Source organism: Vulpes vulpes, chromosome 13 (genome assembly GCF_048418805.1).
Source record: "Vulpes vulpes isolate BD-2025 chromosome 13, VulVul3, whole genome shotgun sequence".
Classification (NCBI taxonomy): Eukaryota; Metazoa; Chordata; class Mammalia; order Carnivora; family Canidae; genus Vulpes; species Vulpes vulpes.
In genome coordinates this window covers 95,189,420-95,683,547 of record NC_132792.1, presented here as the reverse complement: position 1 = coordinate 95,683,547, position 494,128 = coordinate 95,189,420, and the positions used below count along the sequence as shown (strand labels likewise).

At 44.3% G+C, this 494,128-nt stretch overlaps 6 protein-coding genes, 2 long non-coding RNA genes and 1 other non-coding gene across 33 annotated transcripts; 5 read left to right on the top strand and 4 right to left on the bottom strand.

Annotated features, from left to right (window-relative positions):
* Nucleotides 1-26,127: 26,127 nt before the first annotated feature.
* Nucleotides 26,128-86,545, top strand: ANKRD29 (ankyrin repeat domain 29). 6 transcript variants are annotated; one of them, XM_072735097.1, is made up of 10 exons: nt 26,128-26,254; nt 33,892-34,021; nt 47,153-47,251; nt 50,942-51,040; nt 54,015-54,113; nt 56,893-56,991; nt 66,786-66,884; nt 68,497-68,592; nt 77,718-77,816; nt 83,955-86,545. In XM_072735097.1, exons 2-10 carry the CDS (start codon nt 33,983-33,985, stop codon nt 84,036-84,038), a joined length of 813 nt encoding a protein of 270 aa, XP_072591198.1. In that variant the 5' UTR covers nt 26,128-26,254; nt 33,892-33,982; the 3' UTR covers nt 84,039-86,545. The 6 variants fall into 6 exon arrangements, with proteins under 6 accessions (XP_072591198.1, XP_072591197.1, XP_072591199.1 ...); XM_072735096.1 differs by having other exon boundaries at nt 26,134-26,254; nt 33,892-34,002; XM_072735098.1 differs by lacking the exon at nt 47,153-47,251 and having other exon boundaries at nt 26,134-26,254; nt 33,892-34,002.
* A 13,802-nt stretch (nt 86,546-100,347) lies between these two features.
* Nucleotides 100,348-153,413, top strand: NPC1 (NPC intracellular cholesterol transporter 1). Of its 2 annotated transcripts, none has more exons than XM_026006527.2 (25): nt 100,348-100,672; nt 116,117-116,239; nt 117,417-117,523; nt 119,542-119,717; nt 124,856-125,023; nt 125,605-125,854; nt 128,298-128,371; nt 128,918-129,288; nt 130,745-130,971; nt 133,918-134,018; nt 136,656-136,758; nt 139,458-139,647; nt 140,213-140,395; nt 141,343-141,457; nt 143,566-143,693; nt 143,786-143,926; nt 145,167-145,256; nt 145,700-145,887; nt 146,244-146,359; nt 147,241-147,370; nt 148,740-148,940; nt 149,926-150,157; nt 150,875-150,988; nt 151,880-152,042; nt 152,617-153,413. In XM_026006527.2, the coding sequence occupies exons 1-25, from the start codon at nt 100,616-100,618 to the stop codon at nt 152,697-152,699; spliced, it is 3,831 nt and encodes a 1,276-aa protein (XP_025862312.1). In that variant the 5' UTR covers nt 100,348-100,615; the 3' UTR covers nt 152,700-153,413. The 2 variants fall into 2 exon arrangements, with proteins under 2 accessions (XP_025862312.1, XP_072591194.1); XM_072735093.1 differs by lacking the exon at nt 100,348-100,672 and adding an exon at nt 115,510-115,568 and having other exon boundaries at nt 116,011-116,239.
* Nucleotides 153,113-175,443, bottom strand: RMC1 (regulator of MON1-CCZ1). 2 transcript variants are annotated; one of them, XM_072735094.1, is made up of 20 exons: nt 175,083-175,443; nt 174,251-174,327; nt 171,897-171,981; nt 170,477-170,533; nt 168,932-169,018; nt 165,627-165,767; nt 165,209-165,312; nt 163,464-163,553; nt 163,270-163,375; nt 162,353-162,464; nt 159,486-159,530; nt 159,181-159,234; nt 157,451-157,579; nt 156,793-156,899; nt 155,185-155,304; nt 154,818-154,895; nt 154,438-154,542; nt 154,273-154,341; nt 153,962-154,187; nt 153,113-153,280 (listed from the first exon to the last, which is right to left on the bottom strand). In XM_072735094.1, exons 1-20 carry the CDS (start codon nt 175,182-175,184, stop codon nt 153,201-153,203), a joined length of 1,974 nt encoding a protein of 657 aa, XP_072591195.1. In that variant the 5' UTR covers nt 175,185-175,443; the 3' UTR covers nt 153,113-153,200. The 2 variants fall into 2 exon arrangements, with proteins under 2 accessions (XP_072591195.1, XP_072591196.1); XM_072735095.1 differs by lacking the exon at nt 175,083-175,443 and adding an exon at nt 174,440-174,952.
* Nucleotides 175,444-175,733: 290 nt separating this feature from the next.
* On the top strand, nt 175,734-179,203 carry LOC140595224 (uncharacterized). Its single transcript, XR_011996753.1, has 2 exons — nt 175,734-176,764; nt 178,300-179,203. It is a non-coding gene; the product is annotated as an uncharacterized lncRNA (long non-coding RNA).
* Nucleotides 179,204-189,928: 10,725 nt separating this feature from the next.
* Nucleotides 189,929-215,659, bottom strand: RIOK3 (RIO kinase 3). Its single transcript, XM_026006530.2, has 13 exons — nt 214,894-215,659; nt 209,456-209,571; nt 208,501-208,646; nt 208,300-208,407; nt 207,981-208,090; nt 206,289-206,432; nt 205,527-205,654; nt 197,786-197,983; nt 196,179-196,338; nt 194,224-194,304; nt 194,045-194,134; nt 193,030-193,137; nt 189,929-191,627 (listed from the first exon to the last, which is right to left on the bottom strand). Exons 1-13 carry the CDS (start codon nt 215,374-215,376, stop codon nt 191,520-191,522), a joined length of 1,980 nt encoding a protein of 659 aa, XP_025862315.2. The 5' UTR covers nt 215,377-215,659; the 3' UTR covers nt 189,929-191,519.
* Nucleotides 215,241-338,805, top strand: TMEM241 (transmembrane protein 241). 18 transcript variants are annotated; one of them, XR_003236183.2, is made up of 16 exons: nt 224,928-225,105; nt 229,782-229,828; nt 235,749-235,826; nt 249,244-249,325; nt 263,957-264,034; nt 272,537-272,562; nt 274,430-274,481; nt 276,116-276,164; nt 276,919-276,964; nt 278,282-278,317; nt 282,240-282,274; nt 291,103-291,172; nt 295,440-295,533; nt 316,550-316,649; nt 327,766-327,830; nt 334,570-335,559. XR_003236183.2 is itself a non-coding variant. In XM_026006531.2 (15 exons), the coding sequence occupies exons 1-15, from the start codon at nt 225,034-225,036 to the stop codon at nt 334,628-334,630; spliced, it is 891 nt and encodes a 296-aa protein (XP_025862316.2). In that variant the 5' UTR covers nt 224,928-225,033; the 3' UTR covers nt 334,631-335,559. The 18 variants fall into 18 exon arrangements, 14 of the variants coding, with proteins under 14 accessions (XP_072591188.1, XP_072591189.1, XP_025862316.2 ...); XR_011996751.1 differs by having other exon boundaries at nt 281,940-282,274; XR_011996752.1 differs by lacking the exons at nt 249,244-249,325; nt 316,550-316,649 and adding exons at nt 335,678-336,027; nt 336,239-338,805 and having other exon boundaries at nt 224,940-225,105; nt 334,570-334,992.
* Nucleotides 311,660-311,763, bottom strand: LOC112925783 (U6 spliceosomal RNA). Its single transcript, XR_003236203.1, has one exon. It is a non-coding gene; the product is annotated as a U6 spliceosomal RNA (small nuclear RNA).
* A 25,796-nt stretch (nt 338,806-364,601) lies between the features above and the next one.
* On the bottom strand, nt 364,602-481,624 carry CABLES1 (Cdk5 and Abl enzyme substrate 1). Its single transcript, XM_026006489.2, has 10 exons — nt 480,621-481,624; nt 430,361-430,432; nt 424,302-424,394; nt 405,890-405,967; nt 388,072-388,168; nt 386,673-386,829; nt 385,558-385,661; nt 371,288-371,394; nt 369,887-370,094; nt 364,602-366,750 (listed from the first exon to the last, which is right to left on the bottom strand). Exons 1-10 carry the CDS (start codon nt 481,520-481,522, stop codon nt 366,610-366,612), a joined length of 1,959 nt encoding a protein of 652 aa, XP_025862274.2. The 5' UTR covers nt 481,523-481,624; the 3' UTR covers nt 364,602-366,609.
* A 4,396-nt stretch (nt 481,625-486,020) lies between these two features.
* On the top strand, nt 486,021-490,078 carry LOC112925726 (uncharacterized). The gene is made up of 3 exons (XR_003236184.2): nt 486,021-486,117; nt 488,408-488,524; nt 489,438-490,078. It is a non-coding gene; the product is annotated as an uncharacterized lncRNA (long non-coding RNA).
* Nucleotides 490,079-494,128: the final 4,050 nt, after the last annotated feature.

Sequence of the window (494,128 nt, the reverse complement as noted above, 5' to 3'; positions counted from 1 at the left end):
GGAATTGGGAGTGGTGGAACCTACACGGTTAAAAGAGAGCCAGTGGCGCGGGTTGTGGTTTGCCAAGCTGGGAAGACCCCTTGGAGGAAATCCTTTGGATGCCCAATCTGCTAAATTTTAGATAAACTAGGGAGGTGTTGAGCGAATTACTGGAGCTGTCAAGCTGGCGTTGGAGCAGAGGATACCCCCATCCTGGGGCCGAGATTTGGTCTTGTATGCAGGATGACTCCCCCAAACCGAGCCCGCTTTGGCTCTCGAAGCAACTTGGGGAGAGTGTCACTGCTGCGGACCAGGACTGACCTAAGTGCCTCAGAGGAAGTAGGATTGGAGCTGGGAAGGAAGAAGGGGAAAAGAGGAAGGGTGTGAGAACATTGCTTGAGCAGAGATTGAGATAGGTGTAAAAAATGGTACACTTGAAAGGAATGAGAATTGACTAGCATATTTTATTAAATACCAGGATATGTGCTAGGAAGAAGGCAGTATACCCATCTAATCTTCTGTTTGCTCTTCAAAAACAAAAGGAATTTGTGTGTATAACACCAAAGGGAGAAGTCACAAGGATTGGTAAGTTGACATAGAAACTAAAAGTTCGGGATCCCTGGGTGGCACAGCGGTTTGGCGCCTGCCTTTGGCCCAGGGCGCGATCCTGGAGACCCGGGATCGAATCCCACGTCGGGCTCCCGGTGCATGGAGCCTGCTTCTCCCTCTGCCTGCGTCTCTGCCTCTCTCTCTCTCTCTCTCTGTGACTATCATAAATAAATAAATAAATAAATAAATAAATAAATAAATAGAAACTAAAAGTTCATACATCCAAAAGCACCATAACTAAGCAAAAATGGCAAACACACGAGGAGAAAATGTTTACCGTAAAGAACATAGGATTAATAACTTTAATATACAAATTGCTTTCACAAAACCATTAGGAAAAGTGTAATACTCAAGGCTAAGAAACCTAATATAATTAAAAGGGAAAAAAAACTTTTCTAAGCTAATAAACATGTGAAAAAAATTTTTGACCTTCCTGGGAATTGAAATGCAAGCAAAGCACCAGTGAGATTCATCTTTTACCTATCAAACTAGGAAAGGACTTAAAAAAAAAAAAAAAAAGCAATGAAACAGAGAATTAAGGGAATCAAATATCACAGCCTTGGTTGAAGTGAAAACCTTATAGCTTTTCAATGTTTTCAGTGCTTAGCAAATTACTTCCAAGTACATATATTTTGCCCTAACAACTCCACCTGTGGCTATGTACATCCAGGAAACAACTGCTGAGCCATCCAGGAGTCCCTGTATATATTTTAGAGACAGAGAATGAGCAGGAAGGGACAGAGAGAGGAAGAAAGAGAATCCCAAGCAGACATCATGCCCAGAGTGGAGCCCACAACCCTGAGATCACAACCTGAGCTAAAATCAAGAGTCTGTTTAACCTACTGAGCCACCTAGGTGCCCCTTAAATATTTTTTTATTAAACAAAATATTAAAGTGAAATATTACAGGGTCACTAAAATAATGTTACAGAACTGTATTTTCTGACATAGAAAGATGTTCACAATATTTTACCAGAAAAAAATGGGGCTCCTGGGTAGCTCAGGCAGTTAAGCATCTGCCTTCACCTCAGGTTGTAATTTCAAGGACCTGGGATCAAGCCCTGCATCAGGCTCCCTGCTCAGCAGAGAGTCTGCTTATCCCTCTCCCTTTGCCCCTCATCCCTGCTTGTGCTCTCTCTTATGTGCTCTGCTCTCTCGCTCTCTCTCTCAAATAAATAAATCAAATCTTTGAAAAAATATTTTAACATAAAAAGGATATAAAATAATACATGTGCAAGAATCAATTGTATTTCTATACATGACAATGGACAATCCAAAAACAAAGTTAAGAGCAATTCCATTTACAATAGAATCAAAGAGAAGAGTTCTTTATTCTTAGGAATAGATTTAACAAAAGAAGTACAAGACCTATAATGAAAACTAAAAAGCATCTTTGAAGGAAATTGAAGAATATCTAAATAAATGGAAAGATATACCATGTTCATGGATTGAGAGATAATATGGTTAAGATGGTAATATTCGCTAAAGCAGTCTACAGATTCAACACAATCCCTGCCAAAACTCCAGGCATTATTTTTGCCAGCATTGACAAGGTGATCTTAAAAATCATGTGGAAATGTGAAGAACCCGGAACAGCCAAAACAAGCCTGAAAAGGATTACCAAAATTGAAGGACTCACACTTTCCCAATTTCAAAACTCAATACAAACCTATAGTAACCAACAGTGTAGCACTAGCATAAGGGTAAATATATAGATCAATAGAATCAAGTGAGAGTCCAGAAATAAACATTTACATTTATGATCACTCAATTTTCACCATTTTTAATGATGCTAAGACCATTCAATATGGAAAGAGTAATCTTTTCAATAAATGGTGCTGGGGGGCAGCCCCGGTGGCGCAGCAGTTTAGCGCCGCCTGCAGCCCAGGGCAGGATCCTGGAGTCCCGGGATCGAGTCCCACGTCAGGCTCTCTGCATGGAGCCTGCTTCTCCCTCTGCCTGTGTCTCTGCCTCTCTCTCTCTCTCTCTCTCTCTGAATAAATAAATAAAATCTTAAAATAAATAAATAAATAAGTAAATGGTGCTGGGACAACTGGCTATCCACATGCAAATGAATCAAGTTGGATGCCTACCTCACACCATATACAAAAATTAACTCAAAATGGATCAAAGACCTGAATGCAAGGGCTAACACTATAAAACTCTTAGATAAAAACATAAAAGTAAATCTAGTGGTTTGGGATGAGATAATGGTTTCTTAGATATGAAATCAAAAGCACATGCAACAAAAGAAAAAACTAATTGAATGTCATTGAATTTTAAAACTTTTGTACTTCAAAGGACACCATAAAAAAAGTGTGTTGCCATAAAAAAAAGGCAACCCAAAGGTGAAGGAAAATATTTGTAAATCTTATATCTGATAAAAGATTCATATACAGAATAAAGTACTCTATAACTCAGCCATTAAAAAAATTAGATGATTGGAAAAAATTTTGAATAGACATTTCTTCAAAGAAAATATAAAAATTGGCCAACAAGCACATAGAAAGATGCTCAACATCATTAGTCATCAAAGAAATGCAAATCAAAACTACAAAGAGGCAGCACTTCACAGCTGCAAGAATGGCTATAATCAAAAAGATTGATAATAACAAGTGTTGATGAGGATATGGAGAAGTTGGAACCCTCATACATAGCCGGACAGGGTGGGGGAATGTAACATGGTGCAGACGCTTTAGAAAACACTTTGGCAGTTCCTCAAAAATTTAAACATAATGCTATCATGTGACCCAGGAATTCCAATCCTAAGTAAATACTCAAGAGAATTGAACATCCACACAAGAACTTGTGCACTAATGTTCATAGCAGTGTTTATAATAGCCAAAAGGTGAAAACAACACAATGTTCACTGATTAATGAATGAATTAACAAAATGTAGTATATCCATAGAATGGAATACCATTTGCCATAAAAATGAATGAAGTTCCAGTATATGCTATAGTGTAGGTGTATCTTGAACACATTACACTAGGTGAAGGAAGACAGACACAAAAAGCTACATATTGGGGGATCTCTGGGTGGTTCAGCGGTTTAGCGCCTGCCTTCCGCCCCGTGGCATGATCCTGGAGTCCTGGGATCGAGTTCCACATCAGGCTCCCTGCGTGGAGCCTGCTTCTGCCTCTGCCTGTGTCTCTGCCTCTCTCTCTCTCTCTGAATGAATGAAGAAAATCTTTAAAAAAAAAAAAAAGGCTACATATTTTATGGGGAGTAACTGCTAATGGATATGGGATTCCTTTTTTCAATTATTAGAGAGTGCTAATAGGTATACAACCCTGTGAACATGCTAAAAACCACCGCATTGTGCGTTTTAAAGGTGAATATATGGTATGTGAATTATATCTTAATGCAGTTGTTATTTAAAAAGAATTTTGCAGAACTGAAATACATCTTAAATTTAAAAAGTACATAGTATGAATGTGTACATATGTGTGCATGTGCATTTGTGTGTGTGTGAAAGCAGACTCAAAGAGATCTTGAAAATTAAACAATAGAATGTTCAAAAGTGGATAGATGGAATGGAGAGAAGGGACTTTTTGCGAATTTTCTACTTTATGTTTGTCCTAATATTTTTTTTTCATTTTTCCAATAATGAGTTTGTATTGCTTTCTCCTAATAAAAACTTTCAGATTTTAATAAATCAACTGAATGAATGCCCAGTGCTGCCCAGAATGGTCCCACCCAAAGTGGTATGTTCCTATCTTACTTGCCAAAAGATGACTGAGAGAAAGTGAGAGATTACATACTTCTTTTCAGACACAAGATTATTTGAAGGAAAATATTTAACAAATGACTAAGATTCCAGAATCATTTTCTTAACATGCAAATATAAAGAAAAATCTAAATTAAAGAAGCTGTTCTCCATCTAGCCAGTGACTCTTCCATAACACCAAGCCATTTCACTGAGATGTTCTACTATCAGAATCCTCAACATCAGAACTGACCGACCATGAATTCAAACCAAGACTTCTTCCTCACAGAACTTCACAGTTTGCTGTCAAAGGCAGCAGTTAAGAGCATAGCTTGCGAACTTTCTTTATTGTACAAGGACAATAGTTCCCCTTGGTATGTTTTATTACATTCCTTAGTCAAATAATACATAATATCATTGACTTTAGTTATCATTACTGTTTAAAAATAACTTTATGATGTCAGAGAACAAGTGCATTTGCCCCCAGAGAACAGTTTTGAAGATGAACACACAAAAACTACATATTTGAAGTTTAGATTTGCTAGTTATCTTTCTCAAGATAATGTATCCAAAACAAACATCTCAGGAACACCTACCCTCACAGTCTCAGATAGGGGAGATATGATGAGATTAATGACACTGGTTGGGGGAGGGGAGGAAGGCTGCTCTGGAGTTTAAATGAAGAAGCGAAAGAGCAAATCGTGTTTGCTTGCAAACACGAAAGCAGATTTAATGCACACTTGTAGTTTAAGGGCAAGATGGGGCTGTTCTGTTTTAATAGGGAAAGATGATGGTTGAGGAAATTAAATATCTTGTTCATGTTTTAAGAAAAGTAGGAAGAATGAGCAGGAATGAGGAGGACTGCTGATGCCCAGTTCAAGCTCCTAGAAGAACACTGAGAGGACAGAGGAAAAAGCTCCGTGGGGGAGGTCCATCTGAAGTATGAAGGCTACAAAGGGAGGCTCACAAGGGGAGCTGCTAGGTTACTTAGTACCATAGGGGTGGGTGCAACAGACATGCATAGTTGGTTATGAACAAACGCAAAAGAACACAAGTGATTTTGGGGTTTGGCTGGCCTCCCAATACTTCAGAAGTGATTCATGCATAGTTATGTCCTTCAGATTTTAAGATGGAAATGCAACTCACCATGCCACTGTTGAAAAGAATTTCCCCAGGGTCAAAGATCTAAACATGCAAAGGTTATAAACTCACTGTGTCTTGAAAGGCACTGTGTCTTGAGTTTGTGTCATCAAACTCAGTGATGTCCCTTTACCATAGGGATGGGTCTAACATCAGACTCGGGCTGATGCTTTCGTAAGCATAGCACAGGTTTTCTCCTTCTCTTTCCTCCCCCACCCCCCGAGGTGGCAACTTTGTCTTTCTGTCCTCCCAAGCCCTCTTAGGAATATGACCTGGGATCAGAATCCTGGGTCCCAGTTATTATTGCTATTCTTTGAAGTTTATAGTTAAATACAACGACTTGCCTTTGGCTTGGTTTAGGGAGTAGGTTGCAGTTTTCCTATTCATCATCACTTCATAGAGAAAACAGTGATGTCGTTGTAAGCCAATAGTGGTGTATGTATTGCCAATAGCAATGAAAAAAATACAAACAAAACAGAAAAACAAAGGCGTTTCTTACTTCTTATACTACCACACACTTGGTGAGGCTCCCCCTTAAAAGCCAGAGGCAACTAGATAATGAAGAAAGGTCTGTCATCCAACTGATTAGCTTCATTGCAAATCCTAAAACAGAAAGCATCTTTTGGGACCCAACTATCCTATCATTTAAATAAATAAATAAATGACATATGTGTGTGTGTGCACATGCATGTGTATATGGGGTTTTTTAAATAAAGATTTTATTTATTTATTTATTCATGAGAAACACAGAGGGAGAAGCAGGCTTCCTGTTGAGAGCCTGATGCAGGACTCAATCCCAGGACCCCAAGATCACAATCTGAACCAAAGGCAGATGCTCAACTACTGAGCCACCCAGGTGCCCCTGTATATGTCCTTTTATTATGCTTCTCTCATGACCTCCTGCTTTGAAAGAATCTCACTAACTGTATTTCTTTTATTTTTTTAATTGTTTTATTTATTTATGATAGTCATACAGAGAGAGAGAGAGGCAGAGACACAGGCAGAGGGAGAAGCAGGCTCCATACACTGGGAGCCCGACGTGGGATTCGATCCCGGGTCTCCAGGATCGCGCCCTGGGCCAAAGGCAGGCGCCAAACCGCTGCGCCACCCAGGGATCCCTATTTCTTTTATTTTTACTTTTCTTTGTATTTTTATTTTTAATTGCAGTACAGTTGACATACAACATTATATAGTTTCAGAGGTACAATATAGTGATTTGACAATCATATACATTATGAAATACCACAGTGAGTATTGTTACCATCTGTCACCATGTAAAGTTATTAAAATATTATTGACAGTATTTCCTATGCTGTGCTGCCACTCATTTTTATTTACAGATAAGAAGCCAAGGTTAAGGGAGGGGCCCAAGTCCTCATTATCATGAAATGGTATCCAGAACCCAGCTATATGCCTGCCTAGGATTATAGCACACCTCATTTCCACTTCCTTCCATTGTGGGCCTCCCTGCTGTGGGCCTGTAGATCTAAGAGTTCCTTGTAAAACAGTCATGCTCCCTTGGCACATGGCTTGTGTCTGGCTCATCTTCTGAGCTCAGAAGCACCAGTGTTGGCCAAACCAAAGTAGAAATCTCAGTATCCAGTTTTTCTGCTTCCTGCAGGCAGATTCCAGCTTTGATTGGAGCCTTAACACTGGTACCTCCCATTAGGGCACTCCCTGGTAGTTAGTTCTGCCAAAGACCCTATGAAGAATTCACATTCCAGTCGCATGAATTTCCTCTCCAGCGCTTGCTTCATACACTCCACTTTGGCCTTTATGTGAAATATGCAGTTGGGCAGAGCCAGTAATTTTATACATTTGTTATTAAGGAAGATGCCTTCTTTCCACCCCAGGTGTGTGTTATTACAAGCAGTAATGCTAGGATAAAAGAAAGCCTACATGTATGTAATAGCACCTCCTCTTTATAATGAAATTTGTTCCTGCCAGCCCAGAGCTAACCCTGAAAGGTAAGTAGGTAGAAACTATCATTCTCACTTTGTTGATGAGTAAAAATAAGCTAGTGGGTAATTAAATCATCTTGCTCAGCCTTAGAGGAGATTTAAGGAATGGAACCCCATTCTCTTTACATGAAAGTTCATAATTTATCTGACAGAGATTTTGAGTAAAAATCAAAAGGTAGATTCTACATACCCTCTTGTATCATTGTTACATTGGTCACCCTATGTTTTAGGATTTGAACTCTGTCAAGTGGTCTCTATGACGACAAGAAATATCACTACTGGCAAGTTTAAATTGTGTCACCAGTGAGTGTTCAACCTTACTACGCTTTGTTTCCTTGTTCAAAATACGTCACTTCAGAGAAATGCATTTGGTTAAAATTTGCCCAACAGACCTAGTAAAGGGCTATTTAACAATACAGAAGGAAAACTCTTAAGGACAAATGCAGGCCCAAGGATTTTTTTTTTTTTTTTTTTTGGTATTTTTTAAGATCTCTGTAGAAGTGCCTTATAGAGAACAGTAAGTAGGTTGATAAATATTTGTCACAATTCTGATTGAATTTGTTTCACATGAGCCCAAAACATAGGTCTAATAAACAATTTTTAAAGTAAGTCTCTGATCACTTAATACTTTATTTTAAAGTTTATTTATTTATTTATTTATTTATTTATTTATTTATTTATTATTTTATTTTAGAGAGATAGCACAAGCAGGAAAGGCAGAGGGAGAGGGAGAGAGAATCTCAAGCAGACTCTGTGCTGAGCACAGAGCCAGAAGCAGGACTTTATCTCATGACCCTGAGATCACAATCTGAGCTGAAACCAAGAACTGGTCGCTTAACAGACTGTGCCATCCAGATGTCCCATCTAATCACTTAATACTTTTTAATGACCTACTTAATGTTGGGTAGTTCACAGAACAAATCAGGTGTGAACTTCAATACTTACTTCTTAAGGCAATGTAGATCGAACTTGCTCTTTTCTGTAAAGGTTGACTCTAGATTTATATAGTATCTAGTTTTGTTTATGGGATTTCCCAGTTATTTCCTTATCTCACACAGTGTGTTTTTCATAGAAGTAAATTCCAAAGAGGATTCTGAGAATGGCTAAACAGCCAGGCCTATAAAATAACTGGAAAATATAAGTAAACTACATGTGTAGCCCTGAGGAGATGGGAGGAGATGCGAGGGGGACAGAGTCCGTGGTATGTAAATAATGGAGATGGAGACAAGAAATACCAAAGAGTCCTCAGGACTATCAACATAAGCTAGTCTGCTCGGATGGAAATGACTAGCTTCCTACCAAGGACCAGTGCTCGCCTTCCATAGTAAAGAGTCATTCTGAGAAGTGGCCCCTGCTCTAAGAATACACTTCCCATGCTACATGCATCTAAGTGGGGTCATATGGTGGATTTTGAGCCAATGAAAAGTAAGGATAAATGGTCCATCAAAACCTCTTGTGTGATTTTTTTTTTTTTTATGTTTTATCTCTTCCTGCCTGGAGGCAAAGGACTCCAAGGCCCTAGGAGATAGAGGTCCACAACACAGAAAGACCTGAGTCCCATGTGGAAGGTTGTGTTCCACATGCCAGCATTGGATTGTTATATAAATAAAAAATAGATTTCCGTTAAATTAAGCCATCATGGTTTGGGGAATTATCTGTTAAAGTAGTTAGTATTATCTTAACTAGTATTTTTTATTGAATTATTATTATTGTAATATTTTTACTATATAGGGGAGGAAAAAGAAGACCATCATAATAATCAAGTGCTCAAAGAGAAATAAGAAGCTAGCTTAAGCCCTAAAACTAAGCTATTACTTAATCCATAAATCTTGACAAACCTCCAGTTTTCTCACCTCACAACCCGAGTAAGCTTCTTGTTTTATTTTAGTTATGCTGGAATATTGAACTGGGTTTATTTGAGTTTAGCTGGACTAATAATACTAAGCACCTGTTTTGCTAAGCTGTTGCCTGCTGCTTGCACTTTTCTATTCTTAACATTCTTTGAAGTATTTTCCTATTGACTTTGAAGGACAAGGTCCTTTTGGCTAAATAAAATAATATCAGATTCTGAGAGGACGGAGCACCAAAAAAAAAAAAAAATAGGATCATTCTAAAGTCTTAAAATGGAATAGAATTTGCCCTGCTAGATTTCAGATATGCTTGAGACCCTTGACCCTTTCTCTCCATTCGATTTCTGGTTTTAGAATGGGAATGTCTAGCCTACATTTGTTCTGTCAATGCATTTTAGAAACAGATAACTTGTCTGAGTTCACAAGTCCACAGATGGAAAAGAGTTTGTCCCAGGATGAGTATGCCCAGTCTCAGCCATTCCTGATGTAGATGAGATTTAAGGGTTTAGAGTTGCTGAAATGAGATAAGGCTTTGGGGAGTATTGGAATGGAGTGAGTATTTTTTCATGTGAGAGGACAAGAGGGAAGACTATTATTGGCTAAACAATGTTCTCCACCAAAATTCATAGGTTGAAGTCCTAACCCTCAGGACCTCAGAATGTGGACATGGAGTCATTGCAGACATAATTAACTAAGATGATATCCTACTGGAGTAAGATGACCCCTTAATGCAATATTACTCATATCCTTATAAAAGAGATGAAGTTGAACATAGACACACAGACACACACAGACACACACACACACACATACACAGGAAGAAAACCCTGTGAATATGAAATTAGAGATCAGAACGATGTATCTGTCAGCCAGGGAATGCCGAAGTGGGCCAGCAAACCACTAGAAGCAGACAAAGGCATGGAACAGATTCTTTCTCTCATCCTTCAGACAGAAACAATACTGCTTAACACCCCCCAATTTCAGGTTTCTAGCCTGCAGAGTTCTAAGACAATAAATATCCTTTGTTTAAGCTGAGAAAATAATATCAGATCCATTACCATGAAACTACCCATTAACAAAATCTCTTTAAGATGTTCATTGATCAAATAAACTATATATGTAAGTAGGTGTATTTTTTAAAATCCCGCTGCCTATGCATCCTTATTGCTCTTTTCTTACCTTTTTAACAAAAATACATATGAAAAAGGAGACCTTCCACTTAGGATACAATTCACATCCAAAATCTATGAAGTGGGTACTAACCATACTAACTATATCCTTTCCTTGGCCAGTACATTCCCATCAGTGACAAAACCAATTGTCTAGAATTCCACAGAGAAGGTTTTTGTGAAAGTATCTAGCAGAGTGCCTAATACATAGGTATTTAATGATCATGAATTCACTTTTCCCTTTCCTTGTCCCTGTCAGACTGGAACACAGGGATTTCTCATTGACTGTTCTCTTTCCCTTATGTTTAAATGGCACTAATATTCTTTAGCCTGAGTTTACCCATTCATCCACCCTCCCACTATCTCCACCTTTCCAGACCACTCTCAACCATGCCAAGGTCAACTTCCCAGCTGTGCTCTCCACCTGCAGCCTCTTTCACTTACAACCTATCTTGCAGAGTAATGGAAGACCAGCATTATATGCCAGATCAAGGTGTTATTATGACTTCCTACTGCCTGTCAATCTGAGCTCTGCTGCTCCACAGCCTCTGGACTTGGTGTCATGCTCTCAAGTATACTTACTTGTCCCTGCTTCTTAGTACCCATCTTGTTCTTGTGATCCAGGCTGCTTCCTCATGTCAAATAGGATCCCATGTTCTCCCATTTCATTTCCTAAATAGTTCTCAAGTTGGCCACCTCCATCCATTCCCATGGCTCCAGCCTTAATTTGGGATCACTTAGTTCACACCTGAATTGTTACAGAGCCTTCGAAGTCCCTCCAGTCATGCCCCCATCCAATCCATCCTTCATGCTGCTGCTCTGGGGATTTTTCTAGAGCTGAGGTGTCCAATATAGTAGCCAAAAGCCACATGTGGCTATTTAAACTAAAATTAAAAGATCAAAAATTTAGTTCCTCAGTCACACTGGCTGCATTTCAAGTGCTCAACAGCCACATCTGGTTAGCAGTTATCACACTGAACAGAGGCGATTATAGAACATTTTCATCAGCTGGGCAGTGCCATTCCTAAAATGTAAATGTGATCATGTGTCTACTCTGCCTAGCATCACTTAATGTTTCTTAGCACTTAGAATAAAATCTGAAACTCCTTTTAGTAGGGTGATTTATAAGTTGGCCTTTGTTGGGGGATCCCTGGGTGGCTCAGCGGTTTAGCACCTGCCTTCAGCCCAGGGCATGATCTGGAGTCCCAGGATCGAGTCCCTGCATGGAACCTGCTTCTCTCTCTGTGCCTCTCTCTCTCTGTGTCTCCTGATTAAATAAATAAAATCTTAAAAAAAAAAAAAGTTGGCCTTTGCTCATGGCTATATTTTCTGTCAGGAATGCCCTTTTCCACCTTAGCAACTTGTCTAACTCCAGTTAATTCAAAATTCACCTTGGGCATCACCTTAGTTGGTAGGCTTTCCCTACCACCAACTCTTCACTTGCTCTCCCAGCCAGCCATGCCTGTCCCTGTGTTTGTACGTGTATTATTCTTGCCCCTAATATAGCATTTAGATCTACCTAATGTGGGATTTGGGGAGGCAGGCACCAGGTTTAATTCACATTAGCCACCAATTGGGCAAAAATCATCTGACACAGAGCCTATTTTATAATAAAGTGTTGAATAGTTCATGTAATTTATTGAATACTATACTGAAAGTAAAAACCAGAATGGTTGTCCAGAAACAGAATGGCTATAATGTATCAATTGTTTACCCTCACAATGGTGTGGCTGACTGGGGGATGCAGCTGCCACTGCCCAGCACTATGAGGGAGGATGGTACTGCACATGACTATCCCTGGAAAAGAAAAAAATGCAAAATTCAAAGTGCAGTTTCTACTGAATGCATATCACTTTTGTACCATCCTAAAGTCAAAAAAAAAAAAAAAATAGTAAGTCAGGCCATTGTAAGTCAGGGACTGTCTGTAGCTATTTGAAGTCACTTAATTTTAGGGTGGTCCATTATGTAGCAACAATCACATCACTTAGAATTTTGACTCTTCTTATTCATCAAGATGACTGATAAATATCACCATTCCTGTGTTCCATTCTTAAATGCCTTGAGTTAGCATTTGAAGTGAAATACAGAAAATATTCTTTCCAATTGAGGTGAGGGAGTTTTTACTTCAAGATATTTCTAGAAAATTAAGATTTTTTTTTTTTTTTTACTTTATTCACGAGAGAGAGAGAGAAAGAGAGAGAGAGACAGGCAGAGACACAGGCAGAGGCAGAAGCAGGCCCCACACCGGGAGCCCGACGCGGGACTCCAGGATCACGCCCTGGGCCAAAGGCAGGCGCTGAACCGCTGAGCCACCCAGGGATCCCCGAAAACTGAGATTTTAGAATGTGACTTTTGTATTTCTATTTTTTTTTTCTATGAAGCTAATGTCTTTAAGATAAATAAAGTTAATCTCTTACTTTTTCTTTTCTGGCTTTTGCTCTTGGGTCAGTATCTAGGGAAAAGAAAAATTTGATCTTATGAGTTTCATGCCCTGTTTTCTGCTCTTGCCAAAATGCTCTGCTAACTTCATTCCAAGTCAAAAAAGAAAAAAACTTCTTGTGAATATGCCTTCTGCCACGGCATCAAGAACAGTGCCAGAAAGGACAATTCTATAAAAATAGATTTCTGCTTTCTGTATCTATGTGAATCCACACAGTCAGATACTCTTTTTGTAGCTATCTGCTGAATCATAGTTTTCCTCTGAAAGTAACTTTTTGACCATTTGTGATCCTCCTTTGCAAGCACAGCCTCAGCTTCATTTTTTCCCTTCAGCTTGGTGTTATATTTTATATTTCTTTCTTTCATTCTTTATGTACCTTTTATAGGTTGGCCTTTGTTTTGGTTTTTTTTAAAAGATTTATTTATTTATGATAGACATAGAGAGAGAGAGAGAGAGAGAGAGAGAGAGAGAGAGGCAGAAGCAGGCTCCATGCCGGGAGCCTGACGTGGGACTCGATCCCGGGACTCCAGGATCGCACCCTGGGCCAAAGGCAGGAGCTAAACCACAGAGCCACCCAGGGATCCCCATAGGTTGGCCTTTGAAGGAAGACTTTCTCCCTTATCTCTCAGTTGAGCAAAGTATGGTTTACCTTGAAACAAAGAGTTTCTTTAAAAATTATCATCAAGCATTCAAAATTCCCCTAACATGATAAGCAAAAAAGTAAAACAAAAATAGAAAGAAACAGCAGCAAAAACTAGTTTTTCAGTTGTTGAGATGGCTCCAGAGTGGTCAAGTCTTGTTTATATCAGTGTGCTACTCAAAGTGTGGTCTGTGGACCAGTGCCAATCTGTGAACTGCTTGTGATGAAAAAAGAACAAAAATTGAGAGTGTTTATAAACTTTATAGCAATTTGATATTGCCATGACATCCAACCATGCTATCATTTTTCTCATAGCCCAGTTTTATTGTACATTACAAAATATTGGTCAACAATGCATTTGAATTTTGTTGAAGATTTTATTTATTTATTTATTCATGAGAGAGAGGCAGAGACACAAGCAGAAGGAGAAGCGGGCTCCCCACTCTCAGTCCCAGGACCCCAGGATCATGACCTAACCCAAAGGCAGACGCTCAACCACTGAACCACCCAGATATCCCTAGAATTTTTTTTAAATGGTCTTTCTTCACAGATAGTTAAAGGTGCACTAGTCTAAATGACCTCTCCAAATGACCTTACAGCCTCACACCTAAAACAGTGCAGGACCCAGAGCGGACAGCCAAAAAACGTTTGTTGATTGGTTGATCATTACTTGATGGATAATTTCTAAATCTCTGATGCTCCACTATTACATTGCCTTTACCATTCACTCAACTGTACATACAACAAATATAAAAAGTCAAAGTTCCACCATCTTTTTTAAAAGGGCATGAAATAACCTGCCTCATTCTCTTCACTTGGTATGAGTAATAATTACACCCCAGTTTAGAGAACACAAAAGAAATGACACAGAGCTAAAGTTAAAATTAGCTTTCACTTATTCCATTATAGCACCTACTGATTTAGCTGCCTTTGAGCAGAGAGATGAGTGTAAGGTGTTGAACTCAATGTAAGGACTAAATCCATGACTCATTCGTTATGGAGACGAACTGCATCATTGGGTTATATTAGGTAAAAGCCACTCCCTACACTTAGAACAGGAAGTCAGACTCCTTAAGTTATGTGTGTTCACTGTTGCTTTCTACCCTAGAGAACCTTTAGGAGGTCAGCTTTCAAGTTAAGGAGGCCTGGATGTGTAGCAGGTGTTACATCCTGAATTCCTTCCCCATGGCATGTCAGGCTCAGGGCAGTCTTGCTGCTGGCTTTGCTCTGACATGTAGTCCCATTCATTACGTTATTGCCTTTTTCCTTTGTAGTTTTGACAAGCCACTTGGTCTTTATATGTTTGGATCCCTCATCAGGAAAGCAAAAACAAAAGGAGAACAAGGACACGGAAGGTTAAAGGACATAATGTATGTGAACATGTCTGCTGCCAGGCTGAACTGAGCCCCAGCAGGTGCTCACTATCATCGCCCTTCACCTTATCCATGCTCCCTGACCAAGCTTCCACCTCACAGTGTCCTATCATTAAACCCACAGGCTATAGAGTTACAGACACGGAGTTAAGTCCCAGCTTCTCCATCTACTACGTCCTGGGACCTTGTGAGTTTGGGCAAGTTAAATAACTTCTCTCAGTCTCAGTTTCATTGTCTGAAAAATTTTACCCTTGGCATGAGCTTTGTGAATGTTGAATGAAGTCATCATTATAAAGGGTCTAATGCAACGCCAGCTCATAGTATGCCTCCAATTTAGCTAGCTATTGTTATTTTTATGCCCCGTTTTAGAAATCATTGTGTCTGAATTTCTGTCCAGGGTCTTCCCTGGGATCCTGGTTTGCTCAGAACCTGAAAGCTTTCCTTGCTCTTGCCATGAAAGACTAGTCCTTAGTGATTGCATTTCTGCTTATATCCGTTAACTATGCTACAGGACATAACCCCATGCTGCCCACTTTACCTTGCCAGAGCCCCAAGATCTTGGAGGGCCTTGTCAGGGTTCCTGTAGAAGCTCTCACTGCCCTAAGATTTCCTTGCCTACTACCTACTGTTTGCCCTAAACCCCATAGGACACTGTTCCAGCCTCCAGGCCTCTTCACTTTCTGTAAAGGGCTTCCTGGATCCCTACTCCCTCAGTGAGCTTGACCAGCTCCAGGAATAAGCCAGAATAGACTGGCCCTCAGGCCACCTGCTGAGCCCCAGCTCTGACAGGACTTACTATGGAAGCAACTCAGGGCATCGGTCCCATCCTGGGGTGTGTACATCACCTTGATGAAAGACAGATGTTATAAGAAGCATTTTGTCTAGAAATTGTGTTTGTTTCTGGCTCTTCTCAGAACTTTTGCTTACATTTCTCTTTCTAATGAAATCACTTGGATTTCTTCCCCCATGCCCTTCCACTTTCTGCTTATGGTTCCTTCTTCAGCCCCATTTCATTTGTTGTGGGAACTGAGAATCCTACATCTGCACAAAATGCACCAAAGCCAACAGTGCCCAGTGAAGGGCTGTGATCTAAGTTTAGCTTAAGCTGCACCTCTTGGGGAGTGAGGAGTGTGAGGAAACATGTGTACAAACACAAGGTCCCTCATTCAACTTCATAATTCCAGAGCACCACCCCTACACACACATACACACAGACACACACAAACATACATACATGGAGCACCAGCTAATATAAAACCCATACAAACATGCACAAAGATGGAGTCACCGACCCTTAGCAGCAATTTTTAGTACCCTCAGGTTCCTTCCAGCCTCATGTTGGGACCAGTGACAAGAAGCCTTTTCAGGGCAGGTGGGAAGGCTCTGCTTTCAGTGAAGCCATGATGGTAGCCCTCATGGAAAACTAAGATGGTGTCCTTTATTGTTGCCTGTCCAATGGCCTCCCTTACAAACTAGTAGCACACACCTTAGGTTCTTGAATAGAAGAATCATGCAAACATAGACTCCAAATCTCATTAGAGAAAAGAGCATCAGAAGCTTTGGTTCTGTATCTGAGAAGCTTGTAGATCCTCAAATAATCTGTGACCATTCATCCATTCATTCAAAAATACTCAGCCAGTACCTACTACGTGCTAGGGGCTGGACACAGCCTTGGACCATGAGAGAATGAGGCAGGTATGGTTTCTGATTCCATGTGGCTCCAGCTGTAATGTTCAGTCTCACTGAAGTTCCTGTAACCCATCCTACGTCTCAGCTGTAAGAAGCCCACCAAGGAACACTCGCTGAAATAATAAACTGCCCACCACACTTGAGATTTGCACAATTTTAAAGATACAGTTGGGCGCATCACACATAATGGCCCAACAAAGACCCCCAAAGCCAAATGTGAATAAAAACATTATATTCTACATTTTCAACCGTGGAGGGAGGGAATTGGTTTCCTCCACAAACAAAATTAAATTGGAAGTCTACTCTCGCTCCCATGGAAGGTTGTGAGAGAATGCCCATAGCATGGGAGTCTTCCAGTCCATGTTTCCCTAGGGAGAGAACTCAGCTTTTTTTGGCTTCTCTTAAATGGTTTTGGTACAATTACAGTTTAAGCAAAACAAGTGCCAACTTTGCAAATAATTCAGAACTAAGTCTATGTGTATGTGTCTGCTATACTTTTACCCTTTATGGGTTTAGCCAGTGGGTAATAAAATGTAAGGAGTCAGAGTGGGTACATTAAAAGATAATACTCTCACATGACCCCAGTGGAATGCTGAAAGCAGCTTCATTTAGGATGCACCTCTTTTGGGTGCATCCATAATAGAAGCTTTTATTCCCCAGAGCCAAATCAGTGAGAGGATACTTTCCAGTGATTAACCCAACTGTCTTTAAATAAATATTAGACCCCAAGGAAGCTGGGAGAGTTACACAATTATGCTCAGCATCCAAATGAAAATCAAACACTTCAAGCAACAATCTAGGCATCTGGCTAGGAGGTGAAAGCTGAGGGGCTAGCCTTTCTACCCCAATGCTTAGTCCATTGAGTCACAGATGAGGCTCCCAGAAATCCTGCTGTGTAGAACTCACAGTTCACTTCGAGTTTTAACTCATGCAACTACAACTATTTTATGGAACTGTGCCAAAGTCAACTGGCCCCCAAGAAAGCATCATCAAACACTATCGTGGAAGGGGAAGTGAGTGAAATCTAACATTTTGTTAAATCATTATGATGGGTAATAAAAGCAAAATTACTAGAGTATATGAAAAAGGAAAGTGTAAAAGAGGCCTGGGTGGCTCATGGCTTCTCAGGGGGAAAGTGGAGCCACTTTGCAAAGTTCCTCCATGTCCGTGTGGCTCTCTTTCTCTCTGGGGGATAGGGGTCCAGTGGAATCTTCATATAAAGACAAGCTAGGACCAGGACTCCAAGTGCCACTCAACCTGAGGCAACATTAGGATGCCCCACACAGAAGGAGAGAGATCACACAGCAAGCAAGCAGAGCACAACTTTATTAATTCACCAATGAACACTAGAAAAATTTTAGCAAATGAGGTCGCAAAGAACATTCTTTTCAGAAAATATGGTAAAAACAGATTGTCAAAAGAGGAATCTCTTAAGAAATAGATTTAAGTATCAGAGGAAAATTAGCCTAATCAACAGCAGTATTTACAATATGTTAATTACAATGAAAAGACCCTGCAAAGTAGATACAGCATACCACAAGTGTCCCCGGCATCCTTTAATATCAGACTCAAGGGGCGCCTGGGTGACTCAGTCAGTTAAACGTATGCCTTTGGCTCAGATCATGATCCCAGGACCCTGAGATTGAGCTCCACATTGGGCTCCCTGCTCCGAGTGAAGTCTGCTTCTCCCTCTCCCCTGCACCACCCACTCCCCCCCCCCGCCCCGTAATTTCTCTTTCTCAAACAAATAAATAAATAAATAAAATCTTTTAAAAATATGTCAGACTCAAGATTTTTTAAATTATTTTATTTATTTGAGAGAGAGAAAGAGAGTGCAAGTTGGAGGGGCAGAGGGCAGAGGGAGAAGCGGACTTCCCCAGAGCAGGGAATCCAGTGCAGGGCTCCATTCCAGGACCTGGAGAGCATAACTTGAGCTGAAGGTGGACACTTAACCAACTGAGCCACCCAGGTGCCCCCAGTCTCAATATGTTTAAAATTATTTTCATCAGAATAAGAATGGCATTAATTTTTTCCCTTTTTTATTAAGATATAATTGACATAACATTATATTAGTTTCAGGTGTTCAATGCCATAAGTCAATATTTGTATATATTGTGAAATGACTACCACAGAAGTCCAGTTAACATCCACCACCATACATAGTTACTTTTTTTTTTCTCCTGATGAGAACTTTAAAGATCCACCTTCCTGGCTACTTTCAAATATGCAGCACAGTATTATTAACTAGAGCCATCACATGGTACATTACACCCCCATGACTTATTCATTTTATAACTGGAAATCTTTACCGTTTGACCTGCTTCACTCATTTTACTCACCCCCGCTGCAGGCACCCACCAATCTGTTCTTTGTACCTGTGAGCTTGGCTTTTGTTTGTTTGGTTTGGTTTGGTTGGTTTTTAGATTTCACATATAAGTGAGATCATACAATATTTATCTTTTCCCATCTGATTTATTTCACTTAGAATAATGCCCTCAAGCTTCATTCATGTTGTAACAAATGGCAAGACTTCATTCTTCTTTGTGGGTGCATAATATTCCAGGGTCTGTATGTGTTTGTGTGTGTGTGTGTGTGTGTGATAAGTTCTTTATCCATTCACTCACTGATGGACATTTAGGTGGTCTCTATGTCTTTACTACTGTAAGATAATGCTGAAATGAACACATGAAGAATGGCATTGATTTTAGATTATTTTCCATTCACACATTCACTGATTCATTCAACTAATATTTTTGACATAATAATAGTAATAGCAATAATAAAATCTACAACTTAATGGGCACAATGCTATGTTCTTTATATGCAATAATTTAATCATCACAACAATCCAATGAGGAAGATTTTAGTATTATAGCCATTTTACACATGAGGAAACCAAAATTTAGAGAGATTAGTATTAGGGTAAAGCATATGAAACTGCTGATTTTTTCCAAATTTTGAACTTCTAAAATTGCAATTTCATATGATTTTTATCTGGAAAATTGGAAACTTCTTATACAGCAACCAAAAAATTTCCCAAGGTTAAGAAGTTAGTAGGAGATCCAAACTCCTGCTCTTAACAACTCATCAGTACCACATAGTATGTGCCGGAAACCATGAGAGGTTCTAGGAATACAAGTGTAAATGGTTTTATTTTGATGGATGTTAGCCATCTATACATTATGGTTTTAGGCATGCCTAATAACATTTTACAGTTCTTTCTGTTTATTCTTCTGTCTCCTAGTCTCCATGTCAAATAAGACAAGATAATGGGTTCGGTTGTAATTTTTCAATTTAAGGTAACAATGCACCAAGATGTTAAAAAATCACTTTGTTTCTTGGCAGGCTGGTTTTTGTTGTTGTCACTACTAATGATGAAGTTCTTGTTTCCCTTGGTCTTCTCTGAAACACACCAGCTCCAGCCCAGGACAAGTATCATGGTCTTGGGCCACAACCGACCTGGGTGTGTTGGAACAAAAATTGTATACTTGTGTCTTGGAGTAGTTCTGCTTTTCCCTTCCTGAGATTCTTGAGCATAAAGTTCACAAACATAAAATTCATAAAACCAACTATGAGCAGTACCTGGGTTCTATGAATATTCCCCCTGCCCCACTGTGCAACTATGCCTCCCTCCTCCTGATGACCAAGGTCAATTACCTTGATCACTGCCAATATGGTGACTCATTTTCTCATCCACTGCCCCTACACACAGGTGCCCATCATGCCAGCACACACTGGGGAAGCCAATGATAAAAGATGGTTGATGTCAACTGGTTAAGTCATTTTGTCTACTTGGTCATTCAGTACCTCTCTTATGGTGAATACTCTCCATTGAGGATTAGTATGTAATACAAAAATCTTCACATTTTCTGCCTACTCCAATATGTTCACCCGTAGGCCTCTACCCCAGAACCCCTTCTCCCTCATCTTCCAATCTGACTCTTCCCTAGGACCTGAGCACAGGTCAAGCCATTCTCCTCTACCCATAAATCATATAGAGTCTAACCTTGGTCCAGTTCTATCCATACAAAGTTCTATCCATACAAAGATGACCACATCTCCCCCCTGAAGTTCTGTTTTTCAAGCCACCATCAAGTCCTAACTGGGACTGTTATGCAGCCACCACCCATTTTCAGTGTATACCCATTACTATCCCCCCATCCTAACAAACAAGCCACTAATCAAGCTCAAACTTTTCCCTTCTTCATCAGGTTGTCCTAAGGGCTTGCCACAAACAGCAAGTACTAACTGAAAGAGAGGTGCTGGTGACCTGCTCGTGTGGGTTTGCTTGTGCCCTCTGATCCCTCTCAGACTTGATCCCAGATATACCACTCCCTTCTTATGGTGGATTGTTTCTGAGTCCACCAACCTGATAACAGAACCTAGTTCACTATGGGAAGCTCTGGCCATCTGGCCACAAGATGTCCGTGGTCAAGCACTCTGTCTACCAAGGCTCAGTAGCATCCTGCCTTGGGTTCTTCCTAGGCTCTATCTACCCTTGGCTGTATGGGTAGTCTCCCATTTAAGTTCATGTCAGGCTTCCAAACTACTGTAAGAGGAGAGTTCTGATTCCTAGTTCTTCTGTTGTTTACATGATTAAACCTCACACTTAAGCTAACTGTGCTCCAGGTACTAGCTGGAGAATAAACCTCAAACTAAGCCACTTGATGACTCAAGGAAACCAGTACTCATACAGGATCACCCAAGGGTCAGTAATCCACCCATTCTCCTGGAAGCCAGCCCAGCAGATGCTGTCCATAAACTGCAATATTTAGAGATTTCCTGAAGTCATTTGATGTTAGGTTCAGTTTACATAAAGAATGTCCCCAAAGCAGCACTGTGAAATTCACCAATGCATTTGCCATTAAGATATTATTGAGGAACAGAAAGTTAAAAACAGAACTACCCCATGATCCAGCAATTGCACTGCTAGGTATTTACCCAAAAGATACAAAAAGACATATTTGAAGGGGAACGTGTTCCCCAATGTTTATAGCAGCATTATCAACAATCAAACTATGAAAAGAGCCCAAATGTCCATTGACTGATGAATGGATAAAGATGTGGTATAAATACATAATGGAATATTACTCAGCCACCAAAAAGAATGAAATCTTGCCATTTGCAGTGATATGGATGGAGCTAGGGTATATTATGCTAGGCAAAACAAATCAGTCAGAGAAAGACAAATATCATATGATTTAACTCATATGTGGAACTTAAAAAACAAGCAGATGAACATGGTGAAGGGGAAAGAGAGAGAGACAGAAAGAAGGAAACCAACCATAAGAGACTCTTAAAGAACAAACTGAGGGTTGATGGAGAGAGGTGTATTACTTGGATTTAGTTATAGTTTGGGATTTAGATATATCAAAGGCAATAATCAAAATCTATGTGTATCACTTGGATACCATGTTCCATCCCCTTCTCACAGCACCCTGTCAGCAATTCATTTATTTTGAGGGATATTATCTGCAACCCTAAGGTTGTAAAATGCAGAATAGGAAACTTCATTCTGACATTTACTTAAACATCTGTGTACAAACCCAGTAAGACAGCATGGTAGAGAGAGGAGTTCTGCTCCCTTTGCCTGGGTTCAAACACGACTTTCCTACTTCCAGTGCTTACGAATGTGAACACGTTTTGCATCCGCTATGAGTCTCAATTTCATCAGTAAAACTTTCACAGGTGGTTGGAATAAGAATAAAACCACGGACACATTCAAAATGCTAGCACATAATGAACATTAATTGATGTGGTTGAAGGGGATCCCTGGGTGGCTCAGCGGTTTGGCACCTACCTTTGGCCTAGGGCGCGATCCTGGAGTCCCAGGATCGAGTCCCGCGTCAGGCTCCCAGCATGGAGCCTGCTTCTCCCTCCTCCTGTGTCTCTGCCTCTCTCTCTTTCTCTCTCTCTCTCTCTCATAAATAAATAAATAAATCTTTAAAAAAAAATTGATGTGGGTGAAGTTCTTGACCCTTTGTCTTCCACTGCTTCTTTGCATTCACACCCTGTATCAGAATACTTGCAACAGAAAGTGGCTTACATATCAAAAAGTCCAGGGGCAAGGGAGCCCCCATTTGTCAACACAGACCTTAGTGACACCATCTGTTTGCCCTGCCACCCTCATGGTCACAAGGTGGCTGCAGCATTCCAGACATCATATCCATATACGACAGTGTCCCAAGGAAGAGAGAACCTTCTCCTGGGTACTCTTGGAAGTAAGGAAACCTTTCTTAGAAGCCCCCAGCACATCTCTTCTTGTGTCTCAGAGGTCAGGATTTGTCACACACCCACACCTAATCCAGGCACTACCACCAGCCTAGATCAGAGAGCTTTGGACAGGAAAGGGGGCTGGGCTCCCCGAAGCATATCTTAAGGTGGAATTTGGTAGATACTTGAGCAAAATTAGTGTTCTAAGAGGGAAAGAGAAAGGGGCCCTGGATGTTGGGGCAGATTATTCAACACTGTGCTGCTACACTCTGCACTATATGAAGCCTCGTCTAGTGTAAATCCCAAGAGAAGAAACTGAGCTAACCAGCTGGGAGATGTGGGGTGGGAGGCACACAGAAAATATATAAGGCAAGCTGTCCAGAACAGACTCTTATTTGGGATAAAGGAGCTTGATCACAAAAAAAGAGGAGGGAGAGGGCTCAGGAGACCATTCTAACCTACTTCACAGTTCTGTCTACAGCAAATCTTGCTGGCACATAAACTGGGACAGTGCCACATCAAGAAGAAACACATGACAGTCTGCCGCTGGTGTGAACAGAAGGTGACAACAAATATGGCCCCATTTGAGATGAACACTGATGTCTGTGCATACCAATCATGGAGGCCTGTGGAAAGACGTGATATGGAGAACACAATCCCTTGAATCTTCTATTGAACGATTCATAAACTTTGACCACCTATCATTTCTCCAGCTGTGAACTAGCCCCTGAAAAAAAAAAGGATAAAGTAGAAGACCGGGTCTGGCTTTGAAGAATCTAAACTCTGCTAGAGGAGTCAAAAGTAAAAGAAGTGAAGTCTAGAGCAACAAGGATGCTATGGAAGCAGGAGCTCTGCTAAGCTGAGAGAGAGAGATGGCTGAAGGGCTTGGTGTGGGAGGGGAGCCTGAGTTGGGAGCAAGCCCCAGAAGGTCGGCTCTGAGTTAGGGAGAGAAGAGAGCTGTAGGGATGGGAGGGAGGGTGATAACAAGGAGAATCTCTGACAAGAATGGAGACACTCTGGTAAATCGTGAGAAATTATTTGGATAGAGAGAGTTGGAAAAAAAAAAAAAAGAGAGTTGGGCCACAGGGATTTAATTTCAAGTATTTAGATGCGTCACCCTTAAGTTTTAGAGTGGGCCTCTTTAGATGGTGCTGCCTGGTGGCGATCATGAGGGTTTTGTTCTGTTTAGGAGTTTTATTGTGAAAATGAACTTGGCCAGGCATGTGGGCTGATCTACAGACACATTCTTTTCTGTGACTTTGACAAGAATCCCATCAGCAGCCTGGCCAGGGACTCACTGCCAAAACCAACTTTGAGCAGCAAGGCTGGTAGTGGAAAGGAAATGGGCTTTGGAACCAGACAGACTCAATTAAAGATCCAGCGCCATCACTCATTAGCAAATTATTTCATCTCTCAGGGCCTTAGTTTTTTCAGCTGTTCAATGGGCATAGTACCTACAAGACAGCACTCAAAATACATTCTCTTCCCTCCTTTTGCTTATCGAAAGTATAATAGCAAAACCTCCCACATCCAATCTTAGATAATAATGTTGCATGGCAACTTCAGAACTGTCTCATCCACAGACACCTAAGACAAGGAAAAGTTTTGACTCTTTCTTGATTTAAAACTTGAAATTTTGTATCAAATTTTGAAGCGTTTTAATTTTAAAGCACAAAGTGAAGCGCCTGGGTGGCTCAGTCAGTTAGGTGGCTAACTCTTGGTTTTGGCTCAGGTTGTGATCTCAGGGTCGTGAGGTTAACCCCCACATTAGGCTCCAAACTCAGAGCAGAGTCTGCTTGAGATTCTCTGCCTCTAGCTCTCCTTCTGCCCCTGGCTAATGCACTCTCAATCTCTCTCTAAAATAAATAAATAAATAAAATCTTTAAAAGTAATAAAGCACAAGTAATAGGTTTATCTAAAACAGATAAACACTTTTTAAAGATTTTATTTATTTATTCATGATAGACTTAAAGAGAGACAAAGAGGGGCAGAGACACACAGGCAGAAGGAGAAGCAGGCTCCATGCCCAGAGCCCCACACGGACCCTATCCCAGGTCTCCAGGATCACATCCTGGGCCAAAGGCAGGTGCTAAACCGCTGAGCCACCCAGGGATCCCCCAGGTAAACATTTTTATTTCATCGTGAACTTTTATTCGTTGTTTTTGTTTCTTACTTTTGAATTAAATGTTACCAATTCAACTGAGAAGAGAGGAGGCACAACCAGAGGTGAGGGGAGAATGAGTAGATTCCAATTGTACGAGCATGTCTACTTTTACTTTGGTATTTGAATTTTCTAAAAAGGCTATTATTGCTTACTATACTTTAAAAACAATATATTATTTCATTTTTAAAAATGTGATTCTCCCGCTTTTACTTCCCTGAAACCAACCCTAGGCAAGCAGCAAGGCAGTATGCCTGCGGGAGTAAACTGCTCCTGAGATACTCCACCTCTGCAGCAAAGGGCCAGAAGGAGGAGGCGACTGTTGTAATCAGGAGGAGGAGGCCATGAGTAACATTCCCAATTTTGCCGTTCACCTTCAAAAAAGAAAATACCATATATCACCCATTCAATCAAAAGGGTTGTTTCCCAGATCTTTCTCCAGGAGGAAAACAAAACGTAACAAAACAAAAAACATTAGAAAAGAAAAGGAGAGAAAGAAAAGAAAACCTAAAACGACAGAAATAAAAATGAAAATTCCTATTTGGATGGGTGATGGGTGAATTTTTTTGTTTCTTTTTCTTTTTTTTTTTTTTTTCCGGAGTTCAATTTGCCAACATATAGCACATCACCCAGTGCTCATCCCGTCAGGGCCCCCCTCAGTGATTTTTCTCCTGTTTCATCGACATCATCAATGTCTGTGCTGTAATGGAGGTCGGGATCCTCCGAAGCAGGTCATGCTCTTTTGGAAGATGCGTGAGGTGTGGGACGGGAGTGGGTGTGTAGTGTGTATATATTCGCAGATGTGAGTGTGGGAGTATTATGTGTGAATCTGTGTGTGTGTGTGTGTGTGTGTGTGGAGGCTGGGGCGTGTGTATGTGCAACAGGAATGTGAATGTGCATGGAAGGTGTGTAGGGGAGAGTGTGGGGGCGGGGACGGGAGTCTGGACACCTTGCGTCTTGACCGTGGAGGATGTGCGCAGTGTGGCGTGTCCGCTGGTGTGTGTGCTTGCGGGTGTGGATGTGTGTGAGCAGCGCGGCGGGCTAGAGACGGCGAGGGCCAGGTGGGCGCGCCAGCCGCAGCCCGCGCTCTCCGCGGCGCCCCGTGGCCCCGCCCCCGCCCGTGGCCCCGCCCCCGAGGCCCCGCCCCTCCACGTGGCCCCGCCCCCGCCCTCCCCTGGGGGCCGCGTCTCGGGCGGCGGCGGCGGCGGCGGGAGCGCGCGGCGCGGGAGGCCGCCCCACTGCGGAAGGCGGCGGGTGCCCCGGGCCGGGAGCGCGCCGGCCGCGCTGCGGTGGCCGCGGACATGTGCAGGATGTCCTTCAAGGTGAGCGCCGCGGGGTCGGGCGGGAGTGCCGGGCGGGCGGCAGACGTGCGGCGGGGCCCGCACCTGGGGACCTCGGGGCCGCCGCCGGGCCCGCAGGGTGGAGCGAGCGCCGCGCTGGGTGCCCCTGGGGACCGGAGCCAGCGGCCGCGCTCGGGTGGCTCCTGTGGAGGGGGCTTTGCCTGCAGGGCTCTCGGTCCTTGCGGCCGCGGGTCCGGGGCGCAGGGCGGCGGGGACCGTCCCCGGGGAACGGCGGGGGCGGGGCGGGGCGGGGCGGGGCGGGAGCCGGCGGGGGGCGCTGTCCTGCAGCCGCACCGACCCCGGCCCCGCGGCCTCGGTTCGGCATGTCCGCGGCGCCGCCGTCGCCCCCGCGCCACAGCACTTTTTGGACGCTGAAGCCGAATGCCCAGCGCGGAGTGGAGCTGCGACTGATGACCAGGCTTCGGTGTCCAAAGGAGTCATAAGAGTTTCAAGTCATTCCATTTAATCCGCACATTTCAGGAGGAGAGTGACGGTACTTGATTTGCCTCTATTGAAAGGTCTTAATAAAAATAATAAGTAAAACGAATTGAGCACTTAAAATGTGCCTGACTCTGAGCCAAGGGCATCTGGGAGTATCTTCTGAATCCTCAGGAAGATACGGAATGGTACCTCCGTGTGTCTCTCCTTTTCTTTTTGAAGCAAAAAGACTAAAACATGGAGAAGTTAAGTAACTCATCACAGTGTTAACATTACACCTGAATGGTGTTAATATTGAAACCCTAATGTGTCTGGCTTCAAAGCCAGCGTAATCCCATCTCTTACAGTAGCTTATGTAAACAGAAGGATGATATGTTGAGATTTGCCTGTTAGAAAGATCTCTGGCCACAGTTTGCAGAAAGGAGTGGAGCTGGGGTCATCCTTTTCAATGGTAGGGACTAGGGAACAGGTGTCTGGAATGGAAGGAAGTAAACAAATGTGAGTGACTTAAAAAAATTTTTTTTTAATCCATGGAATTCTGTAATTGATATTATTCCCTGAGGTAGGGAAGGCTAGAGAGGTAAAGACAAAATTTTGGACATGTAAAGTTTAAGGATGAATGGAAGTCCAAGTAGGGATGTTGATTAGACAGATTTACAAACTGGGAACCCCAGGAGTATAATCTAGGCAGAAGATAGACATGAGATGTAGGAGTGAGCTGTGTTAAGTGATAATTAAACCCATGAGAATGAATGTGATTGTCCAGTGAGACCATGTAAAAGTGGTAAACAGAGGACTTGAAGACAAAATCTTGAAGAAGATGGAGCCTGGAGAAATGAGCAGACTAAGAGAAGCCCATTGAGAAAACTGAAAAGCAGTCAGCAGTGTATGAAAACAATCAGAGGCGTGTGCTGATAATTTAAGCCAAGGACTTCTAATCCTCTGATAAAGATGGGGAGGAACTCAGTGATAAATACTACAGAGATATCAAGCTGGGAATTGAAAAGTGTCCACTGTATTTAGTAACAAGCAGCCAACGGAGACCTTGTTCAGAGTAGTTTCAGCGAAGTGCTGGCTTCAGGAGCCAGATTGCAATAGCTTCAAAAGGGAGTGGGTGGGAACCACAAGTGTCCAGAACTGTTTCAGAAAATACCACAAGAAACAGTGGCCACAGCAGGGATTTGGAGTTGACCAAGGGTTTGCTTTAAAATGGTAGAAACTTGACCATCTTTAAATGATGAAAGATATCTCAACGATACAAAGACAAATAACCCAAATTTAAAATGGGCAATGGAAACGAATAGACGTTTCTCCCAAGAAGGTAAACAAATGGCCAACAAGCACCCGAAAAGATGCTCAACACCATTAGTCATCAGGGAAACGCAAATTAAAACCATAAGGAGACACCACTCATACCCACTAGCATGGCAGACAGTGTCAGGTGTTGGCAAGGAGATGGAGAAATTAAAATCTTCATGCCTTGCTGTAGGAATGTAAAATAATGCAGTCATATTAGGAAACAGTCTGGGCATTCTTTGAAAGAGTTACCATGTGACCTAGCAATTCCACTCCTACATACATACACAAATGAAACAAAAATGCATGTTTACACAAAACTTGTACACAGATGTTCATTTTGTTATTCATAATAGCCAAAAATTGGAAATAACCCAAATGTCCGTCATTTATCATTGATAATAAACAAAATGTGGTATGTGTTAGCTTGAGCTGCCATAACAAAATACTAAAGACTACGCAGCTTAAACAGCAGGTATTTAATTTCTCACAGTTCTGGAGGCTGAGAAGTCTAAGATCACAATGCCAGCAAATTAATTGTCTGGTGAGAGCTCTCTTCCTGGCTTGCAAACCACCACATTCTCACTGGATCCTCACATGGAAGAAGAGAGGACTTTCTGGTGTCTCTTCGTTTTCCTGTAAGGACACTGATCCCATCATGAGAGCTCTACCCTCTTGACTTCATCTAACCTAATTACCTCCCAAAGGCCTCACCTACAAATACTATCACATTGGGAATTAGGATTTCAACGTATGAGTTTGGGGCTAGGGGGGACACAAATCTTCACTCCATATCATGGTATATCCAAACAATGGACTATCATTCAACCATAAAAAGAAAGAAGAAAGCTCTGGTATATGCTGCGATGTAGATGAACCTTGAGAACATGATGTTAAGTTTAAAAAGCCAAATACAAAAGGCCATATATTGTATGATGCCATTTATATGAAATGCTCACAATAGACATTCCACAGAGATAGAAAGCAGATACTTGGTTGCCTCGGGCTAGGGAAGAAGTGGGGAATGGGACAATGGATTAGAATAGCTGGTGGTGACTGGGTGCCTGGGTGGCTCCTGATGTTAAGCATTGACTCCTAGTTTCGGCTCGGGTCATGGTGTCGGGGTCCTGGGATCCAGCCCCATGTTGGCCTACGTACTCAGCACGGAGTCAGCTTGTCCCTCTTCCTCTGCTCCCCCCACCACTCTCGTTCTCTTACTCTCTCAAATAAATAAATTTTAAAATCTTAAAAAAAAATAGTAGCCAGTGACATCTCGAAAGTGTCCTTCTTTTCTGTATGTTGGTAAATTGAACACCAATAAAAATTAATTAAAAAAAAATAAAAGAAAGTGTCCTTCTGAATGCGGCTTCTCAGTCCTGCATTCTATCCTTATTTAATATGGCTTCTAACATCAAAGAAATTCATTACAGAGAAAAGTTAATGTTGTCTTGATTGACTTAATAAGTACATAATCAAAACCTAGATTCTTCTAAACCCTGTTTTAAACTAATGGTCTAAGTCATTACTCCATCTTGACTTTTAATCAGAATTCCGCTTCTGTGCAGTAACAATTTCCCTTCTGTGCTTCCTCTCCCCCTTCCTTCCTGTAACTAATTGTTGGTCGTGTAATAATGTTTTTGCTTCACTTCCTTGTATGAGCCAAAATCCTGGCAGTAAAGGGGAGAAAAAGAGAAGAAAATATGGCATATGTGGAAGTTTATACTCCATTTTACTCCCAGGGTATAAGATATATGACCACTGACTCCATTACTTCCTACCTGTATGACCTTGAGTGATTCATTTCTGTGCCTCAGCTTCCTCATCCTAAGAATAGGAATAATAAAAACACCTGTGTCATGGGGTTGTTGTGGGAATTAATGCATCAGAACAATGAAAGCACTTAGCAGGCCTGATACAGAGCAAGATCTCCGCGTTGGTTGCTGTTGCTATTCTTCATGATACAGTGACCAACAAGCCTAAGGGAGGCTGCCTGGCCCCGTTGTAGAGAAAAATCAAGAAAGTGGTTAAATAGTAAAGCATTGCTACGTGCATCATTTCTTCCAAGGCTAAGGGGCTTGCCCCTGTCTCACTCTACAGCATTTGTGATAATGTGCATATTGTAACCAGAGGCAGTTTGGAAGTTACCCAGGCCATGATGTGTATAGACCCCCAACAAGAAGGAAAGTCAGGGGACTTTCCATCTTGGCAGAAGAGGAGCTCGGAATGAGGATAGGAAGGCGGTCACTGGGGTCAATGCTCCCTTTTTCCTTGCTGTCTAGAGAATTCCACCAGAGGCAGAACAGTGTGATGGCTAACAGGGCAGCCCTGAGCATTAGGCTGCCGGGGCCTGAAGCCTGCCTGTCCTCTCTCCCTTACCTCACCCTTGTAGCAAGATGATAACAGTGCCCACCTCACTGAGCTAGGATGGGGATTAAGTGAAGTGGTGTATGCAGAGCATATGCCAAGTGGTACAGAACAAGCACTTAGTATTAGCACAAGAGACCTGCCCTCCGCTAAATGTGTCTGCCACAGAGTCACAGGAGTACTTACCCATGTTTTTGATGGTTCTTTCCACCTGGAAGCCCCTTAGGCACTAAAAGTCAGCAGGTTCAAAGCTGAACTCATCATTTTTTTCCCAAAGCTTGCTCCTCTTCTGGTGTTTCCCACTTTCAGGAATGCCACAACCTTAACGAGGCGCTCAAACCAGAAACCTGAGAGTCTGTCCAGACTCCTCCCACCTTCTTCTGAACATAGGGTTGCAGACCAAAACTGTTTAGTTTGGTTCCTTAAAATTTCTCCAGTCTGTCTCATCCTCCTGTCCCACTATTGGTGCTTAAGCTGGGGCCCTCCACTTCAGTTGTCCTGTCTATGTGGTAGTCCCCCTAACCCTGTAGACACTGACCTCAGTCTGGCTCCAGGCATCAGTCCATTCTCCCTGAGGCTGCCACCGAGACCTTTCTGAAACACAAAACCAATAGTATCTCCCCACCTTAAAACCCTGCCGTAGCTCCCCAGTGCCCAGGCAAACCCCATAACACGGCACAGCAGCTCCTCCAGGATCTGGCCCTGACTGCTTTCAGCCCCATGGTGTCCCTTGCCCTCTCTCCACTCTCTTCAATCCAGCCCTTCCAAGCTAGTGATAGTTCTCAGAATGCCGTGGTGAGCCTCTGTGTCTTTGCTTCACTTCCTTGTCCACCTGGGATGCTCCTTAGCCAGGTCCCTGCTCATCTTTTTAAATTCTTCTCAAGAATTCCTTCTCTTTGAAGCCATTCCTGGCTGCCCCCCTCATATAGGCTCAGCCATTCTCTGCTCTCACAAGTAATCCTCATTCCTATTCTAGCTCCTGTAATTAATTTCTGATGCCTGTTGGCATGACTCACTTTCCTACTGGGCCGTAAGACCATTAGAGCAGAGATCAAGGTTGACTTGTACCTCTTGGCCTAGCCCCTGGCCAGTACCACTGTCCCTGATGCATGCCAGTGACCAAGCAAATGAATTTCAAAGAGCTGTGAGGACTGTGCATTTATAGCTAACATTTCCCAAGTGTTCACTATCAAACTGAGTTTACGTGTATTCTCTCCTTTAATTCTCTAACAAAACATGGTAGAGTTACTACTCCTGGCAATGGGACAGAAATAACCTCGCCAGGGTCACAGAGCTGCGAAGTAGTAGGCTCAGAAATTGAACTCAGCACTTTCTTATGCCACATTTGACTATCTTCCTTCCACCTCCCAGTAAATCAGCCACTTGAGAGAGAAGGAAATCTTTATAGCTTTTCACAAAGCTCAGTTTCTAAAACCTTGTAGGAAACCAGGAAATCTAGCCCTGACAGGAGAGGAAGCCATAAGGCCATCCTCAAGACAAGAGAGGCTCCCAGCAGAAGAGCTTGTTATGACAATAGAAGTTTGTGGTTTGCCGATGGTTTTGAAAATAATTTGGGGTTAAATGGAAACAACAAAATCACTAAAAATGATTTACAATTTATTACTCTCAAGTCTTCATGTTTCAAGAAAAGCCACCAGAGCTGTTCCCTGGTGCATATTAAGTTCTCTTCCTAATTCACCCTCCAGACTTCGTTTTGGCCTTGTACGGTCTCTCTACTGAAAGGGTATTGTTCCGTGATTTATGATACAAGTCAGACCTGCCTGGCCATCACTTCAGCCACATACTGGCAGCTACAATGGTGGACTTAGCCTGGTACAAAAACCACCAACACTGGGTGTGAATGTCATCATTGCATTTTGGCCTGAAAACTCCTGGGACCATAACATTTACACCTTTGGGGAAAACAAATTGTTCATCTGGAATTTAAGGTGATTTTTGTTTTCTTCCTACCTGCACCAGGAAACTATTTAAAGTATGTTTGCAACCTGCTTAACACTCCCCGCTTGGCCACGCTCTCCTCCAAGAATGCACAAGAGCACTAAGTCGTGTGTGAGCTGAAGGGCTGCAGAAAAGAAACCCTCATACCAACAAATGCTGCCTTCATGGTGCTCTCACTGTGCTTTCATTTTAGATGGCTCCATGGAGGGGCACCTGGCTGGCTCAATTAGTAGAGCATGAACTCTTGATCTTGGGGTTGTGAGTTTGAGCCTCGCATTGGGTGTGGAGATTACTTAAAAATAAAAATAAATTTGTTTTAATCTTCAGATGGCTCCTTGTTGTGGGTGATATTGTGCTTTCTTTTTAACTTAGCATAGGTAAATAAGATATTGAATTGAATACATTATCAATACATTTAAAAGATATATTGCATGAAAAGGCTTTGGTGTCAGAAAAGTGTTTTAAGCCCACCCAAAGAAGGTTTTTGTTAAACAGTTTAAATGCTAGAAAATTTCCTGAAACCAGCAAAATTCTTATAGTAACAATATTTAATTTAATTTTGCCTACTGATTCTAACTCTGTAAAGAAAAGTGGACAGAGGGAAAGAAGCATCTGTAAGCATTTATGATGTGTTGGGTACCATATTTGGCCAATTAATCTACATCATTTAATCCTTACCAGAAACTCCAAACCAGGTAGTGTAAGGCTCACTGAGGCCAAATCACTTGCCCAGGGCTGAGGTTGAAACCTGGAGCTATCTGGTTCCAGAGCCTCCCTTTCAGCCCCACCCTCTCCTGCCATGGACTGTTCCCTACAGATCCAGATTGATGTGTTTTAGAAAAGGCGATTTACTGCAGTCAACGCTGCCACTCTGATTTTTGAAGAACTGTTTGCCAGCTTTATTCCTTCCATAGGATGGTTCCAACATTAACTTTGTAACTTTAAGGCAGCAATGGAAAGAAGAATCCCGTATGAGGACACATAACAGTGTTTTATGCCCAGAATTCCTTTCTTAACTGAATCCTCTGGCAAGTTCCAGCTGAAGCAAAGAAAATTCGGTGGAGGGAGGGTGAGGCATTGACCCAAAAAGCTGGAATCGGTAGAAAAGTTGGGGGAAAGAAAAGGTGAGGGTTGGGGAGGTCAGAATTGGCAGAGAGCTCTTTCTGCTCAGAGGCGAAGAAGGATTTGGGAACATTTCAGGGAGGAAATAGCATTTAAGCAGAGCCTTGTCCTTGAAGGATGGGAAAGAACTCCTTTCAAGCAAAAAGGAAACTGTGAACAAAGACACAGAAGCAGGAAAGTGAGAACATTGGTAGGAAATGGGGTATTAATAGTGCTACATTATCAACAACACTGCTCTTCATAACTGCACTCTGGTATCTGGTATAAAATAAAATGTGTTCCCTAACCAAGTATATTACAATCATCTGTTACTGGAGGAGCTATCTTCCAGTGCTACAACACATCTGGAAATTCTGCTTTTTGAATAGTATATATTTGCATAGAAGCGGTCATAGGAACTGATAACAGTTTTAAGATCCTGTCTCATTTTGCTTCTGCAGAAGGAAACTCCACTTGCCAATGCCGCATTCTGGGCAGCAAGGAGAGGAAACCTGGCTCTGCTCAGGCTGTTGTTGAACAGCGGTCGGGTGGATGTGGACTGCAGGGACAGTGTACGGATGGATTCATTCGGTATATGCATGCCAAGGACACGCCATTTCCCCTGCTGGCATGAGAGCAGCTCACGAATACATTTCCCTTTACAGTGCTTATCTACTCTTTCATGTATGCTTGCTTTATCCTTTAAAAAATCCAAGGTACCCTGGTGAATGTAAAAACATATGGAGACTGGGAGGGGGGTGCTGGCTGGGTGGCTCAGATGGTTAGGTATCCAACTCTTGATTTCTGCTCAGGTCATAATTTCAGGGTGTGAGATCAAGCCCAAAGTCAGGCTCTGCACTGAGTGGGGAGTCTGCTTGAGATTGTTTCCCACTGCCTCTCCTCGCTCCCCCCCCACACACACACACATGCTTGTACGCACGAGCTCTCTCTCTCTCTCTCTCAAATAAATATGTTTTAAAATTAAAAACATATTAGGGAAACCATCACATGCATAAAATGGAAGGCAGCCACAATAAGGAAAGAGGCACTTTACTGGGAATTAGAATTGGCAAGTTCCAAGAAGGAAAGCATTTTTAGAGAATTCAATCCAACTGCTTTCATGGAGAGTGGAGATAATTCAGATCAGAGGAGGACTGCCATGAATGTGGAAGTTGGGTTTTTCTACAAGGATAAGAGAACTGGAATGGAAGCTACCACCCAGCCTCTTACCTCTCATTATCATTGCAAACATCAGTACACTCAGTGGCAAGTAAAGGGTCTTAAAATGGATACTGCTGCTGTCATTTAGGGAGGCATCATTTAGGGAGCCCTTCCCTCCCCAGACAGAAGCAGTGAATTCTCTGTATTAAGCAGGACTGTGCATCTCTGGGCATCAGGAAAACCTCAAATGTGAGAGAGAGAGAGAGAGAAATACTTTGATTTTAGGAATACAAATGTTTTCAAAAGAGCCTTATTGTTTTCCCAAAAGCAGGATATGCCATTTCCAGCTTTTACTGCACAAATTTGGCAGGTGAGATAGCCACCAGCCTGAGACATCAAAGTTTGCTCCACTCTGCCCACTGGGGGCATCGCTTGCTGTGCAGTATCTTGGCTTTGCACCTCCAGATCCACCCAGAACCTTCTTCAGTTTGCTCCATGTCCCAGGGCCTGAAAGGTGTGGCCTAGTGGACTTGTTTCCCTCTGGCCTGTAGTTGGGTTTGGCCAATGGAAGCACTGGTAGGAATCAGAAGGCGGGAGGACAGGGATGTTGGGGAACCCAATGTCCCCTGCTCTGTCTGGCAGCAATGCTCTTGTTCTGTGTCCTGGGAGTCACTACCTTCCCCTGCAACTCCATGCCTTCACGCCTGGGCTAGCAAGGGAGCCCACTGCTGCTGACTCCCAATCCAGCCTTGTCCTTGTGTCCCTACACCCGGGGCACAGTTTTACAAGTTATTTTTTTTTGTTTGTTTTTTTTGTTTTTTTTGTTTTACAAGTTATTAAACTTTCTTCCAACTATCCCAATGTGAGTATGCCATCTGTTCCTTACTGGGACCCAGAGTGATATGAGGACAGGCACCTGTGATCTGGCCATCCCAGTCTTACTTGGGTCTTACTGGGCAGCAGTGCCACACTGGGCCAAACTGAAGTAGCTAGCTTTCACTGTGGCCTCACCCCTTGATCACATTGATGAACACTTTTCCTCTCACCTTTTCTCAGCCACCCCTATAACTGTTTCTTAGGGGCCACCTCACAGTGCCACACACATCCTGCTCCCCAAGTAGTTTCTCGTACTCTCAGCCTTCCCAGCACCGTTTCCTGCTCAGTGTGACCTGTCCTGCTACCTCCTTTCCCCTCAGAGCTCATCCTCCTGGTCAGCGGGGTGACTAGTAGTTATCTCAATCAGAAGTTTTGCTTCTGTGAACAGACACTAATATGTTTAATCTTCATTTAAAATAAAAACTCATTTAATTAACAGCTTTCTGGAGAAAGGATTCCTTAACCCAAAGGAGCAAGTCTAGTTGCTAGGTCATGGGGTCATGGGGTAGCTCTATTTTAAACTTTTGAGAAACTTCCATACTGCTCTCCAGAGTGGCGTACCAGTTTGCATTCCCACCCACAGTGCAAGAGGGTTGCCCTTTCTCTGCATCCTCGCCAACACCTGTTGTTTCCAGTGTTGTTAATTGTAGCCATTCTGATAGCTGTGAGGTGATAGCTCATCATGGTTTTGATTTGTATTTCCCTGATGATGTGTGGTGTTGAGCATCTTTTTATGCACTACTAGGTATTTACCCAAAGGACACAAAAATATAGATTCAAAGGGATACATGCACCCCGATGTTTATAGCAGCATTACTACTAATGGCCAAACTATGGAGAGAGCCATATACGTATATATATGTATGTGTATATATGTATATATACACATACGTGTATGTGTGTATTATATATAATATATATTACTCAGCCATGAAAAAAATGAAATCTTGCCATTTGCAACAACATGGATGGATCTAGAGTGTATTATGTTAAATGAAATAAGTCAGAGAAAGACAAATGCCATCTTGATCTCACTCATATGGGACCTAAGAAAGAAAACAGATGAATGTATGGAAAGGGGGAAAGAGAAAAAGGAGAGAGGGAAACCATGAGAGTCTCTTAACAATAGAGAACAAGGTTGTTGGAGGAAGGTGGGGTAGGATATAGGCTAGCTGGGTGATGGGCACTTAGGAGGGCACTTGCCATGATGAGCACTGGGTATTATATATAAGTGATGAATCACTGAATTCTACTCCAGAAACCAGTACTGCACCATATGTTAACTAACTAAAATTTAAATTAAAAAAATTAATTAAAAATCTTAAAAAACAAAGGAGCAAGTCTAAATGATGTTAACTTCAGACATCTTGTTGATTTTAAAAGGGTCTCTAGGATTGGTGGTAACAGAGACAGGGAGTTGTTGGGAATAATATAGGTCTTGGCTCCCCTTAAAATTTCACTGGAAGGATTTCTATATCCTTCAGGTGCCACCTGAACATGGAGTCTGGGTTCCAGGATGTGCCTGGTGATGAATGACCTCTGCCCCAGCCAATGGGGCCCAGCCCCTGGTTCACCTGGAGCTCCTAGGACAGCTGATGGAATGCAAAGAGAGGCCCTGCTCCCCACCTCAAGTTCATGACCAAGTTCAAACTTCCAACAAATAGCATTTAAAGAATGAATACATTATCTCCAGGCCACCCACCACATGACAAAGCTTTGATTTGCTAACATTCACCTTCATTCCTAGATTAATGTTGTCTTTGCATGTTTACATTTTTTTTTTTTGCTTCCTTCATCTCTCCAATGCACATTTACCACAAGATGTGCAATGGCAAGCTTCCTCTAGCCTTTTGAGACGAATGAACGAATGAATGTATGTCACTGTCCTGTTTGTTGTAGTCTGCACTGCATTTTATATCCACTGTTTCCTCTGTTCAAAGTCAACTAGTTTTAAAAGGTACATTTTAACATCAGCCAATTGAATAAAGTAACCGTAATCTTTAGAGAATTACACCCTGTCCAGCTAATACATTTTGAATATAAAGGAAACATTTTTATGTAGCTTAATAAATATATCTACAGATACTACTTCTCTATTCTCTTTCTCCTTTGTCTTAACTTGTGACTTTTTCTCAATTGACCATGATGTAGAGTTGAAATACAATCTATATTTTTAAATATGTTTCATTCATGGCTCCTTAACTTTAAAGCAGATGCATATAACATTTCTTATTTTCCTTGGGATCCCTGGGTGGCTCAGCGGTTTGGCACCTGCCTTCAGCCCAGGGCATGATCCTGGAGTCCCGAGATTGAGTCCCACATCAGGGTCCCTGCATGGAGCCTGCTTCTCCCTCTGCCTGTGTCTCTGCCTCTCTCTCTCTCTCTCTCTCTCTCTCTCATTCTCTCATGAATAAATAAATAAAATCTTTAAAAAATAAGTAAATAAAGCAGATGCATATAACATTTCTTATTTTCCTTTTTAAACATAAAAATTAAGTTATCCTATGCTTCCTGTGCCTCCTGATTGATTTTTATTTTGAGACAAGTATAACCTATGATAAAAAAAAGTTTTCTTGTCTGTCATGTAAAGGATGTATTTATAGCTGTCTATTCAGATTGGATTTCTTTTTAAATTTTAATTCCACTGTAGTTAACATAGAGTGTTATATTATTTTCAGGTGTACAATATAATTATTCAGCAATTCCATATAGTCCGGTGCTCATCAAGATAAGTGTACTCTTCATCCTCTTCACCTATTTCATGCATCCTCCCTCCACCCCACCCCCCCGTAACCATCAGTTCTCTATAGTTAAGAGTCTATTTCTTGGTTTGTCTTCTTTTCCCTTTGTTTGTTTTGTTTCTTAAATTTCACATATGAATGAAATCATATTGTATTTGTCTTTCTCTGACTGCCTTATTTCACTTAACGTTATATTCTCTAGATCCATCCATGTTATTGCAAATGGCAAGATTTCATTCTTTTTTATGGCTGAATAATATTCCAGTGTGTGTGTGTGTCGATAGGAAGGCAGGTAGATAGATAGATAGATAATTTTCTTTTATCCATTCACCTATTGATGGACACTTGGGCTACTTCTGTATCTGGGCTATTGTAAATAATGCTGCAATAAACATAGGGGTGCATATAGCCCTTCAAATTAGTGTTTTTGTATTCTTAGGGCAAATACCCAATAGTAGAATTACTGGATCATAGGGTATTCCTATTTTCAATTTCTTTTTTTTTTTAAGATCTTATTTATTTATTTATGAGAGACACACAGAGAGAGGCAGAGACATTGGCAGAGGGAGAAGCAGGCTCCCTGTGGGGAGCCTGATGCAGGGCTTGATCCCAGAATCCAGGATCATGACCTGAGCTAAAGGCAGACACTCAACCACTAGCCACCCAGGTGCCCCTAGTTTTAATTTCTCAAGAAACCTCCATACTGTCTTCCACAGTGGCTGCACCAATTTGCATTCTCAGCAACAGTGTAGGAGGGTTCTTTTTTCTCCATATCCTAACCAATACTTTTTGTTTCTTGTGGTTTTGATTTTAGCTATTCTAACAGAGGTGAGGTGATAGCTCATTGTGGTTTTGATTTGCATTTCCCCGATGATGAGTGATGTTGAGAATCTTTTCATGTCTCTGTTGCCATCTGCATGTCTTCTTTGGAGATATGTCAATTCGTGTCTTCTCTTTTTTTTCAAACTGGATTAATTGGGTTTTTGGTGTTGAGTTGTATAACTTCTTTATATATTGGATCCTAAGCCTTTATCACATTTGTCATTCACAAGTATCTTCTCCAATTCAGTAGATTGTCTTTTAGTTTTGTTGGTTGTTTCCTTTGCTGTGCAGAAATATTTTATTTTGATGTTGTCCCAGTACTTAATTTTTGCTTTTGTTTCCCTTTCCTCAGAAGACATATGTAGAAAGATGTTACGGCTGATGTCACAGAAATTGCTGTTTGTGCTCTCTTTTAGAATTTTTATGGTCTCAGATCTCACACTAAGGTTCTTAATCCATTTTGAGTTTATTTCTGTGTATGATATGAGAAAGTGATCCAGTTTCATTCTTTTGCATGTAGCTGTCTGGTTTCCCCCACACCATTTGTTAAAGAGATTGCCTTTTTCCCACTGCATATTCTTAACTCCTTTATCAAAGACTGATTGACCGGGATCCCTGGGTGGCACAGCGGTTTGGCGCCTGCCTTTGGCCCAGGGCACGATCCTGAAGATCCCGCTTCAGTCTCCCTGCGTGGAGCCTGCTTCTCCCTCTGCCTTTGTCTGCCTCTCTCTCTCTCTCTCTCTCTCGTGAATAAATAAATAAAATCTTAAAAAAAAAAAAAAAAAAGACTAATTGACCACAACATCATGGGTTTATTTTCTGGGCTCTTTATTCGGTTCCATTGATTTATGTGTCTATTTTTGTGCCAGTACCATAGTGTTTCGATTTCTACAGCTTTGTAATATAATTTGAAATCTAGAATTGCGATACCTCCAGCTTTGTTTTTTCTTTTGCAAGATTGCTTTGGCTAGTCTGGGTCTTTTGAGATTCCATACAAATTTTAGGATTATTTGTTCTAGTTCTGTGAAAAATGCTGTTGATGTTTTTTAATAGGGATTGCATTCAGTCTGTAGATTGTTTTGGGAAGTATGGACATTTTAACGATATTTGCTCTTCCAATCCATGAACATGGAATATCTTCCTATTTGTTTGCATCCTCTTCAATTTCTCTCATCAATGCTTTAAAGTTTTCAGAGTACAGGTCTTTCACCCCCTTGGTTAAGTTTATTGCTGGGTATTTTATTATTTTGGATACAGTTGTAAATGTGATTGTTTTCTTAACTTCTATTTCTGCTACTTCGTTATTAGCATATAGAAATGCAATGGATTTCTGTACATTTGATTTTGTATCCTGCAAATTTACTGAATTTATATTTATCAGTTGTAATAGTTTTTCAGTGGAGTCTTTAGGGTTTTCTATGTATAGTAGCATGTCGTCTGCAAATAGAGTTTTTTTTGGATTGTCTCCTTACCAATTTGATGCCTTTAATTCCCTTTTCTAATCTGATTGCTGTGGCTAAAATGTTTAATACTATGTGGAAGGATAGTAGTGACAGTAGACATCCTTGTGTTTTTCCTGATCTTAGGGGAAAAACTCTCAGTTTTCCTGCATTGAGTGATGTTCATTGTGGGTTTTTCATATTTGGCCTTTATTATGTTGAGATACGTTCCCTCTGTACTTACTTTGCAGAGGGTTTTTATCATTAATGGATGCTGTACTTTGTCAGATGCTTTTTTCTGCATCTATTGAAATGATATCGTTTTTATCCTTTCTCTTATTGATATGACATATCACATTGATTGATTTGCAAACATGGAACCATCCTTGCATCCCAGGAATAAAGCCCACTTGATTGTAGTAAATGACTGTTTTACCATATTCTTGGGATCTGTTTGCTAATATTTTATTGAAGAGTTTTGCATCTATGTTCATCAGACATATTAGGCTGTAGTTCTCTTTTTCTGTGGTGTCTTTTATCTGGTTTTGGTATCAGGATAATGTTGGCCTCACAGACTGAATTTGAAAGTTTTTCTTCCTCTTATATTTTTTGGAATAATTTGAGAAGAATAGGTATTAATTCTTCTTCAAGTGTTTGGTAGAATTTCCCTGTGAAGCCATCTGGTCTTGGACTTTTGTTTGTTAGGAGTATTTTGATTACTGATTTAATTTCATTGCTAGTAACTGCCCTGTTCAAATTTTCTATTTCTTCCTGATTCAGTTTTGGTAGGTTATATATTTCTAGAAATTCAAATAATCCTTTGTATTTCAGTAGTGTTGGTTATTTCTGCTCTTTCATTTCTGATTTTGTTTATTTGAAACCTTTGTCTTTTCTTTTTGATGAGGCTGGCTAAAAGTTTATCAATTTTATTGATCTTTTCAAAGAACCAGTTTCTGGTTTCATTGATCTGTTGTTTTTTTTAGTTTCCATATCATTTATTTCTGCTCTAATCTTTATTATTCCCTTCCTTCCTACTGGCTTTGGGGTTTTACTTGTTTTATTTGTCTAGCTCCTTTAGGTGTTAGGTTAGATTGTTTATTTGAGATTGTTCTTGTTTCTTGAGGTAGGACTTTATTACTATATACTTCTTTCTAAGAACCACTTTCGCTGCATCCCAAAGATTTTGGACCTTTGTGTTTTCATTTGTCTCCATGTATTTTTTAAATTTCTTCTTTGAAAAAATAAATAAATAAAAATAAATTTCTTCTTTGATTTCTTTATTGACCTATTCATTATTTAGTAACATCTTACTAACTTTCATGTATTTGTGCTCTTTCTTGTGGTTAATTTCTAGTTTCATAGCATTTTGGTCAGGAAAGATGCATAGTATGACTGCAGTCTTTTTGAAGTTGTTGGTACTTGTTTTGTGGTGTAATGTGAATATTCTCTATTCTGGAGAATGTTCCAAGTGCATTTGAAAAGAATATGTGTTCTACTGTCTTAGGATGGAATATTCAGAATATATCTGTTAAATCAACTGGTCCAATGTGTCATTCAAATCCACCATTTCCTTGTTGATTTTCTGTTTTGATAATCTGTCCAAGATGCCAGTGAGGTGTTAAAGTAACTATCAATTAGTTCCTTTGTGTTTGTTATTAACTGTTTTATATATTTGGGTGCTCTCATGTTGGTTGCATATTTACAATTATTATGTCTTCTTTTTGGATTGTCTCTTTATTATTATATAGTGTTCTTCTTTGTCTCTTGTTATGGTTTTTTTCCAAAGTCTACTTTGTCTGCTATAAGTATTGCTCCCTAGGCTTTCTTTTGACATCCATCTGCATGATAAATGTTTCTCCATCTTTCAATCTGCTGGTGTCTTTTGGTGTGAAATGAGTTTTGTAAGCAGCATATAGATGAATATTATTGTTCTGGTTTTTAAAAAAGATTTATTCATTTATTTGAGAGAGAGAAAGAGAGCAAGCACAAGTGGGCGGGGCAGAGGGAGAGGGAGAGAGAGAATTTTAAGTAGGTTCCATGCCCAGTGCAGAGCCTGACACGGGGCTCCATCTCATGACCCTGAGATCATGACCTGAGCCAAAACCAAGAGTCAGGTGCTTACTGACTGCACCACCCAGGTGCCCCAATGGGTCTTGTTTTTTTATCCATTCCATTACCCTATGTCTTTTAATTGGAGCATTTAGTCTATTTACATACAAAGTAATTATTGATAGGTATGTATTTACAGTTATTTTGTTACTTGTTTTATGGTTATTTTTGTAGTTCTCTGTTCCATTCTTCCCTTTCCTCTTCTCTCATGGTAACTTGGCTTTCTTCAGTGATATTCTTAGATTCCTTTCTCTTTTTTGAATATCTGTTACTGCTTTATAATTTGTGGTTACCATTAAGTTTCCATATAACATCTTCTGCGTATAGTAGTCTACATTAAGTTGATAGTTACTTATGTTTGAACTCATTCTTTACTCTTCTACACTTTCCCCACCTCCACTTTTAGGTATATGGTGTCATACTTTACACTCTTTTATTTTGTGAGTCCCTTGACTCATTTTTACAAATGTACTTATTTTTACTGCTTTTGTGTTTCCTGGTTTTCTTACTCTTAGTTATGGTCTTTCCTTTCCACTCAAAGAGTCACCTTTAACATTTCTTGTATGGCTAGTTTAAGTGGTCATAAATGCCTTTAACTTTTGTTTGTCTTGTTTAGCTGGGTAGAGTATTCTTGGCTACAGATTTTTTTCTTTTTAACACTTTGAGTATATCATGCCACTTTCTTCTGGCCTGCATGGTTTCTGTTAAAAATCCACTGGTAGTGATAGGGAATTTCTTTTGTTACATACTGTCTTCTTTTTCTCTTGCTGCTTTTAAAGTTCTCTCTTTATCACTACTTTTTGTCATTTTAATTACTGTGTGGCTCAGTGTACCTCCTTGGGTTGATTTTGTTGAGGGATCTTCATGCCTCTTGGATCTGGATTTCTGTTTCCTTCTGCAAATTTGTGAAGTTATCAGCTATTATTTCTTCAAATAAATTTTCTGCCCCCCCCCTTCTCTCTCTTCTCCTGGGATCCCTATAAATCTAAATGTTATTATGCTTGTGATGTAGTCACTGAGTTCCCTAAATATATTCTCATTTTGCATATTTTTTTTTTCTTTCACCTGCTCAGCTTGATTAATTTCCATTACTCTGTCTTCCAGGTCACTGATTCATTCTTCTGCTTTTTCTAGTCTGCTACATCTAGTGTTTTTTATTTATTGTATTCTTCATCTCTGATTAGTTCTTTTTTTATCTCTTTGTTAAGGATCTCACTGATGTCCTCCTCTCATTTCTCAAGTCCAGTGAGTATCTTTATGACCATTACTCTAAGTTCTCTATCAGGCAAATTATTTATCTCCATTTCACTTAGGTCTGTTGCTGTGGTTTTGTCCTGGTCTTTCATTTGGGACATAGTCCTCTGTCTCCTAATTTTGTCTAATTCTCTGTGTTTGTTTCTCTGTGTTAGGAAAATCAGCTATATCTCCTACTCTTGAAAGTAGTGGCCTTATGAAGAAGAGGTCCTGTAGTGCCCTGCAGTGCAGTATCCCCTGTTCATGAGAATCTGGCACTTCTGGGGTGTCTTCTATGTGTATTCTTTGCCTTGCTGCTGTGGCTGAGCTATTCTTTCCTTTAGTGCAAGCATTTGCAGTGGCTCTCCTTGCTGTTTTGGTCAGCTTTTGGTCCCTGTAGTGTTAATGGGCCAGAATGAAGTTTAGTCATATACCAGGTTTTTCCAGAGATGCAGTAGCTCCAAACTGCAGGGTGCTTTCCCTGTGTTGTCCCCTAAGACTCTTTCATTGGTGGGCAGGGCCAGCAATCAGACCAATTATTTGCCCCCATCCCACCGCTGGGCCACAATATGACTACTTGTGTAATTATCTTTCCGTCTCCCTACAGCAGGAGTCACTTTGGAGTGGTGCTGACTCTTGCTGGAGGTGTTTGCACATTACCAGGCTTGTGTCCCTGGTTTGAATGAGCTCCAAACAAGAGCACATTGGAGGGGACAGATCTGCAACATGCACAGGTGTTGGATAGGGGGTGGGGGATTGGTGTTAGCAAATTAGGTAGTGAAATATCAGTGCCGTGCTGGTTTCTGCAGGTGGTTGTGTGTTTTTGCTGGGGGTGTTGGGGGGGTGGGGCAAGGGAAGGAAATGATGCCTGCCAGCTCCTTTGTTCCTAAAGAAGTCTTCCAATGATCCCTGGTCCTCCAGTACATCTCTGAGACTAGAAAACAAATCTCCCTCCCATATGCCCCAGGCATTTTTTTGAATTGCTGCTTCTATGCTGTATCTCCATGGGCTGTTTGTGGTGCTGTCTTTTTAAGGGGGAGGACTCAGTTTCTTCCCACCCTCCATCCTGTCCCAGAGATAAGCCACTGATTTTACAAATTCCAGGAGCACCTGGCTGGGTCAGTCAGTAGAGCATGCAATTCTTGATCTCAGTGTTGTGAGTGCGAGTTCCTCACTGCGTGTAGAGATTTCTTAAAAATAAAAAAAAATCTTAGGGGTGTTTGGGTGGCATCCAGCTCTTGATTTCAGCTCAGATCATCATCTCAGGGTCATGAGATAGAGCCCCACTGGGCATGGAGCCTGCTTAAGATTCTCTCTCCCTTTCCCTCTGTTCCTCTTCCACGCACATGCACACTCTCTAATAATAATAATAATAATATAATAATAATTTTAAAATCTTAATAAATAAATACAAACAAGTACATAAAAGTAAAATTCCAGACTTTAAGTCCTGCTGATTGTAAGAACTCATGAAATTTAGCCCCTCTAGTTTTCAAAGGCAAATTTTATGGAAATTCATCATCCTCATGTAGATTCCTCAGTGCCTTGGTGTGGTAATCTGTTTCCCTTCTCCCCAGCTCCTTCCCCACCCACCCCCCTCTCTCTGCATACAGCAGTGGTCTGTTTACCACCCCCCCACTGCATCTCTGCCCTTCCTACCCTCTCCAATGTGACCTCTTCTCTTCCTTTAGAAGAGGAAGAGGTTGTTCTTCCAGTCCTCAGGTCATTTTCTGGGTTATTTACACTGATCTGAGTGTTATTTCTTATAACTCCCATTGTATAGCTATTGATACTCCCTTTGTATCTTTCAAACAAGGTGAGCTTAGGGTCTTCCTACTTTGCCATCTTCTCAGCAGTCCTCCAGAAAAGATCCTTCTTTCTGCAATCTAAATATTGTTCACATTCATGAGGAAAACAGTAATACCAACTTCCACATGCCATTCTAATCCTGGGAAATACAGAAAAAGGTGTTCAACTTAATCATGAATGGTATAGCCTACACAAATGTCTATTCAACTACCAAATACAATCACATGTAAGTAGAAAAAATATCATAGAACACTTCTATGAAGCCATTAGCTTTTTTTTTACTCTACCTGTACTTTTCATACATAGCAAACAAGACTTTCCCAAAATTAGTATTGAGATTCACAGAAATCAACAAAAGCCAGATGATAACATTTACTGAAATACCATAACATTTCAATATCTAGCACTTACTGAATTAATATCTATCATTACTGGTGCACCTCCGTGCCTGGGTTGTTCAGTGGTTGAACGTTTGCTTTTGGCTCAGGTCATGATCCTGGTGTCCAGGGATCAAGTCCTACATCGGGCTCCCTGCAAGGACCCTGCTTCTCCCTCTGCCTTTGTCTCTGCCTCTCCTTCTATGTCTCTCCTGAATAAATAAATAAAATCTTTTTTAAAAATGTCTAACATTACTATGCTAAGCACATTGCCTGTGTTATCTTGTTTACTCATTTAACTTAATCCAGCAGATGCTTTTATTATCCCTATTTTACAGATAAGGAGGGTGAGCCTTGGAAAGTTTCCATAACTAGCCCAAGATCATAGTGTCAGTGACCACTCAACTCTACTGCTTTCCTACAAAATCCCACTGATGAAATTAAAGCAAGACTTGTGAGAGTCACTTATCACCCTATACCTTGCAAGCCTTCCTCCTGTGCAGAACCATCTTCTCTCTCTTGTCCACCCCAGAAAGGCAGGTTGCTGCATATGCAGAGGTAGTGGTCAAGATCACAATTCCAAGCCCTCAAAAATAACTGTAAATTAAACTATAAACCCCAGGAATTATAAGCAACCTTCCCAGGTTATACTGTTGATTGATGACAGAGGCAGACTTGAACCCCAGGGCTCCTGACTAACTACTGGAGTCTCCCATTTCATTGAGGTACCTTTAATATTTACCTGAATCAGTTTTAAAATAGAGACTTCTAAACTGAGAAAACCAACTGGTACCACTTAACCCATTTTTACATTAATAACTGTTTTGGCTCAGGAACCATTTAATATGAACCATAAAATGAGACCATTACATCGCAACTGCCTTAAAATGCAATAATTATGGTTCATTTGGACTGCGTTTCTGAAGATAATGGAATGAAGTGAGTTTTTAAATTGAAAATACCACCCTCAGCAATTTGTTGCTTTGCTTTTCCCTGTCTACTCGGCATTATAAGATTATTCATGAGACACTTTTATTACTGTGGGAAATTTTGTACTTGGACATGTCCCAAGTGGAGCTGACATCTCCACAGCCTCTTCTCCAGAATGGTCTCTGACATATGATGGCCTAACCGATCTCTCTGTCCTCCAACTAGCATGGCACCACGCTTCTCATGGTCGCTTCCTATGCCGGTCACATAGACTGTGTGAGGGAACTGGTTCTGCAAGGAGCAGACATCAATCTCCAGAGAGAGGTAGGTCAGGTTTATGCTTGAATAAGAATGACCCAGGTGACAGGGACTCAAAATTTTTACAGTTGTGATTTGGTAAGGAAGACAAGAGTAATCATTGCTTTTTTCCTACATGGCATTGAAGCCTAGATTTCAGACTTTCCTGTGCCTAAAATAAGGCCCAGGAATGGACCATTGGTTGTACTTCGGTTGAATGATGTTCTCCAGCATGTGTTGTAATCTGAAGTAACCAAACCTCTAAGCACATTTCCTAACTACTCATACATTTCCTCTCAATCTTAAATCAGTTCTTCCTTCTTCCATTGGGATGAGGTGCTATAGAAGTTTTAGGATTTTCATACAGATCATTATATTTTTAGAAGGATTGGGTCACCAACCTGTTCTTAATGAGGCTGACTTGCTAGGTTATCTCAGCCATCCTCATCAAACCATGAGTTCACAGGGCTTCTCTGACTGGCCACATATTGAATAAGCTGTCCCCCAAAAAGCCATGTGGTCAACATTGGACTAAAATGTGAGCCTGTTCCCACACTTCATTCAAGGGCCATCTTGGAAGTTCAGTCTGGCTAGAGGATCTATTCTTGGTCCAACGTATAAGAGTGATGGGAGGCTGGGCCTTTTGACGTACTTTGGGAGCAGATCTGAGGGGGATCCATTTATCTCTGAGCTGATCTAGAGCCTTGTAAATTAACCTTTATTGAGACACAGCCATAGCCTCAGGTCATCCCTAAAGTGAATTTTACCCCTCAGTCCACACTGACTCAGACCCAAGATGACACCCTGGGGCAAGCTCCAAATCAGACTGGAGCACTTGATTTTCCTTGATCCACTCTTATTTGAGGGCCTGCTCTACAGTTGTTTCAGAAAAGATGATTCATCAACCAAATTTTCATCAGTCAGCACGCCCCATCTTCCAGGCTGGCCTGCTACCCATGAGTGAAGCAACTTAAGACGCCCCATGTATGAGGGCTAGATATTCCATGAGGCATCTAAAATCTCTCCCCTTGAGGTGTCTCCTTGCCTGTAGACATGGAAGAATAACACTTGATGGATAGAATCTGGAGTCTGGTTCTCTGTAGCCCTAGACCAGCAAGCCTGATCTATCAAGAGGAGCCATACAGAAAGGCTATAGCAAATCCAGTCAGTCTCACAGACAGAGTCTTCTGAGCAATTTTCACAACACTGGACCATTGTTTTAGGCTATTTTTCACGTCAGCAGCTAATTTTCTTCTGGGAAGAAAATGGGCCCATTTAGAATTATAGTTTGAAATTACCCTAATCTTTTTGTTTTTCCTTTATGCTTTCCAGTCTTGGTTTAGTATAACTTTAAAGAAGAGACAGATTTTCTGTAATGAAAACAATATGATTCAGATCTGCTTACTCAAAAAACTTTATCCTGAGGGGCAAGTTCCACACGCATGAAAATATCTTCAGAACAACTGTGAAGAGCTAAGAGAAGAGAAACATTTGTTTGCTTTCCAGCCAATGTATGGTTTTTTTAGGGTTTTATATTTATCTTTTTCGTTCCAATTGCTCAACTAATATTCTTGGATGTGAAACCTGTGGTGCATTAAACAAAATGGCCCTCTAGGACTTAACCAAAGTGTGCCCAATTTAGATGTAACCTTGTGGCTCAAATGATGATGCTATGTGAGTTCCCAGTGATCCCCTAAATTTCCGGAGGCCACACCAGCCTCCGGTGATATTGCTGCCAAAGAGAGTCCCCAGCCTTACCTCATCTGTATTGTAAGCAAAGAGTTATTATGGAGTGCTATGGAAGTTACTCATATAGCAGGCTTCTACCTTGGTTCATTCTTTTTATTATTATTACCTTGGTTCATTTTTCCATTTAATCCATGTCAAAATACTTGTTGCTTGAAAAAGTACCTATTGTTGTTTTCTTAGGATGGCTATCTAGGTATACAGAACTTGTTAGAATAGGAAGCTAATGATCCAGAGAGACCATTGCTCTAAAGAACCAGCAATATTGGCTAAAACTCTCAGGGATATGAGCTGTATATGCTGTTGTTATTAAGCACTGAGTTGCAGTAGTAAAGCACATGCATTTAAGACCTTCATTCACTCAAGTCTGGCTTGTATTGTCTACAGATTGCTACTTTCATGTGCACAATGAGTAATAGTACACGTATGTCCAAAATGGACTCAAACTGCTATAGATATGATGTTTTAATATATCAGAAAAATCTTAGTGAAAAATCCTTGTTCTTAGTGAAGGAGCAATTTCTATAAATTATCTCTGGTAGTGTCTAAAATTTAATGTCTATTAAGAAGATGAGAATTTTCCTGTGCTAGCCCAGTTTCTTCATCCAGACCTAGTTACATCATCAGGTTTCTGGAAGTCAGTGTCCTCCACTGTAGGAAAACAATGAGAAGACGCTTCCCACTTGTTTCTGTAGGAACCAAGGAAAAAATCACTCCTGCATTGAGGCAGAAAGGCTCTGAGAACAATCATATTACCTGTGCCTCCCAGGGCAATGTCTGGTTGAGAGCATAGCCTGAGATAGAAGGTCACAACTGGGAAGGTATTGGCTTGTGTTCTGCCACAGTGATTGGGTTCCTTGTTCTCTGTCATGTGCACATGCACATATGCACATACATGTACACACTCACTTAAGAACAAGCTTCGGAGTGATCAGTAACCCTTAGGGCATGCTCCTCCTGGCTTCTCCCACCTGGGTGAGAACCTACCACTTTAATACTTCTGGGTGAGCCATGGAAGGAGGTTTTTCTCCTCATTGTGCCTGGGAAAATGTAATGTTAGCTTCATCCCTGCTCAAAGCACTGAAGAGCATCTTTATGTGAAAAATATATATTGCCCCCAAGAGCAGTATGATGATTTTGCTCATATCACACAACGATTTGGCTACCACTCTTTGAGTAGGCCTATAAAAATGGCTGGGAAGAGAGGATGCTAGCGTCTCAGTACCACTGATCAGTTTAAAATTTGAAATCAGAACTATTTGAGTCCATTTGAGTGAACTACTTAGATCCTTTCTTGTGCTGGTCACTTTCTACTTTCTGCTTAACTCTGTAACCAGAACTCTACGGGAAGTCTTCCCTGTATGAATGAATGCCCATGTTACCAAGCATGGTAGTCCCTGTGGCCACTATAACCAATTACCACCAACTATGTGGCTGCAAAGAACAGAAATTTTAGGATTCTGGAGGCCAGAAAATTCAAGATGTATCCACAGAGCTGCACCCCCTCTGGAGACTGCAGAGGAAAACCCATTCTTCACCTCTTCCAGCTTCTGGAAGCTGTGGGCATTCCTTGACATGTGGCCATATTGCTTCCTCCTCTCCTCCGTATCAAATGTGTCTCTGCCTCGCTGTTATAAAGACAGTTGTCACTGGATTTATGGCCCAGCAGGATGAGCCTAAATAAGTACCTCTTCTCAAAATCCTTAACTTAATCACATCATATACCACAGAAGGTAACATTCACAAGTTCCAAAAATTTGGACAGGGCCATATCTTTTGGGCCCACCATTCATCACATTTCACCAACAATAAAGTTCTCCTTTCGTCTTCTCACTTCTCTGAACAAGGAAAATAATCAGTTCAAATGTAGGTTATAAGGCTTACATATAAAAATATTGTTTTGTTTGCAAAAGTATAAATCAAATGCAGTGTAACTACATGTCTTAAAATCAGCTGCTTGTTCTCTTCTAGTCAGGTCCAACTGCCCTGTTCTTTGCTGCCCAGCAAGGACATAATGACGTCGTCAGATTTCTCTTTGAATTTGGAGCATCCACTGAATTTAGGACCAAAGTAAGAGAACTTTATTGATTTCATACCTTCTTGAAGAATTTTGGCCGTCATGAATATTCATGTCTCTCCCATCTATGATATGAATTTGTGCTTCTCTTTTTACAAGATTTTCAAGCCTAAGACAGTGAGTTTCACAAAGTTACTTGTAATGGTTCAGAGGTAGTACTAAGAATTCAGTTCAAAAAATGACATTTTTACCCTGGGCTCATAATTTTATGGGGAATTATTTAGATTCTGTCTTGCACTGGTAGCTTCCAACTTTGAGACACTAAATTTTGTTAACAGGATAGATACAATACCAGGTGCTTTATAGCTTCCCTGTTAATCCCAGTGTTCTGATAAGAACTGTCAAAGTATTTAAGCCACTATTAGTGAATCTGAGAGATTTCTAAGAAGTAAACTGTGGCAGTTTACTTTCTGAGATGTCTTCACTGAAATATATAATACATGATTACAGTTTATATAGTTGGGCAAGGAAATGAGGTTCTTCCTTTAAAATAGTCATTGATTCTTCATGTTGGAGATACAGATAAGAAAACTGAGGTTGCAGAAAGATCAATTTTGTGTTCATAATATCATTTTACATGATAACGGTTTATAGTAGGAGAATTTGAACTGCTCTAACATTTTTGTAATTGTCAACTTATTTCCAGCCTAATCATAACCAAAAAATTCTTGGAAATTTGCCTTTCTTAGAATCTTTTAGGCTTTCTTAATCCATTGTATGTGATATTTTTATATCAGGGGAGTTTACAGTGTTTTTTTTTTTCCTGTTAAGATGTTGACTATTAAGTAGATCTGAATTTCAGATAGGATTGGTCTGTTTTGAACCTGCTATTAGACTGTACACATGCCTCTAAACATGCTGAATATAATATACAGTATTTTACACGCAAAAAATATGTGTGCATATTTTTATATTCTCATTTTATTTTTCATTATAAAAGTAATACAACTAAAATTGGAAAGTAAAGTCCTGCAAATGTAAATCTCAACTCTATGAACTAAGAATGATCATGCACCACCATGTGGCTGCTTCAGTCTTCTTGGTTAACAGTGAATACTGGCTCAAAGCCTTTGTCCATGAGCCAGTTTGTGCTGTCCCAGAAATCTGTGGAACATGGGGCCCAGAGCACAATTCCAGATGTTTCCATTAGATCAGCTGCAGGTGCCCAAGAACTTTCCATGCAAAGAAGAGAGTGTCGAGAAGCGTTGAGTTTTCATATGATCATGTCATCAAAACTGCTTTTGTTTCAACAGTTGTTCTCATCATTAGAAGCAATATCCCCCAAAATGTGTGTTTAAAAGTAAAAGGTACAGAGGCATTTTGGTAGCTCAGTCGGTTAAGCTTCTGCCGTCAACTCAGGTCCTGATCGCAGGGTTCTGGAATGGAGCCCTGCGTGGGGCTCCATGCTCAGAGGGGAGCCTACTTCTCCCTCTGCCCCTACTCACCACCCTGTTTGTGCTCTCTCTCTCTCTCTTTCTCTAATAAATAAATAAACTCTTTAAAAATAAACAAATAAATAAATGGTACAGGGGCACCTGGATGGATCAGTCAGTTAAGTGTCTGGGTATGGAGCCTACTTAAGAAAGAAAGAAAACAATAAAAACTAAAGGTACCAGCTCTAAGGTATTTTATTCTCCCATCTCATTAGGCAAAGAGAAAATGGACAGAACAAAAGTTGGAACTGTGGTTCATTGCTGCTATTCAATTTCTTGTTGCCCACTTACCCCCCCCCCCCAGCATACACCTGCCCCCACCACTGGCCGCAGCCCTCCAGTCTCTGTCCTCCAGTCTCTGCCCTTCAAATCACAGCTCAAGTGCCCTCTCCCCCCCGCCCCCACACACACACCCACAGCCTGTGAACAAGGGAGCTCTTAGGACAGCATTTCTCAAGTGAGGCCCACCTGTCTCCTTCACATCACAGTGCCCTCATGTGACTGGTCAGAAAGCCATTTTCTGGGCCTCACCAGAATCAGACCCTGTAAGGGTGGGAGTTGGAGGGCAGGCATTTTGGATAAACACTCTGCCCAAATTTAGAAACCACATTAACTTATAGTTATGATTTGTATTTCAGAGCCAGATGACATGTGGATGCATTATTTACAATTAGCACAGATGTCCACATACCAATTCACAGAGCCAAACAAACAGCTCCGCAATTATAGATGGGAAAAGATAATGCCTTGACTACAGCACCTGAGAAAAACCATCAAGGGTTTCAACTGACCACAAACTCAGTGAGTCAGTAGTGTGATGTGGTTGACATAAAAGCTAATTCTAACTTAGGCTGTCTAGATAAAAGTAGAGTAGATGGAACAATGGAATGTCCCATTCCACATCAGACCACATCTACTTTTTGGTGCTCTGATTAATTCTAGGGCCCACATTTTAAAAGAGATCTGGACAAACTGGTACATGTTCAAAGGAAAATGCTAGGCAGGATGGTGAGAGGTACACAGGATATGCTGTAGTTATCTACTCTTAATGGATGCATACCTTGACCCTTGAAGACAATAGCCCCAGGGGGTTACTTCATAAATCTCCTTAATCTCAGAGGCCCACAGCTGGAGGGAACCACAGAGAGAAGCCAACGTTTGTCCAGTGGGTCTCTAGCCAGAAGACACAGGAGACTATTTGGGTAATTCCAAGACAGAACTGATTGGTACAGACTTTCTATTCTTTGTTTCCTTTACTGAGATACAAAGAAACAATTCTGCATTTGACTTGGGGAATTACTCATAATAACATAGTCCAGTAAACTGGAATCTATCCCAAGCAAGTCATCCACGTGTACAGCACAATGTCTTTAGGATGAACCATGCTATGATTATAAAGAAAAAGAGATGAAAAAGGAAAGTGAGTTTGTTGTTATCTATGGGAAAAAGTATTTTCCAAAGCTTTCCCTCTGTGAAAAGCATCTGCTTGGTAAATATGTGTCTGCACTCTTTCTAATGTGTTTATATTTTGCAGGATGGGGGCACAGCCCTCTTGGCTGCCAGTCAGTATGGGCATATGCAGGTGGTGGAGACCCTTCTGAAACATGGAGCCAATATCCACGACCAGCTTTATGTGAGTGCATTTTCAAGAGGACGTTAGGTGGACTCTTACCTATCCTCTCATCACACACACATAGCATTGCAGTCTAAATTCAGATGCCGGAAATGGCAACTTCAAAAATATTTTAATGAACAGTAGGACTTTAATCTGAGACATCAAGGAAAAAAAGTTAATCAGATGAGCTTTTTCTATGAAGAAATACATAATCTCCTTTACCCTTCTTTGTTCTACTTTTTTAAGTGTCTTGTACATATGAGATATTTCATATAACTTATGCAGTTAGAATCATCAAAAATCATGTGACACATACTCATAACAAGCATAGAAAATGGAATTGCTGGGAAAAAAAAAAAAAACGCTCCTGGTATAGAGTTATCTAGGAGGAAGAGCACAAATAAAGGAAAAATCAAGTTATTTGGAAGAGAAGTAAGGTTGGGTGTGTGAACAACTATGAAGTACATGCACACCATTGACCTTCAAAAGGCTATTGTGGGTCTGTTACAGCTAATGGACAATTAGCACATTACCCATTGTCACTATAATTCCATAGGACTTATGGAAGATTTAGTTCTGGTTTTGAACAGAACTAAAAAAAAAAAAAAAAATACATACATATGAGGAGATGAAGTGACTTGATAGAGTCTCTCTCTCTCTCTCTCTCTCTTTTTTTTTTTTTTTTGATAGAGTCTCCTAATGAGGAGTGGAAGGATTCCTACTGCCAGTTACCTAGGAATTATATTTTAGGCTATCCTACCACCAGACATTCAGTCCTATGGCACTATACTTTCATAGATGTGTAGTGAGATGTGTAGATGTGAACTTTTCCATGTGAACACTCTTTCCTGAGTTTACATGATTAATGGACAAATCATACCTAGCAACTAGCATTACCCCTTTTGCACTTCAAAATCTGTAACACCCTTTCAACCCATGGCTTTCACATTTGAATGACTGAATTACTTGACACAGGTCTGAAGGAGTGATTCTCAGCTCTGGCTACCATTAGAATCACATGGGGAACTTAAAAAAAAAGACTTCCAGGCCTCCTCCAGATTAAGCCAGAATCTCTGAGGGCACAGCCAGGCCACGGATGATTCTGATGTGTAGCCAAGTCTTAAAAACATAGGTCTACAGCTTTGGCTATTTCTCCAGCTGTCTATAATGAAGTATATCTGAGAGCATGAATGAGCAGATGTGTGTGTATATACGTGATTGAATCTGAAGAGCCCACGTCTTCGGAAAAAGAAAGTGAGTTGTGATTTTCATCTGAAAATGACTGTTATCGTTAATAGTCAGCAATGCAAATTGACTGGCAAATGTGTACTGTTAGATAACATTCTTCTAGAAGGCTCACTAGAGTGGCATGGAATCTTAGAAATGTAGGGTTTGGGGAGAGCCCATTCCTGTAGTAAATTCCTCTCTGTTATTAAGTGGCTCAAGAAATCTCATGCACTGAAATTTCCATTTTATGTTAAGACTTTTACCCTTACCCAAACAGTCCAAATGTAAATGTTTCCATTAAAGACAACTGAAACATGGAGGATCCCCAGTCAATGACTCCTGAAGGCTTCTACGAACAGAAATTTGTAATGTGCACTGAGAACGCAATGCTTAGATATCCATTTCCAAGAGTTCACAGCTGCTAAAAGCGCAGTGGATTTTCTATGGCAACACAGTAAGGAGCAGCTGAACATTTTATCCCCATATCAAACATCTGCTTAAAAATCTATACAGGCTGAGTAATTTTTTAATGATTGCCTTAGAAGTCTGGCAGCTCAGCTGTCACCCACTAGAAATCCAGCGCCCTCTACTGGTTGGACTTGCAGGGAAAAGAGCTTTGTATTTTAACTTGTGGTTAACATTTCTGATGGGAGGGATGGTAATTTGTTGACATTACCAATGACATGTCTATAAGAAAGAAGAAATGTTCACAAGACATAGACACTCAGCAAAAAATGAAAAACAAAACAAAACAAAATAAAACAAAAAGCCACTAAAGAAAACTGGAGGCAAACACTTGCTTTGAGCTTTTATGCAGGATTTCTTAGTTGTCTACAAGTGGTGTTGGTATCTGCCGGGCTGTCAGGGAGCAAGTTCATGGACAGTCTCACCAGGACAGTTTTTCTGAAAGCATATTTTGTTTCAAATCTTGGAAAAACTGCATGTGGATAAAGGGGCAAGAAAGAGAAAGGGGTAGGAAAAATTTAATTAAAAGGACACTTTTATTTCTGACTCATAAAAACATGCCACATAGGTTTTGAGGACTTGTTCGTTGTTTTTTATTTATAGACTTGATTTTGTGTTTGTTTTTAAACTAACACTTAACCCTTAATTGACAAAAGACTTGAAGTGGGGAACTATTACATGTACATATTTTTGAAACTAATGAAAAAGGGGATAAACCCTGAGATCACATAATGAAAGCAGAGATAGCAAGTAACGAGAAGTCTGTGTAGACAAGAGAAAAATGATGACTGGCTATTTGGACAGCCTGGGTGCTCCTGCCAAGTGGATGGATCATGAGTTCCATGATCAAGATGTTGTAGAATGAATGGTCATTACATTTGTTATAACTTATCCTGATAAGACTCTTTGAAACTTTACCTTTCCACCAGACTTACTGTGATATGTTAGAACTATTCTTCAAAGAATAAAACACTAACCATTAATATGAAAACAGAGCAGGGGACAGAAATGGAAAGTTGTAGTAAAATGTATGTACTTTTAATCGAATGTCTTTTAAAATAAACGTGACAGATTATTTGAATACTTTCATTGTGACACCTCTCAGGACGGAGCCACTGCACTCTTCCTAGCTGCCCAAGGTGGTTATTTGGATGTTATTCGATTATTGTTGTCTTCAGGAGCAAAAGTCAACCAGCCAAGGCAGGTAATGTCCACATGCATGAGAGGTGGGGCAGGGAGGGCATCTTCCAACCCTTTTACCTCCCTGATGAAGCTAATCCTAGATTAGGGTTTCTCCTGGTCTTTGCTTTGGGCTCACCTGAAAGCCTGTGATATCGAGCTGACTTCACCATATACTGTTTTTGAACCTTCGGTGTTGGGTGTTGGAAGTCAAGTACATACTTGGCCGCCTCCTGTTAAATAAATTATGGCTGGAGTGATGTCGTGAGAATGGGCTAGCCTGGGACATAGGTAAATAGATGTGAGTCAGGTAGCCTTGCTCCTGCCCAGTCCCTCCACTGATAAGCTGCTTTATCTCTTACCCCGCCTCTTCTTCCACCAAGCCAAAGAGGAGTGCATTAGTCAACTGGAAATCATTAGTAGGTTCCACCCCTTCATCTCTCACAATCAGAACACTACTGTGAGACTTAATTTACTAACAGCAAGCTAACAACACCCAGCAAATCAATTGATACTTAAAGGAACAGAACCACCTGGTAATATAGGTCACACTTTATGAATGGTAAAGAGCCATCCAAATCTAAGGCATTATAATTAGCTTTTCTTATATAGGATAATTTCTGCACTAATTAATTTGTTTTTAACAAAACATTTCAGATTAAAATAATATCACTTTAAAGGTACTTTTCTTGGGAGAAATCAAGCTGATTTCTTACCAGTGTATGACATGCAGGCAGATTGCCAGTAATATAACCTGATGTGTAATGTAACACATGCCTATATGTTCATGTAGGGAGGATTCGTCTGAGCTCTTGGCCCCAGGTTTCATCAGTCTTTAGAAGTCCAATCGCATAGGAACCTAAGAAGGGAAAGAGCCTTTGGATACAGTGAGTTTGAGGTCAGGAGTCCTGAGTTCTAGATCCAGCTCTGCTAATAACTAGCTGTGTGGTTTGGAACATGTGAATCAGCCTCTCTGGATTTGTCGTCCTTCATCTGAAAATTAGGAGACTGGGCAGGATGATCCTGACAATCTCTTCCAGATCCCCCTTTTTTAATAACCGTTTTATCCAATACTCAATCAGTATTTCTTAAGCACTCCACATATATATATTAGACACTGCTATGAATGTGAGATTAAATTTTTAAGATTTTTAAAGATATTCTTAGATTTAGATGGCTCCAGGAATACTCTTGGGAAAGCAAGCTTTTAGAAAAAGTTGTACTTCCATACCTGCCAGAATTGACATCTGAGGACAGGAATTTAATATTTTCTTGCAGGTCCTTCTTATTTTGAAACTGTTGATTGATTCTGAATCAGACTTTTAACTTTGGTTTCATCTTGCCAAAGTTAGTAAGCAGAATTAGTAATTTTTAGATAGCAGGAAGGTTTTTTTTTTAAGATTGTATTTATTTATTCATGAGAGACACAGAGGGAGAGGCAGCAACATAGGCAGAGGAAGCATTAAGCTCCCTGCTGGGAGCCCAATGGGGGGAGGACACTCAATCCCAGGACCCCAAGAATATGCCCTAAGCTGAAGGCAGAGGCTCAACCACTGAGCCATGCAGGCATCCCAGATTGCAGGAGCTTGATTTGGAGGCCATTATTGAGGGTACCACCATGAATTTAGAAATGAAAGATTGTTAAGATTATCAGGCCTTTCTATCTGCACATCTTTCTGAAATAATTTCTAGCACTTTGACAAATCTATTTGTGAAATAAATTGTATTAGCCATATACCTAAGGTACTATTCATAAAAAAAAAGTTGATATAAGAGATTATATTTCAAATAGTGCATGGATTGTGGCCACTCAAATCTAGATTGAGTTATACTACGATGCTGAAGCCAAGAAATTAAAGAGTGAGCCAACAGTGCCATGGTGCACAACCCCCTACAGCTGCTTTTATTCCTCACAATGAGCATGACCTGGTCAAAGTAGATGACCTAGTCCGGCAGTGGGAGGATCCCTTCCTTGGATCAGGGAGCAAGTGACATGCCCTCTGAAGACTGCACCTCATACAATTGTTTGGAATTGAGTTCAGCTCTGAAAAGATTGTTATTCAGGAAAAGAGTGTTTTATAAAATAAAAATAGCTTTGGAAGAAAAAAGGAAATGGAATTTTTCCTTTTTAGAGGATACATGAACCCCACTAACTACTCTCGAGCCATAATCTTTTTATTACCTGCCCTGAGTTGATAATGAAAGGTTGTCTGGCCAGGTGAGACTAGCCCAAATTCTGTCTTCTTTTAAACTCTAAACTCTGCAGGGAAAAAAAAGTATAAACTCTGCATATTTTACTCCCTCCTAGAAAACAAGCAGTGTCATAAATATGGCAAAGTGATAGTAGTCCCATCTAACTTTGTCACAAGTTATGAGGAGGTAAAAAAAAAAAAAAAGTATAATTCATAGTTTCCATTAAAATGGCCAATGCTTAGTAGCATCAGCAGGGCATTTGGAAACCAGTGTTTAATTCTGAAATCTCAGCTGACATGTGGAGTCACTGTCAGAAAAGTCTTGAATTTATAAAATTTATTTTTTAAAAAAATTATAAAATAAATAAATAAAGACAAGGATGTATGCCAGATTTCATTTCTTGATTTTTTAATGCTTTTAGATAAATCTTATTTATTATTTTTCCTTGCTGTTCTATGGGGTCCTGACATTTTCTGGCACAGTGTGACAGGATGTTAATGAAGTTGCATTGGTGTTCTTCAGCTGACTTTTGCTCTGAGCTATAGGGAATCTGAACATTCCCCAGGAATGGCTTTTCTGGGGAATCGCTGGGTGGCTCAGCGGTTTAGTGTCTGCCTCTGGCCCAGGGCGCAATCCTGGAGTCCCAGGATCGAGTCCCAGGATCAAGTCCCACATCGGGCTCCGGGCATGGAGCCTGCTTCTCCCTCTGCCTGTGTCTCTGCCTCTCTCTCTCTATGTCTATCATGAATGAATGAATGAATGAATGAATGAATGAATAAATAAATAAATCTTTAAAAAAAAAAAAAAAGAATGGCTTTTCTGTGTAACCCTATCACAGATTAACTACCTGAAAACCTTTCTAGGACATCTGTGAAAAGGAATCAGAATCACAAAGCCATAAGCAGACTTTGGAAAGACTAAGCTCTTGATTTGAAACTAGAAAAATACTTCCTCCTAGTTTGTCCTAGATGAAAAAGGTCAAGAGTCACAGAGATCATTGTAGTCTATGGTCAAGCTAAAAACTCCTTTTCAGTTCTATGTGTGTGACCACAGCAAGTAGAGTAGAGACACATCAAGCCTTTTTAATCACCAGCTAAGATGGCTTATTTAGTCTGTTTTTCTATCAACAAAATGCTTTGACATCTCCTTTTCCCAACTCAACTCGTCCACCTTGTTAAACAGTACTTTCAGAGTGGTAAAGGTCTGAGGGCTTACCCAGGGCTGAGTTTAGACTATCCTCACTCATCCTAACTAGTCCTTTCAGTATGCTAATGGGATCTCTTTGAAGCCAGACAGAAAGGCCATCTCATAAAGCATCCTCCCTAGCCCCTTGTTTGCACTTCCATGCAGAAATGCTAAGACCTGGATAGTGACAGGCCCCCTGGGTTGCAAGCTTGGAGGGGGCGAACCCAATGGTGAGCAATGGGAGAGAGTAGAGCCAATGGATTGTTTCAGGGTCCTGAGGGCTTGGGGGTAGAAGTGAACAGCAACAGGGAGGCCCCAATGCTTACATGCCCTCTGCACATGGTAGGCACTCTGGAAAGGTATGTTGACTCCAGAAGATACCCCATAGTTTGAGCAGAGCTCCATGAGGCCTGGAAGGCAGAAGACAGTGATCAGTGGCTGCAAATTGAAACAAGGCTCAGATATAGGGCTTAAACTTAGGGCCAGGATACCAGTCCCAGGAAGACTATAAGAGCCAGAGAGGGAACCAGATCCAGGTCTCTGGGTGAGCAGTAGCTTGTGAGTTATGGGAATATGGATCACTTAAGGAAATGAAACACAGTCTATTTCCTTACTAACTGCATGACCTTGAACAAGTCACTTACACACCTTGAATTTCAGGGTTTCTTTTATTATTATTTTAATTCCAGTATAGTTAACATACAGTGTTATATTAGTTTCAGATCTACAATATAGTGATTCAGCAGTTCCCTATATTGCTGTGTTCATCACAGTAAGTGATTAAGTACTCTTAATCCCCTTCACCTATCAAACTCATCTCCCCCCACCCCTTTGGTAACCACTAATTTGTTCTCTATAATTAACAGTCTGTTTTGTAGTTTGTCTTTCTGTCCTTTTTTTTTTTTTTTCCTTTGCTCATTTGTTTTGTTTCTTAAATTCCATATATGAGTGAAATCATATGGTATTTGTCTTTTCTGACTGCTTTATTGCACTTAACCTTATATCCTCTAGGTCCATCCATGTTGTTGCAAATGGCAAGATTTCATTATTTTTATTGCTAATATTCCATTGTGTATATATACCACTTTTTCTTTATCCATTCATTTATCGATGGACACTAGAATTGCTATCTTGGCTATTGTAAGTAATGCTGCAATAAATATAGGGGTGCATATATCTTTTCGAGTTAAGTGTTTTCATATTCTTTGGGTAAATACCCAGTAGTGGAATTGCTGGATCATATTGTAATTCTACTTTTAATTTTTTTAGGAACCTCCATACTATTTTCCACAGATGCTACACCAGTTTGCATCTGGTGCAGGAGGGCTCCTTTTTCTCCACATCCTCACCAACACCTATTGTTTCTTGTGTTGTTGATTTTAGTCATTCTGACAGGGGTGAGGTGATGTTTTATTGTGGTTTTGATTTGCATTTCCCTAATGATGAGTGATGTTGAGCATCTTTTCATGTGTCTGTTAGCCATCTGTAGGTCTTTGGAAAAATGTCTGTTCATGTCTTCTGCCCATTTTTTAACTGGATTAATTGTTTTTGGGGTGTTGTGTTGTATAAGTTCTTTATATATTTGGATACTCTTTATTGGATAGGTTATTAACAAATATCTTCTCCCATTTATTAGGCTTTTTTCTTTTAGTCTCATTGATTATTTCCTTTGCTATGTAGAAGCTTTTATTTTGATGTAGTCCAGGGTTTGGTTTGGTTTGGTTTGGTTTTCAGCTGTTAAACCAGGATAATTATGGTACCTTTGCAATTATGATTTCTATTTCATCCAGGCCTCAGTGGAGTAGAAAACTCATCAGATATCAAGGTTGCACTCTTTCTCTCGTGAGCCATGTAGTCCCTGTCATCTCAGAGTCCCTTCATGCCTCTCTCTCTTCCCACTCCTTTTTTTCTAGCATCCCTGCCTATTCATCTTGTATATAGTCCCTAAGTTCATAGGTCAGACTACCAAACTCTTGGGAGAGTGATGTCATTGTTGCCACTAGGCTCTGCACACCAGGCCACAGTGGACTGGTCCGCCTGCCAATCCTTGGTCTGATCACTTGTGGGTGGGGAGAATGAGGTCAGGCTGGGCAATGCAGGCATCTGGTAACATCTTTTACAGACTTGTTTGCTGGCCTGGGCTATGAAGCGGGACCCAGTTATGAGAAATGGGCTCCAGGTCAGGGAAAGGCTGGTACCAAAGTTGTCTCAGTACTGAACCCCCTCTGCTATTGACGAGATTCCTTATATCTCTTGGGCCTCCAGCTTAGAATGAATTGGTTCCCAAGACTTTCTGTCTGGCTTGAGCGTATAGATGGACTTAGCCTGAGTGGGAAGACTAGAAGCAGCAGAAGCAAAGAGCTAGTGCCACTAAATAGACTCATTCCCATGGAAGAAAATACTTTTTCTTTTTTTTAATTTTTATTTATTTATGATAGTAACACAGAGAGAGAGAGAGAGAGAGAGAGAGGCAGAGACACAGGCAGAGGGAGAAGCAGGCTCCATGCACCGGGAGCCCGACGTGGGATTCGATCCCAGGTCTCCAGGATCACGCCCTGGGCCAAAGGCAGGCGCTAAACCACTGTGCCACCCAGGGATCCCAGTTTTAATACTTTTTCTAAATAATCTTTAGGAGCCTAACTAAAATGATCTAACATTTAGTTTCTGATACAAATCATGTCATACACTCCGTCTCCTGCTATGATCTATCTATAAAAATGTATTAGAAGTTACTAGAAAATATTATCTCAAATGGAGCAAGGGATAACCAGGTCAGAAGAAACTGTACAAATCACCTGTGTAATCATCCATCAGATATATGAATCCTCTCTCTCACAGTCCTGCTGAGTGGCAGTCAGCCACTGGTGAACCCCTCCAGCATGGGGGACCCATTACTACTATTGAATCTTTAACCAGCTCTTACTACCACCTCTGTCTGACACTGAGCCAAAGTCTCAAGTGGCTTTTACCCACCAGCCCCCCTTGGTGCCAGTCGGTGTGCAGAATCGATCTAAATCCTTTTCTGCTTGGTTTGCACACAAATAGTAAATGACAGCTGTCATAACCCTGGGAATCTCATCTTCTTCAAGCTAAGTGTCCTATTTCCTTTTCTTTAAAAAGTGCCACAGAGGTCCTAACTTACTGTGATTTATTTCACTGTAATTTATTTGTTTTGAATTTTAAAACTATAGATTTTTGTCAGGAAGTATTAAAAAACATATTTTTTAATGTTTTTCCTATTCCAGTTCTCTCAAAACTCAACAAAAAGGAGCCAACTTGACTCAATTTCTATAATTTTCATTGTGAAGTCCTCTTTATAAGGAAGACTCTGACCCTTATAATAGTAATAAGAGAAAACAGGAATTGAGGTGTACAGATAAAGGGGAAAACCTCTCTCCACAAACTAGATAATCAACTAATAAGTACTTTGATTTGACAATAATGCTCCAACTCACATTCAACTTCCTGGGTTTAACCCCAAATCTCATTTTACCAATCATTCCTACCTGTTGGATCAGTTATCTCACAGGAAAACTGGAAAAATCAAATAAAGCATGTGGAGTGTTTTGTTAACAAAAGTACAAATTAAAGGTGTTTATTGTTTTTCATGGTAAATATGCAGATTCAGTGACCTGTCTTTTCTAAGCACCCGCTATCCAGTCCTGTGCTCAGCACTGTCCTACTTGTTTTCTCATTCATGCGTTTCTCTGGGATGCCAACGTTTTTGCAGAAGAGAACAGAGGCTCAGAGTGATTTGGCTCAGGTCTCATAACCCAGAAGTGAGGACTTCTTTTTCCACCTACCATGACTATTGCAATTCAAGTGATAAAAGTTCAGTGTTAGCATTACTGTTATGAATCGATGCTATTAATATTTGTTCCCAGTGTACCACCTCTTAGCACTTTTCCACATTAGTATCAATTAAGATCATTTTTACTAACAAGCAAGCCCTTGGAAGGCACCCGCCAGCCTCTTTGTTGCAGGCCGCCTTTCCTTGCCTGCCCCCTGGTGGAGATAGTGACAAAGAACAAGTGAACCCAGAGCAGCCAAAGAGGGGCAAGAGCTTCCAGTACCCTGCCTCCCTCTCCTGCTCCCTGCACCTCCTCCAGGTCTCTCACCCCCACCCCTGTTCCAGCACACATCCTGTGGGCCACAGTACGTTGGACTTCCTGCCCTGCCTGAACCAGCCACACCTGTCCAAGCCGCTTCGACTGGAAATGCTCTTCCTTCTACAAGGAATGTCCTCCCCCACCCCCCACCTAGGAAAATCCTAGTCCTCCTTCAAACCCTAATGGTAAAGCTGACCCCCATAATAACTCCCACACAGTAATCAGACCCCTCTCCTGGTTCATCCTGGGCACTTTATCCCTACTTTACTATAGCACTGTAATCATCCTGAAATTGCCATGTCTCTTCTCCACTAGACTGAGTTCCTATGAGACCAGAGACCATGTCTTATTTTGTATTGTGCCAGAGACTGAGAAGATATTTAATAATTGTTGGTTGGTTGAGTGAATAAATGAATGAATGATTCTGAACTGGGAGAATCAAATTAAATAATGAATGTAGACATGCTTTCTAAACAAAAGTACAAATTAAGGTATTATTTCGATTGCTAATAACAAATAACATGCAGATTTAAAAACATATCCAAGAGGCCCTTGTAAAAGCATGAAGTGGCTCTAGGTGTTCATCTGTCTTCTGCCCTTTGTTTCATTCAGCATCTCTTCCCCATCTTTCCCAAAACACAGGGGTGTAAGTATCCTCCTACCACCCCTCAGCAAGCCTGGATCCTTCTAGGCTCCTGATTGGCCACCACCCACCACCCCATTCAGGCCTCTTTGTCTTCTGTCCCTTTGCTGGGATAGCAATGGGCAATAATCCTGTGCCTGCTAGTAGACTGGAGTTGAAATGATACGCTACAGCAGAAAATGAAGCTCTGTGTTCTCCGACTGAATCATCCTGCTCTTCAGCCCCTGTTCCCACCGATGAGTAACTCAGTCTTATCTGGCCAAAACACTCCCATGGGGCCATATTACCTTCATTACCTCAGAGCCTAAGTTTAGAGAATTCTGGTTCCTTTGCTCTCCTCCTGCCCTTCCTTCCAAAGTGGCCTAAGTTCTCAGAGGTCAAACTGTCATCCTGGCATTCAGGTGGTGCGGGGACACTGCATCTGGTCCTGTACTGGTTTGTGCAGCCTTTCCTGTCTGTTTGAGTATCCTGCTATGAGTATCCTGTCTGTGAGTACCTAGTTGGCCTGTCATCGTGAGATCATGACCTATCTTCCCACTTTCAGGCTGACTTCTGGCCACCGTTACTGAGCACTTCTGATTTCCCACAGGCAGGCAGGGACTCCTGGGTGCTGCAGATTCCTAGTTGATGCAGACCAGGGGTACTGAGGGGTGTCTCAGACCCAATGGCCAAGACTCTTATCACCCATTTCTGTTATCTCAGGCACCAGCTAAGATCAGAGCTTCTCTAAAAGGTCTGCAGTTTTTCTGGGTTCCATCCCAAGAACAGGAGAAAATCCTTTTCCATCTGGAATTCACCGTCATTTATCTGGGTGTTTCTACTACCCCTAGCTTACCTAACCCAGATTCAGCCCAGGAGGAGAACATGGACACTTAGGTCGGACCTCTGCCTCTCCCACTCTCTCCGTAGAGCTGACTTCCAGCACTAGAAGGGTTTTCTGTTTTTCTCTTTGTGTCTAGCAGGAACCACCCTCCTGTCAAACCCTTCTCCGTCCCTTGGATGTGTCACTTTTTCTCCACAGCAGCACCTATCCGCTTCATGGCCTAGTGCTCCCATAAACAGGCTCTTTGGGGGAACGATACACAGAAAATATTACCAGAAATGCCGGCCTGCTATAACTCACGAGTGGGCATCCCTTCCCAGAAGAAACCATATCACATCCTGCATAAAACCAAAGTCCCTAAAAATGATGTGACTGTGGGGGATTCTAGATACGAGGATAGAAGAGTTGAAGGAATGTCTTTAGTTCTGACCTTCACACATCCCCTCACCAAAAACTGCCCTCCCTTCTGTGGGAATGAGGGCCCCCACTCAGTAGGGAGTGTGTGTCAACCCATCAGTAAAGCAAACAAACTGACTGAATCTAGGGGAAAATAAGGACATGCAGGCTTCTCCTCCCGGATTTGTTAGGTTTGGTTCTACTTATCTTGGTGAGCAATTCGACGGCTTCCTGCTTCCTGCTCTGAGTTCCGTGCCCTGGAGCACCACACTAGGTGCTAAAAGATCCTGCCATTCAGTGGCTGTATGATAAGCTGGCGCACGTGTCCAGGCACTGCCACACGCCCCTCTGTGTAAGTGGCTTAAAATCTCCGTCCTCATTTGTCGTCGGGGGGCTGGTTGCGGGTCGTACCTTGTTGCTCGGCGGCTGCCCGTGGCCCGGTGGGAGCAAGCGTGTCCCCTTGCCCGCAGGACGGGACGGCGCCGCTGTGGATCGCGTCGCAGATGGGCCACAGCGAGGTGGTGAGGGTGATGCTGCTGCGCGGAGCGGATCGGGACGCAGCCCGCAACGTGAGTCTGAGCCAGAGCTGGGGGGCTGGGGGGCTAGGGGGCTGGGGGGCTGGGGAGGAGTGCATGCACCGAAGCTCCAAAATTCAGCCCAACCTGGACGTGCAGAGAAAACGCGCCTTTATTTGGTCTCTGACTCCCCTGGGCTTTCTCCCACCCTCCACCAGCTCTGTAGCAGGAAAACAAGGTAAATGTCTGAATCAGCTGAACCTTCGCAAGTGCTGCCCAGTCTCCCTAAGGGAAAGATGTGTAATCCTCCCAGATCCTCCTCCACCTGAGCTGACTCCTGGATGAACCGAGAGGCTGCGGGAGGGAGGAGCCGGGGCCTCAGGGGTTGCACGTGCGCTGGGCGCTGCGCCTCCTGCTGACCCGGGACCGCAGTGCAGGTGGAGGCGCCCCCTCTGTGGTTTGGGGGTCCCGCAGCGCTCCTGGGGCTCCGCCTCACCTGGCTTCCCCAGCTGCAGACCCCTGCACCATATCCCCCATTGGCCTCCACCCAGCAATGCTTATGTCACCTAAGTCGGCCTCTGTGGGCCCCTCAGGGGGTCCTGCGGCAGCTTGGGGAGACCCTGCTGCCTGACCACACTGCCATTCGCTTTTTGGTTCTGGTTTGGTTGGGTTGGGTTGGGTTGGGTTGGGTTGGGTTGGGTTTGGTTTGGTTTGGTTTGGTTTTTAGAGTGTCTGGCCTTGTTTCCCTTAGTATTACTCCTGCCATAGCAGGTCACATATGACCCACATCCATTCTCTACATCTGAGCCCAGAAAGGGGGAAAGACCCAATCTGACCACTTCACTGTCTTTTCTCCCACTCTCTCTCTTCTTCCCACGTCTCTGAAACCAGAAAAGAAAAATCCTCTAATCTCATTTTCTTTCTTCCTGATTCTAGCTAAGCCTTTAGAGCAGGCTTATTTAGAGCAGAGTATTTCCTTTACTACAGAATTCTGTGAGCTGAATCCTCCAAATACAGCAATTGATATGTAAAAGCAGGAGAAAAAGGAATTTGGAAACTCTCTTCCCAGGCCAAAAAGTGATGACAGAAGTTGAATATAAAGTTTTGAACTTGCCTTTGCATTTCTTTTTAACAGATTTCAATCCATCCCCTTCCTGCTCTCCACCTACCCACCCCCCAGCCTCCACGGACAGATACCTAGGGCACACTGGAGCAAGGTTGTTTACGAGACAAAGCAAAAAAGAAAAGCACATTTAAAATTTAAAACAGTAAAGACAATTCAGTAATTATTTAATCATTAAAAATAGTTTAACATAAATTTCTGCTAAGTCGAAAATTGCAGACAATGCTTCTTTGGTCATCTGTGTCCTAAAATACATTCTTGATATTCCCCCCTCCCTTTACCCACTGTTCTAGAGACTAGAAGAGATGAATCCCCAAAGGCAGGATTCTAAGATAATAAATTATATATTTTGTCTAGCACTCTTTCATGCAGAACTAAATATGCTCTAAAATACTCCTAGGTTAAGAAATATGGCCCACTTGTCCTTTGGTTTAAATCTTTCACCTATTCTGACAAGCATATTCCTGGTTCTCAAGTAACAATTAGTTCTTAGCCAACACGCACATATATTAATAGTCAACTTTTCTTTTCCTCTCTGTTAAGGACGGTACAACAGCTTTACTAAAAGCAGCCAACAAAGGGTATAATGATGTTATAGAGGAGTTGCTGAAGTTCTCACCCACCCTTGGCATTTTGAAGGTAAGACTTAAAGAGAAATTTTACCAATCTGTAGAAGAGAGGCTAAAAATTAAGAAGCCCCTACTAAGGACTGCAGGAGAATCTGAGTGTAATTCACATGGCTAGTTGCATTCTTGAAAAAACTTACCTTCAACTTCTTAATGTTGGAGATTCATGATCATTGGTTGAAATGGCAGGGCGGTAAGAAGAGTGAACCAGAGTCTGTAGGTACTTAGTTTTCTAGAAAAAAAGAAGTTAGTAGAAATTAAACACTAACTTGGAAAGTAAACCATATATATTTATCATTGGACTAAAAATCTTTCACAACTCATGAAACACATGATTTGTGTCCCACAAAACCTGGGGGACAGATGCTCACATTTCTTCCCTTCATTATCTGGAGCAAAGCATCACATTATTACCTTAGGTGAAATAAAATAAACCTCAGATATCTGGACACAGCAAAGAATGTATCATTCTGGAAAGCTTGGGCCTACAAGGAAACAGAGCCCCAAAATTCTTCTTTAAATTTTAATCATTTGAGACTAAGAGATTTCTAAATTACAATATATACCAGAAGGTGGCATAAAGGGCCAGGTAATAAATATGTAAGGCTTTGTGGGCCATACATACAGTCTCTGCTGGAACTGTTCAACTCTACTGTTGTAGCATGAAAGCAGCCATGGCGGGGAGGGGGGAAAGGATGGCTGCAATTCCATTAACACTTTATTTATGGACACTGTATTTCTGGAATTTCATATTTTCACATAGTATTCTTTTTTAAGTTTTTTAAACCTTAGCTTGTCAGGACATAGAAAAACAGGGGGACAGCCCTGGTGGCTTAGTGGTTTAGCGCCACCTTGAGCCCAGGGCCTGATCCTGGAGACCTGGGATCCAGTCCCACGTCAGGCTCCCTGCATGGAGCCTGCTTCTCCCTCTGCCTGTGTCTCTGCCTCTCTCTCTGTGTGGGTCTCTCATAAATAAATAAGTAAATAAAATCTTTAAAAAAAAGAAAAAAGAAAGAAAGAAAAGAAAAACAGAGGGCAGGCTAGATTTGGCCCATAGACTATAGTTTGCAGAACCTCCCCCCCCCCCGCCCCCCCCCCCACACACACACTATACACTACTGTTTCCTTAAATTGAGGACAGGGAAACCTGTTCTAAACTTGAAACAGTGGCTTAGCACTTTTGGGGATGTACCCTCAGGCTTTATTGATGGGAAAAGTCAATCTTCCTGTGAATGACCCCAAAAGCTTTTTGGATACTCTGCATCTGATCTTTATATACTTAGGCTCTATTCTTGTTATCAACTAATACAGGACTGCTGTTGTCAGGATGCTGGCCTCTCTGTCCCAGTGAGCAATTTCTAATCTCCCAAGAGCTTGGAAGCCAGAAAGCTACATTCATTAAAATTGTTCGTAAAGTAAGGGATCCCTGGGTGGCGCAGCGGTTTAGCACCTGCCTTTGGCCTAGGGCGTGATCCTGGAGACCTGGGATCGAGTCCCACATTGGGCTCCCGGTGCATGGAGCCTGCTTCTCCCTCTGCCTATGTCTCTGCCTCTCTCTCTCTCTCTATCATAAAGAAAATTTTTTAAAAAATTGTTTGTAAAGTAAGAATAAATAGCCTATGAAAGAGAACTCTGTGAATACAAGAAATGAGCTCCAGAAATGGACTTTGTAATGTCTCATCTCATTTCAAAGAGCTCTATTTTGGTTTTTTTTGTTTTGTTTTGTTTTTAATTTTTATTTTTTTATTTTTTTTAATTAATTTTTATTGGTGTTCAATTTACCAACATACAGAAAAACACCCAGTGCTCATCCCGTCAAGTGTCCGCCTCAGTGCCCGTCACCCATTCCCCTCCAACACCCGCCCTCCTCCCCTTCCACCACCCCTAGTTCGTTTCCCCGAGTTAGGAGTCTTTATGTTCTGTCTCCCTTCCTGATATTTCCCAACATTTCTTTTCCCTTCCTTTATATTCCCTTTCACTATTATTCATATTCCCCAAATGAATGAGAACATACACTGTTTGTCCTTCTCCAATTGACTTATTTCACTCAGCATAATACCCTCCAGTTCCATCCACGTTGAAGCAAATGGTGGGTATTTGTCGTTTCTAATGGCTGAGTAATATTCCATTGTATACATAAACCACATCTTCTTTATCCATTCATCTTTCGATGGACACCGAGGCTCCTTCCACAGTTTGGCTATTGTGGCCATTGCTGCTAGAAACATCGGGGTGCAGGTGTCCCGACGTTTCATTGCATCTGAATCTTTGGGGTAAATCCCCAACAGTGCAATTGCTGGGTCGTAGGGCAGGTCTATTTTTAACTCTTTGAGGAACCTCCACACAGTTTTCCAGAGTGGCTGCACCAGTTCACATTCCCACCAACAGTGTAAGAGGGTTCCCTTTTCTCCGCATCCTCTCCAACATTTGTTGTTTCCTGCCTTGTTAATTTTCCCCATTCTCACTGGTGTGAGGTGGTATCTTATTGTGGTTTTGATTTGTATTTCCCTGATGGCAAGTGATGCAGAGCATTTTCTCATGTGCATGTTGGCCATGTCCATGTCTTCCTCTGTGAGATTTCTCTTCATGTCTTTTGCCCATTTCATGATTGGATTGTTTGTTTCTTTGGTGTTGAGTTTAATAAGTTCTTTATAGATTTTGGAAACTAGCCCTTTATCTGATACGTCATTTGCAAATATCTTCTCCCATTCTGTCTTTTAGTTTTGTTGACTGTATCCTTTGCTGTGCAAAAGCTTCTTATCTTGATGAAGTCCCAATAGTTCATTTTTGCTTTTGTTTCTTTTGCCTTTGTGGATGTATCTTGCAAGAAGTTACTGTGGCCGAGTTCAAAGAGGGTGTTGCCTGTGTTCTCTTCTATGATTTTGATGGACTCTTGTCTCACATTTAGATCTCTCATCCATTTTGAGTTTATCTTTGTGTATGGTGAAAGAGAGTGGTCCAGTTTCATTCTTCTGCATGTGGATGTCCAATTTTCCCAGCACCATTTATTGAAGAGACTGTCTTTCTTCCAATGGAGAGTCTTTCCTCCTTTGTAGAATATTAGTTGACCATATAGGTCAGGGTCCACTTCTGGGTTCTCTATTCTGTTCCATTGATCTATGTGTCTGTTTTTGTGCCAGTACCACACTGTCTTGATGACCACAGCTTTGTAGTACAACCTGAAATCTGGCATTGTGATGCCCCCAGCTATGGTTTTCTTTTTTAAAATTCCCCTGGCTATTCGGGGTCTTTTCTGATTCCACACAAATCTTAAAATAATTTGTTCTAACTCTCTGAAGAAAGTCCATGGTATTTTGATAGGGATTGCATTAAACGTGTAAATTGCCCTGGGTAACATTGACATTTTTACAATATTAATTCTGCCAATCCATGAGCATGGAATATTTTTCCATCTCTTTGTGTCTTCCTCAATTTCTTTCAGAAGTGTTCTATAGTTTTTAGGGTATAGATCTTTTACCTCTTTGGTTAGGTTTATTCCTAGGTATCTTATGCTTTTGGGTGCAATTGTAAATGGGATTGACTCCTTAATTTCTCTTTCTTCAGTCTCATTGTTAGTGTATAGAAATGCCATTGATTTCTGGGCATTGATTTTGTATCCTGCCACGCTACCAAATTGCTGTATGAGTTCTAGCAATCTTGGGGTGGAGGCTTTTGGGTTTTCTATGTAGAGTATCATGTCATCGGCGAAAAGGGAGAGTTTGACTTCTTCATTGCCAATTTGAATGCCTTTAATGTCTTTTTGTTGTCTGATTGCTGAGGCGAGGACTTCCAGAACTATGTTGAACAGCAGTGGTGAGAGTGGACATCCCTGTCTTGTTCCTGATCTTAGGGGAAAGGCTCCCAGTGCTTCCCCATTGAGAATGATATTTGCTGTGGGCTTTTTGTAAATGGCTTTTAAGATGTCGAGGAAAGTTCCCTCTATCCCAACACTCTGAAGGGTTTTGATCAGGAATGGATGCTGTATTTTGTCAAATGCTTTCTCTGCATCTAATGAGAGTATCATATGGTTCTTGGTTTTTCTCTTGCTGATATGATGAATCACATTGATGGTTTTACGAGTGTTGAACCAGCCTTGTGTCCCAGGGATAAATCCTACTTGGTCATGGTGAATAATTTTCTTAATGTGTTGTTGGATCCTATTGGCTAGTATCTTGTTGAGAATTTTTGCATCCATGTTCATCAGGGATATTGGTCTGTAATTCTCCTTTTTGGTGGGGTCTTTGTCTGGTTTCGGAATGAAGGTGATGCTGGCCTCATAGAACGAATTTGGAAGTACTCCATCTCTTTCTATCTTTCCAAACAGCTTTAGTAGAATAGGTATGATTTCTTCTTTAAACGTTTGATAGAATTCCCCTGGGAAGCCATCTGGCCCTGGACTCTTGTGTCTTGGGAGGTTTTTGATGACTGCTTCAATTTCCTCCCTGGTTATTGGCCAGTTCAGGTTTTCTATTTCTTCCTGCTCCAGTTTTGGTAGTTTGTGGCTTTCCAGGAATGCGTCCATTTCTTCTAGATTTCCTAATTTATTGGCGTACAGCTGTTCATAATATGTTTTTAAAATCGTTTGTCTTTCCTTGGTGTTGGTAGTGATCTCTCCTTTCTCATTCATGATTTTATTAATTTGAGTCTTCTCTCTCTTCTTTTTAATAAGGTTGGCTAATGGTTTATCTATCTTATTAATTCTTTCAAAGAACCAACTCCTGGTTCTGTTGATCTGTTCCACAGTTCTTTTGGTCTCGATATCATTGAGTTCTGCTTGAATTTTAATTAACTGTCTTCTTCTGCTGGGGGTGGGGTCTATTTGTTGCTTTTTCTCTAGTTCCTTTATGTGTAAGGTGAGTTTTTGAATTTGAGATCTTTCCAGTTTTTGAATGGATGCTTGTATTGCGATGTATTTCCCCCTCAGGACTGCTTTTGCCGCATCCCAAAGATTTTGAACGGTTGTATCTTCATTCTCATTAGTTTCCATGAATCTTTTTAATTCTTCCTTAATTTCCTGGTTGACCTTTTCATCTTTTAGCAGGATGGTCCTTAACCTCCACGTGTTTGTGGTCCTTCCAAACTTCTTGTTGTGATTAAGTTCTAATTTCAAGGCATTATGGTCTGAGAATATACAGGGGACTATCCCGATCTTTTGGTATCGGTTCAGACCCGATTTGTGACCCAGTATGTGGTCTATTCTGGAGAAAGTTCCATGTGCACTTGAGAAGAATGTGTATTCAGTTGAGTTTGGATGTAAAGTTCTGTAGATATCTGTGAAATCCATCTGGTCCAGTGTATCATTTAAAGCTCTCGTTTCTTTGGAGATGTTGTGCTTAGAAGACCTATCTAGTATAGAGAGAGCTAGATTGAAGTCACCAAGTATAAGTGTATTATTATCAAAGTATTTCTTCAGTTTGGTTATTAATTGGTTTAAATATTTGGCAGCTCCCACATTCGGGGCATATATATTGAGGATTGTTAAGTCCTCTTGTTGGATAGATCCTTTGAGCATGAGATAGTGTCCCTCTTCATCTCTCACTATAGTCTTCAGGGTAAATTTTAATTTATCTGATATAAGGATGGCAACCCCTGCTTTCTTTTGAGGACCATTTGAATGGTAAATGGTTCTCCAACCTTTTATTTTCAGGTTGTAGGTGTCCTTCTGTCTAAAATGAGTCTTTTGTAGACAGCAAATAGATGGGTCCTGCTTTTTTATCCAGTCTGAAACCCTGCGCCTTTTGATGGGGTCATTAAGCCCGTTTCCGTTCAGAGTTACTATTGATAGATATGAGTTTAGTGTCATCATATCTATTCAGCCCTTGTTTTTGTGGATTGTTCCACTGAACTTCTTCTTAAAGGGGAATTTTAAGAGTCCCCCTTAAAATTTCTTGCAGAGCTGGTTTGGAGGTTACATATTCTTTCAGTTCCTGCCTGTCTTGGAAGCTCTTTATCTCTCCTTCCATTTTGAATGAAAGCCTTGCTGGATAAAGTATTCTTGGTTGCATGTTCTTTTCATTTAGGACCCTGAATATATCCTGCCAGCCCTTTCTGGCCTGCCAGGTCTCTGTGGAGAGGTCTGCTGTTACCCTAATATTCCTCCCCATAAAAGTCAGGGACTTTTTTTCTCTTGCTGCTTTAAGGATCTTCTCCTTATCTTTGGAATTTGCAAGCTTCACTATTAAATGTCGAGGTGTTGAACGGTTTTTGTTTATTTTAGGGGGGGATCTATTTCCTGGATCTGAATGCCTGTTTCCCTTCCCAGATTAGGAAAGTTTTCAGCTAGGATTTGTTCAAATACATATTCTGGCCCTCTGGCCCTTTCGGCGCCCTCAGGAACCCCAATTAAACGTAGGTTTTTCTTCCTCAAGCTGTCATTTATTTCCCTTAATCTATCCTCATGATCTTTTAATTGCTTGTCTCTTTTTTCCTCAGTTTCCCTCTTTGCCATCAACTTGTCTTCTATGTCACTCACTCGTTCTTCCACCTCGTTAACCCTCGTCGTTAGGACTTCTAGCTTGGATTGCATCTCATTTAATTGATTTTTAATTTCTGCCTGATTGGATCTAAATTCTGCAGTCATGAAGTCTCTTGAGTCCTTTATGGTTTTTTCTAGAGCCACCAGTAGCTGTAAAATAGTGCTTCTGAATTGGCTTTCTGACATTGAATTGTAATCCATATTTTGTAACTCTGTGGGAGAGGGGGCTGTTTCTGATTCTTTTTTTTTGAGGTGAGGTTTTCCTTCTAGTCATTTTGCTCAGTGCAGAGTGGCCAAAAACAAGTTGTATTGGGAAAAGGAGAAAAAGAGAGAGAAGGAAAGAAAAGAGAAAAAGAGAAAAGAGAAAGAAGAAAAAAAAGGGGGGGGGGAAGAGAAGAAAAAGAGAAAAAAGAAAGGAGAAAAAAGAAAGAAAAAAAAGGATGGGGTGGGGTGGGGGAACCAATCAGAAATCAAGAAGAAAGAGAGAAAAAAAAAGCACAAAACAAAACAAAAACAAAAACAAAAAAACAAAAAACCACGGGGGAGTATCTTCCGATTCTGTATACTTTGAGTCCCTTGACTTCCCTTGGAACTGGTCCGTCTCCCTGGTCTTCTGGGGGAGGGGCCTGCTGTGGTGATTCTCAGGTGTTAGCACTTGGGGGAGCTGCTCTGCCCCTGCCTGGTGCAGGGCTCAGTGGGGGTTGTTCACCCCGTGAGGCCCCGGGAGGAAGCCACAGTGGCGGGGCGGCAGCTCTGGGAACCTGGAGTCAGCCCCCGCAGTAGCTCCAGGGCTCTCCGTCTGCAGGGCCTGGGGGCTCCGGGGCGGGGCCGCTGATATGCTCAGCTCCAGGCAGGAGCGTCCTTGCTGTCTTGGGCCCTCCCGGCCTCTGCCTGTCCTGGGGAGAGGCCGGATCCTGGGCTCTGTCCCGGCGCCCTGTGCTCCGGGGCCTGCGCTGTTGGATTCGCGCTCCCGCCCCGCAGCCCCCTTCGCGGAGCCGCCGCCCGAGCCCCTCCGAGCTGCTCCCGGAGCCGCGCCACCCCCTCTGCGCGGAGCTTCTTCCTCCGCCCGAGCCCCTCCGAGCTGTTCCTGGAGCCGCGCCGCCCCCTCCGCGCGGAGGTTCTTCCTCCGCCGGAGCTGCCACCGCCGAGCTGCTCCGGGAGCCGCGCAGCCCCCTCTGCGGAGCCGCCGCCCGAGCCCCTCCGAGCTGCTCCGGGCCCCGCCGAGCGCTGCAGCCCTTAGGGAGCTCGGCGCACTCTCCGGGGCGCAGTTCCTCTGTTACTGTCCCCGGGAGCCCGAGGGCATCCCCGCCTTTCTGGGGATCCTGCTCCAATTCCCCGGGAGGCCTTTCCCCCGGGAAGGTCGGTGCAGCTCCTGCTCCTCCGGGACGGGGCTCTCCTGTCCTGGGGACACTCGCCCCGGCCTCAGCCCGGCTCCTCGCGGGGCCCCTCCCCCTCGGAGGCCTTTTGTGTCTTTATTTCTTTTTCCCCGTCTTCCTACCTTGATAGAAGCGCGAACTCTTCTCACTGTAGCGTTCCAGCTGGTCTCTCTTTAAATCTCAGGCCGAATTCGTAGATTTTCAGGATGATTGGATGGTTTTCTAGGTAATTTGTTGAGGACAGGTGACCTGGAGACCCTACTCCTCCGCCATCTTGCCCCTCCCCCCCAAAGAGCTCTATTTTGGCTTGGTATTTTACCTTAGCTCTGTTGCAAATGGATGAAGTTGAACACGTTGGTGAAAATTTAGGTGGGTGAAATGTTACCAGATAAGTGAGTTATCACACACGTTATAAAAGCAAACATGCTCCTTTGGAAAGGAAAATGCTACTTTTTTGGAATTTTTCTATGGGTATGATATTTTTTTCTTTCATAAAATAAGAAAATGGTTTAGTAGTAGTAGCAGTAGCAGCTCATGTGGAAATTAAGCTTGCATTTAGATGCCATAGGTAGACATATGCATCTTCTGGAACAGGTATCATGTGACCACCCATCATTCCTTTATCAGGTTTGGTATATTCTCTTCCTCTCTCCTCCCAGAATCTGGCTACATGGTGTGCATAGATGATTCCTTAGTTCAATAAATATTTGCAGTGCATTTCATAAAATGTCAGCAACCTATCTGGCAGGCCCTTCTGTGCTCAGAAATGCTCCAAATAAGGGCTTGGGGGTTTCTTCCCCCAACGTGCTCAGGTCCTGGAACTCCACAGTGGTGCTCCTGCCCCCTCTGAGTGAGGGGAGTGCAGGTAACTGGGCTGACTGCTGGGCCTTTTGACTTGCCAGCCATTTCTCCAGCATCGCTGGAAGCACGGAAACTATATTTGTTGCTCTTGAAGGAAAAAAAATGTTTAACATAGCATGATTGCTTTTTCTGCAGCAAATTCTAATATATGTAAAATTGCCAGACCGATTGTGAAGTCATGTGTACCCTGGGCCAGATTTCTTGTTTCACTTACAAAAGGACGTTGGCAGTATTTATACTGCCTGTCTTCTGTGTGCTATGTACCTGAGGACACTGTATTAGATGCTGACGCCTTTGAGAGGGAATGGAAGGAAGAGCAAAGCTCCTAACATGAGTCTCATCACTCAGGTTGGTTTATGATAAAAGCCTGGCTCAGTGCTGATGCCTGTGAGCCCACTCCTGACTCTCACTGTTGTTTTCTCTTAGAATGGGACATCAGCTCTCCACGCAGCAGTGCTCAGTGGGAATATTAAAACAGTCGCGCTGCTCCTGGAAGCAGGGGCAGACCCAGCCCTGAGAAACAAGGTATCTGCCTTTCCTTATCTTTTAACTCCTTTGGGCTCCTATGCAAAGAGATAAGGCAGTTTCAACCTAAGCCAAGATAACCAGTCACGTGCACCTTGGGCCAGACTTCGTTTCACTTGGAAAAAAACATGGGCAATACTTACACTGACCATCCGCTGTGTACCCCAGGACACTTTATTAGATGCTGGTGTCTTTGAAAGGGAATACAAGAAAGAGCAAAGCTCCGACATGGGTCTCATCACTCAGTCTGTCTCTTCGTACCTCAGCATAGTAAGGGCATTGCAAGGCTGTCGGTAGGTAGCAATGAGCAGTGCACCTAGACCCAGAGAATTATGCTGAAAACCCTATATCGTCAATGGCTGTGAGCTAACAACAGTACAGCCTCTCAGGACAGGGGATGGGGAGAGGTAGTTGCAGGGAGTGGAGTTATGGGATTCTATCATCAAGGAAGTGTCCTAAAAATGTCAAAGTTCTAGTAGTTTATTGCTATCCTGCGTAGGTTGGATGTTCATAGCTTGACAACTGCTTGTGCTTTCTTTGGAGAGTAAGAAGAGAAAGGGACATGTTGCTCTTATACAGTTAACAGGACTTTGTGCCGCTGTTAAAAATCAACCCATGCTTTTTATAGGCTAAAAGCCTTAGTTTACGAATAGGTCAGACATGGAGGTGGGAAGATCCCCACTACCCATTTTTTCCTGCATTAGCAGTCAAGTGCAGAACCTGGCAAAAGAGAGCAGCCAAGAAAAGGTTTTAAGAGAACACTAACATACCAACTTTTGAAGGAGGAAGTGCTCATCAATAAAGAAAGTTATGAAAAGCAATTTTCACTTTGTACTTATGTACTATTTGAGCTTTTTTTTTTTTTTAAGATTTTGTTTATTTATTCGTGAGAGACAGAGAGAGAGAGGCAGAGACATGGGCAGAGGGAGAAGGCTCCCTGCAGGGAGCCCGATGTGAGCCCGAGGTCTCCAGGATCAGGCCCTGGGCTGAAGGCAGGTGCTAAACCAGCTGAGCCACGGGGGCTGCCCCATTTGAGCTTTTATAAGTATCAATTGCTATGTTAATTTCTTTCATAGTAAAGGCTGACACAGAACCTTTTCCCTGACATTTTAAAAAGAAACCATTAAGAAGTGCGATTAAAGAACATGCCAGGAGACTCTTTTATTTCATTTACTTAGCATGTGAAGTTATTATTTCCTTGTTCTTACCATTAGAGTACTTGAAAACAAGGCTTCTGCTTATCTCTTCCTGTAGACTCCGATTTGTTTTCCATTAGCTGGCCTGGCTGTGTGATAAGCCAGCTAAAGTCATACTTGTGCTCTTATCTTTAGATCCTGGACACAAGACTGCCTAAAGAGATTGATCTTTTTTGCTAAAGCCATCCAGTACCATATGGAAACTGAAACAACATGCAATTCTTTGTCTCCTGGGATTTCAGCAATAATGATTATGGGGAATTTCCAGTGACCAAAATGTTAGACTTTGGATTATCCCTAAGCTACTTGAAGATAGATATAAAGATATAAAGATATAAAGATATATATATATATATATATATATATATATATATATATATATATATATTTTTTTTTTTTTTTTTTTTTTTTGCTCGTGCTGATGCTGGAGTTTCTTTTTTTTTTTTTTAAGATTTTATTTATTTAGTTATTTAAGAGAGAGAGCCACAGAGAGAGCACAAGCAGGGAAAAGAGCAGAGGGAGAAGGAGAAATAGGCTTCCTGCTGGGCAGGAAGTCTGATGTGAGGCTCAGTCCCAGGATTCTGGGATCATAACCTGAGCCAACGGCAAACAATTAACTGACTGAGTCACCCAGACACTCCCACACTAGAATTTCATACAACAGAAGCTTTAGATATCTAGGAGTTGTTACCAGGGAACCCCGCCCCCCCCCCCATCTTACACATCCACCAGCCACCCCAAAGAAGCCAGCCTCTTGGAGGCAGCCCTAGAAGCAAAGGTGTTGGGATTCCAGCAGCCACTCAGGACTCTTGAAAGGGTATTCTCCGCCTTCATTCATTCAACAAATACTGAGCACCTACTAGATACCATGCACGGTGCTGTATACTGGAAAGACAGTGGTGAATGAAGTTCCCATAGTCTCTGCCTTCAAAGAGTTCAGAGTTTATGAGGGAATAAAAACAACTGAAACAGAAATTGCAATACAGTGACAAGAGCTATCAGCAGGGAAGTAATGAATGCTACCGAAAGCTTCCCAGAGGAAATGACTTATAAGCTCAAACAGAAGCAATCTTCTGCTCCTAGGGTTCCAGAACTTCTGCTCTGGGACTGATAAGCAGATTCCGTAGGAGAGGGTAACCCATGGCCCCCAGAGCCACTCCCCACACCGTAGTTGTCCCCATGGGTGCAGGCCCCATGTTCCTGATACTCCCAACCGAGGACTCCGAACACAAATTCTCCCAGGAGCAGTGGGAAAAGAGGGTATTTTGGTGCTGTGCTACCATGAATATGGGCCTGTGGCCCTGCTCCATAATGAAGAAGATGGCCCTTGGTAGCAAGGCTGGGGCACTAGCCATCATGAGAGTCCACACAACCTCAGCACTCTGAGCATTCAATGGGGACCAACCTGGAGAGAGGAGGAATGAGATCAGGTTTTTAGAACTATATGGATGATACATAGAACAGCAATGCAATTGACCAAATTGACAACACAGTTTGAGGAGATGAAGCCCTTTTTCAATGGTAAAGGCTATAGACATTCATGGGGATGGTCACGCAGGGGAGCTGTAACTCAGCAAGCTTGTACATAGAAATACAGCTTTCTAGATCTCCTCTTCCTCCTTCTTCTGGCTGCCTGCCAACCTGCTCACCAAGGACCTAGAACCTATGCAAAAAAGCTTGATTAGTCCTGAGTACTCTGAGACTAGATGGAGCTTATATCTGTTTAAACCAGGAGCATTTCTGTGCAGGCCCAGGCATTTGGCCTGTATGACGTCTGTTCCTACAGGAACTAATAGTAGGATTCGAGCCTCTAGAGGGGACTCTGGTCTGTAGTAACATAGCATAGTAATTTCCTGCCCAATTCAGTCCAGCATCAGCATCAGGAGTCCTTTGTGGTGGGCTGGGGTGCAGCCACTGGACATACTGTGCAGCAGATCATTTGTGGCAAACATAAATTCCCAGCAACTCCATGCATAATTCCCGACAAGTATAGTCCCAGCTAGCAGGTGGCGGTCAAAGAGCAGGACCCAACCTAGAAGGTAGGGACTTCAGGAGATTCACCTAGGATCAGAGTCCCAGATAAAGCAGGTATATAATTCCAGGTGTGGCTCTGGGACAGAAATATATATATATATGTAAGATAGGTAAGATCTGCATCCAAAGCCTCTCCCCCATTCTGGGTGCCTTTCTACCCTTTACCTGCCTCCCCTGAAATCCCAAGAACATCCCGTGATTCATCTTTAACAACAGTTCTTAAAGTATGGTCCGTGGACCCCTGAGGGTCTGCAAGACCCCTTTAAGAAGTCTAAGAAGTCAATAATAATAATCTTTGTAATAATACAAAGGTGTTATTTGCCCGTTTCACTGTGCTGACATTTGCTCTAATGTTGTAAAAGCAATGGTGGGTCAAACTATTGGCACCTTATACATCAAAGCAGAGGTATAAACTGTACTGGCAGATGATTTTACAAAACTTTGTAAGTTATTTTACAGATTTTGTAAATTTTTTACAAAAATGGCAGTTTTACTTAACATCTTTGATGAAGCAATAAACAATTTTAATTTTATTAAATCTTGACCCTTATTTTAAGATTCTACATAACAAAATGGAAGTATGCATACAGCACTTATGATATGTTGTGGTTGTCTCAAGGAAAAGCACTCTCCATTGTTTGAATTGCAAAGTGAGCCAGTTGCTTTTTCAGAGAACACCATTTTAACTTTAAAGAACAACTTGTATCCACCATGCAAGCCTGACAGCTTTTTAATACAGGCTTTTCTTATGAATCAGAGCTGATATTAATGAATGTGATCTTTTGAGATTGTATAATGCAACATTGTGTCAACATTTGGAAGATCCTATAACTCACTGAACTGATATATTCCAAGTGACCAGTGTGGGATGTTACAAATCATACATGGGGAAAAATCGTCCCTGTAGGTAAATAGATCAATGGATTTTTAATATAAAAAACTCACTGATATGGTTTCGGATTCCACACTGCCTTTACCTTTAAGAAACTACCACTTGTTTAGTATAGGTATAGCATCAAAGGAGAGTATCTACAATGATCGCAAAAGGCTGTTCATGTTTCCCCCTTTTCCAACTACCTATCTGTACAAAGCTGAATTTTCTTCATATACTTTATTCATAAGAGACACAAAGAGAGAGGCAGAGACATAGGGAGAGGCAGGCTCCCTGCCAGGAGCCCAATGCAGGACTCAATCCCAGGACCCCGGGATTCATGCCCTGACCCAAAGGCAGACACTCAACCACTGAACCACCCAGATGCCCCTTCTTCATGCTTTAACCAAAACAACGTATCAGAATAGGTTGTAAAAAAATAAAAAAAATTAAAAATAAATTAAAAAATAAAAAATAAAAATAAAAATAAAAAAGGGGATCCCTGGGTGGCGCAGCAGTTTGGCGCCTGCCTTTGGCCCAGGGCGCGATCCTGGAGACCCGGGATCGAATCCCACATCAGGCTCCCGGTGCATGGAGCCTGCTTCTCCCTCCGCCTGTGTCTCTGCCTCTCTCTCTCTCTCTCTCTGTGACTATCATAAATAAAAAAAATAAAAATAAAAAAATAAAAATAAAGAATAGGTTGGATACAGAAGCAGATATGAAAATCCAAATGTCTTTGATTAAGCTACATATTCAAGAAATATTCAAATCTCTTAAACAATGCTACTCTTTTTTTTTTTAGATTTTATTTATTTATTCATTCATGAGAGACACACACACAGAGAGAGAGAGAGAGAGAGAGAGGCAGAGACACAGGCAGAGGGAGAAACAGGCCCCATGCAGGGAGCCTGACATGGGACTCCATCCCAGGTCCCCAGGATCACGACCTGGGCTGAAGGTGGCGTTAAACCGCTGAGCCACCAGGGCTGCCCAAACAATGCTACTCTTGACCTAACATTTTTGTTTCTGGAAATTTGGTTGTTTTTCACATTTTTTTTTAAGTTTATTTTTCATAAATGTTACTTATATTAATTACCCTGTAGTGCATTTATGATTTTTAATGAATTAAAGTATTTTTAAGTGTTCTTATTTTCATTTCTAAGAAGTTAAAAGCAAAAGCTCATTGGGATACTCAATAATTTTTAAGAGTGTAAAAATGTTCTGAGGCCAGAAAGTTTGAGAACCACTGCCCCATAACGTCAATCACACAGGGTAAGGACACACTCATGAAATAAATGCATCAAGAATGTTTCCCAGGGCAGCCCGGGTGGCTCAGCGGTTTAGCGCCGCCTTCGGCCCAGGGCCTGATCCTGGAGACCCGGGATCGAGTCCCACCTCAGGCTTCCTGCATGGAGCCTGCTTTTCTCTCTGCCTGTGTCTCTGTCTCTCTCTCTCTCTCTCTCATAAAAAAATAAAAAATAAAAGAATGTTTCCCAGCAGCATGTTGATAAGAAAGAACATTCAGTGAAACTATAGGTTCAGGTGGGAAGTGGTGGCCACTGAAGCTGCTCTCGACCAGATAGATATTTCTTATTCTCTGAATATTTCCTGACTCTGTTTTCTCATCAGCACATGCTTGTCCTGAGTCTTACGTCCCTAGCAGACAGACTGCCCCATATAATAAATGAATTAAATATAAAGTGTCAAATTTAACATTGCCAGTATTTATTGAGCACGTACAGATGCACCAGGCATTGTGCTGGAAATGAGGATACAGTGATTAATAATACATGGCCCCTGACCTCCAGAAGATTACAGGGTACTAAGGATATGGCTTAGAGAGAGAAATAGACAAGGAGATAAAAAAATAACAGATGATATTTATATTATTAAAGGTGACCTTTAACTTAAACAACAGTGAATCCAGTGGGGTTTTTCACCAGCAGAGAGCAAATTTGGGTCAGGGGCCCCTCTTTGGAGTCCCTAAAACAATCCCAGCAGTGGGAATTCACCAACACCTGTCTTATCTTCTTTCAGGCCAATGAACTTCCAGCAGAACTAACCAAAAATGAACGGATCCTACGTCTCCTCCGAAGTAAAGAAGGACCCAGAGAGAGCTAACTTAGTTCCATATTCGGCTGAAAGATAGAAACCCTAACCACATTGTCCAAAAAGAAATTGCTTTACAAATAGTGTTGGAAATTCCTTTAAGAAAGGAAATGCTCAGAAGGCCCACCCTGAGTCCCTGACCAGGGAGGAGCTGGGCTACATGGCCCGAGGCAAGAACAGAAAGGCTCGGGGACCCCTTGCCCTCACTACCCTGAGTTTCTTACGCTGGCCTGTGGTTTCTTACGCTGGCCTGTGACTCCACTGCTATGGGGCCTTGGCAGGTTGTGGAGTCCACAGAAACTCATCTTAAACTCCACTAAGTTGGGTCTCTCAGTTAAACTCTAAGAGTTAACCCCTCGAAGAGGTTAAAGCAAGATGACAAAAGCCTTTAAAAGACTGAAAGGCTGCTCTTCAGTGAATCAAAGCACTTCTGCTTTTGCATTACATGTCAGTGTGCTAAGAGATATAGCTCCCTCATATTTTACATGTAGATGTATGTCATCCTAGCATAAGGTGTTTTCTTCTACCCAGAGATCATAAGCGTGTTTATTCTGAATTGATGCATAAATTGACATTAGAGAGATATTTCTGACATTACACCATGTTATTTTTTCAAAGATAGACTGTTGAAGTATAAAAAAGACAAATTGTTTATTTGCGAGGTAATCCTCATCTTATTCTGAACAGGTAAAAAAAAAGAAAAATCATTTTTACCTAGAATCAATATTGTAGGTCTGATAGGATACGAGTGGCAAATTTGGAAACTCAGAAAATTACAAACCACAAGAAACTTAGGCTTGTCTCTTGAAACTTTTATTTTGGTTCTATTGTTGGGAATCTGCTTCCCATGCCATAACTAAATAGACATAATAGTCTGTGCAACCCTGAGCTTCCAGCACCAGTTGCTGTCATAGTGATTTTGAGGTCCTTGGGTGAAATGTGACATCTCCAAGTACAATATGTTGCTATTCTATTGCAGGAGTATAAATAATAAAGACTGTTATTGTATTTAACAAATGTTCATCTATGCATGTTCTTGAGCTGACTGACTCCAAGAAAGAAACCTGAGTTTTATTGAATTATTCCTTGGAGGAGAGTCAAAATTTATGTTCAATGCACTTATACTCAATGGTGTCTAAATGCCTCAGTCAGTGCCTAATTGCACACACAAAAATTAGACGATCTTTCTAATTTACCATAATAAATGCTGATGGCATTTCTGTTATTTAAATACATCTTTGGTTTTCTTTTCATGTTTTGTTCTGTTTTCCAGCTAATGTTCTATGTAAAGACATGTTAAGATGGAAGGAAATGCAATCCCCAAAGTTTTTTTCTAACCAACTTGCAGTAGTGCTAGAAGCAGTATCTTGAAGTCAATAAATGATGGAATATAATTTTTGAAATTAGAAGATATTCTCTTAAAGTTTTTTATGATCAATAAAATAATCAACAAAAATCAGCTTATTTTAATCAATATCACAAACCAAGGGAGTAATGAGCAACCCACAGAGCTGCCAGAGATGTCTATAGCCTGACTAGCTATGCAACAAGTCTGCAATCTCATTTCAGGATAAAATTTAGAAAGCTCTGGGGCACCTGGGTGGCTCAGGTCATGATCTTGGGGTCCTGGGATCAAGTCCCACATTACATCGGACTCTGCTCAGCAGAGAGTCTGCTTCTCCCTCACTCTTCCTCTCTCTCCTCTCTCTCCAATAATTTTTTTTTAAAACTTAGAAAGTTCTGTCTATATCACTAAAACCCCTGGATATAAACTTTTAGTAGCTAAAAAGCAGTGCAGGTTTCCTCACTGACTTTCTTTTACTTAGCAAAGTAGTACAAATACACTTTCCTCTGTGGAAATTTCATAAAGCTGTGTTCACTTTGAAGAGGAAAGTAGTGTGGCCTTAAATGCTTTGTGTTTTCCCCCCTTTGTTAGCCCTAAGGCCAAAACTGAATGCTCATCACTGATATAAATCAAAACAGTATTATGGACACTGATAACAGAGTTCCAAAAGATAAAATGGGATGAAATCACAAACATAATGTTTTCGGTAAGATATATTGGCCTTGGCCTATTGTTTTAAGTAGTTAATGTTCTTGATCAATATTAGGGCCATAAAAATGAATCCAATAGCTTTAACAATACTTAATATAGGCTTCCCTGCTATAGGTAAGAGGTCTCTAGCTTAGAACGATCACATTTGATCTAGATGAGCTTATGACATTATCCATAGTAGGAAAGATGAATATGTTAACCACTCACCAAAGAATAAACAAAAAGTCCGTTATTTGAAATAAAATTGCATTTGTTTTGCACACAGGTGGATGGTTTTTATTTTTTTATGATACTTATTTTATGTTAATCTAATTCAAATTCAGTGAGCTCTGCATCCTAAGACAGAACTAGCAATTCCTATGCAAATCATTTGTTAATTGAACTATAAAAGTTTTCATTACATCCATTTGTTTGATGATATATTCCATGTTATAATTCAAAATAAAGTTAATGTACTACCCAACTTGCCTTTGCTGCTTTTTCTTGTTTGTTTTTTGATCAGAGGTTATTTCTCTGAGATTTTTAATAGCATGGAATTTTAGAGTGAATAATTCAACTTTGTTGATAAGTATATTGATGTTTGGGATCCTGAGTAGATCTTTAAGTTATAGGATTTCAACTGTGGAGAGTTTTTGTAACAATCCGATAAGGTTTTTCATTCAGATCAAAATTCCTGGGATAGCCACCAAAGATACTGAAAGTAGAAACTTTTCAGGGATCCCTGGGTGGTTCAGCAGTTTAACGCCTGCCTTTGGCCCAGGGCCTGACCCTGGGGTCCTGGGATCGAGTCCCACATCGGGCTCCCTGCATGAAGCCTGCTTCTCCCTCTGTCTGTGTCTCTGCCTCTCTCTCTCTCTGTCTCTTGTGAATAAGTAAATAAAATCTTAAAAAAAAAGAAAGAAGAAAGAGAAAAAGAAAGAAAGAAAGAAAGAAAGAAAGAAAGAAAGAAGAAAGAAAAAAAGAAAAAAAAGAAAGGAAAGAAAGAGAAAGAAGAAAGAGAAAGAAAGAAAAAGAAAAAGAAAGAAAGAAGAAAAGAAAGAAAGAAAGAAAGAAAGAAAAGAAAGAAAAAGAAGGAAGAAAGAAAGAAGAAAGAAAGAAAGAAGAAAGAAAGAAAGAAAGAAAGAAAGAAAAGAAAGAAAGAAAGAAAGAAAGAAAGAAAGAAAAAGTAGAAACTTTTAATTGTACACTGTGATGATTTGACATCCGTAGACATTGTGGAGGAATTCCCCCCATCTAATTAACACATCCATCACCTCATATATTGATCTGTGTGTGTCTTAATTTCTATTTTTATTGCCTGTGATGCTGCTGGCTCTTCAGTCCCATGCAGTGGCTTTTTTTGTCTGAAATAGCTGATGGTGTTGCACAACTGCAAACATTTGTAGTGATAACATCAGCTATCTGGAGAAGTCCATGGCCATTCTGGCTTCCTCCTCTGCTGTACCCACCCTCTGCAACCACAAAAAAGCTTTGTTTCATCATTCTCTCTCATGAAGACACCTAGTCTGAGGACAAGAACACCCCCAAATGCCAGGCTACTTGGCATCCCAGAAATGCATCTCTTGGAGTTTTGCTTTTTATAGTGGAGGAAAGCAGGGAGAGTAATGCCCAGATGGAGTCACAGTTGTAACCTCAAGGCAATGAGGGTAGTGAACACAGGACATATTTTTAAAAATATTTAGAGGTAGAGGGGCACCTGGCTGGATCAGTCAGTAGAGCATGCAACTCTTGATCTCCGGGTTGAGTTTGAGTCCCATGTTGGGTTGTAGAGATGACTTTAAAAATAAAAAAATTGGGATGCCTGGGTGGCTCAGCAGTTGAGCATCTGCCTTTGGCTCAGGGCATGATCTCAGAGACCCGGGTTGGAGTCCCACAGCTGGCTTCCTACATGGAGCCTGCTTCTCCCTCTGTCTCTGTCTCTGCCTCTCTCTTTGTGTCTCTCATGAATAAATAAATAAAATCTTTAAAATAAATGGATAAATAATTTTTTAATTTAAAAAAATTTAAAATTTAGAGGTAGAGCTAATGATAATTGGTGATTAATTGAACATAGAGGGCAAGGAAAAGAGGGTTAGGATTATACTGAGATGTGTCAGGGGACTTTAGGGCCTCCCCCAGATTGAGTGATTTGCTAGAAAGACTTGCAAAGGTCATCACCTGGTCATTTCCATGGCTGAGAGCAAAAGGATATACAGCAAAATTAGCAAAGGGAAAGAGAAATGGAGTAAAGATGGTGGAAACCAGATGCAAGCTTCCAAGAGTCTTCTTTCAGCAGATTTGCACAGGATGAGCTCAAATTCCTTCTGCAACGAGATGTGGCAACATTGACAACTGTAGGCTTTTTTTTTTAAAGATTTATTTATTCATTTATTTATGATAGACATAGAGAGAGAGAGAGAGAGAGAGAGACACAGGAGGAGGGAGAAGCAGGCTCCAGGCCAGGAGCCCGACGTGGGACTCGATCCCAGGACTCCAGGATTGCGCCCTGGGCCAAAGGCAGGCGCTAAACTGCTGAGCCACCCAGGGGTCCCCTCATCCAGGCTTTGAAGTGGGAGCTGGTCAGATAGGTACCCTCTGCCTAATGTTTACCAAAATGCCAGACTTTTAGAAGGAAATGAGACATTCAGCATAAACCACATCGTTGTATACAAATAGTTTAGGCACAGTGAGCCCTTGTCATTTAGGGAAGGCTTCAGATCAGTGTAGAGAATGGTTTAGTAGCCAAGTCCTCAGATGCCAGCCAATGATCAATCTCAGAAACAAAACTTTTTAATGTCAGCAGTCTCAGGTCTCCTATGTTAATTCTTTTCCACAACCAAGGTTTACATGGTGGATAGTGACAATAATTGTGTTAGAAAGAGGGAAGCGGAATTGGGGTGGGGACAGGGAGAGAGCATTTGAACAGGTTCAGTCTAAATAATGTGTGAACTAGACTCCAGGAGGCAGTTGGAAGCAGCAGCTTGATGTTTAGGACAAGACTGTTATTACCGTTTCAGGCATCATATGTATAGAAGTGATGGTGAAAAAAAAAAAAATGAAAAAAAAAAAAAAAAAAAAAAAAAGAAGTGATGGTGAAAGTCATAGGATGAATGACGTCCCCAGGAAGACTCTGGCGAGAGGGGAAAAAACTGAGACACGATTTTGAAGGACAAAGTGAATTCAGCCAAAGAGACAAGATGAAATGGACAGGAGCAGGAGTGAAACACACATCAAGGGAGGAGGAAGTCAAGGGAGGCAAGGGGGGTGGGCAACAAACCCCATGAAGTGTGACCAAGTAGCAAGGGCTGACAAATTCCAGACTACTTTTGCTTCACAGCTTTGCCCTTGGTGAGCTTGTTGAGTCATCAAAGAGCTCTAGCCCTGAGTTGGAAAGTATAAGGAATCTGACTGGTCAGGACCTGGAGCTAATGTTAAAATAAATGGTCGTCTGGAAATGATTCTAGTTGTGATTAGTAGAATTGTATTTGTGAAGCGGATCCTAACACTTTCTGGGAACTGCTGGCATCTATCAGGAAGCATTGCCTCTGCTTTGTCACCGAGAAAGAAAGTACAGGCATACTCAGAGATTAGGTCCAGTTCCAGACGGCGGCAATAAAGTGAATATCACAATAAAGTCAGTCACACGGATTTTTCTGTTTCCCAATGCATATAAAAGCTATGTTTACACTATATGGTGGTCTATGAAGTGTGCGATAGCATTACATCTTAAAAAACAATGTACATGTCTTAATTAAAAAACACTTTGTTGGGGATCCCTGGGTGGCTCAGCGGTTTGGCGCCTGCCTTTGGCCCAGGGCGCGATCCTGGAGACCCGGGATCGAATCCCACATCGGGCTCCCGGTGCATGGAGCCTGCTTCTCCCTCTGCCTGTGTCTCTGCCTCTCTCTCTCTCTCTCTCTGTGACTATCATAAATAAATTAAAAAAAAAAAAAAACACTTTGTTGGGGATCCCTGGGTGGCTCAGCGGTTTGGCGCTGCCTTCCGCCCAGGGCGTGATCCTGGAGACCTGGGATCGAGTCCCACGTCAGGCTCCCTGCATGGAGCCTGCTTCTCCCTCTGCCTGTGTCTCTGCCTCTCTCTCTCTCTCTCTCTGTGTCTCTCATGAATAAATAAATAAAATCTTTAAAAAAAAAAACCCACAACTTTGTCGCTAACCATAAAAAAGGCTAACCATCCTCTGAGCTTTCAGCAAGTCATAATCTTTTTGCTGGGGAGGGTCTTGCCTCCATGTTCTTGTCGGCTGATTCATGTGGTGGTTGCTGAAGGTTGGGGTGTCTGTGGCAATATCTTAAAGTAAGACAACAATGAAGTTTGCTGCACTGAATGACTCTTTCTTTCACAAATGATTTCTCTATAGCATGCAGTGCTGTTTGACCACATTTTGCCCACAGAACTTCTTTCAAAATTAGAGTCGATCCTCTCAAGCCCTGCTGCTGCTCGATCAACTACATTTATGTAACATCCTAAATACTTTCTTGTCATTTCAACAATCTCCACAGCATCTTCACCAGGAGTAGATTCCTTCTCAAGAAACCACATTGTGTTCATCCATAAAAAGGAACTCCTCATCCGGTCAAGTTTTATCATGAACTTGCAGCCATTCAGTCACATCCTCAGGCTCCTCTCCTAATTCTAGTTCTCTTGCTTTTTCCACCACATCTGCAGGGACTTCCTCCACTGAAGTCTGGACCCCTCCAAGTCATCCATCACTTTGGAATCAACTTCTTCCAGAAGCCTGTTACTGTTAATATTTTGACCCCATCCCAAGAATCTTAAATGTTCTTAATGGCATTTATAGTTGTGAATTCTTTCCAGAGGTTTTTCAATATACTTTGCCCAGCTCCATCTGAGGAATCACTATCTATGGCAGCTATGAAATGTATTTCTTAAATAATAGGACTTAAAAGTCATAGTTGCTCCTTGATCCCTGGGCTGCAGAATGGATGTTGTGTTAGTAGACATGAAAATCACATTCATCTTATTACTGAACCGATGTACATCCCCTCCTTGGTGAGTTAGCTCCCTCACTAAGTCATCTTTATTTGTACAATCAAGGAAATCATGTGGGATGACCCTCCAAACAGGGGTGAGCGGGCCCATTCTATGAGGGCTCAGGAGAAACATTCAGAGGAGATTTTAACATTATAATAAGATGACAGAGCTGAGGTAGCTTTGCAGGCACTTTCTGATTCATCTGAGCAGGGATAGTCCTGGGATCTACTCAAATGTTTCTTTTCCTGTTCCAGCAATTTGTTGGCTAGTTTCTAAAAGATGAAATTGATAGTTAGAAGCTTTTAGGAGTTTCCTGAGTTCAGGGCCTCAGAGGTCATGTCAGTGACAAACTCATAGTCCATCAGAGCTCTTGGGTTATCAGGTGCATTGTCAACGAGCAGTAATATTTTGAAAGGAATCTTTTCTTCTCAGCAGTAGGTCTCAACAGTGGCTTTAAAATATCCAGTAAACCATGTCCTAAACACATGTGCTATCATCCCAGGCTTTGTTGTTCCATTTATAGAGCACAGAGTGGATTTAGTATAATTCTTAGGGGCCCTAGGATTTTCAGATGGCAAAGGAGCAGTGGCTTCAACCTAAAATCACCAGCTGCATTAGCCCCTAACAAGAGAGCCAGCCTGTCCTCTGGAGCTTTGAAGCCAGGCATTGACTTCTCTCTAGCTGTGAAAGTCTAGATGGCATTTTCTTCCAACAGAAGGCTGTTTCGTCTATATTGAAAATCTGTTGTTTAGTGTAGCCACCTTTATTAATGATTTTACCTACATCTTCTGGATCACTGGCTGCAGCTTCTCTGTCAGCACTTGCTGCTTCATTTTGCACTTTGATGTTATGGAGACGGCTTCTTTCCTTAAACCTCATGAACCACCCTCTGCCAGCTTCAGACTTTTCTCCTGCAGCTTCCTCACCTCTCTCAGCCTTCACAGAATTGAAGAGAGCCAGGGCCTTGCTCTGGATTAGACTTCAGCTTAAGGGATGTTGTGGCTGATTTGATCATCTGTCTAGACCACTCAGACTTTCTCTGTCTCAGCAATAGGCTGTTTCACTTTCTTATCATTCATGTGTTCAGTAGGTTAGCACTTTTAATTTCCTTCAAAAACTTTTCCTTTGCATTTACAACTTGGCTAACTGGCACAAGAGGCCTCACTTTCAGCCTGTCTCAGTTTTTAACATCCTTTCCTCACTGAGTGTAATCATTTCTAGCTAATCATTTCTAGTTTAAAGTGACAGATGTGTGACATTTTCTTTCACTTGACCACTAAGAGGCAACTATAGGATTATTGATTGGCCTAATTTCAATATTGTGTCTCAGCAGCAAGGTGGGATGAGAGAATGGTGGGTGTGTAGGTGTGTGTCAGAACACACAAGACATCCATCAGGTAGGTTCACTGTCCCATATGAGAACAGTCCCTGGTGCCCCCACACAAGTGACAAAGATCACTGACTGCAGATCACCATAACAAACAGAATAATAGGTGGGGGGGATCCCTAGGTGGCTCAGCGGTTTAACACCTGCTTTCAGCCCAGGGCATGATCCTGGGGTCCCGGGATTGAGTCCCGCATCGGGCTCCCTGTATGGAGCCTGCTTCTCCCTCTGCCTGTGTCTCTGCCTCTCTCTCCCTCTGTGTCTCCCATGAATAAATAAATAAAATCTTTAAAAAAAGAACCAAACAAACAGAATAATAATGAAAATGTTTGAAATAATGCAAGCATTACAAAATTGTGGCACAGAAACAGAAAGTGAGCAAATGCTGTTGGAAAAATTGTGCCAATAGACTTGCTTGATGCAGGGTTGCCACAGACCTTCAATTTGTAAAAAACAAAATACAGAAAAAAGTAGTATCTGCAAAGCACAATTAAATGTGGGTGTTCCTGCACTTTGTGTCATGCTATAGAGATGCAAGATCTGTGAGGTGCAGTGCCAATGGGCCTCTGAGTTAATGTTTGTGAACTTCCTGGAAAAATAAGAGAAACTACATTTGTCTCTGCTGGTCAGTTGGTTTGGTGAGTGTTATTTCACTGTGACAAGATGCTAAAAACCATGCATTAGAATCAGGTGGTTCTCCACTGTGAACAGAGCTAATAATATCAGGATTTCTCATTCCATTGTCCAGCATCATCTCAGGCTCTTGTATTTACCTATGCTTCAAAGTACGGAGAACAACAGGCAAAAAACAAGTTATATGCTCTCTAGAAAAAATCAGAATAGTTTATTTCACATTTCACTGGCTGATAGCTCAGCTTGTATCTTTAGTCTGCTAACCATACCAAACAGTGAGATAAACCACGACAAGGAGAAGTGTTTCTCCAGACTCTTCAACTATACTCACCCCTCAGAGACATCACTGATGCATTCGTGGATCTAGAAAGTCTTAGAATCTTTTCCTGGTGCCCTCACCCTTATTTTTAGCAATACTTCAAGATGACTTTAAAATGTGAGTGAAGTCATATTTTACCAATTAAAGGAAGCTAATTAAAGATCTTCAGTTCTTAGATGCCTTGTCAGATTCATCTCCATGAACAGAAAGAGTTCCTCCTCCCCACTCTGGTGTCTTCTGTTTTCCCTTCACTAGGATTTCACGCTCTGATTTTTAACAAAGGAAATGCTGCTATTGCTCACACTTCCCTTAGTTGAACTTTTAAGAATAGCCATACAAAGAAAGTTTTCAGTTTATAGGAGTTGGACTCTCTATTTTAGGCAAAATTAGACCCAATACACCTCAAGCAAAGGAAATTGTGTCCTGTGACTGAGTCCTACAGAGAAGGGAATGCCTGTGTGAGGCACTGACAGCCAAGTTTCAAGTTATTCCCACATTGATAGCATCCTCTCCAAGTTGAAGTCACACGCAACCCACGGCTAGATTGATCAGCAACTCAACCATCCTTACTAGGGGGAATGTTTTACCATAAGTCTGACCCACAATCTCCCCTTTCTGAGTCAGCCATAACCACTGGCACCAAAGTCATGAGTTATAGCTGTCAGCTGTTTTAAATAAGGATGTCTATAAAATTTGGCTTGCTTAAGTATGGAGTTTTGAAAGTCTATTGCAGAATCCAAAAGAACTGAGTGCACATTTCAAACAGAAGATAAATTCATAGCAAGTTTATTTATAACAGCTTAAACTTGAAACAACCCAAATGTCTGCCATGGTATTTTTAATACCATGGAATACTATTCAGCAATAAAAAGGGTGAATTAGTGCTCTGAGCAATATGGATGAGTCTCATACCCACACATCTGACAATGTCAAGTGAAAGAAACCAGACACAGAGGGTATGACTCCATTTACATAAAGTTCAAGAACTGGCAAAACCAATTGATAGTGAGAGATGTCAGAATTGTGGCTACCTCATGGTTGGAGGAGGGGGATGATATGGACTGGGATAAGGCCCAAGGATAGCTTTGCACTGCTAAAAATTTTCCAGAGCCTTCCCTTGGGTGGTAGCTACATGCATCTGGGGCAACCAGCCCCCAAGAAGACCTCCTATGCTCTCCTCCTCTCGTATTCTTGTGCTTATGTAGTTCTCCTCCTGCACTATATAAGGACTGGTCTGTGTGATCAGTAGAACATGGCAAAGCATAGCCTGATGTTTCTTTTAGCACTAGTTCTAGCCACTGGTCCTGGACCCCCCCCTTTTTTTTTCAGGCAGTCCATCAGTAAAACTTACAATGTCTGTGAATGCTATAGGGCGTTCTATGACATTAGCAGCAAAAACAGGCACTTCTCCAGTAGGCCCAGCGGACACAGTGCCTAGAGCCCCTGATACATACATTTAAGTTCACATTAAATGTTTTAATTTATATTTCTTTTAAAATTAGAAGAAATATAAGAATGTAATAATAATGAATATGTAATAATGAAGCCAGCCTGTATTACATTTGTCTTTCTGCCAATGCAGTTGTAAAATGTTACTTTTAAGTGGTTGTTGTGGAAGGAGGAAGTGACACCCAAAAGCAAAGGTGCGTAGGCCCACAAAAGTCATAATGCAGCCCTGAGCAAAAGGAAGGATGCTATAGGCTGAATTGTGCCTCTCCAGATCCATCCATTGAAGCCCTAATCCCCAGTGTAACCACATTTAGAGACAGGGCTTTTAGAAGGTCATTAGGCTAAACGGGGTCATAGGGTGTGGCTTTAATCCAAAAGGATTGATGCCTTTATACAAAGAGGAAGAGAGAGATTTCTCTCTCTCCAGACACACGTACCAAGGAAAGACCCATATGAGCACTTTGTCAGAAGGCCGCTGTCTACAAGCCGAGAGGTCCCATCAGAAACCTAACTGGCCAGCACCTTGAACTTCTACTTCTCAGTCTCCAAAACTGTGAGCTATAAATTCCTGTTGTTTAAGCCACCCAGTCTATAGCATTTTGTTCTGGCAGCCTGAGCTAATACAAAGGGAAAAGTGAAAAAAGTAAGCAAAGAAAGACTGGATCCATCAGCAATCGGCTCAGACATCACCAGGTGAAGTCAGTTGCATCCTTGTACCCCAAATGCTCAGCTCTGTCTTCATTTCCTATTATTGGACTTCAGCCTTTAAATTCGAAACCAGGCAAGTTCACAATCTGTGCCATTGTTAGTCATTCTTATTCTTTGCCCACTTGTATCACAGCCTACTTTGAAGTTTCCAAGCCAGCAGGAAAAAAAAAAGTTTCTATACTGGAAGGATTCAAAGGTATTTTGGTGTAATAAAATTTTATTAACATGAATATACTGCTCAAAATGCATCTCGAGTCTAGAAGATGAGGTACAGTCAATGCTTAGTCAATGAGGTAACCCACAAGAGGTTAAAGAACATGTTTTATGGAGGATAGTGTGATCATCTGGGCTGAATACACTAAGAGGTCAAGTGAGATGACAGCAAAGGGGTTATCATTAATTAGATTTGGCAACACAAAAACCAACGATAACTTTAACAAGAGCAGGTATCCCTGTAATTATCTAGGCTTTGTGGGGTGGAGGGGAACTGGATCCTTACATCACTCCTTGCACCAAAATAATTCCAGATCATGATTTCCTTGGAATCATTAAAACTCTAGAGGAAAATGTGGAATAATTTTTTATGATCCTACAAACTAGTAAATTAGTAAAAGTACCTGCCACATATATGCTAGACAAATAGGTTAATTTTCTTAATAAATAGAGAGCTTTTGGATGTCTGGGTGGCTCAGCGGTTGAGCATCTGCCTTTGGTTCGGGTGGTGATCGCAGGGTCCCTTGATGGAATCCCATATCGTGCTCCCCTCAGGGAGCCTGCTTCTCCCTCTACCTGTATCTCTGCCTCTCTCCCTCTGTGTTTCTCATGAATAAATAATAAAATCTTTTTTAAAAAAATAGAGAGCTTTTACAAGTCAGAATGAAAAAGGAAATAAAAAATAAACACAGAAAAAAGAAATAAATCATTATAAATATAAGAAGATTCTTAATCTCACTTATAATTAATATCTTTTATAATCTCTCTTATAATTAATAAAATACAAATCCAAGCATCACAATTTTTAAAAATAAGAAATAAAATGAGTACATGTGCCTGGGTGGCTCAGTTAGTTAAGCATCTTCCTTCCACTCAGGTAATGATCTCCAGAAATTGGGATAAAGCCCCACATTGGGCTCCCTGCTCAGTGAGGAGTCTCTCTCTCTCCCTCTACCCCTCCCCCTTCACTCATGCACTCTCTCTTTATCTCTTTCTCTGTCTCAAATAAATAAAGCCTTTAAAAAAAATAAAGCCTTTTTAAAAAGAAATGAAATTAGTAAAATCACAGATGCCATTTTTCACCTATAAGAATGGCAAAGTAAAGTATTGCTAAGGAGGTGGGAATCAGGCACTTCCATAGGTTGCTAGCAAAAGGAGTAAATTGCAATCTCTTTTGAGGGCAATTTAGCCAGAATGAAAATTAAAATGTACATTTCCTTTGAGCCAATGATGTTTCTCCAACAGTTCTATATGTACATAATTGCAAGGACTGAGGCACAAGGATGTTCATTGCATTATTGCAGTAGTATTATTGCAGTAACCAAAGTGATCAACCAAATGTCCAAAAGGATATTGATTATGTAATGAATCAAAACTATTAAATATGAGTATTTAAAAAAATAAAAATAAATAAATATGAGTATTTCTAGACTTCCTCTTCCAACTGTTAGGTAAAGAGAATTTTGTTTTGGGTCAACTTTCCCATCTCCCTCCCTATAGTAAATATTCAATAGCTTTTAGACTTTTGTGATACAGTATCATGAGTAAAGCAGAGGACATAGAAAAATTCAATGCCTTGTGGAATCCAGACAAGCTTAGGAATGTGAAGAACCATATGGAAGAAAAAGTAGATTTTTGCACTATTACTGGAACTATACAAACCCTTATTCATATATACCAGAAATGTAATTTGAGACTTGAGTTATTTTGAAATATTGCTGGTTGATGAACTATATTTTACTAACTTACATATTACTCTGAGACTGGCCTCCATCACTCTGGCTTCAGAAATGTTATATATACATAATGAAATCCTACAGAGCTAGTAAAAGTAGTGAGGTGGAAAAGCATATTGCTAAATAGAAAAAATAAAAAAAGCAAGCTTCAAACTGTGTACAGTATGTCCTACTTATTTTAAAACTCCATGTATTATATTCATATATGCTTTCAAATGCAGTCTTCCAAAGATGTTTCTGCATATTTATAAAGATGTGTGTCTAATATTTCCCTCTTATTTTCTCCTTTATTTTATTTTTTTTTATTTTCTCCTTTATTATTATGCAGTCAATGTTCAATGGTTTATAATGATGGTGGTATTAAACATCACCTAAACAAACAAAAAGTCTCTCTTGGGATCTCAACCATGTTAAAACATTTTTTTTTTTTGAGATTTTGTTTATTTATTCATGAGAGACACAGAGAGAGAAGCAGAGACACAGGCAGAGGGAGGAGCAGGCTCCTTGCAATGAGCCTGATGTGGGACTCCATCCCAGGACTCTGGTATCACATCCTGAGCTGAAGGCAGATGCTCAACCGCTGAGGCACCCAGGAGTCCCAAAACAATTTTCTGTTTCTTTTAAGATTTTATTTATTCATTCATGAGAGTCACAGAGAGAGAGAGGCAGAGACATAGGCAGAGGGAGAAGCAGGCTCCCTGTGGGGAGCCTAATGTGGGATTCAATCCCATAACCCTGGGATCACCACCTGAGCCAAAGTCAGACCTTCAACCACTGAGCCACCAGGTGCCCAAAACAATTTTCATAGAAAAAATACACCACAGTGTGGCTGATTACCCATGATGGAATTTTTTTTAAAGATTATTTATTTATTTATTTATTTATTTATTTATTCAGAGAGAGAGAGACAGAGACACAGGCAGAGGGACAAGCAGGCTCCATGCAGGGAGCCCGATGTGGGACTCCATCCTGGGTCTCCAGGATCACAGGCCACGCCATGATGGAATTATAAATGATTTTTTTTCTGTCCCTAAACTTTTGTGTATTTTCAAAGTTTCTACTATCAGCATAAATTACTTTGTTATCAGCAAAACCCCCCACATTTCTCTTAGAAATATGACAGTTTATTTTTAAAATATTTCCCAGGCCTTTGGGTATTGTTGAAGTCGTTCAAAAAAAAAAAAAAAAAAAAACCAGAAAAAAAAGGCCACATGTCTTTTTGTTATTATTTTCGTGAATAGTGGACATCATTTGTGGGACACCAAAATTTCTGCCCATCCCAGAAATGTCTCATATTTACTTTACTCAAGTTAATTATTTAATAAAGGCTCTTTTTTTTCTTTTTTCCATTAGGACTTTGCTAAAATTAGAAAGGTAACTAATCAGTTTAGAATTTGAGTGTGCATTGGAACCACTTGAAGGGCTTATTAAAACCCAAAGAGCTGGCTCATCCGAGTTTCTCATTAGGTGGGTCTAGGATGGAATCTCCAATTTGCAGTTCTAACAAACTCCCTGTGATGCCCAATACTGCTGGTTCAGTGACAAAGGTTTGAGTCCCTGCAGAACTAAGGAACTAACGCACACTCAAATGAATCTCAAATCAATCACCAGGGGTGGGAGATCTCGCACACAGCAGGCCCTCATGTAAGATCTAGGACTGAAGGTCTGGAGGAAATCCCTATAGCTTCAACGCCCAGTCGGCCAGATGGACATCCCAGGGCTGAGGGAGTGGGCAGGCAAGACTGTAACCAAAGCAGACCTTTGTAAGCGGCGCTAGGAATATCACCCGCATCGTGGTCCTGCCTAGGACTGGGTTTGATCATTGCTACAGATAGATATTTGGTCTTTTCATTGTAAATTGGCTTCCACATTGGGAAAAGAGATCCTTACTGACTTTTTTCTTGACTTAAAATGATAGTGACTGATGCTTTCGAGCGGTTTCAATAACTGAAATCTCAGAGGAAATGTTAACTAGAAATGCATATAATAAAAATAATTGCAAGAGCAAAAAAAAGGTAACAAGTGTAAGGCTCAAAATGAAGACGCTTCTTTTTCTTTGTTATACCTGACTTCACCTAGGAATTAAAAATGGATTCTGGTCCCACTTCTGGGTCAGCCTTGCGGGAGGCGGGGAGGCGGGGAGGGGGGCTGGAGGGCTGGAGGGCTGGAGGGCTGGAGGGCTGGAGGGGAGGTCCTCTCCCGCGAACCGGTCCAAAGCCACGCTCCGCGCAGCTCAGCCAGCAGGTGGCGTAGTTCTAGCCCTTTTCGGGACGTGGGCTGAGCGGCCGCCCAGCGGAGATTGGTTGGCTCGGGAGCATCTAACACAGCCGCGCTCCGCCCCTCGCGCTGCCGCATCACAACACGGTCAGGCCACCGCGCGGCACCGCCCCCGGCGTGGCTGAAGCCCGGGCACGGATTTTTTTTTTTTTTTTGCTGGCTGAGTCTGGTGCGGAGAATTTGTTCCAGTGTGCTCATGGGGGCCGAAATACACATTCCGCTGAGCAGTGGGATCGAAATTGGGAAAAGTCTCCAAACGCTCCCATTTGCTAAAACCGCCGTCCCCAACCAAGAAAACAGAAAGGGGGGGGGGGGGTAAGAGATAAAACATCGAAACCACACAACTCCAAAAATATCCTCCTTGGCCGGATCCCAGATGTTCGGCTGCCCGGGTCTGGGATCCCTAAGCCACGTCGCACCCCCAGGGCTGCAGGAGCCCGAAAAGCACGGCGGGGACCGCGGAGGACCCCCGGCCCAGACCGCGCTGGCCAGGCCGGCCCCGCCCCCTCCCCGGCAGGCCCCGCCCCCTCCCCGGCAGGCCCCGCCCCCTCCCCGGCAGGCCCCGCCCCAGAACGGGTGCCGGGCGGCCCGGCAGAGGCCCCGCCCAGAAAGGGGCGGAGCCGACGCCGCCTTCCTCTTTCCTGACCTGCGCGGGCCGCCGGCCGCCGGCGTCTGTGCCCTCCCTCGGTGGGCCCGGGATCCTGAGCCACGCCGCGGCGCCGACGCGGAACGAGCCGAGCCGAGCCGAGCCGAGCCGAGCCCCGCCGCTGTCCGCTGTCCGCTGTCCGCTGTCGGCTGTCCGCAGTCCGGCTCCGCCGCAGCATGACCGCCCGCCGCCCAGCCGTCGGCCTCCTCCTGCTGCTGCTCTGCCCCGCGCAGGTGAGCGGGCGCCCGCGACCCGTGGGGGCTGCGGGGGGCGCCCGGCGGGGCCGCGGGGCGGGGCGGGCGCGGGTCCAGCCGGTCCTGGGGAAGTTGGTCCCGCGGTGGAGCCCCTGGCGCCCCCCCAGCCCCGATCCGGTGGACTCTTCCCTGTCGTCTGGAAGAGGTGGCAACTGGGAGCAGCTTGTTTGACCTCCTCTGAGCTCCTTTCAGCTGTGGTCACCTAATTTCTGGGTTTAGGATGTGGAATCAGAGGCAAGGACGAAAGTGGGTGGGTGGGTGGGGACTTATTTATTTAACCGGCTTTAAAAAAATCCTGCTATAGGTCTACGAACTCTATGAATTCCTTTAGGGTACTCGACCACTTTATGTCCCCTTCTCCCCTGAAGACGAGGTGGGAGGGGAGGTAAAGAAAGGAGACAAATCGTCAAACACCAGATTGAAACAGTCCTAAGTGACTAAGCTTGGTCTTCTCGGGAGTGCAAGTTAACTTATTCTTAACTCTCTTTTACATCTTTAGAAACTGAGGCCCAGCAGAGGATGGTTGAGTTTCCCCTTGTCACCATATGAGGTAGCTACAGAATGGGGCCTGGAACTCAGTGGCCTCACTCCCTGGATTAGTTTTTCCTAGGACATGAATGCCTCACTGCTATTTATTATTGTTGTTGTTGTTATTACATAAGTTTCAGGTGCACAGCTTTATAATTTAACATCTGTTTACACTGCAGAGTGATCACCACGAGTCTGTTACTCATCACCATACAGTTGACCCTTCACCCATTTTCCCCAATCCCCAACCTCCTTCGCCTCTGGTAACAGCTAGTCTGTTATCTGTATCTGTGAGTTTGGTTTGGTTTGGTTTGCTTTGGTTTGGCTTGGCTTGGTTTGTTAGATTCCATGTATCAGTGAAGTCACTGGGTATTTGTCTTTCTCCATCTGACGTATTTTGCTTAGCATGATCTCCTCAAGGTCCATCCATGTGGCAAATGGCAGGATTTCATTCTTTTTTATGGCTGAGTAGTATTCCATTACATATCATATCTTATTCATCTGTCAGTGGACATCTAGGTTGTTTACATATTTTGATTGTTGTGAATAATGCTGTTGTGAATGTAGGGGGTGCATGTATCTTTTCGCATTGGTGTTTTCATTTTCTTCGGGTAAATAATCAGAGGTAGAATGGCTGGGTCATATGGTATTTCTGTTCTTCTTTTTTTTTTATATATATTTTATTTATTTATTCATGAGAGAGAGAGAGAGAGAGGCAGGGACACAGGCAGAGGGAGAAGCAGGCTCCATGCAGGGAGACTGATGTGGGACTGGATCCCGGGACTCCAGGATCATGCCCTGTGCTGATGGCGGTGCTAAACCACTGAGCCACCTAGGCTACCCCGGTATTTCTATTCTTAATTCTTTGAGGAACCACATAGTGTTTTCCACAATGGTTGTAGCAATTTACAATCCCACCAACAGCGTACAAGGGTTTCCCTTTCTCCACATCCTCACCAACACTTGTCATTTCTTGTCTCTTTGATAACATCCATTGTAACAGGTGAGGTGATACCTCGTTGTGATTTTTATTTGCATTTCCCTAATAGTGATCTTGAGTGTCTTTTCATGTGGCTGTTGTATGTCTTATGTGCCACCTGTATGTCTTTGCGGAAATGTCTGTTCAGATCGTCTGCCCATTTTTTAATTGGGTTTTTGTTGGTGTTGAGTTGTAGGAGTTCTTTCTATATCTTGAATATTAACTCTTTATCAGGTATATGGCTTGCAAATATGTTCTCCCATTCAGTAGGTTGCCTTTTCATTTTGTTGATAGTTTCCTTTGCTGTGCAGATACTTTTTGGTTTGGTGTAGTCCCTCCTCTTTATTTTTTTTTAAAATATTTTATTTATTTATTCATAGAGACGCAGAGATAGAGAGAGAGGCAGAGACACAGGCAGAGGGAGAAGCAGGCACCATGCAGAGAGAGCCTGACGTGGGACTCGATCCAGGGTCTCCAGGATCACGCCCCGGGCTGCAGGCGGCACTAAACCGCTGCGCCACCGGGGCTGCCCTAGTCCCTCCTCTTTAGCTTTCTTTTTGTCTCTCTTGTTTTTGGAGTCAGATCCCCAAAGACATCACTAAGACTGATGTCCAGCAGATTACCGCCTATGTTTTCGTCTAGGAATTTTATGGTTTCCAGTCTTCCATTCAAGTCTTTAATCCATTTTGAGATCATTTTTGTGAATTGTGTAAGATAGTGGTCCAGTTTCATACTTTTGTATGTGGTTGTCCAGTTTTCCCAACACCAAGTTATTGACAAGACTATCCTTTCTCTATTGTACATGCTTGGCTCATTTGTTGTAGATTAATTGTCCTTACCTGTGTGGGTTCATTTCTGGGCTCTCAGTTCTGTTCCATTGATCTTTGTGTCTTATACCAATACCGTGCTATTTTGATTACTATAGATTTGTAACATAGTATGAAATGAGGGAGTGTGAGATCTCCAGCGTTGTTCTTTAAGATTGCTTTGGCTTTTCAGTATCTTTTCTGGCTCCATATAAATTTTACAATTATTTGTTCCTGTTCTGTAAAGGACAGGAATGCCAATGGAATTTTGATAGGTATTTCATTGAATCTGTAGATTGCTTTCAGTAGTATAGATATTTTAATAATATTCTTCCAATTCATGAGCACAGATTATTTTTCCATTCCTTTGTGTCTTCTTCAGCTTCTTTCATCAGTGTCTTATTTTTTTTTTAAAGATTTTATTTTATGATTTATTCATGAGAGACACAGAGAGAGACCGAGAGAGAGAGAGAGAGAGAGAGAGAGGCAGAGACACAGGCAGAGGGAGAAGCAGGCTCCATGCAGGGAGCCTGATGCGGGACCCGATCCCGGGTCTCCAGGATCACGCCCTGGGCCCAAGGCAAACGCCAAACCGCTGAGCCACCCAGGGATCCCCTCATCAGTGTCTTATGATTTCCACCTCCTTCGTTAAATTTATTCCTAGATATTTTATTCTTTTTGAGGTAATTGTAAATGGTATTGTTTTCTTCATTTCTCTTTATGATGTTTCATTGTTAGTGTATAGACATGCCACAGATTTCTCCGTACTGATTTTATATCCTACAATTTACTGAATTCATGTATCATGTCATCTGCAAATAGTGGGAGTTTTACTTTTTCCTTTCTGATTTGGATGCCTTTTATTTATTTTATCTAATTGCCATGACTAGGACTTCCAATGTTATGTTGAGCAAAAGTGACAAGAATAGGCATCCTGTTCTTACTTACCTATCATCTTGTTGATGTGATATATCACACTAATAGATCTACAGATGTTGAACCATCCTTGAATCCATAGAATAAATCTCACCTAGTCATGTTTTATGATCTTTTTAAAATGTTATTGGATTTGGTGTGCTAATATTTTGTTGAGGATTTTTGCATCTGTGTTCATCAAGGATATTGGACTGTTGGTTGTTGTTTTTTTAATAGTGCCCTGGTCTGGTTTTGGTATAAGAGTAACACTGGCCTCATAAAATGTGTTTGAAAGCTTTTCCTCCTCTTCAATTTTTGGAAGACTTTGAGTGTATGTATTAAATCTTTTAATGTTTGGTGGAATTTGCCAGTGAAGCTGTCTGGTCCTGGAACGTTTGTTTTGAGATTTTTTATTTCTGTTTCATTCTCCTTACTAGTAATCAGTCCATTCAGATTTCCTATTTTTTTGTCATTCAGTCTTGTGAGACTGTGTTTCCAGGAATTTACCCATTTCTTCTAAGTTGTTCAGTTTGTTGGTTTGTAATTGTTCATAGTAGTCTCTTAACGATCCTTTATGTTTATGTGATATTAGTTGTAACTTCTCTTTTATTTCTGATTTTGAGCCCTCTCTTTTTTTTCCTAGTCACAGACTGAGGAAGGGATGGGAGAAAATATTCCATACAAATGGAAATTGAAAGAATACTGAAGTAACTATACTCATGTCAGACAAAATAGACATTAAAACAAAGACTGTAATAAAACACAAGAGCATTCATTACATAATGGTAAAGAGGTAGATCCAGCAAGAAGATGTAACATTTATAATGATAGATGCACCCAACATTGGAGCACCAAAATATATAACACAAATATTTACAGACCTAAAGGGAGAAATTGAAAGCAATAAAACAGTAGTAAGAGGTTTTAATAGCTCACTTTCATCAATGAATAGACAAAAAAGTCAACAGGGAAACATGAGTCTTAAATGACACAGTAGACCAGGTGGACTTAATGGATATAGACAGAGCACGCACCCTCTAAAAGCAGCACAATTTACTTCTCAAGTGTACATGGAATGTTCTACAGAATAAATCACACATTGGGTCACAAAACAAGCCTCAATAAATTCAAGAAGGTTGAAATCCATATCAAGCATCTTTTCCGACCACATTAGTATGGAACTAAAAATTAATTACGAAAAGAAAATAGGAAAACCCACAAAAAGGAGATTAAACAGCATGCTACTGATCAATCAGTGGGTCATTGAAGAAAATCAAAGGAGAAATTTAAAAATATCTAGAGACAAATTAAAACAGAAATATGACCTACCATGATCCGTGGAATACAGCAAAAGGGGTTTTTAGAGCAAAGTTCATAGTGATACAGGCCTACTTCAATACAGAAGAAAATTCTCAACTGCAACTTTATACCTAAAGGACCTAGGGGGGAAAGCCCCAAATTAGTAGAAAGAAGGGATTAATAAAGATCAGAGCAGAAATAAATGAATTAGAAACTAAAAAGATGAGAAAGGTTCAGTGAAATTAGGAACTGGTTCTTTGAACAGAGAAAATTCACAAACTCTCAGCTGCATTCACTGCTATTACTGCGTCGGCAGTGTTCTATTTTATTTTTAAAGATTTTGTTCATTTATTCATGAGAGACACAGAGAGGCAGAGACCTAGGCAGAGGGAGAAACAGACTCCTTGCAGGGAGCCTGATGCAGGACTGTATCCCAGGATCACAACCTGAGCAGAAGGCAGGGGTAGGGGGAGAAGGGAGAAAGTCTAAGGATATAGTGTTGATTAAACCAGATGAGGATGTTAGAGTGGAACTCTGGGAACCCTGTGCCCTTGTGCCCACTCATCTACGTATCAGTAACAAGGAGGTAGTAAATCACAGGGAAAAGCAGATTCAGGAGCTTCCCTGGATTAGGAAAAACCCCCTCCTTAAATTTCTGGGTAGTTCTCAGAAGCAGGTAGGTTTTGCTGACCCAGTAAGGGTCCAAGAACCAAGAGAAGAGCTGTGGCTCCCTCCTTTGTGTATGTGGAGGGGATCCCTAGATGTGTGGGCTTGTGGAAGAGCGTATCTCTGGTGCCTGGTTGGAGAGGAGGCAGAGAAGGGCAGGGAGGTGGTTTGGAATGGGGTCAGTGGATGGACTATCACTAGCTCTTGCTTTGGGGACGTTGCTCTCTCAAGCATTAGGGTTTTGTTTTGTTTTTTGAAGACAATAGCTTGTAGGATTATTGGGGTTATTAGGGAACATGATACATAGAGAGATCATATCACTGTAGTAAAAAACTCAAGAAACAGTAGCAATTCTGTGCCTTAAAGAAAATACGGCTATTCAGTTTTCCTGGAGTTTTAGGTCAGGATCTAGTAGGCAGGCTTCACATTGGTAAGTGACTTTAACTTACCTCTGAAATCCTTTTACCTCAAGGTAATATCAAGACGGATGGCTGAGTGCTTTTCCTCCTAGGACTTTAAGACAGGTCAGAAGTTCATCATGAGTCTCTTGCAAAATGCCTTGGAGGGTCTGTAAATCTTAACTGGAAATATTCCTTTATTTTACAAATTAGCTTCCTCTGTGGCCAGAAGCTACCAATATCCCTGAACAGACTAGGGGGGTAAGGAGAGAGGTTTGCTTTTAGAATTCTTAACCAGTGATAGCACCTTGTCTGGGTTCAGTGTGAGCACTCAGGAAGTTCTGTCACAGAATTAGCAGACATAGTTGTCCTTGGTAAGGTCTGATAGACATTTTGAGGGGATTTTTGCCTTTCTTAATTCTTAGTTTTTACAGATGATGAAATAACACTAGACTGCACGGCTTTTAAACCCTGTGGTTGGGCAGCCCGGGTAGCTCAGCAGTTTAGCGCCGCCTTTGGCCCAGGGCGTGATCCTGGAGACCCAGGATCAGGTCCTGCATCAGGCTCCCTGCATGGAGCCTGCTTCTCTCTCTGCCGCGCTCTCTCTCGCTCTCTGGGTGTCTCTCATTAATAAATAAATAAAAATCTTAAACCCTGTGGTCATCCAAATAATGTGTGTGGTTTTGAGAAATCATATATATCTCTCTCCCCTGTCTGTAATTTTTGCAAGCTTTTTCTTGAGAACTTGAAACATAGTGAGGCCTAGGTAGAAAATAAACCATTAAAATGGTTTTTCCTGAAGAGATCGACAACGGTTTAATCTTCTGACCAGAGAGCACTGAAGAAAACCCATATTCGCCCCAATTTCAGATGGTTAATCTTTCCCAGTCTCTCCTACTCCTTGATTGATGCTGGGATATCTAATTAACATAAGTAATCAAGGGAAAATGAGGTTTTTATTTTAGCGAGTGGGCAGAAAGAAAACGACTTGCTGAATAGGTCTTTGTATTGCTTCAGTGTTTGTCATGTTACCCAGAACAAAGAATCCCTCTGGTCTGAAGACAGTATGATCTCTCTTTTCCTGGGTAACCCTTCCCCACCCTCCCCTCCTCCCAAAAGGGAGTCTTTTCAGGGTGTTTTAAGGATGACACAGTATCTACTGCAGAAGCCAGGGTTAGGCCATCTCTGATCGTGGGCACCCCTTTCTGCCCTGTCACCCACAGCTCTGTCAAAGGCATAAGCTCTGCAGCCAAATAAACTACTTGCTATCAAAACTCTGCCTGTCTTCCAAGGCCCAGTTCAAATGCTACATCATCCAGGGCATTTGTTATCCTATTCCCCAACTAAAATGCCTTCTCTCTGAGGCTCTAAGTCAGTGTTTATACTGCTGCAGCAGCTTTTACCTGGGTGTGGGTCTGGGCTCTTCCTCTCACCAAGAGTGATCTTGGGTAGGCCAGTGATCCCCTGGAGCCTCTGTCTCCTCCTCTGGAAGATCAGGTTAACATCTATGCCTACTTCTCACAGTGCACATGGAAAGAGCAAAGTATTGCTTGAATTGAAGTAGCAGGTTGTAGGCTCCTTGAGGGCAAGAACTGTATTTTACCATTTCCAATAGGGCCAGGACTCTCTTTTCTGAGTCATCAGATCATTGGATCTCCATGGGTTTAGGTGTAGGGATAGGATGGAAGGATTCAGAAGCTAGTTGAAACCGGAATTGCATTGCTTTCTGGGTGATGATAATCAACTGTGGCCCAATAAATTTTTCTTTGCTTGGACTTATGCCTCTTATTTTCAGTCTTTAGAATATTCGCTTTGGCAAGAAAACTTAGGGGGGAAAAGAAAAAATCTGTTTCGCATTTGTTTTGTTTTTTACATTCCACCCAAACCTGTTTCTGGTGCAAGTGTGCCGTTGGAGGATTTGAGAGGGAAGTTTTCATGTTTGTTCTTTATCTTATTGTCCCTTAGGCCAGAGAGGAACTCAAGTTCCTGCCATTCACTAGTTTCATAAATATAAAGTGGTTGCTGTGGGCACAGTGTAGGTACAAAAATAGACCAACAGTACTACCTGTACAGAAAGCAATCCAGAAACTGTAAAGTGCTGTGTAAATGTTAGTAGTCTCTGTCCCTGACTCGTTCATAGTTGACAGGAAGAAGGGTGAATACATAAAATTACAATATAGTGCAAAATGTACTCTTAACAAAGGGAAGAACAAAACATTATGGGGAGTCAATTTTTGAGCTGATCTTTGGAGGGTGAATTAATGCTTACCAAGTAGACAAGAGGAAGCTGGAGAAAATAGGGGGGAGTTACCTGATTGTTACAAAAAACATTCAACTGTATACTTGAAAAGGGTAAATTTTATGGTATGTAAGTTATCTCAAAACTTTTTCAGAGTGATATTTTAGATTACAAGAAACTACAAAAAAAAGTTACCTAATTTGTGCATAGTACTCCATTGCTAGGACACATCTGGTCTCGTTTTAACATCACAGGACTGCTTTAAGATACATGGGATGCTGTGTTTCCTGTTTTGCAGGAAATTAAGGATACTAAGGCTCAAGTTTGTCCCAAAGTCACATAGCTGGTAAATGGCAGACTAAGGGCGTGAACCACTGTCTCCTGACTTGTGCTCTAATTTATTCAAATTTAAAATATTGCTACCAGATTCTCCATATTTAGCAAGCAAAATTGAATGAGTGTTGAGCAGCTGATCCAGAGGGCCGATAGGGCATCTCCTTCATGGCTTGTTCCTAGCTCCAGTTGGCTTCTCCAAAAGCCACTGATGAATCAGGAATCAATTTAGCCTGCTGGCCTGTCCCTTTGTTCAGTTGTCACACTGTGTGAATGTTCCATAGGAAAAGACCTGTGGACGATATATACTCCCATCTACTTCCTTGGTTTTGTTTTTAGTCTTGTGGCTTTTGGGTTATTTTTCAAACCTGTGGGTGTGAAGGCTCAGAAATGTCTAATACCAAGTAGTAGTATGATCTTAGCAAGTCAGTTAAGGAAATGGTAAGCTAGAGGGGTTATTTGTAAGGCAAAGACTAGCTGAGACTATCTAGAAATGAAGTAAATACCCACTTACAGGCATGCCTGGTGCTCCCACAAATTATCCTTTGTTATGTAGACATGATCTCCCCAGGTTAGCTGTAAAACAGAGTTCCAGAGATTTCCGTCACCAGAAGTCAGACCAGACCAGCCTCCACCCCAAAAGTCCCACCATGTTTGTTTGGTCTGCCTACCTGACTCCAAGAATGAAGCAGGCAGCTTAGTCTCTGGATAGGATTCTCTGTGTCCCTGTTCCTCCATCCCATCCTGTGTTGTCATGACTGGCCAGGCCAGCCTGTCTGCTCCCTGCAGAGGCCTCTCCCTACCCCTTACCACCTACCCGAGCTCCCTTGCTAGAGCTTGAGCTGGTGTGTCCCCAGGGTCTGCCATGAGTTCTCCCCATCCAGGACAGCGGTAGAGATGAGAGGACCCAGCCCTGCACTCCACATGCCATGGGGGTGGCCAGGGCAGTCCTGGAGCTGAGGATGGTCAGTGAGAGCTAACCTGACTTGACAGCTGCCTAGAGACATACATAAAAAGATGTAAATGGGAGTCATTATTTCCACAGGTCAACATGTGTGTGTGTAAAGAGATGTATCCTCAGAGCTCTGTGTGACGCTCTGAGGATACATCTGTACAAACTGAGCTGGAGTTTGAGCAGTACAGCAGCTAGAGAGACCAGGGATAGGATAGTGTTTAATTAACTTGGCCTTTAAAATCTTCATTCTTGTTACTGGTTTTGTCACATACTAACCCCGTGACCTCAGAGAATCTTCCCTGAGCCTTGGTTTCGTTACCTGTAAAATGCTGCCGTACTACTCCAGAGGTATCAGAGAAGTACAGGAGGCAGTAAGGAAGAAAGCACTTAACTTTGTCACCAGCATGAGGTTGACGTTCATGAAGCATTTTGTTATGAGTTAGTTAATATGTCAGATTTACTACAGGCGGCCCAGAGTGTATGATTCTGTTGCTCATGTTCCAAACTTCTCCATATGATAAGATGTGCTTTCGTAGAGTTCTCCTTTAGAGTTTATTTTAGCAGTTGCTATAGTTAATGACATATAGCAGAAGGGGCTTTGTTTTTAACTTGCTGAACTACTGTTATTACTGAAAAAAAAAAAAAAAAACTTCTCTGTCTAATCGTATACCCAATAATTAAGCTCTAGAGCATGTTGTGAAATAGCCATATGACCTGACCTTTAAAAGTGGAGACACTCTAGCCTTGTAACTAGTAAATTCTGGTGGGAAGCCAAAACAACCCATACTTCTCATTTCTGAACTTCTTACACGATCCATTTGAAGTCCTGAACTGATCGAGAGATTTGATGGTTTCTGAATGGGTGACCACTGGGTAAGGTGCTGCAGAGCCCTTCAGAGGAAATATAACAGCCGGGCTCTGCTCTTGATGACTTTGCGGGCTTACAAGGGACTGGAGACAATAGCCAGAAACTACCCTTGGAACTTCTCCCTACATATCCAACTTGCAATTCTCAGAAATTCTGCTTCATCCTAGGATGAAACCCACAGATCACGGCCTGGCCAGAGCTTGTTGTTCTGAATAAAGCTTTGTCACCCCTACACCCATCATGTACCTGTTGTCTGAGGTTGCGTTTGAACCACAACAAGCTTGTTGAGTATTTTCCACAAAGACCTTATGGTGCATAAGCCTACAATATTTAATACTTGGCGCTCCATGGAGAAGCTTATTTACACCCCGCCCCCAGGGGATACAGCTTGTGGCATGTAAGTGATAGGAACAGATAGATACTACCCCACCAGAGCTCTGGTCTCAGAACACCTGTTGACTTGAGCCACTGTGATGGATGCCTCTAAGGGCAGCCAGGTGCTGCCTGGGGCTGACCTGCCTCTGCCCTCAGGCTAGCTCACCTGATGGGGGGCAGCACCAACGCTGGAACCAGGTCAGAGGAGTCAGAATGAAGCTTTAATGGAGGTGACTGCCTTGGGGGAGGCTTTTAAGGTAGGGATGAAACCTATGGAGAAGCACTGTGGTCTGGCCTTCCAGGTCCAGATGAATATAGTGAAGGGCAGGTTCAAGTTGAGCCAGAAGCCAGTGTGTGTGTGTGTGTGTGGGGGGGGGGGGTTGGTTGTCAAGACTTACTCGTTATAAAGCTATTTGAAAGTTACTGCACTTGTAGGTGTTTGTGGGTATATGTCTCTACAGGTTACCTGCTGGGAGGAATTAAAAGCCTAGAAGATCCAGCTCTATGATGTTAACTTTGGTTAAATCTGAGAAAGAGGGTGGGGGTGGGGGAGCTTCCAGTGTTACTTCGCATACACCTGTGAGGTTTTGCAGATTTGTCATGAGTGGGTATGGAGTCCATGATTAAAGGAAATAAATCCTAGTCATTTATCTTTAATATTATAGGAATTGGTAAAATTTTAAAATGCTTCAATAAGATCGTTCTTGGGGTTATAAATAGCCCTGTGACTGGTCAGTGTCCACAAGATCTGTGAAGAGTCGCTGTCCTTTAGATTTGGATCTCTGGGACTTGAGCGGAGCTTTAACGAGACGTGTCACCTGGCGCTCAGACCCGTAGTTTTGATTCTGTTTGAACTGGCCGTCAGGCTGCTCCATTGGGTCCGAGTGTGATGGTTGACAGAGTGCTCCCTGCAGCCCTTGCCACTGGGCTTTTCTCTTACATGAAGGACATCTGGGCTCATGTCTCATGGTAAAACACACATAGTATAAAACTGGCAGCTTTTAACTGTACAGTCCCTGTGACATGAGGACCAAAGCTGTTGCTGTGCAGCCACCATCAGTCTCCAGCACTGAGCTTGTGTTGGATCAGGTGCACTTGGGGCTCTGGCTGACCTCAGACAGTGCTAGGTTTTATTTCAGTGTTGCTTCCCTAAGTGGGCATTACGCTGGTGTGAAGTCAGCAGCAGGCATGCTTGTATCCGCGTAAAGGCAGCGCCCAGCCACACCTTACTTTTAGAAAGCAGGTGCTTTGCTTAGAAAGGAGGCGAGCGCCCTGTGGGAGCTGTTGCATAGTACACTCTTGGTCTTGGTGTCAGCTTCTGCTGCCCTGACATTCCAGGGATCCTAAGGTCCATCTGTCTTTGTCCGTCAAGTCCTGAGCACCTGCTGTGCTGTTGCGATTTGGAGACTGGAAATCCAGCCGTCCCAATGCCAGCTAGGTTCTTGGTGGGATACGGAGGTGAGCGTGGCCCAGCCGAGAGTGACCCTTGGGGTGGCCTGAGGAACAAGAACCCAGGCTTCCAGACCAGCCAGGCTTCGGCTGGCATCTGGCTCTGCCACTTTAGGTGTGGCCTCAGATGAGTCACTCCACCTGGGTAATTGTCAGTTTTCTCATCTGTAGAGTGGTGTTATTCCAGTTCGGGCCTCACAGGTCTGAGGATTAAGGGATCCAGTGCCTGGATTAAGGGAGAGGTGGGAGCAACCCCCCGCTGGTGGAGCTCAGGGAGGGGAGGGGCTGTGCTTGACTGGGTCGAGAAGGCCCCTGGGGGAGGTGGTGGTTGAAGAGTGGCCTTGGCAGGTAGCGGGAGTGTAGGGAGTATAGGGGAGGGAGGCATGAACAGTGCAGGGGCAGGCAGGTCCCGCTCAGTATGGGAGGGAAGGTAAGGACAGGTGGGAGATGAGCATGCACACTGGAGCCATGTCAGGCACCTGGAGCTGGTCTCATAGGCACCGGGAAGGTGGATGGTGGGTTTCTGGGCATCGGAAAGCTGTGGAGCCTCAGCTCAGCAAGAGTCCAGCTGACTTGCCAAGGTCTGCACAGGAGGTGGGAAGGCGGCCTGCAGGGAGTCGTGCCCAAGGGAGCAAAGGATGGCTGTGTGCTCAGTAGGAAGGGAAGGCTGGGGCACCAGAAAGTGCACTTGTACCGGGAGCTTCCCCAGGAGGTGAGCTTGGCAGTAGAGGAGACGTTGGTTTCCTTTGGATCACCTGGGATTGTGGGCCACGTAACCGCAAGTGCAGCTAGAGAGAAATTGGGGTCATTTGACCAAGAGGAAGAATGAAATCAGAGCAGTGTTTATTGGGAGGAGCAGGTGAAGGGATGCACAGAGAGATGAGGTTGAGAGGATAGAAGAGGGGCAGGTGGTGGAGGTCCCTGAGGAGGCTGAGAGGCGCTGCCCCAGCCGGGCCGGCTCCACAGCAGTGTTTTCAGCTGAAGGTAATTAGAGGAGGGTGAGGCAAGAGAGAGCTGAGGGGAAAAGAGGGCTCCCCCACCAGCACAGCAGTGTGAGCGAACACACACGTGCCTATGCCTTGTGTGAGGGGGCGGGGGCTAGAGTGAGGACCTTCATTACGCACTGATTACATTTTACCCAAAGTCTGTTTCTGGAACTAGAATGTTCTGGCTCTGCCTCTCTCGGACAGATAAACCTCTCTGTGCCTCCCATTTTCTCATCTGTGAAATGGGTATAATGGCACCTCCCTCATCAACTTGTTGTGAGGATATTAATCGGACTAATATATTAAGAGCAGTGAATCAGTGCTTAGTAACAGAGTAAATGGCTCATCAGTGCCTTCGGGCCCCACTGGGTCGGGGCTGCTTCTAGAAGCAGGATGACTGAGAAGCAAACCTACAAGCATTGAGTCAAGCAGAATTTTCCTGGGCCCAAAGAAATCTCAGGTGTTTTACTCCAGCTCTTTGGGACCCCTTTGCTGAGGTCCCAACAGTTGGGAGACAATAATAATAATTACCCTTGCATTTGATTGCATAGCACTTTACAGTTTAGTAAGTACTCCCACCTCCAGTCCCGTATGCCACCTTCACAGCAAACCTGAAAGATTGGCTGCCGTCCACAGAGAACAAAACTGCTCAGCACGGTCAAGTAACCTGCTGCACGTGCAGTCAGGCTCAGCGTGCATGTTGGTTGAGAGGCTCGTGAGCTCTGAGGATCGGAACCCGAGACTCCTGACCTCCCCCCACTTCCTTTTCCCACCGCTATTCTACCTGACTGTGGAAACGTTGCTTTCAAGTAAGAGACGTGAGGTTCCCATAAAGGATGAATGGGAACCGCACACTTTCATAGCGCTGAAGGCTGAGGAAAGGGAACTCCACATGACCACCCCCTCCTGTTAGTCATGCCAGCGTCGTGGTTCATTGACTGGGTTTGTCACTCCAGTGGGTGACTTGCAAGGGTGCCCCAGACCTGGACCTGCTTGCCCTTTGGGTCTCTTGAATGATCTGTGAGGTCTAAGGCTGGGTCACTTGTATTTAAGTTACACGTCGATACCAGCAGTTATGCCACCTCCTTAGCAAAAGGGCAGAAAAGCCTTTTCAAACTTAAGTAGATGGATCATTTCCTTTTAGTATTTGGGAAAGAGTGATTCCCTGGAATTGCTAGGTTCATGGACTATTTGCTGAATTCTTTTTAAATAAAAATGGTGGTGAAATTTTGCACCTTCTTGCCAAAGATTCGGAGTGTGGCATTGTTGAAAACTGGTCACGTCCTCATTTGTATAATTTCCTTTCCTTGTGGCCTAAACTTGACTCCTAATGAGTCCAGATAGGAATAAGTCATGATTCTGTTTTAAAATATCTGAAGAATGAGGGGCACCTAGTTGGCCCAGTCAGTTGAGCGTCCAACTTTTATTTTTGGCTCAGGTCATGATCTCAGGGTCGGGAGATCGAGCCCCGCATCAGGCTCCACTTAGCATGGAGTCTGTTTGGGATTCTCTCCCTCTGACCTTCCTGCTCACTCTCTTGCTTGCTCTCAAATAAATAAATCTTAAAATATCTGAAGAAATTAATTCAAAGGAATCTTGATCTTTTCGATACCCCACACATACACACCCCAACCTCCTGCGAGCTTTTTTCCTGTCATGTTTCCAGCTCTGTCTGTGGTGAGATGTGTATCTTGATGCTAGGGACCAGCACAGACTGACTGACCTCCTTGAACATGTGTTGGTCGGGAACACGTGTTGGTCGCTGGCCACTGCCGCTGGAGAGAATTCACTCAGTTGCTTTTCTTCAGATTTTTTTCCAGGGGCTTTTCCATGAGGTATCTTGGGAGTCATGGTTGCTTCTTGAGAGCCTTTGTTTCCCCATGGGCCAGATGATTGCAAGACCGTGGAGGCCTGTGGCCTTGGCCAGCATGACCAGGCTTGCCAACGTGATGATTCACACTGCTCCCTCCTCCCCTTCTGAACTTTCTGACAGCCTTGTGACTCTGACGTGGGAAGTACCAGTGGCTCTTGAGAAACCTTTACTGAAGAGTTGAATGTTTTTCTTTTAAGATTGCTGAGGTGGTTTTCCATAAAGTTAGCACATGCCTTGCTTTCTACTTAAATCTGGAGGACACGGTGTTTATTCTTGCTTCTTCTTAGGGTTTGTTAGTGCTTTCAGGTTTGCTTTTCATGTTACTCATGATGCGCTGATAGAAATTTACCTAAATATATGTGGAAATGTTCTTTTGTTACTTGGAGCTTATATAGTTTCTTATGCAGATGTGCAAATATAGTGCCTTAGTAATTGCAGACTCGCATACTGTCTTGCTTTCTTTCCTCTACACTGATTCTTAGTGATCCTTACAGGAAGTATAGCTTCCTGTCATCAACAAATTACATGATTTCCATGACCTCCTTCACTGACTGACTTGACAAGCCCATATTGGGCATCTGGTGTATCTTAATATTTTTTTCAAAATGTTAACTAACCAGTGCCTCTCACTGCCACTTCATTTTGCAGATAATGTTGGAAGGTTCTGTACTGGTGTTTGAAGGGGTGCTTTTTGCCACTGAAATTTCCTTTAGCCTTTGGGGCCCTGATGAATGGAGTTTTGTGTCAACTCTAGGTGTTTGCACAGTCCTGTGTATGGTATGGAGAGTGTGGAATTGCATCTGGAGACAAGAGGTATAACTGCCAATATTCGGGGCCACCAAAACCCTTGCCAAAGGATGGGTATGACTTAATGCAGGTAAGTTTGTTGTCTTGGGCTTTGGGAACACAAAATTATAATCCGAGATCCTCTGTAATTAAACTGTAAATATCACAGTGGGGTGGGGCTGAAACTAACAGGCTTAATACCTATCCCAAACCTTATCTGGGGCACACAGTGGCATAGAAGATAATGTAACTCTAGAGGCAGAATTTCTCTGGGGCTGACTTCCTGCCTTTCTCTTGGTTTCCCCATAGCAGGTTACTATTTAGGGACTGACCTTGGTACCTCAAATGTTGCTCTTTGCAGCTTCTTGAAAATGTACTAGAAGTTACCTTTTTTTTTTTTTTTTTTTTCAGTTCCTGGATTTTAGGACTCAAGCCCTCTAGGCTGCTAAGCAGCATTGACTCTCTTGTCCTCTGTTTAGTGGTTCCTCCATTTTCCACCCAGAGCCTGTGACCTTTGGTTGCGACCAGGATTCTGTTCTTTTTTGTCTCGTTTACCATTCCTGATACACAGGGATATTAGAAAAGAACTGGTAAAATCAAGGTGAAAAGACTGGTGCTAGAGGTTTACATAATGTAAAATCAGGTTGACGTGGGGGCAGCAGGTCTCTTCAGCTTGCTTTCTGCTTTCATCAGAATTATTAAAGACATCTGACTTTCCCCAAAGTGACCAGTGGAAGTAGTAGATAACATTTGGATTAAACTTAAACAGAAAACCTAAGAGTAAGAAGTAAAACAGATTGTCCAGGGAGGAGAGTGAGCTTCCACATAAGAAAAAAAAAAAAATTGAAATATCTCTATTGCCTCTACTTTTGCAACTCCCTCATTTTGAATAGTAAATTTGATAGCCTTTTTTTTTTTTTAAGGTTTTATTTATTTATTTGAGAGAGCGCACAAGTAGAGGAGGAATGGCAGGCATAAGGAGAGGGAGAAGCAGACTCCCCGCTGAGCAGGGAGCCCAATGCAGGGCTTGATCCCAGGATGCCGGGATTATGACCTTAGCCAAAGGCAGATGCTTAACCACCTGAGCCACCCAGGCACCCCAAATTTGAAAATCTTTTAAAAGAATTCTACAAGAACTTTGCAAACATGTTTCTTACCCATGTGTACCTAAAGAAGGACTAGGCGAATAAAATTGCCTTATTTCATTGAGGAATGTGGGTCCTCATCTGACTTGGCTACTGTGATAACCATGCTTTCTCACCCAAAAGGAGCTCTGTCCAGGATTCTTCTTTGACAATGTCAGCGTGTGCTGTGACGTGCAGCAGCTCCGGACCCTGAAGGACAGCCTACAGCTTCCCCTGCAGTTCCTGTCCAGGTAGGCTGGCCTCCTGGCACACAGATAAAAAATGGGTTTGGGGCGCTTATTAACCAGGGACAGTCTGATTTACTCCTAAAAGTCAGTTTTCATGTTTAATGTTTCAAGAAAGTAATCTTATCAAGCATAATTTCTCAATAAAGTAATAGTTGCCAGACTTTATTTTCTACTTAGTTCCATGCAGAGCTGAGGCGTGGCTTTCCTCTGAGATGGTCCCTCACCAAGGGTATCTGCACCGTGGACTGGGTCCTTTCACTTTTGAGCCTCTGGGTGCTGTGTGGACGAGAGGTTCTGGTGGTCCTGCCACATCTGTGACTGAGACCCTCCTCCATGTGGTCCCCAACATGGCCATCCTCCCCTCCCTGCCCCTGGATGGGATGTGGTTCTCTCTCCCTATAGTAATGTGAGATGCTAGAGCCCCAGTCCTCCATAGAGCTGTCCTTTGGTAGCTGTTAACAAGATTGTTCTGGCAGTTTGCTGGTTTTGTCACAGTCCACTGTCCAGACTGTTCTCTATGACTGGGGCTGTGAAAAGGGTTGCATAATAGGTGTTCTCAAAGCTTACTCAGTGATTCTCAAATGTGCCAAAGAACAAGCTGGTGGAGGTCTGTAGAACAGCACTTCATGGTATCTTTCTAAATATTTCACACCAAAGCACCCTGATAAATGTGGGTGGGAGGGACATAAGAAGAGGGGAAGCACTTATCCGTGTCCATGTCATGGCAGGTGACAGGACAGTCGGCATCCACAGAGGAAACCCTCCCTGCTGCTTCCCAGGAGTTTAAATTGGCAATACAGAGTGGAAAACCTTTGCTAAACCATCCTTTCAGGACAGCATACCATATAGTAGATCAAAAAGTTGAGAACCTAATCAAACAGCATATCCTGTGGAAGGCTAGTAGATGTTGATGGAGCCATCATTCAGTCAAAATACATTTACTTAGCACCCTACGCCAGTTGAGGCATTATGGACATAAGGATAACCAAGATCAAAAGATAACCAAACTTTCCCCCATGTTGTCAGCTCTTTTTTTTTTTTTTTTTTTTAAAGCCAATAATGAGAAGCTAACATAGGGAATATTGTGGAGCTATCGAAACTGATGATTGCAGAGATGAAATGTAATTACATGGCAGGAGATTTTTAATCCATGGAACATGGTAGAAATCTGCACCCCTGGAGCGCTTTCTGTTAGGATGGTGTAATTATAGTTCCTGTTCTTGTCACAGTAGAGCACAGGACGCCTGAAAGCAGGTCAGGGTGCATGTCTGCTCCCTTACTAGACCAGGGGCAATGAAGGCTGGGACCACCTTGCCTGCTCTGTGTCATGTGGCACGCGGAGTGGATCAGAACTGAGAGTGACCCCCGTTGGTTGTGCCATGAGAATGCAGGTCTAACGCAGCAGTAGCTTTTGCGGCTAACAGTGAACCTGACTGGAGAGACATTTCTGCAACCCAGTAAGTCAGCATTAGGAGCTTCATCGGTGAACCTGGAAAGCAGACCGCTTGTAGTTCTCATGAAAACCCGTGTGCTTCTGCAGTGCACGCACCACCGCTGTTCTCACAGCTTCTTCTCAAGCCACGGGGAGATCCTCTTGTGTTTAGAAAGGGTCAGGGATTACCCAGGGCTTAAAGAAAGCCGTTCAATAAGAAGGTGAAAATTCTAACATGTGAATCTCATTTTTTCCTTGTTTTCCTTCTTCATCAGGGTTGTCACCATGACACTCCAAAGTCCTTTTAGCTTTAAGAAAAGGAAGCATGTCGATAAATTATAAAACACAGAATTCAGAGAAGCATTTTTCCCTTCCTACTATTAAACCTCGACAACATATGTGTAGTAATTAGGGCAGTTTGTAAAGAGACCTCTGATTTTAGGTTTAGAATGGTTGGGTTTAAGATGTCTTCAGGCAATTTATTTGTCACCTTGTAAAATAAATTTTAAATGTTCTTTGTTGTAAATCATATTTTCGCTGACCCTGTTACCTGTGAGATCAGACAAAATATAGTTTACTTTTTCTTTAGATGTCCATCCTGTTTTTATAACCTAATGAACCTGTTTTGCGAGCTGACATGTAGCCCTCGGCAAAGTCAGTTTCTGAATGTTACAGAAACTGAAGATTATGTTGATCCTGTTACAAACCAGACAAAAACGAACGTAAAAGAATTACAGTACTATGTCGGAGAGAGTTTTGCCAATGGTGAGTAAACTTTTAATTATTCCTTTTTTTATAGTTGGTATAAGGACAGTGGATTAATTGTTCCTTTCTTTTGTCAACTGTGTGAAAATGGCGGTTTTTAATTCTGTTGGCCATGAAACATGAGTTGTTGTTTTGTGTGTATCCAGAACTTGAGCTACAACCTATAAAACAATCTTTTTGAAGTATTTGCTTAACTCTATCCTAACTGTAAATTTCCACATGGAAATTTTTACTGCATGCAGGTTTACTTCTGTACATTTTAGAAACCATTAGAACTTTGTTTCCAGTGGCCCTGCATTGTGTGACTTCATGAGTTGTTGCAAAACTTGAGAGGGTTTGGAAGGTGAAGCAGAGGAGAGGAGATTTGACTATGAAGAAACACATTACCATAAGAGAGTAAGCAGATACAACTGCAGAAAGGGATCCATAGCAGCTAGAAATCCTAGGACAGTCTGAGAAAGACCATCTAGCGTCAGTTGAAAATGATTGAAATAAAGGACTTCTAAAAGAATAGAACACAAGGGGAAAAGAATGAACAGATTAAGAGTAGAACCAACTGGCTCTATTAATGAAAAATAGTCCTTTAAGTGAACTAAAAGATAAACAGCAGATTCGACACAACTGAATAAGAACGTGCCCAGGAACTTCTATAAGAGAATAAGAATTCAGCATATTAGAGCAACATACAGATTTAATTGTAATGATCATTTGAAAAGGTAATCACAAATTTAATAGAAAAATTTAAATACTAAAAAATAATATAAATTGATGTTAAAACAATTAAAAGATTGTAAAAATAAATAAATAAATAAATAAATAAATAAATAAATAAATAAATAAATATCCCCTTCACAAAAGCAACAAAAAATAAGCTGTATAGGAATAAATCTACCACAAGATGTGATATAAAGGACAACCAGACTGAATGAAGAGAGATCATTTTGTCTAGAAACAGAACTTTGCATATGGAGAATTGATACATAACAGGTGCATGGTTACAAGTCATTGAAGGAAAGGGTGGGCTAGTTGATAAATAGTGTTAAAAAATTGATTAGTCCTCTAATTTTTATTTTTGCATATCATACCAAAAATGTATAGAATAAAAAATCCGAATTTTGGACATTTTGGAAGTGTAAAATATCTTTATGACTTTAAGATAAGAAAAGGTTCTAGAAGAGAGGAAAAGCAGAAACCATAGTGAAAAGATTTATAAACAATATCTAGAGCAGTCATTGAAATGCAGATGAAAACAGTGAACTATCATTTCACATATCAGATTGGCATAAATGTAAAAAAAAAAAATCAGTCAATTCCAAATATTGGTGAGGATATTCGAGCAATAGGAGTGCTAATATACTGCACCACTGGTAACCATAACTTAGTGGGAGTGTTTGAAGACCATTTTAAAAACAATTTTTGCACTACCTGGTAAAGTTGAAGATAAGTATACCCTCATCCCAGAAATTCCATTTTTATAGCTGCCTGCCACAGAGAAAGTTTTTTTGTTTTTGTTTTTTTAAGATTTTTTGTTAATTCATTTGAGAGAGAAAGCACAAGGAGGAGGAGAATAAGAAGCAGACTCCCCGCTGAGCTGGGAGCCCAATGTGGGGCTTGATCCCAGGACCTGGAGATCATGACCTGAGCCAAAGGCAGATGCTTAACTGTCTGAGCCACCCAGGTGCCCCTGCTGTAGAGAAACTCTTAATGCATGTAAACAAAGAATGATATAAGAACATTCATTGTAGGGTTTTTGCGATTATCAAAAACTAGAGACATCAAGAGAATGAGAAGGTAAGCATGACTGGGAGAAAATACTTGCAGGGGATCCCTGGGTGGCTCAGCGGTTTGGCGCCTGCCTTTGGCCCAGGGCTCGATCCTGGAGTCCCGGGATCGAGTCCCACGTCGGGCTCCCTGCATGGACCCTGCTTCTCCCTCCTCCTGTGTCTCTGCACACCCCGCCCCCGCCCCCTGTGTCTATCATAAATAAATAAATAAATAAATAAATAAATAAATAAATAAATAAATCTTTAGAAAAAAAAGAAAATACTTGCAGAAGACACATCTCACAAAGAATTGTTACAAAATATATGAAGAACTCTTAAAACTCAATAAGAAAGTGAACAAACAACTTGACTGAATACATGGACACTGATCAGACACTTCATCATGATCAGACACTTCATCAGAGAAGATATACAGATGGCAGATAAGCAGATGAAAAGATGCTCAACATTATATATTATCAGAAAAAGTTGAATTAAAACAACAGTGAGATACAGTTTGCAGTAGTTACATGATTTACTTCCACACATACAGTAGAATGGCCAGAACCCAGGACGCTGACACCACCAAATGCTGGTGAGGAGGTGGAAGCACAGAAACTCTCATTCATTGCTGCGAATGTAGAGCGGCATAGCCACTTTGGAAGACAGCTCGGCAATTTCTTAGGAAACTAAAAATACTCTTATCATATGATCCAGCAATCATGCTCTTTGGCATTTACCCAGAAGAGTTGAAGACACGTCCACACAAAAACCCTTCCAGGCCTGCTTATAGCAAATTTATTCAAAACTTCCAAAACTTGAAGTAACCAAGATGCCCTTCAGTAGCTGAATAAGTAAACGGGGGTACACCTAGATAATGGAATATCATTCAGCACTAAAAAGAAAGGAGCTATCAAGGCATGAGATGACATGGAGGGACCTTTAAATCTTTAAATCTAGAAGCCAATATGGAAAGCCTACATCCTGAATAATTCCAGTTTTATTACGTTCTGGAAGAGGCAAAACCATGGGGACAGTGTAAAAATGAGTCAGGGGCTGGGGGAAGCAGAGTGAATAGGCGCACAGAGGATGTTAAGGGCAGTGAGACTTATTTAATTCTGTAATGGTTGGGTACAAGTCATGGTATATTTTCCAAAACTCATAAAATGTACAACACCTAGTGTGAGCCCTAAAGTAGACTATGGACTTTGGGTGACAGTGATGTGTCATCCTAAGTTCATCAGTTGTATAACAAATGCAGCAGTTGGGTGCTGTGGATAGTGGCGAGGTTGTGCTTGTATTGAAGCAGGAGTTATATGGGAATTCTGCTCAATTTTATCGTGAACCTAAAACTCCTCCTTAAGTCCATTAAAAAATATATAAATAGGGGCGCCTGGGTGGCTCAGTCTGTTGAGTGACTGCCTTCAGCTCAGATCATGATCCCGGAGTCCTGGGATCAAGCCCCATATTGGGCTCCCTGCTCAACGGGGAGTCTTCCCTTCCTCTCTACCCCTTCCTTCCACCCCCAGCTCATACTCTGTCTCGTATGCTCTCTTTCTCTTCTCTCTCTCTCAAATAAAAAGTCTTTAAAAAGAAAAATCATTGATGACAGTAAATGCTAAGAGGGGAATGGATAAATATGTTGGAGCATAGTCATAGTCTATAATAGAATACTTAAAAATGTTTGAATTAGTTATGTCACTCACTTGAATGACTTAGAAAATTGAAAATAAGTTATGGGATATAGGTAGCATGTTGTTTGTAATAGTACTGTTTATGGATACGATATATCATGAAAGTACACGAACACGCACAGGAAAGATAAACATCAAATCCAGGATTATAGTTTACTGTAAGGAAGGGTTCAGGAGACTTCAGATAGGTGAATTGTATGGTAGATGAGTTATATTTCAGTAAAGCTGTTAAAAATCCATGTAACTATAGCATAGAAAAACTATAAAACTCCAAAGACAAGTATCTTAAAAAGAAGTAGAAAAAAATTACAAATCATCATAAAAGAATTCCATTTGGAGTTTTTTTCCCAGCAGTGAAAGAGACCAGAAGGCCATGGAATAATCATAGCTAAGTCACTCTACCTGAATTGCCTTTCAAGAACAGGGCTAAAACAATGAATTTATGAAGCATCTCCTTAAAGTTTAGGGAAGAAGTTTCTGGGAAGTTTCTAACAAGTAGGTGTGGTATCTAAATGGGGGCCCCCAAATGTGGATTAATTGGTGGCACATGCAGTGAAAAAATTCACCTGAGGCAGAACGAAGGAGACAGAAGTTTGTTGAATATATCTCACAAAGGGGGGGTGGATATGGACATGAGGGGAGTGGTGAGCAGGACTGCAGAGGAGCGGCTATGGGTGGGGGCTGTATTTAAAGGGGGAAGATGAGGTATGGAGAGTATGGAATTCTCCCTTTTTTGGTAACTGTGCCTGATTGTTAGTAGCCCATTAGTTTAAGAGTATTGTGAAGTGGGTCACCTGATGGGCCCCTTCTACATGCCACTGCTCAAGCCTGTTTGCCTGAAGGTGGTTTCTACAGTAGGGACTGGTAAATGAATGTTAATACAGGGCCCATTACTACTACTTTTTTATGTGCAAAATGCCGCTGACATGGTCCTTATTTTGTGGGCTGTCTTTATGTCTTCTAAAGTGGAACCAGGGGCGCCTGGGTGGCTCAGTCGGTTAAGCATCCACCTTCGGCTCAGTTCATGATCCCGGAGTTCTGGGATTGAGCCTGCCTCAGCGAGAAGTCTGCTTCTCCCTGTTCCTCCCTGCCCTGAGATCGTGCTTACGTGCTCTCTCTCGCTCTCTCCTCACACACACATACCTCACTCTCTCTCTCTCAAATAACAAATAAAATCTTAATAAAATAAAATGGAGCCAAAATAGAGAGTAGTATTAGGTTCATTCATGTGACCTTTGCCCTAAAGCAAGTTTTCCCCTGTAAATTCCAAACTCTTCAGCCATAGAGTTTCCTGCCCCAGATTTCTGGAACCAGCTTCCCTGACTGAAGAGACCCTAGAGTTCTTACTTCTTCCCCAGCCTTAGTATGTTCTTCTCTGCAGCCATGATAATAGTCCTCTGAGCTACTGTGAGCTACGTGGGATGCCATAAAGCCTTTCCTGAGTATTTTTTTATGTTTATGTGACTTGGAATGTAGCCCTGCATATTAATGGCAGGGTGATGAGTCCCCGTTACAGGTAATCTCCACTCCTGCGCTGGGTGTTTCCTGTCCCACCTGCCAGCCAGTGGCTTCTGACTCTGGTGCCTGTGGCTGAGCTCGCCTTCCAGAGGCCTTTTGTAAGATCTCCCCATGGAGCTAAAGCAGTATGGTGTTTCAGCCTTTTTCCTTCTTCCTCTGCCAGCCATGTACAACGCCTGCCGGGACGTGGAGGCCCCCTCCAGTAATGACAAAGCCCTGGGACTCCTGTGTGGGAAGGAGGCCGAGGCCTGCAATGCCACCAACTGGATCGAGTACATGTTCAATAAGGACAACGGCCAGGCACCTTTCACCATCATACCCATATTTTCAGGTAGATTCCCAAGTTAGGCATATTTATGATATGGTTTTAAAGCCCAGGAGCCTTCGTCTGCAACAGGAAAATAAATCCAGATAACTAGTTCCTGGACTTTCCCTCCAGTGAGAGAAGTAACTAGAACATTTCCCTTGCCCCTGGTTAATTTAGGGGGCTGGCAGTGAACATGGAGAAGGAGAAATTACCTTCAGGTGTTGCTACCTAATTGAAAGAATGAGCCTGGATTTTTGTTTTGTATTAAAAAAAAAAAACCAAACATTACAGAGGCCTTTTAAGGAGCCCTGCAATCATGTTAGACTTGCCCCTCCCCTCGCTGGAGGTTTGCTGTGGAATGTGGGGTACCCTAACCTCAGTGACAAACCTGGTGCCCAAAGTTATTTGAAGTAACTTAAACTTCATAGGGCTATGCAGCAAAACATCATTTGATCGGATGGAAACCTCTGGTCTTTTTTACTTTTATGGTTATGTGTTCTGTTTGTCATCTATATGCTTATCACTAGGTTTAAATATAATTAAATGCCAATTTTGTTACTTTTTTTTGGGGGGGGGATACTCATTCAAGCCCATCCTCCCTACAGATCTTCCAGCCCATGGGATGGAGCCCATGAACAATGCCACCAAGGGCTGTGACGAGCCTGTGGACGAGGTCACGGCACCGTGCAGTTGCCAAGATTGCTCGGTGGTCTGTGGCCCCAAGCCCCAGCCCCCACCCGCTCCGGCTCCCTGGAGAATTTTGGGCCTGGATGCCATGTATGTCATCATGTGGATCACCTACATGGCATTTTTGCTCATGTTTTTTGGAGCATTTTTTGCTGTGTGGTGCTACAGGTAAGCGGTTTTGTGTATTCCCCAGGGCGAGAACAGCAAGATTACCCAAGTGGCACTTCCAGCTTTCACCTGGCAGTCCTTGGTTAATTAAACCAAGAAACAAATATCACATGAATACCGCTCCATGATTGCTAATGTCCTATAGTTAGCTAGTAAACAGAGACCTAGACATTTAAACATTTGAGGTTATTTTCATTGATCTATCCCAAATGACGAGTGATGTTTATTTTTATTTTTTTAATTTTATTTTGATTCAGTTAACATATAATGTATTATCAGTTTCAGAGGGAGAGGTCAGTGATTTATGAGTCTTATATAATACTCATTATATAAGTGCTCATTACATCAGGTAATGTGATTTTTTAAGCACTGTTAACCACCCATTCTTTAACAGAACATCTTAGGACCTGAATCTGATTCAAATCTAATTAAATGGGCTGCTGTCTACCATCCTTTCAGATGTTTGCAACTTGATTAGGAAAGTACATTTTCCTTAACTTTTTGTTTTGAAATAATGTTAGACTTACCAGGAAAGTGCAAAAATAGTAAAGTTTGTATGTATCCTTTATGCAGCTTCCCTTAATGTTATAACTGATGTCACCCACAGTATGTAATTATCAGAAACCATGAAAATAACATTGGTGTAGTGTTTTTAGCTAAATCACACACTTCATTCACATATCAGTACATTTTCCTATGCCTCCCTTGTTCTGCTTTAGGACCCCACTCCATGTTCACCTTTTTAAATTATTTAGTATTTATCTGAGAAAAAGCTTGAGTGGGGTAAGGGACAGAGGGAGAAGCAGACTCCCCACTGAGCAGGGAGCCCAACATGGGCCTCAATCCCTGGACTCAAGGGTCACGACCTGAGCCGAAGGCAGGCACTTAACTGATTGAGCCACCCAGGTGCCTCCACATTCACTTTTTGTTCACTACTCACCCCCAGTCTGTGACAGATTTTCTGGAATTTCTTTTATGGCCTTGACACTTTTGATGAGTACTGGACAGTTATTTTGTAGAATAAGTTAGGTTTTATCTGATATTTTCTCATGATGAGATTGAGATTATGTGTTTCTGACAAAAATATTACAGAAGTGATTTATCATTCTCAGCACCTCATTTTGGTGGTACACGATCTCAATAGGTCTCTTCACTGGGGATAATAACCTTGATCACTTGGTGAAGAGGGTGTCTGCTGGGTTTCTCTACTGTAGAGTTGGTGGTTCTCCCTTTGGAGTTGATAAATATCTTAAGGGAGATAGGTCAAAGCTGTGCTAAGGCCTTGTTTCTCCTAAAACTGTCCACTGATTTTTAGCATCCGTTGGTAGATCTTGTCTGCAGCAGTTCTGTGGTGTTTGCCTAATGGTGACTTGGTGATTTTGTATTTCCTGCATCTCTTCTGCACTTACTAATTGGACTTACTCTGTACAGACAGTTATCCTTCCTATGCTCTATTTGTTTATTGGTTCGATTATATTTACATGATGGACTTTTGTGTGTGTGGGGGGGGCTCTATCCAACACTGTCATTTGTTTCATTGCTCAGGTTTTCCAGTTTTGACCATTGAAAGCACCTTCTGGTTGACTCCTGTGGATTTTTTTTTTTTTTTAACATGCCCTCACCTTTCTCAAGCCTTTGCTTATTTTCTGGAATCACAAGATGTTCCAGACTCATCTCGTATTTTTCCTGCCCCACCCTGGAATCTGCCTCCTCTGCAAGGAGTCCTGGTTCCTTTAATTGGAGACCAATGTTGAGAACAGTACTCTAGGCACTAGGTATGCGCATTGCTGCTGCAGCAATGTTCAGTGCTCTTAAAGGACCTAAAAAAGTTTTCAACCTAAATGAAGGTTACAAGGTGAAATTATTCTTTATTAGCTTGAGTTTTTTTTTAATACTTTTTTTCTTTTAAGATTTTATTTATTCATGAGAGACACAGAGAGGCAGAGGGAGAAGCAGGCTCCATGCAGGGAACCCGAGACTCAATCCCGAGAATCCGGGACCACGCCCTGAGCCAAAGGCAGGTGCTCAACTGCTGAGCCACCCAGGCGTCCCAGTTTTTTTCATACCTTCTTGGAGTGCCTGGGTGGCACAGCTGAGGTCATGATCTTAGGATCCTAAGGTTGAGCCCTGCATATCGGCTCCACACTCAGTGTGGAATCTGCTAAACTTTCTCTCTCCCTCTGCCCCTTCCACTTGTTCTCTCTCTTTCTAATAAATATAAATCTTAAAAAAAAAAAAATACCTTCTTATATTTTCTCTTGAGGCTGGTGAGCAGGACTTAGAGCAAAGGAACCTGGGGTGGGGGGTAAAAGGGGAGACAGCATTTAAAGAGGAAGAAACAGAATGAGGAAGTAAGCTTTTACTGAGGTTATAGGATTAGCAGAAACACAGCTTGATCATGTCAGAGGTCTGCTAATACTGCTTACGTGTTTTTATTTTTCAGAAAACGCTATTTTGTCTCTGAGTACACCCCCATTGATAGCAACATAGCTTTCTCTGTAAATGCCAGTGACACAGGTAGGCACGTTTGTACTTACGTGGTAAGGATTGTGTTCACCTGTGTGTTCATTTCCTCAGCGAGTGTTTATGCGCCTGGCCCGGGACAGACTCTGTGCTCATGTCAAGGACATGGCTGTGATCAAGACTGACTTTGTGGGAGTAGCCATTTAACTGGGGTGACAGAAAGGAACCAGGCACTGAATAATAATAGGATAATTAGGGTTGGGGTGAGAGCTGCAGAGCGGCTGATGGAGCAAGCAGAGGGCAGGTGCAGCTGCAAAGGTGGATGGGAACCGCTTTGGACCGAGTGCCCCGGAGAACCTGGCTCGGGTGTGAGCATCGCTCCTCTGACGGGTGGAGATGACTGTCACGGTAGGCAGGCACGATAGCTGCTGAGGGTCTGGGTTGGGGGTCAGTGGTGAGCAACACAGGGTCTTGTGCCATCCCTGGCCGCAGGCATAGTTCTCACCACCATGTGGTAGTAGCTAACACTTGCCCTGTTCTGACTTTCAGGAATGGCTTGGCTCTTAACCTCCACCCTCCCTTCCTTTCCCGCTCTTCCAGGGGAGGCATCCTGCTGCGATGCACTTGGTGCAGCATTTGAGGGCTGCCTGAGGCGGCTCTTCACACAGTGGGGCTCCTTCTGCATCCGAAACCCAGGCTGCATCATCTTCTTCTCCCTGGCCTTCATTGCTGCCTGCTCTTCAGGCCTGGTGTTCGGCCGGGTCACAACCAACCCAGTGGACCTATGGTCGGCCCCTGGCAGCCAGGCACGCCTGGAGAAAGAGTACTTTGATGCGCACTTCGGGCCTTTCTTCCGCACGGAGCAGCTCATCATCCAGGCCCCCCACACCAGTGTGCACACTTACCAGCCGTACCCCTCAGGATCCGACGTGCCCTTTGGGCCCCCGCTTGACATAGGGATCTTGCACCAGGTAATGTGTTTTTGGCAGAAATCAGCTCGAGAGCCCCGTGGGTTTGTTCACTGGCTTTTACATGTTGACTAGCTCTACCTGATGTGAGATTGGGGCTGAACATAGTGGTGTATCTCGAAAATCGACAGTGAACAAAAAAGACGCTTTTCATTTGCTTTTCAAGAAAGCAAATGGTGGGTGTTGAACTTAATGGAAAATTTAGTGCTTTTGTATTTACTTCATATAGCAGCAGGGCTTGCTTCTTCTTGAAATTGGTTTGAACATTTCTGTCTTGAAGTAGGACATATTTATAATATACCTTAGGAACTTACTTATTTTTTTCCCTTGGTATTTGAAAAGTAATGTACCAGGACCCAAAGGAGTGAAGCCTCTTAGGCTGTGCTGGGGACCTAGGAAGGAGCTTCTGCTGACCCTCCCTGCAGGAATGAATTTATCATTGCCTGAATGTGGGCCCCAGCCTGCCTTTGGTAAGAGGTGCATTGGGAACGAGATCCATCCTGTTCTCTTACAGAGGCCTTTGTGTTTTTCTCTGTTGCACTTGCCCTGAAAAACTATCTATGAATAAATGGCACCCACTAATTTTTTTTTAATGAATGCACAGTCACATGGTTTTCCCTTTAAATGTTGCTCTTGCCTATGGAAAGTCTGGTATCTTTTTTTTTTTTTTAAAGATTTTATTTATTTATTCATGATAGATATATATAGAGAGAGAGGCAGAGACACAGGCAGAGGGAGAAATAGGCTCCATGCAGGGAGCCCGGCGTGGGACTCGATCCCGGGTCTCCAGGATTGCGCCCTGGGCCAAAGGCAGGCGCTAAACCGCTGCACCACCCAGGGATCCCCCAGAAAGTCTGGTATCTTAACAAACTTCAAAATGGTCTCAAAAAAGAAAGAAAGAAAGAAAATGGTCTCAAGACTTTGACAGAATCTTTTTCCACCCAATGACTATGCTTTTTCCCAGCTTGTTGCAAAAGATGCACAATATAGTCATTTACCTCCAGGAAGATATTCTCTGTGAGAAAATACAGGAACATATGTGAACAATCCTAGCACAAAGCAAGGTAGTAGATAGCATTTTGTTGGTAAAAGGGCATGTCAGGAGGACCAGGCAAATTGCCTTCATCTGCCCTCTGTGGCCCTCTTGTTCACTGCTACAGAAGGGTGGAAGGGGAGATGTTCATGTATCCTGCCCTGACTTATGTCCTGGTGATGGTGCCCCATCCTGTTTCTCTGGACACCTCTTAGCAGGGTCTCTATCCCAGCTGGCTATCTCTGAGAGTGGGCCTCTGGTGCCATTAGATATTTTACCAGAGAACGTCTTGGTCCTCTCCTTTGCGTGAGGAAATATTTTCCCCAAATACTTTTTATCTTCTGACCTGTCAGGGCAAAAACAATTGGGCACAATCTGAGAGAAATCTGATGTGTTTCTGGATTTGTTTTTAAAATCTTCATTCAGGTTCTAGACTTACAAACCGCCATTGAAAACATCACCGCAACTTACAACAACGAGACTGTAACACTTCAGGACATCTGTGTGGCCCCGCTCTCACCCTATAACAAGAACTGCACCATTATGAGCGTGTTAAATTACTTCCAGAACAGCCATTCTATGCTGGACCACAAAATAGGGGATGACTTCTATGTGTATGCAGATTACCACACGCACTTGCTATATTGTGTACGGTACGTGGCAAGAAAGGGGTCATTTGTTCATCCCACCAACATGGGAGCACTTGCTGTCACTACACTTGTTGGTGCCGGAGACTAGCAGTGAGCACACAGCATGACCCTGCCCTGCGAAGCATAAGTTCTAATGGATGGAGACTGACAATGAATAAATAGATATATGCTCTGATGCCAGGTAGAGATGAGAGCTCTGGAGAAATTAAGCCTGGCAAGGAGATAGAGTGCAGTGGGGGTGTACTGCTTTAGATGGAGTGGACACCTGCTCAAACAGAAAGGAGAGGAGGGTGCCTGTGAATATCAGAGGGAAAAGTGTTCCAAGTATACAGGTAGCATGTACAGAGATCCTAGGGTGGGAGTGTTCATGGTGTATAATCAAGGAATGGCTGGTACCACTCAGCCTTACACTCATGCCTAGAATGATAACACATAGTTGCACCTGCTACACCAGCAGTGGTATCATAGTACAGAAACAGAAACCTAGAGTCCTTTCTATTGTCTTTCAAATAGGAATTTATCCCATGATATCAAATTATTTTTAAAATATTGGGGCACCTGGGTGGCTGGATTGGTTAAACATCCAACTCTTGGGTTTCAGCTCAGATCATGATCTCAGGGTTGTGATATCAAGCCCCAGGTCAGGCTCCACGTTCAGCATAAAATCTGCTGGAGAGTTTCTGCCTATCCCTTTTTCTCCCTTTCAGTCCCTCTTATGCATGTGTGCGTGCTCTCTCGCTCAAAATAAATAAAATGAAATAAAATGTGCAGGGTCCCCTTGAGAAGTAGGATTGGTACACAGTTTAGATTGCAGGGCATTGAAGGTGCTTCCCATTGGAGGCACATCTAGCCGGGTAGGCTGCATTTATCATTTGCGTTGGTCACAGTGCTAGGTGACCTGTGAGGTGATCTTTAGGCCTGTGCCCTTGCCAGGGAGAGCAGCCTGCACTGGTAGGCCTGCTATCCCTAAGTGCCCTGACCTGGCCTGGAGACAGCTGTTCAGCCAAACAACCACCATGGCTGTTGCATCACCGTGGGGACAGAGAGATTATTTCTTACTACTCTTTTTAAAGATTTGCGTATTTTAGAGAGAGCAGGAGCACATGCAAGTCGAGAGAGGGACAGAGGGAGAGAATCTTTCAAGCAGACTCCCCACTGAGCACAGAGCCCATGACCCATGAGATCATGACCTGAACTGTAACCAAGAATCTGATGCCCAACTGACTGAGCTGCCCAGGGGCCCCTACTCCTTGTCACTTTTGAGTGTGCTGTCAACTAACCACATCTCTGGAGCCAGCCACTCTGATGAATGGTTTGGTTCTGTTTTATTTTTTAAGTTCTGTTTAAAATCATAATTTAAGTTCTGTTCTATTTTGTTACTGGGATGTGACTTTTTAGGTGGTTAGGCTGTGTTTGCTCTTTTTCAAGGAGATCACCTCTAAGAAATATGGGCTCTCCCCATAAAACAGTAAGTGTGTGCCTATACACCCTAAACCAGCATTCTCTACAGGAGAGATTGGTACAGGGCAGCCATGGGCAAATTAAAAAATTGAAAAAAAATTAATGTTCCTCAATATTTATATTTAAAAGACAAAGCTGTTTACTCCCTGTCTTACAAAACGAAAGTCAACAAAATTTTGGCAGTGAGGGAGATGCATGAGACTTGTGTTTTATCTATGGTGGGTTGTGGTTCAAGTTGGTGTGGAAACTTTGCTGTGAATCTTTGTGTGCTCCTGGTTGCCCTTCCGTGTTTCCAGCTCTCCGCTCCCTCCTCACCAACTTTTCGTGGGCTTTTCCCCCAAAAGTCCTGCAGGAATGACAAACCCGGTGTACCCAGAACCAAGCACAGATCCCCTACTTTCCCCATACCCCCCATATCGTGTAATGGCACCAACATCGACCAGTTACTCAAACCGGAGGCGCTCTCTCTGCATCCTTCCTCATCCTTACCTCCCTCATGTGATTCTTGTGGATTTTAACCTCTGGATGAGCCCTCAAATCCACGATGTGGTGGGAGAGTCCCATGTGTGGGTTGATGGGACCTGGCTTCTGGGTTTTCCCCAGGCAAGGGCCTGACATCCGGGGCCTGAGCCCATCGGCCACGGGCTCTGAAGGTCTGCAGTTCGTTCTCTGTGAGAACCTTCCTAAGGGCCCAGCAGAGTTCTGGCTTAGGAGGTGTCCTGAAATGCTGGTCCCTGTACTGGCTGTCTTCACTGCACCGTCTTTGCCTAGACCCTTGCACAAACCTGACTGGTCTGCAGGCTTTTCCTTCTCACTTCCAGACCTTCCTCCACTTTAGCATTTGAGTTACCTGGGTAAAACAGCTCACGACATCCTTTTTCCCGGGTGTCTCATTGTTCCCCACTCCCTACAGGGTGATAATCCAAACCACAGAGCATGGCACTTAATCCTTTTTTTCATTGTCTATCCCTCACCGTTTCCAACTGTCCTTTCCCTCAGAAGTCCTCCCCTTTGTGGGTGTACCATGCTCTAGACGGGACTTGGCATGGCTCCTCACGCTGCCATCTTGTTGCTCTCTTCTCTCACGTATCCGTTCTTTCTCTCTTCCTTGCCCAAGTTGGCATTGTAGGAGCACCCTCACATCCCTCTCCCCCCCCCGCCCCAGTGGATTCTCCTCCAGCCTTAGAGACTTGCTTCTCTAAGGCCTGAATTTGGTGGCATTCTTCTTTGTGTATTAGCTGCTCCTCTGCGCCACGCACTATGTGCTGTGTCATCCTGCATCGTGCTGTGTTTGCCTGCCTGCCACTCAGTGGTTCTGAGCTCCTGAAGGCAAGTGTTGAACTCTGTTACTCACCTAAGGAACCGCAGGGTCACATTGTACTTCGGATATAATCGGCGTCTTTAACTGTTCGTTGGGTAAATGTTTAGGTCTCTGTGATGTCTTGAGGCTTGTTCTAACTGGGAGATGTTTTCTAAACTTCTTCTCAGGGCTCCTGCATCTCTGAATGATACCAGTTTGCTCCATGATCCTTGCCTGGGTACATTTGGTGGGCCAGTGTTCCCGTGGCTTGTGTTAGGAGGCTATGATGGTAAGTAAGAGAAGCTTCTACTTTTCCTCTTAGATAAAGTAGTCTTGGTTCTGTCATGGACAGTCAAGTGGCAATTATGAAGATTTCATCAATTGAACAATCTTACTCGTTCCCTATCTCTTAAATCTCAAGTGTAGACTTGCTTTGGGTTTTGGCTTTGGGTTTTCTTCTGGGTTGAAAAGAAGTAGATGGTGTTAGCCTTCATAAAGTCACACTTGAAAAGCCAAGGACTTTTCCCCACAATATTATAATTACGCACCTCCACCTAACTCATTATTCAGTTTCAAGGACTTCAAGGAACCCTTAGGGAGTTGTGGGACCTCAGGCTACGAATATCTATGGGGGCACTTAGGTGAATCCATTGGTTAAGCATATGCCTTTGGCTCAGGTCATGATCTCAGAGTTCTGGAATCAAGCCACACGTCAGGCTTCCTGCTCAGCAGGGCAACTGCCATTCACCCTGCTCGTGCACTCTCCCCCTCTCTCTCAAATAAATAAAATCTTAAAAAAAAAAAAGAACGTCTGTAATGGGAGAAAGATAACATGTGAGATATGGGGAAAAAGAAAGAAAGTTGTTCTGTTTTCCTCCTAAACCAGTTGGTTAAGAATTGAGACACTTCTGCAGGAGGAGGAGCAGTCAGTTTGCTCTTTGCCAGTTCTTGTAGACCTGGAACAGACGGCACCAGCTATGACGGGGTCATGATTCAGGTGACATCTTTGGCATCTGAGGCCTAATTAGGCAATTCAACAGGTTTTTCTTCAGCCCAGGGAAGCCAATTAGATGTTGTTCTCCTCACCCCAAAGGAGGGGAGAAGCCATATCTATATTTAAATTTTACTCTGCCTCATAAAATGCCACTTCTCATAGGTGGAGAAATGATCATGTCATTGACTGGCAAGCCAAGGCCATCAAAATTTAATTTGATCTCTATCTTAATCCTTCCATCCAAATAAACTACAGATGTGTCAAAAACAGATATATAAGAAGTGAAGCTATTAAAAATCTAGAAGAAAAAAAAATCTAGAAGAAAATGTGGGAAGAATTTTTAAAAATAATTTTAAAACGGAAAAAGCATTTCTAAGCAAGACACAAAACCCAGAAGCCACTAAAGGAAACATTGATAACTTTGACTACATAAGAATTTAAAATTCCTATTGAGAAAACAAACATCATAAAGTCCAAAAAAAAAAAAAAAAAGGCAACTAAACTGGAGGGGGCAGAAAACCATATACATAACAAACAGGGTGTCGTTAATATATGAAGGGCTCTTGTTAAAAAAAAAAAAAAAAAAAAAAAGTGAGCAACCCAGAAGAAAAGTGGGCAAAGCCTTGTGAAAGTTAACAAAAGAAAAAATACATGTTGTGGCTATTAATTATATGTGGAAAGTGCTCAGTCTCACTCCTAGATAGTGAAATGTGCCTCACATTAATCTTTCTACCTAACACAGGGGCAAAGACCTAAGATTTTGATAAACCTTGGTGGATGAACCTGGTGGGGACCCCATTGTTAGCGGAGTGTAAATGATTCCTAGAATTGAATGTAAGCAGCAGGAAGGCGGGCATTTTCCTCTTGTTTGTTCACTGACATATATCCATACTACCTAAAATAATGCCTGTTATGAAGCAGGGTCTCAGTAAATATCTTGTTGAATAAAGAAATGAAAAAAAGGATAGCCTCTTTGGAGGACACTTTGAGGGAATTTATCAATATTAGAATTGCACATACTTCTTATTCAGTGCTAGTACTTGTAAGAATTGATTCTCCAAATACGTATTTTATACATGAAAAAGTACTTACACCAGGTTATTCTTTGTGGTATTTTTGTTTATAATTTTAAAAAATTGCAAAAATGTCATCAACTGGAGATTGGTTGAATTATGCTAGAAAATAGGATACAGCAGAAAAAAAAAAGAATAAGGAAGCTCTTTATGTCTTAAAATGGAGTCATCTCCAAGATAAAAATTTAAAAATGTAATATGCAGAACAGCGTGTTCCTATTCATGTAAATAAGAAGGAAAGGGGAAGAACAAATGTGTTTGCTTGGGCCTGCATGGACTATCTCTGGGAATATCTCAGATGGCAGAGAGGAAAAGTAGGAGCCTGGAGGGAGGACTTAGGGGGGCGGGGAATCACCTTTCTGCCTGAAATTTTTCCCACACTACATAATTTTGTTTGTTTCAGAGAGAGAGAGAGCATGCGAGCAGCAGGGTGGCAGGGTGTGGGGAAGGGCAGATGGAGAAGGGGAGAGAGAATCTCAAGCTGACTCCATACCCAGTGTAGATCCTGATGTGGGGCTTGATCTCACCACCCTGAGATCATGACATGAGTCAAAATCAAGAGTCTGTCACTTAACCAACTGAGCCACCAGGTGCCTCACGTGCTACGTAGTTTAACAAAACAAAACAACAACAAAAAAGTTACTTGTCCTGAATGAACCTGCCTACGTCAGATAGATGTATTTATTCATTAACTGAGCTGCATAGACACTGTGTCAGTGAACTTCTGGTTTTTGTTCTCAGAGCAGTCTGTAGCCCTCATGAGAAATCAGTCACCTCACTGCCACGTGATTTTTCCCTCGTGTGTATCTGATTTTCTGCACACTTCCCATATGCTTGATGTCACGTTTTTCCTTTCTAGATCAAAACTACAATAATGCTACAGCCCTTGTGATTACCTTTCCTGTCAATAATTACTACAATGATACAGAGAAGCTCCAGAGGGCCCAGGCCTGGGAAAAAGAGTGAGTTGCTGTCTTTGTCTGTGGAAAACTAGATGCTAGCACAACGCACTTCAGCCTCATTCAGCTAAATTAGCCAACAGCAGATCTAAGTCATTTTTTTTCACTTGGCACTAATGATGCTCGGAAAAACATCTGTACATCAGTTCATCTGCAAACCTTGTGTAAATAGATATCCCCGCACAGGAATGCAGAAGTCTGTGCAGGAGAAATGTTTCATGCTCCCATTCCTTAGAGCAAGCCCCCAGGAGCAAGCTGCATGGTAGTAAGGGTTGTGCACTCTGGGAGATCACGCAGTCACTAAAGAGAGGCAAATTGATGGTTCCAGATATAGGATGTAAAAGCTGAAATCAACATGGCTGGGATTATATGTGCTATACACGCTGTCCATCCGTAGAAAAAATATCAAGCACAGGACCCTGGGAAATCGTTACCTGTATGTAACCCCTAGAGAATAGGACAGAGGGCTGAGGAGACAGGGCATTTTGACCCTTTCTACTTTTCAGTGCTTTTTTTTTTTTTTAACAGCTTTGTTGGAATATAAATCCCATACCATACATTATACCCAATTAAATTATATAATCCAGGAGCTTTTAGTAGATTCATGGATATGCAAGTGTCACCACAGTGAATTCAAGAACGTTTTTCTTTCTAAATCTTAAAAATCTTTAGTTATCATCCTCTGCTCCTCATCCTCCCACCTCCCAGCCCTGCAAAACCATTAATCTACTTTCTGTGTCCATGTTATTGTATTCTGGACATTTATATGAATGGAAGCATACATGTGAACTTCTGTGTCTGGTTGCTTCCTCACTTAGCATGTTTTCAGGGTTTATCCAAGTTATAGGATGTATTAGCACTTCATTCCTTTTTATGGCTGTGTAATGTTTGGTCTTATGGATATGCCACATTTGATCCATTCATCAGTTGACGCACATTTGGATTGTTCCTGCCTTTTGGCCATTGTGAATAATGCTGCTGTAGACATTCATATGCAGGTTTTTGTATGAACTTAATATGTTTTCATTTCTCTTGGAAATATACCTAAGTAAGGGTAGAATTTCTGGCTCATATGGTGACTCTTTGAAGAACTGCAAGATTGTTTTCCACGGTGGCTGCACCTTTTACATTCCCACCAGCCTGTGTGAGGGGTTCTACTTCTCCACATCCTCACCAACACTTACCACGTGACCTTTTGGTTCTAGCCATCCTAGTGGGTGTGAGGTGGTACCTCATTGTGGTTTTGATTCGCATTTCCCTGATGGCTAATGATTTCAAACATCCTTTTTTTGTGTGCTAACTGGCCATCTGTATAACTTCTGTGGAGGAATGTCTATTCCTATCCTTTGCCCATTTTTAACAGGATTATTTGTATTTTGATTATGAAAGTATAAGAATTCCTATATATTTTACAAATCTGTCAGATATATGACCTCCAGGTGTTTGCTTCCATTTTCTTTGTTTTGTTTATTTTTGTTTTCTTGCTGGTGTCCGCTGAAGCACAAGTTTTTAGTGTTGAAGTCCAATTTTTCTAGTTTTTTCTTTTGTTGCTCAAAGTTTTGGTGTCCTAAGAAACTACGACCTGATCCAAGGACATGGAGATTTATGCCTCTGTGTTCTTCTGAGGGTTTTATAGTTTAGCTCTCACATTTAGGTCTTAGATCCACTTGAGTTCATTTTTTTATGTAATGTGCTATCCAAATGATCCCAGACCATTCGTTGAGAAGGTTATTCTTTCTTTCATTAGATAGTCTTGCCACCTTGTCGAAAATTCAGTGAGCACAGATACAGTTTCTTTCTAGACTGTTATCTCTGTTCCTTTTATCTTTTTGCCTATCTTTGTGCTCATACCACACTGTCTTGATTACTGTCATTGTATAGAAAGAAGCATGTGTCCTCCTCCTTTGTTCTTCTTGAAAAGGAAGGGTTTGGCTCCTCTGGCCCCTTTCAATTCCATATGGATTTTAGAATCAGCATATCTTTCTATCGAGAAGTCAGCTGGGATCCTGACAGGGATGGCATTGAATCTGTAAATCAGAGGTTTGTTCTATGAGCATTTTTCTTTTTCTTTGTTATAATATGCTTCATTTAGAAATCCTTTTTAGTAAAAAAGAAATGAAACCATGAATTAACTTTTTTTTTTTTGATGGAACACTTTATGAATTTGCATGTCATCTCTACACAGGAGCCGAGCTAATCATCATTCCAGTTCTAGTATATGTGCTGCCAAAGCCAGCACCACGAACCAACTTTTACTTTTTTTATTTTTTATAATTTTTTAAAGATTTTTATTTATTCACGAGAGATAAAGACATAGGCAGGGGGAAAGGTAGGCTCCCCGAGGGGAGCCCAATGGTGGGACTCAATCCCAAGACTCTGGGATCATGACCTGAGCCAAAGGCAGACGCTCAACCACTGAGCCACCCAGGTGCCCAACGAACCAACTTTTAAACTTGTCCTAAACTTGTTTCAGGCAATAGAAACTTCGTCATGACTGGAACTTTATAATCTGGGGGTGTCTTACCTTCTGGCCTCTCCAGTGTCGAAAATCCTAATGTAGGGATACAGGTTAAGTAAGTGTGGCTTTTGTGTCCTATAAGTTGGGAAGAAGTCCTCACTTAAAAAAAAAAAAAAAAGTCCTCACTTAGCTGTCACTAAGTTTTAACTACAAACTAAAAATATAAAATTTGCTCTCTCTTCAGGTTTATTAATTTTGTGAAAAACTACGAGAATCCAAATCTGACCATTTCTTTCACTACTGAGCGAAGTATTGAGGATGAACTGAATCGGGAAAGTAACGGTGATGTCTTCACTGTTCTGATCAGCTATGCCGTCATGTTTCTGTACATTTCCATAGCCTTGGGGCACATCAAAAGCTGTAGCAGGTTTCTAGTAAGTGGTGTGTGTGTGTGGGGGGGGAAGTGAAATGATGGTGCACAGCATGATGTCATCTTTTTTGCCTCTATTTTTTTGCTTGTTTGTTTTGGAGAGGGAGGGGGCAGAGGGGCAGAAAGAGAGAGAGAAAGAGAGAATCCTAAATAGGCTTCACGCCTAGCCAGAGCCCAACACTCAATCCCATAGCCCTGAGCCACAGGTGCCCCTGCCTTTACTTAGTTAATCTTAATTCATTATGTTCAAAACTGGTGTACATTCCCCTGTGTAACATTTCTATTTCCTGCACGTGTTTTCTTCAGTTCCAAATTTTTGGTTTATTTTAAACGTAGAATTTATTTCCCATAATCCAGGTTTTCCTAATTTGACCACACCATCACCGAAGAATGGAAACCCATAAAACATGTTGTTAGGGAAGAACTTGAACATTTTTCATATCTTCTCTCAAACTCAGAGAGGACTTTAGCTCCAAATAGACTATACCCAAAAAGAGGTATAATGACGACTTTTTAGTCATCGGAGTAAAATGATAACTGATGATTTGTGTCTTTGTTGCATATCACAGGTGGATTCTAAAATCTCCCTTGGCATCGCTGGGATCCTCATTGTGTTGAGCTCAGTGATGTGCTCATTGGGCATCTTCAGCTACTTTGGGATCCCCCTCACCCTCATCGTGATCGAAGTCATCCCATTCCTGGTGTTGGCTGTTGGGGTAGACAACATCTTCATTCTGGTCCAAACCTACCAGGTATATTTCCATAGTCTCACAGAGCTTGCTGTCTGACCAAGTAGGGGGCTGCATTAATGGCTGTTTCACTCCATGCAGAGTATTTGTGAATGTGGACAGTGAGGAAGCTTTTGTTTCCTGTTCTCTGTGTTGCTGATTGGTGTCTGTAACTTGTTCGGGACATTTTGAGACCAAGAAATTCATCCTTCTATTGGGTTGAGAGAATAAAGTGAGAATTTAGTTTTAAAGATTTTTTTTTTTTTTTTTTAATTTGAAAGGGAGACGGTGCTGGGAGGAGCAGAGGCAGTGGGAGAAGCAGGCTTCACACTGAGCAGAGAGCACAACACAGGGCTCTATCCCAGGACCCCAGGATCATGACCTGAGCTGAAACCAAGAGTCGGATTCTTAACCGACTAAGCCACCCAAGTGCTCTGAAAATTCCATTTTAAATACATGTGCAAGAAGGGCTTGCATGTTTCTGGAAAGTATTTTGGATACAACTGTTATTAAAATGGATCTCCAATAGTATGCAAGAATCAAAGATTTTTCAGAGATGCTACTAAAAAGAAGGGCAGCATAGGACTTGCTGATGTAGAAAATGGTCCCAATCAATTTCTTCTCTCCTGATCTCCCTACTTGGGGACTCAGTGGCAAATAAGAGTATAATTTAATGGTCCAGCCCCCTGCAGCATGCGTTGCGTATATTTTCCTGACAAGATGATCCAGGCTTCCTTGAGCATCTCACCTGTTACCTAGCTTAACTCTGGGGTTTAGGAATATCCTGGACAAATTACCATGATGAGTTGCAGGTCCCCCATCAAAAGTTTATCTACAGTAAGTAGAAGCTCCTAATCATTTGTCTTTACCATTGAATTAACACAGAGCAACAGTGAAGCAAAGAGATAGTCTTATTACTTAGAAATGTTAATGCCCTGTGTTTTGTTTTTTGGTTTTTTTTTTTTTTTAAGCGCGATGAACGTCTTCAAGGAGAAACTCTGGAACAGCAGCTGGGCAGGGTCCTGGGAGAAGTGGCTCCTAGTATGTTCCTGTCCTCCTTTTCAGAGGCTGTAGCATTTTTCTTAGGTAATTTCTCTTTGAATTCTATCAATCCCACAGTTTTCTGAGCCTGGGAGTAGAAGGATCTGGGTATCTAAATGCATCCCTTTGTGTTGCTTCCTTGTTTAAACAGCTTTACTCTGTAATCAGAAAGTATCAGAGTGGACCACAAGAAAAATTAGTGGCAGTATCTTGGGTATCATTTGGAAGTGTCCTCTTTTTTAGGGAGTGGGGCTGGGGGGCGGGCAGAGGGAGATTCTTAAGTGTCTCCATGCCCAGCACAGCGCTTGATCTCATGACCCTGAGATCATGACCTGAGCCAAAATCAAGAGTCGGGTGCTCAGCCACATGGGCCACCCGGGACCCCTCCTCTTTCTCATGTCGTGTCAGTACAGTGTTAATGTCGGGGCCCAGGGTGACAGATACCTAGAACTCCTCTGCTGCTTCCCATTTTTGGCACCTGTGGCGAATGCTGATCTTTGAAATTGGCATTCTCATGCACCCACAGGATCCTTGCCAACACAGCAGTTGAGCAGAATCCACAGGCACTGGCTTGCAGGGTGTTCACCAGTGTTCTCATAGGCAGTCTTCCTCTCTACACACAAATCCTCGAGGAAGCAGCCTCATTAATGAGCAGGGGTCCTCGGACTTCACCTCACTACAAGGAGCCAGAGTAAGCTGGAACAGAAACCAGCGCTTCCGTATTTCTTTCCTATGGAGAAATCACCAACCAGCCTTCCTCACAGGCTGCCTGCCCCCATGTCTGGTGCGTGGTAGTGGCAGGATGAGAAAACAGTCCATTTTTCAGGAGGAGGCTGGATTAAAATTGCCCGGCAGGTCCAGAGAAGACACACGATCCATGGACCACAAACAGACCTGCCTCCATGGGCTACCGGGCCATCCTGCAGGGCTGTTACAGCATCATCGAAGGCAGCATTCTTTCAAAACAGACACGCACCACTATACTGGTCTTCGTTTCTACAAAGCAATGCGCTTTGAAACCTGTGGTCCTTACTCTTCCTTTTGATGGATACAGGTGCAAAGAAATTATTTTTCTGATTTTCTCATCAGAAAATGTGATGAGAATAGCAGCTGACACTGTGCCTCAAGGCTGGATTTTGGGGGGAACAGTAGGAACGGTGGGGGTTGTGGCATGCAGAGGACACAGGCCTCAAAAAGGCAGTTACATATTGCTGGGCCAGTGCTGCTAGGTCCAGTTTGTTTGTTACTCTTTCTTTTCTTTTATTTTTTCTCTGTGAATCTAGATTTTTGTGTCAGGTTTCACTGTTAAATATTGGCTACTTTTTAGAAGAACTGGTTATTCATCCTAAAATGGATTGATCTAATATGGACCATACCAGGTACGTCTGGCCATGGGCTGCCAGTTTGCAGTTTCCATGTGAACCCAGTACTTCTGACTGGGAGCACCCTCATTTGGTTGTAAAGAAAGTGGAAGACTAATGTTGTTGTAATAGCAGATTGAAAATACTGTTCCTGGGCCCCTGGGTGGCTCATTTGGTTAAGCGTCTACCTTTGGCTCAGGTCATGATCCCAGCCCTGCATCAGGCTCCCTGCTCAGCAAGGAATCTGCTTCTCCCTCTGCCCCTCCCCCTGCTCATAATCTTTCTCTCTCTCTCTTTCTTTCTCTCTCTCAAATAAATGAATAAAATCTTAAAAAACAAACAACAACAAAAAAACACTGTTCCTCTCTAGAGCAAAGCATAGAAGGTACTGTAAGAAATTACCTATACTGATGGTTCCCAGGGTTTAATGTGCGTAAATTCATCTGGAGAGCCTGTCAAATACAGTTGAATTGGGCATGAATTCCCACTGTTGTGATTAAGTAGGACGGGGGTAGTGCCCAGGGACCTGCATTTTTAACTCCCCAAGCGGCTCCGGTGCCAAGAGCATTTTGTACAACACCAGGCTTATGGACCCATCTTGAGTTCTGGTATGACGTCCACAGGCGGCGGCGGCGGCATTCCCCAGGGTGGGGGGTAGTGTGGGAAGGACGGGTCTTCTCGTGGCTGCGGCCTGCTCCGGCCCTTGTGTTCCCGTGTACGCATGGGTGAGAGGACTGCACAGAGTCCTCTGCTGGCAGTAGCAGTGATGCAGCAGCCTCTGTCCCCCTGCAGGAGCCTTGTCACAGATGCCCGCAGTGCACACTTTCTCTCTGTTTGCCGGGATGGCGGTCCTCATTGACTTCCTTCTTCAGATTACCTGTTTTGTGAGTCTCTTGGGGTTAGACCTTAAGCGTCAAGAGGTGAGTTGTTGTCAGGAGTACAGCCTGTTTAGAGTCTCGGGTCCAAGGAGGCAACAGGAGGGCATGACCTTTGTTCCTCTTTGTCCACTCAGAAAAATCGCCTGGACGTCCTTTGCTGTCTCACAGGCTCTGAAGGTGGAACCGGCATCCAGGCCTCAGAAAGCTGCTTATTTCGGTTCTTCAAAAACTCCTACTCCCCATTTCTGCTTAAGGATTGGATGCGGCCCATTGTGGTAAGAGTCTCTCTGTGGTTTTCCTCTATTTTCTCCCTAAAACAGATGTGTCACCTGCCGTCTTAGAAATCAACTTGGGTGGGGCACCTGGGTGGCTCAGTCAGTTAAGCTGTAACTTAACCACATCCAACTCTTAACTTCAGCTCAGGTCGTGATCCCAGGGTCGTGGGATCAAGCCCTGTGTCAGGCGCCCTGCTCAGTGTAGACTCTGCTTTTCCCTCTCCTTCTTCTCCTCCCCCTGCTCACATGCACACCCTTTCTCTCTAAAATAAACAAATAAAATCTTAAAAAAAAAAAAAAAAGATACCAGTTTGGGAAGGAGATTCTGACAGCTGTTAAGTATATATACAAAATTGCAAAAGCAAATATGTGCAAGTATGTAGAATATTTTTCTAGCTGGCTTTTAGCAGTCATTCAGTTTTTATTTTGAAATAATTACACACATACACACACAAAAATTACAGATTCACAGAAAGTTGCAAGGATAGTAGAGAGACGACCCAGGTACCCCTCACCCAGCTTCTTGCCGTCGTCTTACATAATTGTAGTTCAATGGCAAAACCAGGAATTTGACATTGGCACAGTGTCTGTGTCTAGTTCTGAGTCACTTAATCACATGTGCAGATTGCAATAACCAGCACTGCGATCGAGATCCAGAACTGTTGTCACAGCAGTCTCCTTCACGATGTCCCTTTATAGTGCCACGAGCCTCCTCCCCACACCACCCACTGTCCCTAATCCCCAGCAACCATGCAAGAGCATTTTGTCATTTATATACTGGCTGTAGCCAACAATAACCCATCACTTTTCTACTAAAAGAACATAGTTAGTCTTCAATAATGGTAAAGTAATAGTAATACTTAACATTTATCGAACATTTAATATTGGGTACTATGCTAACACCTGGATTATCCCTAGATTCTCTCATTTAATACACAAGACTGTTTTATGTTATACATCTTTTTTTCCTGTTTACTGACGAAATAGAAACCAAGAGAGGTTAAGTGACTTCTCCAGGGCCACCCAGTTTGTAAGTGGTGGAAGCAGGGTTTGAACCCAGGTAGTTTGACTCTAGATACTCACATCTCAGCCACTACCCCTTCTTCTCTATTTTAACATGTCACGTAAACTTTTCAGTTGAGAAAAATCCTGGGTTTTCTTATGTGTTTAAATTTTATTTACATTCTTAAGCTCTAATACACAAAGCAGTCACCATTTCATAACTCACTTTTCATTCCAGATAGCGGTATTTGTGGGCATTCTCTCATTCAGTATCGCAGTCCTGAACAAAGTGGAGATTGGATTGGATCAGTCTCTTTCAATGCCAGATGTAAGCTGCTTTCTCTTTTATCTTGTTTAGTCAGTGATATGAATAAATTTTTCAAAACTTGCACACAGTTATTTTAAGTGGATGCCAGCTTCTAAATGTACGAGCTGACAGGTTCCCCTGGGTTATGAGGCCTGCCACAGAGCCCTGCCAGGGGGTCCCGTCTTAGCATTTGGGACTCTCGGGCCTCTGGAAAAGCCAGAGAAATCGGGCAGCAAGCCTCTTTCCTCGTGAGGTGCCCTCCTGATGGCGGGCCAGCCAGAGAAGTGCCTTGAGTGCAAGAAGGGTGAGGAGCAGGGAACTGGCTAGGTCAGGAATCCCAGGTCTGGGCTGAGGACATCTCGACAGCAGCCTTGCAGTGCTCTCATCACCCTCAGCCATCATCACCTCACCTAGACATCGTCAGCACGTTCATGCTTTGCCCTGTTCTTTGATCATTCTTTCAGGACTCCTACATGATGGATTATTTCAAGTCCCTCAAATACCTGCATGCAGGTCCCCCCGTGTACTTTGTCCTGGAGGAAGGACACGACTACACCTCTTTGGAAGGGCAGAACATGGTGTGCGGGGGCATGGGCTGCAATAATGACTCCCTGGTGCAGCAGATCTTCAGCGCGGCTCAGCTGGACAACTAGTCAGTACCGCCCAATGTTCTCCTCCTGTAGCAGCAGCCGTCAGAAGGGGCTCTCGGCCAGAGGCCCTGTGGGCCTGAAATTTCTTACTGAAAATAGATGTGCTTAGAAAGTGTGGTGTTCAGAATCATGGTAACTCTGGCTTTACCTAAGCAAAAGCTTTAAAAGGATTCATTGACCAACTCCTATTCCGAAGGGTTTTCCCATTAAGTGGTAATGACGTCTGCCCTCTGACTGGACAGCAGTATAACACCTAGGAACGGAAGTTAGGTTTCGAGAAAAAGCACTGAATCTGCAGACTCCCCGCGGAGCAAGTCAGTAACATCTCCTTCCTTCTCATCTCCTTCCTTCTCGCTAGTACCCGCATAGGCTTTGCGCCCTCGTCCTGGATCGACGATTATTTTGATTGGGTCAAGCCTCAGTCTTCCTGCTGTAGAGTCTACAACAGCACAGATCAGTTCTGCAATGCCTCAGGTACTTTCATGTCCTTCTCCAGATCTTTGTGACATTATCCTTTAAACCTGGTTTGCATTTCACCTCAGTTTATAGCTGTGATTATGCTGGCGCTGGTCCCACTTCCTTGGTCGCCATCTCTCTCTGGGCCATGCTCTTGGATGGTTGTCATGTTTTTCTGTCTCCCCCTCCCTCCCCTCATGAGGCTGTAAGACAAACAGGGCCTCGGTCAGGGGACTCTGGTTTTCAGAGTTTTCAGCATTCTCTTCTCCCAAACAACACTAGTAGTGCCTTTTGGTTGGGATCTGGCTGTAGCATCTCACAGGTATGCTTCCCTTAGTTCTCACTGTTGCCTTGTAGTTTTGTTAGGAGCATTGAGGTTGCCCTTGAATTTCCTTTTCTTTTTCTTTTTTTTTTTTTAAGAGAGAACAAGGAGGAGTTGGGAGGAGGAGGAACAGAGGGAGAAGGAGAGAGAGAGAAAAAGAATCTTTAAGTAGACTCTGCTCAGCACAGAGCCTGACGTGGGGCTCCATCTCATGACCCTGAGATAATGACCTGAGCCAAAATCAAGAGTCTGTCACTTATCTGACTGAGCCACCCAGGTGCCCCTGTCTTCAAATTTTCTGAATAAAAACATGGAAGCCTTGTGCTCTGATAGGACCAATTGCAGTCATCGTCAAAGAGAAAACCTGCTTTAGGGAATAGAGTTTGTACAGCCTGCCTCAGATGAAGATGGCATCTCTGTTGTATTAGGCTATGAAAATCACGTGTGTTAGAAGCTTTTGGATCAGGAAAAAGATTGAGGAAAATAATTCCCCTCATTTATCAATATCTTTACATGTTTTAAAAATAAATCTGGAGACCGGTTTTTCTCACATTGGCCCCTCCTCTGTTTGTGCCAGTGGTCGACCCTGCCTGCGTCCGCTGCAGGCCTCTGACCCAAGAGGGCAAACGGAGGCCTCAGGGTGAAGACTTCATGAGATTCCTGCCCATGTTCCTTTCTGATAACCCAAACCCCAAGTGCGGCAAAGGGTAAGTGCCACTGAGCCGCTCAGATACCTGCCTTATTTTGCACTGGACAACTAGCAGAGGGCTGGGGTAGAAGCGGTTGTACCAGAAAGGTCTCTTCTCTTCCCTTACCCATCCTATCCCGATCCTTCTGTGAAAACAGAAAACCTAAAAAAAAAAAAAAAAAAAAAAAAAAAAAAAAACAGAAAACCTAAAACACCTCTAAGGAAAGCTTCTCACTGTCTTCAACTGATACCACCCTGGCTCAAGCACTTGTTTCTTACTCTTGTCTCTGTGTCCTGGCTGTGCAAGTGGACACGGACCACTGAGCAGGTGTCTAGCAGGGCAGAAGGGGAGCGGGAACCTGTGGTGTTTCAGAATGTGTTCAAGTCCATCTGTGGGTGTCAGGGACAGCTTCTCTGCTTGGTCCCTGAATGTCATCCTGAACTAAGGTTTAGATTCCTCTAGCCCCACCATTCTTCTCGCCAGCCCGTCTGGCTATGGGGCTATGGGCTGTTTCACTCCCCCATCTAGCCGAGCAGCCAGTTACCATGGAAGCAGGATGTCTGGGTCCAGAGACAGGGAAGAGGGCCGGAAGTCGGGCGGTGAGGGAGCGGGGGTACGATTCAGAGCCTTCTGTAGGAGGAAGAGGAGTGTCTACACATACGTTAGGTAAACGCGGGACTTCCCCTGTTTTTCCTAAGAATATGTATTTGACCAGAATCCCATCAGTTAGGCATGTATATCATGGCTGCACTTGGAGACCTATACTTGGTACGGTGGAAAGACTGTGCCTAAAAATAAAAACGAATATTGCAGCTTGGTCTGCTTGCAGACTTGAACACTTTGGCCTACATAAAACAAAACAGAGCATGTTCAGCTTTTATGAAAGCAACAGCCTGCACTTACGGGAGCCACCTGCGTGCCAGGCACCTCATCCCCATCCTCGCCCTGATCACACAGCCTGTGAGTAGGTGGCAGAGGACACCGCCACCCAGATTCAGTTCCTTTGCCCAGGGTTCTGAGGCCAGTACGTGGCAGGACAGACCAGCCTCACGGCCACAGACTCCAGGGCCTTGTACTTTCTCACCTCCTGTTACACAACACTGCTGAGCAAACGCCGTAAGGAAAACACATTTGATTGCGAGCAGAACCAGGTGTAGAAACAAGAGCCCCTCAGCACCCAAATGACCAAAAGCAATAAAGAAAAGCCAGTGTGAGAGAGAATACGCCAAAACCTTCACTGTTCCCTTTTGGGGGGCCCTTCCCTGTCTCTAAGATGGTGGTCGATCTGACCTCTGAGCCCAGGGTCAGGTGGTTCCCATTAGCCTTGAGCGCTTCGGGTTCTGTGAGTACTTTCTGCAGCCTCTGACACCACCGAGTCTTCTCTTAGGGGACATGCTGCCTACAGCTCAGCAGTTAACCTCGTCGGCAATGACACGAGTGTCGGAGCCACTTACTTCATGACCTACCACACCGTGCTTCAGACCTCTGCTGACTTTACTGACGCCATGAGAAAAGCCATCCTCATTGCCAATAACATCACCAAAACCATGAGTCTTAAAGGAAGCCACTACCGCGTGTTCCCGTACAGGTAGTGTGAATTTTATAAATGAGGGGTCTTGCATGAGGGTCTGCATCCTGGGGGCTCCTTTGGTGGGATGCTGCTCCTTGGCTTTCATTCTGGCACCTTCTCTGTCATGAGCACAAGCAAAAAGTAGCAAGGGGAGGTAGCGTCTGGGTGAGGAAGGCCAGGCTCTTGGGCACCCACCAAGGTCTGAGTGCTGGTTGCACAAAATTTGGTCTCTGGGCCAGAACTCACAGTCTGCAAAAGACCCACTCCCACACCGCAGTCCGGCGGGAGGCCACGGTCCTAGGGGACCAGGCTTCACAGAGAGGGCTGAGCTGCTGTTCCAGGCCAGTAGCCACGGGTTATCCCTGACCACCGATTACCTGGGACAGTGCCTTTATGGAGGCTTTTCATTTTTGCTTGTTGGGGTTTTTTCTTAAAAAAAAAAAAAAAAAAAAAAAAGCATTAGGAGATCCTGAATTTGGAAAATTTTGAAAAGTAGAAGAAACAGGTGATTTTTCCCCAGCCCTATGATCTTGCTTAAAGGAGTTCCAACCCATTCCTTGACAGGAAGACAGCCTGTTTTTTTATGAAAGAAGTTCTCAGAGTGGGTGTCCTAATTCCTGAGAAGAGTGGGTTAACTTTGCCAAAAAAGCGTTTTCTTCTCAGACCACTGCATTTGGCCTAAAGGAATTCTCAGGATAGATCAGGACTTGTTTTTTCAAAATACCACGAAATAGTCTCTGTAAATGCCTATGAAGTAGAATAGGTTGGTTCATGAACAGAAACTTTATACAAGATACACATTTTAGGTCATTATTAGGCCCTTCTTTGGGTGTCTGTGGTCAGAGTTTCATTTGAATTACTGCAGAGGAGTCTTGCAAAAACGGAGTTTTTATGCAAGCAGTATCTCTCAGAGTAGTTTGTCTTACAGTAGCGGCAGCATGGAAAACTAGATGCTCCAGAAGCAAGAACGAGCCGTAATGGAACCCTCTCCTCTCTTCTCCAGTGTGTTCTATGTCTTCTACGAACAGTACCTGACCATTATTGATGACACGATCTTTAACCTCAGCGTGTCACTGGGAGCCATCTTCTTGGTGACCTTGGTTCTCCTGGGCTGTGAACTGTGGTCTGCAGTGATCATGTGTGTCACCATTGCCATGATCTTGGTCAACATGTTTGGCGTCATGTGGCTGTGGGGCATCAGTCTGAACGCGGTTTCCTTGGTCAACCTGGTCATGGTGAGTCGTGGTCTGCTTGGTTTGTTCGTAACTCCTGGGTCACTTCTGTCAGCTGTTTCTTGGGGTCAGAGACCAAGACCAGCTCTTGGACAGGTGAGAGGAGTGTTAATGGAGTGCAGGCATGAGTGCTGCATAGAACAATGAACGTGTGACTTCATGATGTTGCGGGGGTATTTTGCCCTGAACTTCTATACTGAAGGGTTTGCAAAAACATGACACGACACCCACTTTTTATTTCATAAAAATGCTCCTTCCCAGTAGAATTCTCTACCAGTACCTTTTGCTTCCCATGCAGTTGCCAGGTACTTTTTGATAGTCTCGAAGATAGGAGTGTTTGAGAAAGTATTAAAATAGCATTTGTCTGTACTTAAGATATGAACACTGTTTTTGGAGGAGTGGCAATGAGGCCCAAGTAAAGCAAATCTGATGACCCTGTGCTGGCTCTTGGGGGGTGGGGGCAACCTTGAGAGGCTTCAACAGATCCCCCTGAAACAGGGCAATCTGCTATAGAGAAGAGCGGTTCTGGGTGCTGTGCCTTGAGGGTCCCACGGATCGTCCAGTACACCTTCAGGTGGTGTGATGGGGGCAAGGGGATGTTTAGGGCTCCTGTGCCTTCCTGGGGTACCCTGCAAACCATGGGTCCTGCAAGAGAAGTGCCTGTCTGCTTAGGATTTTCAGCCGCAAAAGGGCAGTCGTAATGGAAGCCCTCTTTTCCAGAGCTGTGGCATCTCCGTGGAGTTCTGCAGCCACATAACGAGAGCGTTCACAGTGAGTGCGAAGGGGAGCCGCGTGGAACGGGCCGAAGAGGCGCTCTCTCACATGGGCAGTTCTGTAAGTAGCCTGGCCAGAGATTCAACATGAAGTGCCCAGCTCATCAACTGAATGCTTCTCAGGAACTGGGAAATTCAGTGGGGAAACCAGAATTTTAATTACTTCGCAACTCCCCGAGATGACTGGTCTTCAAGCATTTTATGAAATCGCTCTATCCGGAAATTTTTAAAACTGTTCCCTGTGGTGAATCCTTTATAGGCAGTGGAGCAGGAAAAAGAACAGAGGTTTGGTCTGAGGGCCGGGAGGCCTTTCCATGTAAAGCCCAGGCCAGGCACACGTGCTGACTGCGAGGGAGCTGTGGTGCTCAGAGCCCGGAGCATCGTCTTAGTTCAACCCCATAGCCTGCTTCTGCCTTTTAGTCAGTTACTTTGCTGCTCTAGAAAATACCATTCAATGAATGCTGTTTTTTTTTTTTTTTAATTTTTATTTATTTATGATAGTCACAGAGAGATAGAGAGAGAGGCAGAGACACAGGCAGAGGGAGAAGCAGGCTCCATGCACCGGGAGCCCAACGTGGGATTCGATCCCGGATCTCCAGGATCACGCCCTGGGCCAAAGGCAGGCGCCAAACCGCTGCGCCACCCAGGGATCCCTGAATGCTGTTTTATAACAGTTTGATACCTAATAGTTTTCATCTTAGAATATAAGGAAATCTCTGTGTAAAGACAGACTCCACTGTGCAGAATACATGCTTTTACTGTTAAGCCTTTTTTTCCCAGACCCACACGCAGATCAAACCGTTTTGGGTAGAACAGAGTGCTTCTTACCTGTAACTCTGAAAGCTGGGGTGAATTCACCGCCTGTTGCTTTGGGGCTTGCCCGTCAGAAAATCGCTACGTGAGGAATCAGAGTAGGTTGGTAACTGCTTCCCAACCCTGTCTCTTCTTTCAGGTGTTCAGTGGAATCACACTAACGAAATTTGGAGGGATTGTGGTGTTGGCCTTTGCCAAATCTCAGATTTTCCAGGTATTTTACTTCAGGATGTATCTGGCTATGGTCTTGCTGGGAGCCACGCACGGCTTGATATTCCTCCCTGTGTTACTCAGCTACATAGGTAAGCATTCTTCTGCAGCATTTAAACTTGTGCTAATGGTCATTTGATAAATGGTACTAAAAAAAAAAAAAAATTCTGAGAGGAAGAAAACCCTGCCTGAGGGCTTAGTGAAGTGCTAACGGCTCTCCAGAAGTCCCCCACCACCACACAGCCCCCCTCTCCCCGCAGGTTGTGGTCTGGGGGGAGGCCCGCGTGACTCCGCCGCAGCTCAGGCCCACGAGCTGCCCACACCCAGCAGTGCCGCAGAGCAGTTCTGTTCCCAGACCCCCGTCCCCACGAAGTGTTGCCTCTTTTCTTGTTTCAAGACTGTCATTAAGATCTTTTTACTTCTGTGGCCACGTCAGCTTCCGTAAATGACCTGTGGTTGGAAGGAGCAGTACCAGTTTCTTTGCTTTAGAGCTTTCTAAGAAGTTGAAGCATTGAAAAAGGGAAAAATGAGACGTTGGGGGATTTTTATTCTCTGGAGGGATAGGAAGTTTGTACCATAACAGAACTTCCCGTATCACCTTATCTCCTGAAGACACATCCAGAAGTTGGTTTTTGTTTTGTCTTGTTTTTTTTTAATCCCTCACAGGCCCATCAATAAATAAAGCCAAAAGTTTGGCCTCCCAAGAGCGATACAAAGGTACAGAGCGAGAGCAGCTCCTGAACTTCTAGCCTCTCGTGAGGTTTGGGGACCCTGAACTGTGTCTGTGGGTCGGTCGGTTTACCACTGGACAGTAGCTGCATCGTCAGGGCGGAGCTGGACACCAGACGGTACCAGACACCAGGCTAGAACAGCTTTCGACCTCAGGACTGCAGATCTGACGTGTGAAGCAGTATTACCAGATCGGAAGGCAACTCCAGGACGCTGAAGGGCCTTCCGGCTTCTCCAGGAACAAGACCCAGGGCAGGCAGAAGGCGACACTGGCAAGGCTGAGTGGGATCTGCTCCCTGACACTTTTTAAAGGCCAATCAATGCAATGTTTTTCTTTTGTTTGTTTGTTTTTGGAGTAAGCCATCACAACACAGGTTCTATACCATATTTTTAGTAACATTTGAGGATATTGTAGATACACTTTACTATAACATTTTGTAGTTTAAAGAGCTTTATTAATGCAATAAATTAACTTTGTACACATTTTTATATATATAAAAAAAAAAACCTAGCAAGGGATGTCAGAATGTTGTAGGCCTCATTAGAGCTTGGTCTCCAAAAACCTGTTTGAAAAAGGCAACATGTTCTTCACAATGTTCTCCTATAAAGGAAATACAGATTTCATCAGATGTGACGTGAAAAGAGGAAAACAAGAGAATGAACACTTTAGGGCTCATAGATCTGTATGGTGGGTTTTAACTTATTTTTCTTTCATAAATACTTTGTTTTCCTAAGCTTTTGAGTTGTCCTTTTTATTTGTACAGCTCACGCCAGGGCTGTTGGACACCTTCACACCCCCTAGCGAATCACCGTCTGCCTTGAGACACGAGTAGAGAAGCTTGCCTGTCCTGGTCATGCCAGCCTGCACTGTCGACTAAGCTTCCAAAAGCTGGTGGGCCTGAAGCAGAGCAGCGCATGCTCCTTCCCCACCCTTGAGAAGTGGATGCCTTAGGTTTCCTGCCTAAGACAAGGCCCTCTCCCTCTGACACCCCTTAGTCACCGTTTCCGGTCACCATTTCCTGTCTTGTCCCTGCCTCTTCAGAAAGGAGCATTCCCACCGCCCAGAATGCATTCACTGCAAGTCCCAGAGCAGAATTTAGATTCCACTGGCGTACTGAATTTCCTCTTAGCACAATCACAGAATTTTGTTTCTAAAACTAATCCAGAGTTCTTAGGAGAGCTCACCCAAAGGCTTCTCACCTCCTCCTCCAGCTTCCATCAGCACCCCGTCCTCCCATCTCCCCCCCCGCCCCCGTTCTTGTCACTGCTGCCCTGTCCTCACCTGGCGTAAAGTTAGGGTTCCCTCGCAAACGCTGGTTTCGCTGTTCAAAAAACCGAAATATAGTATAGAAAAGCATGTTGTCTTCAGTCTGCTTCGCGGCATCTAAAAATTTTCGTGCAGAAATGTTGTCGTGGCCGCCAATGCCCCGGATGAACCGTAAGGCAGCTAACACTTGGTGTTTGGAAAGCAGCACTTCGACGATCTCGTCGTTGGCTGTCGAGAGGCGCTGGAAGGGAGGGAGAAAGGTCCAGTAAGTGCCAGCTGCAGGGACAGGCTGGAATGCGGTTTAAAACGTGGCTACAGCAAGTTACCTTCAGCATATCCAGAGATAGCTGGTGGGCGGGAGGGTAGAAACTTTCTAGGGATAAGAGCAAACAAGCCTGAAAGACACATTTTCAAACTAGCTTCAGCATAAGAGGTCAGAAGGTTAAATCCTAGGTCTTTAATCACAGAGGCAGAACCCTGGGGACACATACCAAAGGCTTGGAGTCGCTGAGGACATGGTACTGCAGGAACTGATGCAGCATATAAAAGAGGTTGTGCTGGACCAGCGTCTTGATGACCAGCTCGTGTAAGTAATGCTGGGGACAGAGATGGAAAGACCGCCTGTCTCCCAACCACCCAACTACACCAGAGCAGAGGCCACGCAGGGCCAGGGCTGGAGCTATTCTAGGTGATGGGTGCATGCTTCCACCATCAGTGGAGAAGTTTCTGCCACCTGCGTGTCGACAGGACCCTTGACTGAACACCCCTCCTCCCTCCGAAGAACAAAAGGGGAAAGTCACCGAGAATTCTGGGTCTGGTGTGTGGCCCCTGCTCCTCTAATTTGGGACAACACGAGCTGATGTGAGGGTACCTGCACTGTGATCTGAAACTGGTTAAGAGAGCGAATGTATTCCATCAGCACGGCTATCACAAATTTATGAGGCATGTCCTGCGGAGGGAAAAAAAAGTCTTCAAAACCTCAAAGACTCACAAGGAGGCCACCCGCAGCCCCTCATTTACCACCACTTGTGTCCACATGAATCTGGCCCAGAGTTCCATTGCCCTCCAGAACCTCCCTGGCCAATGGTCCTGTTTTGGCCTGAGTATTAGAAGTCCAACTACCGGCACCAGGTCTCCACCCAGGACCACTCCAGTTGGTCTAGTCCCATCCTGAGTCCTACCACTGCTCAACTGACTCCCTGCAAACACAATCTTTGTGTGGGGGCTCCGTCACCTACCTTCTTCTCAGTGAACACCGACAGGACATGGGTGTACATGTCGGACTGATCAATCACAGCCTGGGTCCGCACTGGCCTTTTGAGAAGTGGGCTGCTCCGGCTCTGCCCCGCTTCCAGTGCCTACACAATACAGTGCAAATGTGACCGTTGTCTTCCAGGTAATCTCAGAAGGCTGAATCCCCAAACCCTGTGAGCCCCAGACAAGAGCGGAGGGCGAGCTTATTATTTCCTTGGACAAAGCTAGTTTTCCCGTGCAGGGACAGGGCTTAGGAGGCCCGAGTTGCTCATCTTGGAAACAGGCTAGCATTCTTGAATGGAGCTAAGAGGCCTAAGTCCATTTCCTCTTAAGACACTTTTCTGTAATTTCAAATCCTTACTTTTCTTAATCACAGGCTTTCTGGTATTTGTTAGCTAATAAAAACAGAATGGCGTGCTCCATGTTTGTTTTGTGAAGCCCTGACCCTACAGTAAGGGAACGCCACTTAGGAGACCCTGAGTTGGGATTTTTGAGAGGTACAGCAGTGTGCCCCGGTGCGGAAGCTGCGGGGGAGGGCTGACAGGCTGCACCACGCTCTTGACTAGCATGTGTTTATGAAGCCGCAGAGCCGGAGCAGGGAAGCACAGGGAAGCACAGGAAACCACTGGGGAGCAGCCCTACTGCTTCCCACGGGCTAGTACACTAGCAGCAAGGCCAGGAAGGCTCTGGAAGAGCTCAGCCCTCCTCTGCCCCCTTCGTGTCTAACAGGACAAGGACAGGCACACTCCAAGATCGCTCAGCCTTCGGCAGCCGGCGTCAGTCCTGTTACCCCGAGAAGCTAAAGGGGAGTGCAGTTCTGGGCTTCCCATGGCTTACATCCACTTCCACTTTAAGTGTTAGGGCTAATCAGATCCTTGAAGGGAAATACTTCGTTCCACTCATCCTAACAGCAGAGCAGAACCAGGCTGTAAGCCTCATTAATGTCTCTAGGCCTTCACAACCAACACTCGAAAGTGCTACGTGAAAGCACAGTGCTAATATTTAATCACTATCCCGACAGGACACTGACCCAAAGCCAGGAGAAGTCTTGCTTTTACAGCTATTACAGGCTAACAGGAAAGAAAAAAGAGGTGGCAAAATGGTTATACTTCAACTAATTAAGTCTAAGCTCTGACTTTGGCAGAAGGATGCATAAAATACTGCAAAACTGAAGCCAACTTTCTTATCCATAAGACAAGAAAGACCAAAGACCTAAGTGTAGGATCTGACACAGATCGGAAACAAAAGGTGAGAAGCTCCTGGGGGCTCAGTTCAGCATCTGCCTTCAGCTCAGGTCATGACCCCTGGGTCCTGGGATAGAGCCCCACATTGGGCTCCCTCTCTCCCCTGTCGGTGCACGCGCGATCTCTCTCTCAAAAAAAATCTTAATAAAAAAGAAACGTGAAAGCAGTAGGTGATAGCGTCAAGCTAGTGGGCCGCACGAACTCTGAACCAGCTGCTCCCCCCTGCAGCCACCCTGCCCTCCAGCACACCAGCCTCAGCAGTGTTATTCCCCCAGGACCTTGCAGCGCAATTACTTAGGACACACAGGGGTGAAGAGGATCCCTCGTCACAGCATACACACAGCGTACCATTGTGTAGCTCTGCTCAGCATCCAGGTACTTCTTATACTCGTGATTGAGTTTGTCAAAAACCGTGGCAATCACAGGTAACGTTGCTCTGTCTGACTCACTCAACACTGGAAAGAATGTGCACAGGTCAACCGAGTTTCCATCCGTTTCAGAACTTAAAACACGGGGCTGCGATAGAACTCCCCTCCAAGGGCCACCAGAGCAGACCTACCTTCCATGGGCATTTGGAGAAATGGAATCGTTTGTGGAGACCTGGAGCACAGAACTCCCTCACTGCCCTGCCTGGGCACCAGGAAAAGTCTCTACGGAGGCTTTCAGGAGAAAGTACTCCGGGCAGATATCTACGTAGTTAAGTGACTAGGAAGCTGAGAAATGTCTGCTTTCAGGTCAGGGGCGCTCCCTCAGGCGCGCCAGCTGGGTCTCAGATACTCACACATGGGACTGTCCTATTAGGTTTTCTCCCCAAGTCACTATGAGTCATTTTGATATTTCATCACCTTTCCAGGGGGTCAAATAATCCACCCTTTAGAAAGTGTGGGATGAGGCTACAGGCTGTGCACAAGGCAAAGAAATGTGGGCCGGCTTCCAAGAAAGCGGATGGGCAGCACAGGCCCAATACGAGAATCAGACTGAGGAATGGGGGGACTGGTCCACTTACTCTGCGAACAGACGGACAGGATGACCATCTTGCATTCCTTCCTCTGGAGGAGAAAGTCCATCAGTCTTCCTTTATCTGGCAAGAGGTTTACAATGGGCTGAAGCTTCACTTGGAGGTTCCAGAGGTAGCCTGGATGGAGAAGCAGCACATTTCACATGGGATGCAAATCAGAACAAAAGTCTAAAAGATGGTTCCCCTGATACAATCAGGGGGGCCTGGGGTCAGGGGAATCCTGAGGAGCACAGATACCATCTTTGTCTCACTAACCCCAGCGCAGCCTGGGACATGCAGGATGTGCCTGATGGAAGGACCGCAGCCATATTACAACTGCGTGCTCGATGGCTCCATATGACAAAGTGCCCTGCCACCCCCACCCTCCCACCCCCCGATCAGAGGGGCATCAACGGTATAACTTTCGAAACAGGGGTAACAAGGCATTATTTTTTTTAAGATTTTGAGAGAAAGAAAGAGAGTAAGCAGGGGAAGGGGCAGATGGAGAAGCAGACTCCCCACAGAGCAGGGAACCCGATGTGGGGCTCAATCCCACAACCCTGGGATCATGACCTAAGCTGAAGGCGATGCTTAACCTACTAAGCTACCCAGGTGCATGGGTGACAAGTCTTTAATGAGCTCAGAGCACTTCCGGTCCTATACCCAGCTCCTTTGTAGCCTCGAAGATTGAAAAAGACGTTAATGTGTGGTAATAACACGGGTCCTGTACTGTGGTTTCCCCAACACTGGGTCTTCAGTCAGAAGGTAACTCCAGGGGCTCCCAAGGGAATTTCATGATTCATCCATTCATCATTCCGTGACTTTCTCGAACACCCACACTGCCAGGTAGGCAAGTAGTACCTCTCTCAACTGGGGTGCCACAAGAGAATTCATCACTGCATTAAAAATGATCTCAAGGGCAGCCTGGGTTGCTCAGCGGTTTAGCGCTGCCTTCGGCCCGGGGCTGCCTTCGGCCCGGGGCATGACCCGGGATCGAGTCCCATATCAGGCTCCCTGCATGGAGCCTGCTTCTCCCTCTGCCTGTGTCTCTGCCTCTGTCTGTCTCTCATGAATAAATAAAATTTTTAAAAAAAATGATCTCAGGATCCCCTTCTCAATTCACCCACAGCTGGCCCAGAGCTAGCACCACTGCAGTTGGAGAGGAGAGAAGGGAACTCTACATGCAAGGGGTCCCACGGGCACTAGTGCTGATTCTCTCCCTGGGAATCCTCGTGGATGAGACAAGAGAATGCACGGGTGACTGAAGACCAACACAGGAAGTACACTAACAGGAAGCCACAAGTGCTAGGGGGCTACCAGGAAGAGCATCCTGGGGGGGAGGGGGACATCCCAGCACAGTGGGAGGCACGAGTGCCCTTCTGTGCACACAGGGAACAAAAAAGGTCACGGACACCTGCCGATGCGGCGGTGGGAGGTAAGGATAGGGCAGGCAGGGCCTTGCACACTATGCTATGGGGCTAGCTTTTCAGAATGGACAGAGCTGAATGGGCTAAAAGCAGGGGAATGGCCATTCCTCGTTGTTAATTTTAAAGATAACCTAGGCTCAGGATAAAATACAGAATAACAGAGAACAGAGTACAAAGTGAAAAATTATCCCATATGATGGGGTTGAAGGGAGTGGTCAACTCTCAGATTCACCTCAAAAACGTCACTGGCCACTGTGACCCAAAGCCAACAGGCACTATTGTCTAATGTGATGATCGTCCCCTCTGACCCACCTTGGCTTGCACTGATGATGATGTCAGGTTGAAAGACAATCCAGGATGAAGAATCTGCATGATATAGGAAACAGTACACCGGCAAGAGGAGAAAACGAGGGACAAACCCAGCTCTGATTAGCACTGTCCCACCCCACCCGCCCCGCATTTGCAGAGGCTACTTGGCTCCCGGGGGTGACTCCCAGGACACTCTTCAGATAGTTCACAGGTGGCGAGGCTAAGGCCTCAGGACCACTCTCAGACACCAGTACACAGGGTGACAGCTTCCGTTCTGTGCACGGCTGCAAGGCTGTTGTAAAGGATACAGAGTTTGCACGGGACAGGAGACTGGCTGGTCACAGGAGCAGGACCTACAAAGGGGAAACACACAGGTGCTCAAGGCGGTGCCATCAGAAAATCCTGCCAATACCAACGTTTAGGATGTGAAATGCAGTACTTTTTAAAGCCTTCAGTAAATGTTTATTCAACTGGAGTTAAATGAGGAAGGAGTGAATGGTCTTGTCCCACTGATAACACATAGGAGGAGGGAGGGGGAAGTGGAGAACAATCCGTGAAAATGTCCTCCCAAGAAGGGGAAAGGTAGGGTATCAAGAATTCATTCAGAGTTGTTGGTTCTTCTGTAATAACCGAAGATGACACATCATCATTTACACACTTGCAATAAGGAACTAAGAAATGTTCCTGGATGACTCAAAAATCCCCACGTAACTCACTGATACCACTTCGAATAAAAGGGTTTTGTGATTTAATTACCTAAAATAATTAGCTCAATTCTCCACTGCACAAAGCAGATCAAGGCACAGAGATCTCATCTAGGAAACAGACCCCAAAAGACCTTCCATGCCAAGGACGCACAACGACCAGCTACACGGCCCAGGCGTCAGGCGGGCAGCCCACGGTGAACCTGACACACAGCCCTGCAAACCTAAGCATCGCTCCCGGTTTTGTTCCGATTATCCAGGTACAATCAGAGCATCAGTTTTAACCAGTGGTTGGAAAAGGTGGTCATTTTGAACAGACCACCCAGAAGAGGAAAGGGCCACTGGGTCCGACAAGCTAAAGCAGAGAACACTTGCATTTGGAACCTGAGGGGGGAAGGTTTGCACGTGGGCCTCAATTCTGGCTGCCAATAATGTTGACTTAACTGCTCTCAGGGACGAGCCAGGTGTCCTTGGGTATTAAAGCCTAATGTGTAGTCAGCTCCAGAAATACTGGCTGAACAAACCAAAACCAGAAGGGGAAATGAGAGCAGCTGGCTCTTCCCTAATTCGCTGGTGTCGTCTCTCAAAACAGCCTAACAAGCTCCTCCAGACGGCACGCCCTGCCACAGCACCAGGCGGGCAACACACCAAGACACTGCGAGCCTGCACGGGGCTTACAATCTGGCAGGAAAACAAGACACAAAGCCATTAACTGTAAAAAAAAAAAAAAAAAAAAAAAAAAAAAAAAAAAAAAAAAAAAAACCTGCTTTATCAGCCTACAATCTGGAGGCCAGAGATTCCATGGACCTTTGAAGTCTTAACCTTTGCCTAGGCTATTATTTTGATCACACCTGGCATCTGATTTATTACAACTAGCCAATTAGAACCTGACCGCCTCCTAACTGGTCCCAAACAACCGACCCAGAGCAGGTTTTTAGTATCTCAAGATGCCTTTCCCTCCAATTCACCAGCAGTTACCTTCCTGCCAAGTAAGCAGCAGATAGAAGATAAACATCTGACACAATGAGAAAGATGGGGAAACAGAAAGTGCACGCACGCACGTGCGTGGTGAGAGGCTCTTAAGCAGGCTTCATACCCAGCACAGAACCTGATGCAGGGCTGGATCTCAGGACCCTGAGATCACAACTGAGCTAAAATCAAGAGTCAGCACTTAATGGAGTCGCCCAGGTGCCCACACACAATCTATTCTTTTAATGCTAACGCTATTAACCCTAGAAAAGGGAGATGCTGGAAGGAACACAGAAAGCCAAAAGACTCAATCTAACCTAAGAACTAGCTCCTTTGGGCCCCCCAGGGGACTCAGTGGTTGAGCCAAAGGCCGTGATTCCAGGATTCTGGGGTCAAGTCCCCCATCGAGCTCCCGGCGAGGAGCCTGCTTCTCCCTCTATGTCTCTGTCTCTATGTCTCTCATGAATAAATAAATCTACAAAACTTAAAAAAAAAAAAAAAAAAGACCTAGCTCCTTCCTCCCCCAGTGCTGCCAGAGTTACTTAATTCTGGCTGATCCCACAAGTCGAGGCAGGCAGACTGGAGGCGGAGCTCTTGCGAAACTCTCAGCCACAGCCTGACTGGAATCTTCCCTGACAGGTGCAAGTGCCTCCTGACTGCAGCGGGGCCCACGCCAGCAATACTATCTGACAGGGATCCCTTTTAAAAAGAAAACACTGTTACCGAAGCTCCAGATGTGAGGCTGTACACACGCATGGACACTGCTCCCATCTCCTTTAAAAGAGCTGAATGTTATGTGAGCTCTACCTTGAAATAAATTACGCTGAGAAAAGGCAAAAAGAGCCCAACAGTTTCTTCCTTCCCCGAAAGCCTGACCTCCTCTCCTCTGACTTCCTCCTCCTCCCGCCTAGGACAGGGCAGATTTCGAATAAGCAAAGCTGCACAGCCTTAAGCTCTTCCTGTGACCACCAGTGAAAAGACAATGCAGTTTTCACCAAGTAGCCATGACACAGAATGTGTGAGAAAGACCTGGAAAAGTGATCCCGGTTCACGTAACAGCCAGAAGCAACCCCGTTTCATCCCAGGATTACAAAGCAGAGGCAAATAGAAAACGGAGGACTTATTCAATCATTAATTTAAAAGATCTTTTGGCTTCAGTGAGTAATCCCGACTGAAATTTATCTACTTTTACTATGCTTTGAGTAGGCTCTGCGCCCAATGTGGCGCTGACACTCACAACCCCGAAGAGTCGTGTGCTCTACCCACCAAGCCAGCCAGGCACCCCTCCCCACTTCCCATTTTACAGCTCAGAGCAATCATTCTATCTTCTTCAAAAGAAGATTCATTTATCTTATAAAATGCCTTTCACAGCAGCACAATCTTACTAATACCATCAGTAGGGTTTTCATTAAAACAAAACAAAACCACCCCTCCGCCAAGCACATGGCCCTGGGAACCCATGTACACTCCTCATTCCAACTGCCACGCGGAGGTCCCCTTACCTGCCACGGGGATCTGATAAGGCTGAATGGAGCGCGCTGGGAGCACCGGGTGATGGAAGGTGACAGTGCCATCAAACTCTCCTCTTAACTTGATGTCAAATATCACCGAGGTCTAAAGTGGAGAGAAATAAACTTGGATGCAGAAACAGGCCATGACTGCTCAACCTGCCCCTTCCATTCTCTCGCATCCTGCTACTCCCGTCAGCCTAAGTCTGCACACACCGCACCCCTGCGGGCTGGCTCTACGTGGGGAGGAGCATGCTGTGATATCACAACACTGTGACATTGCTCCCCACGCTCACGCGGACACGTACACTCCTGGCGTTTATGACAGGGAGCCCCCGAAGTGCTCCAAGTGATTCCTGCAGATCTTTTTCATCTTAACTCACAATACCTTCTCTAATCAAGATAAGGGTGTCACCATCCTGCAGGAGGCATGGGACAAAAGTGGCTTGTCTACAACCAGATACCCAGCCAACCACATAGGAAAAAGCAGGACCCATTCTAGTCTTTCTCCTGGGCCACACAGGAGCCTCAGAATCACTGTCTCTCAGCACAATCATCCATCCTCACAAAGGAAGTACAAAGTTCACATGCTCATGTAGGACTGTGGTTCTGCAGTAAATTCCTAGCTTAGTCGATTCAACCAAATGATTGTGCCAGAGTCAAATATCCTCCGGTGCTACTTTGTGGAATAGTTTTTAATTAACTATCATCAATAGAGAGGGAAGCACTCTTTTTTTCCTGAACTGTCTAGAATACCAAACCCATTTGCATCTGGAAGACCAAAGCTTTAGCATGAAGAGCTAACTTCATGTTAGCTAACTTTCTAGTCTTTGTTCTGAATGTTTGTCGATTTTCACGACTCTTTTAAGCAACACTGGCAGACCAGACACACACACACACAGAGCTCCTACCTCTGTATCCTGATGATGAACGACCACCAGGTTATCCACCACATTCAGGGCAAACTTCCCCGTCCGAGATAACTTTAGTATGTGCGTCTTTTTACAGGCACCTTCTCTGTAGGATAACACAAAGGTCAAAAAATAGATCGACAAGCTTTAGTTCATATTTTAAAATTGGAGAAAGAGGACAGCATTAAATATACCGTGGTAGATGATATAGGACTACCTCCGCTCCTGTACTATTGGAGGTCCGAGAATGATGCCTCAAGAAGAGAACATAAAGCTGTCCGTATCTAGAGGGCAAAGAGACAAGACGTCACAGCGGGCCACTGGAAATTCCTCCATTCTAAATGCTGAATTACGAGGCCATCATCATTAATTAGGACAGATTCACTAATACAGTATTTCACAACCAACAAAAATGTTTATGTAATTAAAAAAAAAAAAGCAAAGCCAATTAGAAAGTGAAAAGAGGAACACAAAACCTAATATCGTTCAATCACAACACTTTTTTAAAAAATATCTTATTTATTCATGAGAGACACACACAGAGAGAGAGGCAGAGACACAGGCTGAGGGAGAAGCAGGCTCCCCCAAGGGAGCCCGATGTGGGACTTGATCCTGGGACTCCAGGATCATGCCCGGGGCCGAAGGCAGCCGCTCAACTCCTGAGCCACCTAGGCGTCCCTAATCACAACACTTTAAAAAGAATACAACCATGGTGTCTAAAACTACTAGAAAAAAAATATGTTATTTGTAGCTATCCTTGAATCATAAACTAAGTCTGTTTTCTTCTTCCGTAACTTTCTCTATCTTCTCTATCTTCCGTAACTTTATCTTCCTTGATAATAGGAAAATTGTCTTCATTTGTAGACCTCACGGAACCAATGCTGCTAGGTCCAGTTCCTGCGTGCATACTGCTGTTCCAGGGGCCGACACTGCGCTCAGTCTGCCACGGGGACGAGTATAAAGGCAAGGCAGTGGGTTCCTGCTGCTAGTGCGTGAGGACTGCTCTCACTCTATTTTTTAAACAAGGATGCCACTGCCTTAAAACAAGGAAGACTGCCTTAAAAAAAAAAAAAAAAAGGATTCTACCTGGTAAAAAATGTTAAACTTCAAAACCACTGTTTTAAACCAAAGAAGAATCTGAAGTAATTTAGGAACAAAATTTTGACATTTTTGAATAGGGTATATGGGGTATTCTTTTTATCAGTTTCTATTATCGCATTTAAAACTTCCATAATGAAGTACAAATTGAGATAATCTACATTTACAAGTGAAGACATAAGTACGTCTTATGTCCTACATAAGTAATTCAGTTCCATGATTGTTAGATAAAAAACTGAAACTATGTTCTTCTTTAGAACAAATGGGATATATTTTAGCAAAAAGAAAAGTCCTTGATAAGTGTGCCTGGGTGGCTCAGTCAGTTAAGCACCTGCCGTCAGCTCAGGTCATGATCTCAGGGTCCTGGGATCGAGCCCCATGTTGGGTTCCCTGCTCAGTGGGGAGTCTGCTTCTCTCTTTGCCGTTCCCTCCACTTATGCTCTCTCTCAATGGCACACTCTCTCTCTCAAATAAATAAATAAATCTTTTTAAAAATAGTCCTTGATAAGCTTCAACTACTCACAGAATAAAAAAAAAAATTTAATTCTAGAATTAAAACCCCTAAAAGATACACTGGTCCAGTGCTTTCATTTTATCAGACTAGAATGATGGGGAAAAAAACCTCCCTAAAGTCACAAAGCTAGTAAAATCAGCAAAGAATGCCATGCTGACAAAAGGTTTTCTATATTCACAAAATCTAGACACCGAGAGGGAAAGGGGCAAGTCTCTATCATGTGCTCAGAGGGCAGCTGGCCAAGGGCAGCCCTGCAGTGCTTACAATGCACTACTTCTATCACCAAAAGCAATTTCAAGAAGGAATTCTCTCAAAAGACAGACATACATGGTGGCCATCGCAATGTCTCTCTCAGAAAGGTTCAGCTTAGTTGACTTGGGCACCGCTGGCAATTCAATCTCAAACTTGGGCAGCTTCGACATCGTGCCAGCCTGTTTGGGTGATTAAAGTAATCAGGAAAAGCTGATTAAACCCCTCTGCTGCTTCAGCATTCCCTACGGAAACCACTGAGGCTGCGCACACACTGTCTTTCCATCCCTTCCAAAGTCCCACTGTGTCCTTTCCTCCCGGGGTCTGTCCCCACCCAAGGAGCCATTCTTGGAGGGGATGGGAGGGTACAGTCCACCCTCTAGCGGCCAGAAGTGGGGAGGTCATCTCCTGGAGGAACTTGACCGCCAGAAGTCATCCTAGGACGTCAGAGGAAGGGGTGGGAAGGAGCCTTTCCTAAGGAGAGGCTCGCTCTTACCCGAAAATAAAAGGGCTGCAGCACATTTCCAAGGACCGTGGTAGACAGCAGGATCACAGCACCCTCGGGGCAATACATGTACCAGTTCACATTGATATTCTGGCTCTTCAGGAGTTTCAGATTCCGTTTCTCTGGTAACACCTGAAGCAAAGTCCCAGGAACAGAATCGTTATTTTAAAACAGTAAAATGGAAAGACAATGGACAGTAAGTGAAGAAAACAATAAAAAGCGGGGCGCCTGGGTGGCTCAGTCACTCAGGTCCTGATCTCAGGGCCTTGAGCTCCACGCTCAGTTGGGAGTCGGCTTCTCCCTCTCCCTCTGGCCCCCACTCCCACTCAATATCTCTCTCTCTCTCTCAAATAAATAAATAATGGGCAGCCTGGGTGGCTCAGTGGTTTAGCGCCACCTTTGGCCCAGGGCATGATCCTGGAGTCCCGGGATTGAGTCCCACGTTGGGCTCCCTCCATGGAGCCTGCTTCTCCTCTGCCTGTGTCTCTGCCTCTCTCTCTTTCCCTGTGTCTCTCATGAATGAATGAATGAATGAATGAATAAATAAATAAATAAATATTTTTTAAAAATTAAATTTAATTTAAAAAGCAGGAAAAAAAATCACTAAATAAAACTGAAAATTTTGATATGGTGCTCTGGACTTTAGAAATCTTGGCTCACGTACTCTCACCGCAACCCTGACGTGTGGGCACCACAGACACCCGAGCAAGGAGAAAACAAAGGCTCAGACACCAGTTACTGCAGGTACAGCCCAGGCTGGCCAGTTCCCCGCACTGTCGGGCACCATCCACCAAAGAGAGGGAGCAGCCCTGCCCTGGAAGCCTCGCACTGGATGAGCCACCACCAGCCTGCAGTACCTGCCTTCCTCCTGGCCTCCATCCTGACCCCAGTTAGTACCGAGCCTGGAAGCAGCCCCTGTAGCTAATGATCATATTCATGAGACGCCGCATACAAACCTAGTATTTTCTAGTCAGGTCTTAAATATACTGTAAATATTCTGATCCATTAAGGATCCTGGAGTGGAGCCCCAAGACATTAAATGCTCACAGAACTCTGTGCTGATGGAGGTCAGGGTCTGGAGGAAAAGGTTATCTTGACAATTGGGATAAAAAAATAAGGAGTCCTCCTTAACTCATTTCTTGAAGAGTTGAAGACCACCTAGGTGCCGTAAATGTATGCTTTTCCACTACAGAGGACAGAAAGCCGTATGACTGCCACCGAAGGAACCCTTCAATGAAGCAAGTGATCCTTCCCACACTACCATACATACAAAACTCTCTGTGTGGAAGACATTTGTGCAGTTTCTGATGGTCATTACAAAGATTTTGATGACAGCCCCACAGCACAACGTGGGGCATTAACATCTCACATTTTGCTTACACTAGTGTATTTTCTCCATCCATACATTCTAAATTATACTGCTTTCATTGGGTCAACAAAATTAAACCCTGAGAGGATCCTAACAACACTCTCTAGATAGGCTCCGCCGAGCATTCTCAGATGCATTTCTCAAGGTCAGACAGTTGGAACGCACTACGAGATGATAAGGCAGGTATAAAGTTAAGTCAACAGAGTGAAAAGAAATGGGAAATATTTGCAAACCATTTATCTGATAAAGGGTTACTATCCAGAATATATGTCTATGGACTGATAATATGCAGTTCTGGCAAAACCATGGAAAATGGAGATTCCTACATTGAAAGCAAAAGTGCAGGAGTGCCTGGCTGGCTCAGGCAGAAGAGCGAGCCACTCTTGATCTCGGGGGTGTGAGTTCAAGCCCCACGGTGGGTGTGGAGTCTATTTGAAATAAAGATCTTTTTTAAATTATTTTTTAATTTATTTTTTTAAAGACTTTTTTCTTTTAAAAAAAAAAAGGGACACCTGGTTGGCTCGGCGGCTGAGTGTCTACCTTCGGCTCAGGGCATGATCCTGGAGTTCTGGGATCGAGTCCCACATCGGGCTGCCTGCAGGGAGCCCACCTGCTTCTCCCTCTGCCTATGTCTCTCATGAATAAATAAATAAGTCTTTAAGAAAATAAAAAAAAAGAAAAGAAAGATCTTATTTATTCATGAGAGATACAGAGAGAGAGAAAGAGACATAGGCAGAGGGAAAAGCAGGCTTCATGCAGGGGAGAAAGAGAAAAAGAGAGAGAAAGAAAGAGAAAGGAAGAGAGAGAGAGAAAGAAGGAAAGAAAGAAAGAAGGAAGGAAGGAAGGAAAGGAAAGAAAGGAAAGGAAGGAAAAGGAAGAAAGAAAAGAAAAGAAAAAAAGAAAAGAAAAGAAAAGAAAAGAAAAGAAAAGAAAGAAAAGAAAAGAAAAGAAAAGAAAAGAAAAGAAAAGAAAAGAAAAGAAAAGAAAAGAAAAGAAAAGAAAAGTATCTGTTCAGCTTTTTGGATGTTCATGCCTATGCTGTAATTCTAAGAACTGCTTCACTCAAGAACATACAGAAATGTTTGCAAGCATGTTCACTGAATTGTTTTAAAATCACAAAAACATGAAAACAAGTCAGAGGTTCAGCAACAAGGAATAAGTTAAACTGTAATATACTCACACAACAGAATACTATTTAGTGAGAATAAAATATGGACAAGTGCACCTGGCTAGCTCAGTGTGCAGGGAGCATATGACTCTTGATCTCAAGGTTGTGAGTTCAAGCCCTATGTTGGGTGTAGAAATTACTTAAATAAATAAAACTTTTAAAAAATTTTTAAAAAAAGAAATTATGGACAAATGTCCAAGACATACTGCTATGCAAGGACGCCTGGGTGGCTCAGTGGTTGAGCATCTGCCTTCGGCTCAGGGCATGATCCCAGTGTCTTGGGATCGAGTCCAACATCGGGCTCCCAGTGAGGAGCCTGCTTCTCCCTCTGCCTATGTCTCTGCCTTTCTCTCTCTCTCCCCGTGTCTCTCATAAATAAATAAATAATCTTAAAAAAAAAAAGACATACTGCTATGTAAAAAAAGCCAGCCAAAAAGTTTATATACAACATTCCTGTTTTTGTAAAAAGAAAAAAAAAAAGTTTGTACGTATGTAGGAAAATTAAGAATTATGTACTAAACTGTTCACATTAGTTATTTCTAGGGATTATGGGGGGACTTTTACCTTCCATATATCCCTCCAATGTTTAGTTGTTTTATAAAAAAGCATGTATTTCTTATAATTAGAAAAAAAATAAAAACCTAAGCAAGAGACTAAAACTCTAGAATCTCAAAGTATCTATTTAGTATGGAATTCAAAAGGCTGCCAAACTGCCATCACGGACTTTTCTCCCACAAACATAAATGATCAACATACTACCTGGTAAAATTCAATTCCTTGATCTGTTATGAAGACAATTTCAGTAGAACTGGTCCAACAGAATCCTAATATGTTGGCATTCTTGGTCTGAAAAGAATTTAAAAAAATTTTAATTAAAAAAGATATTGGTGATCCCTGGGTGGCGCAGCGGTTTGGCGCTTGCCTTTGGCCCAGGGCGCGATCTCGGAGACCCGAGATCGAATCCCATGTTGGGCTCCCGGTGTATGGAGCCTGCTTCTTCTCCCTCTGCCTCTCTCTCTCTCTCTCTCTCTGTGTGACTATCATAAATAAATTTTAAAAATTTTTAAAAATGTTTAAAAAAGATATTGGGGGGCACCTGGGTGACTCAGTCAGTTAAGCATCTGCCTTCAGCTCAGGTCATGATCACAGGGTCCTGGAACTGAGCTCCATGTCAGGCCCCCTGCTCAGCGGTGAGCTTGCTTCTCCCTCTCCCTCTGCCTGCTGCTCCGCCTGTTTGTGTGCACATGCTCACTCTGTCAAATGAGTCTTTCAAAAGCATAAAACATTCTATATCTATCACTCTTTACTAAAAGTTACCTGGATTTGATTACTTAATAACAATCAAACTTTTAAATACAATGTTCCCAGATTTCCATCTGGAACATCTCACTGAACACCTGACTCTGATTCTTTCTGCTCAAGAACGAGGGAAAAGCCTAAATTTCGGAGAAAAGTAACTGATCAGCCCTCAGGGATACCAAGTTCCCCTTTAAGGAATCAAAGGTTGGCTGACTTTCTCTTAGTTGGCCATATCATAAAAACAGGCATTATAAAAGCATAAAGGCCCAAAGGTTCTCAGTGAATGCTTACCATCCCAGGACTAGGGCCGGGAGCCCCCATGTCTGCCTTACCCAGTGTGCAGCAGCACCCCGCGCCCGAGGGCACACGGGGCTGTGACAGGGGCTCTGCTGCGCACACAGGGTCAGGAGGTCTGTGCAGGGCTCAGTTCCTGGGCCAATGGGCCTTTCCTCCTCCCAGAGCCACCCCAAACTCCATTTACCACAACAATGACAACGCTGCTAAAAGCCATACTCAGCCTCTAGCACCTTCTGCCTGTTTCCGGGGTGCCACACTGCCGCTTAAAGCTGAGTTCATTAGACCCAGCAAATCTAATTAAAACAGATTAGCATCTACATTTAGGGAACGAAACTCGAAGGACACAAGGACAACAGATCAAGAAAAGCATTCATTGTTGGGAGAAGGGGGAAAAAACTCTTCCTAAAACCCCCAAAGAGGCTTTTGTGAAAGGAACCCAGGATCTGACCCAGAGGCACAGCCAGCTCAGGAGGAAGGGCTGACAATGCCCAGTGCTGAACGTCTTGACACCCATTTAATCCTCCTGCTTCCATCTTGTCGAAGAAACAGGCTTTAAACACTTTTAAACTAGTCCAGAGTTACAGAGCCCATGAGCAGCAGGTCTCAGCATAAAGCAGGGCCGGCCTCCACGTGTGTGCTGCCCATGACCCCGCCACACGACCAGCACAGGGAAATGGCCTGCATCCGGGAAAGGATCTGGGTCCATACCTTGCACTCTTGAGTGTATTCCAGCTGAGAACTATCCGGGATAAAGTTAGAAAAATCCTGAAAAGTAAAAAAAAAAAAAAAAGAAAAAAAAAAAGAAAGAAAGAAAAAAAGAAAGAAATTTAGAACAAGTAGCAGCATACTGCCAACCTACATTGGCAGACAACAAAAGACACATTTAAAAAGTGATCAGGGCAGCCCGGGTGGCTCAGCGGTTTAGTGCCACCTTCAGCCCAGGGCCTGATCCTAGAGACCCGGGATCAAGTCCCACATCAGTCTCCCTGCATGGAGCCTGCTTCTCCCTCTGCCTGTGTCCCTGCCTCTCTCTCTCTCTCTCTCTCTCTCTCTCTCTCATGAATAAATAAAATCTTAAAAAAATAAAAATATAAATAAATAAATAATTTTTAAAAAGTGATCAGAATAAAACTGATAAAAGACCAAAGAACTAAAAGGACCAATGTGGACAACCTGCCTTATAACACAATTAAAAAAAAGTTAATCCAAATACTCAGAGTTTAGAAACTGATACTGAAAATCAACTGATTTCAGGGAAATGCATTGCTGCATCTTATAAGAAGCTTTTGGTTTGGGGGGGGAGGGGAGGATCCCTGGGTGGCTCAGCGTTTTAGAGCCTGCCCTCGGCTCAGAGTGTGATCCTGGAGACCCGGGATGGAGTCCCACCTCCGGCTCTCCTGCAAGGAGCCTGCTTCTCCCTCTGCCTGTCTCTCTGCCTCTCTCTCTCTCTGTCTCTCATCAATAAATAAATTAAATCTTTAAAGAAAAAAAAAGCTTTCCAAAACTTTTAGCAGTGAATACTGACAAAAAGAAATCAGATTCTGCCTCTTTCCAATAGCTTTCACTCCATTTTACAAATGACGATGAATACTTATGAAGGCGAAAAGTGCTCCAGCTCCGAACATCTACTCCTAGTGGGTCAAGCATTCAAAGATGCAAGAAGTGAATAAATGGAGCTATTCCGGGAAAGGTAATTCACAAAGTTGCCAAAAATACACCTCACATAATCTATGCTGCTAGTTATCAATCAATACAAAAGACAGGCCTGAGGTTCCAAATTACTTAAAAAAAAATTAAGTCAAAAATGACAAACTAAGGTCCTAAGTATTTATCCCTTGAAAGTGTTTCTCCAAAAATTCCCAAGGCTCAAATACAATACAACATAACTATAACTTTCATGGCTTTAAAATAATAAGAGTTTCCTTTAACACTGTTTTTTTTCCCTTCTAAATGTACTTTAATGTGCTTTTCTTTATGTTATATTTAAAGCTATACTTAAACTGGCTCTGGCTCAGTTGGAAGGGCATTTGACTCTTGATCTCGCGGTCATGGATTTGAGCCCCACACTGGGTATAGAGATTGCTTAAATAAGTAAACCTTGAAATAAGTAAATAAAGATATGTCTTACCACAGTCTTTGAGGTCCTTTGAACAGCCAATATCTTATTTTCCAAGGAAAACTTAATGCACTTCACTTCTCCTTTGTCTTCCATTCTTTAGGGAGGAAAAAAGTAAGTTCTGAGTTAAAGTTAATAACTGAATTCCAGCATCTAGCATTTTGTGAGGAAAAGACATGTTAAATACTCAGGAAGGAGCAAATCTTAGCTGAAACTCATGTTTCTAAAAATAACAGGACTTCTTTTCAAACAACAAATCCAACCGGCAACAAATTGCTGATGAAATTTACAGTTTTGTGGCTAACAAATGACTGGTGAATTAAGGACAGGTGCATTTTCCCTTGAGAATCATCTTAGCCATAAATAAGTAAGACCCACACAGCAACCTTCTCCAGAAACTACCAGCTGTCCTTCCCCATCGCCTCACAGCAGAGCATATGAAGGAGAGTAGTCAAACAGACGTTATAAAGGGTATTCAAGGGATAGACTTCAAAGCATTACAAGCAAACTTTTGACTGTGGTGATGGTTAACATTTGTCAAAACTCAACTGTATGTGTTAAATATAGGCAGTTAATCCTACCACAATAAAATTGTTAAAAATACACAAAATTGCTAAAATAAAACTTTTGCCCATAAAATTAAAATTTAAAAGAGGATAAATTCAGTATCTTCTTCCTTAAACCCTACTAAGCCCCCAAATCTGGACCATCTCAGGCTCACCTCATTTTCCATACCCAAAGGACCATCAAGATCTACCCCAGGCCTTCCTAAGCACCCAAGTGCCTATGTGGTACCAGTCTACTCTGCCTTCGGTCTGGTCTTTAGTGTGCCTGGGTTTGGACTATTGCAATCATCGCTCAGTGGTACCCCCGACTTTGATATGCTCCCAACTAATGAAGCTTCAATGCTGTGAGCACCATGATCTTTCCAAGCCCTTGTAAGATCACACCATGCCCATCTTACAAATTTTCAATAAGGAGAAAAAGCCCTCTTAAATAAAAATTAAAAAAAAAAAAGAACAAAAAGCCCTCCCTATTTCTTTTTCTTTTTTAATTATTTATTTATTTATAATAGTCACATAGAGAGAGAGAGAGGCAGAGACACAGGCAGAGGGAGAAGCAGGCTCCATGCACCTGGAGCCCGATGTGGGATTCGATCCCGGGTCTCCAGGATCGTGCCCCGGGCCAAAGGCAGGCGCCAAACCGCTGCGCCACCCAGGGATCCCTCCTCCCTCTTTCCATAGCAGAATACATAAGGTTGAAGGTGACTCTTGCCAGTGGCAAACCATCACCACCTCCCCTTCCCTACAAGGACATCTGATCTCAATTACACAGACCTGAATTCCCCAAACACCATGCTTGCTTGCCTTTACACTTGATGTTCCCTCCATCTCAAAGGCCTCCTCTCTTCCCCATGCAGAATCATCCCATTCAAGCTTAAAAGTTTTCCTTAAAGGCTCCATCCTGAGGCCTTCCCCATCCAGGGCAGTGGTCTCCCCCCACCTACCCCAAGACAAATGTCTCATCTCTTTTGTGTGCTCAAATTCTAGCAGAGTGCTATTACAGCACTTTTCACAATCAACAGAATGTGTCCACACACTTGTCTCCCACGCTCAAGTTATGATTTCTGCAAAAGGCGCCAGTCAGATTCAAAATGTTCACATGCCCGGCGCCTAGCACAGCAGCTACAATTGGCATTTGCTGAACAAATGATGAGTGATTCATTTCCTACTTCAAAAAACTGCTTCCTATTAGCACAGGCCACCTGCGAAAAATTTAAGTCACTACTGAACTGAGGGCCCACGTTGTACTTTCCTCTTCTGTAATCACAGGAGTTAAAGACCAGATAACTTATCAACCGAATCGAGATACTTCCGAAAGTGAAAGGAAGTGCTGTTCATAATTCTACTGGTTCAACTTGCACAGACTGGGACGTCCAGTTGCCTTTAGTGGAAGATGGAGTTTTCTTAATATACATTACTATATAGGCAGCACTAACCAGGAATCTCCTCCTACCATACACCCTGAAAAGACCTGGGCCAGATGAGGAAATGAAGGCCCTTCCCAGGTCAAGATGCTGGAAATGGGCACATCAACCAACTCACTTGCTAATTTCAGGTGCCAGGAAGTGGGTTCCCCATGTTGGAGCCTTTGACTCCCCAGCTACACACTTCACTCTGACAGCAGGTACCTGTGTGCGCCACCAGCACTCAGAGCAGGTGTCTGCTTCCCTAACACGCAGGGATTTGCCTGTGTGTGTACACTTCAGACCCTTTTACAGCCAGAGGGCAAACTTTTAAGAACCAACTTCTGAACGCATCATTTTGCTCACAAGTGACAATTATTCTGTGAATGTTAATAGTTACCGGAATGAGATGGGATTCCTGTCTTCTGGGCCTTTAACCACCACGCCCGTAGCTCCACCTGACCGAACTGCAAAGACCTGGGAGGGCAAAGCAGCAACGTTAACTGAACTTTGAAAGACTTTAGACACATCCCCCAGCCTACAAGTGATTGTCTCCACTACACCCCGCTCCTGGCTCAGCTGAACTCACGTTCAATCTGCAGACGCTCGATGCTCACATCAACTTGAAAGGGCAAGAGCGCGGGGACCAAAGAAAGGTCACAGCACTGCGAGCGCAGCCCAGCGTGGAGACCCAGCGTGGAGACCCGGCCCGGGTCCCCTGCGGCCACACGTGTTAATCCGCCCGGCGCAGGCGCCCCTGGGGCGCTTGAGCACACCCGGCTGCCCCTCACACCGCTTCTCCCCCCCCCTCCAAAACTCCGAGAACAAGGGCAATCTCAACGTCGGCATCCTCGACTGCAGGGGTGACCGGGGGCGGACGCAGACAACAAAGGCGCCCGGCAAGGGCCGGCGGGCCAACGGCTGACCCCACGGGCGCCGATACCGACGGCGAGACGGCCAAGTGAGCTGAGACGGGGAGGGCGCCGCAGGAGGAGGCACAGCCTCGGGGTCCTCCCAGCTGTCACTCTGGAGAGGAAAGCCCGCCCGGCGGCCCCGGGTCCCTCCGCCCACCCCGCACCCCGCACCGGGAGGGGAGGCCCCAGGCCCGGCCCCCCACCCCACCCCACCCCCGGGTCCCCACGTGGGAGCGCGCGGGACGCCCCTGGGGCGCCGGGGACGGCGGGCGGGGCGCGCCCGGCCGCGCGGGCGAGGAGGGCGCGGGCGGCCCGGACCTGCTTGTTGGCCTCATCGAAGAAGACGCAGTTGACCGGGTTCGCCTTCTCGAAGTGCACCGGCCGGTCGCACAGCTCCAGGTAGTAGTCCTCCTCGCCCATAGCGGGCGCCGCCGCTGCGGCGGGGAGTCCCGGGGCGGCCGCCAGCGTGGAGCGGGGCGAGCGGCGCCCGGCACGGGGAGGCGGGGAGGCGGCGGCGGCTGCGGGGCGGCGGCGGCGATCCGAACGGGCCCGGAGGCCGCTTCCTGGTGCCACGCCCCCACCCGGTCCGGCACGTGACCCGCCGGTCTTCGCGCTTAAAGGGGCGACGGCCGCCGGGCGGCGGTGGGGCCCAGCGAGCGCGCCCGCGCCCGCGCCCGTGCCCTGCGCGGCGCCAGAGGCTCCTCCCCTTTCCTGGAGGGCGGAGCCCGGCGCGGCTCGCGGGGCGGGGGCGGGGGCCGGTGTTGGCGGCGCCTCTCCGGCCTGCGCTTCCTTCCCCCCGGCGGGTGCGGGTCTCGGCTCCCAGGGCGTCCCGGCGCCCCCCGGGCAGGGCTGCCCCTGAAGGCTCCCCGGGGCTCTCGGGAGGGTTTGCTGCGCCTGCCTCTGGGGGCGGAGCGCTGTGGCCGGCGCCTGGCTGCTGCGAGCCTGGCCCCGGGAAGCCTCGCTCGGATTGCGGTCGGCGCCTGCTCGCAGCGGCTGGGACGTGAGGAGCGGGGACGGGGAAACCCCTGCAAGGGCGCTGGGAGGAGGGGAGCGAGGATCCCGGATGCCCCCACCGCGGGGCGCCCTTTCTCAACTACCGGGCGGATCTGACCTCCGTTCTTTAAGATGGAGAGGCCTGAGAAGCGTGGCCGGGAGCCTGACGATCGAGAGCTGCGTTTGGGGGGCGCCTGGGGGCGCAGCGGTTGAGCGTCTGCCTGCGGCCCAGGGCGTGATCCCGGGGTCGTGGGATCGAGTCCCGCGTCGGGCTCCCCGCGGGGAGCCTGCTTCTCCCTCGGCCTGTGTCTCTGCCTCTCTCTCTCTCTCTCTCTCTGTGTGTGTGTCTCTCATGAATACATAAACTCTTAAAAAAAAAAAAAAGAGTTGTGTTTCAGACACGTGAATCCGAGGACAGATGACATCTGGATGGGTATGTGGGGCTGAAGCTCACCAAGAGTGACAAGGCTGGAGAGAGTAATCAGGAGTTATGAGTCGTAGAACGGATTGCCTCACACAGAGCCATAAGGTGGAAAAAAACAACCCGTAGCGAATCCGTAAAGGACAGCAGGCAGAGCCGGCCAGAGGAGGATTCAGGAAACCAGCGCGGGCATTGCATCTGGGCTTGAGTGAAGAACTGTTTCAGGAGGCGGGGTGCAGTCCACCTTGACAAAGGCTGCTGAGAAGTCAGAGCGCTGAAAGCTGTCCTGCACTTTTACCCCCCGGCGCTGCAAGGACTGGGAGGCAGAGCCACAGGGCAGGCATCGGGCTGGAAGTGAGAATGGGAAGTGAGCAAGAGCCGCTAGCCAGCACATCCCTAGTAAGGGATCTGGAGAAGCCTATGTCTGAGAGGAGCAGAGGAACTGACCTGGAGGTGGCCCAGGGCGGGAGGGTGTGGAAATGAGTTAGGTCTTGCAAATGAAAGCAGCAGCAAGGCTATGCATACCTTACTGTGCATAAGAACCTTGTACGTGCTCTTGTGGAGCCCAGGAATCTGCAGATGCCAGGTACCTCTGAGACAGAGCTGGAGGACCATATTTAAGCAGACTGAGGCATCTTTGCATGAGTGAAAATGGTTTAGCAGAGAGGTAAAGATGGAATATGCAGAGAAGATGAGATAGCCAAGTCAGGGGAGATGGGGCAGGACCCCAAGTACACATGGAAGGGTCGGTCCTTTCCATAGCTGCAGGATAGAAGGAGGCTAGGAGATCTGTGGGTAGGAAAATGAGAGCCTTCCTCAAGAAAAGCAAAGAAAGGAAAGGGAAGGAAAGGGAGGAAGGAAGGAAAATGAAAAAGAAGAAAAAACCTATTCCTGTAAGGCTCCTTCCATTGGCCATACCTGTCCTGGTCCCTGTCATCTACTAACCGGGATTACAGGATCCTTCTGCCCATGTCCTGCCATCACCTGTCAGCATACCTGTGGATGACCCTCCAGCAGTCCCTCCAGCTGCCCCTGCCCCCTACCATTCTTCACCATCTCCAGGACCCTCCTTTTCCTACTTTTTCTACCCAGTCTATTGGCCCCTCCTTTCCTTCCCTCCTCATCCAGCTACAATTCCGTTTCCCTCCATTCCAGTGCTGATTTTGCTGTCAGCCTTAACACCCTTGCTCCTCTGTCCTGGCCCACCTGCCTGCCTGAACCTCAGCCAGATGCACCCCACCTGCTTTCTCTGCACCTGCTGCCACAGGAGGAGCCACACAGCCAGCCGGGCAGCAGGTACCGCTAGGAATGCGGCGGGCCCTGGGTCCTGCTGGCCCTCCTCCCGTTGCTGCAAGACACCACCAGGCCCTCCCCACTCTCCTCAGCCTGCCCACGGCCCTTCGCAGACACCTGGCCTCTGCGGAGAAAAGTGAAGTGTCAGATGGTGAGGCCGTGGCCCAGCCCGCCACTGCTGCCCCCTCCGCCCTTCCTTGCCTCCATGGAGCTAGAAATACACCTGTCCTGCCCAAGGAATTATTTGGTTCCCATTTCTCACTTTCTCAGAAAACTGAAGGTGTTGATTATCACACCTCTCCTCACATCATGGCTCCTAGAAATGGTCTTTACACTTTGCTGCTCTCTTTCTTCTTAAAAACAAAACGACTGAGCTGAAAACAAACACACGCCACAAACTTTACTGAAAAAACAAAACAAAACCTTTCCTGAAACACCTGTTTCCAGCCATGACCCCCTTTCTCTCCTTCACAGCACACTTCTCTGAAGAGTGGTGATGTGCTGCCTCCACTTCCCCAACCTTAACCCACTCTAGTCCACCTTATGCCCCTCACTGAAAACAAAAGAGGGCTCAGGAAGGTCCCCAGGGAGCTCCGTGTCACTAGGTTCATGAAAATTTTTCAGTCATTTTATGGATTTCCCAGAAGTGCTCAGTACCTTTTAGTCACTCCCTTGCTCTCATGAAACTTTGTTGATATTTATGTTGGTAATTACCTGACTAAATCTGTTCCTGTTGTGCATGTGATCCATGAGGGGAGGGCTATGTCTTTGGACTGCTGTCTGTCCCTCGGCCCTTACATCCAGTTGCCTGCTTCTCTTCTCCACTAGGGTGCCTCGGAGCACTTGGAAAGCAGCATCTCTAGAAGAACACTCCTCACCTCCACCACCAGGGTCCTCTCCCAGGGTCCCATATCTCTGTAAATGGCACCTCCACCCACCCAAATGCACTTATCAAGAAGCTGGAGTCATCCTGGACACTTCTCACCCTCTTACCATCCCCTCTGCCCAAATACCAGTGGGCCATCAATAAGGAAAGTCTGGTGATTGAGGAGCCCCCAAAGTTCACTCCTCCAACCTTCCCTACAAAAGAGCATATTTGGAACAGAAACCCTACAAGAATGTTGGCCAAGAGCAGGGAGGCAGTAGTACAGCGTGTTGGTGGGGTACGAGGAGGAGGTGCTCGCAAAAGACTTGCCTTCTTTCGACAGTGGGCATCTTATCCCTCTTCCCAGAGAATTAGATTCAGTCAACAATGGCAACGTTTTGCTCCTAACAGAGCCAAGGCTTAATTTTTTGCGCACGTCACCTTAGGTCTGCAAGCGGCATTGAGATCTGCCTGGCTATGGGTGAGAGGTCCCCCAGCACAGTGACAGTGGTTGTGGCCCAGGAAATGCAGAGCATCTGGGAAGCCACAGCAGGCCAGAGAGAACCCAGAGGATCTGGAACTACCTTGGGCAAACCAAATCTTTGCCTCTCCATGGTCCATTTCTTTCAGTCACAAACATATTTGTTTCTGTACAGTTGAGCATTAAAAACAGTCTGATTGGGCAGCCCCAGTGGCGCAGCGGTTTGGCGCCGCCTGCAGCCCAGGGCATGATCCTGGAGACCCTGGATTGAGTCCCACATCGGGCTCCCTGCATGGAGCCTGCTTCTCCTTCTGCCTGTGTCTCTGCCTCTCATTCTCTCTCTGTGTCTCTATGAATAAATAAATTAAATCTTAAAAAAAAAAAAACAGTCTGTTTGCCCCATGCCCACATAGAATTCCCTATTCTTCCCACATTAAAAAAAAAAACTATCTTTTCCTTGGTAAACATCAAGACTCTGAAATGTAGTCCATAAAGATGGGTCAGCAGTCATTTCTAGAATTTTGAGTTTGCAAACATTACCGGGATGCAAATTCATAAGTGCCTGATACCAGTTTGGGAGTCCCCATAAATGACAGATCAGAATTATACTTGGGTGAGAGTTTTCTCTCCATTGATCCCATCCAGTCTGAAAATTCCTTCATTTATCAGAAGGTTCTTTCCGTGGATTTCCTTCATTACTTAGGTAGATGTTGCCTTCCTCATTTCAGTCATGTTCATAGGTCATAGTTCTGCTTTCTTTAAACATTACGTGACATAAGGTTGTAAAGCTCTACCTCTGTTTTAGTGTCTTTTTATTGCTGCCACACTTGTTACCAGCTCTAGATTTGATTTTCAGAGACAAAAATTTTATATACAAATCAGAATAATGCAAGTGTTTTATATTTAAAATTTACTTTTATTGGGAATAAAGTTTCATTTTTTAAATGATTCATTAAGCAATCTCAAAGCACTGTTCTTTTAACTGCATTTTGTTGTTTTGGAAGATAAATTGAGCAAAATTTTTCTAACAGCGTGTTTTTACGTTGAAACCTTGGAAAGACCAGTAAGCGTCTTGCTCATCCTTGCTGTGACTATATTTGAGTAAAAGTTCACAGGTGTGTTTGCACTCAAAGACATTTCCCAGGATTATCTAGCTCAGTCGCTCCACAAACCAGTTGGTTGTCAGAATCAAGTTTTAAAAAATAAACAAAAACATGTTATATTGTAATTGTGAAAAGAATGCACACGTGGAGGTTAGTATTATTTCAATTGTACAGAAAGCTATCAAGTGCAAAAAAGCTCTCTTCTCCCTCTTCCCCCCAAATCCTCAAGGCCACAACCCAGAGGAAACCTCTGTTACCAAGTTCTATTTTTAGCTCAGACAATAACACTAACTCTCATGTACTTACATTGTTTTATGAGGTTCAAGTAGTACCTGTTACTCTACTATGAAAAGTAAGATGAAGGATTTAGCACAGCCAATCTGCCTCTTACCGCCCTTCCTCGATACTTCTCTATTTTTGTTGCTTATATCATTTTTAATTCTTCTAATATTTGTTCGCATAACTTCATATGATATACCCAGACCTCTGTTTTTGGCCCATCAATGTTAGGAAGTTTCCAGTAACTCTACACTATATAAGATGGGGAAGTGAGGCTACCTGTATCAACCCCTCTCCTAGGGTGGCTCAGTGGTGGAGCGTCTGCCTTTGGCTCAGGGTGGGATCCTGGGATCGAGTCCTGAGTCCCCGAATCAGGCTCCCTGTGGGAAGCCTGCTTCTCCCTCTGCCCATGTCTCTGCCTCTCTCTGTGTCTCTTATGAATAAATAAAATCTTAAAAAACAAAAACAAAAACCAACCCTCTCCTCTACTTCCTCCTCACTAGTCCAAACTTACATTGTCAGGGTTTAGGGCATTTACATTCTATAAGTATAAATTTAGTGCCTTGTCTATGGATTATAGCTAAATATTGAAAAATAATAGTAATAAAATACTACCATTATTTTAAAAAATATTTTTATATTCATCATAGAACCATGTGGAATTTAAAAAAAAAAGAACCATGTGGAATTACTGCATCTATAGAAAAGTAAATATAGTTTTTGTTCCCTACACTTGACCACTAAACAATGATGTGGCTCAGTCGGTTAAATGTCTGCCTTTAGCTCAGGTCATTATCCAAGGATCCTGGGATTGAGCCCTACGTCTGGCTCCCTGCCCATTGGGACGCCTGTTTCTCCCTCTCCCTCTCACCCAACCCCCCTACTCGTGCTCTCTCTCTCATTTAAAAGAGAAAAATCTGGGGAACCCTGGGTGGTGCAGTGGTTTAGCCACTTTGGCCTAGGGCGTGATCCTGGAGACCTGGGATCAAATCCCACATTGGGCTCCCTGCATGGAGCCTGCTTCTCCCTCTGCCTATGTCTCTGCCTCTCTCTCTCTGTGTGACTATCATGAATAAATAAATAAAATATTTTAAAAAAGAAAAATCTTTTAAACTACATTAAAATACATCTTAAAAATCTTAAAAGTACATTTTAAAAATCTAAAAAAAAAAAAGAAAAAGAAAAAGAATGTCCCAAATATCAAGGTCAAAATTCTCCACCATTTGGTCAAAAATCATGGCATGTTTTTGTTTACTTCAACAAAAGTTGACTTTGTTATATAGTTTTTTTTTTTTTTTGGTTATATAGTTTTGTGTTTGTTTTTCTGGGGTTTTTACTTGCTTTTCTTTTTATTGTTGTTGATAGAGAAGAGGGTGTGTGTATCAGCTTTCCCAGGTTTTTTTGTTCATTAGACTGTTTGTGTGATGGAGATTCCACATTGTTCTTGCATAGGTCTTATATGGCACCCTCTCCTTTCTTAGTTTGTTTTGACTATACAGTTATTGCATCAGTTGGAATTGCATTTGCCCGAGTAACAGAAACCCCAACTTAGAGTAGCTTACCCAAATAGGACTTTAATTTTTCTTTAGGAATAAGAAATCTGGAAGTGAGCCACCCAGGTCTGGATTTAAGGCTCCCCGATGCTTCTGAGACCCACATTCCTTCTTTTCCTCCACATAGCCACTCATCCTCCATTTGTGGCTCTCATCCTCCTGCTCATCATCTCATAGCTGCAGAATGGATACCTACTTCTAATACAGGCTCTACAGTCCCCAGGCAGGAAGAAGGGGAAAGGTGAAAGGCAAAGAGCTGGTGCTGGATGAGTCCAATCATCTTTAAAGAACTTTCCCAGAGGTGGGGTACCTGGGTAGCTCTCTCAGTTGGGTGTTTGATTCTTGATCTTGGCTGAGGTGGTGATCTCGGGGTCATGGGATCCAGCCCTGTCATGGGATCTGTACTTATTGTGGAGCTGGCTTGGTATTCTCTCCCTCTCCCCCTCCCCCAACTCACACCCACACTCTACCTACCCCCCTGGAATAAATAAATACATAAAATCTTAAAAAAAAAAAAAGCTTTCCCAGAGGATTACACCTCTACTTACATCCTACCAAAGTTGTCTGATAGCCACTCTAGCCGCAAGTCTGGGCAACGCAGTTTGTAGCTGAGTACATTAAGCCTATAGAAAATGAGTTTTTAGTAAAGGAGGTATAAATAGATACTGGGTTAGCAACTAGCAATGAGCTTTTCTTCATTGCATTTCAAAGTTAGTTGTGCACCTTCTTAAAATTCAGATTCCTAGGTCCTATTATTACCCCTCCCACTCCCCCTTCACTTGGGAATATTACTTTGTTTTTAGCAAACCCCCTCAAGTGAACATTTGCATGCAGATTTTCACCTGTTCACAAACATATGGGGACCACTGTTTAGTTGTGAAGGTCAAAGCTGCATCTGAATTCTTTTTTTTTTCCTGTATGGATTAGTTCATCAACACGTTTCTAAAGCTCCTACTTTGCATCAGCATTTTCTTAAGCTCTTTATAGAATTATGGACATGATAAGTATTTATTATGTTGGCTCCAAAATTGCATTATAATGCCACGTATGTGATACTGAAAAACCTAAGGAATATAGTACTGTAATAGAGCTTGGAAGGGCTGCAAGGACTTACTGGCCTCGCCCTGCTTTGAAGACCAGTGTGGTCAAACGCAGGAGGGGGCAAGTTGGAGGATGCAGAGGCAGTTCACTTCAGGAAGAGCACCTGACAACAGGTACAGCATAACACTATGGAAAGAAGAAAGCAGGCTACCCTATGCGGTATTTTAGAGCAACACAATACGATTTAAACGTCATGGGAAAGGATTGCTATGTGATTGCCACGTCATCACTTTGTGATTTAAAAGCTTTGCATAGGGCAGCCCCTGGTGGCCCGGCGGTTTGGCGCTGCCTTCAGCCCGGGGTGTGATCCTGGAGTCCCTGGATGGGTCCCACGTCGGGCTCCCTGCATGGAGCCTGCTTCTCCCTCTGCCTGTGTCTCTGCCTCTCTCTCTGTTTCTGTCATGAATAAATAAAATCTTTTTAAAAATAAAAGCTTTGCTTAAAATAATATCTGATTTCTTCAGAGTTAACATTTGAGTCAAAGTACTCTTTTTTTTTTTAAGATTTTATTTATTCATGAGAGACAGAGAGAGAGAGATACACTTGAGGCTGCAGTGGGAGAGGCATCCTGGTCACCACCAGGCCATCAGGCGTGCCAAACATCAGCTGAGGGAAAAGGCAGCGGGGCCTGAGTCAGTGACACTCCCCTGGGCGGCGGTCACCTGCCCTGCCCTGACTGTCCTTGGCTGTTGGTGAGTCAGCAGCAAATTCACTAGTTGATCTGTTTTCTTCTTTCTCTTCCGACCATGGACCTGTGTTTTCCAGAGCTCGGGGTAACTCCTGGTGTTTTAGATAAGCAACATTACGTGCTTGTTTTTCTTCCACAGTGGCTGAAACAGTGTTTATGGCAGCTTCTAAACCCGAAGCACAACACACAGGCTTTTCTGGTTTTCTGTGTTTTGTGGTTTTTGTTTTTTTAAAGATTTATTTATTTATTCATGAGAGACACAGAGACAGAGAGAGGCAGAGGGTGAAGCAGGATCCATGCAGGGAGCCCAACATGGGACTCGATCCTGAGACTCCAGGATCAGGCCCTGAGCTGAAGGTGGTGCTAAATCACTGAGCCACCCAGGCTGCCCTTTTTTTTTTTTTTTTTTTATTCTTTTTCAGACTTTATAACATGTCTGGAAGGACGGGTACCAACATTTTCATAGTGGCTCTCAACTGTGTGGCAGGTTTTCGTGTGACTTGCACTTTCTTCTTTGAACTTTTAAAATCCCCCCCCCCCTTTTTTCAAGATTTCACATTTATTCATGAGAGACACAGAGAGAAAGGCACAGACATAAGCACAGAGGGAGAAACAGGCTCCCCATGGGGAGCTCAATGAGGGACTGGATCCCAGCAGGACCCTGGGACACAACCTGAGCCAAAGGCAGACACTCAACCACTGAGCCACCCAGGTGCCCCCCTTTTTAAAATGGATCAATACTCCTCTCCTTTTAGAAGAGAGCCATTAGGTCCTAAATCTTTTTTGAGGCCAAGCACTTTCAAATTCTTTGGCTAACCACACACAACATGATTTCCAGTCCCATTCTAATTGCTTTCCTTTAGGGACATCTGGGTGGCTCAGCAGTTTAGCACCTGCCTTTGGCTCAGAGTGTGATCCTGGAGTCCTGGGATCGAGTCCCACACTGGGCTCTATGCATGGAGCCTGCTTCTCCCTCTGTGTGTGTGTGTGTGTCTCTCTCTCTCTCTGTGTCTCTCATGAATAAATAAAATCTTTTAAAAAAAATGCTTTCCTTTAAATACCTTCTTGTGCCTGTATGTGGTAGAGCAGTAGTTCTCTAAATTTTGGGCCACAGGACACGTTTTTACTGTCAAAAATTATTGAGGACCTCAGTGGGCTCCTCTTTGTGGGTTTTATCAATATTTACCACATTAAAGACTAAAACTGAGAAAAAATTTTGGTCACTTAAAAATAACAAAACCCACCACATGTTAATAGTATAAAGAACATTTGTAGGTGAAAAGTAACTATTTTCTAAGACTTCAGTGGGAAAAGTGGCATTCTTAAATTTTTGCAAATCTCTTTAACAGAAGACAGCTGAATTCTCATATTTGCTTTTCTATTCTCTGTGTTGGGATATCTTGTTTTAGCTTAAGTATATAGGGGAAATCTGGCCTCATCTAGGTAGACAGTTGGAGAAAGGAAGGGCATATTAATTGCCTTTTCAGATAATTATAGGTGTCATTTAATACTACACCAGTACTCAACAAATGGTAGTTTCTTAAAGGTTAGTTGGAATATGGCATCTGAAACTGTATCAATAAATATTTTGTACTCTGTTACATTAAAATCCATTAGTCTTTCTTGAGTTTCATATGGATCAGTGATCTATCTCCAATAAAAATTATTCCACAAACTTAATGGCTTAAAATCACAAACATTTCTTTTTTAACAATTTCTGTGGGGGCACCTGGGTGGCTCAGGTTGTGATCCTGGGGTCCTGGGATTGATGTGTGTTTCTCATGAATAAATAAAATCTGAAACACACACACACATAATTTCTGTGCATCAGAATGAGCATGACTTCCCTGGCTAGTTTTGATTCAGGGTATCTCATGAGTTGCAGTTATGATATTGGCCAGGGCTGTCATCTTCAGAAGGTTTGAAGATAAAGAATCTGCTTCTGACCTCATTCATATGGCTGTTGTCAGGCTTCGTTCCCCATGGAGTCTCCCCATAAGCTTCTTGAGTGTCCTCAAGACATGGCAGCTGCTTTCCCCCAAGAGCCAGGGATCCCAGAGAGAACAAGGCAGAGCCACAATGTCTGTTTTGAATTAAACAGAAGTCACACACCACCACTTCCGCTATGTTCTATTCATCAGATTCACTGAATAGAATCCACGTTCAAGCAGAAAGGAATTGGCTTCCATCTTTTGAAAGGAGAGGTATTAAAGAATTCACAGACATATTTTAAAGCCAGAATACTCATGATTTTGTAACATCATGCACTGGTCACTGGAAAAATACTTGTCCACTGAATTATAAGGATCTTTTAAATGTTGATAATTACATGTGTTTTCAAAAATCACATGTGAATATTATTGTTTTTTTTAAATTTTTTTCTTTTAGATTTTATTTATTTATTGACACACAGAGAGAGGCAGAGTCACAGGCAGAGGGAGAAGCAGGCTCCATGCAGGGAACCTGATGTAGGACTTGATCCCGGGTCTCCAGGATCACACCCCAGGCTGCAGGCGGCGCCAAACCGCTGCGCCACTGGGGCTGCCCACTATTGTTTTTTCAATATTACTATTGATCTCACTGGATATCACTACATATCTATTAGAATGGCTAAAATTAAAAGAAAAACTGATTACACAAAATGCTGGAGAATGTGGAGAAAAGTATACATTGAGGTGAGTGTAAAATGATATAGCCACTCTGGAAAATGGTTTGAGTTTCTTCTAAAACTAAACATGCATTTATCATACAACCCAACAGAAGCACTATTTTGTTCATGCAAAACCGTGTATACAGATGTTCATGGCAGCTTTATTCACCACAGCCTAATACTAGAAATAACCACCCAAATGTCTTTCAGTGAGTGAATGGTCGAACAAGCTGTCTTGTAGTTCACTCATAGATTCCTATCATTTCACAAATCTATAACTTATATCATCAATCATTGTCTAAAACATTGAATAAACTAGGATTGATAGGAAAGTCTTGAGTCTCCTGAATTTGGTTTGACAATGATTGGCTACTAGGTTTCTCCATAGCTAATCTTACGGAAAGTTACCACACCATGTTGTCTACATTCTTCTGGTTTATTAGGTGGAAGTGGGAAGGGAACAGCATGAGTCCAGATCCTACCTCTTCTATTTCTCTCTTACTAAGCCTCCTTAACAGATTTTTAGAAATTCATGCATGCTCAAGCAATAGTAACATTTTAATAACTAATTCTATATGTGCAACTCACTTTTATATATCTTCTTCCTTTTAAAAGTGGTCCTGGAGATTACCTTGAAGATTTCCAATAGCTTCCCATTCTCCATCATTCCTCCTTAATCATGCGTAATGTTCCCACAATCTCACCTGAACTTCTCCCAAACTGGGTGTATTTGTTGGATATCTGTCATCTAAGCAAAATTCTTACATCAGTTGAAGTAGTAGGATGCCTACCCCCCCCCAAAAAAATTTTTTTATATCTACCTTAAGTTTCCATCAGCCTACTTGCACTATCATTGACTGGATAAATGAAAACAGAAATGAATTTTCTCACAGTTCTAGAGGATGGAGGTCCAAGATCAAATTGCTAGCACAGCTGGGTGTCTGATGAGGCCTCTCTCCTTGTAGGCTGTCTGCACCCCACATGTCCTCATATGGATTTTCCTTTGTTCTTGTGTAAGGAGAAATCTCTGGTGTCTCTCCCTCTTCTTCTAAGACCAGTCCCATTGGATTAAAGCCCCACTCTGGGGCAGCCCCGGTGGCTCAGTGGTTTGGCACCGCCTTCAGCCCAGGGCCTGATCCTGGAGACCCGGGATCAAGTCCCATGTCAGGCTCCCTGCAGGGAGCCTGCTTCTCCTGCCTGTGTCTTTGCTTCTCTCTCTGTCTCTCATGAATAAATAAATAAAACCTTAAAAAAACAAAATGCCCCACTCTGATGACTCCACTTATTAAAAGCCTCCTTAAGCCTCCCCACTTAACCTCCTGAAAAGCCCTATTTCTAAATACAGTTGTCACATTAGGGGTTAAGGCAGCAACATATGAACTGGGTAAGTGGGGCAAGGCTTTCTTCTGTCCAATGTTTGTTTTACCATTTTCCAAATATGACAATTAAAAAAAATGAAACTGATGAGTAGTTGTTACTTAGTAACAATATACTAATAGTATGAGCAATGGACTTGTTTCTTCAAGTCCAACTTTCAGGGGGCCCTGCGTGGCTCAGTCCATTAAGCAAGCGGCTGCCTTCAGCTCAGTTCGTGATCTCTGGGTTCTGGGATCAAGGCAGGGGTCAGGCTTCCTGCTCAGCAGGGAGCCTGCTTCTCTTTCTCCTTCTGCCCCTCCCCATCGCTTATTCTCTCTCAATAAATAAAATCTTTAAAAAAAAGCACAACAAATTCAACTTCCAAACCCTTTTTGAATTTTTTTTTATTTTATTTATGATAGTCACAGAGAGAGAGAGAGGTAGAGACATAGGCAGAGGGAGAAGCAGGCTCCATGCACCAGGAGCCCGATGTGGGATTCGATCCCGGGTCTCCAGGATCGCGCCCTGGGCCAAAGGCAGGCGCCAAACCGCTGCACCACCCAGGGATCCCCTCCAAACCCTTTTTGATGTTTTCTAGGTCTTTCATAAATTTTGACTCATTTGATGCTTTAACCAGACTCTTCTTATGATTTTGTGTCAAGTATTCTATTTTGTTTTCTGTCTCAAAAGGCATTAGAAAGATAAAATTCAGAGTTTTAAGTAATAGCACATTCATTTATTCTGTAATGGATACCCCCCCCTCCCCCTCCATCTACTACTTTGTTATCTTTCCAATATATTTGATCTTAACTCCTCAAAACACTAGATATGATTGGGGAAAAGTTGGAAGCCTAGCACAGCAAAAGTAATACTGTTCCCACATGTACCCTTTTAGTATTTCCGAATTGAAAAACAAATAGGAAATAAATAAAAAAAAATAGAAAGAGGCTTTCAAATGAGTAAACTGAGGTCTCCCAGCATAAATTTTGAGAACTGAAATCATTCCTTAATTTTATATGTAATCCATACAAAATTCCAAAAGAAAACTACCTATCCTCAAAATATAAGTATTGAGATTTGAAAATACAATCAGAATGACTTTCACTTCCATTTTTTTTTTTTTTATTTAAGCAATCTTTTTAAGAATTGATGACCCCAGGGATCCCTGGGTGGCTCAGCGGTTTGGCACCTGCCTTTGGCCCAGGGCATGATCCTGGAGTCCCGGGATCGAGTCCCGTGTCGTGCTCCTGGCATGTAGCCTGCTTCTCCCTCTGCCTGTGTCTCTGCCTCTCTCTCTCTATGTCTATCATGAATAAATAAATAAAATCTTAAAAAAAAAAAAAAAAGGAATTCATGACCCCGAGATCAAAGGTTGCCGACTCTACAGACTGAGCCAGCCAGGTGCCTCTCACCCCCAATTTCTAAAGTGCTGGAAAACTACTCAGAATTTTGGAAGGTATAGATACCAATCTCTTCTGATGCCTATAGCCTAAATGAGCAGCAAATGTCTTGCCTCTGTCACATCTTAGGGACTACATATCCTTCATCTTCCTTAGAGGTCTGCCATGACCAGCATTTCACCATCAGCAGTCTCGCTGCATCCTGCTTTCTGTTCAGATATTTTATTTTTATTTTTAAAGGTTTTATTTATATATTTATGAAAGACACACAGAGAGAGGCAGGGACACAGGCAGAGGGAGAAGCAGGCTCCCTGCAGGGGAGCCTCATGCAGGACTCAATCCCAGGACCCCAGGATCACCACCGGAGCCAAAGGCAAACACTCAACCACTGAGCCACCTAGGCACCCTATTCAGATATTTTAAAATAAGAATGTATGCTGAAAAACAAAACAAAACAAAAACTTGGCAGGGATGCATGCCACACTATACACAGTGGTTTCTGGAATACAAGGGACTTCTATTTTAGCACTTCTGAGTTTCTGTAATATTTAAATTCAAATGAGCACACCTGTCTTACTTTTATAAGCAGAAAAGTTGATTTTTTAATAAAAAGGAAATGCAAAGAATTACTTTGTTGATATAAAAATCCTCTATAGTATCCTTTTTCTGTAACTTTGAGATATTCATGTACCCACTTCCAATAAAGTGAAACAAAATATCCTTATTTCCAAATTGTGTTTTTTTTTCACCCTTTGGTATTTGAGTCTTTAATTAGCAAATCAACACTTACCACCTTCAAATACACAAGAGAAAAACCTATGTGTAATGTGAAGTAGGTCATTTATTGAAATCTAAATATGAGAAGTTGAATGGGAAAAAAATTGCTTAAGATAGCACTACTCAATTTTATACAGGAGTAACTTGGTGCCAGGATATAAGTTAACATAAAGAACAGTAAGAAACCACACAAAGAACCAATTCTAAAATGCTCTCTTCATATTTAATATTTTAAAAAGCATGTTCACAGCACACTCCAAGAATGCCATACAGCAATGGTTTGCTGCTCTTTGTCAAACAGAGTATGTCAGAAAACAAAACAAAATTTTTTTTGAATGGTTCATGGTTTTTAAAATTAGTTCTCTGAAATTTCTGTAAAGCCAATAACCACCAGTCATCTAAATCCCTGTTTCAGAGTAGTAAACATTTCAGAAATGTAATGAGTATTTATCCAAAGATCACACTTTTCTGAAATGTAGTTAAAAGCTATATAACAGAAACAAAAATAAATATTTTTCTAGAAAGAACATATTTGGCATTTTAAAATAATGTTAAAGAAGCTTTCAAGTGTAAATGATTCTTAGATTGTTACTTTCCAGTACCAGACAGAAAGTTTGGGTTAATAGTAGCATAAATCTGGGTCTTTAAAGTCCATCTGACTTCAGTAATAGGAGGAATGATTACATTGTCATTAACAAAGTCAACCCTAACAAAGCCAATGTACTTTCCCACTAGAGTGCTTGCTTTAAGAAGTGACATCCAAAAAAATAAAAATAAAAAAGAAGTGACATCCAGCCAGTACTAAAGATTGAGGCCAGTAGTTCAAATTACTAATTTGGTACCCAAGTTGTTTTATACATACTTTTTATCACATGATTATTTAATATTTCTAATTAGCTTGCTCTATTTCTCTCAAAATCAGTAAGGACATAGTTTGAATAAAAAGTAAACTGAACTTTGTTTCACTGACTTCATTAAATATGTCAAACATGGTTAATTATGTTCCATGCTTCCAGATAATTTACATTTTCATTATAAATGCAAAGCAGCTGCACCATGAGTTTTATCCTAACCACTTCATCTAAATGTAGAAAAACTGAAAGTTAAATGTAAAATTTTGAATAGTTAATACGTTCTTATATATTTCTTTCAGAGATCTGTGATGCCTTGTCTTGGATATGAGTATGGAAAAGAAAAATTCAGTTCATATTCATGATGTACCAATCAATTTCTATTTCTGTCAGTCATTTAAAAACCAAATTTCCATTTATATCACCTCTAGAGAGAAGAAATTTTCCTATAGAATCATGATCATAATCTGGAAAAAAAAAAAAAAAGAAGAAGGGCTAATTTTAGGCCAATAAAATATTTGAGGAAAGATGTAACACAAAGCAGGGAGGTGAAAAAAGCAATTATGTTGTAATAAAAGCCTCCCTTGTAAACACACCTGTCCTTTCCTCCCATGTTTGGAAATGTTACCTAAGTTTTAAAAATTCTCATCAAAACATTTTATACCACAAATCCTGTAAAATCAGGTTGATTTCAGCCAGATAACCTATAGCTGTTAAAGAATTATATTATCCTGTTCATAAGATGAGAGGTAGTGACATTTTATTCTCCCAATGCTGAACTACAAATCCCACACATCTGGCACATGAGTTACAAGGGGAAAAAAGCACAGAAGCACCATTGTACACTCCTCATGTTTTGGTATTTCAAGTCACCCATAACTTCGTTTGCCATTGGCAGCTGACAATCACCACTGTGTTAACAATGAAAGCAGTGGGTGTTGGTGCTATTCATCATATAGGACTGGTGGACCTCCATCATCTTTCAAAAATGAAGCAGCTTTCCTTCCATTCTTCTGAACATGATCTTCATTCATTTTCTCCAAAGCTTCTATCTACAAAATTAATACATTGAATCCATTTGTCAAAATCTTACTTCATAGAAATCATACTTCTAACTGAACCAGTATTTTTACTATTAAAACTAGGTCATTCCTAAGGATGCTGGCCTTGAATTAGAATTAGTGTGTGTTACACACATTACAGTGTCTCACAAATACATATTACAGGGTGACATACACGTGTCTGTTTTGTACTTGACTGTATTATCAGGGCCCATATTTAGGGTCTTTATCAAGCTAGCAGCTAGGATCACAGCTTTTGTTTTTTGTTTTTTTAAGATTATTTATTTATTTATTAGAGACACACAGAGAGAGAGAGAGAAAGCAGGCAGAAGGAGAAGCAGGCTCCATGCCAGGAGCCTGACGTGGGACTCGATCCCAGGTCTCCAGGATCATGCCCTGGGCGGAAGGCAGTGCTAAACTGATAAGCCACCGGGGCTGCCCAGGATCACAGGTCTTACTGTGTACTCTATAAAGCTTTCAGGAAACAAGAAAAAGGAAATTCTAACATTGGTTCAACAATAGTAACACCTACTTACTGAGCAATTGTACTGTACTAAAGGCCAGATTTACCATCTTCCTGTTACTTCCCTTCTACCCTTAAGTTCCAGCACAGCTTCGCCAAATTCAAATCATACTGAGGAGTTCTAGAACAGACTCTATAATCACTCTCTGCTTTGGTATACTGTTGGGAGTAATTAGCTGCTATTTTACTTTTTAGTTTTTGTTTAATTTTAAGAGAATTTCTCTGGAGGAAGCTTTTTTTTTTTTTTTTTAATGGTTCTGTAGATCCATATTGTAATGACTGGTATTTCTAAGGATGACCACAGCTAACTCTGTATATTCAGTTAAAGGTAGGGGCCACATGTTACAGAAAGATAAAGATAAAGATGCAGAAAGCAGTATCATCCAGAGTGTTCCCCAGTCTGCTTCCTCATTCAGAAATAGAGGGAACAGTACACTGGAAGTGGTGTTACTCGTCCATCTTAACCAAACTTGAAGTGTTTTGTTGTGAGTCTAGTTTTAAGCCTGAAGAGGACTGAAAACATCTCAAGGAAAGAAAAATCTCTAATTTTGCTTTTGAGGGTATAAAAGAATAAAATGAGGGGCACCTGAGTGGCTCAGTCAGTTAAGTGTCCAACTCTTGGTCTTGGCTCAGGTCATGATCTCAGGGTCATGAGATCGAGCCCTGTGTCAAGCTCTACACTAGGTGTGGAGACTGACTGAGATTCTCTCTCTCTCCCTCTCCTTCTGCTACACCCTCGTCATCACTCTCTCTTTCTAAAACAAATAAATAAGTAAAACCTTAAAAAAATATATATAACATGAGTTCAGAGTTTCAGCTATCTACTCCATCTAGTTCTCCATTAGCAAGGCAACGCCGCAAAACATTTACCTCAGCTAAGAAATCAGCTTCATTATCTGCTGAAATGTTTAAGCCTGAAACAGCATTAAAGAGTTCTCGCTCACCCAGGGCTTCCTTTACTCCTCCTTTCTGGAAAAACTATTAAAGAAATATAAGTCAGTAGGAGACACAGCAGGGTTCTCTTGAACACGAATACCAGAGAACAGTAAACTCGTAAGATACCAGTGAATTCCTTCCAAAATTTTTAAACCAGATTTTCTCATTTCAAGTTTAACTATGCTGCTCAGGTTCTACTTGCTATTTGTCCTATTGAACATATCCCTGTGGCCTTCTGGATTTAATCTATATACATTGTATAGCTACATATAATATATAGCTTCTATAGCTATAAATGAGTGGTATGTATAAAACTGGGTGGCACTGCTTTGAATCTATCAATTCAAAATATTCACTAAATCCTGTGAATTAAAATCTTCAAGTAGGTTCAGAAATTATTTCCAATATGAAGTTATTCTATCATTTAGAAAGATTATTCTTACCTGAATCTATTGCTAACAATTAATTTCCTTTAGAAATAGCAAATACATGTGATTCAATTCTGTTGATTATTGAGTTTTACCTTCCCTTCCCTCATCTGTTTGCTCTAACTCACAGAACCAGTAATCAGACACAATACCACTAAGGCGACTATTTTCTTTTTTAATAGTAATAACAATGGCAGTAGGCATGTAGGCTTGCTAATACAGCTGTGCTCAAAGCACTGTGTATTAAACATCTGCTTGACTGCTTAAATATCTGCAGTCAAAATAAAAACTCACTCCCTTGCAAATTTAATTCAATAGCCCAAATATGAGGCATGCCATCAAATTATTGTTGAAAATGAACTCTGACAAATTGATCTCTGTATCTTTATCTCAAAAGTAGTCGGTAATCAAACCCTTCCTTCAATTTCTAAGAACACAATCATCCAACTTATCTCAGGAGTGAGAAAACTATTTGTATCTGTTACATCCTATAAAAAAGATATATTAGTTTACATGCCCACCTGTGAAACATTCCTACAGTCACGGAACAAGAACTCCAGGCCATGAGGATGGGTTGGTTCCACAGACTGACTGACGTCAATCAACCAGACCTAGTTCAATGCAGAGCAGACACTCAGTACACATTTAGTAATTTACATCAAGTCATTTCATGTGAATGTTAACAAAATGTGCTCCTCACCTTCCCAGCATGCCACAGCATGTTATACTCACTGAGGTCAGCATGTACAAGTGTACATTCGTTATATAACTGCTGCATCAACTGTAAGGAGGCAAGACAGACATTTAGGGCGTAAGCAACAATTCTAATTTACCTATGTAACTAAAATGTTTGTGCCAACCAAAACTTTCCAGGAAGGCAAAGCTACATTAAAGAACTTATTTCCTCTTTGTGCAGTCTAAGACTGAATTTTTTTGTCTTTTGTTTTTAGGCAGGGTCAGGGAACATTGAGAAAAAGGGGTAGATAAGTATGACACTCTATTTCCTCGTCTATGTAAAACAATGAGATCAGGAGACCAAGGAGCAGACCTGGTTCCCCACAGGATAAGAAAGCAACCATTTTATGGCCACTAACCAAAGGAAAGTGGTTGAAAAAATTTTTTTCACCTTTTTATACAAGGTAAAAAGTACTTCTTGCCAGACATAGTAGGGAAGAGATATTTTTTTTTTTTAATTTTTTATTTATTTATGATAGTCACAGAGAGAGAGAGAGAGGCAGAGACACAGGCGGAGGGAGAAGCAGGCTCCATGCACCGGGAGCCCGACGTGGGATTCGATCCCGGGTCTCCAGGATCGCGCCCTGGGCCAAAGGCAGGCGCCAAACCGCTGCGCCACCCAGGGATCCCGGAAGAGATATTTTTATAAATTAAGTGGCGGGATCCCTGGGTGGCGCAGCGGTTTGGCGCCTGCCTTTGGCCCAGGGCGCGATACTGGAGACCCAGGATCGAATCCCACGTCGGGCTCGGTGCATGGAGCCTGCTTCTCCCTCTGCCTGTGTCTCTGCCTCTCTCTCTCTCTCTGTATGACTATCATAAATAAATAAATTAATTAAAAAAAAAAGGAATTCTATAAATTAAGTGGCATTATATATTCATTATTGATTTCTTATGGCAGAAATAAGCATTAATGTTTTATTTTCAGCCTTAATAGAATAAAATAGAGAAAGTGTTATCACTACTTCATCTCTTTCCCAGTCATCCCACCGCCCAACAAAACCTGAAAAATGAACTTGATTTTCCTTTCAATTTTCCTTTCCTATTGGAAGCAGAGAATGTTGGATTATCTCCCTAGCTCTATCTTAAAAAAGTATTGGGATAACACTTTCATAATCACATCAGCTGCTGCAGGACATGAGCACTTCATGCAGAAACCACATAAAAAGCACAGAGGCTTCTCTACTGTTCAACTCAAACAACTACAGAGGCAGAGCACATGGCTGGCTCACTTGGTAGAACATGTGACTGGATCTTGGGGTCATGAGTTCAAGCCCCATGTTGGGGGGACAGTTTACTTAAAGAAAAAAAAAAACAACAATCAACACTACAAAGGAATGAAGACAGTATTAGTAACATTTTCTTAAGCGGGAAGGACCTCAGATGGAATTTAGTTGCTGTCTCCAAGCATAAATGGCCTCAAGGCTCCTGAGGTGCACTTCCCAATTCTAAGACCTATGCACATATGAGAGACCACTCTCTCCCATCTTCAGTTTTTACCATCACTCATAATGAGACCAAATCTGCATCCCGCCAACTGCCCAATGACAGGCATTTTCTTAGCTGCTAAGAGCTAAGACATTCAAGAAGGCATACAAACTAATGAGGCATGACATTTGGTACATGTGGAAATGTCAACTTTTATTTAATAGAATGTTTTATGAATAAGAGCTTCATGCTTCTGTGTCACTAATGCTAAACCAATAAGGCTTCATGGGCTCCTTAGCTCTATGACTTTTCTTAAGTGACTCAAGACAGCAGCATGTTGATATAAATATAACACTTCAGTGTTAATAGTCTATCACACACTTCAGTTTGTTCTTGTTACATCACCTTAAAATAGTACTATTTTAGGACATTTTTTAAGGTGTAGACAATATTTTTATAAGCTAGTATGTGAATGCTTTAGAAAGCACAACTTACATGAAGAGTTTGGTAGTAGGCTTCTTTCATTTCTTCACTACTGAGCTTTACTTCTTTTAATTTAGGGGCTGGAACTTGATCATGACCAATAAAAGACATAACTAAAATGTGTTTCTTGAGTAGTACAACTGTTGGACAAGGAATTCCAGCTCTCTGCATTCTACAGAAAAAAAGAATTAAGAATGTAAAAATCAGAAGGAGAGAATATTTCTCTTATTCAATAAATATCTACCAAGGGCTGCAATGATCTGCCACTAGGTTCTGCCCGGGGGGCGAGGGATGCAGAGACAGTAAAACATGGCCTATACCCCTTACAGAGCCATGGACTGCTGGGAGGCACAGACAGGGAAGGAGACAGTTCGCAGTGTCGTGTGGCACACACACGGGCAGGGCTGTGGGCCGGAGCCACGGGAGCATGCAGCATCAAGGATGACTTAGTATAAGAAGTGGCTGAGGGCAGCCCAGGTGGCTCAGTGGTTTAGCACCGCCTTCAGTCCAGGGCGCAATCCTGGAGACCCAGGATTGAGTCCCACGTCAGGCTCCCTGCATGGAGCCTGCTTCTCCCTCTGCCTGTGTCTCTGCCTCTCTCTCTCACTCTCTCTCTCTCTCTCCGTGTGTGTCTCTATGAATAAGTAAATAAAATCTTAAAAAAAAAAAAAAAAAGAAGTGGCTGAATAGGAATTAGCCAAATTAAAGCAGTGTGGGGAAACACTGGTCTAGGGCTAGAAGCGGTTTGTGGAAATGCATGGAGGCATTCAAGAGAGTCCATCTGGGGAATGTTTATCAATCAACATAGCTGGATCTTGAGTGAGAGGAAGGGCAATGTAGGTTGAGGTTACAGAGACAGGTGGGCTCCACACCAGACAAAGTCTTTGAACTTACACTAAAGACTATAGGAGCTGTTGAAGAATTTTAAGAAAGGCAGGAATGAGATCTGAGAAGTATAGAAAAGAGATTGAAGGGTAGCAAGGCCTCTTAGAAAATTATTCTACTTACAAGTCCTACTAATTAGAAGAATTTTGCAACTAATAAATATGGATAATCACATTTGAAAGCAAACATCTTTAGAACAAACAAAAATTAAGCCTTTACTAGAGATTAAGATATGGAAGGTTTATTAATGAGAAAGATTACTGTATTACTTGGTTGATAAATACGTTGATAGATTCTGCTTAGGGAACTGAGAACCAAGTCTAATAAATTAAAGCAAAATGCAATTTGGTCAGATTGCCACTACCAAATTAACAAACATTAGATGTAATAAATATTTTCTAGAACAAAAAGGCAAATCATTCTTTAACACAAGCCTAGTTGGAAGCTGAACAATGATAGCATATAGTCATAGGGAAAAAATGACTTTGTTTCCTTCAAACTTTACTAAGGAAAGAACACAGAAAATGCCTATTCATTCTAAAAGTATGAATTCAGGTTATACTCAGGAAATATTTTCTTATAGAAAGCCTCATTAAATACTAGAATTTCGAGGCCTTCCATAATTTCCACAAATGAATATAAAAGAAAGCATGGATTTTTTTTTGCCTGGCTAGTAGGTCTAATATAAAAAGGTAATTACCCTAGATAACTTCTAGCACAATGATTTTCTTTACCTTGTGAGATTGTGCATTTCTTTTTCTGCCCACATGCGGATGATCTTACGTGGATTTAGTTTACTGAAGCGATCTTTAAACCTGAAATCATCTTTAATATATTTGTCACGATTCTTAAACTCATTAAGGGTTGTTTTAAATACCTTGATGGCACATTCTGTAGGTATAACTTTACTATCTTCCTTTTCGTCCTCCATGCTAAATGGAAGAGAAAAAAAAAGTATAAGTTGCCAGCTCATAAATAAAACAATTTCAAAATAAAATTCTATGATACAAAAGCAGTTCTGTCTTCTCTAAGAATGTCAAGCTTTGGGGTTTTTTTTTTTAAGCTTTCAAGTTTTGGGTCTTAATAAAATCTTAGGATTTGGTTTTTTTTTTTTTTAATTTATTTATTTATTTTTTTTTTTAATTTTTATTTATTTATTATAGTCACACACAGAGAGAGAGAGAGGCAGAGGGAGAAGCAGGCTCCATGCACCGGGAGCCCGACGTGGGATTCGATCCCGGGTCTCCAGGATCGCGCCCTGGGCCAAAGGCAGGCGCCAAACCGCTGCGCCACCCAGGGATCCCGGATTTGGTTTTTTTAAAGAAAACATTTTCAAATAAATTGTCAACCAGTTTTCAACAATCTAGAATAGAATCTTCACTTAATGATTATCAAATAAACTTGAGGAACAGAGCAAACATACATACTTTAAAATAGGCTACAAATCTACCTGGGATGGTTTATGGGTAAAATTCAACAAAAGCAACAAGACAGAAAAACTTTTTAAAATGTGTCTTTCAGGATGTATGGGTGGCTCAGCAGTTGAGCATCTGCCTTCGGCTTAGGGTGTGATCCCAGGGTCTGGGATGGAGTCCCACATCAGGCTCCCTGCAAGGAGCCTGCTTCTCCCTCTGCCTGTGCATCCACCTCTCTCCATGTCTCTCATGAATAAAAATAAAATATTAAAAAAATTAAATAAAATGTCTCTTTCACTTCTAACAGATAAAAAGGTGAGTAAAGGGGTCCCTGCCCCATGAGTATGCAAGGAGAGGCAGGAGAAAATAAAAGAAATACACAAATAGGGGATCCCTTGGTGGCTCAGCAGTTTAGCGCCTGCCTTCGGCCCAGGGCATGGTTCTGGAGTCCCCGGATTGAGTCTCACATCAGGCTCCCTGCATGGAGCCTGCTTCTCCCTCTGCCTGTGTCTCTGCCTCCCTCTGTGTCTCTCATGAATGAATAAATAAAAATCTTAAAAAAAAAAAAAAAAAAAGAAGTACACAAATAGGACAGGTCTCTTTGGATTGGGAAGGCCAGATAAGGCTTCGTGATATAGGTGGCAACTGAAACAACCAAAACAATGTGTAGGTTATGAATAAGCACAGTCACAGTATTAACAAGGTAGAGTTGAAATTACAGGACATGTCTGAGGAAGGACAAACATGCAAACACTACAGTTAAGACTTGGCTGGAAAAGGGGAAATGAAAGAAATCAGAGCTGACGGAGGAGATGGAGGCAGAGGTGTGAAGAGCCCAGACTGCGTGGGTGAGAAGCCCAGATGTACTCCCAAGGGTGGTAGGAATCACCAAGGGTTTGACACACTTCATGAAGATCAAATCAATGATAATATCAGGATAGAAGGGGGCAGAAGAGTCCAGAGGTATGGAGCCTATTTAGGATGCTTATATAATGCCCCTCAATAGTGAGCCACTGAAAAGGCTTAAAACATGGTGATGGCAATATGAACAAAAAGGAGGGCAGAAGGACAGACTACTGTATTTACCTTTAAATATGTGAAGGCATGTTAATCTGGAGAAGAAGGAACTCTATTTCCAGAAGACAGGCTATGACTCAAAATCTCAACCCTTTCCTTCTGTACTGTATTTTCCCAGCTGATTTCTACTCTGCCAGTCTGTCTCACATTAGAGGACTCCAACTGTTTCTCTGTCTTCTCTACCCGGGAAATTTCATTAAGCCCTATGGCCTTAAACATATCATCTATATACAGGTAACTCCTACATTTCTACCCTCAGTCCTGACTCTCCAGAACTCCAGGTCAATTTACTTGATCCCTTGACAGAACTTGGAGGTCTAGCAGGCATCTTAAGTGTAACATGTCCAAATCAAAATTCTTATCAATTGCACCCTAAACCCGCCTTTCTTCATACTTTCATCTTGGTAAATGGAACCACCCAGCTTCTCTAGCCAAGAATGTACCCTTTCACATCCATCCCATCCAATAGCACACACCCTTGACTTTTACCTTCAGACATTCCTATGGTCTCTCCTATTCTTGCACTATACCTCCTTAGTCCAAAGCACTGTTCTCTTTTATTTTTTTTAAGTTCACTAAATTTATTTTAAAAATCATAAAACGTTTCCTACAAAAGAGCATTACATTCTGCACACTGCTCTGAATAGATGCCAGGGACATATGGACTATTGTTACTTTTCCTTCCTGTCCCACCCCCCCCAAAATGTTACAGTGCAAAGCACTGTTCTCTTTTAAACTACCATAACTTTTTAACTGGCCTTACTCCTTCTTCTCTTACCCCTCCTCTAATCCATTTTTCACACAGCGGTCTGAGTGATCTTTCAAATCACAGCTTTGGTTCCCACTGCACTTAAAGAGCAGGCTCCTTACCCGGGCTTTCAGAGTCTCGCCTGACCTAAGCTGTGCTTACTTCTCCAGCCTCCTCTCTCCCCTTCACAACTGTGCTCCCAGTGTACTGGTTTTCTCATAGGCTCTCAGAGATACCAAGTCTGTGCCTCTCTTAAGGCATTAGCACTAGCTGTTCTCTAGTCTAGAATGTACTTCCACCTATCTTTATACTGTATCCTAGATGTGTCATTCAAATCTTAGCTTAAATGTCACTTTATCAGAGTTTTCCTGTTCTACTAATAAAAAGTAGTCAACCAATTGCTATGACATCAGTATATTTTAACTACCACAACACATATCTGATGCTTTTTGCGTATTACTGTTTTGGAAGGGGTTTGAGATGTCGAGGAATACATTCTATGAACTCAGGGACCTTCCTTATGCCATTCATGGCCATACTCCAAACACTTAGAAAAGTGCCTAGCACATATTAATCATACAAATATTTGGGATTGGTGAATTAATTTTCAGGAGACAGATCAGAGATTCTATACCAGAAAAAAATTCCCAGTAATTTAAATATATTATAGACATCTTTGGATTTTGAGATGATAAATTTCTGTCATTGGAATACTTTAACCATAAGGTAGATGATATAATATAAAAAATATCATAGGAGGGGATCCCTGGGTGGCTCAGCGGTTTAGCGCCTGCCTTTGGCCCAGGGTGTGATCCTGGAGTCCCGGGATAGAGTCCCACGTCAAGCTCCTGGCATGAAGCCTGCTTCTCCCTCCTCCTGTGTTTCTGCCTCTCTCTCTCTCTCTCTCTCTCTCTCTGTCTATCATAAATAAATAAATCTTTAAAAAAAATACCATAGGAGAGATTCCTTATTTGGAAGGTATCTACGATAGAGTCTAATTTATAAGATTCATAAAATTCCTTGTTTCTTATTAAATTACACATCCCTCTGCCTAGTTTTTAAGATCCTCCTTATCAATTTCTAGTTTGCTTGTATAGTTTTATACTGTTACCTCTAAACATACACTTTCCCATCTCATTGTCAATTTCTTCATTGCCTAAATTTCAATCCTCCCATTTCCAGCCCTTTCATTATTTTAAAAGAATTAAGTTCACAGATAAAGCTGAAGTTCCCTTCAATTACCACCCTTGATAGTTTAATTCCTTATTCCATCTCTCCAGAGGCAATCATCATGAATAGTATCTTTCTAGTCTTTCTAAAAGTTATATACACACACACAAGCATCTATATTTAAAAAACTGTGTTATTTTCTATATAACTTTAAAAATTTAATAAATGGTATATACTATATATATTAAAAGCAATTAGGTTTTTGCACTCAACACCATACTGTTGGGTTGTGGGTTTTTGGGGTTTTGTTTGTTTGTTTTTTGCCTATTGTTTAAAATCCAGGTTGAGATCTTACTTCATCTTGACCTTTTCCCTGAATGTAACTGGTACTGTTCTTGTTCTGTTCACTATTTCTATCCCTTATGCAAATCTCACTTGCACAACTGTGTATTCTATTGTGTAATTCTTTTATTGACCCTAACAGCTCTTGCTGTTAATGTAATGTTCTCCTCCTGACTACGCTTTAAGCTCTTTGAAAATACAAAACATATTTTATACTTTATTCCCTGAAAAGCACCAGTTACTATACCAATGATTGTTGATTACTTAGCCAACCTTAAAGTGATATAAACTAGACAGCTTTATGGTAGGCAGAGTCCTAAGATGGCCCCCAAGATCCCAGTCCCGGGAGTACACACTCTGTACAGTTCCCTCCCTTGATTAGCTTACATTATACAGCAAAGGTGATGGTATAGCCATTGGATTACATTCCACTGTCTTTAAGACTCAGTCTTAGCTGCCTGGAGGGAGAGATTGTCCTAGTAGCTTTGAAGAAGGGACCTGTTTCATAAAAGGGCAGCATGATCAGGAACTGCAGGGACCTCTACAAGTTGAGAGTGGCCCCCTATCTGACAGCCAACAAGAAAGCAGAGACCTCAGTCCTACAGTGGCAGGGGACCAAACCACAGGGAAGAAGACCCTAAGCTCCAAAAAGGACCACCACCCAGCCAATACCCAGATTATAGCCCTGTGAGAGTCTGACCAGAGAGTCCAGCAAAGCCATGCCCACTGGAACTTCTGATTAAAGGAAACTATGAGATAATAAATGAGTGTTGTTTTAGGCTAAGTATGTGGTAATTTGCTATATAGCATAGAAAACTTGTGAACTTTTAAAAGCATTTACTTTTAGAAAACTTGTAGAAAACCGAATGCTATCTAGTTTTGCTAACTCACAAATGCTGAAGCACAGATTACAATATCAATTCCACCAGAAAGAGAGATCATTCATTATATCAAAGTATCATTAAGCATAATGGAAAATGGACAAAGAATAAACAAGGCAGTTGACAAGACAAAGGAATACAAATGGCCAATGAAGCACTTGGAAAAAATGTACAACCTTAATCATAAATAAACGCACACCAAAATATCAAAATGGTACTTTTCATCTTTTACACTAACAAAAAAAAATTAAGTGTGATAATACTAAGTGTTAATGAGGATGAGAACAGGTTCATACTGCTGCATAAATTAGTTAACCTTCTCACAGGGCAATCTGTCAGTATTTACTGACATTTATAGAATCTACAACAACCTGCAGATTGGACTAGCTCCTAGAGGAAATTGCATTTGCCCTACCATTAAAATTGAAAGATAGGGGATCCCTGGGTGGCTCAGTGGTTTAGCGCCTGCCTTAGGCCCAGGGCATGATCCTGGAGACCTGGGATCGAGTCCCACATCAGGCTCCCTGCATGGAGCCTGCTTCTCCCTCTGCTTGTGTATCTGCCTCTCTCTCTCGGTGTCTCTCATGAATAAATAAATAAAATCTTTAAAAAATTAAATTAAATTAAATTATAAGACAAACACCAATTTGGTTTCTGACCTTTGGTGTGATATATAAGAAATTTTTAAAAATTTTTAATAAATAAAAAAAGCTAGATATGCTGCTTGCTATAATAGTCAGTTGGTACTCTCCATTCATTAAGGCCTTCCACTATTTAACAAAAAGTAAAAAGAATGCATAGTCTTTGCCAGTAATTTTAAAGCTAAAACTTAGCTTAATGTGTATTTGCAAAAGCACATCAATGTAAATGTACAAGGATATTTCTATCTGTGTACTCTGTTATGTAATTATCTTTTATCAACCATAACAGTTACTGTTAAAATGTTCTCCTCTTTGCTATACCATAAAGCCATTAACATAATGGAATGTGCTTCTGTAAAAATGGGGTGCTAGAAGCTTAGAAAGAACTATTAACTGAAAAATTAAGATTCTGAACAGAGAATATAATCTCTTTTGCATAAGCAAATTTAGGGATATGTGAATAAAAATTCTTGGGAGATTAAACTAAAAACTTAACAGTGGTTATCTTTGAAGAAAAGATCTGTGAGATGAGAGTGGATACCATGAAGGCTGTTTTCCATTTTAATCCTTTCTGTGGAGTTTTAATTTCTACCATGGGTAATCTCTTATTTTAATTTGTGCCATTACATTATATTTGCCTGGTCTTAGGAAACCCTTAAATGAAATTTGGGAAGAGGTTAACAAAGCTTAAAGGAAAAAAATAAATATTAAGATTACTATATACCAGTCATGATCAAATATGATCTCATTTATCACCACAAAATCTTATGAGGTAACAAGGGTTCATTTTTTAAAAAGGCTTAGTAGGGGATCCCTGGGTGGCTCAGCAGTTTAGCGCCTGCCTTCGACCGAGGGTGTGATCCTGGAGTCCTGGGATTGGGTCCTGCATCAGGCTCCCTGCATAGAGCCTGCTTCTCCCTCTGCCTGTGTCTCTGCCTCTCTCTCTCTCTCAATGAGTCTGTCATGAATAAATACATAAAATCTTTTAAAATAAAAAAAATAATAAAAAGGCTTTAGTAAATTGCTCCAGATCACACAGCCTGAAAAATGTTGAGTTTTTTTAATGTTGAGCTATTTTATCTTAATATTCATTTTTATCCTTTTCATTTTTTAACTTAACAGTAAAATTTGATATACAATTACACATGCATGTCTCATCTAGCAAGGGGGACTAACTAAATAGTTAAGAAAACCAAAAGCAAGGATTTAACCAATAAATGTTTGAATCCCCTTAAGTATACAGTAAATACCTTCTGAACCTAAAAAGAACTAGAATAATTCTGGACTCTATTTTACATTTTTGTCTATAAACATTATTAAGGTAAAAGAATTGCTGAGGTAGTAAGCCTTGCTGATTTTCAATGGTAAGTGACCAGACTGATTTCATATTCCTGGCTTAAGCACATTCTCTAAACAGGGTCTACTTTAAACAATATCTCCCTTCTTCGTGCCATTCTTTACTCATGTAAGCCCTTGTAAGAAAAGTGAAGTGGGTAGGATTTGGCATGAGATCTTTACAAGATGTTTCCTTAAATGATGCATTACTTAATTGGTATTTCTTTTTTTTTTTTAAACTTTTTTTTTTTTAATTTTATTTATTTATGATAGTCACAGAGAGAGAGAGAGGGAGAGAGAGAGGCAGAGACACAGGCAGAGGGAGAAGCAGGCTCCATGCAGGGAGCCCGACATGGGACTCGATCCCGGGTCTCCAGGATCGCGCCCTGGGCCAAAGGCAGGCGCCAAACCGCTGCGCCACCCAGGGATCCCTTAATTGGTATTTCTTAAAGGATCAGAGTTACAAGGGCAAGAATCAGTAACTGATCTAAGCATATGCCCCTCAATCTGATGATAAAGGACCCCAGGGTATAAAGACCATGGGTTTTGAGACAAACCTAGCTTCAAATTTTGTTCTGTCACTTACAGCAGCCTGTATGATACAGTATGATTACAATAATGTAGAAAATAAAATATGTATAGAAAAAAAGACTAACAGAGTCTATACAAACTGATTAATGGTTATCTCTGGATGGTGGGATTAGGATGAATGTGGGGTTTTTTGCACATCCTTATAGTCTAGACTTTCTATAACACCTTTTAAATTACTCTGCCTGCCATATAGCACTGATTTTCTGTAAATCCATTTATATGGGAAGAAGGGGCTAAGATTTATTAACACATGGTACTCTATTTTGCTCATTTACCTCCCGCCATATGCATGAAAGACAACAGATTCCTTTCCTGTACTAATACAGCCAGTGATTGTCTCCAGCATTCCAGAGTTGACCATTTTATACATAAGCAAACGTGTCTTAGGATCAACTGCTTTTTCCTGAAAAAGATAAAGCACTATAAATGAAAACAACTGGTAATAACAAAACATTTTCTGAGCCATTTCTAGTAGCTAGCATTCAAAATATATACTTTTTAGTTTTATGATTCAATTTACCTAGCTGTGTATGTATAACAGGCTCTTAAGAGTGCTGTCAAAATGCAATCCATTAACAAAATACAATCCGTTAACTCTAACTCCAATGTATTTAAAAGTAAATATCTAAAAAAACTATTAAGAATCAGACACTAGCTTAATCAAAATCTTACTTTATCTTCAAAGTTTAAATAGCTCTGCTCCTGTAGTTACTATTAGTTTTTCTAAAGTTTTAAAAATTACTTTATTCTCAAGATATTAGATACTATCTTCACTTATGTAAAACATTACAGAGTAAGTTATTACAAATGTCATAGTGTAACAAGAAACAATTTTTTAAATCTTAAAACATTCATATTCAACTTAACTATGACCACTAAAATTTTAGTTTTGAACAAGTGATTAAGAACCGTTACATTATATCTGAATAGTCAATCTCATGAAAAAAAAGTCAAACATGAAGCCTTGTTTCTTCCCCAAATATAAAGTTTTCTAATATGAACCTTCCACCAAAGAAAAAAAATATAAAAATACTTACTGCCGTAGAATGCTCCTTTTTCTCATGGAGGCGGGCACTTCGACGTTCTTCTGAGTAGGCATGTTGTTTTAAAGCATTAAAAACATGGTTTGATAGTTTTAAATCCATTCCAATTCCATCTCCTACCTGAAACCCAGGTGCAAACTGCCAAAAAAGAAAAAGATTAGTATCTGAATGCTTTAAAACAGGGATGGTAATAACAAAAAAATAACACCAGTTTTTACTTGAAACAGGTTTCTTACTCAGTCAATAATTAAGCTACAAAAGCAGAACCCATTGGTATTACAGAGAAAAAAAATAACTTTGGGAAAAAATAAATTTGGGAAGAGGTTACTATATAAAAAACCCAACAGAAAGGAGAGCAAGACTATCTAAGAAAAACACAGAAAATACTGAATCACATCTAAAAACTAAGGTATTTCAGCATATGCTTTACATCTTGCTTTTACACTAGACAAAGGACACACTATATTTTGAAGGCTAGATAAATCTTACCAAAGAAATACAATCTTATAATTAATTATTTTTGAGGAGTGGGTTAATATAGCAAGCTATGCCCACACCATGATAATTATGTTCTAGAGCTGATTGTCCAATATAGTAGCCAGTAGCCACATGTGGGTATTTAAAGTTAAATATATTAAAATTAAATAAAAAATTCAGCTCCTTGGTTGCATCACTCAAATTTCAAGCGCTCAATTACCAAATACGGTTACTATTAGTTAGCAGGGATATAGAACTTTTCTATTATCACAGAAAGTTCTATTGGAGAGGGTTGTTCATGAGTCAGACCTGGACTATTTCTAGAATTTAAAATTAAGTTTACGGGGCATCTGGCTGGCTCAGTGAAGCATGTGACTCTTGATCTTGAGGTCATGAGTTTGAGCCCCGCGCTGGGTGTGTAGACATTACTTTATTTGTGTTCTAAAGTCTAAATGTGGGCAGCCCCGGTGGCGCAGCGGTTTAGCGCCGCCTGCAGCCCGGGGTGTGATCCTGGAGACCCTGGATCAAGTCCCACATCAGGCTCTCTGTATGATGCCTGCTTCTCCCTCTGCCTGTGTCTCTGCCTCTCTTGCGCTCTCTCTGAATAAATAAATCTTTAAAAAAAAATAATAAATAAAAAAATAAAGTCTAAATGTTCTCTATTAACCATAAGATTTATAAAGGAGGAAGAATGCTAACGTTTCTTTTTCTATGTTTTTAAATTATATTTTATTTCTGATTTTGCAGGGGTAGTTTAGGCACAAGTTCTAAAAAATTCAAAAAGTAGAAAGGATTTCTCTCTCCCATGCTTATTCCCCAAATCACCACTATTCTCTGTTTTTTGAGTAGGTGTGCTACTGAAAAATAATATGCTTAAAAATAAGTATGCTATTTTCATAAGAACTATTTCTTAATTTTAGAATCAATGCAAATGAAACTAGTTTTCTTAATATTGTAGAATTTTACTCTGACATACATTCTCATTAGTGGCTGAGTTTTCATGGTCCTACTATATTATCATCTACAACATTTTTAGATCCATCCTTATGAAAGATATCTTTAGAAATTTACGATATTGTATTTATTTTTAATTTAAAAGTTTTTTGTTTGTTTTACTGCAGTTGATAAAATATTGTATTTAAAAATCCCATGTTTTTAATTTATCCCAATAAAACTCTTGATTCAGAGATAATACTTCCTGTAACTTACATTTTCCATTCTGGCTGTATTCTTTCTCCCACATACTACTTCATCATGTTTGGTGGTGATGTCTTTTCCTTTTCCAATAAAACCCTTTTTGGGAGTAGGAACTGGTTTTGCTAAAGGCGATTAAGACAAGCCAAGTTTATGTAAAGGTAGCAAAGACTAAATTCCTGCATTCAATGTTGTCTGAAAAGATATTTGAATCTAATAGCAAATTACCAAACAAGATCCAAAGAGTAAATATAAAATACAAGGATCCATTGGAAAACTTAGTCTTCCTATGTCCCTGTCCTACCCTCACCCCAGAAAATAAAAGCATTGATACCTGGTATGTAGGGATCATCACGAGTGTCTTGCCAGTCAACCTCATCCTCAGAGCTATCACTGTCTTCGTAAGGATGCACTTTTCGATAATTTTCAAAGGAAATGGAAACTTAAAAGGCAAAAACAAATGAAGATTTATTTAGGAACACTTTACAAGTATTTCCTGCCACCCAATGTAGGTTTCACAATAAGGTCACAGTACCTTTGCTATCTCCATTGAATTTTTTTTCTTCACGCCTAAGCTGTGCGTCATATTCTCTATCAAATTCCATCTGTAGCATCTGAGCCAGCATTAGGTCACTGGAAGTATCAATGTTTTCTCCAGTAATAAATGGTCCTTCAGAGGCACTGTTCAAAATAAGGCAACATAAATTAATATAATGTGCTTGCATATATACATGCTACCAATTATGGGACTAGAGAGTGCCTTTTCACTGTTACAAATTGTACTGAAGAAAAAAGGGAAAAATTCGATCAAATCATTCATCTTCTGTCCAGCTCCCCTTTGACTAATGGCAGGAGCTTGTAAAAGCACCAAATAGGATTAAGAGAGCTACACAAAAAAGCTAAAAGGGCCATAATAGAGATGCCTGGGTGGCTCAGTGATTGAGCATCTGCCTTCAGCTCAGGGCATGATCCTGGAGTCCTGGGATCAAGTCCCACACTGGGCTCCCTAAAGGGAGCCTGCTTCTCCCTCTGCCTATGTCTTTGCCTCTCTCTCTGTTTCTCTCTTGAATAAATAAATGAAATCTTAAAAAAAAATAAAAATAAATAAAAGGGCCATAATAAATCCAAACTGAAACTCAAAAATCTTCTTCTGTGTTCTGGAAATATATATATGAGAAGATAAAACAGCAATATTTAATCAAACCTGTATCCTACTTCACTATTTGCTAATTTGGAGATCATGTGGTTCAACTGTTGTAATAACTAAAATCCAGAGAAACACAGTGGTTTGCCCACGATAGTACCGACAACTAATCACAGAATCAGGACCAAAACTCAAATATCAGTGAACTCCTGGTATGATGCTCTTTCTACTGCATTGATTTTCAAAATGTGTTTCTTAATCATTGGTCAAGACAACCACTAATCAAATCTTAAAACTTTCATAACAAGCTGCTGGACAAAATAGATTCTTAATGAATTTTACTTACGTAACTTCAGGAAAAGCAGCAGCTTCTTCTTTCAACTGCAATTCTTTAGCCAGCTGTTCACTCATTACATCAGCCAAGGAACAAGATATTGTGTTTTGAGGGGTAGCCCATGGACACTATTTAAAGAAAAGGAAGGGGTTAATTCATAAAAATGAAATTAAAGTACCTTCTAAACTTGAAAATAGGGCTATCTTTAGAGAATTTTAAAAATCAACCCGAAATAATTACCTACTTACAGAAATCATCTTCAAAGTCATTGGGATGCCTAGTATCTGCCAGTTAAGCATCTGACTCTTGATTACGGCTCAAGTTGTCATCTCGGGGTCATGGGATTGAGCCCTGCATCAGGCTCCATGCTCAGCGAGGAGTCTGCCTGAGATTTCTCTCCCTCTCCTTCTGCCCCGTACCCCCGGCTCAGATGGGTGCTCTTGTGCTCTCTCTCACTCTCTCAAATAAAGTAAATCTTTAAAAAAAAAAAAAGTAAAAATATCTCCCAGCTCAAATCTAATCAAAGATAAATGGAAATTAAATCTGTCAAAAGCACTTTCTTTTTTTTTTTTTTTTTCAAAAGCACTTTCTAACTGTTCAGTAGGTGTGTCTTTTTAGTTGAGGAGGAACATTAGGCCATTATAGCATTACCCCACTACCTGATGAGTACATGCAACCACCCTTGTTCTGATTGCATGCTCACCAAATAATCTGCTTTTAATCTGGCTTCCCATGAAGACTCTCTCTCTCTCTTTTCCCAAAGGTTTTATTTTTAAATAATCTCTATACCCAACGTGGGGCTGGAATTCACTACCCAGAGACCAAGAGTTGCATGCTCTACCGACTGAGCCAGCCAGATGCCCCTGGAGATTCTCTTTTAGGAAAAGACTACACCAACTAGCACAGTTCAAAGCCCACTTAGAAGTTACACCTCATTCTAATTTAAGGAGTAAGTCTTCTACATGTGTAAAGTGTATGTCAGCTGCTCTCAAGACATCTGGGGGTATGTTGAAACAAAAATAACAATGACAAACAGTAAAATCTACATTTCTGAACTTTAGAAGCTGAGAAACGGTCTTGAAATAATACTACTACAACAAAGCAATATTCTGTGAGGCTCTTCTTGGACGATCAGCCAGTTGGACTTCCTCAATGGCATAACTATCTCAGCCCTCTTGAAATACAAACCGTAAGTTTATTTCACAATTCCTAATTTTTTGGGGGGCAAGCTTTCCTTAGCAGCAGGAAATGATTGCATTTGTAAGACTACTAATATTGAATAATATGTCTAAATCTCTTGAACTGACCTAGCTTTCTCTATCTTCCTTCTGAGATTCTACTCCAAGGTATCACCCTCCCATTACCAGGCTACTCTATTAAGAGAGTCCTAACTCATCTTTCTGCTTCCAGTCCTGCTTGTTTCCATTTTCCACACCATATATAGCACACCAGCTTTTCTAAAATGAAGATTTGATTAGTTCAGTTTCCCTATTTAAAGCTCTTTGATTGTTTTCATGTTTCCTACTACCTTTAGGATAAAGTCCAAACCCATTCCTTAACTACTGCTGGTGTCTAATTTAGAATTTAGAATATAGCATATGATATCTGTTTTAGCCACAAAACTTTAAAAAATTTTTTTATTTATTTGAGATAGAGAGAGTGAATAGGAGCTGGGGGTGGGGGGCAGAGGGAGAGGGAGAAATAGACTCCCTGCCGAGCAGACAGCCCGATGAGGGTCTTGATCCCAGGACCCAGGATCGTGATCTGAGCCGAAGGCAGATGCTTAACGGGCTGAGCCACCCAGGCACCCCTGTTTTAGCCATGGAACTTTTAAATCAAGTTTAGGTACTCTAGCTGGCCTACCACTCTTGTTCAGGTTCTATAGCATTGAAGTTCAGGAATCTAATTGGTTCAGGTTGTTAGGGTGAAGCTCAAATGATAACTATACTTATGACTAAGTGAATCAGAATCAAGTTTTATCTAACCTCATCTGGAGATTAATGAGATGCACCCAGCCCCCAGAACATACCTACACTAGTCTACTGCAGAATTATTCCAGCCTCACATAAAGCCAGATGTGGGGAAAACAAGGAAGGCTTTCTCAAGGTCTGATGTGACTTTCATTCACTCAGATCTTCAAGTGCAAATGAGCAGTCTCCTGGTGAGGATTTTGAGGTCTAGAATCTTGAAGTTCTCTGTAATCCAGAGAATATAGCTTTCTCTTGGCCAATGACTCCTGCTGACTTCTGAATCCTCTAGAAAGAATACATAATGCTGCGTCCTAACCTAGAAATGTCTGGTCTGATCAGTTTCAAAGTCCAGATTCCAAAAGGCAAATGGCTGTATTCTCTAACTCAGATCTGTCAACCACATTTTGCAATGACAACAGAATAACAGACAACACTGGAATATTCACTATATTTGAGTCATTTGCCTAATATGTATAATTTGCATAGATTATTTGAGACACATAACCACTACATAGTTACAGTATCATCCCCATTTTATAGATTGAGAAACTGAGACACAGAAGGGTTTTTTTTTTTTTTTTAACTCAAGATAACACTGTAGATGGAAGTGCTACGATTTGAACCAAGGCAGTAGAACTTAAGAGGCTGCCCTCAGCATTTTGCTATACTGCTTCCCTAATCACCTAGTTCTGGAATGTGAGAAACAAATCACTATACTGCCTGCAGTATGAAATCCAAATTCCTCAACAAGGATTGTCTTTCTAAATTTGACCTACTTTATCTTTCTAGTCTCAGCCCTTATGTACCCTATGCTCAAATAACAATAATTATATGCTAATTATGGCATACTTTCACCCCACCATGCCTTCATACATATTTTTTTTTTTAAGATTTTATTTATTTATAGAGACAGAGAGAGAGGCAGAGACACAGGCAGAGGGAGAAGCAGGCATCATACAGAGAGCCTGATGTGGGACTCGATCCAGGGTTCCCAGGATCATGCCCTGGGCTGCAGGTGGAGCTAAACCGCTGTGCCACCGGGGCTGCCCTTCATATATTTCAACTAAAACATATCACAAAAGTCTTCTATTAAATCAGGGATGCCTGGATGGCTCAGTTGGTTAAGTATCTGCCTTTGGCTCAGGTCATGAACCTGGGGTCCTAGGTTGGAACCCCTAGTCAGGCTCCCTCTCCCTCTGCCCCTCCCTCCACTCATGCTCTTTGCTTGCTTGCTCTCTCTCCCAAAAAAATAAAATCTCAAAAAAAAAAATCAGACATTAAAGAGATTTGCAAAAATATAGTACTAAACCACTATTTTTGTTTGTTTTAGAAAATGGTGGGGTTACAAATAAAAATTATATTTGTATTAACATATGATGATTTTTAAATCACCTAATAAAAAATTCTTCACTATTTCACTTTTCATTTCTGATATGACAAATATTAAAAGATATAACTGATATAAACAAAAATTCTTTGGTGTCCTCAATGATATTTTAGAGTATAAATTCATCCTGACCAAAAAGTTTTGAGAATCGCTGGCCTTTGGCACTCTTTCCATTTTTCAAGACCTTCCTCAAATCTCCACCTTCTCCACGAAGCCTTCAATAATCACTTAGGTCTTCCAAGAGATTAGAGGAAGAAAGCATTAAGAAATACATACAGCCTAACTAATTGTTTGGACTGTGAAAATGCTGTCTTCCGGTAGAACATCCATAAACTCCAGGATCATTTTTTTGTTAAATGATGAAAATGAAATTTTATATTTCTGATGATGCATACTTAAATGAAAATATGACAACAAATATTTTATTATTAGTTTTGTAAGTGAAATTTGTTCTGACATTAGATATTCTAGCGCTCGCTTTGACAGCACATATTCTGACATTAGGTATTCTTTTTTTTTTTTTTAAGATTTTATTTATTTATTCATAGAGACAGAGAGGGGGAGAGAGAGAGAGAGAGACACAGGCAGAGGGAGAAGCAGGCTCCATGCAGGGAGCTTGACGTGGGACTCGATCCTGGGACTCTAGGATCACACCCGGGGCTGAAGGTGGTGCTAAACTGCTGGGCCACCAGGGATGCCCTGACATTAGGTATTCTGAGCAATGTTTGTCTCATCTGACATTTTTTTTTTTTTACATTTTTAATCAGCCTTTAGGTGCTTAACTGTAAGAACTTAACATATAAAGCATATATTTATTAGTATCTGGCTACTAATTTTCTTTTTATGTCTACTGGTCTTGGCCTCATAAACAAGGCTTAATAGAAGGAAATTACACAAAATAACACGTAGATACAACATTTGCCAATAGATTATTTTAAATTCTCCCTATGGTTGTATGAGAACTTTCATAAAGTTAACTTTAATTAAACTTTCAGGGCAGCCCCGTGGCTCAGCGGTTTAGCACCACCTTCAGCCCAGGACATGACCCTGGAGACCCGGGATGGAGTCCCACCTCGGGCTCTCTGCATGGAGCCTGCTTCTCCCTCTGCCTGTGTCTCTGCCTCTCTCTCTCTCTGTGTGTGTGTCTCTCATGAATAAATAAATAAAAATCTAAAAAAAAACAGAAGAAAGAAGAAGAAGAAGAAGAAGAAGAAGAAGAAGAGGAAGAAGAAAAAGATGATGACCTAGCCTAAAGATCTAATAAAACGAGTGATCCTTTAAAAGGAACAAATATTCCGTGACAGCAAGTGAAAAACAATTAGGAAGCTAATAAAAGTTGGACTCCTTCCAACCTTAATTTGAGGAACACAACATCCCAGTTGAAGCATCCCTTAATTTGAAGCAATCCTGCTTTCAAACAAACCCTCAATAAAGCGGCAGAAGAGTCTTTTCATCCTTCTGACAAAATTATCGTGCAAAGGGGCAGTCTGAAAACCAAAAACCAAACGTGAAATAAACGTAATAGTTGGTTAATACAGAAAAAGAGTTTAAACCTGAAAGCCCAAGCAGATAATAAGAACTCATAACCTTTTCTTTTCCTTTTTTTTTTTTTTTTTTACAGTAGGTAGTGTACACCTGAGTATCAGCCCTGGACTTACCCAGTATTCACTGCTTCAAAAACGAGAAATTGCCCAAGTCGGATAACCGCATTTGTCAAGTTAAGGAAACAGCTGCCAATATGTCCTTTCCGTCGGGCTTTCCGTGCATTACTCGGCTGACTCACTCGGCCGGTGAAAAACAAGATCATGCTTGTTTCCCCTCAAACGTCAGAGCCTCTAGCCGGGCCCTGCCCAGACAGCTGCTCGGGAGGTGCAGGAGTCGAGGCGCAGAACTCGAGAGCGAGCCCTAACCGCCGACAGGGGCCGCTGGCAGCCCCGCTACCCGTGCCCCACCTTCCGAGGTCGCCAGGGTCCGCCTCGGACCCTCCCGAGTCGCCGGCCGAGCCGCCTGGGCGCCTGACACTTTCTCCGGGCCTCCTGAGAGGACCAGCGCGGGCGCCCAAGGCAGGTGCGTCAGCTCCCACCGCCACTCACCTTGCTGGGTCCCCAGGCTGCTGCGGGCCTCGGCTCAGGAGATGCCACTCCGACCAGATCCATGTTGGGAAAGAAGCCAGCAACGAGGACACAGGGCAGACAGATGGCAGGACCGGGAAACAGCCTCCTCCGAGGAGACAGGCGGCGGGGCTGGGGCGACGCGCGGCTGGCGCCGGAGCTGAGGTGACAGATGGCGGCGCGGCCGCGGCCGGAACTGCATCTCTTCTCTTCCGCCCTCTCGCCGGGACCCTCGCTTCTGATAGGCTGCCCGCCCCGGTCTGGCCTCCTTTCCCCGCCCCCGGCGCGCCGCACTTCCGGCCGCTGCCACCGGCCCCGTAGGTCCTCTGCGCGGGCTTTGACTTGCGGCCGCGGTGTCCGGCGCCGGACGGAGCCGGCGGCGAGTGTGGCTTCCTCTGGCCGGACTGCGCCCTGTTCCCGCACCTCCTTCTCCTTCCTTCCCCACCTGCCTGCCCGAGACAGCATCTGGAGCTCGTTAAACCGAGGCTGCGTGTGACTCCGGGTATAACAACAAACAAACGAGGCTTCCTCTGTTCATTCATTATTTTCGGGGCTAGTTCTGGACGGGGATGGTATGGGGGACGGAAAATAGCAGGAGCAGAGGGGTCCGATGTTGTTGTCACGGCAGTTTGCCGTTAGGAAGCGGGGCATAAAAAGTGAAAATTTGTAAAATGTGTTAAAGAACATTAAGCAAAACATAGGACTGCCTAATAAAAGCTCTGATTGGTGTTTTGTAGATTGTCCTAAAGTGACCAGATAAAAATAGCTAAGCGTTACATTTCACTTACTATGTTCGTGCTTTGTTCAAAGTACTGTATTAAGTCTCAGTCCTCAAAATAATCACAAGAGGGGCACGTGGGGGGCTCAGGGGTTGAGCGCCTGCCTTTGGCTCAGGTCGTGATCGTGGGGTCCTGGGATCGAGTCCCGCACCAGACTCTCCTGGGTGAGCCTGCTTCTCTCCCTCTGCCTATGTCTCTGCCTCTCTCTGTGTCTCTTGCGAGTAAATAAACCTTTAAAAAAAAATCACAAGAGGTGCATTCTATTTCTAGCATGATCTTGATTTTACCAATAATGAAACGTAGGCACACAGAACTGAAGCAACCTGCAGGAGGTCATATGGCTAATGAGGGGCAAAGCTAATGCGTCGTGAACCCAGGCACCATGGGCTAGGGGACTGGCTCTGTATGTCTACATGTTGACTATTAAGACGTTCTAGACAGAAACGCTCGATAACAATGTTCCTGCATTGCCAGTTCTGGGCCAGGACCCCCGATTGTCTATGCTTGAGATCCCTAGGATAACCACCTTGATGGTTTCCTTTAGCAAACAATTTTTGCCATTCCAGGGCAGGACAGGTTCTGAATCTTCCAGAAACTACAAATTGAAATAAGGCAAAACTATATGATAGAATACAGACTTATTCTTGGCAAAGGTTGCCCATATATATGAATGTATGTGAAAATCGCATTCCCTCTTAAGGCTCAAAGGGTTACAGTTGAGGTATAGAGGGGCAGCTAGGTGGCTCAGTTCATGATCCCAAGATCCTGGGATGGAGCCCTGTGTTAGGCTCCCTGCTCATGATCCCGAGGTCCTGGGATGGAGCCCTGTGTTAGGCTCCCTGCTTCTTCCTCTGTACCCCCTCTCTTGCTCTCTCTCTCAAGTCAATAAATAAACAAAACCTTAAAAAAAGAAAAAGGACAGGAAGTCAAAAGTTGAACTAAGAATCTGGGTATTTGTTTTAGATCATTTATTCAACAAATTTTAATCGAGTGCTTTCTTTAGCTCCTAACATTGAAGTGACAAATATGAATAAAAATAGATGCCCATCCTCATGGACCTTGAAGTCATAAGCACAGTATGATTAAGTGTTAAAGATGCTATGATAGAAGTACACGCAGGGCCCAGTGATGACATAAAGAAAGAGGTCAGATCTACTCAGATGTTCAGGAATGATTTCTTGGAATTATAGAATTATATGATCTAGCAATTCTACTCCTAGGTATATACCCAAGAGAACTGGAGGGAAGATAATGTTAATTTTGTGTATGTTAAACTTAAGTTGCCTGTGAAACATCCATCAAAATATATAAATACACATTTATTTGCCTATTTTCTTCTTACTCTGTGAGAGCAGGGACCATGTTTATTTTGTTCACTGTTGTAATAAAAGCCTAGTATGGTGCCTGACTTATAACAGGCACTCAATAAAGATCTGAATGAATGAACTGAATGAATGGATGCAGTTGAAAATGACCAACGGCAGCCTGGATTTGTGAGAAAAAGTATGGGCCAAGATTAGAAATCTGATAGTCATTCTCATAGCTACTATCTAGTGAATGCTTAGTATATATTGAACTAAACACTTCAAGCATATCAGCTGATTTGTTGTTGTTGTTTTTTTTTTTTTAAGATTTATTTGCTTATTTGAGAGAGAGAAACTGCAAAGGATGCAGAGGGAGAGAGAGAGAGAGAGAGAGAGAATCTCCAGTAGACTCCCAGCTGAGTGTGGAGACCAATGCAGGGCTCAATCTCAGGAGCCTGAAATCATGACCTGAGCTGAAATCAAGAGTCCGATGCTTACCTGACTGAGCCACCCAGGCACTGCATTAGCTCATTTGGTTCTTTTAAAAAAGATTTTATTTATTTATTCATGAGAGACACAGAAAGAGAGAGGCAGGCTCCATGTGGGGAACCCAATGCAGGACTCGATCCTGGTACTCCAGGACCACGCCCTGAGCCAAAGGCAGCCGCACTCAACCACTGAGCCACCCAGGCGTCCCAGCTCATTTGGTTCTTTTTTTAAAAAAATTTTTTTAATTTTTATTTATTTATGATAGTCACAGAGAGAGAGAGAGAGAGGCAGAGACACAGGCAGAGGGAGAAGCAGGCTCCATGCACCAGGAGCCTGACGTGGGATTCGATCCCGGGTCTCCAGGATCGTGCCCCGGGCCAAAGGCAGGCGCCAAACCGCTGCGCCACCCAGGGATCCCATCATTTGGTTCTTAAAACAATTCTGAGAGATGTTGTTATCCCCATTCTACAGATTAGAAAACTGACACTTGGGGAGCCAGTGTCACGCGTGATGAATTATGTGGTTAATATTAGCTATGGGAAGAAATGAAAAAGGAGACAGCTTTTAGAAGGAATATAAAGAGTTAAGATGCAAGAGATTTTGATGTAGTTGGAGTGCATAAATTCAGTGGGAGAAATGCCCTAATGGAGCTGAAGAGTGAAGGGGTAGTGGACTCAACAGCAAGAGCTGGTGAAGATGTGGAGAACCTCCTACCTGGGTGGTAGGAATGTAAAATGGTGCCATTGCAGTGTAAAACAATTTGGCAATTCCTTAAAATATAAACATAGAATTATATGACCTAGCAATTCCACTTGTAAGTATAAGCCCAAGAGAATAGAAAACAAATACTTGTAACTGAATGTTCATGGAACTATTATTCACAATATCCAAAAGTTAGAAGCAATCCAAATGTCCATCAGTGGATGACTGGATAAATAAAATATAATATATACACTCAATAGAATATTATTTGGCCATGAAAAGCTACTTTTATGGATTGAATCATGTCTCCCCAAATTCATATATTGAAATCTCAACCCCCAGTATCTCCCCAGAATGTAACAGTATGTGGAGATAAGTTCTTATAGAGGTATCTAAGTTAAAGACAGTAGGGTAGGGGCCCTAATCTGTTATGACTGGTGTTTTTATAAGAAAAGAAAAACACATCTAGGGCACCTGGTCACAGACTCCTGTGTGAAGGGGCAGCAAGAGAGCAGCCTTTTAAAGGAAACCAACCCTATAATCACCTTACTTTGGATTTCTAGCCTCCAGAACAGTGAGAAAATAAATTTCTGTTGCTTAAGCCATATAGTCTGTGGTATTTTGTTATGGCAGCTCAAGAAAACTACTACAGGAATGAAGTACTGATACAAGCTACAATGTGGATGAACCTTGAAAACATCATGCTAAGTTAATTAACCCAGTGACAAAGGTACATATTGTATGATTTCATTTATACAAAAAAAATCCAGGATAGGTAAATCCATAAAAGCCTAAAGAAAAAAAAAAAGACCTAAAGCGGATTGATGGTTTTCCAGGGGATGGGCTTGGGAGAGGGGCAGAAATTAAGAGTGACTGCTTAATAGTTTACTTTGGGGGTGATGAAGATTGGAAATTGATATAGGTGATACTTATATAACATTGTGAATCTCCTCAATGCCAGCGAATTTTGCACTTTAAAATAGTTAATTGGGGACACCTGGATGGCTCAGTCAGTTAGGTATCTGACCCTTGATTCCAGTTCAAGTCATGATCTCAGGGTCATGAGATGAAGCAAGCCCCACAATTGGCTGTGTGCTGGGTGTGGAGCCTGCTTAAGATTCTCTCTCTCCCTCTCCTAAAGAGATATAAAACTTTTTAGTCTAATATTGAAACTAAGTCTATTTTGCAAGTGGTTGTTTCAGGCAATCAGTAAGTATTTATTAACTGCCTAGGATACTACTGAAGCCCTGTGCAAGAAACAAGAAAACTATCAGATATAGTTGGAGAAATAATATATGAAATATAACACATTTCTTTTTTTTAAAGATTTTATTTATTTATTCAAGAGAAACACACACACACACACACACACACACGCACGCACACACACACAGGCAGAGACACAGGCAGAGGGAGAAGCAGGCTCCATGCAGGGACCCTGACGCGGGACTTGATCCCAGGTCTCCAGGATCACGCCCCGGGCTGAAGGTGGTACTAAACCACTAAGCCACCCGGGCTGCCCTATCACAACATTTCTATCTCAAAAGAGTGCGTGATTAATTGCCAAAGGACAGCTATAGAAAATGAATGTTTCAGGATCCACTGTGGGTTAATGAGATTTGGAAAGGCTGCATGGAGGACGTGCCACCAAATTACTCCATGAAGGTTGGAGAGAAGCTATAAAGCTAAGTTTCAGGGGAAGGAATGCTGTAACACAAGGCATAGGGGCAGGAGAGTCTGTGGTATACTTAATGATGACTCAGTATTTTCATAAGGTTAACTTAGGCCACCTGACTGGCTCAGTCACTAATGCATGAGACTCTTGATCTCTGAGTTTTGAGTTCAAGCTCCACATTGGATGTAGAGATTACTTAAAAATAAAATATTTTTTTAAAAAAGTTACTAGAATGTAATGTAATGGATATGATTCATTTGGGCTCTGTTGGGACTCAATGGTTCTAAACCCTATGCAACCCATTGCCATTTTTTAATAACATATTTTGTTTTGTTTCCTTTACTGCATTATATTAAAAATTATATAATACTCTAACTAAAGGATAAATAGAAGAATACCTTTGTAAAAAATATGTATTTGATCCTGCTTATAAGAGGTATCTAAGGTAGTCAAACTCTTAGACACAGAAAGAATGGTGGTTGTCAGGGGCAAGGGGAGAATAGGAAAAGAGGTTATTCAATAGATAAAGAGTTTCAGCTTAGCAAGATGCAAAGTTCCAGGGATATTTTGCACAACAATGTGCATACACTTAATACTACCGTATTGTACATTTAAAAATGGTTTTAAGATAGTGGGGTACCTGGGTGGCACAGCTGATTAAGCAACTGACTCTTGGTTTCGGTTTAGGGTCCTGAGATGGAGTCCTGTACTCAGCATGGAGTCTGCTTGAGATTCTCTCTCCCTCTCCCTCTGTCCCTTCCACTTGTGGTCTCTTTCTCTCTCAAATAAATAAGTAAATCTTAAAAAAATGGTTAATATAGTGAATAATATTATGCATTTTTTACTGCAATTAAAATATGAATTTGAATATACTAAGTGGATTTCTTTTCATGTAGTATGCTCAGGATTCATCCCTACTGTGTCTAAAGACACACTTCCTATTGTCAGTTGTGGGAAAAATGCTTCTTTCATGTTCTCTGTATTCTTTTTTGGAACTCATATTAAATATGTATTAGACCATATCATCCTCAATGGCTCTCTTTTTTTGTTTAAGGTTTTATTTTTAAGTAACTTCTATACCCAACATGGTGCTCAAACTTAAACCCTGAGATCAAGAGTTGCATGTCCCATTGACTGAGCCAGCCAGGTGCCCCAGGTTTTTTGTGTTTTTTTTTTTTTATATATAGGTGCCCCAGGTTTATATATATATATTCAAAATCTTGTCATCTATAGTAGGATAGTTTTTTGTTTCTCCCTCTCTCTCTTTTTTTAGATTTATTTATCTATTTGAGAGAGAGAGTGAGAGTGTGTGCAAGACTGTGTGGGGGTCAGGGGCAGAGAGAAAGGGAGAGACAGTGTAAAGCAGTCTCTGCATTCTGTGTGGAGCCCTACTTGGGGCTGATCTCACAACCCTGAGATCATGACCTGAGCCAAAACCAAGAGTTGGATGCTTAACCAACTGGGCCACGCAGGCCCCTCTGTTTCTTCAGGGTTTTTTGTTTATTTGTTTTTGCAATTGATCTTGCCTTTTCTTTTACTTTCTTGTCTTATTGCCTTGGCTAGAACTTGCAATATTATGTAAAATAGAAGTAACAAGAATGGTCACCCTTGTCTTGTTTCTGATTCTTAAGGAGGAAAGCCTTGTCTTTCACCACTAAGTATAATGCTAGCTGTGGGGCTTTCAAAGATGCTTTCTATCATATTGAGGAAATTCCCTCCTATTACAGAGAGAAAGAGAGAGAAGGCAGGGGGAGGCACAGAGAGGGAGAGATAATCCTAAATAGGCTCCATGCCCAACTCGTAGCCCACCTCTGGGCCAGTGTGGGGCTGGATCCCACAACCCTGATATCATGACCTGAGTTGAAATCAAGAGTTGGTTGCTGAGCCACCCAGCTTGTCTGCTTTTAAAGTGGGATTTAGGGTGTTTCCAAAAGTATGCTGCTGCTTCTGCGAACTTTTGAGAATTCTCCATGTTTGCTGTCAAAAAAAAATCATTATTAAAAAGATTTGTTGGGATCCCTGGGTGGCGCAGCGGTTTGGCGCCTGCCTTTGGCCCAGGGCGCGATCCTGGAGACCCGGGATCGAATCCCACGTCGGGCTTCCGGTGCATGGAGCCTGCTTCTCCCTCTGCCTGTGTCTCTGCCTCTCTCTCTCTCTTCCTGTGTGACTGTCATAAATAAATAAAAATTAAAAAAAAAAGATTTGTTGGGGAGAACCCCCAAAGGTATTGTTCTATCTGAGACTCCCCTTTTTTAATTCAACATTTATTGAAGACTTATGGATCCATTATCAAAAAATAAACTAATGACTGACCTTTCGCTCTCAAAGATCTAGTTAAAAATAGAGCTACCCTATGACCTAGCAATTGCACTACTGGGTATTTACCCCAAAGATACTGAAGTAATGAAACGACAGGACATCTGCACCCCAATGTTCATAGCAGTAATGTCCACAATAGTCAAACTGTGGAAGGAGCCATTATGTTCTTGGACAGATGAATGAATAAAGAAGATGTGGTCTATATATAATAGAATACTACTCAGCCATCAGAAAAGACGAATACCCACCATTTGCTTCGACGTGAATGGACCTGGAGGGTATTATGCTGAATGAAATAAGTCAATAGGAGAAGGACAATCATCATATGGTTTCACTCATACGTGGAATATAAGAAATAGTGAAAGGGATTATAAGGGAAAGGAGAGGAACTGAGTGGGAAAAATTAGAGAGGGAGACAAACCATGAGAGAATCCTAATTCTGGGAAACAAAAGGTTGCATAAGGGGAGGTCGGTGGTAAAGGGTAACTGGGTAATGGGCACTAAGGAGGACACTTCATGAGATGAGCACTGGGTGTTATACTATATGTTAGCACATTGAATTTAAAAATAAATAAATAAATAAATAAATAAATAAATAAATAAATAAATATTAATGACTATGACCCTTCGCTCTCAAAGATCTCATTAACAATACTAGTAGTTAAATCTTTTCATGTATTTAGGTCTACCTTAATCTCATATACAGCAGATTGTTGTTTGACAGCATAAGACCTGGTGATTTTATTTTCATTCAGTCTTAGTTTAGTATGTTTTGTGAAACAGAATAATACAGCTTTGGAAAAATCAATAGCTCTCGCATGATCTATCAGCACTTTTCCTACAAATGTCACCTTCTGTTTACATGGTTCTTTACTGTTCTGGTTGTTTCTGCTTGCTAAGCAAATTCTGTCAATAAATAAATAAATAAGTAGTAACTAGGAAATAATAGGGCCCAAACCGAATTTGTTCATTTACTGAAAGTGCTCAGAGATTGTCAAGTACAGCTATTGATTTCAAAGAAATCTGTTGGGGAAAGATTTTCTTTATAAGGACTATTTAGCTCTGAGATAGGTTCCCTAGAATAATGTCAAGGGAAAATTACTTTTTAGTTTACTTATCTTTTACGTAGAGTGAATACATCTAGTGTTTGCTTGGATAATGTACTTTGATAAACAATTTTGCACAGGAAACACAAACTTTAAAAAGTGAAGTTTTCCTGGTGTGTGGGGTATTTCCAAAATCTGTGTTTCTGCATGTGAGGAACACTTGTACCTTTAGCTCCTGACAAAGTCCATCAACATGTTTTGTGCATATTTACTCCTACTTGCCAAAAGCCTAACTAGGTAAAATTCCTATATACTAGGAATAGGGGCAGTGCTTGAAACTACTTTTGGGAGAATTTCTTACTTTATGTAAATTTCAACATCCGAGTGATGAAGTTTTGGAATATAGGTGAGGTCTGGAGCCGACGACCAAGAATTCTTGAGGTGTCTTTGGTGCAAAATGGTGGTTTTATTAAACCCCGGGGACAGGACCCGTGGGCAGGAAGAGCTGCTGTCCTGGGCCTGGGAGGGGTGGCTGATTATATACCTAGGAGTTGGGACAGGGGTGGGTGTTTGAGGATAGCATACTCTCTAAAGAATTTTGGAAACAAGGTTTCCAGGACCTTAGGGGGCTAGCTGTTGTTGGGAAAAGGTCACTTATTACCCTCTAATAAAACCTGAGGCTCCTGAGACCCTTCAGATGTGTATCAGTGGGCCATGTGGTTGAAGGATGATTGCCAATGTATCTTGGGGGTTTAGAGATAAAGGAAAATTCTAAAGGAATTTTTATATGTTAAAGTAGACTTACAGGCTCCTGGGGGTTGCAGTAAGATTGCCTTTTGCCCTTAGCAAAGTATTAACGTGGAGGCTAAAGGGATGTCCCTTTGCCTGTTTTAAGGATTCTGCCTGTGTCTCTCATGAATAAATAAAATCTCAAAAAAAAAAAAAAAAAAAGAACTTGTCAATGTGCTGCCTGCCTGAGGCTCCTGCCTTATCCTCAGCTACCCCTGTTCCTCATCAATAGAATGACTTTTCTTAAAAAAGAAAAAACAAAACAAAACTATACTCATTCTAGCTCCTGTCTTCCTTCTTTTAAAACAGCACTTAACTTTTTTTTTTTAATATCTTATTTATTTATTTATTCATGAGACACACACACACACAGAGAGAGGGGGGCAGAGACACAGGCAGAGGGAGAAGCAGGCTCCATGCGGGGAGCCCGTGCGGGACTCGATCCCGGGACCCCAAGATCATGCCCTGGGCCAAAGGCAGGTGCTGAACCGCTGAGCCACCCAAGGATCCCTGCACTTATTAACTTTGGATGTCATTTGCAAAACTAATACAGACTCAACGTGGAATAGGGGGAAGATTCAGTAAAGTATAAACATTTTGCTTCCACCATTTAGAGACCGCGATGAACATTTTTCTTTAAACGGTAGTGGAGTGTCGTGAACTGTTTCGTAAACTGTTCTTTTTCCCCCTGGTTTACCATTTTCGACTATTTTTACAACGACTGCTGTCCTTGTCCACATCGGTCGCAGGCCCCGCGGGGGGGGCCGGGGGGGGCGCTTATCTCTCCCCGGATCTCCTTCCGCAGCAGGAGGCTGCCTCGCTCACTCTGCAGCTGCGCGGCCAACGGGGGCGCGGTCCCTTTAAGGGGCGGGCACCGGGCGGGGGGGCGGGGCGGTCCCGGCGCCGATTGGCCGAGCTCGGGGCCACGTGGCCGTCCTGGCTGCGCAGGCGGCGGCCCGGCTCCGGACGCAGTCTGGGTGCTCCCCGCGGGGTCCCCGGGAAGGGGCGCGGGTTGACCCATGTGCGTGAGGAGGTGCCTGGTGGGCCTCACCTTTTGTACCTGCTACCTGGCTTCTTACCTCACGAACAAGGTGAGGGGGCGGGCGTGGGGTGGCGATGATTGCACGCGGGAGATCTGAGTCCGCACACCGACGTGGAGCAGATGCAGCCTCCCGCATCCTGGTGGTGGTGGAGAGGAAGCCTACTCTGTGGCGTCCGCAGGTAGAAATAGGATGTGTTGAACCGTGCCGGCCCTGCCTGCTTCCCGTCCTGCAAAGCATCCCTTGCATCTGCGACACCGAAGTTTTTGATTGGCGAATTTCCAGGAAATTAATTTGGGGTTGTGCATACTACTTTTTTTTTTTTTTTTTTTTTAAGATTTTATTTATTCGAAAGAGAGAGAGAGGCAGGCAGAGGGAGCAGCAGGCTCCATGCAGGGAGCCCGATGCGGGATTCGATCCTGGGACTCCAGGATCACCTGGGCGGAAGGCAGGTGCCCAGCCGCTGAGCCACTCAGGGATCCCCTGTATACTACTTTTAAGGGAAATAAAGCAGTTGGTTCTTGTCCTCTCGGGGAAGGCGGAGTAGAAGAAATCTGACAAATCTGTCTTCTTTTTCTACAACATACCCCTGCTCCTAGAAACCCACCAAGTTCAGGAAGCTTTTAAAAAGAAGAGATCAATCAATCCATTTCCATCTCCATCTTTCCCTCACACCACAGACTCCCAAACTTTTTCTTTTTTTCTATGTCTCCATCCCAGACACTTCCAGTATATTCAAGAGGTTTTCATGAAAATATTTTGGAAAATAAAATGTGAAATTAATTTTATTTAAAGTAATGTCACGTAATTCATCTTAATGAAAAGGCAGGGAAGCAGTGGCACCATGTTTTTATTTTGTTAGGAGGGGGAAGCTGGCCTTGGATTTAGTACCATGCAGGGAAATGTTGGACCCCTGTGGGGTAGAGTGGGGCAGCTCCTCCTGTCAGGGACATTGGGCTGGACACCAAGGTAAAGTGGTGATACCAGGCCCAGGATCACCTCCTACCATAAGGTCTCCACGCACCCCCACTCCCAACCCCAAACCCCTCATGCTTTCTGGAAATAAACTATTAACAAATAACATTTCCTTATACCTGTTCTCCTAATGTGAGTAGCTGTCTTCAGTGCACTCAGAGGATGCTCCAGAACCCTCTTTCCCCATGTCCAGTTGATTTTTAGTTCTAATGATGAAGATCCATAAATAGTACCTTCCTGGGAGGCAGTGATGGGTTTACATCCTGGCTCCACTCAACTTGATCTTTGGGACTTTAATTTCTCTAAACCTAAGTTTTTAAACTTTAAGGTAGGATTAGAAGTCCTCTTCAAAGAGTCGTTCTAAGGATTAATGGAAATTACGTTAGTGAGGTGGCTGGACAAGTGCCCAACATCATAGTAAATTAGGTAAGTGGTAAATACTCTAGAAGAGACGGAAGGAAGGAAAGACAGTCTTTTGCTTATGGTATGATACAGTAATTATTAGCTTTTAACAGATTTGTTTCTTCCTCATTGAATAGATAGCTAAAGTAAAACAACCCCAAAGCCCTATAGCTAAAGATAGCACCTTTTCTGGAATATGTGAATTTCTGAAATCCTGGCCTTTTCACTTACATATTCTAATTTGTCTAGTTAACCTGATGAATATATTGGTAACGTTTCACTTAAAAACAGAATGACCCTCCTTTTATTTTCATATAATCATCAGAAGGGAAGAGTGAGAAGTCTTCATGAAAACCCACAAGCAGCATTATTGGTTAACAAAGGAAGTACCCAAGTAAAACAGTCCTGCAGGCAGATAGCATTTAGTTCATAGCAATTTATACCCTCTCTGGATGCACATTGCATCTATGGAATTATTTTTCTATTTACTGGGGCCTCTCACCATTTTGCAATCAATGTAATAAAGACGGTAGTACATTCCATGTGCATCATGCCTCAAGGTGCTAGATAAAAAAACAAAAAACAAAAACAAAAAAACCAAATTGTCATGTGTTTAGGAGAATCTGATCTGAGTAATAGAAATCGTAGATTCCCAAGGACCCTAAGAATTTCAATAATAAATCCTTTTCCATTTTCCACAAAGGTTTGGAGTGCTTTGGTTCAGGGCTCTGGGGAATGTCAGAGTAGATGGAAAGCAGAAGAACAGTAAAAGGCAGAGAGAAAGGGAGGTGAGATTATATAAAGGAGAAAGAGGAAGTGGAGGCAAGAGTAGCAGAAAGCAGGTGTGAGGCCTGGGTAAGGTTGGGAGAGGTAGTCCTTCATAATGGGACTCTGGTAGGGACTTTGTAACTCTTAGATTATGCCATTGTTTCACCCCAGGACAGTCATGCTTCTTTCTGGCCTCCATGGCAGTTTGACTTGGACCAAGTAGGGGCCAAATGAGAAGGAGCTGTGCCCTGGGCTCCCCAGCACATAGTGACTGCCAAATGAATTTTCTTTTGAATCAATGAAGATTATTTTCTGTTTATAGGACAGGATCCTCTCTTCCAGTTTTTAGTAGACTCTATGCTGGTTTTTTTTTATTTCTCTATTTCTCAGTATAGTTTCCTCCGCAAACTATCTCCCTGTGTTTGTAAAAAGAAAATTGATTAAAAACAAACAAAAAACCTTGTCTATTTTAGGCTTATTGCTTCTAGTGTTAAAAGAATGGTTGATTTTGGTTTCAACAGCAGGTGTTGTGGCTCTCTGGACCTAGTCTGAGTGACACGTTGCTCCAGCCTGTGGAGATTCTGGCAGTAACCAGCCCTGTGGGGCCCAAGCAGCTACTGGTCCTTCTTCCTCTTACAGCTGTTAAGCTTTCAGCCTGGAGTCAAAGTCCACATCTGTTCTCCTTTGAAAGGCTCCCAAATTGCTCCTTCTTTTTCCTATGAAGTGCTCACCGCTGTTCCATTAAATAGCATTTTGCCCTGAGCAACACTTTTCAGTGACATGAAGAATTGCCGAAAGAATAAATATTAGGACTTAATTTCATTTTTCAGAGATTTCTTTTTTTACTCTTGTTTAGCAAGGTAAGGTAAGAACTTCAGCATTTTCTATCTTCACCCCCAATATCTATGACAAAGTTCAGCACACAGTAAACTAAATAAATATTCATTATTTTCATGAAGGTTTTTTTTTCTTAAAGATTTTATTTATTTATTCATGAGAGACAGAGAAAGAGAGAGAGAGAGGGGTGAAGAAGCAGGCTCCATGCAGGGAGCCTGACATGGGACTCCATCCTGGAACGCCAGGATCACGCCCTGGGCCGAAGGCAGGCGCCAAACCGCTGAGCCACCCAGGGATCCCCTTCATGAAGGTTGTTAAGGGTGATGTAATGCATGGCACAGATGCTCACTTTATCCTTTCTCTGTCTCTGTTTTTTTTTTTTTTAATTTTTTTATTTTTTTATTCACGAGAGAGAGAGAGAGAGAGAGAGAGGCAGAAACACAGGCAGAGGGAGAAGCAGGCTCCATGCCAGGAGCCCAACGTAGGACTCGATCCCAGGACCCCAGGATCACGCCCTGGGCCAAAGGCAGGTGCTAAACCACTGAGCCACCCAGGGATCCCCTGTCTCTGTTTTTTTTTTTTTTTTTCTTTTTAAGATTTTATTTATGAGAGACACACAAGAGAGAGGCAGCAGGCCTCTGTGGGGAGCCTGATGCAGGACTTGATCCTGGGATCCCAGGATCATGCCCTGAGCTGAAGGCAGATGTTCAACCACTGAGCCACCCAGGCATCCCTCTGTCTCTGTTTTAGAATGAAAATATCAAGGAAGAATGGGAAGGAGCATACTGAATTATGTGAATAAGTAGATTTCGGAGAAGAAGAAGGTCCATCTCTAGTGAATATTGATCAGAGCACAGCAGCTAGCCGTAATTGTGACATTTAGGAGCTCATACTAGAAGGCTTTGGTGTAGTTTAAAGACAAGTATGTAAATTTGCCCAACCCCAGTCCATTCTGTTTTTTAGATCCTGTGAAGAATCAGTAGAGTCCTTGCCTAAAGCCTTTAATGGTTTTTAAACTTTCCAAAAATTCTTAGTGTTCAATAGTAGGAAAAGATACCCAGGAAGACAAAACATAGTCCCCTCATTCATGAAGTGTTGTAAAAGACAGACTAGAAATACAAGTTGACCTTGGTCAGGTTGGTTTGAAAAAATCCTTAAAATGCTAGAGCACAGAAAAAATTAATGATGCCTAAGGAGAATTAGCTAAAAAGAAAAAAAAAGGATCTTTAGAATGCAAAAACCAAATTCTCCCAAATGGAAGAAACATGAAGGAAACAGAGTATGATGCAGTTCTTCCTTGAAGAGAAACAAAGGAGGGGTTTGGATTTTTAGGTAAATTGGATAGTAGATAACGTGAATACTTTGAGAAAAGAGACTGTGTCCATTTTTCTTGAGTTTCTGCAGTTCCACCGTGGCACTTCTGGGGTCTGGAAAGAGGCTGAATGGTTGGGCATCCTTAGCATCAGACCCAGCTGCTGGGCATCCCAATTTGCTAATGATCCCAGTTCCATTCCCCAACTGAGAGGTAGTCAGGCTTCTGATGACCCTGCAGAAAAACAGACCCACTCTTTCTCATATGACTTGGAAGGTCATTTTTAAATTTTTGCCCAGTGTGTGATTTTGAGGGGAGAAGGATAAAAGTCTTTTTGAAATTCGAGTGTACTTAGGTTTCTTCAATAACAATTTCTTTCATTATATGATCAGTTCTCTATAATTTGTTCATTACTCTGGTATTTGTTTTTCAGTATGTCCTGTCTGTCTTGAAATTTACCTACCCTACACTGTTCCAAGGGTGAGTATCTTTTATGCTTTTTGTACACATTTGTGGGACATGTCCAACCAGCATCATTAGCTGTACTTTGTACTATTTTTAGGGGTACCTGAGTGGCTCAGTAAGTTTAGTGTCTGACTCTTGATTTCTGCTCAGGTTCTGATCTCAGAGTCTTGAAATGGAGCCCTGCTTTGGGCTGCGTGCTCAGCAGGGAGTCTGCTTGAGATTTTCTTTCTCTGCCTCTCTCGGCTCCTCCTTCTGCTCACGTGCTATCTCTCTCCAATAAATAAATCTTTAAAAAAAATGTTTTTAATGACTACATAGATTTTCTTTCTTTCTTTTTTTTAAATCAAATAGACATACTGTAATTTATTTAACCATCTATTAATGGGCATTTAAATTGTGTCCCATTTTGAAGGATAAAAACAATAATATTATCAGACATTTTTTGTATTCAAATCTATCAAATTTCTAGCTATTTCTTTGGGATAGATTCCAATATTAGAAATTTGGGTTAAAGCATATGAACTTCTTTAGTATTCTATTCCTCTTGGATATTAAGTTCTTTTCCAGAAATGTGTTACCAATTTACATTGTCACCCAGCCTCTATATGAAAGCTTCTATAATATTGTACTCAAACCATGACTGTTTTTTTTCTCTCTGATGATTTCATGAGTCCCAAATGGTATAACATTTTTTGTCTTATCATTTCATAGATTATTAATGAAGTTGGACAGTTTTCTTATGTGTGTTACCTACTTGTATCGATATTATCAAGTGTCTATTTGTGCCTTTTCTCCTTTTATTTTTACTGGGGTGTTAGTATTTTTTCTTATTAATTTAATGACTTCCTCATATTTTAAGATGCCAACCACTTGTCCACCATGTTTATTAGAAATTTCCTTTTTTTTATGCAGTTTGCCCTTTGCCTTTCATTTTGTTCATAATTATTTTGATTTTTCAAAAATATTTTTAAGTAATATCATAGAGAATTTATTGCTAAAATATAAGAAGGAAGCAACAGAGAAAACTACAGATAAATCTAGCATGTGGTCTTTTTTTTTTTTTAAGATTTTATTTATTTACTCATGAGAATACACAGAGAGAGAGAGAGAGAGAGAGGCAGAGACACAGGCAGAGGGAGAAGCAGGCTCCATGTAGGGAGCCTGACATGGGACTCGATCCCAGGTCTCCAGGATCATGCCCTGGGCTGAAGGCAGCGCTAAACCGCTGAGCCACCCGAGCTGCCCGCGTGTGGTCTTATGATTGAAGAATGCCATTATTAAAAAGAAGATAGAAGGAAAAAGTGGTGTGGAGCTGGGTCAGTAGTCAAGATGTTGTAGAAGCAGCATGGAGGGCTTTAGCACTCACATTTCCCTTCCTCACCTCATCCCCATTCAAGCTTTTTATTTTTTTATTTAGTTAGTTAAGATCTATTTATTTTGGACAGAGAGGAAGAGAGAAAGCACAAGCATGGGAGAGGGGCAGAGAGACAGAGAAACTCAAGCAGACTCTGTGCTGAGTAGGAGCCTGATGCAGGGCTCGATCTCACCACTCTTAGATCATGACCTAAGCTGAAACCAAGGGTTGGACACTCAACTGATTGAGCTACTCAGGCACCCCTCCACTCAAGCTTTTTTTAAAAAGTTGTTTTATTTTTATAGTGGACAAATATATTGATAATTATGATTGGTACCATTGCTTTCTTTTTTTTTTAAATTTTTATTTATTTATTCATGAGAGACACACAGAGGGAGAGAGGCAGAGACACAGGCAGAGGGAGAATCAGGCTCCATGCAGGGAGCCCAACGTGGGACTCATCCCCAGTCTCCAGGATCATGCCCCAGGCAGAAGGCAGGGGCCCAACCGCTGAGCCACCCAGGCGTCCCCCTAAATTGTTTTAATTATTATAACATTTAAATATGTCATACAGCATGACATCCTTCATTCTTTTTATTTATTTATTTATTTATTTATTTATTTATTTATTTTTATTTTTTTCCTTCATTCTTTTAAAAAAAAAATTAGACAAATGCAAACAAAAAAGCAGGGTAATGATCTTTGCTAGATGAGGTTCAGGACAAAAAGCACTAAACACATGAAGAAAGATGTATTATGATGCTAAAGCATGCAGTTAAAAATAAAAAGACATGTTATAGGGGCACCACGGTGGCTCAGCAGCTGAGCATCTGCCTTGGCTCAGGACGTGATGTCAGATCGCGGTTCTGGCTATACATGGCTCTGCGGTGGCAAATTGGTACAGTATCTTTGGCACTTTGGCAATATGGGACACTATTTCAACAGTCTGAATCCTTCAATTGCACGATTCCACTTCGAGGAATTTATTTGAGAGATTTACTTGCACTCACATAAATGAAATACGTATGAAGATGTACATGTGAAATATTGCAGCTCTGTGACAGCAGGCATTTTTAAACAGCCTCATTTTCATCTCTACAGATCCCATTAAATAAATTATATTAGGTCCTTAATGGAATACTATTCAAATGTCAAAAAATAATGACACTCTCAGGTGCTGAAATAAAAAGATTTTCAAGGGCAGCCCCAGTGGCGTAGCGGTTTAGCACCGCCTGCAGCCTGGGCTATGATCCTGGAGACCTGGGATCGAGTCCCACATCAGGCTCCCTGCATGGAGCCTACTTCTCCTTCTGCCTGTGTCTCTGCCTCTCTCTCTCTCTCTGTGTGTGTGTGTCTCTATAAATAAATAAATAAATAAATAAAATAGATTTTCAAGATACATTTAATGGGGGACAAAAGCAAATCTGTTACAGGGTAGTACAGTACTATCATGTAGAATAGTGTGTGTGTGTTTTTCTTATTTAAAAAATAAAGGTGGGATCCCTGGGTGGCGCAGTGGTTTAGCACCTGCCTTTGGCCCAGGGCGCGATCCTGGAGACCCAGGATCGAATCCCACGTCGTGCTCCCGGTGCATGGAGCCTGCTTCTCCCTCTGCCTATGTTTCTGCCTCTCTCTCTCTCTCTGTGTGTGTGACTATCATAAATAAATAAAAATTAAAAAAATAATAATAAAGGTGAAGAAACTACCAAGAGTGGTTACCCATAGGAAAAGGTGGAAGCTGTGCAGAGAGGGGACAGGCAAGGGAAGAAGACTTGCACACTTCTGTTTTTACACTTATGGATTTTTGTTTTTTATCGTATCACCAGTACATTATTTCAGGTGAACTTCAGAATTACTTTGTCAGGTTTCCCCCTACTACTTCATAGCAAAACTTTAAAAATATTGTTTATGATTATGTATACAGTAGTCCCCCCACATCCACGGTTTCTCTTTCTGCGGTTCTGATCACCTGTGGTCACCTGTGGTCTGGAAGTAGATGATTCTTCCCTGACTTATTATCAGGGGTGAATGGTAGCCTAAGGCTCTATCACAATGCCTACATCATTCACCTTACTTCACCTCACCATCTAGGCATTTATCATGTCACAGAATCTCAAGAAGGGGGAGTACAGATATTTTAAGAGAGAGACCACATTCACATTACTTATATTACAGTATATTATTACAACTGTTCAATTTTATTATTGGCTATTGTTAATCTACTGTGCCTAGTTTATAAGTTAAACTTTATCATAGGTGTGTGTGTGTAGGAAAAAACATATTTGGTTTGGCACTATCTCCAGTTTCAGGCATCTGCTGGGGGGGGGGTCTTAGAATGCATCCCCCCACAAGTAAGGAGGGGCCCACTGTATTTCAGTTAGTAAAGCTGGGATATTGTTTTCTCTGTTAATGAATAGGAATCATTTCCTGGTCCTAACTGTCTTGTAGTCCTTCCAGGTTGAGACTTAGGGAACTTAGGTGGGAAAGAAGAATCTCTAGATCTGGATTGCTTTTTCCCCTGTGTACCAGTGGATATGATATGCTGACTTTTGTTCCTCCAACAGACTGTAAGGTCTACAAATGGAAGACTTTTTAAAAAATCGGTCTTGCCACTGGAGTGTGACACCCCAGTGCTTAGAACAATGCCTGGCACATAGGAGTTACACAGTAGGGCAGCGTAATTCATTCTATAAATCCTTATTGGGTGCATACTATGTGCTGGGCACTGTTTTAGACATGTGGGGTACATCAGAGGAGAAAGCAAAGATCTCTGCTGTTGTGTAACTTTCTTTTCTCTCCTGCCTGCCCCTTAAATTTACTTGCTGTGAATGGCACCTTCTATCTAGTTGCCCAACTGAGAAACTCCCAGAAACCTGGGAGTTGATTCCTTTGTCTTCTTCATCCTTAACATCTAGTTAACCACCAGGACCCCCTGAACATCTCCAGAATCTGTCCTCCTTCTTCATCCAAATCATCCCTTCCTGGGCCACTGTCATCTCTCAAATTACTATTGACATTTTGGGCTGGGTAATCCTTTGTTATGAGGCTGTCCTGCACATTGTAGGATGTTTGGCAGCATCCCTGGCTACACTCACCAGATGCCAGTAGCACCCTCCCTTCTCCCACCGCAGTTGTGACAACTAAAAATGTCTCTAAATACTGCCACATTTTCCCAGGGGGAATATCCATATGGTTGAGTGCCACTTCTCTAGATCATACTGTTGGAGGGCATGACCCATATCTGTCTGCTCTGCTTGGCTGGGTCTGTGAAGGTTTTACAAAGAGGCATATAAACTGGATCTTACAGGATGAGCAAATGTTCACCAAGACACAAGGAAATGGGAGAATATTATGGGTGAAGAGGACAGCACATGGAAACTCTTAGAAGTATGAAATGACCTGGCACATCCAAGGCTGTGGGTTGTTTAGTATGGCTGGAATGTCGCTGCCCATGGCAGATGGACAGGAGCTGATCCTGGAAGGGGGAGAGTGCAAGTCTTGGAAGGCTTGTGTGTCACACACCAGTGACTTTATCCTGTAGGCCAGCCAGTTCTCAACTGTCATGCCACAACACTTGGGTGTGTTGTAATCACTTCTGAGGTGAGGTGTCTCAAGTCATAACTCAAAACAAGGTTTTAAAATCAATAAAGCAATAGAGTGAACCAAGGTGAAGTTATGCCTGTAATACCGTCTCACTCATTTTGAATTTTGCTGTACTTTGTGCAATGGCAGGGGCAGGGGTGCTTAATTTACAACCTGTGCTCCCCCTGTACTCTGCATGCTGAGGAAGTGTGTCTCACATGAATTACATGACCCCGAATGCATCGTGGCAGAAAAGAGGTTGGGAACTGCTACTATCCACCTGGGAAGAATCAACCATTTTTAAAACGAATGAGTGAACAAAATTAAGTTAGCATTCTGGAACAAGCCCTTTGGCTGAAAGGTAGAGAATGGATGTTGCAGGACCATCCTGGGGATAGGGACACCAGTTAGGGCACTGATGCTGGGTTCAGGTGTGTCACAATGGGAGTCTGCATGAGGCAGAGGCAGAAGAAATGGAAGTACTTGAGAACTGTTATGGGTTTATGCTTAACAGGATTTCATGAGCAGATGAGGGAGCTGAGTGAGGAGGAAGAGCAAGGATGACATCTAGGCTCTAGTTTGGCTGATTAGGGATGCAGAAGCGGATCAGGATGGGGAAGGGAAGTTCAAGATCATGTTATAGGCAAGTTATTATTGGGAGCTTGTGGCGTATCAGGGTGGCGGTGTCCAGGTAAGCACAGTTATTATTGGGAACAATGGGAGAAGTGGAGACAGTTGTTGGATTGTTCAGGAAAAGTCTAGAGTAAGAAGAGAAGACTATCAGTGTCAACACTGGATGGTACAGCTGGACTCAAGGATAGTACAGGTTGAGAAGGAGGGATCTGGGAACTGGGATGCCAGCTAGGAGAGAATGGGAAAAGAGAGTTGGGGGAAGGCTTGGATGTGTATATTTGTGTCAGCCAATGGGTCTGCAGGGGCTGGATGGTGTTTGAGCCCATGGCATTCTCTCAAATTCACATTGGCCCTTATCCTTTCTAGGTGGCAGACACTAATTGGTGGACTTCTGCTTCACGTGTCATGGAAGCTGGGCTGGGCCGAGATCAACAGCACTTCAAGGTAGAACTACCTCTTCTTGCTTGATTCATGATTCATACCCTGCATTCTTTTCACATTATTTGATTTCTTCTGGTGTTACGTTGGGAAACACGGATGTATATTTGAGTTGCTTGATCTCTTAGTTCCTTTCTGAGATTTTAATGCTTTTATAACCATATAGAACTCAAGGAGTGTTATCCTGGTTAGTGATGTTACTAATATAATATTAGAATTAATTGAGATACATAATTTATAACACTGTATTAAGTGAGCTTTGTGTTAGGTCATGGGAGCACAGTATATGGGTTTCTAAATCTTTTTGTAAATTTTTAATTTTGAAATTATTTACTACTTTACAGAACAGTTAGAAATAGTGCAAAGAACCTCTGTACCCTTTACTCATATTCCTCAATTATTATTTTACCTTGCTTCTCCCATCATTTTCTCTTGAGATAAATATATATTAAATATATATATATATACATTTTTTTCCTGAACTGTATGAGAATAAGTTACAGATTTGAGGGTAAAATGCCTGTTTTCTTTATTTCTAAATTCTTTAGTGTGATTTTTCTTTTTTTTTCTTTAAGAATTTATTTATTTAAGGGAGAGAGAGAGAGAGCGCACAAATGAGAGGGGCAGAGGGAGAGGGAGAGAGAGAATCCCTAGTGGACTTGGTGCTAAGTGCAGAGTCAGATGCAGCTCTTGATCCCATAGCCCTGAGATCACAACTTGAGCCAAAACCAAGAGTCGGTTGCCCAACCAACTGTGCCACCCAGGCACCCCTTTAGTATGTATTTTCTAAGAGCAAGGACATTTTCTTACATGGCTGCAGCTCAGTAATCAAAATCAGGAAATTAATATTGATGCAATACTACTATCTACAGACCAAATTCATAGTGGAAGAAGTGATTGGTCAACAATGTATTAGAATTTTTTTAAATATTTTATTTATTTATTCATGAGACACAGAGAGAGAGAGAGGCAGAAACACAGGCAGAGGGAAAAGCAGGCTCCCTGCTGGGAACCCGATGCAGGACTCCATCCCAGGGCCCCAGGATCACAACCTGAGCCAAAGGCAGACGCTCAACCACTGAGCCACCCAGGCATCTCAAAATTTACCATTTAAAACAATTTGTAAGTGTACAATTCATTAGCATTAAGTGCATTCACAGTGTTGTGCAACTGTTACCACCATCCATCTGCGGAAATTTCCCATCATCCCAAACAGAAATTCCATAACAAACAATAACTCCCCACCTTGCCTTCCCTCCCGCCAGCTCCCAGTAACCACCGTTCCATTTTCCATTCTATGACTTTGCCTACTATAGGTACCTCATTTAAGTGGAAGCATACAGTATTTGTCCTTTTGTCAGTCATTATTTCACTTACTGTCCTCAGACTTATCACAAGTAAAAAAAAAAAAAAAAAGAATTATCACAAGTATCAGGATCTCCTCCCTCTTTGAGGGTGAATAATATTCTGTTGCATGTATACACTGCAATTTGTTTACCCATTCATCTGTTGGTGGAATTCTTCTTCTGCCTTTTTTTTTTAAAGATTTTATTTATTTATTCATGAGAGACACAGAGTGAGAGAGGCAGAAACACAGGCAGAGGGAGAAGCAGGCTCCCTACTGGGAGCCCAATGAGGGACTCCATCCCAGGATCGCGGGATCACGCCCTGAGCCGAAGGCAGATTTCAACCACTGAGCCACCCAAGCGTCCCCTTCTGCTTTTTGAGGGAGGGGAAAGAGGAATGACTCTAAACTGGATAAACTCAAAGATTCTTAGGTTCTTTGCCCTGGAAGAAGTGATCTTCCAATGTTAAAAATTTGAGACCCAGTAGACACTGTTGTCCCTTGAACTTACGTGATGCTGGGTTCTACCCATTGCAGATCAGTGGTCATACCCTCTTTCATTCCCCCTGCTAAATTCTCAGAGACCATCTCACTTCTGTCTCCTGGACTATCTTAGGTGGCTTCACAGCCTTACACATGATGTCGGCTCAGTTAAGCTCCTGTCAAAGATCTTAGCATCTTAGTTTGTAGTGGATCTCGTGGTTAATGACCGCTGGCACAGCTCAGGATTTCTAGTTGCCATGGACCCTTGGTAGAAGGGAGTGACCAGAGGGCTAGCAGCAAGGACCTGGCCCCAATGTTCCTTCGTGTGTTGCCAGGATAGGTTTGTGTTTGCCACGGTTGCGTTTCCTACTGGGCTTGGCTTTCTGATTGTATCAGTAGAGAACTGAAGCCCAGCTTTGCTGTGTGATTGTGCACTTAGGTAGAGATAGCAGAGGTTGGACCCTACTAAAAATAAAAACAGCAGCAGGCAGACAGCTTGGAGTCCCTGAGGTCATTGCGGAATGGGGATTGTACCAGTGGGTGGTCCCCAAATCAATATTTAATAACATATGCCACGAGAGCTCATTTAGACTCCTTATAGCCTGGAGTGTAGGAGAATCCCAGATTCCCTCTTAAAACAAGTCACAGAACCTGGCATCACATTTCCTACTTTGCAGAGAGGCCATATCTGCTGTGTTGGTCAATCTCTGGCCATGTCATGTATTGACTCCATTGAGTGACCTGATGGAATCAATCTTCTCTAGGATTTTTACTTGGCAACCGTGATCACCAAATGTTGGATGACACCCTGAGGCCTTCTGTCTTTAGAGAGATAGCACTGGTTTTTAGGCACAAGTTTGTCTTTATATGGCAGCTACTGCCACTACCAGACAATTGCAGAGCAGCAAAGTGATTTTTCTAGCAGATGTTGAAATCCTGTGCTGTAGACTATCTGTGTTTCCAAAACATGATCCAGAAAACTGACTAGACATCTGGCAGTGAGACCACGGCATTGGTTACTAGAGTCTGGAACCATTGCTTATAGAATCAGGTGTGATTTCATTGGAGACTTTTCATACCATCCTTTGGCTCCTTTATTACCAGAATACATTTTTAAATAAAGATATTTTGAAAGTAATGTGTACATACTACTTTTTTCACTATATCTAAAACAGCAATTTTTAAAAAAGATTTTATTTATTTATTCATGAGAGACACACACACACAGAAAGAGAGAGAGGCAGAGACACAGGCAGAGGGTGAAGCAGGCTCCATGCAAGGAGCCTGATGTGGGACTCAATTCCGGGTCCCCAGGATCACGCCCTGGGCTGCAGGTGGCGCTAAACCGCTGCGCCACGGGGACTGCCCTAAAACAGCAAATTTTTAATTCCCAAGTTTTCAAGTATGAGAAGCTCTAAGTGAATAATTCTATGCCACAATTCCTTTGTGACCAGAGGTTTCTAACAGATGAAGAAGAAAGCCCCACTCCTTAATTTTCCACTGAGAATCTTTGCTGGAAAACCATAAAAAATTTCTTTGATAAAACCTCCAAATTAACTCAGTCCTGTCCCTAAAGAAATGAACAGTGAACAAATCAATTAGGATAATTCTTTTTATGATTGATTTTTTGTTTTTAAGTGAAATAGCTCATCTTCATCAAAGTTACCGGTGGTTGGAGTTTCTCAAATATGTTTCAATGTGTTGGTATTTCATTTTGAGTGATTCTTAACAGTTTTATGAACAGTTACCGTTGCTCAGAGAGGAAAATTAACACTCAATTCTTATGTTTTGGATATTTTTTCCTGTTGTTTTTTTTCCCAAGGAATTCTTTATGTGTATATGTAGGAATTACTTTTTGGGAATGATAAAACCAGCTTCCAAAGCATTTTCAGGAAAGATACAGAAAGCCACTGAAGAGACATACTATTGAATAAAATCTGATTGGTGTTTGTGTGGTGATTATGGTAGTTTTCAGGAGAAAAGCCCATGAGACCAGGGATGGCAGAAGGACAAGATTTTTTTTCAGCTTTATTGAAGTATAATTGCCAAACAAAATTGTAAGATTTTTTTTTTAATTGTAAGATGTTTAAAGCGTACATTATGGTAACACAGTATACGTATGCATTGTGAAAGATTCCTTCCATCTAGTTAATGAGCATATCCATCACATCACATATTTATTTATTTGTTTTGGTGATAACATTTAAGTTCTACTCTTTTAGGAAATTTCAATAATATGACATAGTGTTATCAACTATAATCACCATTTTATGTATTAGATTCTGAGACTTTATCTTATAGCTGAGAGTTTGCACCCCTTTATCCACTTCCTCTATTGACCCATCCTCAGCAACCACCTTTCTTTTCTTTGTTTCTGTGAATTTGAGTTTTTGTCTTTGTTGTTTTTTAGTTTTTCCTTTTTTAAAGACTCCATGTATAATTCTAAATACCATACGGTATTTTTCTTTCTTGGGATAGGAGTTTTGGACCTTCAAATTTTATAATTTTATAATGGCTGCAGGTCATGCCCATACCACCCAATGCGAAGGAATCTACTGAACTCACACTTTAGTGTCGACCACACTTCATATTGCTGCTGAATCCTGTCCATAGAGTGTTTTGCAACAACTTAACTCTACCTTTGTAGCAGGAAAGCCACCACAGACCGCATAAACAGATGGGTGTGACTGTGTGCCAATAAAATGGTATTTTCAGCAACAGGCAACAGGTGGGATTTGGCCCATGGGCCATAGTTTGCTGACTCTTATTCCAAGTTATGCACTGTGAAAAATTGTATCATCACAGGGTTCTTGAGTTCAGGTAACATTAAGACTGAACTTTGTCAAGGGAGTTGACCCGCTATGAGTCAGAGGAAGAATAAAGAATGAAGGAGGAAATGTCTAAGAATAGTAGGAAATAGAACATTGAGTAAAATTCTTGGAGAATCATATTCACCCGTAATGGACGCCCCCACCCCAAAATGAAATTTAGGCATCTGCTTTAAGTAGGGAGTTAATATGTGTAGAAGTCAAAAGAAAATGAAGAAGAATGTATGCAGAAGTCCTTGTACACTGTAAAGCAAATATTGACTTTACAGTTGTGAAGTATTACTGTTTTAGGTAATGCCAATAGTCTGCTTGAACCCATCTTGTGGCGTGGTATTTTTGTGTTTGGAATCTGTTTTTAGCTCCACTAGGTGTCAGCATAACGCAGAGAATTTTTCAGAACTCAGCTCAAGGAGCCATTTAGGCACCCATGAACAGATAAACTTCTGAGTGTTTTGAGGGAGCAGATGTTCCTTCCATAATGCATGCTCTATTTGAAAAACAAGTGATTTAATTTAATTAGCCTTCATCTCAATAACAACAGTTTTTTAATTCATGGCAACAGACTATTGTTAGCTTATTGTGAAATGCTTTATTCATCAGGGCTCACAGGGACAGAAGAGTGTGCACAAACAGAAAAACAAACAAGCCCAAGACTCAAACAAGATGCCATACTTGTGCTTGTAAATCATGTAAGAAAACCTATGTATCTCCACAACTTTCAAAGCAGATCCCATGACAAATAGTCCTTTCCCCCAGGAGTTGCTGTGAGATGCCTCTCTGCGCACACAGATACACACACTCCCTGGCTCAGCAGCTCCCCAGAGGTCCTCGTGCTGCAGAGAGAGACCCAAGATTCTTCCAGGGCATCTCAGGATATAATTCCGTCTTGCCCCCTTTGTTGGCACATAGACAATGAAAGAATAAACCAGCATGGAAGGCCCAGGTGGTGCCACCTTATAAATTACAGATGCAGAAAAGATGCATTCAGTGGTATGTGTCTGGTTTGTTCCCAATATGCAGGTATTTGGCTATTGTAGAATCTTAGAGTTGCAGTGGTTGACTTTATATATATTATATAATATAGGAATATATATATATATATACATATATAGTCTTAGCTCAGGTTGCTATAACAAAAATATCAGAGATTGGATGGCTTAAACAGCAAACATTGATTTCTCACAGTTCTGGAGGCTAGTAGGTCCAACATCAGGGTGCCAGCATGGTTAGGTTCTGGTGAGGACCTTTTCTTGTCTATTTTGTTGTATCCTTCCATGGTGGAGGGGGAGGGGAACGAGAGGGGGAGGAAGAGAGAGATTGGGGGTGGGGAGAAAGCATGGTCTTATCTCTTTTATAAGGGCACTAATCCCATCATGAAGGTTCCAACCTCATGACCCAAAGGCCCCACCTCCAAATTCATCATGCTGGGGTTAGGATGTCAACATACGAATTTCGAGGGAACACAAGCATGTAGCCCATAGCAGAGAGTGCAATCAGGGTAACTTATTTGGAAGGCATTCTGCACTTTGAGTCATGTATCTTTGAACAGCAATTCCACTTCAGGGGATTTGTCCTGATAGTGCAAAAAATGAATATGAAAAGGGAGTATATTCAAGGATAACGGTCATTGCATTAAAATAATGAAAAGAGGATTAACTTCAGTGTGCAGCAATAGCCTATTAGGCAATTATTGATAATTCAGTGATGATTTTTTGACACAGAAAGATGTTAAGCAGATTATGGAACCCAGTGTACAGCAGGATTCCATTTTTGTGGCAGTGTTCATATATGTGCATCTGGGCACTGTTTGGAGGGAGACCTAGCAAGGTATTAACAGTGGTTGTTTTTGGGTAGTGGGGCTGTAATTGTAATGTTTTTCTTGATTATCTGTATTTTGAAAATTTTCTAGCACGGATAAGTATGACTTTTTAAATAAGAAAATGAGACAAATTATTATAGAAAACAAAATTACTGCCTCCATACAAGTTTCTGAGTTCATGTCTATTGAAGAAAACATGTTTGTTTGTTTCTCAATTCAGTTAGTTTCCTGTTGTCACAGTTATAGGTTACAACACGATTATTAGAAATGTTTACTGCAGGGCGCCTGGGTGGCTCAGTCATTAAGCATCTGCCTTCAGCTCAGGTCATAATCCCAGGGTTCGGGGATAGAGCTTTAAAAACAAATCCAATAAGCCAGATAACATTAACAATTGACAAAGAAAAGAACTTTACAAAGAAAAACTGTCAGAAAGTAAAAGGAGAAGATGAGGCACCTGATGGCTCAGTCAGTTAAGCATCTGCCTTCGGCTCAGATCATGATCTTGGGGTCCTGGGATCAAGCCCCACGTTGGGCTCCCTGCTCAGTGGGGAACTTGCTTCTCCCTCTCCTCCCTAACTTGACCTCTCTCTTACTCTAGTGCTATCTCTGTCTCTTTCTCTTAATAAATGGATAAAATCTAAAAAAAAAAAAAAAAAAAGATTATTGCTTATTGTTAGAATTCCCCATTAGGGCCAATTCAAAGAGGCAAATGGTAGGATGTACGTACTTTTTGCTTTCATCCCTGCCCTTAAAGACCCAGTAGCTATAAACACTGGCAATTCTGTTCAGAGCAAAGTCTCTGAAGGGCTTAAGAAAAGCATAGGAAGAAATGTGAATTAGGGTCATGCCTGGAGTTTTATGGTATATTTTGTTACTGTTGTTTTCCCTTCTATCAGTCTAAAGAAGGAAGGGAAAATCTCTTTTTAAATTACAAAGTAATACATGATGATTCCTTCAGCATATATTTGAGTGTCTAGCATATATAGCAGACATTATTCTTGGTGTGTAGGGGGGTGTGTACAGTGAACAAAACAGTCAAAAACCCTTGCCCTCATAGAGCTTACCTTCTGGTTGACAAGAAACAAAGGAAAATGGAAGTACATGATATGACAGATGGCAGTGAGTTTAGAGAAAAATGACGCCGGGTAGGGGAATAGGCATGTGTGTGGGTGTGTGTGTGTGTGTCTGTGTTCTAGTGGATGGGAATGGGGGTGGTTACTTGACTCACAGATAAGATGACTTTTGAGCAGAGGTCTGATGATGTGAGAGAGTGGGCTACGCAGGTGTCTGGAGGGAGAGGGTTCCAGGTGGGTAAGCAATAGCAAGCCCCAGGGTGCTTGGCACACTTGATAACCAACCATAAGGCCAGATGCAGTTTTATTTTCCTTATAAATGCAAACATCATTGTGGATAACTTTAACTGCCTTTAAATACTGTATAGAGTATGCATATTTTTAAAGCTTTTGGTAAGTGTAACAAAGTAGTATGTATGTGTGTGTATATATATATATGTATATATATGTAACTTTTCATATTTTTTGGCTATTTGTATGTCTTATGTGTGTGTGTGAAATACACACACACACACACACACACATACATTCACATACACATAAATACCTGGTTTTTGCCCACTATTTTTCTTTTATGGAGTTGATTTTTTTTCTTATTGAGTTGTAAATACTCATTACACATTAAGAATATGAAATTCCAGCCTGTTTTCTATGTTGCCAATAGTTGTTCCTAGCTTGTTAATCACCAGTTGATTTTTTTAAAAGACTTTTACTTATTTGACAGAGAAAGAGTGAGAGAGCACAGGCAGGAGGAGCAGCAGCAGGCAGAGGGAGAGGGAGAAGCAGGCTCTCCACTGAGCAGGGAGCCCAACATGGGATTCAGTTTCAGGACCCTGGGATCATGACCTGAGCCAAAGGCAGACACTTAACTAACTGAGCCACCCAGGCATCTCATCTCTTGATTTTCCGTATGGTATTTTTTTGGCCAGTGCATTTTGTGTAGGTGGATTTATCAATCTTCCCTAATGGCTTCTGTCTTTGGAGTTATATGTAGAAAAACCAGAACATTTATTGAGTATTGTGCCATGCACAGCTCTATTCTTGTGTGTCCTTCCTCTGCCCTCACGCATAGTGACCTAGGTGACCCTTAGGGGTCACCTACATACCTCCAGCCCTAGATGACCTGACCTAGAAGAAAGGGCACAGCCCAGGAAAATGTGTGAAATTTGTCCATCCCTTAGATCTTGACTAAAGTTTTTCAGCTGACTGCTGGAACATTCCTTGGCAGCAAAGAGAGCTCTTTATAATTCCCAAAGATCTGGATAGCCATGTGCATGTTATAAGGTTATGCTCTTCAGTGCCCAGAACCAGGTATAATTTCCATCACTTAATCTCCCTGGAAAATAATCGTCCATTTTAGCAGAGTTAACTAGGATTTTAAAATCACAATTTCATTCTGTCCTGAAGAAATATTTTTTGCTTTTAAAAAAGATTTTATTTGAGAGAGAGACAGAGCATGAGCATGGGGGAGGAGGCAGAGAGAGAGAAAGAAACAGACTCCCTGCTGAGTAGGGAGCCCAATGTGGGGCTCAATCCCAGAACCCTGAGATCATGACCTGAGCTGAAGTCAGTTGCCCAGGCTGAGCCCTCACGGGCCCAATATTTTTCTAAAACTATTTCAAGGGGGTGTTCAATCAGTTGAGTGACTGACTCTGCTTTAGCTCACATCATGATATCAGGGTCCTGGAATCAAGTCCCACATTGGGCTCCACTGCAAGTCTGCTTGGGATTCTCTCTCTCCCTCTCCCTCTACCCCTCCCCCCATTTGTGTGCTCTATCTCTCTCACTCTCAAATAAATAAATCTCTTTTTTTTTTTTTATTAAAGATTTTATTGGGGCAGCCCGGGTGGCTCAGCAGTTTAGCGCCTGTCTTTGGCCCAGGGTGTGATCCTGGGGACCCTGGATCGAGTCCCATGTCCGGCTCACTGCATGGAGCCTGCTTCTCCCTCTGCCTGTGTCTCTGCCTCTCTCTGTTTCTCATGAGTAAATAAATAAAATCTTTAAAAAAAATAAAAATAAAGATTTTATTTATTTATTCATGAGAGACACAGACTGAGAGAAAGAGGCAGAGACACAGGCAGAGGAAGAAGCAGGCTCTAGGCAGGGAGCCCGATGCGGGACTCGATTCTGGGACTCCAGGATCATGCCCCAGGCCGAAGGCAGGCGCTAAACCGCTGAGCCACCCAGGGATCCCCCAAATAAATCTTTTAAAAACAAAATATTTCATGAGATGACAAAAGGACAAGAAAGCACTGCCTTGTAGTTCTGTCCTCACCTTGTCTCCACACAGCCTGGAAAAGTATGGGAAACTCAGTTGTCATGCATTTTATTTACCCCAGGTAACTGTTGCTAGGCCTGACCTGTCCATGTTACCATAGCATATTAACTGATAGTCGTGGGAACCTTGTGGGCCAGAGATCCCATTTCTGAATCTGAAGCAGCAAGTATAAACTATTCTTCAAATTATGTTCACCTGCCCGTGGACTATACTCTCTGCAGCAGGTCCTCTCTGGGAGGGAGACAGCATGCACACCTGTGACTGCGAGTCTGTTTCCTATTTCTCCTGCTGGTGTGTAAATTAAACGAGATTGATGTTGCAAAGAATTTAGGAATGAATAGCTAGTGAAGAACAGACTTGTGACAAAGTCTTACTGAACCTCAAGAGACTTTTACTGCTGTGAGTAATGGACCAAGGTGGGAATGTTGTATCTCTTCTATTTCCCCACCCCAACCCTTTACCCACTTTAACTTTGAGGGTTTTTCTTTTTGTATAGATTGATACATAGATAGACAGACAGATTGATTGATTTGAGCAAGAAAGAGCACACAGAAGGAAAGGGAGAAGCTAAGCAGGGAGCCTGTTGTGGGGCTCGATCCCAGGACCCTGAGATCATGACCTGAGCTGAAGGCAGACGCTTAATCAAATGAGCCACCCAGGCGCCCCTAACTGGGTTTTATCTCAAATATCACTTATTAGAGGAAGATTTCCCTATCCTCACTTACTCGATCAGATACCCTTATGGTACAGCTTAGTCCTTTACTTTCCTTAAAACATTCATCCGTGTAACATTTGAGTTTTATTTATATGAGCAAAACACACAGGACTCCCACCTTTGTGAAACTTACGGCTGATTTGAGACACATTAATAATATGTCTATTATATAGTATCTGGCTCTGATAATTAATGGGTTAATTGAAAGATAAATCAAGAAGTCATTTTTGGATGAAAACACTCTATTTTGATTTAAGATGTATAAATGTGCACTAGTTTGCTAATCTCATGGAAGAGCTTTTTCATGGTGTATGGGTTGTCTACTGGGTTCCCTCGAGTGTTTTCTTGCATAAACTACACTTAACATGTACCCTGTGATTTTCAGTGGAATGAGAACTTTGATACTTTGGAGCAATGTGAATGCACAGTTCTTCTCAATTTTTAATTATTTTTCTGCCCCCGCCCCATCCTTTCAGATTGGTTTTGCCCATATGTTTTGGCAGCACTGTCCCCAATGATTCATATTTATTCCTCTCAATAGCAGCTATACTTTTTTGTTGGTGTGTGGAGGAGGGAGGCAGCTGTCTCTGATAAGAGCTCATGAGGGGCAAGACAGGGTCAGGCAACCAACTGCTTCTGCAGGTGTCGAAATTTCCCCATTAGTGCACGTTGCTTTGGTTCTGCCCACCTAGGTGAGTGCTGAATGAGGTGATTGTGGACAACGTATGCATCAGTGCCCCTGCTCCTGGTCATAGTGCCATGGTTGAATCCAAATGCTCACACAGCTGCTCTGTAACATATCCCAGAAGTCTCTTTGGTTCTACTAGATCTGTGTTTGTTTTTTGTAGTTAAAATCATTTCTTTGTATTTAGGGTAGAAGGTTAAAATACAAGGTGTTTCCTTAGCCATGTTTTCTCTTTCACATCCATGGTCACTCAAATGCCCTGATGTCTCTTGGAGCATATGGTTGGGCAGGTGTTTTCTTTGTTTAAGAAGGAGCAGAGCACAGATGCCTGGAGCCTTACTGAGCTCACATCCCAGAGTACTGTGCCTGCAGCAGCTAGGCACACTATGTCACAAAGTGCCCGACTTCCCGCCTTACCTGTGCTCCTCGTGGCAAGTGCTCTGGGCTGCCTTCTGGTGCTCAGCGGACCAGGGGCCTGGATCCAGTCTCCCTTGACCCTTCTGAGCTTTTCCTTCTAGGAAAGCCATTTCCTAGAAGAAGAGCAATTGGTTCAATGTTCTCCTTGACCCATTAGGAAAGAGAATGGCATCTTCCTTTTTCTGTTTGCCTTTTGGGTGCAAGTACAGACATGTCTTATTGCAGTGGCACTAGTAAGAACAGAGAATATTCCTTGGGTAATTAGCTGTTTGATCTGCTACCAGAGCAAAATCATGCTGTGTTTTTAGCTTATTTTATATAGGTCAGTGTCTCCCATTAGATTATGAGGTCTTTGGGGGCAAAGTATGAAAGGGTGGCTTAAAGCTAGGGCTTTAGAGTCAGATGACCTGAAGTCAAATTCTGGCTTTGCCATTACCAGCTTTTTTGACCACAGGCACATTATTTAAACTCTTTAGGCCTCAGTTTTCTCATTTGCACAATGGAAATAATGATAATATTTTCTTCATAAAGTTGTTGTGCTGTGTTTTAAACTAGCTCCATACCCAGTGTGGAGCCCAACATGGGGCTTGGAATCATGACCCTGAGATCAAGACCTGAACTGATGTCAAGAGTTGGACACTTTACCAACTGAGCCATCCAGGCACCCCACACTGTGCAGATTTTTTAAAGACACAGCATAGAAAACATTTAGCATAGTGCCTTGTTTGTGGCAAGTGCTCAGTAAATGTTAACTGTGATGCTGCTGTTAATAATAATTCTGGTGCTGTCAGCACCTTGCAAATTGCTATAAATATTTGCTGAATGAATATATTCAGGAAGTAGGGTTTGGAGGCCCCAGTAGAGACTAGAGACATTTTAACACCAGGTTTGCTGGGAAGCATACAAAAGCAGGTCTGATCACAGATGGAGTGCCTGCCCATGCTAATAAAGTTAATAAAGAACATTTCTTGAACAGGCACCATCCCAGGAGAGTGGTTCATTGAGTTAGCTGGGATTATTATGTTAAATTCTGCTGGAATGGTCTCATTTATTTCTATCTATTATTAGAATAACTCTAGGGACCAAATGCGTCGGTGACGGATGGGAGTGGCAAGTTGCAACCTCCGTGATCAGGGCTCTATGTAAAAACTGGAATTTTGCTTTTCTTCAAGAGAGCAAGAATCTAAACTGTTCTGAGAAAAGCAGTTTTGGGTGGGGCCACAGCGGAATCAAAGAAATGCACCCTTCTGAAGTCCTTAGAGATTTCAGGTTAACGGTGGAAAACGTCAGCACATGGCCACCCAGTTCGAGTTCTAGCATTCTTTTAAAAATTCTGTCCTTTGACATTTGCTTTCTTTTGTTGTAGTTCCATGGAGCTGTTTGATATATTGCCTAGGTAAATAGTCTTTTTAAATTTTTAATAATTGGGCGTGAGTTCAAAGCCCTCTGGCTACTTAAAATCCAAAGAATAATGTTCACTGCCCCTTAAAAAAAAAAAAATCAGATCTGTTCTCTCTCCTGAACTGCAGGAAGCCCTCTTCCATCTCCAGCTTGTCTGTGCCCTGTCGTGGGACAGGGAACAGGCAGGCTGTAGCTGGATAGCTTTGTCAGCCTTCCTCACTGTCAGTGGGCACAGACCATGTCACACTCCATGGGTCACTCAGAGATTTTAAGACAGGCACCATCGTCATATTTGGTACATCCAAAGGGTCATGCCTTCCAACTAGGTCATTCGGACAGAAGATGACAGAAACATTATGGCCTCTTTCCCTCTTCCCAGATCTGATGTTTCAATGTGGCTTCCTGCTTCGGTGCTGTTTGTGGGTATAATCTATGCTGGTTCCAGAGCATTATCCAAACTGGTAAGTGTTAGAGACTTTTTAGAGAGACAGTTTCTCTTTCCTCTTCCCCTCTGCTTTTTAACTTACTGCACTTTGGATCAACAGGGGACAGAATCAACTTTCATAATGATACAGCCGGATTGGAGAGCAACATGGGGCCTTATGCGCTTCTCCCTGGATTGAGGATAACCAAATAACTGGGTTGGGCCAACTTGTTTTACAAGATGAAGAGGCATAAATGGAGGTGCAGGGAAAGAAAGAAGGAATACTTATGGAGCCTGACACAGACAGGGTCAGCCCACTCTGCCTGAATGCAGGCTGTCCTCGGGAGCAGGGTGAGCAGGCTCAGCCTTCTCCATGCTTCTGAGGAACTATAATGTACCCCTGCCCATTGGTGACGTGGACTGAGGGGTGCTGGGCTCAGCACATACCCTGCAAAGCATCGGTACCCAGTACATGGCGACACTAGTAAAACAAGTGTCCCCCTGTTCTCCCACCGCAGCCACCCAGGTTTTTTTTTTTTTTTTTTTTTTTTTAGCCACCCAGGTTTGGGCTCCTCAAAGGAGGGAACTGTAAAGGATAACTTATTCCAGTTACATTATATGAAAATATAAAAATTTAGTTATTTTCCCATCAAAAAAGAGTCCATTGATACTACCGTTGACCAGAGACTCAGAACGAGGTTTAAAAATCAGTAATGCTTCTTCCTGTCTTGTACCCTGACTGCTCATATTGTTTTTATTTCTGAGAAAATGATTGTATTCTGACTTTTGGAGAAATGTGAAATTTGTGAAGCAATTTAGTCTTTTTATGCAAAGTTTGTTGTTATGTTGGTCCCTTAGGTCTCGGATACAAAACACTAAAACAAACACAAAATCTGCCTACCTGCACAGCATTATTGTTAGGACAACCCTGAAGTTGCAAAATAGCAGTTGAGAGTTACAGGGGTAATTTCTAAATTAAATCATCATTTTTCTTTCATGATTCATACACTTGAGTCATTGGGATGATGTGTTCAATGGGAGAGAAACGTCCTGGGTGGGCCCAGCAAATGACCCACAGCACATATTGGTGCTCAGCCCAGAACCTGAGACCTGCCCCAGCTTCCAGCTGCCCCTTCTGGATTCTGTTGGCTTCTGGGTCTGCTGCCTCACTTTATGCCCTCTGGCCCGTAGAGGGCGCTCCCCCTCGTGTAGCAGAATACACAGGTGTTCATAAAAACAATGCATTTTTAAAGTGGTTTTTATTTTTTATTTTTTTATGATAGACAGAGAGAGAGAGAGAGGCACAGGCAGAGGGATAAGCAGGCTCCATGCAGGGAACCTGATGCGGAACTTGATCCCAGGTCTCCAGGATCAGGCCCTGGGCTGAAGACGGCACTAAACTGCTGAGCCACCCAGGCTGCCCCTTTTTTTAAGTTTTAATTTAAATTCCAGTTAGTTAACTACAGTGTAATGTCAGTTTCAGGTGTAGAATTTAGTGAGTAAACACTTGATAAAGCACCCGGTACTTATCACAAGTGCACAACTTAATTCCCATCACCTATAAAATCTACCTTCCCCACCTTCCTCCCCTCTGGTAACCAGCCATATGTTTCTTGGTTTGACTCTCTTTTTGTTGCCCCCTATGTTATTTGAAAAACAATGTATTCTTGTTCAAAGCCTTTTAAAATTTCTTATAGGAACTGGATAATTAAGATGCCAGAATTGTGAAGTTTGAATAACTATTGTGCTAATAATAACAATATTTTTTGTTTGTACGGTGCTTTTTTGAATGTTTCCATAGTGATTTCCTCTGTATCTTTTTATGTGATTCTCAGTCACCTGACAGGCAACGGATGAGGCAAATGTTAATCACCTGACAGAGGAAGGGACTCAGGTGTGGAAAGTCTTGGTAACCTGCCCCTGGTGCCAGCTAGTGGCAGCTCCTCTGACTCCAGACCTTTTGTCTTTTCAGATATGTCTCTTGGGCCAATGCATATGGATTTTAGAAGAGTCCAGGGTAATCAGACATAACTTTAGACTCTTTTAGTGACAAGTTATAGAAAGCTCCCTTTTGTTCTAAGCAAAAGGGAAACTGGTTCATGTAATTGAAAAGTTGTAGATCAAGCCAGGCTTGATCCAAAGGTTCCAATGACATGCTTAAGAAGCCAGTTTCTGTCTCTCTGTCTTTTAGTTCTGCTCTGTCTTTGCTCCATTTCACGGCCAGGCTCTCATGGGTGTTGTTGACTCTGGGCTCACATCCTTATAACATGAAGTCTAATGGAAAGAGACCTTTCCTTGTAGCGCCTGCAGGAGTCCCAGGATTCACCCTAAATATACATCAGCTGGGGATCCCTGGGTGGCGCAGAGGTTTAGCGCCTGCCTTTGGCCCAGGGTGCGATCCTGGAGACCTGGGATCGAATCCCACGTCGGGCTCCCGGTGCCTGGAGCCTGCTTCTCCCTCTGCCTATGTCTCTACCTCTCTCTCTTTCTCTCTGTGTGACTATCATAAATAAATAAAAATTAAAAAAATATATATATACATCAGCTGGACATCTGCCCTTCCTAGGTTGGAAAGCTAACCAGGAAGATGGAATTATGCTGATTGGTCGGCCCTGGATTACAGTCTTCCAGAACCATTCACTGTGGCTGCAGAGATTCAGAGCACTGTTTGGCCAGCCCTGGTCATACAGGATCCCTGCCCAGATCCTGTAGACTGAGAGAGGAAACAGCAGATCCTTGATATTGGGATGCCTTACCAAGAGAAGGGATAAGGATGATAGGTAGCCTCTGAAGTCCATTGTAAGGGTCGGCACAGTACATTATCAGGCAGATGAGGAGTTCTGTAACCAAGAACAATGCTTCTCGAAGTGTGATCCACATGTGGTGGCAGTCTGTGAGCTTTTTGTTACCTGTCCATAAGGAGGTTGTGCCAGAATGTACATCAACTTTGGCACTAAACACACTGTTGAGTTGAGCTTTTTTTTTTATAGCAAGACTTTTTTTTTTCTTTAAAGATTTTATTTATTTATTCCTGAGAGACACAGCGAGAGAGGCAGAGACACAGGCAGAGGGAGAAGTAGGCTCCATGCAGGGAGCCCAATGCATGACTATCCCAGGACCCTGGGATCACACCCTGGGCCAAAGGCAGACGCTCAACCACTGAGCCACCCAGGTGTCCCCATAGCAAGACTTTTTGAAGAAGGAAGAGTGCACTGATGTACCTTTTGGTTCAAGCTCCTTATTTGACTGGTACTGTCATTGAGTGGCACTGACCTAGAGCACAGCCTTCTTCAAAGGGTAAATAGAAGCTGCTGCAATTCAGTCTTTGAGCAAAGGGAAACAACCAAAACCCAAATATACCCAATTAGGGTGGGAGGAGCAAAGGAAAGAGACACTCATTGTTTTTTAGTGAAATAATAACCCAGCATCTCTCCTTTGTTTTCTGATTTTTTTTTTTTTTTACATAGTTGCTTACAAATTCATAGAGTGGGTTAAACACGAGGCACTCATACAGCTTGTGTTAGATAGAAAACAGGCATCAATATGCTGGTGCCAAGCTGTCAGTTTAATGAGTCCACAAGGAATTGGGGGAAGGTGCTCAGTTAAAAGCCGTGGGCCTATTGTTATGCAGAACACTTTCGAGGTAGTTCTGCTCCATAAAGCCCTCCTTTATCTGACAAGATTTTGAAGCTCTGTTCTTCTGACTGTGCAACTCCTAAGAGGAAGCAGGTTTAATTCTGTAAAGGCACAGCAGGGAGAATTCTTTACTGATTTTTCTACCTCACAACCGAATGATATAAAGAGTTAAGGGAAGGGGTTATTCTCGTGGCTATCCATTCAGCAAATATTTGTCAAGGATCTACTTTGTATGAGGTGCTTAAAGACAAATAAGGTATGGGTCCTGACCCTGAGGTGTTAGTATGCGTTGGGCACTTTCCATTGTCCCTCTTCATGACATATGAAGCCAGACTTAATTACTCCCACTTACAGATGAGGAAACTGAGATCCAAATTATTTGGCCAAGGTCAACAACTCATAAATGTTAAAGTGGAGGTGCAAACCCAAGCCTGTCCAACCACAACAGTTCATCTTGAAAAGTTACCCTCTTTCCCCCATAAATCACATCAGCCAGGGGAGATCAGCCCATGAGGACTGAGTTGAGGGGAGTGGAGAGGAAGTGTGTATTTGCTGTCCCTTCTACTTGGGCTAATTTGGGTCAGTTTCTCCAGCTATCCTATGCTGAATAAGGTCACAGTGATGATGGTTCTGATGGCGTGAGTGTTGGTCTTTGGAGGGTCAGTATGACCTTGACCGGTCATTAATACTCTTGTTGTAATTTTCCAACCAAAGCCTGGCCATCTAGACACCATTGCCTCAAATCCTGTGGTGGTAAGTGTTTAGAACACATGTGCAAAGTCAGACATGAGCTTGCCAGTAAGAGGCCATCCTGGTGTTGGTGATCTGGCTGTGCAAACCATGTCGTTTTCTTGCTCAGGGCAAGCCAAGGTCAGTAGTTGCAGGACTTTGTAAACTTAAGTTAGGGCATCTTGACAGGACCGCTCCTGGTTTCTCACCCATCTCTTTGATCTTGGTCCTTTCCTAACTGCTTGTCAGGGTTTGTCTTCCGTGGGCACGACATTCACTCCACACGTTGTGATGGAGATTGGATGGGGTGTTGGTGAGGAAATACACATGGATAATTAGACCCAGATGGAGCAAATTAGTTAAGCAAACTGGAGCCCATGAGTCCCCTCCCCATTTGTTTGGCTCTAAAATTACAGAAAGGAACTTGGATCTGCAAAGGAAAAGAATGTCATTGTTGATGTAAAATGCAGACTCTTCCTCTAATGTTCCATGTTACTGACCATTTGAGGCAGCTCTCCTCTTTCATGTTGTTTTCTTACCAGAGCTCATTTGCAAGGGCCAGAGTCTGTTGGCAAGGATAACTTTTTAATGTGTAGGCTCAGTGGCAAAATAGTAAACCCTTACTCTGGATTTTAGTTATCTTCTTGCTCTATCTAAAGATGATGTTCTCTGGATGCCTGGGTGGCTCTGTGGTTGAGTGTCTGCCTTCTGCTCAGGTGGTGATCCCAGGGTCCTGGGATCGAATCCTACATTGGGCTCCCAGGAGGGAGCCTGCTTCTCCCTCTGCCTATGTCTCTGCCTCTCTCTCTGCCTCTCTTTCTGTGTCTCTCCTGAATACATAAATAATAAAAAAAATAAAGATGATGTTCTTGGGGTTGCCGGGGTGACTCAGTCAAATATCTGACTCGATTTCAGCTCAGGTCATGATCTCAGGGTTGTATGATTGAGCCCCGCAGCAGGCTCTGCACTTAGTAGGGAGTCTGCTTGGGATTCTCTCCCTCAGCCCTTTTCCACTGCTCTGTCTCTCTAAATAATAAATAAATCTTTAAAGATGATGTTCTCCATAACCCTTATAAAATGACTTATTAAAACAGGGCTCTGAGGGGGAAAACTTTATGACATTAGATTTGGCAATAATTCCTTGGATACGGCACCAAAGACACAGGCAACAAAAGAAAAAATAGATTGTTGGACTTCATCAAAGTGAAAAACTTTGGTGCATCAAAGGCCACTATCAACAGAGTAAAAAGGCAACCCACTGAGTGGGAGATAGTATTTGCAAATTACTTATCTAATAAGGGATATTGAAATACATTTTTAGGCTCAAGATGGAGCTCCTCCTTTCTGGAGTGCTACATCAGCAAGCCAAACTTTAGTGTTCCTGTAAATGCTCCACTTGACCAGAAACAGTACATCCAGACCTCTAATCCCCAAATACCAATGCAACTCTGGGTTCTGTACTTACTTCCTTGTTCCTTGATCTTCCTAAATAAAACCAGATATGCAATCCCAGCCAATCATACCATTTCCCCATTGCCACTTCTAATGCTTCATAAAACTCATTCTTGCCCAGCACTCCTTGGGAAGAGTGCTCCACTGCTTCTGAGGTACCATACTCCCCTAATCTAAGGATTGTTTTCCCTTGATTAAATGACATCTAACTTGTTACTAAATTGTTTTAGTTCTATCATTCTATAGGGATTAATATCCAGAATCTAGAGATAGGCCCTCAACTCATCAACGAAAACCAACGCAATTCAAAAATGGCCAAATGACTTGAAAAGACATTTCTCCAAAGGAGATGCACAGATGGCTAATAAGCCCATGAAAGGATGGGCTTTTTGAGCTCAGTGTTATTAATCATTAGGGATATGCAAATCAAAACTATAATGAGATACCACTTCACACCCCTTAGGATGACTGTCATCAAAAAACCGGAAAATAACAAGTGTTGGTAAGGAAGTATAGAAATTGGAACTCTTGTGGACTGTTGTTGGGAATATAAACTGGTACAGCTGCTATGGAAAACACTATGATGGTTCCTCAAAAAATTAAAAATAGACTCACTGTATGATCTAGCAATTTCACTTCTGGGTTTGAAAGCAGGAGTTGAACAGATATTTACACATCCCTATACATAGCAGCGTTATTTACAAGAGCCAAAAGTTGGAAGCAACCCAAGTATCCATTGATGGGGAAATGGATAAACAAAATGTGGCATATGCATGCAGTGGAATGCAATGGAATATTATTTGACCTTAAGAAGGAAGGAAATTCTGACATATGTAACACTGTGGATGAACTTTAAGGAGATTATGTTAAGTGAAATAAGGCAGTCACAAAAGGACAAATACTGTATGATTCTACTTCTATGAGGTGCTTAAAATGATCAAAATCAGAGACAGAAAGTAGAATGGTGCTTGCCAGGGAAGACGGAGGAGAGAATGAGGAGTTAGTATTTAATGGGTACAGAGTTTGAATTTTGCAAGATGAGAAAGTTCTAGAGATAGAGGTTGGTAGATGGTTGCATAACAGTGTGAATGTACTTAATGCCACTGAACTGTACACTTAAAAATGGTTAAAATGGTAAATTTTACCTCAATTTTAAAAATGTATTTAGTTTAAAAACCCTGGACTCAGACTCTGATAGAGGTTTTCTTGAGGATTTATGAAGAGGAGGGGATAATAGGTTCTCACTTGCTTCACTCAGAATTTCTTTGTGTGTTGTAGGTATGCACATTTGGTTTAACTCATTCATTTCAATGCACTTGGGTAAAAAAGTGTGAGAAAAATAACAATTCACTGAGATTCACTGAGCAGGCCAGCCTGTTCTCTGTTCTGGCCTGTACATTCATGCCCCCAAGGGAATGAGCTGGAGCAAGCTGCTGTCCCTTGGGCCTTCTCTTATTCCCAGGCATCTCACCAAGGTGGAGGAATCCCTGGTAATTTAAAATGTCCATTTCTTATACAACAAGGCCCCTAGGACCAAGGCCAGCTACTTTATGTGATGAACAAATGAAGGACAGAGATGGCCTCCAGACCCCTACTGGAGATACACTGGCAAGAGGGGAGTCTGGTCCTCTGCATTCGGGGACTTTGCTGAATAATGACAGAATAGTAAAATTAATGTAAATAGGAGCACCTGGATGACTCAGTGGTTGAACATCTGCCTTCCGCTCAGGTCACAATCCCGAGTTCTTGGGATCGAGTCCCGCATCAGGCTCTCCGCAGGGACCCTGCTTTTCCCTCTGCCTATGTCTCTGCCTCTCTCTCTGTGCCTCTAATGAATAAATAAATAAAATCTTAAAAAAAAATTAATGTAAATAAACACTTAAATTTAACTCATGCAAGTCAACTTGTGAGTGTATTCATGTATATGTACATATACTTATTCAAGTACCTCACCATCTTCCAGAAAGGATCAATCGTGGCTTAAAAGAATAATTAAAATAAGAAAGATATATATACATACATATATATATATATATATATATATTTTTTTTTTTTTTTTTTTTTTTAAGTAGGCTCCACACCCAGCATGGAGCCCAACTTAGGGCCTGAACTTACCACCCTGAGATCAGAGTCAGAGCTTAACTGAAGGAGCCACTCCCCCAAAATAGACATTTTTTTTTATAAACAATTTTTTCTTAAGATTTTGTTTATTCATGAGAGACACAAAGAGAGAGGCAGAGACATAGGCAGTGGGAGAAGCAGCCTCCCCATGGGGAGCCGGATGCAGGACTCAATCCCAGGACCCCAGGATCACGCCCTGAGCCTAAGGCAGATGCTCAACCACTGAGCCACCCAGGTGTCCCTATAAACAGAATAAAAGAACTAGATGAGGCCAGAGAAAGACTTAGCACATAGAAACCTATGCTGTGGTAGCCTACAAAATAAATACAGTTGGGCCCTGAATTCAGTTTTCAGCATTCTGTAGCCAAATAAAAAGGTTATAAGACTTGTAAGAGTGGAAGTCCCTGTTACACCTGTCACGAGCATAGCATAACATAGAGCAATGTTGACTCACCCAAAACTAATGTAACGTGGTGTGTCAGTATCTTCTGATTGAAAAAGTCCAAAGAAAAACAAGAGTGAAGTCATTGCTGGAGAACAGCAAAGTTTCCCTCAGGTTCTGAGTCCTCAATAAAAGGTAGACTAGGCCATTTAGTGAGGCAGGCTCTTCAACAACACCCTTATAACAAACACAGCAACAACCTAGTTTCTAGGATTCTTACTATGTTTTGGATGCATGATGAAATAGATCAGTTCAGTAGGAGCTGTTGTCTGAGGCTAAAACTGCTACCCTGCTTATCTGACTCCCTTTGCTCACTGCCCTGAGGCAACCCTCCAGGAGCATTGTTTCCAACCTGCAGGATTTTGATAAAAATTGGGTAGCCAGCAGGTCAGGCCTGGAGTGCAGTTATCCTGTCTTGTAGATTAAGCCCACACCTACATGAAGATGGGATTGACATTCTTTCACAAATATTCAGAAGCTGACCCAGGATTCCTGCTTGAAAAAGGGAGGCATCCGCGTCTGCAGAGTGACCCAAGGCCGTGCCTGTGCTCAGGGCCAGGATTTTCTATAGGAAACTGTTCTCACTCAGGCCCAGCACCTGAGCAAATAATAATCAAGGCCTTGAAATTCCATTCTGGAAAGCATGGGAATAATGAAAGACTTTAGGTAATAGATACCAGTTTCTCTTCACAACCAGAGAAAAATTTCCAGTAGTATACATGGAAAAGATGTTGTATTTTAAGCTAATGGAGTCTAAGGATAAATTAGTTGCAAACTGTGCCCCTAAGTAACTAAATGAATTGGCCTGCAGTGTACTTGAATTTGATTAATTACATTTTATGTAATCTTGGCCATTTTTCCTGATGAAGGATGGTAGGACCTTTGTTGTTGAGGCCATTCCTAGCGTCCTGACAATGTGGAAAAACTCTTATTTTTCTGTTCTATTTAGCAGCAAACAAATACATAGATTTTCATAGATTCTCATAGATTTTCATAGATTCATAGATTTTCATAGATTTTTCTGGTTTTCAGATTATTAAGAGGTGGGTTAAAAAAGAGAACCAGAATATATTCCTCCATTTTCTTGTCTGCGTAATGGGGATGTTAATAGTATCTACCTCATAGAGTTATTATGACAATTAAATATGCAAAAGCAGAACAGCAGCTAGCACATAATAAGCATTCGGTATATCTTAGCTATTATTGCTATTATAATTTCTCAGAACTTTTGTCTGATTCAACAAAATTAAGTCCTGCTGAACCTCACTCCATAAGATAATAAACGGCAGGTTTCTTTTATTTTCTTTTTTTTTTTAAAGGACAGGTTTTCTAAAAAAATCAGTCACTCGGGGGTCTCCTGAACTGATAGCATAGATCACAGACTGGGACTTATACAGAGTTAGAGGCTGAGGAAAATCAGTAATCAAAGTTTGTGAATTGCATTAATTGTTTTTTGTATACCTCTATGGAGGCTGAGATGGTCAATTATAGAATTACTGTTTCTAAAGCCTGCTAGCTTCTCAGTAGAAAAATGGCTTGAGAAATCCAGATTTAAGTTTTTTTAAGGTAGAAATGGAAGCTATCTTTTAAAACATGTCACAGAGTTTACTCAGAGTTCGTGCATTTTATTTTATTTATCTATTTATTTATTCATGAGAGACACACAGAGGCAGAGACATAGGCAGAAGGAGAAGCAGGCTTCCTGCAGGAGCCTGATGTGAGACTCCATCTCAGGATCACGATCTGAGCCTAACGCAGATGCTCAATCACTGAGTCACCCAGGTGCCTCAGAGTTTATGTATTTTTTTTTTTTTTAATTTTATGATAGTCACAGAGAGAGAGAGAGAGGCAGAGACACAGGCAGAGGGAGAAGCAGGCTCCATGCACCGGAAGCCCGACGTGGGATTCGATCCCCGGTCTCCAGGATCGCGCCCTGGGCCAAAGGCAGGCGCCAAACTGCTGCGCCACCCAGGGATCCCGAGTTTATGTATTTTAGATCATACCAGTTTTCTTACTGGAGGACGCAGACTGGCAGGATTTGGAACACACTAGTCCTACTGGACTTTGGATAGTTGTAGGGCCAGGAAGATTACCCTGGGGGCTTACTGTAATTGAGGTATCATAGCATTGAGGTTAGGGGCATGGGCTGTGCAGTTAGAAAAGTCTGGATGGGAGCCAGGGTCTGGCCCTGAACTAGCCATGAGCACTCAGCAAATTGCCTCATCTTTTAAGCATCAGGTTACTTGTCTATAAATCAAGGTAATAGCACCCACTAAATGAGTTGTTGGAAGGAGATTTAAATAAGAGAATGTAATTAAAATAATTAGCACTGTGTCCAACACATTGTTGGTAGTTATCTTTAGTGTACTTGAAAATCAATTTGGTGTGTATTGATAGATCCTTTTCCAGAATGTGATCAGAGCAGGGCCTAGGAAGATTGAAAAACCTAGTCATGGTTTATAAAATTGAGAAAATTAGCCTCCTTGAGGAAGGCTAAATCTGGTCTCCTTGCTGGTTTTATAGTCAAGGAGACAAAAGCATTTTTTAAAAGGTCTTAATTTTAAGCAAATAGCATTCGGGTTACCCTTTCTATTCATTTTCATGTACACATAATTAACTTGTCCCAGATTTTCTTTGCTATCTCCTTAAGCCAAGAACTGGAAGGCCAGGCCCTAAGTTTGCCAAACATAGGCCTAATGAATATAGCTAGTTAAAAAAAGATCTCTTTAACAATCTTAAAAGACATAAGAATTCAAAATATAAAAATTTGGGACGCTTGGGTTGCTCAGCAGTTGAGCGACTGCCTTTGGCTCAGGGTATGATCCTGGGGTCCTGGGATCGAGTCCCACATCCGGCTCCCTGCATGGAGCTTGCTTTTCCCTCTGCCTGTGTCTCTGCCTCTCTCTATGTCTCTCATGAATAGATAAATAAATATTAAAAAAAAAAAAAAACAAAATATAAAAATTTAAGAGGAATAAAAAGCACAAAAGATAAATGAAAAATTAGGAAACAATAAAAATAACGTATGATTTTTTTTTTAACTTCACTTCTTTTTTTTTTATTTTAATTCCAGTGTGGTTAACATACCATGTTGTATTAGTTTCAGGTGGACAGTAGAGTGATTGAACAGTTCTTTACATCACCCAGTGCTCACCCCCAAGTTCACTCCTTAATCCCCATCACCTGTTTCCCCCGTCCCCCTATCTCCCCCCTCCTCTGGTAACCATCAGTGTGTTCTCTGTAGTTAAAAGTGTTTCAGGACGCCTGGGTGCCTCGGTGGTTGAGCGTCTGCCTTCAGCTCAGTGCGTGATCCCCAGTCCTGGAATCCAGTCCCACATCAGGGTCCCTGCAGGCAGCCTGCTTCTCCCTCTGTCTATGTCTCTGCCCCTCTGTGTGTGTCTCTCATTAATAAATAAATAAAATCTTTAAAAAAAAAAAAGTCTGTTTCTAGGTTTGTGTCTCTTCCTCTTTTTCCCTTTATTTTGTTTCTTAAATTCCACATGGGAGCAAAATCATATGGTATTTGTCTCTCTGACTTATTTTGCTTAGCACTGTACTCTCTAGCTCCATCCATGTTGTTGCAAATGGCAAGATTTCATTCGTTGGTATGGCTGAATAATATTCCATATGTGTGTGTGTGTTTGTGAGTGTGTATCATCTCTTCTTCATCTATCCATCAATGGGCATTTGGCTGCTTCCATAATTTGACTATTGTAAATAATACTGCCATACACATCAGGGTACATGTCCCCCTTTGAATTAGGGTCTTTGTGTTCTTTGGGTAAATACCCAGGAATGTGATTGCTGGATCATAGAATAATTCTATTTTTAACTTTTTGAGGAACTTCTGTGCTGTTTTCCACAGTGGCTGTGGGAAACCAACAGTGCATGGGGGTTCCTTTTTCTCCACATCCTTGCCAACACTTGTTGTTTCTTATCTTCTTGAGTTTAGCCATTCTGACAGGTGCAGGATGATATCTCATCTTGGGTTTTTTTTGTTTGTTTGTTTTTGTTTTTGTTTTGTTTTGTTTTCACCTTGGTTTTGACTTGCATTTCCCTGACGATGAGTGATGTTGAGTGTCTTTTCATGTGTCTCTTGGCTGTCTGCAGGTCTTTGAAGAAATGTCTGTTCATGTCTTCGGCCCATTTTTTAATTGGATTATTTATTAAAGTATGATTTTGTTATTATTTATTTATTTATTTTTATGAAGTATCATTTTAAAAGGAAAAAACAGTTTGAGTTGCACTCTTAAGGAAAGATAAATTAAGACTAGAAAACCTTACAAAGGCAGGAAAATGGAAGGCAAGAACTCCAAAAGAAATAAAACAGTGCAAGTTAGAACAAAATACTAAAATAGGGCAGAGCTACAAAGTTATAAGTTTTAAAAACAAGGTAAAAATATACCCTCCAAAAAGATAAAGAATAGATCCATCTGGAAGTAGGCGAGCGAGCGGCATGATCTTAAGTGGATCCTCCAAGCTGGAACAATTTCTCTGCCAGGGTCCTATGTCGAGGCTGCTGAGGGTGCGCTTCGCGTCAATACTGATGACCTTTCATGCAGTGCTCCCGAACCACTCATATAGGTCCTTTACCTATGTCTATCATTCCTTCTAGGTACTCTGGGTCGTAGGTATTGTTCTCCCCATACTGAGGAGCAAACTAAGGTTTGCATAAGTGCCCTGCTTCACTGGCCCCTTCTGATGCTAAAACCCAAGCTTATTCTTGGTCTTTTTCTGCTTTTCAGGAAACATTATCAACCATCATCAACAGCAGAGACAATAACAAAATCCTGTGCCCTTTAATCCTTCCTGCTCACTGGGTCAAGATTATCCATCAAATTAGGAGAGAAAGCCACTCTTCGCAAACAGCCCAGTGATAGTAAACGTGTAATGGGTGCTCTTATGCCTTAATAACCCTCTGGAGTGTTATTTTTTAAATGTCTTTTCCCCTCCCTCCTTTTTTCTTGGTGCACAGTTGATCCTGGTTATTCAAATATTTACCCCAGTTCAGTTTCCTAAATATTTCCTTAATGTGGATGCTCTCCATTTTCAGTGCCACTTCCAAGTTCTGGCCGCCATCTTGGCATTCCTTGGGTTAGTTTCCCATGACCTCTGTAACAAATTACCACATATCAAGAGGCTTAAAACAGTGGAAACTTACTCTCTCCAGTTGTGGAGGCCAGAAGTCTGAAATCAGTGTTACTGTGCTCAATCAAGGTGTGTCAGCAGGGCCACACTGCATTCCAGTGGCTCTGAGGATCCCCTCCTTGGCTCCTGTAGCTTCTGATGCTGCTGGCATTTCTTGGCTTGTGGCCACAGCACTCCAGTCTCTCTGGCTTTGTGATCACGTCTGTCACCTGTCGCCTCCTCCTCTGTGTGTGTCAGACTCTGTCTTTCTCTTAAAAATACATGTGTTTGCTTTAAGGACCTACCCAGATTACCTGGGGCAAACTCCTCATCCCAGGGTTCTTAATTGCAATTGCAAAGATCCCTTTTTGCCCTGTAAGGTGACATTCACCTGTCCCAGGGATTAGTGTGTGACTGTCATTTGGGGGTGAGGCATCTTTCAGTCTGCTACTCTGCTAAACTTTTGTACCATCTCTGCCTTCTGCCCTCTACTACCAAGTTCCTTTCAACATGCAGATCAAATCACGTCACTGCCTTACAACTCTTCAGGGGCTTCTTGGCTGTTGGTGCTGTCTTGACTCTGTGATGTGTCTTGATGACCTCTCCACCTTCCTCTCTCCGGCTTCTCTCTTTACAGTCCACCGCTCAGCTGCACCCCCACCCCTATTCACTCTCACCCCTGCTCTTGTGTGTTCCTCTGCCTGCAGTACCCTCTGCCTCCTTGTGCTGTTTGGCTCACTCCAGTTTGTCATTCCGTTCTCATTTAGCCTATGGACTTCATTTCCTTCCTGAAGGCTTGCTCTCCCTGGGCTAGGGTAGGTGTGCCCCTTGGTGTATCTCATGAGAGCTCTTACCTGATAGGGACAGTCTCCCTATCATAGATCCACCTTTTGCACAAGCTGTGTTTCCTGCACCTGGCTTGGTGCCTGACACACAGTAGGTGCTTAATAAATATGTGTTGGGCCTCTACATCCACCACGCCAAGAATAATATTACAACAGAGAGCGCTCATCCACGCAGAAGAGTTTTTGCTGGAGAGGATTGTATATGTGAATGCCAAAAGTTCCCACGGATCTTTATTTTTAAGCAGAAATCAAGTATTATGTAATTACGGGATCAAAGAAAACATTTTCATGCTTATTACATTCTGTTTTCTTTCAGGCCATTCCTGTGTTTCTCACTTTGCATAATGTAGCTGAAGTTATCATCTGTGGGCACCAGAAGTGTTTTCGGAAAGAGGTAAATGATAATGCAAAATGCTAGTTTCGCTTCCCTTGCTTTAAATTTCAAAGGTGCAGCTTGTTTTATGGCCCAAATTAGTGTCTACCTTTTCCTGCCATCTGTTTCCTGACAGTGGTCAAGACTGCCTGGCAGTCGTCACTAATTTCAAGGATCGTGTTTTCGACATCCTTTCACATCACCAAACATACGTGGGAATGCTTGTTGATCTGAACGGCCCTCGGCCGCAGGTCAGGGCACAGCAATCACTTTGGGATACAAGGAGGAATTTACCTCAGGCTGAGGTGTGGGGCCTGGGAGGCAGCATTCCCACCCGCAGCTAATCCCAGGGCCACCAGGGAATATATGGCAGAGCTTCACATAGGGTGCTGAGAGCAGTAGCCTGCCCTGGGGGAACTGCCTTTTCTTCCCAAGCCCAGCTCTGGGTCACATCAGTTGGAGCAAGTGTCTTCACCTCCTTCTGGGAAAAGCGGGTAGTAATGACACCCAGCTCATACAGTTGTTGGGAGGACACAGTAAGGCACACGTGTTAAGTGCTTCCAGCAGTTTCTGGTGCATGGTAGGTTCTCTGTATGTGTTTGCTATGTTTATTAACCTTATTAGTGGTGGTTTTAATTTGGTTCCTCTTTAGAGATTTCTTTCTTTCTAACACCTGCCCATTTGAAATGGTTTCATTTAAAAAATTGGGAACTCTTCAACTAGAGAGGCTAGGTGGCCATTCAGACAGCTCACTTGTAAGTGTGCAGGGGAGAGAGGTGTCCTTCCCATGGCTGGGACCACTCCGCACACCCGGGTACCCTGTCATCCCTACCTGCTGCTCGCAGGCAGCTGCATGGATTACCTCTTCTGTCCTGCAGAGTTAACCTCTCTCCCTCTCTGCAGCTTTTCTTTCCTCAGCCTGTAGACACTCTCAGTGTTCCCAGTCCACTGAGGAGAGAGCAGACCCTGGGAGACCCACTCACACTAACCTGGCTCTGAAGGCTGCGTGTCCCAAACCAACACTGGCCAGGCACGCCAGCTGACTCCCTTGCCTGAGCACACCTGCACCTCCGCCCTGCCACATCCTTGCCCTGGCCCAGCACCACGCCTGAGGGAGGGCTGGGTTCGGAGCTGCCCATGGCCTTGTGTCCCTCTTACCTCCAAGCTGCTCCTGCTTCTGCCTATACCGTCACCCCAAAGCTGCTCTGCCTGAGGTCACTTATAAGTGCATTTCCACCACTGTTGGCCTTTTATACCGTTCATCGCCAGGTTCATTGCTGCCTTTCCTGGAGTCTCTTGGCCCCCTCGACCTGCTGGTTCTCTTCCCCAGTGTCTGGCTCCTCCTCCTCTTTCATTCGTCTACCCCGCGGGCTCTCCGGGGGCTCTGTGTCAGGAGCCCTTTGCTCCCAAGCACACACTCTCTGGGCAGCCTCCTCCACCATCCGCCTTCAGTTCACTGGTGACTCCTGTGTCCCATCTCCAGCCTGGGCCTCTCTCTTGAACTCACATCCGCATTGCCTGCTGCTGCCTCTGGCTCTCCACATACCTGCTCCCCGGGGACATGAAATGCAAAGGGACCAAACAAACTGCTCTGTTTTTGCAACCTGCTTGTTGCTTGGTGATCCTCATCCTGGTCATCACCACCCATGGCAGAAACACTGGGATCCCCTTAGAGCCCCGGTCTGGTCTTCCCACACACACACCCTATTTCTGAATCTGTCCCCACCTCTCCATTCCCACTCTGCTGCCACCTTGGTTCAGGCCCTCATCTGTTTTTCAGGGGTCAAATGAGATCTTGCTCCCCTGAGCCCTTGGGCAGCCAAGTAGGGCCTGGGGTGAGCAGTCCTGGCTTACATAGTTATTGTGTTCTGTGTGCACCATCACCTGCCTTCACCTGCCAGATGTGTGGTAGTGCCTGGCTGGTTTTCCTGCCTCTGCCTCTCCCCACGCTCACCTTCCTCCACATTGCATCCAAGTGACCTTTTGAAACTGATCCAATCATGTCCCCCCATGTACATGGGGGAGTGCTCATGACCTCCATGGAGGCTGCAAAGCCCATAACCACCTAGATGCCATACACCTCTTGGGTTTTAGAAAATCCAGCCACAACCAAACTTCTTATTTTTCCTAGACCATGTCATGATGTTTTCTTTCCTCTGATTGGTCAGAGAACCTCTTATAAGCACTCTTCATTCATTCTGAGTATTTTTATGTACCTGTGTACTGCCCACCGTGGCAGGCTGTAGGCCTACAGTAGTGAGGGAAGGGCATGGTCTTACTGCTCTGGGCAACTCTTATGGAGCATCAGCTGAGCAAAGGAGACACAAATATGACACTCCTCTGCTGGATTATATGGCCAGAGAGGCCACTATGGGGAAGTGACATTTAAACACAGATAAAGGGGGCACCTGGGTGGCTCAGTCAGTTAAGCATCTGGCTTCAGCTCAGATCATAATCTCAGGATCCTGGGACTGAGCCTCACATTGGGCTCCCTGCTCAGCAGGGAGTCCATGTCTCCCTTTGCACCTCCCCTGCTCATGCTCTTGTGCACTCTCTCTCTCTGTCACTCAAATAAATAAATAAAATCTTAAAAAAAAATAAACACAGACAAAGGGTGAGCAGGAGTTCAGCAGGTGGGGTTAAGGGGAGGGCTCCTGGGGAGAGGAAGCAGGAGATGCAAAGGACCAGATGTAGGAAGGGACTTGGCAGGAGTCACTTCGGGCTAGTGTGGCTGGAGCTTGGTAAGAAAGAGAGAGGTTGCCTAGGGATGAGGCTGGAGACTTAGGACAAGTCTTTGAGGCTGAGCTAGGAATTTGGGGGGTGTGCTGAGTGCAGTGGGAGGCCAGGGTTGGGTGTGAAAGCCCAGAGAGACTGATCAGATTTACTGTCTCTGGAACTGTCTCTGGAAGGGACAGGAATGCAGGAGGTGAGAGGGGACTCTGTGACTCTCAAGGTCTCACGAGGGAGGCTCTCAGTCTTTTAGGCTGGTCTGCATGCAATTGGAGCCTTCCCGACACCTCAAGGAGCATGAGCACCACTCTCTAACCTTTTTTTTTTTTTATCACACCATCTTGTGATTTCCGTATTTCATCAATTCTAACACGTGCTGCTTTTTCTCACGTTAAAAAAATTTTCATTACCTACAGTTGTGATGGTTCTACAATCAGTGGAATGCCCTGGTCAAATGCTTTCTTTCTTAGTAATATATAAAGAATGAGAGATTTTATACTCAGGTTCATTGAACCTTAGGTGGGAGTTTCTCTGGGTCTCTGCCTGCTTCCTCTAAGCCCCCTCTTGGCAGGGACCATATGGTTGTTGTCTTCATAGCTCCAGAGTCCTGCCCTAGAACTGCTGCCAAGCCGAATATTCACTAACTAATCACTGAGGTTCAGAAACTCACCAAGAGCTGCTGAGGTTCTTGGAGACTTAGGCTTTTGTGTGTGAATTGAAAAATGAAGATTTATTGGATCTGGAGAAGAGATCCAGGCATCTCAACAGGGTACTGTTTCCTGATGGATAAGTCGGGTCACATAGGTGAGGTAGAGTAGGAAATAGGGTTAGAGCATCCTCAGAGCTATTTCCATCAGGCAGAGACCAGGGGGTAGACTTTCAGGCTGAGAGGACCTGTCCTTGGAAGAATAAATTGGATGATAAATACCAAAATATTTTGAATCTTCATCTCCATTTCATTCCCAACACTAAACATCATTTCTCTTTTTAAAAATTTTAATTCCAGTATAGTGAACATAGCATGTTATATTAGTTTCAGATATTAAATATAGTGATTCAACAATTCTGTACCTTACTCAGTGCTCATCATGATCAGTGTACTCTTCATCTCCTTCACCTATTTCCCCGTCCCCCCACCCACCTCCCCTCTGGTAACCATCAGTTTCTTCTCTATAGTTACGAGTCTGCTTTCTGCTTTATATTTTTGCTATGTTTGTTTCTTAAATTATACATATGGTATTTGTCATTCCCTGACTTATTTCACTTAGCATTATACTCTCTAGCTGCATCCATGTTGTTGCAAATGGCAAGATTTCATTCTTTTCTTTGACAGAGGAATATTCCTTTCTGTATATATACCACTTCTTTATCCATTCATCTACTGGGACACTTAGGGTGCTTCCATAATTTGGCTATTGTTAATAATGCTGCTATAAACATCAGGGTTTATAAAGATATATATCTTTTTGAGTTAGTGTTTTCATATTTTTGGGTAAATACCCAGTAGTAGAATTACTGGATCATAGAGTAATTCTATTTTTAACTTTTTGAGGAACCTCCATACTGTTTTCCACAATGCCTGCACCAGTCTGCATTCCCACCAGTGATGCACAAGGACTCCTTTTTCTCCACATCCTTGCCAGCCCCATTGCTTCTTGTGTTTTTGACTTTAGCCATTCTGACAAGTGTGAGGTGATACTTCATTGTAGTTTTGATTTGCATTTCCCTGATGATGAGTGATGTTGAGCATCTTTTCATGTGTCTGTATGGCTGTCTATATGTCTTCTTTGGAGAAATGTCTGTCCATGACTTCTGTTCATTTCTTTTTAAAGATTTTCTTTATTTACTTGAGACAGTGAGTGTATGTGTGCATGAGCACATGCACACACGAGTGAGGGAGGGGTAGAGGAAGAAGCTGACTCCCTGCTGATCAGGGAGCCCCACTCAGGGCTTGATCCTAGGACTCTGAGATTGTGACCTAATCATGAAGGCAGATGCTTAACTGACTGAGTCACCCAGGTGCCCCGACTTCTGTCCATTTTTAATCAGATTATTTGTTTTTGGGGTGTTGAGTTGTAGAAGTTCTTTTTTTTTTTTTTTTTAATTTTTATTTATTTATGATAGTCACAGAGAGAGAGAGAGGCAGAGACACAGGCAGAGGGAGAAGCAGGCTCCATGCACTGGGAGCCCGATGTGGGATTCGATCCCGGGTCTCCAGGATCGCGCCCTGGGCCAAAGGCAGGCACCAAACCGCTGTGCCACCCAGGGATCCCCGAGTTGTAGAAGTTCTTTATATATTTTAGATACTAAATCCTTTATCAGATATATGTCATTTGCTAGTATCTTCTCCTATACAATTGGTTATCTTTTAGATTTGTTGATTATTTTTTTTATAAACAATATCCTTTCTTGTCAGGGCAAATTAGGAAACAGTTGCATGAATTATATACCTATTTAGTCATTTTTAAAGACTTTTCTTTCCTTAAGAATGTAATAAACTATAATAAGTTGTAGAACATGCAGAGGAAAAACGTCTCAAATCAACTGTGATCCTACTTCGCATATGATACTACTATGTTCTATCAAACTTTTTTTCAGTACACGTATATAGACATACACAAATGACATAATATATTCTATTTTCTGTTTATCGATTTGTCAGGAATCTCTATTTGTGTCCTCATTCCACTCCACATGGAACATGATGTGTTTTCCTGTTTATAGACTTGTAGGTGGTTTCTAGTAGGTTGGCATTGATGTGATGAAGATTGGCTGTGATCTATTCCCATATGATTCACTTTCCTGATCCTTTAGCCTGGAGCTTCGACAAGGTGACCAGATATTACTAGGAACACAACTGTATGACACTTCTTAGCCTTTGCCTGTGACTCATAGTGAGGCCTCTTTTGTCTATTATGTGTCAGGTTTTACCAGACTCAACTCTGGAGAGGAAAGTTGACCTCCTCATGACCTTGTTCCCAGGTTATAAGGATAAACTCTAATTGGAACCGTGGTTCGTTGTCACCATCCATGATTCTTTGTACATGCATGTGCAATCACACGCACACACATAGTTTGACTATAAGATAATGTGTGCCTTGTGAAATTAGTCCCGTTACCTTGCAGATATACTTGTCACAGTTAAACATTAGAATGCTGCTATTCATTCTTTTGTTTTCATTTGTTCAACATTGACTAAATCTACGCTATATATCAAGCATCTGGCTAGGCCTACAGCTATGGAGATATACACGACACATTGATCATCCTCACAGAACTCAGGTAAATGGAGGAACCAACATGTAAACACATTCTGTGATGTTCATAGAATGCCATATGGGTTGGAACAAGGGTACGGGGTAGATGGAGAGTCTGCTTGGAAAGGCCAGGAGGCAAAATTTGAACCCTGTCCCGTGGATGGTAGGATTCAAAGTGCAGGGAGAAAGGGCATTCCAGGCAGGCAGAGGAAGCAGCAAATGAAGGTAGTAGTCTGAAAGGGCTGGCAGGTGTCACTGCAGGATTGGCAGGCTGCTGGTGTCAGAATAGCATCGTAAAGGATCAGGCTCCGGAGCTAGATCACCTGAGCCCAAACCCTGTGAGCTTGGGCAACTTTACTACTTTCTCAATGCTTTGGTGTCTGCATCTCTTGCACATCCTGAGACTTAAATAACCCATAATGAAATAAGTCAGTACATGTAGAGGCTTAGAACAACACTGGCATAGAGTAGGGAGTCCTCAGAGTAAGTTAGCTGACCTCCGGTAATATTAGTTGTTTATTGTTCTTTTTGGCGATGTGACTTTTGAGAAGTTATACTGACTCATTCAGAACACTGAGACATCATGAGGACTTATCACTGGGTGGCTTTTGGACAGAGGAGCCTCAAAAGGTGAACACCAGACATTAACTCCTCAGTTGTTTGTGGAGTCCTGGGAAGCAGAGGCTCCCTAATGCATTTATTGCTTGTTCTAATCTCTGCATCTCAGGTTCTGGCTCCTCGGGCCAGAGGCGTTTCAAATAAAAAAGCAGTCTCTTCTCTGTGGAATGAGTGAACTGTCTCGAGCTCTGTATTGATTTGCTGCCCTGTGACAGAAGTCCCCAGACAGTTGCTGGATGCACGTGTTACTACTCATGGAACAGCTGGGCCATGCTTTTCATCTCTATCCTGTCTGTTCCTATTTTTCCGCCAAATTGTTGATATGTTGATTACATTTAGCCCAGAATCTTTCAGTGACACATTTTCCTGTGATAGGGCAATTCTCCAGGTGCCCAGAGTCAGGTCACCTTTTTGGGTCATCCTTCCTGTACTGAAGGGATGTGTCCCCCACCAGGTGGCAGTGGAGTCAAGGTTGGCATGGCCAGCTGAGGCGGATTCCACATAGATAAGATTTAAGGATCTAAAGATGCAAGCCACTACTTTGCTCACAAACATGATCTATTTATTAAAACAAGGGCAAACTAGATTATTTAGTAATGCATGAAAACTGAAGATAGCCTTTATAGCAAACCATGTTTGTCAGTGCTTCACATTTTTAAAAAATTGAAATATGATTGACATTATATTCGTTTCAGGTGTCCAGCATAATGGCTTGATATTTGTGTATCTTGCAAAATGATCACAATAGGTCTAGTTAACATCAATTACCATATGTAGTTATAAATTTTTTTCCTTGTAATGAGTACTTTCAAGATCTACTCCCTTAGCAACTTTCAAATCTACAATACAGACTCTAGTCACTGGAAGTTTGTACCTTCTGAGTGCTTCATTTTTTTAATATGATTTTTTAAAAAGATTTTATTTATTTATTCATGAGAGAGAGAGAGAGAGAGAGAGAGAGAGAGCAGAGATATAGGCAGAGGGAGAAGCAGGCTCCATGCAAGGAGCCCGATGCGGGACCCGATCCTGGATCCCGGGATCATGCTCCGAGCCAAAGGCAGACACTCAACCACTGAGCCACCCAGGTGTCCCAAGAGTGTTTCATTTTTAAACAATATGTTCATACTTCACTTTCATGAACTGGTATCAAAGCACTGTAGTTTGTCCCCAATTAGCAAAGTAATCCTTTTGAAATGTCCAAAATTAATCTGTTATTTCTTCTATCAAATATAGAAAAATCTTGCTTCTTCCTGCTAGAACTTTATACCTGAGTGCAAAGAACTCATTCCCTTAAAATGACTAATAAAAAGGAGAGGATAAAGGTAGGGTCCTCATTAGAATTTCTTCATTTCGGGGAGTTTTAGAATGCCAAATTTTGATTTCCCCAATCCGCCCTTTCTCTCTCTCTAGCAGTGAGAGAGAGAGATTTCCCTTCTCCTTTTTCCTGTTTCTTCATTTATACATCATCCCAGAGAGCTTACAGCACTGCTGAGAGTCAGAGCTGGATTAGTGAAAGGCAAATGTAAGGAGATGGACTGGAATAGAAGTTGAATGAGAGCTTGAATTGTCTTCTTACACAGGTCACATCAATTGCTCTCTCTCCCTTTCTTGGTGTGTGAGATATTTGAAGGCTTGGCCCTGGCATCATTTTGGTGTTTTGTGAGTAAACACAGTTCCAGAGGTGAGGGTAGTAAAATTGCACACCCAGAGTGCTTTGCCCAAGTGACTCAACTTGGCCTCTGAGTCATCCTTCATGTGGTCCAACCAGGAAAAGCCTCAAAAAATACTGAGGTGCAGCCCGCTCTTAAGCCCCCAATAAGCTTACTCGAAATTTATTTGCCTCTTGATCTAAGTATTTTATTTAAGGGGAAAAGAGAATTTTTAAGACTAACTATATGTCTCTTTTTTTTTCATACAGAAAACTTCTCCTGAAAAGATCTGTAGGTAAGTTTAAAGAAAAAGAAAGCAAAACCCAAAGCCCTCTAAAATAGAAGATTTAACCTGATTTTAAATGTTGATGATAAACTGTTAAGATTCCTATTTGAGATTTGACAGAATTTGTTATCAACAGCTACATTCCCCCATTTTGTGTCTTATTCTAAATTTTACTATCTCTTTCTTTCACTGGTTTTCTTCCCTGAAATATTCTGTTCCTAAGGGGAAAATAATCTGTAGATTTCATCACTGATGCCCAAAACTTCACTAAGAATTGTGCAATACTGATGGGAGAAGGACAATGGAAAACATGGAAAATGACTTCAAACTTTTAAAATAATGTTTGCAATTTATTGAGTCTTTATGATTCCTATGGTGGGAAAAGCACTGCCTGCAAGGTCAGAGATCTGAGTCGTGATCTTGGGCCACAGCAGAGTGACTAAGGGCAGGCTTCATTGCCCTTTGAGCCTGGTCCCCGGGGCGGAACCATGAGCTGGGCTGGACTCTCAGGCAGGTCCCTGGGCCCTCGGTGTGCTGACCTGTAACCCTGTTCTCTGGCTGCTACCTGCCTCCTCTGCCATAGCTCTGAAGCTCAGTCCTGAAGATAGAGAACCAACAGAAATGCGTTGACACATGGATTTAGGACTTTTTGTTTCAGATATTTCTGGGCTTTCATCCAGTCTCTTATTTTGCTTTATTACAGGCTGCTACTTGCGGAAAAAAACAAAACAAAACAAAACATAACACTCTCAGGACTTACCCTCTCGTTTAAAAGATTAGCAGGTGTTAAAGAGAGGAATTAAAACCCACTAATACCTGATATAATCATGTATTGCTCAAAGCCAAGGTTGGTGGGAAACCAAGTGCTGTCTCACACCTGGCAGTCCCCCATGTCCTATCAGCCTCAAGGGGCTGTTTGAGAGGACCTCTAACATTCATTGCCTGTGAATGAGGAAGCATCCTATATCCGATACAGTCTTCTACTCTACGCAGACACCAAATCTATTAGGGTTCTCGTTGTCTCCCACCTAAAACCTACCTAATCCTGTGCAGTCCCAGAAACACTTCCCATAGCCTCTCCCCCATTTACCTCACCCTTTGCCTCTGAGTCTCTTGTCAATCTGCTGCCGTGGAGTCTTTTCCGGGCTTTTTGTACATGTGTCCTAAAAGTTGGCAAGGCTATAGAAGGGGGGTGGGCTGATGTGGAGGACCTTCCTGTGCCTCGGATGTCCGGTGTCGTTCTGACCTTCCCAGGGCTGTGGGTCCCCAGCTCTGAGCCCACCCGGCCACGCTAGGTGCGTTCTGCATATTTGACAGAAATGCCACACGAATGACAATGACATTGTGACCTCCTCAGTATGTCATGTCAGAAGGCTCAGGATGTAGGTCTGTCCTGTCATTGGAGCTGTTACATTTGATCATTTGGTGAGGATGATGCACAAAAGATTTTAATGTGCTTTACATGGTGCTTTCTTTTTCCTGAGAGGTGGATCTGCAGTCTGATTTACCAGTTTTTTTACTAGTGTATTTTTGGGGATCTGCAGTTAAAAAAAAATCTCTTATTATCTGTTTCATGGGCATCATTGTTTTTCTTGCATGAGCCAGCCATGGTTTTGCAAATGTCCTGCAAGTGCCCGTGTCCTGGGAAATGGCCAGCTGAGCCCCAGGGAAGGGACTGTCTGGTCCCTGGTGGAGCACACAGTTGGAAATGGCCTAGGTAGCGGGGTTCTCAGAGGAGGAACAGGGGCACGGGGCTGGGTCTCACAGGGTGTCGGCCTTGTGCAAGCGCCTCCTGATGTCTTCCAACCCCCATGCTGTCTGGGAAACCCTTTGATGTTGAAAGGTGAAGCTGCCTGTGTTCTCTCCCTTGGAACAGCACCCTCTTCCTTCTGGCTGCCGCAGGATGCCTTCCCTTCAATGACCCCCAGGTAAGTCCAAGGGCATTCATTTTGCCTTCCAAGTGTCTTCTACTCTCTGCAGCCTGTGTGTGTGAGCAGAACTCCTAGTCCTTCCTTTGAGAATCAGAAGAACCCCAGCCTGTGCAAAGGCATTTAAAAGCTTCCGGGCTGGGTACCTCTTGGCCAGCTCAACACCTTTTCTGCAGGACTTTACCTTCTCTCCAGGGCTGCAGCAGAATGGCAGAGCTCTGGTCTCTGGGTGCCGTAATGGGTGCCACTAGCCCTCAGTCTGTGCTGGGAGGACCCACAAGCCCCAGGCCCCCAGGTCGAGTACCCTAGCTTCCTGCATGGAGGCGAAGTTGAGTTTCCCTCTCATCCCCGAAGGCCTCATCTGCAGAGTGATTTTCGCTTATTTGCCTGAGTTTTTCCTTACTAGGCCCTGAGGCCCCACCCCTACCCCCCAGTAGTCATCTCGCGGTGGGTCTGTTTTCTCTCTTTTCTCTCCCAGCATTTATTAAGTTCCCATCAAGTGTCAGGCACTGAGCCAGGCTCTGGGGACACAAAGAAAAATTATCCTCTTGCAGGCAGAAGTCAGAGTCTCATAAGAGCAAAAGGGAGGAGGACAGATGAGAAATAGATTATTATAACACAGGGAAGCCAGGGCTCTGTCCTGGGGAGATATGGGACATAGTGAGGCACTTAAGAATACTTGGGGACCCAGGAAGTAGGAAGAGCTAGCAATTATAAGGAGCTAGCTATGTGCCAGACTCTGTGCCAGTGCTTTATGTGCCTTATTTTATTTAAAATCTCATAGTTTCACAAGGAGAGGGACTCTTATTGTCTCCATTGCGTAGCTAAAGAACAACGAGGACCCAAAGATCACCAGCCCACAAATAAGTGGGGCTTTCAGAATTTACATAGACCTTTCTAATGCTAGAGCCAGACTCTGCTCTCTGGACCTAAATCCTGAAGGGTGAGGAGGTGATGGCCAGGAGAAGAAAGCAGGTGTGGGCACAGTCATGGGGTGTCGTGTATTCTGTGATTCAACTTTAGTGAGCACTTACTGTGTGTGTAACCCTGTGCAAATTCCTGCCCTGCTGGAATTTATAGGCTAGTGGATGGTGGAGAAAGAGATAGGTGACAAATGAAATGGAATGTGTCAGATGAGATAAACTTCTACAGAGAAAAATAAGAAAGTGAAGAAGAGAGGGAGTGCCCCTTGGCTGAGTTGATGGGGGAAGTGTTTGGGCTTGGGGAAGTGCAAGGTGTGACTTTCCCTGGAAGGGGTGCAATAGATGGGACTGGTGGGGTTGACAGGGGATTGTCATAGAGATCCTAGGGTGCCATGAGTTTGGATTTTATCCTGAGGTCACTGGGGGACTATTGAGTGATTTTAAGCAGTAGGTGACACCATGGGATGAGTGTTTTAGAGATGTGGTGTGGAGAATGGGAAAAAGGGGTGCTGGAGGCAGAGAGCCCTGTTAGGAAGATATCATAGGCATCAGGGTGAGAATTGAAGATGAACTGGCCAAGGCCCCAGAGTCCTGTTGTGGCACCCTTGGTTGGCACTATGCATTGACAGTTAAGGTTTCTGGTTGTCACACTAGATCCCATTTGCCTCTTCTTATAGCTGTTTTATTATTTTTTTAAATCCTGTGTTACAGTTTGATCCCAATGGATATTTCTGGGCTGTAATTCACTTATTCTGTGTAGGTAAGTTTTAAAAGAATGCTTACTTAAAGAATTGAGGCTTATTACTTAGACCTTCTTATATATCCACTTTTCGGTAACCCTGAGCAATAGGAAGATTACAGATAAGGTGTCAAGGTTGAAATTAAATGGGGATTTTCTGATCTTGTTCTCCTGAAATGTTTCCATTTCTGACATAGTCTCCTCTTTTTCTCCACAAATACTAACTCACCACGGCTCTGGCCCTGCTGGCTCAAGGCAGAAGCGTGGAGAAGTGCTGGTTGGTCTTCTCTCAAAATGCTGAGAAGAGATCCAGAAGTTTGTGTTGGAAACATTGTCTTTCAGCAGTATATGCAAAGAAATGTGAGCGAGTGAAATAAAAGGGCCATTTGACTTTATTTCACATCATACGTTTGGTGTTTAGGGGGAAAGCAGGGCCCTGATTGTGTTACACAGGGTTCAGAAATGGAGCAGCCGTGTTCCTTTCTCCTGTGCATCCTGCAGAGGAGGTTGAAAGCTTCCTGTGAATTGTATCCTTCTGCTGATCATGAGCCCTCCCAGCCCAGAAGCATTCTCTATACCGAGTGGTTATCACTGGGGATGACTGCGTTAGCATCCTGGACATCCTCCAGAGTGTTGTTGCGCCCCCTGTCAGCCGTGGGTGACCTGTGTGGGAAGAGCAGCCTTCCTCCAAGTGGATTTTGTGCTTCCCAGCAGGTGCGGGCCACCCCTTATGCAGGATGTCCTGTGCCAGTAACACCCACTGCTTCATTTTCAGGGGCTTATAAGATAGTGCAGAAGTCCCGGAAACCCAACGCCTTAAGGTAAACTTCTAAAGTGTGCTGGGGGGATCCCTGGGTGGTGCAGCGGTTTGGCGCCTGCCTTTGGCCCAGGGCGCGATCCTGGAGACCCGGGATCGAGTCCCACGTCGGGCTCCCGGTGCATGGAGCCTGCTTCTCCCTCTGCCTGTGTCTCTGCCTCTCTCTCTCTCTCTCTGTGACTATCATAAAAAAAATAAATAAATAAAGTGTGCTGGGTTGTTGTTTGGTTAAAACAAAGGGATGAAACCCAAGGTGTCTTGAGCTTGTTCTGTTCAGCCAGAGACTGTGCATGTGTGGGTTGTGGTGAGGGCAGCAGCCAGGCGCCTCTGAAACCTTTTCTCCTGCTCTTGGGTCATTCCAGGCAGGATCCACTAGCACCTGATCCTACTGGTCGTCAGCAATGTGCAAAGAACAGGGGGGCCCTCTGTCCTCTTACTTCATGGGCAAATTTTTACACAACAGTTTTATAAAAATTGTGTGACCCGCTGCTTGGGGGGCCCCAGTTTACTTCTTCCAGTTCAGTGGCCACCTCTTTTTTCTTGTTTCCCTAGCCCCTTCCTAACTTGACTTTGTTTAGATCCAGAATTTCCCGTCATGAGCTCTGTGCTGGGGTAAAATGAGGCCTCTGTTGTGGGCAGTCAACGGACCAGCCTTAGCAAATGTAAATGAAAGAGAGAGTGGTCCCTGCATGGGTTGTGCTGCAGCTGGACTGGTTTGCTGGCTTCTGGGGTTTGAGGCCCACCAGGGAAGGACCCCTGGGAGAAGGTTATACACTTGGAGGCTGTGACTTCAGGTCCGTAAAACACCTCTTGTTCCTTTAATGAAGTGTTTCTGCAGCAAGAAGCCAGTGGAGTTGCCAGATAAAATACAGGATGCCCAGTTAAATTTGAATTTCAGATAAGTAGTGAATCCTTTTTTTAGTGTAACTATGGCCCATGTGATATTTGGAATATACTTAAACATAAGTCTTTATTTGAGATTCAGATTTATTTGGGTGTCCTGTATTTTTATTTGTCAAATATGGTGGCCCTAGAAGTTGGTCCAATGGCCTGAAAGAGTTGACACTCCTCTCCCAGTGGCAGATGTAGGAGCTAATCTGCCACAGGTGAAAATGTGTGTGCTACTACTAAACTAGGAAATGTTTTTTAAAAATGAACCAGGAACAAGTTTCGAATATAAAATACCCTTCATACCATTTTTAAATGTAGAAACTCAACCATAGATATAATTTATTAGTAGAATATAATGTCCCTTTTGTGTATGTGAAACATTTCTATTATTTTACATGTTTTTTCTTTTTCTTTTTTTCTCATTCCTTAGCGACATTGAGCAGCAGTACTTAAACTATATGTTCAGGTAAAATATAATTTACATTTTCAAAGAACAACTCATATCTTTCTAGAGCTAATGGATTTTTATTTCCCAATAATATTTTGATTAGGGGGTGCTGAGCCAGTATGCCTACCAGAAAGGCAAGCTAAATAATTTGTAAGATGACTAGAAGTTGAGAAAACCAAATAGCAGTTCGGTACATAGACCAGGCAAAAGGGACCTCTTTCTGACTCTCCATTTCAGAACATCATACCTCTCTCCATGAAGTATGGAGTCTGTAAGGCTAAGAGGACATTTCTTCCCAGGGCCCACAGTCTCTCTTCTAAGCTGGAACCTAGAATTCTCTGCTCAGGAGGTCCTGAGCTTGATTCCAAGGTTTTCTATCTTTCCAACTCATTCCTAGACCCAAGCAGTGTCCAAAGACAGGCTGTTAGTAGGGGAGGAGGTGTGCATGGAGGGTGGACTTGCAGGCCGATGTGCCCACACACAGGTGTATGAGGCCTCAGGATGGAGCCTGGAGTAGAGAGAGAAGGGGGCTCATTGGGAGCCAGGAGCCAGGGGTTGAAACTGTCCATGCCACTATGTTCTGACATGAACCTCCAGTGACTCCAAGAATTCTAAATCTTAATCTAGACTTCCAGGTTGTTTTTGAAGGTATAGTTATTAAGGTAGGATGAAGTTTGAAGTTTGATTTATAACATTTAAATGTAGTATATGGACTGCTGTTTGTACCCTTGCCCCAACCCAAACAGAGGATAGAGCTCTGTCTACTAAATAGAATAGCCGCAGAGGAAGAAGGGTGGGATCTGCTGCTGGGAGCCCCAGCTTGCCCTAATGCATGACTGCTTGCAAAGATGACCCAGGCTGGGGATGTGCTGCTCAGCATTTGGTCACGCTGATTTTTGCAGGAAGTTCATCTTAAAACGTTCAACATGAGCCGTATTCTTCATCTGCAGATAAAGCTCATAAATATTGTAGTTTATTAAAATGCCTTTTTGAAAGGATCCACCGCAAGCATGGCTGTGGGCCTCTTTTGTACTCTGCTGAAAACAATCATTAGTTCTACTCTGGCCAGACACACCAGCTGCCTTTTTAAGAGGCGCTTCTGAAAAATGCAGAAGGCCCTTGATGTTTAACATGTTCCCATAACATCAGAACACTTTGGGCCTTTCTTCTTCTCCATAGAACTTAGAGTCTACTCTAACGGCAAAGGAATAAGAGGATGGAAAAGTGAGCCTCTGTGACCCCTGACTCATTCTCCTGCCAGTCCAATTCCCTACCATCCCCAAGTGAGGACACCCACTGCCCTTGAGCCTGGTGCTCAATGCTTCCTGACTGGGCCTGCCACACACCTGGCTAAAGCCACAATTCTGTTTCCTAGTCTTCTTTCAGTACCTGTGATGAAGACGTGTGAATCAGAATGAGGGCCGCCATTCAATTTCCCCTGGCCATGGACACTGATGGGTTCCTCAGATCCATGCAGCAGATGTGCTGGTTGCTGCCAGCTGGGAGCTCTGCCTGCTGGGGCCAAGAACTAGTTTGGTCTCCATTTTTTTTTGAGAGAAGCCAGTGGTTGAGTGATTCTCTACTTTGGCACATACAACTATTTTCTTGAGGGTGTATTTGCTCCCTGACGCTGACCTTCCCTGTTTCTCATATAAACAGAGGTCTGAGGCCCAAGGCAGATGGGAAAGGCTGAAGGAAGGAACAAAGGAGGAGGTTGTATCTGGGGCTGAAAATAATATGGGCTTCACCAGCATTTTAAGAAATATAAGACATTTATAAGGAATGATTATGGGATGTATGCCTAATGCCATTTCCTTTTAACATAAGCAGACATTATTAAATATTAAATAAAAAATTATCATATGTTCCCTGCTGCTACCCCACTTTCTCATTTTGCAGGTGAAATTGTGTGTGTGTCAAAGGGAAATAGGAGTTCTGTGGGGGGTATGACTTTGATTGGACTTCAGCCTGTGGAGAACATATTTTTCTCCTATTTTCCCATTATATTTCCTATAGAGGAAATATAGGAAATAGAGGAAGGCTTTCTGTTTTGCTCATTGCCGTATTCCCAAATTAGAACCGTATCTGGCACTGACCAGGCATTCAATAAACAGCTATTGAATGCATTTTAAAAGTCTGCTGTTCATGTGTCATCATATGCCTTTTATATGATTTCTTCTTTAGAGTTTACATGTCACATAGAGTCTTAGAAATGTAGGGGGCTTCAAGTTACACTTCTCTTCAAACATATGCCCACCACAAATAATCATAGAGGCGATTAATTACAATTCCAAAAACCTACTATATGTTTGGCCCTGTTGGGCACCTGGAATCCAGAAGGAATTTTAAAAGGTGGCTCTTGCCCCCGAGGCTATCACAGCGTAGGAATTAGGAGTGGCATGCCACTAGATTTGCAAAACTCAAACAGAGATTAGAGAACTCATTTAATTATTTCTCCTTATTTTTATACCTTAATATTTTATTGTAGGGACATCCTTTGGGATGATGCCAGTGATGGGATTTGGGGTACCATGGCAAGCCCTCGGAGATATATTGGGATGGAGAGGGGCCTCTTCTATCCTGCCATTGGAGTCATAACTTCTGCTGCTGAAGTTATAACCAAAAGGGGACTCAATGAGATAAAATAAGGGAGTATATACAGAGTCTCTGTTTGCCAAAGAAAGAATAGATGGCAAGCAAAGGACAGAAAGTCTCCAGTCTTGCTTGTAGTGTGCGTATTTTTTGTAACTACATGTCAGGCCTGTCTTATAAACCTACAACTGCTGAATGACCCAACGTGTGGCTCTTCTTTATTGCCTCTCTCCTGACCCTCCTCCCCTCCTGCCCCTTTGCATGATGCCACTTCTTGGAGCCATCAGACAACCAGTACTACAGAGGCAGAGCAGAGAAAGAGATGGAGAAAAACAGAAGTGGTGCAAAGAGTTAACCCAGGGGCAGGGAGGGGCAGAGCTGTCAAGCTCACAGTGGCTTCCTTGTTCAAACTGTCCTTTACACTGCCTCTAATGTCACCAACTAGGGACTTTGCTGGTTCTCCACCTCAGTGCCCTTTAGTGCACCCGGGGGCTGTAACAAATGAAAACAACTGATGCCTGGATCTTGCCCTTAGAGATTCTAACCAGGGTGTTAGCTATTCTGATGCATAGCCAGTATTAAGAACTAGAGTAGTCTGTCTAGCATTAAAAATTAAAAAAATCCCCTCCTATCGTATGGGACAAAAAGTTGTATTCCTAACCTCTAACCAGGTAGCTGCTGGGGTGGCATGGAGTTGCAATGGAAGAGGTGTAGAAGGTGGGCCCGGGGCAGCGTGAAGGCGTGGTAGGCAGGTACTAGGAGATGGGAGAAGCTTCCAGAGAGGAAGATGGGACAATACCAAGGACCAATATGGCCAGCATCAGAACACTCCTCCTCCTCTTCATCCTTTTCAGCTTCTATTGCAAATCAGTCCAGGTAATTTCCAGGCACATAGTTGATGGAATGGATCATTTTGTGGGCTGTCTTCTTGAAAATTTAACTTAACCTCCGAGAGAATTAATTTTATGGCAATGGTAGATTTAGCTCATGCTTGACAGCTTGTTTTTCAGTTGCAGCCTATGTGTAATTCAGAGTTTGCTTTGTTTAGCTTACAAATACTCTTGGCAGATGAGGTGAGTGTGGTAATAATCAGCCATACAGCTGGCCTCGGAACGAGGTGTGGGTCCTTGGTCCGTCCTGGAGTACAGTCCACCAACCCTCCTGCGGTGCCAAAACCGGAGGCCTCTCAGGAGATCTCACCCTCTCGCTGATGAGTGAGACCATTTGGTGCCAATAGTCTGCTTTTAAGCAGATCTCCCCGTTTCGGAGCAGAACTAGTGGCAATGTACATTGCTGTTTTCTCGGTGCTGGGGAGGACTTCCTCACTGCTCTGCTGTTTCGTTTTCAGCGTGGTGCTCCTGGCAGTCGCGTCTCATCCCACAGGTAAGCCTGTTTGTTTGTTTGATGCTGCCCATTCCACCCAGTGCTCTGGCCCAGTTGTATCTGTGCGGAACGTTCTATAAGAGAACATGGCTTGCCTTCCAGGACGGGAGCACAGGGGTTAGGCATCACCCACGTACTTGAGATGGGTCTCAGTGACCCCTTGTGGGTTTACTGCCCGCGAATTTATTCTCACCCCTTCTTGAATTTTGTCGTCTGTGTTTTCATCGGGTGCAGTCACAGCTGTCCAGACAGGTTTGTTATCTGCCCGACGAACGAGTAGAGTACTCTTCTCTTCTTCTCAAGCTCCTTCAAACATCTAGAATTGCTCTTCAATCCTAGTGCGAAAGGATTTGGTGAGAAAGTTCCGATTCACCCTACTTCCAACTGACATTCTTTCATACATTTTTATCATGTGTGATCATACACTATTCATAATTGCAGATTAAGGAAGTCGAGGCTTAAAGCTTCCCTTTGGGGATGGCTAAGTGACTCAGCGGTTAAGCATCTGCCTTTAGCTCAGGGCCTGATCCTGGGATCCCGGGATCGAGTCCCACCTCGGGCTCCCTGCATGGAGCCTGCTTCTCCCCCTGCAATATCTCTCTCTGCCCCTCTCTCTGCAGAGTCTCTGCACCTCTCTCTGTGTGTCTTTCATGAATAAATAAATAAAAATCTTTATAAAAGCTTTCCTTTGCCCTGTTGGCTGCCTTGATGACTCTAGAGTTGTTTTTCAGATTCAAGAATTGCCCACAATACTGTGTTCCATTGTGAGTTTTTTTTTTTCTTACTCTGAAAGGTTTTGAAGTTGATGCCAAAGATAACAACATCATATCTGCGTGTGGTATGGCTGGAAATACACATTTTATTGGTCATGCTCCTTCAACTCATGTCTGTTGGCCATTTGTGGGGCAGAAGGCCTTTCCCGAGCCCTCAGAGTCTCAGCTGAAATGAGAAAGGTGAACTGGGCTCTTTGCAAAGCCCTTTCTAGCTCCTGTTGTGCCCTGAACAATGATTGCTCTCTGTTGGTGCCTTTAGCTACTTCAGACTGTTTGAGCTAGTCTCCTGAGGGAACTGTTGATAGTGATTCATTGTTTCTGGATTGTATATGACCCATCTGAACCCATGTCTCATGAGGATAATTTGAATTATTCTTTTTTCCAAGCGTTATTCTGCACTGGCCCTCACTAGGCACATGTGCTGTTTTCTGCCCATGCCCACAGCCTGGTGTTATGTCTGGACTATGAGGTTTGGTGCTGAGTGCCCTCTGCATTCTCATGTGTTGAAAGCCTATCCTTTGTAAAATAAAAATTGTATGAAACCCATGGTGTGAACCCTACCTGTTTTTGCTCACCCGAGCTGGTGCTTGTCTGCCTCTAAGTATGCCTCTTGTCATTCTTTCATGCAGCCAGGAGGTTGCCACCCAAGAGACATTCACAAGCCCCTTAAGCACCCTCCCCCTTTGAAATGTGTCTTGGTCAAAGCCTTTGGAAAATTCTCTGCTTCTCCTTGGTTTGCATGCTCGTTTGCTCCCTGAGTGACAAGTGGTAGATTTTGGTGAATGATTCTCTCCTAAAGAAATCACTCTGCCTTTCAACTAAGAGGTGATGTTCATTTGTTCATTCCTCATGATTCTCAGAACTAGAAGGAGCCTTAGTGATTATCCAAGGTGCTGCTACCTTTTACAATTGAGGAAATTGAAGCCCAGAACAGTTAAGGGACATGGCCAAGATGGTGCAGGGGAGGTGAGTAGTAGAGAGAGACCAAAGTTTAGGTCCTGACCCTTCTCCCAGGTCATTCCCCACACCTGTACTAGGTAAGACACAGTAAATCCTTCTTTTCAAAGGCTTCTTTTTCAGTGATCCTGCAGTTTATTATAAAGTTTCTGGAGTGAATGAATACTTTTATACAATGTTACTAAATTTCCTCTTGGAGCTTCTCTTGGCTTTTGGTTTGGTTTGGTTTTGAGAGAGAAAGTGTGTGCATGTGCATGCATGGGGGCTGGGGAGGGACAGAGGGAGAGGAAGAGAGAGAGAATCTTAAGCAGGTTCTATGCTCAGCTTGGAGCCTGATGTGGGGCTCAATTTCACAACCCTGAAATCATGACCTGAGCCGAAATCAAGAATCAGATGCTTAACCAACTGAGCCACCCAGGGGTCCCTGGAGCTTCTCTTAGTTTGAGGAGCATTTGCCTACCAGTTTCTAAGCACCGTGATGCTGGTAATAGTTTATACAGTTTGACCAACATTCCCACATTTCACCTTGAGTTATTGCTAAACTTTTAGGCTAATGCAAGAATAGCTTGGGAACTTACTCTCTCGAAACACCAAGTAGTCAACAGCCTATAGTTGTAGAATGGTCTAGGCAGAAGAGTAATTTAAGATAGGCCTCAGGTTCTTTTTGAGGTGATGAAATGTTCTGGAATTCCATAGTGGAGATGGTTGTGTAACTCTGTTAATATGCTAAAAACCACTGAATTTTTAAAAATGTATAGGGGATATGAGCCACCTAGGGGACTCAGTCAGTTAGGCATCCAACTCTTGATTCCAGCTCAGATCATGATCTCAGGATTGTGAGAAGTTGTGCAGTACACAACCTGAACAACTGTAAGCAGTGGCTCCTTGCTTCAAAAAGCACCTGAGTACGGTAAAATGGTTATATTTTTGGGGTAGAATCTATCACTAAGGTAGATAGATATTAAGGTAGAAATTTGGTACGAAAAATGATGAAAGCTCAGAATTTAGAAGAGTACTGAGGGATCAATTTTTCTCAGCTTTATAAAGCCAAATCAGTTGATGATTTGGCTCAACTCTTTGATGGATCCTGGAGATGTTTTCTCATAGCAGTATACAATCGATTACAAAGTTTCAGCAAATAAAACACCTGAGGAAATCTCTCTCCTCCAGAAATATTCAAGGACTGCTGTTATGGGGCAGCTCCAATTCCTTCCTATTTGTTAGCTTTCTCATTCGACCCCTGTGTAGTCTAGCCTGTTTTTAAGTTAGAACAATCCTTTATTCTTCCCAACTTGCTTATTATACTTTCCATCTAGAATGTCCACAGCAGGGCCTTGTATCAAGGAGAGTATATTCCTGATTCCCCACACCTGTACTAGGTAAGACTACTGCATTAGGATCATCAGTAGTGCATTAGGCTACAGTAATTACATTACAGTAGTGCATTAGGTTACAGTAAATCCCCAAGGCCCAGGGGTGCAGTGTTTTTATGAAGGTTCTGTTAACAGTTTCTGGCACTTTATTACTTAATTTTTTAAAGTTTTATTTATTTAAGTCATCTCTACACCCAATGTGGGCTTGAACTCACAACCCTGAGATCAAGGGTCACATGTTCTACCCACTGAGCCAGCCCCACAATTGCTGACATAAAGCATGGCTTTATTCCTTTTTGTTTCTTTTCACCTCTTCTTTTTCTTTTTTCACCCATATCTTAATTATTTAGTAGGACTTTTAAAACATTAAAAAGCTGAGGTATAGGGGTGCCTGGGTGGCTCAGTTGGTTAAGCATCCAAATCTTGATTTTGGCTCAGGTCATGGTCTCAGGGTCATGAGATCAAGCCCCTGTGTTGGGCTGCACACTGAGCATGGAGCCAGCTTAAGATTTTCTCTCTCCCGAAAATGAGTGAAAATATCAGTGAGGGTGACAAAACATGAGATACCTAACTCTGGGAAATGAACAAGGGATAGTGAAAGGGGAGGTGGGCAGGGGGTTGGGGTGACTGGGTGAGGGCACTGAGGGGGGCACTTGGCGGGATGAGCACTGGATGTTATGCTAAATGTTGGCAAATTGAACTCCAATAAAAAAAATTAAAAAAGATTTTCTCTCTCTCTTACTCTGCCCCTCCACGCTCCCTGCTTGCATGCACTCTCTCTCTCTCTCTCAAAATAATTTTTTGAGGTATAATTTACATATATGAAATGCACCTGTCTTATGTATACAGGTTGATCAATTTTGACAAACGTATACACCTTTGTAGCTTACACTCCCATTGAGAGACCATTTCTGTCACTAGATAAGTTCTGTTTATTCTAGAGCCTTGTATAGCTGTAAACAGGCAGGAAATACTCCTTTGTATCTGGCTCTTCATTCAATATAGTGTTCAGAGATTCATCCAGGTTGTTGTATATATCATTAGTTGATTCCCTTTTATTACTAAGTAGGGTGCTATTGTATGAACATACCACCTTTTGTTTATCCATTCACTTGCTGATGCTCACTGGCACTGTTTCCAGTTTTTGGCTGTTATGAATAAAACTTCCATGAACTTCCATGAACGTTCTCTATTCTTCTTTTTTAATTTCTTTTTAAAGATTTTAAAATTTCTTTTTTTTTAATTTCTTTTTAAAGATTTTATTTTTTTATAGCAGCAATGTCCACAATAGCCAAACTATGGAAAGTCCAGATGTCCATTGGCAGATGAATGGATAAAGATGTGAGATACATATATATTTTATATGTATATAAATATATATAATATATATGTATATACATACACACACACACACAGTGGAATACTACTCAGCCATCCAAAAAAAAAAAAAAAAAAAGAAATCTTGTCATTTGCATGGATGGAACTAGAGGGTATTATGCTAAGCAAAATAAGTCAATCAGAGAAAGAATTATTATATGATCTCACTCATATGTAGAATTTAAGAAACAAAACAGAGGATCATAGAAGAAGAGAGAAAAGAATAAAATAAGACAAAATCAGGGAGACAAACCATAAGAGACTCTTAATCATAGGAAACAAACTGAGGATGGCTGGATGAGGAGGTAGTAGGGGGACAGGGTAATTGGGTAATGAACATTAATGAGGGCATGTGATGTAATGAGTACTGGTGAATCACTGACCTCTACCTCTGAAACCAATAATCTGTTATATGTTAATTAATTGAGTTTAAATAAAATTTTAAAATAATAAAAATTAAAAATAAAGATTTTTATTTTTAAGTTATCTCTATACCCAATATGGGGCTTGAACCTACAACCCAAAGATCAAGAGTCACATGCTCTACTGATTGAGCCAGTCATGTGCCCCACCCTCGCACCCCCAGCCCCTGTCCTGCCATGAACATTATTATACAAAACTTTTTTTGGACTTATATTTTCATGTCTCTTGGATAAATACCTAGGAATAGAATTTCTGTGTCTTAGAGCAGATGCACATTTAAGTTTTAAGAAAGTTTTCTAAAGTGTTTATACCATTTTATACCCCTACTCAGCAATGTCTGAGAGTTCAGTTGCTCCACAGCTTCACTAACATTTGGTGTTGTCAGTCTTATTTTAGCTAGTCTGCATGGTCTCTTGTTAGTGCTCGAGCTGTCCTTCTCACTCATCCCTGAGTGACCAGAAAGTATTTCTGTAGGAGCAGATGATGACCCTTTGGGTTATAACCTTTAGAATGCATTGGAGATGGTGGTAGGGATCAGATGGATAGTTCTCTTTATCCTGAGTGCGGACCCTGCCACTTTTCCCCCTCGGGGCACTGCATTTGCTTCTTGGTAGGTGCAATCTACCTTGCCATCTTTATCTTTCAACCTCATGATTCACACAGAGGCTTCAAGAGTTTTGGAACCTTGCTTCCCCTTGGACCATTTTAAGCAGTAGTACAGAAGAGAAATTCTTCCTCTGTTTGAAAGTTTGCATTTCCTGTTTGTACCAGGTCCCTCTGTTGTGTGTTCAAGAGGGAGAATTTCCAGGACCCAGAGAAGAGAGAGACCCACAGGAACCGGACCCAGAAATGACCTTGTTACCTGTTTGTGCCTTTTGTTCATATGTGATTTAAAGCAAGTACTGCTTGGTCTTGGAACCAACCTTCCATTTTCGTGCCAGTTCTGAGGGCTAAAATGTGGTGAGAGGATGTGATGTTCAGATATCAAGCAGTCTTAAATGTAGTAAGATTGGGCTGCACTTTTCACTGTGGTGATTTCATGCTCTGATCTTCAAATAGATCGGATTCCCTCTCTCATTCAGAAAGTCAGCAGAATTTTACTGTGGCTCAGGAAGGGTAGGGTCCTGCTGTGATGGGCACTGGGTGATGTCTGCAAGTGTTGAATCACTATATTGTCCACCTGAAACTAAGATTACACTGTATATTCACTAACTGGAATTGAAATAAAAACTTCAGAAAAAGGGAAGACCTAACCAGGGCCGTGGTGCAGAAGGCTGCACGTTGTTGCCTCAAAACGTGTTTACAACTGTTCAGTTACATAATTTGTGCTTAAATTGTGCATTCCACAATACCTGGTGCAGGAGCCTTGTCTTTGGAGCATCTCTACAAGGTTTTTAGGTTCCTAGATTTAGTTCTCACGAGTTTGGGCTGGCCAGCCATTCGCTGTCCCATCTTCGAGCATGGTCAGTAGCCTGTGCTGTGTGGAGGCTGGCTTGCACCCTCCTTGCTGGTGGAAGAGAAGCCAGGCTGAAGGCATTGGGGAGGGGTGGTGGAAGCATTTGAGACAGATTTGAAATTAAGGACCAGCGTAGCCAGCTTGCTTCCCCATTCTCTGCAGGGGAAGCAAGAGGAGTTAGGTGTTTCAGGTACTCTGGGTTCAGTAGTGCTTAGCCTAATGCACTACTGATGATCCTAATGCAGTGGATAGGAGGTGAGGAAGGGACAGTCCCTCCTCTCAGGGACTGGCTGGTTTCAAAAGCAGAGACAGGCACGGGTCCACTAAGTACTGTGTGAGAGACGTGTAGAGGTCTTAGAAATGGCTCAAAGATAAGAGTGAGCTCTTCTCTCTCTCTCTCAGTAATTTATAGGATGAGTTTTTTAGGATTTGGGTGAAGGTTATCACATAACTGGTAAATTCCCTAGGACCATGGTTTCATTCCTTTGTCTTCCTCTCTCCCAGCCCACCTCTGACCATTGCACTGCCCATCAGAGCCCCTCTGCAGCCCACGCTGGGCTGGGAAGGCTGCCCATGCCCCAGGAACCACCTGCTGGTGAGAGCCTGGGCGGGGGGGGCGAAGGCAACGCCCCAGGAATCTCGAGGTCCTGCCCCTGGCTTATCTCTTCTCTGCCCTTCCTCGTCATCACACTGACTGCACTGCAGTTTCCTTCACACCTTCAGGGAAGTTGGAACAGGGCCCAGGACCACAGCTGGCAGAGAGACAGAGCAAACCCCACATGGATTGTCGCTTTGCCCACCTGCACAGGTCGGGGGGGGCTCTGGCCGCCCTCTGGGGCTGGGGTGCCCAGGGTCACCTCACTGTTGCTTGTGTGCAGGAAGGGACCTCCGCAGAAATTGTGCTGTTCATGCACTAGACACTTGAGCCCGATGGTGTCATTTGCAAAGCCTCTCCAACAGTGTGGGTCCGTGTGGACAGTGGAAGCGTTCCGGTGGAGTCGTGGCAGGAAGAAAGCGAGAACTCTGAACCGCTTATTGGGCTGCCCGAAAACCGGATCCCAAGAGATCCTCCCCTTTGTAGTTAAGCACACACATATATGCACAAATGAAAGAAAACAAAACAATAGTTGTGATTTTTAAAAAGCAAAAACAAAACCTCTAGGGAAGTGGAATTCAGGACTTTCCTTCCCATGAGGTGGTTGAATTATTTGAAATCGGTTAGGTCTCTGAGGAAGGATAGCAGCCCAGTCTGTCTCGTTCTGAAACTCTTGATTAATAAGTGCAGTGATGTAGGAACTGCTGCCTGTATGTTGCACTGCACACCTAACATACTGTGAGCCCTTAGGAAGCTCAGCCTTTCTTGCCCTGGTCCATCCAGATCTGAGAGACCGAGGCCTGGGGGTCTGGAAGGTCTGGCTCCTCCAGAGTCTCAGAAACTCCAGATTTGGGAGGATTAGGCAATCTGCTGTAGAAATGCTTAATTCCTTTTCTCTGGACATTTTTGGAAGGCTTTCTGCTTATTTAATCTCCTGACTTCTTGTTTGTGACCAAGTTCAAATTCCAGAGGGGGAAGCAGCCAATATGTGTGATTATTTCCTCTTGCACCAAGTGGAACTAAAAGAATGAACTTACTTCACTAGAAATAAATGTACCCTTTAGACCTTAAACCCAAATGAGTAAGCACGGTCGGTCTGGCCTCTGTGCCATTTGTGCAGTAATTAAACACAAAATGAAAAAAAGATGTCAGAGGCATGCATTCACAGTCTTTTTTTAGACATAAGGCAGAAAAGAATAGAACAACCTTTTATACTCCACCTAGTGCAGGGATGGCTGCCTGATGAGGAGGAAAGATTGTAAGGGGCGCCCGGGTAGCTCAGTGGTTGGGCATCTGCCTTTGGCTCAGGTCATGATCCTGGGGTCCTAGGTTCGAGTCCCACATCAGGATCTCCACAAGGAGCCTGCTTCTCCCTCTGCCTGTGTCTTTGCCTCTCTCTATGTCTCTCGTGAATAAATAAATAAAATATATTTTTTTAAAGTAAAAGAAAGGAAGAAAGATTGTAGAGTTTGGAGTGAGTGGGGTGTACCTTCTGGCTTCACTGTTCAAGAGTTGTGCAATCCTAGACAAATCCTTTAACTTCTCAGAGCACCAGTTAAATGAGGATATTAAAACACCACACACAGAGTTATAGTTATTACAAGGACTGAAAGAGATGCTATGCTGTATGTAGAGGTTTTAGCATAGGGCCCTGCACGGGACAGACTCTTGCTGAATGGATTATGATCATTACACTATTATTTTAAGACAGTGCCACTAACACACAGAAACCCTTGGAATGCCAGAGTGAGTTCAGTGCTGGGCAGCTCAGTGCTCAGACGGCTGCTGTGCTAAAGACCCTTGCCTGTGTTTTCTGGGACAGCTGGGGATGGGGGCACGTGTGGTCATTGTCTCACTCTTGCTGTGCCCCTCAGGTGATCTCTTCAGTGTCCTGGACTTTCCATTCCTGTATTTCTACAGATTCCATGGCAGCTGCTGTGCCAGGTAAGCTTAACACCCAAAGCCTCTGGCTCTAGTAATTTCTGTATGTCTCTGCTACACTGTCTTCATCAAGTCCAGGGGCACTACTAGTTATCCAAATGAGAGGCATAGGAGAGTGGTCGTGAGGCAGGTCTGGGGGCAGCTCCCTCAGCCGTCAGGAGGTTGTCATGAGCATCCTTAAGGGCTCAGGGCCGGCCTGCGGCCTTGGGGACCTGTGTCCTGCGGAAGTTCCTTGGTGAGGGCAGTGCTTTTCAAACTTGCAGAAGAGCCAAGAACCCTGCACTGTGAGCCATTTATCTCTATGAGCCATTCCTTTTTTTTTTTTTTTAAAGATTTTATTTATTTATTCATGAGAAACACACACACACACACACACACACACACACACAGAGGCAGAGACACGGGCAGAGGGAGAAGCAGGCTCTATGCAGGAAGCCCCATGTGGGACTTGATCCTGGGTCTCCAGGATCAGGCCCTGGGCTGAAGGCGGCGCTAAACCCCTGAGGCCACCCGGGCTGCCCTATGAACCATTCCTAAACAGAACTTCAATGTATAAAACAATGTATTGGGTTCAGTTCAAGGGAAGATTTGGGTTCAGAATTGCACCTGCTCAGCTTCCTCCTTGGCCCCTGCCTTGTCCCTAGAGGGAAACCTCCCCAAAACCGTGGCTGAATCCTAAGACCCTGAGAAAGAAGTTTTGGAAACCAGTGACTAGGAAACACCTAGACAACAGAGTGACGCTTACTATGTGGTCTTGGGAGGTACTCAGACCAATGGGATGGGTACATATAGATAGAGTTTCATACCCACCCTCTTCCCCCCTTTCTTGCCGTGATTCCCACGTTCACTTTATCATGCTGAGAGGTGAATGGAAAGGCCTCTGGATGGTCTCGAAGGGTATATTCTGATAGGGTGGGAAGCCCAGTCTTGTGTTGAATTCCAGCCTTGCTGCTTGCCAATTTGCTCACTCTTTGGACAAGCTGTCCTAGTTTTCCCGAGCTTTAGTTGAGTTTCCTTATCTGTAACGTGGAAAAATAATACCACTCTAGGATGATTGCATATACTAAATAAGATGTGTAAGTCCCGAGCATCTCAGCTGGCCCAGTAAATGATGGCCATTACTATTAACTGCTCATCTGGACAACAAATAAAATGTTCACAGACCTTGAGCAATTACGAAACCATACCACTTCTTCCCACACATCAAAGGTTGTACCTTGTAAGGCAGTGATTCTTTACAAAATAAAAAAGCTGGTGTGTGGCTGTATATTGTGTTTGATAGAAGTATGTTAGAACAAAAGAAAATCAGTATTTTACAGGTTGCTTTTGTGGTTCTTTTGTGTGTGTTTTTTTAAGATTTTATTTATTTATTCATGATAGACGCATAGAGAGAGGCAGAGACACAGGCAGAGGGAGAAGCAGGCTCCATGCAGGGAGCCCGATGTGGGACTCGATCCCGGGACCCCAGGATCATACCCTGGGCCAAAGGCAGGCGCTAAACTGCTGAGCCAGTCAGGGATCTCCTACAGTTTGCTTTTGCATTTGAGCTTCAGAATGACTTATTTATCATCCTCAGCTAAGTTTCGGGAAAATACTGTCAGAATTCATCTTCTCAAGATGAGTCCTTATCAGTTTGGTCAGGCCTCATCAGCTGCCCGTTACTAGGATCAGGGGGACATGGGTGTCAGTGCTGCTCTGGTGCCGGTGGACTTGTTTCCCCATGGGTCTGGTTTTTGGCAGTGTCAGCCAACAGTGAGGAGGGGAGGGCCGCTTATGTTCGATTATTTGAAACAGAACAACACAGTTCACAGCCCGTTGGTGCTGGCTTTGTGGGGTGATATTTTAGCTCCACTTCTGCCCCCTTTAATCTGTAACTTTCTTACAACCCAGCATGAAAAATCAGGGTTTTATGCTTAAAAGAGTTGGAAATCTTTGCTTGAATTGATGTGACCCTCTACTATGTTCTAACCTCACAAACCCCGCTTCAGTACAAAGCTTGACCTCTTTTAAGAACGTGTCAGTTTTCCCCACAACATCTCATGACTCCTGCATGACCATATCTCAGACTAAGAGTTGTCACCTTCAGAGGCCCTGGAGAAACTCAGAAGGAGTCATGGAGGCCTGAGGGGACGGTGGGAGCCATGACCAGAGACACATTAACAGGGAGCCCAGGTTCTTTTACTTCTGGGATCCTCGCATTGCTTTTAAGGTCTGCCTCTACAGCGAGGGGTAGAAGACCTGAGCGTGGAGGGAGAGAGAGAGGGGCCCGTGAGTTAGAAATGATTCACAAGCATACCGGTCAAGGGATGGGAAGGAGTCGTGGATGCTTTCCCAAGCATGTTGGGCACAGACTGGGAGTGGCTCTGTTCTAGCAAAGTCTGTGCTGAGGGGAAAGTGGACATGGATCATGCCCTTCCTCTAGCTGGAAGTGGGGGAAGTGGTTTGGAGGGGGTATGGGAGACAGCACAGGCACCTGCAAAGTTATTACCTCCCTGGAAGCAAGGGTAGAGGCCACCAGGAGGAGCTCTGGAGTACCAGCCACCTTACCTTCCACTCCCAACCTCGCAGTGGCCTCAGCCACCTGCAGCAATCGCTTTGGGTCAAGAATGTATCTTCATGGTAAAGTTTGAAGCACTGCAGAAAAACCCTTGAAAGAGCGAGGAAACCTGGATTCTAAATGTGGCTGGGCCTCAGTTTGCTTGTTAATGCAGTAAGATTTGAGGCTAGGGAGGCTTTCTGTTCCGAAAGTCTCTGATTTCCATAAGATAGGATGAGGACCACTGTGCTTATTCCTGCTTTAACAACACAGAACCTAAGGCAATTAAAAAAGAGATAAAGGGGGTTTAGTCAAGGTCATGAGGGTCAGTATGCCTAGCCTAGGTCACTCAATTTCCAGCCTGCTGCTTACCCACTGAACTTCCTTGCCTTTTCGGTGTGAATGACTGTCTTTATCCGTAGCTGCCCAGCCTCCCATGACTGCAGATGCAGATCTGAACAAACTTTGCTGGCTATCAAGGTCCAACAGGCTGAAATATACACAAGAGAACCCTCATCCCTCATCTCCGTCTTTGGTTCTGTCCCAGGAACATGGCCATGAACTAATCTAATGAAGTGAAGGCACACGTTTCTGTGAAATTTGGCCTTACAGGTGTTCAATTCAATCCAACCTGCTTCTAAGGAAACCTATCGAACATTTATGTAATATCTACTGTGACCAAAGCACCATGTTTGGCTCTTTTGGGGAAAACACAGAGTAGCCCAAGGTTGTGCCCTGCCCTGTCAGAGCTCATGATCCAGATTGGAACCCCACATCAGTGCCTATAATAAAGGTGAGACAGCAGGATGGCCATTGAGGCCCTGGAGGTACAAATGATGTACAGCTCATAGGACTGGTGGTTTGGGGTACAATGGCAGTCATATCTCTTGCTTTTCAATTTCTAATAAAAGTCACATACGAGCCCCCACTTGCATATTATTTATAGGAAGTCAGCTCTATCATGGAGTCTCTCAGCTATACTCTTCCCCAATTGCCCCGCCTCCAAATGCAAGGAAGAGTAATTGTTCTGTTGAAGTGCCCTTCGCTTTGTCCTTGACCACACAGTGATGCTTTCAAAAATGTTTCCAGCACAGTCCACTACTTCCTTATCCACCTCTATGCCGGTGCCTTGCACTGCTCCAGACTCTAGAGCTCCCATGGGGCATAGTCTCTCAGGTCATGCACATGAGCTTAGGCATCATTCCCAAAGTATAACTTCTGTGTAGCTCAGCCTGGTTTGGGGGATATTTGCTAGTGGAGCCAGCCCTCTGCTTTAGATTTTTACTTTGAACCCAGGAGTCGGGCCAGACCCTCTGTCCCCATATGGTAAGTTTTGCTTTGGAAGTCTTTTTCTAGCAGTTTGTTCTGCTTGAAAAAAAGTTGAAGTTCTACCTTGGCAAGCACCAAGCTCCAGAAATAATATGAGAGGGAGCAGGAGGTATTGTCCTCCACACTTTTCTTCTTTCATGATTTAGCCAGAGACTTCCCAAGTTTCTATACTCCTTCCCCCACTACCCCCTACCCAGTGGAACTCTCTTATCATAGCTCCTTAGGAAATTAGAGCTTCATGGATTTTTAAATATTTGATATTTTTTACAGAGATGACTAAAAAACCAAGACAAGATACAGGTTCTCTAATAATTAGAAACTGCTGGTAAAATGTAACAGAAAATAGCTAGCTATTGGCTAAAAGAAGAGAAGCCTCACTAACAAAAGAATATTTTCTCCTTCCAGTGGATTGTTAGGATTCTTTCTCATGCTCAGCACAGTGAAGCTGAAAAACCTTGTGGCCCCAGGGCAGTATGCAGCCTGGATTTTCTTTGCTAAGGTAAGAAAGAGGGAAGGAGTGGGAAAAATCAGTCTCAGGAACCTTTATGTCCAGTGTTTCTTGGAGCATGGGTAACATCAGGTTTGAGCTTCATGATATCATTTCCAGGCAAGGGCTCTGAGCCTGATCCTTCAGTCATTCCGATGACAATTTCTGAGGTCCTCTGCCTATTTTAGTAGCATGATACAATCTTTGTCACACTCCTGGAAGGGATAATCCCTTTAACTTCCCTGAGCCTTAATTTCCACATCTGAACATGAGAGGTTTTGCCTGCAGAAATCTCTAAGTCTTCTCTGGTTCCACAAGACTGGATTCCTGGGGATGTCTGGGTGGCTCAGCGGTTGAACATCTGCCTTTGGCTCAGGGTGTGATGTCGGAGTCCCAGGGATTAGGGATCGAGTCCCACATCAGGCTCCCTGTAGGGAGCCTGCTTCTCCCTCTGCCTATGTCTCTGCCTCTCTCTGTGTGTCTCTCATGAGTAAATTAAAAAAAAAAAAAAAAAAGACCTTTTAAAAAAAGAAAAGATTGAATTACTGGATACGTGGGGCAGATCTTCTCTTCCTTCCTTGGGGCTGTGAGTGTGTCCAGAGCCCAAAGTGACTTCCCTGAGAGATCTCACTCTGTCAGGGCTGGTAGAGAGAGGAAAACAGACAAATAGCCAGGTAGGAAGACTTTGGTGAAGTCTTCAAACAAGACTATTCTAAGCATGCCCATTGCATATCTGATGATCATGGTTGAGGCATAAGATAGAGAGGTGGGAAAATAAGGAGCAGAAAAAGCAGCTGTGGGATGCTCATTCGTGACTGAAACGCTTTGGAACCAACTTTCTTCTAGCGGAGCATTTCATTTCTTTCCTGTCTGCAAAGAAGTCAAGATGCTGGGCCCTATGTGCTGCTTCTGAGAATGAGCATTCTTAATTTAGCTTAATGAAATCATTGTTTAAGCTCGTACCTTTTATCATCTTTATATTTATTGGTTGATGTTTTTCCCCCAGAAAACAAAAACAAACATTTTTCTTAGAAAACAACCATTTCACCATCATATTTTCACCTCCATGGGTCTGCTTTTTAACCGCATTAATAAAGTCTAATTACAGTAAGATGTAAAGAGTGGCTAAGAGACTGGCTTCCAGCATGACAAAATGAGGAGGTTGACAAATCCTCCTCCCAAAAAGTAACTGGGAAGCTGGAAAAAGATTGTCAAAAATATCTATTTCAGCTCTCTAAAAATTGACCAAAGGCATACAACAAACTGAGAAGCAAGCATTTGTTCGTGAAAACTGTAAAACTTTGGGTAGGAGCAACGTGAGCGTATGGCAGTATTACCTAAGGTTGCTCCCATCCCCTCCTCCTCAGTTCTGTTGGTGTGATATTTCAACCAGAGCAGGGCAGGCTATGAAAACCAGCAGCCTTGCTGCTGCTTCTAGAATACTCCATTTGGAGTATGTTTAGTTAAAGTGGCCATGTCAGTGGTAAATAAGTAAGAAGAACCAGTAGCCCCACTATCTTGAATTTACAGTCCTCTTTGGGGCAAGCAATGGACCAGTGGTCTAGCTGAGGACTTACTAGGTAGTTCAGGGACATGAGACAGCCAGCAGGGGCTTGATAACTCTCCATGTGTCCCAAATTGACCGCAGTCTGTGTGCACGAGCAGCAGAGATGGAGTGTGCCCAAAACACCCACATGTCCCTGGCCAGCGGAGCCTGCATGCACACACAGAGGAGATGGGAGAGAGCCAGCAAAAGCTGGGGCAGACATGAAAAACTTCAGCCTGAAGTTTGAGTGTGCTCCCTAGCCCACACACAGTCAGAGGCACAGAGAAGAAGCCTGGCTGAAGGTGTTTGACCAAAACCTCTGACTAGTCTTTGCTAGAATACTAAGCTATGCAGACATGGGGATGACTTCTAGAAAGCCAGAAAAAGCTTAAATGTAAAAACAAAAAGAAATTGAGTAAGGGACCTAATATGGGAGACTGATTTCATAGACTTAGTCCAGGCAAATTACTAAACAAGCAAAGAACAGTACCAACAACAGTGCTCTGGGGAAAAGTAAGAATCCAAGGTTGCTGCCATATGTTATCTAAAATGTCCAATATTCAACAACAAAAAGAGTTAGGGACATTCAAAGAAACAAGAAAACATGATGCATACACAGGGGAAAAGCAGTTAATAGGAACTATGCCTGAGTGTCCTCAGATGTAGGATTTAGCAAAAAAACAAAACAAAACTGCAAAGCAGCTATTTAAATATGTTTAGAGATCTAAAGGAAACCATGTTTAAAGAATTAAAAGAAAGACTCAGTGAATACAGAATCCCAATAAAGAGATAGAGATGATTTAAAAAGAGAGACCCAAGTGAAAATTCTGGAGTTGAAAAATACAATAACTAAAATGAAAAATTCTCTAGAGATACTCAATAACAGGTTTAAGTGGCAGAAGGAAAAATAAGTGAATTGGAAGGTGGAGCCCAAGAAATTATTCAATCTAAAGAACGAAGACTTTTTAATAATTGGAGAAATATGAGCAGAGTCTCAGAGACCTGTGGGACAACATCAAGCATATCAACATATGTATTATAAGAGTTCCAGAAGAAGAGGAAAGTGGTGTAGAAAAAAAAAAATACAATAAATGGATGACTTCTCTCTCAATGGGGACCAGAAGGCAATAGGATAACATATCTAACATGCTGAAAGAAAAATCTGTCAATCAGGAATTCTACATACAGCCAAACTGTCCTTCAAATATGAATGAGAAATAGACATTCCCATATAAAGACATTCCAAATAAAGGTTTTATTGCTAGCAGCTCTGCCAATAGTAATATTAAATGTGAATAGACTAAATATTCTACTCAAAAAGCAAAGATAGACTGGATAAAAAAGCAAGATGTACCTATATGCTGTCTACAAAGGACACACCTTAGATTCAAAAACACAAATAGGATGAATGCAAAAGGATGGAAAAACTTCACCATGCAAACAGCAAGCCAGGTGTAGTGACTATATTAAAATCGGGCAAAATAGGGATCCCTGGATGGTTCAGCGGTTTAGCACCTGCCTTTGGCCCAGGGCGCGATCCTGCAGTCCCAGGATCAAGTCCCACGTCAGGCTCCTAGCATGGAGTCTGCTTTTCCCTCCTCCTGTGTCTCTGCCTCTCTCTCTCTCTCTCTCTCTCTCTCTCTCTGTCTAGCATAAATAAATAAATCTTTAAAAAAAATAAAATAAAATCAGACAAAATAGACTTTATGACAGAAAATGTTACTAGGGAAATACAAAGGCATTTATTAATGATAAAAGGATTGATACACTAGAAAGATATGACAGTTATAAACATATATGCACCTAACAACAGCACCCCAAAATGTGTGAAGCAAAGAGTGACAGACTAGAAAGGAGAAATAAATTATTCAGCAATAAGAGATTTCAGTCCTGCACTTTCAGGTTGATAGAACAACTATATATAAAAGCAAGGATATAGAAGGTATAGATGACTTGAACAACACTATCAACCAACTTGTCATAACAGACATATAACATTCCACCTGTTGACTGCAGAAAAAATATTCTTCTCAAACACACATGAAACATTCTTCAGGATAGATGTTATGCTGTGTCACAGAACAAGTCTCAGTAAATTTTAAAAGATTGAGATCATTTAAACTATGTTCTCTGGCCACAGCAGAATTAAATTAGAAATTTACAACAGAAAAAAATCTAGAAAACAAAAACCATTTATTTGGCAATTAAATAACATACTTCTAAATCGCCCATGGGGCAAAGAAAACATCACAATGGAAAATAAAAATATTTTAACCAAATGAAAACAAAACCACACAGTATGTCATAACTTAAGGGATGTAGCTAAAGTGGTGCTCAGAGGGAAATTTATAACTATATTTACCCATATCGGAAAAAAAAGAAAGGTCTCAAATCATAACCTGAGCTTCTACCTTAAGAAACTAGAATAGGAAGAGCAAATTAAACCCATAGCAAGCAGAAGGAAGGATATGATAAACTTTAAAGTGGAAATTAATGAAATACAAAACAAAAACAATTTCTGTTAAGTGAAAAAAAAAAAAAAAAAAAAACAAAACAAAAACAATAAGGAAAATCAGTGTTGGTTCCCTGAAAACACCAACTAAATTGACAAACCTCTGGCCATACTGACTAAGAAAATAAGACAGAAGATACAACTTAAATAATTAGAAATGAAATGAGGGACATAACTACTGATTCTATAGAAACTAAAAGGATTATATATTATGAATAACTTTCTTCATTCTATTATGCCATCAAATTAGACAATTGAAAGGAAATGGACAAATTCCCAGAAAGGCATAAATTAGGAAAATTGACTCAAGAATAAATAGAAAATCTGAATAAACTCCTAACAAGTAAATAAATGTAAGTACTAATTACAAATCTTTCCACAAAGAGAAGCTCAGGCCCAGTGGGTTTTATTGATGAATTCTATCAAATATTTTTAAATGAAATATTTTCTCTTTACAAATTATTTTAGAAAGCAGAGGAAAGAGAACAACACCCAATTTATTCTATAAGGTGTTTACCTGGATACTAAAGCCAGACAAAAGTAAATCATAAGAAAACTATAGACCAATATTCTTCATGAACACGGATCTTTAACAAAATAGTAGCAAATTGAATATGGGAATATATAAAAAGAATTTTATGCCATGATCAAGTAAGATTTGTCAAGGATACAAAGTTGGTTTAACAAATGAAAATTAGGGATCCCTGGGTGGCGCAGCGGTTTAGCGCCTGCCTTCGCCCCAGGCGCGATCCTGGAGACCTGGGATCGAGTCCCACGTCGGGCTCCCGATGCATGGAGCCTGCTTCTCCCTCTGCCTATGTCTCTGCCTCTCTCTCTGTGTGACTATTGACTATCATAAATAAATAAAAATTAAAGAAAAAAGAAAAACAAATGAAAATTAGGGCAGCCTGGGTAGTTAGCGGTTTAGCGCTGTCTTCCACCCAGGGCGTGATCCTGGAGACCTGGGATCGAGTCCCACTTTGGGCTCCCTGCATGGAGCCTGCTTCTCCCTCTGCTGTGTCTGTGCCTCTCTCTCTCTCTCTCTCTCTCTCTGTCTCTCATGAATAAATAAAATCTTTAAAAAAATGAAAATTAATGTAGTACCTTTGTATTTATAAAATAAAGAGCAAAAAAATGTAGCCATATCAATAGGTGCAGGAAAATCACTTGACAACATCCAATGTCCACTCATGATAAAGACTCTCAACACACTACTAATAGAAGGGAATCTTCTCAACCTAATAAAAGGTATATGTGAAAAACCTGTACTTAACATTATATTAAATGGTGGAAGACTGAATACTTTCCCTCTAAGATTGGGAACAACACAAGAATGTTTGTGCTCACCACTTCTATTGAGCAGTGCAATTAAAAAAAAAAGGGCATCCAGATTAGAAAAGAAGAAATTTTTTTTTAAGATTTATTTATTTATTTATTCATTCATTCATTCATTCATTCATTCATTCATGAGAGACACACAGAGAGAGGCAGAGACATAGGCAGAGGGAGAAGCAGACTTCTTACAGGGAGCCTGATAAGGGACTGGATTGCAGGACCCCAGGATCACACCCTGAGCCAAAGGCAGATGCTCAACCAAGTGAACCACCCAGGTGTCCCAAAAAGGAAGAAATGATATTGTCTGTATTCACAGATGACATTCTCCTATGTGTAGAAAATCCTAAGAAATCTATTTAAAAAAACATTAATTGAACTAATAATTTTTAAAGATCTCAGGATACAAGATCAATGCACAAAAATCAATTATAGTTTTATATATTGGTAATGAACAGTTATGTTCATAAAGTGAAATTAGGAAAAGTTCATTCAAAATAGTATTACAATTAGGATCTTAACAAAGAAGTTCAAGACTGAAAACTATAAAATCTCTCTGAGGGAAATTTAAGAACTCAATAAATGGAGAGATTCAATGTTCAAATGGAAATTCTCCCTAAATTGATCAATAAATTCAACATAATCCCTCTCAAAATCCCAGCAAACGTTTTTGTACAAATTCACAAACTGATCCTAAAGTGTATTTGGAAATTCAATAGCCAAAACAGTTTTGAAAAAGAAAAAGTTGGGATTGAAAACTCACTATAAAGCTAGGATCATCCAGACATTCTGGTATTGGAATAAGGATAGGCATTTATGGTCTGTTGACTTTCTATATAGATGCCAAGACAATTGAATGGGGAAAGTATTTTCTTTACAACAAATGGTGCTGGAACAATCAAATATCTATATGCCAGAAAAACAGTACTGAGACCTTCGTCTCACATTGTCAACTCAACCATGGATCATAAACCTAAATGCAGGCACTAAAACTAGAAAACTTGGGGCACCTGGGTGGCTCAGTGATTGAGCATCTGCCTTCAGCTCAGGTCGTGATCCTGGAGTCCTGGATCAAGTCCCAAATCAGACTTCTCTCGGGGAGCCTGCTTCTCCCTCTTCCTATGTCTCCGCCTCTCTCTCTGCTTCTCATGAATAAACAAAATCTTTTAAAAAATAAAATAAAATAGAAAACTCTTAGAAGAAAACAAAAGAAGTCTCACTGACCTTGGTTTAAGCAAAGAGTTCTTAGACACCAAAGCATGAGTCATAAAGTAATTGTAAATTAGACTTCTTTTTTAAGTCTTTTTTAAGTCTTTTTTAAGTCTTTTAAAATATTTTATTTATTTATTCATGAGAGACACAGAGAGAGAGAGAGGCAGAGACACAGGCAGAGGGAGAAGCAGGCTCCATGCAGGGAGCCCGACGTGGGACTCAATCCCGGGTCTCCAGGACCAGGACCTGGGCTGAAGGCAGGCACTCAACTGCTGAGCCACCCAGGGACCCCCGGTAAATTAGACTTCTTAAATGAGAAATTGGACTTCTTTAATTTAAATATTGAAATATTTTGCAATTCAAATTAATGGTCATTAGACACTGTTAAGAAAATGAAAAGCCACAGCCTACAAGAAAAGATTTGCAAATTGTGTATCTGATTAAGGACTTGTTTCTAGAATGTATAAAGAATTCTTATACTTTAATGAGGCTGCATACAACCTAATTAAAAAGTGGTCAGGGACACCTGGGCGGCATAGTCAGTCAGGTGTCTGACTCGGTTTTTGCTCAGGTTGTGATCTCTGGGTCTTCAGATCAAGCCCCATGTCAGACTCCTTACTTAGCACAGTCTGCTTAAGACTCTTTCCTCCTCTCCCTCTGCCCCTCTTCCCCATGTGGATTCTCTTTCTCTCAAATAAATAAATCTTTTTTTTTTAAAGATTTTATTTACTTATTCATGAGAGACACGGGCGGGGGGGTGGGGGCGGTGCAGAGACACAGGCAGAGGGAGAAGCAGGCTCCATGCAGGGAGCCTGACGTGGGACTCGATCCTGGGTCTCCAGGATCACATCCTGGGCTGATGGCAGGTGCTAAACCGCTGAGCCACCCAGGGATCCCCCTCAAATAAATAAATCTTTAAGAAAACCCTAAAAACAAAAAAAAATGGTCAAAGATGTGAATACATATATATGTATATAATGGAATATTACTCAACCATAAAAAGAGACACCTTGCCATACGCAACAACATGGATGGAGCTAGAGAGTATAATGCTAAGCAAAATAAATCGGAGGAAGACAGAAACTATATGACTTCACACATATGTGAAATTTAAGAAACAAAACAAATGAGCAAAAGGGGGAAAAAGAGAGGCAAACCAAGAAACAGGCTCTTAATTATAGAGAACCAACTGATGGTTACCAGGGGAGAGGTTGGGAGGGGATGGGTGAACTAGGTGATGGTTATTAAGGTAGACACTTGTGATAAAAACCAGGTGATGTATGCAAGTGCTGAACCACTATATTGTACACTTGAAACTGATATTATACTATATGTCAACTAACTGGAATCTGAATTAAAACTTTAAAAAGGGAAAAAAGATGTGGATAGACATTTTACCGAAGAAGATATATGAATGGTTTATAAAGTCCATGAAAAGGAACTCAGCATCATTAGTCATTTGGGAAATGCAGATTAAAACCATGATGAGGACGGCAGCCCAGTGGCTCAGTGGTTTAACCCTTGCTTTCGGCCCAGGGCATGATCTTGGAGACCCGGGATCGAGTCCCACTTCGGGCTCCCTACATGGAGCCTGCTTCTCCCTCTGCCTGTCTCTGCCTCTCTCTCTGTCTCTGTCTCTCATGAATAAATAAATGAAATCTTTAAAAAAAAGTCATGATGAGGGACACCTAGGTGGCTCGGTGGTTCAGTGGTTAGGCCCCTGCCTTTGGCTCAGGCCATGATCCCAGGGTCCTAGGATTGATTCTTGCATCGGGCTCCCTGCAGGGAGCCTGCTTCTCCCTCTGCCTGTGTCTCTGCCTCTCTCTTTCACTCTGTGTCTCTCATGAATGAATGAATGAATGAATGAATGAATAAATAAATAAATAAATAAATCTTTAAAAAAAAAACAAAATAAAACCATGATGAGAGTGCCTGGGTGGCTCAGTCAGTTAGGTGTCTGGCTTCAGCTCAGGTCATAATCCCAGGATCTTGGGATCAAGCCCCACATATGGCTCCCTGATCAGTGGGGAGTCTGCTTCTCCCTCTCTACACCCCCTACTTGTGCTCTCTCTCAATATCTCTCTTTTGCTCAAATAAAAAGCCTTTTTAAAAAAACATGATAAGATATCACTACACACTCACTAGGATGGCTATAATAAAGAACTATAGACGATGTAAGTGCTGATGAGGATGTGAGGAAACTGGCACCCTCATAGATTACTGGCAGGAATGTAAAATGGTAAAGCCACTTTATTATTTTTTTTAAAGATTTTATTTATTTATTTATGAGAAATACAGAGAGAGAGAGAGAGAGAGAGAGGCAGAGACACAGGCAGAGGGAGAAGCAGGCTCCATGCAGGGAACCTGATGTGGGACTCAGTCCCGGGACCCCAGGGCCACGCCTTGGGCTGAAGGCACGCTTAACCACTGAGCCACCCAGGCGTCCCTAAAGCCACTTTAGAAAACTGTCTGCTAGCTTCTTACAATGTTAAACATAAAGTGACTATACAACCCAGCAATTCTGTTCCTAGACATGTGCCCAAGAGAAATGAAAATAAAAAGACTTTAACATGGACACTCAGAGTAGCATTATTCATAATAGCCCCAAACTGTAATCTAAGTGTCCATCAGCTGGTGAATGTGTAAACAAGATGTGCTATGCACACGCAATGGAATACTCTTTGGCAGTAAAGAGGAATGGACTATTAATACATTGCCATACCACAGATGAATCTTGAAAACATTATGCTCAGTGAAAGATGCCAGTCGCAAAAGAATACATATAGTATGATGCCATTTCTGTGAAATTCCCCAAAAAGGCATATTTATAGAGACAGAAAAGCATAGTGATGCTTTCCTGGAGCAGAAATTGACTATAAATAGGCTCAAGGAAGTTTTTTTTTAGGTAATGGAAATGTTCTAAAACTGGGTTTTGGTGATGGTTGCACCATCATTTAAATTAATTTCTTAAATGTGTTCATTAAAAATCATTGGATTTTACATTGACAGTGGGTGAATTTTATGGCATGTGAGCCATCCCTGAAAGCTGCAGAGTGCTCAAAGAATAGTGCTTGAATCTTGTCTTTTAGGATTAGAGAGGATATTTTTCCTATGTGTATGGGTTTGCCTGTTTGGCCACTACTTTCATGAGCCTCCTTTTTATTTATTTTATTTTTTCTTTTCCTCTTAAACTCGGAGGAAGGTTTATAATTTCCTTCTCTGTAGTTGACTCTAAAGTGGAAGGATTTTTTAATTGGCTGCTGTGGTTTAATGCTAATCCTCCTTAAATGTGGAAGATTGGATTAGATGAGCCACTAAGGTCTTTTCCAGCCTTAGTGCTTCAAGGCGTCTCTTTTTTTCCTCCATCCCCTCCTTCTCCTTTCTCTTTTCTGTTTGAAAATAAGCTCTGTTACCCTCAGTAGCAGAATATTTACCCATTCTTTGGGCCACCTACACATCAAAATGTGCTGACATTTGAAATACAACATAATTGTTCTTAGCAATACAACATTTCCCCATGACGTCATTATGACTCTACTGAGTGCCAGCATACTCAGAAAGTGACTCAGAAGGATGTTCCATTGGCCCCAGAGGAGAATTTAGATTCTGTGGAAAAACTCAAGATACTCAGAAAGAGAGGTCATTCAGAAGCAGCTGAGGGTACCTTCTTCCATGTCTCAGATGGGCCCAGTCTCTACTCTTTTCCAGGGAGTTGTCATGTGAACTTCATCCCTTCCAAGGCATCCATGCTTCTCTCCCGTCCTTATCTTAGTGTCTTCTTTAGGTCTGAGAAATCTCAGCGTGGGAAAAAAGTGCCTTCTGAGTCACTTTATATTGTTACCCCTGTTATTGTTTTTTTTTTAATCTGTGAATTTAAGAAATGTTCTAAAAAGCTAAAAATAACAGAACATTTAGCAACTTTTTTTTTATTCCTCCTTTCAATTTGATAACTTCGGGTGTGTGAAATCTAACTTCATCTTCATAAAATCTTGGAATCCCTTCCCACTCGTGAAGCATCGATACAAGAAAAAAATGAATGAATTTAACAGGAAAGCAATGAAATGTATAGACATATAAGAAAGATGGGGCATGCTAATGGGTTTCTCTAGGAGATCTAAGTTCTCATGTGAGAATTTTTCCTGGATTGAATAGTGCCTTGTCTCATCCTTATTAACTTTAAACTGACTGGTGTTCTCAGCATCCATTGGGAAGGAGCAATTGAGGCCAGTGTGAGTTTCTGTTGAGGATGAGCCAGGAGAGGAGAGCCATTCCCAGACAGCAGCTCCGCCCTCTATGGTCTTTAGAATCCAGTGTTTGCTCCCCATTTCAAAGCTGCCTCCATAAGAATGCTTTTTTCCTTTAAGCTAATGCTATAGTTGCTGCTGCCATTTTGTCCTGAGTCAGTGGTAGACCAGCAATCCAAGTTCTAGTTTATTCTCTTTATGGACCTGGGAAAGATTTTTTTGTAGCTTGTCTAGGATGTGTCTTTCAGTTTGGTTTAGTTTTTTGTTTTTTTTTTTTGTTTTGTTTTGTTTTTTTTTTTTAATTGGTAGAGTCTCATCATTCATGTGCACAGGGTGGAGATGAAGGTGGACCTCACTCTCAGGGCCATGCAGTGTGGGGTCAGCACTAGAGAATGAGTGCCTCCTTACCTAATGCACATCCCTTCCCTGACACTGTGCCGTGCTTGCCTGAGACAGCTGTTAATTCCATGGGATTTTAAGATATACTAGATTTGTACAGTTTGGGTGGTATATTTTGCTAAGATTTTATTTTTAAGCAATCTCTATACCCAACATGGTGCTCAAGCCCAGAACCCCAAGTTTAAGAGTCACACAACTCACTGAGGCAGCCAATGCTCCTAAATGGAAAGCTTTTTTTTTTTTCCCCAAGTAATCTCTGCACCCAATGTCAGACTCAGACTCACAACCCTGAGATCAGATCAGGAGTCACATGCTCTACTGACTTAGCCAGCCACGGGCCCCCTCGGTGGTATTAAAAGTGCTTTATATCAAAGTACATGGTCTCTCTTTGAATGCCTTTCTTTCCAGACATGATTCTACAAATCAGTCAACATTTATTAGGGAAGTCTTTGGAGTCCAGGGTGAGGGAAGTACATTGGTGTATGTACAGTGCCAGCCGAAGGCATTTTATACCCAGAGGAGGAGGTAAGAGTGACAAGGGTGAGACTATTAAAGGATATTGCTGAGCAGGGTGGTATGACTTCAGGGCTGAGAGAAGGGAAGCTCCGAGTGGGCTGATATAGTGGAGATTGAACTGGCCCCTGCAAGCCCAGCTTTCCTGGGAAAAGTGAAAAATGGAAGAACGACTTTCCAGGACGAGTGAAAAGGGCCCCAAGGCAAGATGTACAGATGGGGAAGCATTAGGAAATAAGTTTGACCAGACCAGGAAGAGAGTGTGGAAGTGTGAGGGAGAAATCAGGCTCTGGGGACGCCTGGGTGGCTCAGGGGTTAAGCGTCTGCCTTTGGCCCAGGGCGTGATCCTGGAGTCCTGGGATCGAGTCCCACATCGGGCTCCCTGCATGGAGCCTGCTTGTGTCTCTGCCTCTCTCTCTCTCTCTGTGTCTCTCATGAATAAATAAATAAAATCTGAAGAAAGAAAGAAAGAAAGAAAGAAAGAAAGAAAGAAAGAAAGAAAGAAAAGAAAGAAGAAAGAAAGAAAGAAAGAAAGAGAGAAAGAAAAGAAAGAAAGAAGAAAGAAACTAGGCCCTGAAGAGACAGATTAGGAAGCCCTAAAAGTTATGCCCCAGAGACCATGTGAACTTCTGAATGAGACCAACTAAAGATAAATTGTGTTGGAAATGAGTTCCAAGCGTTTTGAAGGGAGATGAATCAAGGTAGTGAGAGAAGGCAACAAGGTGAAAGGTCAACCTGGCTGATAATCTGAAGCAAAATAAATTGTAGTTATTTAATCAACCATATAAGTGTTATTTGATGTGATCAAAGAATTAGGTAACAAAGCCTCAGATCCTTTTAGAGCAGTAAGGGTTGTGTGACAATCATCTGGGTCCAGGGAGTGTTAGATAGGGAAGATCACAAATGGCTCCAGGGTTTGTGGCTCGGAACATGAGAAATCCATGGCATGACAGTCACAAATGGGTGGGAGAGATTATGGAAGAACGCCTTTGGGGAGGAAAGCTGGTGAAATATGTTTTAAATGTGTATGGTGTGTATGGTTTAGTTATAGATGTTTTAGATGCGTATGGTTTAGATTTAAAACATCTAAATGGGGATCCCTGGGTGGCGCAGCGGTTTGGCGCCTGCCTTTGGCCCAGGGCGCGATCCTGGAGACCCGGGATCGAATCCCACGTCGGGCTCCCGGTGCATGGAGCCTGCTTCTCCCTCTGCCTGTGTCTCTGCCTCTCTCTCTCTCTCTGTGACTATCATAAATAAATAAAGATTTAAAAAAAAAAAATGTTAAAACATCTAAATGGAGTTATTTTGTGTTGGAAACATGGGGTGAAATGTAGGGGAGAGCTCAGGGCTTTGTGTGTCTGTTTGGACTTCTGGAGCAGTGGAGTTGGCATCAAGTGCATAAAGAAGTAGATGAGCTCGCTGAGGGAGTGAGAGAGTTTGGACAGAGCAGAGCAAAGGGCTGGGACTTCGCTTGGGAGATACTTTGATGCCAGAGATCAGTAATGTGCAGGAGAGAGAAGTGATAGCCAAGGGGACCCCCGGAATTTCTGTGTAGGGAAAGGAGTAAAGCAAAATGCCACCAAGAGGTCAGAGAGATCCAGATTGAGAAAAGACTAGAACAAGGACATCGCTAGCCTTGGAAGAAACAGTTTTAGGGTGGGAGGGGGTTGAAGATGGATCATAAATATCCAAGAATACACAAAATGCAGGAAGGAGATTGTGACTGGTGGTGGGCAGGGGGATGGCCAGATCTAGTGAAAATAACTTATTTTCTGGGGAAAGAAGGACTTTGGGCATGCTTGAAACTAGAAAAGACACCAACCATACACAGATTTGGAGATGCTGAAGAATGAGGGAAATTGGGAGAACAGGTTTCAGTGGGAGATGGAAGGGGCATGGGGGCTTAGCTTTAGAGAAAACAACCTTTTTTCCTGAGCCTCAGTAGAAGGGCAGAGATAGATGGGAATGAGGCTTTCCCAAGAGATGTGTGGTAGGGGACTGGGATTTCAGGGGACAAGGAAAGAGCACTCACTGTTTGGCTTTGATCAGATAGCTCAGAAACGTTTCGACTCAGGTGAGTTCTGGCAGTGTTGATGTGTCTGATATTTAAGACTAAATGCTGATGACATGATCATTGATTATCAACGCATACTTCCTAAAACATTTGCCAGATTTTGAACAGCCTTAATAGAATCCATTCAGAATAAAGTAGGAAACCACTCAGCAATATGACCTTCCATCTATATTACCAAAGTCTGCCTTCACTCCTGTGTAAATGCTACAGGTGGTTAATTGGAATGTATTTTGTGTTTGGACAGTCAAAATCCTTGCTTATTCAATGGGGTTTCATGTCCCATTGCTGCTTAGGAAGACACTTCTCCCATAGCCCGGGTAGAGGATGGGGAAACCTTCCTAGATGTGGTCCCATGTGAGTCTTCAAACCTGGAGTGTGTGGTGGGCACAGAAATGGAGCAGGCAAAAATCAAAGAAAACTATATTGCAAAATTACAGAATTCTAGAACTGGACCCAGTGTTTCAAGACAAACAGAGAATATATGAGATAATGTATGTGAAAATAGTAGCTGGGGAGTGACACTGTGCTACATATGCAAACACAGATCATTATTACGTAGGGTCCTCTAAACCTGGACCAAGTCTGAAGTTTGACCTAGTTTTGAGTCCCAGGTCTGCCACTTCCTAGCTGGGTGCTTCATTTTGTCATCTGTAAACAAATATAATAATAATGTCTACTGTACTGAGAGGATCAAATAATATTTAGACAGCCCTGAAGAGTGAGTGCCGACAGTTGGCAGGTCCTCCCTGGCACTGTCAACCACTAGTTTAATTCTTTCACCAAATTAACTGGTGACTTCCTGCATCTGAATTTATCATTTGTATTCCGTAGTTCTAGGTAAGTGAATTTAGCTGTGGGCAGCCTACTCTAGACTCTACTGGAAATTCAGCTTGCATGAGAACAAGGACTCTCACACATATTTAATCAGACATTGTCTAACAAAAGAAGCAATTGATGCACCATTCACAATGTTTTTAAACCTATATAAAGAGTCATTGATTCAGAACAGTTGCTAGGCCTGTGAAAATGTGTGTTTGTTGGTTTCCATGGAGACCACCCTGCTGGCTGTTCTGTGATCGGAGCCCTAATTATACACTGGGATTGCCAAGGAGCCTTCAAAGCTGTCTCTATAACAACACCTCCTTGTGTAGTAACACGACCGCCATCCTGAACTGTGTTTCCCATATAGGAGTTGCTCTTAGAAGAGAAGTTCTGCTGGTTAAGTTTCAGCCTCCAATTGATTTATCCTTATGAAGATCGCTAAAGTGGATAAGAATTTTTCTGAGTTTTGACTGCCTATCTCTCTGGGTTTTTTGCCAGATCTTGGAGCATGGCCTAATAATGTCTTTTCTTTTTTTCAATGACATGTTGACATTTCTCTTGACCAAGATATTGAACGAAGAAGGAATCTTGGCTATGTCAGTTTACTAGATAAAATTAAGCCTGTTTTACATATAGGATGAATTTGAAAAAGCAGTGTCAACAGATGCTGTTAAGGTTCAATGTTTGGAATTTTAAAATGTCTCCAAGACTATTGATAAAACTCTTGAGATTTCTGGTAGAATTTTTTTTTAAAGGAAGAAGTAGCAGCTTAGTGTCCTTTAAAGATTTTATTTATTTATTCATGAGAGACACACAGAGAGAGAGGCAGAGATGTAGGCAAAGGGAGAAGCAGGCTCCATGCGCGGATCCCGATGTGGGACTTGATCCCAGGACCTTTGAGCCAAAGGCAGATGCCCAACCACTGAGCCACCCAGGCATCCCCTTATTGCCCTTTAATATGGAATCCTACAAATTTTATGCCCTCTAAATAACATAATTGTTTACTCCACTTAAATTTTTTTAGGTGTATTTGTACAGAATTTTCAAGGCTTAATTTTGAATCATATCTTGAACTTTTGAGGAGGTGACAAGTAAACACATCTTTCAGGTTCAGAAATCAGACGTCTTAGGTTCAATGTCCGGCATGCACGTGTATGTGTGGCGCGTGCGTGTGTACCCACCCACCCTCACACACACAAAGGACAGACTATGGGAAAATCCTGAGAGCAGAGTTACAATGCCCATCACGTTTTGCTCTCAGTAGATTGTCTGTGCTTAACAGAGTGTTAGTTCTCTTCCTCCTTCTCCTTCCTCCTTTGTTCCTACTATTACTCCTTCCCCTACCCCAGTTTTATTGAGATATAATTGACATATAACATTGTATTCCCTTAAAGTGCACCACATAATGATTTCATATTTGTATATATTGTGAAATGATCACTGTAATAAGTTCAGTTAACATCCATCACCTCGCATAGTTACAGCAAAGTAGGGAACGCTTCATGACATTTGCATGTCATCCTTGTGCGGGGGCCACGCTAATGGTCTCAGTATCGTTCTAATTTTGGTATATACGCTGCCAAAGCGGGCACAATTACTTCCTTGTAACCTCATCATTCTTGTCCTCCTCACTGTTGGGTGTGGAGAGCTCATCCCTGTCTTCCCACACTTCCTGCATGGGGAGAGGGGATCAGGGAAGAGGAGCCTCCCCACCCACCCCTTCAGTTCACCATATGAATTTCTTCCCTCTTCTCAGCCTAAGACTCCACGCCTTCTTCCTGTAACCTTGGGAAGTTCATTCAAAGGGATCACTTTTCTCATAGCGCTTAGCATTCCTTATGTCTTCCTCCTCTGGTGGTTATTCAGCACCATAACGCATCAGGCATGGTCTGATGAAAATTAATTATTAAACTCAATGAAGCTGTGCTGTAGAGTGACTTTTATGTCGAAAGAGTGTACTTAAAAATCTAATGACGGTTATGACCTAATTAAATCCTTTTTCTTTTTCACAGCTTAAGCAGCTATGGCAATGTGAATAACTTTTCATGGAAAATTAAAACCTAGAGGCAGAGCCTGATTTCCTTTACAGTCTAGCTGGGCAACAAAAACAGCATGTGGATGTCTTTCCATGACATCACTGTTGAAGCGACAGGAGCTTGAAGTGGCAAGCTGGGGAGCTGCCTTGTTATTGTTGAGCTGTATGGAAACAGCAAAGACGTTAGTTATCTGGGAATTCTTCGTTTATGAATAAGGTTTTCCCAGAGGGCACATGGGAGGGGAAATACACTTGTGGATTAAAGAAAAAATTAAATTCCATTTCCTATTGTCAAAATAATTCACAGGGAAGGGAGTGATGCTAACGGATATTTTGCTATTTTGGATAAGTTTGTTATTTTCTTGTTTCCAATTATGCACTCCTAATTCTTTTCTGGGCTATTTCTAGTGCCAGTGACCATCACAGTGTTCTCTGCTGCAAAAATATGATAACAATGCTGGCTTTCACAACTTTTGGCCTGGATGAATATGCATCAGTTCATTTACTAAGGAAATGCCTCGAATTTCTATAAATTTCCTGGCTCCGGGGTTGATGTGTAATTTGAAATAACTAAAATTAAAGTGATTTTTACAACAGAAAGTCCAGTTAGTTGGGGACATTTACCAGGCATCTGTTGAAGGATGCACACTAACGTGGACCTAGTTCACTGTAGGACAGTATTGCGTAAATAAGAGTGCTGAGCGAGTGCCTAAATATGCCGATCTTGTTTTACACAGTTTTACAGGTTTGTGCCCTCATGTCAGACATAGAGAAAGGTGTTCTCTATGAAAAGGAATTCTGCATGTACCTCATCAAGTACCTCCCACAGCCCCCAGTAATGTTCTTGTAATGCACACATGCCTTTCTTTGAGTGTGCCATTTATTGTCTCCTTCTAAAGATCTCTCGGGGCACCTGGGTGGCTCAGGTTGTGATCCTGGGGTCCTGGGATGGAGTCCCACATCGGGCTCCCCAGAGGGAGCTTGCTTCTCCCTTTGCCTATGTCTCTGCCTCTCTCTGTGTGTCTCTCATGAGTAAATAAATAAAATCTTAAAAAAAAAAAAAAAGAAAAGAAAAATATCCTCTCTCCGTGTCACTAAAACTAAGTTTCCCAAGGTGTAATCGAGCCCAGGGTCATCAGCAAAGAGCTCTTCAGCCCCTGTACATGCCCAAACCAGAGGGCAGGCTGTGGGCAGAATTGAGTTGGCTGTGCCATGAAAGAAGAACTGCCATAATCAAAGCTAATAAAATGAAACAGTTCTTGGGAAATCCGAGGGAGCAGACATTTATTATGGGAAGGCTGAGTTTTGACGCATGATAGAAAGGAATGACATGTGGATGTGAAAGACTTAGTGGTGTTGTTTTTGTTTATAATTGTGTCTGACTATAAGGCCAGGCAGCTCAATACCAGCAGGTTGTTATATTCAGCAAGCTTATAGGAGTCCAAAATAGCCAGTCAAATATGCAGCAAGAAAAGTTTTTTTCAGTCACCAATGAATTACCTGGTACCATATAGACACAACTAGTATTAGACTGTGTGTGTTGATTTAATTTTAAGATTCTATTTATTTATTCATGAGAGACAGAGAGAGAGACAGAGACAGAGGCACAGGCAGAGGGAGAAGCAGGCTCCCTGTGGGGAGCCCGATGTGGGACTCCATCCCAGGACCCCGGGATCATGACCTGAGCTGAAGGCAGATGCTCAACCTGTGCAGCCCCCCAGTCACATCCGCCTCCAAGGAAAATTCTATCTTGTTTCTTTTCTGCCTCACCTCAGGCCATTCATTATCCCCTGGAGCTTTAGGTGTTTTCTGCACAATTTTCCAGGTGTGCACAATGTTTGGCCGAGATTGTGGCAGGTGATTAGTCAAGAGTTGATAAATAAAATACCCAGCACTTTCCCTCACCTCCATGTTGGGAGAAGAAAAATAAGGGCAAGCATCAGGCTAATTAGAAAAATCACAATAATCGGGTCACTCCTTCCCAGCCAGCCACCTGGGTGTCATCCTGTGAGCCCAAGGAAGGCAGGGCACATCTTACTCAAGGTTATATCCCTGACACCCACTGAAGTGCCCAGATCTCCATAAATATGCCAAAATAATGCATAAAGGGTCCATGTTTTCCCAGATGCAGAATTTGAACTGCAAAGAATTTGGTGACTGTGAAAGCACCTCTTGTATATTTTAGCGAAAATGGAATTCGGGGCCATTGTTTTTAAGCCTCTGATTTGTCTTTCGTACAGTGATTACCACCCCCACCCCACACCCCAAAAAAGAAGCAAGATTTTACTTTTTTTTCACAGTGGGTTAGGTTTATCTTCTTGGAATTAGAACACTTTGGTTTCAAGGATCCCATCACCTGTTAATGATCTCCGTACTGCCCTTTCTCCCCCAAAAGGATTTTCTCCAGGAAAACAAACGTTTTTCTTCAGATGAGCGTAAGAGATGTTCTCATGACATGGGGCCCTGCATTCTCACAGATCTTTACCTTACAAATCCAGCTGTAAGCATCATTGACACTGCTATCCCAAACTGCCAAATGTTTGTGACATTTGGCTGTGCTGTTCAGAACTCTTCCTTCTGTGAGCCTTAAACTGTTAGGATTTGGGAGCTCAGCACTTTGGGAGGGAGGGGTTTGGCAGTGATTCGGTGTCACCTTTCATTGGCGTATGCTTTGTCAGTTTTGTCTTTCACGGATGGCTAGAACTCTTGAGAAATTAGAAAAGGAGTTCACTCCAGAGCACTGGAGGGAGTGGGTGCCATCTCATACCCCCCCAGAGCTGAGCCCATAGCCCAAGATCAGTAGTAGATACCTCATTAAAGTATTCCCTGCCCTAGCATCAGAGTTGAGTAAGGCAGTGTGAACCACTTGGATCTCGTTACGTCCTAATGTATCTTCTGTGAAGTCAGTGATGGTTCTTCTTTTCTTCAACTTAGTCTCAGGCTGTTGACTGTTCACTCTACGAATTATGTAAAACCTACCTGGCTTTAGTACTCATGCTTCTTATGAGGTTTTCTTTTCCCTGGAGAATTTTTTTCACTGTGCTCTGTTGGAACATGTTATATTCAGCAAGTTTATTCAGCAGAGATTTATAGAGTGATGAGACAGTAGAGCCTAGTGACAGCCCAGCTCTTGGGAGACGGAAAGACCTGGATCAGAATTTCACTCTAGCCTTGTAACCTTGGAAAGATTACTTTGCCTCCGTATGTATCAGTTTTCTCATCTGTAAAATGGGAAACACCGTTATGACTTCATGGAAATGTTGCAGGAATTGTATGAAGTAATGTGTGTTGAGCATTTTACATTTGCTAGTGTGTTATTACTTAAAAAGAATGAGCCTTTTCTTCGCAGATGGAGAAATGTTTGAAGTGCTGTTTGCATGTGGGGTTCAGCTACAATTTGAGAGCTGCTGATCTGGGTTGATAGCCTTTATTTCTGCTTGGTTCTATTTTGCCATTCTAGTATTGAGAGAAATTTAAAATGTCCAGATCCAAGTGACACCATAGGTTACAAAGTGCTTTTTTCAATTTTTCAAGTAACCCAGAGAACCTAGTTAATCATTTTGGAAGTTCTACACAGGTGTTTATTAAAAAATTGAAGAAGAGAAAAAGAAGTATCAGCCCTAAAGATTGTTGGATAGGGTCTTCTGTAGGGAAATTGAGGCTTTTGGCCTGTACTAGGTTAGGTGTAAGAGAATGGGGAATTGAGACAGAAGTGGTATCAAATATGATTTGGAACCACACACCCCTCAGATTGGCTAAAGTTATAGAAACTGACAATACCAAGTTTTGGTGAGGATGCAGAATAACATTTCTAGCTTAGAAAAATACTACAGCTAGGGGTGCCTGGGTGGCTCAGTTGGTTAAATATCTGCCTTCAGCTCAGGTCATGATCCCAGAGTCCTAGGATGGACCCTGCATCGGGCTCCCTGCTCAGCAAGGAGTCTGCTTCTCCCTCTCCCTCTGCCTCTTCCTCCTGCTTGTGCTCTCTCTCTGTCAAATAAATAAATAAAATCTTAAAAATAAAATTTAAAAAACTAATAAATTTGGAAAACACTACAGCTAAACAAGGTCTATGTAACGATGGAGGAGGCCCACCCCTGGCATATACCTGAGAGAAATGAAGGCATAGATGCACATGTGCACTTCATTGCTCTTATCTACTTTTAATCAACATATTTTGTCTGTAACCACTGTATTTTTAAGCTTCTTGAAAATTCTTACTGGAACAAGTCAGGGAATAAATAAAATCCCTCATCCCCTTAAAAAAAATGTTTTAAGTGAAAGACTAAAATTGAATTCCTGAGAAATACTTTATAGCTGATTTCTTTGTTTCTTATAGAGGGGAAAACTTAAATCCAGAGAGGGGAACTGGCCTGAGGCCCCCTCAGTGAGTCTATGACACCCAGGACTACCTGACTGCTGGCCTTACAAATCCAGCTGTAAGTATCAGACACAGGCACAGGCGCAAAAAGGGATGCCCACAAGATTGGCATGGTCTCTTCTGAGGTCCAGTCCAAGGTCACCCCTGGCATGCTGATCAAACCACGTGCCCTGTCATCCTAGAACCAGCTGCCCATCATCCTTTAGGAATAGGATTCTCCATGGGATTTTTTTCAGTACCTTGCTAGGAAAAAGGGGTTCCCAGCTATTGTTTCTCTCTCTGTCTCTGTCTCTGTTTCTCTCTCTCTCTCTCTCTCTCTCTCTCGGTTTTCTTTCAGCTTTAAGGGTGACCACTACTCACCTGCCTTCAGCCCAGGGTGTGATCCTGGGATCCGGGATCGAGTCCCACATCGGGCTCCCCGTGGGGAGCCTGCTTCTCCCTCTGCCTGTGTCTCTGCCTTGTCTCTCTCTCAATCTGTGTCTCTCATGAATAAATAAATAAATCCTTAAAAAAAAAGGGGGGGTGGCCAATACTCACCTCACACTTTGTGCTCTGGTCAATACCCAGTGGCTTGGAGTTTGCTGACTTGTTGGTACTGTTCCTTCTATGTCGAAAGCCCTTCCCCAACTTCCTCTCTGGGTAATTCTTATTTGTCCAAGATGAACACGGGCATCATCTCGAAGTTCCATTGAAACGACTCTCGTGGTGGACTCTAGAAGCAGCTGGCCTACACAGGGCTCCGTGAGGGCAGGTTCTGGCCTGTTGCTCTCTCCTCCCTGGTGCCTAGGGAGGTGTGCAGTGCATGTCATTCAGCCTCTGCTTCATTCCAGCAATAACTCAAAGCCCTTTTCATTTTTCACTTCTGATTTGGTGAGAGCTGCTTCTGAAACAGTTAGTCATTGTTTTTTTAACTTTCACTTTTTTAAACTCTCCAAAAGAGCAAGGAATAATGTCTCAGCTTGGGCTGCCATTACAAAATACCACTGACTGGGCGGCTGGAGGAACAGATATTTATTCTTCACAGTTCTGGAGGCTGCAAGTCTGTGATGAAGGTGCTGGCAGGGTTGGTGTCTGGAGGGAGTGCTCTCCTTGGGTTGCAGATGGCCACCTTCAAGCTGTGTCTTTACACAGCAGAGAGAGAGGGAGAGAGAAAGAGGGAGAGAGAGGGCAAGCTCTGTGGTCTCTTCTTACAAGGTCACTAAGCCTATCATGAGGACCCCCCCACTCCACCCTGTCATGACCCCATCCAACCCCAGTTCCCTTCCAAAGGCCCCAGCTCCATATACGATCACATTGGACATTAGGCTTCAACATATGAACAGGGGAGGCGGACATAGTTCAGTCCATAGCAGAAGAGCTCACTGACATTTTTTCAGTGTGTGCCAAGCTTACAGCAAGAGCTGAAAGCCTTCGTGGTTTGTGTAAATCCCTCAAGCGGAATTGAGCTGTTGGGATGACTCTTGCGCAAGCTTTGTGCATACCTCAGGAGTTCTCACTCTCAGGTCTTGCAAAACTGAGTGTGACCAGACCTGGAACCAGGACACAGCCCGTGACATCATGGCCTCACTTCTCCCAACTGATACTTCTCCAGGAATTGTTGGGCTTAAGGAAGGAGGCAGGTTTAAAGCTGCAAAGAGTTTTTACCAAATGGGCACTATGTTTCTTTAAACACTGCAAGGAGGTCTTGATGTATATCTTCTGGCAAATCTGTTCTTTCCCTCCATTATTACTAAGGATAACAATAGTATGAATTGAACTTATATCAAAAGGAGATGAAAACATCCTCAGGCCTTGGAGTAAATATAATTATGGTGCCTTTCTTTAAAGCTCCTTTGAGCTTAAATTTATTTCATTTCTAAAAATAAACTGCAGAGATTAGATCAATCCTTTGAGTGAATCCAAACAACTCAGAAAATTAAACACCTTAGCCACATCCCTTCCTTTCCAGAAGCACAGAGCACTGTTTAGCTTGGGAGACATAGAACTTCTCAATCAGCAGGACAAAATTTTAAAAATAACTTTGGCAGAAAGCAGTCATTTTAAAAGTAAGTCTGTCAGTAGACGAGTACATTTACTGAATAAAATGAAACTGAGAATGTTGAGAAAAAAGTACCAGGATGAAGAATCTATTGACTCCACACCAAGCTGTCTCTGAATTGAGTCTGAGACAAAGTTAGGGTAGTCTCAGATTCTCCATTCATCTTCAACAATCGGATATTCTAAGGATGACAGCATTATTTTGCTCTTTATACTGCTTGGCAAAGAAGCAGTACTTGGCATATTTACAGCCTCTTTACTTAAAAAATAAGTATATGATAGGAAATCAGATAAACCAGGTATTTTAGGATGAGCTGAAGTGGAATGCCCATGAAGAGAAAAGGATAAACAAAACCCTCCAAAGGTGCCAGGAAACACATCGGTGCACATATTAACCTGGCCACTTGAGAAATGTGAATACTGAAGAGAAAAGTCTGACACCCAGCCTGGGGAAGAGCTAGTACCTTGTAAAACTGTGCCAGGAAGTTGCAAGTCCAAGAGAAAAAAATGTCCAAAGGGCCACAGATATTTGAAGTTATAACCAAAGGACTAGTATTGGATGGTATGACAAGACACATGGGTCTTTTCAGTACATAGTGTGTGTTGGAAAGTTCAAAGTTTTGATACTTAAACTCTGCTGCCCACTCTTCCCTTTTTGGGATGTAGACTAAGAGAATACATACACAAGGAATAGTGGGCAAGTGGGGAAATAAAGTTGAGCTGAAAATGTTAAGCTCAATGAAATGTTGAAAATGTTTAGAGACTTAAGGCTTTCTGCTCCTTATAGGAGGCATGGTTTCCACCCCATCTTCCATTCCCACCGCCAACAAGTGGAGACAGACTCCAGGGAATTTTATGCATGGATTCAAGTGACGAGAGATACCATGTAGAGTCTGGGGTTTGTGTGTAAAGCACTAGAATCCCACTAACCAGTGTAATGAGACTCAGTAAACATATAGCAAGATGAGTAGGTCTTCCCATCAGAGTGAACTTGGATGAGAATAAAAAGCCAGGAGGCAGAAGAGTTTCCTCCCCCCATGGGCAGAGAGAATCATGAGGAAGAACCTTAATGTTCTCTCACCACCAGCTGCCTAATTAATCCTCATCAATTGCATCATACCTGAAACTATCTGAAGAGAAAGTGATTGTGCCTTTGAGCAAGTCCTGTTGCCCCAGGCTGATTGTGTGTGTGTGTGTGTGTGTGTGTGTGTGTGTGTATATATATATGATATATCATATATATATATGATCCAAGTATATGTATATATGCATATACACATATATATGATCCTAGGCTATGATAAAAGAACAAAGGTAATTAAAATTATAATGAATGAGTTAATAAGATTGTCACTAATCAGGAAAATGTTCAGAACAAGTCAGATAAAGCCTCCCCACCTTGCCTTACCATGACATCCAAAGAGGCTCTAGGGAAATAGTGGTTAGCCAAGCTTAGTTTGAAAACCAGTAGCTTACCATTTCTCTGGGTCTCAGTTTTCTTACCTATATAATAAATGGAAACCTTTTACTTCAGAGTAGAATGTTGTACATTGTGACAGGCCAGCATTCAACTGAAACAACTAGGGGGGAAAGCAAATGAATTGCAAAAATCATGTTTTTTAAGGAAATCAGAGGGGTGCCTGGGACGCTCAGGTGGTTAAGCATCTGACTCTTGATCTCAGTTCGGGTCTTGATCTCAGGGTCGTGAGTTCAAGCCCTGTGTTGGGTTCCACACCAGGCATACAGCCTACTTAAAAAAGAAAAGGAAATCAGAGACCAATGAAAGCAATGAGAGCCCCAGTAAATAAATTTTCAGAGAAGGAAGGACTCTTCCTAGGTATACTGAGAAGCACAAGCTCTTTTCTTCAAGGTAGTTGGGGAGGGGGAGGATACTTGCTGATTCTGGGTGGGGAATAAGGATCTGACTTGGCCCAAGAAGAGGACATATTCTATGGGAAAGGGAAACTAGCAGAGCATTTGCAGTCATGGAATTGGTGTGATAGATTGGAAACTAGAGGACCCCCAAAGGCAAGTCCAGTATTCCCATGAGCCATTTGCTGAGTTCTGGATCAGCTCAGGAGGCTGCAGGCTGGCCCAGAAAGGCAAAGTGAAAACTCATGGTATTGGGGTGCTTATGAGACAAAATTCTGCTAGAAGTAGGAGCCCATAGCAAATAATACGGTAAGTCTTCCCCTAAAGACAGTTGCTGGGTTTTGAACCTATGTGGGATGGGAAGCTCAAATGCTAAGGCCAGAATTTCTGAAAGGCAGTACTTTCAGGGACCAGGAGATAGAGATCCACCAAGCTCTTTTTTTTTTTTTTTTTTTTTTTTTTTGGTTCCACCAAGCTCTTAAACGCAAATCTTAGTGGGCCATCCCTGAAGGACTATATAAAGTAGAGCCTTAGTAGAGTTTCAGCCCACCTCATTGGATTGAGCCCTCATCCTAGAAAAGAGGACACCACTTCCTGGTGGAAGCAGTCATCTGGAGCCTCTACAGTTCCTTTACACACTGTCCAAGACACAAAGTTATAGACAAGTGAGGAGGCGGGAAACCTGTCTAATAATCAAGTGGGAAAAAAACCATAGGAAGGGAGCTACAAATAATCCAGATGTTGGAGCGAACAGTAACTTCAAGATGACTGTGGATACTATGTTAAAGAAAAGAAAACATGAAAAAAAAGAAAGAAAAGAAAACATGAATAAAATGATTGGAGGATTTCAACACAAAATTGAAATCGGTGAAAAGAAAGTTTTTATTGGACTGAAAAAAATGTGTGAAATTATTAACATACTGGATGGGTCTAAGAGCAGTTACAGCCTGCCTTTCCTTGGAGATGTGGCAGTGCCAAGCAGTCCTGTACCAGCTGGACAGAGTAGTTCTTGAGCCAGCGCTGGAGTTGAAGAGTGTAATGCAGAACTCCACGTTTGAATATGAAAACAAGTCACCTGGCTCTCTGTTCAAATGTACATGTTGTTCAGTAGGTCTGGGGTGAGGCCTAATATTCTGCATTTCCTGCAGACTCCCAGGTGGTGTTGGTGGCAAGGGCATGCAAGACATCTGTTCTTCTGTGTGCCCAGCACTTTCCCTCTGTCCACCCCACCCCCACCCCCACCCCGGCCATGGTCAGTTGGTCCAGGAGACAATCAGAATCTTTCCTGGTATTTTTGGTCTTGGAACCTGAGTGAGCTAGTTGCAAATCCTCCCCCGCAGAGCTCTTTCTAGACTCTTGGAGGTAACTGGGCAAAGAAGCAGAGATGAGGAACAGAGAGTGTCTCCAGTCTGGGTTCCAACTGCCCCTAATATATGAAAAGGGATTTAAAAATAAACAAGAGTGTCTCCCAAATTATCATATGATCTCACTCATATGTGGAATTTAAGAAACAGAACAGAGGATCATAGGGGAAGAGAGGAAAAAATAAAACAAGACAAAATCAGAGAGGGAGACAAACCATAAGAGACTCTTAATCATAGGAAACAGAGTGTTCCTGGAGGGGATGGATAGGGTGGCATGGACATTAAGGAGGGGGCAGGGTGGGCAGCCCAGGTGGCTCAGCAGTTTAGTGCCCTCTTCAGCCCAGGGCGTGATCCTGGAGACCCGGGATCGAGTCCCATGTTGGGCTCCCTGCATGGAGCCTGCTTCTCCCTCTGCCTGTGTCTCTGCCTCTGTGTGTGTGTGTGTGTGTGTGTGTGTGTGTGTGTGTGTCTCATAAATAAATAAATAAAATCTTTAAAAAAAAAAAAAGGGCACAGGATGTAAGGAACACTGGGTATTCTATAAAACTGATGAACTGACTGACCTCTACCTCTGAAACTAATAATATACTATATATCAATTAATTGAATTTAAATACAAAAAATATAAAAAATAAAAATAAACAAGATTATGACTTATCAGCTTGGATAACTACTGAGTTCTGGAAAAATGTATCAGCCACTTACCATATATAGGTCTCTGTTGGTAGATCCTCAACATACAAAGATGAACGGTGCCCGCCTGGTTGGGGAGACCACACATTTCCATAGTTTGGTGTGTGCAGTGCCAAGGGATATGGAAGCGACTGGAAGAGGTGCCTGATCCACTCAGATGTGTGGAAGGAGTGAAGGGCAGGTTCAAAAAAGTTTTTAGGGGCGCCTGGGTGGCTCAGTCGGTTAAGCATCCAGCTCCTGACTCTGACTCAAGTCATGATCTCAGGGTCCTGGGATCGAGCCCTGTTTCAGCTCCGCACTCAGTGGAGAGTCTACTTGAGGATTCTCTCTCTCCCCCTCTCCCTGTACCCTTCCCCACTCACGCTCGTGTGAATGCTCACCCCCCATCTAAAATAAATAAATCTTAATTAAAAGCTGTAAAAGATTTCTAGAGATGGATTTTCAAAAAGTGAGCAGGAATTGTCTGTGGAGGCCTGTGAAACTGTTCCAGGCAGAGGGACTTTGTTGAGCAAACATGACGGTCTAAAACCGTGTTTGGAACACTACAAGTAGCTTAAGCAGGAGGTTCGGGCCTTTTCTATGTGCTGCGATCCATCCCTTTCTTCTTAAGTCGTATGTATTTAAGCAACAACAGCAAAGCAATAACAAACACCAAGCCTGACTCTGATCCCCCCCTCACCCCAAATGCATGACTGTCTGGCAGGTTCCCACCAACAACCATTCCCCTTTCTTCTTCCCTTAGACAAACAGAAAATTTGTCTTAGGATCGAAATGAATGTTTAAAAAACAAGCCTGATGTGCTTTAAATACCAAAATCTGCTTCAATAACACAGAGGTTGTGACATCCGTGGACAAAGCCAGGAAGTTCAAAGCCCCGCTGCCCGACACAATGTATTGAGCTCTGCTGTTGTTGGCATCTCTCAGCCCGCGGCTGGTCCTGGTGTTTGTTGTTCAGATCTGAGTGTGCGACGGAGACATTCCTCAGACCACAGGACTCTTTCTTCTATGGGGAAAAATGTGTGTTTTTAAACGTGCTTTCTGAAAGCAGGAACAACAATTGCTAGGAATGGTTGCTACTGAAGTCTCTTGAATGGCAAGTGCCAAGAGTAATTTGAAGTCTAGAGCAGATTTTAGCTGTTTTAAAGGGTTAAAAAAAAGTTTACACGTTTACTGACATCTGTACCCTGAACTTTTTCATCATCTAAAGCTGAAACCCTGTCCCCGTTAACACTAACTCCCCACTCCCAGCCTCCCCCCCCCCCCTCCAGCCCAGGGTCTGGTCACCTCCATTCTACTTTCTGTCTCTATAACTGTGACTACTCTAGGTACCTCATGTAAGTGGAACGCTACAATATTTGTCCTTCTGTATCTGGCTTATTTCGCCTAGTATAATGTCTTTAGAGTTCTTGTGTCCAAATTGCCTTCCTTTCAAAGGCTAAATAATTATGCACCACATTTTGCCTGTGCGTTCATCCATTGATGGATACTTGGGTTGCTTCCAAATTTGGGCTATTGTGAATAATACTGCTATGAACATGGTTTGCAAATATCTGTTGGGAGTCCCTGCTTTTAGTGGACTCTTTTTTTTTTTTTTTTCCAAGAAAACTGTATGGAGGGGTGCCTGGCTGGCTCAGTCAGTAGAGCATATGACTCTTGATCTCAGGGTTGTAAGTGCAAGCCCCACATTAGGCATAGAGATTACTTAAAAAATAAAATCTTAAAAAAAAAGAAAGCCGTATGGAGGTGATGTGGGTGGGCCCTTTCTTGTTTTTGGCTGTGAGAGAAGGCTGACCTGGGAGGCAGGGCGTTGGTTCTACTCCTCACTGCTCTGAGGTCCCAGGCCCCTGGAGCCTCTATCTCTTGGCCACAGGTCCCCCACCCCTGATCTTGGGGAGTCTCTTCCACCTATCAGGTCCTTCCCCTAGGTAACCACGTGTAGGACACTCTGCACTCAGACATGCACCCTTAGCTACTTCTGGCTTTTGTTTGTTCCTTGGTGGAACTGGAAGTGGAATGGACCCTTGGCATGAGCAGGTGTATCATTCCCGCTTTGGAGGATTCTTGAGCAGCCTTGATGGCCCATGGCATATAGAAATCTTTCACTTTGCTGAAGCATGAATTTGAACCTCACACATGGTGAGGTTGGTGTGTGGGTGCAAGTCACTTAGTGGGCAAGTTGGCCTGGCTGACTGCCCAGTGTCTGCCTCTCGGTGAGGCGTTGCTGGCTGCTACTAATCCCATCTTCGGCAATGACTTTTGTGAAGAGGCAGAGCTTTGGTGAGTGAGTGAGTGTGTGTGTGTGTGTGTGTGTGTGTGAGAGAGAGAGAGAGAGAGAGAGAGAGACGGAGGGAGGGAGGGAGGGAGGGAGGGAGGGAGGGAGGGAGGGAGGGAGAAAATGCCTCTAATGCTGACTGCTTGAGCTGGCAATGGAAGCAAAAAAAAAGTAGAGAAGCCAATGATAGAAGCCTAATGGTTCCTACTGAATAGATCACAAAGTGGTCCGTTGAACTTCACAGTAGCTCTGTAGTGTAGACAACTTCACTATACATTCAATATAGCAGTAAGACACACCTATTTGTGAAATTTTAGTGAGTGTCTCAGCCAGCAGAAAATGTGCTCATTGAGAGATAAAACTTTAGAAAAGTTTGAAAAAGTGCCTCAGGAGAAAAGCAAGAGACTGTACAAACATTTCCAGGAAGCAGCACATGGCAAAGGCACCAGTGTGGCTCCTAAACCAATCTTACTTTCAAGTAAGGGCTGGTTTGGAAGTTTTAAGATGTGTTTTTCTTGGCAAAAGGTGCAGTTAATAGGAATAAGCAGGCCAGTTGTCTATCTCATGGCAGACAGGATTAGTCCTGAGCTAAAGAAGTGCACAGAGGAAGGGAGGCACGCGTCCCAGGCTGTGAGGACTCCAGAGTGTGGAGGGTGGCGGCCTCACACGCTAGATGGAAGCTGTGGAGAGATTCAATCAGAATAAGGAATGAGTCCATCAGAGAAGGCCTTGAAAAGCTGGTATAAAGGGGCAAAGGGCCTAAAAACAATGGTGAAGAATGAGGAAAGGCCAGTTGAACCCTTCATCAATTTAGTGAGGTGTTCCGTTGCGCCAAGCTGCCAACATCACGGCCATCCATCAGAACCAAGCCTATTTCAGCGGTTCTAAGAAATCCCCATTGGCTCCATCCCAGGAAATATCCAAGAAGCAGCAAAAGTAAAGAGGGATTAACAAACTTAACTTTGGTTAAGACTAAGGAAGGAAAAATAAAAAAGAAAATGACAATAAAAATAAGAATAAAACATAAGGTAACAAACATGGGTGCAAATGAGAAAAAATAGTATTGCTTTCCAAATAGTGAAATGTGAATGAATTAGAAAATCTAGATGAAACACGTTTTTGGAAAAAGTGAAAATGACAGACTTGAATCAAGGAAAATGGAAGATTTGGTTAAGACAGTGGCTGTTAAAGGCCAGCCCCAACTAGAAGGTCCATCCAGGTCCAAAGCATTCAAGTCAGAGTTAACATCCTCAGTAAAGATCACCTTCATCCTTTATTAGGAAGGTAAGCAGAGAAGCGGATGCACTAACTTGATGTGGTCGGTATAACCTTGTTCCCAAAACTCGACAGTTGCATGGAAAGCTAATAAAATTTTGAGATCCCTTCAGTTACGACCATAGATGCGAAGGTCCTAAGTATAATGTTAAACGAAATGGGGGAGGATAGGAGAAGAACAGCTGCCACTCACCCTGTTGTTGAAGATACCTGCCCCCCACCCCTATCCCCAGCACTTTGATAAACCTCTTTCTCCATGCACGTTCTTTGGGTTTTGCTTTGCAATTGTCTCACTGACCTGGTCGCCACCTCATTCTTGTTCCTGAAGAAAACACAGGTCTGTTTTGCTGTCATGTTTTTTTGCTGTAAATCAGTAAAAGAAGCAAAGAGAGAGGGACCTCAAGTGGGTAAATTACACAGGTTCTACAGTCTCAGAGTTTCTGTACTGAAGGTTCCTGGTTTATATTTGCAGACTTTAAAAAAAATAATATTTGCAGACTTTTTTTTGAAATGGTAAATGAATGAGGGTGAGACTCATTAAATGTACTCCTTCCTTCTGGCCACCTGCTTGCTGCCTGATTCCCAGCTTGGAGACCCTAAGAGAGGCCTCTAGGACAGCATGAGTCCCCTTGAGTGAGGTGGCATTTCACATTTCCCAGGGTGTCCAGCCTGAGGGACCCATTCCATGATGACCCCCTGCTCCTTCTCACTGCAAGAAAGCATGTCCTTAGGCTCACCTTCCCAATGGAAGCCAACTCGCATTTTAGAATACAGAATTCTGGGGAAAAAACATCTTTTCCTGAGCGGGCATTCCAAGTGGTGACAGAGTTGGGTCTTTGGTTCACACACACTCTTTGTGCCAACCGTTTAGTGATACTATGGGAGTGTGAGTCCCTTTAATGCCATTCCTAAGGACTTTTCTGTCATTTCTAGCTCTGAGAGATGCAGGGATAACCTCTTCCCTCTTTTGGCTTCTAGGTATTTGCAAATAATTTTTTAAAATTTATTTATTTTTTTAGTAATCTCGGCACCCAACGTGGGGCTCAAACTCATGACCCTGAGATCAAGAGTCACACGCTCCTCTAACTGAGCCAGCCAGGTGCCCCTGCAAATAATTAATTAATGATTTAATTGTTCCCTCCCCCAGGCAGCACCTGGTTTCTTAGAACTTATATCATGGGCCAGAAAAACAGGGGCATTGGGACAGGGGGAGAGATGGTGCTGTGAGCAAAGGCAAGGTGACAGCTAAGTTTTTATCTGGAGGATGTGGGAATAGATCAATGAGCAGAACTGGGCTTGGGGATTATTTATGCACATAAAGACAAGATGGAATATTCTTATTCTCCGCCTGCCCTAGAGAGAGATGGGTGAGATGCTGGCTGTGTGCCTCCTCTTTTGAAGAGTTTGTAAGTTAAGTGTTTCTATGAAGATATTCACCTCCCAAATAGACTAGGACTTAGCATTTTCTCCACCAAATGCTTAGCTCAGAGGAAGCACTAAATACAGGGGCCTAGCAAGTGTGTGGGGAAAAGGACATGAAGTAAAAACAAGTGACGTCTGGAATCTGAACTAACATGAATTCAGCTTGTAAACAAGGGCTCTGGAGAAGGTTACCGAAGTCCTGCTGCTCTGATGCCCTTTTGTTGAAATTATTTCTGCAGGTCATCACAGCTGGCTTGTCAGTATTGCTGTTTGATATGATCCTGACCAGTGCAATGGTGGGATGGTAAGTCTTTGGCACAGAGAGAGGAAAAGCAAATTCATTGTTTGGGTTTTATCAGGATACTATTTTTTTTTCCCTCTTAAATGTTGAAGAATGGGTTTTGGGGATATATATTTTATTGACCTGTAAATATACATTCTGAGAAGTGCATATGTCATGAATATGCAACTTGATGAATTTTCACAAACTGATTATACCGAACCTACTATAACCAGCATCCAAATTAAGAAATAGAACATCACCCACACACCTTTCAGCCACTTATCTACACAAGCATAAGCACTGTTGGTGAACTACTAGTTTTATATATATTATGTGATGTTTCCAGGATTTTATAGCTACTATGACTAGACAAGGATTCAAAACCAGACCTGTGTGTGCCCAAGACCCCATAACCTTACTGTTCCTCCTTAAACCTGACTTGGCAAACACCAAGGATTTATCCACAGTATAGACAGTGTCTAGGTAGAAGTGGGTCATAATGGAGATATAAGAGAAATTGGCCTTGTGTTCTTCTCCCCCCAGTATGATCATCTATAAAGAACTTCTAGATAATTCGACAGCAACACAGAAGGAGCATTACTCAGGACAAGACAGCTCTATTTCTTGTTGAGGGTCTGACATGGTGAACTCAGAATGTCCAGTGGAATGATTATAGAAAAAAGATCTCATTGTCTTAGTTAATACCATAAACTATAATTCTGTCCGTTAGCTAAAAGTATTTATTGTGTGACTGCTGCATGCAAAGACATGTCAGCGCTCAGGGAGGGGAAAGGGCAGGGAAATCATAAAGACAATTTGTGGGGTAAGACAATCATGGTTTGAATGCACAGCAAATGTGAGGGCTGAAGGAAGGAGAGAGGATGGACCATCAGGAAGGCTTTGGAACTGGCTTGAACTGGACCTTATGCAGAATAGAGAGGCTTAGCAAGGCTGCGGGTGGAAGAGGATTTGGGCCTTCTGGCCCCGGGAAGACCAGGAAGGATAGAGAGGCAGGAGGTGCCAATGGTGAGTGTTGGTGATTTGGAACCGGAGCTGCGTCTGTGGGGAAGGGAGCTAATTCCATGCTCCCCCCTTCTTCCCCTGCACCTGTCCTTCCAGGAAGGCATGACGCCCACAGTGGGTGACGTCCAGAAGCCCAGCTGCCAAGATATCCTGATACATTCTTGAGACTTGTCCCCAAATGTCAATGTCTTCACCTACATAGCAGTAGTCTAAATGCTTGATGGTGTTTTTCGTTCTCACAAGTAAACTTCCGACTACTGTATTTTGTACAGAATTTCAGAATGAATTTTAAAAACCCAGGTGTTGAGCCGAGTGTGAGAAATAGAGGAGTGAGATTCCTCCAGCAGGTAGGAAATGCTAAGGCTGACTATCACAGCAGCAGTCTGTAAGAGGCCAAGCCTGCAGGCTCTTTCATGTCCTGTGAACTTGATGGGTATGCCCTGAACAAAATGGAAAGAAAGCCTGTGTGTACCCAAATCAAGGAAACAGCATGTGTGATTATTGCAAAAGGAACCTTGACTTTGGAATTTCCTGATTTTTGAGAACTCTTGAGTTTAAGGATGGTGTGTTTTCAGCCCCAAAGAATTTTCCAACCACAAAGTGAACCACCAGAGGAGGAGTGTCAGGCTGTATTTCAGATTTCCTGTCTTTTGCACAGAACTAGTCTGCACTGTCCACAGACTGGTGTGCTCAAGCTGAGCCTGGCTGACCGGCTCTCAGAGCCTGGGCGCCGGCAGGGCTGCCCTCTGTCTTGCGGGAGCTTAGAACTGATCAGAAGTCACAAAGGGCAGGGACTGCAGAACTGTTTTGTTGGGACCTCCTGTGTTTGCCTGTATCGTCGTCGTTTCTTGTTTGGTTTGCAAATTTTAAATTGGATGACGTTGAGAAGTCAGGTGATTTCCCCATAAAGGTTCAGGTTTCCAGATTCTTTTGAAAATATGGAACAATGGCTACTTTGGGCCTGTACTTCCACATGGCCCCAGCTGCTGGAATAGAGACTGCCCCCTTACAAGGACATGGACTCTTGAAGTCAGCGCAGCCTCCACCACACCAGGCCGGCTGATACCAGACAACCCTGTATCAGCTACGTCTGAGAGCCTCCCTTTGCACATATATTCATTCATTTCACAAAAGGTGTTTGGTGGGCTCTGAGGCTACAGACACAGTGGGTGGCCCCAGCGAGGTCAACCATCCAGGAAATGAGTGCATGACGTGTCATTATCTACCTTTTGGGGTTTTGGGGGGGAGGGTTGGCCAGCAGCTTAGCTGCACGAAACATCATCATCTGAAGTAGGGTTTTTCACCTCAGCACTGTTGATATTTGGGGCCAGATAATTTGTTGTAGGGGGGTTGTCCTATGCCTTGTAGGGTTATTAGATGCAAACCTGAGCCCTATCCCACTGGATGCCAATAGCACCTGCTCCCTTTGGGAGCAGAACTACCCCAGTTGGGAATCAGGGATGTAAAGGTTTGCAGTGGTTAGTGGAGAAAATGCCATTTAAAATTTCGGCAAGACTTAGCAACTTGCTTATCTCCTGAGTTAGAGATTTGGTCAGCCTGTGTGTCTGGTTCTCAGCAGCCCCTCCCACCCTCTCTGTGTGTAGCACACACCATGCTAAGTGACAGGTAGATGTGCACACCCCATCTTCCTGTGGCTGTGAGCTCCTCCAGGAGGGGAACCACACTCATGTACTTGTGTGGCTCACTGCCTAGCCCTAAGGACTGAATAAATGAGTGGCCAGTCTTCTACATCCCATACCGAGAAAAATTATAAACCTAAGTACCAATGTTGGTCAACTTTTTAAAGTCTTTTCTTAAAAGCAATTGCTCTTATCTGACAAATTATCTTGTTTTTATTATAAAAACAATCTGTTGCAAGCCCAGAATTTAAATACCCAGATGAATATTTAAGTATTCACTTTTAACCAACAGTTTCATGCTATATATCAATATGTACTCCTCTATTCCAGAATTTCAGCAAAGCGGATCCAACACATACAAAAGAGAAAATTCTGAACCGTGAGCAATGTCCCTGTTGAGTAGAATTAGTTGTGGGTGCCCCTTCTTTGAATCCTTTTTACTGTAGGAGAGACTCTTACCTTTGCAAGTATTTAGATACAAGAAGAGAAAACAAATAATCCAAACACAACCTCTTTGTTCTGAGGATTCTGTGATCCCTTCTCGCCTTTGCCTTTGCTGATCGTTCACGGAGCCCGCCATTGATCATGAGTTACCAACATGCTGGATCTTAGCACAAGCCTCCCACACAGGATGTCTTCTGCCTTTATTTTCAGACACTGCACAGAGACTGCCCAAGCCTCTTTATAGGAAGAGTGAATTCAGGAAGTACTACTCCCCGCAACACACCCCAGAGTGCAGCTAGGATCACAGTGATGGAAATTGATCAGTTTTCCATTTTCGTTAAAAAATGCAAAAACTCTAAAATGCTAAGAAGGGCCTTCTAGAGAACTGTCCCTCATTACCTCTCCACACAGAGTAATTTATCAGATTGTGAACTGTCCCACTCAGCAAGGGAGTGGCACATTAGGCAAATAGCTTTTCGTGGAAAAGAAAAAAAGCCAAAATAGTTTGGAACATGGATGGGAGCAAGAGGAGCAAGGATAAGAATTCATCATCATTCATGGAAAAAAATATTTATTAGGCGCTGCAGTAGTGCTGTGCCCCCAGCCAGAAAAGGGTACAGGCTCTGCCCCATCTCATGGGGTCAGTAGGTGCTTGAATGAGCACAGTAATGAATGTACAGTTGAGGCCTCTTCTGATGGGCAAAGACTGGAGGGACCCTGAAACCCCACCCCACCCCCACCCCAAAGAGAAGCTAGTGATGGATGTTTCTGGCTGGGTAAGGTCTACAATCTGGTGCGTATGCCTTCGTTGCATGAAGTGTGTTGACTTCAGGAATGATGGGGATTACAAGATTTGCCAACAGTTCAGTGAGGCCCTGACTTAAATAGTTGTAATGCTATTAAGATTCCTGCGCCCTGTGTCAGCTTCTCCTGCTGTTTAGAAAACAACATCAAAGCTTACCTCCCTGGCTCTCTTACCAGTAAACTTGAACCAAGGTTTGTTTCCTTCTGAGCATTCACTAAGCTGCTTTGGTGTTTCATGAAATAGCTAACGAAGCCCAGCGGATGAAATGCAAGGTTATTACACTTCGGCATTGTTCTAAGGCCGTGGGGGGAGAAGGGGCAACGAGCCAGCCCGTAGCCTATTCTTCTCCCTGGTGACTGCGGAGGATTACTGGAAGCTGCAGAAATGACTGAGCCCCCCGTTACATTTGCAGAAATAAGCCCCTCCCAAGGCCAAAGGCCCGTGCAGCCTATGCGCCAGGTCACAGTGACTCTGAACTTGCCTGGGGGGTGCGGGTGGGGGTGGGGGGGTGTTAAGACTGTGTGTGTGTGTGTGTGTGTGTGTGTGTGTGTGTGTGTTCTTTAAGGGATGTTGAAAGGAACAGTAAGATCTGTGAAAAAGGAAAAGCCTGGCCTTCAGAGCTGAGCCTCTGGACCAAAAGAATGGCTTCCCGTTCGGTTACTTTTTCATCCAAAGAGATGTCCCTGAATTAGACCAGGCACCAGCACAAATGGGTCATGTTTCCACATATGGTCTTCTGGAACTTGGACCCCAGTTTCTTACAGAAGCAATCCTTTAAACGATGATTATAGATCTAGGAAGGTCCTCGGGCATTTGTTTCACCTCTAACGTAAATGCTAATTTCAGTTGCATTATTATGAGTTAAATGTGCATTAAAGAGAATTTATGGACTTATTGCCACTATTCATAGTATTTCTGGGCAAAGAAGAAAGTACATTCCAACTTGGAGCTTTGGAGACCAGGCATCCATCCCCCTCAGCTCTCACCTTTCCATCCCAGCTGGTCCCCTCCCTGGGGGGTGGGACACCCTCCTGGCCCCGTCCCCCAGTGACTGTCTACCTAACGAGTGCCTCTGCTCTCACCCAGAGGCCTGTAGTCACCAGGGAGAGGAGATGATGGTGGTTTAGGGGCTTTTCCCTCTCTAGGGTTGACAGGGGGAAGGGAGTAGATTTGTTCTCTGTTGTTCTAAAAGGCAGAACTGGGACTCACAGGCAAGGTTGTAAAAAGCAGCTGTTGGGTCAGCCTGAGGAAGGACTTCCCCCTGGAGGGAGGAACCATGTGCCCAGGGTCTTCCATGAGTCAGAGGCCCATCGACACCGGCTTGAACCCTTTGCGCAGTGGGATGTGCCCCCCAGGTGAAGTCTTCAAGCAGCATCAGGAAGCCAGCTCTGAGGGCCAGGGAGGAAGACACTGCTGCCCTGGGAGGACAGTCAGCTAGCCGATAGGATAATATTCTATCACTTGTCCATTACAGGCCAAGTGTGGGGGTGATGGCTTCATGTATACCTTTTGCAGCCTCACAGAGATTGCTGGATGTGACCGTCTCCTGTGGCACAGACGAGACGAAAGCTGGATAGCATGCACAGGGTCACGTAGCTGGTAAACACCTGAGCCAGTTTGAACTCACTTTATTGTTTTAATAGTCTCACACTTAGTTCATCCCTGTGCTGAATGAGGTAAATGGTACAAGTTTTCTTTATGTCAGAGTCACTCACATAGGTGACATTTCTCACTGGCAATGTTCACAGCCACCGTGTGTCTCATATATTGGGTGCCCTGGGTGTGTGTCGGACACGTAAAGACGCCACGGCCTAGGTGTGTATGTGCTGCATGTGGGTACATGGAGGCACACATGGAACCGAAAGGCCATTGACACCTCTGATCCAGAGCATTTCATCACCAGGGACCTCCCATCATAATCCTTCAGTGACGGCCCAGCCCAGTCCCCAGAAGTGCTTTTTGGGAAGAATTTGAGGATTCAGACAGCAGATTGTCTGCTGAGAAGTTTAAGATAGAAAATGTACAGACCTCTGGATGTATTAAATGTGAGGCATGTGGGGATGCCTGGGTGGCTCAGTCGGTTAAGCACCTGCCTTCAGCTCAGGTCATGATCCCAGGGTCCTGGGATCGAGTCCTGCATTGGGCTCTCTGCTCAGCTCTCTTCCTCTGCCACTCCCCCTGCTTGTGCTCTTTGGATCTCCCCTCTGTCAAATAAATAAATAAAATCTTATTAATTACTTAGAGGCATGTTAAAATAGTCAACTCCTCCTTCTCACCGTCTGCAGTGTTCCCACTACCTTTTCATTTTCAAATCGCTGACTATATTTCTTTCTGCTCCGGTGGGAAATTCATGATTTGCCGTTAGTATTTTCATCTCTAACTGTTCTGTTAGTCTCAGTGAAGTAGCAGGGTGCAGAGACTGTCACTTCAGTCACAGTAAGATTATGGATACCTGCATGGTGTAGTCCTGTCATCAAGCCTCCTCTGCAAAAAGGCCCCCTAGCAGCTGTATGGGAAGCGCTGTCCCCTCTGCATCTGCTGCAGAGCATTTGCTGGAGTACAGTCTCCTGTGCCGGGTCAGGATGAGCGGGATACCACCCCTGCTTCCTGGGGGGAAAGGCTCCAACCCCACCTTGCAGCCCTCTCCCCTCCTGCCACACAGCTGACGTTTACTTGGGATCACCAGGCCCGACCTGACAGCAGGGCAGGTTAGGCAGGGGATGAGAGGGTCCCTTCCACAGAATGAAGGACCCCTTGCCCTGCTGCAGGTGGGCACTGGGCAGCTCAATGGGTATGCAGCCTCCATACTCAAGGGACCAGAAAGCTAACCTCTTGCTATTTCTTGCAGCCTCCTGCTCGGTGGACTTGGAGAGGCCTTGCTGGTTTTCTCGGAGCAGAAGAGCTCCTGAAGGCAGGAAGAGTAGACTCCCAGGCTGCCAGCTGGAGTGAGCAGCCCCTGAGCCTTGGAACTCCCTGTCGCATGTGTCAGGAGGAAGAAAGCAGAGACACTGAGGCCCCCACTTCTCAGGGCATCAAGGAGAGCCCTCTCCGGGGGTCTCCTGGCTGCTGCAGAGAATGCACTGGGTTGTGTCTTCCTGCTTCAAGAGGCTCACTCGAGCCCTGCTGACCACACCATGTAAACCCAGATGCAGGGTATGTGTATGGGGAGGTCCCTCCTGGGGATGGCTCTGCTCACTTGATTGACACACAGGCCTCCGTATTCAACACCTGCCGCCAAAAACTGCTTTGACCACCTGGTGGTGGGCTCAAGGTATTTCACTGCACTTTTTGTGTTGTGTTGTGTTTTATATCTTTAGAGACTCTTCCAGGGGGACGTCCTTCCTTTGCTCTCGTGTGCTGCCTGGAGCCCACACTCACCCGCTTATGAGCGCAGATAAAATTCCTTGGGAGGGCTTCCCCTGGGGGCTGGGGCAGCAATGAGGAGCAAACACTAGTAAGGACACTATCACTCCAGAGTGGGTGCTGAAGCCTTTTTTGTGGCTGTGTGTCATGTTGTGTTGACTTCGTACATTCTTTTTTTTTTTTTGCCTACTATTAGGTTAACTTGCTCCTACATGATCATCAGAGGGAATAAACTTTATAATTACTGATGGATATGCTCCCTGGACAGTGAAACAAACAGAACCTATGTATACACACAAGCACACACATTTATATTCATATTCCTTAAAGCTTTTAATCCGTCTAATTCCCGGATGGCTCAGAGGAGGTTTCAAATCATTGAACACAGAAGTATATTTTTCATCCCAGATTAAAAATTGGATTAAAAAAGTAATAATAAAAATAAATAAAATAAAAATTGGATTAAAACTCTAAACCTGGCCTGTGTGGGAATCAAAAGAAATGAATATGCATGAAGTAGTAACTTGATTCTGAACCCACCATGAAGGTTTAAGAGAATAATGTGTAACTCCCAATATTTCTGCTGATGACAGGTATTGAATACCTGATTGTCCCGCCGGGTGTAAGTTGTGGTCATGTCGAGATGTAGGAGGTAGTGAAGCTGCAGCCACTGCTCCCCAGGCAGGAAGCCAGCCTTCGGTGTTGGACGTCTGCGTCATGGATGGAGAACCATCTTTAGCATCTGGGAACTCAGCCTGTCCATTCTCAGCTCTGGGAAGAGTAAAGTTAGCTCAGTCAGGGGCCATTCTTTCTGCACATTCTCTCCAATTTATTGAAAAAATAAACAGAAAACGAAACAAATGGGAATGGATTAGTAGATTTGGAACTCGAGTACCTTCAGTCCATTTCCTGGTCTTTTCCTGTTCTCTGTGTGTCATTTAAGGTAAAGATGTTCAGGGATCCCTGGGTGGCGCAGCGGTTTGGCGCCTGCCTTTGGCCCAGGGCGCGATCCTGGAGACCCGGGATCGAATCCCACATCAGGCTCCTGGTGCATGGAGCCCGCTTCTCCCTCTGCCTGTGTCTCTGCCTCTCTCTCTCTGTGTGTGACTATCATAAATAAATAAAAATTAAAAAAAAAAAAAAAAAAAAAAAAGGTAAAGATGTTCAGAGTGACCTCTATGCAGATGGAGTTTCAGTTTGCTTTTTGTTCTTCATCAGAGGTGTTAAACTTTATAGAGGCTGAGGATCAAATAGAAAAATGGGTTTAGAATTGCCCTTGTTCTTCTGCTCCCACAAAACCCTCTTTGTAAAACTCAGTTCTTCATCTTTTGTGGCAAGTGGCATCTGACCAAATGTCATCTTAAGCCTGTCTTTCCAGGTGCCGTCCAGGCAAACGGAGATTCGTAAGTCTGGAAAGAATCATGCACAGTTAATGGGCCCGTCTCCTGTTTCCGGGAGATCTGTTTTTTTTTTCTTTAAGATTTTTTTTTAAATTTTTATTTTATTATTATTTTTTATTTATTTGAGAGAAAGCGTGAAAGCCAGAGCACAAGCAGTGGGAAGCGGTGTGGGAAGAGGGAGAAGCAGACTCCCACTGAGCAGGGAGCCCACTCAGGACTGGATCCCAGGACCCTGAGATCATGACCTGAGCTGAAGGCAGACACTTAACTGACTGAGCCAGCCAGGTGCCCCAGGAAGACCTCTTAAAAAAATCTCTACCAAGGATTTTAAAATTTTTTTCGTTTGATTATTTTTTTAATGGCATTCCAGGGTCCCATTGTTTTTATTTTTCATTTTTTTAATTTTAATTTTTTAAGTTTGAGTAGAGTTGACACGTTATATTGATTTCAGGTGTACAACTTAGTGATTTGACAAGTTTATACCTTATGCTCTGCTCACCACAAGAGTACCACCTGTCCTCATACATCACTATTATAATTTTGACTGTATTCCTTACACTGCACTTCTTACTCCCATGCCTTACTCATTCCATAACTGGAAGCCTATAGCTCCCTCTTCCCTTTGCCTGTTTTGCCCATCCCTGTACCCCCTCCGGCAATCATCAGTTTGTACTCTGTAGTTCTGATTCCACTCTTTGTTTATTCATTCTTTAAGATTCTGTTTGTAAGTGGAGTCATATGGTATTTATCTTTCTCTGTCTGGCTTGTCTTAGCATAAGATCCATCCATGTTGCCTCATGTGGCATGACCACATCCTTTTTTATGGCTGTATAATATTCCATTGCATATATATATATATGCACATATATATCATATAGTATTTCTATATATATGTGCAATGGAATATTATACAGCCATAATATATATATAATATTCCATTGCATATATGTATCTATATATATCACATTTTCTTTACCAGAAGTAATCTATCAGTAGACACTTAGACTACTTCCATATCTTGGCTATTGTAAATAATGCTGCAATAAATATAGAGGTGTATATGTCTTTTTCATATTTTACTGTTTTCATTTTCCCTGGGTGGATACCCAGGGGTGGAATTACTGGATCATATAGTATTTCTATTTTTAATTTGGTGAGACACCTCCACACTGTTTTCCGCAGTGGCTACACCAGCTTGCGTTCACCACAACAGTGCATGAGGGCTCCCTTTTCTCCACATCCTCACAACACTTGCTGTTTCTTCTCTTGATTTTAGCCATTCTAACAGGTGTGAGGTAATAGCTCATTGTGGTTTTGATTTGCATTTCCCTGAGGATGAGTGATATTGAGCATCTTTTCACATGTCTGTCAGCCATCTGGTTGTCTTCTTTGGAGTAATGTCTGTTTGGGTCCTCTGCCCATTGTTTAATCAGATTGTTTGTTTGTTTGTTTGTTTTTTGTATAAGCTCTTTATATATTTTGGATATTACCCCCTATTGGATATATCATTTGCAAATATCTTCTCCCATTCAGTAGGTTGTCTTTTTGTTTTATTGATGGTTTCCTTTGCTGTGCAGAGCTTTTTATTTTGATGTTGTCCCACTGGTTTGTTTTTGATCCCCTTGCCTCAGGAGACAGATCTAGAAAGATGTTGCCACAGCTGATGTCAGAATGAGTACTGCCGGTGCTCTCTTCTAGGATTTTTATGGTTTCAGGTCTCACATTTAGGTCTTTAATCTGCTTTGAGTTTATTTTTGTGTATGGTGTAAGGAAGTGGTCTAGTTTCATTGTTTTAAAATCTCACATCTTTTCTTACTTTGACATTAGCAGGAGGCAGAGGATTAAGGTGTTTCTTCATTATACCACTCTGTTTCCTTCAACCTCCATCTCTTCTAGGGCTTTTTTCTCCACCCCCACCCCCAAACCTTAACTTCTATGTTTTATGCCCAAATTTACATGCTCAGCTCTGAATGCAGGTGAGCCCAGAGGTCTGTAGAGCCAGGGACTGGCCCAGATTAGTGCAACCTCAGTTGTCATTTTCTGTGGCTCCCTGGGCCCCTCTCTGGGTGGGAATCTCCAGGCAACCCCAGCACTCCCTTCTGTGGAAGATGATCCATTTCACCATGTCCTGTCTGGGTCCTGATGGTCCCTGACCTTGCTGGCTCCAAGTCAAAGCCATGGTGCTTTTTTTTTTTTTTTTTTTCATTTGTACAAATAAAGAGTATGCTTTCTATTAGGAGAGGCAAGGTTCTGTAAGATTGTGTATTGTTCCTAATTTGCTATGGATATAAAGAAAAATAAACCATTTGTTTTCATGGTAATTTGCCTTTCTTTTTCTTCTCTTCAAACTCAGCTGGAGAGTATTGTAAAAATAGTTATTATCCTTGGGGGTGGGGGCTGTGAGGGGAGGGCTCTTGCATCTTCAAGACAGGCCAGACTTCTGCCAACATCCAGGCCGCTTAGCTCTGAACAGGGAGGGCCACCCAACTTATTGTCCTGGTCCTGTGCCATCCTGTAGGCTGACCCAGCATAGCCACATGTGGCCATTGAGCACCGAAATGGTATGTGTCCAAATTCAGATGTGCTGTAAATAAGTGTAAGTGTATGCTGATTTCAAAGATTTCATATAAAAAAAAAGGATGTAAAATATTTTGTAATAATTTTATACTGGTTATGGATCGAAATAGCATTTTGATAGATTGGATTAAATAAAATGTTATCAAAATGAATTTCTCATTTCTTTTTATCTTTTTTAATGGGCTTGCTAGAAAATTGCAATCTCTACATTTAGCTCACATGATGTGTCTGTTGGTCAGTGCTAATTTGGAGCAATTCATCTACACTGGGCCAGGGAAGTGGCAAGGAGACCGATGTTGGCAGCAGCTGCTGGGGTTACCAACCCCATAACGACATCTAAGACACTCAGTTGCTGAATGCTTATCAAATGCCACACACTGTGCTAGGTACTTTCTGTGTGTCACGTCATTTAGTTTTACCAGTGGTGAGGCAAGCAACATTCTCCTCCGTTTTACTAAGGAGATTCGGGGAGGTCCCATGACTTTTCCAGGGTCATCCAGCTAGGGCTCGAGCCCAGGTCTCTCTGATTAAGCCTGCGCATCTTCACCTGAGAGAGTTCTGTTGTGAAGGAGGAACATTTTACAGGGAGTTATCAGTTCTGCGCATGAGTGCTTCCATGTGGATTCCTGACATCTGTGAGGCCACTTGTCACTTTCTCCCTGGAGGCTGTGTCTTTGCTAAAAGGTGGGGTCTGTGGCCTGTGTCCCAGCTTCCCACCCGCCTCCCCCCTCGGGCTGTGTCTGAGGTCCACCCTGCACAGGGTTGGAGCAACCAGCAGCACTTTGGGAATGGCACTGCTCCCAACTGAACTATAGCTCGTAACGTTTCCAGAACAAGCAGCCACTGTTGAATTCTCAGTCTCGGTTTCCCAGGGACTGGCATTTTTCGGTGGCTGAAGGATTTGAAGGTTGAAGAGCCTCGGTGACTGACACTTAGGTCTGCAGGCCCACCAGCGGGTGTACAGCTACAGATCTGGCTGAAACACATAAGCATGTACAGATACAATAGGTGGTTGTGAACGCTTGGAACATGGTATCTTTTTTGAGTAGTTGACTTGGGCAAAGTATTGAAATAGAATATGGAATCATCTGGAAGTTCAGGTGGTTGGGACTCTTTGGGAGTCACTGGTTCTTTGATTCTTGTTCCTGGGAAAGCCAGTCAAAGGAGTGAGGCTGTTGAGCTTCTCCTGGCCCTGCCCTCACTTCAGGTTCTGTCCCCCAGCCCCACACAGAGGGAGGCTGTGCCAGCTTGTTCCCCCGATGCCTGCACCGCCACCCAAGGGTATTCACTCTCCTGTGAATTTTCTTGCCCTTTCTCTTGAACCTGGGCTAGCTCTGTGACTTGCTTGCTACCAGTAGAACATGGTGGAAGTGATGCTACATGACTTTCAAGGCCGAGTCAAAAGTAGCCTTGCAGCATCTACCTTAGTCTTCTAGAGCAGCCTCTGGGAGCCCTGGGCTGACATGTGGAAGTCTGACCACCATGGGGCTTCTGTGCTGCAGAGACCAGGTGCAGGCACTCCAGGAGACAGTCCCTGCCGAGCACCCCCTTCTAGACATCCCATCAGGCTACCAGACTGTGAGGGAAGCTGTCCTGGAGCCTCTCGACCAGCCCATCTGCCAGCTGGCTGTCATCAAGTGACCTCAGTTGATGCCACGTGGAGCAGAAGAATCGCCCAGCCCAGCTGCACCTGCATGAATTCCTTTTTTTTTTTTTAATTTTTATTTATTTATGATAGTCACAGAGAGAGAGAGAGAGGCAGAGACACAGGCAGAGGGAGAAGCAGGCTCCATGCACCGGGAGCCCGACGTGGGATTCGATCCCGGGTCTCCAGGATCGTGCCCTGGGCCAAAGGCAGGCGCCAAACCGCTGTGCCACCCAGGGATCCCCTGCATGAATCCCTAACCACAAAATTATGAGATAAGGTAAAATTGTTTTAAGCCACTAAGTTTCAGGGAAATTTGTCCCACAGCAATAGATAAAGAGACAGAGGTCCTAGAATTCTGGTCCTCTTTGGTGGCTCCAGTCTGTGCTCTGAGCCCCTCCGCAGAGCAGACCGTTGCTCGGGAGAAGCGGTCCCTGCTCCAGCTGAGCTCTAGCCCCAGGAGCAGGGCCCCGGCTGACGGCGCCAGGCTTGCCCAGAGCCCCAGTACAGGCCAGATCTGTACCTGGCGTTGAGGTACCTCCTTTACACATTTGTTCATTCAAAACATATCGAGAGTCCGCTTGGCGTCCGGCTCTGCTCGGGCCCCGTGGACAGAACCGTGAGCAAGACAAGCCCTCCTGGAGCTTGCTTCCAGCGCGGGTAGAGACGGACAAGGAAATAGCATTTCAGGGAGTGAAGGGCTTTTAAGAGAATAAAGCTGGGAAAGGAAGCACGGACTCTTCTGAGCACCTCCCGAAAAGTCAGGAACTTCTCTTCCAGAACGTGCGGCGTCTCCCACACACTTCAGCGCCGAGTTAGAGATGTACGGGCCGTGTGGCAGGCCCTGAGGCTTGCCCTGCGCCGCCCGGTGTTGCTCCAAGTGCTTCGCTCCTGAGGCATCTCCCTGTAGCCTCCCAAGGAGCCTCTGGTAGAGGAACTGCTTGTGGCCTCGTTTTTTTGCCCAGGAGGCGGCAGACACAGAGAAGGTGAGTAACTTCCCTGAGGCCAGTTACAGGGGGTGGGAGGACTCGCAGGAGGCTGCCTGAGCTCTCAGCCCACCTGTGGGCCCTCCCCTCCCATGCGAGGGGACAGGAGAGCAGGGACCAGTGAGCAGAGTCGGAGGCAGGGAGGTCTGACCACGCTCAGGGAGTGGCAGCCGAGTGCCAAAGCCGAAGCCTGTGAGAGGCTGGGGAGGTAGGTTGGGTCAGCCCGGCTGTGATTTAAATGCTGGGAAGGAAGTGCCCGTGGTGCTCTGTATGGGGTGCAGGTGCTCCCAAAATGTTTTATCATTAACTCTTTACAGTCCTGAAGGTCCAGCCTCTAGATGAGGCCTCGGAGACTGACAGGACAGGACACCTCCGCAAGCTCCCTGCTCTGTAGCCCAAAGGAGACCAGAGGAGCTCCAGAATGTTTTCACCACCCATCTCCGTGGCCCCTGCCCATGCTATGGGTTGTCCACAGGCATTGCCCACTCACCTCATCCTCCCGCCCCAGATCACTGGATTCTGAGCAAACCAGAGGAGACAAGCTCCCCTCCCCCCCCAACTGGTGGCCCTCACTGCCAGGCATCACCACCCAGGTCCCTCGCAAGCCACCTGCTGGGCATCTCCTGGGTCCTCCAAACCACCAGGAAGGCCCAGAGCATTCCAGAACCTATACAAGACTCTCTCTGTCCTGGAACCTTTCAGAGGCAGCGGACACCCCAAGCTCCTCGTGAAATGAGGGATTCTTTGCTCCTGCAGGGAGCTGATTCTCTGCAGCCTGACCAGCAGCGTCCTGCCCTTAGTAAAACAAACAGTGGTGTATGAAGCTTTGTGTGGTTCCATCCAGGATCCACCGGGGAGGGGTCTGAAGGAACCGCGCCCCCTTCTCCCCCTCCGCTCCCCGCCCTTGGCAGCTGAGAGTGGAATCCCATTTCAACAACTGCCTGAGCCAAAAGGAACATTTGAGTCATTTATTTCCTGCCTGCGGTGCAAAATGGCCCACAGGGCTGGCAAGGCAAGGCTTTTGTGCCCATTTGTCTTCACACCCTCACTCCGAAGGAGCCTCAGGGAGTGCAGTGGAGCCTTGGAAGTGCAGGGACTTAATCCAGCCCCCCCAACCCCCCTCCATTCCCAGGGCCAGTGGGTCTGCAGGGCCCCTGGAAGTTTCGGGGATCTTGGGGAAGAGGGTGCTAAGTCAGAGGTAGAATCCTAGGGGCTCCCCAGGCTCTCTGTGTCCTGGCAAGTGAGGTCAATCATTCCTTCACTTTCTCCTCACCCCTTCCTTCATTCCTTCATCACACTCGCACAGTGAATTCCCCAAGGCAGGGCGGGGGCTCGTCTAGGTTGCAGGTGATTCCGCTTGCTCCAGCACCAGCGACTACATCTAGGACTACACCGCTGAAGGTAGGCCTGCCTCCTCACATCCGTGAGGCCCGACGCAGATCCTCCTCCCAAAGGGAAGCGTGAGGTTGTCCCCGGGCAGATTCTCCCTTGTTCTGGCAGGAGCAGCTCCCTGTGACTTTCCATGTGACTGTAGACGGAAAGCAAATACAGCTGACCCTTGAACAACACAGGGGATAGAGGTGCTGACTCCCCCACCCTTGCAAGTCAAAAATTCACGTAGAACTTTTGACTCCCCAAAAACTGAACTACTAATAGCCTGCTGTTGACCAGAAGCTTTACTGATAACATAAACAGTTGATTACATGTGTTTTGTATGTTATATGTATTATATGCTGTATTCTTATAATAATTTAAGCTAGAAAAAAGAAAAATGCTATTAAGATCATAAGGAAGAGAAAATGCATTTGTAGTATTTTAGGTATATTTTTTGAAAACAATCTAGGTACAAGTGGACCTGATTGGTTCAAACCTAGTTGTTCATGGGTCACTATATCCATTCCCTGTTCTCACAGAGGTGCTGAGCCTACAAGAAGACCGCCAACAGAGCTTTGTTTTAAAAAAGCAGCTTTTCTGAGATATATTCACATGTCCCAAAATGCACCCATTTAAAATGTGCAATTTGGTGGATTTTAGTATGTTCAAGGGATTCTGCAACCATCACCACTATCTGATTTTAGAATATTTTCATCACCCCAGAAAGAAACCCTGCACTCATTGTCATTCCTCCCTACTCTGCTCCGGCTGACCAGGCAATTCACTTTCTACATCTACAGGTTTGTCTGTTCTGGAGATTTCATGTGAACAGGGATCATGCAATACATGGCCTTTTGTGTTAGGCTCAGGTTTTTAAGTACTTCATAAACTCCTATCAAAGGCTCCTTCCCAGAGCAGCCACATCTTTGCCTGGGGTAGGAGACCTGAACATGGGGCATGGAAAAACTGGGAGTGGGGGTAGGAATGGGGGTCCCCAGCACCTGGAGGTAGGTGAGAGAGTTCAGAAGAGAGGTAGCAGGTAGTCATGGTCGTTCAACACTTCCAGAGCCCTGGGGGCTCCGGTCCTAGTTTATTTTTCAGTGATGCCCCATTTGATCCTCAGGCCTTCAGTCAAGTCTCTCATTGCAAGACATTCTGGTGCTGGTTGTGCTTTGGGGAATAAAGGGTCCGGGTCTCCCGTGTGTGGTGGAGTTGGACAGGGGAGTGGAGGAGGGCTCACCACTCTCGGGGCAGGTGGTGACTCTTTAACCGTTGAGCTCCCAGCAACTGTTCTCTTTCACTCTGGGGCTCTTGAAGGTACAACCAAGGCAAACCTGTGCTTTATGTTTGTGTTTCTGTCAGCTGCTAGTCATGTCTAAGTGAAGCACCCTGTCCTGGGCAAGAGGGAAAAACAAACATGGCCAATGGAGGAGTTTGCGCCCTGACTGAACAGATTCATGTGCATGTGACGTGAGGACATGGACCAGAAGGCAGAGAATGGAGAGCATCCCTGGGAGCTGCCATGTCCAGGTTCCCAGCAACAGCCTTGGTGGAGGCCCCGTAGAGGCTTGTTTGTAACCTCCCCTCAGGTGAGGGGAATGGACCTGATGGAGGGAAGCTGTTGGCCTGTGCTGGGGTTGGTTCCCACCTCTGCAGCCCCCCACCCCCATCCCTGTCTTCACCCCCTGTTCAAGCTCACCATGGTCTGCCGCCCCCACTGGAGCCTTGGAGCTCGGAGGCACAGCTCTAGGATGCTGGCGTGGAGACCGCTAACTGCTTACCCAGTGTACATCTCTTCTTCCTCACTGCATTTGTTAGCAAGGGTTACAGTAACAGTACCACAGACCAAGTGGCTTAAACAACAGAAATATATTGCCTCACAGCTCTGGAGGCTGGAAATCAGAGATAGGTTTTGAAGGGGTTGGTTCCTTCTGAGGGCTGAGAGGGAACAGTCTGTTCCGGGCGTCTTGTCCCCGTGTCTCTTCACATGGTCTCCTCTCTATGCATGTCTCTGTGTCCAAATTCCCTCTTTTATAAGGACACCAGACATGCTGGATTAGGAGCCACCCTGAAGACCTCATTGTGACCAGATCACTTCTGTAAAGATCCTATCTCCAAAGAAGGTCACATTCTGAAGTGCTGGCAGTGAGGACTTCAGCATACCTTTATGTGGGGGCCACAATTCAACCCCTGACACTTCGTAGTAGCAGTGATAGCAGTCAGTTTTACTTGAGAGGCTGTATATGTGGCTAAAAGGTGCACCCCTGCCTCCTGTACAGCCTGTATAGCTTATTTGAGTGGGTACAGGCCAAGCAGAACTTGGTGGGTGACACTTGGGGACAGTTCCTTCAAAGAGCTCACATGGGTAGACCTCTTGCCTTCTTGCAGCTTCTTTCTTAGATGGAAGACATGATCGCTGGAGTTCAGCATCTCTCTTGAGCCCTGAGACAACCTTCAGGTTGGAAACTGTCCTAAGGACAGTGGAGCAGAAGCTGGAAGGAGCCTGAGTTGCTGACGAGACAGCGGAGCTACCATGGCAGCCATGGGCTGCCCACCTCCAAACTTTTTTCTCTTAAGATTTTATTTATTTATTTATTCATGAGAGACAGAGAGAGGCAGAGACACAGGCAGAGGGAGAAGCAGGCTCCATGCAGGGAGCCCGATGCAGGACTCGATCCCAGGGCCCCAGGATCATTTCCTGAGCTGAAGGCAGACGCTCAACCCCTGAGCCAGCTAGGTGCCCCCCACCTGCAACCATTTGAATTTGGAGAAAATAATTAAGTTCTCCCCCCACACTGGTGTCTGCTCTGCCCTCTACGTAAGCTCCTCGGAGGCGGGGCCCGCGTCTGGTTATCAGTGTTTCCTCAGAGCCTCACGCAGACCGTGCCCACTGGCGGTGCTCTGTGCGTGGTGGCCCGGATGGATCTCACACCTCTCACTTACCGACTCAGGGGTCTCAGACTGGGAGTCTTCATTTGCATAACAATAAAAATGTATAATACCTGGACTGTTTTAAAAATTAAGCACAGGGGCATCTGGGTGGCTCAGTCGGTTAAGCATCCTGCCTTCAGCTCAGGTCATGATCCCAGGGTCCTGGGATTGAGCCCCACGTGGGGGGCTCCCTGCTCAGTGGGGAGTCCGCTTCTCCCTCTCCCTCCTCCCCACCGCAGCTCATTCTCTCTCTCTCTCTTTCTCAAATAAAATCTTTTTAAAAAATAAAATAAAAACGAAGCACAGTTAAATGTATAGCAGTAGCACAGTGCCTAGCGCCATGTTGGATGGCCAAGGAATGGTGGCCATTATTAGTATTACAATTTTCTGTAAAAAGTCTTGTTCGAGTCCCCGTGTGAGGCTCCACGCATTTCTGACAAACCAGAGCTTACTTTTCCCTAAGGCCAAGCCTCTGATTTATATTCCTTGTGTTCGTGAGTTTCCCATCTTACTCTTTCTCCTTTTGGTCTCAAGAACCTCAGCAGTCCGAGCCCCTAGATTGCCTCGGTTCCGATTCTGGCACTTTCCAGTCTGTAGGCTCCAGGGCAGGCAAGCCTTCCATGCTCGGCCAGGCTACGGGCTAAGTCAGAGCACAGGATGTGGCATAGCGCTGTGGCTTAGCGGTGGGGGCTATACATTCTGCCCCAGGGTCTTGGTGGGTGAAGAGGGTCTTCCGGTGAAAAGAGTAGGGAAGCATCGCAAAGATGACCCCGGGGTTCCACCGGGCTGGTGCCCCAGCCATTTGCAACCCGATGGAGCTGTTTCACCACTGCTTGGGTCTGGGCCAGCCTTGCGACTTGTTTTGGCCGTAAAAGCAGTGGAAGGGACACTCCCAACTTTGAGCTAAGGCCTTAAGAAGCCTTGTACTCTTCCACTTGCTCTCCTGGACTCCTCTCTGAGGCCTCTTCTCCACGAGGCCTTTTCCTTGGCTGCTGGGTTCAGCTCAGCAAGATTCCTGCCAAGCCAGTTTAGCAAGCATCCCTCCCCCCACCCTTCCCCCATCCCTAACTAAGTTCCTTTCAGTATTTTTCCATCCACTGACTCCCTTAGCCTGCCCATTGGCTATAGGTCCCCAGCTCTCTGTTGGACTCAGAGTTGGGTGCAGTGTCTGCCCTGTAGCCATAGTCTTGACCTCTCCTGCAACAGTCTAGGGTAGTTTCCCTTGCCCGCTTAACTCCGTCCAGTGCGTGTTTTCTTTGACAGCTTCCACCACCAGCACAAGCCCAGCCTTGCCTGCTGGAAGATGAGAGACCATGTGGAGCAGAGCCAAGTGCCCCCGCCAAGGCCATCCTAGACCAGCCTGCCCTTAGCCGACTGCAGACTGGTTGGGATCAGTGTGCCCGGCTGAGATCAGCTGAGCTCAGCTTAGGTAAGCAGAAGTGTCCAACCCGCCCCGAGGCAGAGAAATCACAAATGTCTGTTGGTTTATTCCCCACACTTGGGGAGGTGCGATTTGCAGCCATAGTGTGGTCACTATAGGTGACGGCAGGTGCAGCGGAGAAGGAAAAGACAAGGGAAGCGGAGCAGAAGGACTTTTTGAAAGAACCCCTGCCCTGAGCCCCTTGGGTCCCGCAGAGCTCCTCTCTTATGGTCCCACGGCAGGGCGGAGGGACAGCACTATCTCTTTGGCTACCACCCCCTGAAGAAGGTGGCTGCTGCTGACTGTGTGGGTCCTGCCATCACCCAGGAGGCAACTGCAGAGAGGCCAGGGAGGGTGGAGCCTGGGCAGGAAGGGACTGGCTGCTGGGGTGCCTTAGCCGGCCTGAGCCCTGAGCCCGTGAGGGAACAACTGGGTCCTATATTCCACATCACTTCAAGTGAACGCCGCGGGACCATGCTGTTAATAGCGGGCTGAAGAACTCCGAACTGTGGGCACCCAACACACGGCACGCTGGAGTCCCCTTCTGGAACATTCTTCTGGTCTGGGCCCACCCTGCCCTGGGCCTTTTGTTTTCCCACACGGTGTCTCGCCTCCTGGGCCATTTCTTTATTTTCTTTAAGAATTGTAAAATACCTCTATCATAAAATTTACTATTTTGACCATGTTCAGCATCTGTTTCAGCAGCATTAAGTGCATTCGCGCTGCTGTACAACCATCACCGCAGATGGAAATTCAGGACCCATCAAACAATGACTCCTGGTTCCTTCTTTCCTCCAGCCCCTGGAAACCTCCATTCTACTTTCTGCGTGTATGAATTCGCCTCTGCTAGGCACGTCATCTAAGTGGAATCCTACATTTGTGTCTCTCACATTGTGTCTCTCTTTAGTGTCTCTCAGCTCTTTATTCTCAAAACCAAAAGTTTTGTTTTTTAGACATCTGAAAAGCAGCTCCCCGGGAATATGCACTTTCTTTCTTTTAAGTTTTTATGTATGTATTCACTTAAGTAATCTCTACACCTAACGTGTGGCTTGAACTCCCGACCCCAAGATCAAGAGTCGCATGCTCTTCTGACTGAGCCAGCCAGGCACCCCATCAACACCAAAAATTTTGTTTTCAGACATCTAAAAGCAGCTTCCCTGGGATAGGCACTTTCTTTAACACCCATGCCCCCTTCTCTGACCCCGTGTAAGAGCTGGGCTCCCTGACCATGACCTTGGAGTACGGGTATCCCTGTCCTCATCAAATCTCCTCCCCAAACAAAGCAAATCACTCTTCCTGACCAAGCTTCTGAATGGGGGCCAGAAGGACCCCCCCCATCCTGAATTTTCCTTTTGGCCTTGTGAATCCAGCCTGTCTCCCTACACACTCTGAGCTTCCAGATTGCTCCCCCTACAGTCAGATGGGGAATCCATGGTGCCCTGAGGGAGCTATGGGCCTCAGGTTTGCCTCAGCAACCCCGAGAGGACAAGGTCCGTATTCCCGGAGTGGCCCCAAGGCGTCCCACCCAGTTTTAGGTCAAAAGCTCAACAAATAAGTATTACTTCAATAGCAGAGGCCCTGGCTTGAGGTAAATTGGAATCAGACCACCCAATGGGGCCAGAGCAACGTGGTGGAGCCTGATGTCTGCGGGCAGCCTGTTTACACAAGTTGGTGAGGAAAAGATGAGGAGGGACATGCAGAATATTGCTAAGTTTCTACCCACTACTGCCCCAACCCCACCACGCACATGCTCATACACAGGCACATATACACGCACACACATATGCACATGCACGCTTGTTCACACGCACTCTTTCACACACTGGCATATTCGCCCCCCCCCTCCACACACATACACACACACACACAGAGACACACACACACACCCCTGCCTCAGGGACTCGTTTTTTAAGCTCAAGATGTGAAGTCTGCTCCAGGCATAAGTCACAAGTATTTTCCAGAAGACCCTGGGGACCATGAGCAGTGGGATCAAAGTGAAACTGAAGCGGAGATGGGGACTTTTCCTTTTTTGGGAACTTTGCACTGCTCTGGCCCCTTGGCGATCTAGGGACAGCACCTGGGGGCCAGCAGGCAGGGCAAGGGCAGTACTGGAGGTGGGAAGGCTGCCTTGAGAGACTTTGGGTACCCAAGACGGCAGGGGAAGTAGGTCCTGGGATGGAGCCCTGCATCAGGCTCCCTGCTGAGTGGGGTGTCTGCTTCTCCCTCTGCCCCTCACCCCACCCATGCTCTCTCTCTCTCTCTCTCTCATTGTCTCTCAAATAAATAAATAAAATCTTTAAAAAATGAAATGGGCAATAATCCCTTCATAGTTTTGTTGAAATAATTAAATGGGCAAAATGGGTGTGTGTGTATATATGTGTGTGTGTGTGAGACTGTGTACATTAACCATATGTGTATATACATATGTTCGTGTCCATATACTGTATGTATGTATGCATGGCACTTAGCACAGTGCCCAGCACATAATAAGTAGTAGATATTACTATCAATATCTTTATCCTCATCCACGATGGCTTTCCACAGTGGTTGGCTTTCGGTGACAGTAGACTTGGAATAAATGGAATGTGGCAATGAAGTAAAGTGACTTTTAGGTCTCTTAGCACTTACATATCCAGGTGAGCATGAAACATGCAGTCACCCCCGAAGTGCTCATTCAGGGGTCATAGAACAGGAGGGCACATTACATCCTCCAGACACCCATCAGCACCAATCTCAAATGGCAGCTCTGTACTCACAGAACCAACTGGTCTTTTTCTCAGGCTGGTTCAGTCTCCTGGATCTCCACGACTGTTCCAAACACTCTCACTCTCCCCAGACCCCTTTCTCCTTGTCTGCCCTCCCCTCTTCCGGGTTGATGGCCCCCAGGTCTTACTGAAAGGGAAAATAGAAGCTGTCCGATGATGTGAACTTCACCCTCCATCTCATCCCTACGAGCCAGCTTCCATTGGCACTGGGCTCCCCTTGCTTTTACGTTGAGTGCCTCCTGTCCAGCTTAGCATGAATCCCTCTTTCTCAGCTCATTTTGATTTTGGCTTCTCCTGCGACCTCAGGAACCTGACCACGACTCTCTTTGGGTTATTAGACCCCTCTTTTTCAACTGGCTTTAAACACCCTTTAGTCTTCCTTAACAACAACAAAACAGAAACAGAAAACGCCAAACTTGACTTCTTTCTTCATCCCATCATCAGGAGCTGGCTCCCCAAATAAGGCCAACACAGCCACCGATGAGAGGGAGCCACTGCGCCTTGCTGCGGAGGGCCATCGGGCAGCCCAGAGAAGCTTGGTTTTCAGAGGGGGGACGACAAGCTGGGCATGCATCAAGAATTGGTGGTGAGTCTTTCAAGGGGGATCAAGGAGTGAGTAACAAGCCCCATCCCACAGCCGGATTGGTGGGGCTGGCAGGGGGGGGATTCAAAGCATCTCCAGGCTTGCTTCTCATTGAAGAGTTGATGGCTCTTGCGGGAAGTTTCTGTAGTAAACAGTTGCACCATTCGCTTGGGAGGACAGTCCCCAAAGAGTAAAGAAATGCTAATGAAGCCAGTGGAATAGCGACCTTGCGCTAACTGGGCAGTAAGGGGTGGTTTCACTTCTCTGCGTCCAGGCCGAGTGTGGGCGAGGAGGTTTTGGCTCCCAGCTTCGAGCTTCAGCCCCAGCGACTTCCTCACATTCACAACTCAACTCATCAAAAATGTTCTCTGCTTGCTTCTTGCTTCCTTCTCACTCCTCAGCCCTCCAACCTGATCTCAGGCACCTTCTAAAACAGTGCTCATTCTCAGTGACCCTCCTGTCTTTCAATCCGGTTGATATTTTGCAAGCTTCCTCACACATGGCCTCCCAAGGTCTGGGTCTGCGGCTCCTTGGTGCCCGTGACCTTACACACCCCAGGGCCTGCCACCTCTCTCTCACCACTCTTTCTCTTCTTTGCAGACTCATTCTAGTCTATCCAGGTATTAAACATTATCACCCCACCAGGCCTGAGCCTGGGGCTTCCCTCCTCCCTCTAGGCTTGCTCCTGTGGCAATGCCATGCATTCATGTAGCCCAGCTACCAGCTACGCACACATCATTTATAAACGTACATCTCCAGCCCGACCTGCCTTTGGGGCTAGATGTCTGCATGGCATCTCTTCTGAATGTCTGCCAGCCTTTGCAAGCCAAGATCTCTGGAAAGTAAAGTTAGCACTGTGACAAACTCCCGAATTTCAGGGGCTTAGCATAGTAAGAGCTTACTCCTCCCCGATACACAGGTCCAGAGTGGAGTTCCTGGTTGTTTCTCCCACATGGTGAATCAAAGATCTGGGTTTCTTCCATCTGATGGCTGTGCCACCTGCAGTATCTTCAGAGTCCTCTGCACTTATCCAGTGGGTAGTGTAGGGGAGGAACGAAATGCTTTCCCTCAGTCCTTCTAGTTTTAATAGCTGGGTCTGTGAAATAAACTGACAACAGGCAGATTAACAGGAGAATAGAAAATTCATTCATTTTTACTATTATGTGCTTGGGGGCATCACAGAAAAAAACAAAGTGAATAACCCCTCCTCCCCCCCATAAAAAACATATGATGAGAATTGAGAGCTTATATACTGTCTTAAAGGGAAGGGAAAGAGAGGTAAAGCAACCCCAGATAGAGGAAATGATTTTTAGGAAGAATGAAAGAACAGACAGGAGGGAGGACAGTATGTGACAGTTTGTCAGGCTGTGGTGCTGGCTTCTAATCTTGTCTCCTGTAATAAGAATTGATCTTCCCTGGTTGATGAAACTCCCTAGAGAGGGAACCTATGACAACCAAGTTTCTTTTGGAGGATCTGACTTTAGGCAGGTAAGGAGAGTGCAGAGAAAGCCTCCCACTGCACTTACTGTTTTTCAAGTGCCTTCAGCTCAAAATAACCAGTATGCCAAAGGGCACATATTAGGGTGGCATGTCCCAAAGTCCTTTGGTAGGAAAAAGGGGAGTATAAAAGCCACATCTGAGTTTTAAAAGCTTTGGCCTGGGAAATCATATTCCTTCTACTAATGTTCCATTGACAAAACAAACAAAGACACGTGGTATTATGGGTTCAATTATTGCCTACCATCCTTCCCAGAAGATAGGTTCAAATCCTAACAAGTACCTGTAAATGTGACCTTATTTGGGAATAGAGTCTCTGTAGATGTAAGGTTAAGATAAGATCACATTGGTTTAGGGTAGGCCTTAATCACATGACTGGTGTCCTTACAAGATGTTAGAAAGTTGAGCATGCAGATGGACACAGAGGGGAAGGTGATCCCTGTGAAGACACTGAGACACGGCAGAGATTGGAGGGGTCCCTCTACAAACCAAGGGACACCAAGAATTGCCAGCAACCATCAGATGCCGAGAGAGAACTAGGGAACAAATTCTCTCTCAGAGCCTTTGGAAAGAACTGACCCAACCACCACCTCCATTTTGGACTCCCAGCCTCCATCACTATGAGACAACACATGTAGGTTAAGTTATTCAGTTTGTGGTACTTTGTTACTGCAGCCTCAGAAACACAATACACTTGGCCACACCTGGATACAAGAGGAAATGTAGTCCCACATTTCAGTGAAAACTCTATCCTGCTGAAGGGCTTCTGTCACAATGTGGATGCCTGAACTCACCCTCTTCCCTCCCAATCCTGGACCTCTTTGGGTGCTTCTCACCTTCGTGTGGGCACTGGCCTCCTTGAAATTGTCCAGGCTAGAAAGTGGGGTTCATCTGTGACCTCTCTTTATTCCTTGCCTCCCATATCCATTACCAAGTCCTAAATATGTCTGAGGTCTATTACTTCTCTCTGTGTCAATCACCGCCCACTCCCAAGCTGACACCCCATGTTCTGATCATTACAGAAGCCTCCTGACTGGTCTGCCCTTGCTTCTGCTTATTCCTTGTTGAGCTTCCCTCAAGACTCCTGCCCAAATTCAGTTTCTAAATCACAAATCTGCTTGTTTTATCACCCTGTTTCAACGTGCTAATGATGTTCTATTGTCCAGAGGATAAAGATAAATTCCTTGTGGTCATCAAGGCCCATGATAGTCTGTGATGGTTCACTTGATGTGTCAACTTGACAGGGCCATGAGGTGCCCAGACATGTGGCCATGTTTCTAGATGAGATCAACATTTGAATTGGTAGACTAAGGCAGGTTGCCCTTTCTAATGTTGCTGGGTCTCATCCAATCAGCTGAAGACCTGAACAGAACACAAAGGTTGAGTAAGAGGGAAATCCTCCTGCCTGATTATCTGAGCTAGGACATTGGTCTTTCCTGCCTTCAGATTCAAATGGAAAGATCCACTCTTCTTGGGTCTTGAGCCTGCTGGCTCTCAGACTGGAGCTTACACCTTTGGCTCTCCTGGTTCTCAGGCTTTTGGACTTGGACTGGAAATACACCATCAACTCTCCTGGGTCTCAAGTTTGTTGATTGTATATCTGGGGACTTCTCAGACTCCATAGTCATATAAGCCTATCTAACTCTATCTCAATCTCTCTCTCCCTCTCTTCATCCATCTCTCCATCCATCCATTCATCCATCCATTCAACCATCCATCTTTCCTTGCTCTTGGTTCTGTTGCTCTGGAGAACCCTGACTAATACACTGACCCTATATATCTCTGTGGTCTTGTTGAGAACCACACACCACAATCCCTCCTGATGTTGGGGCTTTCCACGTGCTCTCCCCCTAGAAAATCTCTTCCTTCTCATCTTGCCCATTTTACTGCTATTCATTTTTCTTATCTCAGTTCAAGCATCACTTCTTCCTATTTTTTCCTTGACCAGGTCAAAGCTCCCAACTAGATGCTCATTAACACATCATGAACCTTTCTACTGTAGGGCTTGTCAAAGTTATGCAGCCATTTGACTATCTGTCTTCTCTATAGCCTGTGAACTTCACTGAGATAGTTATCATGTATGTAGTAACTACTACTCACTATTGGGCCCCAGTACCTGGCACAGTGCTAGGCCAAAAGAATATGTGGATTGAATTTTGCTACCATTTTGGGGGAACATCTATTTGGAACACATGCCAGGCATGATCCAGAGCTGTGATAGACAGGCTGGATTGGGGAAGGGGGAAGAGACAGGTGAAGAATAAGTGGCCTCCATGCAGGGGTCCTTTTATGGGGACTGTCACCTCCACAGCAAGGGCAACCAATCAGAATGAAGGCAGAAGGAAGGCTGGGGGCAAGTCAGGACAGATGCCACACAATTGCTCCAAGGACACCAACATCATTCAGAGCATCACTGGAATAAATCTTCTGAAATTAATTACCCATTTTCTTTCTTTAAGACTTGCTATGGACTGTTGTGTCCCCCAAAATTGAAACCCTAACCCCCAAAGCAATGGCATTTGGAGATGGAACCTTTGAGAGTAATTGGGTCATGAAGGTGGAGCCTCCATGAGAGGATTAGAAACACAAGAGGGGCACCTGGGTGCTTAGTCTCCCAACTCTTGATTTTAGCTCAGGTCATGATTTCAGGGTCGTGAAATCGAGCCACGTGTTGGGTTCCACACTGAATGTGGGGTCTGCTTGAGATTCTTTTTCCTCCTCTCCCCCTGAGCACCCCACCCCCAGCTCATGCATACACACACTCTTGCAAAAGAGCAAAACAAAAAACAAAACCACAAGAGAACTTGCCCCTCTCTTTGCCATGTGAGAATACAATGAGAAGATGGCCATCTGTAAACCAGAGAAGAGGTCCCTCACCAGACACCAGGTCTGCAGGTGCCTTGATCTTGGGCTTCCAGAACTGAGAAATAAACATTTATTATTTAAGCTGCTCACTCTATGGTATTTTGGTTATTGCAGCCCAAGCAGACTTAGACAAAGCTGGATTTTATTTCTTGAACATATCAGAAGTCATTTGGTGCCAAAAGTGACTGGAACAGGTGATGGCTCAGAATCATAGTGTCTCAGGTCAAACCAGAGGTGAAGGTATCTTAAGAGACTAATTTCTTACCCTACTTATGAATTGGCCCTCAGTGCCAGACCCAGAAGAGGAATCCCCCACGTGGTTCTACTAGGCCCTACTGCTAATGGGTGATGTGTGAATACATGCTATGTGTCAGGTGCTACCTGTATACTTTATATTCATGATCTTCTTTACCCCTCACCACCTCCTGAGAGAAAAAGCCAGAGTCAACCCCATTTTATAGGTAAGTTCTGAAGCTCGGGAAGGTTTCATAATTGTCCCCAGCTCACTCAGGGAGTGAGGGGCAGAGAGAACCTGTTATGAGAACTTGCACCTCTGACACCAGAGCCTTTCTTTAAACCACTCTTGTGTGCTGTGTCCCCACTGGCTGCTTGAGAGGGCAGTGGTTGTTTAAATAAGGCTTAGAATCATTATTAAAACAAGGATTTAATTGTTTTAGATCGGGGCACCTGGGTTGCTCAGTCAGTTAAGTGCCTGCCTTCGGCTCAGGTCATGATGATCTTGGAGTCCTCGGATTGAGCCCCACACCGGGCTCCTTGCTCATGGGGGAGCCTGCTTCTCCATCTCCTGCTTCTCCATCTCCTGCTCCCCCTGTTTGTGCTTTCAAGCTCACACTCTCTCTCTCAAATAAATAAATAAAATCTTTAAACAATACATTTGTTAAAGAAAAACAAAAAAACAATAGCCTCTTTCACTAGGGGAGATAAACCATGTGAATATGCTATGCTATTAATTGCTGTAGTGTGTACACACACAAAACCACATAGAGATAATGGGAAGGAAACATGCCTTCCAGATCCTTACTACTAAAATTACAAAAAAATGTGACTTCTGGCCTAGCAACTCCAGCTCCCTAAAATCTCGAGTTCCTTCCTAGATCTAGAGCAGCACCTGCTCTTTAACAACCTCACATGCTTGTTAAAGTTTGAGAAGCCCTGCAGATCGGTCTTTGCCTTCCATCTGTTACTTGCCACGGCCCCTCTCACTAACAGCTATGACTCTCAAACTTCTCAATGTAGAAAATTCACTGGGGAACTTGTTGCCAATATGGATTCCTGCTATCAGTCCCAGAGATTCTAGAATTCCCAGGCTTTTTCATTTCTAAAAGTCATGTCAGGTGATTCTGATGCATCTGGTCCTACTGGGACACTGTACTTTGACAAGCACTCATCAGATCTCTAGTTTTCCAGGAGAAAATTTGTCCTTAATAGTAACTGGGCTCTGGAAACTTCCCTGGGCAACAACAAAAGCCCAGATCTTGTCTTAAATGGAATCAAGAGAACTGTTTCAGTTTGAGAAAGTCTATATAATAAATATCTAATTCTCCTTCTCTGCCTCCCCTTACAGGTCTGATTTCTATTCAGTTTTCAGCAGCTGGGACTCATGCTTTGGTTTAGAACTAGGCTAGAGACTTCCTGAGAGTCATTTTACTTACTCTGCAAAAACAAAAAGCTTGTGCTCTTTCGGGATGGTTGAGTTAGCACACCTTTTTGGATCACTTGGTGAGACCAAATTGCTGTGGCCTGTGGGCTCTCGGAATCCTGCAGAGCAAATAAGCTCTCTCGAAAGTGAGACCTCAGGGACTTTGATGATCAGATAGCTACAGAAAATCCTCATCCCCAAGAGGTGATTGGGAATTAAAGGGACTTCCCAAACTTGGGATGGCCACAGAGGTTTCGGCGAAATTGAGACTGTGGGATGTTCAATGTGCTTGGAGAGATTACCTGTGTTCAGTAGCTGTGAGGCAGGAATGTGTATGAAGATGCTGAGGAAGCCTGGCAAGGGGGAGAGGGACTGTGTACAGCAGGAGGCCCTTCACTGGGCCAGGAGGACAGGTGGCAGCCAAGGACCAGAGGGGGCTTTGAGGTTCAGATGGGGCAGGAGATCCCAGATGTGAAGGAGAGGTGCAGAGGGGTGTCAGCCAGATAGGAAGGAAGAAATGCAGGCTCTGGGTTGACTGCAAGGGGTAGGACAGCCTGGAGAGCTTGTGACAAAGGCAATTGGGAGATGAGCCAGTGAGGAAAGTGACTGCATTGCAAAGACTGGGAAGCAGAGTATCCTGGTAGGGAAGAGGAAGGCAACTCCTCCCTCCCTCCCTTTCTCCTTTCCTCCTCTCCCCTCCCCTCCCCTTTATAGTATATGTGCTGCCTGGAAAGCAAACCCTTTCTGAGAGCAGAAGGTTAGGGGCTGGTGTTGGGCTGAGATAGAAAGACCACAGAACAATCCAGGGCCTCAGGAGACCCACCTGGGTGCTGGCAGCAGGGCTGGGTGGAGGACAGGAACCATCCCATCCAGAAGAGGCTGCTTAGACTTTGATCTGACATGTATGCAGAACCCGAGTGGACACATGAATGGCCTTGACTTGGTGGCGTGTAATGCCCACTGTGAGCAAGATGGGCTGAACTATGTGTCCCCTAAAGTCCTGTGTTGAAGCCCAACCCCCCAGAGGTCAGAATGTGATGCTCTTTGGAGACAGGGCCTTTAAAAGAGGGAGGTGAGGGTAATGAGGCCCATGTGGGAGAGATCTCACCTGTTTGACGGTTGTCCTTCTAAGAAGAGGAAATTCGGACCCGCAAAGAGACACTAGGGATGTTCAGGCACAGAGACAAGAAGAAGAGGCAGCAGGAGAGACCCTGGAGGAAGCCAACCCTGATGGCACCTCAGCCTTGAACTTCCAGCCTCAAGAACTGTGAGAACCTGAATTTCTGGGGCTGTGGGGCTGCAGGGCTTTGGCCATGTGGGACCGCACCTGTGACATTCCGTGTGCCCTGGGCGGCCTGCTGGGCTGCAGGGGGGTGGGGAGGCAGGAGCGGGGACTGCAGGGAAGGGTGAGAGAGCAGCCCGTCTTCCCACCCGGGGTGCTGGGGTGCTGTGCTGAGCCCTGGCTGGTCGCAGTTACCGAGCTGGTCTCACCTTCCGCAGGGTGAGCGGGGAGAGAGTGGGAGGCCCACCGCAGGGCTGAGGGGCAGCGGGTCCCCCACTCTCTAGGCCTTTTGTCACAACGCCCTCCACCAGAGTGGGGGGGCAGGCTCAGTGGGGGACCGGGCTAGCAGGCCAGGCAGCCCGGCCCACCTGCCCAAGGCTCCCTGGTCCTGCACGTGGGAAGCCTCTGGAAGGGAGGAGACTGGCTGAGAGAAGCCCCTAGGCTGCCCCAGCTGGCGGGGTGACACCTGCCAGGACAGCTGTCCAGGTGAGCTCAGCCGGAGCTGTGGAACCCCTTTGGTGGTGGGGGCGCCGGGAGGAAGCACTGATGTCACAGGGGCCTCATAGTCTCCCCAGGACCACCCCACAGTCAGCATGGGTGGGGGGCAGAGTGTAATTTGGGCTTAAGGCAGCAGCGAGGCACCCAGGGCCCCTTAGCGGGCCAACAGGTGCAGGAGCTACCTGCTCCTGCAGTCATGGAGGCTGTCACCGTGCCCCGCCCAGCTCCTGGGTCCCTGCGCTGGAGCCAGCACCTCCATCCACCCAGCTGCAGGGGCAAGAATGGGGGGTGCCTCTGGGGGCGGGGTTCAAGTCACTGAGTGAAACAGCCTGCGCACTGCCACACATCATGGCCTCCCTCGGGAGAGGTGGAAGGGGAACACAAACGTCCTGGGGGTTAGCTCCAGGTGACAGCTGGTGGAACAGGGAGGGCACACACGGTCTCCTGCTCCCCCTGCCCCCACTGCTGGCACCTGCCCCACCTGACTATGTGCAAGTGGATGGTTTGAGTCAGGAGAAAATGACAGCAAATGCTGTGTGTGTGTGTGTGTGTGTGTGTGCATGTGTGTAATGTGATTGTGTGTGTATCTCAGTGTGTGGAGGCAGGAAGAGCCTCTGGTCCCAGTGGAGGACCCATCTGGCCTGGCCAGCAGGATGAGTGGGCTCAGCCGCCGGCCTTGGGTGAGCGAGCAGAAGGCCCGGGCCACCCTCATGGGGCCATGCTCAGTGTCTGTCCTCCAGAGTGAGATGACTGGGGCTCCCACTCAGCCAGGAGAGCATCGTGGGGGCCCTGCTCCATTGCTGACCATGTGGCTCCCCACTGCTCTTCGTCCCAGCTGTCCTTGGGCTCGAGGGTCATAGGCTTCTCACCAACAGTTATTTCTGTTCTCTTTCTATCTTTATACACTTGCCTGGCCCCTTGGGCCTCCTGGAGTTTTACTCTAAAAACTTAGGATGTCCTGTTTGCGCTGGAATCCCCAGTGGCCTGAGCAGCATCAGTGTCCCATCGCCCCCGAGGTGTACCCTTGGGAGGACCAACTCAGCGCTCCCTGCCTCACCCCACTGCACCCCAGTAGGACTGGGGCTGAGATGGTGGGTGGGGCCTAGAATGCAGAGATTTTTTTTTTAACCTTTTCTCAAAATTGAGATTTTTTTTTTTTTAAGATTCTATCTATTTGGGGTCCCTGGGTGGCGCAGTGGTTTAGCGCCTGCCTTTGGCCCAGGGTGCGATCCTGGAGACCCAGGATCCAATCCCACGTCGGGCTCCCGGTGCATTGAGCCTGCTTCTCCCTCTGCCTATGTCTCTGCCTCTCTCTCTCTCTCTCTGTGTGACTATCATAAATAAAAATTAAAAAAATGATTCTATCTATTTATTCGTGAGAGACACAGAGAGAGGCAGAGACACGGGCAGAGGGAGAAACAGGCTCCCTGCAGGGAGCCCGATGTGGGACTCGATCCCAGGACCCCAGGATCACGACCTGAGCTGAAGGCAGACCCTCAACCGCTGAGCCACCCAGGGGTCCCGGGAACTCAGGGTCTTTAAAAAATAATTTAGAGTGAGTAGTTCTAGCAGAAGATGTCATCAGCCTCCCCATTGGATGCAATGAATTTTTTTTTTTTTTTTTTTGTCAACTTCCATGACCAGCTCCTGTTCAAATCCTGTTCAAAGCCCCTCCTGTTCCCCTCAGAGGGGAATGACGAAGAACTTTAAGGTTCCAAAGGAATGACCATTTGGTGGGGAGGAGGCCTGGATACCGCTGGCACCCCAAGGAGGGCTGATTTTAGGGTCAGGTTCATTGTAGCCAAACTGCCTTTTGTCGGTTGTTTTTCTTTTTTTAAAGGCATGTGATCTTCTCGCCTGTTCTCACTCATTCTTGATGGTTTTGTGGGACGATTTCCACTGTTTGCTTCCAGAATGATTTGGAAATATAGAACGCTCATTTTCCCGATTGCTCATGCTTGAGGAAACGCTGTTCTAGACTGCCAGCTGGCTGTGCCAGGTGGGGTGGGCCCTGGCAACGGGGGGCAATGAAAGTGAGTTCAGTGCGGAAACTGTGGAGGTGTGGACAGGTTAGGGGACCTAGGAGGCCGAGAGACCCCAGGACTAGCAGGGTCCCTTGGGTGGGGTGGGGTGGGGCCGTGGAGCCGCCGAGCTGGCCTCCTCCTGCTGCTCTTGTTCACCGGTGGCAGAACCGAAGCAGTGGCCGGAGGGCAGGGGACATGGGGCGGGGGGGTCTGCAGGGTCATAGCTGAGCAAGGCCTGAGCAGAGAACCGGGGTCATGTGCCCATGGGGGGACTGCCCCGTGATGACGGCCTGTTAGACTTGAGCAACACCGACCTGGTGAGCGCTTGCAGGTGGTGGAGGCTGCTCCAGGCCGGAAGCCTGTGGTCGAGAGCCTGAAAGGGTCTCTGGGAGCACCTGGGGGGCCTGTGTCCTGCCAGTGACATTTGGGGTCGGAGGTGTGAAGTCTCAAGTGGCTCGCAACCCCCCGCCGTTCTCTGGGCCCCGTCGTGACACGGCCTCGCCCCCCCCGCCGTGTGCGTGGGGAAGGCCCCGCCTGGCACCGGGGCCTGGGGCGGCAGGTGGGGGCATCTGAGGTCAGCCCGGCTCGGGCGCCCACGTTTGTTTGTTTGTTTGTTTTTAAAGATTTTATTTATTTATTCATGAGACACACACAGAAAGGCAGAGACACACAGAAAGGCAGAGGGAGAAGCAGGCTCCATGCCCGGAGCCCTACGTGGGACTCGATCCCGGGTCTCCAGGATCAGGCCCGGGCCGAAGGCGGCGCTAAACTGCTGAGCCACGTTGGCTCCCATGTTCTCAGCGTCTCGGCATTGACCCGGCTTGAGGCGGGAGAGCTGGTTGGGCTTTGGAATCAGCCATCTGGATTTGCATCCTGCCTTTACCACTCTGTAACTGTGAGCTCCTGGGGAGGTGATTCTCAGAGGCTGCATCTTGGGCTCTGAAATGGGAGCCGTGATCCCTAACTGTGCAGTTCGTGTAAGGGCCCCGGGAGAACTCGCGCTCTGAGTGTGCAGCACAGCTGGGGCGTGTGCTATCTCCTCGGTGAACACGCGGCCCCCCGGCTGCCCACCAGCCCTCCCGTCCAAGGGGTGGCCTTCCTACCACAGGTCACGGCTCTGGCTTCTCCCCAACCTGGCCAGGCGCCCTGGTCCAGTGGCCTGGATTTGTCTGTCCATCTTCTTGGTCTTCTTGGCCTTTACTCCTAGGACCAAACAACGGCTCTAACTTGGCCTGCCCCTGTGCACCCGGCTGACCTGAGTAGCAACTGCCAGCCGGTTGCCTTGGCCCATGCGGGGGAATCTGGCCCACCCCTGGCACTGCCCTTTCTAGCTTCTGCACTCAGAGCTCCCTTGGAGACGAGGATCCTGGCACCTGGCAAAGATGACTTCTACCCACCCCCAGGGCTCCTTCCTCAAGCTCTGGAAGCCCCTCCCGGGCAGGCCTGGGAGTCCCTGTTGACACACACAGAATCCAACATAAGATATATTTTAAAATGGTAGGTAGGGGTGCCAGTCGGTGTGTTGGCTCGGGTCATGACCCCAGGGTCCTGGGATCAAGCCCCAAGTGGGGCTCCCTGCTCCATGGAGTCTGCTTCTCCGTCTGCCCTTCCCTGCATTTTGTGTGCTCCCTCTCTCAAATAAAATCCTTTTTTAAAAAAATTTTTAAGTTTTTATTTATTTATTCATGAGAGACAGAGAGAGAAGAGAGAGAGAGAGAGAGAGAGAGAGAGAGACGCAGGCAGAGACACAGGCAGAGGGAGAAGCAGGTTCCATGCAGGGAGCTGGATGTGGGACTCCATCCTGGGACTTCAGGGCCAAAGGCGGTGCTAAACTGCTGAGCCACCCGGGCTGCCCTCAAATAAAATCCTAATATGGTAGGTGGACCCCACTGAAAAAGCAAACTGAGAAGTCTGCTCCTCCAGGAGGTTGCCAAGGTTGTGTGCGTCCAGCCCGCAGTCATACTAGAGGGGACCCCTGCTCCAGCACCCTCAGCAGCCCTGACCCTCCACCACTGCAATCCTCCACCCTGGGCCCGACAACCTGGGACACAGGCCTCACCTGAACGGTGACCCTGGCCAACCCTGGATGAGGCCATCCACCGTGAGCCCGCTGGGATTTGCAGCATGTGAGCTGTAGCGCAGTCCGGTTTAAATCTGACCACGTGCATCCGGAAAATGTTAGGGGCAGTGGCTACATAACCTGACAGTCGAAACTACCTTTCGGTGAGAGCCTGGTGCTGTTCTTTTGTTTTTGGTATTAAAAACCATCTACAGTATCTCTGCATTTGTTTTTTCGATTTTAGACAACTCTATGAGTGGTTAGTCTTTGTAGACAAAGAACTTTATTTCCTGTGCTTATCAGAGGAACAGTCCCTCTGAGATCTTAGTGTACACAAATCTTCATGAGATCTTAAGATGCGAATTCCACATCCGTAACAAGCCCCCGGGTGCTGCTGGTGCCCGGACCACACCTGGAGTAGAAAGATGGCAGCGGGCGAGGGCAGAGAGGAAGTGCCATCCTCGCCAGGCCTGCTTTCCTGCTGCAACCAGGCTTGTTTGCAGAATTTCTGGAATATCTATTTAGGAGTCTGAATGGTCCTTTATGGGGCGGGGGCTCTGAGCCAGCACTTGCGCCTTCTGCAGGGAGTTCCCCTGGCAGCAAGAAGACCATTCCTTTCACCGATTCTTTCTTTTATAATAGCTTTTTACTTCAGTTGTGCCTCACAGTTGCACTCCTGGAAGCCACCTTTTAAGTTGGTGTTGAGGACACAGGACTCCGGGTCTATAGTCATGAGGTTTCCTCCCTTCTCCGGCTGCCAGCGCTCTCCTACCTGGCCCTGCTGTCCCTGACCCCACGGCCCCGAGGAGGCCCTCAGGCCGCCCCCTCACAAGCTGTCTTCGAAGCCTTCCCCCATCAATGCAGTCAATGCACCCACAACAGGACTGTAAAGAGGCAGATTGCAAGGGGGGCAAGGTGGCCTCAGGCTCGGATGGGTTGTGGAGGCAGCGGAGGGGGAGGCTGGAGGGAGAGCTGGAGCTGGAAATGTCTGAGAAAGAACAATTCGGCAGCAGGGGCTGCAAATAGTTTTATTCCTTGCTGTTGGGAGAATGAGGGGACAGAGTAAGGAGGAGGGCAGGAATCTCCAGCATCACCTGCTGCCGCATCTGCAGGGCAGGGCCTCTAGTACGGAGGGGCTCATGTGCAGTAAGGGGCCACCCCAAAATGGGCCCACTGGGTGAAGACCATGCCAACTGCAGTTAGGGGAATTCTTAGTTAAAAACAAGGAAAAAGACATAAAAATGAACAGCTTTGCAGTTGGTATGTTCCCGTTGTGTAGGTTTGACGGGGGGCGGGAAGGGGGATGATAGAGGGAAAGTGGTGATCTCTGTTGTGCCTGCGCAGGCCCAGGCTCCGGGGCAGCTACACTGGGACACAGGGCAGCAGCAGCCACTTCCTCCCCAGGGGGCTGCACTAGCCTGTCTGCTTGGTTGGTATCCGTCTCTTAATAGTCACGCCTGGCAAGTCCAATGTGGGGAAACCGAGTCAGGCAGAGCCGCTAGTGCCATCCTGTGGGGCACGTGGCCAGGCAGGGCTTCCCCACAGACGTGTGTGCACGGGGAGAGCTGGGGAGGCTTCAGGGACGGTCTGAAGAAGTGGGACTGGCAGGGGGGCTGAAGCTGCCCCTTGTGGTGGAGGGTGAAAAGGGCAGAGCCTCAAGGTCTTCTAGAACAGTCTGCCAAGGGGCCCGCTTCCTCTCCACACAGGCTCAGGCTCCTTGACTCCTTGTCAAGGCCCCAAGGCTAGAGCAGTGTGTGGGGCACACTTCACAGGGGTGGCCCTGGCAGTGGTCTTCGTCCCCTACCCTCCGTCTCATCCTCCCCCACCTTTAAAAAGCCCACGTTAAGGACAAGCAAAAGCAGCCTCTTGACAAAATCTTTCATTCTGAGCCCTCTCCCAACTAAATTAAAACCAATAAAATTCCCCAACTCAACAAATCCACAGGCCAAAATAGTTTAAAATTAGTTTTTTGTTTTTTTTTTTTAAAATAATGGACCAACAACTTAAAGTTCATCTTGATAAATGCTAAAAACCAAACAGCCCCAAATTCAAGAACATTAGCTTGATTTCTGAAACACAGGAAGGACCCTGGTGGCACGGGTCACCCACCAGATGTCCCCCTGAGCTTGGCAGGAGATTCAAGACAGATGGACAGTGGGGAGCTCTGTGGGCAGTTCCTAGATGCCAGTGGCCTTGCTCCTCATAAAGGCTTCCCATCTGCCAGGCACTCCCCGGGGAGCTGAGCAGGCTGCGACCCTGGGGTGGCTCATCAGGGCAGCATGTGCCAGCCACCAGGACAGGAAGGTCAATGGCATGTTTAGTTCAGGCGGTAGAGACGCTCTGAACACTACGCCTCATCAACAGTTGGCACCCCTCCCCTTAAATGTCAATTGACTTAGAGGTCGTGTTCATCATGGCCCCCAACAAAATCATGGTCTTAAAACTGAATCCAGCCCAGGATACTTGTTAGCAAAATATTTAGTACTGAATTTGGTTGAAATCTAGGAGTCTGGGGAAGGGGAGTAATCTGTTCCTTCCCCAGCTGTTCCTTAAATCCCTCCATCCTGTGCCACTGTCGGGATTCTTTCCGGCTCCGCTAACTAAAGCCGCGTGCTCGGCTTCCCTGTCACCTGCTCTCTGAGCTGATGTGAGGAGCTCCCATCTGTGTGCAAGTGGGGATGGTGGCACAGCGATCAGTAATCCTGGGCAAGGGGTGACCGGTGACATGTGTGTCTACACATACACATACATGTATATAGAAACAAAATATTTTAATTTTCTTTCTACGGGGACCCGGGCCTCCTCCTGTCCAGTGAAGTCCAGCAGGCACAGCTCTTGTGGCTGTGACGTGCCCCGGGACCCCTGACGTGCCAGCCAGGCAGGACGAGTTATAGCGGAAGTTCTGCACAGACAGTGGACGGGGCGATGAGAAGTTGCTGCCTCTCCCGTCCACCGAACCTCAGCTTCAGATGCAGTCTGTCCCAGCGGTCAGACGCCTCCAAACACCAATCATATGTCTCCCACCTACTCTGGATTTCTAGAAAACATGTATATAGAGCGAGCACAATCAATGTGCTTATTATGCACTCTAACATAGAGCACAGGATACACACCGCGGAGCAGCCCCAGCCGTCTCCGCAGCGGGAAAGTGCGAAGGTCAACCATAAGCACGCGGTGCGGCCTCGGAAAGGCATAGAGTGCCACACTTCATGCCTTTCCATGTGGCCTGTCCAGCATCGAGGACTCGTCCTCTTTGTCCCATTGGTGGTAGGAGCAGTAACAGAAACTATGGCATTTCCTAAGGGCGGAGGATGTCAGACAGTCTGGTAGAGAGAGAGGGGCAGTTGCCCAGAGATGGTCTAGAACTGCTGAAGGTCGGGCTGGTTCTCGCCCCCAGGCAGAGGTCCGTGCTCTGGCAGGTGGCAGCTCTGACACACACATTCTCACACTCTCACGCCCCCTTCCCTCCTGGGTGTGTGCGCACACCTCTAAGAGCGGAGACAAAAACAGATTGGCAAACTGTTTTGACACAGTAAGGGTATCCTTTAAAAGCTTCCCCCAGCCACTGTAAATTCTCTTCCTTTCTGCTTTAGAACTCTGCTCTCTTGCGTGGGGCCAGGTCTGCAGGGGAGACCATGGACCATGCTTGCGAGGTCTGTTTGTGCCCAGAAGACCAGCAGGGCGGGGACAGCTGGGAATGCCAGCCAGGTGAAAGCTGAAAGGCCCTTGGCCACCTCCTGCACGGGTCTCCCCTTCAGCTGCCGCGTAATCACCCGCTCACGGCTCATGCCAGCTAGCCAGACCAGGACTTCCTGAAAAGTTTCCGGTACTGCTTCTCCACAAAGACATGTTGAGAGGAAAACAGGTTGGTATGTCGAGTTCTGTTTCTGCATTTCCAGTAGTAAGTGCTGCTCCACAAGCTCAGAGGAAGCGGTCCCTACCCGTCCTTGGGGCCTGTGCTAGGAGCTCTGGATCAGGCGTCTGTAATGGGGCATGACTTCGTGCTCTGGCAGATGAAGAGCAAACTCCAAGGCCACTAACACTGGGAATTCAAAGGCAATCAGTTCTCGTCTATTCAGCCGGAACTTCTCTTCCAGTTTCTGCAACAGAATGAAAGGAAACCAAGAACATTTTAGCATTGAAATCAAAATCCTAGGCTTCTGCTCGTGTAAGCTCTCTATCCACCCACCAAGGAGTGTTTACAGAGAAACCCATTATGCGCAGGAATGCAGCCGAAGGGGCGGGGCGGGGGGAGCGGCCCATCAGCTGTACTTCCTGGTCTCAGACCTAGTGGAGAAGGAATCCAACCGCCCCCAAGACCCACGGTCTGCCTGGAGCCCAACATCCATCCCATCACTCCATTTACTACTCTCAATAATCCTGCAAGGTCAATGCTACTTTTATGCCCACTTCACAGATGAGAGAAAACATGGGGTGTAAACTGCAATGCTGAGCTCCAAACTCAACACCTGTTTCAAGTAGAGGCTTGGAGAGAAGACTAAAAAGACAGCAAATCGCCTACGACAGTAGTGACCATGTGATAAGCTCAGGATTAGGTGAGCTGACTGTGTAGTTTGGTCCTTTCATTTCACACGAGCACCCAAGGCCTGCTGAGATCACCTCATGTTCAGGGCGTCGTACAGCTGGGGCGTGTTGGTGTGGATGGCCTGAGCACACAGCTGTGTTCAGCTCATGCCTGAGGCTCGCCTCGGGCACTGCCTCTCACTCCACCCAGCTGGGAGGGCTGCAGAGGTAGAGAAGAAGAACCTGGTGGGAAGGTGGGTAGGAAAGGCCTTGTTTTCGCCAGGGCACATTCTGCTTTGGCTTAATAAAAACAACTCCCCAGCAGAGACATTAGTGGCCACGTTCAGACTGTTTAACTAGGATGGGACCTCGAGTCAGGTTAATTGCTACTGCAAATGTCAAACCATTGCCTGGAACTGTACGTTCTGCATGGACACTATCAGCTTTTGCTGGACAGTATGTTACTCAACTACAATTACATGTGTGTTAACACCGTGCTTGTAAAGATTAGTTCAGGGAGTATCTATGTAAACCTGTTGATTCTCCGCTCAGATCTGATAACCAAAGATGCCCTCCATGTTCCTAGAAGTATATACTCTACGCTAGACAATTATGCACCATTTCTTAGAAACAGTAAAGCAAAAAAAGAAAAGAAAAGAAAAAAAAAAGAAAAAAAAGAAAAGAAAAGAAAAGAAAAGAAACAGTAAAGCACTGACTTAACACTTTCTTCCATCGATGGATGAATGGATAAACAAAATGTGGACTATACATAGTCAGCCTTAAAAAGGAAATTCTGACACATGTTGAAGACATAATGCTAAGAAAAACAAGCCAGTCACAAAAGACAAATAGTTTATGATTCCACTTATGCAAGACAGCTGAAGTCATACTCAGAGATGGAAGGAATGGTGGCCAAGGCCTGGGAGGTGAGAGGGAAAGGAGTATTAGTGGTGAAGGGGGTCAGAGTTTCAGTTGGGCAAGATGAAAAAGTTCTGGAGACAGACAGTGGTGATGGCCACACAACAATATGAATGCACTTAATATCAGTGGACTGTAAACTTTATTTTTTTTTTAAAGATTTTATTTATTCATGAGAGACAGGGGTGGGGTGGGGGTGGGCAGAGACACAGGCAGAGGGAGAAGCAGGCTCCATGCAGGGAGCCTGATGGGGAACTCGATGCCGGGACCCCAGGATCATGCCCCGAACCAAAGGCAGACACTCAACCGCTGAGCCACCCAGGGATCCCCTGAACTGTAAACTTTAAATAAAAATGATAAAGCAAAAAGAATGCTCTTAGGTGGGAAGTACCTACATTAGCTCCCTTTCTGCTCTTCCTCCCGTGCCCCTGATCTAGCCGCACAACTAGCCCACAGGGTATCGTAGTGACCACAACTTGTAGCTTCTGTATTCTGACGCTTGGCCATCTGGGGCCTTGCAGACCCAAGAGGGCGCCCCCACCCCCCTTCTAGGACCAGCCAACTACTCGTGGGTACATCTTTTGTATGCCAAACCAACCCATCCAAGGCCCAGACATACCTCAACCATCTCCTCAATCCCCTTCTCACACTCCAGACCACTCTCCACCTGCCCAAATGTTTCACACAGGGCCAGGGGAACCAGTAAGGACAGCTCCTCTGCCCCAGAGTCAACTGGAATGATTCTAGCTAGCCAGTCTGAAGCCCACTTACCCTGCCTTGCCTCTTCCTTCCCATGGAAACAGGAGGCTCCATCCAGCCCACAGTTCCCCCTTCTTCCTCTGCCTCACGACCAACCACAGTACTTCCCCACATGGCTCCCCATGGTTTGGTGTCCCCATCAATCCTATCCTCCAACAAGATATTAACTGGGGGGCTCCGGGATGTGGTCAGGTTGAGGAGCTGATGAGTGCAGGCCTCACAATGTGATGAGTGCCATTAGAGGAGAGCAGAGAGCCTATCTCTTTCCCTGCTACGTGAGGACACAATGAAAGGAGGCCATCTACATACAAGCCAAGGAGAGCACTCTTGCCAGGACCCGAAGCCGCCAGCACCCTGATCCTGGACTCCGGGCCTCCAGAACTGTGAGAAGTCAATGTCTGCTGTTGAAGCCACCCTGTCAATGTGATTTTGCTCAGCAGACTGAGCTAAGCCACTTCTCTCGGGAACCGTGATAGGAAGCTATCTTTTCAATGGCAACTGTCACCTGATCTGTTGGTTTTATTGCATCTCAAGTTTTCTACGAATACAGTATATTTCAAAACAGGCATTTTGCACCCAAGATCTGGGTTTCCTTGCTTTGATGGGGCTCTCCTTTAAAAGGAAGAGGTACCACTCAATCAAACCCATGCCCTTCCTTAAAGAAGAGACAACTAAGGCCAAAGGAAGCCAAGGTCTGTTGAGTCAATGTGTCTGACGGACATTCTGTGGTCACACTGCCCACAAGCCCCTGTCCCCTTCCCACTGCAGTGGCTTCTGTGGCTTGAGAGTAATTTCACCCCCCAGGGTGTCTGAAAATGGATTTTTATGGCCTGACCCAATACTGGGGATCTTCGGTCTTGTCAAAGTGGATCATCCCTCTGTTCTAGAGCAGCCTGAGATGTGGGGCCTGACCTGCACTGCAGTATGACTTCACAGCCCTGGTCTCTCAGTGGGTACTAGCAATTCTCCTGGGCAGGATCACCAACCAGGCTCTTCCCACATGCTTCCTCAGGCAACAGGACTCAGGTCACTTACGTCAATTAAATGCTTGACTTCATGTTTTTTGAGGTCACTTCCGATTTTGGCTGCTAATAGTACACATGCTCCGGCACAAAGCTTCCGGTTCTGTTTGTTTAGCTTTCCCTTGAGGGCGAGCTTCTCAAAATAGACAAAGGCCATGGCCACTGTGGGCTCCTCAAAGCCACAGTCCTCCTGGGCAAGCTTCCGCATCTCTCGCTTCAGACTATAGAAAGACAGGAAGAAAGGAACATTATTAGAACTCGGGAGTTTCAGAGGACCCCAAAGAAAAAAAAAGACTAGTGCATCCCGAAAGCATTTCCTTTTTCTCATTCCCAGAAGGGTGACGTGGAATGGGACTAAATCCCAAGGGGTAAATTTCCTTTATACGTGGGCAACAGACTTAAGTTGCTAGGGCTCTTCTCTGTTGGTGAAACTGTACTGACCATGTCAACAAGGACACAGAAGACCACACTGAATCCAGGTGGTGTCTGAGGGTCTCTAGAAACTAGAAGTAAAGCTGTCCAAGGGAAAAGAGGGAAATTGCAGAGGGGAATTATGATCATTCCAGAGAGACACCTATAGATTTAAATTAGGTGCTTGGTACCAACTCTGCTGAGTATCCGTCATGTTCAGAAACTGTGGCAGAAGAGGGGTTAGGCTAACAGCAAAACAGCCAGTGTACTTAGGAATGCTACCCAGCAAATGGACAAAGTGTGAATATATCACTTTTCTCACACTTCTCTGGCTTGGAACATGCCAGAATCAAGTCAGTATTGGAATACACAGCATGTAAATATTGGCACCTACTCCAACGCCGTGTTGGCGCATAGTCTAGCCTCCATCACTACATGCACTGAAAATCTGTCCTGGTGTACACACACAACCCGACTTCTCTCCAGGCTGGCACATGTGGGTCACCACGAAGTCAATCCAATCAGCTACAGGGAAAAGATGGGTCTGATTTTGCTTTGTTTTGCCAAATGCTTAAAGGTAAGGTGTGGCTGTCAACTCTTGGGTGAATGACTGTGGGTGAAGAATTATCTCAAATGTTATCCAACCAACCGTTTTCTGTTTTGTCTACATTTGAGAAAGCAGAGAATGAGTTTTCTGTAACATAACCCTTACTGAACTGTTAAGCCTCAGACAGTATGAAGTAATTATTCTTTCACTTAAGGAAGCTCCCCCCAGACCCCTGTCAACTAACTCATGTCAAGAGCTCGGTCTTCTGTCCTTCTTCCTTGGCTCTCACTCATGCAGGCAAGCATCCACCAGCATCGGATGAGCCTCATCTTGCTGCACACACCTGTGTAAATGATTTCCCTGGAACTACAGGAGGAACCAGCCATACAAAGCATGAGCTTAATGCACACCAGGAAAGGGTTTGGAAAGTTCAAGTGGATGTTGATCCTCACCTACCTCCTTATCTTGCTGAGTGTTAACTTAATGTGGGGAAACTTCTCCTTGAAGGTCTCATTCATGTCCTTCTTGAGATCTGAGGGCTTCACATAGTCTATTACTGTGGTCTGTAACAGATTGGACAACTTGGGTCACTCTTAAAGTTTTTAAAGATTTTATTTAATTGAAAGAGACAAAAACACAAGCCTGGGGTGGGGAGGGCAAAGGGAGAGGGAGAAGCAGAGACTCCGCTGAGCAGGGAGCTGGACGTGGGCCATGATCTCAGGGTAGACCCGAGCCAAACGTTGAACTGACTGAGCCACCCAGGTATACCCTGGGTCACTCTTTAATATATAGGGGTCTTGGGTGAACGGTTACATGTATATATTATGGCCAACGACAATCTCGGACACCACCGAGCAATGGGGAGCCCGGAAGAGAGCCACATCAAGGGCCCCACTGAGCCTGAGCATCTGAACAGCACATGGCTTCTGGAGGCAGAGAGAACACGAATCCCTGCTACGGCAGGACTGGGTGACATCCGGAAACAGCAGCCTCTGGTCCCTCCTGCAGGTCCTGTGCCTCAGTCTGTTACTCAGCACAGGGGTGAGGGCATAGGGTGTGCACCTGCACACCTGAGGGTTCAATCCACATGTGACCATCGTGAGTCATCTGACCCTGGGACACTTATTTAATGACCCCACACATCAGGCTCCCCATCTGTAAAATGAGAACAGCTAACAGTGTCTACCTTCACGTGGCTATTTTGAGAACTATGGAAGTGCTCTGAGCAGCACTTGGCATACAGCAAGCACTTGATAAATGTTAGCTATTATTTTTCTAGTTGTGGGAAAATATACACCACATAAAATTTACCATTTAAAGTATCCAGTTCAGTGGCATGAAGTCGATTCATGCTGTGTGGCCATCACCATCATCCATCTGCAGAACTTTCATCACTCTGGGGGGGGTTCCCCCCCACCCCACCTCTCACTTGCAAGCACCATTCTGCTTGCAGTCTCTGACTTCTCTAGGTCTCTCATGCAAGTGGAATCATACAGTATGTCCTTTTGTGGCTGGCTTGTTTCACTCAGCACAATGTTCTCCACGTTCAACCACAGTGTAGCATGTGTCAGAATTCTTTTTTTTTTTTTTAAGATTTTATTTATTTGAGAGAGAGAGAGAGAGAGAGAGAGAGAGAGAGAGAGAGAGAGAGGCAGAGGCAGAAGCAGGCTCCATGCAGGGAGCTTGACGTGGGACTCAATCCCTGATCCCCGGGATCAGGCTCTGGGCTGAAGGCAGCACTAAACTACTGAGCCACCCGGGCTGCCCAGAATTCCCTTCCTTCTAATGGCTGGATAATCTTCCATCATGTGTACATGGTGTCAGCTACTGTTAACAATCCTGGAAACCTTGGGTTTCTTCCTCTTCCCCTCTCCTTTTTTTAGTAGGCTTTTCACCCAATGCGGGGCTTGAACTCACAACCCCAAGATCAAGAGTTGCAGGCTCCACAGCCTGAGCCAGTCAGATGCCCTCCCCCTCCCCCCTTTTAATCCTATCCATCCTTAAAGACTGGTTCGTTCGAGGTCCTTCTGAGGACCTGGGTCTTCCTGGTCGGTCTGTGCCGTATGCTATCAACTCTGAACGTAACAGTCTCTGGCTGGATCTCACCAGGTTAGCCTCACTTCTCCTCCTCAGGATCCTACTTTCGAAGAGCAACAAGGATGCCTGATGCCTCTCTGGCTGACTGTAGGCAGTGATATTTACCAGGCAGAGCCCGAGAAAAGAGCAAGTTTGGATTCTGCTGGGTAGGGAACAGTCCCGTGGACGGCTGCTGTGGCCTGGCCTCTTCTAGTGGAGGCATCACAGCTTTCCTCCAGGGCTCCTGCACAAGTGGGTAGCTATCTGTAAACACCTCCATTCAGAAGATGCTTGGCTGTACAGGCACGTGGAAGGCCTCTGGTGTCCGTTAGTAACGGAGAGGAGACAAAGAGCCAGCACATCCAAATTCACATTGATATTAGCAGCACCTTTGTAACAGCTTGGCAAGTAAAAGCAAACCATAGCAAGATGAACTCAAATGGTTCCACCAAATTCCTATGGAACTTTCTCAAATTCTGGGTGAAAACAGACTCAGTGCAATGCCAAGAGTTCTGTGGTACCTTGTCTTTCTGGCCCAATCAAGAAGGCTCTCCCTTAGGTGGCCCAGGACATGCTGGTTCTGGTACCCACTCTATGCACCTGTGAAGTGCTGGCAAGGAACAAGTAAGTGGCAGTGTGGCACCAGGGTGCAAACAGATGCAGGCACACACTTGTGTGTAGTGACGTTTTGCTGGGCAGCAAGAGGAGGGAAGTATGGGACCTTATGGAGGCCACTCAATGTCTGGCAGAGTGGATGCTTCCCCTGTGGCAGCCCTCCAAGATGCGTTTATCATCCCAAACAGACGTCTCCTCCGGGTTGAACAGGATGTAAGATTTTTCATTTAGGAAACAGGCAGCAGAATGGGGAACTACATCTAACACCGTTACCTCATGCTGGGCCCACTGGCCCATCAGCTACTACTTCTGTTTCCTAAATACCCAGCCCTCCCTCCCTCTCTTCTGCCCCACACCAGGCATCCCTAACTCCCAGAGCCAGCCTCTCCTGCTCTTCCTTGGTGGATCAAAGTCTCAAGAAAACCCTCGCCAGCTCTTGTTGGAGACTGAAGCCCTGTGAGCCCCAAGCAAGGATATCCTGGACTGGGAAGGGTGGTCTGGAGCCTTCCTTGTGGCAACCACAGCAGCTCTGCTTTCCCACTGCCAGAAGAGAAGCCTGCAGGTGTGTGCTAGCCACCTCGTCTCACGGGTATGGAAGCAGAGGCTCATAGGGGTGACGGGGCGGGGCCGGCACTGGAGCCGGGTCTCCCAGCTCGCCACATGTACTGCCTCAGTGCAGTTCCATTCATCAGGCTAAAATGAGCAGTGGAGATAACTCGAGACCGGCAGCAGGTAGGAAGGGCTGACTGCTGTCAGCGGCTCTGCCTCCAGCCACGTGGCAACTCCAGGAAAGATACTCAACCTCCTGAGGCTTCAGCTTCCCCTCCCTGAAACTAGGAAGAACACCTGGCGAGGCTGCTTCAGGGGGTTTTCCTGAAGCTTGAACAAGAACATGATGTACCTAAAGGACACTGGAGAATTTTATCAAGAGCATGGAAATGGGAGACGGCAGAAATCCGGGCTCTGCTCCAGGCGCGGCGAGTCAGCATGTGAGGGTGGGGCCCTGGATCCACATCGTGATGTTTCCCAGGAGACTTTCCCCGCACCTGGGTCTCCTCACCCGGCAGCACCCATCCACGCTTGAGCTTGGAGCCACCTCCTGCTGGACCGGCTTCCCTAAAGCCCTGGCTGTCGGGGCACTCCTCAGCGATTCAGCTGCATTATACGCAGTGGTCTGGATATCCGACACCCCCCCCCCCCCCCCAAACAGGACCCACTTGGCTGTACTTCTTGACTCCTTTGCAGATGGGATTCCAAATACGATTCCAATTCCTTCCATCAATGCACCAGCCCAAGAGGGCACCATAATGCGGAAGCCATGCTTCTGTTCTGCCAAGTGTCGGCAGGAGTCCAGGAGTCCTGCCTGGGTGCCCATTTCACCAGTAGAGGCACTCGAGGGTGGCAGTGGCAGCACCAGGTCTGACACTGGCAGCCACTCTGTGTTCCCAACCAGCAACGTGGGCCCTGATCAAGGAAGAGGTGAGGGGTGGCCTGGCTCTGCAGTGTGGGTCTGGGATCATCCCTGAAACCCCAACTTAGGCTGTGTGGTCAGCCTTTCCAGTGCCTCCATAAGTTGTTGAGTATCCCATGCTAAACCCCTTCCTCTGTAAACTAGTTTGCATGGATGCCATTCTTCCACCATGGAACCATAACTGAGGAGGCACGCACTCCTTTCCCTGATGGCGCGGATTGCCGTCATAAGCAAATCTCACCTGGGAAGACATAGGGTAAGGGCAGAGCCCATGGGGAGGGTCTGTGGGCAGGAAGGCCCATCAGGGCACCAAGTCTTACCCCAGAGGAACCTCACACACCACTTCCTGACCAGTTCGAATTTCAGAATGACTTCACAAACACTAAATCCTGCTTAGCCGGCAACCCTGGACTCAGGCCTTGAAGGAGAGACTCTTGTTTTCACAAGCAACCCTGTCCTAGCTCTTGGGTTAAGAGCCAGGGCCTACTTTTCCTGAGAGCAGTGGACACATACATTTATTTCCAGGCTGGTCCTGGGGGGGGGGGGGGGGGGGAGGGCAGAAGGGGGCCAGTGAGCAGACACTGAGCACCTGGCCCCAGTGAGGACAGCACACGCCAGCTACAGGGAGAGCCAAGCCCTCGAATTCATCTTCTCGGGGGCAGAGCCCTGCCTTCCAGGGTTACATTGCATCACGCTCCCTATGTGGACTTTCCAGCCTTGTGGTCATGTCCTTGCCACTGCTCCCAGCATGGAGTAGAAAGCCTGCTGGCATCCTCCACTTATTTGGCTTTCACTGGGCTACTCTTTGGGTCTTTTCTAAAATAGATATGGTACATTTTTGGGTGGGGTAATCTCTGCAGATCTCCATCTCTATCAAGGCCCATTTCCTGACCCCCAGGGGGTGGGCAGCCTTCAGGGCAGTGTGGCAGAGGGAGGGGCTCTGTTGGAGGAAGGCATAGGAGGGACGTGGGAGAGCTGGGCCCAGCACTTCCCGGGTGGCTGCTTTGGGAAGTCCAGAGGCACCTGGGGAAGGAGAGAACACGGACTACTGTAAATTTGTGGCCACTGTGTGTGAGGCAGGGGCCCGACAATGCCATCATCTCAGTGGGTTTGCTGACATCAATGGTGGTGAGGCAGGCTGGGGCGATGAAAGGCCTTCCAGACTCAAGACAGGAGGAGGATGGTAGTAAATTGTAAAGGTCAGGCTGAGCACCTTGGGCAGGGAGATAATGCCAAAGTGGTCACATCAGTTTCCTGTGGCTGCCATAACCAAGTACCAGAGGCCACGGGGCTTTAACAACAGGAATTTACAGTGTTTCAGCTCTGGAGGCCAGGAGTCCGAGATCAAGGTGTCCGATGGGTTCTGTTCTCTCTATAATTATGGCCTGAATCCTTCCTTGCTTTCTCCTTGCTTCTGGTCCCAGGCATCCCCTGGCTTGTAGACACATTACTGCGGTCTCTGCCATTCATCACCTAGTGTTCTCACCATGTGTCTGTTCATATGGCCGTCTTCTCTCTGGGTCTCTTTGTAATGACATCAAGTCCTACAGGTTTAGGGCCACCTGAGGTACTAGGGCTTAGGACGTCAACCTGTTTTTCAGGGGCACCATTCATCCCAGGGCAGTGGTGCTTGCTCATAATGATGCTACTACATAGCCTTGCTGTGCTCTGATCCCAGCTGTCTCCACTGGCCTCAGCTCTGACCCAGACAGCAGGTGCTGCTGGCCTTGGCCACAGAGTATGGGAGCACTTCCCACTTTCTTCTCTTCCCACCTCCTGTGCTTGTTGGGATAAGGCTCTCTCTTCAGTCTTCCTTCTGTCTCTGCTTCTCTGAGCTGTGGTCTGCAGGAGGAAATCACAAACCCTAGAGCCAGAACCCCCAAGTCGGACCCCAGCTCCACCACGCAGGGGTGCTTAGGGAAACCGCTCAGGATTCTGTGTTTCGGTTTCTCCATCTGGCTTCCCCATCACCTGCGGCAAGGCACCCCGAGATTTGTGGGGCTGTTTCAGGTCCTACTTAAACTCAGCTGCTTGGGGCAGCCCCGGTGGCCTAGCAGTTTGGCACCAGCTTCAGCCCAGGGAGTGATCCTGGAGACCCGGGATTGAGTCCCACATCGGGCTCCCTGCAAGGGGCCTATGTCTCTGCCTCTCTCTCTCTCTCATGAATAAATAAATAAAATCTTAAAAAAAAAAAAAAAAAAAAAAACCTGCTCGGAGTCCAGTCAGGGCCATCTGCTCCCAGACTCTTGTTCGCCCACTGCACCTTGAGCCCACTGCTCCATACTGACCCCGCACAGCCCAGACTCTGGGTATTGGCTGAATCACCCTGAGCCCAGGGCCGCCACATTAGGCAGTTTCCAGAGTGGATGATCGTCTTTGCTGTCCTCTGTTCCAGTTCCTGTTCACAATTATTCTCTGGAAGATAAGCAGCCATGACTCTCCTGTGTGGTCCTGTCTTGAGGTACCTTACAACGTCTTGAGAGGTGGGACTTCTCAACCAGCTGGAAGGCAGCAACCCTCTTTCCAGTGACAGAGATGAGCCAAGGAGGTAGCACTGGAGGCTGAGCTGCAAGCACAGGGTTACTACAGGCCCCCAGTTACTCAGTCCTTCTGGCTTGAGAGAAAAATGAATTAAAGGTGCTATACTTTCCTATATACTAGAAAATGAATTAAAGGTGCTACATTTCCTATGAACTTTCCTATGTACTAGTCTAATATATAGACTCAACGCGCAGGTTTTGTCAGCGTGCATTACAATCAATCAAAGTGCTAATAAACAGGCTGTGGTTCCTTCCTGGCGTGGGACAGACTGAGTGACCAATGTTTTCAATGCCACCTAATTCCAGGCCATGGGATAGGCCAGATGTAGAGCTCCATGTAGAGTATCATGTTAAAGACCACAGCAGAGGCTGACAGCTGGGCCAGGCGGTGTGGCAGGCAGTTAGCTCCAGTTCTCTGTGGTGCTTGTGATTTTGCAGAACGGCCATTCCACTCTTGGAATGAGAGGTAGCTTGAGCGCACATTCTTGCAGCTGCCTGCCTACAAGGAAGCTGTGTATACACAGCTGCATAGAAGGGAAGAGAGGAAGGTCGGCTGTGGGGAGACCATCCAGAACGCAGAATGTCCAGAGGTGCAATTTGGAAAGGGGCCTGCCCATCAGAGATGGGAGGCCAGGTCAGGAGGGCCCCACCTGGGGCTGACACCATAACTACCTTCCGAGATGACAGGAAGAGACGGTAAGACCAGAACTTAGTCATCTATCTGGAAGAGTCTACCCTCTATTGTGGACACACTGGTATCTTTTGCTTTAAAAAAACAAAGATTGACTTATCAGGATAGCAGCGAGAGAAATGCCCTTGGGCTTACCTGGCTCACATCACAGTCATGGTGCTGTGCAGTGAGGGCCTCAGGTGGGGGTAGGTGAGGCAGGGAGTGGAGGCCGGTCTGGGGGGTGGGGGTGGTGTACAGATACCCCGATAACAATGCTGGAGAGTGAAGGGGGGCTCGCTGCTGGTCTGGTTTCCACAGAAACAGAGAAGTGTTTTTGCTTCAGGGCCTGATAAGTCCCTCCTTGTTCCCTATTCTCCTGCCCTCCACATCTCCCCAGGCAGCTCTGAACAGATGTGGCTCTGCCCTAGACACTGCTAAAGCTCCCCTCTGGGTCACAGGAGCCCCTGGGGGCAGAACATTCCAAAGGAAGGAGGGCTGATGGGCCGTGCTCTCTGCAGCTCCTTCCAGCTCCAAGGGCCACTGCATCACGGGACCTAGCCTGCCTGATTGCACAGATGCCCCGCATCTATGGGCACCCCAAGCTCCGCCAGACACTGGGAAGCAGATATTCTATGCCCGCTAAGGTAGACCAGTGGCCTTCACTGGATCTAGCTAACCTAACCACAAACAGATGGGCATCTCAGCTCTTCTATGAATTTTTCCCTTCCCCTCAAGAGGCCAGTAAATCACAAGGAAAACTGTGGGAGTGAGTGGAGGGCCTCTGTAGCCCGGGGCAGCATTTATTGCTATTTCTACCCACTGGATTCCACATCCATAACCCTAGATTTACTCTCCCTCCCTTGCCCTGAGGGGAGCAGCTCTTCACCAAAATGAAATTGTTTACAAAGCATCGAGAGAAACACAGGAAAAACAACTTTGGCTCTAGGTTTAAGCTGCCATGTGGATTTGCCAGAAGGCACAAAGCAGGTCCAGTTTCAGAAACTTGTCAAATGCTTATCTGGTAATACAGAAAAAACTTTTTGAAAGATGTCTTCAACTCACTGAAGAGGACACTGGGTGGATGTGGCCTGGAATTCAGTCTCTCTCTCTCTCTCTCTCTCTCTCTCTCTCTCTCTCTCTCACTCACACACACACACACACACACACACACACACAGTATTCGGATACACTTCCAAATACACGCTTCTTCAGCAGTTGCCTCAGAGCAGGAGCTGATGAACTGTGAATGGAGTATCATGTTAAAGACCACAAAATGGTCACTGAAAATCTGAAACAAATAAATAGAAAGGGAGCAGATGCAACAGCATGTTGGGTAAAATGTAGAACTAATATTTGATTTTGTATTATTTTTGTAAGAAAAAAATACTAAAAGAAAACCACCATACTGATGCATGCTACAATGTGGATGAACCCTGAAAACATTATGTAAGTAAAAGCCAGACACAAAAGACCACATAGTGTAGGATTCCATTTGTATGAAATGTCCAGAACGGGCAAGTCTACCGAGACAGACAAGTAGGTGAGTAGTTGCCATGGGGTGAGGGGGTGGAGGGTTGAGGGCATAGGGACTTCTCTTTGGGATGACGAAAATGTCCTGAATTTGATTATGGTGATGGCTGCACAAATTTGTGAATGTTCTACAAACCACTTAATTATACACTTTATCATTTCTTATTTTTAGTAGGCTCACGCCCAATGTGGGGCTTGGACTCACAACCCCTAGACCAAGAGTAGCACGTTCCACCGATTGAGCCAGCCAGGCACCCCAATACACTTTAAAGAAGTGAACTGTATGATATGTGAATTACAGCCAATAAAGCTGTCACATACACTCAATCCAAAAAACCCTAAAAGCCAGAAAACGAAACCTACCACAATGGAACAGGGCAATTACAAAGGCATTCTTAACAGTTGCACCAAAAGCTGACAGGTCTCAAAGGCCCCACTGCTCAGCTCCTGTGCAGGTACCCGGCAGAGTTTCCCCTCAAGCAGGTCTCAGGAGGCCTAGCAAAGGTGTTAGCATAATGACTCGTTACTTTTCCTTTTCCTTTTCCTAAGGAGGGTCTCCTGAATTGAAGGAGTTTCAAGCACCGTGAAACCTGAGGGCCCTGGAAGGAGCCTTACAAGGCAGAGCCCCAGGGCTCTCTATAAACCCACCCTGCAGATTGGTAAGTACCTCTGTCATCAAGAGAGCTTTCAGTGGAAGAGAAGTATGTGAGGGAAACCAGAGCCCAACTGCCTACCATACAGAAGGTTGACTTAGTCTTCCTTTAACCAATTTCTCCAATTTCTCACAGCTCAGAATCCCATACCGTGCCGAGAAAGTTCTAAGACATATTCCCACAACACTGGGGAGGTCTGGAATAGGAAGGAGGGGCTTTTTTTTTTTCAAAGATTTATTTATTCATGAGAGACACAGAGAGAGAGAGAGAGAGAGAGAGAGGCAGGCAGAGACACAGCAGAAGGAGAAGCAGGCTCCATGCAGGGAGCCGGACGTGGGACTTGATCCCAGGTCTCCAGGATCACAACACTGGGAGGAAGGGAGGTGCCAAACTGCTGAGCCACCTGGGCACCCCAGGAGGGGCTTTTCTATGAGTAGTTAGATCGTAATACTAATACACGAATAGACACTTTATCAAGATCAATCCAAGAGATGTCCTCTCCAGGTTTATATATCTATAGACGTCATAAAGATTAGTATAGTCAGTTTTCCTTCTGATGTCAAAATGGTTCAAGAGGGATAGGAAAAGGATCCAGATATGCATTCAAATAACGTTGACTGTGTTGGCATTATCTCAGTCAGCTCTTTTGCTTACTTTCTCCTCTTAATTGCTCTCCACACCCATAAAGGGGAAGAACAAACAAAACCACTACTGACTTCAGCTGCCAGGTTCTAATGATAAACAACCACTTTCTGGTGAAACTTTAATTACAAGCCAGGCAGCCCATGGGGCAGGAAACAGCGGGCTCTGAGTTGAGGCCTCGGGCCCGCCCTCGCCACACCGAGAAACACCGTCATTAAGCGCTGGCCCTCTGAGAACCTGCGTGTAGCCAGCAGGCTCACCAGACTTTCCTACTCTGTGGTCACCGTCTAAAAATTTCAGGGCCAAAACCACAGAGGCAGCTGCGACTTGGCTTTCCAGACCGACCCAGAAGTTTTTTTTTTTTTTTTAACTTCAAAATTTCCCCTTTGCCCTTTCACGGTGGCTCATAGTGGGAGTGACTCTCAGAGATCAAAGTTAAAAACCAGTGTTAACTCTGAATGAATGCAAGGCCAGTTGTAAAGGGTTGCCGCTTGAACTTTGTACATAACAGGCTTCTTTCTAGGCCTCAAGGAAACATTCACCTCTAGAACTCTCCCGTTTCTGAAGGCAAGGCAACTGTGGCCATGAGTGGCCCATTTATCTCATACTTAGAACACATGTGAATGAAAATACACATCCAACTACATCCTAGCAGATTAATATTGCCAACACTAGGACTCAGAAAGCCTACTCCTAGGTGTATCTACCCAGGAGAAATGAAAATACATGTTCACAAAAGACTTGTAGACGAATGCCCATGGCAGCAATATTCATGGTATCCCTACACTAGAAACCCAAATGTCAATCAACAGGACCGTAGATAGACAAACTGGGGCGTATACATACAAGGAATGGGGAAGCTCTTTAAAAACAAACAAACAAACAAACAAACAACCGACACATGCAACATAAGCGAGTCTCATATTAGATTCTGTGAAAGGAGGACCACCGGTGGGGGGCGAAGCACATAGACTATGTTTATAAAGCACCAGCACCAAATACACAAAATAAGTTTATGGTGATAGAGTCAGAACAGCAGCTGCCTCTGCAGATAGGAGGCAGGACAGGGTGAACAGGAGGGAACTTTCTAAGGGGAAAGAAATGTTCTATCTTGATTAAAGCAGAGATGACAAAATTCATGGAGCTCTACACTTAAAACATGTATGTTTGGCCATACATAAATTACACCTTAATATGGAAAAAAAAAATGGTAGCTGGGAGATATGATAGAACAAAAGGTTTAGCTCATCACTTTCTGAGTTGATTCTGCAGAGGCAACATGAACATCTCAGGCCCTGGAATTCCACAGGAGCAAAACACCCCAAAACCCTGGTTCTCAGGCTTGAGGCCACCACTGAGCTGGCCTCCTTCGAGCTGCACTGGTGACCTAAGGAGAAGAGGCATAGGCAGCAGGACCCCACATGCTTTGGCAGCCTGTATGAAGGGACGCAGGCAGTGCTGCACATACAGTCAAACCTGGCTCCTGGCTGGCCTCCCTCCCAATCTTCCAGCAAAGACCATGAAAGGAAGCCCCCAGGAAGGGGGACAGACGAGCTGGGGGTGCACAGACTTCACAGAGGCCTGACATCTGTCTGCAAGGAGCACCCTGCCAATGATGAGGGCTCATCTCCCACCAACCCACAGACCAAGATGGCCCCAGATCTTCAAAGGTTTTCAACAGCCTAAGTAACCCTGTAGATCTGTCTACCTTGGTAGTTAGCACCTATAACTAACACAGCTCTGGGTGCCTGTGGTCAAGGATGGAAAATCTGTCAGGATCATCAGTCTATGGGCTTGCCTTCTCCACTTGTGCATGTGTGTGTGCACATGTGTAGAGGGAAGGACAGTGACTTTTATTGTTAAAAATACTGATTTTATACACTCACTCTCTTTCATCCCTTCACAAGACAGAGTCTTGCACATGGGCCTTTCCCACTGGGGCCTGGCATGGCTACTCCTTCTTACCACTCACACTCACCTTCAATGTCATTTCTTCAGGGAAACCTTCCTTGAGGCTGACCTCCCACCTCCACCCCCCTACCCTGCCCCCATAACCTCCTACCACTTTTCTTCCCTCTCCTAACGACTATAGTGACTTATCTGCTTGTTCACTGTCTGACTTCTCTACCCACTGTAAGGCTGAGGAAAATGGGGATAGTAGCTGGTTTGTTCTCCACCATAAAAGGAAGCACTTGGTCTGGCACATAGTAGGGCCTCAGTCAACACTGGCTGAATGGGCAAATTGTGTATCTTCAAGCAAACCAACCAAAACCCAAACCCACACACTTACTCGTGCAAGTCAGCTGCATGTGAAACAGCCCTAAACTCCATGCCTGCTTCTAGAGAAGAAGTCTCCCGGGGGCCAGTTTGAGGCTCTTAATAACACAGGACATGCATATCAGTGATAGAGAACAATGTTGAAAAGTGGACGTCCCATATTTGATCAAAGTACCAATCTCTGCAGCCAGAAGAGATGTCCATCTTATGGGACTGACCAGAAAATGCAGTTCACAAGCCATTTCATTCTTTAAAACATGTACTATTACAGGAAGCAGGGGCTGCAGATTCAACATGGTAAAATGAAAAATGAGCCAGTTGGGAACATAAAGCAAGGAGGAGAGGACATATATGCTGACTTGGCAAATCATCTAGCACACTGTCCAAGGAGGAAAAATTACCTGTGTGCACAGGCATGCACACGAAGACTGCAGCCCAGAACTTCAAAGCTCACAGTGAAACCATCTAAAGAAAAAAATAAGATCTGGCACCAGCCTGACACAAGGCCTCAGAAGGAGAGTCAATGTTATCACCAGACACAACATGACCTACAGACGAGCTCCTGGCCAAATCCCAGTCGATCAAAAAGAGTGCCCTCTCTTATTCTCTTGGTCACACAGGAGTTTTAAACTGTTGGCCCTAAAGAGTCATTGTCACGTCCTACCCTGAGATCGGCAGTTCTGCCGCTGACTGCTGAGGGATATGGGAGTCACAGGCCAAGTGAGAAGAGTACCAGGGAAGGAGCTCTAGCCTTGGCCCCCACTTCCTGTCTGTCAACGGTGACAGCCTCACTCAGACTCCCCCAGCCACAGTTTCCTGCCCGTTACTTAGTAAATAAAGCAATGAACAACATAAAGAATCCTATTCCTACACAAGGCATGACGTTTCAGTTGCTCCCTCCTTTCCATTAGGGTGGTGATTCTGGTCATTTATTAAATACTTATTACGTGCTAGCTTACATGAATAAGCCCTGGTTTTGTAAAAGTAAATAATCTTTACAGGTCACAGAGCAGGACAAAAAATTATAAATGGCTCTGGTTCTCCTTTTTGAGTTAAGAGGTACAGAATGAGGATGGGAGAATGAGAAGCAGGGGCAATTTTAAACTCAGTGCCTTTGGTAATTCATTCTGACTCAGCATGCCATGGGAGAATAGGATATATGCTGGGAGCAAGTAGCGAGGACCTGAGTCCCGCCTGGTGTTTCTTTGGTGTCAGCCACTTGCCAAATGTTCAGGGAAGAAAAAGAGAGGCTGGAGGGTGGATCCCCCAGGCTGAGAACTCTCAGCTCAGGGTGAACGTTCAGGGGCCCTTTGAGTAAATGGAATCCCACTCTGGCCTCTGCAGACACAAGAACCCAGAAGAGAAAAAGGGACCGTGTGCTCATTCCCAAGGCCAGGGCTGCTGAGAACAGCACGGGCTGGGCAGGAGCAAGGGAACTGGAGCGGGATGTTCTGAGTTGTGCCCGCCCCTGCCCCCCCAGGGCCCGTCAGGGAGGCGGTGGGAGCATTCCGGGTCAGTGCTCTCCTGCCTGATGCCGTGTGGGGCAGGCCTGGCCAGGCAGGTTTCCCACAAGCCAGCGCTCCCCGCCCTCCACAGCTGCCCGAGATCTGCGAGCCGCTCAGTCCGGGCAAGTCTGCCCCAAGAAAGTACAAGGACCCAGCCAGGCCCTGCTGGGGTCTAGAGAAATGGCAGACCAAGTGGTGGGAAATGGTGGTCAGCCAAAAGCAGAAACCAAGATTACCACAAAGGGAAAAACAGGAAGAGTCCATGAAGTAAAAAAGGCAAGGAAAGGTTTTGCATTTAATGCCCACAGTGGCCTACCTTCACTCTCCCAGAAGATAATTCTGTCATTCGGAGCCCAGTGCCAATTGTTTGTTTGGAGTGCACGTGGAAGCCTACAGTCACCAGGGAACTCCAGACAGAGCTGAATCTGATGGAACTGGTTCTCCCCTGGGGTGGAGGTGGGGGCATCTACAGATGTGTAAGCTCAGATGAGGGTCCCTGAGCTAGTCTGGTAGGCAAAGCGGTTGATGCAGGTCAGGTGCCCAGAAGAACCCAGGACCAGCCCATGCTGGTTACTCTGTGAGCAACCCACACTGGGGAGCCTCCAGAAGCTCCCTAGGCTGAGCAGTGTGTGAACAAGCCCCCTAGACTCCAGAGAGCAGCCACCTGTTAGGATGGGCATGCCTGAGGGGCCTGAGGGGTGAGGCTGAGGGAGTGAGCAAACAGACCATCTCTCCTCCGCTACTCACCATGTACGAAGGAAAGATGAGAACTCGCTTGTGTTTGCCACAAGGCCACTGGGGGTCATCCAGGAGATTTGGGTCATAGTCCATAAAGTCTCCCAGGTCGCTACCTGAGGGTCATACACAAAATAATCAATAGGGGCCCCAGGGAATTGAGCCGAAAAAGTCACACTGCATGCTCTGTCCCTCAGGAGATAGCTCCACTTGTTGATGAAGCATGATCCCTGCACAAGGGATCACCAAATACTTAACATTCGGACAGTTTTTCCACTTTGGAAAATTATTTATCATTCCCCCTGACCTGGGAGAGCACAAAACCTCCCAGAGCACAAAAGATGCAGCGAGCACTGGGATTACAAAATGTAGCACCAAAACTGTGCATTAGTTAAACCTGTAGATCCAATTAGCAACTCAAGTTCGGCCATGTGAGCTGCAGGTTTCTAGAGTGAATGCTTCTGGGCTGGCTACCGTGTCTTGTAGAAACACAGATCAGAGCAGGCACCAGGGCAAACAGCTGTAAGTGACCAGAGATGGCAGGAACATAAGGACAGTGCATCCAGACTCAGCACCTGGACAGGTCTGAGGAACTTCCTGTGCCCCTGGAATTTTTCTGAGAATAAAAATAATACTGCTTTGTATAGTTTTCTCCCTTATTCAGGTTTACAAAGGTTTGATGAGGCAAGGCTGAAAGCAAGCAAGCCTTCCTTTGTGTTTGTTGGCCATGTTAGCTCACCTGCTATGAGAGTCACAAAACGTTCCCACACCTAATCCAAATCTGAACACTACGAAAATACAGGCAAGACCCAGGCAGAGAGGCTGGGGGGTAGGGGAGGTGGTCCCACCATATCTGCACAGTACAGATGGCCTTAGCATTTCTCCTTGAGGGAGCTTGGGTGTTGGTGGCTGAAACATCTCACTGATGAGGTCCCCCTATGGCCTGGCTGTGAACCTGTATGGCCTGAAATTAGATTTGCCCAAAAGTCATGTCCCCCGTGGGATGGGCTCACACACCATCCAGAGGCACCCATCCTCCAGTCTGCACACAGAAGACCCAACACATGCTGTGCACCAAGGCACCTTCTGCCATGCACTGCCTGGCCTTAGCCCCCACCCAAGGTTACCTGTGTCCAGGCTCCCCTGGGTGCTGCTTGCACGTCCTATGGAAAGGCTGCGGTGGCTCAGGTTACGGAACTGGGAGAAGGAGGAGGTGGAGTCTATGGTATTTCTCCGGGCTCCAAAGGCATTTGTGGGTAGCAGAAATTGGGTGTAAGAAACAGTCTAAAAGGTGAAAACAAAAATGAGCAAAATAGATTATTCCCAGGCAATGTTAGCTATGCATCCTGACCAACCAAGCTATGTTACCACACCAAGTTCATGTCCATATTCTTACATCTGTACTTCTAAAATCCAGTGAGATCAGAAATGAAACTTATTTTGGTATTTATTTGTGCCAAAACCTAAATTCAACTGACTTGAAGCTATATATAATTTTAATATTGCACTTCATGTGAATACTCATGTTATGTGGTAGAAATGTTAGTGTGTTTGAGAACTATCCCAGAAGCTGCTGGGATGTTGTGTAATACATGACACACAGACTACATTTTTTTTTTAAACACTGAACAAGCCTTATAACCCACCAAGTGCAGAATCCCAGAACACATCAGGCCCCAAGAGTGTCTGATGAGGGGTTGGGGCCTCCTGTATGTTTCATTGGCAGATGTGATCTCTAGCTCACCTCCCTCATTGCTAGGTGAACGCTCAACCTTCGGCAATGAACACAGAACAAGTTTTTCTTTTCACCTGCTTGGAGAAGCACACTCATGCACCCCTGCTTGTGAGCTCGGGCTGATGTCACCCAGACACAGTGGTGACCAGCTGTTCTGGGAGAGGGGAGGTGAGGAGGTCATATGCTGCCCCAGCAGCTTCAGCTGGAAGCAAACTACCGTGTGATGGCTTCTGCAAATACCTGCATCATCTCCATAAACAGGCTTTTGAAGGGTTTGCAAAGACTGACTGGATCCAGCACAGAAAGTTCATCTTTCAACCTCACTCGCTGGACTTCCACCCAGCAGCTCACTGGATTGCGGATAAGGAGAACTGTGACAGCCTTCCTGTGAGGTGCTAAGGCTGAGACTCAGCTTTTTAGGACCGTGGGAAGCCTCTCTCCCCAACCTCCTCCCACTCAAAACAAACTTTCTAGTGGCGGGAACATTGTTTGCTGACACCATGAATCAATGTGCATTCAAACCACCGGTCCTCTGATTCCAGAGCATGCACATGTGGGTGTGAGATACTCATCAGTATCCTGCGTTCCATTATGAGTAGCACTGGTAGAGAAATACTCGTGCTATTTCCTCACTGGCTTGGTGGATCTCTGGGTGCATGCTAGGGGAGCAGGGATGGGCCCCAGACCTGGTTCCTGTACCAAGAGCCAGGGTCACAGTGTGTCATGATGCCTCGGCATCCTGACACAGTGGTGTGGGCACGACCTACCGATTGGAAGCCAGGAAGCCTTACCTTCCCGTCAGCTCCCAGCTCCACGCCTTCAAGACCAATGATCTCTTTCAAGCTCACAGCACCTGATGACTGCTTCCCTCCATCCAACTTCAAATCCCTGGGGAGGACAGGCCCAAGAAAAAACACTTCAGTCTGTACTCAAAAGAGCCATGATGACGTTTCCCACAAAAGACACCACAGTCATACTGATGAAAATGACCGAAGGGGCCCTGGCCAACAGAACAGCCCTTTGAGCTTCCTTTGCGGCCCATCAATAACACTCTGAGGGCAATTCTACTTTGTTTCATCCGCTCTGATATAGATGAAATCCAGTGAAACAGAAAGCCTGCAGATGAAAGTCAGGCTCAGAAGCCCATGGAATACTGATGTTCCTCTCTGCCAGGCTCCTCAGCTCCTAGTCAGCCAACAGGAAGACAGGGAGCATTCCCGGGGCATTATGGGGCAATGGCTCTTAGGCTCTGGCCATTGGTTTCATTTTAAAGCTAAGGGAGACCACCTCTCCTCGCTGCCCCCTTTATTAGCTGAGAGAAAGGAATTCTGGTCCTAAACAGTTTCCAGCATTACTGCTGGTAACAAAGGAATTACTGCCGCCAGAGTCATCCCAGCTATCTCGCCAGGGGACCTAGAAAATGAGTATATTTCTACAAAAGAATGATCTCCAGTATTAACAAGCATTTATACAGCACTTCATGATTTACAAAGCCTTCCACACATTGTCTCTCTCATTTCTTAATAGGACCCTATTAGACAGGTATTGTGATTATTATCTTATTTATAGATGAAAAAGCCCATAGGAGGCTAAGTGGCTTGCCAAAGTCACCAGAATAGTAGGCTATAGACTGTTATCGCATCCAATACCGTTTGTAGCACATCCTGTTGTCTGAGAGATGGAAGACTGAGCTGGCTGTGTTTAAGCTCAGGTGTAATTGCTCACATTGTCAAGGACAATCTCCCTCCTTACAGTAGTCCTCAGACTTGGCTGCTGATCAGAATCACCTGGGGACCTCTGACAAACTACCACGGCCTGGACCCCATCCATAGACACTGTTTCAGTTGATATGCAGTGCAACCTGGGTTGTAAGTTTTTAACCCTTGCCACATTTGGGAAGGACTGTTTTCCAGTTTCTTTCTCTATAATGTGGTGCTTGTTAGTCAAAAAGTCATCTCAGACTGGCAGTGGCTTTGCTGGGTGGCTTGGAGGGAGGCACCATATTCAATTCAGGGGCTGGCTCCCACAACCTAAGCAGGAACAAACAAAATGTACAGGCAGGACTCTCCAGGCCCAAGATAAAGAGAGGGAGCAAGGTGAGTGAGGGGAAAAGAGACAAGAAGCCTCTCCACCTAGGAAGGAAAAAACAGGGATTCTCTGATTTAGTTGAGCAATCACTGGCTCTATAATCCTATCTATAATGCAGAAGTGTGACAGTTTTAAAAGAAACAGCCAAAGGGTACCTGGGAGGCTCAGTCAGGCATCTGATTCTTGATTTCAGCTCAGGTCATGATCTCAGGGTCCTAGAATTGAGCCCCCCCACATGGGCTCTGCGCTCATGGGAGAGTCGGCTTGTCCCTCTCCCTGTGCCCAGCTGCCCAGCCCCCCACCCAGGGTTGTGCATGCACGCACTCTTCTAAAATATGTAAATCTTAAAAAAAAAAAAAAAAGCCAAAATTTGCATCTAGTATTACTTTTGTTTGTTTGTTTAAAGTAGTCTCCTTGGGACACCATCCTATCTATGGTCATGCTCAAAACTCTCTGTGTCCCTTCCGCAATCAACAGTCCAGTCACACAAAAGCAGCAATCAACCCATCCCAGTCTGCAAGCTTTGTATTTATATGTATTTATTTGCTCTGAAAGCTGTATTTATATGTATTTATTTGCTCTGAAAGCTCTGACAGTAACTCAGAACTGTAAGCACTCTGGCAGAAGGTGGACACCATCCCCTCCAGAGCTCCAAACATTGTGAGCAATGGGAGTACTTTCAGGCCATTCGTGTGTTCTCCCAGGGGCACCTCCTCTGCGAGGTACCATGAGATCCAGGATGATTTAAGTCACATCACTTTATAAAACATGTGAACAGAGACCTGCATTCATTAGTGACCTCAAACCTGCAGCTGGGAGCAGAGTGGGGCTCAGCAAGGCCACCGGAACCTGAGGGTGACACATGCCAGAGACCACCCACCCCACTGCCCGCCTCTTAAAAGGCTTCCTCAAGCAAAGAAAGGCAGAGAGGATGCCTGCACTCACAAAGGGCAATGCCAACAGAGCAAGAACCTGAACCAGGCAAGGAATAAGGGGATGGCCATGGCAGCCCAGGAGGGGAGCAGATATAAAGGCTGCAGTGCCTGCATTTCATTAAAGGATCTTCGGCTCACTTCCGGGACTTCTTCCTCGCCTAATGCGCACCCCAGCAAGCACGTGCCTCAAATTCCCAACTCCCAAACAACCGTCTCCTTGTTTCCATTTTGCCAGACACAGAATGTGACTTAGGGCTGAAACTAATTTAAAAAGCACAGCCTATCTTCATGGGGTGAGATAATCGAAAGAAATAAGGATATTAAAATATGCCCATTTTAAGAGTGCTCTTGAATGAACTACTGGCTGCAGGCAGGGACAGAGGCTCATTCCACATTTGTATCCCATCTACACAATGTCTGCTGTGTAGTATTTACTTGAAGAAGCCAGGGAGCCTGGCTCTTCGCTGTCTCACCAGTGCTGGTTTATACCGACGGCAGGGGACGTGGGTGTTTTTCCAGCATGCACCGTCCCATCAGACTCCATGTGCTCACAGGCTCCTGATTCCCTGGGAAGGCTTGTCTTGGCCAGGGGGACCCTCCCTGCTGGATGTACCCACCCCATCCACAGAACCAAACCGGCCACGCTCAAACCACAATCCCCTCTGCTTCCTGATGCCTGCCCCAAGGGAAATGGAGCCATAACACGCATTAAACTTTACGCGTTCACATAAAGCCCAAGATTCCGCTTAACAGATAAATCTCAAAATACATTTAAAGAAACAGGAATTCTTAGCTCCAGTGATTATTCCAGTCCTTCAGGACTGGACCACATGGAAGACAAAGGGCGACGGGCTAAGCTCCACCACACCTAACCACAGGAACCCATCTCTCCAGAATGACTGTGTGGGTCAGCTCACTGCAGCCATCACTTCCCGCGGCCCTTCACTTGTATCGTTCTCCTTTCTCAGTAAACTAAGGCCAAGCTGAATCAGAGAACAAGCTAGAAGAGCAGTGGGTCCCCCCCTCAACCGCTTCTAGAAAACACACGTAATTGCTCATTAGAGACCCACACTATTCAATACCATTTCCTATGGAAACTTTCCTCCATCTGAACTGTCTGATGGGGTAGCCACTAGCTGTGTGGCAACTGGGCACTTGAAGTGTGATGAGTTGACTGAAGAAATAAATTGTTCATTTCAGTTAATTTATTTTTTATATATGTTTTTTAAAGATCTTATTTTTAAGTAAGCTCTACAGCCAACATGGGGCCTGAACTCACAACCCCAAGATCAAGAGTCCCATGCTCTACTGAATGAGCCAGCCAGGCTTCCCTCATTTTAGTTAACTCAAATAGCTAGCTAGCAAGCTAGTAACACAGCTAGCAGCTACTGTAATGGACCAAGCAAGCCTTCCCCCAAGTGGCCTGGCCACTACCTTGGGATGTTTACCTCCCAAGCCCCAGCTCACCCAGAGGAGGTGGGAGAGAGGCAGGACCCTACAGATGGAACCAGCAGAGGATTATCCTCAGTGGGGAGGAAGAGGATCACTGTGGGACTCAGGTTCAAAGAGGACTCATGCCCTGCATCCCTTTAGCATTCTGGGAACAGGATGTGCCTACATGAGGCACAGAGCAGCACAGCTCTTCAAACTCAAGGCATTATGGAAGACTCCAGGTCCTTTGCACATCTTGGGGAGAAAGGAGGATACCCAGTGATGATTACGTTTTAATTTCCCTTCAGCCTTGGGGTGGGGTTGGGGGTAGGGGCTAACAGTTCCTGTTTAGAGGGTTTTTTTTAAAAGAAGAAATGAGACATTTCCTGCACTCCACACCTGGTGTACTCCTATCTGCTCCATTTGAACTTCAAAACGTCATCTACATAGTAATAGCACAGTTGCTCCAGAAAATTGACAGGTTTGTGGCAACAGGTAAGGGCATGCTTTCCTTTTTTTCTGCCTTAGATTCAAGAAGAGGTTGACACTAACTTCATGGCTGTCATTTTGGTGGCACTGAATTAAGAGGACACTTGCATACACATCTGCTTGCATAGCCACATGTCCAAGCAACATGACACAGATCTTGTCTAAGCTAGGTCAGTGTGTTAGTTTCTTAGGTTTTTAATTTCTCTATATTAAGACTCTAGGCATCTGAAAAAGGCAATCTTTCACAAATAGGCTGACAAACTTCTCTAGGTTCCTTAGCTAAGTGCTCTCATAAGAGTTGCTGAAACCTTGTGTTAACACAAGCCATAATGGAACATGCTGTTAAGGTGCCCACAGTGGTTTCACATCGCACCACCTAATTTATAGATATGGTAATTGCTTGGGACTTACATGTGAGTGTATAGCAAGCAAGAGAGACCTATGGTCCAGGATGCCCCCGTGTTTGGGGAGCCAGGAAGAGCTGCCTACAGAGAGGACCTCTGAATAATACTGCTGGTTCACCCAGAAATAATCTTTTAAAAACTCCAGTGAAAAAGGATCATAAGCAGAAGTCCCTGGGGAGTACTGATAAAATCTTGATGTTTTCTTTCTAACATCATTGTTCTGAATTCTCATTAAAATGGTGTATGAAAACAGAAATATCTGCTTGGCGCCAAAGCCAACATTAACCCTTCGAGACCAGGAGACAGAACTAGGTACTGTGGAACTGCAGCTGTAAGTAATTGAAAGCAGACAGAAATTGGACTTTCCAGTTTCTTTGAAAAGCCTGGAAGATTATTTTTCCCAGATACATGTAGCATCCAAATATTAATTCATTTATGTTCCACCTCCTTCTAAAAATGGAATGGAGGCAAGTTCAAATACCATATGTGGATACTGTCCAAACTTGTGTGCATTGCGGTTTACACGCTGTAGCTTGCACTCAGAGATGAACATGGTTAGCCGCGTCACAGGGAAGGATCTCATTTGGACAGAGGCACTAATAGAACCAGTGGTCAGGAACCACGGACAATGCAAGGGTCTGTTTTCTTCTCTTCCACAGGCCCGGGTGACGCTATAGCTAAGACCTACTTAGCTCCAAGAGTTCATTTCTCATCTATTCAAGGTTCTTTTGCAGAAGCTGTAAGCAACAGACACACTTTGAAAACCCAGCACAAAGGTTTTCTTACAAAGTCTGGCTAATGGGGGTGGATATGAGATGTTTAAGGGGGGACAGTGCAGGGGCTCACAGAAGATGGAGGAGGGGATGAGAATGCATTTGGAGAGATAGCCAAGCAGCAATTATACCCTTATATAAAGGGGTAGAAACACAGGCTGGTTCTTTGTGGAGTGGAACTCTATTCTTCATAGGACCGCCCCACAATTCACTGAATATAGCTCTCCTTGAAAGCCTGTGACTTGGTGGTCGGAAACTCCCTGGACCTGTCTTAGTTTTGGCTCCCACAGCAAAGAGCAAATACACATGATTTTGAAGTTGTGGAATCATCTGGTCAGAGCAGATGGCCAATCTAGATATCCTGGTGCCCAAAGGGGATTACCTAGGTCGCTGTTAACTACACAACAACCAAATCCTGATTTCATCCCATGTAACAGGCAGAATGATCTTTCATTACCTTTTCTGCTCACAGAGCTATAATGCATGGAATTGATCAAACAAGATGCTGTATTAGATAACAAGAAGTTCAAGGTAAGGTCTTTTCCTAAAGGAGCATGCAATTAGTGAACCAATATTACTAATAAAAAAAGATGTAACATTTAAATACTTAACACCTGGTAAGTAGATGGACCTGTGTGTGCATAATCCATTAACTAGTTTCCAGGGCTTTCAGCTTCCAAGATGGCCTGCCTTCCACCTGCGATCATTTAATGGTGCTGTAAACTTGAGACCTCGTAATGCCAGCCGGAAGCACCTCTGGGCTCTTGCTCTTTAAGGGACAACAATAGGTCAAACACTTTGATACATAAATAATTTAAAGCCAGTTAAATATTAATAGGATTTCCAGATCTTTCAAAAAACAGATTTGCTGCAGAGAGCAAAGCTTGCAAGCTGGATTAGGAAATACCACTTGTGAGCTAATTTTAATTAAGAGATTATGCATCTACTGGAACTCAGTGATATAAGCAAGCATTTATCATAGTTTATGAAGTCCTATTTCTCGCCTCTTCAGATACAACACAGCTGCCATCTTGGATTGGGGCTGCTTACTTGTACCAGAGCAGAACGTTACACAGTTCAGTCAGTGGAACAAAGCTCAGGGCTGACAGGAAAAAGTGACATCAAAGCAGCTTTTAGTCTACAGCACTCCATCGATAAGCCATCCCCCCAAGGGTAACTGGCAGACAATGAAGGGGCCTTAATGTAGCTTACACCAAAATCTTTGTCTAAAGGCAGCTCCTATCAACAGCCGGATAACGGGATGATTCATCCATGAGATCATTCCAGAGTCTGTCTTTGTGTGGGAACATGGTTGGTGTGAGGAAAGAAACACAACTTCTGAATGCATAATTTCCCACCATGAAGAGATGTTCTGGGGGATAGTGGGAAGGGAAGAGGAGGAGGTGGCAGGGGGTATTCAGGCTTTGAGGCCCCCTCTCAGAAAAAGCCATTTTCTATGTCACAAAATGATCAACACTTGGGAAATGGACCCAAGAGGACGACCTCATCTGAAATGCCCCCATGCTGAAAGCTAAGAAGGACATCAACAAATACCACGTGGGCACTGCTATTTTATTTTTTTGATATTTATTTGAAAGAGCGTGCACGTGAGTGGGGAGCAGGGCAGAGGGAGAGTGAGAGGACATCAAGCAGACTCCTTGCTGAGCAAGGAGCCAATGAGGGGCTTGAGCTCACAACTCTGAGATCATGACCTGAGCCGAAATCAAGAGTCCAACACTTAACTGAATGAGCCACTCAGGCACCCGTGGACACTGCTATTTTAAAACATGCTCCTACTTCGTGCTGCACTGAGAGGCCATTTTCTTCACGACACAGTCGTGGATACATCCGTAGTAAGTGAACCCAGTCACTATCACTCAGTCAGGTCTGTTTATCTGAATGAGTCCTTTTCTACACACATATCATCAAGCTGGAATCATACAGCGTGGTTATTTTACATTAACCCTGAGTCACAAGTTAACTGGGTTAACTGCTACTTTCTTCTGGTTGGGTCCCTATATAAAAAAATACCCACTGATGTCTGTATGTTTCAGGAAATAAAGTGCATCTGGGCACTTGGGTTAGTCCCCGTATGCAGAGACAGTCCCAGGACTGACCTCAATACAATGTGGGCAGTCTCTCACTCCAGTGGGTTATGTTCCAAAGCTTTTGAGTTGGCTGTCTGTAACTCAAAATGCATTTTCCTACTGACACGATGTTACAAATGGAGATTAGGTCCACACAATGCTCTTTTAGCCTATAATATCACTAAACTAGCCCCACAATAAAGCAAGAGCCATGGTTGTAGGAATAACAGGTCAAAGGGTGTAAGAGGGCAAAGAAATAGGAAAAAAGTGGACTCTGAGTTTCCTGGTTTGGGGCTGACCTTCAGCAACATTTTAAGGAGGGTCAGGTTTGCATTATTTCTACCTCCCTCTCTGAACCTCCTTTTCCTTCTCAGGACCCTAGGATTCTCACTCCTAAGATGTTCCTTTTACAACTTCTCCCCGCCCTCTACTTCTGAACCCATAAATTCCTTTGCAGCTCCTGGTCCCATGGTGACGGCACAGCAGCCCAGAGGACAAGGCTGAGTGCAAGAGGAGGGGGCAGTGGTCTTAGGTAGAGGTGTGGAAGAGCTGTTTATTAGCAAGCGGGGTCTGCCTACTTAAGAGAGTCGGGAAACTTGCTTGCAATGTATTTTGTAAGCAAAGGGTTGCCAAGCCAAACCACAGATCCACACTAGAAAAGAGAAGGCAGTGACTCATGTGGATAAAAGGCAAAGAGACTCAGTTGAGCCTTGGCAAACTGCTGGTTGAGAGAAGAGGAGCTGGTTTAAGGCTGGGACTCTTCCCAGAAAATAGTATAATTTACAAGCTTAATCTGAGAAGAGTGTTTACAGCTATGGGAAGGTTTGATGTTACAGTTATAGTGAAAAAGACGGGCAACATCTGTTCCTCTTTTCAGTGACCAGCTTCCAATAGCTTGTTTTGAAAGGTGGGATTTGGCAAAGCTTCTTCCCACCAGCAAGAAAGATCAAAACAAAACAATCATCTCTTCATATTCCATACAAGCACATGCACTAGGGGTAAGGGGGGAAAAAAGACTGGAAGGAAATAGACCAAAGTGTTAATGAAGATTTTGTTCAGGAGGTAAGGCTCGAGAAATGACCTTCATTTTTACATACATCCTAGATTTTTAAAAATATGCACATACCACTGAGGAAAATAAAGACCAGATAAAAGCAGATCTGAAGATGAATCCCTTGTGTCTGTAGAAACACCATGCTGGCTAACTCATTATGAATCGGACAGATTTGCTGTGTTGGGGCAAACTTAGAACAATGAAATAGCTCTGTGACTGGACAAAAATGGAACCAAAGGGAACGTTTGAGGAATACCTACTATGTACAGCCTGGCAGAGTGCTCAGAGCTTTCATACATGATACTTCACTTAATACTCTCAAAACTCTGAGGCTGACATCACAGCCAGTTTTATAGACGAGTAGGCCTGGAACCAGCAAAGCTAATTAATTTGCTAAGACTGAGGGTTCGGCCTGAGCACCAGGCTCTATCCCACACAACCTACATCCTTGGCTTCAGATGCCCACGAGCGCCGAAGGCAGGGATGGAGGACCGTGGTTTTCCTACTGGGACTGTGAAGGATGGAGTGAAAATGAGTGGGCTTCTCATTCCCACCCACTTTTCTGGAATAACTCTGTGGTTAGCCATTTTATTTATGGCATTCTGTGTAAATTTGTATTGGAGGAATGGTTTCTTCAGCAAAAAAAAGTCTGAAAATCACAGAACTGAATAATCTCCAAATTCCTTCTGGCTCTAAAGGTCTATCTTTGGAGCTGAAGTGTGCTCCTTACCACTGAACTCATGTGAAACAGTGTGACGTCACGTGGCAAATCTTCTGTGTCTAGTGTCCTTACTGAGCCAGCCTGGGGATACACTGAGAAGTGGCAATGCGCTTATGTCCAGGAGGAGCTTCTACACCCTTGCTCATTGAGCACAGCCCACAGGCTTGCCATTATGAATGACAACTCACCTCTGTTAATGCTTAGTGGGAGCCAGCCTTCAATCTAAGCATGCTGGTAAATCCTGACATCTTCCCAACACACGCACCTCATTAGACATGGCCACACTGGGCCCCAGGAAAGACCAGACAGCGAGGACCAGAACACACACCAGTGTGTGAAGGTATGAGTGAGTGGTGAGAAAGACCAAGGCAAGAGCTTCACTTCACCCAACACAAAAAGGGCACCAGTGACAAAATAAAGTTCCCCACTGCTCCTTGGGGAATACTGGCCCTGGGAAAATCAACCCCTTCGAACTCCATGCAAAAATCAATTCAAAGATGTCCCTTGCTTTAAGCAAAAGCAGTATACACAAAAGGGAAAAATCACACGTTGATCAAAGGCTAGAAAACCAAGCCAGCTGAAAGCCAGGAAATTCTGATGGGGCTTGGGCACACCAGGTGTGACATCAGCAAAAAGGCCCTTGGCATTCTTAACATTCAGGGCGTTAGTATTTGTAAGCAACTCAAGGAGCACAGCATGAGTGATTCTTTGTGCTGGTGAAGTTAACATGTTGGGGAGTCACGTGGCAGGGTAGGTCAGGTGAGGGGACCTAATTAAGGGTAAGGCTTAGCACCTATGTGCAGCCTGACACCTCCCCACCCCCCGCAGGGGGGCTTAACAACCTTCATTGTGGATGTGACAGTCATTTACAGAAAAACAGGGTACAGAGGTCCATGACAGATCATCCTCTTGGTACCATCCAGACCCTCCTCATGACCCCCCATCCAATGCTGCCATTCCTATCAAGATGCCCACAAGTATGAGGCGCCAGGCTGAGGACTTAAGAGAGTACTTGCTCCTGTTGAAGTAAAGGGTTTGGCCATCATTCGGGGCGGGGTGTGTGTGTGTGTGTGTGTGACATATGCATATAATTAGCCATTCTCCAAGGTCTAGAGATACGATCCTCAAAAATACTGTTTGTATTCATTCATTCAACAAATAGTGTCTACTACGCACACTGCAATGCAAGTGATGCCTTGAGTACTAAGACACAATCCACACCCTCAAGGAGGGTTAAGGACAAATTTAACAAAGATATTAAAATGTTTGTTAGGTGCTATCGATGACACGTCTAAGGGTACCATGAAATACGAGTGGACTCTTAGTAGAGCCTTGAAGTGGGGCATTAGAGGGACTGTGAAAGTGGCCTGAGAAAGGGACTTGGAGGGGAGGTCTGAGTTCCATCCATAAGAAGCTCCAATGGGATGAGGGACAAGACCAGTTTTTCAAACTCTACACCAAGTCTAGAAGTCCCAAAGGCAAGAAGAAGCCAGGCATTTTGCTAATGAGGCCAACAAGACAGGCCACAAGATGGGTTTGAGGAGAACTGACGCTAGAGCCCAAGCCCTAGTCTCTGGGTTCATTAGTCTAGAAAAGCATGAAGGGGCTTTCAGCAGGGGTCAGACACCTAGAGTAAGAAAAATGACATTCAGGGTGTGAGGGCTCCCACACATCTGACTTCAGTCCTGTTTTCCTCAACTCAGCACTCACTAGTCATGGATGAGTCACAGAGGAGCCAGCATTGGAGAGAGCCAAAGGGGCTGGGCCAGGAACGAGGGGTGCCAGCAGCACCAGTCTCAAGCACAGGGCTGGGAGGCTGCAGGGCTGGTGGTGCTGCTTTCACCTGGATTTGGGTATGTATGGATACTGTCTTCTTGATAAAATTGAAAACCAAAAACAAAAAACCAATTAACACAAAATGAAAGTGAAACGAAGACATTTTCAGATAAAAAAAAACTTGAAGCAATGGATCCATATTCCAAGAAATAGTAAAGGAAGAAGATAAAGTTCTTCAAGATGAAACCGAAAGATAGCCAATGGAAAATTTAGAACTTCAGGAAAGAATGCATGCTGGAATGGGTTATTTATCTGGGTAAATGCAAGGTCTTTTGTTCTTTTTGCCATTTTCCTCTATTTCTTTACAAACTACAGGCTTGTTTGAAAACACAAAGTTTCTTCACTCAAGAAAGCATGTTTGTGGGGGCCAGCAGTAAGAAAGGGATCCACACTTCCTGAGGGACTGAGCTATGGCCAATTGTGGGGTGGAGGCATCAACAGCCAACACAGCCACATGTTTATTCCAGCTGCACTGTCTATCCTGCTTTCTGTCTTCCCTAGACATTCTGTGAACCACCCCAAATCTACGGCCTCCCCGCAACAGTGAGGATCCTATTGTCTGAGTATATCCCACCCTGCACTCCACCTTCCCCCACCCCATGCCCATCAGAGCCACTGTGGGTTCATGAGACAGGCCAAGAGTCTGAATTCTTAAATTGGAAGAGCAGAAACAAAGAACAGTTATTAGACGCATCTTGTTTTACCTAACGGATGATTTCTTGAAGTGTTATATGTGAGCAAACTCTGTAAGTCAAATGACGTTTTAAGAAATAAGAGAGCTTATTAGCAAGCAAGAAAGCATTTAAAAAAAAAAAAAAAAAGCCCTGTCACGAATGCTTTTGTGAAGTGAAGACATGTTTGGTGCTAATGTAACTATCTGACACACTTTCTCAAAGAGAAGCATTTTCCATCTGTGGTGTAATGAGAAGGAAGGTGTAAAGGTGACCCGGCTATGGCTGGGTAGGCGCTGGGGAGACATAAGCAGCAGCACTTCAGGACCATGAATCAGGGTGCCTCCACCATGTTGATACCTGCACTGTGTGACCACCTCCCCACTCTCTATAGACCCTCTTATTCTGTAGTCAACAAATAGTTTCGGGGGAATTAAGACAGATTACTTTCACACAAGACTCCACCCAAAGATGCCTGGGGTTTGCCCTTGGAGGAGCCAGCCTGCAGTGTAAACTGGCAACCTCCGAAGCCTTTGGAAAGTCACCACCTAGCACCAAAGCCACTAGGTCCCCAGGAGGTAGCCCTCCTATCGCACGTACACAGAGCTCCACCAATACCCAGATGCCCACTGCCAGGCAGTGTTACCCAATGGTCACTGGTCCCAAGCTAGCAGGTGGAGCCCCAGGGCATGATGGTGAAAAAAAAATACACTAAGCTCTCAGCTGTGCATTAGTGCTTTGGGAATTGCTCCTGTGGGGTCTGTTTGCCCCAAAGCAGAGAACACAGCACCTCACAGAGCCTGGAGTTGGCCCGCCCGCCCTCCCACCCTCCCTTCTAACTCAGCCACCACTGCTACAGCAGTCTCTGCCCCAACCTCGTATCCAAACTGATAATCCAGAACCTACTTTATGAGGCTCTTGTGAAGATTATATGAGCAAATGTATAAGGGCCCTTAGCACAGCACCCAGCATACTATAAGCATTATTTACGCTTCAGCTTGCGTTCCTTCCACTATCATGTTCACACAGATGTGGGTCTATCTAATCAGCTAACCTTAAGGAAATATGCTCTCTTCTCAAATATCTTTACCTATGAATCAAGGCAGGAAAGAATAGTTTGAAGAGTACGGTACTTGCTAAATAACCAGGGCAGTCTGCTTCAAGTGGAACCTCTAGAAATCACGGTGAATGATTCTACTGTTAGCTTAGAAGTCTAAACCTGATGGCATGTAAAAGGACTCCAGACATTGCATGTCAACCCCGGGGTGATTAAGCCCACACCAGGAAACCATGTATCAAATAAAACTGCAGTCATTAGACCTGCACTTTAAAAAAAAAAAAAAAACCACTCAAATTTAAAAAAATTGAATGGAGAATAATTATTCAGATAGGAGCTCTAGAAGCAGCTGATCGTTGGTGGATGGAAAGTGTGAACAGCATGCCTCATTCATAAACTCCTCGTTCAACCAGACTTACAGCTTCCACATTAGCAAAATTGACAGGGATGAGAACAGAGTGTGCAGATCTTTAGAGAGTCTAGTCAAAGCTCCACGTTGTATGAAACCGACCTGGGGCAAGCTGAGTGATGGGCCTGTGGCAGTGACATCTCAGGACCTGGTGTCCCAGGACAGCTCACTTGTCTCTACCCACTCCCCTCACTACCTAGGGCTCATTGCTGCAGTGTGGGTTAGCAATGGGAGCCCCGCCTGGATGGCAATTTACTCAATTTTCTTAATGTTCCAGGCATTATAGAGAATCTTTCCCATCCAGCCTCCCAAGAAGTTCACAAGGGGCCGGACCACCTTCTACATCCTCAGAAGGCAACCGTGAGGCTGGAGTACACTCTTCCACTTCTCCAAGACCTCACACTTCTACATCTCAATGAAGACCTGTTGTCTCTGGGGAGCACTCCCTGATCCCTCCGTCTGAATTCACTGAACACCTTCCTCTGTGCCACAACTGCACACTGCTTAGGGACTCGGGCAGAAGAAATGTATGAGTGATTAAGTAACTGAACAAATAAATGGTAAAACCTCTCCTGAGACTGGTCTGTCTGCTTTGGTCAACTGATGTCAGGAGCCAAAGTAAGTGCTCAGTTCAGTTTAAAACGAAGAACAAAGCTTTGGGGTCAGGGGGGGAGGCAGGACCAGCCCAGATGTGGGAGCCAGAATTGGGAAGCTCCAGTGCAGCATGAGAAGCCAGAAAACAGAACCGGAAAGAGATAAGGCTATCCTGATAGATGCTTTCCTTGTAAAAGAGGTTCAAGTACACACTGGATGAACTTCTGAGTTTCCTGTTTTTAAAACTTCCTTGTGGTGGACTTGGAGCTGTATATCACCCCTTTTAGAGGGGTAGGGGGGACAGTTTACACTTGTCTGGAATAAACAGGCACCTGTGGCTCAGTCCACGTGCATAAGCAACAGAAAAATGGTGACCAGAAAGAACAAAATCTGCAGGCTAAGGTGGCTGGGGTACCGGATTCTGGTGCTGCTAAGTGTCCACCCGTATACCTGAGGGGCCCCAGCTATGAAGCAAGGAGACCAGGCCATGTCATCTCTGAAGTCCTTTCCACCCCTGAAATTTTATGATTTGTGTCCCAGAGAACTCCAGCAGAAAGCTATTAGTTAATACAGGCATGAACGAAAAAAAAAAAAAAAATACAGGCATGAACGATAAAATATATAGTGTATATATACTATATATATATTATATGTAGATGTGTATATATATATACATCTATATATATACAATATATATTTTATGTATATAATATATATGTGTATGTATATAATATATATAGATTATATATTATATATATACTATGTATATTATATATAGATATATATAATTTACTAGTATAAATACATTTATTATTTGAGCATAGCAGTTTCCCAGTAATTAGTAAAAATAATCCTAATTTTAAATGGCAGTTATTCATTAACAGAATGTCTGCTCATCAAAAAATTTAAAAAACAGAACTGCTGCTTCATCCTGCTGCTAAATTACAGTATTCTGAATGGTGTTCATAATTTCTTGTGTGAGCACTTAAGTAAAATATGCTACAGAAATATGTTCTTTTCTCTGTCAGGCGTTACAATGGACTTGATAATTTTTTGTTATAGAAAATTAACCTTATTGCACCTTGGTTTCCCTATTCATAAAGTTTGAAGGAGGAGAGTTTATTCTTGTCAAAGCTGTAAAACGTTACATCCTATGATCCCACAAACACTCTGCTGCTTCCTTTGGGGCAGCCAGCAGAACAGCTAGATGTGCTGCCAACCCTGTGACATACCCTCCTGTAACCCACGGGGCCTTCCCAGCAGGAGTCGAGGAGACCCAGGCAGTGATGGATGCCCTCCTCCCAGCACCCTGGCTGCCAGCTAGTATTTCCTCCACATGTCAAAGATGTGGAGGGCCATATATGTCTACTAAGGATGCCATAGTCATAGTCTGGGTCCTCTCTTCCTAGGTAGTTTTAAGGTAAAATGTGCTCCCACGAGCTTTGCATACAACACAGTGATCTTCAGTAACGACATGGGTAGGTAGTAATGTGAGATGCCCATTGTATAGAGGAACAAGCAGAGGCTCAGAGGCAAGTGTCCCGCCCACAAAAAACTACAAGTCTCTCAAATTCTCATTGACCCCCAACACTGCTTTTATGAAATGTGGGGTCCTTGACAAGTTGGCCCCATCTACCACCTTGTGTGAGGTGCCGTGCTGGACCTTGCATAGTCAGTTGCCCTAGGTGTCTTAGTTATTAATCTCTGTGAGGCAGTTTTCATAGAAGCTCCACTTCACAGATGGCCTTCTGTTAATATGGAACTTGTTTTGCCACGGTGGGCCACGGTGACTCACAAAAGTTCTGGAGTTGGACAGATGGACAGACTTAGGTTCAAATTCCCATTCTGGCCCAAAGTTGCTGTTTGAGACCATAATTCTTGAGGATCAGAGTTCCTGGGTGGCTCAGATGGTTGACTGTCTACCTTTGGCTCAGGTCATATTCTCAGGATCCTGGGATTCAGTTCTGCATCAGGCTCCCTGCTCAGAGGGGAGTCTGCTTCTCCCTTTCCCTCTGCCTGCCCCTCCCCCTGCTTGTGTTCTCTCTTTGTCAATAAATAAAATCTTAAAAAAAAATTCTTGAGGATCAGTGGTCCTATCTACAAAACAGGGTAAGTACTTGGCTACTATATGAAGGAGTCCCAGAACTGGGAAATAAGATCACCATTCCAGAATGAAATAAACATGAACAGTTCTAAAACAAAAGCACAGAGAAGTCAGATTATGTTAAAGAAACCGAATGAGTTCTGAACCAGATTTGGCAGTCACCTGACTGAATATCCTTAGCTTTAATTAAAAGTGGTAATTAATCGTGTGTGAAATCTTAATGTGTCTCCCTCCCCTTCTTGGTTGTAAGTTCCAGGAGGCAGGAACTAGGTCCAAGATCTTTCACTATCTTTATCCCAGTATCTAGTCACATAATAAGCACTCAGTAAATGAATAAATGGGACATAGCCAATGGAAGAATACATCAATCAGAAAGGTTAGCAATGGAAGCCCAGGAAAATATTAAAATAAGGACAACCCCAGAGCGACCATCCAAGCTGGCCATGAGAGGACATACTTGCAGACAGCCTCCCACTGATTCTGGAACTCCCTGGAAATGGGCTTACAGGCTGGTCACACTGAAATAATCTGGGCCCTGGGGCCACCATGAATTGCATAATAAGATGAAAGGACTGGCCTTCTGGGTCACGCATAGGTCTGTGAGCTGGTACAACCTAGTGTCCACAGGGAGTAAGCCTGCTCTCAGGTGCAGCCAAACCTGGGAGCAGGCTGGTAAAGCACACCTTTTCTTGAGGTCTCCTGGCAACTCAGCTGGCCACACCTAGGTGATTCTTGAACCTCTGAGCTGAAGGATTTGCTGTTACTTTCTCAAGAACACCTACTTTGCAAGGTTGTTGTAAGGATGCAAGGAGTGAAAAGGACCGGCACAAAGCTAAGTGCTCAGTAAACAGTAAGATTACTGCTACTCTTTAAGGCACACATCAAATAAATGATGGAATCGGAATTTCATGAATAAGACTCTCTGTCCCACGACACTTATGGCATAGAGCGCAAATAAGGACCACAGTGAACTGAACAGGTGGAAGTCTGACAGGTCTTGGGGGATTAGGGCGGGACCAGGGAGGACCAGGGAGAGCTGGTCCATGACCAGGGAGGACCAGGGAGAGCTCGTGGAGTATGGTGAAAGAAGAATAAATGGTCAATCAGCACCAGGCGCCACAATGCCCTCCCACGGGACAGTGGTCATGAATGGGTAGTGTGTCATTATGACAGTGTCTAGAGGGCAAGTCCAGCATTTAGTTTGTAGAGGTCACAGCCAACATCCTGCAAGTTTCTTGGCATCCTATTCAGTGAGCTATCCCTACTCTAAATACCAGCAGCTCCCTGACGACAAATCCCAGATGCAGTGACAGGTGAGGGGCAAGGCAGTCAAGACTCAGTGGACAAGAGCAGAGTTTGGCATGGAAAATGAAGAGGGAAGGCTCTGCATGGACAGAAGGACAGAGCCTCACTTACCTACTTTTCTTCAGAGCAAAAGGAGGGGCTTGTTGATCTAGAGAAGTAAGTGTTCCTTTGGCCTGTGCAAATCACACAGGTCTGTTCCTGGTACCATTTTGCTTTGATATTTGCTCCAGCTTGCTCATCAGTTTCCAGCCCCAAGCCCAAGACGCAAAGAGGCAGGGTGTTCATATGGTTTATCTTGATTCCTTTCTTCACCTACCTTTCTCCAAAAAGTTGACATGGCCCTGAGGAATGGGATGGGTCCCCGGATTGCTCTTGCTTTACAGAAAGAGGTAATAAAATGTACATTTGGAAACAGGAGGTAATAAGGTGAGGGGACACACACACACACATGCACACACACACACAAAGTAACAAGGAAGCTTCCTGGCTGAAAAGAAAGTGGAGCTTTCTTCCCCCCCCATATTTACAAGTATTCAATTTGCAGTGTCAAAGCAAGGCAAGTTCTTTGAAATGGAAAGGGTAGCCACCTTATGCACACAGTGTCACAGCTTTTCACCCAGAGAACTATAAAGCAAGCATGCATATACATACCCAACTTGGGCACTGTCACGATAGGGCAGCACGGAAAATATACTACAGAAGGATCTTCTGCCACTGATAAGGACTATTCTAAAAAATAAAAAACAAATAAAAAAAAAGAACAAACAACAAACTAAATGCAAAGACTCTTAAATTAAAAAACAAACCAAAAAAAAAAAAAAAAAACCAAACCAAAAAAAAAAAAAAAACACCAAACAAAAAACACCCAACCGGAGCAATTAAGCATTCATGGAATTCACAGCAATATTTGCACACTCCTGCCGCCGCCTCCTCTGACAGATGGTATTCTGTGCTCCTTGCAAAATGCAACCTCAGCGCAGCAGAAGTATGCTGCCTCTCCTTATCCAAAGGTTAACGTGTGAGATACTGGTGAGGGTCTCTAAGGAGTATACATGAATCCTCTCTAGTGAGAGTGGTTGGCTGTGGGCTGCACAGCAAGATGGACAGACAGAGCCATGAGTCTGGGGTGCCCAGTGCTGCAAACAGTCATGCTGCACTGAAACCATCCATTTCTACTCTGCAGTGAACAATGCAAGAGCAATAGTGCCAGAAACCGTGAGCAAGAGACACTCAGATACCATTGTGATCGTTAGGTTGTTTTTTTTTTTTTTTTATACGCTGGCAGCATGTTAGGTTCTGAGAATAAATTAAGGGAACAATTACATAATCAGTCTTAGCCTCCATTCCTGCTATAAAGATACTACTGGAAACAGTTCTGCATGATGCTCTTATGCAATCAAAGTCCACTTAAGAAAACATTTTAAAAAACTCAAAAGTACTTATCCTGGCATATGAAAATAACTTTTGCCAAAGAGAATTGCTGATGAAAAAAAAAAGAGAAACAAGTGGAGGAGATTTAAAAACTAACATTTTTTTAAACACAGTAGCAACAAACATCAGATATGGAACTTACGGACTTGTAATCTTTTTCTTCAATAATTATGATGATAAAAGCAGAGGAAAAAAATACTACTAACTGCATCAAGGTTGGGAGATTATGACCTTGTTTTAAAACTGTAATATTAAATTGTCCACCTGCCCAGGATAAAGTTGGGTTCCCTGGCATGGCAAAGCATACTCCCGTCTTCTGGCTCTCTCTGCTTCTCCAGGCTCAACAAACAGGACATCCCCTTATCCCACCCCTGCACTTGATCATCCATCCATGCTAAGGGACTTGCTGTCCTCCACCTTTAAAAGATCCCTGCCGTTTCATATCCCTGTCCTTTGCATGCTATTTCTTCTGCCTGCTATGCCCAACTTAGTGTGCTTAGTGAGCTCCTATTTATTCTTTGAAACCTGGTTCAGATGCCACTGCCCTGAGAAGCACTTCCTCCTCCTTCACCGAGTTACTCATTCCCTTTTTGGTGCTGTCAATGGCTCCTTATTTTCACTTCTGGAAGACACCAATCACAAAGAGCTGCTCACCACTGCCTCCCTCCTCTTCTAGAGGGTGAGTCTAAGGGTTGAGCACATGGCAGCCGTCCATAAACAGTGAGGATGCTGCCATGCTTCAGAGCAGCACCTCAATCCCCATCATTGGGAAGGCAGGACCAAGGCTGTCTGTTCACCCCACAGTGATTCATGTCAACAGTGGTTAATAGGACTAAACCTATAATCACAGCTTCCAATATCAGTTGTATCATCTTTGTATGACCTTGGACCTCTTACTAACCCTTCTGAGCCTCAGTTTCCTTAACTAATATTGCTCGGAACAATGCCTGGCAAATAACAACACTCAATATATATATATTAACTAGTTTTACTGGGGATTGCCTTTTTGGGTTGAGGGAAATTTTACCTGCATGGTACCTGGATTCTGAACCCCTTCAGACCTCTGTGCTAAAATACAAAGGCCTGCTAAGATATCAAAGGTGTGGTCCAAGGGCAACTGAAGGATGACACACGTGACCTACAGATGTGGATTACTCATACAGAGGTGTCTCTCCTCTCTCAAGGGAGAGGTTTCTCATGAGATACCACACACCTAAACCTTGTCACTGCTCCAAGAATGATAGTGCCACATCCAGAGTGGGCCACCAGGCCTCAAGGGCTAAGAGCTAAATAAATCACAAGCATACCACTTTGCTGAACATACCCAGCCAGCCTCCTTGGGCTCTCACACTCAGGGTGACCAGTGACAGATCTTGACAGTATAGTGACTGTACATTTACGTAAGTGGACATTATATTATTAATACTTACTAAGTACCCATCAGATGCTCAATTCTAAATGCTTCAAATGATGAAAGCAAGTAAGTGACACGCCAAAGGTGACAAACTAGCAGATGAAACCAGTTGGGGATCTAAAGCCATGCTCTTTACCACTATGTGCCTTGATGCTTTGCCTTCTCTAAGACTTATTAGAAGAGTCTGCTGGTGCCTCAGCCTGAGTGGGTGGCTCAGCAGTTGAGCATTTGCCTTTGGAATCATCGGGGCGTGATTCCACAGTCCCAGGATCGAGTTCCACATCAGGCTCCCTGCATGGAGCCTGCTTCTCCCTCTGCCTACGTCTCTGCCCCCCCCCCTCCTCTCTCTCTCTCTCTCTCTCTCTCTCTCTCTCTCTCGAAGAAAGAGGAAGGGAGGAGAAGAAGAAAGAAGAAAGAAGAAGAAAGGAGGAGAGAGGAGGGAGGAGGAGGGGGAGGAGAAGTCTGCTCCTAGGGATTGACTGGGTGTCCATGGACTCCCTGGACACCAAATCTGCCTTCATCCAGTTTCTAGAGTGGCTTTCCAGCCTGACCTGCAGGTGACCAGGTTGGGAATGGGCAGGGCCAGTGGGTGACTCATCATAAGAGCCCTAACATCAGGGCTGTTGGTGCCAATGGTGCCTCACTCTCTTGCTCTGCTCAGTCTGAGCAACTTTCTAGATAGAAGGGTAGAGGTTCTCTAAACAACCCCTACCATCCACCCAGGAGAAAAGCCTGGAACTACTCATTCCATGTAGCATTCAATATCCATGTCTTCTGCAACACAGAGGAAGGAATGTATCAAACAAACTCAACTGGCTTAGTGTTTGAGCATTTTCTTCATTATTGAGTGCTAATGTGTGCTTCTTTCCCACACACTGAATTTGTTTGGACATTTTTAATAGAACAAAAACAACGAGAACATAAATGCATGTGAAATTAAATATTCTTTCCAAATTCCCAACCACAACATGCCTATTAGCAAATGGGTTGCACTATTCTCTAATTGAGTGCTCATCGGTGTGATCCTCACCATTTAGGTCTAGAAGAGGCTGACAGCCTGAGTCTCATTCAGAAAAGCGTGTTATTCTAATGCATATAGGTCAAGTTAAGCAACTATGAATGCGGAATGTTTTCCAACAATCCAGTAGGGTGGTCCTTTTTTTTTGGTTGGTCATTCTCAAGCAGCTGGAGTAGGGAGGAGGTAAGAAAGGAATACAGCAGCTTTAGGTACTTCCCTTCCATTTCTGGGTGGAACCATCCTGTTGATTCCCACATTATGCATATGCAGGGTTCAGAGGATTCCAGAGTGGAGACCCAGACAGCAGTTCCAGAGGTTTGTGGCTGTTCAAGCCCTGGGGAGCTGGAAATAGCCATTAAGAGCTCCCAAGAACGCATCCAACATGTTTCCTGAAGTAGCTCTGAATCCAGGAGGGGCTTCAGGCGTTAGCCAGAGCAGGCAACAAGTGGCAAGCTCTCACGTTCTATCTCATCTACAAGGAAGGCTGAGCAGTGGGAACCTCAAGACAGGCCTGTCATGACCAACTGCTGTATCCCAAACCTGGAGGATTCTGTGAATTTGCAGCTTTCCTCTTTGTCAGTACTGGGGAAATAAATATCCATCATCATGATCCCCAAGGAAACCAGATTCGTTTGCCTTCTTCAAGTGCTTCTGTATTTGTGAAAGAATTAAATTGGACGGTAGTTTTCAAGAACACAAGACAGCCACATTCGCTGTAGTTATTTCTTGTATGCTCAAACTGCATGCAGAACCCGCAGAATTTTCCTTTCTGTGATGCTTAACACTTGACTTGGAATCAAGGTGACCAGAAAGCATTACACAAAAGATCGTAACTTCAAAAGAATTAACTCCAGAGAAGTAGGTCTTTAGGGAACTAAAGAACACATTTCCATACAAACATCTGCCAGAGAAGGAGAACACAACAAAACAAAATAAAGGAAAAAGCTCCCATGGCTGCAGCCCACAAGGGCAGAGTGGCTTTGAATACACAATGTTTTCCAAACCTCTCCAGGACGCATTAAGAGTACCATCTTTCTTTTTCACAGAGCTTCATTTCCTTGCTTAGTTGCTTAGGAAAGTTCTGGTAGGAGGGAGCTAGGGTTTCAGGCCACAAAGCTTCCAAAGGCACACCCTGCCTCTGAGATATGGAGTGCTCCCAGTAGCCAGGAGATGGCTGACAGAGCACTGCTGCCTACAGTCATTCAATCTGCTCTCAACTCCTTAGCTCAGAGGCAGCAATGTCTGACCAGGCAGTAGCTCATGCCATCTTGGACTCTCATGTGTTCCCTCTAACACGGAAAACTGGTTTTTTGTTCTATTTCCAGAACCCTGGGACGCTTCTGTTGGCTATGAGAATGTTTAATCCCTCCCAGGTGGAATATTTCCTGAGAGCAGAAATATGTTCCTAAGGACACAAAAACAAGCTACTAACATCTGAAGTTAGAGCAAAGAAAATCACATTCGCAACAATGATGGCTGAGCATGAACACAGTCCAGGAGCCTGTATGTGACATTCCCCAATTCTGTAGTTCATTTCCTACATGACCAGGAAGAAAGAAAAAAAACACACTTCCAAATGTTGGGGTTTGGGTTGAATCGTGTTCCCCAAACAGACACGTTCAAGTCCATGTCACCCATGAATGTGGCCAGAAACAAGGCCTCTGCGGATGTAATCAAGTTGGGATGCATTCACACCGAATTTGGATGGGCCTTACACCCAGTGGCTGGATTTAGTAAGGACAGATATTTGGAGACACCCAGATACACAGAGAAGAAAAGCCATGTGACCGCAGAGGCAGTACAGCCAAAAGCCAAATACGCCTGGGACCAGCAGCCACCCCCAGAAGCTGGGAGAAGTGACAGATGATCCTTCCCCAAAGCCTTCAGAAGGCACAAGCCCTGCTGACACCTTGACTGCTGACTTACAGCCCCTGGAACTGTGAGAGCACACATTTTTATTGTTTTAAGCCACCTAGTCCATGATGATTTGTAGGGTGGCCCTAGAAAGTGAATCCAGCTCAGTCACTTTGTTCCCACGGCTACACACAAGCCTCCCGCTCGGCAGGCCAGTCGCTGGTGCATGGAGAAGGTAAAGCTATTAAGACTGATGCCAGAAAACAAACCAATATTATGAACTCTCAGGACCAGAGCCGGACGGGCACTTTCTCTAGCCCCTGGCCCCCCTCAACTGCTTCCTCCTCCCACAGTACTTTGTTATAAGCTAGGCAGCTGGGGAAGGTGGGGAGCCTTGACACCCCCCTCCCTTGCTTTCTGAAGGGCTGACAATTATACAGCAGATGAATGAAAATTAAACCAAAATCAAGATGTTCTTGTTTCCTCTATTTAAACTCTCATTAGTCGTGGGGGTGGAGGATACTTTTCCTCCTTAGAAACACCCACCCCTCAGCCCAGGGGGGCTCAGCGATTTAGCACTGCCTTCAGTCCAGGGGGCATGATCCTGGAGACCTGGGACTGAGTCCCATGTCAGGCTCCCTGCATGGAGCCTGCTTCTCCCTCTGCCTGTGTCTTTGCACCTCTCTCTCTCTCTCTCTCTCTCTCTCTGTCTCTTATGAGTAAATAAATAAAATCTTTCAAAACACACATACACACACACACACACACACAAACACCCGCCCCTGCCTGTGCTGTATTTGGGCGGAGGGCAAGAGCAGACAACCTGAGGGCATTCCAAGCCCACTCTCCCCCAAAGAGCTTTGTCTCTTCCCTCCTGGAGTGGGATAAAGACAATCTCCTGGGATCCCTGGGTGGCCCAGCGGTTTAGCACCTGCCTTCAGCCCTGGGCGTGATCCTGGGGTGCCAGGATGAGTCCCACATCGGGCTCCCTGCACAGGGCCTGCTTCTCCCTCTGTCTGTGTCTCTCATGAATAAATGAATAAAATCTTTAAAAAAGACAATCTCCTAATTCTGGGAGTAGGAAAAAGGAAGGAACCCGTGGGGAACAGGGACCTAGAAGCCCGAGCAAGAGGCAGGGCTGAAGCCAGGGGCAGATGCTTGGATTCCGGGCTCGGTCCTAGTGGAGGAGTGGGAGTCCAACAGGCAAGAACAGGCAACGCAGAGCCTGGGATGAAGGGAAACATGACTGTTGCCATGATGTGTCAGGCTCCCAGGCAGTGAGTGAAAGCAACTGCGGGACACAGAGCGGGCATGAGTTAGATGAGAGAAAGCATCTGAAGGGCTGCGCTAAGTAGCCCACAAATACAAGATGGTGGTATCATCATCAATAGCTGTGTTCATCTACTTGTCACAACTGCTCACACCACCCCAATCTGCACTGCCACCTGTGACTGCCAGCACTGCTACCACCATAGCAAAGGCCTTCACTGCCATGTAAGGGCACGGACCTTATCCTACAGTGGAAGGAGTGGTGGAGGACCTTTGAGAAACAGCTGTGTGTGATGTGCCTCTCCTTTCTGCCTCCCACAAATACTTTGAGCACTTACTCTATGCCAGACCTTGGGGATCTGATGATGAAAAACAAAGACAGGAGTTCCATCCTCACAAAGCTTATGGTTGGGTAGAAAATACACTTACACAGGGGTGGGAGTGCCCGGATTGAGAAATAGAGGTTGCTATCCAAGGGACAGCTAACCCGGCCTGAGAGAGGCAAAGTGAGCTTCCTGGAGGAAGTGACGCCTAAGACCTGAGAGATAACAAGCAAGGAGAAGATAAGCTGGTGGAGGGACTGCATGAGTCAAGGCCGAGAGGAGAAAGAGCAGAGAAAGGCCTATTGGAGGAACTGAGTATGCAAGAAAACTCTTCTGATTATGCAAGAAAACTCTTCGCTGACCTCACGTACCTGATCCACCAGGGTCTCCCCACCCCTCTGTGAGGCAGTTTGTCCAACACCCACAGCATGCTTAAAGCTCAGGCTAGAATACCCACACTAGACTGTACACTTACTAAGAGTTACTTATGGAATCCACAACCTGTTTATGCCAGTGGCACTTTTTGCTTGTACTTGTTCAATAAAGACTGCACAAACTGATGAAATGTGAAGGAAAAAAGGAGAAATGCTACAAAAAGCACCAAACGCTTTAAAAAGTATTCAAGCAAGGTAAGTCACTAAAAAAGAGGTTAGGTGCTAGAAACAACTTTAAAAGATTAGGAAAACACTATGAAAATCCAATAGAATTTTGCACTTAAAATCCTTGGGTCACTTTAATGAGGTCCAATCCGGGGATGCCTGGCTGGCTCAGTCAGTAGAGAATGTGACTCTTCATCTCAGGGTTGTGAGTTTGAGTCCCATGCTGGGTAGAGGAATTACTTTAAAAAAATTAAAATCTTAGGGCACTTGGCCAACTCAGTCAGAAGAGCAGATGACACCTGATCTCAGGGTCATGAGTTCAAGCCTCATGTTGGGTGCAAAGATTATGTAAAAATAAAATCTTAAAAAATAAATAAAGAAGCCCAATCTGGACATAGCAGCAATAGGTGGGAATAATGGTATGTGGTTTTGATGCCAGAGACAGAGTCTGATCCACAGGCCCAGATGCAAAGAAAAGGCATCAAGAAAAAAAAAAACAAAAAAAAACTAAACAGATGACCACAAATAATGCCTTAAAATTAAGCACAATGCTTAAGCTACACACGTAATTTCTGTGGATGTTTCTTCCACAGGTTACTAAACTCTTCCTCCAACCACACAATTACTGTAGATAATTCTGCATAGCTGGATGGTGGCTTGGTGGCAGAAGAGCAGTAGAAACTAGTGAGGTTGCAGGCCTGCTCCTGAAAGGCCTCCTGAGCTGGGGAGGGAGTGGGTCCTGGGGCTCAGGAAGCCTGGGAGCCATTTAGAGAGGGACGGTGACAGTCACCAAAGCGGTGGCTAGACGAGCTCCCTAAAACAGGCCCTAAAACAGGACAGGCATCGGAGCTCCTAACAGTTGTGAGCTACAAAGGGAACGCGTTTGTGGGGGCTGCCGGAACGAGGGGCTGCCTGCTGAATGCCTTACACCCAGAACTGCTTGTCTCTTGATCTGGGAGGCCAGAAGTCTGAGCCCACCATGTCCACAGGGCCATGCTCCCTCTGATGAAGGAGCTAGGGAAGGGTCTGCTCCAGGCCTCTCTCCCAGCTTCTGGTAGCACCTCGCCAGGTGCCAACATCACACCAACCTTCACGTGGCCACATGGCATTCTTCCTGTGCGCAGCAGGTCTGTCTCCAAATTTTCCCCTTTTAACTAAGACACCAGTCACATTAGAGGTTCACCTCGCCCCCTCAAGTAATCTCAACTAATTACACCTGCAATGACTCTAGCTAGAGTCAAATAAGATCACATCCTCAAGTACTGGGGTTGGGACTCAGCAAAAGATGGGGGGGGGGGGGGGGGCAGGAAGTACACAAAGCAGCCAGTAACGGAGGTAGGAAGAAAACAAGCAGAGTTAGGAAGTCTCCCCTGGAGCCATGGAGCCCCCGCTACCTGGTCTCATGTGCTTCCAGGGCAGCACTGGTAGCTGTGTCCTGAGCCCTGGGCCCCAGACTGAAGCCGTCTGCATCAGTCTTCTCCTCTGACTGCTGCGCAAGTCAGCACTGGTGGGCACCATGACCTGGTCCACCTCGGGGCTCCCAGGCCCTCTCACCAAGCAGAGAATTGAGGGAGAACCACCAAGAGATTGGTGGTTCTAACTTTCGAACCATTTCTCTATGACTCATTTTACTTTCTGTAAATCAAACTAGTTGAAAAGAAGCAACAAGTGCTTGCACACTTCAAATATGTCTGCACATGTGAAGCACAGAAAATCATCTCTCTCCAAAGCTCCAAAGGTGCAGAGTCCCCATTTAACCCCCAGGCTTCTTAAAAAGGTGCGAATAATAAAACCTAACATAGGGGCAGCCTTGGTGGCTCAGCGGTTTAGTGCCGCCTTTGGCCCAGGGCCTGATCCTGGAGTCCTGGGATCGAGTCCCACGTCAGGCTCCCTGCATGGAGCCTGCCTCTCCCTCTGCCTGTGTCGCTCGTGAATACATACATAAAATCTTTAAAAAATAAAATTAAAAAAAAAAAATAAAACCTAGCATGGGGTGCTGGCCCCAAGGCACAAGCATCCCTAGTAGGTGGTAGACACACTCGGCTCCTCCCACCACCAGGGAAGATGGGAAGGAAAGTCACTGGGTGAGCATGTGAAAGGCAGGTCCAGGGCCGTTTGGGGCCAGTAGTCTAAGTGAGGTCTGGGGATTGCTGAAGGCTTCTTGACCCCCAGGCCCGAGCTTTCCTGACCGCTGGTTACAGACATTAGTGGATGCAAATGAAGATACTTCCCTGCCAGCCTGTGCTACGTGGGATGGCAGGTTCTGGTCTTCTGACAAGGACGAAAAGTTCCTTGATGGGAAAGGCATGCTTGGGAGAGGCAGATGTTGCACGGAGCCTCACAGAAGATGCTTGACATCTATCACATCAGATGTATTCAATTCAGGGAGAAAGGCAATGACATTTTTCTTCTCTCAAGAAGGTCAGTCCAGAACTTAACTAGTGGTTTCATTTTATTTTTTTGAGATGTGCCATTTCCTCCAACTCATTTTTCAAACTAAACTAGGCTGACAGATTGGGACTGATGAGATCACAGGCAAGGTCTTAATTTAGTTATTACCCATCCCCTGCCTTCCCTCCAAAATTTTCAGTATAAAAAGGAAAGGCTACAACTTGACTTCAGTTACCATACTTTTACCACCTGACTTTGGAAAGCAGATAAGGGAAGTGGAAATCTTTTACATCTTTTCTTTCCTGCTGAGTGAGTCCACAATTGAAAGAAACAACACTCTAGCTCACTTCTTTGTCCACCTCCATCTCAAACCCCTTTAAACGTCTCTGAAAATTCCTCCCAAAGGATGAGACGGCCCAGTCAGTCACTGGAAAGAACACTTCGCTGCCTGTGCAGAGTGAAATGATTCTCAAAGCAGACCCAAGCGGTGGGCAATTACTTCCAGGGTACTTGACAGCTATCACTTGTATACCAGGCAGATGTTTGAAAACCAGATGATTTCCAAATGGATGCCCACAGCTCTATGCCCGAGGCAGGGCATCACCCACCAGAAGTGAGGGCTCTTATCTCCTCTTATTCTCAAAGACAAACGTTTGTGGCTCATGAACTGGAAGTACCAAGAAAAAAGGTCCTTTCCTAATAGGACCATCACGGTCACTAGACTGAGATGTCCCAAAAGGTCATTAGGCTACCTGCTAGTCTTCAATCTTCATGCTCAAAAGTGCTACCTTTCATTCTGATGGCCCTATTCTACCTGGCCAGCAATTGGCTCTCCCCGGCACCAGCTTGCCTGGCGATGATGGGTCATTTCCAAGGGTGTATCTTATCCCTGAGACTGAGATTTGTCTTCACTTCTGTTGAGCCTCTCCTCCTCAGCAGACAGCAGGGGCTCTTGGCACAGATGCATATTAGAGCGAACGGTGACTGGCTTTTCTCTACTGACTAAGCTGCCCACAGCTCCCACTTGCCAACCACCCTCCTCACAGGATGTCCAGGGGCCTTGTGCCAGATGCTCTGGCATGGGATCACTGGCCATCTCTCTCTCATGACAGAGGGTTTGCTCATACATTTGTAATTGTTTTTTAAAGACTTCAAGTCATTTTAAAACTTCGTTATCAAAACAAACTCATTTTTAAAAGATGAGACACAATATACACATCCTCTAATTTTCTATAAGGAAAAGGTTACCAGAAAGTCCTGCAATGCCTGCCCTTGATTTTTGGTTAGCCAGAGTGCTCCTGTTCAAACGCAGGCCAGACCACACTGGTCCTCTGCCTGGCACCCGCCACAGCTCTCAACTTGCTCACAATAAAAACAGACATCATCACAATCCATCCTCCAGGACTTCTCAGGGCTCATCTCCTCCTCTCACCCTCTCTCTACTCCTCCCATGCCAGCTTTTCTACAGTTCCTCAGGCACACCCCTCAGCCACATTCCAGCATTAGTGACTCTGCAGTGCTATTCCACCCACTCTGAATGCCCTTCCCTGCTGGGACAGCACAGAGCTGGCTCTCTCACTTCCTTCAGATCTCTGCTTAAAAGTCTCTCCATCTAGGTGCGACAGTCCATTAAGTGACCGACTCTTGATCTAAGCTTAGGTCATGATCTCTGGGTCATGAGTTTAAACACTGCACTAGGCTCCGAGCTGGGTGTAGAGCCCATTTAATTAAAAAAAAAAAGTCTCCTTATCATTGAGGCCTTGCCCCAACCCCCACCTCCAAACCCCAAACCCCTCAGCTGCTTCAGTTTTCCTCCATAGCACACCTATCCCATTTGACAGGATGTATTTATTTGTCTGCCTCCCCAGCTAGCCTGTAAGTCCTTGAAGCAGGATCACTTAAAACGGTCCTGGGCACAGGGCAGGTGCCAGTACCACTACACCTATCATTCTGCATTCTATGTAGGTACGGAACTACTTTGCTGGGCATTACTGTCTGGATGCACATCTCCTTCCCCCAAAAGGGGCTGGGAGTTCAATGAAATGGACACTGGCAGTTCCTATTCACTCACTACATGTCATCCATCCTTCCGTGGGAAAGGGGCTTGGAAAATCCTAGGCCCCTGCAATGAGGCCTTCCCAATACAAATCCGGTGTTCTAAAACAAGACACTCCTGCTGATCACTACAGGGCAGATGGGACTGACCCTGGCTAGGTATGAAAGGGATATGTTTCTCTCCACTAGGACAAGCTAAAATAGCTTACTTTGTAGTTATGACACACTGCCTCTCTGGAAAACACCATCTAAATTCCAAGATATGTTTCCCACGAACTTCTGAAAAGCCTTTATCCTGTACAGTGAATGCCCATTGACCTCCATTGCATTTATCCCTGCTGAGTTTAACCTCATTGAGCTAGGCCTACCATTTCCAGCCACTGGGGAACCGAGGTACACGGTTCTTATCTCTAACACATTGCCCCTCTCCTGCCTTTGGTCTCCTGTATTGCCCAAGTGAGGCTTACTGGCCTTGACTCTGCAGAGGGGTGCAGAGGGGGCAACATGCTCAAGAGAATACCATGTGCCATGCTTCTTCGAATCCCCTTTGGGTGGACTGTGGTTGGCTCACAGCTTTCAGCTGCTGGCAGGTGCTCTAGCTTCACATTACCAAGTGAACGGTGGGCTGTGTGATAATGAGGAACAGTCTAACAGTTCGCTGAGATCAAGAAATGTCATGACTACGGCAGTCCTTTAACTTCCTAACCTAGTCATTCCATCAGTACAGAGACGAAGCTAACCTAACGTGACGGCTAGCAACCTCCACTCTTTTCTGTAAGCACACAAACCATCTGTTGAACAGTCCTTTCTGGGGCTCTCCCAGCAATCTGCTCGAGGCTGCTATGATTGTTAGAACTCCCCCTCTGCTACCACCTTGGTCTCTTTGACTTCTTAAAGGCAACATCTGCCTGGCAGTCAACTTAGAACTTCTTTCATTCTCTGTGGCATTTAAAAAAATCGTTTGTGTTTCTCAATTCCTTCCATTTCCTGGGATCTAATCCTAAAGACTAACAATTATTTCAAAACGTAAGGCTTCTCTCTTTACTTATTCCACACGAAGTGGTATCTATTTCCTGGGTGCCTACGGCGTGCAGAGCACATTACCTTGTTTAGAGTCTTACGTTTCACAGTTCTGCTTGTTGAAGAAGTGAAAACAGGGCCAGCAGCTAACATTTGCTCCATCCTTGTATCATCAACACCAAGAAGTTTACCATCCCTTCTCTCCCTCTTCTGACCATGGTTTTAAAAGCCCCCTGGCTATTGCTGGCATTTTATTGTCACAAAATACATACAGAATATAAAACTGACAACCATTTTTAGGTGTATGATTTGTCATCATCAAGTACATGCATGACACTGTGCAATCATCACCATTCCCAGATCTTTTCCACTGCCCAAACAGAAACTCTATCCCCCGGGGAATTGCTAATCTACTACTGTCTCTATAGATTTATCTAGTCCAGCTATTTTGTACAGATGGAATCATACACCATGTGACCTTTTGTGTCTGGTTTATTTCAGCCAGCATGATGTTTTTAGCATTCATACATCCTGGAGCATATATTAGCACTTCATTCCTTATTGTGGCCGAATCACATTCCTTTGTTTGGATATACCATATTTTGTGTATCCATTCATCTGCTGACGGACACTTGGGCTGTTTCCACCTTTTAGCTATTGTAAATGACATTACTATGAACGCTGACATACACCTATCTGTTTGAATTCCTCTTTTCAATTATTTTAGGTATATACCTAATAATGGAATTGCAGGTCACAGGATAATTTTATATTTAACTTTGTGAGGAACTGCCAAACTGTTTTCCGTAATGGCTGTACCATTTTATATTCCCACAGCCACGTATGAGGGTGTCAATTTTTCTTTCTCTTCACTCTTTACTTCACACTGGATTTTAGAGCTCCTCAAACTATTTTTATAGGTTTACTTAAACCATTCTTTTATTAGCCTTTGCCCTTTGTCTAATGGATTTTAAATTCAGAATTCAATGGTTTTCTCAAAACCTACCATGATATGCTGTCTTAGAATATTTGGATTTTTACCACCCACCTTCCTTTTTGATTATGAGAACGAGCTCTTGAATCTGATGCCTGGATCTGGATTCCACCCCCTGCTTTCCAGCCATGTGCCCCAGCTTCCTTCTTTGTAAATTGGGATGATGAGTGTTTTCATTTCCTATGGCTGCGGTAACAAATTACCACAGTCCAAGGCTTAAAACAACAGAGTTATTATCTTATAACTGTGGTGGTCAGAACTCTGAAATGGGTCTCATGGGGCTAACATCAAGGGGTTAGAGCCAGTTCCCACTGAAGGCTTGAATAAAGTGTCTGTTTTCTTGCCCTTTCTAGCTTCTAGGGGCCATCATATTCTTTGGCTCACAGCCCCTTTCTCCACCTTCAAAGTCAGCATGGAGTGGAGTCTTTCTCATGCTGTATCACAGTGACACTGACTGTTCTGCCTCCCTCTTACATCTGTAAGAATCCTGGTGATTACCTGGGCAAACCCAGATAATCCAGTATAATCCTGCTACTCCAAGGCCAACTGGTCAGCAACCTCAACTCCCCCTTGCCACGGAACAAACATATTCACAGGTCCAAGGGATATGACATGCACATCTCTCGGGGGTGTCATTCTACCTACAACAACAGCAAAACATTCCTCACAAGGTTGTTTCTAAATTTTTTCCATTCCTCAAGATACATAGTTCTGAAGACCAGAAGTTATTTAAAAGATCTCCCCACTCACTTACTCAACAAATACCCACTGAGTGGAGTTAATGAAACAAAGAAACAAAGCATATAAAGTATTTAGAACCTAGTACCCAGTAAGTACTCAATACATGTTATCCGTTATCACTTTATGATACTTATATTTTATAATCCCCTTTGCCAATGTGGTTGCAGCCACAAGAAACCATTTTGTAGTCTGACGTTTTGAGATGTCTTCCTAAAACCCAGCCAAGCACTGCTTCCTTTCACAACCATCAAGTCCAACATAACTTCCCCATCACCTACCTATCTTTGTTACAACAGAAGTGGGACCAGAGCACTGCAGCACCCCTCACCACTTCCCCAACCTGTGAGGAGATGAAGCACTACTCAGGGCTGGTCAAGAACACATGACACCTGGGTGGCTCAGCAGAGCATCTGCCTTTGGCTCAGGGCATGATCCCAGGGCCCGGGATCTAGTCCTACATCAGAGTCCTTGCAGGGAGCCTGCTTCTCCCTCTGCCTATGTCTCTGCTTCTCTCTGTGTCTCTCATGAATAAATAAATAGAATCTTAAGAAAAAAAAGAACACATGATGCCCATCTGGTCCCAACAGTGTAGTGGAAGCTTCCATCACTGGATCTGTAACCTGTGTCCAGGCTGTAGACTTCTTTTACCCCCAACTGGCTTGAGGGTCTGCAACATGACCCCAAAACACCCTGAGCTTGGTGTTCTGTACTTTACCTACACCCAAAGCCTTCCAGCAGGTCCTCAAGGCCAATGACACAGAATTCACTGATTTTGAAGAAGGTGAAGACAGGTTTTCCTTCGAGTAGATTCCATTCTCCATCAGAACCACACCTTTTATGGAAGGTACTCATCTCTACTTCACGGTAGTTGAGATTCGTCTAACGTCACATAGAGAAGTGGGAGAACATGAAGCTGCCCAAGACCCCAATGTTTGTTTCTAAGCAGTTACCCTGAGATTCCTGATTGTTATGTCCACTTGAATTTGATGCAAGTGTTGTCTTTTTACCATATTTGGTTCTCAGTTTTTAGGAGTTTTCTCCTTCTTATTTTAAACTGTTTCTCATACCCACAGGTTGGGCACTGAGTCCCAGAACAGTTGCTTGCTCCCCTGTCCTGGTGTCAGCTGCACTTAGTTCTCGCTGAGCCTGGAGCCCAAATCCCCTTCTACGGTGGTGCTTCTGTCACCCAGTCAGCAGGCTTGGGCATGGAGCTGCCTCAACACTGAGGTCTTCAGTTCCAGAGCAGCAAGTGGGCCCCAGGGTGGGCCTGCAGTCTTGAGAGCCTGGTGTGTGCTAGTCACAGATCACAAGGACACCTGGAAGCTGGCACAGCCATGAGTGGGAGCCACTGTGGGACTGGGCCTGGGGGACTCTTCCGGCCCCTTCTTGGTCCCCTTCCCCAGGTACAAGAAAAGGCAGGATATCAGTACTCCAACCATTCCATTTTCAGTACAGACTTTCAAGCTCTTCAATGAACATCTCCAGCCTTCTCTGTAAAGCTTCCTTCCTTCCCAGCACCCGCAGGCAAACCTGAGTTCAATCCTCGCTGCAAGAATGCACCATCTGGTATAGTGGTACATACACCTCGGTACACCACAGGTGGGAGAATTGGACACCCCTGCCGATGCACCAGCCACCCTCCCTTCCGAGCATGACCAAGATCCCTCCTCCCCACCACTGCTGGACTAGAGCTCATCCACATGTCCCTCTGTCAGGACAACCTAATGCTGCCTGGCTATGATGGGGCCAATTCTTTCTTTTCTCAAAAGGCTAGGTCACATCCTCCCATTCATCAGCTCGACCAGAATTTCCTTCTGTTGCCTCAGAAACCATATTTTCTTCCTGGTGTCCTCTCAAATTCTTTCTTTTCATCTACCTAAGGACAACCCATCCTTGCTACTAACCCAGAGGAAGAAGGGAGAGTACCTCCAGCCCTTTTATCTTTCCTCTGGCACAGGAGAAGCAGCTCTCACTGGGGCAGACACAACTGGCTGTGGCACAACCCACAGCCTGTGGTTCCCACAATAGCTCTTAGCTTGCTTTCCTGCCCTAAATTCCAATTCTCAGATCTTCAGATAAGCTAATAATCCTTCCTGGCTCCCTCTGAAAATTCCCCAGCAAAACTGCTAGCAACTGCATGCTTTCAGGACTGTTTGTGTTGTCCCTGGGTCAAGGGTGTGCCGGGAAGGCGGACTCTGTCCTGTATGCTGGCAATCCCATCAGCCCAAATGTTTTATTAGCTACATCCTCTCACTACCACACCAGGACAGGTAGTCAGCTGCCTCTGCATCCTCCACAGCATCAGTACCACCAGAGGTGGGGAATGCTACTAGTCTAGCCCACTCCTCTGGCTTTGTCTTGATTTGATTTAGGTATTAAAGGCTATCTAGGTTTATTTTATGGTTAAGGAGATTAACAGGACACAAATGTAAATAAACGATGAGTAATTATACTAAAAATGGCTTCTGAGTGAAGGTTAAGATCAGTATGAGCCTCAAAAGAAAAATAAAACAGGATGGCTAAGGGAATAAGGCACAATAACTGTGAGAGTAAGATTAAGTGAGAGAAATTCAGAATATTCTCTTTAACAGACGACAGCTGGGTACATTTTAACTAAAAGCTCTGTATTTAGGAATATACACCAACTACATAAACACTGGTTGATGAGGGAGCTCGGTTCTCCTATTCTGAAACCACTGAACAGCTATAAAATTATGTTCCCTGTTTAAGTCAGTTTAAAAAATAGGCATTAACTTCAAGAAAACAAGTCCTCAAAAACTGTAATCATTAGTGTTATCTTTAGGGTTGTACAGTGTATTTCCTACCAAATTACAGACAGGTACGCTGGGCCTTAGTCTGTACACCTAACTCAAGACTTTCTGGCAGGGCAGCCTGGGTGGCTCAGTGGTTCAGCGCCGCCTTCAGCCCAGGGCATGATCCTGGGGACCCAGGAGTCCCATGTCAGGCTCCCTGCATGGAGCCTGCTCATCCCTCTGCCTGTGTCTCTGTCTCTCTCATGAATAAATAAAATCTTTAAAACAAACAAAAAAAACACTTTCTGGCAATCTTCATTTGGTATGGAACAGAGATTGTTAGTAGGGTCTATAGAGTTTTCTGTGCATCTGGAGGGAATAAAACAAAATGGTCTTTGTCACAGGACCTCTGCTCCAGGGTGGCATCATGGGGAAACCACCCTGCAGGTCACAGGTCAGTGGGAAGGAGCAACGGGTACAGAGCACCAGGGACCAACAGGTCTTGGAGCTCTGTTCCTGTGCTGCCATGAGGTTGCCATGAACAGACTCAGCCCTTTGGACAAATGTATGCGTGCCAAACAACCCTGATCTATTTGTTGCCAGGAGTTTTATTATCATAGTTATATAAATTTCAGTTACACTAATTTTCATTGAATAGCATTTTCCAAAAAAGCAATGGAAGAGCTGGAGAAACACGTGCTCCAGCTGTCAGCAGGCCCAGGAATCTGAATCGGTGCCCAAAAAGAACCTGCCGGGTCGTCAAAGCTAGCGACAAAGCCAAGTGTGAGCACAGACCTGGTGGGATCTTTACTGACCACAGCACATAGCCCTAGTGAAAAAAAAGAAGATAAAACCCAACAAAGCAGACAATTTTTTAAAAATGCACTTTTGCTTGGTTTTCTATAAAAATATATTTGAGTGCTATTAAATATTCCATTTGTAGTTAGCCTGAAAATCTCACCAAGCCTTTGGTCGCTATCAGGGAGCATTATTTTCTGTAGACTTCTCTGGATGGTGCTAGTGGGAGTGGGGTGGAAACAATCTGTTTGGAAAGGTTATATGAGGTCCTGTTCATCTGAACAGCGTGGGCTTCGCTGTGCAGAGATCTGGCCACACAAACAGCCCCATCCTCCCATCCTCACTGGACCACCCCCCTCCTACAGCAGGGAGGCTGGCGGGGAGGCTTCAGTTAGTGTAGTACCTGCCATTCCTGGTATCGTGCTGCCGCATGTTCTTGATAAAATGAATCTTCTTAAAGTTCTTTGGTCTGGGCGAACCTGAGAGAGTTCGACATCTGAAAAATAAAGTCATTTCAAAAACATGGGTCAGTTGCCCACAAGACAGCTGAGACATCTCCACACAAAGACAGGAAGGAAGACCAGACAAATGGTTTGAATCACCCCGAGGATAATGAGGACAATACGGCTGGAAGCAAGGAAGCTTAAAAAAAAAAAAAAAAAAAAAAAAAAAACCTCCAACGAAAGACAACTTCCTTGATAATCCTGATAATCATTTATATGGGTCTCTGGAAAGCCAGCTAATGAAAACTATTGTCCTCAGTTACAATAACAGAACCTGCATGGATTCCAAAGACATTATTCTTTCTTGTCATCTTAAAAAGAATCCTCCTGTATCAACACCGGTAACGGGAACAGAAAACTGTAAATTTAAAGAATTTACAGAGGGAAGAAAAACACTGGAAAATTCAGTTTAAGAGCAATGCCAAATCATTTTTCTTCCATAGCAGGACTCTGGCCTGAACAACTTGGACAGCTGCGTCAATGCTTAACTTGACTACGCCTGGAAGTCACGGCTTTACTTTGAAGGAACGGCTGTTCTCTTTTTTTCCCCCCAAGATGTATTTTTAAGTGAATATTTGTCGAACAAAATGACTTGGATTCAAATTATTTTTTTTTCCTGGAATATAGGACACCACTTGTACTACAGGACAAACAGAATACACCATAAGGCTAAAAAGATCTTGTCTTTTTTTTTTTTTTTTTCCCCAAAGTTACCTGGCAAATTCTAAAGTTTTACAACCGCAAGAATAAGAAAAAGGGCAAGAAAAAAAAATCAACAAATAAGAGTCTGAAGTTTGGTCTTAGGAAAGAGAGCTGGGATGTTTCTATTTGGGTTTTTGCTACCAATTTTTTGGTCTACTTAAACTTTTCTGACCATTGGCCCCAAGGGCTGGCTCCTGCCATGGGGCGTGGGTACCTTCGTACTCTTAGGCTTCAAAGAGTGAGTTTTGGAGCGGCAGTGCCTGCTATACTGAGCTCTGGGCTGGAGCCACCACCTGAATTCAGTCAGTTCTGAACTTGGAGGCTTCAGGGAAGACTAACAAGATGACCCAACAAGGAGGTCCAGTTGAGGGCAAGTGGGCTTGGGAGCATGTTTGGGTTCAGGACTAGGGAATGGGCAAGGTCACAGGCCTGCACAGCAACTCCAAGGGCCCAGCTTGAGGGAAACCAGGTGATGTCCCTGGCACAGATGTCAGGTGGTACATCCCTTCAAACCCCCGTACTCCTCCCCCCAGTAAGGACCAGTCTTCCCAAAAGCCATTCCCTAAGAGTGCTGAGAATGATTTTTTCCCCCCAGCTGGAAAAAAAAAACCCTTACTGAATTCAATTGAGCACAGGCTAAATCAAAGACATAGTAGCAAACATTTCACAGCTTTCATCAGGAAAACAGGGTTCCCCAGTCCTTGGGTCTAGAGGAGGGAAAGCCCCCCACTTCAAGTCAGGTCCACCACATCAGGGCAGGGTCCACAGACCATGCTCTGGGCCCATATGGCCCTGAAAGACACTTCAGCAGAAACCACCATCCTCCCTGCCTCCAGCCTCAAACTCACTACAACTGATACCCCGACTTATCACTAGTAATTATTTCAGATCCCTCCTAGTGTTGTTATCAGGATTAAACTTAATGGTATACACAAGAAATTCATAAACTGGGATCCCTGGGTGGCGCAGTGGTTTAGCGCCTGCCTTTGGCCCAGGGCGCGATCCTGGAGACCCGGGATCGAGTCCCACGTCAGGCTCCCAGTGCATGGAGCCTGCTTCTCCCTCTGCCTGTGTCTCTGCCTCTCTCTCTCTCTCACTGTGTCCCTATCATAAATAAATAAAAATTAAAAAAAAAAAAAGAAATTCATAAACTGTCAAGTGACACAATCAAATACAAGCATTCACATTCACATTCACACAGGTATATACACATGTAAATATTTGTATACAAATCTCACTGTTGTGATTATTAACAGCCCATCAGCTACAATGCATGCAGATTTTGTTACTATTTGCTTCCTATCTTCTTAAAATTTTAACTGTCACTAAGGAGCCTGAATTCTTGGTTTTAGAGTCTTTTAAAGAAAGACTTGTATTTAGTCAATGTTTCCTGTGGCCTTCAGGCAGGATTTGAGCAGAAGGCACCCATCAATCCCCCTTTCCACTCCAAGCTTCCAAACCCAGATTTAGTCTTACTGAGGTTCAAGGGGATGGGAGCCTCACTCTGCCTTCTTTGGGTAGCTCTCTGGAAGCAGATCCAAGACCCCAAACTGCCGCAGTTCTACCTCCAAAATGACTGGAGTCTGCAGGCCACCCAAGGTCCCCAAATGTTTCTCAGACACACTGCAGAAGGTTCTAGACACATGCAGCCACTGGAGAGAAGAGAATCTCTGATTTAAGGCTATGCTTCCACTGGTTTCTGGATAGGGCCAAGTGTCCAGAAGTGTCCTCATACTCTTACCATTTCCCCCCAAACAGTAGTTTCCTGAGCTAGTGGGCCAAGAACTGGACTATGAGGATAGAGGGTAGGTATGCCTGCCCCCACTAGCAGGAAGGTGGTACTGATCCTAGCCCAGAAAAGGGAAGACCTGAGCTACTCTCTGCTTCCCATGCCTGCAAAAAGAAGAGCTGTAACCCTTTGGGTGTGAGCACAAAATTCCCTGGCCTTCTGCTACAACTGGAAGGCTGCAAAAGGGCCACAGGTGGTTGCTGGCACTCACATGGAAAGGAAGAGGAGCCAGTAATCACTGAATGGTGCAGCAGCCAGCACCCACCAACCCGGACAGGCTGGAAAAGAGGGGCAGGTGGAGATGGCTGGCACATTTGCCACCACCAAACCGAGGTTCTTCTGGACACCTCGTAGCAATGTCTCAGGTCCTTAATATTAGGATACCAGATAACCACCAGGCAGGTGGAAAACTCCTTAACCTAAAGCCTCTTATTATGAATGCTTAACTCCAGGAGTTGTAGGTAGGTGCAGGACACCAACTCACCAGTAAACTGAGATGCAGGAAAAAGGCGAGACTTTAAAAAAGAATGGAGCAGCACCCAATTGTAAGGGCATATGCTACTAATCTAGCCCCTCCTTCAGACAGTTGTTTGTTGTCCTGCATTTTTTAAAGCTTTCAACTAAACCACCAGGGAATCTAAGAAATGTTTTAAAAGAGAACTGTGGCATTAGCAACAATTGCCAAGGAAACTGGAAGACTGAGCACTCAGCTTGTGGCAGGTTAAGCAAAGAACTAATTTCAGTATCCATTTAAAAACATACGTCTTAAGTGATGCAAAATTAAATTAGGATAGAATTAAATTAAAAACTAATTTAATGAAAGATTAGCTCTTTCTTGTTAGCACTGATTACAGGATACACTTAATTATGCAAAAGGTTTTTAATAGATGCCTTGCAGCCATTTAGTCACCGTGCTGAGTTTAAAAGCAAGTTGGGCTAATACCCTTCCGCCCCCACAGTTCCCAAAACACTTCAGTGTACATTCATTTCACAAAACTGGGAGCTGGAAAAGACCTCAGAGGGCAGTCACAGTTTGCTCTCCCATTTTACAGATGGGAAAAATGAGAAGCTACATAAAATGTCTAAGGCCATGTAACCAGTTAGTAAAAGAACCAAGCCAAGGATTCAGGCCCCTAGACTCCCAAATGAATATCTGTTCTGGTGTGCCCATGCTACTTTTATTTCCTAGGAATAAATACATGTCTTAATTAGCTGTTATTTTTAATTCTAGGATAGCTCCATGCAGCCTTTTATTAGTTTTAGGTGTACAATACAGTCATTTAACAATTCTGCAAAGTACCCAGTGCTCTGCCTAAATAAATATCAGAACTTTTTCTAAATTAAAAACAAAGTCTAGGGCAGCCTGGGTGGCTCAGCGGTTTAGCGCCTGCCTTCCGCCCAGGGCGTGATCCTGGAGTCCCAGGATTGAGTCCCACATCAGGCTCCCTGCGTGGAGCCTGCTTCTCCCTCTGCCAGTGTCTCTGTCCCTCTCTGTCTCTCATGGATAAATAAATAATCTTTATAAAAAAAAAAAAAAGTCTATTAGGGAAAATAAAACCTTCTCAAACTGGCCAAATTGGCTTAATTTCCTTGGTTTCAGACTTGTCTTTAAAATTTTACATTTATACAAGATTTCTTGGAAATTAAGTATATTGTTCTGTAAGTAAGAGCTGGATAAGTAGTAGCTCAGTAGTGGCTGAAGCCCTTTTTACTGTGCTCATTTGTGGTATCCTACGACTGAGGGGTAGAGGTCAGAGGACCAGCCTGGGTGGATTCTGGGAGGAGAGGACAGAGGTGACCAAGCCGCAGGCGATCAGAAACCCTGCACGTAGCTCCTCGCCCTTTCTCTGTAACCACCTGAAATCCCTGAGGACAGAATGACATTCTTTTACCTGGTTTTTTGCCTTGACTCGCAGCTACCGCACTGCCTTAACTGAGGCATCTCAAATACCAGAAGCTCTTTGAGTTCTAGTCACTGATTTCCCCATTTGTGGCAAGGGTGACCTTACCTGCTCCGATGCCAAAGCCGCTCAGTGCCACCTGAGAACGTTTTTCATTTTTCCTCCCTTCTCAGGATGATTCTGGGCCAGAGGCAGCTAAGTGGGCATTTTGCTCAGCTTTTTGTAGGCCTATCTAAGGAAACAGCCCTCTCCCAGCACCCAAGCTACATTACAGCCAGACACCATTCACCCGAAGTTGGTCCCAGAGATTACGTACGTTTCCAAAAAACGACTTCAAAGGTGGAAATACAGGCTGGTGCTGACTTTGTCTTTGGAAAGACATCAGCAGCGAGGCTTGATACACCCAATTTTTTTTTTTTTTTTTTTTTTTAAGATTTCATGATAGAGAGAGAGAGAGAGAGAGGCAGAGACATGGGGATAGGGAGAAGCAGGCTCCATGCAGGGAGACCGACGTGGGACTCGATCCCGGGACCCCAGGATCACGCCCTGGGCTGACAGCGACGCCAAACCGCTGGGCCACTCCGGGATCCCCCACCCAATACTCTCGATCAGATCTATCACCTGTCTATGCTGCATCTTCCATCCAGCTGGTCTGTGGACAGGACTAACCAGGGAGCGAAGCCCCAGCCGGGGAAGGGGCAGGCAGGTTCCAGGGTGAGAGGCTTCGGTCCACAGCAACACCCTCCCAGGCTCAAACCAGGCACCCGCGCTCCCGAGTCCGCACCAGGGGCCAAAGCACGAGGTGCGCAGACCTGGGTTCCGGGCTCCCTCTGCGTCACCCGCCGCGCATGCCCCGTGAAGCCGCGGCGCATGCCCCGTGAAGCCGCCGCGCATGCCCCGTGAAGCCGCCGCGCATGCCCCATGCAGCGTCCTTCTGCAGAAGGAACACTCCGCCACCACCCCCGCTGAGCCACCGCGAGGGCTAACAGAGGTGTGCTGTGTGAATACGGTCTCCTCCACTAAAGGGGGTGGGGGGCGGGGGGTGGGCACAGATGGGGGGCTGCGGATGAGGGCGGGCACAGCTCCGCAGCTGCTGTCACCCAAACACAGGTGGCTTTCTGACCCCAACGGAGAAATCCCTGTCGGCTCCTGGGAGGCCCTCACAGCTATCCTCATCCACTCTCCCCAGCAACCGGTGATGGAGTCACGTGGCGGGCACCTGCTAATGCAACTCAGGATCATGATGGCTGTGTCACTGCACCTAAGAAAACTGGGACAACGATGGGCTGGCTCGTCTCCAACAAGCAGCAGCTTTCACACTGGAAAGGAAGACAGCACCCAGAGCCACCATGCAAATTGGGCTTTCCGAACGCATAACTGAAGTTTAATACTGCTCTCACGGCCCTCAGGCTTGGGGTTTCCGAACGATGGGTCCGGGGATCAGGCCATCATTTAAAAGAATTTAATTCTGTAGATCGAGGACTTAAAAAACAACCACCACCTTTGGCTGTGTCGTATTGCGCTGCAGGCTATTTACATACACGTAAGTGCAACAGTAAAAACTTACCTCCGTAGAGGGGCATTTTCCTCAATATCTTCCAGGGTCTCCAAGGATGATCTCTGGGAGATGAGGCGACGTCTGCAGAAAGAGGGGGGAAAATCCTTTTTAGTAGTTAAAAACCACATCGTATAATGGAGCAGGCATTTCTGTAAATCTAAAACTGTTCGAAAAAATTAAGTATATCAAGAGGGGAAAAAAAAGATTGGACAAAAGCTGTCTCTAAAAGCTACCATGCTCTCTCTCTCTCTCGCTCTCTGTGTGTGTGTGACTAACATAAATAAATAAAAATTAAAAAAAAAAAAAAAGTTTAATTTGTCCCCAAAGAACAACAAAATGAAACAAGTGTTCTTTCGTTTTGTGTGTATCTTTTCCTGACCAACTACGCTGAACCTTTTGCTTTATGTTTTACTTTCTTTTTTTTTTTTTTAATTTTATGATAGTCACAGAGAGAGAGAGAGACAGAGACACAGGCAGAGGGAGAAGCAGGCTCCATGCACCGGGAGCCCGACGTGGGATTCGATCCTGGGTCTCCAGGATCACGCCCTGGGCCAAAGGCAGGCGCCAAACCGCTGCACCACCCAGGGATCCCCATTTTATGTTTTACTTTCAATAAGACCATCAGGTCAAAAATGACCAAAGGTCATTTTTGCAAATGATTCAAGGGCTTCAATTTTTTTTTCTTTTCTTTTTTTTTTTGGCTTCATCAATTTCCAAGAGCCTTTCTTAATCTTCTGACATCAAATCCTTTCCACAACAGTCATCACACACATCTCTCTCTCTCTCTCTCTCTCTCTCTCTCTCTCTCTCGGGAACTGATTTTATAGGTGTTGATTTTATAGGTGGCCAATTCATTAGTAAGTAATACTGTCCTGTGCGGCCCCATAACTCCAGGGACTCAGCTACACCAGGACCCCCGTGAGAGCACCTTGCAGCTGTGGCTTTGAAGTGTCTGGGCCATCAGTTGAAACATAGCCCTTCCATGTACTCAGGCTGGGACAGGGCAAACACCCCGTCAGTCACATTCTCATCTATCATAGCTCTCCAGGACCAGGGCCCCCATGTTCCCCATCCAGAGGCAGGTGAATTCCATAAGGGCCATGCATTGCTTTGGAATCTTAGAAAACCCCTTAATCTTTGAGCCTCAATTTCCTCACGGGGCAAAAAATGATTGGTAGCTACTGGGTTTTGAACAACACTCTAATTCCCCCAACTGGGGCTGCCTCCTGTCCTGACACCTCCCCCACCATTCCCTCATCCTGGGTCAACTGACTGGGATCAGCCTGGCTGTCCTAGCTCTGGCCCTTCCTCCAAACCCAGCCAATAGCAAGCAAGGTCACCCCGAAATGCCTTGTGCCTGAGCCCACCTGAGTCACATGCTCCTTTGACACCTACACCCTCTAAGAACTGCATGCCACCTTTGCTGATGCACTGGCCACCTAGACAATTAGTCCCCTCAGGCTTCTGTGCACTGTTCTCACTTAATACCACTGTCTCCTCCAGAGCTAGAAGGTAATCATTAAAATATTTAGTCTGTTCATCTCTGGATAGTGTTCTGAATTCTTAAAAGTCAAATATTTTTTTAAAAGTCAAATATTAATTTAAGTACACAGTCTAAATTGTCATTAGACGTAACTTTTAGCCATAGGCAGACATAAAGTATAGGTTTCAGATCCTGAAAATCTCAAAAAAATTCTGTCAAACTTTGAGCCTTCTTTTGTGGAAGAGCATTTTCAGATAACCAGTAAATAGACATTTTAATCTTCTATTCAATCTGCCACCAGGGTGGGTGACAGACCAACTTCAAAGCCTCCCTCCTTCAATGATCCTAACAGAGATCCACCGAGAAGTTCTGGGGTTGGGTCCTTGGGGAGCAAGGATACAACCGAAGGCCCCAGCAAAGACCAGGCATGTGCATTTTCTTAACATACCCTGTGCCAACACACTCAACCATACCAACTATGAGCCTCACCCGTGGGGAACATAAAGCCAACCCAGGCTTGACTCCTGTCTTTGAGGAGCTCATATTCCAGGGGGAGTCCATGAGACAATCTCTAAGCAATCTCGTTAATAATCCCTCAAGCTCCTCCAGCATTTCAGGCTGCCTCTCATCCCCTCCAAGGACGGCAGGGCTGGCACTCCAGCTGCAAATGCCAAGTGAATCCCATGGTAAACAGACAAGGCCCTGGTGCATAGGCTGGGACCCCATAAGCTCTCATCTAACATTCAGACCAGGGTGCCCCCCCTGGAAAAATAGGTCTATTCACAAAAGCACATAATCTGATAATTTCCCTATGAAAAAGCTGTATCCAGCTTTTCCCACACCAGAAAAGAAAGGTGCTTATTTGGAAAATAACCAAATTTGAGAAGTGCCTGAATCACTCAGTCAGTAGAGCATGTAACTCAAGGTTGTGAGTTCAAGCCCCATACTGCGTAGAAAGATTATTTAAAATCTTACAGGGCACCTGAGTGGCTCAGTTGGTTGGGTAAATGACTCTTGGTTTCATCTCAGGCCATGGTCCCAGGGTCTCAGGATCAAGCCCTGCTTCCAGCTCCACACTCAGTGGGGAGTCTGGTTGGGATTCTCTCTCTCCTTCTCTCTCTGCCCCTCCCCGTGCTCACTCTGTCTCTCTAAAGATAAATAAATCTTAAAAATAAGTATCTTTTAAAAGAGAACCAAGTTTGAATGTATTTTTCTGTACCTTTATAAGGACTTTTAAGAAGTAATCTGTATGGGGGAGCCTAAATGGCTCAGTCGGTTGGGTTTCAACTCTTTTGGCTCAGGTTGTGTTCTAGGGTCATAAGATCAAATCCCCACATCAGGCTCAGTGCTCAACACGGAGTCTACTTGTCCTCCCTCTACTTCTCCCCACTCACTTGCGCAGTGCTCTCTCTCATTTAAATAAAATCTTATTATTTTTTTTTAATTTTTATTTATTTATGATAATCACAGAGAGAGAGAGAGAGAGAGAGAGAGAGAGAGAGAGAGAGGCAGAGACATAGGCAGAGGGAGAAGCAGGCTCCATGCACCGGGAGCCCGATGTGGGATTCGATCCCAGTTCTCCAGGATCGCGCCCTGGGCCAAAGGCAGGCACCAAACCGCTGCGCCACCCAGGGATCCCTCATTTAAATAAAATCTTAAAAAAAAAAAAAGGTAATCTGTATGCCCACGGTAGGACTTGAAGTCACAACCCCAAGTTCAAGAGTCACAGCCAGGTGCCCAGGGTTTGTTTTCTAAAAGCCAGTGCAGGAATACCTGGGTGGCTCAGTGGTTTGAGCGTCTGCCTTTGGCCCAGGGTGTGATCCCGGGATCCAGGATCAAGTCCCACATCGGGCTCCTTGCGGGGGGCCTGCTTCTCCCTCTGCCTATGTCTCTGCCTCTCTCTCCCTCTCTCACTCTTCTCTGTCTCTCATGAATAAATAAACAAAACCTTTATTTTTTTTAAGGTTTATTTTTATTTATTTATGATAGACATAAGGAGAGAGGGGCAGAGACACAGGCAGAGGGAGAAGCAGGCTCCATGCTGGGAGCCCGACGCGGGACTCCATTCCAGGACCCCAGGATTGTGTCCTGGGCCCAAAGGCAGGTGCGAAACTGCTGAGCCACCCAGGGATCCCCAGATAAAACCTTTAAAAAAAAGAGGCCAGTATATTTGATACTTTCTTCATGAGCTGAACAGTTATAGATTCATACACACCTACATGGATTTAAGGCTGGAATCCTTAAAGGAAAGAAAACCCAAACCCCAAATACCCACTTATTCCTTTAAAGTCAGTGGATGTGCTTCCCTCCTTCATGGATGGAACCAAGCAATATACATTTGACCCTTGAACACCATGGGATTGACTGCGCAGGTCCACTTATATGTGAACTTCTTTGATAAATACAGTACTACAAGTCTGTTCTCTCTTCCTTATGGTTTTCTTAACATTTTCTTTTCTCTAGCTTCCTTTATTGTAAGAATACAGTATATAATACATATAATGTACAAAATATGTGTTAATTGACTATTTGTTATTGGTAAGGCTTCCAGTCAACAGCAGGCTACTTGGTAGTTGTGGGGGAGTAAGAAATTACATGCAGATTTTCCACTGCACACAGGGTGGGGGTGGGGGCCAGGGCTGTGTTCCTAACCTTCATGTTGTTTAGGGTCAACTGTATTCTTCAAGATGGACATGCAGCACTTGCAAAGAACATTTCAGTCAAAAAGCACCATGAAAACAAAGATGTGGTGCCTGCCCTTCCCACATAGGAAACCTTTGTTCACTGCCACAAGTGTACACCCTGTGGTGTGATCCCAGTGGTGCTCATCTCTGCTCCTTGCCACTTGCTAGATCCTTCTGAGGTGTATAATAACCTCTCATTTTGCTTTCTAGCCTCAGAAAGCCCAAAATGGAAGAGAAGGCTCAGGGCAGGTGGCCAACCCTCACCTGGCACTTTCACCCTGCAGTCTGCCTCATAAACTAATTCCATTACTATGCAAAGTCCACATCATGCGGCAGTTACCAAGCAGAGGTCTTTGCATGTTTTAATGACTGACAAAGAATACATACCTTCTTATTAAGCAAGCAGACATTAAGTAAGTCCAAGCATTATGTGTCCACATCATTAAGTGGGAAGAGGCCACGACTGGTTTCTCAGATCAAATCGTCAGGGTTCCCTGCCTTGTCTGACAGTTACAATTTGGGCCCTTCCACACTGTCCCTTGATGCTTTTGAGGCCAGTGTGGCTCACATTCAACGACTGTACACATCAGTTTCCTCAAAGCCCCCAGACTCATTTGAGAACATTATCTTTTGAACGCTGGACTCTGTCTAGACAAGGAAGGTGCGAATCTATGACAAGACTGCTTATCTGGATACACCTACCTGGACCAAATTAAGCCACTTATCATTACAGCTGATGGTTCATTGCAGAGCAAGTCACTGTGTGCTCCTGAGACTCAGGGCTGGTTATAATGAACCCATTTACATTGAACACCTAAGGAAAGGTCACTGGGAGAAGGGAGAAGAAAATCACACAGAAAAACATGTGAGTGGGTAACAGGACTGGACGAGATAAGACCTGGGGCCAGTATTTTGAAAGTGTCTTTTAGGCACAAAAGTGTCACTGGCTCCATTTTCAGGGAAGGAATAACAACTAACTATCCACACAAACTGAGGGCGGCCACCCCAAAAGGCCTGGCCACAGCCACTGTGAGCCTAGATGCCAGAGATTCTGGGGATCCCAGGAACGTGAGGGGCAAGGTGGGAGCTGTGCCCAGGGCTTCTTCATCAGAGGTTCTGAAAAGGGGCCGTCTCTTCTTAGCGCAGAAAGCAGAGTACCTCAGAGAGAGAGAGCGCTGGTGTGGACAGGGGTGTAACTGCCAGAGCTGGACTCTAAGCTCGCTGCTGCCCCTACTGATCAGTGAGGCCAGGTGGCATCATCCTGGGTCCAGTTGGGCCAGCTGGCCAAGGCCAGTCCCCTTAAGGGGTGACCTAAAGCAGCAGCTTGACTTGAAAGCCAATGTTAGGCAGTGGGCACTGCTGGGGACAGCATATGACACTGACAGGACCAGCAAGCACTGAGGAAAGCGGCCCCTGGCCTTAGCCTCAGTGTCAAACAAGAAAGTAAGGCTGGATCAACAATCTCTCCCCTGGAAGATATTTGCAAATGACATATCAGATAAAGGGCTAGTTTCCAAAATCTATAAAGAACTTATTAAACTCAACACCAAAGAAACAAACAATCCAATCATGAAATGGGCAAAAGACATGAAGAGAAATCTCACAGAGGAAGACATGGACATGGCCAACATGCACATGAGAAAATGCTCTGCATCACTTGCCATCAGGGAAATACAAATCAAAACCACAATGAGATACCACCTCACACCAGTGAGAATGGGGAAAATTAACAAGGCAGGAAACAACAAATATTGGAGAGGATGTGGAGAAAAGGGAACCCTCTTACACTGTTGGTGGGAATGTGAACTGGTGCAGCCACTCTGGAAAACTGTGTGGAGGTTCCTCAAAGAGTTAAAAATAGACCTGCCCTAAGACCCAGCAATTGCACTGTTGGGGATTTACCCCAAAGATTCAGATGCAATGAAACGCCGGGACACCTGCACCCCGATGTTTCTATCCGCAATGGCCACAATAGCCAAACTGTGGAAGGAGCCTCAGTGTCCATCGAAAGATGAATGGATAAAGAAGATGTGGTCTATGTATACAATGGAATATTACTCAGCAATTAGAAACAACAAATACCCACCATTTGCTTCAACGTGGATGGAACTGGAGGGTATTATGCTGAGTGAAATAAGTCAATCGGAGAAGGACAAACAGTGTATGTTCTCATTCATTTGGGGAATATGAATAATAGTGAAAGGGAATATAAAGGAAGGGAAAAGAAATGTTGGGAAATATCAGGAAGGGAGACAGAACATAAAGACTCCTAACTCTGGGAAACGAACTAGGAGTGGTGGAAGGGGAGGAGGGCGGGTGTTGGAGGGGAATGGGTGACGGGCACTGAGGTGGACACTTGACGGGATGAGCACTGGGTGTTTTTCTGTATGTTGGTAAATTGAACACCAATAAAAATTAATTAAAAAAAAAAAATCTCTCCCCTGGCTGCCCAATGGAACCCCTGGGGCCCGTTAAAAATCTCTGCCGGGGCACCTGAGTGGCTCAATGGTTAAGCGTCTGCCTTTGGCTCAGGTCGTGATCCTGGGTCCTGGGATCAAGTCCCGCATCAGGCTCCCCATAGGGAGCCTGCTTCTCCCTCTGCCTAGGTCTCTACCTCTCTCTGTGGGTCTCTCATGAATAAATAAATAAAATCTTAAAAAAAAAAAAAAGTCTCAGAGCAAAACACAAGCTTTCAGCAAGGAGGAACCTGGACCATCTGAGCCAGCCATCACTATCCTCACAAAAAGGCAATTTCCTCCGTGGCTCCAGCTCTCCCCATGTACGAAGCCCCCTTGCTGGCTACAAGCCAGGCCACTGGAGGGCACAGTTATGTCCTCACAGGTGCGGAGGGTGTGGATTGAGGATTCCTCAGTTACACCAGTGATGGATGAGCTGAGGTCATGGCTTAAATCTGCTCAGTTATTATGACCCAAAAAAAGAAAAATACAACCACAAAAATAGCCCATTAATATAGTCATAAGACATACACACACTTGCAGTTTATTCGCTTTTGTATCTGTCTTTCACCCACTGAACCATCTCTCTTCCCCAAATAAAAGTAAACCACGCTAGACAGTGGGCTGGCTCAAGTGAGGTTCCATGCCTTCCTCACTTGTGTGGCCTAGGAATAGAGCATGTTTTAGCAAACAGCAGGTGTACAATTAAGGCTGGCTGAATAAAATGATGAACTCCATCATCAGGCAGGTGGGTTCTCGTGGACTTTTCCAAGGTCAGAAAGCACCTGACCTTTCACTCAGTGCTTTTCTATACACAATTATCAGTGAGTGGGCTCTCTCTATTCAGTATACGAGTTTCCAGTCTGGTCAACTAGAAGCCCCAAAATCATCCTCAGAAAGCTCCCCAATGCCACACTACAGCAAGGAGTAGAGGGAGGGCGAAAAGGGAGGGACAGCTGAGTAGTCACAGGTATAAGACATGATGTTTAAAATGAGTTTCCTCTGGGGTGCCTGTGTGGCTCAGTCAGTCAAGTGTCTGCCTTCGGCTCAGGTCATGATCCCCAGGTCCTGGGATGAGCCCCACATTGGGCTCCCTGCTGCTCAGGGAGCCTGCTTCTCCCCCTCTGCCTCTGCCTGCCGCTTCCCTGTGCTTGTATGCTTGCACGTGCTGTCAAATAAATAAAATCTTTTTAAAAAATGGCTTTCTTCTGTTTGAGTTTATTACACATTCATTTTTTCAAGTGGAATCTGTACTGCTTTTGTGACTATTAAAGTAATAAATCTCACCATAAAAAAATTTCAAATCAGGACACATATGCAGTAGAAACTGAGAAATGACCTACAAACCCAGTGGCACCCTTTAAGAGTTTGGTGTATGTCCTTTCAGACCCTTTCCTAGTTCCATATCTACTTATGAATGTAAATATATATATATATATATTTGTCTGTGATTGAGACTGAAAAGAAAAAAGAGCTTACTTTATAAAAGCAAGGGGCATTGGGAACAGCACCCTACCTTGGGATAAAGCTGCAACCTGTCTCCACCACTGGAGACACTCACAGCACCTCAGCAGGGTATTTAGAATGGGCCCAACAGAGAATCCAGGATTCTCTCCCAGGTACCCTGTTCTCTGGCTGTGAACTAGCGAGTGAGGAAGAAGGTCAGCAGAGAGGGGAGGAGGGGGACCACCAAGAGGAGTAGGGCACCAACCTCACCATGAGGCCTGGGTCCAATGCCTGCAGGTTCACAATGTCAACCTGCAAGTGTGGGAGCAGTGGTCTGAGACCTTGCTGGGGTCTCAGAAAACTCTGAGGATTATCAGGGTGCTGACTCCCTTCCCCAGGTAACACTGGTGCTATGGAGCTGTGGGCAAGGAGACAGGGCTGGCCACAAAGAAGTGCCACTTCAGCCAAGAGACTAAGGGAGGAGCCTCATCTCTTAAGTGTCCTCTTCTGACTTAAGAGTTCACAGCTTCCAAGAAAAGACACGGAGGCCACTAACCTAGAAACTAGCAGGGCTGGCCTTTTTAGTAGAAAATCTCTTTGTGAAATATCCTGAGGTCCCAGCCAGCATCTCTTGCATTTCCACATTACAGACCTATTCTTTTGTTCTAAAAACAGCATTCAGCTCATGCACAAAAGGTGTTCCTGGAAAGCAGAGTAGAAATCTATAATTGGTAAACTTATTTACTATGGGAACCTATTTTTTTTTTAATTTTTATTTATTTATTAGTGAGACACACAAGGAGAGAGAGGCAGAGACGTAGGTAGAGGGAGAAGCAGGTTCCTTGCAGGGAGCCTGATACAGGACTCCATCCCAGGGCCCTGGGATCACAATCTGAGCCAAAGGCAGATGCTCAACCACTGAGCCAACCAGGCATCCCAGAAGTCTACTAGTTAAAGGAACCCTAAAGAGAAGAACCTCCATATATACAAGAAGTATACCTTTATTGATATGCCTTTTGTGAAAATGCCAGTTTTCAAATCCCAGGTTCTCTGAAGGCCAAGTGCACATCTAACGTGCATTTTTACTTCCTTCATTTCTCCAACATAGCTCCAAGTCATTGGCACCACAGCATCATAAGCTTACTCTACAGATGCAGCAACTAAGTTTTGATAACTTTGTTCATGATTTGGCAAAAGTTAAAGCCAAGATTCCAGATGCTCCTTCAGCAGAAGTCAAATTAGACTGTGCCCAGTGAAGACAACGACGGTTTTTGCACAAAAGCACAGGTGATCTCAAAGAAAGAAGTCAGCCATCACCTCTCAACAGAAGCTACATATATAGGCAGTCAGTCTTAAAGCAAAATCAGCCTTAGCTTCAGCATGAAGATGTGTGTATTAGAATCCGTGCTGAAGGGACGTCCGGGTGGCTCTGCGGTTAAGTGTCTGCCTTCAGCCCAGGGCGTGATCCTGGAGACCTGGGATCGGGTCCCACATTGGGCTTCCTGCCTGGAGCCTGCTTCTCTCTCTGCCTCGCTCTCTCTCATGAATAAATAAATAAAATCTTAAAAAAAAAAAAAAAAAGAATTCATGCTTAATTCTTCTTTGCACGGATCTAAACCTTTGTCTAGCAGCAAAGGTGATGCTGCATCAGAGCACAGTCTTTACTTGCTCACCTGGCAACGGCTGCCTGTCAGGCTGCGGAAGAAATCCCAGAGGAGAGCCGTGGCATCTAACACTGCAGTGGCAGACCAGCTGGGCAAGGCCACGAGGCTAGGGCAATCAGTCAATGCCCTCCCTACAGGACCAGTCAGCCCTTGCTAGGCCTCTGAGCAAAGGACACACAGCTGGCTTGCCTGTGCAAGGAAAAACTTCCACTACCCAGAGCAGCTTATACGTCTAAAGCCAGCTCCATACCCAGGACGCAGATGGAAACAATTCAAACCCCCCAGCGGGTCATGGAAAACTTCCTTGTAAAAGAAGGAAAATAGAGGTGCCTGGGTGGCTCCATTGGTTAAGCATCTGCCTACGGCTCAGGTCATAATCCCAGGGTCCTGGGATGGAATCCCAGATTGGGCTCCCTGATCAGTGGGGAGCCTGCTTCTCCGTCTCCTCCTCCCTCCCCCTGCTTGTGCTGTCAAATAAATAAATAAAATCTGGAGGAGGAGGAGGAGGAGAGAACATCTTTAAGAAAAGGAGGGAGTCACCTGGGTAGCTCAGTCAGTTGACTGGTTTTCTGTTCAGGTCATGATCTCCGGGCCTTGAGACTGAGCCCTGTATTGGGCTCCATGCTCAGTGCAGACTCAGCTTGAGATTCTCTCTCCCGCTCTGCCCCACCCTCCAGCTCATACTTGCTCGTTCTCTCTCTCAAATAAAAATCTTTTTTAAAATTTGAAAAAAAGGAGGGGGAGGGATGGAAACTGATTGTGAAAGTGGCTATGTTTTAACGTTTCTAACGAACACCCACCATTTGCTTCGATGTGGATGGAACTGGAGGGTATTATCTGTGGTGAAGTAAGTTAATCGGAGAAGGACAATCATCACACGGTTTCACTCACATGTGGAATATGAGAAATAGTGAAAGGGATTATAAGGGAAAGGAGGGGAACTAAGTGGGAAAAATTAGAGGGAGACAAACCATGAGAGACTCCTAACTCTAGGAAACAAAGGGTTGCAGAAGGGGAGGTGGGTGGGGGGATGAGGTGACTGGGTGATGGGCACTAAGGAGGACACTTGATGGGATGAGCACTAGGTGTTGTACTATATGTTGGCACATTGAATTTAAATAAATTTTTTTAAAAAGTTTAACTGACGGGTCAGGCAGAAATAAAATTTAAAAATCAATACACTAAGAGTTGCCAATCAGCTTGTTCAAATAAGATGTTTCTACATTTTTTTAAAAGATTTTATTTATTTGACAGAGAGAGAGCGTGTGCACATGCGCGCACACACACAGCAGGCAGAAGACAGAGAAGAAGCTCCCAGCTGAGCAAGGACCCCAATGTGGGGCTTGATCCCAGGACCTCAGGATCATGATCTGAGTCAAAGATGGACGGTTAACAGATGAGCCACCGAGATGCCTCTGTTCCTACAATTTTATATGCAGGTCAAGAATGCTACTTTAAATGTTTACAGAGAATACAAAGGCACTTGGCTTGCCTGAGTGTACTTTCATTTCAAAGTTCTCATCAGACTTACCAAATCCTGGAAAACTAAGGTGTGAGGTCATCTCGGTATTTAAGCTGTTCAGAAATGGACTTGTTGGCAGGATTTAGTAACCGGCCAGATATTCACCCCTCAGGTGCCCGGAGCCATCCTGCCTACCACCACTCCGCTAATCTTACAAAATACCTTTTTCCATCATATCATTCCCCAGCATGAAGAGCCACAAGGATTCCCTGTGGAAACAAGTTCAAACTCCTCTGACAAAGGGACTAGATGGAATGGCCAGAAGACAGCGGTGTCACACAGCACACTTGGCCACCGCAAAGGCCCTTGCTCAGGTCCTGGGACATGCACAGGGTATCAGGAAGTAAAGGGGCCAGCCATCGCCACAGGCTGGGGGACAGTGCTGCATCCCAAAACCTGCTCAGCCTCACCTTGGAGGGAAGGGCCTTGCCCTGGAGCTGAGAGAACCAAGTTGACCAAATATGCAGAAAAGCAAAAACGAAAGCAGGTATAATGGTAAAAAAAAAAAAAAAAATCAGGATCCAGAAAGGTTGGTTCTGTGTAGCTAAGAGATAAATGATGCCATCCTTACTACAAAACATGCTGGATACCAACCAGGGGGCTGGGGGTGGGTGGGAGTGGGTACCAAGCCAGGACAGAGAATGGGAAAGAGACATGAACAATGGAAAACAACTCAAAAATAAAAGGGTTGGCTTCACCCTGGAGACAAAAGAGCTCGGTCAATCTAACAGAACCAGTGCAAGAAGTATGGAGCCAACTCATGTATGTTCTGGATGGGCATCAGAATTCAAGCAATCAAATCTAGGTGTTTTCTGCTCAGGATTCCCTGAGCCAGGTGGGGGGAGGGCAACTGGGAATCTCGGACCTGGACCCAGAGTTTAAGGCCAGGACCGACCAGGTACAGAGTGTGTGGGAGGCAGGGGAGGAGGGCATGAGTGAGCTCAGAGGAGAAACACAATTTAATTGGGAAGAGGCAAGGAGAAGGAGCAACCAGGCTAGCGTGGGAGGTTCAAAAGGTAAAACGCGGGATGGATTTCTCCTACACCTGCCTTACCAGAGCTGAACAGGATGGAACACCAGGCAGGTCTCAGACACAGAGGAAGCCTCTGAAGCAAAGTCAGGAAAGAATCTAAAAGGAGTCAGCAAACAGGCCTCCAATAAAACGGACAGGGTTGGTTCCAGGAGGAGGTGCGTGTGTGCACCTTCCTGCAGCATGTCCTGTTGGTCTGACGGCAGAAGAACAAAAGAGGTGCAGAACACCTGCGGGGCTTCTGTCGGGGAATGAGGGTACAGGCGCAGTAGGCTGGAATGCTTCCTTATAAAGAGGCTGACTGCACCCAGTTCCTGAGCCTGGTGAAGGCTGACGAGCACTGAGTTGTACCTGATGGATGGGTGGTTTCCATTGATCTCAAGCCTTTCAGGAAGCGTGTTTCATCCTGGACCCTCTTCTCTGTCCTCACAACGGGGCCTTCTCTTTACCCCATCCTGACAAGGGCCTGAGCGTGGATGACTGCACTTTCCTTCCCCATTACTAGGAGGACTTACTGGTGCTTTGCAAGGCCTTTGCCACATACACACTTACTTTCAGTTCAAAAGCAAGATGAGGGCTCTCTATGCCTAGCTCTATGGGGTTTGCCTCACAAAGGCCGAGGTGCACCAGCCCCAGCAAAAAGCCCAACTCTGATGGGAGGTGTGCTCCTCTCCCTGGCTCCCCAGTCCTGGAAAGGTGAGAGGTCAACGGGAGCTAATTTAATTAGGACCAGCAGGGAGTCAGGCAGGCTGGTTACTTCCACATCAGTATTTAGAGGGGCCTCTGGGAAGCTGCCCTTCCAGCATAATCGCTCCCCTGAGTTTCTCCCTTGGTTCTCAGCTTGACCTTTCTCTGTTCTAAAGGGCCTTCAGCAGAAATGGATTTTGACAGCTCAGAAACAGCATGCAATTATTTATAGCAAATTCAGGATTGACGGGGTTCCATCAATCTTTATTTTCTAGTTTTTCAGATTAACCTCAGCCCACGCTCAATAGCAGCTTATGGAAACAAAGATTGATGCTTCCTTGTCCATCCGGCTTCAAGCAACAGCATCCTTTCTCCTAAGGAGGGACCCAGGTGATCTCATTCTTTTCCAGAAGACCTTTTCAACATGCCTTGTTTCTCCTGCCCCACAAAGTTAAGTCCCTTTACTGAAGCTGAATGGAGGACGAGGACTTCCGAATCACTGGCTTCATACAGGGTCTATGGCGCAAGGAATGCCCCCAAGGGTGATCACATCTTAGTTCAAAAGAGAACTCAGAATCTGCTTCACCTGCTCTTCAGCCATCCAAATCCTACCCTCTCCTCCTAAGGCACCGTGTGGAGCCACTTGCTCTGTGAAGCTGTCCCTATTTCTGAAGTCCTACATTTGGTATCTTTACCATATTAGGAAATACTCATATCTAGATGCTTGTAGAATGATTGGTTTTATTCTTATTTTGTACCCTGTATCTCCAGCCAGACTGCAAGTACCCTGACCAGGTAAGTCTTCCCTTCTTTGAAACCCCTTCAATACCTACATTATCTTGTCATAGTAAGTGCTAAAAAAATCCTAAAGTACAGCAGCACAGATGACTGTCTGCAGCTACCATAAGCCCACAGAGGGCAAAGATGGATATTACCTGCTTCCGAGAGACCCTCAGGCAAGCCAATAGGAGCCAAAGCCATACTGAGAACAAGGTCCCAAACCAAAGTAACACTATGGAGATGGTCAGATTTCTGATTATTCTGAGCAGCAAAATGTTTTTTTCAAACCAATTTTATATCATATCCCAAAATGCAAAACAGATTAGAATAATCATAAATTTTACAAATTAGATGTCTACTTATAACTCAACCACAGCAGTGAAGCCATTTTGATGGACAGACAATACAAAACCAGGAATTATGGATGACATTTCTAGTCTAAGATCAATCTCAGCACCTAATTTGTTTCTTTTGATCTTGGTTGTACAGTACAATTTCAATTGATACAGATAAGGAGGTGCCTATGGTAACTGGTTTTAAATATCTCAGGACCCAGTTCAATTAAGTAGATGTGGCAGGTGAAGCTTGATTGCACAAAACCAACTTACTCTGGCAGCACAAATTAATTAACGCATACATGGTCACCCATGTGATAGGGTTTGCTATAGAATACTAATGGGCTTATATCTTAACTGCAGTTTTAAAAATATTTATATACAACTATATTATAGATGAACCTTGAAAACATGACGCTCGGTGAAAGAAGCCAGTCACAAAAGACCACATATTATGGGATTCCAATGATAGGAACCGCCCAGAACAGGCAAATCTATAGAGACAGTGCATTAGTGGTTGTCCAGTGCTGGGCGTGAGAAGTGGAGAGAATAGGGAATGGCTGCTAATGGCCACAGGGCTTCTTTTCAGGGTGACGAAAATGTCCTAAAATTACACAGTGGTGATGGTTGCCCAACTTTGTGAATATACTAAACCCATTGAATAGTACACTTTAAATGGATGGTGGTGAGAATCATATCTCAATCAAGCTGTTAAAATACTTACATATGATATATAAATGCTAAACTATATATGCTATAGAAAGAGAAAAATTGAGGAAAAACACATAGTGAAAAATAAGGCAAGTGTTTGTGGAACTGCTAAAGCTCCCGCTGAGATCCTCAGAGCTCTAGATCACACAATTTTTCAAACTAGAAATCTGGTTCAATTTCCCTCGACCAGCACTATAGAGCCTGAGAGCTTGGGCGACCCGCCCAGGCCCGAGCCAGACATCAGGAGGGCAAGGCTGCCTCGCTGCAGAGCGACTTCTTTTCCTTTAGAAGGTGGGTTGAACTGGTCTTTTGGGGTTTGTTTCCAGCCCAGAGCAGCAGGCAGTAGGTACGAAGCGAAGGTGAATGGGGCAAACCCCGGAAAGGCAAAGCCAAGCCGGCTCATCACCTTCACCCAGCCTCAAGCACTACATCACCCAACACCTGCTGCCCCCCCAGCTCTCCCCCCCCCCCCCCCCCCCCCCCGTTCTCCCTGCAGGGCAAACAGGCAACCTCCATGACGCACACATCAAAGTGTTGTTTGTTTGGAGCTCTGAGACTTCAATTTCCATAACTCCTCATTTCCCTAGCCTCTAGTGTAAGCTGCCCTGGCAAAGGACTCCCTTTTTATTAAAGGCTGATCCTGTTTTCTAGGAGACAATCCAGAGCACCTTCAGGCATCCAAGAAGCAAGGCGGAAGACCATCCCCCCTCTGAGGTGCTTCTGTGCTCCTGTCAGCGTCTGGGGAGGGAGTTTAATTTTTTAACAGCTCTTTCGAGCCCTTTGAAAATATACTATTAGCGCATCTGCCTCACCGTATACATAATTAGCAACCACAGTTCTAATTACCAGGCTGTTCAGGAAAGGTTTCCAAAGCGAATTTGCGGCATAAGAGCTCTGCCTAAAACCACATGAATATTCACTTAGATGTAATGTGGATTCAACTGTTTATTAGATTCTTTGCAAAAGCCTATCCCAAAGGTCTGAATGGCCTCTTTATGCCAGGGCTTCCGTATGATACCACATGGTTATTGTGGAAAATAATATATTCTTAACAACCTGGTGGGGGGGAATACATAGTTTTCAACCAGTGTTTTTGGAAAGCAATGGGCTAAATAAATGCAATCAGCCGCCTTTTTATTTCCCTAAGGATTTATTTTTATATGAAAGAAGAGAACAAGAGCAGGGGGAGGAGCAGAGGGAGAGAAAAGCAGACTCCCTCCTGAGCACAGAGCCCAATGTGGGTGGGGTTTGATCCCAGGACCCTGAGATCATGACCTGAGCCAAAGCCAGGCACTTAACCGACTGAGCACTCAAGGTGCCCCTTCCCTTAGGATGTTCAGTGGTGTCATTCTTTAGTACAGGATCCTTAAACTGGGGTGCCTGACTTCCCAGCACAGGGGTTCTATGCAGTTTTAAAACTAGATGTAAAGCATGTATATGTGTATACATCCACTTCTTTTCTGAAAGAGTCTATGTGATCCCAAGAAAAGACTAAAACCACTGCTACCAAGCAAAGGATAGTGCTAACAGGGTGGCAGGAGTAACAGGCAAGGTTCCAGATTCAACTGTCACTATTATGAGACCCTAAGCAAGATGGCATTGTCATATTGTCACCACCAAATGCACACAAGTACTCATGGTCCTAGGCGTCAGGGATACAAAGAAGAGCAAAGAAACACTAAGATGTGGCCCTCCTTCTGGGTGGCTCAAGACCTAGTATGGAGACAGAGCAAACACAACTCTAATAAAACTTCAAGATTTGGGGGCACCAGGGTGGCACAGTCAGTTAAGAGTCCGACTTGATTTCAGCTCAGGTCATGAACTCAGGATAGTGAGAGGAGCCCCACATCCGGCTCTGCTGGGCATGGAGCCCGCTTAAGATTTTCTCTCTCCTCCTCCCTCTGCTGTGCATGTTCTCTCTCTTTCTCCGATACATAAATAAAGTCTTGGGAACAATAACAAAAAAAAAAAAACTTCCAGACTTTAGTCAGATTCTCATGGGCTAGGGACACCTGGGTGGCTCGGCGGTTGAGTGTCTGCCTTTGACTCTGGTCGTAATCCCGGAGTCCCAGGATCAAGCCCTGCATTGGGCTCCTTGCATGGAGCCTGCTTCTCCCTCTGCCTATGTCTCTGCCTCTCTGTTTGTCTCTCATGAATAAATAAATAAAATATTTTTTTAAAAAATAAATAAAGAGCTACCTGGTTTTAAAAAAAAAAGAGGGCAGCCCCGGTGGCGCAGTGGTTTAGCGCCGCCTGCAGCCCAGGGCGTGATCCTGGAGACCCTGGATGGAGTCCCACGTCCGGCTCCCTGCATGGAGCCTGCTTCTCCCTCTGCCTGTGTCTCTGCCTCTCTCTCTGTGTGTGTCTCTATGAATAAATAAATAAAATCTTTAAAAAAAAAAAAAGATTCTCACATGCCAGAGCTTGGGATGCAGGTGAGCTCTGAGCTGTGCCTGCTTGGCATAGACACAAGGCCAATGCAATCACGGGGAACCAGAACTTCAGTGAAGGCACACGTGGTGGCTGGGTGCCTGATGGGGATCAGTCCCAGGCAGCTGGGATTCCATGGTGTGGCAACTATCTAGGGAAAAACTGAGGGATGACCAAAGTAACACTAGGACAGAAGTCAGAGACCTCTCTGAAAACTGAGTAGATTCCTAAAAATTGCAAGGAAAAATGATAACACTTTGATCTGTCAAAAGTTAAATAGCAACAAAACAAAGTCGTTGTAAAGCTTTACCATGAAATAGAAGCATAAACAAAGGTATGCAGGGCTGGAAAGAGGAGGATATATATGATGGGAAACTTCCCCTCACCACCTGGGACAAAGCTCACCAGAATTATAAACTATGTGCATTCAACCAATCATGCATCCCTCATTATGCACCCATGACAAGGTGCTGGGCAATCGAGGATGAAAAGAGCATGGTGCTTGCCTTCAAGAATAATCTGGTTCGGGGGACCTGGGTAGTTCAGTCAGTTAAGTGTCTGCCTTCAGCTCAGATCACGATCCCAGGGTCCTAGGATGGAGCCATGGAGCGGGGGGTCCTCCTTGTTCAGTAGGGAGTCCGCTTCTCCCTCTGCCCCTCCCCTCGCTCATGCATACACTCACTCAATCTCTGAAATAAATAAAATCTTGGGACACCTGGGTGATTCAGCAGTTGAGCATCTGCCTTCGGCTCAGGGTATGATCCTGGAGTCCTGGGATCAGGTCCCACATCAGGCACCCTCCTGCATGGAACCTGCTTCTCCCTCTGCCTGTGTCTCTGCCCCCCCCCCCACCCCCCGTGTGTGTCTCATGAATACATAAAAGCTTTAAAAAAAAAATAGGTAAAATCTTAAAAAAAAAAAAAAAAGGAACAATCGGTGGGCAGACCCATTTAGAGAGAATGATAAAAGTAGAGGGTGCACCAACAGGTGTGTTCAAGGTGTTAATGGCAGCAAGGAGGAGGGAGGATTCCAGCTCAGGCCAGGTGGAGCCAAGGAGAAGCAAACCAGGGAAGGCTTCCTGGGTGTCAGCGCTGGGAGGGACCCAGGAGATCACTGATCCAGGGGAGGGAACCATGCACCGCCCAGCTGCGTAAGTCACGTGCTACCAAAGCCCACGAGACTCCAATCATTCACAACACTATCTGCTCATCTGGAGTAAACTCTTGCCTTCTTTGCAGCTGACATTTATGGGGGGAAAAAAAAAGATTTTAACCTTTCCAACTTGAAACGCCCCTCCAATTTGTACTTGTTCCCTGCTCAGTCTGAGACATACATCCCCCACCCCCTCCAGTCTGAGACATTCTTTTCCTGGATTCTGACATGTGTGTCCTTCGAAACAAGCTTGTCAAGCATCAGGACAAACGAGACTCACTCTGAGGCTGGCCTGTACCTATTAAAGTGGCTCCAAGATTTAATGCCTCATAATCATCAAGTGCCCATTTTCTCAGCTTCATAAAAACCCCCAGCAGTCTGGCTTCTGGTTTTAGACTAATAAAAAAGCATGAGGGCATAAGGGGATGCAAAGCCCACCAACATGCTGCCTGAGGAGCCGTGGGTGTGTGGTCTTGGAAGCCACAAACACTGAACATAAATAAAGGTCAGAAGTATCCTTGCCACCCAACCCTCCAGAGGCCCAGGGCAAAGGTGTGGGAGAAAGGGGACAGTCATCCTGTGTGCTCAGGAATGTGCTCAGACATTCCTTCCAACTGCACTAAGGCTCTCAGGAGGGATGTCATACCAGATCAAAAACCCGGCAGGTCCTGGCCACACATTTATACTTCATTTTGTGAACATTACATACTAAGAACTCTGCTAAAAGCTTTATAGACATCTTTGTGTTTACTTCTCACAATACCCCTGTAAGGTGGGTGCTACTCTTTCATTTCACAGATAGAGAAACCGAGGTCCCGACATGTTCTGTAACCTGCCCAAGGTCACAGAGCCAGGAGGTGGTAGAGAAAGAACGGGGCAGTGTCTATATGACAGTCTGAGGTGGCACTTTGAAAAGGAAGATGCATTCTTTTGTCTCGTCTTTTCCAGAATGACAGCTCACAACATGTGTCTCTTACAGAAGAAGGAATGGGGCTGTCTTCCAGAGGAGAACTGGGAAGGATAGAGGGCTGCCCAGAGATCCCTCCTTCCCACAGGGCTAGCTGACCCACTCAGGGCCACCCCCACGCCCAGGAAGGAGCCACACTACCCTGAGGCCACCTGTGACCCCACCAGCGGCTGGCTCCAATTAAGGGAAACCCAACTGGGATTTCCAAGGAGTCTCTGGAGAGCCTCTGCACCAACCACTTCAACCCCCCTCACTATTTATGCAAGCAACACATCTGTCCCACAGTCCTTTCAAATTCTGATGAGTTCTCCAGAAGTTTGTTTCAAATGAAATGAAGTTCTTTCTGTTTCTGCTACCTTTGAAAGGAAGCTTCAAACAACTTCAAAGTTTATTTTCCAAGGAGAGCTATTTTACCAAAGAAAGTTTTACCCAACTGGGGAGGTATGATGGTCTTTTAAAAAATTAGCTTTGGAGCACAGAGGAGTTAGGCTGTTTGTTGGAGGTCTTGTCTTTGCTTGGTGACTGCAGCTCTTCACTGGGCAGCAAGAGCAGCTCAGTGTAGAGAACCGATCTCAGACATTGGGGTAAAAGAAAATGGTCCCGGGGCACCTAGGTGGCCCAGCCAGCTGAGCATCCAACTCTTGGTTTCTGCTCAGGTCATGATCTCAGCATCAAGGGATTAAGCCCCGCCTCAGCCTCCACGCTTAGTGCAGAATCTGCTTGTCTTTTTCCCTCTGCTCCTCCTTCCACTCTCTTTCATAAATTAAATCTTTAAAAAAAAAAAAAATGTTCCAAGCCAAGCAGACAGCCTGTAAACCCATGGTTGGAATGGTACCCTGCAAATAGCTGGCCACCAAAGCCCCGGGGAGAAGCACCCCCTCTGCTGGTAGGGTGAAAAAAAAATCCTCAAGGCCACGGGCCCAGGACCCTTGAGCTTCACAAGGTCTGTGGTTACCAGAAATCCACCTGGAAGCTGCCTTTCTATAGGTTGATGAGGGAGACTGTCCAGGATTTCAAAACCTACTCTAGGTTTTGAGTGGTATGCTTTAGGAGGCCAGGGAAGCGCACCTGATAGGCTCATCTGAAGAGACTAACGTGGGTGCCATACACTGTAAGTCACCTTCATGCCCAAAGACATCCGGTTGGCTCGCTGGATACAGGGAGGGAGAACTTAAGTGAAGGCACTTTTTTTTGGTGTTTTGTAGTAAATTCTATGAAATATTTTGATTTAATTTGTGACTTTTTTGGTAAGCAATTGCTTAGAATGTGTTGCCTTTGTACTGAAATCATCCCATCTTTCCCTTAGGATGAGCAAAAAGTGACTGTCACAGGCCTCAGTGATGTGATCACAGTCGCTCAGGAGTAACAAGTTGTTAATATGCAGAAGAACGGGGGATATTTCTTGCTTCTCATGATGCGTGTTTCTGGATGTTAATGACTTGATGGGTAGAGATTCACGTACTAGAATTGATCAATGTGCAGAGTTCTTTTGCAATAAAACTGGTTATGACTTGATCCAAGTGTTTAACAATTGGAGCTGTTAAGTCTGACCATACATCATTATGATAGAATGTGGGCTTTTTCAAGGGTGAAGATAACAAGTCTTAACCACAGTGTAACTTAGTTTCCTTAAAAAAAAAAGAAAAAAAAAAAAAAGTAAACCTGGCAGCTATATAATACACTATGTGCATTTATAATAGTTATTTTTATATATCGTAGTATCAACATTTTAAAATTAAATGTTTAAAAAAAAATAAAAAAAAATAAAATTAAATGTTGTACATTACAAAAAAAAAAAAAAAATTGGAACCTTGGACTGGGCCACAGCAAGCTTTGCTCTCAGACCTCTAAGACTCCATTAACAGAATAACTTTTTCCTAACAAGACTAGGACGCTTTTTTGTAAAAGGTCCAACATTACAGACTTAATGTATTTAGCCACCAGACCAGGTCTTTAGGTGACCAGAGCCTAGTGGAGACCCTGCAACCTGGGTACCCATGGTGGGAACCCTCCAGCACAGATGGACATGTGCAAACATCTGACTGCTCTTCTGCTGCATGGAGGGCCTTGTTTTGTCCTCATCACGGGAGGCAATGTGGAGGGGGAGCTCCTCCTGAGGAAGGAAGCAGAGGGGCCAGGCACTCTTCCTGCAGGCTCAACACTCAGCCCTAGCCCAGAGCTCAGCTTTGCTCTATGCCTTTCTTTCCTTTCAGATTTATTTGAGAGAGTGGGCAAGCAGGGGGAGGGGCAGAAGGAGAGAGAATCTCAAGCAGACTCCGTGTCACGCTGAGCCTGGAGCCCAACACTGGGCTCGATCCATGACCCTAAGATCAAGACCCCCGTCAAAACCAAGAGTCAACCGCTCAACTGATGCACCACCCAGGCGTCCTTATGCCTTGCTTTTTTCTGCCATTAACACTTTTTTTATTGCGATAAAACATGCATAACATAAAATGGCCATTTTAGTCATTTTTAAAGGCACAATTTGGTGGCATTCGGTACATTCAAATTGTTGCGCCACCATTAGCACTATCCATCTCCAATGTTTCATCCCATGCTGAAACTCTATGCTTTTATGAAACGTTAACTTCCTACTACTCCTCTCAGCAGGAAACCACCACCCTGTTATTGTCTCTGTGATTTTGGTTACTTTAGGTACTTCACGTAACTGGAATCATTCAACATTTGTACTTCTATGCCTGGCCTCGTTCACTAAGCACAATGTCCCCAAAGTTCATCATGTTGTATGTGTGTCAGAAATTTTTTTTTTAAGATTTTATTTATTCACGACACAGAGAGAGAGGCAAAGGCACAAGCAGAGGAAGAAGCCAGCTCCCTGCGGGGAGCCTGATGTGGGACTCGATCCCAGGACCACAACCTGAGCCAAAGGCAGATGCTCAACCACTGAGCCACCGAGGCGTCCCTAAGGCTGAATATAAAATATACCACTATTTGGTTGAGACAGTCATCTGTTGATGGATATGTAGACTGCATCCACTTTTTGGCTCTTGTGAATAATACTGCAATAAACACGAGTAGGCAAATACCTGTTTGAGTTCCACCTCTGTTTTGTTTTTACTCCTAAAAGGCAAACTAGTATCAGTTCCATTAGATGCTTTAGGGGTTGCCTCTGGGTGATCCTGAGGAGTCTCAGGTATGAAGCAGCAGAGGGAGTTCCCAGAGCTGCCATGGTCTGTCCTGAGCACACAGCCATGGGGGTCACCCAGAGAGCCGCCCTATGGTGTTTTATGAGAAACTGCCTGTTGCTTCTAAGCAGGGGAAAGGACGGAAGGGCACAAGCCCTTGCAGGCCCCAGTATCCTTCCACCCCCTTCCCTCCAAGGAGGCAGAGCCCCCCCGCCAGGGCATACCTTGGGCTGCAAGGGCACTGTGGCTTGGAATGGCCGCTTCCCTCCTCCCTCTAGCCCCTGTCTGCACAGCCCCTGCTTGCTCCCATGGCATCCCGAGCACTGCTGTCACTGCAGCTCTGCACTGTCCTGGTGGATTTCCTGGTCTGGCTCTCTTAAGTGATTCACAGGTCCCTAATGTCCAGGACTAACTCACATTAGGTGCACAATAAACACCCATTAAATGAACAAAATAATCAGCACCTCAAACCCCCCCAAAACAATTAGCACCAAATTAGCACTATACAAATGACAACCGACAGAATCTAACCAATATGATTTCCCTAAGGATGGCACCTTGCTAGCCCTTTTAAGGGCTAGTATTTGAGAGAGCTAATAAAATCGCAAAAACGGAGGCATCTGGTAAATAAAACAGACCCCAAATTTCCAAAGAGCTTTTGAAAAAATTGGCCTGCTGCTGGCCTGAGAATTCTCAGTGGGGGTGGAGAGGGGCCGGTCCCAGGCACACACAGCTTCCCAGCCATGTGAGAGGAAACATCCCCAAGTCTCCCAAAGAAGCCTGGAAAGTTTTCGGGTTTTTTTAAGTGAAGAAAAAAAAAATTAGACGTGGAATTGAAATTACCATTAAGCAAACATAAATATTAAAAGCATACTCCCAGGAGATTAGGGAAAATAATTTCCGCTGATAGCGATCTTGAGATTAGTTTTATAGAGTTACTGGAGCACCAGGCAGTGAATGAGCGCTCTGGTTTCTATTTGTAGCTCCCCCCCAGTTCTGGTTAGGTCATTCAGAGCTAACTTCTCCTTGTTTTCCTACTGTAAATTGAGGGAAATGCCACCCTTCCTCCGCCATTTAAGATCTTCAGCAGAGAAATCAGGCCTGACACAGAACCTGGGGGACACCTGCCTCCAGAGGTGGCACCAGGGAGAGAACTCAGTCCATTTCTGAGAACAGCAACAGTCACATGCAGGATATGATTTAAAGACAAGGGGAGGGGGGCGGGGTGTGTATGTGTGTGTGTTCACAACATCTTAGTGAAAAAAGTAAACTTACAGAACAGTATGTGCAATTTGGACTCTAGTATTTAAAAAGAGAGAACATTTACATACACTGTAACAAACTATGACAGATAATAACCTGTCCATATGCGTGCATGTCCTACACCAAAACAATAGTGTCATCTCATCATCTCCGTCATTTCTGGGTGATAGGTTTAGGGGTAATTTGAATTTGTTTCTTCTAAACGTCTCACACAGCTATTCCTCTTTCTTATCAGAAAAAAAATACACAGTTTTGGAAAAAGATGTATTCATATTATATAGAGAGGTTTAAATTTTTACTGTTATGGTATTCTGGGTAGTATTAAAGTATCAACTGGCATCATTACTGAAAAAAAAAAATAGGGTGGGAGGGCAAGAAATAAAACAAAAGGTTGATAAAAGAGCCCATCATGATTAATTTCTTCACCAACTGCTTGCACACATATGAACAAAAAAAAATCCCTAGAATTGCTTCTTTCCAGTAGACAGGAAATCAGTCATTTCCCTTAAAATGTGAACTTTCAAGCATCAAGTCTGATAAGGAATCATTGCCTTCAAACCAACCTTCCCCTCTCCTTTGTAAATCACCTGAGAGCCTGCTTCTAGATGGGTGGGGGGGGGGGGGCGGGGAGTAAAATCTTCAGTGTGATTTATCATGCCCACATTCATAGCCATATTCACAATAGTGGAAAAGTAGAAACAACCTGAATGTCCATCGACAGATGAACGGATAAGCAAAATATGGATATACACAATGAAATATTAATCAGCCCTAGAAGGAAGGAGATTCTAACACATATACAACATGGACTTGATGCTGAGTGAAATAAACCAGTTATAAAAGGGCAACTACTAGGGGCTCCTGGGTGGCTCAGTTAAGCATCCAACTCTTTTTTTTTTTTTTTTTTTTTAAAGCATCCAACTCATTGATATCAGCTCAGGTCATGATCTCACGATCCTGAGATGAATGAAGCCTCGAGTCAGGCTCTGCACTGGGATGTGAGATTCTCTCTTTCCCTCTCCCTCTGCACCTCCACCTGCTCTCATTCTCACTTAAAAAATCAAAGAAAAAAAAACCCCACCAAATACTGTATGATTCCACTTATATGGGACACCTAGAATAGACAAATTCAGAGACGGAAAGCAGAACAGTGGTTTATTTTCTAGTGCTGGGGAGAAGGGACAAGGCAAAGTTATTTAATGGGTACAGAGTTAGAGTCTCACAAGATGAAAAGAATTCTGGTGACTAATCACAAAACAATGTGTTACTATCACTGACTTGTACGCTTGCAAATGGCTAAGATGGTGAATTCTATGTTATGTGAGGCTTAAGCATGATGGTACACTCTGTTAAGTTTGATTTACGGATGGAGGGAGCAATTTCTGATGCAGAGAAACCCATCTTTTCCCAACATCACACCTGTCTTTCAGCAGAGGCTGGGCCTGTAGTTAAACCCAACATGGGGAAAAAAAAAAAAAAAAAAACAAGCTCATTCCTGCTTCTGCAACCTGCCACTCAGGTATAGATGCTTAAAAAAATACCCTGGAAAACACAGAGCCCACCAGTGGCCCATGCACTGGCCTGCACTGCTGGCTAACGTGGGGACCCTGTGAGGTCAGGCGGCACACTTGTGGTAGGCTGGTGATGATGACCCTGGGGGAGAGGGGCTAGCCAACAACAAAAGGGGGACAGTCTCGCCCTAACTTGCAAGGTGAAATTGGCCATTCATAACCAAATTCATATTCATATCCAAACAGAGCTGAAAGAGCCATTAGACACTTCCAGGGAAAGTGGTATTCCAGACTACAGAAGTTTCTCAACCGATTCCACTTCCTTATTATAGCCCTGGCCCCTCCAAAGAAGTGCAGCAAAAGACCTCCCCTGGGGAGGGGTGCTGCAGAGCCCTGAGGGCAGCATGGCATACTAGATAAGAACCCCAGACTCGATAACCTGACCGCCTGAGTTCAATTGCCTGCTCTACAATTTCTCAGCCCTGGGATCTTCGATGAGCTAAACAATCACTCTGTCATCTCTCTGCACCTCCTCCCCAGGCGAGTCCACCCTCTCTGCCTTGGCCTTGAACACCATCTGTATGCTGATGATGCAGAAATCTGTTTCACCAACCTGCCTCACTCTGGAGCTCCAGGCCCGTGTGTGCCCATCTGCCTTCCTTAAACCTCCACGTGGCATTCTCCAGGGCAGCACCAATATCAGCATCCTCCTCCTCCCCTATTAGACCAGTTCTCCTTGGGCTGCCCCAGCTCAGTCTGTGGTAGCAGGAAGCCAAGTCACAAAGCCAAGACTCATCTCTGACTCCCATCCCCAACACATCCACATTCAGCAGCCGTAAGTACTGCCCAGTACACTTCTGAACTTAGCCTTGAACCCTCGTCGTCAGGGCTCATCTCATCTCCTGGGTAGCCAGCGTGAACTAGCTAGATCTTGTTGTTCTGGGCTTCAAACCCACTGAGTGCACTAAGGGAAACTACAAACCCTTCAGGAAGTGCCACAAGGCACAAAAAGTCTTGCCTATCTCTCCCCCTTGACCCTATAATTCTCAGGCACAATGGCCATCTTTCATTTCTTCCCCCAAATGGGATCTTCTCAGCCACATGGCCTTGGAACAGGTCATCGTTCCTGCTGTTGTCCTTAACTCTTTCCCACACATTCCCTGTATACCTGAGGCTTCTCTTCCAACTGCTGAAGACACCTCCTTCAAGAAGCCTTCCTTGACTCCACCCCATGGAAGCTGCTCTCCCTCCTCCATTAATCTCTTCCACAGCCCACATTCTCTTTTTCCAGGGCACTTATCACATCTTATACCCAAATTTGTACTTATTTACTTCTCTAATTGTCTGCATCCTGTCTAGAACTCTAAGTTCCCTGAGGGTGAGAACCAATGACAATTTGTTCAATGTTCTATGCCCAGCCCCCAGCAAATATGTTTACTCCATAGACACTTCCGGGAAGAATGAGCCTAAGGAAAACAAACGTCAAGTACATGCCTCCCTTATGCCACCTAAGTTTCTGGAAGGACAACAGGACTTTAAGCAGCTGGCTATCTAACTAACAGCATCTTGCTTAAAAGGAACGTAACATACCCAGCGATCATTAGAAGTGATTATCTAAGTAATAAAAATTGGCTCGCAAAGGATTTATCACAACTATTTCTTTTGAGTCTTCTTGATACAAATGCGGCTCATTTTTGCTTTAAGTGAAAAAGAAAAAGGCAATTTAACATGTAAAGCACGCTACCACTTAACAAAAGTGTGGCACACGCACACATCCTCAAACTCTGAGAGCAGAGTCTGTGTCCACATGCTATGCCTGCTCTAATCCCTGTCACCAGAGCTCAGGCCTGAGGAACAGGGGATGGAGAATGGAAGAAAGTTGGAACCCTACCCCAGGAGTAAGACCAAAGTGTTAGCAGTAATGGGATCACAGGTGTTTTTACTTATATCATTAAGATACAACTTTTCTGACATAGAAGATTCCCAAAAAGCATCAGTAAAGTGTTTTATCAGAAAGTATGAAGGCAAAACATAACAGATAAAGTGAGGATTGGTTTTTTCCCCATTTTTCAAAGCAAAATTTTTATCACAGTCCCCAGGCCAGTTGGTGTTAAGAAGGGGGCCCTTGGGATCCAAGGCTCAGCGGTTTAGTGGCTGCCTTTGGCCCAGGATGCGATCCTGGAGTCCCAGGATCGAGTCCCACATCAGGCTCCGGACATGGAGCCTGCTTCTCCCTCCTCCTGTGTCTCTGCCTCTTTCTCTCTGTGTCTATCATGAATAAATAAATAAATAAATCTTTAAAAAGGGGCGGGGGGGGGGGGGGCCTTCACCGGGCTGGCTGGCTAGCTCAGTCGGTAGAGCATGCGACTCTTGATCTCAGGGTTTTAAGTTCCAGTTGGTGTAGAGATCACTTTAAAATCTTTTTTTTTTTTTTAAAGGTTTTTATTTATTTATTTGAGAGAAACAGAGAAAATAAGCAGGGGGAGGGGCAGAGGGAGTGAGAGAAGCAGACTCTCCTCTGAGCAAGGAGCCCTCGATCCCCGGACCCTTGGAGATCATGACCGGAGCATAGGCAGACACTTTACCAACCAAGCACCCCTAAAAATAAAATCTTAAAAAAAAAAATTAGAAGAAGAGGCCTTTACTGACAAGGATGTCAGGATGAAGACCAGACAGGACATACGGCCCCTGCAAAGCATGTTCGGAACCATCTGGGGGGGAACACCTGGGACCACCTCCCCCCAACACTGGGCCCTCTGCTGACTGTAGAACAACAGATGGGTGGAGGTCCTCCACGAAGGGTCAGCTGGACAGACGGGGTGACCACCGCAGCAGCCCAGGGCAGCACACAGCAGCGTGGCATCCCCTGCACCACACACCGTGTACCTGGCCCCGCACCCCGGGCAGAGGGCTGGCAAAAGAAAACTAGGAGAGGCCTTTGCCTGAGTCTTTTCCCATGTCTCAATTAAAGGCTCTAGTAATCCATCACCAAAATAACTATTTAAAAATCAACACATCTTTTTGAAAGTCCTTGCTTGGGAGAATCTTCTCTTATTTAGGTCATTTCAAAAGGGCCATAGCTAAGAATTACCTTCCAATTCTCCAGAGACACGAAAGTATCCTACTGCCACTTGAAGATATTTTAACTTGACAATGAGTTTAAACAAAAAGTTAAACCTTTATCATTTTCTTTACCCAGCTCTTTCAATGAAATGAAGAAAATCAAGTTCTTTCGAGAAAAATATAAAGAATCTCTGTAACACAGCAGACTTATTTTAATCTTGCTAGGAGCAACAACCTTTTGTCTGTGCATGTGTTTTAATTATTTATTTTTGAACTTAAACAGATGTCTTTTATAAACTCGCACAGCCAGGATCATCTGACTAGAATCTATTTAGCAGTGTTATCTCACACCGTCGCCTCAGGCTGAGTAAACACAGACTCCGAAGAAAGAATCATTTGTTCGCTGATTTAAAAAAAAAAAAAAAAAAAAGTATACAGTAGAAAAAACTATACTAGGGTAAAAGGTCTACTTAAAACATGTCACAAAACACTTGCTTATAGGAAAGGTACCCTTTTAATAGGAATTTTCAAACAAGAGAACTCTATGTTATGAGCTTCTATCATGAATGCAAGCAGTTTAGGCAAAGCAAAGTTTACATTTACTATTAGATAGTAGGACAAATAGGACTTCAGGGTCTGCAATTTTTTGGTAAGGAAAATCAGAAAGGCCCCACCACCACCCTCCAGGGATGCAAACTTCCAAACCCTATTTCCAGAGAGCAAACAGGAATCTACTGTGTTGCTCTCAGTCTACTGCCCTATGCCCTTGCTCCTGACTAAAGCATCTCGCGGAAAAGATTTAATTTTGTGAGACCTGGGTCCATGGGGGGACGGAGAAATGCAGAAAGTAATCTGAATGCCCCAAATTGGGCCTTCCAGAGAAAAAGAAAAATAACCGATTTTCCAAATGACTACCATATTGTAATTGCACAGATGTGGAAATGATGCTGCATCCTTTGCAGTTACCTTCTGCTGGTGGCACAAAAAGTACTTAAAGCAAGGAAATGGGCTGGCTGCCTGATGTCTGTTTAGAAAGGTATAGGTCTGAAGGGTACAGGAATGGCTTCCATTTGGGGACCCTCCACATGATGTGGTATCGCCATCTGTATGGGGCACACAACTACTTTTTGCTAAGGTCTCTACCAGATGCTGAGTAGCAGAAGGAAGCAAAGAGAAACTGGCAGTTTTAAATACACTTTGGTGGGATGCCTGGGTGGCTCAGAGGCTGAGCATCTGCCCCTTGACTCAAGCATGATCCTGGGGTCCGGGATTGAGTTCCACATCGGGCTCCTTGTGGGGAGCCTGCTTCTCCCTCTGCCTGTGTTTCTGCCTCTCTCTGTGTGTGTCTCTCATGAATAAATAAAATCTTTAAAAAAAATTAAATACACTTTGGTAGCTATAAAGATGGAGATTTTAGGGTAACATGGAAATGTGCTCTTTATATGCCTTAACCATATGACATCTTATATTCTTGTCTTCTATTACTTGAATATTCACAGGCAGGGACGATTAAACCAAGCAGGTTGCCTGGCACCCAGCAGGTGCCCACTAATATTTGTTCATCTGATTAGCTGTCCACTCACCAAAAATGACATAGACTTGACAAAAGTCCGTTTAATCTGCTGACAGTCAAACACTGGATAAATAAAGCTCTAAAACAGATTTTCCAGGTCTGAACTATGTTACCCAAATGGATCAAAAGGACTGGAAAATTGCAAAATTTCCTCCTGGCTCTGGGCCGCGCAATTGCAACCATACGTTACCATTTGCCTAATTTTTAGAGTCATCGTTGACTGACTCGACACGGATTTCCTGAGTACCCATCACGCTAAATAATAATCATGGCTAACACACAGCGGCTTACAATATGCCAGGCCCAGATCTAAGCACTAAATATGAATTAATTCCCACAATTCTCACCTTAACCCCACACAGCAGGTGTTAATACTATCTTTATTTTACAAATGAGGAAACCAAGAGTCAGGAAGGTTTTCCTTTACTTGTAAAGTACTCCAAGTCACTCAAAATCATGGAGTGAGTAGCAAAGCCAGGATTCAAATAGAGTCTGGCCTCAGAATTTATGCTGTCACCTTTTCTTTTTTTTTTTAAGATTCATTTATTTATTTATTCACTGGAGAGGTAGAGACACAGGCAGAGGGAGAAGCAGGCTCCCTGTGGGGGGCCTGATACGGGACTCAATCCCAAGACCCTGGGATCATGACCCGAGCCAAAGGCCAACGCTCAACCTCTGAGCCACCCAGGCATCCTGTCTGCCACCTTTATCTAATGAGATCATAGAGAAATTATTAGAAAGAGAATTTTTTAAACAGTATTAAAATATGATGTCAGCAGGTGCGTCTGGGTGGCTTAGTTGGTTAAGCGTCTGCCTTTGGCTCAGGTCATGATCCCAGGATCTCGGGATCAAGTCCTGCACTGGGCTCCCTGCTCAGCGGGAGCCTGCTTCTCTGTCTCCCTCTACCCCCACCCCTGCTCATGCTGTCTCAAATACTTTTTAAAAAATGTCAGCATTCAAACTCTGTTTGAAGCACTCATCCTATCTTGTACTTATATCTCCCTGCACAGCACAGTGGAAAGAAAATAGGGTTCAGAGCCAGAAACTCAGATTTAGTGGGGATGCTGCGACCCAGAGTCAGGTCAGCTCTCTGGTTCTGGCTTTCTGGTCAATAAAGGGAAGATAGTAAAGCCAGCCCTTCTATCAAGGGGGTTATCAGGAATAAACATGAGAACACATGGGGCAGGCCTCTGTAAAACAGAAAACACAGCCTTCCAAGACATCCCAGTCTTGGGGAGACTCCAGCACACAACACGCACTTAATAAACACCTGTTAAAAAAAAAAAAAAAAAAACTAGTTGATTGTCCTTATTTGCAGATTCCGTAGCCATGAATTCACTTACTTGCTAGAATAAGATGTATTTGTAACCCCCCAAATCAATAACTTCCAATGCTTCTGCAGTCACTCACAGCCCTGTGCACATGCAGAGCAGGGAAAATTGTAAACAGCTGAGGTGACAGGGCGAGGCTCTGCCTTCCTGTCTCTGCTCTCCTACTGTACACAAGGGTCTTTCTCAATGTACTTTTGGTGCCACATTTTTTGCATTTTTGTTGATTTGGCTGTTTAAAATGCCCCTCAGGCAAAGAACTGCGCTTCGGTGTTAAGCGCAAGTAGGCTGCAATGTGCCCACGGGAGAGATGCCTATGAGAGAAGCTTCGCTCAGGCCTGAGTTATTGTTGGTTGTGAGTTCAATGTCAATGAGTTAGTATCTTCCAACAGAAACACAAATAAAACAAGGTTATGTATCAACTGACTGATGACCAGAGGCTCACGGGAGCCCAACTCTGTCCGTCCCCTCAGAGCAATGGTCCAGCACTGTGTCTGCAGCCAACTCAGCGCTCACGGGAGACTTGATGACTTGACCCAACGCAACTACTGTGGGTAATGGGAGTGACTATATACACATGACCCCTGAACAACACAGGTTTGAATGGGGGGGGGGGGGGGGTGTCTGTTTATACATGATTTTTTTTTTACGTTACTGTGCTATAAACTTATTTTCTCTTATGATTTTCCTAATAACATTTTCTTTCATCTTGCTTACTTTATTTTAAAAATTTGGTATATAGTACATATAACATACAAAATATGTGGTAGTTGACTATTTATGTTATCAGTAAGGCTTCCGGTCAATGGAGGACTATTATTAGTTAAGATTTTAGGAAGTCGGGATCCCTGGGTGGCACAGCGGTTTGGCGCCTGCCTTTGGCCCAGGGCGCGATCCTGGAGACCCGGGATCGAATCCCACATCAGGCTCCCGGTGCATGGAGCCTGCTTCTCCCTCTGCCTGTGTCTCTGCCTCTCTCTCTCTCTCTCTGTGACTATCATAAATAAATAAAAATAAAAATAAAAATAAAAATAAAAAAAGATTTTAGGAAGTCAAGACGCCTGGGTGGCTCAGGGGTTGAGCGTCTGCCTTTGGCTCAGGACGTGATCCCAGAGTCCCAGGATTGAGTCCCACATCGGGCTTCCTGAAGGGAGCCTGCTTCTCCCTCTGTGTCTCTGCCTCCCTCTCTGTGTCTCTCATGAAGGAATAAATAAAATCTTTAAAAAAAAAAAAAAAAGATTTTAGGGAGTCAAAGTATACATAGATTTTGACTATGTGGGGAGTCCGCACCCTTAAACCCCATGTTGTTCAAGGGTCAATGTATAAGCCAAAAATGTTACATTAAAAATTCATTCCCTTAGAGTAGAGGCATTAACATAGGAAGACAAAGATGGGAGGCTGAACTCTGAAGAAATGTCAAAGTACTTGGCTCACCCAGTCTAGGCACACTCTAGGTCTCTGTCCATAGCTCAGAAGTCCTTGACCAACATTAGCCCCAGGGTGCGAGGGCACGGGGTGCCATCCTTTTGTTCCAACATACATGATGCTCAGGACTGCATGGCAGCCTCACCCCTCTGGGCCTCTTCAAGGTCCCTTCTTGTCCATCTCAAAGTCTACAGCTTGGCCCCTGTAGGAAATACCAAGGCTCATCTGGAAGCCATGGAGTGACCTCACTCCACTCCACCCCTATAGTCCTCTAACTACCCGGATCTGATATTCCCTTTTCCAGACTGAGCCTCAGAGAGTGATTCTCACCAGAGTCTGACAGCATCCAAGGTGTGTAGCCAGAATTCAGACTCAGCTCTCTCAGCCATCCCGGCAACTCTCCAACAACTCAAAATGAGAAAATCAGCATATATTCTTACACAGCAGAACCTTTTAGAAAGCATTCAGGGAACACGGGAGAGGTGTCAGGCCATTCAAAATTCATCTTATGAGTCATTCAAATGCCAGCAGGAAAAACGGGCTGTAGGATAAGGGAACACTGTTGAGTCGAAACCTAAGACCCAAAACTAAAAGCTATTTAAAAAAAAAAAAAAAAAAAAAAAAAAACATAGGGGAAAATGTACAAGCCACCCCACGAGCCTGGGGTCCTGCCACATGGGGACCACATGAGGCCAGCTGCCCCAGACAGAAGTTCTCTTGTGCTTCAACTCTGACCTGAGGTTGAAGGGAATGGAAATGAAGCTACTAGCTCTAGACGTGGTTATACAAGGCTGAGCTAGCTCCCAGCGCAAGTGGGAGATGCCAATGTTAATAAAATGTCACCTCAATTACTTTTGCCAGGGTTATAAAAAGAAACTGGAGACTTCCTCCCTTGGGCATCTTCTGTTAATTGCCATTTATAAAAGTTCTGTTTGCTAGGCCTGGAATATGCATTATTTTCCCTTTGAAAACAAAAAGAAACTTCTAAAATATCAATCAGCATTCCAAATGGCAAAGCGATTTGTTTTCCAACTCACACTCTCAGATCAGCTCAGGAGTCTGTCTGAAATGCAGGCATCTGGTAACAATTTGTGACAATATAAAATCAAAGCTGAACTCCCGTGTAAATATTTTTTTTTTTGCCCAGATTTCACCAGTCTGCACGTATCTTATCCATTTCCTTATATTCCAATCTTGACTTTTATTTTCCTGGCTCCGAAAGAACTAGAGTCACACATAACAAATGTCACACCTCTTAATAAGCTCTACAGGCTAAATTCTTTCCAGCTCTGTGAAATGCAGCTTGCAGAGAGGGTGTATCTAGATTGGGAGACTGGATTGAAATATATCATTCCCATCTCTTCCAATCTGCCTGGCCTCAATTATTCACTTGCATTCGATGCAAACAGGGCTGAATTAAAACAATCTGGTTTCGTCACTATCTACTCATAGTTGCTCCCTACTGACACATCCATAGTCAAACATGGGCTGAATCGGTAAATGACTCAAACATCAGCATATATTCTTAGACAGTGAAAGTGTCGAGCAGTATGAGCGTCAGGAAACACCACCTGAATTCTCAAACAGAACCCATTTTGGTCAGGAAGGTCACAAAACGTGTTTGGATAAAAGTATGCACGTGTCACAGCCAATAATGCACAGTGGCAGGAATATGGACTCATAGGTTAGACAGGATCCCTGCTCTGCCGAGCTCTACGTGACTTGGCGGGAAAAGCAAGCTCCCTAGAGTTCAGTTCCCTCATTTACAGGGTGATGTCAGCCCCTACAAGATATGCAGAGCACCAGCAGAGTATATGGGATACAATAATCACATTGGATATTTACTGAGAACTAACTACATGCCAGGCGCTGTGCTAAGTGCTCTACAGAAATCACTGGATTTAATCTTGGCAGTCATACCGTGAGGTGTCTGAGTATTAAATACTATTTCCTCATCTTTACAGATAAGAACTGGGTTCCACAGGGATTACAGAATCTGCCCAAGGTCACACCCAGGAAACAGCAGATCTGGGATGTGAAGTGCTTTCCACATGTCAATGTTCAGCTCAGAATGTCAATGTTCAGTAAACATGCCATTATGATGAAAAACCACCAATAAAACAAGAAAGAGACACAATTGTGCTGAAATATTAACACAGCATCCTGGCCTTACACTGAATCACGGAGCAAGTACGAAGTCACCCCGACACTGAATCCCTGCAGCCGGCCATCATGCAGATTCTCAAGTGGTGGCTCTTTTAGTCGTGAAGAATGTATCTTTATCCCTATCCCCCACGTTTAGATCATTTGGATTTCAGCACCTGGTAACGAACTGCAATACGCACAAGCTGAACTAGGAATTGTTTGGAAAATCTTATCTCACTCAAGGTATTTTCTTCTTTAATAAAAAGCAATTAGGGATGCCTGAAGGGCTCAGGCGTTGAGCATCTACCTTTGGCTCAAGTCTTGACCCCGGGGTCCTGGGATCAAGTCCCACATAGGGCTTCCCCAAAGAGAGCCTGCTTCTCTCTCTGCCTACGTCCCTACCTCTCTCTGTATCTCTAATGAATAAATATAATCTCAAAAAAATTTTTTAAGTCTTTAACTGAAATTAAATTAATACAATCTGCTTTAGGGTATTTTTTTAAGTTGATATGTTCATCATTTACCTTAAAAGAGGATTAGAATTTTTAGGTCAAAAAATTTGGGAATGAGCATAAAACCTGAGATCATCTCTGCCTAAGCAGAATATCCTTCTCCATGTCAGAAGAACAAGGAAATGTATGCATCTTCACTCAAAAAGTTATGATCCTACAGATAGGTCACTTCAAACTCTGGAGAGTAAAAGCATAGCTGGGGTGGTGGGAGAGAGGGTGGCACAGAGACAGTAAGAAGAAAGAAGGCTGGGCAGCCCCAGTGGCTCAGCACCCAGTGCCGCCTGCAGCCCGCGGTGTGATCCTGGAGACCGGGGATCGAGTCCCATGTCGGGCTCCCCGAATGGAGCCTGCTTCTCCCTCTGCCTGTGTCTCTCCCCTCCCTCCCTACCTCCCTCCCTCCCTCCTTCTATCTCCCCCTCTGCCTGTGTCTCTCTCTCTCTCTCTCTCTGTGTGTGTGTCTCTCACGAATAAATAAATAAAATCTTTAAAAAAGAAAAAAAAAAAAAAAAGGTCCTCTTCGGGTCTACAGTTTTTCTCTTTAATCTCACAGCACTGGATCGCGTCTGTGCCCTACCCCGTCCCAGAGATGGAAGGGATGCCGCGTCATCAGTCCACACACTAGAAGCCTGGGCGTGGCCCTGGATGCCCCCCTCTCTCCCACCCTCCACAGCCAAACCACCTCCAAGTCCTAAACCCCTGGTTTCCTCGATCAAACCCAGCGGTGGACCCTGGTTTCCTCCTTCCCACCTGAGGCTCCCCTCATCTCATCCTCTTCCACACTGCAGTGGCATAATCCTTTCCAAACCAAGGTTTTGGAAATGATTCCACCCTGATGGAAACCCTCTGATGGCTTCCCGACCACTGTCATGGTGACAATCAACATCCCCAGCGTGGCCCTGAGTTCTCTCGCCCTTCTTACTCTCTGTGCTCTAGACTGGCCCTTGGTCAGCTTCCTCTGGGGCTCCCAGGCTGGTCTTGGGGCCTGCGCAGTCCTCCATGCCCCGCCAACTGCTCACCCGGCCCCAATGTCTGCTTACCCTCCAGACCTTAGCTCAGCAGGCATGCCCACAAGCCAGCCTTCCCCACCACAGCTGGGTCAGACACACTGTGGCACTTATGGCAGGCTGTGACAGAACCAGGGACCTCCCTGCTTTAACATGCAACCACAGCGGCCATCTTACACTTGCTGGGAGATTATCCACATCTCTCTCCAACTGGACGTAAGCTCTATGACACCAGGGACCAGCAAGTCACCCGCAAGTTCTGTCCATTCTATTCCCCTGCCATCTCCACCCTCGGCCAGGCCACCATGTCTCTTGGGAGGATTCTCACCTGAAGGCAAGAAGCTCCCAAATGTCTCCCCACATCCAAGCCTGACCTCCTTCAATCCATTTGCCACACAGGTGTCAGTGGGCCCTTAAAATATAAGCCAGAGAGCACCACTCCCCTATGTAGTTCTCCAACAGCTTTCAACTGCAGCTGTAAGACAGTGGGAACTGGGCAGCCCAGGTGGCGCAGCAGTTTAGCGCCGCCTTCAGCCCAGGGCCTGATCCTGGAGACTGGGGATCAAGTCCCACCCACATTGGGCTCCCCGCACAAAGCCTTCTTCTCCCTCTGCCCCTCTCCCCCCATGAGAAAAAAAAAAAAGGCAGTGGGAACTCCCCACCATGTTCTACAAGGTTTGGCGGATTACAACCCCTGCCCAACTCTGGGGCCTGAGCTCCCTTGGCCCCGCATCCACCAGGGTCCAAATACCCTGGCTGCCTTCTCCCTTAAACACATCAACCATGTTTCCATCTACGGGCCCCAGGACACATGGTTCTCGATGCCTGAAACCCCTATGTCCCATCTTGACTGGCTAACTGCTTTGTTATCTTAGAAGAACCTTTCCCGGCCACTAGATTTAAGAGATGCAGACAGACTCACAACTCCCTCCATAGCATTCTTCAGAATTGCTTGATGGGGACGCCTGAGTGGCTCAGTGGTTGAGGGTCTGCCTTCGGCTCAGGGCATGATCCCGGGATCTGGAATCAAGTCTCACATCAGGCTCCCTGCATGGAGCCTGCTTCTCCCTCTGCCAGTGTCTCTGCCTCTGTGTGTCTGTCTCTCATGAATAAATAAAATCTTAAAAAAAAAAATAATGCTAAGACCTCCAAAATGAGATGCCAGAGGAGGCAGGGAAAACTAATGCAAAAGAGCCAGGTGTAGAAGTTCACCAGACAGATGGGGGGGGAGGGGGCAGAGCCTAAAGCAGTTGTGTGGAGCTTCAAACCCGAATTACCTGGGCTCTCGACAGAGTCTGGCACCAGGAGAGAACTTCCACTGATTCACACTAGGATAACTGTGTTGAAGCAAAAAAAAAAAGAGGTCACATTACACCATACACTGTTTACACCTTCCGGGAGGTACAATAAAGCTCGAGACACAAGAGGCTTTCTCCACAGCAACTGCTGGTCCTCAGCTCCAGAATGTCCGATTCAGGATGGCTGGGGTGTGGCCTGGGAAGCTGCGTTTCGAATGAGATCCTAGGTGATGCCCAGGGACCACATTCTGAGAACGACTGGTCCGCCGCTATGACAAAAGAACTGATCAAAACTAGAACCATTGGGACACTTGGATCGCTCAGCAGTTGGGCGTCTGCCTTCAGCCCAGGGCGTGATGCTGGAGTCCTAGGATCGGGTCCCGCATTGGGCTCCCTGCATGGAGCCTGCTTCTCCCTCTATGTCTCTGCCTCCCTCTCTGTGTCTCTCATGAATGAATAAATCTTTAAATAAAAAAAATAAAATAAAATAAATTTAAAAAAAAACTAGAACTGTTCACCACAGAGTTTAGGTTTTCCTCCCCAAATTCCACAGTGCCCCAGCCACGTAGAGACATGCCTTTGGGCTGTGCACTGGGACTTTTGTCCTTTCCCACTGGCCAGGAAGAGGAAGGCTGGTCCATACATGCAGAGAACCAGATCCAAGTCTGACTCTGAGACACCGCCATTCTGGTGTTTCCCAGGGTTGCCATCACAAAGTAACACAAGCTGGGCAGCTTCGAAAAACAGAAATTGATTTTCTCACAGTTCAGGAGACTAGATATCCAAAATCCGGGTATCGGCAGGGCTGGTTACCTCTGAAAGCTCTTGAGAAGAGTCCTTCCTTGCTCCTTCCCACTTCTAGTGCTTGCTGACAGTTGTTTGGCATATAGATGCCTTGCTCAGTCTCTCTCCATCCTCCCTGGTGTTCTCCTCTCTGTCTCTTGTGTTCATGTTTGCCTTCTTATGAAGACACCAGCCCCCGGCTTCGGGGCCTCCCCTACTCCAGTAGGCCTTTAACCAATTACAGCCGAAAAGACCCTACTTCCAAACAAGGTCAACATTCTGAGGCTCCAGGTGGACATGAATGCTGGGGACATTATTCAACCCAGTACACATTTCAAAGGTTGCAGAGGTAGGTAACCCAAGGGACCTCAGAGATTACTGGTAATGCTGCCACTGAGGGGCATGCCCTCCATCCATGTCACGATGACAGGCTAGCATCACGTATCTGTGACGGTCAGAGGCCCCCACTGTCCTCTGGGACCCCTCCAACAGTTTCATCACTGATCTCACCCCCCTCCCTTAGGGAGAAACTTTCAAGCTTCCATGAACCTCCTGATACTCTTCCTAAAATTCTGCAAGTGTAAAAAGCAGACGAACTCCCTAAAGACGAAAATGTTGGACACACACAAGTTAGGTCTTTCTGAAGTGACAACTAGGATGCCAAAAGGGTTAAAGACGGGGCAGCTAGGTGGCTCAGTAGGTTAAGCATCTGCCTTCACCTCAGGTCATAATCTCAGGGTCCTGAGATCAAGCCCCACATCGGCCTCCCTGCTCAGCAGGACACCTGCTTCTCCCTCTCCCTCTCCCTCGACCTGTTGCTCCCCCTAATTGTGCTCTGTCAAATAAATAACATTTTCTAAAAAGGGCTAAAAACATAAGGTACTTCTGTGTCCATCCTCCTCCTTCTGACCTGCCTCCGGCTGTCAAAAATCCAGCTCTGCTCACACTGCCCCTATTCAAAAGCCTCCCTCCTTCCTCTGAAATAAAGCTCATGTCCACAACTAAATACTAGTGAGCTGTGCCATCACACTGCCTGCAGCCCTAGCTTCAGGGTCCTCTGCTCCCCCTGTAGGAACAGCTGCGGGACTCTGACCTCTCTTGCAACCCGGGAGCCCAGCTGCCTTGGGCTATAGTTCTCTCCTAGAAGGCAGGCACTGGCCCCACTGATCTATGAACAGTGAACCCACTTGATTGTCCACACAGAGGCATGTGAACAACCTAGCACAAAGACAGGTGTGGGTTGCTGCCAACCCAATGCCAAGCCACACTGGGAGCCATAGACAAAGCCTCAACTCTAACTCTATTCAAAGAAAGGAGCTGAGGCCACATGCAAAGGGACCTATGAACAGTGAGGGGAAGGGGAGGAGGCCAAACCACCAGAGAAGCACCCAACTGACTCCATGGTCATGACCACATGGGCCCCAGGGGTGCCCCAAGGTCCCTCACACTCAAGAGGATATCCTGCTTAGAAAAGGAGGCTGGGCAGGCAACACACAGACCACAGAATGAGGCTATGGCTTCTGCAAAGGGAGCAAGCAAAGGTGCATCTTCTAGAATTGTCTTTGGGGGTAGCAGTCCCGTGTGTGTCCCGGGCAGCATCTTCCACCTGCCTGCGTGTAGGCCAGATCAGCTGTCGCCCTTAACCTAGCCACTTTGCTGCTCCAAGGGTACAACACTGAATATGTGAATTCAGCCCTCCTTGCTTCCCTGTCCCTGAGACAATTTGGCAATGGAAACTGTCAAGACTCCAGTGTAAACAGAGGCAAAATGCAGGGCCTAATGGAAAGGGTATTGTTTTCCTTCATCGCTCTGATTTTACTTTACTACTATTTATGAAATTAAAACAATGCAGCAAATTATCTGTTCAGTGTACCATAGCATGAGCTCCACCAAGGCAAACAACTGTGTTCCAGATGATCTTAGCAGACCCTGTCAAGTGGCTCAACTACTTCTCAACAGACCAGAAAAGGCACAGGGCAATTCTGAGTGGAATTACCAGCTCTTATTTTCACTGATCGACTACCAAGAGCCAAACCTCTGTGAGGTGCTTCATGATGCATTCTTAGTTTAGTGCTTGCAATATCCCAAAGGCATTATCCCCATTCTACAGATGAGGATGTTGAGGTTCAGAAGGGTGAAATGAGGTGCCTCAAAGTATTGTACGTTGCAGAGCCGTCCAACTCCAAAGCTGGTCTTTCCAGTCTGGACTCCGTTTGCCCAGTGAGCTAGGAGGAGGCCCAGCAGCAAGGGGCAAGGAAGCAGGAATACCACCAAACTAGGAGTTGGAGCAAGAGGTTGTTACTGGGGAAATATTCCACAACCAGGCTTCTTGGGCCTGCCCCAGAGGTTATCACGTGAAAATCAGCACACCCGCCTGCTGAGAGGCACTGGCTAGCCAAAACTATGGCACAATATTTCTTTGTACTTCAGCACACTGAACATAAAATTCCAGCTCTGCCACACACACAGTTCATGACCATGGACCTCTTCGTTCTTAATAGGCTTGACTTCCTAATTTATAAAAGCGGCTACCACATTGCCTTTTTAAACTTGATGAAAATATTATATATGAAAACATTCTGTAAACTGTAGAGCCCTGAACAAGCAAATAGAACTAACATCATCAGATGCTTTGTTTTGTGATGGATAAAATCGAGTCCCCCAATTACCCCTACATGACCTTGGACATCAGTAATCTTCCTTCTTCATTATTTATTCTCCCTCCAAAAGCAAACCTTATTCAACTCATTAAATGTAATACTTAATGAGAACCACCTTTCAACATCAGACCAACCATTTGTCCTCTAGCATGCCAACGTTTGTCCTTAAGCAAAACTAGAGACTTTGCCTGACCTCCAGTTCCTGACCTTCCCTACCCCCTTCCTAAGACAATCAAAGGAGACACCAGGTAATAAACATTGGTTTTATAAATCACCGGGTTAATGAGTAAAGTGCTTTAAAATAAAAGCCAATGTGCTATGCATCTTTGGCATTCTCCATATTTTACTATTTTCTTCCTGGTTTGTCATCTATCATGGAATTGAACTTAGGTTCAATTCCATGATAGTACACCCTGGCCTTATATCAAGGTGGCTGAGTGGTTGAGCATCAGGTCGTGATCTTGGGGTCCTGGGATCAAATCTCGCATCAGGCTCCCCACAGGGAGCATCCCTGCCTCTCTGTGTCTCTCATGAATAAATAAGATCTTAATCATCAAGCATAAAACCAGGCCCTTTCACACATACACATATCATAATAGTCCAAGTCCTAAACTTCCAGTATTTGCATGTGCTGCTTTACAAGCTTTTGCCTTTGTAACTAAATGTGCAGCAATAAACTCCAAACCACATTAATGATAACCCTGTTAAATATAAACTAGTATGCAATTATCCAAAATGCTAGTACAAACAAAAAGGGGGGGGGAACCCAGGAAACTCTGATTAGTTATGTGTTCTTGGAAGCTTTTAAAAACCAAACAAAAACAAAAATACAGCATCACAAAGTTTGTAAAAGGGAAGAATGCCTGATACTTTTGTGACTCCTACACGTAACGCTAAATGGTCTGTTTGAGCTCCACTGTCTCTGTGATAAGGCTTGGTTTTTAAATTGCAAGTAGGCTGAAACTTGGGGGGAGGGGGGACCAGTGTTTGAGGTGGAAAGTAAGTGGGGGGTGGCCTTTGGGGAAATTCACAAAATCGTATGAAGGAACAGATTCTTATTTTTAAAAAAAACAAAAAACAAAAAAACCTCTGGTTTTCAACACTTTCTCTGCTGGTGACATTCTGCACAGCCCCCAGGGGGAGAATGGAACCAAACGATGTGTGGTGTGGCCTTGATACACGTGCTAGTAAACCAGCTGGGGGGGGGGGGGGGGGGGGGAATTCCTGACTTGTAAAGTTGATGGATTCCCAGGGTGGAAATAATCCCAGCAGGACTGATTCAGGGTATCGACCAGCTCAGATCCCCCAGTTGGTTGTCCTACCACAGTATAGGAGCCAGCTATCACACACTGGGTCTATAGCAGAACCCGCTTAGAAGCCAGAGAAACCAGAGTCGAAGTCCCAACTCTAGAGCCCAATTAGGCCTTGGGCAAGTTTCCTTTACCCTCTCCAAACCTCAGCCCCCATAGCTCTAAGACATAGCATCCCTATTCCACAGGATAGCTACATAAATGAAACAAAATGATGCCTGCGAAGTGCACAGGATTTTGAAAGGCACTGAGAACTCCATGCCTGTTCCCTCCCCTCCCCCGGGGCAGGGGTGGGGCGGGTGGGATGGGGGTACAGCTTACATCACCTGACTCACGCCCACAACATTCACCTGGGGAGGTTACTTATTGCAGAACTGAGGAAGGAGGCGGTGGGGGAGGCGGTTTTACCAAATAAAGGGTTGGGGGTGACCACTGCCATTAAAATAAAAAGACCTAAAAAAGCTGTAGGGGGGGTCACCAGGATTGCTGGGGAAAGGGGGAGGCTTTGAGGATAAAAGTGCCCCGTAGAGGCACTTGACGGAATGAGCACTGGGTGTTATTCTGTATGTTGGCAAACTGAACACCGATAAAAAATAAATTTATTATTAAAAAAAAAAGTGCCCCATAGAATTTTAAGAGGGTCTGTCAGTGTCTTGGGATCAAACTGCCTTACCAACAATCAGGGAATGTGGGTTTTGTTTGGTTCTGTGGTTGCTCTATAGAGGGAGTTTCTCCACCTTGCTGAGAGCCAGCTCCAGATCATCACCAACAAGCCCCCCGAGGGGCCAACACCCAGAAAGGGGTCCAGCCAAGTAGGTACAGACCCACAGGGAAGACAGAAAGTCAATGCTGAGACAATGCCCTTGGTGCCAAACATGAGGGCTCTGCAGGGTGACGGGTCAGAAATGAAGGGGCCTCTGGGGGGGCGGGGTGGAGAGTGGGGACTCTTCCCATGGAGAAGAGTCAGAGCCTGGGGTGCCCTGAGGAAAGCCAGCACAGCATGGACATGACAGGCAGCATGGGGGTGAGGTTGGTTCAGGGGGGTTGTGGTGGTTGCCAGAAGGTGGCCACACATGAAATACAAGGAATTTAAACCTGACAGGGTCAGACATGAGTTTCAGAAAGTTCCCTCTAGCAGCCTAGGGAAGAGAAGGAATGGGTGAGTCCAAACAGAAGCCAGGAGCCTCCAGAAGGCAAGGGCAGTGAGGGTGGCCAGGGAGGGGCTAAGGGACCAATGCACACCTCCGAGGTCCAGAGTGCTGGGCGAGGGCCAGGGGTCCGCACACGTCTTCTGTAAGGAGCCAGAGAATAAATGGTTTAAGCTTGTGGACCATGTGGTCTCTGCCACAAGGACTCAGTGCTGCGTGGTAGCACCAGGGCAGCCAAAGACAATACAAAAATGAATGGGTGTGGCTGCTTTCCAGAAGATGTTATTTATAAACAGCCCCTGGGCCACAGTCAGCAGACCCCTGAGTTGGGGGAAAGAGATACAGAGGGAGAAGATACAGAGGGTCCAAACAAAGGAAACACACCCAGATGGAGGTAGTATTATTCCCATCTCGCAGGTGGGAGCCTGGTGGTCATGGTCACAAAGGACACATCAGGGCCCTGGGGCCACAAACAGTGCCGGAGTGCCAGGCTCACACCTATTCCCGCCACGCTGTAAACAACGTAAGGCATCTGGTAAAGCAGCAGATACATCAAAACAGCAACAGAAGTGAGAGAAATCCAGATGTGGCTGAGAAGATTTTGGGAGGCAGGGCAAGCTCTGGGCCGGACTGGGCTGCTGGGGTCTCAGGAATCTGTGTCCACCCGGGCCCATCCTCTGGGCCCTCACCCACAGAAGCCCCCCAAAAGGCCAGAAAGCCAGAAACCTAAGTGAGGAAGCCACAGGGCGCTAGCAGTGCCCTCCGCACACACGCCTCCTGCCCAGTTTGGCTGAGCCCAGGTGAACAAGCGCTCATGAATCTGCATCAAGCCACAGTGAAGGCACAGACCCCGGAGCCAGGCTGCCTGCCTCTGAACCTGGCCCCCTGGCCTGCGTGTCCGGGCTCCAGGGACCCTCCGCCTCACAATGGGGGTGAGGCAGGAGTGCTGGCGGATGGTTATACACACCAACTTGCTTAATCCTCATCAAGCGCTCAGGAGAACACCTGGGACATGTTTGGTAAATAAAAATACTGTGTCAAGGCCCAGAGCCAGGTCCCAGGGGAGAGGGCGTTTAGTGAAAAACAGGTTCAGCTCTCACCAAGTGCTCATTGGCCCACTTAGGTTATTTACGTCTCCCAACAGACAGGGACCATCTTTCAGGTCTCTATCTCCCACGATTAGCACACTGGCAGCTCATAAGTGAGAGCTGTTCAATGTTTGTTGAATAAATGACACAAGGCAGTAAGTTCCCAACCTAGAATTTTCCTCTACTACATACCTGACAAGAGCACCTGCAAGGTCACCCTTTGCCCACTCTGTGACCATGGATTCCTGCCCCTCCACGTCGTTAGGCTGGAATCAAGGTCTACAAAGTGCTTTGCAAACCTGATGACCCCCCCCTGAGCAAGAGAGGACATTAGTACAGATCTCTTTCTCAATGGGGTGGTGTCAGTTGCAGACTGACCAACTCATGAGGCAGTGGCTTCCAGCTTGGCTGGCCTCTTCAAGTGACCAGTCCAGTTATGACACCTTCACTGCCAGAGGGAGTATAGCTGAAGGGGTTGTAAAGCTCTCCCTTACACTGGGGGGAATCCACTCATTCCCTCATTCGTCAACACACGTCCCACCAACTGGCGCCCACGTGGGACAAAGTGGATGCCACTTCTGCAGCCGATTCTAAGGTTAGGTTACCTACACATCCCGAGCTAAACACATACCTACACCCCGGCCTCGGCGGTGGCAGGCCCAGGACTGAACCACTCAGAGCCCCAGGCCAGGAAGGGCGGCAGCTCATCTAACCCAGCCCTCTGAGTCCATGAGGAAACTGAGGCCAAAGGTGTAAAGTGACCCCATCCAGGGTTACTGGGCACAGCCAGGGCTGACCCAGAATCCAGAGCTGCCAAGGGCTGACTGGCATTCCTGATGCTCAACAGGTCACCTCACCTGGCCTCACCCATCATTCCTTCCCAGTGTGCTTTAGAGGCCACCTGCCCTGGGCCCCTCTCCCCACCTAACAGCTCTCCTTCCTATGGGAAAAAGTCCATGCAGGCGGAGCTCCCCAGAACAGCTGTAGGGACATGGGACAGAGCCATGCTGCCGCTGCCCTGCCCCCTTCCAAAGGGCAAAAGGTCACACTTGAACTAGCTGCCCTTCCTGGGTACTTGCCAGCGGTGAGCAGGCTTCCGATTTATTTCCCCTTCTGAGTTCACCCACAACATTACAGGCTTTGTGAGCGCACAAGGGAGGGCAGCGGGTGAACCTCGGGCCACTGACCTCAGACCCCGACAGGGCACAGCCTCCGCAGAGTCTTGGGTAAGCCTCCAGACCAGGGCCTGGCCTGCCTGGGACTGCAGCTCTGGCCTCTACAGTTCATGTTGCTGGAAAGATGGCTTAATAACTTGGGTTTGCTTATTGCCGGAGGAGACCAAAGTCCTGTACGGATTTCTAAAATCCAGACAGGTCAGGTGGCTTACAACAGGAACATGAGTAGTGATGTGCCTCATGTCACAAAGCAGGGAGGTGACAAAATTGAGGGGAAACGTCCATCCCCTGGTGAGCCCACATGTGTTTTTCTTTTCAGTGAAGACAAGGACTACAGTTACAGCACATGGACCTTCACCCCAATGGGGCAAAGGAGAGGGAGGGGTGGTTAGAAGATCCAAAGCAGCCTGAGCTCTGCCCCAACTGGTCTGAGTGACCTTGAGTATGTTACTTAATATTTCTGACACCTGGTTTCCTTGCTCTTACAACCAACCGGGACAATCACAGTACCCAGAAAAGCCTTCCTTTTCAAAATCTGTGCTCATTTGCATCCCACGAAGCTGTCAGAAATACAGAACTGAGGCTCTCCCAGACCTGCAGGATCAGAATCTTCCCCATTTTTTTTTTTTCCAAGGTCCCAGATGATTCTAAAAATATTTACATTTGAGAAGCCTGGATATCAAGCATTTGGGACACGCCCACACGGAGTCAGCCCTCAGCCCTCAGCAATTATGTAAGCCCAATTCACACATGAAAGGGCCCAAGACCAGGCCAAGGCTTTCTAGAGGAATCAGACCCAGAAAGGCTGATTACTTGCCCAGGATCACGCAGTAACTTCAGAATTTGAACCCAAGACTTGGGAGTTCTTTTGTACCAGGCACCCTCTTTCCCATGTAAGAGCTAACTCTCCACCCATAAGGCACGATGCTAACACAGGTGCTGGAAGAAGCAAAACCCTCATGTTTTTCTAAATTAATTCCCAGATCACTGTGTGCAGGGTCCTCTGTCAGGCCCGGTGGCACACTGCTGGCTCACCTAGGCTCGACTCTGCTTCTGGGAGGCTGTCTGCCATTCAGAAGATCAAGGAGGTGGAGCAACCCAGGACTGCTGCCAGCCGCTGCCAGAGATGAAATTTCTAAAGTGAAAGGAAGCCTTAAAACACACCTTATAAATTTACACTCCCTTTCACCTATTAACACCTTCCCCAAGCAGCTGGCACCACCCAAACAGAGAACACAACGGGATGTCAAGCTAGAAGGCATCTTTTTGGCTTCCCACCTCTGACACCTAGCCAGAGAGCAAACCCCAGCATGTTGGCTTCCCAGGGTTGGAGCCCTGTCCACCAGGCTGGAAGATGCCCAGGCCCGCAGGACACAGTTCCCCAGACGGTCCAACGGAAACAGGAGCAAAAGGTAGGGGCCCAAACAAAGATTAAATATGTGGGGGGTGGGTGGGGGGTGGCTAAAGAATAGAGAATCACCCTAGAATGACTGACCTGCTGTATTCCAAACATTTATAGTCAACAGCTCCAAAAGTGTTCTAGGGCCTTCCACATGGAAGGTATCACCATCCAGACTTGGATGTCAAAGATTCGGGTTCCTCTCTCGGCCAACACTGGGTCTGTGGCACAATCTACACATAGGGTGGCTGTGCAGAGTCAATGACATATACGTCAAATTTCCAGCCCTAAGCACAGAAGTAGTCCCCAGGCCTGGGCACAGAAATTTTCCTCTGTCATATTTTAAAATCTGCAAGTACAAGCAATGATTGGTTTTTACAAGTGTCCAGGCAGAAAGAACACAGTGTTTCACGATTTTAGACTGAGAAATTCTGATTTTTATATAATCATAACACACTCAATAGAGGACATCTCAAGTTCATTCTAAAAGGCAGATTTCAGGTTAACTATGGCAATGCTTTCCAAACTTTCATTTGTATATGAATCATCTGGGGATCTTGTGAAAATGCAGATTTGCACTCAAGTAATCTGGAGTGCGGCCTGAGAAGTTTGCATTTCTAAGAACTCTGGTGAAGCTCAAGTTCCAGAGCCCACGCTTTTGAGCAGCAAGGTTCTATGGAATTCCTTAAATAGTAAGAGACACATCCAAGGAAGGTTTAATTTGATTTAAAAAGGACATCCCAAGAGAACACCCATGAAGTAGTATATGGAACCACCCTGCCTAGCAGGGTTTCTTGAAGGAGGACCACCAGGAAAAGCCAAAGGCGTTCTTATAAATTGGCCCTGGGCCGTATTCAATGAGTTTGTACCCTATATCACACAGCCTAGGCAGGTGGAAGTAGGCTGTAGTGATCATAAAAGCAGCACGCTTCTGACAAAAGTCTCAAAAGCAGCATGGTGTAGGAAACAAAGCATCCTAGAAGATTAAGTTCATGACCACTCCAACAGCTGTGGCCAAGCAAGGCTCTTCAAGGCCTTTCTTAAATCCCTGTTTTACCCATTTACCACCTCTCTGTACGTTAAATTTCATGCTGTTTCTGTTGACAGCTGTAATAAAAAAAAAAAAAAAGAAGCCTCTTATCAAGTTGCCAGATATGGATAATTCCTAAGTAGTAGGACGAATGTGACTGTCAGGAAGCACCTTATACTGACTGACTGACTCATCGTAATGTGTGTGCTAGGAGGGTGAGGAGATCACTACAACATCCAAGGAGTTCATATTTATGAGACTGGAGATTAAATTCTGGCTATTATTTTGATCACAAATACTAACACTGGGGCGCCTGGCTGGCTCAGCTGGTGGACCATGCAACTCTCCACCTCAGGGTTCTAAATTCCAGCCCCATGTTGGGTGCAGAGATTACTTAAAAATATAATCTTGAAAAAAAAAAAAAAGCAACACAGAAAATCTTCCATATCCCCAGAAATGAGATTCTTGGAGACAAAGTGTGAGGTAATCTGATCTCCAGCTGCTTCTAGCACGGGAACACATCTGTCTAACCATGAGACAGAGGCCAGCCTTGCACACTGGCTTAGAATAACATGTATGTTTAGTACAATTCTTGTCATGACCCCCTGGCCTGGCTGGGCTTACGCTTGAACTACAGAGTCATTATGAACCAGTGTGTGATATCAAGCGGTAACAGCAAGCTGCCCAGAAGCTGCTGAGTGTGCACCAATCACCCAGAAGGGAATTCCCCTCTTGTGCACTTGCCCACTAGCGGGGAGATGCGTGCTCTGACAAGAAATGCCAGGGCCATACTGTCACCTGTGGCCAGCATCGCTAACTCATCCATGCAAACACCACGCTGCCTCTCCATTCCACGCCCCTCCCTGCAACCATGAGCAATCACACCGTGAGGCTACACACCAGGCAGGGTCAAGATTTCGCCCTGTGGGAAGAAGGAAACTCAAGAGCAAATTTCTGGATGAGCCTGTCTTGTTTTTCCCCATTTGTCCGTTGGGGGAGGAAGTTAAGTTTTCCAATAGGCCACCTTCTTACTTAGGCCAGAAAAAGCCTGAGCTTTTGGGGAGAGCAGTACAGGAGAGAGGCTGTCACAGAAAATGTTCTCCTTCCTCCAAGCCTGCAAAATGTTTCCATTTTAGAAGGGGAAATTAAGGCCCCCAGAGGTTAAAATAACTGAGCCAAGGTGGAGCCCAGGCTATAAGTGACTTCATAGGAGGCCTTATTAACTAACGAGAGGATACTCCCTCCCAGGAATCAGGCCTGCATTTCTCCACTGCTCCCCACTCGCTTCTTTTCCCAACTCGGTCCCGCTCCTTACACAGACCTAATTCCCAACTGTCCTCTGAACATACGTTGACAAACTCCAGCTATTTCCTTCACAATAAGCAAATGTTCATAGTTTTGCTGAGATGCCTAAAACCTGCAGATGACTTAAACTGGCAAATACGAGCTTTTAACGAGCTCTAGCAAATTCATCTTGGATGGAAAAAAAAAAAAAAAAACCTTCAAGCCCAATTATCCCTAGTCCCCAAACTCGGAAGGCCCGCCGGGTGCTAGGAAATGTAAGGCTCTTCTATTTCTCAGGAAAGCAAAAGGCAAAGTCCCAAGTTTTCCTGGGACACGGGACAACTTTGAGCGCAGGCAGCAACTCCCCTCTGCAGGGGCTCGCTGCGAGTCTTCCAGAAGTTCGGGCTCACGCGCGCCGCGCCGCCACCAGCCGGACCTCCGCCGGGCTCCGCGCCCCGCCAAGTCTTGCCTGGCGTGGGGAGCGCGCGCCTCCGGATCCCGACCGGGTTTCTAGAGGTTCGGGATCTCCCTCCTGCAAACGGGAGGTCCGGGGGCGGCTGTGGAACCGACTCCCGCAACTTCCAGCCCGAGCGTGACGCCGCCGCCCCGCGAGGGGGGCTCACGCACACGCCTGCGACCGCACACGCCCTGCGGACTCTGCCCCTCTGGTTCGGGATCGCGGCCCGACGCCCCCGGATCCCGCAGGGCGCGGCGAAGGCGGGGGCGGCCAGCCGGAGGGGCGCGGGGGGGGGTGCGCGTCGCGTCCTGCACACTCACCGGGACCTCTGCAGCTGCTCCAGGGCGCTGGCGCTGGCCCCCTGGGCCGGCTGCTCCAGGGCGCAGTAGTTCTGCGAAGTCGGCCTGGAGAAGGCGATGGGCAGGATTCCCTGAGTGAACGAGTTGAGGCGACCCCGGCTGCCGCTGCCGCTGCCGCTCCCGGGGGTCCCGGAGCCCAGGAAGGCGGCCGCCGGCACCTGCACGCTGAAAAAGGCATCGTCCTCCTCCAGCTCCTCCTGCCCGGCGGTCCCGGGCCCGTCGGGCAGCTGCGGCGGGGCGCAGGAGGCGGGAGGCGCCGGCCGGGGCGGCTGGGGCTGCTCCCCCGACGCCCGGCCCGCGCCCAGGGGGCTCAGGAAGCCCCGGGGCGCCCCGGGCCCGAGCCCCGCAGCGTGGCCGCCGGGGGCCAGGGGCGGCAGCGGCGCGGGCTGCGGGGGGCAGGGGCCCCATCCCGCCGCCGCCGCCGCCGCCGCCGCCGTGCCCGCCGCGGCGAGCGCGTTGCAGCCGCCCCGCTCGGCGGCGGCGAGCAGGCTGAGCCGGGTCCTCGCGCCGCAGGCGCTGCCGGCGCCGGGCTTGGCCGCGCCGCTCTCCTCGCCGCCGCCCCACTCCTCGTCCTGCAGCGGCGGCCGGCCGTCCAGCGAGATGTTGGTGAGGAAGGAGAGGGCAGCCTGGCGGCGCCGCGGGTCCATGCGCGGCTTCCTGGGGGGCTCGGGCGGCGGCGGCGGCGGCGCGGCAGCCGCGGGCTGGGGCTGGGGCTGGGGCTGGGGCTGGGGCCGGGGCCGGGGCTGCGGCGGCTGCAATCCGCTGGTGCCCGCGGCGTCGGTGCCGGCGCTGCTGCTGCTGCTGCTGCTGCTGCAGGCGGCCGTGCCGGCGGTGGCGGCCGTGGTGGCGGCAGTCGCCGCCATTGTGTCCGTCTGCGGCGATATTTCCGCGATGCCCGGAGAAGCGAGCGGCGCCCGAGTGCTAAGCGGCGAGCGCGAGCGCCGGTGACCCGGGCTGGGCAGGGCGCGGGGCGCGGGCGGCGTGCGCGGCGGCCCGGCCCCCCCGCGGGCGGGCCATGCTCGGCCCTCGGTGCTGCGGCGGCGGACGCGGCCGCCCCGGGCCACGCGCGCGGCTGGCTGCTGGCTGCTGGCTGCTGGCTGCCGGCTGCCGGCTGAGTCGCGCGCTAGCTCGCCGCCGGCTCCGGGTCCGGGTCCGAGCCCTCCCCGCCTCCGCGGCCGCCTCGCGGGCTCCGGCGGCGCGGCCCGGGAGCCCGTATTTATAGGTGCGCGCGCCCTGCGCTCGCGCTCCGAAGCGCTCTTTGCAATAACACGGTATCACGTGTGGGGAATGAAACCTGGGAGGAAAACAAAGCCGCAGGCGGCGGCCGCGGAGGCAGGCGGCGGGAGGAGGAGGAGGAGGAAGAGGAGGAGGAAGGGAAAGCCGAACGGGCGGCGGGGCAGGGGTCCGGCGGCGGCGCAGCGGCCCGAGCTTCCCGCGGGGAGCGCGAGGCTCCAGGGGCGCGCGGGAGCCGGCGGCGGGAGGCGAGCACGTTGTGCCGCGGCGCCCGCCCTGGGAGCTGGGGGCGGCGGTGGTGCGAGCGGAGCCCGGGGGTCGGGGCTTGGGCGTGCGGTCCCGGGGAGGGGCGGGTCCGCAGGGTGGGACGCTTGGAGGGACGCTGGGATCTGGCCCACGAGCTTGTTAACGGGACCCCGCGCTGCCCCTGGGCGCTGCGAAGTGGGTCCTTATTAATAGTGAGGCGCGGAGATCCACAGCCCTGTCCGTGGACAGCCCCACCTCAACGCGGTCGCTGAGCTATTACGGTTGTGTCTCGTTCATTCCCAGGCCGAGGGGCCGAGGGTACAGCCCCGGGGATAAATGTGCACCCACCCACACACCCACCCACACACACACACACACACACACCTCGGTGCATAAGAGCCCAGGCGCATCCGAACGTCTCCTGGATGGGCGGGCTGATGTACGCATCCCCAGTCGATGGTGCTGTCACTTTTCATCTCTTAGCAAAGGCCAACATCAATTTTTACTGTGAGGACCGAGATAAGCTATGATGGCCTCACACCCTTTTCCCCTTGTCACCCTGCACATTTAGTGGATTTTGATCTCTTTTTATCCCATATGAACTGGGGAAGATATGGACCGCTACTTTCTGTCATTTTTTTTAAATAAACATCCCTTTGGCACCTACCATATCTTAAGATGGGTACCTGCCCAAGGATTCGGTGATGTTCCAGAGCAGCAGACTGGGAGTGGTCAGAGAATGCTGGACCTCGGCCCCAACCCCCAACAAATGCCTGTGTTGGCAGAGGAGTGTGTTGGGGCGGGATGGGGGGGAGGGGGAGGCACCGGGAGCGATCTGAAAACGAGTACCGGTTTCCCTATGCGTTGGAGATGACTTACCAAATGCACTTTATTAAGCTCTACGACATCCAAGACACCTCTCTTACACTTTTCAGAGGGAGAAGCAATGTGTTTAAGATCAAGGGATTAATTTAATTAAAGGTTTAAATTTAGCCCTGGAACTAATGGGTAACACTACATTGAAATTCCACTCCACTTCAAGTTCAGGAAAGTAAATTGAGTAATGTAGAGCAAATACACCCTGTCCAGAGATGTGCAGCCAACCTGGAGTATATGAGATATGGGTGAGTTTCAGGTTACATTTGCTTAGGACAAACATAGCGTGTGGCCCTTTGCATATTTTTAGGCATTTTTAGGCATTTTATGCCATTTTTAGGCCTTTTTGAAAAAGTGAAGAATGGGATCTATTTATAGCAGCCTTATATAGCAGCTAAGTCAAAACTCGGTGACCAGCTCTGTGAAATTTCATTAGGAGTTTGATTATTTTGTTTAACTAACTACCTTGAAACTTCCAAGTGGCTTTATTATAATTAATTTAATTTGTGTGACCACTGGTCTGGCTGTGTTAAATGAAAGACACCAACTCTGTTCATGTTAAATACCTGTTTTTTATTACGAAAATGATAAATGTAAATTGCACATTTTGAGAATAAGGTAGGTAAAGAGGAGTTTTAATAAAAAAGCATCACTAACAATCTTTTTTTTTAAGATTTTATTTATTTATTCATGAGAGACCGAGAGAGAGGAGAGAGGGGGGCAGAGGGAGAAGGAGGCTCCATGCAGGGAGCCGGTTGTGGGACTCGATCCTGGGTCTCCAGGATCAGGCCCTGGGCTGAAGGCGGCGCTAAGCGGCTGAGCCACCCAGGCTGCCCATCACTAACAATCTCATCTGCTGTGGAGATAACTTCAACTTTTTATTTCTCCTGTGTTTTTAAACAAGTCAAAGCATCCTGTTCGCGTCTTGTGATTTTTGCTTGTTATGTTGTGATCATCTTTTCACTTAGAATTTTCTTTTATAGAATCATTTTAATGATTGCATGATGTTAAGTTCGATGGAGAGATTATAATTATTAAACCTGTATCCTATAATAAATATTTAGGTTGTTTCCATTTTTGCTGTTATAAAGAAAGTGGTGATGACTTCCTTTTTCTAAATCTTGCTGCCATCCACTAATATTTTCTTAGGTTAAATAGATGCTGGGGCAAATGGAGCATCATGTTTTCAAGGCTTCCCATCCAAAGGTTGTTCCAATTTGCTTCTTCACACTCTTGCCAGCAATGTCAATTTTTTCTTCCATCTTCATTTCTTTCTCCATCTCATATAACTCTTTGCCTATTTTCAGTGTCAAACATGCAAACTAATCTCAAATATTTATTAAAGCATCAAATAAGAATCAATATCTTATTTAACCTCCACACTGTTCCTGTGATCGATTCTCTTATATAGGGATCATGAGATACAGTTTATTGTTTACCTACTGTGTGCCAGCCACAGAATATTTCCATGTCCAACTCTTTGCACCCTGCAAGGAGGGGCGGTGGTGTGTTATTCTCAATGTTTTACGGATGAGGCTCAGAAAAATTAAATAATTTGCCCAATGACATCTAGCTCATAGCTGAGCCAGTACACAAACCTGTCATATCCAAAGACCCATGCGTGGTCCTGCGCCCTCTGCTGGTGAGGATGTTTTATGGGGAGGTCCATCTCCAGATTTAATCTTATATTTGAACTTAAAAGTCAACTATCATGGAAGCAGTACAAACTTTGGAGGAAGAGGATCTGAGTTTCAAGAGCAACTTCTCCAAGCCAGTTCCCTTTGCAGGTTATCCCAAGGTACAAATGAGACCGATTCAGACGTATTTGTAAACCTTAAAGTACTTTTAAAAATGTAAATTGTTGGGGCACTTGGATGATTCAGTCGGTTAAGCATCTGCCTTCGGTTCAGGTCATGATCTCAGGGTCCTGGGATGGAGCCCAGAGTCCCGCTCCCGGCTTAGTGAGGAGTGTGCATCTCCCTCTCCCTCTGCCCCTCATCCCTGCTTATACATGTGCTTGAGCTCTCTCTCTCTCTCTCCACCCTTAAATAAATAAATAAAATCTTTTCTAAAAAAGTCAGTTGTTATTTCTACCAGCACAATCTGCCTACTCCCGGATTTATTCCAAATTCACTTATTTTTCAACTACTTAATCACTAATTAAATATTATTGAGGAACAATGAAACATAGCACCACCTCTCTAGGAAAGGGGAAAAAAAAAAAAGCGCAGTCCTTTGCCCTTGTGCCCCCTAGAGCAAAAATAGTGGAAAACAAAGCCAAAGCTCAGGGCACATTTAAATAACAATGGGAGGCAGACTCTGATTAAGTGCTCAAATGAGCAATCCCACTAGTACTGTGAAGGTTATCAAAATATGAGGCAGGACCCTTTTATTTGAAGTGAGGTCCTGCGGGGGAGGCCTGAGGTAAGAGCCAGAATTTCTTTTCTTTTTTTTTTTTAAAGATTTTATTTATTCACAGGCAGAGGGAGAAGCAGGCTCCATGCTGGGAGACCCATGTGGGACTCGATCCTGGGTCCCCAGGATCACGCCCCAGTCTGAAGGCGGCGCTAAACCGCTGGGCCACCGGGGCTGCCCAAGAGCCAGAATTTCAACTGACCTGGATGCTAAGGAGCAAAGGGAAAAGACACTTCAGAGAGAGGAAGTTCTGCATGCAAATTCCTCCCTGGATTTCAAGCAAAGAGGACTAGAACTTGAAATGTAATTCTTGATCTGCCAAGGTGTTTTGTGTTTTGGATCCCCCCACCCCCACCCTGTTTCATATTGCCCCTTTTCAGTACCCATTCTGAAAACTTTTTCTGCATGCATCAACTGTTTTGATTGACATGGATGAGAGTCAATTAAAAAAAGAAAGAAAAAGAACCTACAAATAATCACTGACCCTTTAAAAAAAATAATTCTGCAGAACAAGAGGTCTGAAGATTAGCTTAGAGATGACTGTGGATGGCGCTCAGAACAAAGGCCATCTGACACTGTGGAAACAAGGGGCTCCGCTGCCAGCTTAGGTTCTTTCAGACTTGTGCTTTTTGGGGTCCCAGCTTGGGAAGATTATAAACCTTTTGCATGGATTGCTCCATCTGTAAAGGTAGGTTTCATAATATTTTACCTTGCAGAGTTGTGGGGATTCGTGATCATATAAATTATGTAACTAGCAGAGGATCTTAAGTAGGCAGCTATTATTAGAAAAACGCAAAATAAAAAAAGGTACACACAACAAAGACCAGAATATCTTAGGTTCCACGTTTTTGTTGTTTTCACTAGTCCTGCCAGAGAGGCAAGACCACGAGAAACTTCAGATGCCACCTTCAGTTTGGATCAGATTCTATTACTGCATGTTCCATAAAAGCCCAGGCTGCTGCGCACGGCGAGAACTCACACCAGGCTAGTAGGTCTAAAATACAGGCAGAGTGCCTGTGAGAAACTGCTGCTTCCCTTCGTCAAATGAAAGTTCCGTTGCCAAGAGTAAAAGTGGAGAATGCCCAAGACATGGCCCTCAACACCCCGGCTCTTCTCCCTGCAATTACCTTTCCCATGGGGATTCTTTTTCCCCCGTGGGGATTTCTGATGCTTTCTCTCGCTTCTCTTGGCCAGGGAGACAGGCAGTGAGTTACGAGAGGTGTCACTGTTTTCCCTTTACAATTTGTCACAGATACTTTAATTTCCTTCCTTAATTTCTCCAGGACATCTGAGACCAAATGCAACATCTAAATTAGACTTGACTAGAAGCTCAGATATTTAAAGAAGAATTGAAGTCAGTGAGTACATAGAGTCGCATATAGCAGATCATAAAAGGTGACTTACTCATGGTCCTCATCTCAGTATTTACTAAATGCCAATCCCATGCTAGGTTCTGTGTTAGGCTCTGTGAATACCAAGGAGAACGGAGTGTGATCCTGTCCTGGAGCCCTCAAACTAATGGCAAAGAAAGCTAAGTCCATATTGTCACCGAAAATGCATCAGTATTTGAAAGAAAGAGCTGTAGGCATGGAGTTCAGCTAAACCCCAGCATACCTCCTAAAACAGAGGTTATTTCAGCCTTTGCCCCTACCACCAGCCACTTAAGACACCCTCATCTTCCTACACAGGAGATGCCCAGGGAAGATGCACTCCTGCGACTTCCTGCCATAGTGCGATCCTTCAAGTCTCCTTGTCATGCATGAAGTCCTGCCCTTCCCTCCGTGGTTGGTACCTCCAGACCCTGCCACTGTCCACACCTAGGCCCACATAGGAGCATTTTGCCTCCAGACCCCTCACACTATGTGGAGGACAGAGGGAGAACGGTATTTTACTACAGTCCCTGCCTCGGATGATGTAGGGCCTCCAGGCTTTTATAACTTCTATGAGAAACTGAGAAACATAGGTGATGGGGCACGTCCTTAGACTGTATGAATAGTCACATAAGCCTGTGTTACTAATTTATTAAGGGCAATAGTTCAAGCCAAGAATGGATTTAGATATCTCATTAATCTGGAGAGATGTGTTTCAGTAAAACCCTTCCTCATATCCACAATGTTTTTAGGGTAGATATCCAAAGACAATAGTGCAAATGTCTTTACTCTTCAAATTCCTCTGATCCATCAGGAATCCATCAGGAATCCATCAGGAATGAAGCTAAGGAGAAGGGAGAGCCATCTAGGGTGAAGTGGCCAATCCCACAAACATAACAGGAGGAGGCCACAGCCAAAGGACACAGGCTTGAATTTGTAGATCCCAACTCTCTCACTAACCCCATGACCCCTGGGCCTCAGCTTCTCCATCTCAAGGCAAAAGCAAGTCCTACCTACCTTACATGTGCAGGTTAGAGCCAGGGCATGTGTAAAACATTTCCCAAGTGTCTAGCACATAGTGGATGATTGTGAGTGGTGGCCCAGAGAGGCATGCTATTGAGCAAGTGGGCAGAGGACATGATAGAAATCTGGCATCAGACTGTGTTAGGTAAATACATTTCAGATGCTTCCATGAGATGTCCTCAGTCTTCCAGCAGGGAAGCCCATAATGCCACCCATCATCCAACTGAGGAGTTCTTATGGTATTAGTATTTTAAAGAAAAAAAAAATCAATGCATTATCTTTGTTGTAGTACCTTTATACTTAAATCATAGCAAACTCTTCATTTCATTTTCTTTGAAATTAAACCATTTTGAAAAAAATTATACTGGTATGCATGCACAGCTAGCTCATGAACAAAGAAGAAAGCACTTCTCCTGTAATCACAGCTGCTAAACATGCAACAGACATACGGCCTGCGAGCACAGGCCTCAGATGAAGGCTCCTCTAAACTCTGAATAAACAGGCAGGCCTACAGAGCTCTCTGTCCTCCCCCCCCCCCCCAAACCCCCATAACAGCATTATTTTATAGTGTTTGCATTTCCTTAGGTCATTGTCACATCAGACTGGGTTGGATGTGCCCAGATTCTGGGAGAAACAGCACCCCTTTGCCTGCCACTGGGAAGTTCAGCTGGGCCGATTGGTGATCCATGGTAACCTTGACTGGTAAGTGCGCAAATGACATGAAGAGAAGACTCACAGAAGGTGAAATGCTAATGCCTGGCAATCCCTCGAAAGAAGGACGATTAATGGTGCTCCTGGGTGGCTCAGTCCATTTAGCATCTAACTCTTGGTTTTGGCTCAGGTCAGGATCTCAGGGTCCTGGGATGAAGACCCAAGTTGTTGTTGTCTGGCCTCTGCACTCAGCGGGGTGTCTGCTGGAGATTTTCTCCTTCTCCTTCTTTCTCCTCTGGTCCTCCCCTCTGCGTGTACTCTCTCTTTCTCTCAAATAAATTAATAAAATCTTTCAAAAAGAAAAAGAAAGAAGGAAAGAGAAAGCACGGAAGCAAGGAAGGAAGAAAGACAGATGATTAAGAGTAATAGACACTCATACTGCTGGTGGTGTCGATTGGAACAACCTTTCTGGAAAGTCCGGTAGCAATATGTATGAAGAGCTTTAAAAAGTTCATGATAGGGGATCCCTGGGTGGCTCAGCGGTTTAGCTCCTGCCTTTAGCCCAGGGCGTGATCCTGGAGTCCCGGGATCGAGTCCTGTGTCGGGCTCCCTGCGTGGAGCCTGCTTCTCCCTCTGCTTGTGTCTCTGCCTCTCTCTCTCCTATGTCTATCACGAATAAATAAATAAAATCTTAAAAAAAAAAAAAAAGTTCATGATAGAGAGCATGAGCTTTGGGGTCATACTGGCTAGGTTAAATTTTGCCCCCACTATTATGCTTTGAGCATATAGAGCATGTAACTGATTTGTACTTCAGTGTTGTCATATGTGAAATGGGAATAATATCTACTTTTTAACATTGTTATGAGGATTCAGTGCACTAACAGTACAGTAAATGCTTGGTACATGGTAAGCACCCCAGAAATGTGTTGTTGCTTTTTGTTTTATTATTTTTTTTTTCTTTTAGGTAGGCTCCACACCCAATGTGGGGCTTGATCTCAGGACCCTGAGATGAAGAATTGCATGCTCTTCCAACTAAGCCAGCCAGGCTCCCAGTAATGTAGTTAATGTAATAATCCTCAGAAGCTATTGAGAAACAAGGTCAAAGATTTATGCACAAAAATATTCATTGCAGCATTATTTTACATAAAGGAAACTTGAAAAAAGTAGCCCTAAATGTGAACATTGGAAACACTAAGTAAATTATGGTTTACTCAAACAATGGGATACTGTGCCTCTATTTTTGAAAAGATTATCTTTACTGAGCTTTCTTAATGACATGAACAATGTTTTTTTTTTTTTAATAATGCTAACCAAATAAAGCAGAATAGAAACTAGAGAGATCACAGTATCTCAACTTTGTAAACAATGAATGGAATTATTGTTTTAAATACTAATATGTATCTAAAGGCTACATTGTGACCAGAGTTAAATCACTGGCCAGCAGGATTATGGTGATTTTTATTTGCTTGTTTTGTTTATCTAAGTATAAATAAGCGTGTGGTCATTGTAGGAACTGTGCCTCTCAATTAACAATTTTTAAAAATATTTTTAAATGCGTGGAAATAAATTCTGGAATAAAATGTGCCCAAACAAATGGTAGAATTATTGGGGACTTTTTTCTGTTTCTTTATGGATATTAAGTGGCATCTAGCTTTCTCTGCTGTTGTTGAGTAGGATGCAGATGAAGGAAATGCCTTTTGGTAAGGGGGCTGAGAATGAATGAAGGATAAGAAAGGAAAGGACTTTTTGGATGTGACTGGGAATGAGTACACTGGCCAGAACGGTTACATTGAAAGAATTGTAGCAGTGAATAGTGGGATATAAGATTGAAAAACAGAAGATAGGGATCCCTGGGTGGCGCAGCAGTTTAGCGTCTGCCTTTGGCCCAGGGCGCGATCCTGGAGACCCGTGATCGAATCCCACGTCGGGCTCCCGGTGCCTGGAGCCTGCTTCTCCCTCTGCCTCTCTCTCTCTCTCTCTCTCTCTCTCTCTCTGTGACTATCATAAATAAAAAAAAAGAAAAACAGAATATAGGGGCCACATCATGAAACCCTTGAATCTAAAATAAGTAATTTGAGGGGCGCCTGGCTGGTTCAGTGAGCAGAGCATGTGACTCTTGATTTCAGAGTTGTGAGTCTTAGCCCCAAGTTGGGTGTAGAGATTACTTAAAAATAAAATCTTCTTTCTTTAAGATTTTATTTATTTATTCATTAAAGACACACAGAGAGAGAAGCAGAGACACAGGCAGAGGGAGAAGTAGACTCTGTGCAAGGAGCCCAATGTGGGACTCAATCCCGGATCCCGGGATCACGCCCTGAGCTGAAGGCAGATGTTCAATCACTGAGCCACCCAGGTGTTCCAAAAATAAAATCTTAAAAATAAATAAATAAGATAAAATAAGGAATTTGAGCCTATAGGTAGTAGAGAGCCATAGATGATTTTCTTAAAAATTTATTTATTTATTTGACAGAGACAGAGCACAAGCAGGGGAAGCAATAGGAAGAAGGAGAGGGAGAAGCAAGCACCTCCCACCCCCACGACCCCCACCCCAGCAGAGAGCCTGTTGCTGGGCTCCATCCCAGGACCAGGATCAAGACCTGACCCAAAAACAGACGCTTAACTGACTGAGCCACCCAGACACCCCCATAGATGATTCTTAAACAAGAAGTAACATGTCAAGAGCCAAATGGACAGAGCATTAATTTGGCAAATGTGCATTTGGGGTTGAACAGAGAGTCTAAAGGAGTGAAGAGGGATATTTATTCATTCTTCCATTTATATGTTTATTGAGCTGCTCTATGCCATGCTTTCTGCTAGGCACTCAAAGTGAGGCAAAGTCCCAGGCCTTAAAGAGTTAACAACCTGCTGAGAAAATTGGGGAAATAGAGCAAAAGGAACAAGAGTGGGTTCCCTTTTACATGCAAGCCCTGAAATAGTCATTTCTACATGCTAGTTTATTGAATTCTCAGCACAGCCCTGCTGTTTATCCTGCCTGATGGATAAAGACACAGGCTCAGAAAAGTTAAGCATGGTGACGTGCCTCTGATCACACAGCTGATCCCTGCATAGTTCCTTCTCTAATATCTCAGGGTGGAGGTCTGCGTCAGCAGGGAACAGCCAAATCCTAGAGGTCAAGGAAACCCCACAGAGAAGGTGATATTTGAACTTGGACTCTAGTATACATGTGAGAAGGGACATTTTGGGTCATGCAAAGGCACGGGGGCAATGTTAGGACTCTATTACAACAGGCAGTAAGGCTTGGGATTGGCAGAGACAATGGAAAAGAAGGGTCAAGTGCACGAGACATTAAGGAGAAACTGGCTTCCAGATTTCCAACAGCAGGGGGATGGGGTGCAGCTGTAATTCGTGAAAGAACCAAGAGTACTCTAGGGAGAAGAGAACACGTGAGAGGGGAAAATGCAGGCTAAATTTTGGCATGAGTTCTTGTCCTACACCATCACACAGTGGCCTCATGGAAAGGCTAAGGTCTTATTTTTCTTTCTATTTTTTTTAAAGACTATTTATTTATTTGAGAGAGAGTACAAGCGGTGGGGAGGGGCAGAGAGGGAGGGAGAGGCAGACTCCCCACTAAGCAGGAAGCCCAACAGGAGACTCAATCCCAGGACCCTGGGACCATGACCTGAGCCAAAGGCAGATGCTTAACTGACTGAGCCACCCAGGTGCCCTAAGATCTTATGTTTCTAAATCACAAGTTGTTTTTTTTTTTGTCTTTATCCCACTGAAAGGGAAGTAGGCATTGAGTTGGTACGGGCACAGTCATGTGGTTACAGATGGGCTCACAGGGTGCATGGCTGGCAACACTCACCACTGGAGCCCCTAGGCCAGCCAAGATCACGTACTCTATTTGCCCTTTGAGGCATAATTCAAAGCTGAAATAGCTTTCTGGCCCCAATTTGTGATACACCCGAGTGAACACTTGGGAAACAAACCTTTCTAGGATCAGGCCTAGTTCAGCCATTTCCTAGGATCCCTTTGATTGCAGATGACAGAAACCCTATCAACACAGCTTAAGGAGAATTTGTTCTAAAGATATAGGAAAGTCTCAAGGGAAATAGGGTAGGAGCTAAAGCCCAGCCAGGCACACAGAGAAGCTTGGACATGAATGCCTGGGGACTTACCCTCTCCTGCCTGGTAACCTCGAGTGCCTGATTCCCGCTCATTTCCCTCTATAGATTAGGTTCTTCTGCCTCCCTCCATGGGCAAGAGAGAAGCAGGTGCTCCAAAGCAGGACATTTCTTTGACGTCCTCTTTTTAACTTAAAAATATACGAACTATGGGAATTTAGCATGTGATAAAACTGACATCTCAAATCAGTAAAGAAAATTAAATTGTTTAGTCAATGATGGTGGGACAACTGGGTTGCTAGCTGGGAAGGAAAAAAAAAAATCCAGGGCACCTGGTGGCTCAGTGGTTGAGCAACTGCCTTTGGCTTAGGTCATGATCCCAGGGTCTGGGATTGAGTACCATATCAAGCTCCCCACAGGGAGTCGGCTTCTCCCTCTCTGCCTCTCTCTGTGTCTCTCATGAATAAATAAATAAAATCTATAAAAAAGAAAAGAACCCTCACAGTTTATACCAGATTCAGTTCCCAACAGAAGAAAGATTTAACTGCAAAAAAAAAAAAAAAAGAAAAGAAAAAAGAAACCATGAAAGTACTTAAGAAAAGTACTAGGAACTCAGAACACACATTCACAGTTTGCTTAGTTCAGCAGGGCAACTCCAGCACCTAAAGCAGTGCTTGGCACAGTCAGACCTCAGTACATCATTGGAGGCATGAATTAATGAGCAAATATTTTTTTAATCATCTCAGGTAGGAGAGAAGCCTCTCTAAGAATGAGGGTAGAAAAAACTCAGAAGCTATAAAAGCAAAGGTAAATCCAGCTACCAAAAAAAAAAAAAATTACAAGTAACTATATGGGGGGGAGGGGGTTAGGGAAGGGCCAAACTAAATCAAAAGACAAACATACTGAAGGGAAATATTTGTAATTCAAATCACAAAAGGTACCTTTCCTAAATATTGAAAGAAATTCCTGGGACACCTGGGTGGCTCAGCAGTTGAGCGGCTGCCTTCAGCTCAGGGCATGATCCTGGGACAGGATTGAGTCCCACATCCAGCTCCTTGTGGGGAGCCTGCTTCTCCCTCTGCCTGTGTCTCTGCCTCTCTCTCTCTCTCTCTCTCTCTCATGAATAAATGAATAAAATCTTTTTAAAAAAATCCTAAATACTGACAAAAAAGTCAACAATCTAATTGAAAAATGGGCAAATGATATGAAAAAATATTCCTAGAATAAGAAATACCAATGGATCACAAATATTAAAAAAGAGAGAGGGATCCCTGGGCAGCTCAGCAGTTTAGTGCCTGACTTCAGCCCAAGGCGTGGTCCTGGGGTCCTGGGATCGAGTCCCGCATTGGGCTCCCTGCATGGAGTCTGCTTCTCCCTCTGCCTGTATCTCTGCCTCTCTCTCTCTCTCTCTCTGTATCTCTCATGAATAAATAAATAAAATCTTAAAAAAAAAAAAAGATACTCAAGTTTCTACATAATTTAAGAAAAGCAAATAAAAACTCTAGTGAGATACAAGTTTTTACACATCAGACTGGCCAAGGCCAGAAAGTTTGAGAACACATTATTGTCT

Coding starts and splice junctions, on each gene's coding strand:
- ANKRD29 (XM_072735096.1), top strand. CDS start 26,234: ATGTGCAGGATGTCCTTCAAG. Junction 54,114..56,892: donor ATATCCACGACCAGCTTTAT/GTGAGTGCATTT, acceptor GACACCTCTCAG/GACGGAGCCACTGCACTCTT. Junction 66,885..68,496: donor ATCGGGACGCAGCCCGCAAC/GTGAGTCTGAGC, acceptor CTCTCTGTTAAG/GACGGTACAACAGCTTTACT.
- NPC1 (XM_026006527.2), top strand. CDS start 100,616: ATGACCGCCCGCCGCCCAGCCGTCGGCCTCCTCCTGCTGCTGCTCTGC. Junction 116,240..117,416: donor ATGGGTATGACTTAATGCAG/GTAAGTTTGTTG, acceptor CTCACCCAAAAG/GAGCTCTGTCCAGGATTCTT. Junction 130,972..133,917: donor CACTTGCTATATTGTGTACG/GTACGTGGCAAG, acceptor ACTTCTTCTCAG/GGCTCCTGCATCTCTGAATG.
- RMC1 (XM_072735094.1), bottom strand. CDS start 175,184: ATGGGCGAGGAGGACTACTACCTGGAGCTGTGCGACCGGCCGGTGCAC. Junction 162,465..163,269: donor TTCATCATCAGGATACAGAG/GTAGGAGCTCTG, acceptor TCTCCACTTTAG/ACCTCGGTGATATTTGACAT. Junction 154,342..154,437: donor TCAGCGACTCCAAGCCTTTG/GTATGTGTCCCC, acceptor TGTGTCTTTCAG/GCTTGTTTGCTCTTATCCCT.
- RIOK3 (XM_026006530.2), bottom strand. CDS start 215,376: ATGCTGTCTCGGGCAGGCAGGTGGGGAAGGAAGGAGAAGGAGGTGCGG. Junction 209,572..214,893: donor CAGCCTGGGGACCCAGCAAG/GTGAGTGGCGGT, acceptor TTCTTTAAATAG/TGTCCATGGGCTACCCCTCA. Junction 206,433..207,980: donor ATACAGCCAGAATGGAAAAT/GTAAGTTACAGG, acceptor CTTTTTTGGCAG/TTTGCACCTGGGTTTCAGGT.
- TMEM241 (XM_072735081.1), top strand. CDS start 225,034: ATGTGCGTGAGGAGGTGCCTGGTGGGCCTCACCTTTTGTACCTGCTAC. Junction 276,165..276,918: donor AATTCACTTATTCTGTGTAG/GTAAGTTTTAAA, acceptor CTTCATTTTCAG/GGGCTTATAAGATAGTGCAG. Junction 291,173..295,439: donor CATGGCAGCTGCTGTGCCAG/GTAAGCTTAACA, acceptor TTCTCCTTCCAG/TGGATTGTTAGGATTCTTTC.
- CABLES1 (XM_026006489.2), bottom strand. CDS start 481,522: ATGGCGGCGACTGCCGCCACCACGGCCGCCACCGCCGGCACGGCCGCC. Junction 430,433..480,620: donor GAGCAGCTGCAGAGGTCCCG/GTGAGTGTGCAG, acceptor CTCTTTCTGCAG/ACGTCGCCTCATCTCCCAGA. Junction 385,662..386,672: donor CCAGGGGAGCCTGGACACAG/GTAACCTTGGGT, acceptor TATGACCCTCAG/GTAGCGACCTGGGAGACTTT.